This window comes from Drosophila subobscura, chromosome J, assembly GCF_008121235.1.
Source record: "Drosophila subobscura isolate 14011-0131.10 chromosome J, UCBerk_Dsub_1.0, whole genome shotgun sequence".
Taxonomy (NCBI): domain Eukaryota; kingdom Metazoa; phylum Arthropoda; class Insecta; order Diptera; family Drosophilidae; genus Drosophila; species Drosophila subobscura.
Window position 1 is genome coordinate 8680075 of NC_048532.1, and position 557660 is coordinate 9237734.

Consider the following 557660-nt stretch of genomic DNA (forward strand, 5'->3'; position numbering starts at 1 on the left):
GCGCTTTCGATCTCGAAGAAGAAAAAAAAGCGGGAAGCAAGGCAAAAAGCGCGCGGTTGTTGCCTCTTGCAATATTTATTGTGTTTTAAATGTATTAAATGTGTTTTCGGTATATAAAATGATCTGCCTGCCACCGCGTGTGATCAGTGAAGTGTAGTGCAATATGTGTTTTAAAGTGCGTATAATATTATTGGCTCTGTGCTGTTTTTTTTTTTGCGTATTCTGTGGCAGTGTAGTGTGCGTGTGTGAATTTAGGGCTCAAATTGCATTTCAATAGTGAAAAAGTGTCTTAAATTGGCGCAAGCAATTCAATTGTTGCTGAAGCAATAAAGTTTGTCGTCAGAAGGGAGTGCAGGCGCAGAGCAGCAGCAGCAGAGCTTACATGCACCGTAAGTCCATGTCTATGTGGGAGATGAGGTTATGTGTGCAGCGGGAGCAGCAATAGCTGTTTCGAAGGAGACTCTGCTGCCGCCGAGAAGGTCCATTATCTGGGCGATAACAAAATGTTTAGTTTTCGTTGAGCGGAAACTTTTTTCGGGTGTAAACTTTGGGCAGCAAGTGCATATAAATTGAATGTAACTTTGCACTCGTCTATGCAAACAGACACACACATGCATGAGCTCATATGCAGTGTGTGTGTGTTGAAGCAGAGCGGAGATATGGTGATTTCAAGATTTAAGCACTGGCCAAACCAGGCGGCAGTTACTGTGTAGAAATTAAATGTTTTGGTTATATGTTGTTGACCACAGTTTAGATTCCTGCCAATGCGCTCTCCACCAATTATATGCAATTATTTTGCATATTCCTAGCAGAAACTGCTTGCCTCGTTTAGAAAGTACTTAAAGAGAACACCCGAAATGTAATTTCAAGCAGTGTGTCTAGCCATCTCGCTTGCACTAGACAAACTTTGCATATACTTCACTTACTAACTGGAATGCTGCAAGAGAGTGCAGTGCCGGCAAAAGATACGAGTGGGAGTGCGAGTTGGAGTGGGAGAACAACAGATTGGGCATGTGACTCTGTGTGCCTGCTATCTCCTTCTTTTCCCCCCCTCCCTGTCGATACTTTTGATATGCAAAAGATATGAAAGGGACAGCTGTTTCCTGCTCCATTTGCTTGCCAAAAACTTTTCCTAAGAACCAAATGCATTTCCCGCCCCAACTTCATGCTAAAGTTGAAGGTGGCTTTGGGTGTTGGGCGTGCCACTCATTTAACATAAGAACTTTAAAGATGGAAAGAGGCAGCATGTACATATTTAAAGGCACTTTTCACACCAATTTTATGGTTATTAGCGTTTACTTTTTAACGATTTCTGCCAAAGGTGTCGCCAGGTGTAGTCTGGTGGAAAATTGGCGAATTTCTCTCTTGAAGAAAGTTTTACTGAAGTTGAAAATTGAATTTTATGCTCATTGATCTTGGGCATTCTTTTTTCTACTCCTTTTTTCAGATGTTATCCAGCACTGAATAATGGTGGCTCCTTCGAAGTTCCATGGAAGTTTTGATGCAAATTCAGAGATGAAATCTTCCTATGGACTCTGCCTGCGGGCCCTGACTTCTGGATTACCTCATTCAGTAGAGTTTGTTGTAATTGGGAAACTTCTTTAACTTCCTTTGCTATTTTGTGATCATTTATATCTAATTATTCTTTCTTTTGCAGGATCAATCGATTGAAGTCTGCTCCTTATGTTGAAGAAATGATGTGGAAATCTTAACCAAATATTTCGCGATTTAATCTGAATCGGTAAGTCATAAAATCATAAGCAAGAAAAGTCTTCAAAAATGGTATTTTTACTTAATATTAAAGCAAATAGGTAGCCTAAATCGATTCGCATATTTCTTAAACATGTTATTCCCCGCTTTAGCCTGGATTATCCTTTAAGTTTCCATTTTTCGCTATATTTTTTCGTTCTGTGCGTAACACCTTTCGCAGTTAAATGTAATTTATTTAGTCTACTTCACGCTCATAATGCCACACATCCCCAATCTGATGGCTGGAGGAGGGAGGGAGGCATGACACAGAGGATTCATGTCAGTCGCCAGGCCATCCCTCTCTCTGTCTGCCTCCCGGTCTCACCGTTGCTGCTGCTGCTGCTGCTTCTACTCCTTGCAAGTGGCAAGTCGCTTGGAAAAATTATGTTGCACGTGATATGCTTCAGCAAATTCGCTACATGTTCGTGGAAGGGGCGGTACGAGGGGAAGCAGTTACAGTTACAGCAGCAGTTGCTGCCCCACTTGCCGTCCCACCCCTCTCCTGCTGCTCTGATGCTCGGGCTAAAGATGAGTTCCACTTGGAAATATAAATTGAAATCATCAACTGGCTTTTGTGCGTTTTATCAACATTTTTACGTGCCACAGTTCCACGTTAGCGTTAACGCTGCACTGAATCTGCCACCCTGCTCCAGTGCCACACCTCCCGCCCTTGCTGCCGCCCCTATTGGACTGAATCAGATTTCTTTCTGACTGAGAATCCTTGCTGCTCGACTCGTGCCCGAGTGCCAACTGCAAATTAAGCAATTTTCCAAAGGACTTTTGGCTGCTTTTTGGTTTTTCGCATAGCTTAATGTCTGACTGAGTGCGCGGTTTATTAAGATAAACGATGATGAACGGCGGAGCCGAGCAGCAGCGGCAGTGGCAGTGGCTCCTTAACTCCATTCTCCAATGCTCGCCACCACACCATACCCACCTGCAGCAGCAGTGCCGTGTTAATTGACTGCTCTTCGTGGGGGCATAACACCACCCTCCATTTGCTGACAGCAGCCACAGCGGATAAAGAAGTGGCGGGAAAACTGTAGCAGGATTGGGTGGTGGCAGGAGCAGCAGCAGCATCGGGAGCAGCAGCAGCAGCTACAGCAGCTCATTCTATTAGCGCATTTGCATGCTTATCTCATTAACACGAAACACAAGAGTTCCAGCGCAGGGCAGGGTTTTGTTTCTCTTCTTTTTTTTTTTGCTGCTATCGGAACACCCTTTTTTGTGTCTCTCTGCGGGTATGATGGAGGTATTTATGACAACAAATATTCCAGCAAATATTTGGATAAAGGCTTTAAAGTGTAGGCTATTAATTTAAGGCTTTCTAAAACTGATTTAATTGATACTTTACAACTTTTTTGATATTTTATATTTGTAGGTGTCAAAATTCCTTGGGAAATATGTACATTAAATTCATAAAACATCTGTTTCGAAGCCAGAAAACCAGCTCTAAAGATTGCCTTAAGATAATGCCTCGACTGCAACCGCTCCACATAGACCTCTTGGACAGCCCTAAATTTCCTTAATTACAATTTTGAATGAAAGGGCATCTTCATGGCCAGCTTTACGCTTTAACCCTTAACCTCTTGCTTCCCATTTTTGCCTCGATTTTTTGTTTCTTGTTTTCCTTTGTACATAATTTGCATGTAAATGTCGCCTGTGTGTGTGTGTGTGTGTGTGTGTATGTGGGTGGTGTGTGGCATGTTCTGGTTGCTGCTAGGTTCTGGCTTCTGGACCTCCTCCATCTGCAGCCTCTCCCTCTGGCTTCTTGTCTCCGTTGTGCAACTTTTGTGCTTTTGTCGTGGTTTTCATTATCCCTTTCCCGCGTGTTGGCTTTTTGCTGCTGCTGCTGCTCATAAGCCACATGAAAACCCGTTGGAAAAACCCTCAATTCCCATAGAAACAGACCCTCCACAGACTGCAACTGACACATTTGCCAATATTGACTGTACACAGTGGACCGCTGGTTGGTACAGATGACTGTAACCCGTTCTGGAACCCTCTCTTTCTGCATCTCCACAGACCCCTGCTAGACCTTCTGTGTAGCCCCTTCCCTGGCGACTTGGCTGCTCATTTCCTGTTCTTTGGGCCTATGCAAACAAAGCCTTTGGTGGTCCAGTGGACCCGACTCTCTTGACTCTTCCGTTCGCTCTTTTTACCACTCATTAGTGACAATTTTCTTGTAGTTGACATTTGCCACGCCCTCTAGTACGTCCCTGCCCTCGGTTCTTCCCCCCGATTGCGGTTAGCAGGGAAAAGTTTTTGTGTGTAGAGTTGCTCTGCGGGAAAAGCGTTCGTCCTACAGTTAACCCCTTGCCGACTTTCCGTTTAGCCTTGTCGGAAGCGAAAAAAATAGTTCATTTTTTATGGCAGATGCAGGTGCAGAATGCAAGGAGGAATGGATGGATGAGAGGCTGTGCATGGGGAGGCATGTTAAATTTTTGATGGAAAACCAATTAATTGGAAAAATTAAAATCAAATATTTGCCAAAGCGCTTCAACAACACTTCAACGAGAAAAACCTCCACAGAGAGAGAGAGAGAAAAAAAAAATGGTGGGCTGGTGGGAGTGGGTTGTTGCTCTCTTTTACCAACGTCAGATCCTAAGCATCGTCCTTCATTTATCCTTTACCCCAATGTATGGCAGAGTGTGTGGATGCTGGGGGAGAACTCTCAATCAGCGCATGTTGGCGCCCACAAAACTCACGTGCAAACACTTTACGACAGAGACCAAGAGGAGGAGACAACATAGGAGGCAGGAGTAATGGCAGGAGCACTGGGAACAAGAGTAGAAGGAACAGCTGGAGATGCAGAAGCAGAAGCAGCTGGAACGTACATAGGTGTAGGAGGAACATCAGGAGAGCCGGCTGGTGGCAGAAGAAGCTTTTCCTGCTCTCATTTTGAAGTGCAATTTTGCACAGCCACAGATTTGTGCCACCCCCACTCTCCAGATGTTCTCCCAAGTATGCGGTAATTAATGCAATGGAGAAAGAAACGATATAAAGAGGGGGGAAACCACTGCAGACAGGAGCGTGTGAAAGAGGGAGAAAGTTACGCAAGGTGTGTGTGTGTGTGTGTGTGCCACAGAGTAGGATAAAAGGTGAGCTATTGACCAGATAAAGCCGGAGATAGAAAAGAGGAGCAACGCTCTCAAGTGCTCCTACACCTGCAAACCCGTTCCTACTTTGAAAGGTAAACCCAAAGGCTTGTCCGAATGGTGGAAGGAGATCAATTAGTGGGAAATGGATGAAATTATGTATAATCTAAAGACGGTAAATGTATTAATTAACAAGAAATTTATAGGGAAAGAGGGAATAATCAAAAGGGACAGGACAATTATGTAAGAAGAGAACAAATAAATCCTTTATTACTGGGAGATAAATATAGGAACGGGAATCACGAAGGGTAAACGAATAACAGATATTTCAAATGGCATTACATTTTGTTTGAATTTCGAACTGCACTACTGAAACGCACTGTAAAGCTGCAGTCTTTGGCCTGTTCTGTTCTCTCTTTTCACCTTTTGCCCTTGATGGCAGCGCAGTCATAACTCCACTTTACCTCTCGATTATTTTTATGGAACCTCAAGCGTCATTAACAAAGGTTCAAGGTTCAATGCGCCCCATAAACTGTGGCACACACACCACACCCATCCTTAACTTTAGTTAAAGATTTCCACAGGCCAAAAGGAAAAGCATTCTTTTGGGGAAAACTTAAAGATACTTTGGAATGATATAAACAAACACACAATTTGCGCCACTTAGCTGCAAATGGACGAGGAGGCTATTAATAATTTCCATTTTTTTTTCGTAAGGTCAACCGCAAAAAACAGAGCAGCCCAGCCCACATCCCCCCATTCCGCCCAGATAATAAGGAAATATGACTTAAGGCAGGGCCGCAGGATGGCAGGACACTGAGGAAACTTGAAGGAGAATGGTAAATGGGCGACCGCAAATGGGGTCCAAGCAGTGAGGCCACAAGTAAACATGGCCAAGACGATGGGGGCTTGTAAAACAAGCCAAGAACAACGGAGTGGTGGAGTAGGGAGGAGGGAGGGTCTCATAAACAATGTAATAATAAGGCCAACATTGTGCGAAGCGAGCGCCCTCTGGTTGTGGTGGTAGTGGTGATGGTGGCTGGCAAGTGGCTCCCCCTGTGGGGCATAAATCTTGTCTTAAAGCCGGGGGATTCCCCGTAATTGCAAGCCATTAGAAAAACGTTAATTGTCATTAAATGAGGATACGGAAAGGATAACCAAAGCCAAGAAGGGGCCATATAGCAAGAAGAGCAGGGATGGAATGAAGGTCTGTCTTTTTTCTGGGGAAAAACTTCCGTTTTGATTTGATTTCGCTTGAATTCAATTAAGTTTTTGTGTTAACAGTATTCCATTTTTTCCTCCGCCACATTTTTCTCTATTTTCCGCTCCATCTCTCTTTGTCTCTCTCTGTGCTCTGTTTGACAGGATAATGAGCTGGATGGGATGAACTGTCATTGGAAATTTTTAATTAAATTCCAATTTCCCATAACTCCTGCCAAACGCTTTTCCCTTTGTTTGCCTTTCTTCTGTAGGTTCGTGGGCAAAAGAGGGGAGGCATGCGGAAAAATATGAGTGCAAATAATTGCATAGCAAAAGAATATTGTAATGAGAAAAAGATTGCATGGAAAAGTTTTGTTGAGCACAAAAATGAAAAAGGGAATTATAAATTGGATAGAAATAATAAGCGTTTCGATGTCAGTTTTATGCAGGGAAAATGATTGTGCGGGGGTTGCATAATTGGCTAATTAGATTAAAGGAAAATTTCATAAATTTCCTGCAATTATTATTGCAAAAAAAAAAATAATGTAAAGTAGATCCAAGTAGAATGATTCACAACAAAAAGCCAAGCATAAACCCATCCCGATATTTTATATACACAAAATCTACATTTAATATTATGGGTTAATTTTCAACATTCTCCATATATGTATGCCAAGGTTTTTCAATTAGCTTTACTTTTCTTTTTGGTTTAAAATGTACGCCTAGTTTATTTTAAAACTATTTTTAACCCTCATGCGGAGCCACTCGAAATAAATCGATGAAGCCTACAAGCTTTCCCTTTTTATAGAGCGGGAGTTTATCATACAAATAACACTCGAAGGTCTCCCACTGGCCATTGGTCATAATTGTTAAGCGTCTGTAAAGTTTTCCCTTGGTGTGCAGGCCACTCCCCCCGGCACTTGCCAGAGGCCAAAAAGTCGACTACGTGTTGGTTTACCACTAAAACAAAGAGAAAAAAACCGCAAAAAACACGGGGGAAAATTCAACTAAAATATTGCCAACATTTCCGCGCTTTTCCCCAAAAACAAAAAAAAAACCTGAAAAATCATGGAAGGAAAAGTGTACACGGCTGCCGGGGGGAGGGGCAGTAGCTCCTGACCTCTGACCGGGTGGAGCAGCAGCTGATCCTCGACCAAAAAGCTTTTACAGGCCGACTCCTCCCTATTTGGGAGTCTTGGAGCGGAAATTATGTAAATTTAAGTGTTGCTGCCTTATCCCACTCCACTGTTTGTGGGGCAATGAAAACATGAAAGGAAAAACGTAAAAAGGAAAAGCGCAGAGATGCCAACAAATAACCAATAAAAAGCAACAAGCAACGGCCCGACGAACCAAAAAAGAAAACATCACAAAGTTTTGGGGGCACAAAATTTCCCACATTTGGGTGGAGTTTTCCCCCCAACCTCCCATTTCTCTTGTTTTTCCAGGCAACAAAGTTTTCCGTAATTGTTTTTGCATTTTGCGGCGCACACATCGTGAGTGTAGTCGGGGTGGTGGAGTTGCCGAGGGGGTGTGTGCCAGGAATAGGAGCCCAAATGTGTCCTTTGGTGTATTAAAAAGTTTTCCATGTTTTTTTTTTTCCGTCTTTTCCAGAGGGAAAGTCTGGCAACTGGCACTGGCCCAAAAGCATTTGTCCAGGCACGCTACGGTTCGCGTGGTCCATTGCCCATTAACATTTTATATGCAATTATGATTATTTTTCCCATTGTGCATTTGCGGTAATCTTTGGGGAGCAACTGTGGAAACTTCTGGGGCGGCCAGCAAAAATTTAATGGGCGTCCGCTCCGGAAAAACCAGAGACAGAATCGATAAATGTTTGAGGGAAATGCACTGCCGCTGAAGCAGCTGCCACATGTTGCTGAATTTTAATTGAAATGAGAAAAAGAGGAATTTAATTACATTGCCACCAGAATGATTAAAGTCAAATGATTGATTCGATTACAGGTAGATATCCGTTGATTATTTCCTCTGCATGGACATTTCAGTCTTCGATTGTTTCTTTAATTTGTGAGGGTTTTCATTTGGGGCGGATGTGGCAGGAGTTCTTTCTGGCTTCTTTGAGTCGATCCATGGAATTACCAATTGAAATTTGTACTTTTAGGGGGTTAAAGTATGGACTTTGAAAGTCTAAAATTAAAATTTAATGAACATTTTGCGCTTCTCCAGTTTTAGCAACAATTTATGGATTATCCAAGAACTAAAATTTATTAAAAAAGTAAAAGAAATCCAAGCAATATTTCTACAATGCAAATCCGTAGAAAATCTGATCTTCTTTCCTCACAAATTCTCCTTCAACCCCTTCCACTCTTGAACAGAGTATTAAATGGTTCTGTTTTGTCCCTCCTCTGGCTTTGTTTTCATGTCTAATATGATTTTTGATTCAAGCCATCATTCATTTCACTCGATTTTGCAGTCCGTAGGAGAGACCTTGTCATCACCTGAAGTCCATGGCCTGTGTTCCATGCCTGCGTCATGCTATATTGACCCAGAACAACGAACTTTTTGTGCCTTTGGCTGTCCCATCCTATTGCTGAACCTTCATGTGGCGCTGTCCCTGTACCTGACTGACTGCAAGCAGCAGCCATTCTGTGGTCATTAGCCCAAAACCAAACTTGACTTTTACTCCTGGCCGAGATTTTCTGCAGAATTTGCAAGAAAACAGTCGAAGAGGAATGGAGAAACGGGTCCCAAAAATGTATCCACAAAATGCGGATGGCGACACAAATCTTCTTTATTGCTTGCTACGTTTTGCAATGCACAGACTGTCCTGTGCCACATGCCTCCTGACTGGCTACTGCCTGCATGCCTCCTGCTGCTGCCTCTTAGTATGTGTCTGGCTGCTCTCAGTGTGGACGTTTGACAAGAGGACATTAGGCGGGCGGGGGAGGCTACCAGACAAACAACTAATGGCCTTTCTGGGATCCATTTTACCTGCTGGATCCCCTCTATCTATCCCTCTGTACTGGTCACAGGTGCTTGGGCTTACCTGCCTTTTCCGCCTGCTGTCCATCCGGGGTTAGGTTGTTTTAAATTAAAAATCTATACGGACGAGATTTACATGCAAGACTCCTGTGGGTTGCGTGTACAATTTTGGAGCTATTGGAATTAGCAGGGTGTGGGTATGCCAGTTAAGGAGCTATTACTGCATGTGGGAAGGATATGTTGGGTAGAACAAAGTTCATTCCATTTTGAACCTAAAAGAGATGGATTCTGTTGAATATTTATGCCAGACGCTGTACACGTGTACGCTGTATAATGTTCATAAAAAAGCTTATTTGTAGATATTTTATTATATTATTTAATCAACAAATATCTGCTAAACATTATTAAAATATAAAAGCGATAGAATTCTTTGTTCTTGGACTAAATCATTAATTTATATGCATTCGATTTATGTTTATAGTTCCAAGATCCGAGCATGTTCCAATTACTGCTTCTTGAATATTGCTCACACGCCGCATTGCTCCTGCATTAATGCCACACATGAGCGGTCATTCCGTGCCTCTAAATGGAGTTGATGAGAACAGGATGAGCAGAGGAACTTGTGCGGATGTGGCTGTGGCTGTGGCTGTGGCTGTGGAATGTTGCCTGATGACTTGATTATCACCACTCGCGTGCACTTGCCCCAGCTCTCCGCCGAGGCATGCATGTATGTTGCATCTGGCATTTGACAGCTGATGATGTTGCACATTTCCCCCCCACACACTCGCCTCCCGCACAAGGTCCAGTTTTTAGCTTCACTGCGTTGCATCATATCCTTCCAAAGGAAGCATCTTCTACGCTTCTGCCATGTCAGAGCTGCTGCCATGACCAGACTAATTATGCACAAAAGCTGTCAAAAGCAAAGGGGGCAGCAGAGGGGAAACTCATGAGAAAAATAGCCAAAACGCTCAAAGAAAAAGGGCATTAGAACGGATAGGGAAATGTGGATGATTCCCCGGGTTCGATTTGTACTCCTTTTTTGCCACTCTTTTTCGAGGAAGGTACTTACCTTATCAGCGGAAAAACAGCATGCCTGGAGGAGCCACTTGCCCTGCCATGAGCGGCACAAGCGCTATCAGGTAGCGGTAGCCGAAACTGTGCAGCCAAGTGGTAAAAAGTATTCCACATTAATTCAAGCAAAAATAAATTATAAAGGCCAAGGAGCGGCGGGGCCTTCACTTTTCGCTGCGTTGTGCATTTTATGACGTTTAATGTGTTTCTGCTGTCAGCAGCAGAAGTTGCCACTGCCACACTGCCACTTCCACATTCTCTGCCCAGCGTAGATGCAACTTTTTTCGCTGCCTCTCTCTGTGTGTGTGGGCCGCGACGGCGTTGAGTGCATTTTGTTGATTTATAATAAAATAATATAAAAATATTACACAATAATGAATGCACGACGCTGCGCCCTCTCTTTCTCCTTTACTTTCCGCGCCCTTTCTGGCTATCTCTTTCTTCGTCACACGTCCCTTTGCTGTCCCGTTTTTACTTGGGATGAAATATGAAACAAGGAAATGCGCGAGAGGTGGAAAAAAGTTTTCCCAACGCAGAAGAATATGAAATATGCGAGAAATAAAACTTTTAACTAAAATTATATATGTATGCCCGTTACACGTTATATATCCACTTACATATGTAAGAGAGTGTGTGAGAGAGAGAGAGAGAGAGAGAGAGAGAGAGAGAGAGAATGGTTGTGTTTGTATTTGTCATGTTGTTTACGCTCACTTCTTGGTCCATATTTCTTCTGTCTTCCTTTGCTTCTCGCGCGTGTGGAAGCTACTTGAGAGATGAGTTTTACGAAGACATTTTACTAGTGGGTGAGGGAATGCCCTAACCTGGAGGATAAGTCATTGAAGATCGTATAATATGATCAAGAATTTACTTAAAATATTTAAAAATTATATATTTAATTTAGTAGTTTTAGTTGGACCATAAAAATCCAATGAAGATCGTTTTATATGTTGGAAAGCTTATCAGGGATAATTTTAATATCAACAGAGCTTTGTTTCCCTGAACAGCAGACCTTCCGTTCATTCAGATATTGATATTTTGGCTTCCAGTCGCAGAAACTTTAAAATATTATCTAAAGAATAAAATTTAATTTAAGTCTCCAACAATTTCTCAATGCCCAAACGTGCCAGAAATCCCCACCAATCTTTGGGTAGAGTGTACAGCGTAAACTTTGGGGCCACAAGAACCTTTAACGCAAGTCCTTTCCCCCACACCTCCCCGCACTCAAAGTCAACACATTCTGGAGCTCACACATTTTGATGCGCTTCCAGATCGTGGCGTCCTTGCAACTTTATCGCACCAGAAATTGCATCATATTTCACGAGACCTCAGCGTGACAACAAAATATATGTAGAAAAGAAAAATCCCCCTCACTCCGCAGCAACAAACTTCAGGAGAGGTTACATTTACTTACCTGTGCAGCAAACCCCCCGTCGCTCTCAACCTAAAACGTCTGTCAACAAAAAAATTATGAGAGAGAAAAGGTTGTCCAAAGTTGTATGCCACTCCCCATGGCCCCATGATGCCAGAGAAGAAGTCAAGAGATGGAGCATGGAGATGTTTGTGCTTTAAGAATCGTTTTTATTAAGAGCAAGCAACTGCTGGTATCATTCTGATTATAATTTATAATGAAACGCGGAGTGTTCAGAGTGCAATCTTTGGCATAATTTTGAAAATCCTGAGATAAATCTTGAGCATGCACATAATTAATGAAAGACCAAATGTTGTCTTCAGCAGCGTGTGCAGGAAGAGCATCCTAGGGGGAGAAGAGTCCAGTTGTATGAGAAGTGGCAGCAGCAGGCAGTTGGAGGAGTAGCAGCAACAGCAGTAGAAGCAGCAGCACCAGCAGGAGCATGCAAAAAAGGCAGTAAACAAAAGTGTAATTAAAAACTACTTAGTGGACCCAACCCGGGCACCCTCTCTGTTGCTCTCGCTCGCTTTCGTTCTCTGTGTGAGAGAGAAAAGAGTCGTGCGACTCACCTGCGATAAATAGTTTTGCGCTGCTGTAATTTATAATCGTTAGCGTTATCCTTAAAGAAGTAGCGCCTGATGCCGCTGAGGTACGAGCGAAAATATTCGCTCCAATTAATCGTTGCAATGTTGAACTGCAGCACCGAGCGCTCTTCTCGTGGCAACAGCTCGTTCAATTCGTCAATATTCCGATGAGCGAATTTCCACTCCTTCAGACCGAACCAAGCCATCATATCGATGATGCGAGAGATTTTCCTATATGCCTTCACATAGCTACGACAAAGAAAAAGAGAGAGAGAAATGGCAGAGATTGCTGTCAAAACATTTGCTAATTGCCCCAAGAGTTCACGAAAGGGGCTCTGGTACTGATTCTATTTCTGACACTGGCTCTCTGCAGCTACATAAATATATGGAGAAAATGCTCAGGCTAATGCTCTCTAATTGCAATTTGTTAAATATTACGTATACGTTTTGTTGTCCGACGCTTGCAGGACATAAGGAGCTTGCACAAGTAGAGGATCTCAATAGGGGCAAAATGAAAAGCAGCGAAGGGCAGATGCGCTTTCTCATGATTACAGTGGAAAACATTTCGAATAATATGTGGTTTTTGCTTTGGGAAACCGTGAATATAAGCTCAATTTAATATACAAAATTGTAATAGTTAACAAAACTTACGAGCTATATGTAAAATACCATTGTTGTAATGTATTTTATAATTTTAAAGCACATATTAAGTCTTTATTAGTATTATTACCTGACTTTTAGAGCATCTTTCAATCTTTCAATAATAAAATATATTTTTCAATTATTCTAGATCTTCCGATTAAACGAGATTTCATGGCCGATAAAAGAAGAAATATAATTTAAACAGATCTTAAAATGTCGATCGTTGATGGTGCATAAAATTAATTTATAACATTCAAGGTACGTTTGTCTCGATAAAATATACTACCCTGACTGCTGCTTATCAAAATTTACACTAAATATTGCTCTCTACCACTTCCTTTTCATCTATTAAAACTGCCCAACTCTTACCATCACTCCTCTTATATGCTACACCTTTCATTGCCTTTACAAACCCCTTATCATAGTGACTATATCCCTCATTGGATACCCTGACCAGCCCAAACCATTCAATTGCCTTTCCATGTACGATTTAAAATCCATTCAATGTAGCAAAACCCCCAAAACCCACACAGAGCAAAGGAGTGAGAGACACCCGTGCAACAAGAGGGAGGGGAGGGACAAGGGCAATGACTGCCACCTTGGAGAACATATTCTCAATGTATATGTGGGGAGTACAGAAGAGCCAGAGGATGATATGGCTGTAGATGTGGCTGTGGAGAGGGGATAGGTATATAGGTATGTGGATGGAGAGCAGCTGGAATGGACGTTCGTGGGGCTGTGGGCTTTGGGTTTGCGGGGCGTGTACTTACATGCGCTTTTGTCCGGTGACCATGGCAATTAAATCTAAAATATAAGCTGGGATATTGTGCAAGAAAAATGCAATTGCACAATGCAGAGGCTTCGATGGTATTATAACGTACGAGAAGCACCTGTGACAATAATGCGGTCGATCGAAGGATACCCGTATGCAGCAGGGGCAGTATACAGAAAACACAAAGGATGTGGCATGTGGGTAGAGGATTCTCCCAACCGTTTGGCATTTCAGTTCGATTTGGTTTTAGTTTGGAAATTCAATCGCACCGCATCGCCGGATATTTTACATTGTTTAAATCGTATTTTTTTTGTGTGTTTTGTTTGAAAGTGTATTTCGTTGCAGAGAGTTTCGTTTCCGTTTCGGTTGTTTCAAGGTATTAGCAGGGAGCGACAGATAAATATTCCGATACGGCCAAAAATCCAACAATATTTAAGCATTGGATTAGACATGCCATACAAAATGCGGCCAACGTTTCGTGTTTCGTTTTGTTTTTTTGTCATTTTTGTGGGAAGAGAATTCAATAAAGGATATTTCATTTATAAATGTTGGAATGCTTTTTTAGCGTGGTGCAGAATTTGGTTTTCTTTTTTTGTATACTCACCACAGCGCCTTGTCGAAGGGCTCGTGAAAGCCTTTGCGCGACAGTCGCATGTACTCGCCCCAGGTAATGTTGTTCACATCGGATACGTAGTTGTAGACGGGTAGTTCAGACTTGGTATCCGTTTCGGTGGCACGTATCTTGAATCTGGCAAGGAAGCGATGAGAAGGCAGGAGATTATAGAAGAAGTAAATGGATTTTTTGTGGTAATAAAATATAAATCAAGCCAAGAACTAATTTCTAGTGCAACTTTTGACTACTTTAATCACTCAGCTGTTAAATTTATTCATTAACCACTTAACTTGTATGCTGTTAAGCATCTCTCTCCACTCCCAATACAAGTAAATCTTTCAGTTAAGCGCCTGGCACTCGCAATCTTCATCGCGATACCATTCACCCACCCACAGCCAAATACTTTCTCAATGTATCTGTTCTGCCCACAGCTTTATACTCGCCTTAATTTCCCTGCCTTTGGTATTTACGAAATTTTCCAACTTCTTTGCTTTTTTACATTTTGTACTTGCTTTTCGCAAACATCCGAATGCTATCAGCTTACGGGTGGGAACTCTTTTACAACTCTTTTTACACATCCTTTGGCACCGCTTCCGCCCTACGTGCAACACCGTGAGTGCTAGTATGTGTGTGTATGTGTGGCACTAACCTTCTGGCTATATCCCAAGCGGTTGCTATCATGGCATTCACCACATAATCGGCGGGCACCATGTTCGCCTTGCATTTGGCCGTACCGTAAATGCAACGGACGAGTCCCCGGGCAGACCAAGTGCATAAACCTGATGGCCCGTACAAATTATCAGTCCAGCCGGGAAATGGATCCTTGTACGTTGACATTACTGCAAATAAATAAGAATTAATGGCTGCTTTGTTCGAAGGGAAGAAGGAGCTGCTCTGTTTGTGTGTGGCAAACGGAATCGGAGTTGCAGTCCGGACTTTGGTTGTTGATTTTAGCCAACGTTAAAGCGATAATGGTTTCAAACCGGTATGGCTGGAGTCCTTTTACACCAATCCCCATTGCCATTCCCTTTATGGAATTTCCTTTTCCATTTGCCAATGTCCGACTTCCAATTGCAGGTTCATATATTGATTTTTCACAACTTTTAAGACTGTATCGAGTTATGATTCTGGACATTTTTAAGCTACAAATTAATCATTATATTTAGGGTAAAATCTTCCATTTCCATTTATGGTTAGAGCATTCCATCTTCTATCAGCTATTGCCACATTTTGACCATTTTTTCCACTGCCTTTTCTAGTTTCCACTGGGCACAGGAGGCAGCTTAGGATACTGACTGCTGCTGCAGCTCCTGCTCCTACCACTGATGCTGCTGTAGGATGCTTTGGCATTTTTGTGTGTTAAAATAAATGAAAATTTGTTTGTGCTTTGTTCCTCGAGAGCATTGGCAGACTCCTCTTCCTCGTTTCGTTCCGTTACGTTGCGTTTTAGGATAGAAAAACTTTTTCCACATGCATTTATCTGGTAAACCCAAAGTCCTCTCGCCCCCCACATCGAAACTCCCAAACGAAGACAATGCTGTTGGCCATTTTTCACAAAATTTTAAATATTCCTTTTTTTCCTGAAAGGAGAGAGAGCGGAGAGGAGAGAGACGGACCCTGGAGTATTTACTGGCAGGCAGCAGGCACTTTCACCTCCTCCTACTTCCATGTGTTTGTGTTTTGTTGGCACTCTTGCACATGCCCCTGGGGTATTTGTGCTAATTATCTGACAATTAGTTTGTTAAGTCAAGTCTGAAACCGCAATAAATATACCAGACAAGCAGGCAGCTCCCAGCCCCTTTAGGTCCCCTAGACACCACCCCCGCACTCACCTATGGGCGGTCGAAAGATACCTGCTGGCATGTGCAGTGCCCGATGATTCACCAGATTCTCTGCACATTTCTTGGTCATTGTATAGGTGTTGGGCATTTGGCCAATGAGGCAATGGCGCATCTTCTCCAGCGTTTCATCATCAAAAGTGCGATAGATCTGCAAACAACAACAAAAATTGTACAAAATGCAAGGAGAAGCGAATATATTTTCCAATTTAAATAACTGTCATATCAAAAAATTGTATGCTATGAATTCACAAGTGGTGGTGCCTATACCCTTTGCAGGGGATGGGTACTATGATTGTGGTTGAGGGGTTTGAACAAAGCAAAAATAATCCTCAACATTCATATTTATCCAATGCGGACAAAAGTCAGCAAAATATCAAGTTAACCTGATCTCCTTTTTCTTACACGAACACAAAAATTATCTTATTTCACGAGCGTTATCTTTAGAGCAAAAACTTATTCCAATGTCTATTTTTGTTCGAACAACAAAATGTTGTTGCTTATTTGTTTTTTATATGCGAATTTTCCATGCAAGCAGATTAGGTTGAGAAATAATATTTATCCACAAAAAATCGTTTTAATTTTTTGCCGAAATAAGTTAGAACTGTTTCTAGTCACTTGTAAACACGTTTGGAATTATAGAACCCATAAAATGTAGACGAATATGGTAGATTTCTGCCCGATTTTAGTCAATCTATTGCTTGAAGTCCAATTAATCTTGCACTTAAATTTGATACCCAAGTGATCCGAAAACTGCAACAAAGTGTATCTAAACTTCATCGTGGCTCTGTCTCATACATTTTTGTGGCGATATTTTTGTCCTACATATTTTTATGGGGAACATTACGTACCTGTATGATTTTTTCGTAGCCAATTTCGTTCTCGTACACTTGTTCGTTGATAAATTTGCGATTGCAGTTGCAGTACAGTGTCGAAATGTGCACAAACGACTGTGTGTGTGTGTGTGTGTGTCCCAGAGGCGTAGGAGTAGGTGGTGGTGGCATCAGAGATCGTCGTGACAACAAGGGGCAGAAATCGAACGAATACATGTCCGAATGTTGATTGAATTGTGTTGGAAATTGTTTGCCCGCGCATTCCCGCAAAATATGCAACAACGAAAAAAAGTTATAAAGAGAGAGAGAGAGAGAAAGTCAGTAAATATTAAAACACAGATACATACATATGTACATATGTGCATATGTACAACTATTTTTATATTCATCCGAGACATTGGAAATTGTACATTTTGGTTACGAATATTAATGTTTTCTTTTTTGGTTTATTTATGGAATGGATGCAAATATGTTAAAAGAAAATCAGTGGAAGGAAGCTTTTATTAGCTTTCCGTTCCTTTATAGTTCCTAAAATAAAAACGCAAGGAACGTGTAAACATAACAGAAGTAATAATAATATAAATAATAAAATCAATTATAAAATAATATCACATCAAAGACGATTCATGCGAGGAGCGTCTTCCAAAAACCAAAATTCCAGGCCCCGTGACATAGGGCACCTACGGTTGCCCATTTCCATATCTTAAGAGTGAGCAAGCCGATGAAATTTACCCCGACAGTTTCTCACAGATTAGCATGAGCACTCGCATAGAAGATAACTATTTAGACGAAATAAATTCAAATAGCACAGATGATGCATGCACGCCCGTGGGGAGTATTATTTACCTGCTGAACACAATTTCTGAGCCTGTGACTCAGGACAATTTCCCCGGGACAATAACTTCTTCTGTTCGCTGATAGTTTTCTTTCAGTTTTTATTTCCAAAATTTCAAAAGTGTGTGTATTGAATTTGATTTACAATGTGCTCCTGACGTTATTATATCCGGTAATCGGATATTAAATTTATACTACTGAGTACCGGGTAAAACATTTTTGACGCGTAAGAAGCGTCTCACTCAACTAAGCAATTTGTGTCAAATGCCTTTTCAGCACTTTTGAAATCCTATTAACATAGCTACATCTGCGAGAGTTGTTGACAGAAACAGTTCCCAAAAATTAAAACACAAGGAACGTGTGAGCATAACAGAGTTAATAATAATAATAATAATAATAAAAAAATAATAGTTCACTTAAATTTCAAAGCTGAAAAACTACGCAATTTGTGTCAAATGCCTTGTCAGCACGTTTGAAATCGTATCAACATACATAGCTAAATCTGTTAAAGTTGTCGACAGAAAGTAGTTGCCAAAAATAATAAGGCAAGGAACGTGTAAGCTAAACAGAAGTAAAAATAAAAATAAAATTAATCGAGCCGTAGCAGTTTTAAGTAAGCGAGGAAAAACCCGGAATGGGAAAATTATTATAAATAAATTAAACGAGTCTCATCTTAGAACAATTTAAAAAAGATGACGCTTAGCAAGTTTGAGAAAGAATGCCCCGAGGGTACCCCAGAGATTAGCGTGAGTCCCCGCATGGAGGAGGATCATTCAGACGAAATAGCAAGGCCGCCCATGGGGAAAACCATTTATCTGTGGAATACAAAAATTCCCCAGCCAGTGAAGTTGGGCAGCCATGTGAAACCAAGAAAGTATAGAATGTGCTTTCCCCGTGACAATAATTGGTCATATGCATTTTAAATTTCTTCTGTTTTTCTGATAATTTTCTTTCGTTTAATGTTAATGTTTAGTTCAATGTTTTAGTTCCAATATTGTTGATGTAATAAATTAAGTTATTTTGAGTTGGAAATATTCTTACCTTCAACTGCTTCATTTCCATGGCCAAATCGAGTATTTTCTTGGTGCCCAAGACATTTATATCAATGGCATCGCTTAGCTTCTCATTGAATTTCACCGATGCCACTACATTGAAGACAATCTACACGCCAAACACACATATAGGGAGAGATAGAGGGGAAGGAAGAGAGTTAGAGATAAACCAGAAGACCCAACGAATTGTAATGCATATTAAAAATTGAAAGAAAATTCGGTGTGGAAAGCAGAAGAACAAAAGAAAATGCTCATGCAAAATGCACAAGAGATGTGCATACAAAGCAGGCAGCAGCCGAGTGGGCCCTGGCGGCTGCGAGGGGAGTGTTGGGGTTTGCGTTTTGTGATAACCTCAAAGTCAGCAACACACAACATCCACCAGATGCAGATGCAGTTGCAGGGGAAGAGCTGGGACAGGCACAGAAGCTGGGATTGGGATTGTGGCAGCCAGCAGCAGGAACAGGAGAAAAAAGAAGAAGGAAAAATGGGAACTGCAGTGCGACGCGTGCATCGAACATCGACAACAAAGCAATTTTAGTTTTAAAACAGTGCAAGCGTCGGACTAAGCAGGACCAGTCAGACCATGCCAGGCCAGACCAGGCCTCGGTCCTGAGTGACTTGTATGCAAAATGTTTTCACAACAACAAAAAAGGAAGAAAAAAAAGAAGCGACGGACGACCAACGGATGCGGATGCGCCAGGCAGTCAGGACAGGACAGGACAATGGCTCGCGCGCATGCCAAGCACTTGAAGCATGCACAGGAATTTTCATTTATTTATATATTGTGTTTTATAACCGAACAGCAAGAGTAGGTCCTGTAGGAGCATCAGCAGAAACAGCAACAGCAACAGCAATGGGGGGCGGGAAGGTATGGGTACTGGACTGTAGCTTCACTCTGCTCTACACATTTTCACAGTTTTACGTGTGGCGGCGGGTTTTCAATTTTTGTTGAAAAGTACCAATATATACATATATATATGTATATATGTACATATACACGTTTGTATATACAAATATATCGTGTGCCTCTTGTGATCAACGAAGCAACAAAAACAAACAGCAAGTTGTAGGGATTGCAACGACAAAACGACTCAAAGATACCTTTAAAGAAAAGGGAACTGCGGGAAAATGTTTCTCTTTTTATCCTCTGATCAATGCACAGATCTTTTTCTGTCAAAGGAAATTAGTTTTTATTGAAATGGAGTTTTATTTTTATTAGAGATCTCTTAGTGCTGTGAGGCCTAAGAGTTTGTTTGAGTTTTAAGACTCACAAAGACACTGCAAATTCTCTCCTACATCAATCGCCCCTAAAACAGCAAAGACCCCACTTGGTACTGGGTATTTAAAACGAAAGAAACGAAAGGAATAAACTGACTGGCTGCCTGCCTGCTGTTGTCGTAAACATTGCGCCTGCCTTTGGCATGCAACGTTTTACGTATACGTAATGCACAAACCGGGGAGAGAACAGAGTGAGTGAGTGGCGGATGGGCAAAACAGGAATCGGGTGGAAACGAAAGCCCCTTCCCACCCATCCAGATGGGCAAACACAACAAAAGCCCATGAAAAAGTTGCTCCATACAAAAAGTCCATTGATTGAATTGCCAACAACCGTAGAAGCGGAGAGAGAGAGAGAGAGGGTGGGGATAGTAGATGTAAAGGGAGGGGATGAGATGAAGAGAATGTTACTCTTACCTGGACCTCAGACGAGAGCATTGCTCGGTCGGCGGCATCAATGTCCAGGTCGATGGCACTGTAATCAGCGCGTATCGGATGCACCTTCGCCAACAAATGCGGTGACTCCTCGCGCATTCTATTGAATATCTGCAGCAGCAGCAGCAGCAGCAGGTAGAGTGAGAAAAGAAGAGACAATGGGTGGGGTGTGCGGCACATCAACATCGTCGTTGCATTGTTCCTTGCTCCCTTCCCCACACACACACAGAATTGACGTGGCATGGCATCCGTCCCGCATCCGTGTGAGGATGACACTTACCGATTCATTGAAAAATCCCTGCAAACGCTCCTGTACGCTCATGTTGTCCTTGCTGCGTATCAGCATGTAAATTTTACGCAATCCAAACGAACGGAGCAATTTCTCTGTTAACACTTTGCCAACGAAACCCGTACCGCCCGTAATGAGTACGGTGGCGTCTCTATAGAAATCCGTAACGGGTGTGCGGCTGCCACCAGTCGTATAACTTTCTGTGGCATCATCTGCTGCTGCACTGTTTGTGCTGGTACTTGAGGCAGTGCCTGCTGCTGCCTCCTCGAAGAGTGGCTCTTCCTCTGACTGATGGTCCTGCTCTTCCTCTGGCTGCTCCTCCTCTGACTGATGTTCCTCGTGGACAGAAGTAACTTCATTGCTGCTCCGTCTCGAAGAGCTGGTAGAGCTGAAGGCCTTACGGGTAGCTGAAGGGGAAGAAAGAGGATTGCAGAGATATTCGAGTGGACTCCATGTCTACTCACTTTTATTAGGCTTCGTTTCGTGCATTTTTCTGTTGACTCTGAATGATCTGATCCGTTCACTTCAAGGGTAAGAAACACATTGAAAAATTTTCAAAAATAAAGCCCCCGCACGGGGATTTTCCTATATTTTTAATCAATAAACGGCACTCATATATCACGAAAGATTTTCCCACCGTACATGTCCAATTATATGACACAGAGAGAGAGAGACCTCATCCCCCACCACCACTTCCTCCCGGTCTAACCCAATTATTCTATATGCTATATATCCTCACTCCCAGTGGAAGGACATTCATTTCATTTTTATTTTGAATGTGTTTGTGGGGCTGACATTGTGGTTGCATTTGACCTGATGACCTGCGCCTGACCACCAGCCAGCGGCCAACGCTCAGCGGATATGTCTGGGGCCAAAACCTCACGCTATTGTTGCTTTCTCTTTCTAGCAGCCCATCTCTATGCTTTTCGTGTGCTGTCCCTTTCGTTCGGGGGGACATTTTAAACAATGTTAATTATTCAATTATCAACACAGCCAATGTGGCGTGGTCGAGAGGACACACTGTGCCTGACCATCGTGTCCTTCTAACCAGAGGCGTGACTGTATGTGTATGTGTATGGGTGTGTATACTGTATGTGCGATGGTGCATCTGTGGGCTGAGTGCGTGACTATATCCTGCCTCATCCCCTCGTGTGTGTCACAGTTGGTTCTTGTACATCGCGTGCCACTGCTGCTGCTGCCTCTCGTGGCACAGCATATGTTGTTTGATTGTCAGCGAAAAATGAGCCACAAGCAGCAGGCGGACACACACACAAACACACATAGACAATACCTCATTGCGTGACATAGTTGTGGTTGTTGCTGTTGTTTCCTTCCATTTATTTGTTGTTGGCAATATGCAGCAGCGTCTGGCCTTTGTTTGAATGGCCATAAATGTACGGGGTACGGAGTAGTCGCCTGGTCACCAAGGGGTTTATGGCATAGAAATTTAAAGTATTTAAAGGGTAAATCAATACCAAAACAATGGAAACTCTTTAGGTTGAATAGCGTCCTAAACGCGAGCCATTTTTGTATGATTTATTGCAAGGGTTTCAAGCTGAGATGTTTATCTTTTGATTATGGCATAAATGATTAAGGAATTATGTGGATATTACTAGGAGATATTTATCTTTACTTTACATTTCCTTTTATGGAGAGAAGCTTTCCTTTTAAAGTCTACGAATATTTCTAAAATTATATATCTACGAAATAACATTGATTTCTTTCGTTCCAAGGATAATTGTGTGATAAATTGAAATAATAATTCTTAATAATTATTTCCTTGAATTTTACATAAAAGGTAACAATAATTCTAATCTCTGGCCATGTTAGCTGTTTACTAGATCTGCAACTTGATGTATTCAATCTCTGGGCATGTTTAAAGCTTATCTACAGATTGTCTAAAGATTATCTACAAATATTTAACAGCCTTTGGACTTCACTTAAAAACTCCACCTTTCAACTAAGCTTCCTCCAAAAGAAAAGCTTCCCTTAAGACATATTTCACCTTCCGCCAAAGCCTTAAACCTCAGCAGGACCTAAACCCCAAGGTATTCTAAGTGTTTGACACCTTCTAAGGGTTAAACAAAGCTTAAATATCAAGCATCTTGAGCTTTAAAGTGGCCGCGCGGCATCCGGTTCGAGTCTCCACTAAGCTTGACATATTTTGAGGTGCCCCAAAAAAGCTTTGCATAAATATATTTCGAGTACGAAAGAGCTTTCGCCTTAAGTTACGATGTGGAAAAGTACAGTTTCTTAGAGGATCTTTATCAGAGAATTATAGAAACTAGCAAGCCATAAAATGTGCAGCTTTCGATGGCAGACAAAGTGGAGCGGAAGCAGCCGGCCATTTGTGTTTTTCATTTCAACCATTAATGGCCGCTGCAACAGCAGCAGCAACAGTAAAAATAATAATAATTATAATCGCGTAATAATTCTTAATTAACATTCCAACCCCTTATTTTTTTGCGCTCTTTTTGGTTTTGCTTAATGACTTGAAATGTTTATTCGTTTTTCAATTTGGTAATTTAATACGAGAGTAATTACATTAATTAGCCTTTCTTTTTTGCTGTTTGGTTTAATGACAAATATTGAACACAAATACAGGCATATACAGACATTGGAATACATACATACATATAATCGGATTTCAATAATTTAATTTAAAAGCTACTCTTAATTGTTTTAAGGTGATTATCAGAGCTCGCAACTAAAAAAGCACTCCCGAAAAACCTTATATTTCTTTTAGTTGTTAAAGTTTCATGTTTAGGCTTGTTTGCGAGCTCTGTTTTAGTTAGTTGGTACGTATTTCATTTTCAAATTTGATTTGGTGAAAGCTTTAATGTTTTAAACCATAGTTTTTTTTTTTAAGCAAAGTTTACACATGTATTTATGTTTGTTTTGTGCTTGAAGGAACGTAAATTGTATCTGTAGTTGACAAGTTTGTTTTTTCCATAATTATAATACTGTACAGGGGCCCGCCCACACTCTCTCCCAATCGATACAAGTCCGCTTCGAGCCATCCATTTATCCAGGGGAGGATTCGTAATCACAATTCATTAAGACAAAAATCACAGATACCAATATCTTTCCATCATCAATCTTAGGGAGTATAAAAGCCATCTTAGTGCTGATTCCATAGAGCCTTACTCTTGGGCAAGTGGACACGGGACACCTCGCTGAGAATGCAGGAGCCATCGCATTCCGTTTGACTGCCAATTACTTGCTCACAAATGCACCTGGTCCTGCAGTCCTCCCGGGAGTCCACTTTGCCGTTTAGCTACTCGCTGGGTGGCGTGTTCGATGGCAGCTCCATGAGCGCCATGTCATCCTCGCACTCGATAACATTCGGATGCAAAGGCTTGAAGTTGTTTCGTCGCCATGGCGGCATGGAGCTAATACTTGCCCCTGGAGCACCATGAACCGACGGACCGGCAAAGGTAACCACACTCTGATGATGATGCTGATGATGATGGTGTCCTCCAGCTGCTCCTCCATTGTTGTTCTGGCTGCAGAGCAGGCTCACGTTGTTGCCGCTGCCTTGAACTCCGTTTCGTGGTAAATGCAAACCGTTTTTGGTGCCATTATTGACGGAACCGCCACCACGACCGGGAACACCGCCAAACAGATTGCTTCGTATGCGCATAGAGGAGTTGGCATAGGTGGATCTGATGGAGCTGGCACGAGTGTGCATCGAGAAGGTCCTCTCGTGGGCGTCGAGACTCGTCTGGAACTTGCAGAAGCACGCAGCGAAACGTTTATTGAATTCCCGCTTGAACTTCTCCTGCAAATAGGAAATCAAAGTTTTTGTTTATTCGAAAACGGAAATCAGCCTCCCCATTCCCCCACCCCCTCAAGCTGGATCTGTCTCTTTGGCTAATGAGCCTCCAGCTCCTGCCGCAGCCCACAAAAGCACTCCACTCCATTTGTCCTTTGGCTGGCAGTAAGAATAGAATATTTGTTGACAAAAGTTTTCAGCATGGGGGAAAAGTTTACGAGCATTTCGTAGATCCTGCTCTCAATCTATCTTTCACAGACAATTTAAGTGTCAGAGCAAACTGCCGTGAGGTTCGTATTTTCCATTCGTATTTTCCCTTTTTACGGCTGCTGCTGGTTCCCCGCTAAGTCCTACGATTTTTGTGGATTTCTGTGGTCGGTCTGTCATTCCTTTTTGCGGCTTACACGGTCTGTAGGTGTTTGTTTATGGGCTACAGTGGAACGTGGCTTTAATTAACTTTGACAAAGTATTTTTATTTTCCACGCCAAAGCTATTTTTGTCATTCCATGAAAAGAAAATTGCCAAAAATGCTAATAAATCAGGCAACAAAAAAATAAATCGAATGTCAAAGGGAAATCGATTTTTAAGTGGGAAGGGAATTTAATTTGAAATGAACTTTCATTAGTTTGAATGCAGAATGTGATTGAGATAAGCTTTAATTAGGGAAATTGCGAAGAAGCTCATTTATTCGATTAAATTCGTTCTTTTAATTCCAATTTGGGGCTGAGAAAAATCGATTTTGCCTTGTTTTGCCCAAAGGTTGGTAATCATTGTAAAAGATTGCCTAACCCCCCACTTAACGCCTAAAACCTGTAACAATCTGAGAATCCACTTTTATTTTGCCATTTATGGTCTATTCCCTCTAGTGTTTGCCCAACATAAACACGGCCCCCGTGGCCAAATCACAGAGCAAACACACGCAAATGCAAATCAGGCAGATGTATCACAAATCACAAATCACAAATCAGGGACTCACATTGTAGATGCCGTAAATAAAGGGATTGTAGCAGCTATTGCTCATGGCCAGCCAATCGCAGCAGAACCAAACGATGCTAATGAAATGGTAGTCGTTGATTTCCGGTATCGTCACGTACAGAATATTATAGAGCTGCAATGGCAACCAGCACAGACCAAAGATAATCACGACAATAATCAGCATTTTGATGACCTGCAATACACAGAGAGAGTGGTGTGGGTGTCGCATATTGAAAAGGAAATTAGAGTCCCCTACCTTCTTCTTGTTTTTGAGTAGTGTTATGTCCCGTGAATCCTGTGCATTGCCCGGAGCCCTTGTGCCCCACAATCTGACTGCCATTTGAATGTACACGAAGCTGATGACACAAAATGGAACCAGATACTGCACAAATACCAGCGAATAACGAAAGGTTTGCAACTGGTCATCCGATAGATTTTTGTTCATGCAAAAATTGCGAGTCACATTGTAGGTCTCATTGTTTTCTAACCCAAAGATGTGACAAGAGTGGTTAAGTGGCGGCGTTTAACCTATGCAAATTGTGTGGGACTCACCACGAAACCTTTCGGTTAACTCCTCCACACGAAAGGCTATGGCAAAGGGCACGGCAAAGAGCACAGCCAGCATCCAAATTCCAGCAATTATGAACTTTGATATGAACTTCGTAGGACGTGCCCTGCAAGCATAAGATGGAGCCAATTTTAATGAGTCTTCTCCACCAAAAAATATTATAGACAGACTTACCTAAGTGGATTAATGATGGCACGATGTCGATCTATGGCAATTGCCGTCAATGTAAACACCGAAACATTGACACTCAGAGCCTGTACGAACGGACAGAAGCTGCACATGAACCAAGGCAGATTCCAGCTCTGCAAAAGAGCCGCCTGAAACTGTAATGAAAGTGGAGCAATGAGTGGGTTGATACCGGGTGATTAAATCAGTCAGAAAATGTTCGTCCAGTCAAACATCATTAATGGAGCAACGTGAACCGTCTCTCTCTCGCTCTCTCAACAATGGCCCCAAAATGTCTGCTGCTGTTTTCTGCCCTAATTTGTGTGTACCACACTCTGTGCGAGTGGGTGCCAGGATATTTCAGCCATGCGCCTGTGTCCTTGTTGTGTCCCAGCTGAAATTGCAATCATTTCGCTGAGCTTATTGATGGCTAACGTGCTGGCGGCTCTTCCGTTTGTTTGCCAAATGAATGGAAAGTAATTGCGAAAAATGTACGGAAATGTCAAGTGGGGCAACACAAAAAGTATTAGCGCTGTGAGGAATCGATTTTAAATTATTTGTTCACCGTTGAGGATTATTTTGTGTTAACTTAAACCTAAAATATACCCACAGTTAGGTTTAAGATCTACCTAAAGCTGCATTAAATGATATCAAGATTGCCCATTGACATCTGATTATTTGTGGCCCTTGTCAACCAGATTCGAATGTCTTTTTCGTTTCGTTTTCTTTATGGTTTTATTTATTTTCAATTGAAATTAAATTTCATATTTCGCCTTGACAACTTGCTTTGAAACGTAAGTAAACAGTAAATGCTTTTCATGAATTCGTATGTAAAATATTCAATTACTCTTTGCATTTATTTGCATGAAAATAATATTCTTTGAACATTGCATAAGCTGCCTGCATCTTTTCCGGCTCCTGGGTCGAGTTATTTAACATTTCACACAAACAAAGAAGAACCCACACACAATCCATAAATAAATACTCCGTGTGTACATAACCCCAGATAATTGGCATTGTCTAACCACACAGAGAAAAGAGTTTTCCAATATCAAATATGCCCAAGTTACATATTCAACAAATTTAATTTGCTTTCGCTACCCACTTGGCTTTTAGCACTTGCCATTCGTTGAATGCTAATCCCATTAACACATACACCGAAAAATCGCATTAAAGTTTCAAGTACTAGGTAATATTCCATTATCATGTGTAGTTGGGTCGTGGAATGGGAGCGGAAGAGGCTCTTTTCTAATTCCAAACATGAGCGGAAATTAAATTGATGCACGATTATGCCAGCCTCCCTGTGGTTGTGCCTTGCTAGTGTGTGTCCTACCTACATAGTCCATCCGTCTGTCTGTTCGTAAATAAATGAAAATCAGGCTTATGTCATTTGCATGTGTGATTTATGCCCAACAAGCGAGTGTCAGTCTGGTGGGGAATAAAAATCATTCAAGTTCGAAATGGATGCGTTTTGGCCCCCAAAATGAAATCTAGTTAATTGCCAGTAAAAACAATAAGCGAATGCACACGCCGCCGCAGGCCCATAACTCACCTGAAATGGTATGCAAAAGAGTCCAATTATCACATCGGCAAAGGCCAAATTTGCAATGTACATGTTCGTTACGGTACGCATTTGTCTCGTGGTTGCCACCACCCAGATGACCAGGGTATTCCCGATGACGGCCACAATGCTGATGCCGCCATAGAAGATGGACAGCAGTGCCACAATTTCTGCGGGTGCGGCATACAAACGTTCTGCAAATAAAAAGAACAAAAATGTGGAAAGAGAAGATGAAAAATAGTTGTAAGAAAATTGTCCCCTAATTTGTTGGTGTGTCCCCGGATTAATGAAAGTGTCATCTGTCAGTCATTCTGTCAGCGGAGAAGTGGTTAACACTCGAGGAAATTGAATTCCTAGTACACAATATTACTCGTATATCATACACAGAGTTTTTGTTTTGCTTTCCTTTAGTCACCTTTCACTCATCTGAAATTCATTCGATTAAATCGGAAAAGTTTCCTGCCTCAGTCCATGAATAATGCAAGATCAAAGAAATATGGCCAAAGGGCCGGGGCGGGAACTGTCCAAACAGCAGCTAAACTTGCCAATGTTTTTGATTGATGAGACACGTCATGTCACGGTGGGTGGCCTAAGGGTTTAATGGCTGGGGGGGTTTTAGTTACTTACCGAACTCTGCCTCCTCCTCGGCACCTGGCAGAAAGTCCAGGCGTGGCTCTTGCTCTATTAGTTCCATGGCCATGACACTTTGTGTAGGTTTTCTATTTTTGTTATTTCCTAAGAAAATAACTTTTCTCAGCTTCAACTTTGTTGCTGACGTTTAGCTCTGGGGATTATTTACGATGTGGAATGCATTTTATGGATGCCTCATCATCATCAATGCTGCAAGCTGCAAAAGTCGCAAGGAAAACTCCAGTCAAAGCCAATCAATTTTCAATGCAAATGAAATGAACAGCCATTAATTCAATGTTTCAAACTATTTTTTTGATGTGAAACTGCAAAAAATGGCAAACAAAAGCCACCTCAAGCCACCTCTGGCACATTCCGACACATTTTTCAAGCTCAGAGTGGACGTGTATGAGTAATGGTTCTGGTAGATTCACCTGTCAGCTTTTAGTATGTGAAAGGTTTGCATTCTATAATTGAGAAAATGCACAAAACCCCCCACCCAACACCAGCCACATTTGTGTGGGCTTCTTGTCCATACATTTCTCTGTGGAAAATAGTTTTCCACGCCAAAGCTGTTTCGTTTCATTCTTAGAGTGGCCCTAAAAATGAGGCTCTCCGCTAAAGTTCAATGAATCGACCGAAAATGAGAGTCTCATTTTGAGTTTTATTGGCCACTTATCGGTTGGTTAACATTGTGCCGGGGCGACTTGTTAATTTATTCACTAAAGAGTCAACATCATGGTTGATAGACTTGTTAATTAATTGGGCAACTAAATGGCTCTTTTATGTATATTCGATTCAAAATTTTGTAGGCGAAACATTGTTTGTTTGAGTGCGGGGAAACCTTAACAGATGGGGGATAAATTATAACAAATTAGGGAATAAATTACCCTGTTTTGAGTATTCTTTCTTTCCAACTAACTCCACAAATCAAAAACCTTTCCTTCCTTGAGTTTCCTTGCTCCACGCTCTCTTTATATATTTTTTAGGCACCACTCTATCGCCGAATGTACCACATTTAATAAGAGCCGTGCGTAAATTGTGCTCCTGTTTCCTCCTGTCGGTGCAATTCTAACATATGTGGTGATATTTTCATAGAAATTATGACCCCTTGTTTAGAAGTTAGAATGGCCTTTTGCCATGTTCTACCCTCTCGAAATGCGAATCCCGAAAAAGCCAGCCAAATCCTAAAATTAGAACCATTACCGTAGCTCAACCGTTGCTGGAGAAGATAATATGCCAGCTTAGGACCTAATCCGATACGCTGCAGAAGGAACCTCTCCTCTCCACTGTAAAAAACTACGAGTAGGACTGGGCTGTGTGTGTCGTGGCGTGGCTGTTTCCGTTGAGTGTTTCTGCCACCACAGCCACTAAGTAATTTTGTTTTTGGCGTTGCAGCAGCGTGAAGGTATACGGCTCCGACATGGCTAGACCACAGTGTGGCGTGGTATTTGCCCCTTACCACCGCTCACTATGAAAAAGTGGCATAACATTTTCCAGCGGCAGTAGGAAAAACAAAAGCGGCGGCAATCTGTTTTAGCGAGCGCCAGTCAGAAAATGCAATTAGTCTGGGGGCCAGATTTTCTAATTAACGTCAACGAAAATCCTCTTGTTCTTTTGTTTGATGATGCCTTGATGGTTTGATGTTTGGGTTTCCTTCAATTTTCAATGGTCAACTTGAGGTTCATTTAAAGGTGTGTCTTCAAGTATTTTTTGTTTCGCCCCAATTAAAATCACTTGAGTACAAAAGAAACCGAAACAAGATTCATGTCAACAATTAATTTGTGAAATTCACAGACTCTTGACTTCACTCGAAGCACGTGTATCGTCGCTTTGCACAGGTGAAGGTCCTTCTCCTCCTCCCTCCCTCCTACTTTGCATTGAATCACACGAAAAAATTGAAAAATGTGAATAGAATCTGATGGATGCTCAAGCTGCCGAATGATATTAAAAGTGTATCCTATTAGATCGTACATCAAAGTGAAAATTTCATATTAGATTGGGAAAACGTGTGTGTTGCCAGCCAAAGTCAGAGACCGGTGCCAAAGGGCCATCTGGGGGACAGTTGTGATATGGAAATGTCTCTCTCGGTTGTTCGTTTTCTTTTTAAATAACACACACGTCACATAAGCTGGAATCGAGAGAGACATTATGTGGCAAGGCTTAGACTGGCATCCTTCTGCTGCCCCTTGCATAAAAAGAACAATACAAAAGGCAGAAAATATAATGAAAAATAAAAGGACAAACTGTTGGCAGTTTTTGGGGGGTGAATTTGGGAAGCTTAAGAATTAAGCGTGTGTCTCTTAGGATTCTCTTTGTTTACAATGCCAATGGACTCTGGACTGTAAGCCTAAGCCTTCAACGACATGTCGGAGAACGACATAGGAGCAGTCGATTGTTATGCTTTCTGCTCTTTGATAGGTCTTTTGGGGCCACAGAGAATGGGTGCCGCAGGGAGTCTCTGTCTATATTTAAATAAATAATCACTTTGTTCTTGGGCTTCAATTGTAATTAGAAAATGTTTATGGGTAACGCTTTCCATTAAATGTGTGAAAGATGCGCGACACGACCGTAAATTAAAAGAGCTTACCAAAGATTCATTGAAGTGATTCAACCGAAAAGACTTTTAAATTGGTTTATTTCACGAATGAAAGCAATTTATTTTGGAACTTGATACAAAAATAAATGTAGATATTATTTATGCTTAGTTTTCGGGGAAATTATATTATATTTTGGTTATAAATTATAAATTTTCATCATAAACGATATGGGATTGAGGCATGAATTAGTCAAGATCAAATCTTGTGCATACCTTCGCACAAGTTCCAAAAAGTTTGGTCATTTATTTTTCATTAGTAGATTTTATTTTCAAATATTTCTCAGCACTTAAATGACTGTAGAACTCCTCCCAATGCTGCTGGTTCCACAAAAACTTTTCAAAATCCCCCTGTAGGTCACGGAAACACAGAATTCCACTCTTCATTTAAGTTTACTTTTTCTATTTTCTAGTTTCTCAACCTTTCTTAATTGTTTGCCTTTGACATTGAGTTTTCCTTTCCTTTCGATTGCCATTTATGTTGTCTTTTTCTTTTAACTTAATTTCGTTCCACTGGTTTTTGTGAACCCTTTTTTTGGGTCCAGCTTCTTGTTTGAGCCACTTAAAATTCCCGTGAGACAGTGTCCCGTCTGTCTATCTTTCAATTATTATAAAATTGCTGGCCACTTGAGGATTTTACACCGCAAAGAGCGGCAGAAGAAGAGGAAAATTAGTGACAGAGAAGGAGAGTCCTCAGCAGAGGAGAAACATTTTCTGGAGAAAAGTAAAATCAGCAAAGTAGCTGGGGAAATTCCATTAAAAATGTATCAGTGTAAAAGTGTAATGTCCAACAGGACAGGTAAATTATTTGAAAATGAAAAGCTGGCTAATTTATGCCAATTGCTGCGATAAGATGCTTACCACCAACCGCAGCATCAGATGTTGGAGGAAGGCGGGCGCCATCCAATCTACCTTGAAAAATGTTTGGACAGAATGCAGCACAGCTTTCTACCCACAACGTTTTTACCCACACTTTTTCCACTCTTTTCTCTTTGCTTTTTAAGGCTCCTTTCTGCGTTCTGCCCTTCTGCATTTTTCCCACAAAAATTATCCATCAAAGGGGACAAGTTAACAGTCTCCCATTATGACCGCACTTCTTTTTGACAGTTTCCCCTGTCTGTTGCCATAATATCCTGTCAATTTGTGGTAATACTTCGCACAAACCAATTGTTTTGTGGGTTGATTAAGACGTGGGTGTAGACAGGAAATTAGCAACCCATCAACAATTTTGTTAATTGCATTATTTCAAACCAGAGCAGAGCAGAGCTGAGGAAAGAACGATTTTCTGGAAAAGTATCCCTAGATTTTGCAGACACGTGTCGCCTTAACGTTAGCTTTAGGGTTTTCCACAGAAATTTTAAATTGGTTTCTGACGTCCCTTGACGTAAAACTGACATTTCCTGACTGGTAAGAATCTCTTACCATTTGCCACTGTATTTGTATGTTTTCAGCAGAAAAAAGAGTAGGCGGTTCCGGGCCTATCGCTGTCACTTTTTCTGTGAAATCTCTCGCTTTTAGATCTCCAACAGATCAAATTCTACAGCAAGTTAAGAGTTATTTGTCTTTCCTTGTCGTTTCTTAAGTTGTAGAACTCGGAGCTGCACTGTAATTCTTATTTGCTACGGATTTGTCTACTCTCTTTGCATGACATTATCGACTTTTATTTTAATTAACTTTCAGTAATAAGTTCTTAACTTTCATAAGTTGACTAGACGCAAATATTGAACTTTTTCTTCGCTTCTGGTTTGTCCGCTTACTCCCCATTTTCTGTATTTTTTCACAGCTTCTCAAGCTGCCCTTCCATGCCTACACTCTGCATTATTAGTTCCTAGTTCTTCAGCCATTAATGTTATGTTTTTATTAGCTATCAACACACCACGAGACCAGCTTTAGTCCCAATTGTAATCCCATAAACGAAAGAAAATGAAAAAGGCAAACACGGAAACAAAAGCAGAGCAGTAAGTGGATTTTTTGGCAAAAATGTTATTGTGTGTGTGCGTGTGGTATTAATGTAATTGTAATAAATGTGAATGTTACCCGCAGGTGCTGTATGTAACCACAGACGATATTCCCCAACGATGAGGAAGGAAACACAGGCACTTCCTAACAAGGATTTTGCTGGTTAAACGAAAACCCTTATTTCACACTCATTTGAGTTTTAGTTAATTGCTAGAACACCGTCCCCCGTGGGGCCAACACTGAACTATCTCGAATCTATTTGAACTTAACGCTTTTCTCGCACTTAAGACTTTCGCCTTGGTTCTCCAGGCTCTCGCCTTGCTCCTCCCGACTTTCGACTCAATTTCAGACTTTCACTTATGCCGCACTTTTAAGATTTCACTTTTTGGGCTTTCACTTTCCGTTGGACATGCAGCGTTGCTCCCTAATGTAGTCCTTGCTGTGCGAGTATCCTTTATCAACTGTTTTTGGCAGGAGTTGTCTCGACGCACAACTGTTGAACCCCCCAAAAAACACGAGCGACACACACGAGGTGCATGCGAGCGTCGATCCGAAGGAAATGTTAAGGAGAATCAAGGGAAAAACTCAAGTCGTGGCACTCGAGTGGGGCCGTCAAGTTCAAAACACAACAAGTTGCACTTCAAACTTGTTCAACGTCAAACAGGTTGCAAGCGCCGTTCCCCAACAAAAAGGCAGAAAAAGAATGTAAGGAGAATATGAAAATATGAAGAATTTTTGCCCTATAAATTTATGATGCTCATTTCCATTTTGCTGCAGCAAAGTTTATGCTGATGAAGCTAAGTGAAAAATTAGTCAGAGAGTGAGAAAGACAGAAAGAGGAAAGTAATAACCAATTAAAAGAGTGTTCTCTCCAAGCTTAAACCATGGTTTTTCCTTTGGGGAAACCCTTTACCAAGTGTAGGAGAAATTCCTAGTAGACGTGTGCTGTCTTTTATCTCTCAGTTTTCCCTCCACTGTCAGTTTATCTGTCGGCTTTCCATTTCATCAGCTTTAAACGCTTCCGACACCTGGAATCTGTAATTTTCCTGCCGTGCGTGTTCAGGCTTTCATTTGCACCTGCGGAAGTACTCTTTGAATGGGAATTAAATTACGTTTTCAGCAAAAATGTCACAACTGATACGTTTTCCGGGTTTCCACTTGATGTAAGCAAATGTTGTGTATGAAATGTGTGGCGGAAATTGAAAGCAGAAAATCTTAAAAGTGTACACTTTTTGATTGATGTCAGCTGTGACATTTCAGCAGTAGAATTCTCTAGAGATCATAAATCAGCATTGAGTGGAGACATCTTACAGCTCATTGACCCCGCCAAATCCGTTGAGGATGTCGTCCAAACTCCCATCTAAAATGTTCTATGATGTTCCAACTATTTTCACCAACATATTTGGCATACATTAAGTGGCATGTGGGTTATCCCTTTTAGGTTTTTATTTTATTTTCGATTTTACTAAGCAGATCACGTTTGCCAACCTCTAACCACATTTTCACACCCTGAAACTACGTTTTCCAGCCCCTCCAACCCCAATCTCACCCTCTGGGAATATTAAAAGGCGAAAAACCCTTGTAAAAAAAGGCTTTTTCCAACGAAATTTGTAAAAAGTTTAATCGAAGAACATATAAGAACATATGAAAGCCGAAAATACCTCGACGAAGGAACCATATTATGTGAGTTTATTACGAAGTATAAATGGTTTACCATCGCAGGCAGACCCTTTTAAATATCTCACCTAAAAACTGCCTTAAATAGAGTACACTTTCGATGATAACTAAACCTGTCAGCAACCTAAACTAGCATCATTTTGGGGCTATGCATGTATAGGTATCAAATAGTCTTTCGCCCCAGCTTTCGTCCTTCAATGATTGTGATACGAATTCCTAGCTGATGATTAGATTTGGACAGTCTCCAAGGTAGTGCTCTCTGCCTCTGGCATTGCGTATAATTTGGTTTGTTGCCCACGTGGACAGGTGCAAAGTGTGCTCCTGCCGTGGGGGGCTTTTCGGGTGTTTCTGTTGAGTGGGCTGATGATTAGATTGAAACATATTTTGTGCTTGTAAAAATTGATTTCATTTGAATGCCAGCATGAGGGCTGCTGCAGACATTCCTGACATGGCTCATACTCATAACAGAGGAGTACCCTTCCTCCCCGCTAAGAGATTGTGACGGTTGCTCCCACAGATTGTGCCGCCTTCACCCTGCAGATTGTAGCTCTTTTTTTGCCTACGCACCTACCCCCTTTTTGACTGGCATTTGATGTATTTGAAATGAAATAAATTCCAAGTGTGGCAAAATCATTTCAAAAATAATATAAAAATGCCAATCAGCCAGCCAGCCGCCGGCCACACATATGCTGCTGCTGCTTGAAAATGCAATTAAAGTTCCAGCAACCAAGCGAAGGAAATCATCTTAACTGTAAATTAATCTCTTGATACCAGAGAGAGCTGAGATTGGAGTGCCTTTGGGTTTGGGATTTGCATATAGACCGATCGATACATTATTTGCATCGCTAGGCACTTGCTGAAGCAATTGAAGTGCAGTTCAAGGCACTTGTATGCCTCAGAGGAGCAGACAGAGTAACAGTCGCAGGAGCAAGCAGCAGGGCAGGCAGAGCAGACAGACAGACACCCATTGCAATGCCAATGACAGACCTAAATCAAGTTAATCAGCTGATTTAAATGCAAAAAAAATCACACCCCAGTGACATGTGCACAAAGGACACAAAAGAAATATCAATTTGTCAGGTAGCAGCATAATCGGACAATCCAAGAGGTCTGTCTACCGAAAACAGATCAGTTTTGTGGCTGAAATAGTATCAAATATTCAATGGAAACTAATTGTTGGTCCGACGAATCCCATGAATATTTATAGAATGCCTCAACGAATGCCTCTCACTCACTGTCAAAGTCAACAACTAACTAACTGATGGATAAATATACCACAAATCGAGTCACTAATGGGCAGGGTCATCTGGGGCTCACCCCGCATAAATATTTAACATTGCAATTATGAGAATAAAACAATTAAAACTGACAATAATTGGAGATGAATGATTCAATTTGATTAATGGATTCATTTACCAGAATAAATGTGCACAGTCAGGTGTGTAATTCATTGTTAGGGAAAATGCTCGAAAATTTTGGAAACTCACTGATAACTTAACCAACAATTCAATAAATATTCAAACCCGATTATGCCGTCCATCACTTTCCAGAAAATGTGTCAACATTTGCCTTTTAATTAATTCCAAATGTTGGCTTTTCCTTTGCATAACAAACCCTCAGCTTCAGTGGAAAAGTCTTTTGTTTGTTTTCGTTGGAAAAATCAATCTTCAGCTTTTTTGGTTTCATTAGACGGACTTTAAGCAAAAGTTTGTCGCCCTCTCTTAAATTTATAAGCATTTCCATGCGCAACTAAAAATAGATGTGAAATGGCCATTCAGTTGTCAGAGGGAGTAACTTTCTATTTGTGGAGAAAAATGTCTAAAGATTTGCGAAATAACTGCTATATTTTTTTCCACCCTGCTCTTTTGACTTGGTTCTCCCCATTGAGCTTTGCTTGGCTTTTCGCTGACTTCTTCAATGGCTTCTACAATTTGCATTCCACTGCCTGGACTTTTCTTTACAAGCGTTGGAGGTGTGGCGCTTGCCAACCCTATCTCTGCGAGAAAAGCGTGAAAATACAACACGAAAAAATGACACAATTTTTCAATAAAAGCCAACACCAGGCGGTGGCAAAACAACGCGAAAAACATGTGCAAATATTTACGTGGCTGAGTGCGTGATGGCATCAGGCATCAGCAGTGTATGGTGTATGTGACATTGACAAAACATGCTAAACGGAAGGAAGGAAGCCTGTTGTAGAAAACTGTCAGGGGGGAAAATTAGAAGAACATTTTGGGGTGAAAGACATGCAGAAAGTTGTTAGAGAAAAAGCACTAAAAATGTCAAAATTTAGAGAATTGTTGTATTGCAAGGAAGCTCTCTTCTGCCTCACTTAATTTACGCTTATAAGGAGCATTCCGAAGCCTAACAGTTGCCTGCCATTCACTGGCGTATCGCTGCCATTTCCAGGCTTTTCGCTGCCAGCCGAGCTCCATTGTTTCTGTGCACTGATGAGCATTTTCGGTGCCTGCCCAGTTCCATTGTTGCAGTCCTCTCAAGAGAAAGCTTCTACCTGCTGTATATACATAACTTCCCATATCGCTTACACCGGTCGCCTATTTATTTACAGCACGTGTCGTGTCCACTTCCCTTCAGCTAGAATGCCTCCTAGGCAACAGGCGCCCAGTACATTCCAGTGATAGGTCGGTGATCTCATGCCCTATAAATGGACATGGCTCCCTTTTTCCATGTCCTCTATTTGCCACTCCTACCTTCCATTCCTAAACTCTCGTCACTCGCTTGATCAGGGAATTGACCACAATTTAACTCCTATAAGTCCCATAATGAGAGAGACACAGACTCCTCAGCATTCAGATTTATTCCTTAAATTTCGATGCGCTTTAAAATAATTACAACAATTTGAAAACCCTTGAAAAATGTTTCCAAACGGAAATTCTTGACGGCTCCTCAACAAAGCCAATGAACCTTTATAATTTTCACTCCTTGAAAGTTCTCTACACTTTCCAATAAATCGACACACATCTTTGAGTGGAAATTCTCTGGTAATTACCCAAATAACATCTTGAGCCAGCGTTCAGCGACCCGCGAAAAAACAATCTCAAGTCGAGCCATAAGACCGGTCCCTCTCACGCCGTCGATTTAGTTTGAAGTTGAAGCTAATTTTTGCAAAAGCATTCAAGGCAAATGCCATTTGCCATTACAAATTCCAGCTGTTCCTTGACCTTTTTCTAAGGGGAACGGAACAATGACAGCGAAGGAGCAGTTGCTGTTGTCCCTCTAACGGTGGAACAACAAAGCCCGAAAGCGAAAGTCGTTGCTCAAGATGAGCAACATTCCCATCCACAAAGGTACAATTAAGCGCATCAGAAGCCCCGTACAGAGAGCACCAGTGCAGGTGCAGGAGCAAATAAGAGAAACAAGGAACAAGGGCAAGGAGTTTTCCTTGCCGAACAATAACAATATCGAAATATTGGAACAAAGGCAAGAAAAAAAGAGGCAAAAACATGCACATCAAAGGCAAAAGACACAGGCATTGCTTCGAAAGAAATGTTGCATCCGTAAAGATTTTAACAGCCAGAATTTGTTAATTTCGGAATCCCATAAGTCGTCTTTTAACAATACCTGTGAAAAGTGAAATAAATTTAAGCCATGAGCTTTGGAATTTTTGGGCCAAAAGAGCAACATAAATTATGTAGCAAAAGAGGTTATAAAATCTCTTAATTAAATATCCTCTTCTTACCTTAAAGCCATGATGGATAATTGTAATTAATTCTGTTATGCGATATGGCAGGGAAATTTGTGGTGCTGACCGTTCAGGAAAATGCGTGCAAATGCGAGTGTATTTAATCAAAAAACACTTGAGTGAGAGAACATCATTATTGAGGTTAGCAATTAGCGGTTTTATTCCAATTTAATTACCAGACAAAAACGCCACAGCCAAGGGTTAGAGTAGGGACACCTTTATATTCGAGCCAAAGAGACCCAAGCCAACTCTGAGCTCGAAAAGCTAGAAAAAGGCACAAAACAAGATGGAAAACCATGACATGAAAAATCCATTTGAATGCGTGTACCCTTTGCGTGCTTTGGACTTTTATTTAAATATTTAAAAGGAGGAAACTTACAGTAAACGCAAGCTGTGACGAATCCTAGTAAGTGTTATTAATGCTAGAACTATATATAAACCTAATTATGGGGAAAAGCTTTCCCATTCTGTTTTTGCTGCTTCCCTAAAGACTTTGTGTGGAAAAATATAATATATTTTTGTATTATGCATGTCCTCCCTTGGGTTTGTGGTGGCAGGAGGCAGCGCCAGAAGGCAGTGGCATGAGGCAGCCGTCAAGGTGGTTATTCTGTTTATTATTTGCTGCTTTTGTCTTTGGGGAAATTTACCCATCTTGGGGGAGCCTTGTAGCACCTGTAATAACACCCAGAAAACAACTCTAATTGAAATTCTCTTGTTATTGGCCCGCAGTACCTGGGAACAATACCAAATAGCATGTTCCATAGAAGAAGTGGGTGCATGGCAAAGGGTGGAAGAATTTCAGGAAAAAAAGATTCAAACAGAAAAGCTACTCGCAACGGGGAATCGAATAAGCTACTGCCTGTGCCAGTCTTTTGTGTGCTTTTGAGTTGGCTCTGACTTGGAGCCTGTCTGTTGTTGATACTCTTTGCCGAGTTTTTGAGATACTTTGCGCTGGCTTTTGAGATGCTTGTAGCTGGCTTTTGGGATGCTTTAAGCCAAGCATTTACGAAAGGATTGTCAAGATAGGAAAATCCACGCTGCTTCTCCCTTCCAAAGAATTCCTGTCCCAATTAGCATTTCCTCCTTTTTGTTATTGTTTGAATTGAACGGTAATGTTTATACAACTTAATTTAATTCGCGTTTTTATTTACAGGTAAGTGGCAGAGGCAAAAGACCCACTGGAAACATTCGCTATGCAAATATTTGGCCATCGCAAGTAAACACAACACAAAATACTTAATATTCTAAAGGGTAACAATCTACCGACCGATACACTCTGTCCAACCCACGTGAAAACGGCCACATACACCATTCATTGTTAAACTTCACCAAACTTAACTTTAAATTGCACAATTTAAATCGATTTTCATGCGTTTATTTATGCGAATGGACAATGAATGATCGAGTGAGTGGCCCCCCACCATAATAATTACTGAAAGTATTTAATATGCTTATTGTGTTGCATTTTAAGGCTCTTAATTCATTCACATAAAGTAACTATAAATGTGCGGGGTATTTGCGGTTTGCGAGGGTTTACGAAGGATAAATTCATATATTAAAGAGCCAGGAAGTGCATTTTACATCCACAAAGAAGGGTAAAAATCACATTCTAGCAATTATTAATATAAATAGATAAATAATAAATATTATAATACAAAAGAAAACAGGAAACAAAGCTCTATAAAGTCCCCTTTTCTTTCATCTCTCATTAAATGAGCAAATATTTACGATTCATTTAAAAATATGTATAAAGTATCTCTTAGTCGTAACATTCTTATAGGCTTATTTTGTTTACCAGAGTGGACAAAAAATTAATTACTTTTTCGTTGGATTTAAATGTTATTGTAATTAATGAATGGATTTCTCATTTGGTAATTTCCTGCGCTCTCTGCCGCCCGGATTAGTCCTTCCACTCTTCAGGAAGGTCTCCTCGGCTGCCTGGCTGTCAAATTTAATTAGTTTTATTGTATGACTATCAATTTTCGAATAGTGACAATGAAGAGCCAACGAAAATTCACAGAATTTGTTTCTGTATATTTATATGTTTTTGTTCACACTTTCGAATGTTTTTTTAATTAAACTATTTTTCACTCGCGCTTCGCTCACTGTCAATGCTTCTATGTTACTTTATTTTATCATCAATTTAAGAGTAAATTGCAGTCAATGTCGACTGTCGAATGTTGAATGAGGAAATTCGTTGGAATAAACAAAAATGTTTCGATCGCGAGCCACGAGAACCGCACGATGAAAGCTCACGGAACCAACTGATGGCAGCTCCACTGCCTGTTAATTTGTGTTTTCTTTTCGTGCCGGCTTCCTCCCATTGATTCCCCAACCCCAAAGCACACGCACAAATACTGATACAGAAACACACAGCTACTCTGGCCCAGCACAGATACACAGATAGAAAGAGGGGCAGGCGCGTATCTTTTTTTATAAGAACTTCTGACGTATGCGCGGAGTGGGGGCTCCCACCATACACGAAATTTCAGGTGCAGCCCCACAAAAATCTTAATCAATAAAAAAAAAGAATAGCAAAAAACAGCAAACTTTCAGGCCAGGCCGGGAGTCTGGGGCGTGTCTGTTGTTAACTGTTTTTGATTTTTTTTTTATCATGTGTGGATATTTGCTTACTGATTACCTCAGGAACAACAAAAAAATAACATTGATTATGAGAAGATAAGTGAAAGTTTCATTTGTGGCAATTACCATTTAATATTGGATCAAATAACGAACGTGTGACTAGTGAAGTTTTAATGGATACTCCAGCTATCAGAAGTGTTATCTCTGCCAGACACTGTGTACCTCTCCCTCTCTCTGTCTCTTTGGTAATTGTTTGGCTAAATACTTGTAATTAAATGTTTTATTTATTTTAGCCAACGATCCAGCAGCATCAGCGTTGGCCGTGGCAGACAGTCCGTAGACATTCTACACTCTCAGAAAATAACGAGTAGAAATTCAAGTGCAAAAGTTTACACAAAAGTTTTACTTAAACAAGAAGTTGTTCAACCCAATTTAGGACAGCAAAGTAGATACACATAATTTTGTCTATTGGTCATAGATTTGGGACACAGACAACCATTGAAGGAGACTGGACATTTTGGACGTAAAAGCAGACACACAGGATATTAGATAGAATGGCATTTGAGGCAGTTATATGCAAGGTCCGGGCCTTAGCAACACAATGTGTCCATCATTGACACATAATTTGGTAACCCAAACGAACAATGAATGTCCAACGCATAGACATGGCCCAAAGGCAAATGAGTGAGGACCAAGAATAATACAGAAATTGAGGGACAACTCATAGCAGAAATGTGCCACACAAACACACCTGTGGCCATTGACCGGACCGACACAAAAGCCAGACAAATTAAACCAAAATTTAGACAAGTAAAAGCAAACACCTTTAAGAGTATTTCCAAGGGAAATGTTGACCCAATTTATGCTCCACAAATTCATCTAATTGAATCAAACTTTCAATGTAAATAAGCTTTACTTTTCCTGCCTTTTCTCAGTGCATAATAGAATTCAATGCCCAACGGAGTGCCACAGCAATTTAATCAACTTAATTGCCTTTCAACTAACCGAGAACTCTCGATACTCGGATATTCAGTCAAAAGTTTGCACAAACATTTGCCCATTCCAATCTTCAATCAATTAACGAATACAAAATAGTTTAAAAATGTGTAATACACCAGATACAGATACCAGATACATATATTGAAGAATACTTAAGATTGTTATTCAAATAGAGTCTGCCGCTGCCAATGTGTGGTGTGGTGTGTGTGGCACCATGGCGTCCATTAGCATTTCCATGTGAATCGAATTAAAGATTCAAACTAATTTAACTCTTAAATTTCGCATTGTGATTGAAGCTATAGAAAACGTTGAAACTGGTATTTGACTTTGGCGACAGAACTCTGTTAATTTTGCGCTTAATTAATTAAATTATTACTTTATTTAAGACGCTACTCAAGGAGTATATTAGGGTATATTAGATGTACAATATTCTTGAATATTGTAACGTTTATATCATGTGATTATGTTAAGTTTTGGCTAGTTTAACACCTAGCCATCGAACACCTGTTAATGCTAGAGCAAAGCGCTTTCGAGTGCTTACTTAAATGTATATTGAACTATATATTTATACATCGACTTAGCACCACAGGTATCTTAATGTCGAGCTACGTTTCGACTGGTTGTACTTTATTTTATAGCCTGGAACAGCACAGGCAAACTTTGGCGAAATGGTAGCCCCGAAAACATTTTCATTTGCTCAATCGTTGAGCATCACGAAGGTTCTCCGTTTATATTGCTCCCCATATGTATGCTCAATAAATTGATTGATTTATGTACCTGTCTGCTGTGTAGAGGGGTCTGTTCTTTGATTATTTGACTTGAGAAGTGAGCCTTTTGATGGCGTCCTCTTCCTGACTGAAAACTCAAATGAGCATTTCCCAAAATGAGGTTTATGCACCGCCACCCCTTCGTTTCACTTAACTTTTGTTTGGATTCTCTTTTTTCATTGGATATAATTAAATGCATTTATGCATAAATTCCGCATCGCTGCAGACAGCAAATGTTAACAAGCGATTGGCTTTGATTTACATCCTTTAAATCGATTCCATTGGGAAGGCAGACACTCCCTCATTGCAGACCGCTCCACTCCCGCCTGCTGAAAATCAAACAAAACAAAACAAAACAAAATGGGAATATGATAATGATTACTGAATCATTCATTGTCTGCCTTCCTTCCGATGGAAGCCGTGCCGATGCGACGATGGCACGTGCCAAAGTTATCATTAGTTGATTTTGCAGAGAAAATGCATCTTTCCCTTTTAATTATCCCACACTCCTTTATGGCATGGATCTTTGGACTCTGGTACAGTGCGACGCCCAAGCACGTGGCGCCCCTTTGGGGGTGTTAATTGGTTAAGCATGCCATATAAATGGAACTGGCTTCAAGAATCAAGTCGAATAACTCACACAAAATCTGAAACAAAAGTCAAAAGAGAAGCAGCTAATTGTTAATTAGCAGATACGATTCGTATCTGAGTCTGATATGTGGTGGGGGTAGGGTACAACTGACCGTAAATATACCCCCAACTGGTTTTAGAAGGTGTGTGCGCTGCTAATGGATTGTCAATTCTCTTTTAGACATGCTCTAGAAGGAGCTTGCATTGCTGTCAACGGCGTTGAGACAACATTTAATTCTTCTTATTTCACGGTTGTCCATCAATATTAAACATACGCTCTGGAGACCTACAAACTTGCTAGAAAATGCCGCAATTTTTAAATTGCTTTTTAACCCTTTGCGCATTGAACGCCGCTTAACCCTTTGAAGGTTGGGGATTATCATAAATTTAGGGCACACAACATTTTGGCCCTCTTTTTGTGAAAAAAAAAAACATAAGCCCCTCATTTGGCGGAATGTCAAGTCTTCTGGCAACTCAATTTATGCCTGTAGGTATAACGGATGATAAGGATAAGGATGGACGAAGGATTCCTTTAACTAGTTCTCATGAAAACGGAAAATTCGTATACATTTTATTGCGGACTTTCACTCATTGCTGAGGCAACTTTTATCCTTGAGAGACTTATTTCTTAAGAGTCCTGAGTGTTCTGTGCTTGGCGCCAGCTTCATGTACAATTTGAGCTGCAGTTTGAAGTTCGTTGGAACAATTACCACACTCTCGGATGGTGGTGGCAGTGGCAATGGGAGTGTGAGGGGTTGCAACAGCCAGCAGGAGCCGTAACAGTAGCAGCTGCTGCAAATTATGGAGTGCCATGAAAAAGTTTTCGGCATTTCTCTTTCATTTTGGCCATCTCGTCTCCCTTCTTATAACAGCAGATAAGAACGTGACAGGAAGCAGCTTTGGAGCTGAGGTTTCCATGAGCTTGGTGGAATGCCTTTGGCCCTTGCTCGAAACAGGATATAAAATGTTGGCTTAAGCACTTAAACTCATACTTTAAATTTGTTTTTAGCAGTTTTAATATGTGTTTCTAAAGGGCTTGAAATAGAAGGGATTCCACACAGTTTGGATACTCTCCAAGAGATTTTTGCCACCTTCTTTCTCTTGAGATCTACAGGAAAAGGTGCCGCAGGAGCAAAAGGGACTCCAGAAATAGAAAGAACAATAGACGCCTTTTGAGCTTACTTCCTTGCGTGGGCAGTATTTAAGGCCATACACGATTTTCGCTATTTTTGTAATATTTTGGCCCCCCCGCAGACCTAAATACAGAAATGTATGCCATACAAATATTGGCTCAGAGTCCAAGCCGAAGGCGGAGCGGCTTCCCATTTATCCATTTGTATGCAATAATTTTTTTTGCATTATTTGTTGTTGTTGTTTATGGCACCCACGGCTTCGTTTCGTTAATTAAAATGTTGTTAACATTAGATTTGGAACGCGTGATGCAGCGACAGTCGGCAGTCGGCGTCGTTCGGCATTTAATCCGTTGCCGCATGGCAAATAAATAATTCCATTCCACGCAGATACTCGTACATATGCTTTTATCGGCTTTCAGTGGTGTTTTATTTATTGTAGTTTCGCGCTTTAATTATTTCTTTATTTCTATTTGCCTTTAATGTAGAGCACAGCATCGTGTATCGTGTGTACGATACATATGCACATATATCGAGCAATAACAAACATTGAAAAATGAATTAAGATCCAAATAAAAAGAAAAAGAAGAACTCTTTTTTTTTTGTTCGCTCAATTCCATTTGATGCCATAATATTCAGTTCTTTAATGACCTACGGAATCGCTGCTTGCCGACTTGCTTGCTTGCTTGTTGTTCTTGTATATTTTTGTATTCTAAACAATTTTGCAGTTATAACATGTTAGGGCGAAATATTCCACACGAAATGTACACCCTGGAAAAGATGGTTTTTGATTTTTGTGGAGACGTTTGCGACAGCCAGAAAAGGAATTACTTTGCTTATTTATTCCCTCGAAGTTTGGCAGTAGTAGAGCGGATATATCACGATTTGTATAACCATTTAATATAGATGGAACAACAATTTCTTGCGGAGAGAAAATCTATTACAAAATTGTACAAATATCACATGAGTTTATATAAAATATATATCAGAAATATTCTGATAAGCATTCACTGTTGTTTGACTTGTTTTATGATACTTGACCCTAACTTGGTTAGATATCCACTGAAAACCTGGCTCAGCCTTTCCTTATTGCTCAAGCAATCTATATAAACGAAACTTACGGATTTCTTGGGTACAACCATCTTCGTTTCCAAGACATTTTGGTCTCTGGTAGTATTTCATGCACATTATCAAATTATGTAGCTGTGCCTCTGGTATCTCAGTACCTTTGTATCTTTGTTTGGGCTTCTGCTGTTCGTTTTTTATGGCTGCACGGAAGGAAGTTGCGCATTCGAATGGAACAAACACGAAAATAAAATACAACATGAATGGAATGGAAAATGAATGTAGAATTCTTTTCCAAGTGTTGTCATATGTTCCTCTGTTTTTTGCTTGAAGGGAAAAATACCCAACAAAAAAAGAGAACTAAATTTTAATTGCTGTGGAATTTTTTTTAGTGTCTAGATTTTGTTATTTGCAAAAAATATAACAGAAGTTGGTGAGTTTTTGTTCCTGCACATTTTGGTCAAAGTTTCTCCTTGTTTTCTGTCGATTTTTTCCTTTTGGCGAAACGTTTTTCTGTCCAGAATGTTTATCTCTGAGTTAAGTTTAAATGAATGTTAAATTTTCCACAACAATTTATTTGGGAAGAGGAACATGCCACAACCATTTAGTTTTGCCATTGTGGATTAGTTTCCATGAGCATTTAAAGCACATGTGTCGAAAAACTTTGGGAATTCACGGAAATATGCATCATTTACGCATATTTACAGTAAAGAGGGTTATATGTGAGCCCTTTTTTTCTGCCAAAATTCTTTGAAAATATTATTTTTAGCTTCCTGTGGACTTCCTTTTCCTTTTTCCCCCCGCTTTCGTGGCCTCCGGGCCTGGTTTGTGCTAAATTAATTTTTACATGAAACCCTACCCACCCAGTCACACCCACACACACACTTGGAAATTCCTTGCAAAAATATTGCTTTATTAAACAAGAGAAATCTATTAGCTTATCACAAATTGCAGCCCCACATGCTCGCTCGACCCGAATGCATTTTCCGCAGGGTGAAATATCCAGGAAAACTTCAGCTTGACTGCATTTACGAGAGGTGGCTGGATGTGGGGGGATGGGATAACATAAACATGACTTTACTTAAAATACAAACAAAAAAGGCACAAGAAGCAAAAGCTGATGTCTCCAGTAAAAACTTGACGAAGATTTGGGTTGAAAAATTTCAAAGGTTTCTGGTGTTTAAGTTGTTCATTCATTCTATCTTTCCGCACAAGACGTTGGCCCAATAAATTGTTTATAAAAGTTTAACGATCTTCTTTTTGTGTGGGCATTTGTGGGCGTGCTGAAGCGTGACAACTGAAGAGGTTTTGGCTTTTAGCCATAAGTCTGTCTGTAGCCTGCAAAATAATAATAGTAGAGGGGGTTTAAGGCATTAAAAAGAGTGGCACATATAAAAACCATAAGATACTTTAAGGCGGCAAACTGTATCTGAGAGATACAGCCAACAAATGAATGCATAAGTGAATGATTGAATGAATGACAAATGGACACATTTTGGATGTGCAATTGGGCATATCCGTTGGTAATTTGAATGTTTCACGACAAGCAACAAAATGAGTTATAAGCAAGTATTAAATTAGTAGCAAAATCTGTTTTATTGTTATAGAATGAAATGAGAGAGGAAAGAGAGGAAAAAAGATGATTAAAATGTATAACAAAAGGCAATAACAAAGCAACAAATGGGAGATCACAGAAAGATACTTAGTCATAGCCGCGATACGAGGTAGAGGAACCATAGTTGGAACCATAACCAGAGTTGGAACCATAACCAGAGTTGGAACCATAGCCAGAGTAGCCATAAGAACGATCTGCTGGCGACTGCTGGCGATGTTCTGGCAGACCCAAGCGATCTGTGTTCTCATAGTAGCCATAGCCACGATTCCTTTGGCCCTGATAGTCGCGCTGCCAATAGCCTGAATATTGCCTTAAACCGCCATTACCTCCATAGCCGCCATAGCCGGCATAGCCTCCCTGTGAGCCCAGGATATTTGTTGTGGGATAATAGCTGCCTGCCGTATTCGGATAGCCGCCAGTCGTTGGATAATAACTGCCTCCGGTGGTGGGATAATAGCTGCCTCCCGTGCTGGGATAATAACTGCCAGACGTTGGATAATAGCTGCCTGAATTGCCATAATACCCATTGCTGCCGGTATAGCCATAGCCAGGATATGTCGGTGGTCGCTGATAATTGTAGCCATAGTTGGGATATCCACTATTGCTGCCGCCACCAAAAAGGTTCAAAACTAAAGAAAAGAAAGGTGTGTTTAGGGAATAAATAAATGTTGGTATGTAGTCCTCTCGAGGCACGTTTTCGCTGATCTAACACTCACACTTTGCTGAGGTTTCTGCCGTGGCCAAATCAGCTCCTGTTGTCCTGGCTGTGGCCACCTGTGCGCTCCAGGCACCGCCCACCATCACTAGCTGCCGGAGAGCACAGCTCTTTTTGTTTATGGAAATTAACAAACAAATTGGACCACCAAACACTCACCATTAGCATAAATAGCTTGAACATATTTATTTCAGGGCTTTTCTCTGTGTGTGTGTGTGTGTGTAGTGAGGGAAAAAAGGAACTTCTTTGGATTCGGAGAGCTGGCCAAGTGGTAGCCAAGACAACGTCTATTCACAGCGACTGTTGTACGTTAAATAATTCTGCTTCTCAGACGGAGAGGCCAATTTATATTTTTCATTTTACGGCTGAGTTGCTACGTTCCTCAAACTTCAAGTCGCGCATACCCCCAACCCCGCCACCAGAGAGATACAAACGATACAGCCGACACAGAGACACAAACAAAGACTTCATATGCCCACCCCCTCCATTGCCAGCGCCACCGCCAGCGCGAACTCTCGCACTTGTCGCACTTTTTGTTTTGTTTTCGTTTGTTTTGTTGTTTGTCTCAAGTTCAGTATTATTACTCATACGTCATGTAAACATGGCCAAAACGTTTCGTAAAGATACATTAAGAGAGAACTTCTGTTGGGTGGCAGAGCAACTGCAACCCTAAATGATACTCAATTCTAGACACTTTTCTTGTGCGATTATCTGTGATTATTAAATAATATTCGCAACGCAAAGTGACAAAATAAATGCCTCATTTTGGAGTCAGTGCGTGTTTAATTTGTCGGAGAGCTATTTATCTTTCACAAAACTTTAGCAAACACAAATAGTAAAAAAAATAAACGGAAAACGCAACAACCTCCGCTTCGATAATCCCCACTTTGTTTATCCACAGTTCACAGATCGAATTTCTTTCAAGTGGGCCGACGCGCTTTGCTTGTTTAGTATATCTTTAATTCCAATTATCCACAGAAAGTTTGTTGCACAAATATTTACCAAACCCCTGACACTGTGTGTGTGTGTGTGTGTTGTGGCTTGGCCTCTTGCATAATTGTTAAACAGAATCAACTCTAGATTTCATAATCATTGTGTGCAAGTTTCATTCATAAAAATTCAAGCCCTAAGCTGTAGAAGAAACCACACCCGAAAGAGGCACAGAAACCATGTGTGAAATGTTATATGGACGGTTACCATGCGGGGCCATTACAAATATTCAGCTATTGACTTGTCACAAAGTCGTAAAATCCATCCAAAGACAAAAAAAAAGGGGAAAGAAAACTGGGTTACACATAAATTTCAAGGCAAGACCATACGCAAAAATATTACGCAAAGGCAAAACAATTGTTTAAAATTGTTTTTGTAGGAGAAAGGAGAACTTTAATTGAATATTTTGGCACCTTGCAGCTTTATAGCTGGTAAGTGAATCTGTAACTTGAAAGTAGAGTCCAGTGACAGCAACAAGTGCAAAAAGCACAACCCTTAACAGCATTTTTATTTGTTATTGCATTTCCTTAGTCTCGAATTTTGTTTTTACATTTCCTGTCCATGCTCTGTCCATGCATTTTGTTTTTCTTATTTCTCTGTCCCTGATCCTGAGTCGCGCCGATGGCCCAGGCTGCTGCCGTCTGCTTGTACCCATGCGGAGCACTCTGCATTGCCCACTGAGGGTACGAGAACTCAAAGACAAAAAACCAAAGCTTCCATTTGCAACGTGTTTGGGTTTTCCTCCCTCTTGCTACTGATTGTTTTCTCGGAATCAGTAACCAGAATTTTCCATTGAATATCATTTCAAATACTCGTTGGATATTTTGGCAGCGGGTGGGTAGTCGAAAGTTAACGCATAATAAATGTCGGGGAAAAGCAAATAACAAGGTTGCAGGCAAAACAGCTCGACCAAGAGATTACCCTGCAACAAATTCTTCTACATTTCACTGAGGATGCAGGCATTCTAGCATGCCTTAGACAACCCTCTGGGCAGGAAATCGATAAACATAATTCTCACTTATTTTTCCATATAGTAATAAATAATAATATAAAATAATATAATAAATAATATATTTCCAAATTGATTTCTTGGAATGTAATACGCAACGTTTTTTGGCCCCGGACCCTAGACTGGAATATTCTTTTTTGGGATTTTCATGTCCAAGTTCTAACTAAAAGTGGGTGCTCCTTTGCTGTGGTTGTTTGACAAAAAAAGTTAGAACTCAACAGCGTGCTCCATTCAGGCGAAAACTGTGGACCACTTTTCAGTCGGAAATGGCTCTCCCAGAAGTAGACTTTTGATTATGTATTCATAATTATTTTACATGAACTCTTTTTGAATTATTAGGAAGCCAGACTATACTTTTAGGGGTTTCACATTTTTAGTTTTTATTAATATAAAGTTTCATGAAATGCCCCATGGGTGGCGGTACTGCCAGAGAAATGTTGAACTTTAACAGCAGCCCACTTTATGAAACCACAGCTCGGGCAATAGTTTAAAGATCTTAAAATGGCATTACAATTGCAGAATCGGCAAAGAATTCTGTGTCAAATGGTATTCAAATTAAAAGACGTTTCCTTGAACATTTTGAATACAAATTTATTGGGAGGAACTGGATTAGATTTTGGGAAGGAGACGCTTAGATCATTAGTTTCTCTTCTATGCTGAATACCACTCGGTATTTGGCCGCTCTTAAAGGGGACTTGGTCACTGGCTTTCTTCAGTATTCCTGGCTTTAACAATTGACTGTTGTTTGGAATTTAATCGGAATTTATTCCATTCGGCAGCACTGATTCCTGACATATCGATAGCCACCTTCGTGCCAAATTGAAGCATGAAGAGACGTTCAGCCTTCCATTCCAGTGAGAACCTTTCTTCCTTCCCCACAGCTATCTCTCTACCATTTAGACACGTTCTATGTTTTTTTTCTTAATTTTTATTTAATTTCATTTAGTTGCTCTCTTGACATATAACAATTCAATATTTCCGTCTCAATCGTTGATTAGAGTAGACATTAAATAAACTAAAAACTAAAGTTGGTAAAGAAGTGAGGAAATAAAACGAAATGAAATCATAATAATAAACAAAATAATAAAAGAATACACAAAATGCATAATAAACAACATGTCACAAAACAATTTTCTTTCTCTTACAATTTTCTTTCACATTTTTCATCATCGCTCTCTTGAGTGGGGAATATTATTTTAGACTACAATTTTACTGGCAGTTTTCAACACAAGAAATAAAAGCGAACACATCAATTGGATTCTTCAACTTCAAAACACTTAGACGCTAAGACTGGAAATTGGATTAGTTTTTTTTTGGGAGGTTTGGGAGTAGGATTCTGGAACGGGATTTAAAGCGGGATCTGGGAGAGGGTTTTGTTTTCAATCGTCAGGGCGTCAGGGCCGTTGTCTTAGTTCGTAGTCTCAACCTTGATCTTGTCGTCGCTAGTCTCCTTGATCTTTTCAATTGGCAGTGGATCAGCCAGAACTTTAGATTCCTCAGAGGCGGCTGGCTTGAGCTCTTCGGTGGAGGCTGTTACCGGTTTAATCTCTACTTTAACCTCTTCAGAGGCGGCTGCTACTGGCAGAACCTCTACTTTAGCCTCCTCAGAGGCGGCTGCCACTGGCTTTACCTCTACTTTAGCTTCCTCAGAGGCAGCTGGAGCGGGTTTAACCTCTACTTTAACCTCCTCAGAGGCTGCGGGCACTGGCAGAACCTCTTTAACTGCATCAGAGGCAGCAGCTATGGGATTAGCCTCCACTTTAACCTCTTCAGAGGCAGCGGGAACGACTGGAATCTCTACTTTAACCTCTTCAGAGGCAGCCGCAACAGGTTTAATTTCAACTTTTGCCTCCTCAGAGGCAGCAGCAGCTTTGACCTCCGCCTCGGCCTTCACCTCTGTGGCCTCCTTTTCGCTTGTCTCGCGTTTCTTGTGCAATCTGCTGGGCAAATTCTGTGTGCATGAGCAAGGACACATGCACTGATCCTTGGGTGCGCCACCCGTGAACACCGAATGCAGGCTAAAGGCATTCGGTATGGCCGCTGGCTGCACGCCCAGTGGGAAGGGATCGATAATGCTGTTGTGGTCCTTGCCGCTTGTATAGATGGAATTCTCATCGCAATTTGAGTAGTACTCCTGTGGCAGGATCACCACCGGCATGAGAGCGATGACAGCACCCTTGGGTATCTTATCCGGCGGATAGAAGGCCGGCTGCCCGGGCGCTTGGGGTATCACGGGCAATTGTGTGAGTGACATGGCATTGATTATGCTGCCAAAGTTCGCTTGTCCATTGAAGCCGGAAAATTGTTTGTTAAAGTCAACAGAGGCAGGATTTTGGGGATAGTTGTTACTAGTGGTGGTGGAGGAGTGGGTGCTTTGAGTGGTTTTCGATGAGTGGTGCGTCCTTTCGTTGCAGACACAGGTGTCGCCGCTGTTCGGATACGCAGGCACATGCAATGGTGGAGAGGGACGTGGCGTTACTTTTGGTTCAACAACATATGACTGTTGCGGTCTTGTCGTCGTCGTCTGCTGCTGTACGGGTTGTCTGTACGGCGGTGGCTGTTCTGGCACCTGTGGCGTATGGTATTGTATGGGTGGACTGGAGACCTTTTCAAAGGGTCTGGGTGTGGATGGCTGATAGGCAGTCGGTCTGGGTGTGGATGGCTGATAGGCAGTCGGTCTGGGTGTCGATGGTTGATAGACAGTCGGTCTGGGTGTCGTTCGTGGAGTCGTTTCGTATCGTGTCACCACCGCTGGAGTGGGCGGTGGTGGTGGTGCGTGTGGTTCAACGTTGTGCGGTCTCTGTGGATATGTATGAATATCAAAATTACCGGCTGTTAATGGTGGCTTATTATCCTTCTCAATAATGATAGCCGGGACCTTTGGCTGTACAATCGTTGTCGTTTGGAATGGCGGAACGGGAACAGGAGCATTGGGAACGGGAACATGGTGTTGGGAAGGTGGTGCGGGTGCGGGTTGAGGTTTTTGTGGTTTTGGTTGTGGGATAGAAGGAGGAATATAGGTTAGTGGTGGCTTCACGGTGGTTTTGCTTGTGATTGTGGGAGGTTTCTTTTGCACATAATCATTATTGTGTTCGTAATTGGGTTTGAAATTGATCACGGGTTGCCTCGTGGGCGGTTCGATCTGAATGGTTTGTGAGTAGGATGGTGGGGGTGGGTTCGAGATTTTACCGGGCTGATCTGGCGGCAGGTATCCGGGCGTATCCTTGTCCGAATGCCTGGGATCGGTGGTTGGGCGCACGCCGTTGTTGTTTGGTGGTGGTGGACCCGGTGGTCCTGGGCGATCGGGTCCGGGTGGGCCTGGACGGCCAGGTCCGGGTGGGCCAGGACGAGAGGGTCCCGGTGGTCCAGGAGGTCCTGGGCGTTGTGGTCCTTAGGAAAAAGATTTGGGTGTACATTTTTGGGAATTTTCTAAAATCGAATTTGTTGTTTCTTACCTGGTGGGCCGGGAGGTCCTGGGCGTGTGGGGCCGGGTGGGCCGGGAGGTCCATAAGGTCCTGGCCTGGTTGGTCCTTGAGGTCCGGGTGGGCCGGGAGGTCCGAAAGGTCCTGCACAAAGAATTTATTTAGTTTTTTGGCTGAAATTTTGGAAGCAGTTTGGACATTTACCTTTAGGTCCGGGTCTAGTAGGTCCATTGGGTCCGGGAGGTCCTAGATTTTATAGAATTAAAACAGAAAATGTCAAATAGATGTCCTAAAGGATTGTGAAATCATTTTCTCAATCATACCGGGTGGTCCAGGTGGTCCGGGTGGGCCGTTTGGTCCGTTGGGTCCGGGTGGTCCATTGGGGCCTACAAAAAATGCATCAAAGATTAGAGAATCTTTCCTTAGAGGCCTCCGCTTCTCTGGTATCCCTACCTCCAGGTCCCTTGGGTCCTCCAGGGCCGTTGGGACCGCCTGGTCCTACACCGCCGCCATCGCCATTACCGCCGTTGCCGCCCTCACCGCCATAGCCGCCCTCGGGTCCCACAATGTGGACATATGGAGGTGCTGGCGGACCGGTTGGGCCTTCAACGTGAACATATTTACCCGAATCATCGTGATAATATTTGCCATCATTAATACCTAAAAGCAGAGCAAATGTAACATATAAATATCGGTGATCCTCGACAGGAACTGTGGAGCTACGAGGCTTACCTTTGTAACGTCCATCTTCACCTCTATATTTACCGGCGTCTGGAGAGGGAGAGAGCGTATGGGGATTGGGGAAGTCGTTCGATTAGTAAACAGTTCAAAAAGATTTTTCAATTCAAATTAACTACTAGAACAACTACTGACTACACTAATCACTAACTACAGTAATCAGTAACTAAATTACAATACAAAAAAGTGCTACAAAAATTACAAAAATAACATACAGAATACAAAAACAGAGGGGAGTCCGCGACAACCGACACCACAAAAAAATCATAACAAAAGCGGCAAACAAAAAATTACAAGGATAATGGTTGGTTAGTAACAATATCTATATAGCGTATGGGGGGATTAAACCAGAAATTGATTAATGGATATCGATAAACCATCGATTATAAGTGGGTTAAGGAATTAAAGGAGTTGTTTGGATTAGTTTTTGTTCCACTGCTCAAGCGAGTATTTTTCTTTTTTTTTTTAGGTGCAATTATTGTACAATATATGAAAGTGTGTGTGTGTGTGTGTAGGTGTGGGGTGTAACTGTGTGTGTGGTGTGCATGTGTGTGTGTGTGTGTATATCTGAAGAATCGGTGCAAGCATGATTGATATATTCAAAAATATATCTGTGTGTTCTTTTGAATGAGAAACAAAAAATTCATTTCATTTTCAACTTTTTTTTTTTTTTTGTCGGTGCATATAAAATATATAGAAAGGATATATATATAGGATATACATATATAGTTTGTGGAATTTGTGCGCTCATTTGGGGAAAGAAGTAAAGAGAGAGAGAGAGGTGCTCTAATAAAAAATCGTGCCCTATTATCGCCTAAACATAAAGTATAAAGTGTGTGTTTTTTGGTGCTTTCTGGATATAGAATATTTGCATAAAAAATCAAAGAAAATGTGTAAAAATATATATTGAATTGCTGATCTTTTGGCTGAAAGTAAACGAAAGTAAACTTAAAATAGTTTATAAGTTTAATTTAAAAATTATCAGCTAAAAAGAGACATAAACATAAGTTAAGAGAATCGCTTAAGGAACTACGAGAAACCCGCTGAAAGAAGCAAAATTTGAACGAACATTTCGGGGATCCTTTTTGCACTTAAAGTTAAATAATGAGTAGAAGACTAAATCCTTTCTATATCCTCCGCAGCTCGTTCAAATTTTGATCTCCAGTTGGTTGGGGGGTGTAGGCTAACCTGATACGTATCCAATGGCCCCAGGAAAACCGGTATCGGTGTGCGTGTAGGTGCTCGTGTAGGTACCCTCACTGCCAGGGCGATAACTACCGCCAGCACCGACTCCAGCACCACTGCCCGTGCTGTAGCGATCGCCAGCACCGACGCCGTTGCCATTGCCAGTGCTATAGCGATCGCCAGCGCCGAAACCGGAGCCGCTGCCGGGACCGGTAGCATCGCCATTGGCATTATATTGACCCGCTCCTAGTCCAGTGCGATCTCCATCCCTGTATACCGGTTTTCCTGAGGCTCCGCCTCCCGCGCCGACCGGGCCCAAGGGTCCTGGAGGTCCAGGGGGACCATTGGGTCCTTTGGGGCCATTCGGTCCCTTTGGACCACCAGGACCGTTGGGTCCAAAGCCACCGAATCCTCCATTGCCGCCGCCTGAGCCGCTGCCGCCATTGCCGCCGCTGCCTCCGTTGGGGCCAACCACATGGTTGTAGGGATTGCTATCCGGCTTGTATTGGCCATCATCTAAAAGAACACGAAAGACTAGAGTCCGTGGCCGGGTGGGGGATCGGAGAGATCTGTTTCTCACTGTTGCTGCCCGGAAGCAGGGTGTTCACAGAGTGGAAGGACGGCGCCTGATCCCCAGGATAGTCGCGATGCGTGTGTCCCTTGTCGGTGCCAAAGAGTCCTGTGCCTTGGGGCACCAGCGGACCCGTTGGCTTGTGGATGGGCAGACTCTTCTGGTCGGAACCCTTCAGTACGGGAATGTTCACGGAGAACGAGGGAATGGCATCCTTGCTATCCTCCTTTTTCTTATACTAGAAGATCGATAAATCAGTGAGGATTTGTTCTCCCTCTCCTCCTTCGCATCCTTACGTCATTCTCCACAAAGTATGGCACACCCGACAGCGCGCCGTTGGCAAACTTGCCACATCCAATGGGGAAATAGAGTTCGTGCCACTGCAGCAGAATGCCAGGCGCCGAGGGACCACCATCCGTCTCATTGTACAAATGCGGCGGGAAAGTCTCCACGGGCTTCTCTGGCTCCACTGTCCTATAGCCATGGGCATCGGCCACATAGTGTGTTGCTCGGAGCAGATGGTAGGGATCGATCAGACCGTAGCAGCCATAAGTGACGCCATCGGGTCCACGAGTCTCGTGATGGAAGTTCCCTGTCTTTCCCACATCATAGCCATAACGATAGGCATCTATTTGGTTTGTTTTTTCGATCGTTTACGAATTGGTTTTGTGGTTTTTGGTTTGTTGTTTGTTTTGTTGTTGAAAGAGTAATGTTTTAGAGGTATAACTTTGGGTTTTGTGGCGTGTGTGTGTGTGATTTTGGTGTGTGACAAAACCTGTAAAATGTTGTAGATATATCCCTAAGAATCCTATCGACTCATCTAACATCCTGACTGACTCTCTTCTGAATCTAAAAGAACTTTCGTACAATGCGCCGCAAAAGGTTTAGCCAAAGACATTTTAATAATAAGATGAAGCAACAAATGAAGAAATGTATATTGTGGAAAGAGATTTCCATTTAATTTTATGTCAGATAAAAAGTCCAATAGCCACGAGAGAGTTTCTTTAAATTGTTCTCTTTCGAAGGCTCTCAAAAGAGGATTAATTCCGGGCTCATTGCATCATTTTTTGGCTGCCTCGTTGCACATCTTATTATTAAATTGCCTTTTGGTGGAATAATCCTAATCATATGGGATTTTTTTGGATCAAGTATTATAATATATAGAAAATGTTGGTGTTTTTGTGTGCTGTTGTTGTTGTTGTTGAGTTTGTTGTTGATTGTTGAGTTTTGTTTGTTGTATAAACAAATTTTTAACTAGTTTTTTGGTTGGGTTTCTTTTGGTTTTTGTTGTGAGAGGAGGGTATGAGTATGCAAAGCTTTTTTTTCATATAAAATTTCATGTTTTCATACAAGAAAAGTATGTAAAAGAAAGAGGATAGTTGCATAGAGAAGAAAAAGAGACATAGAGTGAGAGAGAGAGAGAGAGAGAGATATAGATAGATGGTTGTTTGATTGATTGATTTGATTGAGCGATATATATATATATATTTACAATTTGAGTCTACGATTTCTACTGGGGTGAAATTTTTAGTAAAGCTGCTACAAAAGAACATACTACAAAGGACATTCTAATGAAGAACGAAGGGGGGTTGGTAGGGTTGGTAGGGTGGTTGGTAGGGGGTATACAAATACTTAAGACTAAGGTACTACTAGTACTAACAACTACATTAACAAATTGGTTTTTATCTATGAGAAAAACACTAACTAAACTGCATGGAATGGGTTGGGTGGATAGTGGGAGATACAAATACAAGGAGCTTCTACGAGAATACTTTACATAAATTAATGGATTTTTTTTTGGGATTGTATGTTTCTTTGGAATGGTTTTATAAGCAACTTATTACAACGTTATATAGACAGCGGCGCAATGGTTACAGGAAGGGGGGAAAGGGAAACGTGTTCGTCACTTACTTGTGTCAAAGTTAGAGGAATAATATTGTTGATTCGTTGTCTTTTGATCGTTTATATCGAGTATGAGACGACGATTCTCTGCATCGAATTTGGCAGAGTAAACGCATTGCACCAAGAAGATGCAAGCGACGACCTGGAAAAAGTCGCAAAAAAATATAAAATGAGTAATGGTAACAGCTGTTTGGAAAAGATTTGTCACATTCAAGGCACGCCCCCACACACTCACGCACAGACCACAAAATCGTTTAAAATGTAAGACTTAAACTACGGCTTTGACTCTGCGTTTTGTTGGATTTGCATACGGAGACACGATGACTCAAACAGGCAACAACAAAAAAAAAAAAAAAAAAAAACTTGGAAGTTTTGAGCTTGTTTTTAACGTCTCGTACCATCCCCGCAGCAGCCCCATTTTGGATCCGGTTCGATTCGTTCCCAAAGAAACCACAAAAAAAATGCCCCAAAATGTCAAAGGCATAAAATAATCAAAGCACAACATTCCTTCTTGTGGCTTCACTCGTCAAAAAACGGTTTGACAGCAGACGGTTTTCGGTTTAAAGACTAGAACTGGAACTTGATTTTATATGCTAATTTCCTTCGATTTGTCACAGTCGCTGCGAAAAATGTCAGACACTCTTGCTAAAAACCAAAAAAATGGCTTAAAGTTGAAGACAAACTTGTGGTTTGGCTGCCACTGACAGACGGTTTAATGGACAATTAGCCGAGTTCTTAATGCACTTGTCGACATTTTGGAGTGGCACTCACTAAATGTGATTATAATCAATGAATGCAGTGAATGTAACTACGTGTAGCTATGTATGCCACATGATCTAGGGCTCTTCTTACGTTTGGTTAAAGTTTTGGTTGTTCTTGGATTAGCATAAATTCTTCAGATCGTTAATTTAATTCGTTTCACAGTTCCGGCTTTGTGGCCATTTCCTTATCAGAAACGAGTTGTATTATTAGAATTCATAAAAGGCAGTCATATTTCTGAAATATGTCTCTAAACAGCAAAAGGAAGACATACGCGCGAACAAGACCTTCACATTATGCTAAATACAATAATAGTTCGTTTGGTTTATGATCTTTGATAGATGGAGAAGAGCCTCCTCTTCAATCAGCCTCTAATTATGTGCCTTCGGATCGATGAGGGTGTGTATTGGTATGGCTGAGGGTTTGTCTTAAGGTTAAAGAGATGTCTGGTTACTTTTTTTCCAATGCTGAGAGAGAGAAAACAAACCAAGCGCAGCCGATCTCTTATCTCAATTTGAAGTTTCGCTTGCGTTCTCCCTCTGCTTTGTGGTGCCCGAACATGAATGAACATGTCTAACAATAATAACAACAACAACAACAACAAGCAAGAGAATCGCCAATGCAAAGGTGTCTCGTTCCTGTAGTTGTGGTGGGTGTGAAAAGGCAAGAGAGAGAGTAAGAGACAAAGCTTAACTCTTTGCGGAGGCTTTGGCTACCTGCGGAGCGACCAAGTGCGCAACGGAAAACAGAATCAAAAGGGAGACAAAAAAAAGGGGGGCGCATTGCACACTGTCTGCTATAACGGAATCAAATTTGTCTTTTGCGTCCCACTTTGCATTGTGTTCGTAGAAGAATTGTTTTTTTTTTTAGCACAAACCTCAACGTAGAGCATCTAATATTCATTGTCTACAATTTTCATTGATTTTTGTGAGACTTTGAGAGTTTATCTTAAGGTTAAAGAGAGATGACTGGTAATTATACATATTGGATAACAATGGTTAACACCCGCTATAGATTTTGCGGATAAGGTCAATAATTTCTTGTTTTTTTTATATTGTGGGGGCAAATAAAATGAAAACCAAACCATGTGAAGGAAACCAAAGACAAAATACAAAAGACAAATGAATTTCTCATAAAAAACAAATTTATTTGACCATCGAAAACGGCATCGAAATATGAAATCTCATTAATGCAAATTGGTGGCATCGTATCTCGGATTGGTGCGTATGGCTAACTGTCTTTTGATTGGCATATCTTCAAGTTTAAATTGTTGCCAAATCGACTGCTCCCATATCTCCATGAAAAAAAGACTATAATTTATTATGCCATAATATCAAACAGCTGCTGACAACGGAGGTCGTTCTTCATGTCTCTCTCTCTCTCTTTATCACTCCAACACCCCCGATGGCAGGCCACTGAAGTGCTCACATTTTTCATAATAAATAAAGTTCAAGCCCCGCCAAAGAGTTCAATGAATCACCGAGTGAGTGAGTGTCTCAGGGAGGGAGTGTATTACAAAAGTTTTTCATAATTTTCATATGATTATTGATTTTTTGACGCAGTTTCGACAGTTGATTACATTCGCAGGCCCGCCCCGTGGAAGTTTGTCTGGAAAACTAACGTGTTCAAAGTTTGCTTTGGGGGCTTTAAACTCGGGCTAACTTGGGGTGCTAATATGATTGATATCATGTGTTGTGTCTTTTGGGAGAAGGTGGGCGACCCCATAAAAGGTACTACATATTCCACACAATTTTGATCAGAAATTGGTAGAATATGTTTCCCAAAAATGTCTAAAAATATGGGTAATAAGCTCTTTAGGGATTTAAGAGAAGGAATTTCTAAGAGGTTTTGCATGTTTTCTGTTAAAAGCAAAAAGAGTTCCAGGAAAACTTTTAAAGGATCCTAATGACAGATTTGTAAAGTTTTCTTTAGTTTTTGCTTTGTCAGCAAATAATCCTTTCAAAACCTTCCAACAACTAACTCAAACTTTACCTCTGACCTATGGCTATGATGTTTGCACCCCTGTTTGTGGGCTAGGCCACAGACTGATAAATTCATTTGTTATAAATAATTAGTCTACACTTCAATTGAGTGAATGGGGGCTGGCTGGCTGGCTGACTGCTGCTGCCAAGCCTCAAATCAATTTTCAATCAATTAAAAAGGCCAAAAAATGTGAGCTACAGAGACACAAAAGAAGAGGTTTTACTTTTGGTTGAGTTTCAGTTTCAGTTTGAGTTGCAAATGCAGTAAATCAAGTGGCACGTCAGGTCTGAGGCGTTGTTCGTATAGATCATTCCAAGACAAGTGGCTCCTCTGTGGCGGCATGACCCAAAAAACCACAAAACTCTACGCCTTGAGAATGAACGAGAACCCATGCTGCATGCTTCAAGCGTTCTTACAATGAGCCAATGAATCTTTTGCCAAGTTGTTGCCATTTTTGCATAACTTGAAAATATATTAATCGACTTATTTGCACGCACCAGAGATGTTGCTGTTGCTTTTGCTGTTAACATGATTTCAGCTACAACATTTTCTCGCTGATGATCATTCCGGGGGCTCCGAAAACAAACCGGTTAAGACATCTCCATCTCCAGACTCTTGACTGCTTTTTGCCCTTTGGCGGTTTTGGAGGCGAAACCTCAAGTATTCAATACGTTTCAAGGTCAATCTGGCATGAGCCCATATGCATTGAACAGCAAGAAATATGTTTAATAAACACTAAAAAAAGAAAAAAGAAAATGCAACCGATTATGCGGCGGGGAATCTCTGACCTTAATCGATGACACAAGTTTGTGGGATGCAGTTTCGTTCGTTCGGGGACTGCTGCGCCTGCCATGAAATTGTGAAATTTCTTTCGTGTTTGTGAAATCGAATATTTATATTTACATAAACCAGACATACAAAAATGTCAAACAAACACTTTTTAATGAGCGCTTTAGCCTCAGCCGGCAACAAATATAATCATTTGTGATGACAAAAGAATTATTAGAACTTGGCAAACTTTTTTGTAACGGCCACCCATAAAAATTTGCCCAAAAAATCAGATTCGATCGATAAAATTCGATTGAAAAACAGGTCGAACCTGAAATTAGGGGAAACCTTTCCAGTTCGAGTTCAGCGAGTGGTTTTAATTGGCAGCAGTGTCTAGAGGTATTCTAACAAAGCAGAACCAAAAGCTAATGCGAGTTCATTCCACATCAGATATCCCAAAAACAATGATGGGAATGGAATGTTCAATTTACCTGTCGCTGAGCTTCCTTCCCCATCCAAATCAGAACAGATTTATGGTAGCAATTAAGAAATAAACCGTTTCGGATACTCTGGCATTCAGTTATACATCATTTTCGGGAGTGACATCATATTAATTTTAAATAATAAAAAAGTTTTAACTTTTACTTTCAACTTTTGGCATTTTGTGGGCATTCGCATAACATTTTGCGTTCAAGCCAAAGACCGAGCGAAGACTTCCTCCTCTGCCCACAACAGTCTTTGTCTCTCCTAATCGCTGGCTGGCAATCACCACAGGCTCATTTGCATTTCTAGATTTTTCATTATAGATACACACACACTCTATCTTTATATCTATAGATTTTGATATTGAAATTAGCGAAGAGATCCATAAATTAGTGCCAGACAAACCACAATCTTTTGGGAGTCTTTAAATATCGAAAGTTAAGCGAAAAAAAGCGATGGAGATGGAGAGTTTGAACGGAAAGAATGCTCAGAATGGATGGGCAATAAAAGTGAATGGGACGTGGCCTGGAGTTCCATGAACTCTTATGTAAGAGGGGTTAAAGAACAGAATTTAAAACAGGAAAGAAGTTTTAGAGGTTAGTGATCCTTTAATTTTACATCTTTTATGCTGAAATATAAGATGCATAAAGACAGTTTTGAAAAAATCTTATATATTTTGCTTCCGCTAACTGTAAACTTAATCCATGCAATGGCCCACATGCTAAACACGCTTAACACTCTCTTTTACAGCCGAACAAATACCCCTAATTTATTTCAAACTGTTTATGAATGCCAGACACTTCACTCATGAGTACATTTTATGACTCGAACTCAACTTTTTTGCCTACTACTGACTGTGTTCTGTCCGATTAAATCTCTGCCTCTCAAATGGCAGATGAAAATTCCGCACACTCTTTAAAATTCCACAAACAAACTTCTGCTTTTGGAGTGGGAGTGCTGCAGAAATCCCAGAATTCTGGGCCAAAATGAGACGATGGCCTGCCGCCCTGTCAACGCTTGTTGCCGCAGGGAATAAACAATCTTTTACTCCTACCACATTTTTTTTTCGTACGTGTCTGACAGAAATAAGCCGCATGCTGTCGTGATAAATTCTCTGAGCCACAAGCTTAACCCCAAGCTGGCAAAGAAGGGGTCAAGGTACCCAGGAGTGAGAGAGAGGGAAGGCTTGCGCGGGCCTTTTGGCAGGTGACAGAATTCCAAAGCCAAAACAAATTTGTTTCTAGTGCGAAATGGAGATGATATCGCGGCATCATTATGACACTTTATATATACATTTTGGGGGTATCTGTATCTTTTGGGACAATTAGCATGTTTCGGTTGGATATTATCTAAGAATTTGCTGAGGTTTTAATCAAATTAACACTCTTTTTGTATAGTTTTTTGTTTGTTAATGAAGCACGTCCTTGACTTTAAATAAGATGATTGTACCACAACTTTCTCAAAAATCTTACTCAAACGGAACTAAGCAAATCATTTGACTTTAAATAAACCCCACAATCAGCAACAAAAAGTAACAAATGATGCAAAATCATTTGCATATCCCCACCGATAATATCAGTTAATACAAATTTATCTCTCACTTTTGAGCAGAAATTCGCTTTTGCTTGGTTTTGTTTTGCTTTTGTGTTGTGTCGCCGCATTTTTGGTAATTGACGCATCTTCTGTGTAAAAAATAACAGCTACGAATATCGATTGGATTTCAATGACAAAAACTGGGTAAAAACATGGGCAAGACGTTTTGCGTTGCGGCTAAAACAAATAGTAGTAGGTGCTACTTACTCATCGAAAATGCTTACGAAATTGCCGGTATTTGTAGTTTGTTTGTCTAGTAAAATGCCGGGCCTGGGGATTGCCATTGCTATTACGTACTATAACCATTCATTTCCCTTCAACTAAGTTGCATTCAAGCAAGTACTTGTGCAAATAAAACCGAAAATAGTAACAAAACTTGACCCGGACTTGTTGTCTGTCCATCTCATGGACGTTGTACTGCACAGAAATGACGTCGTTATTGGAATTGGAATCATTTGTTGATGAGTTATGAAGCTCAACAAATGCCAAAGAGTAGAGTATTAGTAGTAGTACTCTCTGGCTGTGCTTTTGCTGCATTCTGATGTACTCTCGAAGCCTTCAAAACTTTACTGCGGGTAGCTGTTGCTGTGCATTTTGTTATTTTGTTTGTTTGCAGTCAAATATTCGAGTCAGACGCATTTTTCCCTCTATTTATTTGGTTCTCTTGTTTGATTTTAATTTTAGCGCTCGCCAAGTGTTGAGGACAGACGGAATGGAGCTCAATAATTATGATTATAAGGTAAGATAATATTTTGAATGTATATATAAATCATATCTATAAAAGCTTTCACTAAAAACAAATTAAACGACAAAAATATGGAATCTATCTAACTATTAACTATAGCTTTTATGATGATTATTTAAAATAATTTTATATCATGATTTCCTAAGGAACTTTCTGATATTGTTTCCAAATCGTTTGTCTAAATCTTCAAAATTCCATACAAAACATAAAGTCCTTCCGTTCAATATCCAATTATCCTTCCTCCAATTTTTAAAAATAGTCTTAATACACATTCAATTAGTGTTATTACTATTATATTATTAGTTTTTAAAACTCACCATGCAACAAACTGCACGCGTCATTTTGCAACGAATTGTTTAAGGTTTTATTTTTGACACAACGCAACGCTCCAGTAATTCTTTATTTAGGTATATTAAAAAATTTATAAATGGAATAAACTTGAGTTATCCAATTTCCAATCTTGAAAAAGAGAAGAAATATTCATTATAGATTGAGCACAGATTTCACACTATACAGTTTTTCTTTCGGGTTTCTTTTGTTTATCCTTGCAATTAGTACAGTTCTTGGTTGGTTTTTTTTTTGCATGTGAGATGGATCACGGATCTTGTGAGAGATCTTATGAGATCTCTTGGGATCTTTTGAGTGTGTATTTACTTTGGGGAGCCTAAACTAGAGCTCATACCGTGGTGACCGATCTGGACGAACTGAAGATGAACGCATCGCGTCTTAGCCATATAAACCAAGAGGCAGGCGCAAAACAAAACAAAAAAAGAAACACAAATATAACAAAATAAAGACAGACTGAAATCGAATTTCAAGACGCGCTCAAAAAAATGTACTTGAGAGCAGCAGAGACAGCAGCAGCAGCAGTCACAGCAGCGCGACTCCAGAGTCAGAGCCAGAGCTTGCGTTTGCGGCTTAAAGTGCGTGCGTGTGTGAGTGGAACGGGTTTTAAACATATGATTTGTATATACCCTGTAATGGAGGGTATTCTGAATGCGATAATCCACATCCCAGTTGATGTAAGAGTATGCGAATAAAATTTGAATGTTTCTGAATATATTTAACATTTTTTTGAGAAATTAAAGACAAAATTCGATACAAAACGAATCCAAAAAGCAGTATCTTTCTCCCAATTTTAGATATGTAATTTTAAAAGACAACAACATGGTCATGCCATCATGATTTCCCCCCAAGATCCAGACTAGCGTCTCAAATAGGTTTCCAAAGATATGTTAATATATTTATTTGTCCCATCAATCAGTAAGGGTATCTAATATTCCGCACTCAAAGCTACCCTCGTGGCTTTTGTTAATTTATTTGTCCAAGCGCCGCGGAGAGATGAGTTTGAACCAACTCACAGCCGGAACACCAGATCGTATACTTGATAAATCTCGCACTTCGCCTAGAGAACTCTCTCAGATCGCTCACTTTCTGGGAGATATCCTCTCTTGGGGAGGATGTGCTTGCGTGTCCCAAGAATTTAAGTTCACTTTCAGGTTCTGAACCCCCTTCATTAATATTTAAAGATAACTTCGTTCTTTTTTTCTTTTCGAGTTTATTCTCTTCTTTTTTTGGTGCTTCATTGTTTTGTATTTTGTTTGTCCCGCAGAACGTTTTCAGTTCTTTTTTAATTGAAAATTCGAGTTTTTCGTGTTTTAGTTTGATTTAAGTTTATTCCTAATCGAAAAGTGATATTTCAGCTATGAATCGATGGATGGATAGACATTCATTTGTTGCTATTTTCTGATAGTTCTCTAACTATTTAGTTGGTTTATTGATTTAATTAAAGCTTTGGCTATCGCATACAAAAAACGAAGCTTAAACGACTGGCTGGCTGCACGAGAAATCTTTTGATTTCCGTATACTAATTTTTGGTTGGGTTCCTTTGATATGCAAGAGGCGGCCATCATTATAAGAATTAATCATTGATCAATGGCATATTCTATATATATTTTCTATATTTTGAAATGAACTCAGATACGACACACGGTAGCCAGAGTAGATTAATCTCTAGAATGTTGTCTAGTCTAGGAAATTGCCTAACTTATATTTTAATCCATTTGGCCATAATTGAGACACCTTTTCCGACACGTTTCCGTTTGATGATCCGCTTAGAAGCGGATTAAGAATGTTTTCTCGTTGAGTCTTGCCTGACATTTAACGCACTTTTGTGCGGATTAATTTACGGTTTTAGTTGCGGGAAACATTCGGCCTGCGACTGGCTGCTCTTGAGGACAGCAATTGACACAGAAATGAATCGACTACTTCGCTCTCTGGGGCGCATAAAACAGGATGAATTTAATGACAATGTTTAAGTCAAGGCTGCATTCGAATCGAATCGAGACATTTTATATATATTGTTAACGATTAAAGTGAAGAAAGAAATCGTTTCTTGCGGAGGGGCACAGCATGTAACGCAGCTGGGGATTGGTACGAGTATTTCGTACAAAAGATGTGCATGCACGTGGGTTTTTAAATGAAATAATGCGCCAAAGGCTATAGCTTTCGAGGCTGTTCATGGAGACATGTAGGGCATTTTTTTAAATAAATATTACAGTGTGAAATTGGACTATCATTCAAAGAGAATCATTCAAGGATATCGCCTGTAGCTTCTTTTTGCAATTTTAAATAATTGCAACGAATACGATCAGGCTCCCTAGGAAGTTGTCCATTTTTCTGCCTAATTTCTGAGTGAAAAATCTCGAATCCCTGGCTTGAAAGTTTGTTTTAAGAGATTTCTACACACCATCTTCCATTAAAATTAACGCCAAACCTTCTGGAAGTGTCTTAAAGTTCCCCACACAATACCCAACAACTTGCACAAATTCTCGAAATTCCTTTCTGCCATGCCAAGTATTTTAACCCTGGAAACTTGCTCTTTAATCCCACTACCTCAAAGCCTTCGACATGTGCAGAGCATTATTGAAATATTTTAAGTATTTTTTGCATTATTATTTGCAGGCCTCGAACTGTGCCCCAAAGTGGCTAAAAATTAAAAAAAAAAAAAACAGGAAAAACAAAAGTAAAGCATTTAAAATTGATTTTTTTTTTTTTTTCAACTTTGTCTTAACTTTAGTTCATATGTAAATGCACTTTTGACAGCTGCTTCATTGAGTGCTAAATTATTAAACATAATTTGGAGATAAAAATGCCACCAGCCAACGCGAAAAGCAAAAGTGAGTCAAGTGTTTTTTTTTGCCAACAGCAAAAAAGGGACAAAGAAATTGTATAGTATATATATTTAAACTGTATTTAAAACCAAAATTTAAGCACGAATGGAATTTAAATGTAGTATATTTGCTTTTGTTTTTTCTTTTTCTGTTGCGAATTTTGAGCCCCCACACAATTTTATGATCACATCTCACACACACACACAATACACGATCGGAGGCTGTTTGGCTGTGTTGGTCGGAAACGACCTTTGAGGAGAACAAAACCACACCGAAAACCCAATAGATATTTAGCTATTTTAGCCATCATCAGTCGCAAAACAAGTTAAATTTAGAGTTAATCAAAATTCAAAAAGTGGCAGAAATATCAGACGCCAAATCGAAATAGAAATATCCGATTTTAAGATACGTTTTTTGAACAAGCCACAAGCAACGAGTCTTCTCAAGTTCGATTTAAACTACGCAACTCCCAGCCTCCCCAAGATCAATATTTCATGTTGAAACAAAACAGAATTCGAGGCGACTAAAAGCCACACAGAGATTGGCCAATACTTTGTGACCAAATTTAGAAAGCCTACCACCATAAAACAGGCAGACAGAAAAGTGTGGCAGGCAGGGGCAGGGGCAGGGGCTGCGATTTGTTTCTGTGTAAATACCAAATGTCACTTTTGGCTTGTGAGTCAAGAAGCAATCAGTCGGTGATGCCTGGCTGCGGGAATGCAAAAAAGGCGTTTAATCTGAGTTCATAAATCGTTCAACCGAATCGAATGAGTCATGTGTGGCTGCGTGCAGGGCAAGTCCCTTGATCCCCGTTCAGAGCCGCGTGTTGCATGTGGCATTCGTTGACCTTCAATGCGGGAGATACTCGTACGCGCACAGCAATGTCCCTTTGCTGCAGCTGCTTCCGAGTCCGGGTTGCACGCATCATCGATGCGCTGATGCTGAATGCTTATGTAACCGAAGTTGAATGACTCCCTGCCCCGTTGCCCTTGTGGAGCCACACAGATGAAATCAACTATGCAGCTCTCTTTTTTACAGTGTTTGTTCTTTTTGTGGCATTTCCGGGCGTTGCTTTAGGTTTTTTTCGTGATTAAAAAGACGCCCAAGTAATGTCTGTAATCCTTTAATGTCATGCTGCAGCTGCCGAAAGGAGAAGTTTTGTGGAATGAATGTCGGCCTCCAAGTGAAAGGGAAACGAATGCCCGCATGCCTCACACAGCTACACACACAGATTCGTAGATAAATTAACATCCGCTGGAACATCTTTTGGGTAGCCAAAAATTAAACAAGCTGAGATACAAATTACGATAAAATTTACATCACATAATTCTTTGGGAATTTTTGCCATGCTTAAAACAATGTTAGATACAATTATATGTTCTTGTAGTTCTTTTAGAATTTGTGGCTCCATTCGAACCAATTTTTTATGATGTCATTTGGCTGTTTCATTAAAAATGCATTAGTCAAGTTGTATATTAATCAAAAGTACCGAAACCAAAAGGCCTATGACGTGTTCTGACGATCAAACAGTAGAGGAGTGAGGCTAAATGGGCAGCAAAGTATATCTTGCTAAAGAATTTGCTAATTTCCACAACATTTCTGAGTTTTTTTAAAGATTTATTACACATATTTGGGTATTCTTTTGGGTAGCAACGTGTACAAAATTTATCATTTAATATAAATGAAATCATTTAATTTACAGAAAAAAGGTCGACTTTTACATTTATGGGCCTAATTTTTAATACATTAAAGCCGCTCCTGTTTTCGGCTCCACTGGCCAGCACACAAATTCGTGAGAATTTCACTTGAGCCAAAAAGAATTTGCGGCCAATTAAAACACAAGATAATGCCAAAGACAAATGACAGTGGAGCCTCGTCTGCCAGTCTGTCTGTCCATCTGTCTGACGGGAGTGACAACCCGCGATTGTCGGGTGGCATAACAATCTCCTTGGGCATTGGCCATCTTATCAATGATATCAGACACCAAGAACTTGTTTTTGTTTCTGTCTTGGCCAAGGTAGAGGTTGCTTGGTAGTAGAAGTAGCAAGCAGCTGCTAACAGACATAAACAAATCATTTGCATACAAATTGTTGCCAAGTCTTTGGGTCGGTGGTTGGGGGAGAGAACATACATAAAAACTTCATGTATCTGAAATTATAGCTAACAATTTAGATGGACGAGGGCGGGGCTACGCAGGTGCTACAGGTGCAGGGGATGTAGAACGAAGGCTGAACATGCCTCGAACAAAACTGCAAACAAATTTACTCCAACTTGTTGCAATCAATCAAAAGAGTTTTTGGAACCAGAAATTTAGCCACTTCCTCTCTCAGAGGTGGTTCCAATATCGTTGTACTTCCGTTTGGGGCCCGAGTTCGATTCGATTTGGGTTTATGGGTGCGAGATACACTTTGACCAGAGCTTATGCTGGCCACAAATATTCGTTCAAGTATGTTAAATATTGTTTCAAAATCCAGCCGCAGCATTAATACTATAAATATTTATTAATATATAAGCGGAGGCATTTGTTTGATTTATGAAACCAAATTAAGCTCAAACAGAAACCCAAAGCGCAACCTTTAAGTGTATTTTGTGGGTTGTTAAAGAGAAGGCACAGGCACATACATATATGAATGGTTTGCTCGGGTTAAAAGTCATTGAAAAAAAGCTTTTTACGGGTTTATGTCTCTTGAGATTGCTGCTGCCTTGAGGCTCTACTTGTGCACTTGTGAGACGGCATTCCCACAAGCTCTCTCTCTCTTTTGTTAATTGAAACGGAAATTAATTGGAAGCAGATCTCTTCCTCTCAGCCACAATGAGGAGATAACAAGCGTTAGGGATTGTGGCTAAGGCAATTCCTTTTTACACGCTGCAGAGCCACAGGGACTGCAATTTGTTTTTGCTTTGAAGGTGTCTGATTTTTAGCCTAAAGACACCGTTAAGCAATATCATTAAAACCATACCAACCAACCACGAAGAGCTTTAACATCTTTTAAAAAAAAACCGCTTAAGCACCACACCTGCGCTATCAGATAATTATCAACGATGATTTATCGACATTGTTGGTCCACAGGAAATACCAAAAACCGCAAGAAACACCTCAAATGGAATTCAAGCTGAGACAAAATTAAAAACCAGTGGCATTGAAGTTTCGCACAAATAAAAACACACATTAATCGAAGTATCTAAAAATCTGAAAATAAATCTAAAGATTAGTTCAAAATTGAACAACATTTAAGTGCTGATTTCTGTGCCCCCGAGCACATATCGGGTGTCACTTTTTAAAGAAAAACACCAACAATTTTACGATCCATTTCGAAAATAAAAGCAGAGAAGAATTAGCATAGAAATAATTCAATTAGTCGCATTTTTGGACCGCCATTAGCACAAAAAGCTTACCTAATATCGGAACTTCGATAATAAAAAAAGAGAACTGTGCAAAAATCTGGAAAACCTAAACCATCAAAAAATCAAGAAGAACTACTCGATCTTTTTACGATTGGCACACAGCACACACAGCCCCAGCCAGACCGCATTCTCTTCTTTATTTTTTGCGCTTAAATAAAGTTCATTTGGTAGACCCAAAAAGTGTGCGCATAAATTAGAATTAAAATTCGAATTCGTTCCACACAGGTTCGATCGGTTCGATGGAGTGTTAATAGGACTTTTCTTTTAGAATTTTGTAGACAAGTTTCTTATCTGAAAGTGTTGTGAAATGTATTTTACATACAAGTTATGGTTATTGTTGCTGTCGCTTCAGCAGTAGCTCCACCCCGAAAACCATATCTAACGATGTGGATCAGCACTATTTTTATGTCCCCAAAATCTTGCGTGTCCGGATTGGCCACTCGTTCGGGTTTGAGTTTCGACTTTTGGCCATTTAAAATGATAATATGTATCTCGATAAAGAGAGACAAAATTATGGTCATTGTGGAGGGATACTGGTTATTGCGGTGTGATATAATATTCTAGAACAGCGCAGACTTTAAGACACTTCTCCCTCGACAGCCTCCGCTCCCTCTCTAGATGGCTGTTCTATTTTAGGAGGTAACTGTGTGAAGTTCAAGGAACTTGTTGACGCACATATCATACAATTTATTCCAAAAAGGTGAGACATTGAATGCCTAAAAATTCACGGGTGGTCTGACATAAGCGGATGATGGATTTCGTGGGCAGCCAATTGAAAGGAAAAACTCACTAGAATATAACTTTAGAAATTATTTTCACTTTCAAAAGAAAGCAAAAGCACAACAGAAACTCGTATTTGGCCAAAGAACTTTCTTTGGGGGGTGGAGTGGACAAAAAGCAAACAGGAATATTTGCAAAGAAATCTTTCCGCTTTTGGTTGTTCATTGAAATTCATTCAGCTTCCAGCCATAAAGAAATGTTTCAACTTTTTTTGGGATGCATATATTAATGGATCGAAACTTGCTTTTAGCAAACACTATAATCCTTGCCTAATCTTGTTTAGAATACATTCTGCAAAATACCCACAAAAACAAGAATTCAAATAAATATTCCATTAATTAATGTACGTCAGAGACAAGCCAGAGAGACATTCTCCTGATCTGATCTTAGGATCTATCTGTGGCGGGCCATAAAAGGAAACCTTTTAGGCGAATGATTTAAGCGGACAAGTTAATCTGGTAGCCTCCTTGTCCCTGAACCAATTTGTGTAAATTGACATTCAAATGTCGTTCTATTCCGCAAATAAAATGAGACCCAAAAATGTGTATAGTCTATAAACTTTTTAATGACCTTCGCGCGGCAGACTCAATCAATATTTATAGATTACCAGCAGAAGCAGCCACCAGCCACCAGCCACCAGCCACCAGGCAAGACAAGACAATAAGTGGATTTTTAGAGGAAAGTTTGCTTTGCGTGTGGCACAAACAATAATCAATCTAATGGACCAACGTGGTCCATCTGCTGTCCATTGCTTATTTATATTTATTATAAAAGAGTTTATTTTTAAGAGTTTTGCGTAATCGCAGGCGGCGTCGGCGCCTCATACTCTCAGTTTCGATTTCGAAGTTTTTCTCATCAAATACCAACGGAAAGTCTTAACTCTTAATTTCAATGTAGAGGCTGGTTACGCGTTCATTGACGTTCGATTTTGATTGAATATATTATGCAAAATGTTGGCAATTAATCTTTAGGGGCCACAGCCGCCTAAGAACAGGTCTACTGCCTTTTGTTAATGAAGCAGCCAGCCAGCCAGCCAGCCATCGGTTCTGACGCTTTTTGGAAATTAACTTTTTTAGATTCTCGTTCTTCATAGCATTCATGTTCTCAACTGTACACACACTATACCTATCGTAGCATTTTATGCAAATGGAAAATCTTGAAACATCTTTGAAACGAAATTAAGCAAAAATTTATTCTGTCTTTGGTTTCTTTTTTTTTTTTTTTTGCTGTATTTATTTATATATTAAATTTTAATTTATTTGCTTAAATTTATGTCTCTTTTAATATATTTTATAATACACACATATTTTGTGTTATAATCTTCCGTATTTCGGACAATTCGGAAGATTTTTCATGTTAATTCTCCATGAAAAAACGAATCTTAAATCAAATTTAATTACAAGACTGCTCCAAAATGCGGGGAGGGGATTAATCAACTGCAGGCTGTCCATCAACTCTGCGGTAAATTCAAGCACACAGCTCTCGACAATTTTCACACACTGTTTAAGTTTAGTTTAAGTCGCAAAGTTCTTAATCCGTTCCGTGTAATAACTGTACTAAGCGGATCTGTGTTTGTCATGCTAACGGCATGTGAGGTCATACAAACATACTGAGAGTGAGTGAGGGAGCGATCTACAGGGGGGGGCATTGTATTGCCATAATAAAAACCGTAAATAAATTTGCGTTTAGCACATATCTTTGTGCAGTCTTAGCAGGCCAGCCCCAAGGCTGCGCGCGATTGAGTCAGTCAGTCATGAGACAGGCATCCGGTTTGCTTTGAATTTGTTTTGTGCTAATCAGATCTGTAGCGAATCCCCATCCATCCATCCATCCATCAATCCCAACTATCTTCAGGCCGATTTCACGCCTCAACAAGTCCTCACAAAGTCCGACAAAATATATTTTTCTCTCTCTTTTCAGTCGCTTCCTTTCGCTAATGTCTTTGCCAAGTCAGGTCTTAAATATGTGGGGGGGTGTGTGTGGTCCATATTTCTCTCTGTCTTAATTATGCCTTTATAAGTCGGGTGAACATTAATATATTTCAATTTGTTATGGTTACCATTTAAAAGAGTTTTTAAGTAATCGAATGAATAAGCCCCCGCCGCACCAGATGTGTTGACAAAATGATCTAATACTCGTGGTTTTGTTAGGGGTTTTGTTTTTTTTTTTCGAAACTTTTGAAAGGCAAAAAGAGCCTTCAAAAGATCAAACATTGAATGAGTATTTACTCTGGCAGTTAAAATGCACAATTAATCAACTAGAGTGTGGAGGATGTCACAGACATGCCCATGAGACCTTTAAAAAATGGATTTTTAAGCGGCTGTAATCTAACTAATGTGCATAATAAAAGTGGGATTAAGTATATATGTACATATTATGGGTTTTAGATTACTATTTGATGTGGGTTTGGTTTGGGGTGCGTTTTGAATGGCAGTAGAAGATTCGAAACAAAATTATTGCACAGGAAAAAAAGGTTTCAAATGGATCAAGGACTTCTGTTGAAATATAACTACAAATTGATTTATCTTCTTCCAATTTGCGATTGCATTCCTGCTCTCATCTTGACATCTTTCATCTACAATTTCCCAATTTAATGACATGAAAACCTGACTTCCAAATCGTTTGACTTGACAGATAGACAGACAGATAATGGCTCAGCCTCCGCCTCCCAAACGTCATAATCTGATGCCATATCAATTGTTACTCCAGACAACCGATGCATTTCCATATGCCAAGCATTGCCTCAGAAGCTGCTGCGCTGCAGCGTACAAAAGCTTTTGGTTTTCCCAAAATGTGCAGCGCCATGGGAAAAGCGTGAAACTGCATTGTTTGTATTAAATCCCCTGCCTCTCGGGGTCCGCCTTGAACTCGCTTGCATTCAAATATTGTTATTATTTGGTGTGTATACAATAAAAACTTTATTCGCTTTGTACATCAAAAATGTTACACATATTATTGTATATGGGGGGTTTTTTTTTGTATAAAGATGGTTCGTTTTTACATTGCTAAATTCAAATGCAAAACAGTGCATTTTAGTTTGGAAAAAACACTAATTATAATATATGGTTGGAACTCTATTCAAAAATATTCGAGTATAAAAGGGAATTCTTTCTATTCATTTTGGATTCTTATAAGTTATTGGACGTTTTTGCTTAGGTTTTTTGTTGGTTTAGGTCTGTGTAAATGGTCACTTAACTAAGGCACTTTCTTAGCAGAAGTTTATGCAATCCAAATGGGGTTTTGTCTGTTGGTATGTAGTCGCAGGTCTGTGTGGTTCAGGTAGTCGAATCTAATAGTAATATGTATTTTAAGCACTATCTAAATTATACCAAAAAAGCTTCTCTAATTAAGGCACGAGTGTAACATTTCGTTGCTAGCATTAAGACACGAGCTCTGCGACTTTACACAAAAGTGTGTACTATGTATGAGAGTGTTGGGTGGGTGGGTGGTGGAAGGGCTGCGGGCGACTGTTGTGTGCTGACTGCTGTTAATTGAGCGAAAAAGTTGTGTTTGATATGCAAATTGTCATATACTCTACATAAAATAAAATGAGTCACTTTTTGAGCGTCTTTTTTGTTTGCATAAATACTGCAGAAGGAAGAAGATTTCATTTCGGATACATTCAGTCTTCGTTTAGAACTTTTGTTGTAGTTGTCGTATTGGATGGATGATTCATAAGTACCAAGAAACTGATGTGATGCTGGGTGTCATAAGGGTATTCTCCGACTGTCTGTCGTCGTTGTCGTTGTTGTTGTCTGGCAATTGCATAAACATTTCCAACTAAAAAAAAAACTAAATTTAATTATTATGGTGAGAATTCTTCGTAGAAGTTTTTGTTTTGTGTGTGTGTGTCGTGGGGACGGAATGTTGTTTCTGTTGCTGCTGCTGCCTCCGCTGCTACTTGTTGCTTGCTGCTAAAAAACAAAGAAGGTTAAGCCTGTGTGTCCATGGCTTAGATATGCCACACACTTACCCGTAACTATCCGCGAACCAACTCGAAGCGTGTCTGCGACTCTTTGAACTGCAGGCGCTTGCGTTGCTGCACATGCGCCTCGCTGAGGAATAATGTGGCCGCCACCAGGGTCAGCACGGAGCCCACGCAGGCGAGTATGAAGGACCAGCCGAACCAGTTGTTGGCATGCTCCGGCATCCAGCCATTCCGATTGCCAAAACCGGCAAACACTATGACCGCAATGGACTGCACAGACGCCAGCGCCGAGCAGCACATAGCCCACGGATCGGATGAGTGTAATGAAATGCTTCTGGTCGGGTCCGGCGCACAGGAAGAAGACCAGCACACCAATGGCACTCAGCAGCATGCCGATGAAGGCGAGCGTGTAGAAGAATTGTGTGGCAATCATGAAGGCTGGCAGCAGGAATCCGCGTATCTCATCGTAGCCCGTGGTAAATGGGTCATACACCCAGCGACAGCCCACAAAGAAGCGTCGCTGGCTGTCGTCGTTGACATCCGGCAGCGAGCGGAAGCAGTGCACCCACAGGCCCAGGCGATCCAGCTTGGCGCCCGTAATGCGGTAATCACTGACCAGCCAACTGGGCGTTGCAAAGGCAATGGCGATGAAGGCGAATGCAAAGATGAAGACGCCAACGCCACAGCTGCCGGAGAGGGTGCGTCGCTTCATGTTGACGGTGTGCTGTTGATGCTGATGTGGGTGGGTGGGCAGATGCTCCTGGGAATCCTCGCGTGCAAAATGAGACGACTTTTGCATGCTTTGTATGGGAATTTGGATATTAATTTCGCTGATTTCGATGGAATGTTTGTTTGTTGGGCTTTGGGTGTGGACTAGGGATGGGCTGTTGAATATAAATTGATATCGATAGCGTTAAAACAGGGTTGCATCGGGTATGCTATTAACATGCGCGCTTAACAGTACACTGTTAACATTGGGTGTTGAGCTGCTGGCCGCACGCTGGCGCCACATGTAGCTAAATCAAAATTGATTAACAAATTTAATTATTTCGACCATATTCACTTCAGAAAGATATGCAATTTTATCAAATATGTTTAGTAAAGATCTCCAGCTAAATGTGTGTGAAATTTCCATTCTCTACTACACATATTTTACCCATAACACCCGATTCAATGTGTTAACAAACTCAATTTTGGTAAAATAAAAACAGAATCTGATTTATATTCTTCGTTAAAGACTTAAATCTAAAAGGCCTGTCCAATTTAAATGCTAAATGTGCGTCTGGAAGACATAATCTCGCGATCCTAAACTCTCTAATTCAAGGCAGCCACCGACTTTTGGGCAGCATCATCCAAATCGCTGGCCGTTTGGATGGGCAGTCCCGAGTTCTTCAGAATCTCGCGTGCCTTGTCCACATTCGTTGCCCTCCAGCCTGACCACCAGTGGCACATTTAGCTTTAGCTTCTTGGAGGCTGCCACAATGCCATTGGCAATGGTGGCACAATTGACGATGCCTCCAAAGACATTCACGAGGATGCCCTTGACTTTCGGATCGGCTGTGAGAATCTCAAAGGCCTTGGCCACCTGCGATTCGTTGACGCCGCCGCCAACGTCCAAGAAGTTGGCCGGTGAGCCGCCATTCAGCTGAATGATGTCCATGGTGGCCATGGCCAGGCCAGCGCCATTCACCAGGCAGCCAATATTTCCATCCATGGCCACATAGTTGAGGTTGTACTTGGCTGCCTCCACCTCACGGGGATCGGCCTCCTCCTCGGTGATGTCCATGGCAAAGATGTCCTTCTGCCGGAACTGGGCGTTGTCGTCAAAGTTCAGCTTGGCATCCACCGAGATGACCTCGCCCTTGTCCGTCTCCGCCAAAGGATTGATCTCAATCTGCACGGCATCCACCGACTTGAACAGCGTGTAAAGCTTCTGAATCTCCTCAGCGCAACGCTTGACGGTGTCGCCCTTAAACTCCAAGAATTTGGCCACCTCAATGAGCGTGGACTCTGGTATGGGCTTGCCAATGTCCAGGGGCACGGTGAGCAGCTTCTCGGGTGTCTCCTCGGCCACAGCCTCGATGTCCACGCCGCCAGCCGGCGAGGCAATCAGCACGGGTCCATTGTGTTCGCGATCCAGCAAGATGCAGAGATAAGTCTCCCGTGTGATGTTCACACTGCGAGCGACCATCACTTTGTTGACCAGAATGCCCGATTTTGGTGTCTGTTTGGTTATCAGTCGATTGCCGATCATCTGTTTGCTCAGCGAGAGCACATCGCTCTTGCTGCCGAATAGAGAGAGTGGAAAAAGGTCAATTAATTGTGTTATCTGCGGCGCCGGGGCCCGCTTCAATATCTTACTTTGAGGTTATGTGCACGCCTCCCTTGAAGCCATTGTCGAATGTTCCCTTGCCACGGCCGCCGGCCAGTATCTGCGCCTTCACCACATACTCGGGACACTCTACGCGCGATAATTAACAACCAATTAATGCTGTGATTACATAAACCTCGACCGGTTCCTACCGAAAGTCTTCACAACATCCGCGTCGGCTTTGGAGTTATCCAAGACCTTGAATTGCTGGATGGCCACGCCGTATTTTTGCAGCAGATCCTTGCTCTGGAACTCCAAGAGATTCAGCTGACGCACCTGCTGCTGCAGCAACAATGGAGTCTGCATTGTGGGGTATAAACAAAGAAGACAAAGGTCAACTCTCATTTTCCTTAACAGATGTTTGGGCGCTGGGGAAACCTTATGAACGAGCTGGCGTGTGCAGGCGGCTGCTTTAATCAGGAACGACATATTGACTGCACTCTTGCTACGTTGGATAATTGATTTCAATTTATTTTTATGGCGCAGCGCACTTTATTGGCGAGTTAGTTTATGCTTCGATTGTTTAAATAAACGTCGCCGCCACCGCCGTTGTTGCTTATCACAAGAGTGCGTGGGGCTGCCAGATCGCTGCAACTCTGCTGTTACCATAACAGAGCACTGTTATCTGTGCAGCCCTGGTCGTGGCACAGCTGTTTTTGTGTACTTTTTTCACGTTATCTCTCTGGGCACAGAGAATGACGAATAAACCGCATTTATATGTTTAACGCGAGCGAAATGCCACCCAAAACCACAATACAGCCTGTGCTGGAGGCACTAACCGCCGCGAACACACTGCCACAGATACCCATCATCACATCGGTGACATGCTGCTTCGTTTTGGCCGTGCTCTATGTGGGCAGCCTCTACGTGTGGAGCACAAAACACAATCGGGACCATCCGGCGACGATTAAGCGACGCTTTGCCAGCGTCTCGGTGGTGATGCTATTTGCTCCGTTCTTCGTGTGGTACTTCTCATCGCCGGAGCTGCTCAGCGAGGAATCGTTTGCCAAGTTGCTTGGCTTTCGCTGGCAGGGATTGTGGCAGGCTGTGGTGATTCCCTATGCCCTGACCATGCTGCTGTTCATGGGACCCATCTTTGTCAACTGCCAAAACGAGTCGATTGGTTCCTACTTTGGTTTGTGCTGGGAAAAGAAACCTCCACGTGCTGGCTTCACTTCGGATCTCTCTCTTTTAGATTTGGACTACTGGCGCGGCTGCCTGCACAACATCATTTGGGTGCGCAACCATGTGATGGCACCGCTCAGCGAGGAGTTTGTGTTCCGTGCCTGCATGATGCCGCTGATACTGCAGAGCTTTACGCCCGTGACGGCTGTGTTTATTACGCCGCTTTTCTTTGGCGTCGCTCATCTGCATCACATTGCGGAGCGACTGAGTCTGGGCGTGGAGCTGAGCACCGCCCTGCTGATCGGTTTGTTCCAGTTCATCTACACCACACTCTTTGGCTTCTATTCGGCCTTTCTGTTTGCTCGCACCGGGCATATTGTGGCGCCGTTTTTGGTCCATGCGTTCTGCAATCACATGGGACTGCCGGACCTGCAGGATCTCTGGCAGCAGGAGCTGTGGCGGCGTGTGCTGGCCATTGTGCTGTATGTAGTGGGCCTGGCAGGCTGGATACTACTGCTGCCCCTGGCCACCAGTCCCTCCATCTACGGGAACACGCTCTACTGGAATGTGTAGGAGGATTATGAGTGGAGTTGTGAAGTTTATAGCTAAATTATTTTGTGTTTTCTGACTGTGGCCATAGTATGACACGCGCTCATATGTACTTATTTATGCATATCACACAAATTCCGACTACATATATAAATATATATGCATCGACAAGTCTTCCGTGCAATATAAATAAATAAAATGCATAAATAAATTAAATTTGAACGCCTTGGGTAGCCCTGGTTTAGCGCTATTACCCAACACTTGCAAATACAGTGTGCATACACTTACCAACACTGAAGCGGACAACACAATGCTCCGACAATTTGGCACAATTCTAATTCTAGTGTTCGTTCGGCAAACTCTTTTTATACCCGGTACTCGAAGAGTAAATAGGGTATATTGTATTTGTGCACATAATGGTTGTATGTAACGCACAGAAGGAAACGTTTCCGACCCCATAAAGTATATATATTCTTGATCAGCATCAATAGCCGAGTCTCTGTCTGTCTGTCTGTCTGTCCGTCTGTCCGTCTGTCCGTCTGTCCGTCTGTCCGTCTGTCCGTCTGTCCGTCTGTCCGTCCTGATGAGCGCCTAGTACTCAGAGACTATAAGAGCTAGAGCCATCAAATTTTGCATCCAGACTTCTGTATGCTCACACTGTTACAAGTGTATTTCAAAATGAGCCACGCCCCTTCCGCCTCCGCAAAGGGCGAAAACCTCCCAAATCTACAATTTTGAAGATAGCAGAAAACTAAAAACGCCATTCCGTAGGGAATGACCATATCTATCAGATCACCAAATTGGGATACGATTGGATCATTATTATAGCCACAATGAAGAAATTAATTTGCAGTAGCCAAACCCACCCCGTCCCGCAGCATTCACACTCTGCTTCGCGCTGTTTATGGCCTGGCCCTGACACGTCACTGCCTCTGCCTCTGCCGCTGCCTCTGCCGCTGCCTCTGCCGCTGACTCTGCCGCGACTCTGCAGTGTGTGTCTATAGGGGAGGGTGGCGAGCTAAAGGAGCGTGTTGGCGTGAGTAGTGTTGTTGATGTAGATGACAGATGAAGAAAAAATGTAAAATTTGACAAATAACCGCTAAGTTGCAGATGTAGTACTGAGTGCCGGGTATAAAAGTTGTGACGCGTAAGAAGCGTCTCACACGTCCCTTCTCGTTTGAGTTCAAAATGTTCAGTAACTTTTTATAATATTCAACACAAAACTGAAGTACCTGGTCAATGCGGACCCATCTCTGCGACCAACCAATTTCGCTGTAGCGAAATAGACAATTTGGCTAGCATTCGGACAAATATGCGATGATTATAAAGAAACGCACAGCAAAGGAGCAACGCAATTAGCCAAGAACGCAAGAGGAACACGAGGAGAGGCCCACGCACGCCTGGAGAGGATCAGCGCGAGAGTGAGAGAGCGAGCGACTGTGCGGCGTGTGCTGGCTGGCTGCTGACGTCTCTGGTTCGCATTTTGCCCAGGACAACCAGTCGAGATAGTAATTATAGAACAATTAACTAAGCCTCGCCCCCCTTTTCTTACATGCAAACGCACTGCAGCCACGTCAACGCTACTGGCCAGGAGCACTTCATTCACGCACCCAGACACGGAAAACACGTCACCTCGGACACAATGTATTGCCTGCAATGCCTGCTGCCGGTGCTGCTCATACCAAAGCCCACGAATCCAGCGCTGATGGAGACACATGTGATGTTCATAGTGCTGTATCTGGTGGGATTCTTTCTGGAGCGAAAACCCTGCACCATCTGCAGTTTGGTCTTTCTCACTACCGTCTCGCTGATTTGCTACAGCGGCATGGGCAACTGCATCTTCTGGGGCAACTGTGAGGGGAATCAGTGTGAGAATGGCTAGAGAAGAACGTCTGAGTCGTCGGAGCGGAGGAGGCGTAGTAGGAGGAGTGCTAATCATAATAATTATTTTAACATGAAATTACGTTCGCGTTGTTACAGCTTTACATCCTAACGAAAACGAAACGATAGAAGATGTAGGAGAGGAGAGAGAGAGAGAGAGAGTAGAGGATAATTTGCACAAAAATACAAAAACTGAAAAAATCGGTGATACATGAGTGAGTGAGTCCGACCAGGCGGAAGATAAGGAGTTATAGAAAAATGTTGTTCTGTGTGTTGTATTTCCAATCATTTCTTATCAACTGTTGCCCCCAACTCCCCTCCTTCTATCATTCTTTAAATGTTTGTAATTTTTTCGCAAAATTTGTATTTGTTTTTAAAGCCTTCGACGCGTAACGAATTCAATTTCTAAAGGTCTACAAAAAGAAAAACAAAAACGTATTTTACATCACGTAGTCCCCGCCCCGCTAGACCATCCCACCCCATTCCCACACTCGTCAATGCAACCTAAAATTAGTCATACATAATATACATATATATAAATATTAATTATACATACAAACAAAAAGGATAATTGTAAAGAAAAAAGGACTTGTCTGAGGAGAGCCAAAGGAAGCTGCTGCTGACATCGGTTGTTGTCTCCCTCCCATCCCCCCACTGTTGTCCCTGTCTTTTGTGCACATGCAAATTGTATATAACGGATATGCACTGATTTTTACTATATATGTACATTATATATATACATAACTGATAAATATACTTTATGTGTGTGTATATTCTTAACTGATTAACAAAACGAGAAAATGTTCGATTTTTGCGAATTTGTATGATTTTGAGACGCGATTGAAAACAGCAACAAAACGCATGTCTAGAGAAAAATATAGAAATAAAATATATAAATGATGCTATTAGTTTATAAAGTATATTTTTTTGTGGGGGGGGCATGGTGGGATGTAGAATCAGCTTTAAAACACGCACACGCCTTTGAGTCTGATGTTGGAATTTGATAAATTAAGAAAATTTTCAGTAAAATGTCTTTGTTTGATAAAAGAATTATTACCAATGGACCTCGGAAACCTTATGGTAGACTCACACAGTTTAATTCCTTTTTGTTATCCATCCTACAACAGATCTAATATTAGGGTAAAGATTTATTAGCGACAGAAGGATTTATTTATTTAATTCTGTGTATCCCTGTATCGGTACATAATTTTTGGTACATAATTCTATGTATCCCTGGATTGAAGTTCTAATTTTTCATCCATAATACATGTGTAGCCTTTTGAGTTGTTATACATTTAGTAAAACAACAACAAAATATCATTGAAACCGGTTTTAAATGTCTGTCACAATATTTACAATTCTTCTCAGAATTCTCTCAATTCAACAGAATTTTGTTTTGCGTCCAATAACGTTGACCACACATTTGTTTGTTTGCGGTAATCAATAGCAAAAATGAGTCGCCAGTCTCCAAATGTATGTATGTTCTGTATTGCCATGATGAAATATAATCTGTATTATGTATGTTTGGATTTGCGTCGAATCTGCAATGAGTTCTGCCAAAAAATGGTTGTGAATCACTCTAATGGAAATTTTTCCCCCAGATCAATTTGTCACAAACAGACGGGCATTTCCTTTGAACAACAACAAATCCCAACAGCTGTTGTAGCCTTAGACTTTCGTTTTGACTAGACCAAAACGGCAACCCTCGCACCGGAAAAAGAACACAAATATTCCCAATTTGATTTCCAATTATCCACAATTTTATTCGCTTCAAAATGTGTGTGTGTGTGTTGTGTGTATAGTATATAATGTATATTTTATGTATATAAAAATGTACAAATTTCTCACATTGTTTTTATTTTGCTGCTTAAGGATTGCTTTTTATCTTTTTTGGAATTTGATTACATCAAAGGGTTCGGATCAGATCTCGGATCAACAACAGATCTCAGCAAACGCGCGCTCTCTCGCTCTCTTAATTTACTAAACAACTACACAAGACAATTAATTAATTAAAAATACGATAATAATTTATGTACAAAAAATTTCCATCGGATTTATTTGTGTTCGCGTGTGTGTGTGTGTGTTTGTGAGAAAAACAAAACTGTAGACAATTCAAAACAACAAAAAAGGTACTGAAAGAAAAACTGTATTGGAAAAACTTTCACAATTTTCACATTCATTTCACATTTTTGTGGGGATTTCACAGGAGATTTTTGTTTTTGTTTTTGTTTGGATTGTGGAATGTTTGTTGTTGGTTCGTTAGACACGCAGATACATAAGGATATATCAGATATATCGGATATACATAAATCATATATAAAATATACAAATATACGAGGGGGAGACATACAGAAGAAGGCCACAAAATATGTTTTTGTTTTTGGAAAATTTGAGTGTTGAAAACTTTTTTTAAACATTTATTTTGGTGTTTTTTTAAGGGGGTTTTGGCTGCTACAAATTGAATTCGATCTTGGGGTTTGGGCGGGGGTTTAGCTGACTCCTTCTACTCCTCCTGGGTTTCTCGTCGAGATTCGATTCGCAGAGCAGCAATCACAGGCGTGGTCTTCTTGTTACTTAAACGGAACGAGGCTGGACGACTGCGGAAAAGATAAGGAGGGTTTAGTTGGGTATTCAATGGCTCTCCAGAATCTCATTATACTCACAATGTGGTCGCTGCGACTCTTCGGCGGCGGCTCCTGCCTCAATCGCCTGCATCATGGGCACGGGAATGCGCACGGGCTGGGCCAGGCTGCGGCCATAGACCATGCGGCCGAACTGCAGCTGTGGTGGCTGATCGGGCATGGGTGGCGTCATGGTATCACGTGGCTGCTCCGGCAGTGGCTGCAGAATCAAACGCTGCAGGCGCATCTGTGGCTGCTGCTGCTCCGGCTGCTGCTGCTGCTGCTGCTCGCTGGCCTCCTGCTGGTGCTGCTGGCTGCTGCTGTGGCTGCTGCTGCTGCTCGGGCTGCTGCTGCGTCTGGGACTGGGATTCGGTGGTAGCCTGCTCGGAAGAGCTGGACGAGACATCAGCGCGCTCATCCTCCTCGCTGGAGGCGTTGCCCTCATTGGAGTCGGTGTTCTCCTCGGCGGCCAAACGACGCAGCTCATCGGTGATGCGGTCCTCGGCCATGCGCTGAATGCTGCGCAGATCATCGGCGGTGATGCCCACACGCTGCAGGGCCATGCCCAGAGGCATGTGCTGGATCTGGATCTGTGGCATCTCGCGCTGCTGCTGCTGCATCTCGCTGCTGCTGCTGCATCTCGCGCTGCTGCTGCATCTCGCGTTGCTGCTGCATCTCGCGTTGCTGCTGCATCTCGCGTTGCTGCTGCATCTCGCGCTGCTGCTGCATCTCACGCTGCTGCTGGATCATCTGCTGCTCGCGGTGCTGGGCGGGGATCTGCATGGGCACATCATCGGCGACGTGGATCTCGCGGAAGGGCAGCTGCTGCATGTGGATGCGCAGGGTCTGGATCTTGGGCTGCTGCTGCTCCTCGGAGGACTCCATGCGCGGGGCCTGCATCACCTGTGGCGGCATGGGGGGACGCATGGGCAGGTGCTGGAACGGGGGCGGCAGCTGGCGGATGATGATGGGTCCCTGCTGCTGGGGCAGCTGCTGGTGCTGGTGCATCTGCATGGCTGGGGGCATCATGCGCTGTGGCATGTGGGTCAGCGGCATCTGGTCGGGCATGCGGCCGAATGGAATGGGCACACGCTGGAAGGGAATGAACATGGGACGCAGTGGCTCGGCATCCTCGTCAGAGTCCTCCTCCTCCTCGCGCTGACGCTTGGCCTCCTTCTCCTCTCGACTGGCCTCGTCGCCACCATCGCAGAAGATCGAAATGCGTTCGCCGGTGATGCGCGCCTTCTTGGGATCTGTGGTGAGGTTCACGCCGAATGGCAGGGCCACCGTCTTCGAGGGCGAGTCGACAATCTCCTCGGCATGCTTGCGCTCCACCACGCAGTTCATGCGGGATCTACTTAGGATACAGGACATTCATACAAAAGTTCAGGCTTCGACAAACAAAGACAAACTCACTTCTTGTTGTTCCGCAGAATGGCGGCCGCCAGGTCGCTCAAGTCCAGCTCGAGCGGCATTTTGCCGGGCAACTTCTGCATCTCGTCGGTCTCATCGCTCTCCGAGTAGGAATTATCCTTGTCCGAGGTGTTGTCCTTGTCCCCAGAGTCCTCCTTTGCGGACTTGCGCATATCCTGGTCGAGATCCTGCAGCTCAGACTCATCGGCAGAGTTGGGTCCGCCCAGCAGAGGCTCAGCACGGGGCAGTTCCTGAAAGGTTGGCAAAGAAGAGGGAGATTATTAGGGGGAAACGTATGGAAGAGTTTAGAATTGTTGGGAAGTGTTTTTAAATGAATGAAAATATTCTTTGTCGTTGATTTTAAACCTCTTCTGTCTTCTACTCTGGCGAATTCCAAGCATTCTTCCTATGCCAAATTAGATTTACGACGAAATGCAGAACAGGAGTTTGACCTCTCAATCCTCTCTGGTCAAGTCTCTCCATGCGCACTCTCTCAACAAGACGAGTACAGCAATAGCGTAGGCAAAGGACAAGAATAACGGACCCATTAGGCAAGGGAAACCACAGCCAGCAGATCAAAATCCACTGAGATTTGATAGCTACATGTGTACCCTCCCATCTACGGATTTTATCTCCAACAAAACCCTCATTATCTACACCTTTAATTGGTTAGTCAAGTAGGAAGTCTTAGATCATCTTATGTCATCCCCAAATTGTTATGAAAATTACTCAAAAAATGGTTGACTGTAACAGCAATTGTTCAATTTTTCAATTTTCTAGTAGTAGTTTTCTTGACGTGACTGTTTTCCACTGGGTTTCGGTGCTTCGTGCTCGAAACAATGTGAGATCCGATGAGCAGCGTTGTGGCAGAGTCATTTGCCTGGCGGAGATGTGACCCCAACCTACATACGGACTCTCGTCAGAGTCGACTGCGACTGAAACCAAGAGTAAAATGCCATCGAAATAAACTTGTTTGTTGGCTCTGTCGACTCTCGAGAAGTCTAAACAAAACAGCCAAACAGAAAATTACATAATCACAGCAGTTCCCCTCCCCGAACAAATGTCTATTGGGGCTCTAGCTGTGTGTATCTGGTGGGGATACGTGGCTAAGCATACTTCACGCCCAGCCACAAAACAAAACAGCAATGAAAATACAATTTATTTTATTTTGAAGCTCATTAATGCCAAGCCATGAAAAAGGGAGGCTGACAGAGGTACTCTATAGAGAGAGAGAGAGAGAGAAGTGTTATGGCATGGATAATGCCTTATGTATCCGGTTTGTGGATCACTTATTTTGCAGGTCATTGTGTACTTGACAAATACAAAAAAACAGAGGTTGACATTGAAACGCAGAACTGAAGAGATTTCCATCTGCATATTGGCTTATTTCTGTTGATTTTTTGAAACTGAACGCAGAACGGTGGAGATTTATATCGGTTTTCAGCTACATTGATGATTCTCTAACGATTTCCATGGATTAAGATTGATTTTTAGTGATTTTTTCCACTGATTATTTAATGATTCAAACAGCAAAATGTTTGCTTTGGGTTAGTGTAAAGTTCTTAAGATGAGAATTACTTTTAAATTGCTTTAAATTAAGATTCTGAATAGTTCCTTTGATGTTTCTGTAGAATTTACTTTGATTTAAGCTTTCTAATGATTTTCCCAGAAGCAGTTTAAAGTTTCTTTAATGAAACTCTGAAGCTTTTCTTTTTTGTTCACTTGAAAACCTTCTCCCCTGCTTAGAGTTGCATCTATTATGAGTCTCAAAGTGCTAGAATTTATTTTGCAATGTTTTTTTTCATAGTTAAACCAAAGTTTAAAGTCTCCAGACTGTAGTCAAACATTTCTAAGTACAGTTGAGCACAGTGATAACAATTTTAAAATTCACTGAAGCAAAAAACTTTAACCACAGACACACAAATTGTGTTCGTTCAGAGAAGAAATCTCTTTTCACAGCTTCCCAGAAAAACCGCAGCAGCAGCTTGTCCTGTCTGTGGGTCTGTCATTAAACCTGTCTCCAAAATGCAGATTAAACTCGAATCGATTCATCGCGAAATTGAGTCAAAAACCTGAGTCATTTGGCAGGCACGCAGGCAGCAGGTGACACACTAACTGCGAAATTTCACTTTAAAATATACGAGTATGTACCTGGAAAAAAAAAAGAAAAACTAGCAAAAAAAACCAAAACACAAAAACTGAAAACGAGAGGCAGAGCCAGAGCCAAAGAGCCCGAAAACCAGTCAACAAAATCCAGTCTGAACCTCTTCCGTTGCTGTTTTTTGCTCTACCGCTCTGGCTTTAGTTATTTTCAAGGCCAACAGCGGAGCTAGCTTGAGAGAGATAAGAGATCTATTATAATACAAAGAGAACATTTGTTTGCCCCTAATTTGTTTTTGTGTGTGTGGGGAAACGCTCGAGACGGGACGAGACGAGACGAGACATGTGGAGAATCGACTGTCGGATGGACGGACGGGGAGGAGCTGTCGAGTGGCGCATTAAGATGACAATTAAATGATTACAAATTGAATGCTTTGTGCAATTAAAATGACAGACACAACAGACAGTAGGCATTTATTGTGCAAAAAAAAACAAACAAGATTTATTTTTAGCCCACGGGACTGACTGACGCAAGCCTGCAATTTGAAATTCTAAAGGCATTTCAGTAATTTCTTTAGGGAAATCATCCATAAAGAAATAAAAATCAATTTGCATAGCTCGTATGATAAGTTGTTTCTCCCTCTCTCTCTCTGCCTCTTGTGCATATTTTTTTCACGCTTTTTTATATGTTTCTGTGTGTATCTTTTGTATCTACGCGTTGGCTGGCAATATTTGTATAGGTCTCTGCGAGTACTCTGCCGTATGTGTGTCTTACATAATCGTCAGGCCAAAAAGCATTTGCTTTGTCCCCAAAAAAAAAGGCAGAGAAGCAGAAAAGATACAGAAAGAAACGAAAGACTTAAGCGCGCAACTCGCCTTAAATGGCAAACAGTCAACAGGCTATGGCCAAAACCACAATGTAAAGGGGGCTTAGTGGGGCCTCTCTGTGAGTCTTCGTTCGGTCTCCAATTCCCAGTCCATTGGTCTTCTGTCGTTGACTGCCAACTGTTTGCTTAGTTGGTGCCAAGCGGCGCCAGACCAAAAAGCAAAAAGCAACAGAAAAAAAACTGACAGCCAAATTGCATTATGGCCAGGCCTGTTGCAAGAGCGATGGCCACGTGAGAAGATTGATCTTCATCTGGGACAGATATTTACACACTGAAAGAGCGTTTGTGTGTGCCTCAAATTTGAGCAACAGAAGATACATTATGAATAATATGAATAATGCAAGACTTGAAGCTTACTTTTCTTTATGTTTAAGGAGAGGGAGACGCAAATCATTGCTGAAACGAGTCGCGATTCGGGGCAGAATACAAAGAAAGAATAGAAACATTTGTTATAAAAATGCAATCACCTACAGGTTTTGACTTCAACGCTAACGCTAACTCTGACTCATGTTTGGGTTTCATTTGGGCATCTTTGAAGTTGGTAAATTGTGAAAATAATAATTCTAAAAGCATTTTAATTGATTATAGAGAGCCAAAAGAACTGTCTAGAAATAAAAATGTCCATTGAAAGACTGTAAAAAGCAAAATCTTAACAATTAAAAATAATTATTCGATTTCTTGAGCCTTCTCGTTTAGATTTTTACGGGTATAATTTTTATGCTTTAATTTGTACATTTTCTTTATATTTATGAAGCATTTTAAAGACCATTCCCTGACCATTCCGCGATGGTCAGTCGCTTGCCCATCTATTATTATTTTTACCAGTAGAGCTCCTAAAAAGCATTATTACCAATTATTAAAGTTAGCTAAAAAGCTGAAATCCCGAACAATTTGCAATCATCTGCCTCATTAAAGGAAATCGTAGCAGACTTTCACGATCTCCGCAGAGCCATCTCTAGTGGTGGCTGCTGCTGGCTGCTTCTGCTATTGCCACAGCTGATGATCTCTGGCATTTGCAGCAGCAGCTACCACAATATGCTGCGCCGCGCCCACACGCCCGCTGCCTGAGAGAGGAGGCGCGCTTGAGTGGATTACGGTTTTGTGTGTATGGTGGGGGCCGGGGGCTGGGGCTGCTTGCAACATGTTTTGTTGCCTGCTGGCTGCTTTCACTTTGTCTGGCATTTGATTCGCAATTGTCTGCCACTCGGTTGCTGCTACAGCTACTGTTGTTGCTTGCTTGGATGATGGTAGATGGTGGATGGTGGATGGTGGTGGCTGCCTCTCCTGGTTATTATGTCGCAAGCTCCCCACCATTTCGGTGTCCACTTAAGCGTCAAATTATGGGAATTTCGCTTGATTGAATTTATCGTTGCATTCGTTCAGTCATTCACTCATTCACTCACTCACTCATTCACTTACTCATTCGTTTACATAAGCCACAGACCCCGATCGAATTGGGTTGAATAACCTCATCCACATCTCTTTGGATATCGAAGCCAATTGCAGTCTCATAGACAGACAGGCAGACACCCAGTCATCCATGGTCTCTCTCTCTCTCTCTAATGCTGTTTAATTTTGTGAACTTTCCACTGGGTAGCAGCAGCCAGTACTCTAATTGAATATTGATGACAGTCGTCGTTGGTTGTTCCCCGGTGCAGTCTTGGCCATAATCAACTTTGTAATCATTTGGAAATGATTAGCAAAATTGTCATTAAATTTGAATTATGCGAATTATGTATGCGCCCTGCCCAGTCATCAGTCGCCAGACACCAGCCGTCAATATTTATGGTCATAAATCTAAACATTTTATGGTTACTTTTTGTTACGGCCATTCGGTTATATGCGAGTATCTGTGTGCATTGTGTATATGGGTGAAATTTCACAAGGAAGCACGCAATTGTCTTATGAAATTGCTTATTCAATCAATTTTGATTGAAGCAGTGGGCAGACATTGTAAAGGAAGTAGAGAAGAAAGGTAGTAGGAAGTCTTTTATTTTTATAGCCATAATGCTCGAACGCTTAAAGTGTAGAAAATACAATGAAATTGCATACAAATTTCCCTCAATTTTTGAGCATACATTTTGCTACTTTATGGTCTTTATTTTTAATGTTTTCTTCTGCGATTTTTGTTTTATCTAAAAGAAAACGCTTTAGTTTCCCCCAAAAAATTCACAATTTATGCTACAATTTCACCATATTCGAGGCCATTTAATTCCCAGTTCTAACCCCAAATATATTCTACATTTCTTCATATGTATTTTCAGTACCGGTACACTGCCTGTCACCAGTCTACCAACCACTTTGGAACTAATAGCGCGTGCAGTCCCACACACCACATGGCTGGCAGGGAAATTACACACGGAATACATGTATTTTTCTGCTGTTGCTGCTGTTTTTCGGCTATCCACGAGATTGTAGCTACATTTTCCGGTAATTATACTTAATATTCGAATAATTGTATTTGTTGGAGGAGGGGCAACAGCCAATCTGTGGCGTGTGTGTGTGGCAGAGCCAAACCATGCGAAGAGCTGCGCGTATCATTAACCAACCGATCTGTACATATATTATTTCTTTTTCAACTGCAAAACACGATACAGTGCTCGTACTTTGTTATATCTGATAGTCATTGAGGCATAAAGGAGGATTTATATCTGATGTTCATTGAGGGGTAACAGTGGACTTACCTTTCCCACCTGCTGCAGGGTCTCGAGCATCAGCTCCTTCTCCAGCACCGAGTCGAGGGCCTGGACCTGATCGCACGAGGCCTTGGCCTGCAGATACGATGAGGCCAGTATGAAGGAGCCCAGAATAAAGGCTGAGGCGATGACGGTGAAGGCGGTGATCTTGGCGATTTTCACCGAATTCGCCTGACGCTTGTAGGCCTGTAAAAAGAAAGCGACAAAGAGATTAGCCATGAAATATATAATATATTTATTTATTTTTAGTTTTTGTATGCAATTTGATTTGTTGTTTCTACGAGTACGTGCTGTTTTGTCTATGACCTCTCTGTGTGTATACTTTTTGTTTTGTTTTGGGGGTCAAGCGGGTAAAAGCGCCGCGACCTTACTCTACAAATTGTTGGTCTTTAGCCGTGCCGATCACGTTTCCCGCCTCGAACTTAATGGCAAACGTGAAGAAAACATTTAAGTCAGCAAAAGAAAACCAAGAACAAATGTTTTTCAAGTGGGTTTTCTTTGATTTTTCACTGTGTTTTCTTTTTTTAACTTGTTGCAAATGTTAATGGAAAGCTGGAAGTGTATCGGCATGTTGAATGCCAGTTAGATCATTGCAAATATTTGAGCAGATTTTGTATTTACTTTTCTGTGAGCAGATTTTGTATTTACTTTTCTGTGAGCAGATTTTTTATTTACTTTTCTTTGAGCAGATCTTTTATTTGTTTTCTTTTCTTTCGTGTGGCTGCGGCTGTGACTAATATTGAACTTTCCGCTGAAGGTGCAAAAATTGACAAGCTGATGCAAAAAGCCTGTAGCCTGAAATATCAACAAAAGTTCGAGTATTGTGTATATGCACAAAAGAAGGAAAAACATTGGAGGTTTGAGGTTGATTGCATAACAGGAAGAGGAGGCGACCGACGGCCGACGGCCGACGAGTCGTGGTTCGCCGCAGAAATTGAGGAAATGCCAAGCCCAAGAGAAAACTCTTGAAGATTTTTGTCTTCTACACTTCACATTGGCTGTATGTAGGTGCAGTCAGGTGAGGCTCCTCTTTTTGGGTTGTGTATATGTATCTATGTCTTCAGTTTTATATCTTTCGACTGTGAGCTATCTGTGTGTGCAGCGAAATGTGCAATGTGTGTGTGTGTGTGTGTGTGTGTGTTTTTTTAACACCTTTACGTGCGTGGCGTGGCGTGGCCCCAAAATGCAAGTTGCGAAAGTGAATTTTGTGAGTGAGTTACAGAGGGGCGAAGAGTGGAGCAGAGTGGAGTAGAGTAGAGTGGAGCAAAGTGAATAGAGTGAGTAGTGATCATCGTCATGCAGTGAAGTGGAAGTGAATGGATCCGATCCGAGCTCAACTCTACAAATTGTACTCAAATGCGAGGTTTTAATCGGTGGTTATTTTTTTTATTTTTTGTTTTTTGTGCAGACAAAAGACTTGAACGACAAACCTGATGATTAAAGTTAAAAAATCCCATCTGTGGTTGGTGTTTTGTTGTGTGGTTTTTGTGTGTATATTTCGGGATTACAGGGAAAATTTCATATATGTCAATCACGGTTTCAGATGCGGGGTACGGTTGTGGGTTTGGTATTGGAGGGGGTTTTGGTTTCAGTTTTTTTTTTTTTTGCATTCACAAAACGATTTTTGTGGTTAACACACACATACACACACAGAGAGATACATAAAAAAAAACAAGAAAAATACAAAGAGAGAAAAAAAAGGTTAATGAGATTGCACTGTAAGGCAGGAGGGTGCAGCGGATAGGGCAGGGGACAATCGCTTAGTAATAATTAACACATATGAGCGGGGAAAAACAAACAATGCAGAAAAGGGAAAGCTTTTGGCCAAGGGTCGGTCGGGTGTCTATCTCTCTTTGGCGTGGTCTCTCTTTGAAGGCTGAACAACACCCAAAGAGATTGACTGACAGACTGAGGCACTGATTGATGGCCAGACTGATGGTTGGTGGCAGGCTGTTGTAAGTTATTAGAAAGGTCAGAGAGACTGCACATGAAGGGAAACCCCTGGCTTGTGAAGAGCCAGAATTAAATAATGCGACAAAGCGGGGAAGAACCAAGGATTTGGTCGCTGTAAATCCCCTGCTAACTTGTGATACTTCTAAAGTGTTGATTATACACTTCATTTGAATAAGTTCTGTTATATTGACGAGTCACCCAGCGGCTGCTTGCTAGTCCTATAATCATCGCAACAAAAGGCACTAAATCCTACGCTTTTGGGCCATGCATTAATCATGCAATCGATGAATCTTTACCCCAACTCAAACAGCCCACCTAAATGCCATTTTAATGCCACTCATCGCTAAACCTTTCGTTTTTCAGCACCTGAACAAATTCGCTTTGGTTTTTTGTCTTGCCTGCGCCTGTCCTTCAGTTCACCTCCACACAAACAGACACAGACACAGAGAGTGCACTCCAATCAGGGCTTTGTCTGTCTGTCTGCCTGTTGGATAACTGTTGGCTTTCACTGTGCCACTGGTAAGGGGAAAAGGGGAGCAAACCCTCGCATGAAATCTGTTTATGGCTGATGCGGATGCTGACTGTTGAATGCCAAATGCAAACAAATGAAAAATGCAAAAATGCAATTTATGTAAATTTTCCATTTTTTTACCCACACAAAACACAGCCGCCGACAGCGACAGAGAGAGCGAGATCTAATAATCTAATATATATATATACATATATAGTATGGCTGAGGGAAAACGGGTTGAACAAGTCAAAGTACGTATTGCTAATGCTATATCTTGGCATTTGTTTAGCGCACGTCGTGACTGGAGTATTAGGAGGTCTCTCTTGCGGGTCTCTCTGTGTGTACGTTGTACTGCGATTGAGCTGGTTTTCTATTTGTCTAACCATAATGGAGTGGCTACACAGATCCATTCACACCTTGTCTCGAAGAACGTCAGCGATTGCTGGAGTATCTTGCAGATACATTGGATACTCATACTGTGGATACCATGGGCCTGTGTCTCTGTGTCTCCCATGGAAAATGTCAACCAGCAATTGTCAAAGCCACTCACGTTGCATGCATGCACAAACCAGACAATAATCATTTTTAAAATTGCACATTAAGAAGAGACAGCAGAGGCGGTAAGGGGAATGGGTGATGGTGAATTGCAGCAGCAAATTGCTTATGCATGCAGCAGTCTCTCCTCTGCCTCCAGCTCCTCCTCCTGCTGCATTGGCTCTCTGGCTTGGCTGATTGGGTGAAAATGCTGCTCACGTTTGCTGCTGCGTGCAGACTGCTGCAGTCCCTCGCATTGCGCATTGCGCATACGCGCTGTGGTACGCAGGCGGATGTGCAAAAGTTTGACCCTGGGACCCACTTGGCTGCCGACCAATCAACCATCGAACTCAAAATAAATCTCGGCCCAAAAGTAGCGCAAATAATTGCCAATAAAAATGCGTAAAATGGGACATTTTTTACGTAATTAGTTGCGCCACTTGTCAGAGAAGGGTGGGGCAGGGAAGGTGTAATTGTTGGACGTTGCGTTGGGTGTACTTACCGGTGGCGGCTCACTGGCGGTGCTGTAGACCTCGCTAGCCGCATAGTCGGGCTTCATTTGCACAGTAGCCATGGAGACAGTATCCTTCTCGGTCATCTATAGATTCACTATAAATATGAGGATCTGATTAGATTTCAATGGGTTTGAATATATCCTTTTATTTTGAGGAGGGGAAGGAGTATCCAAGGACTTTCCATTCCCTTTTTAGTTCACATTTTGAGTTCACAGTTTCTCTTTCCAACACTTTTCACTTTGTGCAATTTATCTTCGTTATTTTTGTTGTTCACTTACATAGACAATTTTTCCCAAAAATTCGAATAAAAGTAAAAGGAAGTTTTTGAAACTTTGCAGCGTTTTTCTTGTTGATTTTTGGTGTCGTTTTTTTGTTGTGTATATTTCTTGTTGAAGCGCAAAAGTTGTCTGACCAACTTTTCGATTTGTAGTTGGATTTATTTTGTGTTGGCTTTTTGGAGGGGATAAACGGAATACTACGTCTTTGCTGTACGACTGCCACTCGCCGTCTGAAGCCACAAACGCGTTTCGTTTCAGATTTTTCTACCAGATTTAAAACTTTTTTCGACGTCAACGGCTGTGGCAGTGGCAGCGGCTGTGACTGAGGCAGCGACTGCAAGCGGCACCCACCGTCACACACAAACACAAGCACAAGTACACAGGTAGAGCGGTGGCAGCAGCAGCAGCAGCAGCAGCAGCAGTGACGCTGACAGAGACAGCTGCAAGATCAGACACGAACCGACACGAAATAAAACGAAACGAAACGAAAAATAAAAGTAAAAAAACAAAAAAAGAGTACACAAAGACAACGCACACGAAAAAGCTAGCTTGCACACACACACACACACACACACACACTTGAAAGCGAGCTTTGCAGTCGAGCTTGAGCTTGAGCAAAGCGAAAACAAGCAAGAGAGCGACGAGTACTCTTTCCGATCCGTTTGATTGATTCTATGCAAACGTTATCAGACATGCTCATATTTCATAGGAACGTAAACAGAATACGGCTGCGTTTTATTTTATAGCTGACTGCAGCTTATCTTTCATTAAACATAAGTTTTCGGAATTCATACCATGAATGGGAAATGCTGTCTGGCACTGCATCTGTGTGCACATTTAAGATTTTCCAGCTTTTGAAACAAATTATTAACAAACAAAAATAGTTGTTCTTATGAAGAATCAATTGTTTCCAGTTCATACTCATATGAAAGGAATTTATATTTATAGGAATTTCAGCTTGTCAATTATTTCCCATTGCCAGAAATAACTGAAATGCACCAAAGCTAAGAAATCTAAAAAAAAGTACTCGACTGCTTTGCGGACAGTGCTCGCAAAGCCACTCCCGTGACGACAATAATGTTTTTTAGCAATAAATAAATTGAATATAATAATATAATGATGGGTATTCAATGATTTTAATGATCGTATCTAGCATAAAACTAACTACTTATAGAACTTTTTATATACCCATAACCCCCATACCCCCATACCCATAAGTACATTTGTAAACATCAGATGTTTTTCAACCTTTCTATAGCGAAAACAAATTCGTTCGGCATTCCCTCAATTAGTTGCAGCTAATCCAATTTAAAGGGCGACAAGCAGAACCAATTGGTCCATGGAAACGACATGCTTTAGCCGTATGGTTAGGGTATGGCATGGCATGGCAAAAAAGCTCGTCGACACACTAAAAATTAAAGGTACTTCGTACTCCGCCAACACATTCACGCATCCACCACACACAGACATAAATTAAGAAACTGAACAGATCTCGTATAACTTGCTCCCCGACTTCAAAGTTGCTGGAACCGCTGCTGCCGCTGCCGCTGCCGCTGCTTCAGCTGCTGTTGCAGCGACTCTTACTTGTTGCTTTTGCACTACAACTTCTTGTTTTTGTTGCTTACGAAAAGATGAAAAAAAAAACAACCATTAATTTTTGTTGTTGTTTTTTTTTGTATTTTTCCATTGTTGTAATAATTGTAGCTGGGGTCCAAAAGCAATGCACTTGTCCCCCTGCCCACATACACAGGCAATTATTGGAACATACACACTGGTAGTCGCATTATAAGAGATACTATTTTTATATAGTATACGTATTTAGTATATGGCATATAGACAGCATTCATCTTGATTGCCGGCCGCCTGCTGTGTGCTTAGATTATTCATAATTTCTGGCGGCGTGGCTGCCACTTAGGGGGCACACAAATCAAAACAAATCTAAGGTTACGAGTCGCGGTCTCCAAAATTTACTTGGAATCAAATGTTTATGATAATGCCAGTCTTCCTATGCCGACATTGCTTATACGCCCTGTGGCCAATTCGTTTTGTTTCTTTTTCCATGATTTTGTTTTGATTTGCGTCTTTCTTTCGCTGTGTGCTGTCTGTGTTTCTGTTTTTGCTGGTTTTATATCATGCTAGATGCTCGTTTATTATCTATTTTGTTGGTGACCCAAGCTCTAGGAGCTTATGTAAGCTGGAGATCGGACTCTTTTCTCTGTTAATTGCATAATTTTACTGGGTTTATGATTAAAATGTCACAAGCCAACGAACCGCCGAACCAACGGAGGAGTTGGTCAAACTCTCCAAGTGATTAGTCAATAGAGTGAACAACAAACATAAAAGAAGTGTGTGTTTCTTTGTCTGCGTTTATGCAACGCCCCTGCCGTGACACAGAGAGGGGAGGGAATGGGTTGGGATGCTCACTGTGTGGGTCGGTCTGCGGTCTGTCTGTGTCTTTGGGGATCATCCTCCCCAGCTAGCTAATCCCATGGCTTTAATTTACATTTTCATTTTACTTTTGCTTAGCTTTTTCCGTAATTATTAATTAGAGTTACATTTTGCGATTGTGTTTTGTCTCATTGCATCACCACAGACTTTACCCCATTGAAAAACAACGCAAATTGGGGCCTGGGGAACTGTTGAATCCCAATTTCATGGCTCCACAGCTGGGGCAATGTCGAGTGACATTTTGTTCTGTGTTAACAACTGGAATTCCCCTCCAAAGATCTCTATGCAAATCAGATTCGTCTCCGAACCCAAATGACCTGCCCTACCGCATGTATTTTTCTAGAAACAAAACAACATTCGAAATATTTCCAATTCCAATGACTTTGACGATAAGAGGTGGGGGCCAGATCTAATACGAATTTATTCCGGGACTTAGTGTGCCTTAGTGGGCCCACGCCTCTGTCCTTCTGCTTATCAAGAAGGTTTCTATTTCCATATAAAATCTTTATTAAATTACTGGAAATATTTTTGTAATCGTTTAAAGTCGTAAAAGTAATGTCACATTTGTGGAATCGTTTCAATTAGCAAATGTGCGGCAGATGCTAATTTTTGAGAGCTTTAGCTATAGACATTTTTATAGATTGTCTCCAGCCATTCGTACCATTCGGGGAAGGGCTCTCCTCAGGCTTTACCATTCGCGGGGGTTTTTCTGACTGTAAACATTTCGATCCAAGCTTAGAGCTGAAAGATGCGCTAGGCTTGACTCGCAAATTGGCACCCGGCTTTGGCTACAGATACAACGTCTACGACTCGAGCACCGGCTGGAACCGCTGTGGAGATACGGGGGATAGTGAGGGGGCCCCTGCTGAGGTACCAAGCGGCGACGTGGCACCGGTCTTAGGCTTGGGAATTGTGTAAAATGGAAACAGCAGCAGCAAAAACAAAAAACTCTACACGAGCAAAAACAAAAAGCAAATTCAATGCAGCCATCGAACGGATACACACACAGACAGACAGACAGGCAGACAGACAGACAGATACCTAGAGATACATGCGAGTATCTCGAAGATACAATGAGACGCCGCTGCCTAATAACTGAGGTTTGTGCATGTGCAAAATAAAATCGAAACAAATCACAAAAAATCTCATAAATAATAGCCACAAAAAAAAAGACACAAAAAGGAGACTTGAGTCGTAGTAGAAGCTTTTGATACTCTTCCAAATGGATTGTTACGAAATTATAGATAAACAGTGGGCAGGAGAGGGTTATAGAAAGAGAAAATAGGAATCAAAAAGGTAAACTTTGTAGAGAAAAACATCGGGAAAGCCGCAGACAGTCGTTCCGCAGTTTCATCCCTTCTGTTTTTGACCCATGAACATCTCCCATAAATCCTAATACCCGCTGCTAAAGGGTATATCCGACAACTACAAGACTACACAAGTTTTCGATCGTTAGCGCGCAGCTCTCGACGTCGTCTCGTCGCCATTTTGGCTTTTGGCTAAAATTAGCTAATAACAATAAAAAAAAAAATAGAAAAAAAATAGAAAAAGCAACAAACATAAACCCAAAAATAAAGGTAAACAAGCAAACCAAAATAAACCCAGCCAAATAAAGTTACGAATATACGAAGAAAACCAAAAAGAAGAGAAATAAACAATCATATGGGCAGGGCGGACTTGGATGGGTAGATCAGAGATTGGTTTGCAAGTGGAACTTTGGGAGTGAAATTTAGATGCAAAAATGATGGGAAAATGCGTAATAGCAATCACATATTAATTAATGCTATAAATTTATTAGTTTTGCTTGTATATTCAGGTGTTAAAATGCATAAAGATCTGCAGCATCCTCTACGAATTAAATTAATAATAATTTCTACATATGCATATTCCTTAATGATATGAAAGCGAGTTTCTAATAAGATTCCCCTATAAATTCACTTGAGATTTCACTTCATTAATTATAAATATTTTCCTTACTTCATTAGTGGGATGCAGACCAACTTCCTATTAGCCGCGGCAAATACCAGCACAATTTCAATCGCATTTGGCTTGGGAGCTGTTTTGGTCACGGGAGAGTGAGCGAAGCGGCGAGTAATTACAAATGAATTTTCAACTGTTCAAAGATGACTGCCACGGGGATTTTATATTTATTTTTTATACCCCCCCAACAGTACACGTAGTGTACAAAGGTAAGTACATATTTATTATCTTTATAAAACGGATTATAATTATTATATTTTTGCCAAAGGATCACCACATCTTAGAGCCCATTGGTTTAGGTATCCCTCAGTCGTATTATTATCTTTACTATTCCCACTTGTTTCTACATATTATTTTCCCCCCTCTCTCTCAATCACACAGAAACTGCGTTCTAAGAATTTATCATCGTTTTGTGCCCCCTTTTCGTGTGTCCGGGCTATTGGAACGAACGTGCGACCGTCGATTAACACCTTAATGTTAGAAAACCCCAACTTGAACCCTCCATCACCCCATCCTCCTCTGTCACTCTCTTTGCGGCATCCTTCTGCGGGGGGCATGTGATGAAAGCATGCTCATAAAAATTAAGCCAATTTGGATAGGAACAAAAGAAGTTTTTGTCTGTACAGCAGCAGCCCGTAAATTGCCGAGGAAGATCTACAGATCATTCCGTGTTGTTTTCGGATTTGTTTGCGGTTGCTCTTTCTCTTTCTCCTGCCCCTCCAGCTCTCTCTCTGTTTTTGTCTCTCTAAATATTGCCAATTAGCGACGCTTCTGTTTTGAACGATCTAACCAGAGCTGTGTGTGAGTGTTGGGTGTTGGGCTGTACCTGTATAAGATTCGTACTATGGAAATGTTCGTGCTGGAAATAGTTTGGGTTTGGGTTATACTCTGACTGCGGTTGCTTCAATTAGCAATATATAATTTAGTTGTAGCATTTATAGTGCATTAAAAGATAGGAAATTTTAGTAGCAGTATTTACAGAGTTACAGGCAGCTGTTCCACGCCATTCTGATAGCTTAAACAACAATTAAATCTAAACAAATGTTGATTTTCTAATTGCCTGATGTCTGTCCAAGAGTTTACCTTCTAAAATACATTTCAAAATGCTCTCTAGAACCTTCAATAAATATTTTAGAGCCAAGAGTATGGCAATCATTGCTCTCTCACTCTCTATTCCGCCACCTCCTCCCTCCCTCTCTCTTTTAGTTTACATTGTGTTTTCCATTGCAATTATCACATTTTATATTTTTCGAATGGCGGATTTGTTAGTTTTCTAGTTCAAGCTTGGATCGCAGCGAATGTCAATGACTCGTCGTCATTGCTGGTGGGGCATTTTGGAGTGGTACCTTGCCGCTGGCCAACAGAATAGCATTTACCACCTTAGCATCTACTACTCCACCATTTACCATTTTTACCGCTCTCATTTGTCACAGCCACAAACAGAGTGCCGTACCGACGCCCTCAATGTCCATTGAGCGTTGCGCTTTCAACGCTTCTCGGGCGGGTATTAATTGCCTAGACTACTCATGAAAATATATATGTACAAATCGTAGCTATATTGTGTGTGCGTGTACGGGCTTATAGGAAAATTAACCACATTTGTAGCCATACATTTTTGGCTAAATGTGGCATTAAAAAAATGTTAATGGGCAAGAGGAAGTTGGGTACATTCTACAAATGATAGAAATATGGCTAAAAATCTGCAGTACTTTAAAGGAATTTTTAGACTACTAAAATCAGTCATAAATTAATGGATAATTGTAACCTGTTCAGAGCAAAAATCAATCTTTTGTGTATTGAACATCTCTCAATATTGAATTTATTCTTTCACCTTGAACACCTTTGGCTTCCGTCTCAATTTCAGGACAAAGCAAGATCCCTCAACAGTCCGTCAAGGCTTTCGCACCCAGGTGCCAAATTTGTGAGGTCTCGTGGTCGCCTCCAAAGTAAAGTCAAAGCCCCAAGCCCACCCCGCCCCGCTTGAAGATCGGACACAATGGGGGTTGGCAGAGCAGCGAGGCGTTTGTTCGGGGACATCCCAACCCATTCCAGTTGATTTTTTTGGACATGTTCCCGAACAATGGTGGGCTGTGTGTTTTTTATTGCACATCCACTTAGCGGTGCTGAAGATTTTTCAAAATGCGATAACAAGTCGCATTTCGGGTGTCGTCTCTCTTTTTTCTCCCTTGCGACTCTTGACTTGTGACAAAGCTGAGAAGAAGAAAACGCAAAAATCGTTTGGGGAGCAACAGATTACAGCGATAGTAATGAGGGAAGAGACCAGCGAGCAGACAGAGTGAGGAAGGTTATTGTGGGGCGCCGCGAATTAATTTGCACCTTTCGCCTCTGCCGCCACTGTCGCTGTCGCTGTCTGTACTCTGCCGCTGCGCAGTCGCTGCAGCAGCTGTCGTGTGGCCAGCAGCCGTCGGAGAAAGTTGCATGCAAATCCACAATGAAAGAAAAGCTTTGCCGTGGGTGGGGGGGAGTTGGTGGTGGAGGCACGAAGATAGACACATGACGTGACGGGGCGGACAAAAAGTGCAGCATCCAAAGACAATTTGAGGCGCTCTCTTCTTTTACTTTTATTTATTTTTTGTTTTTAAGCCACAGGCAAACCTTTTCACCAGCCAACCGCCCAACCTCCCTCCGTCCCTGCCGCTCAGCCGCTGGGCAATGTCATAATCTTTTGTGCGGTGCTGCGGCTTTTCCAAGCGTTTCGCTTGAGTTACATATTTATGTGTGCTTTGGGTGCAGCAGGCCCAACGGTAATTGTAATTTGTAATTTGTCATTTATTTGCACTTCGCGTTTGAGTGCACCGACCCCCCGTTCGCTCGCTCGCTCGCACAGGCGGCAGCAGGAAGCGGAAATAAGTGGATTTTGCGTTTTGCCGACTGCATTTCGGTGTTTGATTGCGTTTCACACAGTTTATGAATAGCGAAAATTCGTGATGCATGTAAAAGTCATAAAAGTCGTTGGTAAAGTGTACAAAAGTTTGAAAACATAATTGAAATGTGTAATGATAATTGATTTATGGAGATGTGGCAACGCTTTATGGCTGCCATTCGTTAACATGGTGCTGTTACGCGCAGAAATACACTCTGTTAACATGGTGCAGTTAACTGTTAAACAAGTGACAGATAAAATTAGTCAGGAATGTGTAAAATATTAAAAGATATTTTTGCAAAACCATCTAAACAATTTGTGAAAGAACAGTTTTGGATCATTAAAAATTCACCCACGAACCAGTCGAACTACCACACAGATACTAGCAACGGAGCAGGTTATATTTTGAAACTGCAAAATATATATTTTGGTATTTTTCTTAAGTGTGTCTTGTGGTATTTTTCATCAATAATTCCGCGGTCACACTGATATTATATCAACATCGACCTGGCTTTGCTTTTTAATTGATTGATAATGGCATAAACATACATTTAATACATGAACCGGAACCTGCGGAGGTGGTTGGAGATCTGCAATAGATGACGTCGGTCCGTAATCCGCAGTCGCATTGATTGTACCTTAACCATATCGCCTTACAGCGTGGACCAACCCAGCGACAACAACGCGGCGCCGCCGCCATTGAAAGAAAAAGCGTGTGTGTTCTAAACAAAAACGTTTCGAGGCCACCGACAAATTGGTTGCAAGTATGTCACTAACGACGGCAACTGCAGCAGCAGCAGTGGCAAGAGGTGACTCAGGAGCAGCAGCAGCAGCACATGGATGTCTTCTTAGCAGGGAGCTGCAGCCGCCGTCGCAGCAGCATCACATAAGGGCAATCGATGAATTGCAAGATGGTGACACCAGCAGCCTGGAGCCGGGCGAGGTGGTAACCCCACCCCACCTCAACCACGACGACGCTGCTGTGAGTCCCGCGCCGAAGAAAGTGCCGACCAAGGACGCGAAGAGCAAAACATTGCGCAAGCTGGCACAAATCGATACGGACGGTGGCAAGGTGCGTGCTCTACTGGAGCAGCGGGATGCTGGCAGCCGGCGCAAGGAGGGGAAGAGCAGCACGCCGCGGGCACTGGAAAATGGAACGGCTCGTGCGCCCTCCGAAGACCCAGATGACAGCGAAGGTTTGTACTCGGACACGGACTCCTCGGGCGAGGAGCAGCGCAATGTGGAGGATGTGCAGCAGGCCAGGAAGGAGAAGCAGGCCGAGGCAGCGGCCGCAGCCATGCCCCAGGCTGCCCCGCCTGTCGGCCCACCCTTTCTCGGCCACAATCCGTTGCGGTTTCACATGCGACCGCCGTTCTGTGAGTTTCCACGCATGGGATTCCTGCCGCGTATGCCGCGAGGCGGACTACGCATGCGTCCTCCCTTCTTCAATCGGCCACCCAGCCGCATGGGAGCGCCCAATATGAGTGGCGCACCGCCGTCAGGTTCCTACGGCCCGGCATTGCCGCCCTCTGCGCAAGGAGCCTCCGGGAGCAGCACGGGACCCGACAAGCAACTGAAGTCCGACTTGGAGTATGTATTTGAATTATTTGTGGGGGGAAATTTAGGTTTATAATCTGTTTGGATTTATCGCAGCTGGACGACAACGGAGCCGCCCATTCAGTTCAACTTTAATCTGGTGCCCGATTGCTCCATTGCCCAGCACAAGGCCTGCCAGGAGAAGGCTGAATCCACTGCCAAGAAGCCACAGCACACACTCAAGTCCAAAGAACCTGCCAGCGATGCGCTGAGGAATCAATCGAAGGGCAAGCACAAGGAAAAGTCAGCCAATGAGAAGGATGGGGAACGAGCCAAGGAGAAGAATGGGGAAGCGACCAAGGAGCGGAATAGGAAAAGTTCAAAGGATAAGCAAAGGGAAAGGTCCAAGGAGAAGCATGGGGATAGATCCAAGGAAAAGTCGAGAGATAAATCGAAGGAGAAGTCGAGAGATAAATCCAAGGAGAAGTTGAGAGATAAATCCAAGGAGAAGTCGAGAGATAATGTTAAGGAAAAGTCTAGAGAAGTGTCCAAGGAGGGGCGCAGAGAACGATCCAAGGAAAGGCACAAAGAGAAAACCAAGGAAAGGACCAGAGAAAGATCCAAGGATAAGGTCAGAGAAAGATCCAAGGATAAGCTCAGAGAAAGATCGAAGGAAAAGCCCAGAGATATGCCCAAGGAGCTGCCCAGAGAATTGTCCAAGGACAGGCATCGAGAAATATCCAACGACAGGCATCGAGAGATGTCCAAGGACAGGCATCTAGAGATATCCAACGACAGGCATCGAGAGATGTCCAAGGACAGGCATCGGGAGATATCCAAGGACAGGCATCGAGAGATGTCCAAGGACAGGCATCGAGCAAAATCGAAGGAGACAAAACCGAGCGAAATGCCACGGGCAAGATCAAAAGATGACAAGAATGATGTGAGGCGACCGAAAGAGAGCTCCAGAGATGAGCACACAAGTCATGCAGAGAGAGCGAGAGATATCTCGAAGGACAATCATAGAGAAAGAGAATCCAAAGAGCAACGCTCAAGGGATGGCATGCGCGAACAATCAGCTGAAAGGCAACGAGAAGCATTCAAGGACAACAGGCCAAGGCCACGTTCAAGGGAAAAATCCACTGCAAAGTGTTCCAAAGAGAGCTCAAAGGATGACAAGTCCAGGGAGCGTGCGGGGGAGGAGCCAAGCGGATCCGAAAAGGAGAAGCCAGGCGGTTGCTCAAAGGAGAAGGAGAAGCCAAGTGGATCCTCAAAGGAGAAGGAGAAGCCAAGTGGATCCTCAAAGGAGAAGGACAAGCCTCCCAGGGACAAGAAGCATGAACGCACGAAAACGCGCAGCCGCAGCAGAAATCATTCGCCTGAGAGTGAGGATAGGACGCCACCGTTGACGCCGCCACGAGATTTCCTGCTGCCTCCAGCTGCTGCTGCCAGTGACGTGGATGCCAGTGACATGGATGAGAAGCCAAGAGGCTTGGATATATTCGCTGAATCCCCGCCAAGACTGCACACTGCCACACAGCTTGCAACCGTTCCACAGCGAAGCACGACCCCGCCTTTGATTGTAGCGCCAGTGGCAGCCAGCAACAAGGCAGCTCCGCTGCTGAAGGCCAGCGAGATACACAGTCGCATTGGGGCGCTGCTCGAGGATAATGATCTGCACTTGGAGGCGCTGCTGGCCACCAAGGAGCAGCTGCTGCGCCGCACCAACGAGCACAAGGAGCGGAAAGAGGCGCCCAAAATGGAGATTAAAGCAGAGATGCAGCAGCAGCAGCAGGCGGCTGCGATCAACAGCGACTGGGAGTCCGCAGATCTTAATCAGGTGGTGCCGCGTCGCATGAATCCCTTCCGGAAGCAGGAATCAGTATTAAATGAGCGAAGATCAACGTCTCGAGCGGCCAGTTCTCTCGGGAATGGAGGCAACGCCTGGCCGTACCGCAGTCAGTCGCGGGAAAGGCAGCGCAGCGACGAGTACAAAGAAGTGAGCATAAAGATTGAGAGAAACATCTCCCCCACACCGCTGCCAATGCCCATGATTGATGTGAGTCGCATCAAGCTGGAGCGTAATGTGACGCCGCCTCTGGACACGGAGCGGGAGGTGCTGGTGCGTAATGGTGCTGTAGCAGCCAATGCACCGCCACCGACGGCAGCAGTCGCAGGGGAGCAGCAGGAGAGTCCCGACACGGACGATTACATCGACAACTGGGAGAACGATGACTCCTTGAGCAGCATGCCCAAAACGGCAGCAGCTGCCAATGCGCCGCCATCGGCTGCTGTGCGCCCGCTGTCCTCCTCCATCGATGAGGCAACAGCCAGCGGCGATTCGAATGAGGATGACACGAATGATCTGTGGAATGCCAAGAGCACGCCGCCGCCAAAGGCCAAGCAGAGGCAGCCAGCCATTCCATTGGACGGTGGCGCCAGTCAGGAGCATCTGGTTAACATTTATGACAAGTTTATGAATAGTATTAATATGTCCAGCGAGGAGGGGCAGACGGCAGCCTCCAAAAACAGTTCCTTAAGCAATTCCACTGCCGAGACTGAGACATCCTCTGGGTCCGAATCCGAGTCGACCAGCAGCAGCAGCTCCGACGACGACGAAGAAGAGTCGAGTACAGCGGATGACGATGAAGGAGAAGGGGAGGAGGAAGAAGATGATGCTGTGCAGCAGGAGGCGGAGGAAGCACAACTTGCCGCAGAGGCAGCGCTTCTCGAGGAGGAGCCACCCGAAAAGGAGCAGCAGCAGCAGACACAACTGCAGCAAAAGAAGAACAACGTCAGCAAAGATCTGCGCAAACTCAAGAGCCTCGAGGACAATCTGGCGCGGATCCAAATGATGCGCGAGAACTACGATTCGGGTGATGAGATCTCCGAGGAGCTGCTCAAGATGGAGTCGCTGTTCCTCATGCAGCGGAATGCCATCATGGACAAGTATCGCAAGCAGGAACTGAAATCCCAGCAGGAGGTGCAGCAGAAGCAGGAGCCGCGTTCACCCACGCCCGTGAACAGCATCTTCGATGACAATCGGGAGGCCATCAAGCTGACACTCTCGCCCCTGAAGCTCACCCGCAAGCCGGCAATCTTTGACAACGATGAGACGGAGCATCCGCAGCAGCAGCAGCAGGCAGTCAAAGTGAAACTGGAGGAGGGACTGCGCCCACCAATCGGCACAAGTGTGCGGCGACCCAAGGAGATTGCCATTGTCAAGCCCACCATTGTGGAGACGCGCAACAGGCTGAGGATTCCACGCAGCGCGACGGGCAGAGAGCGAACTCGCTCGAGATCGCCGTCCAGAAACCGAGAGCGTTCCTTTCGGCGCGGCAGTGTGCGACCCAACAGAGTGAAGGACTCCTCCCGTTCGCCCAGTCCACGTCCACGCTGGCGTCCCCCATCGCCACGACGCGGCATTCGCTTGGCGAAAAAGCCGACCATCAAACGGAGTCACAGCAAGAGCGTGAGTCGCAGTCGAACGCGCAGCAGGAGCCCGAAGCGCAGCAGAAAGCGCTTCCAGAAGGTGGGTGCCAGCCGACGACGTGTCTCCGTGTCGCCGGGTCCCGTGAAGCCGCTCAGACCCCGCTCACCGAAAGTGCATCGGCGGCGCTCGTACAGCCGCGAGCGGGAGCGTTCGCCGCTGCCGTTTAGGCCACCATCGCCGCCCATGCGACGCAGTTGGTCCTCCTCCCATTCGCATTCCCGCTCACCCACCAGGCGAAGATCGCAGTCCAGGACGCGTTCCAACAGCAGATCACGCTCCCGCTCGCCCTTCGACGGACGGCGGGAGGAGCGCGAGTTTGCGGACTACTTTGGGGAGGATCAGAGCCTGGAGGCGGCCACGTACTACTACAACATGTCGCTGCTGCATGGCGAGGCAACGGGCGAGGACTATGAGACGTATGCGGCCTACATAGACTCCGCGTATCACATGGAGCAGGCGTACGCGCAGCTCAGCGAAGCCATGGACATGCCCGCAGCTGTCTATGGGGAATATGGTGCTCTCATGGAGACATCGCCGGTGCTGCGTGAACTGCCCAAAGCGCATACACCGGCTCCTGAGCTGCTGGACACGAAGCCGATCAAGCTGGAGCCTGAGGAAATCAAAGATGCAGCTGCTGTTGTGCCTGCGGCGATGTCTGTGGCTGTGCGTAAGGGAAACGTGCTGGAAATTGTGCCCACAAGCAACGAAAGCGAGGCAGAGGACAGGTAAGCGAGAGACTTAAAGATATCCTTTGAATTGCTTCTATAATCTGCATCCACAGGAAACCCAGGAAGCGCGTCAGCTTTGTGGACAGCGTCAAGCCGAATTATGAGAGCGATGGCGAGGATCGTGTGATTGTCAGCCGCGTCGTGGAGCGTGCCATGCAGCAGTATCAGCAGCGACGCGCTGAGGCAGCCGCCAGGCTGCAGCGTCTGCGGGATGAGCTGCTCGCCGCACCACCGCCACCGCCGCCCGTGACGCCAAAGCCGCCGGACCAGGAGAAGGCGGTGCTCGTGCAAAAGAAGTCCAAGATGCGCTACTTCCACCTGGATCCGCTCAAGCGTGAGATTGTGATGTCCCGCTCACGCGTGATGCGTGCGCCCGTGCCGCGCTTCGATCGCAAGCACTTTGAGATGCTCGTGAAGACGGGCCGCCTGCCGCCACTGCCGCATGGATTCCTGCGCCATCGCCCTCCGCTGCTGCCACCGAATGCAGATGCTGCCACCAAGGCGGCCATGCTTAAGGAGTACTTCAGCAAACACCCGCCGCCAACACCACGAATGCAGCTGCGTATGCCCATGCGTCTGCCCATGGGCATGCCCCTGCCTGTGCCCATGCGAATGCCCATGGGAATGCCGATGCGCATGCCGCTGATCATGCACGAGGGCGGCATGCCCATGCCCATGCACGAGGGCGCCATGCCCATGCCCATGCACAATGGAGTGCCCTACTTCCTGAGTGGACCGCCGCCATCCTCCCCGCCCGTGTCCATGCCCATACCCGTGCTGGGTGCGCATCTCTACCACACTTACCCACAGCCTGCGCCGATGATGCCAGCGCCAAGTCCCGGCCTGCTGCCCATTCCTGTGCTGTCAGTGCCTGATGTCATTGCCTCTGCCACACCGTCGCCTGTGCCGTTCTTTACGCCACCGCCACTGCCCACGTTTACGGTGCAGCCGGTGCCCACCATACGGGAGATTATGCCAGTGGACATACTGCAAAAGATAGGACCGCTGCCCAAGACACTCGATCTGGATGGTGGCTCCACGCCGCGAGCGGACGAGGTGAAGCTCGAGATCAAGGAGGAGCCACTGGGGGAGGAGCAGCTGCTGGTGGAGAGTCAATAGCTGACAGTCCAAGCTCCCTGATCGATCTTCAGTCTTCATTTAATTAGCAAATAATTTTAGTTAATTTTTCACGCCCCAAACCCAAAACCTGCTGCAGGTTTTCTTTTTCTCTCTTTTTTTTTCGCCCCCTTTATCGTGATTTGTTTTATCAAATTCTTTTTTTACGGACTAATCATGTGAACAAAACGCATTTATACATAGGAATTCTTAACAGATTTATTATTAGCGGCTAGGATTTAAGCGCCTGATTCGACATTTGACATTTGTCCAAGGATTTCTAAAAGAAAACACAAACAACAAATTGTAAATACATACACATAAATGGCATAAAACATTTAATTGATGGCAGGACATTGAGAATGAATGTGTGAGTGCCACAGTGCCAGAAGGCAGTTTCCAAGTGGGAATCTCTCTCGCATTCAATCCAAGAAATTTGTGGCAATATTTAATACTATTTTGATACAACATAAAATGTATCTCAACTGCAGCAACGTCTAAATTATTCTTTATTTATATTTATTGTAATTTTAAATATTAGTTTTAGGCTTAGGATTTAATGCCCGAGGGATTCCGCATGTACTCCGCACTGTGGCTCCTCTGTGTAGATTTGTAAGTCATCGATTAGCTCGTAAGTTTGCGTCCTTTAAGGATGTGCCGCTGCTCCCAAGTTTTTGCAAGTTATAGCCAAATATAAAAAACAACTTCATACTGCCTAGAGACACACCTGTCCATCCATCTATGTCCTGCGTGTCAGCAGCAAGGGAAAGCACTTGGCGGGCAGCGCCAGACTGGCAGGCGTGATGCTTATTGTGGATGGATCCTCGCTGGACACATTGTAGCTCTGCAGCAGGTTGGCCAGCAGCAGGAAGCCAAATCCTCGCACCAAATTCTGGCCAATGCATGTCCGCTTGCCAATGCTAAAGGGCAGAAAGTGTGGAATATTCTTCCTCAGTTGGAACTCCTTGCGATCACTCTCAATGCCCGAATCGGAACCCCTCGAGTCACGTCTGCCTTCGTTGGACTCCTCGAGGAACCTTTGCGGCTCAAACTGATGTGGATTTATCCAGTTCTCTGGACTCTTGTTGAGCACATAATTGTTGATGAAAACTATCGTGCCAGCGGTGACGCCATGGCCAGAGATCACCGTATCCTCGGTGGCCACATGCGGCACAATCGGCGAGGAGGAGTACCGCAGCACCTCAAAGATCGTGGCCATGGTGTAGGGCATGCGGTTCATGTCCAGCAGATTGATGCGACGCTGCCCCTTGTCGGTTATGGCATCCACTTCGGCCTGTATCCTGCTGCCCACCTGCGGATCCTTGGCTATGTAGGCCAGCGCCAGCATCACCAGATTCCCCACAGCCGAGTGGCCGCCAATGAAGTCCTCCAGCATAAAGATGATCGTGTTGCGTGAGACATCCTTGTCCTCGACCAAACTCTTCAGCAGCGCGTCCGTGAAGTCGCTGTCTGGTTCATCCACATCAATATCCAGTTCCCGATGGCTGATGATGCGATCCATAATGAATTTCCTAATGGTCGAAGACCAGTTGACAATCTTGTTCAAGTGCCGCTGATAGAAGGGCCGCAGCCAGGGCAGAAAGTCCAACGGATGTCCCTGATTGATCTCCCAGAAGATCTCATCAAAGTACAGCACAATCTTGTGGAACTCCTCGTCATCGTAGTCGAACCGCTGGGAGCACATGTACTGGCTGAACATATTGGCACAGGCACGCAGCAGGAAAGTCTTCACATCGAAGGGCTGTCCGGGCAGCATCTTGGCGTCTATTTCCCGGATAAAGTGTTCCATTTCCTCGCAGCCAATCTGCGACATTTGCATGTAAAAGGAGGAGGATTCCCGCGGTGAGCAGTGCCTTCTGGCCATGTTGCGACGCTTCTGCTGCAGCTGCGACCAATCGCACAGCGCCAGCGAGTTGCTCCTCTCGCCTCCAAATAGTTTGTGATAGCGCAAAAGTCCGGTCGTCCACTGCAAACCTTTCCATTTTGATTTAAAACCTCGCGAATGAGTTCCAAATTGTTGACCACCAGGCAGCGTGTGTGTCCGAAGGTCAGCGAGTAAATATCGCCATAAACCTTGGCCAACTCCGTGAAACCCGCAAAGGGATTGTCCCTGTACTTATCCAGCACATTGAGGTTGCCAATGATGGGCCAGGGCTTGGGTCCGGGCGCTTGTTTGATTATTTTTACACTTTCTGCAGAAGATTTCGCACTACTTATGGGTACACGCACGCGTCGCAGGGTTTTGTAGAGTATTCGTATGTAAGAAGTGATTATTGTGGCCAACAAAATGCCAAAAATTGTGTAGAGAATAAACATTTTTCGCGATGGTTCTTGTCCTGCCGCTTCGGGGTTTGAACAGCGACTGCTGTTGGTCTGGCGAATCGAAGCAACAGGTAGGATCCTGCCTTAGGAATTTTCTAGGCATACCTGGCAGCTAGCTACCTGCTTGGTTTACCTTTGGAAAGTCATTAGAACATGAATGATCTTGAACGAGCGACTGATAAGAGAGGGACAAAGCAGTAGGAAAGCGGATCCATGTAGCTGACAAGGGACACAAATTAGCTGCAAATATTCCACCAAGAAGCTTCTGGAATGCACAGAATTTCCACATTAAATGTTTGCCAATCGTTTTGAGTTTCCATTCCCCACATTTATGAATATTTTTAGCTACTTTTCCACTCATTATTTATTCATTTTCCTTACTCCTATGTGGAACGCGCCTTAAACTAAGTTACAACTTTATTTTGCTTTGCATATCAGACTCTTTTCTTTTATTTAAAAATCACTCATTGAGTTTATCCTTCGAAAAGGGACCCATATTGGCGGCAAATGCCATCATGGCGGGAATGCTGCTCTGCTCGTAGTTGCCCGTGAACAAATGCTCGTAGGGGCCTGAGGCAAACACGGCCACATCCTCGGCGCCGTGGGTCTCGCTGCTCAGTGGCACGGTGGCCTGGAAACGGAAATCTGCGGACGTTGTGTCCACATGGGAGAGATCCACGCGACCCGAGCTGCTGCTGTAGGTGTTTGCTGCATTGCCCGGGCCATTGGCATACGAGAGAATGGTGAAGGGCAGCTCATCCTCCGCTAGATTGGGTGCCAAAGAGAAGATGTTCTGGCGGCGGTACTAAAAGGAGAAGGAGTAAAAGACTTGTTAGAGAATTGAGTGCCAGTTTGGAGTGCCAGACTCAACTTACAGGATAACCATTGATGGACATGGTATGCGAGTGATCCGATGTGACCACAATCAGTGTATCCTCCTGATTGGTGAGATCCCTGGCCAGCTTTATGGCCGCAGCAAACTGCTCCGTATCCTCCAGCGCCTTGTGTGCCAGCGTGGCATGATGCGCCATGTCAATCCGGCCGCTCTCCACGAACAGAAAGTAGCCCTCATCATTGCGTCTCAACAGCTTGATGGCCGACTCTGTCATGTCGGAGAGCGAGGGCTCGGCGTACTCCAAGTGGGAGCGCTTCCGATCGCCGTGGTAGGGCAGATGTGAGGCATCGAAGAGACCCAGCAGATAGTCGGTCTTGTTGAGATCCGTTTCCTGGAGGCCCTTCAGCGACCACACATACTCCCCCTTGGCACCGCGATTGGACTTGTCCTCCTGCCAGTCCTTGATCAGATCCCGTCCATCGTTGCGCAGTCCCCCGTTGCCCTCCTCGTCGTGCATCGTCTGATCGCGGAAATAGGAACGGCCACCGCCCATGATCACGCGCAGATCCCGGCCCACGCTCCACTCCACCAGCTGGCGGGCAGTGTCCATGTTCAGCTCCGAGCTGCAGCCCGAATCGGTGATCAAACCATCGTGCTCCCAGTTACGCTCTGCGGTGTGGGCGTACACGCCCGCTGGGGAGGCATGCGTCACGCGGGCTGTGGTCACCAGACCCGCCCACTTGCCCGCCTCCTGCGCCCACTGGGCAATGCTCTGGGTGTGGGTGCTGGCATCGGCGCCACGCACACAATCCGCACGCTCCACCTGCGCATTGACGCCAATGGTGCCGTAGTTGGCCTTGACGCCCGACAGGTAGGCCGTGGCCGTGCTGGCCGAGTCCGGGGTGCGCTCGTTCACGGCATAAGTCTTGGAGAGGCCCAGGTAGGGGAACTTCTCAAAGTAAACCTGCTTGTTGCTATCCCCGAGGAAGGCACGTGTGGCCGCAATCGTGTGCACCGACATGCCGTCACCCAGGAACATGATCACATTCTTGGCACGGTTCTCGTTCAGCTTTTGATGGCTGGCCAGCTTATCGGCCAGAATTGTCTGGGCCTTATCGTGCCAGAAACGTGTTTCCAGCTCCTCGTCAAGTGCCACAAAGTCGCGTGATGGCAGCAGTCGTGGATGTTGTACTATTTTTATAATCAACAAAAAAACACACACAAAAATAAGTTTGAACTTTGAAAAAGGAAAATCTAATCGTTGGATAATCATCGGCAATAATTAAGGCTCATAAATATTCAATCGTTTGCTCATTTCATTATTATTTGCAATAAATTAACTAATCCGGGGAATCAAAAATCGCGAATATTTATGGCTACATTTGTGGTAATTATGAGAGACCATTTTCGATGCAGGTTACAAAATTTGAAACGTCATCCTGCCTGCCACTATTTTTCACTATTTTTTTATACCATTTACTGCCGGATTCTCGTTGAACATTCTTGCAGTTCCCAGAATCCGTAGTTATTCCCCAGTAATTTTACTTTATTTTCCTCCTGCCACTATATTTTGTACTACTTTTTATACCCTTTACTTCTGGATTCTCCTGGAAACTTCTAGCAGTTCCCACATTAATGTGAAGCTATTCTATTTGTTCCCCAGACCCCAGACTTTATTTTCCTACTGCTTTTTACTCCTGGAGGCTCCTGGAACATTCTAGCAGTTTATTCCCCAGAATCGTCTTCTTTTTGATGATTTTTGATACCTTTTACTAATGGATTCTCCTGGAACTTTCTCAAACTTTCATCAATTCAAAGTATTTATTCCCCAGAATATTTAATTTTCTCTTCATCCAGCCACTCGATTTTTTTTGCCATTTTGAATACCCTTTACCCCTGGATTCTCTTTGAACATTTCAAGCAGCTCTCATCAATCTGAAACTATTTTATTTATTGCCCAGAATCTTTGCTTATTTCTTTTTTCCCGCCACTCGATTTATTAGTATTTTTACTCCAGAATACACTTTGATTATATTTTTTATTATATTTATTGCCCTGAATATTCCACTTTCTTGTCACCCTGCCATTCATTTTCTTGCATATTTTAAATACTTTTTCCTTCAGGATTCACTTTGATTATATTTCTTATTCTATTTATTCCCCAAACTATACCACTTTCTCTTCTTCCTGGCATAATTTATGATTCCATTGATAACTAATCTGTAGTTCAGTTTCACTTATTTTCCTTGACACACATTTAACCTTCCCATTTTCTATTTATTTATAACCCCCATCGACGCTTCGTTTTACATTTGTAAAAAGTACTTGATGCTTTTACGATTATGTATTAATTAACTTGTTAAATCATTTATGATTGAAAGTTATTCGAAAATAGATTTTGCCCGATTAGATTCCGCACTTAATGGAGGAACAAGATTTCCCCCAGCGATCCACACACAATCGCGCGGAGGTAGGGCGGGGAATATTGTGTTTCAATTGGTTGTAGATAAGGTTTTGTTGGGTCTTGACGAATGGGGCTTTCGGTTAACCGAACGGGATCGATCGTTTCACTTACCGCCACCAATCTCCTGCTCCTCGGTTAGCCCCATGCGCACGTTGGGGGGCTGTGCCGCCGAGGAGACCAACGCCACGAGGGCCAGCAGAGCGCACAAAGTGTGGAGCACAAAAGTTTTCTGCATCTTCAGACGGTTGCCGTTCGACTGTCCAAATTAGACGAAACGAATCGGTTATATAGCCTCCGATTTTGCACACATTGTTCCTTGTGGCCTGGGCCGTTTGGCTGTTTGTTATATGATTGTGTTTTTGTGATTTGTGGAATCTAGAGTGGCCATCGATTAATGATTATCTCGAGTGGCTGGTGGAAACGTGAGTATCACGGTCTGGCCAAAGGAAGGGGGGCCATAAATCGACTGCCCTATCGACCACCCTCACACGAGCTGCACATGAGCCGGATCGGGGCTATATAGCGGCCAGTTTCTTGCTCAAAAAGTACAGTATTCACTTGGCTAACGCGGTGAAAGCAACGCGAAATGGCTCCAACTCTGACACTAAAGTTCTTTGTGGGCCTTGGCTTGGTCTGCCTGGCGTTGAGTGCTGCGGTGCCCCAAATGACACCCGTGGATGAGGAGGAATCCATGCATCCACATCTGCCACGTCATGGCATTCGTGCCAGAGCGATCAGCGGTGAGGCGACGCAGGCCTACTGGCACGAGGCCAGCAAGCAGCTGCTGCGTGAGAAGCTCAGCCACGTGCGGAACACGAATCGTGCCAAGAATATTATACTCTTCCTGGGCGATGGCATGGGACTGGCCACGTTGGCTGCTGCCCGCAGCTACATTGGCGGCGAGGAGCAGAAACTCTCGTTCGAGGAGTTCCCCTTCACGGGCCTCTCGAAGACCTACTCCGTGGACAAGATAACGCCGGACAGCGCCTGCACCTCAACCTCGTATCTGTGCGGCGTGAAGGCCAACTACGGCACCATCGGCGTGAATGCTCATGTGCTGCGTGGCGATTGCCAGGCCATGGCCAATGCCAGCAATCATGTCTTCTCCCTCGGCAAGTGGGCAATGGACAGCGGCAAGGCAGCCGGACTGGTGACCACCACACGCGTGACCCATGCCTCACCCTCGGGCGTTTATGCCCACACGGCGGATCGCGAGTGGGAGAACAACGCGCTGCTGGAGGAGGGCTGCGGCGAGCAGGCCGCGGGACTGCAGGACATTGCCATGCAGCTGATCTATGGCGAGGTGGGCAGCAAGCTCAAGGTGATGCTCGGCGGCGGCAAGCGGAACTTCTACGATCCCGAGTTCTATGACAAGGGACGCCGCACCGATGGACGCAATTTGGTGGAGGAATTCGAGGCGCTGCAGGAGGGCAACACCTTCGTGAAGACGCAGAAGAAGCTGCTCAAGGTGAACGCCACAGAGACGGGTCGTCTGTTGGGTCTCTTCAGCAGCGGCCACATGCACTATCATGTGGAGCAGCTGGCCGATCCGGAGAACAACGAACCCACCCTGGAGGAGATGACGGAGAAGGCCATCGAGGTGCTGTCCACCGAGGAGCAGGGCTACTTCCTGTTTGTCGAGGGCGGCAAGATCGACATCAGTCATCACGATACCATGGCACGCATTGCCCTAGACGAGACCGCCGAACTGTCGAAGGCTGTGCGACGGGCCCGTGAGTTGACCAACCCCGAGGACACGCTGATCGTGGTCACCTCGGACCACTCGCACACGTTCAGCGTTGCCGGCTACCAGCCTCGTGGCAGCGACATCTTTGGCGCGGCCAAGTCGAAGGGCCAGGACAAGAAACCCTATCTGCCCCTCAGCTATGCCAATGGCAAGAGCTTCGATCTGTACTACAACACGCTGACGCATGAGCGCGAGGATCCCGTCGCCCTGGCCACCGGGGATTTCGATCAGCTCTTCCCCGCCATGGTGCCCCTCGAGTCGGAGACGCACGGTGGCGAGGATGTGGGTGTGTTTGCCTCCGGTCCGTGGGCTCACCTCTTCACTGGTGTGTACGAGCAGAACGCCATTCCCCACATGATGGCCTTTGCCGCCTGTGTGGGCGATGGCCTGACCGCATGCCAGTATGCCAGCTACTGATTGACAGCCAGAAGGACTCTTAATTAGAGTTTCGTCCACTCGACGATTCTCACGTCCGCATTATCCAACATCAATGAATACTCAAAGAAAGATTGAGAGACGCGACGCCCCAATGGAAGGTGCTCAAGCGCCGAAAGTAGATTGGGGCTTACTTTGCACATTGTATGAGACGCGTAATTTCCAATCAATAAATAGCATACCTCAATATATATGTACATATATTGTACATATACTCGCGTATAATCCATTTAATCGGATATACTTATCTGCTCTTTTTTGTTAATGGTTGTCACATGACTTTGACAGAAGTTTTGAAGCAGTAATTTAATGACGTTGAGGGTTTTACCTTCACCTTTGGGATACCCAGCTAAAACACTTTACGTCTGGGTGTATCTAACGATCTTTGACATTTAAAGTGTGACGATTCGTATAAGTTCTGTTGATTAAGTGACTTGCATATAGAGTGAATATTATGTTCATTTTATAGACAGCAAAAGTGGCTTTGGTAAACTTTGATATGGTGATGAAATCAAACCATTAATGTGACGTAGAAAGTTGTACCTTTGGGCGGGCAGTTTGAAGAGAATACAAATTGAACACACTGGAGTTTAAAGCTCTGTTTGTTGTCCTAGAAATTATGTGGCAGAAAGAGGGATGGGAGAGAGAGCATGTTCTGAACATGTACAATGTGGATCTTGATCTCTTCAATATATGAATACACCCTGAAGTCGCAGAAGGGACAGAAGAGAGAGGAATAGCAGAATAAATGATGGAAGAAAGAGGGCGATCTGTACATTGAATTGACTGCCAGGGGATCTCTTAATTTTTGATAAAATTACGTTAAAATATTGATTGTCATAGTAGATAAAGATCTGTGGAGAGATCAACTGATTCTGATACAGTTGTCTGCCTGGGGGTACCTTAATTTCTGACTCGTATAAAAGTGATCTCTAAGTGAGTCCAATTGTAGTCGCCAGGTCTATTCATTGTCATAGTAGCTATGTAGAGAAAAGATAAATCTGTAAATCCGTAGAAAGATCTGCAGAATGTTCAACTGATTTTTACATAAAGTTTTCTGTCACTAGATCTATAAATTGGTGACTCGTCTAAAAGCCATAACATCACTTAATTACGTAGACAAAAACTCTGTTTTACCCCAAACTAATTTGCTATCACTACTCGTTCGCACGAAAAAGAAATGGTCTGATCTGACCAACTTATCTTTACTAAGAAATGTTACTCGAAATTTCCGGGAAATGCATCTGGTGACGACAAAACAGAGCAAAAAGCGGACTCTGATAGCCGCGCAGACTTCTGTGACGTCCAGCAGGTCTGCTGTCAAATGCCCGTCTAGCTGGACGTTTGATTGCCATCTAAATCCCCCAGCAAAAAAACCGAAACCGGGTGACAAGAGTCACCGAATCATGTGGCTAACATTAAAATATATTGTGCAAAAAATATATTCACTATCTGCCATCTGATTAAATTGGCAGATAATTGGCAGATATTTGAATGCCAATCGTTTCTGGGAAATTCAATTTCGTGACTTTGTTGTCGGTGGCAAGGTTCTATCTAATGCCTGGTTGAAAGAGAAAATCTGCTGTTGGATTGTATCAGTACCAAGAAATGTTGATTCTGATTTGATTTCCACGAAATGCAGCGAAAAACAGAGTCAAAAAAGAGGCACACACAAAGGAGATTTGTCCAGTTTTGAGGCTATCAAATGGAGTTCCAAGTAAACCAATTCTTTCATCTTCTCTTTTAGATATTATCAGTACTGTTTTTATTATTTATTTAACCTATTTGAAGAGGGGAGGGACTTGCTTTTGTATCAGAGAATAACCGCGTATCGATTGCCGCTCCTTGGCTGTATGAGCGTCGCATATTTCTCCTTCAGCTCGACCAGTGCCCGCTGGAAGCTCTCCATGCTGCTGCCCAGTTGGTTGGGATGTTGCTGCTGCTGCGGCGCCTCTGTGGGTCGCTCGCCCAGCAGCAGAATGCGCCGCCAGTCGCTGGCCTCGGAGTTGCCGCCGCGCAGGAAGTCCTTGCCGCGATTGCCCGTCACCGCGAACATTGTCTCGTCCAGGGTCTCGGGTGTAACGGTGGTCTGCTGCTGCTCTCCGGGTGTCTGCTGTGTGGGCGGTGGCGTTATGCCCGATAAGGAGGAGCCCGACGTGGGCTGAGGCGGCTGTGGCTGTTGCTGCCCCTGATTAGTGGCTGAAGCACCCAGAGAGTCGAAGATTTCATTGGGTATATCCTTGGGTGGCTCAATACGCAGCACCTGGCCATCGGGCGAGATGTGGTAGAACTGTGCACGGCCCGTCAGTCCCGTCGTCGCACCCGAGGGAATCACTATGATGTTGCCCACGGCAGAGGTCAAAGCAGAGGCGGCATTTCCGCCTCCTCCGCCCACCTGAGTGGACAGGAATGGTGACACAGGCACTCCCAGTTGTGGCGGGAATCCTCTGGGCGGCAGAGACGGACATGGGAAGCAGTAACCAGGTGGGCCAGGCGGTCCGGGCAGACCTCTTGGTCCAGGGATGATTGGCAGATTCGGTGTGAATGGTGGCGTCGGTGGATAGGGCCAATAACCGCCACCATGTCCGCCACCACCGCCTCCATAACCTGGCCCAGGCGGTCCCGGAGGTCCTGCGGGTCCTCGCTCACCAGCTGGACCAGGATCACAGGAGCACTTCACCAGCGAAGCTTGAACTCTCGAGCAAATGCCTGAAAATTATAGAAAATTCTCAGCAAAAGAAAATCAGGATTCGGTCTGTAAAACTCACCCAAAAGTAGGACAGCCAAGAGGCCAGAAGATCTCATGATGTCGCTGCGTTGAAGACTGAGTTCAGAATGCAACTGGAACCGAGCTTTTATACCCTGAAGACCGCCAAAGAGGCTGGAGTTGGACTGAAGCATTTAAATATGTAAATAAAATAGGGAAATACAATTTCCCGCAGCACCTTCATTGGACCCATAACTGTTCTCGCATCGAAAGGGAAATGGAGGGAAAATGCTATCAACATACATCGATTCTGACATTTATGATAATTTATGCAACAAGATAAACATGGAGCATCATTAGCTGGCAGACCAAACCGCATTTTGGACACACAAACTGGGTCAGCGGGGTTCCAGTGCTCAGATACAACCATCTAGAATTGCATCAAATGTCAATCAACTCGTAAAATTTGTTTAAATCAAAATCATTTATGTGGGCTGGCGGCTTGGGTGTCACATTAAACCGAAACTCTTCAGTCAATGGGATTTTCTTTTTTCGACTTCAACACGTTCAAGAAAACATTCCAACAAGCGCCGTTATAGTTTTTAACAGAAATTAGCATAAGTCACCCAAACAAATAACAAATGTTCATTCTGGCTCGTGGTTCTCCTCGCTGTCTGTTACAGTTCCGACATATCGGACTGGACAAAGGCCCCTGAGAATACACGCGTCATTAGTGGCACTCCACACATGAGTGTTGACTTCCAGGGAGCGCCATGCGACGGCCAGCCCGGCCCCTCGAGAGCGCTTTGATAAGAGCCGTTGGGGCACAGCTAAAGACATTGGGCAGGTGGGCCCTTAGAAACGATCAGCGTAGACAAAGGATAGGTCCCATCCAATCATTGCTAGAGTATAACCCACTCTGCAGAGATTAAACCACAGACTAAAAACTAAACCTAAAAGCTGTGCCCAAAACAACACAATAATTAACGCAAAAAAAGGCAAACCCAAACCTTTATCAACTACGCTGTCATGGAATAATCCCAAAAGTACTCGAACTTGAACCGCTATTGTTGCCTCCCCGCAAATTCCACAAAAAGACAAAAAATGCTCAACAAAAATAAGAAGAGATTGGCACTTGGAGCCCTCTAATAAATTGACAGATAAGCTTAATGGCTAATGGCAAAAGAATTGGCAAACATTTGAGGGTCAATGATTAGGAAACGATCTTGTTGGAGAATGCAGCGGCCGGCTTTTTGTTTGGCTTTTTCTTTCATTTTGAATTTATTTTATTATTTATTAGATTATCGACTAACGCTAATCAGCACATTTTTTCTTCTGCATCGTACATAAACTTAATTGGCGCAAACAAAGTTCGAGTCACACACTTTTTGTTTGCAATTGCATAGATTTGATAAGTTTTCTAGGCATAGAATTTACAAATAATAATATATACCTATTGCATGGGTATATCTACGGCATAGACATGGGGCATTGTATGTGAGCAAAGAGCGTAAGGTTTTTGGAATCGTAAGACATTAAGTTGGAGGGTTTTTCTGTGTTAAAACAATTCGTGGAGCAAGAAATACTTGGAGCTTAAAGTGCAGCGAGTTTAAGAAGATTTATAAAGTATTTTTGAGAACAAATTAGTTAATCAAGAAAAGACTTCGAAACGTTTATAAGTAATACAAATATTCGTAGAGCAACAAATAGTTTGAATTGTAAGAGAATTTAAGACAATTTCGAAAGTATTTTTGTAGCACAAATTAGTTGATCCAAAAAAGAAATTTAAACATGTATAAATTGATTAAATTATCGCATTGAACAAATCAAAAATAAGCAAGACAAAATGTATTCCATCTTTTTTATAGAATAATTATTAAATGCATCTAACTAAACGCTCAATTTAGAACCACAAGTTCTTTTTCTATAATTATTTAACTCACGATTACGAAACGCACTGTACTAGCTCTGTCCTCTTACTCCGTGCCATGCCTATGCATAGATAAATTGAATATTTAATCTTTGGTGCGAATACATGGGACTGGCATTCATTTTCACACCAACACGAGAAGTTATCTCTGAGAAACGAAACAGTAATAAACAGGGGGGAAAGAAAACACACAAACACACAGAGAAAATATTGTTAACTAAAGCTCTACTAGATAAATACAATAGTAGACGACGTGTTTCCGATCTGTGTGTGGGGGCGGTGTTCAACTGATCTTCCTTCTAGTCTATTTTCACATTGGAATAAATTTTGCGCACAAACAGATTTGTGCCCACATAGCCGACGGTGCCACAAATGATGCCCAAAGCGCCACTAAACAGCGCCATGTAGCCAAAGTAAAAGGCCGTTTGGAACAGGCCAAACATTCTGTAAATAAAAAAAAGGGTTTAGTTAGTATTTCCCATGCATAATGTAGCCAAAGCTTAGACTCACTTGGTTTTAAAGAAGAAATAGTAAAAGGAGTAGGCATAAACGTAAATGGAGGTGGAACCCGCTGCCATGAAACTCGTCCACTGCCATCGGTAGTCCTCCGCATTGAGCAGAAAGTATGTGCACACAATTGTCACACAGACAGTAACAATTGTCAGGATGGTGAACACCAGCAGCATAAACCCATAGACATAGTAGATTTTGTATGCCCAAAACGAGGTAAAGATGAAGTACCTGCAAAGCGGAAACAAATATAAAAGATTAGCGGATCTCCCCGCAATATTCTAAACGTTTTCCGCTTACATCTCAATAAATATGGAGCCAAAGGGCAGCACTCCACCGAGCAGCACAATGATCAGCGGCTCCATGTACCACTTCTTCTCGGGTATGGGTCGCGGCACAGCATTCACGCGACAGGGGAAATCCGGCTGGCCATCCAAATTGCGACCCACCACAGTGCCCACGAGGGTCAGTGGCAGAATAACAAACAGGCAAATGCACGTGACAGCCACCATGGTGCCAAAGGGTATGGCCCGCGAGGCGTGATAGCCAATGGCAATGAAATTGATGAGGAAGGCCGTGCCGCAAACAGCCACAGGCACTGTGAAGGCAGAGACCAGCATCTGTCTGATCCAAAGGCGTCCACCCAGGCGGGCATACAGTGAACCACCAAAGTAACCATTGATGGGCGAGGTGGCGGCATACACAAATATCGCGGTGGACAGCATGGAGCCGCGTTCCGTATACAGTTCGCCGACAATGGCAAACATAATGACACAAAATACAACAGAGATGAGCTGATAGCCAGCTCCAACCAAAGCGGAGAAGAGCAGCGTGTGGGGTGGGGAGCGGAAGACATCGCCATGGACCTGCTTCCAGCCATACTCATCGCCCAGATCGCGCTCCATATCGTCCACCTCCTCATCCTTGCTGTAGCGGGCATAATCCTTGCGCAGGGTGCGCATCAGAATCATGGACACGAGGCCCACCAGGAAGATGACCATCATGAAGCTGTTGAAGATGCTGAACCAATGGATCTGCAAGAAAAGGAAGCATAAAACACTCAGCAGCTGCATGGATGATGTCATGTTTATCGCTCACTCTGTGCTGGAAGAAGTTTGGATCGAGATACTTGTCGAAGCGATTCTTGAACTCCACCTTGGTGGGCTTCCAGTTCACCTCGTACGAGAAATTGATCTGTGACCCTGGCTTCAGTTCTTCTCGCCCGTCTGTGGTCAGTGTAATGTCCACAATCTGCTGGCCATTGTAGCCAATGTCGAAGCGTTTGTGCGTGAAGATGTAGTACTTGCCATCGCGCTCGTCACGCTCGCCCACCTTGCCCCAAATGGGCAGGCCATCGATATACATCTGGTACCAGTACTCATTCATCACCGCATAGGTGAAGGCCTTGACGCTCTCGTCTGCCAGCGTCACCATGCAAATGGTCGAACGCTGCACATCCGTCTTGAAGTCCATCTCGTAGCCACTGAACTCCAGCTCCACGCCTTGCAGCGCCTCGCTCAGCGTTTCGTGGTAGTGCGAGATGGACGACTTGCCACCGCTGCAGAAGGGCAGCGAAAAGTAGGCATATGTCTCCTGTCGATTGTGGTACGGCCCCACTGTGTTCATCCACAGGACCACCTCCTCTCTGTCATTGTACTGGAAGGGAAGTGGGAAACGGATTGTAGGATGCAGAATGCATTTTGGTCAGCGCTCGCTCAGGTGCACGCAAACTCACCTTGTGATTGTGCTCGTCCGCTTGTGACTGCGACACGTAGCAGCTGCCGACGACAAGCAGACATAAACAAATTGCACGGAACCGTAGCTGCTGCTGCTGTTGTGCCACCGTTCCCATGCTGGCGACTGGTGCTTTCGTTTGTTTGTCGACGTTGAAGCGTTCGTTCAGCAGGAGCTGTACCTGTGCCAGGTGTCGTTGAGTTCCCCCAACAGGATATGATGTCGAATATGTTTGTTTAAACAATAATTTTTGCCGACAGAAAAATATTTCTCGTACGGGCCAAGCTAGTTCTGGTTCTGGTTCAGGAACTAGAACACACGTCGTCACTTGGCTGTCATCGAACGTTGCCCAGCACTGTTTTTGTTGTTCAGTGTGACCAGCCAGGAGCAGGGCCCAGCTGGCGGCGGGCAGCAAATGAATTGAAAATTGCGAAACGAAACTAATTTAATTCTACATTTCGTTTATTGTAATTAATAATTAATTTCAAATTGTTTGAACTCATTGAGTGATTTGTTGTTAACTGTCCTGTGTAGTGTGACGCCAATCCCCTATCATCGATGGCGTATTTTCTTGTTTATGTGTCCGCTCTTCTTCGCCGTGGCACTCGAGCTGGATGTGAGTTTGCTTTTTGTCGTGGACGTGGGTGTACCCAATATATCTTTGTTAGTTCCTCCCGAACCGCTGCTACCCGTACCCGCTCCTCCTCCGCTGGCAGACAGGCTCGTTCCCTCGTTGCGATGCGAGGGCGAATCTGTATCGAATAAAAATTGAAAACGTTAATGGACGCACTTCTCCAGATGTCCTAGGGATACATACATTCATTTTTGTTTTGGGTATTAATTATAAACTAATTTTGTGTTTAACACTTTCTTAGTAAAATCTTATTTTTAAAGGAGTCACCACATCCAATTCATCTGGATCTGACGGCATCTCCACCTTACCCTTTTCATCTTTTGGTGTGCTCTTGATTGTCGTTGCCCCGTCATGGGCAGTGGTGGTATGCTGGTTCATTGAGATCTGATTGTCGCTGGAGTCCTCATTCGTTATGGAGTCCGATTCGCTGGCACGCTCCGCTGGCAGACGAAAAAGGGAACGCGTAGAATAGAATTTCCTAGAGGCGTTCGCCACTTACGATTACATATAGCCATTGAGGTAATGCTGGATTTGGAGAACAAACGCTCCGCTTCCTTGAATTTGCGATTGCGCTTGTCGGCCTTCGAGTTGGTGGCTTTGTTCGACGTGAGGTAGCGTTCCCAGCCGCGTATTATGTTGCCGCACAGCTGCGTGTCCTCCAGATAGGAGCCCTCAAAGGCATATATCTGTCGCTCGAGGTTAGCCAATTGCTCCTGTGTGGTCACAAGATTGCTATAATTGTTTGTTTTACCTCGTGTTTGTGTGTGTTTGCGTCTTACCGAAGTTTCTGCCTTCTTTTTTATGAGGTCCGCCAATTCTCCGCGCGAGTCCATTGTGCCGCCTTTTGCGTTGGAGTTCGTTTTTCCCGACTTTTTCGGCTTGTTCCCGTTCGTTTCGCTGGCATTTTTACTAGTCGGTGAACTCATTTTGTGCCTAATTATTAATTTTGTTTGTTTTTCTTTTCCTGAAATTTGGTAAATATGTTCACATCAGTGTGACCGCGGATTTATTGATCAAATATACCGCACTACTCTCAAAAATATACCGAAATTAAAAAAATATTCCGTTAATCCTTAACAATTGTCCGCGTTTTTGCTATTCAATTCAATATTTAATTACTAGCTAGCCAGGACTTTCAGCGCTAAAATTATAATTTTATGCGATTTATTAATAAATTCTTTTTTCGATTGTATGACGACCTGCCATCGATGGTTCTTTTGCCACAGAAATATCGAAATGCGTCATATCGATATGAAGAGCTACATACGTTTTGGCCATAGAGGGCGATGGTGTTTATGCTCGCGAACGCCATCTGCTGGAGTTGAAGTGCAAACTCAATAGAGCGGTTAACATTTGAATATGAAAATAATGAAAGGAATTATGCGTAAGCTTAAAAAAAGGTATTTAATGATCATAGCTATCAATTTGAATGGATCTAGTCTTTCTTTTGTTCTGACTTTCCAGCAGTTTTCGTATATTTGTCTACAATGTTCCACCGCCTGCACTTTACATTCTACAATTTCTTCTGCCGGCGCCTGTCTGCCATTGACCCCACTCAATGGCATATCTTTATGTGCGCATTCCCCCCAAAACAAAAGAATGGGCTCTCATCTTCAGCGTCCATCATCATCATCGTCTAACGATCTCCATGGTGTGGCGGCTTTTGTAGTTTATTGACCCAAGTTCCCTTCTTCTTTTGGTGCCCGAAAAGTTTGTTGAACTGCCGAAAAACAAAAAGTGAAGCGCTACCGTTCTAGCTGTGCCTTCGCTCTCTCCCGCTTCCCTCTCCCTCTCTTTCTCTTTCCATTTTTCGTTACCTTTCCCACTGCGTAGGCCTTTCGCTCTCTGTCTTCTTGTCTCTCCCTGTTTCTATTTTACTTGGCTTCGTTTTGGGCCGCCCGCCTCGGTTTTATGGCTCGCGCCGCCTGCCTTGCCTATTTCACTTTCGTCATACGCGGCGTATGCGTGATTTTATTTCGCATCGCTCGCGCGCGCTCGCTTTTCTTTGTTGACCAACGCGGAATGAAATCTGCTTGGAAAACGATATCAAACCGAAGACGAACTCGATTAGAAAATGAAATCATAATGCCACGCAAAAGAAAAACCACTGGAAAGACAGCAAAAGCGAAACGGCAACGACCGTTGCAAGTCTTTGACTAAAACAAAGTCTGCTGCCACGTTCCACTAACAGACTGAGAGACCGATCAACCAACTGATGGACTAACCGACTTATAGACTGACTGAGTGACTGAGTGACTGACAGACTGCCGCCTCCTTCTATGTGTGTCAAACATTGGCGCGCGCGTTCGCCAAAAGCAAAAAAAAAACTTTCATTTTATTTAAACAAACACACACAAGGCGCGGCGCAGCCTGGGCCGTGGTCTTGGACTTGGAAAAACTTATTTTCATTTCGGTTTTAAGCAAACATCTTGGCAGTACCCGCCCCTCCTCATCCCCCCCTCTGTTGCCAATCGACTGCAGTTTACAATAATTTTTATGATGAATTGCTTGGCCGCGTGTGAAATCTGCAGCAGTCGCACCACTGGCTGGGGGAAAAGTGGAAAACTGCCAGAAAAGTGGAACACAGCTAAAGAAGCAGCCACAACGTTGCAAGTGCAACGGCAGCAGCAGCAGCAACAGCAGCAACAGAAACTGCAGTGGTTGAGGCAGAGGCAGAGCCAACACTCTCGACTAATTAGCTGCGTTTTAGAAATTCAGGCGGCAATGAAAACAAAATCGAGTTCAATGCTTGCCACGATGACGCTGTTGTTGCTGCTGCTGTTGCAGTTGCCGCAGTTGCAAGTGTGTTTTCGACTTTTCCAAGAATTTCACATGTAGCAGCGCTTTCCCGAGTGAAAATGAGTCTGTCAGATTTTGGACAGAAATGGAAAACTGCTTAAAAATGTAAAGCAAAATGATTGCCTCAAATAAAAGCAATAAGAAAATGCAATAATTACACAAAGAGCAGGAAATCAAAGCAAGCAAAGGAAAATTAAGAATTTGGAAAATATCAAAAAGAAAGATGAAAATAATTAATTATTAAATTAAATCTAAGCTCCATAATGGGATGGATGAGCAGGACATCAAAGCTTTAGCCATTTTTTGAGCAAGGGCAGAGGTGGCGGCGGCGTCAGCGGCACCAACAGTGACATCATACACGTAGTAAGAGATAGCAACAGAAAATGCACTTGCCGTAAAGCATTCACACACTCGCACACAAGCTTAGGCAAAGCTCTCTTAAATAAGCGAGGCGCTCTCTTTTACGCGATACTCTTTTTCTCTTGCACGCTAAACCGAGCGCAGTTATGCGTTCTCCTACTCTCTTTCTTTATCTCTCTCTCTCTATGCTGTTTGGCCAAAGCTCTAGTTTTTGTTGTTGTGCAAAATGCCGGAAGAAACTTGATCTTGATTATTTTCTATGCACTCCCGCTCTGCTGTGTGCTGAGTGCTTTGTGTGAGAGAGCGAGCGCAAGCGAGTGCGCAAAAAGTTCAAGTTGAATGTCGCGGCCATCATGGGGGGCTGTCTCTCTCTCTCTCTCTCTCTCTCTCTATCGTAGCCCATGTGTGTGGGGCGTCACAATTTGCATTTGCTGTTGTTGCCTTTGCTGCTTTTTCTGTGTGGGCTTCTCGCATGCAGTTTTTATCGTTTCGGTTTTGTTCTAGGCAATTTTGAAAGCTTTTTGCCATCATCATTGTAGTTGTTCGTGTGCATCGCTCTCGCGTGCATTTTAATTTGTGTTGGAAAAGGGGTGTGCGGGTGCGGAGTGCGGGTGCCGTGTAGAGAGAACTATTTTGTGTGTGGGCTTCAGCAAAAATTGTAAATTGTAAGTATAATGAACACATACTAGGCTCATATTAGAATTACATTTCCCCAGACTCTCCATGGAGTTGAATGCCTTTTGTTCGGTAGTCCATTTTAATTGTTTTAACCCATTTGGAGGGCGTGATTGCCCGACAACTGCTGCTGCTGCTGGCAGGCTGAGGGTTAGGGTTAAGGTTTGCGTTTGCATTGAAAATTGAGGTTAATTATGAATAATTGTTGGCTAGTTTGTTGCTGTAGTTATTAAAACCTTTTAGATTCATTTTAATTGATTTGGTACAGGAAATAAATAGAATAGTTACGAAATTTGATGATTCCAAGGCTAATTCTGTTTATTTCCTTATATTACCTGATGCTATTCTGTTTGCTGAACATTTCCTTACAACCTTCTAATGGCCACTTGAGAATTTCCGTGTACCTTTAGCACCTTTTGCATATTACTACCTTGGTTAACTATTTATTTTCACTGACCAAACCCTTTTAACTGTTTGCCCAAAAAACAATAACTCTATTGACGCACATCAAACACAAATTCCACACGAAAACCAACAAAAAAGAAGAGAGGGGAGATAGGAAGACAGAAATGCAATCAAAGTTAGGTAAGAGAACTGACCTTTAACAATGCTGCACACAGATCGACGATGACGACGACGACGGCGACATCTCTCCAGCCTCTTTCACTGCCGCTCTTTCTCTCTGTCTCGCTCTTTCTACCCAAAAGCAACATTCACCCAAAAACGTCACTAACATTCCTTTTTCAAGAGACAAGACAACAAGAAACACACACAGAAAACTTTTTGCCTAAAGCAAACGAAAGCCCCACAGCTCTGTAAAAAGAGAAAAGAAAACCGAAAGACTGCAAAAGAATACAACAAAAAAACAACCAAGAGAAGGAGAGCCAGAGCCAGAGCCAGACAGTTGGGAGAGAGCGAGAAGTGGAGAGTGGAAGGAGGTGGTGGCTGAGTGCAAAGAGGAGGAGGATTGGTGGAGGAAGACCAAATGGAATGGAGTGCACGAGGCGAATGAACTTTTGTGGCGCTTCGTTCATGATGGCTGCGCGATGGCATGAAAGTTATGCAACTCCACATACACACATAAACCACACCGACAGACACACAGACAGAGAGAGCTTGCTTGAGATGGGCTTTCGGCTATCGCACGAAGCTCCACGAGCGACGAAGTCAGTTAACTGTTTTTCTGCCACTTCGTGCTGTGCTGTGGATGGAGGGGAAACACCAAGACGCAAACAGAGACGGAGACAGCTAGAGAGAGAGAGAGAGAGAGGAAAGCAAGCGGCGGCGGCGACGAGTCGTTGACTTTGCATAAGTGTGCCAATTTATAAAACAGTTCAAGATTACCGTGGCCTTCAACAACAGATGGAACGCACGGCAATAACAGCAGTAGCAACACAGTAACAACAGAGTCAAAAGGCAACTACCTATAAAATGGGGCTACGGAAATATTATATAAAATACAAAGCAACATAAAATATGCAAAAGAAATATACAGTGGGGAGCAATGATGAGTACATGTTCACAATAACTGACTTTCGTCGCCCATAACTTCTAAACGCATAATGCAAACTTAACCAATTTTTTTGTAGATATCAATCACTTTATCCTTAACAAATAGGCAACACCAGAAAAATACAAATGTGAAGCTTTTAAATAGCGAAAAATAAAAAACTAAAAAAAGTAGCATGTACTCATTTATGCACTTTTCGTTGTTTTCACTTATTTAATATTTCAAAATTTTCTAGTCAACAATATGCCTGCAGATTTGATGTTAAATATTTTTTTGGTTATATTCTAGTAATACTAACATCAAACTAAGACATTTCTCATAATAATCGAAGCAGATTTCATGAATTTATTAAATAGTGCATATGTTGTACCTGAGACAGAAGAAACAATATCTAGAAAATTTAAATATTATTGTGTAGCTAACTGAAAATGGCTATACGACAGCTAATACTGCTGAAAAATATGGCATTAGTAAATCGGTGGTGATCAGAGTGGAAAAGACGCGAAATTTTGTCCCGAAACAGCAAAGCCAAGGTCGCCCTAAGGCGCTAGCAGGCCCAAAAGCCGCAATTATAATGTCGCAATTTAGTAACAAGGACTTTCTGAGGCTCAACGAGGTTATTTTCGCATAAAACTACCAATGTTGTTCTAGATGGCTAAGTTTGGCCATCGTTCCACCGCCTAAAACATACTTACACCATTTTACATCTACCGGCACTTTTCGCGTGGTAGGTAAATAATGGTAAAGCAATCCCGAAGTTTTCAATTTAGCATAACAATCTGACCACGGATGATTGAAAACGTGTTATCAGGTCTGATGAGTCCAAATAATCATATGGGTGGCAGTAGTGTTAGCGTAAGTCCGAAAAAAGGCTTTAAGGACATCATATCAAGCAAACCATGATACATGCCGGTAGATGTAAAATGGTGTAAGTATGTTTTAGGCGGTGGAACGATGGCCAAACTTAGCCATCTAGAACAACATTGGTAGTTTTATGCGAAAATAACCTCGTTGAGCCTCAGAAAGTCCTTGTTACTAAATTGCGACATTATAATTGCGGCTTTTGGGCCTGCTAGCGCCTTAGGGCGACCTTGGCTTTGCTGTTTCGGGACAAAATTTCGCGTCTTTTCCACTCTGATCACCACCGATTTACTAATGCCATATTTTTCAGCAGTATTAGCTGTCGTATAGCCATTTTCAGTTAGCTACACAATAATATTTAAATTTTCTAGATATTGTTTCTTCTGTCTCAGGTACAACATATGCACTATTTAATAAATTCATGAAATCTGCTTCGATTATTATGAGAAATGTCTTAGTTTGATGTTAGTATTACTAGAATATAACCAAAAATATTTAACATCAAATCTGCAGGCATATTGTTGACTAGAAAATTTTGAAATATTAAATAAGTGAAAACAACGAAAAGTGCATAAATGAGTACATGCTACTTTTTTTAGTTTTTTATTTTTCGCTATTTAAAAGCTTCACATTTGTATTTTTCTGGTGTTGCCTATTTGTTAAGGATAAAGTGATTGATATCTACAAAAAAATTGGTTAAGTTTGCATTATGCGTTTAGAAGCTATGGGCGACGAAAGTCAGTTAATGTGAACATGTACTCATCATTGCTCCCCACTGTAACTTGTACTTGTCTTAAAAATAATGGCGCTTTATTTTATTATTATTTTATTTATATTATAATTAAAGCTAAGTTAAAGTTGGCTTACAATTTATTAACCTTTGTTGTTATAAAGGGTTCATTTAATTTATTTTCTGCATTTTGTCATAAATCATCAACCCATCACCTGATGAAAAGAGGCTTCTAAGTAGGTCAGACTTAACACAAGTCAAATTACAATAAATTTATGAATTACATTAATTCCCGCTATTTTATCGTAAAGCACTTGTTAAACTATAATTTTCAAAGATTCTTCACCTTAACATTAAATATTCTTTATCTATTTTTTATTAATCCCAGGAAGCAAGTTTCCTTAGAACCTCAATTTAGAATAATATTGCATTAAATTTTTAGTAGCTTAAATGTGTTTTAACCACATTTTGAAACTGTTCTTCAGCTACAAATATGAGCAATTCAAATGTCCCACTGATATTTGTCGGTATTCCCTCAATTACAATAATTCACGAATTTTATTGATTTACTTGAACAAACAGTAAGAAAATGCAATTACCTTTTTGGGTACGAGAAATGCCATCAGCTAGAACCCTAAATCATTTTCCCTTGGTGGCCTGGGTCTCCCTTTGGATTTTCTTTTTGCCCATTTTGGCCCTGACAGAACGTCACGAATTTGCCACGTTTTGTTGTTGCTGTTGTGGCTTGCAGCATTGCATTTGAGCATGCAGCAAACATTACTGTACATTCACCCACTTTTCAAAGTTCAAACATAGATACACACACACAGAGAGACAGACAGACAGACACAGAGAGAAAGAGAAGCGAAACAGAAAATTGCATTCTAACAGAGTTGCGCATGGGCAGCGCACTCTCCGGTCTCTTGGTCTCTCGGTCTTGGTATTGATGGTGGCCGTTGCCGTTGCAGTTGCAACTAGAAAAAGAAAGAAGCGAAAAAAAACTGCTTTCTCCTGCAGTCCAAAATCAAATTCGCTAAACTTTATGGCAAACTTCTAGCCAAGAGAGCCACGCAAACAAAAATTGCTGGAAGATTTGTGGAAATATTTGTGAGGGAATTGGAAAAATGTTTGATGTAAGGATTTATTCTTATTTATTTCTCGGTAGCTGTGCTCTTAATTGGCATATTCTTCTTCACAAAAATAATTAGTTTATCTTAGTTAGAAAATCATTTGATTTACCATTGAGTTCAAAGATCTTGGATTCCTACTTCTAAAATCTGTGATTGCAGCTTCGTATCTTTGCTCTATCTAAATAAGAGTCTTTGCTTCTATTTATTGGTATAATTCCTCCAAAATAAACTTCAATCTATGCGAGTATTAAAAGTTACCCAAAAAAAAAAAAGAACAGCCCCACAAGCCAAGTAAAATCTGAGCTTCGCTTGGCCTCTTCTCAAGGCAGCAGAATCCGTATTCAAGCCACGTTAAAAGCAAAAAGTGGAAAATTGCATAGCTCTGCAACGAGTACATGCATCTCTGCATCTGTGTGTGTGTGTGTGTGTGTGAGTGAGCAAATGTACGGTTATAATGCACTTCAGTGCAGCATTTCACTTAGCGGAGCGAACAGCAAACAGTTCTCTGGCTTTTCCAGTCATTCGTTCTGGCCTGTGCTCGTTGTTTTTGCTGCTGCTGCTGCTGCTGCTGCTGCTGCTGCATTTCCCGCTGCTGCACACACTCTCTGGTTGCAAAAAAATATATCTATAGAGAATAGAGAAAAGCACCGTTAGGCGAGTGTTTATTACGCTCCTGTTACAGCATACAAAGTGGCCAACAATTGACAGATGAGAACGACACAATGAGACAGAGAGAGGGAGACACGGCGAGAGAACGAGGGTCTCAAAGAGGGGATCTAGAAAAGGGAAAAAGAGATAGAGTAAAACTGTGCAATTTTCCATATTTGGCTCTGGGGCAAAGGAAATTCGTCGCAATGGGAAACTCGAAACAAAGTTTTCCAAAGCCCAAAATCGCCCATGGCCAAAACGTTCTATGAAAATTCAGAGTAGTCCAATACCCCACACGAAAAGAATCGATCCAATCGTTTCGGCTGCACTCTATAATTTGAATGTGGAAGATGGAAAAACTAGTGAAAGAGTGGGCAGGGGGCAGCAGAGGCAGAGAAGTGCTGGAAGAAGAAGTAGAAGGCTGAGGCATAATTTCAGTTATTTGCAAGCTGCAAGTTCCTCGATCTATCGGGTGCATGAGGCAAAGAACTTCCGGGACAGAGAACCGCAGCAGCACCAACAACAACAACAATGGGAAGCTAACGCTAACAGCAACAACAGTTGCCACAAACAACAACAGCAAAAACTGCATCCAAGTACAAAAATTAGGTCACTGGGAATTCTTTTTTGTGCAACATTTTTTTGCTGCTGCCACGCCGCCGCTTCTGCTGCTGCTGCTGCCATTTCTTTTGTGGTTAGAACTCTTTTTCTTTGTTGCTTTCTGCTGTTGTTGGGGAAGCGTTCCCAGCTGCATTTTCCATTGAGTATGATTGTGGCCAAGAAAGATACTTCTTGGCTAGCAATTTTCAATTAGTTGCAATTTTTGTACGTTTTTTTTGTGGTTAACAAAATGCATTTTTGACATCAATTGCGGTCGCTGGAAGGTTATCCAGCTCCGATGAAGATGGGAGATTGCTGGATAGATAAGCATGATATGTGGGTTGGGATGCTGAAAGATAACATAACTAAATCTGGGAGGGGTTTGCCAGACAGTTGAAATAGGCTCAAGGAATTTAGTCATTCGTGGAGTATTGAGATTCAAAGGGGACTTTCCTTTGGTTAAATTTTGCAGCTAAAATTGTCAAATTGCAAATATTTATAAGCCTTTTTATTAAACGTTGGTTAAAGATAGCGGGAGATAATTTACTTTTCCTGAAATCGTTTTCTTTGTGGAATAAATTTTCCAACTCACTATCAATGGCATTTTAAAGAAGAGAAAACCATTATACAACCTGAAAAAATACAGTCAATTCAAAGCTAGTAAAAGATAATCCCAAAATGATCAAATATCCCACTTTTTCGATTAAATATCTTTAAGGAAATGCTTCTTGCTATCCTGAATATAAGAACCCCTTCCCAGATCCTGCGTTTGAGTACCCAAAACATTTTCTAACCATTCTCCCTATGTTCCTTTCCATTCTAATTCCTCGCCACCATACACATTCTCCACACCTCTAACACTAGTCTACCTCTCTTTTTTTGCAGTTGACAAGACTTGACCAGAATGACCCAAACCCAAACAGACCGCAATAGGACCGTTTGGTGGCCGTTCGCGTACGTTCTTTTGTTCCCTCCCACACTCACTCGATGGGCCATCAGAAGTGAACGACGGGTAAGTCAGAAACAGCGTCTTTCGTCTCATAAATAGCCAATTAAATGGAATGTATTTCATAATTGCATTTCTGAAATTACCTCCGTCAAGATGGGGAGGTGAATGTTTTCCAAAAGCCAAAGAACTTTGGCTCTGGAAAAACTCTTTTTCTGGCGTTTTTTGTGTGTGTGTAGTGTGTGTTTTTTGCGCCTTTCCCTCGATAATTTTCTTGGAAAATGCTTCTTTGGGGGGACCGGTTTGCATCTTTGGACAGCAAAAGAATCGCGAAGCTACCGCCGAGTACTGTTATATTCTGCTGCAACTGCACCGCTCTTTCTCCCTCTCGTTCTGTCTTTCTCTTTCGCTGTCTTGTCTTTCCCTCTCCCTCTCTCTCTCGCTCTCTCGGTGTGTGCATCTGTATGCAAGTCTCCTTTCGCTGTGCTTTTTGCACACATTTTTCAAATGTAAGTTACTTGCGGTCATTGGCTTTAACTGCTTCTGGCTCTGCCTCAGCCTCAGCCTCGACTTCAGCTGCCGCTGCTGGTGCCTCTTCCCCTTGTTCCACCTCTTCGACTGCAACTGCATTTGTGCCCCGACTGCTGCAACTTTTTTTTGCCTCTTCTACTGCTTTTTCTTCTTCTACTTTTTTTTGCAGAACTCTTTCTCTTCGCTGCTGACTTTTGATACTTTTGCATTTCTAATACTTGCAACGAATGGAATTATTTTCTTACATTTTGTAACAATATTTCGTTTAAATATAAAGTTTTCGAGGTTGTAATATTTGAGGAAGTCAGTTGGGACTTATTCTTCATGTAAGTTTTGTTTTTATTTTCTAGTTTCTAAATGAGTTTTTTTGTATTATTTATACATAATTTTATTTTTGGTGAAATTGTTTTCTGTTTTCGATATAATTAATTTTACTCCTCAAGCTATTTGTTCTGCAAATTTTAATTTTTTTTCCTTAATATTCCTTCTAATTTGCTAAGCTTCTGCTGCAACTTTTATTTGTATTTGTTTCTTGAATTAATTGTTACACTCCCATGAAAATTAGATTAACATTTTGGTTTTTGTAATTTTGTATAATCAAAGCTCATTTAAAATGATTTAACCAGTGCCGGGCTTTTGATTGCACGCCCAAAAAAATAAACCCCGAAAGAAAAGACTTAGGCAACGAACTTGCGAGAAGAAGCAGGCAGCAGCAGTGCCAGCAAGAGCAGCAAAAGCAGAGAACAGCATAGGAATGAGTGGTAGAAGAAGAGGCAGGCACTGAAGACAAACGAAGGCGCGCACGAAGTCCAAGTCGCAGCCGAAGCCGTCGTTCAGTTCAACGAACCTGCGCTCGAATCTAGGCTAAACATTCTCAGCTCTGCTGCGGCTGCGGCTTCGGCTGCTCTCTGCTGCTGCTGCTGCCGCTGCTGCTGACGTGCAATGAAAACGAAAAGTACCGTAAGCTAACCGCTACGCATGAGCCAAGACGAAGACGAAGCGAGAGAGAAGGAGAATACAGAAACGGCGACGACGACGACGAGGAGACTCTTCCAGAACATTGAACGAGGCATTTGATTAGCAAAGGGGGGCATGATACCTGTGTGTGCATGCATGTGGGGGGCGGGAAAACCAAAGAGAGAAAGGGAACGGGTGGGAGGGGGTACTATGCAGAGGAGGGGTCTTGACCAGAACGTGACGTTCTATTTGTCTGCTAATCAAATGAAGCCAGAACGCCGCTCTGGCCGGAAGTGGCCTGCGCCTTTATTAGCTTTTAATGGGAAAGTTATTAAAGCAAAAATCGAAATAATATTAGAGAAAAAAGACAGAATACATAAATAAATCTATGTATAATACATACAGAACTCTGCAGAGAGTTCTGCCTTAAATACAGGTTGGGATTGGTATGGGGAGTGGGAGTGGAAGACGCGTTGGCTCATTGACTTTGGGCCAAGTCTGTCAATTGTTTGTCGTCGAAGTCTTTCGTTTGCTGTCAGCGTCATGTCGTCGTCGTCGTCGTCTCCAGAACTGCGAAAGCAAAACAAATTGGTGAAAGTTGTTGGCCATCGTCGCTCGCTTTGTTTTGCCTGATATTCGCGTTCTTATTCGCAACAGCAACAGCAACAATAACAGCAGCAGCAGTAGCAGCCGCAGCAGCAGCAACACTGAAAGCGGCTAAAAGAAGGTTCTCTCTGCTCCAAGCCCCAAACCATTCTTTCGTTTCGTTCGTGTTACAAAAACGGTCGTTGAACCTGCCCAAGATTTTAACTTCAACTCCGTCGTGGAGTCCGGAGTTGGATCCAGAGCTTTAGCTTCGTTTTTTTTGTTCATCTGTAATAATTTGGCGTGTAAACATGCGGCAGAGGGAGGCCTTATGAAGTCAATGACTTCTGTGCGGGGAACATCATCATCAACATCATCATCATGGTGTTGCTTCTGTCTGCCCATCATGAACATCATCATCATCTGGCTTTTGGCGATAACACAGCGGACTGGAGGACTGACTCATTTAAAGAGTTTCTTTTCATTGGAATCGACGGGGAATATTGCACATAAGGAACTGGGCTAACGGGCTTGACTCAGTCTCAGCCTCCAGCCACACTAACCGAAAGTGTAATCGCAAACAACAACGAATGCCCCTTCTTCCGTTCATTGGGCATGGAAATTTTGACCATGAATATGTGGCATCAACATGAACATGAACGGCAACAGCGACAGCAACAACCATGTTAACCAGATCTGTGACTCATTTGTTTTTGTTCTGTTTTGATTAGGGCCAAATGTGAGTGAACTGCAGGCGGAGACCAGACTGGAAGAAAAACATGATAGATTTCGTCAACATTCTGGGGAATTCGACTGTCCGTTTGGGGGAATTTCCCTGTCCCGCTGCTTAAGTGGGCCACTGATGCGGCTAGTGGAAGTTTTTTCAGGAAGGTGTTTTGTTTGTAGAAGGTGGAAAGAAGGGCATGAACATGAAGCTGCAGTACAGATATACTAGAAAGGATTTTTCTCTATTTTTCTAGGAATATTTGGAGACTGAAGATTGAGCTTTGAGCATAGACTGCTTCCTGTTCACCTGATTTTGAACTAAGACATCTTTGATCCCCCGCCAAGCTCTCCCTCAATTTCTTTGCCTGTGCCAGCACTCACTTTACAAGTACATTCCAAGTGCTTTTCCCTTGCATTTCCTAGATTATCTCACCATAATTTCTGCTCAGTTTTGTTCTACTTCAAAAACAGGCATTCAGAGAATGTGCAATTTAAGAATTTTTCCAGCTCTTATCCATGGAAAACATCGAGTTCAACCGCAACCCGAGAGGCACAGGGCAGGGAGAGGTTGCATTAGAATTCCCAGCGCGTTGCAGCCACCATTATATGCAATTGTAATAGCATTTTGATGATCTTCTGGCTCTGTCTCTGGCTATGGTTCTGTGGTCTTATCGCTTAACCGAAATCTGTAACGAAACCTGCCGCTGGCGTTGCTGCTTCTTTTGCTGCCATTTAATTATTTGTCATCTCTTTTGCTACTCCACTTCTGTCTCTGTCTCTGTCTCTGCATGTCTCTCTCTCTGTACAGAGAGACCAGGTTCAACGTACTCACTTGAACTGCACAGTAAAGCGAGACAGGTAGATGCAAAAAGAAAGAGACAGCGACACGAACATTTCCGCAAAAATCTAAGTAGAAGAATTCTTTCTTTCTGCGGCGCGCACGAGAAGCTGTTGGCCCGGCCAAGAGAGTGTGGCCAAACAGCGCCAGATACTTTCATTGCCAATCTCTGTGTGTGTCTCTCCTTCTCCAGCTTCATTCCTCTCCCCCCGCACCACTACTACAGCATTTGCAACCAGTTTTTCCAATGCAAAAAGAAAGGCTTTCTTTCTGCGCTTCTTTCTTGCGTTTCGTTTCGTTTCATTCTTCTGACTGCAGTCCACCGATTGCAGTTTTTTTTTTTTCCCCCCATCCTCTGCCTTAATGCAATTTGAAAGTATGACCGACTGAGTCTTTTACCTCCATCTCTCTCTCTCTCTCTCTCTCGCTTTAACTGTTTCCACCTCTCTCTTCTCCAAGTTGGGTAATTTTGGGTTCTAGCCAAAGAACCCGCCTAGGCTTTTGTGTTAAAGTTCATTTGGTTAGATTGCCATTTCGGGGCTCTTCTGGCCGTGCTTTGTCTTTGGTTCTTGTAGGTTCTTCTTTTGTCTGCTGGTCAATGAACTGCCCAAAAAGAACCACAGTACAGAACAGAACTTTATATACATAGAGGCTACCCCTACTCTCCGAAAGAAACCCAAAAGTTCAGACCCACCAAAAGTTTGTTACATTCTCTCGCTGCTTACATAAAAAGCAAATGGAAGCGACAGCGAAAGAAAAATACAAGAATAACAACAACATTTTGGACGCAGTTTTGGTGGGCTCTTCTTTATTTTTCGGCTTTTCGTCGTGTCGGTGGGGGAAAGGCATCTCTTTCGGGAATGGTAGGGAGAGTGAGTGTGAGCAGAGGTTCTTCGGGAGGTCTTTGAAAAGTCAGCGGCGTATTAATTTTTCTAATTTGTCTACTCGTGAGGCGAATGAACTTTTATGTCGGTGTCGGTCGGTGGAGTTTTTAGTTAGTTTTTTTCTTTATTATTTTTTTTTGGAAGTTTGCCTTTATGTCATGATGATGTTATTTCGTTTTCGTTTCTTGAGACCGTGGTTCAGCTCCAGAGCTTAGCTTTTTGAACCTACTATGAAGACATAATCGTTATAGTCGCAGCCAAAAGTTCAAAGAACTCTCTGCGCCAGCTCCGCACTCGGAGTGCTGCGTCTCTTTCTCTGTCTCTGTTCCATGAGAATTCGTGCATAAATTTGAATAACACGCGTTCTCCACACATAGATTTGAGAGGTCTCCCCGTATGGGGCGGGCGAATCCAGCGGAGATTTGCATGAAAATTTGATTTATTACTATTTCAAAAGCATAAAAAAGATTGAAAATTATCAAGGCTCCAAATCATTAATCAGATATCATTTGGTGGGGAACTTGCGCTGAATTTCATTTGCATTTACTTAACATTTATTTCCAGCATTTGCTGACGAACAAAAGTAATTTCAATTTCCTCTACTTTTGTAAGTCTTAAGTATTGATCGCATAAAATTGAGTTATCACCAGATCGAGTTTTATTGCATGGATTTTGTTAACCTATTTTGCATAGATTTATTTGCACTTCTGCTAGATTTATGTTTTATTCATGAAGTGGCTCCAGAAGTTGTGGAAGATTTTGTTAAAGAATAGTCAAAAAGTATTCCCAGATTTGGGTTAAGGATAGGTGCAGCAATTAAAAGAGTTTGGAGTGGGGAGTATACCAGTATTTGTTTCAGATTTGATGAGTTTGAGTGGCTGAAATGGCTGCAGATGATTGATTAGTTTAGTTATGTTAAAAGAGTTCTATCTGATGACAGATAAAAGAGAATGAGAAATAGTTAAACCTGTCAAAAGGTTGTCCGAAGTTCTAAAAATACATTTTTAGAATCTCAGCAGGTACATACAAAAAGTAGCAGCAGCAATAGCAAAGTTCTCATAAGTGTAAATATTTATTTAAACAACTAAAGCATCTTCGCGCCTTTATGATGTATTTTCTTTCCCTTCCAATGCCAGTCTTACTCTCCACCTCAAGGTTTTCCCATCAAACAGATGTCCTGTACATTTACATAGCCCCCCCAAAGAAAAGAACAAATTGTGCTGCCCCTGCTGCCATTCCATTACCATCACTTCCCGTGAGTACCCCAAAATAAAAATCTAAGCCAGGACCCGACCTAACGGTGCTGCAGCGTCAGCTGCTCTGTACAGGCCCCAACCCTTAAGCAGAGTTTTCATTCAACATGTTGTCATAATTGATATCCGTTCGGATCATTCCATGCCGTTGCTCAGCTTGATATCCTCTGGAGCTGTTGCTGCTGCCTCTCATCTGCTGCTGCTGCTGCCGTTTGCCTGCTGCTGCTTCATAGACAACTGCTAACCCACTCACAGACACGGTCTCTCACATACATTTGCATGAACAGTTATGCTTTGCATTTACAGTTATGCAATGCCTCCGACAATGCATCCTTTTTTGACATAATGCTGAGACACACACAACGACAGCGACAGAGACATACGAAACGAATCGAAACGAGTTTCCTGTTTGCCAAGAAATAAAATTTAAATAATGAAAGAGGTAAAACAACAACAGCAACATGAAATATACGAACAAGCAACAAAGGCTGGTTGAGGCAGTCGACTTTTGGAATACCCTATAATATGAATGGTTTTTTTTTGGGATACTCATTAGAAATAGGTTATTGTCGTTTTGTGGCTGCAGAATTTTAATTTACGGAATTTACGGTTATCTTTTGAAACAGAAAATATTTTCAATAGCAGCTATACTATTTATTTATGTATCCATCTATAATTTCATGACTATTCAATCTTTTTCTTGGAAGAGTTTATATTTCCACTGATTTATATCTATTTAATTTAATGCTTAAATTATATCCAAAGAAAATAAATGTAATTTTCGGCTTCTTCCCATACTTTTATTATATTTTATCATATTTATACATTCATCCACTTAATGTTATCGTGGATTCATTGCTTTCTTCTTTGCCAACAGCTGATCAAAATCATAACACCCACAATTCTGCAGGGTAGTACAATAACCGCTATGTGGCCTCTGCCTCTCGCCTTGCCTCTTCCTGTGACGGCTGCTGCTGCTGCTGCTGTTGCTCCTTTCCATTTCTCGCAATTCTCACTTGGCTGTCAAGCAAATGAAATGAAGCAATATTCAACGTTCCGACGTTCAGTTCCGCCTCTGACGCCTACAAACTACGCTTCGGTGGTGTTTCCCTCTCCTACTCCTGCCTCGTACTCCTACTCCTACACCCACTTCCAGTGCCGCTGCCGCTGCCGCTGATGCTGATGCTACTCTCCTCTGCAGACAGCAGGCAAACAAACAGTGGGAACAATAGAACAATAAACACGGGGAAGAATGGTTAGAAAACAACATTTTTACCGTAATCCTTTCGTTTTGATCCGCTTGAGAAACACTCACAGGAGTAGAATCAGTCGTAGACATATTTTCATTCGGCTGAAAATGAGATTGAGGCAAGGATTAAGGAATGTTGCGCGCTACCTACCTGCCTGCCTGTGTGCTGATGAAGGTCCTCTTCTCTTAGCTTCCATCTATGCAGCCAGGACATGAGATTGCTTTATTTGAATATCATCATCAAGGAGCAGGTACCGCTAGAACATTGCCTGGGCAAAGGGAAGGGTAGGGAAGGGTCTCCCGGCGTCAGGTGCGGCTGCTGCGAGGATGGGCAATGGGGGATGGGGGAATGCGTGAATCCTCAATCAATTTGATTGCGTGAAATGGAGAAAAATGATATTCCAACCCTCCGGAGAAAGGATCGAGAGATATTGGATTGTTTACACAATCCCCGAACAATCGATTGTAACGCATATGTTGCTGGCTCACAGGATGTGAAAGGATGTGGCCCTCAACTCTCTCTCTCTCTCTGTAATTTTCCCATAGCGGAAATGGCAGCAGTCGTCGTCCGGCTACCGTCTAAATAATTCTTTAATTATGGCCAAGGACACGGTCATAAAGCCATAAAATCAACCCGTCAAAGGGTTCGCTCGACGCACTCCTACTCCTTTTTCTGGCCCATTAGTTGTCGCCTTTCTCTTTTCAATGGAATCCTTTGCACCCCTTTGGCCGTTGTCCTTGCACGGTAGGCAAATCTTGCCCAGAGACAGATTCAGCGGAAAAATTGAGGCCAGGCGCGCCCACTTTTTTGGGCCAGGTTTGTTGCTTAAGTCTTTCGCTTGTGGAACATGAAAGACGAGCAACACACACAAAGGTAAACACACACACACACACACACACACAAGAAAGGCATGAAAAGAAAAACGAAACAAAATAAAATAAAAACGATTGCTCAACTGCCGAAAAAAAACGTTGGAGTTCAACGAACGCACAAAATATAATGAAAAAAACCAACAACAATGCGTGTGCTCTGTTACCAACAGTCACTCAGTCAGTGGTCAGAAGCGCTCCCCGCTCCATCTCTCGCCAGCAACGTGGCTCTCTGGGTTTGTTGACCTTCTCGTTTTTTTGATTCGTTCGTTAATACATTTTCGGGCCAGAAAGAACCCAAAATGAAATGGAAAAGAGCGCGCACGGACAGCGGTCGGTTGGTCGGTCGGTTGGCCGGTCCCCGAAACCGAGAAACACTCTCGCCGCCCCATGCACGCGCTTTTTTACGAGTATTTCCCCTCCCCAGATTCATTGTCCAGATTTTGTAGCCACTTCTCTCGGTCACTCTCTCTGTCTCAGTTTCTGTTTCTCTTTAGCTCGCATCTCTGCTCTGGCACTGTCTCTTCTTGACTTTTTCTGTTACTGTTGAAAAGTGAAGTGATTCACTTTGAATCCCCTTATAGGTCCCCCCAGTGCCAAGCATTTCTTACGCACACAGTAGCATTTAATGGCAGGAGGAACGATCCTGCTTTTGGGCGCATTTTTGGTCAGCTGCAAGTTTGGGAAGATCCAAAAAAAGAAGGGAATTGCGTGCAGCATAGTTGTGCACACAGAATGGTCAAGTGGTTTGAAAAGGATCAATGAAGGGAGGCTTGTAAAACGATATGAGAGAAGATGAAAGGGATTTGGGATGAAGGTAGCGAGAAGGTGGCAGCGATTATTTAGTGATTTGCATAACAAACTTGAACATGGGAGGAAAGGGAAGGAAGCAATGGGGGGACATTTAAGTTGTAGAATGAACAAACTGATGAAACTTTAGCGCTGGAAAAGATTTACATCAGAGGAAAAGAAGAAATTTAAGATCGATGGCATGAGTCTATGCTCGAAGCAAACACAGAAACAGGAAGAAAGAGAGAAACATCGAGATATAGCATAGGAAAATAATGTTTAAAATAACTAATAGATTGTAAATAAATTTAAGTGCAAAATGGCGCGAAAGAATTTGTGAAGCGGGACACGAGACCGGGCCCCAAACGAGGCGTACATCAATGGCGGGGCGAAAAAATCCGAGGCGAACAGAAACGGAAAACGAATGAACGATCGTCGAGACGATCGCCAGCTAACGTCAGCGTTCAGCGCGATGGAGAGGCAATGAGGCTACAAATTACTTATTTTCGCATTTGTTAAATTACACTCGACTGTCGAATGAGTTGAGCAAACAGAAATGGCGGACGACAAAGCCCACTGACCGCTGTCGCCCCCCCTGTTTCGGTAGCAGCCAGCCACCCACCTGCTGATTTTGATTGAGAAGGTGTGTCGATACATATGTATATGAATATGTATACATATATGTACATATGTGTGTATGTACTCACTTTGAGGGTGTTGTTTTCTTTTGTCTGGAGCTGCTCCCGGTGTTGCTTTCTTTTGTGCTTCATTCGGAATTTTACGCGTACACGGATTCCTATACGGAATCAAATGCGGATTATAATTGCGCATGCGGAACTCGGTGAAAAAGTCTCGGGAGTGGGATTGCTGCGGATTTGGGGATTGGCTCTTATTTCTTTTGACAACTTATTTGAGCCGAAACCACTTTGAATGAGTAATCATCGTCGAACGTCAGTCGTCAGTGGATGAATAAGGTTGTACATCACTTGTGCAAATACCCGATGAAACATTGAGGATAAATGCAGACACAAATTAGCAATTATAATCTTGTTTATCTTTTGGAGGATTATATTGGAATATTTCAAGTAAATTTGACACAAACAGACAGAGAAACCCTCAAAAGATGTTCCTGCCAAAAACGTTGCTACCTGAGGCCATGATGACCGCAACACCGCCTTTAAAAAAGGAACCAGAGAGCCAGAGATATACAAAGAGGGAGAAAGTCATAGCCAGTCAAAGTCCTTGAACTGTTCTTTATGCCAAAAATAAAACCCTGCCAAAATATGCGCGTGTCTTTCTCGCTTCTTTCGGTCTCTAAATGGACAATGGAACGGACTCTGGGTCATGGTTAGCGTCCTGGTTCGTACCTGGATCGCATGACAAGATGTTGCATAATTTTTCGTGGCAAACTGTGATCCGTGGAAAATGCGCCTTCCTTGTAAAGACCCAACCATCCATCATCTTTATGAGTCCTGGCACAAACAAGCGTAAAAAATTGTGTTTATTTTTTTGGGAATTCATTTTTTTGGTTTGACAGGACCATAAACAGATTTTCCACACTTGAGGAAATGAGCAGAGGAAATGCCATTAAGCTGAAGAGATTTGTTCTTTGATTCGGGTTTGTGTTCTCATTTTTAGATGCTAAAGTGGATCAGTAGTTCCGTTCTGTTGCATAAGTTTCTAAGTGGGTCAGTGCACATCCTTTTCCGCGTCCTGTGCGCTTTTCCAGGTCATCGTTTCCGTTCAAATGGCAATCGAAGTGATCTTCTATCAATGAAAAGAGCACCGCAAGACACTCACAGAAAAGGCTCCTTGATGAACCCACAACACTGACACTTCCCTTCCCCTTGCCCTTGCCCTTAGTTTTCCTTTCGGTATTTTCTCTATTATCCTAAATCTAAAATTACATAATTATTGGGTAGCGCATCTCAGCCATAAAGGAAACCCTTAAAAAACGAAGGAACGAACGCACACATAAAAAACTCGAGAATTTTCGCGCGGAATGGGAAAATGCATTGTTCCAACCCCCATCGAAATGGAAAACCTCGACAGATGCGAGGGGATTGATTCACTGATTATTATCATCATCAGAATCGGGGGATCCTTCTACCTTATATCTCTCATCCTTGTACGAGTAACTGTGAACGCTTTTGATTTCGTCAGGTGTGAGTCGCTAGAGACAGGCTCCTTGCTGCTGCTGCTAGGGGTAGGATATCCTTTTGTTGCGTGTTTACTGTTACTTCATGCGGCAGCCTGTGGCAATTACGACTTGGATGCGTGGATTCGTGGATCCGTGGATCGTGGGAGCGCTCTTCTTACAGGATATCACCAGATACCCCAAGAAGTGCTTACGATTCCGCTCTAACGGTTCATAATTATGCAAGTGGCGTGTCACTCTCACAGATACAGATACAGATACATGAACATACACACAGATACGAATCGTATTTCGCATATGCTCCCGATCATCAATCAGCATTAGGTCCACAAACGGAAAACAAGAGCGACAACAGCTTAAGAGTTCATTGTAACAATTTTTTGAAACTTTTTCGATGCCAGCGGCGGTATCGGTAGCAGCAGAACGGAATCGGTCAGTAAACAACTTTGAAGAGATACAAAGATACAAAACAGAAATACAAAGATACAAAGATATGTACTCGCACAATGGCCAGACAATGCAGAGCAAATTATACACTACCAACAATGGCCCATAACAATGAGAGATCTAAACAGATGAAGATCTTAAGTCAAGTGGGATATCTGCATAATTTCTAATTGTTTTGTGGGATACGAAACGATACGTTCGGCGACATTAGAAAGATTATATTAGCAGGGAAAAGAAAGGAACCAGGAGTGTTGTGTGAAGTAATAAAGGAACAGGAAAGTGATCTAAGAAATAAGAAAGGAAATGGGAAGTGATCCTTGCATGTCTTTGTCACTTTTCGATTGGATTAAAAGAGAAGAATGGTTTGAAAGTATTAGCATAAAGCAGGTAGAACACATGTGTATCGATATGATCGATCATATTTGAATTATGTCTCCGGTTCTTCCCTTTAATAATTCTGCTAACTTTTCCAAATCAAAGTTCCTCTCCCAGCGTTTACCGTTGGCATGCGGCATGGCAGAAGTAAACTCTCGTACAAGATTTAATTGGTATTAAGTAAAATGTAGAACATTTCAAGAATTGTTGTCTATTGTCTGCTTTTTGCTGCCTCTGCTTTGCGTTTAGCTTTGCTTTCTGCTGGAGTTCTGCCTTTCGGCTGCTGCTGCTTCGTGGAGTAATCATAATCATGCCTGTCCCCCGCTCCCAGAGCAGAGACAGCGCAGCAGCAAAGATCTGGCGTAGGCTGCAGGAAGAAGTGTAATGCCAGAGGGGGGTGGAGCAGAGTGTATGTGTGGGGGGATTGACACAAACACTTGAAGTCGGAGAAAGAGAGACAGAGAGAGAGAGAGAGAGAGAGATAGGTAGCTGGAGCTTGATTCACGATTCTTTCCACTTCCATCCCACTTCTTTCTTCAGCTTGTTCTGCGCTCTCTTCCCCTTTTCTTCCTCTGGCCACAGCTTGTTCTTCCCCTTTCTTCTGCCTTCTTCCTCTGTCGTTTTCCCCTCCCCTTCCATCTGGTTCGCGATTTGCGAATGTGCCCCACGTACACACGTATTTATGTTAACAGTTAGCTTTGCCTTTGTGTGCGCTGCTGCTGCCGCCGCTGTTGCTGCTTGCTGCTGCTGCCGCTGCTGTTTCTGTCGGTCGGTCATTGGCTTAGCACACATTTTTCATTTCGTTGCGGAAAAAGAGTGAATTCCTTCGCGGCAATCGCGGGCTCCAAGACCAAGACCTGGCCAAGAGCAGAGCTGCCAGAGTTGGCCGAGTCGCGGAGTCGCGGGAAGTGGCTTATTGATTCTCACAGTCTTCGATGTCAGTCTTCGGCGGGTGTTTTTTGCTGAAAATGCGAACCTTGAGATACTTTCTGGAAGGAAAGGCTTGAGAGAATCGTATGAGAATTTTTATTTTAATCTGGCGTTTTTCTCCTGTTTAAGGAAATGTTTCATATTCTGGGAGGAATTTATGGGTTGAGCATCGTTGATGGTCACTACGAATACGGGTTTCCTTTGAAGATAAATATAAATAAAAATCGATTTCCAAAGTTTCCTTAAAGTTATTTTGAAATATATTTGAAGATCAAGCGGGGCTCCTTCCTCTTTAGATTCCCATCATGGAACCCGCTTTTGCTTCCTGTCTGCTGTGATGGACGGACACTTGTTGGCATTCACCGACCAACCCGAGCATCAGTCCCAGTCCAAGTCCAATCAAAGTCCATTCCGGAGAGTGCAATGATTCTGGAGAGACAGCCAGCAATTTGACCTGTACAGGTGTCTATTGCTACGACAAACAGACGCACGGACACAGTCTGGCGGGTAAACAGAGAAAAGCATTCACTTTGTCGCCGTCTCCGTCGCCGTCTCCGTCTCCGTTTCTGATTCTTCAGTGGAAGTCTCCCGTGCCGTCTCCCGTTGGCCGGTTGCCATTCCAGCCTCTGACGAATGGCAAGTTCATTGCTCCTAACCTAATTTTTCAAACATAATCATGAAGTAAATCAGGTTTGGCACATAGATAACAACAGCAACAGGCAACAGTCAGCCAGAGAGACGGAGACTGTGGCGGAGACTGAAGCTGTGGCTGTGGCTGTGGCAGAAGCTGAGACAGAGTCTCAGCCAAGTGGCAGGCAGAGTCTATCAATGAGTATCTGTGTCTGTCTGCATCTATGTTTCTGTGTGTATGTGTGTGGAGCGGTGAGAGCTTTTACCGCAAAATTCGCGCGTGTGTTTAACACCTTTCGCGGCCGCCCCCTTACTCTCTGGAGCAGCCGCCTCTCGACGAACAGTTAAATAGTTGGAGTTCGGTTTGGTTCTGTTCTGCTCTGCTCTGGCGAGGGCTCAGAGTCAAGTTCTCACAGGGGCAGAGGCAATGGCAGAGGCGGAGGCCGAGATCGGTAGCAGAGTGGCAGCTGCAACACATAATCAACAGCAACTGCTGAACTACTTACCCACTGGGGAGGCCAAAAAGTGGCGGTAATTGATGGCCAGATCTGAGATTGTTGTGGCAGCGGCTGCTGCAGCTGACAACAAGTGGCAATGCCAGCTACAACCACGAGTACTGTGGCAAGCTGCTTAATTTGTTGAGTGACCAGCCTCGTACAAACAAACAATCAGATTCTTTAACAAGATTTGGGTTAAGATTGATTTCGGGGCTGTTTGACTCAAGTCTACATCAAGGATCAATCCTTGGTTAGACATTCGAAAGAACTTTGAGGGTTCAAAACCTTTGGATTGAAGATGGATTGAAGAGATTTGGTTTATGCATAGGAGAAATGATCAGCAGCTGAAGCAGCAATTAAAGATATTAATTGTTGAACTTTTAAGGCAGGGAGTTCTTTTCGCATCTGAAATTTGTTCTATTCATAGTCAAGACAGTCACCAGTTGGCAACTAAGTTTACAACAGTTAAAAATAATTACCAACAATTAGGTAGAGATAATTATCATTAAAAGCCCGCCAAATGCAAATCAAATTGAAGTTACGCCACCCTCAGAGCATTGTCCAATTATTCTTCAATACTTTGATCAGACAATTTCCACCCAAAATTTGATTGCGTGCAAATGAAGCATACATTTACTCGTAAATTAACTAGTCATTTTCTTGTGGTGTCATGCAAAATAATTTAAGAATTATGATTGCCTAATCCCCCCTGTAATCAATCACGCCGCCACACCACTCCACACACAAAAGACAAAAGACTCAGGCGACAAACTTGAGGCGAAACGCAAAGAGAAAAAGACAACGAAACTGAAAATCCATAAATAAAATCGCAAAAAATCACTCTTAAGGGGCAGAATTTCTTTTTGGCTTAAAAATGAAACAAAGAACAAGCTAAAATGTAATAAATAAAAAATACATTTAAAGAAGTATATTCAAAGAGGGGACTGGGATTGCCTTTTCATTTCAACCATCATTTATTTATTTATTTGGAAGTGTATGGGCCAGCAGCCTCTTTGACTCTTTTGCTGGTGCTGGTGCTGCTGGTGGTTGTGGCCTGGCCAATGAACTCCAGCAATGAAAACGAAATGTATAAAAAACGAAAACAACAAGAACTCAAAAGCAGCCACGAAGAAGAACCAACAAAAGCAGAACCACGGCGGCGGCAGAGCCCAAAAAAAGAGATACAACCGAAATGTTGGTTCTTTTTCCCTTTTTCTTTTGGTTTTTGGTGTTTTTTTTGGTAAGAAGTCAATGAACTTGTTCGGCCGGTGCGTGTGTGCGTGAGCTTGAAATAAACTTGGCTAACCGAAAAAAAAAACGAAATGAAATGTAAAGAAAAGAAATGATTGTAGCGCCCAAAAGAAGAAAAAAATGTGAGAGAGCCAGCAGAAAGAGCCATCAAAAGCGGCCAAAACGCGGGCTCTGTCACTGGCACCGGTACTGGCTGTGGCTCTGGCTCTGACTCTGCTTGGATGATGAGTTGGCCAAGACAACATTAAGCCGGGCCGGGGGACAGCTGTGTGTGGATGCCGGCTTTTTGGGCCCCTGCGTAGGCCCCCATATCGTATCCCGTGTGTGTCTGTGCCGGTGTTTGGGTGTTAAATAATACAGAGGCACCAAAAACAAATTTTGTGCGTTTTTGGCCAGGCCTAAAACGCACTTGCTGTTGACTGTCTCTTCTGCTTTCGGCCTAAACGACTCTATATTTATTTAAAAATTATGCTTACCCTTTTTTCATCCACATTTACTTTCCATTATGGTCGAACTTTTTGGGGGAAAGATATTGTGATATGGAACTTGTTATGGATGAGCATGGGGAATTTTTGAGACGCAAAAACACTTTTATTTATTCTGAAAGTTCTCTCCTTTCGTGATTAGAAACGATGATATAATAAATGGCATAACTATGCTCGTGTGTCAGTTCTATTTGGAGATCCCTCTGAAACTGTAGAAGTTCTTTCTTCTTCCAGACAGGCCATGAGCGATCATTACAAAAACTATTGTCATCCAACACTTTTTATTGATTCCTTCATCTTGAAAGTTCTTGCCCATCTTTGGATAGTTTCAAATGACTGATGATTGAATAAATTCTAACGAAAATTTCCATAAAACACTTTTATTTATACTTTCAAGTTCTTTCCTTTCTTGGACAGCAGCGCTGATGGTTTAATGATGATATATTAAATATTAAAATTATGCTCATGCCCGTGTGGTATTTAAGAATTTATTGACCCCATCGCTCGGAGTTTTTGCTTTCAGCCGCAAGAACCAACCACCAGAAAAAAAGATTGGGTTCTAATGACCGAAAACAAAAAGTTCTAATCCCAGTTGCTACAACGTTTCTTTCGTTTGAATTTTTTGGCATTGTAAGAGAACTCCGCCGTTGAATGCTTCAATTGTTATTTATAGCGAATGATGGCAGTGCCAAACGGAGTGTGGCCAAAGCTAATGAGCATCTGTGTGTCCGTCTTTAGGCCTTTTTTTAGGCCCCAAAACGGATGCGGATTCGCACAGAGCCCTCGCCACTCCAATCCACTCTATCTATAGCCTTTGTCTTTAAGCCTCTAGCTCTTTGGCCACCCTTTGTCTTTCCCTCTCAAGCGTAAAGTTCAAGGTTAAATTGGAGTCGTATCTTGTTATTGATTGCCTCCCCCCCTGCTGCCACCATGTGCTCATGTTAATTACATTTTAGTTATGTAAATGCTCGTTTTTCAATTAGTTTTCGTTAATGTCTTTTGTGCCGCGCGCATATTACCATGATTTGGCATTTACTATCCAATATCCAATAGATTGTATTCCTATTCCTATTTCTATTTGTATTTACATTTGTGTGTGTTTCTTTGCAGGTTTGTATGACCATTGGGGATTGGGAATTAGTGGATGGATTGTTGGGTAAGTGCTTTACACATTATTTATAGCGCAACTTTATTGATTCCGATTAGATCATGAATCGGATGTGAGTCACTGCATGACTAGCAAATGTTTCTCGCTTTTTTGGCGATTTGTTTGAAGTTAAGCTTTTACTTTTACGGCAGACACATGAACTTTGGAGTTGGGTAAATAATTGAGATAAGTTATTGAGTCATAGATTAATTTTAAAGGCTTAAGTTTGGATTATATAAAGTCAGCCATAGAATCGACTATAAGTTTGAGTGAATGAGGATTTAAACAAGAATATAAATAAGGACACAAACACATGAACCCTTCGTAGTAACATGGAACAAAAAGCTTGTAAATCTCGCATTGTTGTCCTGTCACTTCCCCTTTTTAAGCGGGAAAATTGTTCGGATGCAATCATATAGCCTAATGAAATTTGATATGCCAAAAAAAAATAAAAATAACAAACCAATTACATGCAACAGTCGCGCGTTGCCACTGACCACCGACCACCGACCACTCTGGCTTCTGGCCAAGAGAGTGAAAGAGTGAGAGAGAGAGAGCGGTCAGCAGGAGAGTGTGGAGTGCTTTTGTAAACGGGTTAAGAGAATCGAGAACAAGTGGCCGGCCGATCGGTGTGTGCGGGTCGGGTCGTTCGGTTGCGCTTGGCTTGCGCAGAATTCTAAACTTGTTAGAAGAGTCCGTCCGAGCCCCAGGCTCTGCTCTGGCGGTGCCTTGTTGAAATTTTACGCTCCCATGCTCAATTTACTGCTACCCCCCACCATTCCCGCGTGTGTTAGAGACGTTTAGAACTATTTTGTGCGAAAAAGAAAAAGAGCAGCCAGGCGGCAGAGCTGTAGTGGCTGTGACTGTGGCTGTGGCTGTGGCTGTAGTGGTGCTGCTTCTGCTGTTGGTTCCAATGCCAAAGAGATACCTGCGCGCGCGCGCTCACCTTGAATGAAAGTTCTGGCCTGTTGCGCGCTCACACACAAAGAAAGAGAGGAGATAGAGAGACAGACAGACACACACACACAAACAGAGAGGGAGAGAGAGAGAGAGAGAGCCAGGCCAAGAGAGATCTCTTCTCTCTGGCAATTGTATGGGTGATCAAGAACCTGAGACACCTGAGCGATTGCTGGTTACCTCTCTCTCTCTCTCTCGCTCGCTCGCTCACTCTCTACCACCTCCATGTGTGCGTGTTTTTGTTTGAGAAGAGAAAGAAGAAAGAGAGTGTGTGTGTGTGTATCGTGTAATGAAATGTCTGAAAAGTCTATCTGTCTGCTCGACCGCTGTCGCTGCTGCTGCTGCCGCAGTCGCTGCCACTGCCACTGCCACTCAGAAGCCTCTAACGACATCGACATTGAAGTCGCACCGCGACTCATCCGTAGTTTCAGTTTCCCGTAAGCAACAAAACGATCGAGACATGATTTCGTAAGACCCGCACGCGTTACGTTTCTCAAGACAGAAGATACAATTCCAAAAAAACGTTCTAAAACTGTCGGAAGATACAACAAAGTGAAACAAAGTGCAAACCCCAAATCCCATTTCTCCCAGGTGCAATCGGAGGGAAGAAAAAGAGTTAAGAACAAGTGAACATCCAAACCACAAGACTGCCCCATCTATCCATCTAAATCTTTAAGTTAGTTCAATTGCCACCCACAAAAAAAGTAAATAATAATAATATAAAGTGAGTTTGTGTAAATATATAGATGTTGTATCTATATCCAAACATGAGGATTACAAAGTGTTGATCTTAATTGAAACTTGAACCGCTTTTGGGATTGGATTTATTGCGTAATGGATTTACATTTAGCCGCCACAACAGCCGCAACAACAACAGCCACACCATCCACGAGCAGCTTCAGCTTCGACTTCATTACGGAACGGATATGCAATTAAACAATGAAAATGGTGAGTACTACTACATTGACTTTGACTTTTAATTGATTTATTGCCAATGCTTGTTTTTTTACACATTTTACCATATCCCATAAGTCTGTTATACCGTTGACAAGTTAACGATGGGTTCTGTACAGCACAGAGCGAGGTTTTTATGGGTTTATTTTATGGAACATAGATTGGCTGTGTGTTTAGTTCCCTGCACTTCTATCACGAAAACTTCAGAATTGTTTTGTAATTAGGTAAAGAGATGGTGTCCTAAAGAAAGCACTTTTATGGTCTAGTCAATGTTTGGGGCATATTATTAAAGTCTTAATGACAATCCAAAGAGGCTTCTCGAAAATTCTGGAAATGAAAGCTTTCTTATGGGAAAACTCTAAAGGTCTTAGACCGTTAGGAATTTTCTTGTTTATAAGTGATTTTTGGATGTGTTTTGCCGAATCTAAAACCTTTTATACCCTCTCGAAATGACATAACAACTTATTGCATCTCCAGAAAGTTGTCTATTTAATTTATGCATTTCCAAATTTACTTTTCCATAGAACTTAAAAACAAAATTGATGGGAATATCCTATTATAATCTATTCTTAAAGGTGATTGTTAGGTAATTTCTAATTTCCAGTTAGAACTTTTTTTTCACTCAAAAACTTCTCTTTTGATTTATGCTTAGATAATTTTTCTTTATTCATCATTTTTTTATTGACATCTTAATCACTTTATTTACTATTTTGTATTCCTGAATTTCAACTGCAACCCCCTTGCACCTCTACCCCCCCTTTAGAATGATCATAATTTATGACTTGGGTTTAAATTTAACCATGATGTTCGTCAAAGAAAGTCTTCGGTACCTGAGATTTATGTTAATCAAATAATTTCGATAGAAAAGTTATATAATAATCTGCCACACCACATTGGGGGGCGCAAAGCAAACACGTTTACAAACAAAAAGCCCCAAAAAAAAAAGGCAAAGGCGAAGAATAGTGATTAATTACAGGCAGGCTAGAAAAATGGCATAAGCAGCAGACAGCTCGTGGGTTCTTGTTCGCCGGCGAAGAGAATGCTCGAAATGGGCTGATGATGATGGGAACTGGCATTTCATTAGAAAACTTATACACATATAAGCCTTTCTATACGAGAATATAGTGAGTGGTATGTATATAAGGTTTTTTTAATAATCACATCAGCAAAAACAAAAATAATTAGACAAAACCTGTTTGGGCTTAAACAAACAACAACATCATCATCAGATGGGAGGGTAAAGAGGCAGAGGAGCAGCACGGCGAGACATATATGAGTAGTAGAAAGAGATATACATATGAGTAGGGAGAGCGAGAGAGAGAGAGAGGTTTATATAGGAGAGGCAGAGAGATAATTGGCGACGTAAGGCAGAAAAACCTTGACTTTGACTTTAAATGACTCTCGACTGCCGACGATCGGCACGCTAACACGCTCCAACAGAAGCAACAGCAACAACAGCAGCAGCAGCAGCAACAACAAAAAGCTATAAAATATTGTATAAACAAATAAATTGAAAATGAAATCGAAACGAAACGAAACGACACGAGATGAATGAACAGATCCCCCGCCCCAACCATTAACCCCCTTATTTCATTTAGAATTTGTAATTCAAAGATACTTTCAATATCAAGGTCATTAGCTGCTGCCGCTGTCGCTGCCTCTGTCGCTGCTGTAGTGTGCTGCAGCTGTTGAGGGGCCCACCACCACCTGCTCGGAGGGGCCGAGTAGACGTCAATCTGTTGAATCCGATTCCGAGTGGCATACCAAATGAGTTATATACATTTATTCGAATGTCCCACCAGTATGAGTAGCTCTTCAATAGCTCTCGCTCGGATCAAATGGTTTTTGCAATTTAAATGAGCTTTTGGGGCTTGCCTGTTGGGGCTGGGTATGCTCTAACATTGTACGAGCTATGACACGAGGGTGGGGTGGCTATTCTTCATCTTTCTTCCGCTGTAGTTCTTTTTGTTGTTGTTCTTTCTTTTATTTATTTGGCACGCATGCCGAGGGTTCATTGACTGCCACATCCACTCCGTACTCTTCCCACACACAACACACACACACAAAGACAAACACAAACAAAAGACTTAGGCAACAAACTTGCCTTCCTTTGGGTTTTCGTTTTCATTTCAGAGCAGGAGTTGCCAGGGAGAGAGAGACAGAGGCCAAGGACCTAGGCTAAGAATTAGAGAATCCCCCGCTGGAGGTGCAGCTCCAACAAAAAGTGAATCTGCCGCTTTGCCAGCGAAAGAGACATCCCAATGGCTGGCACAGCAAAAAGCGCCAAAGACCAACGACCAGGAGAGAGGGAAACCAGTTCAGTTTCCACATACTGTTCTGTTCTGGGGGCATCATCGTCATCCTTGGGCAAGGGGCTGGGTTTGGGGCAGGTTGAAGTTGCAACAACATTGGCCTCCCCTCTCTCTCTCCTCTCTCTCTCTCTCACTCTCTATGGGGGTACAGGCATCGCGAATCGGGAATCATTTGCCGTGAAAAGGGCGTTCAACTGGCAAATGCTCATGGATGGGCACATGGCGTGCCTCCAGCCCCATCTACAGCTCTAGCTCCAGCTCCAGAGGTTCTTGCTCTCAACGTGTTCTGCTTCCCCCCTCCCACTCCACTCCACTCCACTCCACTCCAAACTACTGCTGCAGTGTGTTCCTCTTGTGGTTCTGTTGCCACTGGTTGTTCTTCTTCCCCGATGAAAAGGGAATCAAATCACTCTTACTCTTGGCCAGCTCAGGGTTATTGACATTGGTCTTACCTTGGGCCCCATCCCCGGTTCCGACTCTTTGCCTTTTGCTTTCTGCCTGTTGCCTGCAATTAGAATTGTTGCTGCTGCCGCTGCCACTTGCTGCTGCTGCTGCTGCTGCCACGCACAGGCACAAGACCTGCCAAGTCATCCGAGCAGCCAGCAGCCTCCCAAGAAACCAGCTTAAGAGAGCGTGCAAGAGCAAGAGCGATACCAGACCGCAGCCTCAGAAGAGTTTGCGCTCCAACGCCAACGCACGCACAGGTGGCAGAGCAGCACAAAGAGAGCGCACGAAACCAGGAAGAAAGTGTGGCCAGTCCAAAAGAATGAAAGAAGTCGAAGCGGCAGCGGCAGCAGCAGCAACAGCAGCGACGGCACAGGCGCAGATGAAAAGAAAACAAGTTCAATGACCGACCTACTCAAGCGCGTTATAACCAAAGCACACACACACATACATACTCGTACACCTGAGAAGAGAGTGAGTGAGAGAGAGCGAGGTAGCGCAACATGCAAGACACGAACGAACACGAACACGAAGAGCACAAGCGCATGCGCCCGAGTTCGAGTTCGAGTGCGAGTGGTTCGTTCGAGTTGGAAGCCGAAGTCAAAGCCGTGTTTTGTCCCCTTGACGTTGAACTTTGTTGCTGCAGGCGACAGGTTCTGTGTCATCATTGTTGTTGTTGTTGTTGTTGCTGGTTTGACACTATCGTATTTAGCTGTAAATTCTCACATTTTTGTTGTTTTTCTGTGCATGGACTGTGACTTTGTGGGGGCCCGATAAAAGCGTCAGTCCGCCCGATCATTGATGCTCATTGAATTTGGTGTTGGGAGCGGGGAGTTACTTCCCCCTCTCTCTCTTTTTCTTTATCTCATTCTCTTTTGATTGTTGAAAATCAAATTATGCTCATTTACGCGCCTTGCATACGTAATAGTGCTCGCGCTCCACCCTGGCTCTATGGCAGAGGTTATGGGCCCGCCAGTCGTAATTTGGCTATGACAAAATGGCTTTTTATTAACTAACGGTACATTCTCGGGCTGTACTTCCATTACTTCTGCTATTACTTTTTGGTTTTACAGTTCTTTTTGTGTGTGCGCTTTGTCGTTGGCTATTAAAAACGTGCCTGGAAAACTAAATTAATTTGCTTCCCCTTTTGTCGGTTAGTTCTAAGAAATTATTTTTAACTATGAATAGAGAGGTTCTTAAGACTTGGCATACTCCTTATGTCCATGTCCCAGACATTTCCGGCTTTTGCTCTAGTTCATTGTCAATGGTCAATTTGTAAGCTAGAATTGCCAGATATCCCCCTTGGCTCAATGCGGGAGAGACGACAGGGAGCATGCGTTGTGGGAGAGAGTGCAAGTGCATGGGAGAGCTTTTTGTTAGTCTGCAATGCACTGAAAGAAAAATGTTCTCAAAATGTACCAAAAGAAACAAAAGGATCTTAAAGCCGGCACTGAATACTTATCGGATTAGGGTTTATTTCATAGTAAAAATAACGAAAATAAAGATAACTCCTTTTTACGACCTATCCCAATGTTTTATGCTGTTTTTAAGAGCTTCTCTTCTACCGCCCAGACATGCCTGAACATGCACAAAGCCACCCACCCCTGCCAGGCTGCACTTCCAACCGAACCGAAACGAGCCAAAGCTTCGAAACGAACACACGGAGCAGCAGCACGAAGCCGAGTGCCGCCCTTGCTGTGGCTGCTGCTGCTGCTGCTGTCACTCTACGGTTCTTGCTATTGTTTTCGAATGCGCGAGTTCAGGCCGTGCCAAGTGCAAGTGCCAATACCTCGACCCTTTTCCACACACCCCTCCGTCCCCTTTTTGCCCCATTGCTTACTGTCTCTGCAACTCTGCAGGCGTCGCAGTCACTGCTGACGCTGAATGCAGCAGCGACTGGCTGGTGCTGCTGCTGGTGCCTCGACCATTGCACGGAGCTCGTTTCAGTCCTGACTCGGGATGTTAACGCGTTGGGCAGGTCATGTCTGGCACAGCCGTGGCGCAGTTCCGTGGACCAAACGACTAAAACAACAACAAAAACAACAACATCCACTGTGCATATAGAAGTAGAAGTAGCAGGAAAAAAATTCAAACCACAATATGTGTTCAGCAACAAATAAGAAAAATAAGCAAAAATCAAGAAAAAATGTTATATGTTAGCAAGAGAGAGTGTGCTTAAGTGTAGTTAAGAGAATAAGCTCCTAGATAAGCGCCAGCACATGCAGCATATGTATCCATATCCGTATAGTTCAGGGCCGAAGTGCCGCAGTGCGATGCCACCAATGCAGTTTAGTGCAATGTGTTCATACGTCAATTGGCGTAGACCTCTATACTTTAACCGCATCTATTTTCGGGATAACTTTGCGATCGTCAGTTTCTTCAAGTCGCGCTTAAAATGCATCAGCCCCCCCATGGGCGCCGACACCTAAGACTGAGACACCACACTGAAGACTGAGCGAAGGAAAAGGCAACGGAAACGGAAACGGAAATATGAGTATTTTGTTTATTTTGCACCAGTGATTGTGCAATAAACTAGGAAAAGAAGAAGGTAAAGTGCATTAGAAATCCTTTTGCATAAAATCTACTTTTGCTTTTGACCAATGGCCCGAGCCGACCTGAACCGACCCAACCCGACACCAAGACCATGTCCTAGGCCACCACGAACCCAACGGACGAGTCCTGCTGCTGCTGAGGCAACATTGTGAAAGTTTGCAACGTCGCTGCTGACGCAGTTCAACAACCTTCTCTCCAAACACACACACACACACACACACACAAAGACATTGTTCAGTAATGCACTCCACCCTTGGAACAGTACCACTCCGTAGCCCCTGTTTGCTGCTGCTTCCCCTTTCCGAGAAAACGTTGTCCTGGGCCCCAGACACAAACACCAGCCCGTCGTCTCGCTCGCTCGCATGGCCTTGTCTGGCGCTTTTGGGCTTTTGCTGAATGCTGAATGGGTGGAAAAAATTAAAAGTGAAACTTGCGCTGCGCCTGGGCAGACGACAGCGATGACGTCGGCGCACAAGAGTCTCGACTGCAGTCGACCGCCAGGTCCTTGCCCTCGGTGGCAGCGCAGTTGTTGCGAGTTTTCCGACGTTGCTGCTGTTGCTGCTGCTGCTGCTGCTGCTGCTGCTGCGGCCACTGCCACTCTGTACACTGTCAAGACCAACCCAGAGCCCAGCCCGAAGTTGGGCAGGACCTTCGCTTTGCGTCTGTCTGCTGCCTGATGCCTGCCTGGCGCTGCTGCTGCTGCTGCCGCTGCAGCTGCATGTGGCAGCGGCAGAGCTTTTGCTGTCGTTGTCCTGTGTGTGTTTCGCTTTCCGTATTGGGTGTGTATACGCCCGGATTTCTCCTGCTGTTATTGTTGTTGTTGTTGTTGTAGGGAAAAGCCGACGACCGTACGTGCCCGGCAGAGTGGAGTTCATTGAACGCCAGTGCCAGCAGCAAAAGCAGCAGCAGCAGTCATCGCCAATGCGATTTATGTATGAAAAGCGAAAAGGATAATGAGCTGAAAGGAGCCGAAGCAGAGCAGCGGCACTGTCAGGGCCCTGCCCCAACAGCAGCAGCAGCAGCAGCGCCACAGCCAGTGCTCTCCCATCGATGGCGTCGTCTGGCGTCTGAAAAATGCCTGAAAAGGGTCGTTCGCCTTTTCTGTTGTCTGGCCCTTATTTTTTCTCTCTGTCTCTCTCTCTCTCTCGGAAAGTTCTTTTATTCTTTTTTTTATTTTTGTAACTTTGACTTTTTTTGTTGTCATGGTCTGGCAGGCAATCTGTATGCCCCTGCCCCTGCCACTCCCACTCCAACTGCTCCCGAGCAGACACGGTCTGGTCCTTTGTCGAATTTATGCGCATTTTCAATCGCTTTGTCGTAGGTCGTGTTTGTTGTTGCTTTCGCGTTGTCGTTTGCAGTTGTCAAGGTAATGCGTCGCCCACAGGATTATGCCTTTAAGCGGCTTGCAATAACCCCCCAAAGGAGTTGGGCAAACCGGATCTGATCTCTCTCTTTCATTTCTTTATGGGTTTTAATTGCTTTTCTGCTTTTTGGCTGAAGTTTCGCTGGTTTTCGGGTGCGGATATCCTAGCCGCAGGATAAATGTATTTTTGTTGCCATGACATCATCGCAGAGGAACATTTCACCATTTTTCATTTTTCATTTCTGGCTGCAGTTGCATTGCCTCATCGCACTCTGTCTCCCGCCCCTCGCTGTCTGCGTCGGCTGCGTCTGAGTCTGGGTAAAAAGCATTTGACCTTTGGGTTCGTTAACCCTGCGGTGCAGATGATGCAATCTAAGGCAGCATTTCTCAAAGGGTTGAACTCTCTGGCCTTTCTCTAAATAATGGAGGGACTGGAGCTTATTTTATGTATTAAATTCTAATTTTTAATGAATAAAAACTTTGCAGAAAATTATTAGAATATTCCTAGCAGCAGAATGTCTAATTAAATTTTTAAAAAACAATCCCAGAAGCACAAATTAGAGATTAATTATCAGCTAATAGAAACTATCCCCACCCTTTTCTCACACTGCACTTTCTACCATTCAGTCCCCATTCGCGATTATATTTATATCAATTTATAATGTTTTCCAATTAAACAGCAAAGCAAACAAACAAATTTTACAATCAACAGTAAAATCAAACTAAAAGCAATAGCAACAAAAGCAACAAGAACAGGCAAAAAACAAAGAATGCAAATGGAAAACTTTCACTGCGCAATAAGACAGCAGAACTGATAACGAAGCAAAGTGCAAAGTAAATGCGAAATAAAAGTGCATTGATAAGAATGCAGAGACGAATGGGGAAGAGGTTGATAGCAGCAGTGGAGCGGGAAGGTATTCCAAGGTCTAGAAACTAGGCACTTAATTTATGGTTTATGATTATTTAGACCTACGTCAAAGCCCATTGCTCAGTTCTGTGACTAAATCAAGGGCAAAAGCTTCAAAAAAATACAGATATAGAGAGACGACTATAATAAACGAGTATTGTTAGCGCAAAAAAAAAAAAAACAGAACAAATTCTCATTGATTTATTAGCACTTACAAAAGTGAAACACATAAAAGCAAAGATACTGCTGAAAGCCAGCTAGAAATTAAAGATCGCAATTTGTATGCCCTTGCAATCGGTCTTCAAGAAATAAAAATAATAGAATATAAAATAATAAATCTATAAAAAAGCACATTTACCCTCTGAAAGGGCATTTAAAGATAATTAATCAAACAAAAACAAAACATTCCAAAATAAACGACACAAAAAATTATGAACCTTTTACTTTTATTTTCAATTGCAACACAAATTAATGAACATTTATTTTAATTATGTTTATTTGCGGTTTTATTGTTGTTAAAAGTTTAATATACTTTCGCTTTTATTGTTGTTTTTTTTGCGTTGAGTTTTGTACCTTTTTAATGTGCTTATTGACTGGACTGTACCTTACAACTTACAGTGAGGCATCGATATCATTGACATGCAGAAAAAGAATTGAGGATAATTGAGGGAGTGATTGGTAGACTACACCATACCCTAGACACTAGACTCCTGAGCTGCTCCTGCCGACAGCCTATACTCCCACAAACTCTCTCCTGCTATCTCTCACCCCCTAGGTCTCTCCATCTCCCTCTCTCGCTATCACTCTCTCTCTACTCGTGTGCATGGGAGAGTGCACTCGGCATGCACATGCGCAATTTGAAGTAACAAAGATTTTCAAGGTTAAAGTGCAACGAAACCGCAACACAATACTTGTACAGCTTTTACAGCAGAAAAGGGTTGGTGGCTGGCACCACTGTGGGTGGTGTGGGTGGTGTTTGTTTGTAATGGTTACAGATACATTTGTCTCGCTTTTGATTTTGAGCATAAAAACATGTCTGCCCCCGTCTGCCTGCCTTCATGTGGCATACCTTTTGTCCATTGTCCTTGAAATGTGGATATTAATTTCAATGCACATTTGGTATGATTAGATAATCAGTTGGATACACCCACGGTGACAGTGCCTGTACCTTCCTCTTCCCATTCCCATTCCTCTCTCTGCTCTTCCCTACTTTGCGTTTGCTATGCGGATGAGTGCGGTGTAACACAGTGAGTGTTGTTTTTGTTGGGTTTTTGCATTCAATTCGCATGCACATTCTCGTCTTGTGACTCAAGGTTATGATGATGATGATGATGATGATGATGATCATCAAAATGATGACGATGATGCTCTGCTCTGACTGCCGCCACCTCCCTTCTTCGTTCTGTTCCCATTCCGTTCCCTTTGAGCAAAAAAAAGCTCGCACAAATTATTATTACAGCAGACAGTGAAATAGAGGGGGTGAAGGGAGAGGTAGAAGAACTGCAAGCCAGCGAGCGAGCGAGCAAGAGAGGGACAGACACACACAAACAAATAGCACACAATTTTATTTTATCAGCTGCCCCTCCCGTCATCCCCCAGCACTGCCCTCTCTCGCTCTCCCACTGCGTTGGCAATTTTCGTTTCGTTTTTCGCTTTTCGTTTCGTTTTGCATGCACATAAAACTAAATGCGAATTCTTCCCCTTACCCGCCGCCACCCCTCCGCTTTTGCACCTTCCTTCTCCTTGTGCACTGCTCCTCCGCCCTCGTATCTGACTTGTTCTACGTTTACACTTTACATTTCCGGGTTCTTTTCTCTCTATCTGTCTCTCTATTGCTCTCACTCTATAACCGAGAGTGATTGATTGAGTGAATGAATGTCTGTAAATTCATCTGCTCACAGAGATTCACGTGTTTTCCGAATGTAAGTGAAACGAATCACGGAATGAGAGTTATTTGTGAAACAACTTTGAAAGGCATAGCAAATTTTTCTAGAATTTCATATTCATGGGTACCTTAGAATCTTAGAGCCACGAGCAAATCACCCAAAAATATACCTAAACAAAGTCTCACAGGCAATCTTTAATAATAAAATGCAAGTAATTGGTTCCGCAATTGATAGTCAGCAAAGATTTGCTTCCTAGAAGCAACCATTTGCGATTATAATATAATCCAAGAACGTAGCAAACAGCATTTTAGTTTCCTCGTTTGATAAACAAAAAGGATTATCATAGATAGGAACGCTGTTTAAATAGGAAAATATTATTTATGAGCAGTGCAAAAAGCCATAAAAACTATTTACATACCAAAAAAAAAAACTACTTATTTAAATATGTAAATGTTTATGAGTGGAAACCTAATTAGTGCGCCACTTGCAAGTAAAATGGAACCCAGAAACTTTACTTATTTATAGAGCCGACTCCTTGGCAACACTATTTATGAGTAGAACCCCCCTCGGAGCAGCCCAAACCCCTGGTTCGTAGTAAATATTTACATTACACTTGAAGAAAAAACATCGTTAAATTTGTTTATTCATTGAAAGTACTTAGCAGCCGTACATTTATTTCCTAGTTGAACAGAGAGAGATGGCCATACGAGCGCACATTTAATTTATGACTGCAGTTATCAGTTACATATGTACATAGCACATATGTAAAATATATGTACATATGTATATGCGGTTAGTGCAGTGTTCACAGTTTGTCCTTGAATGCGATTCCAATCAGACCTCATTTGGGGTTCGGTTCGGTTCGGTTCTGTTCGCTTTTGCAACGCTTCCCGCATTGCAATTTGATAAAGATCGTGCCTTCTCGTTGCATTAGAACGGAGCATAGAAACGGCAGGGCGGAAGTTTTTTCCACTGTTAGAATTATTAGCAGTAGCAGTGGCATTGCCAGTGGCAAAGAGAGAGAGAGGGAAGACGGTCAATCAGGGCGTATGCGCAATGTGTAGAATCGCTTATCAAACATGCAGTCGGGCAGCGGAGCGGCGCTCGGGCGGTGCATGGGTCGTCGGCGTTCAAGTTGAATGTTGACAAATGCTCTTCTCCCTCCATCTCTCGCTTACATTTTTATGTTATTTATTTTTAATTCGACGCGACTAGTGCCCTCCCTCTCTTTCGCCTCGTTACACCCTGTCTCCCTCTATCTGCTCGCAAGCGTATCTCTGGCCGAGTGTGTCCTTCAAATGCAATTGTGCGATGATTAGAAACGCAAAGCGAACTGCAGTTTTTACTTTTTGTTTCTAATGCAGCGCCAGACTCGCATCAGTATCTGTGTTTCCGTGTATCTGTATCTTTGCATCTGTGTGTGTGTGTGTTCGTGCAGCTGTTTATTTTCATTTTCACAGCGATAGCGAAAAGCTTTTTGGCGCGCTATCTACCCACACACACACACACACACACAAAACCACCGAGCCCCTGCAATTGTTGATTCTGGTGAGCATTTTTGTTGATTTTTGTCGACTTCCTAGTGGGGCAAAACGCATCTGTAACTGCATCTGCGCCCCGCCCAGTGCAAAACCCTTTTGCCAGCAAGATCTCTGGTCTAAAATCGAAAGTATCTCGAGACCAGCGTTCGATGATTCTTCCTCATCTTGTCTGCATATTTCATTCGCTTTGACGGCGCCAAATGGCAACTGGCAACTGGAACACAACCCCAACCCACACACAAAAGGTGCCGCAGAGAAAAAAAAAACACTTTCCGAATATCGTTTTCGCACATTTCCGCACTCGCCAGTGCTATTCGCAAGTGCAAGTGCAAGTCTATCAGCAGAGCAACACAGATACAGCTGCACCACCACCACCACCACCACCACCACCCGTGAGATTCCTCCCGTAGTTCTGTAGCAAAATGTTCTGTTTTGCATCCGTGTCGCCCATCGCTGATGAGCAGCGTTGGCCAATCGCCTGGGGCTCGGCTATGTTGCACCGCATTCTACGTGCGTACAGTTCTACGAGCGGACGGGATAAAGATACTGGGCTCCTCGCTTACACACTTGATCTTAACCGGGGGAGTCGCACCATACATATATATGGGAACTATCTATATATATTTACTGGGAATATTTCTGGGTGAGTTTAACAACAATTAACAGCACTGCCCCCCCACGTATTCGAGTGACCATCAAGTGGGGCTTCCTGGTTATGTGATCACAACCCTACTTAATGGGAGGTAGAGCGATAACAGAGCTCCCTGATTAGATTCCCTGGAATTTCCTGGTAAACAAACATGGCTTTAGTGCACTCAAGGATGCAGAGGGGGAAAAAGCCCATACTAATGGTTTCTTTTTTCTATTTAGTTTGTTGATTCTGTGATTCATTCGAGGGAAATTTCAAGGTTTTATGAAATGTAATTTCCTGGTTTATAAAAACAGAAGGAGATCATTCTAGCCATACAGAATAGCTTCTCTCCCCTCCCTATTTATTTTACATTATATAATTTGTGAGGTTCTATTTCCTGGATATTTAATTCAGAGTTTAGCTGAAATCTAACCACCCATCGTATGCCGTAATCAGCTGCCGCTTCAGGTTAGCGCCATGCAACAGTCTGATTGTCGTGCAACATTTTGTTGGCCAGAAATAACTCTGAGGGAAGTGTCAGGGACAGGGGCAATAGCCTTGCACAATAAGTTCCTGATTGCGCAGCTGAAATGTGATAGAAAGAAATAAAAGAGACATAACATTTTTGAATTATCGAAGCGACAGCAACCACCCAACCAACCCAATCACCGAATGTCGCACCACCCGACGACGAGCAACCAGCAGCGGCAGCAGCAGCGGCACAGCCACAGGCACAGGGAGGAGAAAAGCAGAGCGAAAAAGCTTTTTTTTGCAAAAAACAACTTTCCGAGCGAGAGAATCTTTGAGATGCGTTCGCGTCGTCGTGTATTGCAGTTCGAGTGAGTGCAATATGCCGGCGTAGTAGCAGTCGCTGTCCGTGTGTGTGTGTGTGTGTGTGCTTGTACCTGTATGTGTGTGCAGTTTCTGCCTGCCTGCCCGCTAATGTGAGCTTTTTTGGGGTCTATGCCGGTTGTATGTGGGTCAGTAGTAGGAACAACTCTCGGTTGGCGGCGTCAACGTTTTCCCATAGTTCTCTTCTTAACAAAAATACAAATAAAAAACAAACACAAAAAATACAGGAAAAATAGAAGAAGAAGAAATCCAAACTAAATATTTGCCTGCAGTTTTTGTTCGTATTTTTGCGTTCATCTGGTTGTTGTTCGTTTGCCATTAATTTCCGTATTGCTGTTGCATTTTCCGTGAACGTTTTGCATTTATTTTGTTGGCAAAGAAAAACACACAATCAAAAAGGAATTGAATGTCGCGTTGCAAATGCGAGAAATGCTTGGAGCACGCAGGAGAATAGCCATAGATTATACGCCCTCAAAGGAGTGGGGAAAGGGCAGCAGCAGCAGCAGCAGCAGCAGCAGCAGCTGCGGCAGCGGTGGCGTCCACACGGCGTATGCGTAACGAGAGAGCGACAGACCGAAAAAAAACCGAAAGTGACGCGTAATTTACGGGTCCAACACACAAAAATCAAAATTAAAACTGGATCAATGTGAGAGAATGCAGCAATAAAAAGCAACAAAAAAACACCTTTCAATTAGCAGCCAAATAATAATGAAAACAACTCAAGAAATGGATAAAAAAAAATAATTAAGAGAAAAGTATACAAAAAACGAGAGTACAAAATAGCAGCAACAACAATGGCAGCCAAATGAGGAAAATCACTTTAAGTGAGTGTCGCTAGCAAAGAATTTTCCATCTAATTTTCACAGAATTTGCCAAAGAATTGGCTAAAACCAAAGAGAAGTGCAGCGCAGCGGCAGGTAGAGGGGGTGGTTAGGATTTGCCCCTGAACGTGAACGTGTAACCTCCATTAAGGCCGTAATCTTGAACTGTGCAAACAGCGCACCCCATTCCCCATTCCACAACCCCCTCTTTCACCCCATTTGCCCTACGATTCGCCACTCGCTGTACGGCTTTAGCTTTTGCATTTTGTACCGATAACACAGCCCGAATGCAACACTGTACAAATGAGTGAGAGAATTTTGAGTGTAAAAAGCTTTCACGGGGTGGGTTGGGTGTTTGCCGGTGCCTCTCAAAAGGTAGCACACACTATTAATAGCGGGAAATCAAAAATCATTCCACTTCGAGTCCAACTAAGTGATTTTTCCGTTTCTTTTCCTTTGCAGATCAAGTAAAACTATCAGGATAAGCAGCCACACTACACACACACACACAACCACTGGACCATCTATTAGATATCCTTACAAAAAGGAGAGCAACAAATTTTAGCTGTAGTCAAAATGCATGGACATCATCACAATCATCAGCAGCAGCAGCAGCAGCAACAACAGCAACAGCAGCAGCAGCAGGGACAACAGCAGCAGCAGCAACACCAACAGACAGGTGCTGGAGCTGCCAGCAATATGAAGGCAGCGTCACATCATCATCATTCTCATGTGCATACCCATCCACATCCGCATCACAAACTGTCGACGAGAAGAGCTGCGCGCAGTCGCAGTCGTAGTCGGAGTCCAACGCCCGATGGCAGCCAGGACTACGATGTGACGCGTATGCGGGAGGAGGACTTTGAGCGTCTGGCCGTCTACCTAGTGCCGGATGTGCAGGCGGAGCGTGGACTGCCCAATCGGGCGGACAAGACGCTGCCGCGGAGTCTGACACTCAAGTCATCGATGGTCTACTCAACGCCAAATGTTAAGGTACGGCAACGACGGAACTTACATTGGAGGAGCATCAAAACTAACCTTCCATTTGGCTTCTCTTTCGTTCATTGCAGACTGAAGGAGTTTGGAGCAGTGGGGTCATACCACGCGGCACACGCTTTGGCCCCTTCGAAGGCATTCCAACCTCAAACTATCCCAATGATAAAAATAAGGCGAGATATTTTTGGAGGGTAAGCATCACAGAAACACTTTTCTCTGGGTTACATATTGGAACTTTGGTTGTGGTTTTTGAGTTGCATTTTCTGCAATGGGTTCTCCCCCCTTATAACTATCAATACATATGCTTTAACCCACCAACCCACACACCCCTCTCAACCGCCAAAAAGAACCATTTCCCATACAATCCATCGAATCAAATATGCGACTAACCAAAACATTTCGTTTCTCTTTAATTTACTTTTATTTCATATGCAAAAACATTACCCAAAAAATCGACACAAAAAAAATCGAAATCAAAATTAATTTTTTTTTGGACAAAATTTGATTTGTGGTTCAGGTGCAGGGAACACGCCACATATCCTATGGGATTATTAAGGTACAACCAATCACGATTTATGCTTTTATTTGATTTCTTTCCTACCTCCTAACAACCAACATCCAACGAGCACTTTCTACTTCTAACTAACACGATCCAAGAGTCAACCAAGAACTATCCTCTGCCTGCACTCTCTTACTCTTTCTCGCTCTCTCTCTGTATTCCTCTTTGTGTGTCACTCTCTTTTGTAGTTTTTATACTCTGTGTGTGTTATCTTGCTCTTCTTTTGCTAACCGCTTGCCTCTCTTTCTCTGTGCTTCTGTAGATCTTCAAGGACGATGACTATTACTATCTGGATGGCTCGGATCGTTCGCAGTCCAATTGGATGCGCTATGTGGCCTCTGCGTATAGTTTGTCCGTGATGAATCTGGTCGCGTGCCAGCATCAGGAGAACATTTACTTCTACACCACCCGCGACATCCTGCCGAATGAGGAGCTGATGGTCTGGTACTGCAAGGACTTTGCCAGTCGCCTCGGCTACGATGTGGATCCGGAGCGGACCATTTTTGGTGCCTGCAAGCAGGCCAGCGGCGAGGAGGAACTCGAGGAGGATGCGGAGGAGGTGCTTGAGGACCAGAACGAGGACCACGATCACGATCGCGATCACGATGTGATACCGCCGCCGCACAAGAAACCGCACTACTCCATGCCCGCCCCCGAAATACCCGCCGAGGTGGCCGTCAGCCACATCACCTATGTGATGGGTCTCCATCTGCCGGCAGCGCCAGGAGCACCACCGGGAGCCGCCACCGCACAGGAAGCCCTGCCGCCTGCCCCACCGACAAGTGGCTCGGGTTCCAATTCTGGTTCCTGCTGTCGTCGCGCCAGTCCGCCCGCCCACGTGTCCACCACGTCATGTGGCGGCGCCCATCATCCGCACATCATTCAGCACGGGCGCCATGCCTCCGTCATCATTGGCCAGGATCGCTCACCGATGGCCAGCAGCAGCGACAAGGACACCGCGGGCTCGCCTCTGTCTGGGCTGGACCACCAGCTGGTGCCGCAGGATGGCAGCGTGCGATCGGTGCGCTCGGATGAGGGCTACCACAGCAACGAGTGCCACGAGGATGGCCTCACGCCACCCGAGGACTCCAGCGACAGCGAGAGCGAGCACAACTACGTGCTCGACTGCTCCAAGAAGGCAATTGCGCCCAAGGAGACGGTGATTGCCCAGGCCCAGAAGCCGCAGAGCAGCTCTCCGCCCACGGTGGGCGTCACTGCCAGCATCATACACAGTCCCCAGTCGATGACTGCGACGCCCATGTCCTGCGAGGCGGACAAGAACGAGTACAGGAAGTTCAAGGTGAAGATGCCGCTGAAGTACGAGTTCAAGAACAAAAGCTGCGTCAAGCAGGAGCCCATCCACAAGGATGTGGACGAGCAGATGTCGCATGCCCTGCCGCATGGCGTGGACGAGGAGGAGGAGCTGCACGCGCACCTCCACGCGAATGTGGCACACACGGAGGACGCGGCCTGCCCGCCCAGCACCACCACCCACCACCTGGGGGATGAGCATTTGATGCATTTGGAGAGGGAGCGCGAGCGGGACAGGGAAAGGGAGCGAGAGCGGGACAGAGAGCAATCCAATCAGCAACCCGCCTCCTCCACGGTGATCGTTCTCGAGCACAACTCCGACGGACAGACGCGCACGATTGTGCCCCTGAGCAAGCCCTACTACGAGGCAGATCCACCAGGCGAGCGTTATGTGCGCTTCGGGCAGCCCTCCTCCAGCATACTCGAGACGATACTGACGAGCCAGCACCGGCTGGAGGCGGCTGCTGCAGCGGCCAATGCCTGCCGGCAGGCAAACGCTGCCACACCGCCACCCACATCGCCCACAGAGATGGCCTACAGCTACAAGAAGTCGCAGCGATACGGCAACGCAGTGAGTCCGGACTCCAGCTCGAATCTGGGACAGCCGCAGGAGCAGCTGTCGGCCGCCGGCGTGGTCGTGGGTGTGGGTGTGGGGGAGCAGGAGCTCGTGCAGCGGGTGGCCCTCATCAAGGGCGAGTGCTCGCCGCCGCCGCCTTCGCATCATCACCACAATGTGATCTTCTCGCCCTCGCGTCACGTCTCGTACATGGGTCAGGGAGAGGGTGGCGGCGGTCACGGCGGCCACTCGCCGAGTCCCAGCTATCCGGGGTATCCCCATCATTATGGGAGTGCGGCCACCTCCACCTTCCACTCGCCGCCACACAGCTCCCATTCGCCCTTCGATCGGCAGTCGAACGCGTCGAGCGGCGGAGGATCTGCCTCGAATCTGCATCTGCTGCAGAGCAGCACACAGATGCTGAACCATCCGCTGATGCAGCCACTGACGCCGCTGCAGCGTCTCTCCCCGCTGCGCATCTCCCCGCCCAGCAGCCTCAGTCCCGATGGCAACTCCTGTCCGCGCAGCGGCTCCCCCCTGAGTCCCAATTCCCTGGCCTCGCGCGGCTACCGCTCGCTGCCGTACCCCCTGAAGAAGAAGGACGGCAAAATGCACTACGAGTGCAACGTGTGCTGCAAGACCTTCGGCCAGCTGAGCAACCTGAAGGTGCATCTGCGCACCCATTCGGGGGAGCGGCCGTTCAAGTGCAACGTCTGCACGAAGAGCTTCACGCAGCTGGCGCACCTGCAGAAGCATCATCTGGTGCACACGGGCGAGAAGCCGCACCAGTGTGACATCTGCAAGAAACGCTTCTCGAGCACCTCCAACCTGAAGACCCATCTGCGGCTGCACAGCGGCCAGAAGCCCTACGCCTGCGACCTCTGTCCGCAGAAGTTTACGCAGTTTGTGCATCTGAAGCTGCACAAGCGGCTGCACACCAACGATCGGCCGTACGTGTGCCAGGGCTGTGACAAGAAGTACATCAGTGCCTCGGGGCTGCGCACGCACTGGAAGACGACCAGCTGCAAGCCCAACAATCTGGAGGAGGAGCTGGCCATGGCAGCGGCCGCTACATCCGAGTGTTTGGGTAAGTTTTGCTGAAGAGAAAACTTAAGGGGAGCAATCTCTAATACTAGTTTATTCTGCAGACAAGGATCATCCCGAGCCGGATAGCCGCGAGGCCTATGAGCAGCTGCAGCAGCATTTGGTGCATCCCAGTCTGAGGCACTCCCCACCGCGTCTCATTCCGTTGGGCAATCACATGCAGGGAGCCGGACAGCATCAGCAGCAGCCACCACCGCCGCCGCACATGATGCTGGGTCCGGCACCAATGCTCTTGACCACGGCCAGCCAGCTGCCACCACCGCCGCCACATCATCTGCAGCAGCAGCAGCAACAGCAGCAGGGATCCCCCGGCCAACGTCCCACGCCTCCACACCTGCATCAGCATCCGCATCCGCACTCGCATCCACATCCGCATCAGCAGCAGCAGCAGCAGCAACACTCGCCGCAGGGCGGCAGCCTTAAAGGATTGAAGCCGCTGCCCGACAACGGCGGCGTCTACATGCATGCGCCCCATGTGCAGGCACAGGAGAACCGGCCCTCGGTCATAGAGTCCTCCAATCAGCCCATGATCATTGAGTGCACGTAGGGAGGGAGGGAAGTTCAACCCCAAAGGGGGTGGAGAGGAGAAGTGATGGAATCCAAGTGCAATAAAATCAAATAGAGTTTAAGAGCATCCCCCACAACTGACAGAACATAAGGCGACAGACCAGCACAATGTAAACGTAAACGTAATGGTATTATTATATAAGTTGTATATAGAACCCCCGCCCCTGCCCTCTGCCCACTGCCCCTTTCCCGACCCAAAAATTGAAAATTGAAAACTCATTTCGCGCTATGAACACCAGATCTCACCAATTGGCAAAGAAAAGTAAAACAAATCGTGTAGTTGTCCTTCCCCCTGAATTCTTCTCCCTCTCAGAGAGCTAAAGGCATATTATTTTTGATAAATATTTTATATACACCACAAGGAAAACAACAACAACACACACCACAATATATACATACATCAAATTGGATTGTTAATCGAGAGAATAAAAGAAGGATCGGTCCCAGAAAAAAGGAAGAGCTAAAATACTTTGAATGAGAAATGCATTTACAGAATTCTACTTTTTCCATTTGATTTTCCCATTGTTTAACTCTCTGTTTTCGATTGTTTGTTGAGGCGCGCACCTTAAGCGATAAATCAATATGCTAAATAGCTCATTAAACGTACATATACCAGTTAGATATAGAAGCATAGCCGTACATACATACATACATACATATACATAAAACATACACATAGATTCAAGTTGCCTTATTTGAATTTCGTTAGCACTGAAAAAGAGGAAAAACCATTCAGAACAGATATGAAAAAGCTTAAAAAATATATATATACGTATTTTATATATAAATATATCATTATTAAATATATATATATATTTATATGTATTTTATTAAATATACAAAACAGCAAAGCAGAAAGAAATGCAACAAAAATTGTACATAGAAGGAATGAACCTTCATTTCGGAGATCTGTTACATAAGTAAAAGCCTACAATTACTTAGACCGCTAGGGGATTTAACCATTTATCCATTATCATTATCATTATTATGATTATATAAAGAACAAAAACAAAACAACAAAAAAACAAAGAAAAAAATATGAAAACTTAGCTGAAAAATCGGTGCTTTTGACTGTTTCCATTTGTCCACACTTACATTTACATTTACTGTATTGTATTTGTATTTTGAAACACACACATGAATTATATATTGTAGACCACATTAAATATATATACATAAACCCATAAATATATATATATAAACCATACACTATATATACACACATTATTAGTATACAAGAAAAACATTTAGAGATATTTCCCGTCACCCTACTTTGCGCCTTAAACATTCTCCACTTTCTTCCAAAATCTCCCCTTCAAATGGAAAGTGAACAAAAACAAATTCCAAAAATTTGCTCGTATTAATTACACTCTCAATTAGTCTTCGTTTTTTGTCTGAATGAAATCTTTAGCTAATCTAAGCTTATAATATTAATGAGGCTGACTAGCATTAAGTATATTATTATACCTAGACTAACTATAACTTAACGTAGTGGCTAAGCAAACTGTACATAAACGAGCTGAACCCAAGCTTCGATCTGTAAGGAAAGACACCAATTCGTAGGCAATAAGTATTTCTAGTGTAAAGTGTACCACAAGGTACGTGGTACGTTTTGGGGGTACGTTTATGGGGGCTATGTATGGGGGAGATGTTTGCGGATTCATTCGCGAATTTGAGACTAAGACTATGCAAAAGTTTTTTGTATTTTTGTATTTGATACAGAAGGAAGAAGAACGTTTTGGCAGAGAGATAGAGAGAGTTAGAAGAGGAGAAGGATGTTCTAGCATTATAAGTATAGCGCATAAGTCTATCTATAGAATTTCTAAGCATATACATAAACGCATACATATATTTCTAAACTGAAAACTGAAAAGAACACGGAAAATATGAGAAGAGCCTACATACATGGAAAATATAAAAGAAGATAATCAAAATTATACAAACAAAAAAAAAACAAAAACTAAATTGATTTTTTATTTCTACTTTGGTTTTTCATTTCTTCTAACATTCTCGTTGTTGGTTGTGCAATCATTTAAACCATTTTGTGCAATATTCATCCACAAACTTCATCGTATTTTTTACAGAAAATAAACGACAATTTGTTTGTTCAATTGCTTTCTGTTTTATTTTACAGAAGAAAGTTCTTGAACGTAATAAGAGACGATACATAATACTTTCCTATTTGTGAGACTGAATCAATTACTATATATACAAGAAATACTCCTTAAACATATAAACAACCGACAGGACCCCCCAGGACATTTCGATAGATGTATACTTTAGCGAACCTTTTGTTTGATCAAGCATTGTAAAAATATAACGAACGATAAATATATATTTATATACGAGGCACACATATACATATACATAAACGTAGGCGTAGATACATACATATTCGTATTTATGTATTATATATATTATATAGAGAACCCATGGCCTATGGTTTAAGCGCCCAAAACTTTGTACAGTAATTGAAATCTGTTTCAGGATTCAAGAAAAACAAAAAACGTGACGACACAACGTAAATTTAAATGGAGAATAAATGACTGCTTCTTAGTGTTATAAGTGACTCTGATTTAGGTCGAATACACACTCACACTCATACACACACCCACACACACACACATACACATACACAAATGATTCAATGATTCAATTCTAGCAATCGAAATCCAAATATATATTCCATTATATATTCAATAAGTCTATCGTATACCTTTATTGCAAATCAATATTTCAATATTGTATCTATATAATTACAAATTATCTATTATTCAGCCCCTCTCTATCTATATAGATCGTGTAGATCCTTTGTTATATGTTCTCTATTATATATCCCTCTCTCTATCTTACCCCATTGGAAACATCCACACACAAAAATGTACAAAATTGGTTCTCAATTAAAAACAATTAAAAACTAAAAGATGGAATTTCCAACAAAAAAATAAGTAAAAAGCCCCTAGAAGAAATTGCAAATTAATTTTACATTCGAGATGAAGATTGATGAAGATTAGTTTCCTGTTACAAGCCCCTCGTCTGGGAAATGTTGATTTAAAAGAGCCTCACGATATACACATACATATGTACATCTTCTATACATGTATTTGTGTATCAATCACCTCTAATACCACAATAAAACGAAATAATTGACTATATGCATAATTATACGCCGATTATATGCTGCGCATCATCTAAAAAGCAAAACGCAAAATGCAAAAAGAGCGAATGAATTATCTAATTATTTGAATGCAACTTAAATTCCTATTAATTATATAAAATATCTCTATAAAATATCGCTAAAGAATCACAATTAATAAAAAAAATAAAACAAAGTACGAAAAGAATGAATAAATAATAATAAAACAAAAAACAAAATATTTCATACTAAAAAAAAAACAATCTTTTAGAATTTCTTCGACTAGCATAAGAGTTACATCTTTGGGGATAGCTTAAATCAGTGGCATACTTTTAGGAGTGTTTTTTCTTTAGACGAAATATTTACAACCGTTTTCTTTTCTGTGTTTTCATTGCAGTTGCGATCTGTGAACGATGAACGAAGCTAGAGGGAGAGATATGTAAAGGTAAGTTAAGGAAATTTAAATATCAATCGGTAAATAGAATTTTTGAGATATTTTTTTGGTGGCCGAGAGTATTTTATTAATTTAAATATGGTCTAACGATCTATATATTATTTAAGAACAAGACAGAGGAAACTCCTAGAGTTTGTCGCGTCATAAAATGGTCGTAGCATTCCCCTAATGTCTCCTTTGTTGCCCCTAAAACTTTGTCCTTCCGCCTGATTAAATATATTACAAAGAATTAAAGTTGGCATAATATTTAGCAACTGCAATGAGAACTCGCATTTACCCATAGATTTAATATCTTTCGCTCGCACTTTTCGAACAGAGCTTAGCCGGCCTAAAGGACCTCTGTTTGACGCTGTCACTGCAAATAGAAACATCAATCACATGTCAATCAATGCTGAAAGTAGGGCACTTGAATGGTTATGCCTACATGTCGAACCCCCTCCCTCCCTTTCCCCGTTGGAACATGCAAATTGTGTTGCGTTTTATGCATAAAAAAAAAGAAAAGTTTTTGCAACAAAAAAACTGTGCCCTGATTATCGCTGGGAAAAAGAAGGGAAAGGGCGGGGAGCTGAGGTGCCATGTTAGGTCAAACGCGTGCTGTGCAGATCTGCAACATGGATATGCAGCCACCCTCTTCGCTGTCGCTCCCCTCCACCCTCTCATTGTGCGCGCACTTTCATTTATGTGATTTTGCATAGAATTTGGTTACGAATTTTCCACATTTTCCATGCCCAAAAACCTTTTGATTACTGTTTGGCAACGTTTTCCATTTAAAGCGGATTATTTTCATGGCCATTGTGTGTTGCTCTTGCTCCCCGACTGCCTGCTGACTGGTGCCCGTTGCCCGATGCCCGCTGCCCGTCCGGAAATGCTTCTAGCCGATCCTCGGACCCTACTCGGACAATGCCCTTCTGTGTTTGGCTTGCGGCACTTCCCCAACTTCTGATGCATTCATTCTGCTGCCCTGGCCTTGTTAATCCTGTTCCAATTATGCGCATGTGAGTGGCTCTGCTGCCATCCCTAATGGGCACTTTCGCTCTCATTGCAAGCGCCTTTGTCCGTGCCGGCATTGAAGACCACTGGCCGGCCGGCCACTGGACCCAAAGATTGAACCACAGCCTGGCACGGGATGTGGAAGTGAATGTGGATGTGGCAGTGGCAAAATATTGATTACAGACTGTGCAACGGCTTGTGCCGCTTTTTGTTTGGGTTCTTTTTGTCATGTATTTATCGCTGATAAAAAATTGAACTGACCCTCAGTGACCCCTCGCTGGGCATTCGCATGGTTTCTGAGCTAGTTTGAATAGGTAGTGGGTCCATTTGTTTTATTGTTTGGAGACATGCCTAACATTTTCATATGGTAAAAGTGAAAGCTGGTTCTGGAGATCACCGTTGCTATTTGTTCTGAAATTATTGAGATGGATATTTATATATTGCAAGGCTCTCCCCATGGCTCTAGGCTAGATATAAATTTTCAACACTTTATTTCCAACATTTCCATGACAATAACCAAAGAAAATTGTCTCTGAGTTGCCACTTCCAGTGTCGATTAAAGGCATAAAATAGTTTTTAGCTGCAAAAAATGATTACTATTACAAATTTAAATCATTATAAATCATAACTAAATAATATTTCCACATCATAGTTTATGTTTCGGTTGAAAAATCACCTTTTGTAGAGCCACAATCATTTCCAAAATTTATGCATAAATTTGACTGAAATTTCAGCTAAGTTTTTGTGTTACTCATAAACCGTTGGATGGTTGGGGTGTTCCAGGCGGCACCTCCCTTAAGAGTGCGAGCATGTGCAAGATACAATGTGCACATGGTAGATGTGTGTTCTGATTCACAATACAGTTTCCGCCCTCTTGGGCCTCCGCTGTCATCAATGGCATTGGTCATCGATTCGATACGGCATGCCAGAGGCACGAGGCACGTGTCGCAATAAATTGCATGCATAACACACAGTTGACGGCAAGGGGCAGGGACAGGGACAGGCACAGGCATTCGGAATTCGCAAATATGTTGCACATTGCAAGGACCCTTTGGGGGTGAGCCTTCTGGTGGTGGAAATGCAACCGAATCCCTTACAGCTGGCTGGCTGCCTGACTGACTGACTGACACGCGCCGGGAACCAAACGAGGGTTGTGCAGTTTTTTAATGCAATTTTTCACCAATCAGAGGCTGTTTTTTATGAAAATCCTCGAGGGTATGGGGGCACATAGCGTGAGCCTATCAAAAGCGTGCTAAAAAAGATCCTGAAGTCAGCGCTTGATCCACGCACTTATACGCCAAGTGTTTTGAGTCATAGATACAAACCCACACATCTATGGGGGTTACGCACAGATACGTTCTCTCTCTCTTGGCACGCATTGTCTCTTATACTCTCAGTGCCGCTCTCGCTCGGTGTAGTAAGAGTATCTGTCAGATACATTTGCTTACGTTTGCTTACGTGCCCTGCCCGTATGCTCAACCCGACTCGACTCGACTCGATGTTTTTCCTCGCTCTCCGTCACACAATGACACTTACACACACACACATACACTCATAAAGATACAGCCTAAACATTTTTCGGGCCCTACGGCAGCATTAGCAGCGACAGCGACAGCGACAGCGACGTTAACGTCGACGCGACCTTCCTAGAAATAGTCGAAAGGCAACGCGGAGTCAGTGTGACGAAGTGCGTCGTGCGCAGCGGCAGCGTTTGTGTGTCCCCCCCTTGGAAAATATTTACACGCAGCATTAAACGAAGAAGAAAACTCGTGTAACTCGTGCATGTGAGTGTGCGTGCTCGGTAAAAGATACAGATACAAACACAGATACAGATACATCTACACAGCGACTGCTACAGCTACAGCTACCTCGTACAACTGTATCTGCAGTGGAAAAACATGCATTTCATGTGAACATTTCCAGAGTCTAATTAACAAAAGTAAAACCCATAAAAAGCGAACGAAAAACCCCAAGAAATAACTGAAGAAAAATGGAAAATATACAAGTGCCAGAGGAGCAGCAGCCCGATGCAGGAGGAGACATCAGCAGCAGCAGCTCCACAACATCATCCCAGCAGCCGCCAGGTCTGTGCCCCCGATTTTTCAGAATGTTTTTTTTTGTTTTGACGACATGCTGGCCATGCCACCTACCCAACCTACCACCCCCCCTAAAAACTAGTTTCATTGTTGTTGTGTGTGTGTGTGTGTGTGTCTGTTTTCGTTGTTTTTTTTAGATGTTTCCAAAATAAAACCAAAGCCAAAATTCAATACGAAATCTTATCAAACGCCACGCTGATTGGCTATGATCGCACGCTCTCACTCTCCTCTCCCACTCGCAGCGCACTCTCTCTGCTATGCTCTCCTCTCTTTTGCTTTTTTATGTACTGCGCAGTTTCTTTATTCGTCAATTCGTGTTTTTACGTTTTTGTTGTGTTTTTGCCATTCGCGGATTTTCGATTTTGTATTGGCAAATGCGGAAATTCGATGTGTGTACGGGTGGAAAGTGTCATTCAACCCCGCCCGTCCTCTGCAGATCGAACCGACAGATTGACCGACTTTTGCCACAGCAACACCCCTCTCGGGCACTAACCCTCCACCAGTTATCCTGCAGGCTCAGCTCCATATGCTTGACTGAACTGGAAGGATAAATGTGTAGATCTATTCTGAAGATAGAGATCTGCTTTGGCTGTCCATTAGATTTCTTTACATTTATTTCCAAAAACCAGTTTGCGTGGATCTTTTGCCTATAAGAAAAGGTCTAGGAAAGAGCAATCCATAAAACTGGCAGCAAACCAAAGGATAATCCCCATTATGGTGGTGGTTTTCCAATTATTTCTCAACGTTTTCTTATCAGAGGCCAAAGAATTTCCATTAACCAAAGAATTCCATTCAAATGTTGAGTGGAAAATCTCACAAGAAAAGCCAACAAAAACCCCAGAGAGAGAGGGAGAGAGAGAGGGCGAGAGAGAGTGCATTAGAATGCGTATCTGTATCTATAGAATGTGGCCCCCCGTCCCTATACCTATCCAGCAGATAAGCAACACACAACACACGAGAAATGGGAACAAGCGAAGTAAATACCATTTATGAATGAATGAATGAACTCAAATGAATGAGTCTCGCTGCGTGTGTGTGCGAGTGCGAGTGCGAGTGAGACGAGGGCATGTCTTAGATAATGAAATGAAACTGCCGCTGTCGCTGTCGCTGTCGCTTCCAAAAAATATTCCAAACGAAACCTGTTTTGTGTGTGTTAGATCTAAGCTGAACTTGCCTCGCGGCAAATGGGGCAAGGACACACACAAACACACGCAGGGACTGCCAAGTTCTTCAGCTGCCTTTGCTGCTCGGTGTGGCTCATTTGAATAACAAACAACTCTCCGCTGCAAAGGATTCCCAGACAGGATATCGAATGCGCGACTAAAGAACTCAAGTTACCTTTTTCTCCTATAATATATTTACGTTCCCTTCTCAATTTCTCTATATATTTTTAGCGAATCCTGGCGAGGAATGCGGCTGTGTGCGTTTGGGCAAATGCAAATGGTTCAATGTGGCCAAGGGCTGGGGCTTCCTCACGCCCAACGATGGTGGCCAGGAGGTCTTTGTGCATCAGGTGGGTGGAATCAATAACTGCAACCCACCCATAACCTTGACTAACTCTCTCTCTTGTTTGCAGAGTGTCATAAAGATGTCTGGATTTCGTTCGCTTGGTGAGCAGGAGGAGGTGGAGTTTGAGTGCCATCGCACAGCCCGCGGACTGGAGGCCACACGGGTATCGGGTCGTTCGGGTGATGAGTGCCATGGCAGCACCTATAGACCACGCATGTAAGCCATAAATGTTGCCATAATCCACACACCATAGTCACATCTCTCCATCGTTTCGCTCTAGCAATCGTCGGACCCGCCGCATGCGCTGCTATAATTGCGGCGAATTCGCCAATCATATTGCCTCCGAGTGTGCTCTGGGGCCGCAGCCGAAGCGCTGCCATCGGTGTCGCGGCGAAGACCATCTGCATGCCGATTGCCCCAATCGGAATGTGGTGAGTCCTGCCCCAAAAGTGACTGAAGCTCACGACCCAGCCACAACTCTCTTGTCGCAGACACAAACCAGCGGCAAAAGCCTGCAGGATGCGGTGGAGCCTGCTCCCGAAGGGTGAGAGCTAGAGCTAGGGGCTGGTAGAGGGTGTTACAGGAAGTTACAAACTTCTTATGAAGAGTACAAAAAAGTGAGCGAGGAACGGCAAGGAAAGGAAAAGAGAAAAACGCATTAAATCAAAGAAAGAAATCAACGTACAACAACATAAAAAACAAAATACAAAAAACACAAAGAATTATCTACACGTAAAGTGAAGTTTAATTTTTTGTCGTATGCGAATTTAGATATTATCTAGGAAACGGGGTTAGGAATCCTTCCCCCTAATCCTTAAACCCTAAACCTAATCCTAAACGTAACTGTATCTACCTCTAATTATCCTTTAAGCTGTTAGTTTTTAAGGTTTTCAATTAAACGAATTTTAGAGCTACAAAGAGAGGGTATTTCCTTGGTCTACTCTGCCATTTCCACTCTATTTTTTATGTTTATTTTGCAACCCCAAAAGCTTCGCGTATGCGGGGCTGGTTGTGATAACAAAGCTCTCTCTCTCTCTCTATCTCTTTCTCTCGCAGGATTCATTGTCACGTGGACGGGCGACAACATTGAAGCTTTTCCGGCAGCAACAAAATCTCCATGAAAACGCAGAATCATTGTAAGTCCTCAGCCCCATTCCCTCTCTCGTTCTCTATCTCTCTCACTGAAAGTGAAACATGGGCAGGAAGGGAGGGGAGAGCGGAGCAACAACAAAAAGATTAGGCGAGGACATGGACAGGGACACGCACGCGAGAGGTGAAAGTTTTGTTTTTTCTCTCTCCCTGAAGCTCTCGCTCTTTCTCTCGCCCTTTGGCTGTTTTTGTTGAGGTTTGAACGTTTGTTGTTGCTGCTGCCGCAAAAACATTTTGCAACATTGTTGGGCCGCGCGTCCTTCGCTGGCAGCAGCAGAGGCGGAAGCCAGGACCCATCCCCCCACGGAAAAAGGATGCAACTGCTTATGCGAGGGCTCTGGGATTTTTGTGGCCCAGTCTCAGTTGATCTCTGGCCGAGAATTGTTGTGTGCAACGCGGCGGATAAAATTATATATACAAAAAAATATATATTTAAATATATACAAAAAACAGGAGCAGAGAGCAAAGCTGCTGCTGCTGCAAAAAAAAAAAACAAAATACAACTAAAACAAACAATAACTTCGACAACTAAAAGAATTTCAACAAAAGTTAACAAAGCGTTTCAGCAACAAATTTTCAAACAAAACAAAAATAATTAAAATCACCCAAAATAATAGATGAAAAACAATTTGTAACATTTTTTTTGCATACAAAAAATAGCTAAAATGCTAGAAAAAATGGAAAACGAAGAGGAAATCATCATAAAAATGGAAAACTAAAAAAGGAAATCTCAACAACAAAAAACCCAAAGAGTTCAAGGTTAAAAATCAAACAAAAGAAAACGATTTGGATTATGATTTAGTAATTGTTTTACGAGCAAACAAGCCACTAAACTGCAATGAAAAGAACAATAACAATAGCTAAGAAAAGCAGGAAAAACACACACAATCGTACACACACACACACACACACACACACAGAGAGAGAGGAAGTGGCAAAGAGAGAGGAAATAAAAAGGGAAATAGCATCGCATCCAAACAATAACAAAAGCAACGTCAACCGTCATCGCATATTCATTTGGGGCATGCCACACAATCAAGCACAGGGACACACACACACACACACACAAAGACAAGCGCAGAGAATTTACAACAAGATTTACATTGGGGGAGCGCCTGTTATGTAATATCCTCCTTCTGACGCTGTCTCCTGTCATGTTACAAGTTCTCGCATTCTCTCTCCCTCACAATCTCTATCCTGTAGTGGGAGGTGTGGCATGCACCTTGGCTCCCGCTGCTAATTTGATTTAACACACACACAGACACACAGCCACACACATAAATCGGGACACGCTGCATGGGCACGGCATTGAGACATTAACATGAAGGACACTCCACTCCATCCCCACTCCATCCCCACTCCATCCCAGGTCCAACCATCGATAGATGTTGTAGTAGTAAGCCCCATGAATAGGGGCACGGCACACGGCCTGTGCTGTGTGGCATTGGTGGGGGAATGAAATGAAATGGAATGGAATGGAATGTTGTGTGGCATGCAAATCGGGGCCACACAAAAATTATTACGCATACTCCGCATATTCGATGAGCAATGATTTGCAGGCAAATCTATTTATGAGTAGGAAGAAGAGGTTCCCCTTTTTTTTAGGGATTGGGGATGGGCTGGGACTGGGGCTGGGGCTGGGGCTGGGCCTAATTAACGAATGTGTGTCATAATGCGACAAGCGTTAGTAGGTCAAGTAGATTCGATGCTGTGGAGGTTGAGGGCGAAACTCTTTCGCCTGAAAGAAAGCTCTTTGCCAAAAGGGCAACACGAGGCAAACGAGTACGACGAGGACACGGACGAGGTGCAATGCGATGAGCAGAGATGACTCGCACACGAGTGCGAATTGAGTAAATAAATAGATGGGCGTTTCAGTAGCTTTGGTGGCTCTTCCCTTGGCTTGGGTGTGGGCAAATCTTTTCTCATGCTCTCAATGTTTTTTTTTAATCAAATCTCAATGTTCCACGTCGTTAAACTATCTTTCTGTTTTATGCACAACTCACTTTCACTTAACACTCGTTTTGAATAATACTTTTACTCCTGCACAGGCATACGATTCACACTCCTGTCTCTGTCTCTCTGGCATGGAAATCAATTTTTAAAACTAAACAAAAACTACATCTCTAAACGGTTTAAAGTTCCAACAAACTAAAAACACAATGTACAAAGCCTAAACAAAGTCTAACAAAACTTTAACTTAAAAGCAAAACATAAATTTCAAGTGCTGAAAATCCAACACATAATTCGAGCAGGAAACACTCGCCAAAAGAGGTAAGAATTCCATTTAAAAATTATAAATGTTCATGTACTTGATTTATTCCTACAATCTCTGAGTGTGTCTTATAACTATAAATAATGTTTTAGCACCCTCTGAAGTAGTGGCAGCAACTTAAGCAACGATTACGATTACGATTTCGATTACAATTCTTTCTCTTAACTTAATTTTAGTTTTCGATATTTTTCCTAGTTAATTGCCACACAAATTTTGAGCTAGAGTTTAGAAGGGCATCTGCTCCACGTCTAGATTCCAGGCGGGCAGACCCCTACACACATAAATGCAGCAATTGTAGACAGTCGGCTCGACCTTGCCCTGCTGCACCAGGGACAGAATGGAGCTCAAGCTTCCCAGATGATAGTTGGGCTTCTCGGACATGCTGGGGGGCGGCACTTCCCCGTCGTTGGCAGCTGCAAAAACAAATCACAGATGAGAGAGCTGTCAATCAATATCCATCAGAGGAAGTCAAACCTTTGATAGTTCCCTTTTTGAGCCAGGACATTTTGTGGATTTGGGTCCAGGGCATCACTTGGTTATTTCCGGGCTTCAGCCAAAGGCTCAGCAATGTCACAGAGACGTTGTCCATGTTGCCATCAAGAGCGGGCATCAGGGTGCCCACAATGGTGGGACACAGTGCTCCATGGTAGTAGTCATGGGCGCCATAAAGAGCGCTGTACAGACCCGTGCCCAGCATCCTTGTGGAGTCGCAGCCAAAGAGAAAACCACACTGCGCACACGGGCACGACAAATGGCACGTCCATTGATGTACTGCAGGCCAGAGCCATGACCAGCATAGCTATGGGAAGAGGATTCGTTTAGGGAACAAAAATAGACACAAAACTCAGTCGAGCCTCACACAAAACAATCGGCCAGATAGGCCTGCCGTAGCATCACCTCCTCCGTGGGCACCGTCTCGAACAGATGCTGCCAGTGGGAGAGCCAGTACTCGAAGAAGCTTCGCAGTCTCCTCCCGGAGTTGGGCAAATCCGCGCCGGGATTAATGACGCACATGCCACGCTTGATGCTGCGCGTGAAGTAGCCATGCCGGATGCTCTCCTTGTGGTATTGATAGAGACGCCAGAGGCAGTGCAACGATTTGACGCGGGAAAACTCCTGGGCCGTTGCCAGCTGCTCCCAATGCAGATGATCCAGTCGCTGCGGGAGAACAGACAAGACAACCATAATTAATTGCAACACAGATTAGATGGACAACAGACAAACCTCATCGACCACCAGAATGGTGGGAAAACTCTTGGCCACCTGCACTTGGCGATCTTCCAGCGGCTGCCATTCGCTGGCGAATACCCTGAGCATATCGTAGACCATATGAATTTCATTCTCATTGCTGGTCATTTCGTAGGCAATGTGTTTCATGTCTGCAGAGGTTAGGCGGTTGGCATGCAGCGATGCCTGTGAGAGCAGAATGCGCTGATGGTTGCTCCACTGACGGTCCACACAGAACTCGTCCACGCGGCTGAATACGGCCTTCGTTTGGCTGGCAACGGCGCTGCAGTCGTAGCGTTGGCCCAGGAATACGAAGGCATAGGGCGCCATGATGTCCCTAAAGTCGGAGAGAAGTTTCTGTAAAGGAATAATAATGATTGCTGACTCCGTTCGCGGCCTGTCACTCACCTTTAGAAAGGCATCAAAGCTATTTAGCTCCTCCCAGTACTTCTGCTTGGCCTCCTTGCTCTTTATATTCAGCGGATCGACGGTGACCACTCGCCTGAAACGCTCCACCAAGGTGCTGTACTGCTTGAAGATCTCCGCCAGGCCGCTGTTGCTGAAGCGCAGGCAAATGGGTCCCAGTTCGGGGCTGCGGCAGTGCCGCAGCAGCGACAAGTAGATGGCACCATCGGCGGCAGAGATCTCGTTGAAAACGGAGTAAGTGGTGGCCGGATTGAAGCTCTTGCAGAGATGCAGGACACACCATTCGGTGGGCAGGCCATTGCAGATGTCGTTGATGCGTGCCAGGCCAGCCACTGGATCGTCCACATCCTCCAGGAAGTCCAGATGCTCGATGGCCTCTATGCAGGGCGGCCTTTCGGGTTTTTCCCTCTCCTTTTGCTGCAGATATTTGATGATGTTCTGCAGGAATCGGTTGCTGTTTAGCAATTGTTGGATTAGCCAATGATGCTCCTATGTAGTGTCACTTTGTGGGTGCCCACCTTTTGTAGTCTTTTTTCTCCTTGTCGCTGGCCACGCGCAGCAGGTCCTCGATGCTGGGCCGCTGATTCTCCAGGTCCTCCGCCTCTGTAATGTATCGCAGGTCGGTGGACTGGAACTGCGCCTTCACCTGGTAGTAGATGGAGTGCTCCACATTCCCATTGCGGTACTCCTCGTCCGCTCGCAGCAGATTGTATTCTGTGCGCGGGAAAATGTTCCAAAAGTAAAGCCATGAAAATTCCCCAAGAAAAGTGCTGCTGTTCGACTTGCTTACCTTTCGCCTCGGGCCCCACATCTGCGCTGGTGATGCCTCGCAGCATGTGCTCCTCCTCCTGCGTCTCAAGCATGGATTATAAATTTATTTAATTGTTTATTTCAATTTATTTATTTTATTTTTTGGTATTTAATCGCTGCAGCGAATAGAATCAGCATTCTTCTTCAGTTGGATGATGCGGCTGTCGATAGTTTCTTGCAAAGAGTGTTTGGTATTTCTGTCGATATTTGTTGATGAGTGTTGCTGTCGATGGTTGTTGATGAGGGCGGGCAATGTTCTTATAATTTAAAAAATTAGTTAAAAAGGGTAATGGATTGATGTGGCAACAGACAATCCAGTCTGCGTATTGCGTGGGAATGTGTTCATAAGATTAGCGCAGTTATATGCGTACTACGCCATTGATCAGGGACTCTACATTCTGTAAATAACCTGTTGTATTCTTGTAAAAGATTATTCAGGGCTGGGCTCCTGAGTGCTGATATCATGTCATATGTAATTTTATCCATGTATTCCCCCCGCAGAGAATTTTTGTATTTGAATTTTTCATATTAGGGTCAGGGAAATCCTCTCCTGTTTGCCACTCACCGTTGACGTGATCATTATGTGTCTGAATTCGCGATAGTTGCGATATTAGCGATAGTGCTGGAGTAGCGATAGCTGCGGTGCTGTAAAGTGGCTGCAGTCTGCAGCGATTTGCAACACTAAAAAATACCGATTCGTCTGGTACATTTTCATGGTATTTTTTAGTACGTCGTTTAAATACCCGCGCGTGGTCGCATTCTCCCGGTAAATTTAACAAAATGTTAATTATTTGTTAATTTCGCATCGAATTCGTTGAAAAATGTGTGACTGGTGTAGCCGCTGTTGTTTGCAGGTAATTGTTTATCAAATAACATGTCGGATGCGCATGTAACAAGCTTTTGGGGTTGGGGTGCTCCACTGGGCTTGTTGTTGGTGTTGTTTTTGGTGGTTGGGGCTCGTGAGTTCATTCATAAAAGCAAGGTGCTGAGATTGCAGGTGGCCAACGAACAGATGTTAGGGTTGCCAACACTCGATCGGGGGAGCAGCAGGCGAATTACAATTTTGAGCAGGAAAACTGCGCATCAACCACACCCTCCGGTTGCCCTATAAAGCCTTACGCAACAACAAAAAGGCCAACCACGCACACACACCCACACTCACACACAGCCAGAGATTGCCAATTATTGCAGAAAAAACAACAACAGCAGCAGCAGGGAGCATCTTTGGACATTTACCGTTTAACTTTTACATGTTCCGCTTTGCTATGACTCTTCTTCTTTTTCCGTGTTCCGTTATGCTTTGGCTGCTGTTCTTCTTGTTGCCTTGTTGTCCCGTTAGACTATGGGCATGTCTGTTCTTATTCGTTTTTTTGTTGTTCTTATAATGCATGTCGTGACGCGCCTTTTGGTCTGCTGATGCTGCTGCTGCTTCTGCTCCTGCTGCAGTCGCGTCGCTGCCAACTGCATTTTGTAATGACGTCTTTCGCGAGAGATAACGGCACGTTGGCGTTGGCTGCGTTTTCGGCGCGTGGGCTGCCGCTGCAAGTGGGTGCAGCCCATACGTACAGCCCTCTCCCTCTACACCAACTTCCCACAATGAACCCTGACCTCTCCCCGATGGAACCGTTAGCTAGAAAATTGTTTAAATATTTGATAATATTCTAATGCAAGCGGGATTAACCGTTATTGGTAGTTGGGTAGAAGGGGTATCAGGTGGAGGGATTCATGGAGGAGGCTGTGCAGCTGGTACGCTGTTTCTCAACTTGACGAAACTTTCGTTGAGTGATTGAAACAGCGCAGACGCATGGCCGATGCTCTCTCATTTCATCTCATCTACTCTCCTAGCTCTTACTCCCACTTTTGCTACTTTGTTCGGCCAGCGCTGGCAGTGACGCTGGCTGAGGCATCGGCAGCGGCCACAGCAGCGCCACTCAGCATCCTTTCTACTTATTAATTTTGATGTTGCTTTTCACTTTTACTTTGTGGCATGTTGAACGTGCTGTGACCTGCCATACAACCAGTGTTGGGCAAGGCCTGCATTGTGAAGGGGGGGTTGCTGTGGATGGGGATCACCACCCACGCAATCTGATGTTATTCTTGGTGTTGTAACTTTTTTGTGTCTAATAGGAAATTGGCATGCATCACGCACCTACCACTCCACTCGTTACTTCACCCTTCAACCACCCGCTCAATGCTTGCCCCATCCCCTGTTGCCACCATCCCTTCACTCTTTATATTTGCTGCATTATTGATGGGCCCAAAGTCTGGCACGTCCGCCTAGCAAATTATAACATTAATATTACATTAACACACACTCCCACACATACAAACACACACTGACATACGCACACACGCAGTGAGAGCGGCAAGTACACACAACCATACACGCTCAGATGCCACACATGCATTGGGGAGACATTAAAAGCGAGGCAAAATGGCTAAAACTTTCACAGCATCCAGCAGCGGCAGCAGCACAGCAGCGGCATGTAAAATAATGTAACAAAATGCGTTCTAACACGAAGCAAAGCAGAGGAGGGACAGCGACGCAGGCAGCGACAGAGACAGCAGCAGCAGCAGGAGCAGGAACAACGAAAGCAAAGCCACCCCGAAAAAATTTGTGGCACACATTCCAACAGTTGCAGCAAGGCAGCGCAGCTGGCGTCGCTGTTAACGTCGCAGCATCTTTGCTGCTCTGCCACTGCTCTGTTCTGCTCCTTTCTTTTCTTCTGCTCCTGGCAAAGTCAAAACGAATTTCGAAGTCGACGGTTGTGGCTGGCGCTGGTCGTTTTTTCTCCACTGCGCCTCTGCTTGAAAAATACTATTTAGGCTTTAAAAAACGAAACCCCCCCATAGAAAAACCGAGAATCCTAACGCAACGCACAAAACAAACTTAAATTCTAACCTAAAAGAAAATTTCAAATAATAACAACAGCGAAATTGTAAGGAAGTGAAATGAAAAAATGAAAATGCAAAAAAAGTGTAGCACACACATTTGGACTGTGAACTGTGCTGGAAAAAACGCCCACGAGGCATTTTCCGATTGAAATAAAAGTTAACCAAAAACGCACGAAAATAAACATTATTAAAGCCACAAAGACAGGGATGAGGTGGAGGGGGAGTGCAAGAAATGGCATTTAAGTAAATTAAGGTGTGGTGATTTATGCAACTTTTTTAGAGGCACACACACATAGGGACAGGAAAGACGGAACAGACAGACGGGAAAGACGTAAAGATGGTGGATTGGTTGGGGGTGAATGGAGGGGGAAACTGCACATACCTTTAAGCTAAGACCACACACATACACATATGCACACACACATAGCTATGAGAAGAAGAGAAGCGCAAAGAGGAAGAGGCATACAAAGTAAAGGATAAGCAAGAAAGAAATCGAAATTAAAATATTTGTTGTACAGCAACAACAACGGGAGCAGCACCAGCAGAAGCACCCGCAGCAGCAGAGAGGGGCTCGAGAGAGTGAGAGTGGAGGAGAGGGAGCAATTTTCGGCTGTCGCTGTAATTCGACGTTCATCTCTGCTCTACTTTGCTCTCCCATCTCTGCTCTGCCATCTCTGCTCCTCTCCCTCATGTTTTGCTCTGCTGCTGCTCCTGCTCTGCCTGGCCTGCCTCCTGTTTCGTTAAGTGAAAACATTCGAGCTTCGTCAAGTTTTGTAGGTATTTTGGCAGAGCACAAAAATACACAGCCATCATCTGAACCGAACCTGCTCCCTGTCGTTGTGGCCAAAACTAAAGAAAAAAGAATCGAAAAACGGTTGAATTCTTGCATAAAATAACAAAAATCAAACAACAATGGATTGTTACCTATCCGCGAAAAGTTAATTTGTATTAAAGATACATTTTGATTCGGAAACTACCGAAAAACGTAACTATTTTTTGTGTGGCCCGTGCTGTCCAAAAGGCGTTGCCGAATCGAAAACCTCGGATGGATAAATCAACACAAACCTAACTATAACCTACAGATCTCATGCAGGCACATCCCTTGAAAGAACACTTATGAAAAGTTCCAACAAATTCAAAGAAAATCTCATACGCACGAATTAAAAGCACAAAAATCGAGAAAATTTCACAATAAAATAAAGGAGAAAAAGGAACAGAACCATAAAAGCAAACAAAAAGCTAAAACTCTCTAGAGAAGGAGCAGCAGCAGCATCATCGGCGGCAAGAACATTCTGCTGCATAAATAATACACTCCACACACAGAGACGGGACGGGACGGGACGGGAGAACCGACACGCGTCATATAGGAGGAACATACCAGGCAAAGGAGCCCGAGAAGCGGACTCTGGAAGCAAACACACGCATGCAGGAGGCGCTGGGGGAGGTGCTGGATGTGGTGTTCCTGTTCTATTATTTAACTGCTTTCAACGTTAGTGCGTTCAACCTGACGAAAGTCGATTGAAAGCCGCCTTCAACGGCATCCAGCCACCCAGCATCCCTTGCCCTCTCTCCCGTTCAATCATCACAGAGAGGCAACGTGAGAGAGAGAACAAGAGAGAGAGTCGAGTCTGTGGGAGAGAGTGTGACGGCAGGAACGACGTCAACGTCAATCCGCTCAATATTTATACATTGAACCGAGTCTCTTGGCCAGAATCCAGTGTCAGAGCCAGAGCCTGGACCCCAAAACGCAGACTCTGCCAGGTTCCCTGCTGGGCCTCAAAATAAATAACATCTGACATCTGCCCGACTCTCCGAATCCTCCCCGTCTGTCTATGCATCGAGAAAGCACTTAACCATAAAGAAAACCCCCCAAACGAAACTTAACGAAAAGCGAAACAATTTCCATATAAAAAACATAAAAACAACCAAACGTGAACTAAAAAAAAAAGAAGAAAACTAAAACAAAGCAATGGGCGCCAAGGAAAGTGTCGAGGCAGCCGCCAAACTGAATGCCGATGGCTGGGGCCATGTGGAGGTGTGTATATGTTTCAAGACAACAAAATATCAATTACTTATCCATTGAAACCCCTAAAAAAATCAGAGACAGTCGTAGGTCAAAGCTGGTGTAAAAATCAACTTAAGGACGGCCAAATTTTAAACCAACTCGATATGATGTGTAAAAAAAGGTTTGGGGTTTTTGAATGAGTGCTGTAGAACCTTTTTTTTTGTAGAGAAACTCAACTAAAAAAGGGCCTTCTGTACTCCATCTTTCTTTTTTATTCCTACACATTATTATTCAAAGACTTTTTACCGTCCATAAATTCCGCTTTTAAAAATATCCATCACTTGCCAAAGATTGTCAACAGTTTGATGAACCAATTCGAAATGTCGCTCATCGCCCCGAAATGTGTGTCACCTTCAAACCCAATTGCATTTCCCCTTGTGAGAGTGCTGCGAGATCCCCTCTTGCTGTTTGTTTTGCCTTTTGATTGATTTTAAAAATACATTTTGACAACAACACGTGCAGCATGAGCCACGTAGAGAGGAAAAACACACGGAGAGATGTGGTACCATTTCCACCACTCTCACTCCCATTACCATTCCCATTCCCATGCCCATGCCCATGCCCATTGTTGTCGACGTTGTCTGGTGCTCCACTTGATGATCACTCTTTGGGCCCCCGAGCATACATATCTGCCAGCAGAGATCTGTGAGATTTGAGAGATCTCTTGAGCAAAATGCGGGCGGTGTGGGCGTTTGTGGCGCTCACGAGACGCCAAAAGAGAGAGAAAGACAGCCCGAGAGCCGCCGACTGGGGCTGCTGCGAGAGTCTGAATGGAAAACGCTTTGATTTTGATTTTTCTTTGGCGTCTTTTAGTTGAGTCTGTGGCGTGCATTTGTGATGTTGTTTTGGCATTTTCAAGATCTCTTTTAGCCGCAAACTGTGAACCGCAATCCGAGTAAGCCAATAGCCACATAGGAAGCGAAGCCGGCAATCGAATGGCCAAAATCGTTGCCATAAAACAGGTGTCTCTGTCTCCGCGTTTGTTTAAATAATGTAAACATAAATAGATACAGTTATACGACTATATAAATATATTTATAAGCATAGCTAAGGCCGTCTCCCATGTGTCAGACATATGGGTCAGACAGAGTGAATATTTTTGAAACATTTATCCCCCCATAAAAAGAGATTTCGCATCTGCAATGTGCATCTCAGAGAACGAAATCAAAAGCAAAAACTTCAAAGCACATTTGCCGCTTTACATCGTTCCGTTTGAGTTGTGGATTTTCTTTGGTTTTTGACACCTACACAACAGCTTTTCAGCGGCCGAATGGAGTGATGGGGGAGTGGACTGCACCGGCGTTCGCACCTCTCGGTCTCTGCGGTCTCTCGGTTATGTGTGGATGATAATAAACGTTGGCGTGTGGGCTGCTGTAAAGACCTGTTTTGGGAATAGTTCAACTGAAGAAACATAACAAATATTTCATAGATTTACTCATTTTTCATGTGTTTAATCTTTACAGCGAGGAAGTCGCTACCACGGCCATCGGCATAATCAGCGATCGCAGTCGCTAAATCGTGGGCAGGCGCTCTCGCAGGCGGACGTGAGCGGCATGTGGTGACATCGGGGTGCCTCTGGTAAAGGTAAGTCATCACAACTAATCTTTATTCTATTTCTAAACTAATTTAATCTTGTAATGTTTTCTGTAGGATCTGCGGGTAGCTGCGCCAACTGCGCCATGGGCAACAAATTGAGCTGCTCCTGTGCCCCGCTTATGCGCAAGGCCTATCGCTATGAGGATTCACCCTGGCAGAGTTCCCGACGACGCGACGGCCATCTACTGAGGTGCGTTCTAATAAAGGGTCAAGAGGGGGCGACTAGACTCTCCCTCTCTCTTTGCGTACTCCACATTCTCCTTTGAATCTGTTTAAGTTATCTGACTGCCAATTGTGCGCTTATCAAACAAGAACACCAACAAAACAAACTGAAAAATAACTAGAACCCCAATTAAATACGCTCTTTCGATTAACTTTTTTCCAATCCAACTAATTGTGTTTCTCTTCTGGTTTTTTTTTCTTTCTCAAAAAAAAAAACCAAAAACTATTACCAACTCAACTTACGAACTTATCCAATAATCCAACAAACAAAACACACACAAAATGCGGCCCAAAAACTAAACCCACTTTGAAAACTCAACAAAAAAATGTTCTCCTGCTTCAACTTTTCCTTCCCCACAACGATAACAACAACTGTAATAACAACAACAAACAACCAACCAACAACTATAACTACAACAACAAATGTGATTCTTTGTTTTGAGAAATATTTCCTCTTACAACAAATTCAAATTGGATTAATTCTACAAACAATCGAATCAATTTACAATCTTGATAATTGTATTTCTAACCAACAATAGTTCGTTCAGGTTGTGGGCTGAGGTCTTCCATGTATCCGCCAGCGGAGCCGGCACCGTCAAGTGGCAACAAGTGTCGGAAGATTTGGTTCCTGTGAACATCACGTGCATTCAGGACTCGCCCGAGTGCATCTTTCACATCACCGCGTACAACAGTCAGGTGGACAAGATACTCGATGTGAGACTTGTGCAGCCAGGTGAGTGCACATCCATCAGCAACATCATGTTAGAACACCCTCCCTGATTGAACAACATCTAATTTCCAATTGCTCTCTACAAACAGGTACACGCATTGGCCAGGCATCAGAGTGCTTCGTTTACTGGAAGGATCCCATGACAAATGATACTTGGGGCCTGAACTTTACATCGCCCATCGATGCCAAACAGTTCCGAGAGTGCTGTGTAAGTATTCTCTTACAGTCTGCCAACAAACAAACAGAAAAATTCAAGCAAAATCATTTTGCATAACAACGACAACAAAAGCGAAAAAAAGAGAAAAAACTTAAAAAAAAAAGAAAAAACAAGAAGAATTTAAATAAATCAAAACCTCAACTGATACCGATACCGATATATACCGAAAAACCTCAGCCACCACCCCACTAAATACAACACTAAAACAATGGTCTGGTGCAGGGCCCCCTGGCCCCAACCCCACTCTTCGTCTCTGGCTAATCATGCCCTCAGCCAGCTCAAGCACTCTACTACTCGTACTAACTAAACTACTACCAAAGCATCTAACCCTAACCACGAACCACCACTGTCATCGAATCCCCCAACTGAACCACTCACCCATCCAAAGAACCAGAGAACACCCAACGAACTTACGCAGACAATGAAAACACATAAAGTACTCGAACTTACCCACCCGTACAGCAGAGAGAATGGCGATGGCGCCCTGCCCAAGATTACGCTGAAGATGATTTGAAATGAGTATGATGATGTTGATGATAATGCTCTGGCTCTGATAATGATGGTGTTTGCTTCGCATCTACATACATCTGTCTGTCTATTGTCATGCTTACATACATAAGATACATGTGCATCCCATAATCAAACTCAAGGTTCCACAGTGTCACACGACATTGGATTAATCTAACGAATACATCATATTCAAGCGCTTCATTCGCTCAGCAGCAGTCACTGACCATCTCTCCCTCTGAGACAACACACGCACAAAAAGAAACCATAACTATTTCCTTGTACTCCGCTAATTAGAACAAATTTTAACGCGAGGAAAAATAATCGTCCACCTTTCTTTTTATTAAGTTTTTAGTTGATTATTTTTTGTGTTTCGGTTTTCCCCAGTTGAAAATTACTTTGTTTCTAGTTGAAATCGTTGAAGAATTTGGCCAAAAGTAAAGTAGAAATTGTAGAGATACACTCACACACATGCATACCAATCACACGCACAAAAACACACACAACACACAGTCTTAAAAATGTAATCACTTCGATTGTCAGAAATTGAGAGAAAAAACATAGAAAGTAATTCCAGTGTAAAACTGAAATTTTAATTCTGTCCGTTGCGTCTGTCCGTTAGTGTCCGTTAGATATACAATTTTTGAAATTAATTAGTGTTCCCTAAGAACAAACTAGAGAATGATCGGTAGGGCGCTCTCTTTAAGTACTTTCCAGACAAGAAGTCACACTGTACTGTTAAGCCACCCTAGAAGAGAGAGAAATTTTCGCAATTCTGTCTACAAAAAGTTGTATAATGTAAATAGTTTGTATGTTCTTGGCTCAAATATTTCATTTCTGACTTGAGGAATAGCCATTATCGTTATTCTCCTAATCATACACGAACCTTCAGGAATCATCTTTATACACACATGTATACACGACATACATACATATGCCTTCATATATGAATATAGATTCTATAATATAATAGTAGTCAAACATAAACTGTCTGGACTAGCGTCTAATAATAACTTCATTTTCTTTTCTTACTTTGCGCATCATATGTTGCAGGTATCTTACATTGTAAAAAAATACGTTAGTATCGCTTCATATTATTTCTTTTCCCCTGTGTCACACACACACCACCGCACACGCACACATACAAACCACCAAGTAATTCTTTTTCTGTCACCCAAAATGTGTCTTGATCGCAGCTAAAGATATGTGTACATAAATCGTAGTAGATTCAAATGGAAATCCCCTTTACCGGGCATGTGCCTACTATAAGATCAAACCACAGAGTCACACCGACACACACACACATCACACATACTGAGTGTTGTATTTGTTGTAAACTTTTATAGCTCTATGTGTCTACCCGCCCACCCACTATATCCACCCACCCCAGATTCCAATCTCGTTTTCACTCTCAGTGTTTTTTTTTGTTTGTGTGTTTTCTTTTTCACTGTTTCTGGGTGGGTTTCAAACCAAAAGTCGTAGGACTTTTCGGGACCATTTGTGTATATTTATGTACAATGTTCCTCATTCATGTGCAAAAAAAAGAAACGATGGAGAGAAGATGCAACAGCGGAAACGATCCGATCCTGAGAACATGAAACGCAGACAGACACCAAAACACACACACACCACACTCACACACAGCCATACACACACACACACACTAAAATTTGTTAAATATATTTATATTATATATTCTTTCATTTCTTTTTCTCTCTTCTAATCATTTTTCGAAATCATTCTCGAAACACGCCAAAAAAAATACAATATTTCCCCCAAAAAATATATAATGTCCACCCAAATACAAATAAAAATGTTTCATTTTTGATGCATTTCATTTTCGTACGAAACATTCAATTCGAAAACATTTTCAAAAATAACCAACAAAAAATATACCCAAAAATTAATACCGACGGATATCTCTGTCCCCAAATCAATATCAATAAAATGTTAACAAATATATTTAAAATAAAACACGCAACACCCTCCCACAACAAACAACAAAAACTCCAACCAAAACTCAACAACAACAACTACAACAATAACAACAACAATACCGCCTATAATAAACCCCCGAATGTACACCCTCCCACCGACTGTCTCTGAAAAATCTATATTCTATCTATATATATATATGATATCCGTTCTCTACCCGTGTCCCCAATCCCCTTCGAAATGTTTTTATTATCTCTAACAAATACTTTTATTTAACTATCTCTAAATATATATTTATGTGTGTATAAATATATTTTTCAACTCGATTCGTTTGCATTTCTTCACGTGTGCCCCATGAACCGAAATATCAAAATTATCTGAAACAAAAAACAATTAAAACGAAACAAAAAATGTAAATGAAAACAAACGAAAAACCCATAAATATTGATTGATGATCAATGATTGAAATGTAAATAATTTTGTGGAATTTGTACATGGAATGCAAATGCAAAAGAAAAACGCAAAACGCTTTAAAACAATCGCACGTATCCTCTACTACAATACCGTTACCTATCCGCTACAATCCGTTTCCGACGAGCCCTAATCCGAACCGAATCCCGATCCCGATCCCGCGTCGACCTCCCATGCCCAGCCAATCCGCATCCTCCGCTCCTCCCGATCCGAAGATCCCATGCAAGTGGGCGGTTTACTACGAATCGATGCAATTTTTCAAAATCAAAAACCATCTTACTCCAGTGAGGATTTGAATGAGTTTCAGAAATACTAGAAGCAGACAGAAGCATAGACACAGTAACAGTAACAGAATCAGAATCAGAGTTATATATATAGATATATATAGTATATTCTTGGAGCATCATTTATCGCCTTGAAGGCGCGCCGCTTCCATTGAGGTTTCTGAAACCCAACAAAGACAACAAAAACGAATCAAATACGAATGCGAATGCAAATATTCCAGCAACACCACGCACATGGCTTACAATAAATTTGTTAAAGTTGAAGTACAGATAATAAATGAAAACAAAAGCAAAGTTCAAGTTTGAAGAGTTCTGAAGAGTATCCAATAATCAAAAGCAAATGTTAACGTTAGGCTAAGTCGATGTTTAGATCAAAGTTATCAAATCAGTTACTAAGGCGGCGCTAAGCGCTGAACATCGTGAAAAGGAGAAGAATAACAACTTCTAGGAGAACATTTCAGAAGTATATATATTTATGTCATATACATATGCTCGTTTGTGTCCTACACTCTACTACTACTCGTACTACTGCTACTACTACTACTCCTACTAAAAATACTACTACTACTAAAACTGCTTTTACTATCTAGATATATATTGTATGCCTAAACTAAAACGTAGATCAAGGCTTCAAGCACCAAAAGCTCAAGCTTCGAATACCTTCTTTTTGCACCCCAAAATACAATTCTTCTTCAGCAAGTAGATCTCGTAAGATATTTTCTAAAAACACAAACACAGAAAAACACAACTCAAGAAAGTGAAAGTTTCGCCAGGCCACCGGCTTGTGCCCACAAAGATCTCCATCTGAGAACGAGAGAAAGTGATTGTAGAGAAAGACAGAAAAAGACAGAAAGAGAGAGAGAGAGAGAGAGAGAGAGAGAGGAGAAAACCGCACACACAGAACCTTGTAATCCCCAATCAACTAACCTAATGATAGTGCGACGTTTTACAGTCGCCTTCTTTCAAATTTTCACGAAAGGCCTCGTCGTCGTACTCGCTGAAATTGGATCCGCCGGGCAAGGGCAAGGTGAAGGCCAAGCGAAAGCCTCTCAGCACTCCGGCGTCGCCGTCGCGCGTCCGCCAGGAGCCCCAATGCACCTGCATGTCCGCCGAACAGTATGCGCGCCTGAGAACCGATCCACGTGTTAGAGGTGAGAGCAAACAACACACAACAAACAAATAAACAAAACCAAAAAACCAACCCCCCAAAAAATACTGGGATAGGTCCTCTAGAGAGCAAACACATCCATCATCAGTACCACGATGATGAGCGGCTCTCTCTGTCTGCCCCCCACGAAAGTTTACGTTTCATTTCCTCTGTTACTTTTGATTTTACTGCAAACAAAATCTGTCAAATCTGAAGTTAAGTCTGAAGATGAATGAACACTCAGAGCTTTAGCAAATAGGCGTCAAGTCCTGTACTCCACCACGCATCCCCACACCCATCAAAACTCATCCGCCATCCTCATTGCAGGTTCATCCACATTGCCGCGAAACGTTGGCTCGCACCGCATCACCGATGTCGATGGCCATCAGCAGCAGCAGCAGCAGGTGGGTGGCAGCGGCAAGGTGGCCAGTGCTGTAAGCAGCACCTCGCTGTACGACAATGTGGCCAGCGGTGGGCCAGGAGTAAGCCAAAGTGGTAAGCCAATCCCCTAGCCAAAAATGTATAAATTCTCTGTAATAATCACGATTTTCTCTCCCCTGACACAGACACTTTGCAACGACAGATGAAGGGACAGCAGGAGCGACTGGATGTGGCCAATGCTGGGGTCAACACCAATACCCCGGGCGTAGTTGTGACCGGTGTGGGCAATGCTGGTGGCAATTCGGATATGTGCACCCAAAATCATGTGGGCTCTCAGGTGGGCAGCGACGATACGGCCGCTTGCCAAATGGACATGGATATGTCCAAGAGTGAGGGCACCCAAGCGGGCGGCGGTCTTCATCAAAATGTGGGCACCTGCACCTCGTCCTCCAAGTCAACGGGCACACGCAGCAAGGACTTTGGCGATGATATGGTATGTTCAGCCGCTAAATCTGGCCATTACTCACCCACTCATTGGTCTTCTCTCTTCCCTGTTGCTGTACAGGCACGCGACGCACACTCGCACGACATGCACCAGCACAATGTAATAAACAACAATACACGCCGCAAGACCAAGAGCACTGAGGACATGAATGTGGATACCAGCACATTGAAGCGTATGCTGAAGCCGATGCCCAGCACCGAGTCGCCCGTCACCTCGCCCGAGATGGGCCGACGCCGCTACAACTACTACAATGCCAATGCGGCCCAGACACTGGGCCCCCAGCACATGCACCAACACGGCATGAGCATGGGCATGGGCATGGGCATGGGAATGGGTGGTGGCGGCGGGGGCGGTGGTCATCACGTCATGAACAACAACACAATGGGCCGGGCCAGCAGTCAGTCGTCGCGCTTCTCCGGCTCAAGGTGGGTGTTTGTGCTTCGAAAAGCTCTCTTCGACGGCTAAACACTGACACTCTTTTTACCCACAAATAGATCTTCGCATGAAATTGGACGCGGTTATCCGCCGCGTAATCTCTACTTGGAGCTGGAGCGAGAGCGGAGTTGCATTGAGGGCTCGCCGCCCTCGGATAACGTTATGTTTGATAACCAGTGCTATGCCACGACTCCCAGTTCCAGTAATGGCAATTCCGATCAGGATCAATCCTATGGCCAGCAGCAGTCCTCGGCACAGCAACAACAACAGCAGCAGCAGCAACAACAACAGCAGGCCCATCATCAGCAGCTGCAGCAGGCGATTGCCCATCAGCGAGCCGCGCGGCATCAACATCATCATCAGCAGGCGCCAAATGTGACCCCGACACCGGGCAGTCCCACCTCGCGGCTGCTCTTGGAGTATGAAATGCATCTAAGGAATACTCTAGCCAAGGGCATGGACGCCGAGTCCTATAGCCTGCACACATTCGAGGCTTTGCTTTCCCAGAGCATGGAGAATCTGGGTGAGTAGGGTTTCGTGGCGTTTCTCCCTTCGCTCTTCTTCGTTTTGGTTTCCATTTCCTCTGTTCTTGTTGTTGTTGTGTGTAGCTGAAAGTTCGATTCTGTTTTGTGTTTCGTTTTTCTAATTGAATTTCGTCTCTTAATTAGCTTTTGAATCGAAATGTTTCGTCTGCCTGTCCGTCAGTCAATCAATCCAAGCCTGTCTGTCGAGTTATTTGTCTGTCGTTACCCGTTTCGAAGAACCCATGTCAGTGGCCTAATCAAGTCAGGTGTTTTCGATAGAGCGGAAAGGGTTTGAGTGGATAATCTGATTAAAAATGGGAAAGAGAATGTGTGTTACAGAATGTTTAAGACCAGAGGGTTGATTGTGTGAGTGGACTATAGAAGTTAGATAGTTTTTCTTTTCCCTATATTGTACTCGAAATTGTTGTGCGAATTGTTTCTACATGCTTTTTTCCATTATCAATAGTCCATTTATTCATGTTAAATTAATCTTTTCGTACCTATAACTAAACCTAATGCTATCCCTTGCCATAACACCAACAAAATGCTCTCATCCATTGCCTCCTCTACTCACAAAACATCCACAACAATCAATAAAACCATCATCAGAATTCGCTGAAAGCCTACCCGGATCGAACCAACGCAGCCCATATCCACTACGTAGGCGTAAGTAGTTCCATTCCAACTCTTGCACGATGAGATCTCTTTTGCAGATACATAACTATATCTATAGCTTTTTATCATTCCTCAAGCTGTTTTGGAATGCCTTTCAATTAGGATCGTTGATCTTGATCTTTGAATCCTTATTAATTGTTTGCTTTACCTTTCGCTCTGCAGCCAATGCCAAATCTTCGACCTTGCCATTGCCGCCACATCGGCCATTGTCCTCGATACGCGACAAGGAGCGTGATCGCGATCGAGATGGCTACTACAGCGATCGAAATGAATTGATACGCGAGAGAGAGCGCGAACGCGATCGTGGCTATCTATCAGATCATAATGCCAGGTATGCTTTATTATTTATCAAATTTGTGAAATGCAACTCACTGAATCTTCACCTCTTTCTCTGTAGTTTCTCCAACTCGCGTTGCGCCTCTTGCATTGGCGAATCGGCTCGTGCCCAATGGTTCCGCCATTCGGATGGCTGGCGTTCGGGCAGCTCGACAATTGGGTCTGGTTCGGGCCATGGCATGATGTCCCAGCAGATGCCAGGCACTGGCGGACACAAGCGCTCGCCCTGGGACTCCTTGCCGTCGCTGCGTCAGGACAGCAGCCTGAACGATTCGGGCTACAAGAGTGCACGTGCCGATTCCCTAGAGCAACGGTGGGTGTTCGCTTAGCTCCCCTTTACGTTTAAACAATAGTTAACAATCTTGGGCATTAATTGTGCATTCTAGGGCCGAGTTTATACGTCAGGATAGTCTGCGATCGGAGTATTTGAGCGATCGCGAGTCACGCTATGGAATTGTACAACAGGCCTCGATTGAGAGCACCGATTCGAGGATGTGCTATTTAACATCATCAGAGGTGAGTGTTTAATACACGCAAATACAAAGATATCTTTAAGTGTAAGAGTCGGAAATGAAATGAAACCGTGGGAAGCTGCTGCTTGGCCCATTTAGTTCGAATTTCTTATTAAACTCCCACCAGAAATGTAATTTCCCTTGCTTTGAGAATGCAATTTCTTTTGCAAAATGCTGAACATTCGTCATAAGCCACCACTAAGGGGGGAGGCTACACCCTCCAATCTGTGCTATTTATAGAGAGAGAGTGAGAGAGCGAGGCGACAAGGGAATTGGGTCAACAGCATCAGAGCAATACCATGGCTAACAGCAAGAGTGGCAACAGCAGCAGCAAGAACTCCTCTACCTGCAACTGCTAACAGAAGAGCCCCTGTTAGATCTGAATGTAGGAATTATACAGATGTATAAATGTATGTGTGTGTGTATATTCTGTACCTATATGAGTGCGAGTGTATAAATATATATTCAAAGCCGAAAAAACGTAAGATGGGAAAGTCAACTGGCGCATTTGTCTGCAACATAAATGATATTTTTAGTTGCAGCCCCAAAGCTGACCCAGTTACACGTTGATTAAAAACAAACTGCACACACACACAGCACAGCCCACAACCCCACATCCCCACAACCCACAGCCGTAGCCCACTCCAGTATCCATCCAGTAGCCCCGGTATCTGTAGGCAGCAGAGGCAGCATTCCACGTACACTTCTAAGCAAACAACAGGATGATGGGGCGAAAAAGAAAAACTTTCTCTTTTTGTAAACCAAAGTCCCATGCTTAGCCTGAGATTCATTCGATGATGAAGAGTCCCTCAGAAACAAGATGATAAATGATAATAATGATGATGGCCGCTAAGCGTCGTTCCATGTAAGAGGTGGGGCGTGGCAAGTGGCTCATGGCACATGGCAAATGGAAGAGAGTATCATATGCATATGCATATTAATTGCATACTTGAGAAATCTTGTCTTGTTAATGCCAAATTTATATATCGCCTTGACACTAATGAGCCGCAGCCTCCACATTCTTCTTCGTATCTCTTGGAGTCCGAGTGCGACTCTCACAGGAGTGTAAGAGATGGAGAGAGTGAGAAAGGAAGCTGGAGTCGCTCGCTCGCTCAGTAGTTAATTGTAATGGACTTCGTTCCATTGTTACACTGACACACAAACCAGAGAGAACCCCACACAGAATCTCTCTCTGGCTCTTCTCTTTATTGCTTACAAATTCTCTCCCATCCCAGTCGGCTTTTCCAGCTCTCTTGCGGCGGCGCATGCGCTTTAGTCCTCACAGCCTCTCCACAGCAGCTTCGGCAATGCATTTCCAGTCTTCCAGCTGCGAAAGCTTCGGGATTCGGCTGCGGCTTGTGCTGCTGCTGGTGCTACCGCCGCTTGCTGCTGCTGCCACTGCTTCTGCCTGCTTCTGTTTCTATGCTTGTGGATTCAGCTTCGGCTTCGTCTGCGCTCCGCTCCGCTTGCCACCGCTGTGTGTGTCATTGCTGCGCTGCTGTCTCTGTGTTGCTAGTGTTGCGCCAACTTTTGCTCTGTCGTTTTATAATCAACTCGAAATTTCATGTGCCTCGTCGAGCGACGTATGTGTGAGTGTGTGTATGTGTTTGTGTGTTTGCGTAGCGTGTGCGTATGCCCCATCCACACACGTGTGGGTGTCTGTCTGTGTGAGTGTGTGTCCGTGCCAGATTTGCAACTTACGAAAATATTGCAATAAATAAAGTTTCACTCAGTGGGAAAACTTGCCACCTCCTGGAAAAAAATAAGAGGAGCTGCCGCAGCAAGAAGTTTCCGAACGAACCCGCAGCCGCATCCTGTCGACCACGGCCGCTCACACCCGCCCCGCCGCACAGGAGGCAACAATGAAAAATTGTGTATAAAAAATTGTTTTAAAATTCAGCCAGCCAGCCAGCCAGCCAACGAGGAGCAGCCAGGAGCCAGGAGCCACAGAGCGGCGGCAGGAGCTGCAGTGGCAGTAACTGCAATTTTCTCTCTCTGTTCCGTGTAAACTCTATGTATGTGTGCGTGCGTGTGTGCTGTGTGTGTGTATGTGTGACGCTCAAAAGTATGCAATGTGTGGAAAAATTCGCTTTATTGCAATTTTGTAGAACGTGAACATCAGAAGCCGCAACAGCAAGTATCCACAGCAGCAGCAGCAGCGCTGGGAGCCACAAACAACAACAATTTGTAGCAACAGCCATAATAATAATAACCATAAAACAACAACAACAACGAAAAAAACAAGGAGAGCCGGAGGCCCGTTAAGCAAGTAAATGTCCCAAAAACAAACAGGAAATCTCCCCCAAGTCTCGTGTGTTGTGTTGTGCCGCGTGTGTGTGTGTGTGTCAAGCTGCGATTAAACGCTTTGTTAATCCCCACATAAGACCCGCTTCAAGCAGTTTCCCCCACCTCCATTTCCCATTCCATGGCAGTGCAAAATGCCTACGCACACAGTGCGTATGCGTAGTGTTTTGTTGTTGAATGGCACTCAACATGGCGTATGCGTGATATGCGAACAAATCTTTCAATTATAGAAAAACTAGGGGAAAACCCAAAGACCAATGGGGAAAAAAGTAAACACAAAATAGTGGAAAATGCGATTAAGCGGAAACCACGTTTTCTTTTGCCTCTCCACGACTGTGTGTGTGTGTGTGTGCGAGGGAAAGTGTGTCTCAGAGAAAGTGTCTCTCGTGCTTGTGTGAGTGTGCGTAGATGTTGTGTTTTGATAAGCCGCACAGACAGACACGTTTTGTATTACAAATGTGTTTGGTGGTGCCGCCAGCAGCAGCAGCAGCAGCAGCAGCAGCAGCGATATTTGTGCGCTTCGCTTGTATGGCTGCCTGACCCCAAAGAGGAAACCCATTGATAAATAATGATGATGATAATGATGATAGATGAATTTTTAAAAGAAATATGTAGGAAAGCAGACAGAGATTCGGCATAGTTGGAACCCTTAAGTTCCCAATCAAAACCCCTTGCCATTAGCCTCCGTTTTGCGATCCCTAGCGAGTCTCCACTGTATTTTGCTGTGCCGCTGTGTGAGCAAACGAGTCGAGTGCTAAGAGTGCTGGACAGTGTTTAAATAATGTAAATCGCCCTGCTGCTGCTGCTGCTGATGCCTGCCTGCATTAACATGCCGCTGAAAGCTTCGTGAAAGCTTTTCTGTTAAGTAACACTTTGCCACAGGAGTTGTTGAAGAGCGTATGGCCAGGGGATTTAAAAGCTTTGCCCTGTTCACAGGATGTGGCAATGTGGAAATGAGGCAAGAGGCGGCTGTTAAGCTTCTTACGAGCCATCACCCCTCGCTCCTTCCACACCCCCCCCTGTAATGGGAGAGTCTTGTACGGGCTATGGGGGTACTGTGTGACTGTGGGTTTGTGTGTGTTTCCCCCTTTTAATTGTGTGCATTTTTGATACAAATTGGGCAGGCAGGTCGTCATCATCGACATGGACACCCCATGAACCCTCGTTATTTGCACAAAAATATGCAAAAATCTGTGGACACCAAAAATTGAATGGCGCAGAGAATATTCGTACATAGTTTCCCCTGGCCAAACAATTTCTGCTGATAATATAATTTGACTAAACTGTCATCCACTCATTGTGTGTGCGCATTCCACGATCCTAACTTTTTCTGACACTTTGGCAGGCAAAAGTTTTCTTCACTTTTTTTCTCGCTCCCATTTTTTATTTTTCCAGTTGAATGGAAAACTTTTTCACGCCGCTCCTGCGACGGTGGGGCGGGGGGGTTGCCCCTATTGATTACAACTTCTGCATTTCGAATTCAAACTCAATTGGCTTAATGAGCTTGCATAATTTAAGTACTTTAAATATTTACAATATTGACATTTAAGAGGATGGCTGTTTCAGGAGAATGTCAGCCGCTCGGGGGGCCCATTCGAATGATCAATCAAATTGATTAATTACCGACCCACAAGCTGCAGGGACGGGAAAAACATTGAACACATTTTAAATGCGTGGCAAGACATTAATTTATGCGACTTTGTGGTTTTTCCCAACTGACACCAAAAGGGATCCCCGAAAAAAACAGAGAAAAAATGGAAGATGGCAAAGGAAAAACAAAGTAAGAAAAGCTGACATTCATTAGAGGCTAAGAACAGGAAACGGGGGGAGATTAGGAAGGAAAAACTGTGTAAACACATAAGCCACTTTGGCCGCCACTTCCCCTCTTCCGCTCTTTTCTCCAGCGCCTCGTTTTTTCATCCTGTTTTGCTCATTAGCTTTATTTTCTTATCATAGATGGTTTCGTTCCGTTCCGTTTCGTTCTTTTCTTTCAAAAGCCAAAGGGGAATTCCCTTTTTAATTTTGTTTAATTTTCATTTTCGCACCTTTTTTTTGCTTCGCCTTTCCCACTGATATCATTAGGGCAAATTGATGAGCGCACAGCCCAACAGCTGAGACTGAGACAGAGGCTGAGACAGGGGCAAAAACAAAAGCGGCAAACTTTTTGTTCGTGTGACTTCTCCTCCGCCCTCAGGTGTGCGGCAAGTGGAACGCTAAATCATTTGGCACCGAGAGCATTTCAAGCAAATTGACGCACAGCAGGGGCTAAAAAAACGAAAGAGGCCACGATGGAAAAGGAAGAGCTGCCAGCGAACAACAAAAAAATGAAAAAGGTTCAACTCGAGTGATGCTCCAGACGTGGAAATTACAATTTGGCCAAAGAGAAGCAAGAGGTTGTGGATGAGGATAAGGTTCAGGCGGAGGCGGAGGAGGACGCTTGACATTCCATTGACATTTCAATAAGTGAAGAAACTAATTTTTGTATTACAAGCTTCTCTTCAGCAAAAAGTTTGCCATCTTCAAACTATGGAAAAGGGGGCGAAAAAGCGGAGGCTAAGAAAAACTGCAATATTAATTTGCAGCGAGTGCATTAAGATTGTGGGGGTGGGACACAGTAGGGGACGACTCGGACTCAGACTAGAAATCGTTCTTGGAGGTGTGGAGGGGTTGCTGAAGGTCTGCTGCTGTCAGCGAAAGTTGGACGTGGGACAGTTGGCCAAAGTATTTGACACAAAAATAACAGTTTTCTTATTTGCCGCTGACCAACGAACTGAGTTCTTTTCCACCGCCAACCAACCCGCTCCGAGCTGCTCTCTCCTTCAGTTGTAGTCTCAGTTTTTATTCTTTTCTTGCCACGTATTTCTAGTGCAAAGTTTTGGAACTAAGTTTCATCTTCTTCGGCTGCTGCTCGACTGCTGCTTCTGCGGATAGTTGGACAGCTCTTGATACTCCGGCCAAAGGCGAGGAGGAATTGTCATCAGAACTTTACCTCCCAACTTGGCAGCCAGTGGGAAACATATGAGATCGTATGGGACTTGAATTTATCATGATGGATGGTGGAGTTATAGATGGGAATTGGTTTCTTCTCGGTGGAGTAGATGCAGCTTCTCTTAGCGGTAAATGTGCAAAGACTTGGACAATTAATCAACCTTGTTACACTTATCAATCTGGGCAAGTTTTGACTAGAAATCGTCATCTATGTTGCCCATATTTATTGCTGTAGCTCAAGCTCCCACTCGTTGGTTGATTACGTAGTACTTGCACTCATTAACACTAACAACCCAAATGGAATGTCATTTAAAAAGGGTAAAGTTTATGCTCATTAAAACCATTTCTGGGTGCAAATTCATTCGATAAAGTTATTAGTGATAGGTGTTGCAGATAAAGGGTTTCCCTGACCACCATTGATTCCATAGAAAGGGAGACATGAATGCATGGTTTCAGGCTAAAATCCAGAGTACCTCCCACCACATTGGTACTCGTTCGGATCTGTCATGAAGTATAGAGGTATAAACTGCAGGCAATGCCTGGCTTCAGTGCCATTTCATTCCCTTTTTTTTGCCGCTGCTGCTTGTGGTGGCTGCTGCTGCTGCCATCTTCTCTGCCAAATGACATTATGAAATGCTAAAAGCCTTGAGCCAAAAGTTGTCCAAGTACCAAAAGCCGCACCCGCACAGCAGAAAAAAAAAATACCGAGTTCAAAGAGAGGGCGGGGAGAAACCTATCGTACAGATATGTACGTTAGAGAGGCAGATGAGAGAGGGAGAGCGAGTGGGGGCGAGCGGGACATGGTGATGCTGCCTTGAATTCATTTTCATTTCTCGATAATTCTTTTGGCTGCTGCTGTTGATGCCCCTGTTCTGCTGCATATGTGGCAGTCGTCGACACATGGCCAAGAGCTCAGGGAGTGTCCCCTTTATTTTTTTGGGTGTGTGTGTGTAATTTTTTGTTTTTTTGCGGTGGCCAAAAGCTGATTCCGAAAGCAGGCTTATGAAATTTAAGCGCATTTCCCCTGAGGGATGCCAGAGATGAATGGTTTAAAGTTTCCCCGCACAGAACTAGTGCCTGATTATACAGCCGAGTGTGGGTCTCATTAATTGTCCATGGATACACCTTGGATATTCAGAGAGAGAGAGAGAGAGAGAGGCAAAGAGAGAAAGCTACTTTGGAGCATAATTTAGAGCCTTTCAAGGACTTGGTGAACGATGCACTCGACGCCTGACTGCCGACTGGGCTCCTTTGAAAGGGATTTAAAAACACTTACACAACTTTTCACTCTCCTCCAGGACTTTTCTCCAGCACTCTTAAGCACCCAACAGAAGTTTCAAGCCTTGAAAATGATGGGAAAATAAATGTAAACTTTCCTCCACATGCTTCAGCTCAAAAAGGAGTTTTCCCTGTAGCTGTCTTTCTCTTTAATGTTTGTTTTTTCTTGCGATTTGCAAATTATACGAACAAAAACAACTCCAGCGGAAAGATGTGCTCGTACCATATATTTTTGGGGTCTGAATTCATTTCAATTGCAGAAACGAGTCCACGAACAAAACCACGTAAGATGATATCATACAGAAAAGTTAAAAAGAAACATCAATGAACAATTGGGTGGCAGGATGAGGGTTACCTGGGTGAAGCAGCCAGGATATATGGAACACTCCACACACTCGGAGCAGGAGCTGGAGGCAGGAGGCAGGAGCCGGAGTCTCACTCTCAAGTGCAAATCAAGTTAACCGAATAAAAAGCCGCTTCCTGGCAGCCATTTGCCCTGTGTTTCGACAGGTTCTCTTCCTTCCTTTTCCTTCCTTTTCCTTCCTGCCCCTTTCTTTCCCATTTTTTTTTTTTTGGTTCTTGGGGTTTTTCCTGGGTTTTCCACGCGCGCTCCTTGATTTCTTCCTTCCTGAAATGGCAAACGATGTCGTTTTCGTTTCGTTTCGTTGCCGTTTGCCTCCCATGTCAAAAGATTATGCTCGCGCACTCATAAAAAATAATAAAATGTGCAAAAAACGCACAACTACATGGGGGGTGGGGTGTTTGGTAGTGGGCTAGTGGGTGGAGCTCACATGAGTGCACACACCCCTAGAACCTGCCACAGAGTACGCAGAACCTGCCACGCATTTCTTTGTGTGTAACATGTAAATGTCGTTTTGGCATTCGCGCATTTTAAGGCTGCCAGAATCCTGTCCCCCGCGAACAGGTGTGACCCCAAAAGGGGTACAAACTGGTGAAGACGGGTTGAAGGGTGGTTCGACCTTCTTCACCTCTCGACAGCAGCAGCGGCATGCGGCAGCTTCGGCAGTTTCTCAGGCCTCATTTTGGCACCTCTCTTCGCGCTGGATTTTCCATTCCATTCCGTTCCGTTCGTTTTTCCCCCTTAATTGGCATGTGTTCAGCATTTTGTACATTTTCGCACAGTTGGCAGAAATGCCGCGCCCCTTGGTACGTGGAGCACCCCGCTTCCCCCTCTCGAATTACCCGTGCGGGGGTTATGGGGCTAAAGATATGAATATAATTAAATGTGACAACTACATTTTGTGCATTTTTTATAAGTAAAGCAATGTTCTCTCTGTCTCTGATTCCAAGCGGTTGGTTTTGAGGACAGGAAGGAAACGTCCTTTGAGGTGTTTATGAAAATGTCTGAAAAAGCAACGACTGGGACGGCGCAGAGACACAGTCAGTGATGGCATAAAGCCATCAACTAAATTGGCCCCCAAACCCAAGCCCAAGCCCCAGTAGCCAGTAGCCGCCCTGCCTCGAAAACTTGAATTCCATTTAGCTGCTTAGCTTTTGCTTTGTTGCTGGCCCAACAATTAAGGACAATGACAGCGGCAGATTAGGTCCTTAAGTTGAGAAATTAAGTTGAAATTGAAATGCCCCGAGATTGAGTTAGTCCCGAATAAAAGTTCTTAATGAGGGAGAGCGCACGACCAGACAGAGGCAGAAGAGGAGCAAAATAAGGAGAAAATAACTAAAGAAAACTCAAATAAAAACTATGGAAAATGTTCAGTGAATGTTTTCAATTTGCGTTGATTGGGTGGGTGGCAAAATGCAATAAGAAAACGAAAGCTGAACCAAAAAAAATACAGAAAAATAAATAAATTTAAGACAATTTTGATCGATTGACAACTTCGATTTAAAGGAATTGGCTTCCAGGTGTGTTAGGATTTTTCTCTTGTTAGGTTTTAGATAGAATAAAAGGATAATTTGTAACTTTAAGTGGGTATTTTTGAATATCTCTCAATTCTTATTCGAAACAAGGTTTAGGAAAGACTTTCTGCCACTTAGTTAAACATTGCAAAGCGAACTAACATTAGGAATCAAATAAAATGCATATTTCACACTGGGATTTAGCCTTCGTTTTGTGGCAATTAAGTGTTGTCACTATTGTGCCATAGATTTTCGTACAGAAAATTCGATTTGCATAACATTTGGTAGCAGAATATCAAATTGAAATTTATCTGAAATCTACCCACACATATTTGTGTGTGCGTGTGTGCATAAGTGTATCTTGAATTACCTATTTTGTGGCATTTTGCATTTTTGAATATATCCCTGCGTGAGTGGCGTATGTTGATTCCAATAAAATATTGATATTAATATTTATTAGCAAACACACTAAAATCTCAATCCATTTCCTCTTGTTTTTTCATTTCAGGTAAGCAATTTCAACAATTTTCCAATCTTTTCTGGGGTAATGTGCGGTAGTTGGTGGTAAGTAAAGAAACCGATAAATTTCCAATGGAAAATTGTATGCAGTTTATGAGTTGGAACATGAAAATGTTGCTAATTTATTGTTTTTCGGGGTGATGGGGGGAATATGTGCCGCAGCTAACTCTCGGGGCGACACCTCAATGGGGAGCCAATAAGCAAAGTTATATAAATGTGGCAGACACTGTGTCTGTGTGTATATCTCTCTCTGTGTGTGTGTGTGTGTGTGTGTGTATTGGAGACAGAGAAAAGCGGATATCCGCATGCAAGCCATAACTCAATAAACCATTGTCCACAGCCAAAGCGAAAAAGAGGAAGGACGCAACGAGAGGAAAAATGGTATAAAACAAAAGGAAAACTAAAACCAGAGTTAGGACTAGGTCTAAGGGAAGGGAAAAGGCAACGGAGAGAAGGAGCAGGAGCAGGAAAAGGACTAGGAGCATGGAGCACAGCCAGGACAGGAGAGCCAGTCAAAAGATACAATCGAAATGCAGTAGCTAGCATTCCATTCGAAGGATTCTCTCTCTCTGTCTCTCACTGCAAACAGGGAGAGAGAGATTAGATGTGTAAACAAAGCCAAGGAGAGAGTGAGAGAGATAGAACGAGTTTCCAAGAGGAGGATCTCCACAGAGAAGGAGCAGGCAATGGGGGAGGGGGAAAGAAATAAACATTAACTGTAATTTAGTGGGGCATTGTGCTTAAGCGTCCAGTCTCGGACTATGACTCGGATTCGGAATCGGACTAGAATTCCCCCTCTGAAATTATGGCCCCATTGTGCAGTCAGCGGCTGGCCAGCAGTCACGCCTCTCCAGTGCCCAGGATAGTTTCAAGTTGCACGAAGCTGCCGGTCAAAACGCGGCAGGGAGGCAGGCAGCCTTCTATAATCGTATGGTCGTGGAGAATGTAGAGCCTTCTGGCCAGAAGAGGCCCCCTGTCAGTGGAGCAATTGTTATTTGCCTGCAGAGCCAGAGGCAATGTGGCAGGCAGCGTGGCAGAGTAGTAGAGCCACGGCATCCCGCTCCAGTTACATAGACAAGTTCTCAGTTTTCGCATTGCCAACAATTAGGTGGCAGCAGCTGGAGCCGTAGCCGTAGCTGGCACTGGAGATGCCACAAGGCTACAGTCGCAGAAAATCCACAGCCAGAGCTGAGCACCCACCAATCAAGTTCGATTAGAATTAAAAGTCAGGCATTTCTCTCAGTGTCGGCTGGGGGACGACGGATAGGAGATCCCAGATAGCACTGGAGTGAAAGACCAATAGAAAGCGCCTGGGCATTGGGCAAATACGAGCACGAGGAGGAGCAGCAGCAGCAGCAGCAAACTCAACAATAATCGACAACAATAAAAAAGGAAAAAGAAAATTGTTGGCCAGACTAAATTGTTGGCTCAGTGGAAATGGAAATAAGAAGAAAAAAAGGGACCCCTAGGACTAGGAATAGGACTAGACGCTGTGCTTCATAGTTCATAGTCCAAGCAGCAGAAATTTATCGAAATGAAATTGCGACCTTTTTATGAATATTGCATACCCAAAAGACCCTACGCCTGCCCGCTCTCCAAATAAAGACAAAGAGCCAAAGCACCAAAGAGCCAAAGAGCATTAAAAAGGTTAATCGAAAGGGCAGGGCAGGCCATGCTGCCCACAAAAAAAAAAATGTGGCAAGTCATATTTTCTGATTCCGCCTTTTGCGCCATCATTCAGGCCAATTTCTAGGCAATTAGCTGGTCTAACCAGCAGACACAACAAGTGTGGGGTTGAAAGCTCCCCTAAAAAAAAGTCTCAAGCTAACTAAATGCAATGCCAATACATGAAACCCCATTTAGGCTACTTCTAGCTGAGATAACACAACAAGTGTTGGGGTGAAAACACCTCTAAACTGCCCAAACTGTACACGTTATTCGCTTCACGCCACAAATATAACGAGAGGGCGTGTACAGGAGGACATGCACAATCCACGTGCTAGTCGATCGAGGCGCGACTTGTAACCGCCCACGGCCATAACATGGCTTTATTTGGCTTATAAAATTGTTAGGGAACCAGAACCAGAATCAGAACCAGGGGCAGACCTAGGCACTCCAGACCCCACATTTCCATTACCAGGACCCAGTTTTATGAACTTTCCTCATAATTCAACACCTCCAGAACAGGAGAGGAGAGGGAGCGGGAGGGAGGCCACCCAAAAACAACAGTGAAAACAAAATTAATAAAAATAAAACAAACCTACAAAAAAAAGTACAACAAAAAATAGCCAGAAAGGGAAAACAAAAGTCTAACGAAAACGAAAAAGCAAAAAAAGGAGGAAAACCTTTTTCAAATTAAACTTTTGCACCCGCGTTGGCTCTTCCGTTCTCGCTCTCTCTCGCCCTCCTTCTCTCTATCCCTCTTCGTCCGACTTTCTCCAGCTTTCTGTTACTCCCGCTCTCTTCTGTGACCACTTGATGATGCGATGCCCAGTGATGCCGCTGCCCTGGGGCCAGCCGGAATCTCTTGTGTCGGCGGCACTGATACCGCCCCCGCCCGTAGACGGCTTTAGACGTAGGGAATTGCAGCTAAACAATTTTCATAGCCTATCAGCGGCGGCGGGGGTACTGCTGGGAGAAAGTTGCCAACTTTTTCCTCGAGTGCAGCAACAAATTAAATTTGCGCTGGTAATTGGATTTCAAAACACTTCTCCCAGACCAGACCCAAAGCGAGAGACAGCGAGAGAGACGCAACGCGACGCGACGCAGACTTTTGGCTGTATTTAATGCCGCCAACAGCCGCAAGAGAAGCTTTTCGCAGCTCCCTCAAACCCAAATCCTCCAACACAAAAGAGAAAGAGAGAGAAAGCTGGACAGGAGGCTGTCAGTTTTTTTTTGTGTTGCTTTCGGCATTCGGCCCTCACTCACATTTCAGGCGCAGGAGAGCTTTGGCCTAGAAACTGCCAGGCCCAGAAGCAGTCCGTCCAAAGGAACGGCGGCGGCGGCGGCGTATCCCGTAAACAAAAATGAACTGACATCAAACCAAATTGAAGCGGCAATGTCAACAGTTTTTTTTTTGGGATAATTATGAGAGGCGCAAGGAGACAGGGGACGCTGCTGCTAACCCTCTGTAATAAGGGAGGAAGGATATGCCATGCCACCCATAGGGCATCCATCCATCCATCCATCCATCTGGATCCGACAACCAAATTGATTTGTTTTTGTAGGTGACGGAAATTAAGCAACAAACGATGAGAGAGAGACAGAAAGCGAGAGAGAGTGAGAGTCTTAAGACCGGAAATTATAAAAATGCTCAAAATGCCGATTTCCTGCGGTAACTGAATTTCATCGAACAAATTGGAATAGGATAAATGGGATGGGCGGCACTGTGGCTGCTACAGGGAGAATGAAGAATCTGAATCTTTTATTATCTGCCATTTCATTCCATTCCATTTATATGACTAAACATTTTCATCACACCACAAATCCGGATACAATTTTCAATATTTCCAACCCAAAAACAAACAAAAAATCATAAAAGATTGTGTTTACCTCCACTTCAATTACATTTACAAGCGGACCGGGTGCCTGGCTGGGGGAAAAACCATTAAATAATCTCACCTAAAACTGCGGCGAAAGAAAAATCCCAGAGAGAGGAAGAAAATTCATTTTTCAAATCCCAATCACAGTTATTAAATCTTTGGGCTATACGGTTATGGTTATTGTTGTGATTTGATTTTATGGTAATAGATGGCACGAAACGAACACACAGACAGACAGACAGACAGAGAGGGAGAGGCAGATAGTATCTGGAGAGGGAGAGATAGTGGCTGAAGAGAGCGAGCGTGCGAGCAATTGAAAGATTGAGAGCTTTTTGTTGGCCAGAGAATCTAAGAGAAAGACCTTTCGACGTGCGCTCTGTTATTGTTGTTTCGATGCCTGCCCGACATTTGCGCGCGCTCCGAAACAGAATGTGCAAAATGCTGTAGGAGGGTGGGCTGTGGGCTAAGGAAGGGAGAAACGGTCTAAAATGGTTTACTGACGTCATAAAAGTGACTTTTCTTATCTGGTTGCGTATCTACAAGCGAAATGGATGCGAAACGAAGGATGTTGCTGCTGCTGCGGCAGCCGAATGTTTTGGGTCGTCTATTGTGCCCACTGTATCTGCGTGAGTGTGTGTGTGTTCGCGTGCGTCTAAATTTAAATGTCGCTAGCAGAAGGATGCTGCCCCTGTGATGGCTGTGAGGCCTGTGAAGCCAGGCCCAAACAGCAATCCTTCAGTGTCCCTGTCACTGACGTCGCATAAAGGGAAAATAATTATATTTAAAGGCAATTTGGGTGGCACGCCACATCCCACATCCCACATCCCACATCTCCTCTCTATGCATAAAGCAAACCCCCGCCCGACATTTGCCATCTTCTCGCATAGAGCCCCGTCGGATTCAGTTTCAGCATCAGCTGCAGTGTCCTTGACCGAGTTTATGTAGATTTGCAAGGCTTTACACTGCTTTCTGCTTTTTTTTTTTTCTGCTGCTCCGACTTTTCCGCTGGCTGCATCCGCCTGCCTCTCGCTCGCTCTCTCTCTCTCTCTGCCTATCTCCCTCTTTCTTGCTCTGTGTGATGCATGTGTATTTGTATAATATTTAGCTAGGCAGCGGCTTAGCTCACATCTCATTATTAACATATTTCCACAGCCATTTTCTTATTGCTATGCCCAGCCATGGGACTGGGTACTGGGACTAGGACTGGGACTGGGACTGAGACTGGGCCAACGCTGCGTATGCGTTATATTTTACGATTCGTTCGTGTGTCTATGGCTGTGTGACTGTGTTCTGTGTGCTGCTGTGTTTCTGCGGCTGTATGTGTATGTGTGTGTGTGTGAGTGGGCGTGGCACAGGCCATGTGACTTATTTGAGCGTGTTTAAGCATTTTGTGCTGTTGTGATTGCCTCTATGCGGGGATGGTTGGTGTCGATGGGGAGGGAGAGGGAAACGCTGCGGGTGTCTGGGGTGACATTTGAGTTTTTGAGGTGTTGACTTTATGGCGAGCCATTTGGGGGTACGATTTAACGCCTGTCTGTGGATTTATGACTCTGACACCAGAGCAACAGAGTAACAGAGTTGACTGGCTGGCTGGCTGGCTGGCCAATAAAAAAGGGAGGCACACACACACAAACTATAGCCTACTTATGGGGCAGGGTGGCAGGACAACAGATAAACCACATAATTAGGTTTACCTCATGATAATCAAATATTTAAGCTTTTTATCTGATTCAATCAACTGCTGCAGCAGCCAGACACAAACCCACACTCCCACCACAAAAGCTGTTACAAATTAATCCCAAAAACTCTACGAGTACTCTACTCTACAAAACCATGCCATTATCCTTCTTTCCCCAACAATAGAACCCAACAATGTCGCCAGCAGCCAGCCCCACTCCTACTTTGCTTGGGGCAGGCAGGCAGGCAGTCAGGGCCAGGCTGTGCCTCGAAAGTTGTAACAAAATAAATTATGCTTACGATTTGTAAAAGCTTTAATACGCCCCAGAGCCAAATCCTGAGTGCACACAGAAGTAGCAGCAGCAGCAGCAGCAAAAGCGAACAGCAACAACAAACAGCTGCTGCCAAAGCATCTGCTGTAAGTGTTCGTTCGGTTCTCTCTCTCTCTCTCCCAAAGACAACAATGAATAAATTTAATTTTAGCTGCGGCCGACCTACCGCACATAACTTCAGGTTTCTGTTGCTGTTGCTGTCTGTTGTCGTTGCTGTCGTTTGTCGTTTGTCGTTGTTTGCTGCTGCTGCTGCTTGCTTGCTTGCTTGCTTGCTGTTCATGTTGACTAAACACCTTTGAGATTGTGCCTCGCCCTCTGGCAGCTGTCACACGGGTTGTATACCTCCAGCATTCTCCATCCACTGCTCTTTCTCTCTCTCGCTCTTGCTACCCCTCTCTATCTTCGCTTCACTCGCTGCCTCCTGCTCTATATAGAGCTATACTCTCTCTTGATATATCTCTTGTCCCGCTCCAACCGCTGAGTGCATTATAACTGCATTTTGGTTTTGATGACGTCGTCATCGTTGTCGTCGTCTGATTTGTAAATTATGCTTGGGCATCCCACAAATTTCACAGCTCTCTCTTTTGCGCTCTCTGTCCTGAATCTCTCCCTGTACCTTTCGCTCTTAAAGCTGACCTAAAGAGCCTGAAAGCTTTGGTATTTAGCTTTTCACCGCACAGCCAGCCCATGTGACTCCCGCCAAAAAAAGAGAGACAGACAGAGCGAGAGGGAGTGAGAGCGTGTGGATGCTGCAAAAGCTTTTGCTGATTTTTGCTGATTACGTAAATAAAGGCGAAGCCAGGGCCAGAAGCATTACAATCTACGAATTGTAACGAAACTGTTATAAACAATTTCGTGCTGGAAGAGCCGAGGAGCACGCGAAGGCGAAGCCTGAATCCGAAGCTGAAGCTCAGCCGAAGGATAGCCCGAAGTGACCCGATTTCGTGTCTGTGCTGCTGAGCTGTACACACGAAATGGGGCGATGGGCAGAGAGAGCAGAGTCAGACTCTGCTGGAAGCACGACAAAAGCTAGAGAGAGGCAGAGCCGAAGCCTCTGAGCTTTGTCTCTCTCTCTGCCTGGCTGCTACTGCTCCATCTGCTGCCTCTGGCTGATGATGCTGCTGCTGCTACTGCTGCTACTCTGCTGCTTCGTGGTGAAAATCAGTCAGAACGGGAACGTCGTCGCGAGCTGTGCATGGTAGCGCCTTCAGCCCATAGAGTTTCCTGTAACGCGAGGAACGAGTCCAGCCAGAACAGTCGCAGTCCAGCAATAGTCAGACGCAGATAGTTTTCCACAAGTCCGCGAAAAGAAAAAATCTACGCAGCCAAAACCGTGCACCGTGTACCCCGTGTATTGTATTTCTGTGTGGTTCTGTGCCCGCGCCAAGTGAAAAGCAAACAACAAAACCGAAAGCCAATCAAAAATTTGTTAATATATTCCCACAAATCAAAATTCAAAACCAACAACACAGAAAAAGTAACCAACAAAAAAAGAGAGAAAAGCGAAAAAGTAAAGAAAAGTGCGTCAGCAGCAGCAAGCATCATCATCATCATCAGCATCAGTCAGCAGCATCATCATCGAAGGCAAAGGAATTGAAGCTGAAGCTGATGTTGAAGCTGTGTGTGGCTGATGCCTCAGCAGGAGGCGGGCGGCAAAAAGAAATCAAATTACAAAACAGCAACACACACAGAGACATACACAAACACATAGATAGGGGCACACACACACACACCCATCCACCCATATACACTTTTACAAGATTGTGGCACACACACACACAGTTGCAGAGAGGAGACGCTGTGGCACACGCAGAGGCTGAAATTGACGCAGGCCATATAATTTAGCACACAAGTTAAACGCAACAAAAAAAGTAAAAAAAATACAAAAAAAATAGGAAAAATAGGAACAAAGAAACGCGAGGAAAATTAGGAGCAAAAAAAGCAGAAATGAAATTGGAAACGGACACGGCGAACCGCCCAAAAATAGATGGAAATTCGCAGCTCTCCATTCTAGCCCAGTGAAGCCACACAAATCGGGCGATATTTCTTGTATCTTTTTTGGATGTGATTCGTTTGTCATTTGTGGCATTAAATGCAAAATTAACCACCAGTCAAAATCGAATTAAGAAACTTGCCACAGTGTGTGTTGCAGAAACAAAACAAAGAGGAGACGGACCACAATACAAAAAAAAAGTGTTGAAAAATGCCCGAGCAGCTGTGATGATGGGCGCTAAAGGAATGCGATTGTGTGTGTGTGTGTGTCTGAAGAGGGAGAAGGCGGAGGCGACCCTTTTGGTGGGTGTGCAGGACGAAGCAAATACCAACGCACTTAACACATATTTACCCACACAACAGCAATAACAACACACACACAAAAACACAGACAGCACCCAGTCGGGGCAACATTTAGAGGCAGGAGTGGTACAGGCAGGAGAGCGGCGCGGTGTAGGTGGAGGCGCGAATAAAAAACGAAAACATATACTAGGAGGAAAAAAAAGCCATTAAACAAAAACAACAGAAACACACACAGAGAGTGGGAGAGAGAGAAAGAGAGAGATAGATAGAGCGAGAAAAATAGATGGAAAAACTTGAAACGCGAGCGAGAGTCGTGTCGAGATTCCATGTTATATTGTTGACTTGTTTTACTCCGGTTTTGGCCCTGTTTTCTGTTGTTGCTATTGCCAGTGTGTGGCATGCTCATGCCCATGCTTATGCCCCCAACAGCAACATTGCCCGGATATTTTTAGCATTTTTAAATCGCAATCGAACAAAGCAACAGAGAGGGGAAAACACGCAAAAAGAATACAAAAAGTCGTTAGTTGTGTTTGAGTCTTTTTTTTCTGGCTAATAAAATATCAACAAGCAATGGTTGTTGTTGTTGTTGTTGCATGTGGCAGGCAGTCAGGCAGGCAGCACCTTCTGTTGCCACCAAGGATAACCAGCCGAGGCAGCAGCAGAAGCAACGTCATACATGTGCAAGGATATTATCAACGTCATGCCTGTCGAAGTTCACACAGATACAAAAACACACGCACACACACAAGCACAGCAAGAGAGGGAGAGCGAGACAGAGAAAGTGCTATAAAGAGAGAGTGAGCTGAGGACAGGAACTGCATTTGGTGTAACCATTAAACGTATTTATATTTATGGCCATAGGTGCCACTGCCCAGTGGCTCTGCCTCTCCCGCTTCGGTGTCACTGTGTGGGTGTGTATCTGTGTTAAATACATTCAACTTCAAGCTGATGCTGGGATAAATCTATTAAAAGTAATTTCGACTAAAAGTCAACAGAGGCTTCACAGAGATAGAGAGTGAGAGTAAGAGAGAGGCACCACTCCTGCGGCTGACCCTCGTATTAAGAGAAAATTTAATTTATTTGAGCCACATCCTCCATAAAATCTTTGACTTCTTAAAAAATACAAAACATTCTTTGAAAGCCATCAAGCACAAGCACATACACACACACACCCACAAGTTCAAACTTTTTAAGGAGGATCTTAAAGCCATAAAACTGTTGCCTACTTTTGAGGGCAAGCAAGATACAAAATCAGCAACAAAAACGTAGGGAATAGCGAGGCAGTGGAAACTTAAGCACAAGTTCCACAACAGATATAAATTTATGTGTATATGCCCAACCTGTTCCGCGAGACGGCTATCTCGCTGATCCCATCTTAAGGACTCTCTGCATAGAAATCCCCGTGCAACATTTTTGAGTTGGGAATCGCGTGGACTTTTGTCATTTTGCGAAACTTTTTGGGGCCTGTCCCCCGTCCAGCCCCCCGCAAGTAACAACAATCGAAACGATATAAAAATGTCATTTAGCACGAGATTTCGAGGGTGGGGAAAAAGTTGTCCCTTCTGGGAGAAGGAAATTAACTTTATTGGCCGAATCAAGCGAAAATCGCTAAACAAATGCGCCCAAGCACCTTTTCAAGTGGTGGATCAGGAGGCAGTCCCACCCCGTCCCCCCGTCCATCAGTTACCAACTAGTTGAGCCTTGCCACACGCTCAGACAGAGAGACAGAGAGAGTGTGTTGCAAGCACGCACACACATTTTGGCAGCTAAACACATGGCCAATGCGGCAAACTTGAAACTTATCGACGGCTCTAATCTAAACGGGACAAGCTGCCCCGAAAAGTTTGTGTTGCCTCCATCTCTCCATCTCTAAGACACACTAATTCGCAACTCTCTCGCTGCCACACACACGCACACACTCACGCACACATAGGCTTACCCCCTGGGTGTTGTGTGGCAAGTCCCAGGAAAGTAGGCTATAAAAACTATCAACACAACTCAAGTTTGTGGCAAGTTCTGTGCTGTGTGTTCTGTGAGCTGTGTATGGGATGTGCCATCATCTTAGGTGCATGCAGCAGCATGAGCATAAAAATAGGAAAATAAGAAAACTTTTTGTTGTTTTGTTGTTTTTTTTGTGTATTTTTAAGTTTTTCCACCCTTTTGGCCCCCATGCCCCATGGAAGAACTGGATCATATAATCCTTTCACTTAACAAGCAAACTTTTTGGCAGGAGCCGAACGAAACAGAAAAAAAAGAATAGCAGGAGGAAAACTTTCGTAAACTCCTTTGCATAAACACAAACATGACCGTAGCAGGGATAGCAGGGGTATCCGTAGAACAGAAGCCAAGTAGGGGTATGCGTAGTAGAAATAGTTGGGGTATGTGCCATGAAACACTAAAGGTATCCTCACAGTCAGAGTCAGAGACGAGCCAGAGCAGGAGCAAGCGTAGTCATAGTCCTAGCCGCTTCCGAGTCATATCTCCCCATGTAGATGTAGACATGAAATTTATGCATTTGCTGCCACCAGCCCCCAAAAAGTATTTATGTATGCGCTTATAAATATATGCACATCTCCTCCTCCTTCTGCCTGCCTCTCTGTGCCTGCGCCTGCCTGCGTCTGTGTCCGTGCAGATAGCCAACAAATTTATGCTAGCAATATAACAAACAAAATATTTGCGCACGAGCTGCAAAAACTTTTCGCAGAGCAACTTTAAAATAACACCAAAGACGGCACAAGAAGAAGCCGCCTTCCGTATCACAAAAAAACGAAGGAAAAAACTGACTTGTTTAACATGAAACAATGTTTTCGGATGGCCTTTATACATATATGCTAATTAAAGCGCCTACGCCTAGCAGACACGTACGGTACGTGTACGTAAGAGCCATAGCCATAGACAGATGGATAGATAAACAAATGGATAGAGGCATAGAGATGGAGAGATGAGATGTGCACAGCATAACATAGCAGATGACAGTCCGGGATTTGTCTGGTATTTGGCTTGTGTAAGCGAACTCTGAGAATTTCGAAGGGGTCTGGGGATTATTTCATGGCATTTATTTACATTTAAACCAAAGAGAACGACACTTAATTTTTTAATGAAGTATTTTTTTGTCCGAGAAAGATTTAATAGCTGGGAACTTTACTGTTTTTGTATCTCTCTAATTTAATTACTGTAATTTAATGTTTTTGTTTGTTTTTTAAGTTTATTTTCTGTGCAATTTATCTACCCATCCATCCTTTATGCGATTTAAAATCATGAAGAACCATCTCCACTAAAATTCCCACCATCAATCCACTCGTTTAGTGAATCCTGAAATTTAAATCCTGTGGAATACTCTCGTAGAGGGAATAATAAAAGTCAGGAAACCAAAAACAAGAAAAAAAGCGAACAAACTACAACTTGTTTGCCCCACAGAAACATAGGAGGAACATGGCAGGGCGGTGGCTGTTGGTGTGGCAGGGGCTGGGGGAAGGGCACTGCAAAACGCTTTGTGATTTATAGAGCAAAACAAATATAATTAAATAAATCCTCGAATAAAAACACACACACACACACTAAAACACACTCACTTACACACCCAAACACACAGACACAAACAGAGAAAGACAGACGGACTGATGGTAAAACGATTTCTTTTTTGCTGCCCGCAAAAAGGCAACAAGTAAAAATAATTAATTATAGATAAATGTGTGTGTGACGCGCATCGTACCCCGTGCCGTGTGCGTCCCCCGAGACAGACATCGAAATATAAAGAGAGAGAAAAGAGGGAGAGTCCGGCGGAGAGATAAATTACCAAAAAGCAGTGTGTAATAAATGACTGTGCCACAAAATGAGCTTTTAGTTTAATTAATCAAATGAATAATAATCGCCAAATGAATAGAGAAGTGCATAAATAATAGCGCGAGCGAGTTGAGTGCACCATCCATGGAGCGAGAGTGTCGACGTCCTCCTTTGCATGGCCACAACGGGAGTAGTAGCCCCGTAACGAGTAGTCAAAGTAACGAATAGAAGTGTAGAGAGTCGGGAACAACGAGTAGCAGCAACGAAAAAGGAGCAGCACCCAGGCGAGCCTTATTATCCGATCGTTTGTCCATACCGATTACCGTCGCCGTTGCCGTTGCTGTTGCTGCTCCTTCTGTGATTCATTCTGGCCGCCCAACAAAACAACAACGAGCGGGAACACAGCGGCGACAACAACAACGGAGCGGTCGGTTCGGCCCTCAGCGGGGGGCCTGGCGGAGGAGGCGGAATCGGAAGCGGGGGAGGAGGAGGACAAGGACAGGGACACGGAGGAGGAATCGTCAGGGTCGGAGTTAGCGGTGGAGTCGGAACAGGAAACGGAAACGGAGGAGGCGGAAGTGGAAGTGCAAGTGGCAGTGCTGGCGGCGCTGATAGCGACGGCGATCCCAAGAAGACCTTCTCGCTGCACTGCTGTTGCGTGATCGTCGACATCACACCCGTCACGCACCCAGGACGCCTGACATCCGCAACAACGGCCTCGGGAAGGGATGCGGGTGGAGCCGCCGCGGGACAGCAGCAAAGCACCGGCGGCGGCTTGGGGCTGGGTCTCGGCGAGAATGTCTCGCAGCTGGCCAGCCAGCTGTTCCGCTTCGGCAGCAAAAAGCGCGGCGTCTGCATCTGCAATGCCCAGTGCCGGCTGCAATCGCTCGGCGAGGGATCCTTGGGGCCGACCATCAAGACCCATCACGGATCCCTGGATCGACTGCTCCAGCAATCGGAAAAGACGACAGCGGGGGGAGCAGCAGCTCCCGTCACCGCTGAGCGTTCGATAAGTTGGGTCGTGGATGGCGGTGCGGCCGGGGCCGGGGCCCTGCTCAACGCCTCCTCCGACGAGAGCGATGAGAAGAAGAAGATGGAGGAGGCGGGGGCCCCACCACCGCCCAGGCCTCCGTCACGCTCCCAGAAGCCCACGGCCAAGGAGGAGTTCGATCGAGGAGTGGAGGTGGAGAAATTCTATCACCAGATCAACGGCGACATCTTCGAGATAACGCGACGAGTGCGTGCCCGCGACGAGGAGACCATGGAGCAGAAGTGCATCCGTCGCAAGGGTTCGGTGCGCCTAACCGAACCTCCCTCCGGTCACGGTCACGTGCGGATGGAGCAGCAGAAGCCGCAGCTGCCACCGCGTCGCCAGAAGAGTGCCGAAGAAGTGGCCACCATGCCGAAGAGCGCCCTGCGGCAGGCACCCGAGCAGCTCGAGTGGTTCGACCGCAAGGCCCAGCAGCGTCACTCTGCACGCTCCGCGGAAGGGGGACAGGTGCGGGAGGAGACCATGGAGTGGCTGAAGCTGCAGAAGACGGCATCGCCAGCGGCTGCAGCACCTGCACGCACTTCCTCGGGTCCCAGCGAGATCACCGTCCTGAAGGACGAGCTGCCCGACTGGCTGCTGGATCACCTGCCCAGGAAGCGAGAGCGACTGCCGTCGGACGCGACCAAGGGCGGGCAGAGCTCCTCCTCCGCCTATGCCAAGGCTCTGTCCGAGCTGCTGAAGAAGCCCCTGTCCCGCCAGAGCTCCGGACCGTGCGAGTTCTCGCTGCTGAAGACGGACATTGTGGAGTGGCTGACGAAGATGCAGGCCAGTGGCGCAGCCAAGCCACGGCGCTCCCATCATCGTCGCAACGGGAGTGGGGGAGACGCGCCCAGGTCCAATTCCCAGGAGGAGGCCATGGCACCCGCCAGCTCACATCGCAAGCGGCACTCCCTGGGCCACAGTGGAGCGGTCAGCGAGGAGGAGGCGGCACACCAAAAGCACTCGCAGCCGCCCGATTGGATAGCTTATCCCCTGCACAAGCTGCAGTCCCTCGGCAAGCAGCCGCCACCGCCGCTTCCGGCCCCAAATGTGCCCAGCGGCTATGCCGTGCCCAGTGCCCTGGCCCTCGCCCACACGCCCCTCTGCCAGCGAAGAGAGGAACGGTCCAGGGAGCGCCGGCTGCGACACTCCGCCAGCGAAGTGGTGGGCGGTGGAGGAGGAGGAAGCGGCGGCCCTGGTCCATCGACCGCCCATCTGGAACGGCTGTACGCGAAGCCCCACAAGGAACGGTATCAGTATGTGCCCAAGGTCAAGGATCCCGCCGTCTCTGGTTCCGCATCGAAGAGGGAGCGATCGCGTCGCCATCAGACCCAGAGGTCGGCCACCGTGTCGGACATGTCCGCCCAGCGATCGGGCGGCCACAAGCGCAAGTCCTCCAGTGCCGAGCGGGCGCCACGCTCCCCCTCGCCCGGCCCCTGCACAGATCCCGACTGTCCGCTGCTGCCCATCTGCACGGATCCACACTGCCGCTACCTGGAGTGCCAGACCCAGTCCCAGTCCCAGGCTCAGGCGCCGCCCAGCCGCTGCCTCACTTCGTCCGTCAGTTCGGTGAACCTTGCCCGCCACCAGCAGCTGGCCCAAGTCCAGCTGCATACGGTGCCCGCCCATCTGATAGGAGCAGGAGGAATGGGCTCCGATGTACCCACAACGCCATCGACGACGGCCACACCGCCGCCGCCGCCACCGCCACAGGTAGCAGCAGCAGCAGGAGGGGTCGAGCGGCGGCTGGTCATCTGCCACGAGTGCCGCTCCTGCTGCGCCCCGCTCCTCAGCTGCCAGAATCGCAAATGCCTCAATGCCGCCAAGTGCAACTCACTGCCTCGCTGTGCCGCCGACTTCAATCGTCTGCGGACACAGCTCGCCCAGCCCCCGACCACACTGGACGACATCGAACCGGCGCCTCCGATCATGATGATGGACCACATCGAGGATCTGGAGATGCGGCCACTGCCATCGCCGCCCTCGCATCATCACTACCGCAGCAACTCGCAGCCGAACACGCTCCAGCGCGGGGACTCTGCCAGTTCGGGGGCAGGCGGAGGAGGAATACACGGGGCATCATCATCCATGGGCATGAGTCTGGGCTGGCTGGAGCCGACGACGAGTCTGGTGCAGCCGCTGCCCACGTCCTATGTGCACCATCACCATGGAGCGACGATCAATGGGAAGCTGATGAAGTCCGCCTCGGCGGCGTCGCTCAACTCACGTCGAAGGCGCCACAAGACGGTGCACTTTGGGGAGAATCTGCTGCGGGAGGTGTGCCAGAATCGGAAGCTCATCAAAACAGAGCAAGTGCCATCCGGTTCGGCACCGATGAAGGCCAACATCCAGATGCTGTATAACTTTGTGGAGGGTGTACTCAGTGCCTGGGTGGACGATGACGAGGATCAGGTGCGCTCTGGTGCAGAATCAGAGCCAGAGCATGGCGGTGTGGTGGCCCTGCAGCCCATACATCGATGCAATCGCCTGCGCTATCAGTGCATACGGCGGGTGGTCGAGGAGGCAGCCGATCTGCAGGGTACCCTGAAGCTGGGGAACTCACGGTACAGGCATCGCCATTGGCGCAGCACGGCCAAGCAGTGCAACGAAATGTTCCTTCGCAAGGTAAAACCCGTAAAAAAAGAACTTTAAGACTTAGTTCTTTCAGATTTTGTGAATCAAATGAAATTATGTAACAGGCAATGCTTGGTACTTACTCCTTACTCCTTTGTCCTTAATTATTTGGTTGCTTAACAAAACGTTGATCAAAGCCAAAGCCCCATCCTTTTCACGCTCGAGCTGCTACTTCTACGGCGGCTCCTTCCACAAAAGGAGCAATAAATTAAAGCATTAGCCCAGCCCACACCCAACCTCCCAACTCTCCAAAAGAAAAGCTCTTAACGCACACACACACACACCCATACAGAGAGAGAGAGAGAGAAATGGCCATGCCCATCCTTTTGAAGTGCTGTATTTAGTTTTTGGGTAATGAATGGCATTGATTGCAATACGCATGAATCACAGACACAGCGCTTCAAAGTGATAAAAGGCCATTTGTATGAAGAAGAAAAGAGGAGGGGAAAACCCAATAGAAAGAGTAGAGCTAGGATAGATGTACGGATGGATGGATGGATAGATAGTTCAATAGAGATAGCTGGTATCCAGCCACCTCTCTCTGTGATGCATAAACTGTGAGTAAAACTACTTCACAGCTTAATTGAAACGCACAGAGTAACATATCGGTAGAGAGAGAATTGTATCTATTTATCTGCTTACATGTATCTTTCATTTGGTTAGACTTGACAAACAAAAGATACACGTTGGTCAAGAGATACAGATACTTGCACTAGACACAGGCGGCAGCAGATATTCAAATGAGTGGCACAGCCTCAATGGAATATCAAGGATTAGGGGAATGGCCAACTGCATATTAATTAATGCCCAAGGATCGATAGAAGAGCGAAAGGAGAAACGGAGAGTATGTCCCTGAATAAAATTCATTGGATTAAAGATACAAAAGTATCTGCTGGTATGGAATGTGTGTGTGGGTGTGTGAAAAGCTCATTTAATGACTCATTCATTCTTTTGGTCAAATTAAAGCTTATTATGTCGCCACACGAACTGAATATAAAACAGATTTTTACCCGTTGGGATGGGGCTTCCTTTTATGCCCTGGGAGGTACCAATCTTCCCTTATCTGCCCCAACTCTACTTTTTTTTTGCTCGTCAATTTTGATTGATTCAATGCTAAACAGTTTTCACCTTCAGACAATTAGTTTTTGCCGATTTAATCAAATTCGGAAATGACATTCCCTCGGCGGATGCTTCTGTGCAGAATAAATCCAAATTGATTTTCTCAGTGCAATGCGAGCAGCTGAAGCAGCTAAAAAGAAACTTAAGCACTCGTATCTATCTTTGAGAACCTTTACGCAATTTATACTTAACGAAGGAGTAGTCCCAATTCGACTGCATTCCAGATTTGTCTTTGAATCAATTTTATTTTACTGGGGGGGAAAAACAGCTTCCTTTTGCCTCAGCCAGCTCTCGCTTTTGCTTGAGCTGCCTTAATGCCTCACTTAATCGCAATGCCGGCGACGTGCCACAGATACCACATGAGGCAGTTGGAGGAGCCATGCTTAACCTTGCCGGATATCCCACAGAGAGAGGGGAGAGCGGGAGGACGCGCTGCATAAACACTCTATCAAATATTGTAATTTTTGACGACAGGCGACATATGAGAAAGATTTTTCGCTTCAACCAAAAAAAAGGAAAAACATCAAGGGAGATGGAAGGGAGGAGGGAGGGGTGTAAATGGTGTACGGGAGGGTGTGACAATGGCTGTGCCAACGACATCTCAGATGCTCTCTCTCTCACATTTGACATTCAAAAGTCATTGATAATTATGGGTGAAACGTGAACGACAGCCGCATCGAGGGATCACAATCAATTCTTGATTAGAAATCGTAACGAAAGGCAGGCAGGCAGGCCCCAACAGAAAAGCACCTGGGAATCCCACCATCCCACCGACATACCTCCTGCGTTTTCGAGTGAGGCAGAAGCAGCAGCAGCAGCAACACATCCATCCCATCCGCTGCCTAAGTGGGCGTGTCTGCTGTGTGTTGCCTCCTCGTTGAGGGTTCGTCTGTGCGTAAATTGAATTTTGATTTTGCACTGATGCTGAGATATGGCGTATTAGGCCCCAAAGTAATCAGATGGAGCACCGAAAAGCAGGAGGCAGGAGGCTTGGGCTTGGGCTTGGGCACCCCCAAAAACGAATGACTGACTGGCTGGCATTTAATCTTTTGTGTGATTGTTGTTTGGACCGCTTTCCCGTTCGTGTTTTGGGTTGCCCATTTAGGCTTAGACCCATGTGAGTGCTCACACAGCCATTCGTGCGAGTGCTGCCCCCCAGTAATGGCAGGGAAGGGTGCGGGAAGAGCAGGGAGACCCATGGAGCGTTGTTGGCCCCTAAATCTCATTGTCAGTTTTGGGGGGGCCTGATGAAATTCAAGAAACACTACTCCGGGTACGTCGGGGTTGGCCAATTAAAAATTCATGAATCATTTGACAAACTCTTTGGACGCCCGCACAGGACACAATCACTTTTCGGTACGGGGTACTTTTAGGCGCACGATGACCAAGGATTCAGGCAGGTGCACAGACATCATTTCGTATGCAGAGTAATCTGTTGTAAAAGGGTACATAATTCCCGTAGTTTAGACCCTTAGGCCCCCTCATCTCCTCTACTTGACACTATTTCCACTTGGCGCCCCTTGCTTCTTGTTGCTTATTTCCTTCCTTAAGGCAGGACTCTGCCCCTGCATACATTTTCAGGATAAATGGTATTAAAGTCACAAAATTTGATTTACTAAAGAGTGGATGCTGTCTCTCCCGTTTGAGGTCGAGTACTGGTCGAGTGCGAGTTCCTTTTTACTGGGTCAAGCACTAGTCTTTAAATCAAATGAAAATCTCTCCAATCGTTACTCCAATGCAACCTTCCCACTCCCGCCCCACACCCACAGACACAGACACATTCGATTCGTTCGTTCGTTTCGATTCGATTCCCTTTCCCACATGCCACATGCCACAGGAAAATTCAACAATTTCCACCCCTCCCCTCCCCCGTCTTCATCCTGAAACAGTTGAACAGTTCCGCTCGACAGCTTCCGCTTGGCTGATGATGATTTTCATGGAAAACTTCATTGAGCAAGCGGAAACTATTTCATTTTGGTGGAGTGCCAGTACCAGTGCCAGTGCCAGTGCCATAGCCCTGCTGTGGCAGGTTGTTGCTCCTCCAACCCATCCTTGAGCCAGAGATAGAGAGAGAGCAGAGAGCTTCCCTCTGTTTTTGAAGTTTTCAATATGAAAGTTTCCTTTTAAATTGGTCGCAGGGGGGCGGCGGCGTAGAGTTGAAAATCCTCCAACCTTTTAAAGTGACACGCACAGATATCGATTGGTTAGCACCCCCCAAGTCCCTCCCTCCCTCAGCCATGTAACCACTTTGATCTGTCCCGTGGCACCTCCCACACTAAGCCATTCCCCATGTTGCCAGGTTTTCTTTTCGGTTATTTGCATGCCTTTGCACTCCTTCGATTAATATAAAATTTGATTAAACTTGGCCAACGTCTCCGTCGTACTCATCCGCATCCTCATCCTCATCGTTGTCGTTGTCGTTGTCGTCTGATTGTGGGTTAAGTACACATGACCCCATGGCTGGCAAAAGACGCAAGGAGCAAGCGCTGCTGGCTGCTCAACGGGTGGGACTGGGTCCGGAGTGTATGCAAACACAGAACGCACAAGCCACTTGGCTGCCCTGCCGCTGTGTGCTGTGTGCTGTGTTCTGCCCCTCCTGCTGTGTGTCCTGGGGAGCAGAGGCAGTCAAATAAATAACTTGTAAAACATGCATATGAGCAAAAATGTTTGAAAATTGCCAAAAACGTAAGCGGAGATGGTTTCCACGGGCGGGGGAGGCATGAAGTATCGTAGTAACCAGGCCAGCCAGAAGTAGGACCAAGCAGGACTAAGAGGAGAGAATGTGGACCAGTTGGCAGCACCAGGAAAGGGGAGACGAAACGAATAAACACATTGTAAATTGATTTCCTTGGGAACTCAAATAAAAAGTGGCATGAAAAGCAAGTGAGCGACAGTTGGCTCTTCGCCTGCTCCTCCTCCTCCCTGGTGGGTGAATGGTGGTGTGTGGCCTGCCCCGGCCACCATTTCACATTTCTCCTTTCGATTGAAACGAATGAATGGGCAAACCAATTTTTATTGCCACGCGGGACACGTAGCCGGGAGTCTTGGCCTGGAATTCCCACATGGACCGAGGGCGAAGGCGAGGACGAGGCTTGGGTGAGAGGTCTCCATCCTGTTGCAAAGGCAGGAAAATTGCTGCTGTGAGAAGAGCGGAAGGAAGTTGGGCAGAAGGGGAAGAAGGCCTGGCAGAGGCTAAAGGCAAACAACAGTCACTCAGTCAGTCAGTCAGTTGGTCCTTCTGTCATTTAGTCAGTGAGTCATTCAGTCATTCAGTCAGTTAGTGAGCCGAGGAGTCTGAACCCGGCTTTTGATGAAATAACATTGCCAAGTAACAGTTTGCCATTCGCCATTTATTTCCCTCTCATTCGCTCTCTCTTCTCTTTCTTTTTCTCTGCCTGTCTGTCTGCCATTTTGTCAACTGTACGTCCTGCCCTATCTCCATCTTTGGCTATGAGAGTCCTGGCTGGCGCCCTGTCCCTGGGTTTTTTTTCCCTTCTTCTTCCTTCTGCCACTAAAAATGCAGGCGAGAAGAGAAGACAAATTGCTTTATCGACGACATACGTAACAAATGTTGCTGTCGGCACTGACAACAGCAACAGCAGCAGACAACAGGCAACAACAACAACAACCAGTGCCACATACAGAGGCAACAAACCAGAACAACGAGAGAGAGACGTGGATCCCTGGGCAGCCGCCATTATTGGTTTCAAATGGCTTCGTTGCAGGACTTACAGTTGAATCCTTCGCTGTTCTTCGGGGGCTCTGTGTCTGGCGTTGGCTGACTGCCTGCCTGCCTGCCTGCCGCCTGCTAATTATGACTTAATTATTTCAATTATTTTTTCTTGGATTTATTGAATTTTATCGAACCGAAACAAAACGAACCGAACCGAATGGAAACCACCCCGTACGTGGAGGTGGAGCTGTCTGACGTGACTCCTCGTGTTCCTCCTTTTGACTTTGCCCTAATTAGAATCGAATTGTGTTACCATCCTTCATCGTTCTGCGTTTATTGTCGTCACTGATGTGTTATTTCTTTTGATGTTTTTCCTCTACAGATTTCGGACGATGATCGAATGAGCCTAACTACTGCCGTTTCGGATGAAGATGATGGGGAAAGTGTCATGGCGTCTCCATATAAAGCAAAGGCCACTGGCACCGCTGCATCCTCCTTCAATTGTACAGGAGCTGTACGAAAAGCTGGGTGAGTGTTATTTAGCTAAGAAACAAGTCTTTTAAATAGAAGAAATTGAAAACAGGCAGATATGGAAATAGATTCTCAGTCAGAGCCAGGAGAATATTTAACTTTAATTTTCTTTATGGTCTTTTGAATATTTATTTGGGAATATTTGAAGCCTTTCATAGGGTATCTTTATGTTCAGCCAAGTGTGGCTCTACAGTTAAATTGCTCCAGCCACAGAATATGCATAAACTGAAACTCTTCATTAAAGAGGTGCAGTGCATCGCTGAACAATCTTTCAAGATATCAGAAATCTTTCAACTAGAGCCCTCCGAAAACCTCCTCCTCCATGTCAGTGTAGTCCTCCCTTCAGTTCTTATTCCTCCAGTTGATGTAATCTGTGGCAGCCACAAAAAGGAGGAGCAGGAGCTGGGGCTGGAGCAGCAGCAGGATAGCACGTCCAACAAGTCATCATAAATAACCCCCAGGATGGAGTCCTCCCTGGGTCTCTCTCTCTGTGTGTGTGTGTGTGTGTGTGTCTCCCCTGGGGGTCACCAAGGAATATAATTTCGCAGTGATTAAGGTAGCCAGAGAGGGGCACAAAGATGAGTCTGAGGATTAACATTATTATGATAAAGTGTGCGAAGAGTTATGAGGGAGATTCCCTGCTGGAAGCTGTTGAAGTTTTGCCCCGCTTGCCCCTCTCCTCTCTAGGATTACAATTCCCCAAACGTAGGAGCGGAGGATAACACTGAAGCTGAAGCTGAAGCTGTTACCCAACATAACCAATCTCTAACTCTGTCTCTCTCTCTCTCTCTCTTTGTATGTAGCTTCCTATCGGTGAAGAAATGGTTACTACGCAAGAAGCATCAGATCGAATTGGCACGAAAGCGGGGCTGGAAGGGGTATTGGGTGTGCCTGAAGGGCACCACCCTGCTCTTCTATCCATGCGACTCCCGTGAGGGGCGGAGCGTGGAGGCGGCGCCCAAGCATTTAATTATTGTGGATGGTGCAATTATGCAACCGATACCCGAGCATCCCAAGCGTGACTACATCTTCTGTCTGAGCACGGCATTCGGAGATGCCTATCTCTTCCAGGCGCCCTGTCAGGTGAGTCCTTCGAGTGGGGTGGATGAATGGGTGTTGGGGGGATGACGATGGGGATGAGAATGAGAATGCCACCGCCTGAGGCGCTCATTTTGAGCAGTCAATATCCATGGCGTACACAAGTCCTTCAAGGAAAACTATGAGGCAAGGCCAGGCAACGGCAACGGCAAGGCAACTGGCAACTGAAATTTGTTTGCGCAAGGATGTGCAAGGATGGAAGGCCCGAGCCTGAGTTCAGCGCTCGCGGCCTTTCCACACAGGCCTCAGACGCAGTCTCCTCATAATCGCCAGGCTAAAATGTATGCCACATAAAGCAGCAGCAGAAGATGCATACAGATGCCCTGCCCTGCCCCCCAGATACATGGATATACATGGCTCACAGATACAGCTGCAGATACAGGACGAGGACATGGGCATGGACGACGACGACGACGACGACGACGAGGACGAACGACGCTGACGCAGGCGTTAACTGACGCAAGCCGCAAAAGGCTCACAAAATGGTCAGTGGAGGGTGAGGGCGAGGGCGAGGTGGGGATGGGGATGGGGTGTGAGATGTGATTGAGGTGTGGATGAGGCAACTCTCGGCGTTGACTGACTGCCAACTGGCAGATTGCCTTGAACAGGAGCTGCAACTGCGGCTGTTGCAGCTGCAGCCGCATCCTTGTGCCCTAAACTGTTACATGTCTCAAAGGCATACGCTCCATCCCACCCGTTCGCTCACGCTCTCCCTCTCCCTCGCTCTCTCTCTGTCTCTGTCTCTGTGGCAGTTTGTCAGATTGCCAACTCTGCTCCGTTCTTTCCACCTCCCGCTCTCTCTGGGCCAACGTGATTTGTCATTAAATTTGCATAACTGATAGTCAGCCAACGACAGCAATGACGGAGGTGACACGATGGGTTGCCACGGGTGCCACGGGTGCCGCGGCAGAAGTTCGACGTTTGGCGCTGGGGAGCAGCAGGCAAATTGCTTGCGGTGCATTTGGTCCTGCAATTTGTTACCATGTTTCCTCTTTAACCAATCCCCGTTTCCCTTTCTTTTCTCTCTTCCCTCCACTTTCCTGCAGGTGGAGCTCGAGAACTGGGTGAATAGCATTCATAGCGCCTGTGCCGCCGCCTTTGCACGTCATCGCGGCAAAACGGGAACCCTACATCTCCTCCAGGAGGAGATCTTTCGTCTGGAGAAGGCCATTGAATCGGTAAGTAAATACCCAGACACACATTCTATACACTACATGCATGCATGGTATATTTATGTGCCACCCGTAAGTGGATTCCCAAAACCCGAAATACATTCCACACAACACACACACACACTGCCTGCGACTCCACGCTGAGCTCAAGCTGTTGTGGCTGGATGTTGGATGCTGGATGATGCAGCGTGCGAAAGTATGCGTTGTGGTCGCTGCCGCAGGAGCTGCACCTGCTGGAGAATGTGTGGCACAAATGGTGCCAGGATGAGGCATGCCACGAGTACAAGTTTGGATTGCGGTTGCATTTTGTTGTAGTTGAAAAGATATGCTCGTGGATTGAATTGGATTCGTGATGGGTGATGGGTTGGCTTGTGGCTTTGGCTTTGTTGATGCTTGAGAGTTAAGTCAATTTTGCCAAGTGGCTGAAATGGCGAATGAATAGAACATGGCCATGTCAAGAGCGATATGCAGGCGGCAGGCTAGCAGCAGAAGCTGCGTTTCACTAATGTAAAGCAGCCAAACAAGTCTCTACATATTTACATACATTTTCATAGACGATTGTGGCATTGAGGATAATCGTCTTGTTAATGCCATCAGTCGTTAGTCGTCAGTCAGTGGATGAAAAGAGACGACGAGTTGTGAATGGAGTCACTTATTGAATTGGGTATTACATCAAATCTGTTGCATTTGCTGCTTTGAAACGTACTGTCATTTATTTGCATTTCAGTGGAATTTTCCAAGTGAACACCATAAGAGTACGTGTACGAGTGTGTGGTTGGTTATTTATTGATTGACAAAGGCACAACGCGACAGACAGAGCGAGAGCCAAAGAATGCCTTTTGTTAACTAACGGACTCCTGCTCCTTACATCAAAGAAACGCACTGTCTTGTGTAGTGGAAAAAGTGAGGAATTTTTCATTTGAATTGCATATTGAAAATGCATTCAAAAGGAACAGATATTTATTGATTTAGAGCTGCAAAAATTCAACTTGATAACGGTTAGAAAGTGAACAGGGGCTGTTGCTACGAAACGCACTGCACTTTAGTTGAATAATCAAATTAAAATCTTGTACATTTTGGATGGTTTTCAATTGAATTAAGGCTGGTTTGAGCCGAGGTTAGTCAATTTAGTGCAGTCTGTTAGAGTAAATAGGATTGAAAAGTCATTCAACTTTTGAGCAGCGATCAGTAATACCGTTTTGAATACTATTATTATTATTATAGTAACTATTTTCATTCGAAGTAAGTTCAAATTCCACCAATTATTCCCTTTAAAAAAGTCCTAATGAGTTCCCTGCATACCTCTCTTGCCCACTCATTGGTTAAAGCTTTTCGAGTGGAACACAACAAATTGCTGCAGATGGTTAGATATCTCCGTTAGAGACAACAACAATTTCTCAATATCGCGGAAGTCAACACACAGAAAGAGACTGGGGAATGAGATATTGATAGAGAGAGAGAGTAAGATGGAATGGAACAATCGCATTTTCCACATTTTCCGTCAACATTCCCAACCAATTTCTCAGTCTGAAGGCGATTCCTCCCGAGATTTATGCCATTGTTAGGCAAGGAGTGCGGTGGGGAATGGCAGGGCAGGGCACGGGGAGTGGGGTGTGTGCTACCACTTGCAACTATTTATGTATTTGCTTTCAAATCAATTCCCCATCAATTTCGCGGCAAACAGCGTAAAATTTCCTGCACTGCAATTTATTTTCTCTTCCCCGACGACGACGGGGAAACTTTTCTTTGCCGATTGGGCAGGATGGTAGAATGGGAGGTGGGAGCCCTACAGAAGACGGCGAAGTGAGGGAAACGCAAAACAACGATGAAAGAGGGTGGAGCGGAGGGGCTCACAGAAAAAAAGAAGAATACGAGATTGCAAAAGCAAACAGAATTGAACTCGAACTGAAACTACAAGAAATTGCACTTGCCCCACGATAAATGCTCTCTGGCTGAAGCCTCTGGTGGGTTCTGTGCAGGGTGGGAGGGAGGTAGAGGAAAGTGGTTGGTGGATGGAGAATGGAGAATGGCGGATGGATATCGTCCAGAAACCCTCTGTGGGCGCAAGAGGGAATGGCGAAAAAGAAACCCAACAACGAAAGCACTGCCAACTCTTGTTTTGAAGAAAGTAAACTTTATTTGTATATTTATTTTTCATCATGTCATTTTCAGTTGTTGTTTCGCTGTGGCTCAGGCTCAGGCTCAGGCTCACTCTTCATTCTGCTCCGCGTTCGTCTTATTCCACTTTTGTTGGCTCTCTCTTCCACCACTTCATTCTCCCGCTGCTGCTGCTGCTGCTGCTGCTGCTGCTGTTGCTGTTGTTGCTAGTTAGTTAGCAGGGACTCCAAAAGACAATTATGTTCTCCGTCCCTGTCCTTCACTGAAACTTGATTCATTCGTCTCTGTCGCTGCCATCGCTCTACTCTCCTCTCCCGCTGCTACTGCTACGGCTACGGCTGCTGCTGTCAGCATCGCTGTCTTCATTACTATCGCGGCTGCTGTTTCAGATGAGGCTGATATCTATGCAGGATGTATGCTTAATAAGGTGGGGCATTCTGAAAGTGGATTACATACGAGTGTAGGAAGCATTTCCCCTACCTTGCGATTAATGCACCTTCAGTTTGCTTATCTACTTCGCTTTGGAGTTGCTTCTTTGGCATCCAAGAAGGTGTCTGGGAAAAGAGTGAAGACTTTCCAGACAGCGCTCAAAATATGCGGAAAATATCTGGTGCCCCGGAGGTGTCTTAGCTCAAGGTGAGGCAAGAGGCAAGATGATTTGTCTATTTTGTTTATGTTGCAAACTGGAGAGTGTCGGAATGCCTAACCTTATCTTAATAAATCTTGCTCCTATTTCTGTTTATAGTTTTTTCTGTTGCCCAGCACTTTTTCTGCTTTTTTATCATCTTCATCTTCCCTTTCTGTCTTTCTCTCTCTGCCCACTGACTTCTTGCAGCCCTTTTTTAATTTAGTTTTTCTTTTCTCATTTTCTCTCAAAGTTGAAGTTTGAGCGAGTCCTCTCCACCTCTCCGTCATTCGTCTTCCACTATCTGTCCCTTTGGATAAACCATAATTACTTCCTTGAACTGCTGCATTTTCTATTTTTTGTTTTTTGCCTTTGCGCCGTCTGCTCCCACAGAAATGTCGATAAAAAAAGAAGAAACCAAGATCGAGAGAAGGAAAGTAAGCCAAAACCAGAGCGGAAAAAACCATTGAGCGGAAGTCCGAGATTGCCATAGGAGGGTGCCCCTGTCCCGCCCCGCCCTCTCTCTATCGCCTCCTTCTGAAGGAGTGGAAGGCCGGCCTCAGTTTGCCGAAAAAACTTGTTGGATGAATATTAATTAAATGAGAGGCTTAAGGAGTGGTCCCATAAAATGCAGTTTTGCGTTTTGCTTTCTGCATTTGTTGTTAATTAATTTTCTAGAAAAATACGCAAGAAAAAAAACAACTACCAGATGGAAGGGAAGGGACGACTGGTGGAGGGAGGATGAAGTGCTCTGAATGAAATTAAATGAAAAGAAGATAAAAAGATGAGCAGACTGAGAAGCGGCAGAGAAAAGGTGTCACAGCAACGAGCTTCTGTGTTGTTTGGTTGCGCCTTTTATGCAGACGCCATGTGTGGGTGGATGTGTGCCCTCTCCCACGCCCACTCCCACACCTCCCCTTTCTGTGTGTGTGTGTGTGAAAAGAGCAACAGTGCTGTCTCTCCTCTGTCCCGGGTTCTTTTTTCGTTCCGCCTTCTCTTCCTTTTCTTTCTCCACTCCTCTTGTTGTCTTGCCTTCTCCTTTTGTGTACGATATGCTCCGCCCACATGCTTGACTGCCGCCTTCCTAGGTCCCCCCACCCCTGTTACTGTAGTTGTTGGTGTTTTTTTTTTATAGCTGTCACCTTTCGGAAATAATCATATATGTGTCACGAGGGGCAGGGGCAGGGAGTGTGGCTGGGTGCTAGGGTGAAGGTTTTGGCAGCACTTCGCTTCGTTTGCTTTAGCTTTTCTCTAGCTTGTCGCCCTTCCACTCTCTCTCTACTCATCTCTGGCTTCTTTTTCTAGCTATCTATTTTTCTTTTCGCATAAAGCACTAACACACACACACACACATGCATTAATATATGTGTATGCATCTGTATCTGTAAACACACACACGACACAGACACATTTACACAATGCAGAGCCGTAAAAACGAGGAGGAACGTTGTGAGACGCGTCTTAAGCCGCGTCACAACTCTTATACCCGGTACTCAGTACTACATCTGCAACTTAGCGGTTATTTGTCAAATTTTACATTTTCTCTTCATCTGTCATCTACATCAACAACACTACTCACGCCAACACGCTCCTTTAGCTCGCCACCCTCCCCTAGAGACACACACTGCAGAGTCAGGGCAGAGGCAGCGGCAGAGTCGTGGCAGAAGATGAGTCAGAGACGTGTCAGGGGAAGAGGCCTCTGCCACTGCGCGAAGCAGAGTGTGAATGAGAGAATGTGTAAAAGCAACAAAAGCTGCTGGACAGGGTGGGTTTAGCCACTGCAACTTAATTTCTTCATTGTGGCCATAATAATGATCCAATCGGATCCCAATTTGGTGATCAGATAGATATGGTCATTCCCTACGGAATGGCGTTTTTAGTTTTCTTTTATCTTTAAAATTGTAGATTTGGGAGGTTTTCGCCCTTTGCGGGGGCGGAAGAGGGCGTGGCTCATTTTTTACACTTGTAACAGTGTGAGCATACAGAAGTCTGGATGCAAAATTTGGTGGCTCTAGCTTTTATGGTCTCTGAGATCCAGGCGCTCAACAAGACGGACGGACAGACGGACAGACGGACAGACAGACATGGCTCAATCGACTCGGCTATTGATGCTGATCAAGAATATATATACTTTATGGGGTCGGAGACGTTTCCTTCTGTGCGTTACATACAACCGTTATGTGCACAAATACAATATACCCTATTTACTCTTCGAGTACCGGGTATAAAAAGATATAGTAGTAGCTGGCCGAGCGCGTTTGGTTTTTCGTACGCTCTGGTTTTTACGCTCTAATTACGACTCCTACGACAGGCACGTCCCTCCACTGACACCCTCGCTTTCCGTCACCCCCCCTCGGCCACCTGGTGTGCAATTGCCATGGCGGCGCTGTCTAAACAAGGCTCACTTGCTGCCTGCCCACCGTCCCCCAGCCGTGCCGCCTTCTGCTGCTTTCAATTTGCAATGGCGGCTGTCATTTCAGCTCAATAGCAGCACTCCCCGCATCCACCTCCCCCGCTCTGTCTTTCTCTCACTCTACTAGCGCCCCCGTCACGCCTACCGCCTACCGCCTACCAATTCCAACTAACTCTGCTGTAGACCCTGCTATCTCCAATCCCCTGTTGCGCTCTCCCTTTGAACTCGTGTTTTTTTCTACCCTCTCATGGAGGGTATTATGCGTTCGATGAGGTGTTTGCCATGCAGAAGAGTAAGCATAGAAAGAATTAAATTAAAGTTTACAATCGATAAGACCCAAAGAGAGCTAAATATCTGATTGAAACCATAGAACTGTAGCCAGGATACAATTTGAATAAGATAAATATATCTCCCAAGTGGAAGAGTATCTCAACCTTCGTTATCCGTGCAAATCAGCATTTTCTACTTGTTTTAAATTGCTGTTTGCTTTAACATTCGACGTTATTATTATAACGTTTTTTTTTCCTTTGCCAAGTGTTTTCTCTTTATTTTTAAACAACTCTATGCCGTTTTTCCAATAGTTTTTTGCTCGACCGCCACGTGGTTTCTTTTTTTTGGTGTGCGGCAAGAACGATTTTTGTTGTGGCAGAGCCATCGATTTTACATAATTGCACTAATTAAATGATGCATCGTTCGTGAATTGAAAGCTTAATGCAATTTTGTGGGGAATGTGTGGGATGTGGCGGCAAGGGGAAGTACAAATATTTTAATTGCGCTTTATGAAAGCATTCGACTAAATGAAAATTGTTTTTCTTGACTGCTGAGCTGGAAAGCAGCAGTTGGCAGTGATTTAAGATTAAAATTCCCTTTAAACTTTTCCGTTTGCCTACTCTCGAGGCCAAAACGCACTCACGCAGAGCACACACATATGCAACGCACACACACATACACATACACATACACAGCACTCTCTTACGTACATCTTTCAGCATCCTTACGGCACCCTTACAGCGAAAGCCCTAAAGTGTGCAATTAATTTTATAATAATTAAACTGAAATTCAACCACAACTACCAGGGTCGGGTCTTTCCCCTCTCAATCTCAATTCTCAATCCTCACCCCTTTCAATCCCACTCAATTTCCAACGAAGACCGAGTGTACATTCTCTCATGTTTCTCTCTCGCTCTTTTTGCTTTTACATAACAACCCATAAACCATAAACCGAAAATGTGTGTTAACCCCGGAATTATAATGAAATGCATATTTAGTTAATTTAAACTTGAGCCAAAAACTCTACTTAATTAGACCCCAACTTAAAGCCGCACAAAATGTAGCCAGCAAGAAAGTTCGTTCCGTCTGTGGGGGTGGAGGAAAAAGCCATTGTTTTCCTCCCCTTCTACGCCCTTCCATTTCTAGTATTGTGTTAAATTTTCTTTCGTTTCAAATATTTTTTAATGAAACCATAAAGTTTATAATTACCATAAAATTTACTTGTTCTCGAACACCCACTGCCTGTCTTTTTGTGCCAGGAGTTTTCCTTGGGAAATGGCAACAAAAAAATGGACTAAACTTTGACCTGACACACACACACACGGAGTATAGGTAGATGGTAAGGGGTGGGCGTGGCATTTCATAAACTAATGCCAAAATGGTAAAAATTTATGGCAAGAAATATGAGAAATGAGTTTGAACTCCAAAGTCCGGCAGACAAAGGGAGGGGATCAGGGGATATGTGTAACACCCCCACATATGCATGTGTGTGTGTGTGTGTGTGTGTTTGTGATGACCCATGGCCCAGCACCTACGTAACTCCCCGCTCGCCGCTATTGTAGAGCGGGTAGAGCTTTGTTTTTGGCCAAACGTGCGAATATTTTTGCCACTTTTGGTCCGAAAGTTGCACAGGAAATGGGTCTGGCATATGGTTGCAGGCACTGTCCTGACTCTGGTCAGGACATGGAACCAGGAACCGGGGACCCAGCCTTAATGCCCTGTATGCCCTGTATGCCCCCACTTCACCACTTCCCCTTTATCCATGCCTCTTGCAGCATGCGTTTGCTTTGGTTTTTGATTTGTTTTTGTTGGGTTAGGAGGAGGCAGAGGCAGAGGCAGTGGAGGTCTTCTGTTGCTGCCTCATGCCTCATGCCTGCTGCATGCAGATGCAAAAATATGCTTTATGTAGGCGCTGACAAAAGGGAGGCGTGGTCGGTCCGTGTGTGGTCATGGGCGGAAAATTCAATTCAATTGTCAACAGCCGACCGGTCGGTCCGCCCGTCCGCCCGTCCGTTCCGTTCTGCCTGCCTGCCTATGGTTCATCCCCTACGCTCTGGTTGTGGCCACAGACATAGGCGCCAGTTTAGGGGTCTGGGGTTTTTGGGGTTTCTTTTTTCCTTTCCTGCCCCTCGTTCGGTGCCACTCTGCGGCACACTCGCACGTTATATAATGTGGCATCATTTTGTGGTCAGCATTTATGCAGGCCCATCTACATGCGAAAATGCTCCCTACAATTTAGTGGGAGGCCTTTTGTAGACATGGCCTAAAGCTCAGCCCAAACCCCTGCCCGTCTGCCCTTCTGCTGTTGCTGATGCTCATCTGTGGTTAAGAGGGGTGACGGGAGGTTCTGACCCGCTCACTCTCTCTCTCTTCCTCTCTCTCTCTCTGTGACTTTTGAACTGCAATGGAGAGCAGCCATTTAATGCACAAGCCATGTCAAAAGTCATTTCAGCCAAGGCGACTCCATTGAATAACTCAATACCCTTTGGGGGCTGGCCACCCGTTCACCCCCTGCCCCCTGCCCGGCCCCTCGTGGCTTACTCCTTGTGTTAATTGATTGTTATTGTGTCTCTGGGGCAGTGATGCCATACGAAGGAGTGCAGAGAGAGGATGCTGTGTCGATGGCAAGGACACTGAAGCCATTAGCAGCGGCAAACAAAATAAACTGATATCAGGAGTCCTTTCCTGCCTGCCAGCGCATGATTATTATTTCAGCCATTGTTTCCACGTTGTGTGCGATGTGTTGTGTTCCATGTTGTATTTGTTGGCGGTGGCCTGCCACATTTGAGGCATCTTTGGCCTGTCATGCACGAAGCGAATGACAACGACAACTAAAACAATGGTAAAATGTATTTTTTAATTGTACTCCAGAGAGTAAACACACACACAAATACACACATAGAAACTCGAGAAAGCAAAGAGCCATGAACTCGCCAAACTCTTAACTATGAACCGAACCGAATATAATGAAAATCTACTGTAGTACAGTGTACACTGCACAGCACAGAACAGCACAGCGGAAACGGAAATGGCAGACCAACAACAGCATCGGCAACAGCCATAGCAACAAATGGCAATGGCAGCTGGAGCTCTGAAGCCGAAGCTCTAGTTCGAGCTTCTGTTTCTGTTTTTGCCTCTGCAGAAAGAGAGAAATTGTCGCATGGGGAGTCGTCCTCGTCGTCGTCGTCGCAGGCAGAGGCAGAGGCAGAGGCATCCTCAAGTGGCGCTTAATGAAAGCGCAACAGACAACGGCAGGACCGCAGGAACACGACCACACGACAAAAGGGGGGAGACGGACAGGACACACTCACAGAAGTAGAAACGGGCAGAAACAGAATCAGTGGGGGGAAAGGAAGAGGACAGGACAACTAAATAGGCGAACCGCAAAAACCCATCGTCAAGAAGAGGCTTCTGCCTCTTGGGAGTGGGAGGAGGAGCGTGGGTGCAGATAGCAGGGGGAGTCCAACTATGGGGAGCAATAATAAAATTCACGGGAATTGAGATGACAGCAGAGGAGCGGAGTGGAGTGGAATGGAGTGCAGTGGAGACCTCAAGCCGGAGACGGAACCAGAACCAAAGCCAAAGCCAGAACCACTCTTTGAACTGTGGCTGGGAATTGGAACTGGGTGACTGAGGGACTGGGGAAATGTGTAATGGAAATGATTCTACCGACTGCGACTGGTGCTGTCACTTACCGTGTGACATGTGTCAAAACAAGCAGCAAGCAGCAACCGCAGCAGAGCAGCAGCAGCAGCAGCTAGAGACCGTGACCAGGCCAAAGACAGAAGTGCAGCGAACCAAAATACTGAGGGAATGGTGGTTTTTGCAACCCTAAACAATCGTTGCCCCCCCGCGAAGAAGGACCTCAAACTTCTGCTCATAGAAGGTGAAGTTAAAGGAGACGGAAACGAAACTTTGACGGAAACCAATTTAAGAGAGAAAGACCAAAGCAGCAGCACAAAATCCACTCCGAAATATAGAAGAAACTCCAACTCGAGAGGGTATTGAAAACGTTTAAGCCTGGCCTGCATGTGCAGCAAACATTTCGCTTCCAGAAAGGAAAGACTTTGCCACAGGTTATGGATCACTGCACAGGAGTTATTGTGCGTGATTTACATTCCCAATTGCATGGCAATTACAAGTCCATTAACATTGCCATTAACCCTTGAAGTGGAGCTACCCCAAAATGTGATGCCAGAGAACGCCCGGCACGAGGGACACAGAATGACCGGGGCGATTAATGGTCAAGCAGGGCAGAGAGGGCGAGAGCTATTTATGGGACACAGAGACACCAGAAAGACCAGAAACAGAGAGACAGAGAGAGACGGCCTCCCCCCATATTACTTTGACAAGGACAAACTGTTGCCTGCCAGCCGGCTGCCTGCTGCCTTGCAGCTTTTCAGACACTGCCACACTGTTTAGTGTTGTAAATAATCACAAAACTGTGCTGGAAGGAGATCTCTCTCTCTCTCTCTCTCTCTCGCCACTCGCATTACGTCCTGTAGTCGTATTACCCTTCTTCATTACAAGCACCCTACTCATCACTGCCTCTGCTTTTGCCGCTGCCTTCCTTTCCTTCCTTCCGGTTTGTGTTTGTCAAATAAGCAGCTTTCCTCAAGTGCCAAATGCCATTGACAGCAGCAGGCCAAGAACGAACTCCTCAACGGTATAGAGTCGTTCTCCTGCTCCGCTTCACTCACCTCCTTTCCTTCGTCTCCACTTCAGGGTAGTGTATAATGGGATTTTGGTTTATTAATTACCCAACTCTGAGCGGCTCCAACCAGTAGATAGATGTTGGGTGCTCCTAAACTAGCACTGATGGCCATTGAATTAAGACGGGAGGCAGACGTATCGATTGTGGACTTATAGTACTTTACTCTACTGTACACTGTGCACTGTGTAACCTCTCACGTACGTGTGGTGCTCTCTGGTATCGTTTGGCATTGTAATTTCAAGTAAATACGTGCAAATAAAATGCACAAAACTTTTGATTTATTTCCACGTAAAACAAACATTGAAAAGGCTCAACGCACACACAGAAACAGACACGCACACACACAGGAGCTCAAATAGAAAGAGATGGCCAGAGATAGATTGGCAAAAAAGAGAGAGGCGGAGGGTACCTCTCTCTCTACAGACAGACAGTAAGTTGCAGCACAGGGATCCCAGGTCCCTGTTTATGTGTACACATTCATTAAAATGTCGAACATCGAAAGTGCCTATTCAGGTTGTTGCCACGCCCACGGCACACGGCACAGGGCACACGGCAGAGGCACACAGTGCAATGGTAACTGCAACTGCAACATTCAACTGCATCTGCAAATAATTGTCAGCTTACTGGCTCACATTCAATGTGCCATTGTTGATGCTGCCACCCAGAGAGAGGGAGGGAGAGCGAGAGAGAAGAAAAAAGAGGTGCAGAATGGCAGAGAGAGAGACGGCCTGAAACCCAAAATGAAACAATCACGTGCCCCATGAAATCTATGCACGTGAAAGTGGGATTCAAACAGTGCGACGGGGTTTTGTAATGGTGGAAATCCACCTATAGAGCATCTCCCCCTCTCCAGCATGGGCAAGAGGTGTCAGAGAGAGAGAGAGAGAGAGACCTAGAGAGTGCTGCTGCTGCTGCTGCTGTTGCTGCGGAAGTCAAACGGTATTTGTAATGAAAACAGGGCCATGTATATGCATCTCCCTCTGCGTGGATCTATGGCTCCTAACCCTTCTTCGTTTTTATAGTTTTTTTTTTGTTGGTGCATTGCCAACGCACTTCAGTCCTCGTGCTCATAGAGAAAGGGGTGCAGGCGGTGCGGTGGCAGGAGCAGGGCATCCAAGAGATATTTGAATTGCGCCAACAGCAGCAGCTACAGCAAAAGAGGAAAATGGGGAAAATTTTAGCTGCACATGACGCGTGATTTATGTATTTTCGTCAAATGGCAGCCACCGCAGCAGCAGTAGGCAGGAGGCAGGAGGCAGCAGTGGATGCAACGCAGCAGTGGAACAAAGCTGCCATGAAATGCTAATGATGCCCCATGCCTCAAATGCCTTTCATAACCCAGCACGAGTGCCGCACTGCAACACCACACACAGGCACACAGAGCCACAGACAAACACACACACACACACACACACGCGCGTTATAAATACATATGCATATCTGCTTGGTCTAACACTTTTTTTGGTTCCCCTTTCCTTTTCGTTCCTTTTTGCAGGATCACAAGCTGAAGCACATGGCCGAGTTGCAGCAATCAGTTGTCACCGATCAGGAGACACGTCATCAGATCCAGGGCCAGATACTGCAGTGGGAGGAGAATCTCGAGCGACTGCACTGCGAACAGTTCCGATTGCGCTGCTACATGGCCTCGCTGCAGAGCGGAGAGCTGCCCAATCCAAAGGTGAGTTATGGCACATGACAGCAGGCAACCAGGCCAATGGGCCACCAAGCAATTAATGGTTTTGGCCTCCGTTTATGGCCACAGCTTAGCCAAAAAAAAACGAGGGGCAGAGAACCGGCAGGAAGGGAGATGCCGCGTTGGGCTGCGGTTGAATAATTCCTCCAAAAATACCTTTGAAGCTGCAACGCCCCTTAATCAATGCCTAATGCCGGTGAACAAAACACCAGGCCTAAGCTGTGGCCCCCGCCCCGCCCCCGAAATTGGCTGCGAACCATCGCGCAAACATCAAAACCAGGATTCACAGCCACATTGAGGGGCTTAAGACCCGCACAATACAGCAAACTGCCGAAAATCCCCAGAACAATAATACCGCCCGACTCCGCGAACCCGTTTACAATTTTCTTCTAAACCCTTTACGTGCTCGAGTTGTCTATAATTACCTCTACCTATTCGCACAATGCCTGCGCTCTCTACTGTCTGTCTGTCTGTCCTTTCCCCCTGTCAAACCAAAGGCAAATCAAACCCCGAACATGCACAATTAATCTCCCTAACAAAGTTTAAGCATCTTAAATAAGCTTAGAGGGAAGTTTACCCCAAAACTAAGGGTAAAGCGTAAGGGTAGAGAGAGACAGATGATTGAAGAGGAACTGACTGACTGACTGAAAAGCGTTGAAAAGAGCAGCCATATAGCCAGTAGGAATAGGGGTACTGCTACCCTCCATGTGGAATAGAAGTGCAGTGAAAAATCAACATTATTTATTATTAATAACCACAAAATGCAAACAACTTCAGAGCAGCGAGCACCAGCACCTGTGAAGAGCGCAACACAACTTCACTTTAGCTTCCGCTCAAAGGATTATTTGCACAGTAGTAGGGTCCACGCTCCCTTTTTTCAAATGCTTTTCTGGGCAGGGATAATGGGCCAGGAAATACGATTAGTTGTGTGGTCTCTCGTAAAGAGCTCAACCTTTTAACTTTAATTTGAAGCACTTGTTTCTCACTCTCTATTTTCACGCTAATTATTTTAAAATTAAATATTCTTGTATTTATTTCGTACCCCAGTCGCTGCTCACTCACGTGTCCAGGCCAACAAAGAATACGCTGAACAAACTGGGTGTGTTTACGGTCTCCTCGTTCCACGCCTTCATCTGTGCCCGTTCCCCGTCGCTGCTCAATAATCTGCTGGCTGGACGAGGTGCCACCAAGCGGCGGCCACCAATGCTGTCGCGATCGAATAGCGGCTCCAGTCGTCGCTCCATGCAGGTGAGTCCTTGTTAACGTTTCCCTGTACATAATCGTATGTATGTAATGTGTCTGTCCACTTGTATCTGCTCATCTGTGTGTGTTTATGGGGGCATTAATGTGGGCCTCAATATACATGTTGCGTGGTCGGTCTGCCATCAAGCGGTGACGGCACTGGGGGCGTATGCGTAATAAAATTATTTCAATTTTAAACGCATTTATGGCGCTACCGACGACTGTGTTGTATCTGTATCTGTGTGGGTTTGTGTGTTTACAGCTCCCTCACGCCAGCTCGCCAGCTCGTGCATTTGCCTTTGTGTATCTGTGTGTTTGAGTAATTGAATTTTTATTTAAGGCAACGGAAATGGCATTAAAAGCTAAATTGAGCGCTAATGCTTCGAATGGCGGATGGTGAATGGCCACCAAAAATGCATGGGTGTGTGTGTGTGTGTGTTTGTTTATCATCTGCCACAGAGAATGGACCTGGACGGAGAGAGCTCCATCGTCCATTAGAACTTGTTGTTTTTGTATATTTTTTGGCTTTTATAATTTGCATTTAATGGCCATCAAAAATTACAGAAGAAAGAAAACGAAATGAAATTTATGGAAGAAGAGAAAAAACTTGGCCAAAGAAAAATATTTGCATATTTTTAAGTAAATATTTCCATCTAGCACTCCACAGCCAGCCACCCTAATGACCTCATCATCAAATTTAAATCAAGAAAAAAAAATCTACTTCAAATGCTGCGATTAAATTTCCCAACAAATAACTCAAAGCAAAGCAGAGCAGATTTTTCATCCTTGGGGGACTTACTTGATAGACTTCAATTAGTAGAACTAATTTGGGCACATATCGTACATTTATGTATATTGTGTGTTCATAATGAAATTCATTTCATAAATTCAATTTATTTCGATTATTGACAAAATAATCTTGTGCACAGCTCGGATTTCATGGGAGAAGGCTCCATGGCTCCGACTGACTGACTGACTGCCACCCACACACACTTCATTCCCAATTAAATTTTCCGACGCTGCACAATTGCCTTTCCTCCCCGGCCAAAAAAAAGGATGAAAAATACTACTTGCATGGCATCCCATACATGCCACATACATATAACCATACAGATATATTCATGTAAAAACAAATAAAATGAAATAACATAAATGAGAGGAGCGACAGAGCGGGCCACACACGCACACGATACGATGCTGGCTGTTGCCATTCGCTTACCATTCGTTTCTGGCTGCAAATTTCGTTGTAAATGCGCTGAAAATTCAATGAATTTGAAAAATGTGCATTTGATTTGGTTCATTCTACCCCCTCCACACTCTACGCTACTCTGCTCTCCCTCTATCTATCTGGTTCTGCCCGTGACTGCATTTCATTTTTGCCATTTTACGGAACATGTCAACTGCAATGCAGCACAAAGTGCAGTGCAGTCTGCAGCCCAATTCAAAAATTGAAAATAAAATTAAAGCATCCCCAAAGCAAATTATCATCGGCAGTTATACTGCGGACTGGTACGAGTGTGTCCAGAACCCAATAAACATTTCAAAAAATGTATAAAAAAAACTATTATAAAACACTGCAACTAAAATTGAATCAAGTGACCAGCCATGGAATTCATGGCGGCAAGTGCACTCCATCGTCCCGCATTCCCAGCAGTAAATCAAAACTTAATCAGACACCAAAAAAAGGGTCGAGTGTCCGAGGGGGAATCTAAAATAGAAAGGGTGACAATAGGAAAATATTAATACATCCTCCATTAGAATACAAACATTAATTTGATGACAGTATAGATCAGAAATAGATCATCATGCGCTCCTTTTTGGCATATATTTCGTTAGAATTATTCCATTTCTTACAAGAAACTCCATCATTCATGTTCCCATGCCCAAAACCAATAACATTTTTAGCTTCTCCTTGATCCATTGGCTTAAGGTTCGGAGGATTTTGCATATCAAAAAAAGTCGTTCATTCTCATGCAACAGCATCTGCAGAAGCTGTCAGCATTCCACATACGGAGATGCCTTTTACTTTACATTCAATGAATATAAAGTTGATGTATTTTTGGTGCTGGCATAATGATCCCCGTAATCGATATGCAAAATTGTTATGCAATGGCTTGTCCTTTTTCACGGTGTGGCTGCCAGTGCCTCACGATAGTCCTTATTTGTCTCGGAGCTATGGATGTGTATGTGGCAACTGCCAAACTAATTCGATTGTCTCCTGCGCGTGTGTGTGTGTGTGCGAGTGTATTACCTGGTCCAAAAACCAGCTGCAACTCCAGACCGGTGCGGAGCGGAATGGAGGAGCAGAGCCAGCATTGCCAATGGCGGCAGCCAATACAAATGCAATTTCCAGCAGCCGACAACTGGCAGCTGGGCCACCTGATTCGTTTACAGATGCAGTCGAAGCCTCAGTGCCAGAATGGGGACAGGAGATGGAGATGGAGATGGGAGCAGGAGCTGCCAGCCCCATCATAGAGTTAACATTGGACGAGGATGAGGATGACGAGGACGATGACTATGACGTTGTGGAAACTGTTAAGCATTTTAACTGAGTTTTCTTCGAAATTGTATGAGTGCAGGGCAGGGCAGGGCCAGACCGTGGTCCGCGGCTCCAGCTACAGCTACTGCTACAGCTTCTGCTTCCACTGATGTAATGCTGCTGCTGGCGACATTTTTCATTACGTTTGAGGGGTGGCATGCAACATCGTCAGCGAACGACGAACGTCAGCGTCAACTGCGGGTGAAAATGTGTGCTTGCTATTTTTCAATTTTCACTTCCGTGTGGATATATATATTTGTATCTGTGTGTGTGGTGTGTGTGTATATATAAAATGTCTGTGCCTGACTGCTTAATGACATTGTACGTGTGTCCTCCACGGCTACGTCTACGTCTACGTCTACATTCTGCATCTGTATCTGTAGCCGTACTTCTGTATTTGTATTCGTATCTGCGGCTGTGTCCGTGTCCGTGTGTGTGTTCACTCCTGTTTATCCAATCGAATTTTTTGCCTTTTTCCAGATGAATTCACGTGACGAACCGGAAAAAACTTTCAAAGTTGCAATGCCCGACAATGCTTACTCGACAGTTTATCTACGTGATGCGATGTCTGTTGAGGAATTCCTCGCCAGCGCGTGCGCCCGTCGCAACCTCAATCCCATGGAGCACTTTGTGCGCGTCAAGAAGCGACGTGACATGGAGGATCACAATTACTTTGTGCCGCATCGCAACGATCTGATTGAAAATTATGTAAGTACACATATAATCAAAGCCCGAATGCCACAAATCCCAGAAATGCCACTAATGCCAGACATGTAGAAGGTAGTTGAAGGTGGAATTCTCCTTCGGCTTCCGCTCCTTCTCCACATTCTCCCCCCCTGCATAACGAACACATTGCCAGCATTCCGTGTGCATCCATTGGGGGGTCCTTTTGCTGTCTGTGGGGTGCCAGCTGCGGCACAAACTTCAAGTTCAATTCAACTTATTGAATTACGATGGAAAATTGCATCGTGTAGGGGAAAGGGAATGTAATGGCAATGTGTGCAGCATTTAATCCAAGATTGATGTTCAATTTAAAGCAACTAGACTCAAGCTAAGTGCCAAAGAGACGCCATAAATCCACAAAATATGAAGATTATAGCGAGTGGAGAGATTATTTATGTCTTTCTAGTGCACTCTACCAAAGAATTGCGAAAAATTATGCCTTATTTTTCCTCAAAGTGTGCAGCAAAATTCTAAAAAATCATTTCTCATAATAAACAGCTTGAAAATCTTCACATCGCAACTCGAAGCCAATTAGCTTGCTGTCAAATTGTAATAAGAAAGCAATGCTTGAAGATCTGTTCAAGGGGCATCTATAATCATTAAACACCCATTAAGTACTTCAGCTAAAAAATAAGTGTGACTGCACTTTGTCTTTGCAATAAAATACCAAATATTTTCAGTGCGTACCCCCCCCAGCCGGTACTCTACGATGCTGAAAGCATAATGCCATAAATTATAAACTTTCCCGTTGGCATTTTCCCCTCCACTTGGCACCCGATTAGTCGTCCGCTAGGTGAGACTTTAGCCAGCTGCCAAGTCAGCCGTTGGCTGTGGAAACTTTCCACTCACTCTCTCTCCCTGTTTCTCTCCATTGAACTTGCATCTCCATCTGAACTTCGACCTCAACAACAAGCCAGTAAATACCATTGGTACATGGCAACTGGCGATGGGCGATTGGCGATGGGCGATTGGCAATTGGCAAATGGCGAAAATGTGCAACTGGCAAAAATGAAAAAGTTTGTTTCTCCCTCGTTGCGTTGGTGGCAGTTCAATAAATTTTTGACAACAACTTGAACCGAACTCGCAGCAACTCCACTCCATCAATGGAGTGTCCTCGCTCTCCTCCTTCCCATCCTTCATGCAGCATCCAACATCCTGCATCCTGATTGCTTGCATAACTCGGCTAATTTGGTACTCAACTTTGGTCTCTCGTTCTCATTTTCCATCTGCCATCTCTTTTGCAGCTACATAATCATGAGTTCGTCGAGGTCTGCATGAAAATTTTATACCAGGTGGAGCTGCAGCGCACTACCCTCGAGCAGATGTGGGGCTTCTCCGTGGAGGCGGAATTGATTGAGAATGCGGAGCGGCAGGACGAGCTCTGCTGCTATGTGAGTCGCGTGGAGGACAAGAGTGTGGCCATGCACAATGGTGAGTACGAAATAGTTTCAAAATTATGCCCTAAAACGACGAAAATATTGGACAAACCGGAACAGACGATTTAAAACGAGATAAAACAAGTCATAACGATATGAATCAAATAGAAATGAGACAAAGTAAAGGCACAACGAGACGAAACGAAACGAAACGAAACAAGATGGGAATTTAGTTTATGGATGCGATCTGTCCGCATTCAGTTGATGAAATCGTGCATTTAATTTATGCCATTGAGGTGACGCAACGAGCGAAGGAAATGAAATTCATTCTTTGTCTTGCTCTATGACAACTCTCCACTCTATCCCGCTCCCTAACTTCTTTTCTCTCTGGAGACTCCACTCACCTGGTCGCCCAAAGCGAAACAATGTGGCCCAATGTTGCCAAGAAAATTATAAAGTGCCCTGCTACTCCCACTGCTGTCCTGTCCGCCTGCTCGTCTGCCTGCTCTTTTCTGTAGTTGTATGCTTCTTTTATATTTAAATGCTTTTCACTTTTATGTCAAAAAAGGAAGAAAAAACGAGAGAAAGAAAGAAAGCCAGAGAAGAGGAGGAGCCAGAGCGAGCAGGAAGAGGCGAAACTTGAGCAAACTCACTTTGGTCTACAACAGTGCCCGAGTCGAGTCGAGTCGAGTCGAGTCAAGTGGAGTTTGAGCCAGGCTGTAGGAGGATACCTGCTTACCTGGATACCTGGGAGATGGTGATAAAGGGGGAGTAGTAGGTCGGATTGTATAGAGCCTGGCTGGCAGCTCCTCGGGGCGTGCAATGCGAAAAGTCAACTGTCAGCGCTTGTTTGCCAGGCGGCAAAAGTGGGAGGGTGAGCAGGGAAAAGAAAGGACACGCTGACGATGATGGTGATGAGCAGCGCACTCGAAATGTTTGCCAGGTGTGGGCAGGGATACTAGTACTTTGGCTGCAGCCAGCACCAAAGCCGAAAGCCATTGCGGCGACGGTGGGTCCTTAAAGGGTTTTGCACAGAGACAGAGCGAGAGAGAGAGCGGAGCAGCGAGCGACATCTTAGCCGGCTCCTGTTCCTGCTTCAGGTGCAGCTGCAGCTGCAGCTTCAGGTTCCTTCTCCTGCTGTTGTTTTTCTATCACTTAAAATCAACTTAAGTTGGCATTTGCATTCGCCGGCACGGGGCGAAGGACGGACGACGAGGACATGGAGTCAAGTGGATGTAGTCGAAATGCCACTAGAACAGCGCCTTAAATTATGGAACTGACATCCTTGCTGCCTCTGTGGGACAGGTAGGAAAACTGCAATGCTGCACTTGGCAAAGTGATGAAGCGAAAGAACATTTCTCGCTCCTCCTTGCAGCATCAGCGGCAATGCCAGTGGCAGCAACAGCAACAGCAGCAGCAGAAAACTCATTAAGCACGTTGAGTGCAAGTGCGAGAGTGGCGCTCATTTGGTTGGTTTTGAAGGCGACAACGAATCAAAAATCCATGAAACAATGCACGCGAAATTCGCTGCAAGAAACAGGGGGAAAAAACACAACAACCGCCGGAGTGGCAAAAAAAAAATCAAATATTTATGAAAGGTAAATACCGTCAGTCGGTGCAGACTTGTGCTAATGAGTTTTCCGATAGAGCAAATGTTGCATTAGCTGTGGGTGTGAAAAGGGAGCGACGGGGGCAGTACCTAAAACAATTGCATAATTAAATGGCGTGGAATTCCACCTCCACCCTAGAATAATTCCTCCCCAAGTGGAAACTTTGCATTCGGAATACCTTTAGAAGGTTCCAACTCCGATTTCAAAGCATCAAATATAGAGCTTTGTGTCACTTGCATGATTAGTTACCAATAAGACATGTAGAACATGCTTTAAGTGAAGCTTTAAGCCAGCTCCAACTCTCTCTATCTGCCTCTGGGTGTTTCCCTCTCTCTTTCCCTATCCGCACTCATTGTAGTGGCGTGTGTATGCATAAATTAAGGACTCAGGACTCGCATTTACATTTGCAAAACGCAATAGGAAACTTTCTCTATCCTCTCCCTCTCTTCCGCACTCCGGAGATAGAGATGATTGAGGAGAAGGGAGAGAGCGAAGAAAGGGGGAGCCGAGAGCGGTGGCTGAGTACAATTGAATTTAATGGCTATTAGCATGTCGAAAGACGCAGCTCTTAAGCAGCAACCGCAGAACAAAGCCCGAAGCTTGGGCCAACCAGACAACATTTACGAGGAGTAAATTGCACAAAAGTTGCTGGCCCCGAAGCTAGAGCAAAACAAAAACAAATCCTGACCGCAGCATTCAAATGCAAATGTGGTACAGAAGCGGAAAATTCTGGCCACTTTTCCCCAGCTAATTGTGGAATGGTAACGAACTGAAGACAGACACAGAAAGGCGTTGGCTTTGATGAGAAGGCGAATTCCGCACTCCAAACAGAAGCAGCAGCCTTAAAGCCCTGTAAGATTTGGCTTCCAACTGCAACTGGCTTTGAGTCTTGGGGTTCTTAGGGTTCTTGGGGCAGTATGTGCACAAAAGTTGAGCCGCTCGAGTGGCGCAACTTTGGCGTTGCAACAAGCGTGGCAAAGCATTTGGCAAACACGGAATAACAATTTGCTCAAGCTTCTTTGGAGTCTTGTAGCCAGCGAACCGCAAAAAGGGAGCGAACGTGTTGACAACCCATGCATATGCCACACCATGCCACAAGGGAGACCGAAGGGAACAGGGAAGGGAACGCAGCGCAAAGGATAAGCCACCGCAATATAAATAAAATTTGTCTATTGCCAGAGCCAGAAATAATCCCCCAGCCATACCCAATGCCAATCCCCGAGATACAAGTAAAAGTACAAGGGAAAAATATAAAAATATACATATATGGATAAAGGTATATATATATGCATTTTATATGGTAAATCGCATGTGTCATGCGATGGCAGCATTAAGATGTAAAATTCCGTTTAAATTGTAACAAATGCAGAAGCACAGAGACGTCGCAAAGGAGAAGACATATGTATGTAGATGGTAGATGGTAGATGGCAGTAGATGTCGTAGGTGAGCCAGCCAGAGGTAACGCATAAAATACTGCCACGGGGCATGCCACACCACGCCACACACACACACACACACACACACACACATACGATTTATCTGTCTATCGAACTTTGCCTTAAGAAAATGTTGTCGCTGGTACTGGGTGCTGCACCAACAATGATAAGCGACACAAGCAATGTAGCAACTGCAACTTGAATGCATGTCGTCAACAGGAAGAAGACGGCACTCTGCTGCTGCTGATGGGGCAGGTGGGGCAGGCGTAGGAGGAAAGTGAGACAGGTCGAAGCCAGGCGGAGAATAACCAACATCCATGGGTAAAATAAATGTTGTAGAAAACTCACACATGTGAGACACGAGTCCTGCAGACAAAGTAGAAAATGCTAACGAACGCAGAGCACAAGAAAGAAAGAGAGAGAGTCAAGAGTGTGTGTGTGTGTGGGTGAGAAAGAGAGAGATGACGAAGGGATAACGTGGCGTATGAACAATGCAAAAAACCACAATGCTCTTGTTGTTATTGTTTTATAGAAAGAAGTAGCAGCAGCAGCAGCAGCAGCTGAAGACATTCCGCTTATCGTTTGTTATATAAAAGATGTCAGTGGTCCGCATACAGCAGCAGCAGCTGTAGCTGTAGTTTCAGCTGCAGCAGCCACACAATTGTCAGACATTGATTCCCGTTGCCTCCCGAAGCCCCACCTTGATTGCAGTAGCATTAGGAGCTGTCCCCCTTGCTATCATACAGCTCCCCCGCAGGTTTTCCATTGTCTAAGCGTATCCTCAACCACACAGAACATAGAACAGAACACAGAGACAAAAACGAACAATACCTGGAACAGAATCGCTGCCTGCTCGCAAGCAACATCTACTCGTACACGTATTGTAGCTGTAGCTACATACATATATGTACATATCTATGTGCAGCATCCACTAATGCTGTCTATCCAATTGCAGGCATTATCAAAGGAGACGAAATAATGGTCATCAATGGGGCAATTGTATCCGATCTAGATATGATGTACTTGGAGAGCGTCCTGCAGGAGGAACAATCGCTCAGCATGATGATGCGGTAAGTTATGTCAGAGTCCTTGTTTATGCTCTGTTTAACATCTGTTTCGTTGGCTGCTTCGTTCGACCTGAATGGAGACACGAGGATATCCATGAAATACAATATATTGTAGGCTGCTATCTAGGGGCTATCTACTGGAGGGAGGCATCCGACTTCCATTGTTTCAATTTCAGTTATATGGATTAATTAACTATTTTAGTCGTTTGTCCTCTGGCCTCCTGCTCTGGCTGTCAATTAGCGCTCGGCATTCGCCTGATGATCAGACAGCGACTGGCCTGTCTGATGGGTGTGGGCCGTGACAGAGTGTAATGCTATATCCCGGCCATTGTTCCCCATTGTGTTTTTGTATGCACTCTGCTGTGGCCTTTTTGATGGCCAATCAAGCCTGGGCTGTTCTCTGGGGAGAACGGGAACTGGAACGAACGCCTCTGCTGATTTCATTTCAATTATATTTATGCAAAATATAAAAAGAGTACGACCCATGCGGATTAACCCTGTACTAATAACCATTTCAAAATTAAAAAGTATCCCATAGACTCGGTACTGATGCTGATGTTAATTAAAACATATCCTTTACATGCAATCAGGCTGCCATCTATGTGTGTCCGTATGCATGTATCTTTTCCACTGGTCACAGAGGACCACTCAAACCGCTCTGCCACAGACCACATCAAGTTTTTCGGGAGAGGAAAAGCCAGCCCTGGGGGCAAAAGCCACCCAAAATGTCAACAATCGACAAGCTTTGCCAATTTTTGATGATGTTACAGCCAAAGAAGTTCCCATTTCGACCCTCCTCTACCCCGTCTCGACACAACACAAAAAATTGAAACTAAACCAAAAGCAAAAATTGTTTCGTCACAATTGAACAAAAAAAAATCCAAAGTTCAGAAAAAAAACGGAGAGAAAATTGTTGAGGAAGAGCAAAAGAGTAAAGAGTAGAAAAAAAAGGAGGAGCAACGATGTTTAAACCCAAAAAATGTTCCATGTACATTCTCGAACCATTTTTGGTTTTATAGTTTTTCAGCAAAGTCAACAACAAGTTCAAGCCGCAGCTGGAAAGCTGTGGAAACGAGGCAAATGGGGTTGAGGAAAACCCAAACACGTTGCCAGGCCACGTTCGTTCTCTCTGGTTCGTGAGGCACTTTGTTCCGTTTCGTTGACCAGCACGGGTCTCCTCGTTCATCGTTCATCGTTCCTCGTTCCCACAACGTCCTGCCTCGCCTCCATATACTACAGCTCTCTTGCCAGTCATCACCTTTTGGCCCCAGCCGAACGGCATTTTGATAGCCTAATTAGCTTCTCTTTATGGAAAACGAAAACAGAAAGCTTTTGTGCTAAGCGTTTGTGGAACCAAACGCTGCTCCCCCCAGCTCCTCCGGCTCCCAGTCTCCAGCTTCAGCTTCAGCTCCACCTTCTCTCCCATTTTCCATTCAAATTATGCACGTTGCGAGCATTTTCCGCATCTTTTGCTAATTTCGCGCACTGACACAGAAAAAGGTCACGTCGGCGACCAATCCCCAAGCCCCAAGCTCACCAATCCCCTAAACCAAAAACCGTCGCTACGGAGTCCGAATTCAGGTGTTTCTATACGTTTCGGTTGTTTGATTTCGAGGGTTAACAAACGGAAATTATGCAAATACACAAAATCAAAATAAAAGTCCCTTCCTTACTGTTCTTTCTTCTTTTTTCCCCTGCCTCCCCCTTTAGGTCTTCCCGCACAGAGCCACCAGATCTAGTGGGGATCATGCGTGTGACGGATGATATGATTGATTCGCTGGTGTGTCCACCGCCGCCGACAGATCCGCCCGTGATGAGCGAGGAGATGATAACTGGACTGATTGTTCCGGCGCCCGGTTGGAGTAAGTACAGAAACATACAGAAAAGAGAGCATTAAGCCCACATACCCATATGGGGTTACAGTGTGGGGATATTTTGGCCATTTTAAAACATTTAAACGGAAACCAAAACGTTGGGAAAAAAGCGAAGTATAAACAACAGCAACCGCAACGCAACATTCATCAGCTCGGTTGGCTACAACAAAAGCAGACTAATCACGGCTATGGTTACGGTTCCGTGTCCGTGTCTGGGGTCGCGGTGTGCCATGAGCCTTGACGTAAGGTGCATGCTTCACCTCTCTCTCTCTCCCTCTCTCATTTTGCCTCTTTCACTGCTTATATGTGTGTGTGTGTGTGTGTGTGAGTTTGTGCAACGGAAACGAAAAAGCGCATTTCCGGGCGCGCATGCGAATTTGTAAAGTTCATTAAAGTAATTTATATTTTTTTGCGTTTAATGCTGCCTCTAGACAACAGGCAAACGGGAGAGAGAGAGACTGAGAGAGAGCGATGGAGAGGGAATGAGTGCTGGAGTGTGAAAGAGAGGGCTGGGCGCATAAGAGTGAGAGAGATGTAGAGGCAGTAGTACCAACAACAATTACATCAATAAGTAAACCGGTTGAGAGACAGAGACAGAGAAAGTGAACGGGTTGCCGAGGAGGGGTTGCAGGGTTTGTTGTAGGAAGTGGGTGGCATGTCGTTTCGCAACAACAAAACTACATAATTACAGGATTACAAACTGCAGCCACACACACACAAACACACACACAACGATACACACACCCACTGCACTCAAAAAGCCGAAGTGGCTAAGAACACAAAACAATTAAAAACCCAACAGACGCAGCAGCGGTAGCGGTAGCGAAACTACAACAAAATTCCACAAGAATAATAGAATAGAAGTGACTGATACCCTAGCTGATTTAGGGGATACCCTTTGAACTATATAAATAACGATTTTTATCAGATTTATAATGAGACAACAGAGTTTATGTGTTTTTGAGTTAATCCTTTCACTGCCTTAAAGTTCAGGTACAAAATGAAAGGGTGTGCCAAACAACTACAAAAAAAACAGAAATAACGAGAAAAACCACAACAACGAGTACGAGACCAACAACAACGACCACAACAGCAACGAGTACGAGACCAAAAACAACAGCAACAACAGCAGGAAGAACACTCGTGTGTGTTGCACACAGAATGAAACTTTTGTTGTTGCGGCAAACAATTAAAAAGCACAGAACGAAACACTAAAAAAAAAGAATTAAAATAAAACAAAATAATGCAACAACACAACAAAAATCGTAGCAGAAATTAAATGACTCTCTGTACGTACAAATATGCACAGATATATGTATGTACATATGTATGTACATATAGATATCCGCAGAATCACATATAATATATACGAGTATGTGTGCGTATTAATATTTATTCCTTCGTTTTTTTTTTTGACACACATATGGGAAGAGCTGGTAACGAGATGAGGAGTGGGAGGAGCAATAACAGAGAACAGACACAGCTTAAAGGGGAACATAAAAAGGAACAATCAAAGTGTGTGGGGCAGTGGGGTTTTTGGGCAGTGAACTGATTACAGAGAGCCTTTTTCCTCTCCCAGTACTTAAATTTTCCACCGAAATTGTTGATTGATTCCACCACTGGCACTCGTGCAATCAGAATCATGGCCCCAAAAAGGAGCGCTGCAAGGCTATTAAATAATCCGCAATTATAGGCAGAGAGCTTTGCTTCTTCAATGAAATTCAATACGATTTTCTGTTTTAATTTACCAACCAAATAATTGTAGATTCATTTATTTCTATCAAAGGCAGATTTTCCCTCCACCCAATTATACAATTTTCAAGCTTACTTTTGAAACTAAAACTATATCATGCACCAAATGAATGCAGTGAAAATAAGTGAATGTAATTCAATAACCAAAACAAAAGGAATTATAAACATAAATGTCTAAATTCTTATGAGATTTTTCAGCCTGCAGCAATGAATGTAATTTAAATATCAACATAGCTAAATCTGCCTCTTGTACTCTGTTCCACCTCTCTGTTTCAATCAAAAGTAAGAAACTCCTTTAGCCATTAACAATATTAAATACGCAAAAACATGAACATTTTTGGCTAAGCAAACCAGCAACTGCCCTTAAAAATAGAGTCAAATATCACACAAAAGTTGGTAACCATTCAAGGGATCATTAACCCCAAAAGAAACTATGCAGCAGAGGACTTCTTGCCAAGTTGTTCATGTAGTATCCTTCACTTCATGGGTCGGGGGTTAAAGAGTTCCCAAACTTGAGGTCTTCTCAAGCGTATCTCCTGCCATAAACAAGCTGCGGTCCTAGTCGTAGTCCTCGTACTTTATTTAAAGCCACTAAAACTGAAAAAGTTATTTGCCATCGACAAATTCAGCTTGGCACGTCTAGAAGTTATTAGCTGTAGCTCAAGGAACAGTAAACGGAACAGGAACAGGGAGCAGGGAGCAGGACGAGGATTACGACCAAGACAACGACCAGGGCCCGGACTACGTGCAATTTGGCAAAAGGAGACCAGACCGCAAACTGAAATTTATAAGACGGCAATTTCCAATACTCGTATCCTGGACGAACACGTGTGTGGTGTGGTGTCAAATTGTGTAAGGAAAGTGTTCATAAAATTTGTTTCTACCGAAAATTTGCATGCACGGAAGGCAAAGACAAGACAAGACACCAAGACCAGGACCAGGACCAGGACGTGGACGTGGACGTGGACGGAGACACCCAGGCGGTTGTTCAAGGACATGGCTTTTAAATGCTTCCTGGGTGCTGGGAAAAACTACTTCCAACTACATGGAGACAAACACAAATATACTCACTAGTAGCTATATATAGGAAATATATATGTATGTAGATATAGGACCTGGCCACATACGAGTACCATTGTGTATGGGCCATAAATTTTTTTCGGTTAAAAGCGTCTCTTGGTTCCCCTTAGTTCCCCCGCTCGTGCTCTCTCTCTTTCTCTATGTGAGTGTGGACGTTGTGGCAAACACATTGCAGCAATAATCATTACGGCTTGTTGTTGTTGTTGTTGTTGTTTCTGCTGCTGTTGCTGTGGTTGTTGCTTCTGGCTGTTTTTTGTCGTTATTACTTTTGGCTTTGAGCCGGTCCCATGGTAAGGGAATGGCAGTGGGTAGAGAGACGGAAGCAGGACGCGTGCCATTTTTGCCAGTATTAAAATTCCTTCGTGCGCTTTTTACTGCACAAACATGGAATTTAAAATTAACAAGCAAGAACTAACCGAACGGAAATCAAGTAAAAAAACACAGGCCACCTACTAAAAATGCATATTTATATTCATATTAATTGTATTAACCCGAGCGTGTTCCACACATTTACTCAATGCGAGGCAAACACGATCAAAATAAAAGAACATCTCCCTAACCAAGGCAAAATAAACATACCCTCTACTGGGTATACATATAAAAATGTTTACATATCTATTTATGTTTGTTTGTACATTTTAATCGATACCAAAGCCAAGACCAGTGGCTGGCAGTGGCCGGAGAGTGGGGACATACAACTAATTATGGGCTGCGGAAACTAATAATAACAAAATGAAAATGATAAAAATAGTAATAGCAAAAATAATAATAGCAATGATAATGATAAAGATAATAATACTTAATACTTAATCGCCGCATTTTGTTATCTTTGGCTTTTGTTTCGCAGATGGCAATGGCAAGGATCTGTATTCGCCGGAGGCGGAGAGCTCGCCGGCGCCCTCCTTCGTGGACCCACAAATGGTGGCCGCCCAAATGGCGTCGGGTGGCGGTGTTGTCGTTGGCGGACTGGGCGTGGCCAAGCCCACGTCGCGTACGAGCAGCTTTGAGATTGAGAATCTGCTGAAGACCGCAGAGCAAGTAAGTAGGGGGAGTCGGAAAAGGGGGAAAGCAAAAGGAGCCCAAAAGAAAAGAAATATGGATAAAGGAAAAACGCAAACACAATTCTCTCGATGCCATGACCCCAGCACCCACCCTACTTAGTAACCCTGCCCTGCACCACTTTTGGCACCACCCCCCTGTACACCCCGGTACCCCTCATAGTCCCCCCACCTCCCCGAGTCGTAGTTGCAGCAGTATCCCACAGGAACTTGCCACTTGGAAGGCAAATCAAATTGCTTTGAACTCGCAAAGCGGAAACGGAAACTATTAAAACGAGCGCCAAACATGACGAAGGCGAAGGGATACACGGAGGCTTACCAAAGGGTTTGGGTTTGGGTTTAAGCTTGAGGATGGGAAAGTGGTGAATGGAAGATGCTCTGCTCCTCCTTCTGTGTACGCCTCCACTCCCCAATGAGCACTTGTGATTGAAATGTGCACAAATTGAAATTTGCACAAAAAGATAGAGAGCGAGATGTACTCTGCGTGCTGCGTACACGAAGAGTGAAGACAGTGAGAAGAACGGACGGCGGGGGGCTGCCAGAGATACCAAAGATACCAGAGTTGGCCCCAAGGCGAGCCACAGAGAGAAAAGAACGAGGCGTGTGTTGTGTTTGTGTGTCGTCTCGACACATCTCAAGATGTCATGGCAAATTTGGCCTATTGGGTCGGTCGCCCACCGCCGTCGCAGCAGCAGCAGCAGCAGCAGTCAAGAGGCTCAAGCCCTGGACGAAAAATAAACGTCACAAATAGAAATGTGCCTGGCATAAAAATATCAAGGATATCCACTATATAGTATATATACAACTGAACAGCACAACAACGAATGTGTCTGCGCTTTGCCCAGTGGGTCGGAGGCTAGACAAGAGGAGTGGGGATGGGTACAGGGATGGGGGACTTAGGGGACAGTGACGGCAGATAGAACAACAAGCAAAGATGCCACAGAATGCACTTTGTTTTCTGGATATGCTTTCCCCAAGTGTGCTCGAAACTGGCAGAAACCCACTTCATTTAATGATACTTGAACACTGTGACACACAAACACACTGAGCGGAGAGGGAACGACGAGAGGGAGGGGGCAGTGGGTGGCGTGTTATATAAGGAATCCTTTTAATTCAAGTTGACATTTCACACAGAGAAGAGCAAAAAGGGGAAAAGAGTGAGAGGGGAGGGGAGAAGCGCAGGCAGAGGCCTAGACTGAAATTCAAGACATTTTCAAATTTTTCATCTTTGGGCCAGCAGCAGCAGCAGCAGCAGCTGCAACTGCCACAGATGTTGGCACGGCCACACCAGTGGTGTGTGTCCTACCACCTGAGTCCATAAGCTTCCACCTGGAGGCCAGGCCGTAGAACAGCCTTCCACTCCCCCGTCTACCCCCTTGACGGTGTCGTCGTCGTCGTCTGTGTTGGCTTTTGGGTCGGCGTCGCTTATGCAAATCAGCATCGCAGCGCAAAAATGCAGAACAATAAAACAGTTAAAAGTAGACAAGAACAAGCTGCAGCAGAGAGAGAGAGAGAGGGAGAGCAGGATAAGGTGGTGGAGAGGAGGCAAACACAGTGACAGAGAGAAGTAATAATACACAAAGTGCAACTGCATAAAAGTGAAATGTCTCCACAATGCGAGGCCAAACAATGACAACTGCAATTCCCAAGCAAAAGAAAAAGAGAAAGATACGAATGGCAGAAGGAAGGAAGAAAGAGAGAGAGAGAGAGAGAGAGAGAGAGACGGAGACAGAGAGATTACCGTACTATCCTAGTGATGGCAGCGTGACAAACGGATTTCGCACGCTGTCACGGCTGCTGCCTGGCAAGATAAACTGCATTGGGGGATAAGGCCATAAATAGTTGAATGGATGCCATTTGCCCCGAGTAATCCAAGTAATTTTCAACAATTCTTAGACACTTTATATCTCCTCCCCTCTTCTCTACTCTCTCTGTCACACTCACTGTCAGTGTCCTGTGTGTCTCCAATTGTTGACTCAAGTTCAAGACCTTTTTTCGGTTAGAATTCTGTTTGTTTAGGCATTTACAATGCAAATTCATTTTGCTGCCACTCTGCTGCGTGCCACTGCCACTGTTGCTCAGTCAATTTATCAGGAATGCTCCATTTAACACTTTTTCTGTGTGTGTGTGTGCCACAAGTAGGGGCACAAGAAGAAGAGCTAAGCAAATATGAGAAAAAGTCAAGAGATACAGATAGAACGAAAGACGAAAAGATCGAGAGGAATGACTTAAGTAGAAGACTGGCCTGGCTGCTCTGAAGGAAGAAGGATGCTGTTGCCAGCTCTACCACAGCTCCTACATCTTCTACATCTCCTGGATCAACATCTTTATTCACAAGCAGGAAGGGGTGATGGCAGTCGGAGGAGCCTCCCATGAGAGATGTTCGCTGTGCATGTGCCACACCCACTGTATGTCAACCGTCAAGCGTCAACTGTCAGTGCCAAATGTGCTTGTAACCGCAACAGCAGAGAGCAGAGCAGGCGGAGCAAGCAAATGGTGGAACACACCAAGGGGAGAGTGAGTGAGAGAGTGGCCACAAAACACTTTAGCCGCAACACACACCAAAGGCTGCACGAACAGAAAGCGCTTGGTGGTGGGGGTGGGGATGGATAGGGCGCACCGCTGCAGCACAGAAGAGAACAGAACAGAGGAGAACACAGACAACTTGGACAAGGACGTGACAGTCATTTAGAACCGCAGATGTCTCAGAGTTAGAGTCTCCTTGAAAGTGGCACCCTCTACACAGAATGAGCCACTACCGCCCCGCCCTGCCCTGCCCTGCCCTGCCCTGATAGCTGCTCCTCCTGCTGGTATTACTCGTACTAGTATAAACTATCGCCTGTCTATCTGTATCTTCTGTCATTTTGCTAACTTCATTTTCTGTTTATTGCCATTTATTTGGTGTCTCCTTTTTCATGCGCTCGCATCTCTTTTTTGTTTCTTTTATTCCGTGTCCTTTTCCGTGTGTGTTTCTTTGTGTCTGTGTGGGTTTGCTCCTTTTCGTTTCACGACAACAAACAACCAACAACAACAACAAAAACTCTCTCCTCATCATGCAACAATCAAACACTACAACAAACACCACACAACACAACAACAACAACTCTAACAACAACAACAACATGAACCTGACAACATGAACCCCATGTTAAGGTTACCGGATTTTGTCGTTCACCCCAGGAAACACGCAAATCGAGCCCCACAGGCTCTGTCACCTCATCGGTGTCGACAACGGCATTGACCCCATCACGGCAGCTAACCGATGCGGAGAAGCTACGCAAAGTCGTCATGGAACTGGTGGACACGGAGCGCACCTATGTGAAGGTAAGTCAGCCTACCCACCCATTAACACTCGCCAACAGTCCACCCCCTGGAATCAACCAAATCCTGGCCATCGACCACACAGTCGGTGGTAGTCGCAGTCACAGTCACAGTCGTCGGGTATTCATTAGTTGAGTCTGAAGTCTGAAGGCCAAAAGGCGGATGGGATAGAAGGGGAACAAAAGTCCGCTTGCAATTAAAAATGCAAATTTTAATCCTTTAACTGTGTCCCGGACTTTGTTTCCCCTGATTCGAAGGCTCCACGCCACGCCACGCCCACCAACTGTTTGCTTTAAGCCACCGTCGAAGCCAGGGTCCTGGGCCCAGGAAGCATACAAATAATTATTATAATTTAGAAATTATGTAAAGCGCCGCTGCGGCAACGGCAACGGCGATGGCGATGGCTTCGGGTCTTATCTGCGGAGCATAGACTGCTCCATAGCCAACCTCGTGGCCCACTGGCTGTGGCTGCCTCCTCCTCCTCCGCACTCGCTGCCTGCCCGGAAGTATTGTTCCAAATGAAAGCGCGCGCCTGTGGCGATGCTACAGTATGAGTATTTCTGCCCAGCCCAGCCCAGTCTCTTTTTCTGTTTTTTGTTTCATGTTTTTGCCAGTTTGCAAAAACTAAAAAGTTTTATCCGCCAAACCGAGCAGAACCGCTGGCCAACTCCGATGGGAATTGTTGTGGCCTGCAGGAGTCGGACGCAGACACAGACTCAGACTCAGACTCCAACTCCAAAAGGATCCACTCCGCAGACAGTGGTCGCTGATTTTTTAATTTAATTTATGCATTTTTGTTTGTCCCTCCAAAAGTATTTGCCCCGTCCCGTAATTTGTAATTTATTGAACGCGAAGAGTAATCCACAATCACAATCTTGAATACAGCACTTGAACAATCTGCTGGAGCACTATCTGGAGCCGATGAAGCGGGAGACATTCCTCTCGAATGCCGAGATCAATGCGCTGTTTGGCAACATACACGAGATCGTCACATTCCAGCGACAGTTTCTACAGAATCTCGAGGAGTCGCTGGATCTAGAGCCGGAGTTTAATAAGTTCGAGCACTGCGGACAGTTCAGGGTGAGTGCTCACAATAATATCCTATTTGGTATACTATATCTATGAGTATTTCCCTCTGCAGAATGTGCTCTTTGCGATTGGTTCGGCCTTTCTGTACTATGTGAATCACTTTAAGCTGTATTCATCGTTCTGTGCAAGTCACAGCAAGGCGCAGAAGGTCCTGCATCCGAGTGAGTATTTCCCCAGACAAATCAAATGCGCATTCCATTTACATATATCAGGGAATATCTCAAAAGGAATGCCCAGATGGGGGTGCAAATTAACATTCTCCACTGTCTTATGCTGTCGAAACGCACTGTAGCTGTAACTCCCACCTATTGCAATCAGCGTCAAGAGTCAAAGTCTATTTGAGTTGAAGTTGAGGCAAGAAACTTTTGCAAGTTAAACAACAGAGCCCCAGAACCCAACCGAACCCGGCTGTGCGGCAACAATTGGCAAACTATTCGCTTCAATTGTGTGGCATGCCACGGCCACGACGAGGCGTTCACTTTAAAATGATTTGCAAGTTAAATGAATAATTACAACCGCAAATGGCAACCAACAAAACTGTAACGGGAAAGAGAGGAACAGGGCATAAGGCGGGGGCCGCCATTGTGGCAGATTGAGGGGTGGCAGCATATTCATATTCATGCCAAGGCAGGAGACAGTGGCAGTGGCAGCGGCAACTGTCAAGTATCTTTTGTTAATTAAACTTGTAGAATTATGACACGCTTACAAATGGAGACCCAAAACTATGCCACAGGAGCAGGCAGAGGCAGGGGCAGAGACTTCCAGTGTGTGCGTGTTGTGTGTGGCAGGAGAAAGAAACAGAGGGTGACGGGAATATAGAGAAAGGGAGAGAAAGAAAGTGGCCTAATGCTGCAGTGAGGCGGATAAAAGGCACTGCTGGCGCTGAGAGAAAGAGCGGCTGGGATGGGGGACTGGCTGCAACATGTCATAATTAAATTAGACTTAGTCCAAGCTTAAAAACACCCAAGCAAACAGAGGAGGAACCACCCCCACACACACTTTTACCTGTGGCAACCACATCCTTCTGGCAGCTCCTTCTCCCCTCCACACTCCACACTCCACACACACACACTCGAAACTATCCTGGCAACATTGATTGAGGCAAATGGGATCCATGGTATCCGTGTGCGTGGATTGGCATTGGCTGCCTGGGAAGAGCTAATCAAAAGCGTTGGAGGTAAAAATGTATGCACAATATTTGCAATCAATGAGCTAAGCTCCAGAGCTTCAGTGCGTTGTCAAGGTAACCCAAAAGGGGGGGAAGGCAGCGCCATCATCCACTTAACAGCGTGGGAGCAGGAGGGGGGCAGCAGTAGTGGCAGGGAGAACGTGGCACAACGTTCACTGCGCCTGGCTGTTGCATGAAATTTTATGCAAAAAGTTGAAAGGATAATTAATTATAGCAAGAAGTGCACTTAAGTGCCTTCGTTACGTGCAGCAGGAGAAGGGGCAGCAGGAACAGGAGCGGGAGACTTGTCAGACTGGCAGAAGGACAAGCAGCCAGCGACAGGCGCTATTAGACGTAAATCTGCTCCCGCTCCTGTTCCCGCTCCTGCTACAGACAGGCTTTGACTTTGCCTTTGCCTTTATCAAAAGCTGCTCGGCTGACAATAAGAACAAGTTAATGACATTTTCTTGTCGACGTTGTGACGTTGCCAATGCCATGCCATCCCATGCCGTGCCATTCCGTGCCGTGCCTTGCCGTTATCCCTGTAACTGCATATCCTTGTGCCCGCCTCGGTACGCCCTCTCTCTCATCGTCCTTAATGGGCCAACGTCGCAATTAATTACACCGACTCGAACGAACGTCCATTGAAATCGAATCATTTGGCAAATGTCTCAATTTACATTTCCATTTTGCCCCTCTACACTGACATTTTCCATCTGCCATCTACATCTGCAACTGCCACTGCCACACCCAGATGAAGGCAATCATGCCCTGCAGGAGTTCCTGGCGGCACGCAATCCCAAGCAGCAGCACAGCAGCACCCTGGAGTCGTATCTGATCAAGCCCATTCAGCGCATTCTCAAGTATCCGCTGCTGCTCCAGCAGATGCGCAATCTAACCGATACCCGGGCTGACGAGCACGTACATCTGTGTGGTAGGTCCTTTTACATACTTCCATGTACAACAGAAAAAGTCTTTACATCTTAATCTCTCTTTGCTCCATTTTGTAGAGGCCCTTAAGGGCATGGAGAAGGTTGCCGAGCACATCAATGAGATGCAGCGCATCCACGAGGAATACGGCGCCATATTTGATCACTTGTTCAGGCAGCATCAAAAGTCCTGCAAGCAGCCCATTGATTTGAGTCCAGGTGAGATCTACAAACAACAGAACATCAACTGAACATTGCCTGATGCATATTTTATTTGTTTGTTCTTACAGGCGACCTGCTGTATTATGGCGGTGTCGAGTGGCTCAATATCTCCGATTTTCTGGGCAAGATTAAGAAGGGACTTGAGTTGCATGCCATGTGCTTTGTGTTCAAGTCGGCGGTTGTGTTCCTCTGTAAGGAGCGCTTGCGACAAAAGAAGAAATTGATGGTAAGAAAAGAAGGAGGGAAAACCCCTTAAGAAGAATCCTAAACTACATCTCTCTTTCCCTTAGGGCGTCTCGAGCAAGAATGCCACCAATGAGGTGGAGATTATACGCTACCAAGTGCTCATACCCGTCACCGAGGTACAGGTGCGTGCCAGCTCGGCCAAGGACATGGACTCGCACTTCCTGTGGGAGCTCATCCATCTGCGTTCGCAGCTGCAGCGACGCTCCGAGAAGGTCTACGTGCTGTCCAACAGCACCGCGGACTTCCGGAACGCGTTCCTCAAGACCATACGCCAGATCATACGCGAGAGCGTGCGGAACATGTCAATTCCCATGAAGAACTTTGGCGGCAGCTCTGGCTCCGTTTCAGGCCACTCCTCGCAGGGGATGAGCGGGCACGGACACGGCTATGCCGGCAACTCCCAGACCCTGGAACGACCCAAGCAGCAGGTAAACCCCAGAGGGTTGCAGTCTTCTGGATGGATCTTCTAATATCCGACTATTTCCCGCAGATAACCATCGTTCATGGCTCTCACACGCTGGGAAAACCAAAGAAGAAATCTGGCTCGCAGCGGCACTCGGCGGGCAACATCGACTATGACAATCTGTCGGGCAGCCAGGAGGCAGACGATCTGCCGCCGAGCGTACACTTTGGCCCTGGCCACAGCCACGGCCAGCCGATGCAGCCGAGTGGCTTCCGCAGCCGCAGCAAGACGGTGGGCGATGTGACAGGTAAGTGACTGACTTCCTCCCAGCCGCTTTCTAACTCGCTCGCTAACAAATGCCACAACGCTCCATCCATCGCTTCATCACACACACATTCATGCCATAAAGAAATCGCTTACTCCTCCATAGAACCCCAGCAACAGCAGCAGCAGCAACAGCAACAACAGCAGCAGCAGCAGCAGCAGACTCATCAGCATCCACATCCCCACCCACATCCACATCCAAGGGAGCCACCACCGCCGCCAATCAGGCAGCCGCACTTGCATCACCACAGCAGCGACATTGAGCGAATTGATCCGGGTACAAAGTCAGAGGGGGAGGAGGACTCACAGCAGGGCACAATCAGGCCCAAGGCCACGCTGGGCCGCACGCCCAATCACCTGACGCTGAGGTAAGTGCGAGGCTCCGGTAAATCCCGTAGATCCAAGAGCCAAACGCTCCTCGACTATTGCTCGACCCTTACGCCTTACGCTCTCTGCATTTCTCCATTTCTCGCCCCGAATCCGCATCCGCATCTGAATCCTGTAGCACCACATCGACACTCTCGGTGGGCAGCACTGGGAGCCAGGCGCGCCTGATACAATCATCGCATCCGCCGGCCAGCTACCAGCCGGTGCTGATGAAGGACCTAGGTAAGCCCAGCGACGAGTCGGAGACGGACTCGAGATCCGAGTCCGAGGCGCATGCCGCCCAGGTGGCGGCCTCCTTTAATATAAGTCTAGGCAGTAGTGGTAGCTTATTCGCCAGTTCCGACCCCAATCAGCCACAGACCCAGACCCAGACCCAGAATCAGATACAGATACAGAACCAGACCCTGCACTTGTCCCCGCGTCAGTCGCCCCGTCAATCGCCCCGACAGTCGCCCAAGCAGGAGATCGAGGTGATCGAGATATTTGAGAGCGAGGCGGAGCGTTTGGCCGCCTCGCAGCAGGTGGCGGTAGTCCATCAGCACCATGCAGTGGGCCAGGCCAGGGAGTCCTTGCATAAGCAACGACGTGACCGAGACCGTGACCGAGAACCGACCGAGACAGACGCCACAGCTCGCTTCATGGACAAGCACCTGAGTGACCTGGAGCAGGAGAATCTGGCGGATGGCACCTGTGACATTATGGCCTACATGGCCGGTCTGCGCGAGAAGGCCTTCGATCCGCAGGATCTGGGCGAAGAGGCGGCCGATCAGCAGCAGAACGACTCCAGTCTGTCGCCAGAGCCACAGACCATCGTGGAGAACACCCAGCAGACGGTGATCGTGGATATTGAGTCGCCGTCGCGGCCTGCCACAGAGTCGGACAGCACCGGCACCACAACAGGACCATCGGAGCGTTCCGGTGATGAGACCGAGGAAGAGGCCACCACCAGTTCCGGTCTGGCCTCCCACATCGTGGTGATTGACAAGAAGGTGGACAAGATATTCAAGGCCAAGTCCCCGGAGCGACCCGTCTCCTCGAAGCCGAAGAGCGGCAAGCGGCAGAGCATCTACATATCGCCGGACCGATGCAAGTCCCAGGGCAGCTCCCCGGTGCGCATCATCAAGATCAAGTCTCCGCGCACGAGTCTCAGCGATCAGGGCAAGCGGCTGAGTGTCTGCTCGTCGCGAGACAACTCTCAAGATCGCATTTCGGGCGGCCGACGCACTCCCAGTCCCCGCCGATCCTCGGAGGGTGGTGGCATTCTGAAGCACACCAGTCCGGCTCCGGGCATACTGAAGCCCCCCTCCAGTCCGGCCAAGTCGAAGAGTCCCGATCGCAGCTGCCTGAAGAAGGGCGGACCATCGCATGTGTGCAGCGTGGAAACGCTCTCGCCGCACATCTCGCCACGCAGCAGCCTGGATCATCTCTCCCCGGACAGGGGCAGCACCTGTCTCCGGCACTCGCCTCGCAGCAGCTTCGACAGCCACGGCGGATCCGATCACAATCTGGATGTGCCCTACGGCGTTCGCAAGCGCAGCATGTCCGCCCACGGCAGCTTCGAGACGGGCACCAAACCGCGCCCCCAGGAGACATATCAGTACTATCCGGTCTACGACAACCAGACCTGCAGCGATCACTATGTGGCCGCAGCGCCCAGTGGTCGGTATGCCAGTGGTGGCAATGGAACTAGTGGAACCAGTGGCGGACGCAGTCGCCTGAGCAAATCTCTGGAGCGCTCCACATCGCGGGACAGCACCACGACAAGCAGCTCTTATGGCCAGCGGGCGTATGGAGTCTCTCCGGATCGAAATTACGTGGTCTACAGCTCGGGACCGCTGCGATCCCAGTCGGCGGAGAACACGTTCTCACAGCCCATCTACGATCCAGTGCCCAGGCAGCCAATGCCGGTGCACCAGCCGCCGAACCAACACCAGCACCAGCACCAGCCGCAGCAGTATGTCAGCTATGTGCCCGAGATTGGTGGCTATGGACCACCCTCTGGATATACAGGAGGCTGCACCCACGATCCGCAGCAGCAGGCGGGTGGCTACCAGCTGAGCTCCTCGGCGCCCGAGTACACCACATGCATTGACTGTCTGTACCAGAAGAGACCCTCCTAGCATAAGTCCCGCGTGCGGCAAAGTCGCACGCGGAAGAAAACGCCCCGAGGCATGGTGGTGGTCAGTGCGCAGCCCACGGCCACGGGAGGGATAGGATTCGTGCCAGAGATGGGTGGCGGCGATTCCGGAGGATGTGTCGACTGTCACGACTACTTCGAGATACACGTCTAAGCGCAGAACTGGCACTGGGCTGTCACGGAGAGAGGACTGAGGAGGGAACGTATCTACGTAGACTAGAAGAGTTATTTGAATCCACTCAGAATGCAACCAAAGATAACAGCAACAACAACCCGAATGCCTCAACAAACTAATTTTAACCGAACTCAGCTCAGATATACGTAAACGCAATGCAAAAAGCAACACCTAACATAACCTAAACATAACAAACAAATAACCAAAATACTCGTACTCGAACTTCAAACACAAGGGATTGAAATCAAAGACCTAACAGTATACAGTATACAGTATACAGTATACAGTATATACAATCTACAAATACCCCGGGAAGAGAGCATAACCATAAACCACAATCGTATAGAAAACTCAAAACAGTTTCACTCGTTACTCGCTACTCGTACTCGTTGTGTAAGTGTTTAGCATGTAAGTCACCCTAGATCCGCGCGTAGTTTTTGGCTCTTTAGAGTACCGTAGTTCATACCGAAAACCAAAACTAATCAGAAACCCAAGGAGAATGGAGGCTGGAGGATGATGCAGGTGAGGTGGTTGCATAATGTGTGTGCCACCACCATTTCTAGTTAATTGTTTAAGCTGCAGTAGCCGAGCATTTCACCATGATTTACACAGAAAATGTGCGGATGTTCCGTCATGTGGCACACGAAGAAGGGGTGCCATGAAGAACATATTACGTACATATACGCCGCGTTGCACACACAATACTCAAGTGCCGTAATTACGTAGGAAAACAACAACTGAACAAAGCTAAACAAAACAAAAAACGCAAAAGAGCAGAGAAAATAAAACTAAAACTAAAGTTGAAATTCATACTCGCACTCAAGTAAACTACCAAGAGACATGCATCCCCAACTTACTGGCAAACTGAAACTCAACTCAAGTTGATACATACATAGATGGGGGGGACAAAATTACAAGAAGCACAAGAGAAAGAAAACTATATGCACTAGCACACACACATACCAAACAGGGGTAAAAAAAACAGAAGAAAGTTGAAGGGAAGTCGCCAACCAACCAACTATTAGTAGAGCCGCGAGAGAGAGAGCTGAAAGAACATGGGAAAACTATGTCACTGGCAACGTTTCCGCAGATGATGTCTGCAGCAGTCAGGAGTGGTGTCTGCGAATGAAATCAACAAATTTTAATTACCCATCAAGCGAAATGAAGGAAAACTGCAACTGAGCTGGCCCAATGCGGGATTTTGGCCAACATTCTATAGGGTTAACAGAATAAATACCTAACAAAACGTATACCTAAAGTGGGGAATATTTACACGGAAAACAAAAGATAAAATTAGTTAGACAAATTTTCGAGTGTGTGTGAGAATAATGTTGTGACAAATAATTTGCATATATGCATATGGTTTTTTGTATGATTTTATAGGTTTTTTATAGAGTATATAAAACAAATATACATGCATATACAAATCGAAATCAAATCACAATTTCCTACTCGTACAACCTCGTATTCGCGCGCGCGTACTCGTATGTTTTCGGCATTTCCATTTTAACATTTCACTAAATCAGAAAATACAATAAGCAGAATACCAGGCAATCGGTGGTGTGTATTCAAAGAATGATAATCGTAAGTCGTACCTCAATGTTCAGTATTATATGTATTTGTATATCTACATATATGTATGTATACAAAAGGTAGCCACAGAAAATATCCATTCATCCTATATACCATATACTATAGGTATTTGTATATCCGAAACTCTCCTTTCCGCCCATCTCCTGGGGCCAGGGCAAAGGAATATCCTTTCTTTATTGGCCCGCCCCAAAACTCCCAAACAAACACTCGACTAGCAAAATGATTAAGATCAAATTTCAGGTTGTTGTAACACAAGAATTCAAAGGGAAATCAAATAACTAAACTAATCAAAGTCATAGTCAAAATAGTTTTAAGCTTCAAGAAACGTTTACAGTTTACAGTTTACACTGGGCTTCACAGCAGCAAAATCAAAAGGGAAAACCGTTTTCAAAAATCAAAAATTATACATAAATAATATGGCAATATATACTATATATACAGAAATACATACATACATACATACTATATACACAGCAGCATATACGGCATATAAAATGGAAATGCTCCGAAAAACGAGTATAAAAATATACACAAATAAATGCAACTAAATAGAAATAAGTGCAGACCGCAGAATGGAAGAACATTTAAGTGTAAAACCGAAACACAGTAAAAGCTAAAACAAATATCAAATGTAATCGGTAAACGGTAATCCATGTGTGCACACAAACACACACACAGAGGCAGACAGTCGAACGGACAGTGAAATGTTCGTGTTCAAACATCCACTAAATCCACTAAACAAATAATCAAAAAATAAACAACAAATGAGCGAGCGAGCGAGCGAGCTGCAACTTGAAAATCAAATGAATAAAAACGAACACTAAACCTAAAACCAATAACCAATACAAATATAACTAACAATAATGGGAAAACTCGCAGCTAAACTAAACTCGAACTAACGCAATTGAAATGCAATTAAACGAAATGACATATGGGAAATACACAACATACATAAATACATATAACATAAATACTTATATATGAATACAAATACGAATCTTATACGCACAAACCCGTACCAGCACTCCCTGACGGACAGAGAGACAGAAATCTAATCGAGTTCATGCAGCGATTACCTGGCCTATCCCCCCTCATAAATATTTACACTCAATACTCGACACTGGTTACCCCCTGAGAAACTGAGAAACTGAGATTCTGGCCCCCTCCCTCAATTAGTTATGCATTTAAATTTATTTTGTAGTTGCTTAGCAGGTAAGTGCAACAATGTTCATTTGTAATTAGGCGACAGAAAGCAGAAAGCAGTAAAGCGGTCGAATTGAATTAGTCATTAAACAATTAATCGGGTGATATTCCATTTTGTTTACACACACACGGAAACACACACAAATTATCTCAAAGATAACTAAAATCCCAGATAACTAATGAACACACAAGCTTGAACAAAGTTGAATTGAGTTAGATACATATATACATACAACATACAATATATATAAGTCGAAGTCAAAGTCGGAACGAAGACGAGGCGAAGGCATGTTAAGTTAGTACTAGGTTTTCTTTTCCCGCCTATTCCGATGTGGATGCATCTCTTATCCACACAATTTTACATCCATATAGCGTATCTGTGTATCTGTTGTGTCTGTTACAAAACACTTGATATTATTAGTTGGCATCGCTTGATTAATTAATTAATTAACAAACTAACAAACCAGAAACCGAACTGATACAGAAACCAACAAAAGGACTTTGCAAGTTTTCTTTTTCCTTGAACGTTTTGCATTTTCTCAAATGAAAAATCACCAAACTAACAAAATCAAATAACAAAAGAAACATCGAAGTATCGAGAGTGTGCCACAGATCTGAAACAAAATCTTGTACTGCCGAAAGAGCGCTAATATCTAATGCAAAAGTACATTATAATCGAATTATATATTTATACAACTATATATATATGTCTTATGGTTACACACACGTGCCCCCACAACTCGACCTGCCACCACTACTCCCACCACTACCACTACCACTGCCACCACTCCTTCAATTAAATCGCTATTTTTCACAATTTATTCGGCATTTTTCCACACTCTCGTCCCCTCCACCAACAAAGTTTTTGTTCAGAAATTTCATTTTCTGTTTGCTGTGCTAACAGAACTTTTTGTGTGCCACTAAATAAAAATAAAATTAAATATACATAAATTGAATTTTATGAAACTCCCATCTATTCGCATTGCACAACTTTTTTCATTATTTTGAATCACGCTCTCTTTGACTTTTGCATATGAAAAACTCATCTCGAAATTAGGGAAATGCTTGGCCACTCATTCAGACACAATTTTCCATTATTACTTTCCCCTTGAAATGTATGTATATGTATCTGTATATATGTATATCTCTCCATATAATTTTGTATTATGAATTGGAGTCCCCAATCCCTCCCGCGCAAGCAAGACACACAAAAACTTCAGAGGCAGCAAAGAAAATGTTGGCATAAAATGCAAAACTGTTGATCAGAAATTCGAGAATTTGCCAAGTCTATAACTATAGTAAAAACAAAAAAAGATGAATCGAAATAAATATACCAGACCAAGCGATGTCAACATTTTAGCCAACACAACTGTACTCAATCTAAGCCTTACCCACAAATATTAGCTGTTGAACTTAGTATTGATCCCTCCACAGCCCAGAGACCCACCCCAGTCCAAACCCCACCCCAACTATATTGAGTAGCGAAACCCCGTTTTTAAGTAGTGCTCATTACATTAAACAATAATTAGTTTTGCTTTATATTTTTTCTAACCAAAAGTGCGCCCAAAATCGAGTATTTTGGTCGCACTGCTTGCATGCTTTTTTGAAATAGACAATTAACCCCCGACTGAAAATTGGCTGAACATTTATTGATTAAAATCTGTACGACACAATTGTATATAACCAAATGGAGACGCCCCTGCTCCCACTCGCTCTCTCTCTGTCTGTCTTTCTCTCACTCTCTCTGTTTCTAACTCTTTCTCTCTATATTTTCCATATAAAAAGAAACTTAAAACTAAAACTTTAACCGAAACTACAAATTAAGTTCTGCAAAAACCAAAACGAAAATATTTCATAATTTTTCATATATGTATGGTTTCCATTGTATCTTTTACTTTCTTTCATTTAATTGTAGGGTCCCCGGTGTGGAAACCACGAGACATGATAAATTTAGGCACAGATCCACAGTCAACAACCCGCAAAGACGATGTGAAAAACTAAGTCAGAAAAAGCAAAACAAAACCTTTAGTATCAAGCTAAGCAAACATAAGAGCTCTTAAGCCTTCACAGCTTCACAACTTCAATTCCTTTGTTCGATTTCTCAATTTTACGAGTAACTAATCAAGTGTGAGGCAACAGCCAGCAACAGCAACAGCAGAGACAGAGGCAGCAGTTCAAAGTTCAAAGCAGAACAGAGAACAGAACAGAACAGAACAGAGCAGAGCAGACCCCAAGCCCAAAGAATTTCTCAAGCACAACTGTACCTCCGCCAAATGAAGATGCATTGCGACCATAAATTGAATGGAAGTGGAAGTTCGCTCTTGGGAAATGCTTGGGTTTCGGTGTCTGTGTCTCTGTGTGTCCTCTATTTTTAAAAGGATAAAACATCGAAGAAGTTTTGTGTCATTTTTACGTTTTTACCAAAGTGAAGAGAACAAAATAAATCACTCATACATAAAGATACTTGGAGATCTTTTTTAGAAGTAAAACCAAAATGAAGAAGACTTTGATTTATATTGATTGTATTTAAAGTGCAAAACATATAATAAAAGCATAATTAAAGCAAAGGATTTTGAGCAGATTTAATAAGAATTAAGAATAAAAATGATTAAGAAATATGAGAACAAATTCAAATGCATTTGTCGCTGAAAAAGACTTGAACGTAAATTTCGATTTAAATACATTTATTGTGGAAGATGAAGATGAAGCAGCAGATAAGAGAAGAAAACGTAAGCCAATTGCAAACATTGTACTTAGGATTAGAGAGTTTAAATTATAAAACTAAAACACAAAACTCACGAAAACGAAAAACATATAAAGCAAGAGAATTGCAGCAAGCAAAACAATGTCATTTGCAAACTTAAACAAAAGAAATAAGGAAATTTTAGCCAATTAAGCCACACACACACACTCACACACTGAAGCAAAAGAAAAATGAACACACTCGTAATCGTAAATGGAAAATGAAAAATGAAAATAACAGCAGCAATGCTAATGTTTAGTCTTTAGGGAAGTACACTGAAAAAACACACAAAAGATACCAAACAAAAACCACATACTACACGTAAACGAAACAAAACCAAACAAAATAGCAAAAATTTAGTCAAAATGTTTAATGGTAAACTAACAAAAGAAAACTAATAACAAAACGAAGTGACACAACACATCTCCCAACACCAACAACACCCAAATTGGGCTCAGGGCCCCTCCTCAAACCCAATCCCAAACGACACAACAGTACTCGTACAAGAATACCAAACGTTAATTGCAGCAAAAATAATTCAAAGCAGACGCGAACATTAAAGAAAGTAAACTATAAACTATACAAAAGTATGAAGAAACCACAAGAAGAATATATAAGCATAAAGCAAGAAAGCGAACACAAACCAAAAGAAGACGACAGACACTCTCTAGCAGAATTACAATAATAATTAAGAACTTCACTTCGAACACTTTGAGAAAAATGGATAACGATGACAACCGAATTATAGATAAGCAAAGAAGTAAATCCCGAATCCAAACAAAACTCCATAGACAAATGCACAATTTCCGAGATCTAAATTGAACATTTGTTTGATTTCTCTATATCTCAATATGGTTTTCAATTTTTTAGAATGAACTTTAGAGGAATAACTAACAAAACTTGCAATACAAGTAATACAAAACTCAATGAAAATTCTACCAAAAAATGGGAAATAATAATTAATTGGTTGTGAATGCAGCTTGGATGTTAATTCGATTCAGGAATATAATGAAATCCCCCAATTGCTGAACATTTATTTATTTCTCCAGCCGTACACGTACACTGTTCGTACAAGTGGCGATTGTCAATGGTTTTGTTTTTCAGTGTACTTGCAGGCATTGCTCACACTCATTCACAGGTTATTTCATTCATGTTTTGAAAACCCCAAGTCCCATTAATCCATGTAGCAACAAATCGAAACATAATCAAAACATTTTTTAGGTTTCCAATCAAATTGAATTACGAGTAAATATACAAATGTAATCTTTAATTAAATGATGAATGGAGAATAATAATAATAATGATAATTGAAACTACAGACCATAGAAAGCTATAAGATGTCGAGTAAATAGAAATTCTAAAATGTATACAACAGTCTAATTGATAAATGTGCATCGATGATCGATCTACCGATCGATGAGTAACAGGACAAACAAAGAGAAGATTACCAAATACAAAAATCACAACATTTTAACATAATTTTTACAGTTTGTATAAGTTTGACAGAGGTTAAATTATAAACAATACAATTAATGATAATGAACAAAACTCAACAGGAGGCATGGCAGTCAGTTGGAAGACTTTAGCAAAATGAAATAGTTAAATTATGAAACTCATTTGATGGCGAATGATGAACGATGAGCGAAGAGCTGAGCGATGGCAACATTCGAAATGGCGTGAAACTTTTTGTACGCATTTGACTATTTTTAAAGCATTTTTATTAAATATATATACATAGTCTCTATTATACGAATGTTTGACAGCCAAACAAAGTACTCATTTAATTAAGTTCACGTGCATGCCGTTGCGCTGAATCTCTTTTAACATATTGTTATCGGGCATTTGTCTTGTTTGAGCATAATTGTTAGTTATCTCTTATCACACTTTACTTTTGGCAAGTCCAAGTGCAAGGGCAGCGGGATACACGAGGGTAACAATTGCATATTTATTGCGATTTATAAGTCATAGAAAACACGCCACGAAACGAAATCCAAATTCGATATAAAGAAAAAAGAAAAAGAACTCAATAGCATTGGAAACAATTGTTGTTAACAAAATGAACAATGAACAGCAGACAAATTGAATTTTTATTATAACAACAAAATAACATAATTAGCAACTGCAACAAGAGCAAGAACAAAAAAATGTGCAATGGATGTTAATACTTTTTGAGAACAAGAAAAACAAAGAAAAGAAAAAAATATGCAACAGTAAAAGAAAAACAAAATGAAAATACACAATGATTATACAATTGCAAATGCAACTTAACACTCGAAATAAGGATAGTGAAAATGTGTGACAAATGATTAAATTACGAATCCTTTTGAAGTGAAAAACAAAAGAAAATAAAATGTGAAATTTAAAAACAATACCATGGTTTGTGTTTATTTGAATTTCATCGAATCCGCCGTTTCATGGAGGCAGCTCTTCTTAAGATAACAATACCATACTCGATATGCCTGTTTGCTATCGATTGTTCCCTTGGATCGTTTTGCAGCACTATTTACCAAAACAACAAAATTCAGCGGTATAGGCAATCAAAATAACAAAAGGCAGTTCTTAGAACTAAGCAGTCTTCTAGAAAGTGGATTCTCCTATCTTATAAAATTATATGTTCAGCGTTGAATGTCCTAGATTGCTGGTAATAATCAACAGAACATCAAAGTCGGAATATGATTTTCTTTGGTATATTTTAAAAAAACGGGAAGTATATTTCGGTATACTTCTGAGGGTCAGACGGTATTTCTTATCGATAAAACCGCGGTCACACTGCGCCATAAATCACAAACTTTTAGCTTTATTGTAAAAACCGAACCAAAAATCATAATTAGCCATAAAAAACCTAATGAAAACGATAAACAGCCATGGCGGATAGAGCAGAATGTCAATTGCAGTACGAGTTCAATGCGGAAGGAAGCAGACATCATGCTAAATATTATCTCTCGCATGTGGTTTGTCCCTCATTTGGATAATCATTCGGCAAATGTAATCAATTTGTTGTGTTTCTAGAACTTTAGTCTTGTGCAGAAAGCCGATGCACGACACATCCAGCGCCCACGTTGTTACTGGCGAGATCTACTCCATAGTAGGAAAGTTGTACGGCGCGTGGATCGGTGAGCGTCGCACCAAGTCGGAAAATACTGAAGAGCTGAAGCGTGCCTTGGAGGATTTGCCTAGGGATGTCTTCTGCGATGTTGACTCGCGGTCAAAATAGGTGGTCAGGCTGCTGGCGATTTCTGCTCCCAGGTGGTAAAGTTGAAAGGCACGCAAATGCATGACCAGTCGGAAACTATGGAACGCGAAAGTAGATGATCGATTGTCGCTGCTGTTCCCCCCGGCAAGAGTTCTCAAATTTTGGCAATGATGCCAAGATCGCACTGACAGTCACAACAAACAATGACGGTCATTATGGTCCCAATGTGCGGTTTGAAGAGTCAGAGGAGAGTGACAATATAAACAGATATATGTATTTGGCGAGGCAAAGGACGATTATATACCAGATAAGGATATACAGACAAGCATTGATTTGTGAGTATTTCAGCGGTACGCATCTTTAAATGTATTTAATGATCAATCTTGTGTGTTTTATTCCTCCACAGTTGGCCAATGAAGAGGCTGCCAGCAATGTGTAGAAATATCGTGTTCTACATCCCCTGAACATCGGCGCCTATTGGCTGGAAAGTTATCTGAGCAAAATTTTTAAAGAACACCATGGAGTCGCAAAATAAGTCTGCCGATGTACTCAAGATCCCAAAAAATGCCAGCATTGCCAGCTCGCAGACAGCGACCCAGGACATACATAGGCAAGGATTCGTATCAGCGACATGTGCCGCAATTTGGTGTGACGGTAAGGTGTGTATTGGCTCTCCCAGCAGATCTTTTTTAACTGTTCTCGTTTTGTGTTTTGCAGAAAATTGGAACCGTTTTTGTTTTCATAGAGCTGAAGGATGAGGATCGCACGCTTCTATTGCCGCTTTCCTATACACAGATGGCCGATAGGGCCCATTGAACTCAGCTATGTGGGGATCCAGCTGAAGCGTGAATGTCTCCAGTTAATCCAACTTTTGTACTGCGGAAGATCGAGGAAGGCTGGCGTGTCGCTGTTCCCGGCAAACATGGCTATACATTGTCCAGCATAAGCGACTCCTACGTGGCCTGCGATCAGGAGTGCAAGGACTGCAAGGATCAGGAGTCGAAGTGGCCGATTTGCAAGCTGACAGTCAGACTGAGTCGGATTAGGACGCAGGCTAAGATTAGTATACATAGCAAATACTTCCTAAAAGGACAATTTTTGTAAAAATGTGAAATTAACCTAGCTTTTGTACCAATTAAAAGCGTAGCATACTTTCGAGGCTACCCGATAATACCATCAACATTTTAAAGTATCTTTTGGGGGCTGCTTTGATTCCCGATAGTGTTGCATACTTTCAGGTCGAACGGATCCCTATTTCAAAATGGCGTGAAACAGCCATATCCTGCAGTCCTTAAGGTCCTTGATGGATTCAAACGATGCAGGACACTGTCCCGATCACGAGGAGGTGTGGCATGTCCTGATCCGACAGGACACAGCCGAGTTATAGCGTTGTAAAGATTATATCTGAAAGCAACGGTAAAAGGGCATTATCCTTAATGTCCTTGCATCCTGAAGGATTTCCAGCGATCCGGGACATTGTCCCGATTACGAGGAGGTGTGGCATGTCCTGATCCGACAGGACACAGCCTAGTTATAGCGTTGTAAAGATTATATCTGAAAGCAACGGTAAAAGGGCATTATCCTTAATGTCCTTGCATCCTGAAGGATTTCCAGCGATCCGGGACTTTGTCCCGATCACGAGGAGGTGTGGCATGTCCTGATCCGACAGGACACAGCCTAGTTATAGCGTTGTAAAGATTATATCTGAAAGCAACGGTAAAAGGGCATTATCCTTAATGTCCTTGCATCCTGAAGGATTTCCAGCGATCCGGGACATTGTCCCGATTACGAGGAGGTGTGGCATGTCCTGATCCGACAGGACACAGCCGAGTTATAGCATTGTAAAGATTATATCTGAAAGCAACTGTAAAAGGGCATTATCCTTAATGTCCTTGCATCCTGAAGGATTTCCAGCGATCCGGGACATTGTCCCGATTACGAGGAGGTGTGGCATGTCCTGATCCGACAGGACACAGCCTAGTTATAGCGTTGTAAAGATTATATCTGAAAGCAACGGTAAAAGGGCATTATCCTTAATGTCCTTGCATCCTGAAGGATTTCCAGCGATCCGGGACATTGTCCCGATCACGAGGAGGTGTGGCATGTCCTGATCCGACAGGACACAGCCGAGTTATAGGGTTGTAAAGATTATATCTGAAAGCAACGGTAAAAGGGCATTATCCTTAATGTCCTTGCATCCTGAAGGATTTCCAGCGATCCGGGACATTGTCCCGATCACGAGGAGGTGTGGCATGTCCTGATCCGACAGGACACAGCCGAGTTATAGCGTTGTAAAGATTATATCTGAAAGCAACGGTAAAAGGGCATTATCCTTAATGTCCTTGCATCCTGAAGGATTTCCAGCGATCCGGGACATTGTCCCGATCACGAGGAGGTGTGGCATGTCCTGATCCGACAGGACACAGCCGAGTTATAGCATTGTAAAGATTATATCTGAAAGCAACGGTAAAAGGGCATTATCCTTAATGTCCTTGCATCCTGAAGGATTTCCAGCGATCCGGGACATTGTCCCGATTACGAGGAGGTGTGGCATGTCCTGATCCGACAGGACACAGCCGAGTTATAGCGTTGTAAAGATTATATCTGAAAGCAACGGTAAAAGGGCATTATCCTTAATGTCCTTGCATCCTGAAGGATTTCCAGCGATCCGGGACATTGTCCCGATCACGAGGAGGTGTGGCATGTCCTGATCCGACAGGACACAGCCGAGTTATAGCGTTGTAAAGATTATATCTGAAAGCAACGGTAAAAGGGCATTATCCTTAATGTCCTTGCATCCTGAAGGATTTCCAGCGATCCGGGACATTGTCCCAATTACGAGGAGGTGTGGCATGTCCTGATCGGCCTTCAAATAAAGGATAAAACAACAAAAAAGGCTCTCCTGTTGTTGTTGTCGATTTATGTTGTTGTTGTTGTACAACAAAAGTTCTTTTTGTTATTGTTGTACAACAAGAAAGTGTTTGTTGTACAACAACCACCATTCGTTTGCACAGTGGCGCCCCTGCGATCACTGCGGCCTCTTTTGGAACTAAAAAGCGTTGTTGCACAGTGGCGCCCCCGCGATCATGACGGCCAAGTCTGAAACTAAAATAACGTAGTTCGATAATTGACCGCTCAAAGTTGGGGCGCCACTGAGTACAATAAATTCTTCTGAAAATGCATCGCTCAAATGTAAATTTTCAGACCGAGTACCAGGCCAACAGAAATCAGCAGACAGTCGCTGGTTTTTCTTTTTTCTATGTGTCAAGAGCTGGATGCTATGAAACGGCAGTTATTTTTTAAATTTCCTGAGTTGGTGAAATTCAAAAAAGAAAAACCAGCGACTGTCTGCTGATTTCTGTTGGCCTGGTACTCGGTCTGAAAATTTACATTTGAGCGATGCATTTTCAGAAGATTTTACCAGTAACCGATATAATCAACTCAGTTTTCAGAAGAATTTATTGTACTCAGTGGCGCCCCAACTTTGAGCGGTCAATTATCGAACTACGTTATTTTAGTTTCAGACTTGGCCGTCATGATCGCGGGGGCGCCACTGTGCAACAACGCTTTTTAGTTCCAAAAGAGGCCGCAGTGATCGCAGGGGCGCCACTGTGCAAACGAATGGTGGTTGTTGTACAACAAACACTTTCTTGTTGTACAACAATAACAAAAAGAACTTTTGTTGTACAACAACAACAACATAAATCGACAACAACAACAGGAGAGCTTTTTTTGTTGTTTTATCCTTTATTTGAAGGCCGATCAGGACATGCCACACCTCCTCGTAATTGGGACAATGTCCCGGATCGCTGGAAATCCTTCAGGATGCAAGGACATTAAGGATAATGCCCTTTTACCGTTGCTTTCAGATATAATCTTTACAACCCTATAACTCGGCTGTGTCCTGTCGGATCAGGACATGCCACACCTCCTCGTGATCGGGACAATGTCCCGGATCGCTGGAAATCCTTCAGGATGCAAGGACATTAAGGATAATGCCCTTTTACCGTTGCTTTCAGATATAATCTTTACAACGCTATAACTAGGCTGTGTCCTGTCGGATCAGGACATGCCACACCTCCTCGTAATCGGGACAAAGTCCCGGATCGCTGGAAATCCTTCAGGATGCAAGGACATTAAGGATAATGCCCTTTACCGTTGCTTTCAGATATAATCTTTACAACGCTATAACTAGGCTGTGTCCTGTCGGATCAGGACATGCCACACCTCCTCGTAATCGGGACAATGTCCCGGATCGCTGGAAATCCTTCAGGATGCAAGGACATTAAGGATAATGCCCTTTTACCGTTGCTTTCAGATATAATCTTTACAACGCTATAACTCGGCTGTGTCCTGTCGGATCAGGGCATGCCACACCTCCTCGTGATCGGGACAGTGTCCTGCATCGTTTGAATCCATCAAGGACCTTAAGGACTGCAGGATATGGCTGTTTCACGCCATTTTGAAATAGGGATCCGTTCGACCTGAAAGTATGCAACACTATCGGGAATCAAAGCAGCCCCCAAAAGATACTTTAAAATGTTGATGGTATTATCGGGTAGCCTCGAAAGTATGCTACGCTTTTAATTGGTACAAAAGCTAGGTTAATTTCACATTTTTTCAAAAATTGTCCTTTTAGGAAGTATTTGCTATGTATACTAATCTTAGCCTGCGTCCTAATCCGACTCAGTCTGACTGTCAGCTTGCAAATCGGCCACTTCGACTCCTGATCCTTGCAGTCCTTGCACTCCTGATCGCAGGCCACGTAGGAGTCGCTTATGCTGGACAATGTATAGCCATGTTTGCCGGGAACAGCGACACGCCAGCCTTCCTCGATCTTCCGCAGTACAAAAAGTTGGATTAACTGGAGACATTCACGCTTCAGCTGGATCCCCACATAGCTGAGTTCAATGGGCCCTATCGGCCATCTGTGTATAGGAAAGCGGCAATAGAAGCGTGCGATCCTCATCCTTCAGCTCTATGAACACAAAAACGGTTCCAATTTTCTGAAAAACACAAAACGAGAACAGTTAAAACAAAAAGATCTGCTGGGAGAGCCAATACACACCTTACCGTCACACCAAATTGCGGCACATGTCGCTGATACGAATCCTTGCCTATGTATGTCCTGGGTCGCTGTCTGCGAGCTGGCAATGCTGGCATTTTTTGGGATCTTGAGTACATCGGCAGACTTATTTTGCGACTCCATGGTGTTCTTTAAAAATTTTGCTCAGATAACTTTCCAGCCAATAGGCGCCGATGTTCAGGGGATGTAGAACACGATATTTCTACACATTGCTGGCAGCCTCTTCATTGGCCAACTGTGGAGGAATAAAACACACAAGATTGATCATTAAATACATTTAAAGATGCGTACCGCTGAAATACTCACAAATCAATGCTTGTCTGTATATCCTTATCTGGTATATAATCGTCCTTTGCCTCGCCAAATACATATATCTGTTTATATTGTCACTCTCCTCTGACTCTTCAAGCCGCACATTGGGACCATAATGACCGTCATTGTTTGTTGTGACTGTCAGTGCGATCTTGGCATCATTGCCAAAATTTGAGAACTCTTGCCGGGGGGAACAGCAGCGACAATCGATCATCTACTTTCGCGTTCCATAGTTTCCGACTGGTCATGCATTTGCGTGCCTTTCAACTTTACCGCATGGGAGTAGAAATCGCCTGAAATCGGGAGCAGCCTGACCACCTATTTTGACCGCGAGTCAACATCGCAGAAGACATCCCTAGACAAATCCTCCAAGGCACGCTTCAGCTCTTCAGTATTTTCCGACTTGGTGCGACGCTCACCGATCCACGCGCCGTACAACTTTCCTACTATGGAGTAGATCTCGCCAGTAACAACGTGGGCGCTGGATGTGTCGTGCATCGGCTTTCTGCACAAGACTAAAGTTCTAGAAACACAACAAATTGATTACATTTGCCGAATGATTATCCAAATGAGGGACAAACCACATGCGAGAGATAATATTTAGCATGATGTCTGCTTCCTTCCGCATTGAACTCGTACTGCAATTGACATTCTGCTCTATCCGCCATGGCTGTTTATCGTTTTCATTAGGTTTTTTATGGCTAATTATGATTTTTGGTTCGGTTTTTACAATAAAGCTAAAAGTTTGTGATTTATGGCGCAGTGTGACCGCGGTTTTATCGATAAGAAATACCGTCTGACCCTCAGAAGTATACCGAAATATACTTCCCGTTTTTAAAATATACCAACTACCGACTTTGATGTTCTGTTGATTATTACCAGCAATCTAGGACATTCAACGCTGAACAAATAATTTTATAAGATAGGAGAATCCACTTTCTAGAAGACTGCTTAGTTCTAAGGACTTCCTTTTGTTATTTTGATTGTTTTGCATATAAATGTGTGAACTATACCGCTGAATTTTGTTGATTTGGTAAATAGTGCTGCAAAACGATCCAAGGGAACAATCGATGGGAAACAGGCATATCGAGTAAGTTATATCTGACAAAAGCTCTCCACTATGGTGTCGATCAAATGCAAAGCGCCAGGTGGTCATTTGGATGCCGATGTAACAACTTTCGGCGCTCTCCGGCTGGAGGCGCCTACGAAAACTGTTCAGAGGGTGCAAAAATGAGTTTGGCGCGTTTATTTAAAATTACATTACTCACTGCAAGGACATAACGGTTGTACGATTTTGTAATTAATATATTTAAATATCAGTTAATGTTATTTAGTAGAAGCATCAAGTACAATAATCATATAAATAGTTTCCTTCTGCGCTCTCGTCTTTGATTTTCGTTTAGCAAGTTTTCTATTACATAGACTACTCGTTAGGCTAGGCTAGGGGGCTACAGATACTCGTGGATATAAATCCACTAGATACACCCGAACATACATATACAATACCATATACAAATGCCGATTCACATACATGATACTCGTACAAACTAGAAGCGTACTAAGGAGCGCGAATGGAGTGGATAAATGTTCTTAAGATGGATATGGATATAATGCTAATTGAGTTACACGTAGAGCTTGACTTGATTTGGGGGGAGCTGACAGGTGGGTTGGGTGTGGACTACTGGCTATGGGTTGGTCTACAGGCCTACAGGTAACCATGGCCGGCCACCTCGGCCGGTATGAAGCCCTCGCGCCCATCGCGCGTCTTCACATAGAACCACTGGCGCTGATCCTTTGACTCGCGACACTCGCACAGGGTCACAATATCCCCCTTGTGCACCGCAATGCTCTCCGTGACGTAGTCCGAGTTGATGGCGACTAGAGTTTGACGTAGCCCGTTGTGCTGCTGCTTTCGTAGCACGCTCAGTGCTGTGGCCACCGCTGGCTGCGGATGTGGCTGCTGGGGAAGGGTCTTTGGATGCAGATGCTGTCCGTTTTGGCCATTGGTGATGTACGAGACGTTCGAGATGCGTCGCGTTACCAGTGACTGAGACTGAGACACATGCAGATGCGGCTGCTTCTTGGTGCTCTTCTGCTGCTGCTGCAGTGTGACGTACTCATCGTTGGAGGCTCCGCTCCGCACGGACGCGGATCCGGAGGCCAGACCCACCTGCTTAGTGGAGCGCAGCTGTGCGTAGGCCTTCTCCACGAGCTTTGGCTGTGATGCGGCTCGCAGATACAGCTTATCCACATGCTGCTCCCCGTACAGGGAGCTGGTAGTGCTGCCGCCTTTGGTCACCTGATGTTGGCTAATGCTGTTGTTGTTGTTGTTGTTATTGATGCTCAGGGGCAGCACCTCCTCGACGGGCTTGGAGCTGCGTGGAGTGCGGGCGCCATCGGAGCGGGTGCCTCCGCGCATCCGAATCTCCTTCTCAGAGTCGGTCATGTTGCCGCAGGGACGGGGAAAGACGTCTGCATTGGATTCCCAGCATGGAGTGTGTCGGGAGCCGCTTCGAGCCGCCTGCGGCAGGATTCCCAGAGGCAAGCAGCAGGCATAGCCCACGTAGCCTTCCTCCGCGTGCGGCGTCTGCACGTACAGCCAGTTCTGGTTCTTGAAGACGGCATTCACGACCATGCCCAGCGGCAGAGGAATCTCCAGCTGGTAGCCACCCGGTCGCGTCTGGTAAAGGGTGCTGGCCGTGGCCAGGACCACGGGTATGTTGCCCGGCGCGGCCAGCGAGCAGCGCGACAGGAACTCGTCTACGTTGTGGATCTCATAGCCAAAGCGCTGGACCCGATTCCGGTCCCTCCGCTTGCGATGGCGATGCCTTCGCTGCTGCTGAGGGGCCGCTCCTCCAGCTACTCCGCAACCCACTTCTGAAGCCGCCACCAGGCTGGGCTCCGAGTAGGTGCACTTCAGTGAGTCGGCTGCCGTGACTGTCGAAGCTCTCGCCTGGCCATTGCATGAATCTGCAGCGGTCGTGGAGGCGGCGCCTACCCCCATGGAGCGCGCCTGCTGCAGCCGGCTGGCCAGCTTCTTGCGGATCTCGTTCCGCTTTCGGGCCAGCATCAGGGCCTCGCTATGTGCATCGCTCTTGGGTGCCCGCTGGGGCGTGCACACGAAGAGCAGCTCTTTGGTGGAGGCGGCGGCCACCGGAGCTCCGGCCTGCGCATGGCTCTGGCTCCGCGGCACCGCCCTTTCCTTGTAGTCCAGCAGATTCTGATTGCTGAAGAACTTCTGCTGCCCGAGATGGCCGTTGCCCGGTGCCTGGTGCCCCGTGGGCGTGGTGGCGTACCCATTGAGTGGCTCCGTGCCGCCCGGCAGCTGCTTGACCCTGTACCGCTTCTTGGTGACATCCAGCTGCGTGGGCACTGGCTCCGTTCTCGTTTGTCCACCATTTCCAATGCTGATCGATGTCTGCAGCAGTTCGTTCTCTTTGTGGTCGCCACCCAGATCCGAGGACGTGACCTCCTTGGAGTCCTGGTTCTGGGTCTGCTCCGGCGCCGCCGGCTGCGGCTGCTGCTGCTCCCGGAGGACCCAGGTGAGTGAGATTCGAGGCCGTCGCAGGCTTAGGTTCTGACCCATCGCGTCGTCGTCGAGCCCTAGCCCTACAGCATGCTGCAGTTGGGGTGTGCTCTTGGCTCTCGGCACTACGGCAGCAGCGGCGACTAGTGGCAGAAGCTCGTCGATCTCCACATAGTCCGAGCTGTACTCGACTCCCTCCTCCTCCTCTTCCTCCTCCTCTCCTCCCTCTCTATGCCCGGTGGCTAGTGCTGGCGTTGGCGGTGGCGGCGTGGCCGTAAAGTTTCCCACAGAACTGTCGCTGCTTCCGGGCTGCTGAAGAATCTGGGCGCAGGCGTGCAACAGGTCCGGACAATAGGCATCTGCAGGGTTTATAAAAAGAATATTGTAAGAAATAGTTTGTCGGAAACTCTACGGGCTCTTGTCTTACCCCTCAGTCCGCGGCTGCGGCTGCGTCTGCGTCGACGCTGGCGTCTTACCGCGCTGCCGCCGCTGCCCAACTCGCAGGCGCTGCTGGATCCGCTGCTGCTGGAGCTGTCTGTACTAGAAGCAAAACGTAGTTCCTGCTGCTGCAATTCCCGCAGTCGTCGGCGGCGTCTTGCCTGCTGCTGCTGCTGTCGCGCTGCTGCTTCGCTGGCGGTTGGTCGCGCGGGCGTCGCTGCATTCTCCGCCAGCTGCGGCGGACCTGTCCTAGCAGCTGTTCCTGTTGCTGTTCCTGCTACTGTGCCCTGCCTCTCTGTGTAGCTGGGCGGCGGTGTCAGCGGCAGGGGGCAGTAGAATGGCGGTGGTGTGGAGTGCACTCGGCGGCTGGACTCTTCCAACACGTAGTCGTTCTCCTGCGCCTGAAGCTCTACAGTGACGGCATCCTCATAGCCCAGCGGGTGTCCGTGTCCGTGTCCATCCCCAGGCGGGGAATCTGTGGCGGTTGGAACGCCGCCATTCGGGCGGTAGGTCGGCGGTGGTGTGGCAACTGTGGGGCGAAAAATCAGTGGAATTTAATTCAGTGGCATTTATTGTCAACCCCAGAAGAACTTTGCGAACTGTTTTACCCATGGTTTGGCCCTCAAAGGGTTGATTCTACTCTCGCCAGAGATTGGGAGTGATCCAAGCCCACCACTTGCTGCTCACTGACTCTCCTCGCGCTTCTCCCAAGACTTCACATGACAATAAAAATTCCAATTATATTAAAGATTCTTTCGATTTAAGCAACAACAAAAAAACAATGATGTGCTCTGTCCGTATGGGCTGCTCTTTCCACTGTTCATTCCAGTCATAAAGACCATTGAGAGGCGATAACGACGACACCTGAAGCACCTAGGAGGACAACACCCACCCCACACGGGGGACCAGAGCAAAAGCAAAGGTAGAGGAACTGTGGAGGAGCATGGGGGAATATTTAAAATATTTGCCAATATAAATGTCAGAAGCCGGCGCAAGAGTGGAATGGAAGCCGCTTGCTGACTCGGCCAATAGTTTGTGGCCGCCTGGCTATCAAGGCCAAGATCAGCGAGAGACTCTCCAAATGGCCAAGACGAAGCTGTGGACGTGGGGGGTAGGGGAGTGGTGGAGGTTGCGGGAGAAGGCCAAGTGGAAGGTGCAGGAGGAAGCGTGGCCAATAAAATTCCAAACTGATATGCTCAATGGCAACAACGTGCCACAAGTGAGTAGTAAAATGTGGAAACGTGACGGTATTTCAAAAACACCAAATATTGGATTGGAGCAGCATCAGCATCAGCATCTCCCTCCCCTTACCCCCTTTCGCGTCCTTCCATTCCCTCTCTCTCTTATTCGCTCACGGTATGACTCTGCTTTGATTTTGGCCCATTCGCACAACGTTCAATGAAAAGAGAAACCAGCAGTCGGAGGCCAGGATAAGAGACTGGCGTACACCCTAACCATATATGGAATGCTCTTCAATTTGATTCACACACAAATATGGCCAGAGAAATTGCAAATGGAATTCAATGACCAACAAATTGTCACAAATTAAAACATGAACAAAGTGGAGGGCCAATTAATAATTGTGATTGTAATAAATATAAGAGGAATGCCACAAACACAGATTTACCAAATCAATTTCATTCAATCGGGCGATCTGGCACCATCCGGATATCTTTCCACGTTGAAGTTATCCAAAAGAATTATCCAATTCCATAAATACAAATTATCCAAATGCTCTCCCTCTGGAACCTAGAGAAACTGCCTCAAAGTATTGCTACTCCTTGCAAAGGATAGAGTACACACTCATATCCATAACTAAGGCCTGATGGAGCGCAGAAAGGACAAGGCCCAGAGCCCTGGAAACCAGGCAAAATCTGCGGGCCCAGCAGCAGCAGCAGCAGCATCAGCGATGCAGCGTGGCAGCGTCTTTAACGACCTCCACAACGGAACAGTGCAACGGGTGGGGCTGAGAGACTGAGGGGTCTGTCAGTCAGTTGACCAGCTCTTGGTTGCTCTCTCCCTCTCTCCTACCGCCACCACGGGCCTAATCAAAAAGGTTCAAGCGCAGAGATCGTGCGAGGATTACATGGGGGTGTGACGACAGGCCGGCTCAAAGTCATTCACTCCGTCGACTCCTACTCCAGCCACAGCCACAGCTTTGGCTGCAGCTCTCAACTCGATCGTGATGCTGTGGCCTTTAATGGCCTCTACGTGAGACATGATCTCTGGCAGGCAGGGGGATGGGCCATGCGGGAACCTATGGCTACATCGAGGGCGTGGCACAGTGGTGGGGCAGGGCGGCAGCAGGCAAAGAAAACGAAAGTGTTGCAGTGGCAGCGCTCCATCTGTGCTGTGCTGTGCTCTGTGGCTCTGTGGCTCTGTGGCTTGCCCTCTAATTAAACGCAGACGCAGGCTGCCAAATTAGCTAATGACAACATTGCGCCGGAACCAGCAACTCCAGCAACTCCAACGACAACTGCAACAAATGATTGCAGCCCATTGCACAAATCACAAATCCAAAGCTGCAACGCCTGCCCAAAAATGGATAAAACTCTGACAAATTTGTTTTGCAACTTGTTGGTTCGCCCGTTGCAAATATGGACGCTCGTCGTTCGGTCCGTCCGTCCATCTGTCTGTTGGTCAGTGGCTGCAACATGAACATGGCTGGCCACTGGGGCATTGTGGACGACCCATGTAGGGGACCGGGGACCGGGCACCAGTCAAAGCGACAGCTGTCACTCGCTGACTCGACGCTGGACGCTTGCTCTGGCTGCTGGCCCCTGGACACCAGTTCAGGCCTGGGCCCCCAATGCGACTTTGGTGATAATAATTCAATCGAGAAATGTCGAAGCGTGCAAATCACTGTGTTTGATTTGTGTGTGCCCCGCTGGCTTAAAAGGCGTTCGGAATTGATTGGAGTTGCATGTGATTAAGTGCCACATGAAGCGGGGAACACTCATCCCAGCCCAGAACGACATGCAAAGAAGGCAACCAACTGAGCGGGAAGAACAGATCATGCGTCAGTGATGGGATGTGCAGGAATCGCTTGGCATTTGGGATCTATGTTTGCATAGAAAAAGAGAGTAAACAATTTTTACAGAATGTATCCTGAATTTTGAGTAGAAAATGCTTATTTGCGAAGTTCCATTCGGCAGTTTCCTTAATCTAAACAGGGAACCGGGCAAACAACTCTCATTGCGGGAAGCTTCGATCTTCAGGATGATCCCATTGACTTCCATCACTCTCTGCTCCACGCTCTGTATGTTCTTTGCTGTGGCTGTGGCAACATGCTAGATGCTGCATGCCGCACAATCGATAACTGTTTTTGGACGGCGTTTCGCGCACGTCCCTCGCATATATATCTTAAATGGCAGCAGCAGATAAGACGCACTAATAAGATAAAAACATTTTAATTGCCACTAAACATGGCAGCGCCACAGACATACAGCTCTCCCTCTCCCTCTCCTCTCTCTTTTTTCACTTGATCTCTGTCTATCTCTCTGCCTTTGCTTTAGGCCAAACAACTGTAAAACGTCTGTAGCCATGGCTATGGCAACCATATGCCAGCTATGCCGCGCTGCTGCTGCTTGCCAGCCTGCTGCCTGCTAATGGGTTAACAAAACGCCACAAACTGCCAGGCAGGCAGGCAGGCAGGCAAATAAATAAAACTCTGATTTCGTTGAGATTTAATTAAAAGTGAACTTCGATTCGAATGGGACCTTCTTGCTGAGGTGCCAAAACAAATTAAAATGCTTCTGGAGGATCATCAAAACTTTAATGACCCATCAACCGGGGGAAACCATGCCCATCAATTCGACTAAACCAACGATCCTATCCGACGACGATGACTCTGCACCGCCAAGAACCATAAAATCCAGCATAAACTTCGATGATTGTCAGGGCTGCCCACAGTGTCCAAGGCGACTGCCCATCCTTGTTGACAAGTCGAACTTTGGAGTGGGAACTTCTCCAGGTGCCAACACATGGCTTGCCACTACATCCGCTGGCACTGGCACTGGCACCCATCAAATGGTTAAATTTATGACACAAATAATTTACACAAATTTCAGTTTCTTAGCTTTTCAATTAGCCAGGGTACGGTCAGGTGGAGTGGTGGGCCTCCTGCTGCATATTCCACTGGAATGGAGTCTCCATGGAGTCTCGACTGTGCTCTGTGGAGTGTCGAGTGATGTGGGGTCTATTAAGCCTATTTTTATGACTTTTTAATGCCCTGTTCGGCTTTGGGTGGTCAAGACATTTCAAAGATTTCAATAGGTGCGATTCCGGAACGCGATCAAAAATGAATTAACTTTTATGCTCATGAGCGGCCTCAAGGAGCAGCCCTTTCTGGTATCTGCCTGTGTGTCTTTCTCCGTGTTTTGTGTGTCTGTGTGGCTGGGGGTTGCGGTTACTGGCCATGGCAATAAAATTAAACGTTTGTTAGCTTTTCGGTTTTGGTGTTCGGCTTTTGGTGCGTGTGTCTTAAGCGGTTTTAAATATTTATGAGCCCATTTGTAGCATCGTTTGCTCACACAGCAACACACAGCCACACAAAAATATCATTTTATGGCCTTAATAAATTTAAATGTTGTGGTTGGACGACTCACGTGGCAAGTTGTGGCCAAGGTGTGGCATTGACAAGGTGCAAGGAATCGAAAGTTGTGGAATAGACAGGTCACAGGATATTAATTTTGTGTGATTTATTTTGCACAGCATTTATGAAGTTTTGTGCCAATTCATAACGGATTTATTTCCAATCTTCAATGCTACAAAAGTTCCACGCAAAACAAATTTCTCTTACATTTCATGGGGAAAACCGAGAGCCAGAGACAGCTTTCTGTGCAGGATTCTTATCTCTCTGAATGGAGAGCGAGCCCAAGAATTGTTGGGCAAGTGCGTATTTATGGCTCATTGACCAACTTGGAGCGCTCCCAGCCACTCCAACATACTTCCAAGTGGCAGGACTTTTGCTTTTCCTGCTCGCAGCTCAGACCAAGGCGAAATCGAGTTAACAAAAGATAAATTCCGCCTCGTCCTGTACTGGCGTCAAGATAAGCGTCCTAGGACATGGGCTACCCCCCGAAAAAAGAGCTCCACAAAAAGCCAAGACCTGCTGGCACACGAAAGGATGGGGGAGACATCAAAGCAAAAAAGCAATAAGTCCTGGGGGCGGAATGTAAATTGAAATACGCGAATGCCAGAGAAAGAAAAGGGGGAAGAGAGTAACTCAACCAAAGAACCAAAACTTTAACCCCGAACACCGAACCTAAAGCCGTTGCCAAATCCGGACCTACACCAACATGGCTCCGGGAAAAAAGGGAAATACGCGCAACGCACTTTGATTTGCTGGCCAAGATGTTGATGAACCGCCGCGCTCTGAATGAAGGGCTTCAAGGACTACGGCAGATGGAGCGCAAGTGCACTTTGGCCTCTCCAGCAAATATGTCTTCGAGTGTCATCCAGCGGGAGCTCAAAAGCAAATCGCACGAATCCCAAAACGAGGGGAGGGCAGACCACGGAACAGAAGTCGTTGCAGGAACAGGAATCGTGGCAAGAGTCGGGATTTGGCTTGGGTTTGAGTTTTTGGTTTTGGTTTTGGTTTCGGCATCAGGGCCCTTTGTCTCCCTTTGATATGCTTTATTAAAATTTCTTTCTTGCCGCCAAAAACGAGGGGAGGCAGCTCCTATCGGTGGGTGGGTGTGTCCCTTTGGGGACATTGTTATAAATTCCTTTGCTGAAAAATGTGAAAAATGCGCCATGTAAATTATTTCTGCGTCATTTTTTCCGCTCCTCGACCAGGCCATGCCAAGCTTTTATTGTGCATGATAAATTTTTATTGTAATTGGCTGTTGATTTATGGGCCATGGCCGCGACATGGCCGACATACCTCGACATAGCCTCCAAAAAGAATCTCGGGCTCTCGGCTCTCTGATAACAAGTGCCAGATAAACAATTCTCTTTCAATTTGCCATTAATTAAAGAGGAAGGAGGATACTCTTACATATTTCAAGGCTGGTGCGCCTACCACTGCTGCCCCTACAGAGACTCCTCCGATTCAAATGGTGGCTTGCTGGGGCATAAAAACTAATCGCAGCCTTACAGAAATCATCTATGAAATTGCGCTCACTGATGCGTAACCGGCCACCCAAGCAGGAAGTGCAAGGCCTCCGTCCAAAATGTAGGCCCAAGCGGAGGAGGAGGAGGAGGCCTCGTTTCATGGCTAACATGCTGAACGCCTCCAAAACGCTCATTGTTTTTGTCAGATGCTCCACAGTCAAACACCATAAAAGTTTATGAACAGAAGAGAACAGAGAAGAACCGAAGAGCTGAAGAGCTGAAGAACAGAATCCACCGCCAGCCAGAAGTGGCAGATTTTTTAATGCTTTGTGAAAGATTTCATGGTAATTTCATCGCCGGGTTATAACAATTTACAAATTATGTAATCGAAATTTATTGCCTTGCATAGCTGCTGCTGCTGCCTGAAAGAGCTTCTCCTTAGGGCTCCATTCCATTGGGAGCACACACACACACACAAACACACAGAGGCCTCATCGTTAGTTTAAACGGGTGGGTGGGGTTGTGTGGGGGGCCTACTCTTTGGGTTTTATTTCGATATGCACAGGTGGCTTTGATGGGCGCAACATTTGACTTTAGGCCAGAGTCAGATTCAGAGATTAGGCGAGAAGGAGGCTAAGACTAACGAAATTTGAATTGCGGAAAAATGTTCTTTTTTAGGCAGAGATTTCTTCAGAGTATTCAGACACAAAGGGATTGATCCATCGATCTATTCTTGATCTATTAATGTTACTTGTTGGAACGACACCGGAGTTACTGCTTCCATCACCCAGTACGCAGACACCTGAACTCCCCCACCTGTGTGTCATTTATCCCCCTCTGATAAATGGCAATCTGTTCGCATTAAACCTAATTCCTTCAACCCAATCCCAATCCGAATTTGTTCTCCGTCAAGCGCATAGAGCCGTGACCCATTAGTTACGGCACTTTCCAAACAAACTCCAATAATGCAGCCATTAAATGCCAACTATTCTGCCATCAAGTGCTTTAGTTTGACATAAATCTCCAGCGGATGGCAAAAGTTTAGCTTTCGCCACACAAATCTGTGCCTCGCGCACTCCCAAGTGTCCCCCAGACCCAGGGCACCCGACCAATGTTTCCCCACCACACACTCGGCGAGCCCTAGGATCAGCGCTGCCTCTGGGAGCTTATGTTGCAGCTTTAATTAACGCCGGGGTTTTTTTTGGATTGCTGAGCATCGTCCTGCTCCTGCCACATGCACAGAGTTTGGCCAACAGGTGCACAAAGTTTTGACCAGCCAGAACCCTTGTCCCTGGCTCTCTTCTACCCATCCCTTCCCATGCCATTTTCTAGCTATTTCCACAGTCCCATCCCAGCGTATTTTTATTTAATTTAGAGTCGCGCCACGCCAGGCAGGACTTTCATGTTGTAATTTCCTCAAATTTACGAGTTTGCTTAGCCCCGGATACGGGTTCGGGATAGTGCACAGAGCAGTGGGTTGGGAGTCGGGCATCCGGTTGGGGACGGTGTTTTGGCAATAGCTGCGCAGAGGAGGCAGGATTTACGACTTGGCTTGCGTTGGGATGGGTTACTCCAAAGCGTAGTTTCACTGCCGGGCATTGGGCTTTCCGGAGCACGGTTATGTCCCGGTCCGTCCCTGGTCCTGTCCGCTGCGGCTTGTTAGCGCCTCGACTCTGTTTTGGGCCGCCTCATTTTATTAGCAGCATCCTCTCGCCTGAATCCGGTAAAACCTACACCAACCATTCCTCCATGAATCCTACTCAACCAGATTGCTGTAAATGAGGCAACTTTTTGTGCCCTTGACTGTATCTCCCCTTGAATATAACACAGAGAGAGAGAGAGATAGAGAGTGGGTGGGCGTTTATGTGTGTGTGTGTGCTCTTTCAGTAATTTCGCATGCAGTTTATGGCTAGGCATAACAACTAAAACAACAACAAGTCAGGGGCCCATGCAGCTGTTAGAGTTCCCACACCCCGGCCGACTCGGCTCTCTTCGCACACGTTGATGACGATGCCGCTTATAAAAGTTGATCAAAATTATTACTACACCCGGAGAAAACCTTGCACAGAAGAGGAAGGAGACGTAGCAGCAGCAGCAGGAGATGCGTGGGAGGAGAAAGAGTAAAGGGCACAACGTTCTTACGGTTGTACAGGTCTGGGCCGCCCCGCCCGCACACTTCTATTCTCTTGGAGCGAGGCCATGTTCTGCCACAATTAGAGTGTGTGGCCCCATTGCCATAAAGTTATGGGATTCATGGCGCACGTTTTCCACAACGCATTTCGGAGTTTACTTATTACTGCAGTTTATCTGTCCAGCCGGAGTGGTGGAAAAGGATAAACTTTCGAAGGCCACATTTCATTAGCTCCGGCATGTGGCTGCTCGGGATCTCTTCTGCAGATTCATACAGTACGTTGCCTAAGTTTGCTCGTATGTACGCAGCTTTTACGACTGCACATGGTGTGTGCGATACTAAATTCATATAATGGGGTTATGGCATGTGAATTGCATCTTGAGTTATGGTTCGTTATCCTGGGAACTATTTGATTGGCCAGGACATTAAGTTGTACCAAAATATGAACAAATATTATACATGAGTCACTAAACTTTTGCCTTTCACTGTGATGCCTACCATTTACAGTTTGTTTTGCATCTCATTCTCTCGGCAGTATAACAGAATATAACAGATTCTCTTCTAAAGGATGGCGTGACAAGAGAGAGAGAGATCACACTGCCGTCCACAATTACGTTAACAGATCACTTAACAGTCATGTTCATTCATTTAGCACCTCAAACAAAGTAGGTGAGCGCTTGTCCAACATAATAATGCAAATGTAATCGATCGCAGAGTCATGAAATGCATATGTTAATACGCAATACACTCTTTAGTACATATAAATTGCCCCCGCAGTGCAAACATGCTCTCACATGCTTTGGAGTTAATTAACGTAATCATGGTTAAGTGGAAAACAAAGGCGAGCTCGAATCTATGTCTTTTCCGCATTTCGCGGCATTGCATAAAATGTTGATCAAAGTGAATTGGAGGGTGGATCGGATCGGATTGAATTGAATTGGATTGGATTGAATTCGAGTGGATTCCAATGTTTGGTATGTGAGGTTCCAGCGTGGAGCATTACCATTTTATTGGCTTCACAGCGCCAGTCACCAATTGTGGCTTCCGTTTAGGGTGTACGACACTGATGCAGAGAAGAAGCTGTGGCGAAAACTGTTTTGCCGGCTTTTTCGGAGCGCACGAATGAACAGCAGCAACAGCAGCAGCAGCTGCAACAGCAGCATTAGCCGCACCCGCTCCGCCGCCTCAGGTAAGCCAATAATTAAACACACGTAACTTTGGACGAGACTGTGCTGCTGTAATGTGGTGCACATGCAAATGTTGGGGCCCATGGAAGCTGCATGTAAATGCAATCGACACTGCTGCTGCTGCTGCTGGCCGACGGTGATGATAATGATGGATGGATTGAAGACCGCAATGTACGCCACATGCCGCGGCCATGGTGCACTGAACCTGATTACATGAGCGCTTCGTATAAAAGCCCCATGGATCTCCGACGGGCCACACAGTGTAAAAAGCAAACGCGCGCCAATCGGTGGTCAGAGAGTGGGATAAGCTTGCAGGATTAATTAAAGGACTAACCAAGGGACCCACTAAACAAATACAGAATGACCAAAGTGAGTCAACTTTAAAGCGCACTTCATTATTTACACAGTGGGATTACTTTAACCATGCTGATGGTTGACGTTGACCCTTCCCTGTACTCATAACGGCAGGTGTAGCTGCTCTCTCTCTGTGTGCATTTCTCTCTTAACGCTCCTCTCTCTTTGTTTGCATTTCTCTCTTTGTGAACAGCTAACACCGCAGCGACCTCCGTTGGCAGGGAACATCTTGGCTTTGATGCTGCTGCTGGCGTCCACAGGGCTGGAGGCACGCCGCATCGCTCACCGCCGACTCATCATCCATGTGCCCGTCAAGGTGAAGACCCACCATCACACCCATACGGTGTACAAGGCGCTTCGCGGCTCCCACGGTGGCGGTGGCGGCGGTGGAGATATCAAGCAAACCGTCTACAAAGTGCTCGGCTACTCCGGACACTCAAAGGGAGGACTCGTCGGCGGTGGTGGCAGTGGCGGCGGCTATGGCAGCTATGACATGGGTGGCGGCGGCATGGGGGGCATGGGTCATGGCGAAATCACGTACGAGGATATGCACGGATGCGAGAGTGGCAAGGTGATGCCGGCGCATCGGGACATGATTTTCAACCATTTCTCGCGCCACGACGAACCGGAGGACGCCTTGGATGCCTTGGCGACGGACTTTGACGAGGTGCAGGACGAGTTTATAGATGTTAGGGATGGCTGGTTGTGAATAAAGTTACGTGTGGGAAAACATGGACGATTAATTATAAAATTCCAGGCGATAATCCATCCCTCCTCCCTCCTGCAGCAGCAGCAGCTTCAGCTTCAGCATTTGCATGCGACTCCAAAGTAATTACAAAATTGTCGACAAAGCAAGTCCCCAAGTTACCCAAATTCCAATCCCGAAAACATGCCGCCTCAGCTTTGAAGTTCGGAATCTGTGTCTTTGTCTCCCAAGTGCCCGCCGAATCCTACTTTGAATCCGCATTTGTATTGTTTAATTAGAGAAGAAGGAAAAGCGAGTGGCGGAGAGTGGGGACGGGGGACTGCAGTCCGTCGGGCACTAGAGGCCAACGTCAAGTATTTGCATAGCTCTCGACTCGAGAGCATTCGGCCATGGCTCATGGCTCGCGGCCCCTGGCGCATATTTTAGTAGACAATTAAGAGAATCGATTCCCCAATGAACGAGCGAACGAACAAATGAATGAATGAATGCAATATGCATACATAAGAAAGCGAATGGTAAAGAATGGTTTTGCTACACTGAGACAGGTGTCCCTCCTTATCGATGTAACATTCAGATGAAATTCAATAAAAACGAAATCTACAAAGTGGCTTTAGGCTGTACCGTCTGTTGGAATAGTTAAGGAATTTCTTTAGCCTGTGGCTCCTCTGCCAGAACTCCATCTCATTTATCTAAGTATCTCTAACTCTTAGTGCTGGGATCGCAGATAAAGATAACACCTTGGCAGTAGGATGTCCACTACTGATAGATCGTTTCAAGCGTGTATTAGGAGAAGTATTAGGAGCCATTGATCAATCAATTTTAATCGCTGCCTGGTATGCCGTTTGAACTGGAGCATCACTGCCATCTGTTAGCCACCGTTTGACATAAGGCAGATTGATCACTCCTCCCGGCAGACGCTCCCCCCGCCCAAGAGTTGCAGGCCAACTGCCAGGCCTCGACCACAGGTGCCGCTCGCTGAGCGCAAAATAATTTGCGTGTAATTGAAGGCGACAGCGCGTCACGGGTCGGGATGATAAATGCGTCTGCCCGGGCTCATGGCTCTGGGCCTCTGGGCCACAATTGAGTACCGAATCCGAATACGAATCCGAACCCGATCCAGCGGCCGCGCGACGGGTGGGCCGCATGGCTCTTTTGACTGGCGCCAACTGGTCAGTGGATATGGATGTGGGCTATTTAAAGGCATTTAGCTGGTAATGACATTTAAGTCCAGCGATATAAATCGCACCACCAGCACCACAGAGACCCACAGCAGCAGCGGCAGCAACATTGTTGCAAGTTGCACTCCATTATACATTCAGCCACACAGCAGAGGGGAGGATGGAGAGTGGAGAGAGGAGATTGCGCTGAGAACAGTATGGCCCTCAGAGATCAAATGAAGTTGTTGGGCTTTAAGCCGCACCTAATCCACCCGGCACGTGGTAAAGTTTCACCATTGGAAGCTATTCCGAACACTGGATACCCTCTCATATTTATTTTGTGTGCATTTATAATCGATTGTATTCCATCTGCTAGAAATGGCTAAACGGAGAAGGGTTTCCCCCTAAACAAGGCTTTATATAGGGTATCAAATTCAACGGAATTGAGCTGCTTACGTCCACCAATGTCCAATGATGATGGGTTGAGCTCCATGGAGCTTTGTCCATCAGCTTCGTCTGTGGAACCATCTCCTGGCATTCTGCTCCAGCTCCTACTCTCCCACTCTCCTACTCTGGCATTATTGGATACGTTAAGCCTTTGCACATATTTGCATCCTGGCTGGCTGTGGCCCGCATGCCTGGCGGCAACAAAGCGTAAAACGATTTGGCCAAAACCAAATAGGCAGTCGCAACAGATCCAGAGATGCAGATGTGGGAGAGTGGAGAGTGGAGGATGGAGGTAACGTACCGGTGGTCAAGTTACCTTTACAATATTTGGCTGCACTAGAAAATGCTCCACCAAATGCTAAATACATTTGTGGGTCGCTTGTTCCTCGTTCTCGTGTTCTCTGGAGTACGAGTATTTGATTTGCTTTTCGCTTTAGCTTTTGGCCTCCTGTCTGCCTGCTTTCTGGCCTGCGGTCTAAATAAATGTATTGATTTTGGCAAATGGCTTTTTGCATGTCCGAAACTCCTCTAAACTCCAAGCCACTCCTCCTCCATCCACAAACCTCGTCAGAATTGGCACATTTGAATGATCCACTCAAAATTTTGATACTCTTCCTAAAGCAGAGTTTTTGGGATATTTAATTAAATTAAAGTTCAACTTTAGAGTCCATCAATGGATTGAATTATGAGACAATAAATGTATTATTCGCTCTCTCTCATTTGTTGGATGTACCACAAAACATTTAAATGCAAAATCATCCATCAATCAACGCATCAACTTTTCCCCTGATGCCATTTCTGTTTCTGTTGTGTGTTCATTTCGTAATTGAGCCAATCTCCACACTTCCACTCACATTTTCCCCAATTCCACTCTCCCTTTTACTCACCAGCGGCTGCTGGCTTGTTTACCCTTTGTCTGGCCTTTGATTTTTCATTTTCATTCCATTTTTTTCACAGCCACAATTTTGTCCATTTTGCTGTTTGCCTAATTGGTTTCATTAGGGAAATATTCGGTTTTCGTTTTTCAGTTTACGGCTTTCGGTTTTCCCGGTGTCTCTTTACCTTTTTCCCCACCAACCTACAGAAATGCTCACTTACCTTCCTTCCGTTTGGTCGAACGTAGAATACCAAAAAATCGACGCTCCTGAGTCGAGTCTGAAAGTGAGCAAGAAGAAAAAAAAAGGTTAGAAGTTGGCGGGGTAAAAAAGTTAGTCAAAAGTTCTTGGGGGTAAAATGAAAACTTTAAGGTGAGTTTGCTGGGCAGAAGAACCTGCTGCCGAGTTACACGTGTCGCGCGAAGAAGCAACAACCAAGGCAGGCGGCTGGCATAATTTTCAACAAAGTGACAACTAAATAAATAGAAGAGAGTGCCAAATGGCAAAGTTTCCCTCAGCAGCCAGAAGGAGGATGCGGGCTGGTCTCCGTCTACGGCACTAATTTTAACACCATTAATTTGGGAGGCGAGACCATGGGGCAGAGAACCCCACAAAACCTTCGGCAAAGGCTGGAGCCCTGCCACCGCCTTCACAGAGGAGATAAAATAGAGAATTTTAAATGAAATGGACACAAGTTTTATTGAATTGAGTGGCAACCAAGGAGCGCCATGGAGCAGCAGGAAGGAGCTAGGAGCCGGAAACGGAAACGCATTACTCCTCCGCTTTTGAACTGAAGAGAGAAAAGGGCGAGAGAGAGTGGCATGATGTTCCTGTTTTCTGTTCGTGTGGCCAGCACTTTGCCCCACACGTTTACACGCAAGCTTACGGGTGGGGGGGTCAGAAAGTGTGGTTCGAAGTGGCGCCCCAATCAAAAAGAACAGCCAACAAAGTGGCAGGCAGCACCAGAAGCAGCAGCAGAATAAGTTGTGGCAAAGTTTTTGATTTCATGATATATTTATGGGCATCCGCTGCTGCTGCTGCTGCTGCTGCTGCTGCTACTGCTACTTTTGGGGCGCTGTCCAATTCCTTTGAGTAATAAACTTGGGGGCCTCGGAACAAGTCCATGCCCTGGCCTTCCCTTCCGGCTTACAACTTGAACGTGATTTATTAATTTATTTGCCTTTTCTTGCCTCAGCTTCCCTTTTGCACAGTTTAAAGTCGATTTATACAAGGAGAGAGGATTATTAAGTATACGCCGCGTGGGAGCCGCATCAAAATGATGATGATAAGTGGAGGCTGTGGTCCAGTGGCACGTGTAACCCGCTAACACAGATACTAACCCTAGGAGAATTTATTTTAAAATTTTAGCTACTTCCCCCAAAGGCTGAACAGGACAATGACCACTGTGAAGCACCTGGGAATAAGTATGCAAATCCTGTCTAAGAGGAAAAAACTGCCCATGGAATCAATTAAATATTAAATAAACCATAAATCTCTCCCTCTCTATGATTTTCCCCAAGAATATTGAAGTGAAAGGCAAACACAATCGCAAAATGCTCGGCGAAAACTTTATGAGCCAGCGTAATCCTGGCAATTATGTGCTGGCTGCTGCTGCTGCTGGGCTGCTCTCTCCCGAAGAGCAAACATTATCTCCATATTGCATGGAAGTATAAAGTAAAGCAATAAGTGGAGCAGGAGGAGCAGAAACACATGCCACATGCAGCATACATACATGGTCCGAACGTGCTGCTGCATGAGCATTAAATTCAGAGTGATGTGAAATGATTTGAACAGGTGCAACAGCAGCAGCAGCAGTGGGAGGAAGTAGCAGTCCCAGCAATACGAGTAGAAGTGGGATGGGCAGGGGCAGTGACAGTGACAGCAGCAATACAAGGATAAAGAGAACGAGTGGAAACTTGGCAAAAAGACTAATTATGTATTCATTAAAATGGCAAACGGCAAAAGGATATATGTACATACATATGTCTGTATGAACATACGAGCATCCGCATTCAGAGCATCCTTCTGCTTTGGCAATGAAATGAAATGAAAATACTGAAATCCAAAGGGATAGGAATAGGGCAGGGAAAACGTCTGCTCCAGGAGTCACGAATGAATGCAGTTGTGTATTATATGTATATATATTTTGCATAATGGCTCCATCTTTCCATCTGTGGATGGGTTTTCTCACATTTTGATTATGATTATAACCTAATATGTGAGACACCTACCCATCCACAAAGGGGGGGCGGAAAGATGATTCCTAAATGCACACATTTATCATATTTGCACGAGTTTCTGTTCTGCTTGGGGTGCAACCTCATTAATGTGTCTCTGAATTAAATATGTTTCGTTTAGAGCGGGAGGGAAAACTAGTTTAAAGATTTTCTCTCAGTTTAGATTCTGTTAAGATACTCTGCGGGGAAACTTCTAGTAATATTTGCTGATTGTGGTAGAGTTTGAAGTGGAGTTTATTTTATTGCAAGCAGATAGTGATGGATTCTATGGAAGAAACCCATTTGGTTATCGTAAGGATACCAAGCAGAGGCTTCTGTTTTTAGTACAAATATTAAATCTAGTTGTTAGAGGGGTTTCGTGGTCATTGATTGGTGCATTCTGTTGATCGTTAAAAGTTCTTTAAGTTAGCCGGAGAATCCCCCAAAGATTCCCTTGAAGAAGCGATAAATGGGTTTGGGTATCTCCACGGCAAACAGGACAGAGCTCTCCTCTCCCTCCTCCACAGGCACAACAGCAGACTGCGAGCGACGTTCGTCCTTGAGGGGCAACTTCAGTTGCTGCTGCTGTTTTGTTGTTGGTTTAGTTGAGCGAGAATCAACTGCTGAATGGCTGCATTCTGGCTTTGCTTCTGTCCATTGCCTATGCCAATGCCATTGCCTGCCGGGAACTGCAGCGGTTGCCCCACATAGAACTTTGATGTCTTCAGTAGATCCTCGATCTTAATGGTTCCCACAGTCGGTTCCTGCTTGGGTGCAGTCTCCTGGCTGGACTCTGGTGCAGGCACCAGCAGCGGCAAGGCAGCCAGATTCACGGGCAGCAGGACATTCGTGTTCTGTACCTTTTCGCCGCGACCTTCCTCGGAGGCTTGGTTCAGCAGTGGATTGGAGATCAAGTAGAAACGATTGCCGGTCTTCTGTTGCTGATTCTGCTGCTGGTTGGAGGATGACTCATCGGCAAAGCCGCGGAACTTCTCAAAGTACTGGTAGCTTTTCGTGGGCTCGGTGGGATTTACAGGCTGTGGGTTTCCACTGCCGGACTGTCCCTTGTAGAAGGGATTGGGTAGCAGCACCAAGCTGAGTCCCACAACCTTGGGAAAATCGGTAAAGGGATTGGGCAGTGGAGGGAATGGAAATGCGCCTCCTCCCGATGGTTTTCCCTCCTCATAGACGTAGGTCACGTTGCCCGACGGAGAAGTGCGGTTCACATAGGTCGTCTCCTGCTTCTCGAAGGGATTGGGCAGGAAGGGGAATGGCTTCTTCTGGTTCTGGTTCTGATAGTAGTGCGTGTGATTGTGTATGTGCTGCGTCACATTGGCGCCCGTGGTGTTCCATGTGGGTACGAACTCCACCCTGGGGCCAGTATGGAATTTGTTGAAGAGATGAGAGTACTGTGCATCGCTGCCATTCAGCTGTTGCGCTCCCGGATACTTGAAGATCTTGTCCAGATTGGGCAACCCCTGGAGTTGGCCCACATTGTCGTACTGCAGCAGGGTTTGTCCGGGCTGCTCGAAGACCAGTTCGATCTCACGGCCTTTGATCTGTCCCTTTGGCTGCTCTGCCTGTTCCTTGGGCTGCTCTGGCTGTTCCTTGGGCTGCTCTGGCTGTTCCTTTGGTTGCTCTAGCTGTTCCTTGGGCTGCTGTGCCTGTTCCTTCGGCTGCTCTGGCTGTGGCTTCTGTTGCACTTCCTTCGGGAGTATGGGACCTGTAACCTGTTCCTTCTGCTGCTGTTCCCGCTGGTTGACTTCAGACTTAACTTCTGGCGTTTCCTGGTTTGCCTGAATCACTTGCTTCTCCTCCGGAATTACTTGGTTCTCCTGAATCCCCAGGATTTCCTTTAGTTTCTCCACTTCCACTGCTTCCACAGGTTTGATTGCTTCCGGGGAAGCACCAATCTGCAGGGCGGGTGGAACCTTCACCTGTTCCGTCGCCACTCCACTCTCAATGATCCCGGCCTGAGCCGCTGCCATCAGAAGACCAAGTAGAACCAGTAGACGCAAAGAATGCTTGAGGAGCAGTTAAGGAGAGAGTCCATGATTAGACTCAGAGAAACCTTCGCTGTTTCTGGTGGATTACTTACCATGTTGAGGATTTCAGTTGAACTGTGTCTTACCCTCAGGTTTCCCCGACTATTTATACAGATCTGGTAGGAACCTTTTCCTCTGCTTATCTATTACAGGAAGTCTACCGAAGTCCCCAATCTTTAGGGCCACTTTGCTTTCCATATTCCTATGTTTCTTTTTTTGGTGTTCACTTAGCAGAAGGCGCCAGTGGCAGTGGAATATCGATGGTTGAAATGAAATTGCACTTAAAAGTATATTGTGCGAGTGTCTATCCATGCTCTGCCCTCGCTCGTCGTTATCAATTGTTGTTCCTGCCACCGATTTGGTTTGTTTTTCTCTCGTTTTACGTGCAACATGAAAATGCCATTGTTTCCGAGGCGCACACAAACGGAAATCTATGACTCGCTTTACAATGTTTTCACTCCCTCCTTCAACAAAAAAAAATACAACAACAGCAAGAACGGAAGTAACTATCAAGGATGGGTGTGACGAAGGTTTAGATACTCTAAAGGAACAAAATACATTCGGAACTAGGGAAATTTCCATCCGAAAACTGCAGATTCTTGGTAGACTATAAACAATTTAAATAAGTTCTTCAGCTCTTTCCTATATTATTCTTTCCCAGTGGTTGCCCCTATAAGTAGTTTTCAATGACGATTAGGTAGTAGTTTCGTATGCAGTTTCTTCTCTCGCAAACGTCTCCTCAAAACTCATAATACCCTGCAGCTTTTAGGGCATTCCAACTACACGGGCAAGTGCAAAAGACTGTCGTCTGTGAGGAATGTGAGCAGCAGGAGCTTAAGGCAAACGCACCCATAGCATGGCATAGAGACTAAGCCAAAGGATGGAAGAACTGGATGGGAGGGAAAGGAACGGCAAGTGCACATCAGCTGCATTATTCATGCCGGAGCGAGAGCTTTATCTTGGGAACTTTGTCTTTGTGCCCCATTTTCCTCCCTGTTGTCGATGGCTCTGTTCCTGGTTCTGTCCCTGTTCCTGTCGCTGGTGACAGGTCGCCAGGTGAGTGAGCGATGAGCTCTGAGAACCTGGTCATTGACATGACACAGAAGAGGTATTTCTCTTCATGCAGAGAGATGTAGATGGATGGATGCTGATGCCTCCTGCTGGGCTACGTAATTGAATTCGTATTTTTGGAGGACTACCATTTGACGCAGGAAGGAAGGAAGGAAGGGAGAATGATTTTGTCATTGACAGAACTCCGAATGTTTCAATCGATTATGGAAGCAGAGCAAAGGCAGACGAAATCTCTCAAAGTCAATAATTGGTTGGATTAAAAGTCTGCTATAATTGGAGCGATCGAGAGCTGAAATCTTATCGTGTATTAGCCATGAGTGACAGCCATCAATTGTGGAAGTGGAGGGCTCCTCTCTTTGTTCGGCTCAACAATTAACTTTCAGGTTCACATGGTTTTTTCTTCCGAACATGTTTCCGCATGTAAAATCAGTTTCGTTTGCGAATTTTCAGCCATGCATAATTCACACCCAAAAATACAATCAAGGGGCAATTATTTTGTTGTTTTTCCAACCGCAATGGAAAATTTGTTTTGTGTTTTCTTTTTGGTTTGCTTTGTGCTGCTGCAAAATAAAACTACAATTAAAGCACTCCCCAGTTGAAAGATTCAAAGAGTGGAAATTACCAAGAGGCCAAAAGCCCAGAACCCATTCAGAGAGCAGGGATTTCACAATTTCCGAGGCCTGTCAGCAGCCCACTGCCAAAGCTGAAGATGCAGCTGAGAGTCTGCGACTGAGACTGGAAACTGAAGTTTGGGGCAAGAAACTGCTTGGCGCTGCGGCAGATGAGCTGTTGAAATTGCAAGTGCGGCACTTGCTCAATTTTTCATGAGCCTCCCACAAGTCAAGACAGCAGCAAAAGTAAAGAAGTAAAGTGGGAAGAATCGACTTTGTAATACACTCTAGAAAAGTATTGGGCCTTGTGATATTTTTGTTATATTAATATATCAAATCAAATATCACTTTAACTCAAACTCAATGACATAGGGAACATGCTATCCCTTAAAAATAAGTTCTCAATAACTAACAGACGTTGAAACTATGGCACAAGAATGCGCCTGAGCTGCAACCCACACACAAACTCCACGCCAAACGTTGCAAAAAGAGCAGTCTGATGATAGAGGTGGAGAGTACGGAGAGGCAGGAAGATCTGTGAAAAGGTGAAATTAGCGGGGCCAACATCTACCGGCTTCTCGGGCAGCCGCATCGTGGCCAGACAATGAGGCGAGCAGCGGCCCTTGACTTGGCCGAGTCTCAGAGAAAAACAGATAGGCAAGAGGCAGGAGTAACAGGAGCAGAGGCCAAAGCAAAAGCGAAGAATAAAATAACAAAATAAATAACAGGCAATGGCAACGAATCAGCGACAAAAACAGAAACACCAAGAGAAAGAGAGGGAGAGAGCGTGAAGACAACGGTGACGGAGGGAGGGAATGTGAGCGGAGACAGCCAGAATAATGCCCAAGGCCAAAGCAGCGCGAGGAGCACAACATCATTATCATCATTCTCACGTGCAAGGTGTATTTAAATAAAGTGAGGAATTCACTGAAGAAACTTTACCCTTTAGTTTTAGCAACGAGAACGAAAGGCAACAACCACACCTTACTTTCTACGACCTTGCGCATTGGTCAGTGAGCGCATGAGAGCAGCATAATCGTTGTGATGGTCAGGGAGAGCAGCAGCAGCAGCATCATCATCATCATCATCATCAGCATTCCCAAAGTCAGCGAACAGATAAGCGCGGGCCATTGGTGTTGGTGTAGCACAGCAGCAAACGAAATAGAGAGGGTGCGAGGGAGCGCAGTGCAGTTCTTCACTCGCCACCTCCCCCCGCTCAAGATTTGTTCTCCTTTTTTTTGTGCCGAACTCTTTCGTTTTGGGTGTGTGCAGTGCAGCGGCGATAAGATCAGCGTGTAAGAGGGAAGAGACCAGCCAGCCGCCTGGCCGTGGCCCTGGCTATGGGTCCTGTGAGTGGGTCTGCGGAGAGACGACAGACCCTGGAGCTGGCATTGGTCCCCGAACGGACAGACTGTGGCATCTGCAGCAGGTGTTTCGCTTTCAGGCTGCTGATGCGGCTGCCACACAATATGGGTAACAAGTTGCACCGTACTCCAGCCTGCACACACCATTCTGCACCAACTTTATCGCCACATAATTCACACGGAAGAGGGAATGGCAGTGGGAGTGGGAGTAGAACTGGAGGGATGGATTGATTGACTCTCGCCATGGGGAGGGACTGAGGGTAGTGGGAGTACGAAAATGGAAAAATCAAACATCAGAGCAGTGGAGAGGTGGTGCAAGAGCTGGCCAAATAGCCTGGGGACTCTTCAGGGTGCCTGCAAGCTTGCCCCACATTCAGCCAGGAGTACGCTCCACTAGGTAAATATGGCAGACGACACAAAGGGCACACAACATCCCGCATTCAACGCCAGCAACACATCCGTATGCCCCATCAAGATCTGGCCATCATCAGCCAGTCCCGTCCCACATTCTGGTACATAATCCTCCTCCTGCAGTTGCCCCTTCCTGTCATCGTCCTGTTCTCCTCTTGAACATCGCTTAGAATTCAAAACATTTCAGACAAATTGGCGTCGCTTTTGAGCTCTCCACGTGTGACAAAATGCAATGCAAACAGCGGAAGAAGGGGAAAGGGAACGGCACAGTCCCCAGTGGGAGAGCCCCCCCTTCTCTCCTTCTGCACCGCCATCTGGACAATGCCCGGGAACCAGGCCCGAGGAATGGAGTCGAGAGTGCGGCGGCCTTGTTTAATTTATGCCAAAACATTTCTGAAGCGACGTTGACGACATCATTTGGCCTGGCAGAAACGATGGAGAATGGAGACGGACAGACACATTGGACAGTTGGCCACCAGCCCAGCACCCCATTCCTCTACTGCTGGTGGTGTTGCATGGACTGCCCTGGGATTGAGGCGTCACTTGATATGCAATAAATAAGCTGCTTCTGCTGCTGGGAAAAGTGTTAACGAGCCTGCAACGGGAGAGGGCAAATGCAGAGGGAGAAGTCCCTCTGTTGAGGGCCCCTAGAGAGAGCTACTTTTGTGTGCCGGACGCAGGCACTTGGAGAAACGCAAAAAACATGCAATAGGAAGAAAGAACTTGTATCATTTGAGACAGAGAGATCTTAAGAGATAGCAGTTTATGATATAGTTTCCCATGAGCGTAAAGATCTACTGTCATTCCGGATAGAGAGGATTTCCTGTGGGTTTATCTTAGTTCTGCTCAATCTGTTTTATCCAGAACCTTTCCTTTCTCTCAGTGCAAGCTGCAACGCCTTGGCGCCACAAAATGAACGCCATTCATGGGGCAACGTGCACGAGACAAGAATGTGACCCATTTTTAGCACCCGTACAGTGGCTCTTTCCCCCCCATAGAGTCTTCCCCTGCTCTAAGCAGAGTGTCTGCTGCTGTTGTTTGTTTAAATGTTTGCCCATATATGGTACAGTCAGCTATATAAATATGTGAACAGCTTTTAGCACCTTGCCCCCGCCACACTTGAGTGGCACACTCATAACCACACACAGTCACACACACTCCAGAGCTGAGCTGACGTGGAGAGAGACATTTGAACGTGTCTCAGTGGCTCTCCACTAATCCCTCGGAGCACGTGCGTCCAAGCACCAGACAATGAGAGCTTTCCAGCAGCCGGAACATTTTCCATGGGTCTCTTTTCTAGGGGGAATATGGAAATCCAGTTGTTAAATTTACTTTCCAATAAGTAGTCCCGATATTTTCATTATTTTCAATTATTCTTTTTCCTCATTCTCACTGATTCGCCGCTAAAGGCGGGCCATTTTCAATTAAGCAAAATTAAAAATTTATTACGAGCCACAGCAGAAAGAAAACAAAGGCGGCTGGCAGCAGGAGAACAAGGAAGAGCGCGTAGAGTAAATTGCAGAAGGTACTTCGGTTTAAAAGAGATGTTTATGTTTTCATTAAAAAAAAAAAAAAAAAGGAGAAACCGAATCATGGGTTGGAATGGGTGGCTGTGCGTCGGTGGATGATTGGACTGTGCTTTGGGGTCGGTTCGGTTCGGTTCGACTTGGTCCTGTCCGCGCGCTGTCCGTTTGCCCGTTTTTATTTGTGTTGAAGTTTTAATCATTGAAGTGACATTGACAGCACAGCAGCATCAGCCCCTGATGTCAGTGGTGGGCCATGCCTCATTCACAAAGGGCGACTCTTTTTTCCAAACTGTGGAAGTGGAATTTTCGCTGTCAGAGAGCCAACAAAATATTTATGAGTTTTAAGTGATTATTGAATTTGATATGCGGTCGGACCGCAGCGCCATGCAGAAGTTTCTTCTTTTTTCGGCTTTTTTGGCTCTCATCGTAAGGATATTAAAAAAGTTTTTAATAACGAGTTAGAAAAGTTGAAAAGGCGCTCAGATTCACGGAAGAACGAACGTTCAGTTTTATTGCCCCATGTGTTTAAGGGTTTCAATGATTAACGAGGGAAGGTTTTTTGTTTTTGAATAAAACTGTTTGTCAAGGGGTGGATCGAATGGAAATTAATGTTTATTCAAGAGCATCAGCCTTTTAAACAAATATAAAGGGCTGTGGGTATGGTTGACGATGGTTGAAACGCGGCTAAATAATCATTTAATTGCATGATACAAACATATATTGTAAAATATATTCTCTATGATATAGCAGTTATACCTTTTGCTGTGAATGGTGAACAAACCCTTTATTTGTCTACGTTTTTAATTATATTGAAACAAGCTTTGACCGGCCAATTTGATTATGTGAAAGATCCGCTGAAGTGTATCTCTTATAGTTTTCTTTTTCGGGGTTGACAATTGATCATCTCCCTCTGAGTGTGTATTCAGAAGAAAAAGAGCTTGAATTGATCTAACTGTACCAAATAAAATTCCAACTTAGATCGAACCACTAAGATCGAGTGGATCGGGTGGAAACATGGATACAACTCACACGTATTGAAAGTGTAACATTAAATGTCTGTTTAATAGACCAACTTTTTACCAACCATCTCTCCCACTCTCTCTCTCTTTTTCTATCTCTCCCTGTTAGTCACTCTTCTCGCTTTCTTTTTCTGCCTCTTTCCACATCTTTAGCACTCGACAAATAAACCGTTGTTACAGTGTTGCAAACGTTATATTTCAATTAGCATAGCATTTCCATGGCGTAACCAGCATTTATGCGGCGATAAGTTTTCTTCAATTAAAACTTTGCCACAAAAGACACACACAACACCCACACACTCACTCACACACATGCACACATATAGAATATTTGGAGGCAAACTTTTGCATAAATTTTAATGAATCTGATTCGAGTGGAGCAGCGCCGTCAACTTTTGTTACTTCATAAATCTGATGGCGCATCGCTTGGAGTACTTTTTGTGTAAGTAAATATAATTTTGAGGCGCCACTAATAACACACTTCCGTTGTTGCCCCCTCCGCCGCGTCTCTCGTTTTGGAGGGGCTTTCCCTCAATAACAATGGCGACGGCAACGACTTCCGCTCTGAGGCACACAAAACACAAAAACACACACACACATGAATATGTAAGGAAAAGCCGCTTGGGGGATTACCCCGGAATACGTACCAGGGGTACGGGTTCTAGGTTTTTATTTTTGTTGATTTTTGCTTCCCACAAGTTTTATTTTATTTTTGTTCGTAGTTTTATTCCATATTTGTTTCCAACTTCTTCCTCGGAAAGTATATGGTTTTTATTTTTTATTTCAAAAACAATTCTCCAAAAAAGGTTCAACGCACGCTGTGTGGATGCAACGGATCGAGGAGCGGAATGCTTCTGCTTCTGCTGCTATTGGGGAGACCCGGATGCCGGCTATAGTCGAACCGCAAGCAACAGACGGCGAACACAGACTGAAAGCTGGAGCTGAAGCCTCGTGTTCGGCGCGCAAAAAACACTGATTTTTTGCAAACTGTTGAAAAATCGCACGGAAAATGTGTAGTGGAAACGCACACACGAGCGCGCCATACACGAAGACCACACGAAGCCACGAGGCAGTCAGCAGCTAGCAGAAACAAAAACAGCAACTAGCAGCAGCAGCAGCAAATGTGGAGCCAAAGCTAAACCCGAAGCCGCCAGTGCCGCCAGAGCCAGAGCCGAAGCTGAAGCTCCAAAACGATGCTCGTGGTATACACATGTTGCGGGCAGCATCATCCCAGCGGCAAATGTTGCTTGCATGCCACAAACGTGCGCATGAGAAAATGTTGCTAAACGTTAAGTAGTGTTGTTGTTTGTGCTGTGGATACCCTGTACTTGGGATCAGCAAGTTGATGGGAGGCCTGGAAAGTTTGAGAGTCTACAAAAAATCAGATACAATTTTTCATTTTGTAAAGAGAACAGCAACGAATTAAAGTTCTCTTAAGCTACCGCTTAAAGGGTATCCTTTTGTTCGAATTTCAATTATAGAATTCCTACATGTTGTTGTTGGTGTTGCCTGTTTGTTCGTTTAGGCGGGAAAAATATGTGTGTTGTGGTGGCCAGAACACAGAAGCCAGAAGAAGCGGCTTTTGTAAGCTGCAGCAACCCAGCCATGTAGCAGTGATTATTTTGTCAATTGCAGTGACACAAAGGCATGGCATCTATCTCTAATACCGGGGTCCCAGTCCCAGTCCCAGTACCGCCCCTCCTTCTACTCCTTCTTTGGCGATTATTTCGTTGTTGTCTTTTGTTCATACAAAGGATGAGAAGATTGAGAGGGGCTAAAGGGGAGAGGAGATCCTAAGTAGTTGTGGATTGTTTAGAGAGTGCTTTGAGAGGCATTCAATTGATTCCCATGAATGCCGCATCGAGTGGCAGCCACATCAAAGCGTGTTTCCACTCTTTGTAATGGATATCCCCACATTCACATACAAATAAACATCTACATCTGTACAAATCTCTATCTACATATATCGATGGTTCTGTATAATTTACTTAGCTGATTAGTGGAATAAGCCGATTATGCAAATGTTTTTGCTACGTTCAAAATCAGGGAAAATAAAACGAGAGAAATGTGTGGGAAATTCCAAAATGAAATCATTTTCATTTGCACAAATAAAATGCAGACAGGCAGAAACCAAAAGCAAATAAATATTTAATAAAAGTACACGCATATTTTGTGTACATATATTTTAAATCAATTAAAATATTTCGAACAAGACTCCACTTCCACTGCTTCCACTCTGCTCCTTAAAACGGCAGGCAAACGTCAGGCTTTTGTCCTACGCCACCCCCAACAGGAGTCCATGGAATTCATTTTGCGGTAACTCCGTGTTTAACCAGCTAAAAACTATTTTATTGTTACCACACTCGATGGCTGTTTTTCCCACACGTCGTACAGGCGTACAATAATTTCCATGTTCTTATTGTTAAATAATAAATGCGCCGGATAATTGCTGCAATTGAGTGCTAAAATAAATAAAACCAACTAAAACTCGTAGCAAGGTATATCAGGAAAGGACATGAAGAGTCTTGGCATGGTTTTGAAAACCAGTCTTTTAAATATGTAAATCTTTCAATCAATAAATAAGAATCCCAAACTGCCACAAGAAAATAATGTTCTATGATGTAAAGGTAAACAAAAATTAGTTGGGGTTAATTAAAGAAGATTTTAATGCCAGATATATTCCAAATGTTGAGTACCTAAATATTAATTTGCTGTTAAGTTCTTAAGCGTCACAGACCCAAAAACCTTATCTAATGGAACACTTTAATCAACTTTTAGCACCATTAAAGACCTCCGTTAAGTCCGCTTTGAGAGAGAAAATCAACAATTTACAAATTGAAGCGCAGGCCGCAAAACGGATCCAGCACAGCCCGCACCCACAGGCCCACAATTGGTTTCCATTTCCTCATCAAATTAAATGAAACGAAATCAAATGAAATGCAATAAAATGGAATACAATCGAGTCGCTCCGGAAGAGTCGCGACTGTGGCAAGCAGTTCTGCTCGGGCGAAAGCGAACAAAATTAACGGAAATCATTTCAACAGCTCCTGGCGCCAGCCCCAAAAACCCCACATTCAAAGGACTCCTCGTTCTGGCTTCCAGAGGATGCCATAGAAATGCTGGTAATTAAGCGCTCTTGAGCGGCTCACCGGCAAAAACAAAAAACAAAACCAAAAACAAAAAAGAAATGTTTTAAACACGTTGGGGAAAAACATGAAAAATGAAACGAAACACAAATTAAAATGGAATTTAAACGGGAATAAAGAAGCGACGAGGGCGTGGCAGGAGCAGAAGCAGGAGACGAAGCTGCTAGCAGCCAGGACCCGAAAGCAAACAAGTTCCATTCCAAGGAGCAAGGAGCAACAACTTAAAGCATTTCCGTCCAAGAACAGAACCCATGGTATGCGCCAAAAGTATGGTATGCAAACGTCAAGGAAAAGCCTCTCCAGTAGAGTAGCTGAAAGTCGACAAGGTCCCAAGACCACGCCCACAATACTGGAGCACTCTGGAGCAGCAGCAGCAGTAGAAGCAGCAGCAGCAGCAGCAGCAACAACAGCAAGTCCCAACAAATTTCTTTATAATATACAAAGGAAATGCCAAGCGGAGGCGACTCAAACGAGCAGACAAACACAAACACAAAATCCCCCAACCATTTCTGGAGAAGAGGGGTCCCATTTAGAGGGAATTTGCCGAGGAATACTCGTACGAGGAGTGCGTGGGAGGAGTGTGCGTGTATGTAGGTCCAAATGTGACACAAGCATGTGTATATAGTCAGCTGGTGCCGTGGCAACAACAAAGGAGGCAAGCCAGCAACAGCAAAAGGATTACCAAAGGGGCAGGCGAACGAACGGGGGGCAAGCGACTTACGTGCCTTAATAATACGCATACGACACGTTGTACGGGCTCTGAATCTGCCACTGACTCTGACTCTGGCCATACATCAAAAACCGGAGGAAACGTAGCCTGGAGTCATGTCAACAGGGAAGATGAGTGGAGGCAGGAATAGGAGTAGGACCAGAACCCAAGAAGCGACCTTGATTACGTTTTCAGCCTGACTGACTTCCTTCCAAGGCAAGAGCCAAGAAGAGGAGGTTTTGCTGGCTGCTGTGTGGCTGGAGACCACGTCCGTCCTTGGCAAACGCATAAAATGTATTTAACACACAATTTATGTCTGCGCGAGAGGCGCAGAGGCGCTCAAATTTAGAGCCCACAGGCAACCGGCGGAGCTTCAGGTTTATTTTATGCGAGTAACGCAACAGCAGCAGCAGCATCCAGTGCAGGCACAGGCACAGGCACAGGCGTTCTGTTCTTAGTCCTTCCTGCTTTCCTCCTTTTGTGTGCCGGAGCCATTTGTTCTACACATAAATTGGCCCGCGGGGCCATCAAGCAAAAATCATATGTTTTATACATGGCAAAAAGTTTGCCCACAGTCTGCCAGAGCAAAAAAAAAGTTTAATAGACTTGACTTTAATATTTCAGATTTTTCACCCTCTCTTACCCCTCTCTGCACTCACTGCGCTACGGATTGAACAAAAAGTTTTTATTTTGATTTTATGACTTTGGTTGTTGCGCAATGAGGACATGGCTTGAACCCTGAACCCTGAAAGGGGAAAAGTTTTATGTAGTAAACCATGGCTGCCACAACTGGGACTATTATGATGGAAAAATGATTGACTATGCAAATTTTTTGCCCAAAAAATGGAAGTACATTATTAGAATACAAATAATTCTAGAAGCTCCCAGGACGGCAGCTCTGGAAAACTATAAATGATGATCAAAAGAAATAAATGAAAGAAAGAGCCATCTATAGCTGATCCTCAGTGCCAGAAAATTCCTCAAAAATTTACCATTTCCACTCTAGTTACTCTTCAGAAATTTCAACTTCATAGAACTGAAATTTAATTGTTCCTTCCAAGTGAAGGCACACTCATACATTTAATAAAATATATACATTTTAAAAGACAGTCCCCAGCTCAGCCTCCGGAAGATGACAAGAAAACCTCTCAGACAATTGCCCAGCCGAAAGCTGCTCCTCCACATGTGACGTTTTACCCCCAAAATGGCATGACCAAATAAAAGGGAAAACTTTTAATTTTCCGCAAAATGTTTTGCGGAACCTTTTCTTAACAAGAACTTTTCATTTTTAATTAAATGGCAGACACATACGAGACCCTTCCCCTGCTCCCCGCAGTTTTCATTGCATTTCAGAGAGAGTTGTAGACGAAAAGAGAGTTCAAGAGTGAGCGTGGGAGAGTGAGCGGGTGTCCAGGAAACATGTCTGCGGCAAAAGAGCAGCGGGCAGCAAAAGACAGAGAAAGAGGCCCAGTCGTTCCAGTTCCACTTCCACTTCCATTTCCAGTCCCGCCCTCCCACAATAAAGCTCAATTAGTTAACGGCGAGCGCGCGCTGCTCAATCAAAGAGCGCACAGGGTTTCCGCTTAGCCCCTCAGCCCGCTGCCCCTGAGCCAGCCCACAAATCGTGCATTATTATTTGTTTGTTCGGGGGCTGCTTATCAGCTGGAGCCCTGAAGACTCAGATCTGAATTCCCAGTCCCTCACACTGGCACAGTGGACAACAGCAGCAACAATTGTGTCTATAAAAATGTTTCTCTGAATAAATCTTTCTCCTTCAATTGTTATCCCAAGTTCTGGCAATTTGCTACAAATTTTTACTGCCAAACTATTGCATTCGGCCCACTGTGCATAGTCGGACTCAGGCGTAGGGGCAATTGCAGTCACGCATCTCACGATTGCGCTATTATATTCTCACCTTATGATGACTGACTGCAAGGCAGCCCCAGCCCCAGCCCCAGCCCCAGACTCGACCCGAAACTGGGATTGGGTTTGAGTTTGGGTTTGGGTTGGATGGATGGATAGATGGAGGGTAACCCACGGGGAGTGGCACGGGGTAGTGCTGCTCGCGAGGCAATTGAAAAGCCGCAAACAATAATTGCAGTTACCTAAGCCAAAGCCCCCCGCCAAAACCGCAGCAATTTTTGTTGCTGTTTTGCCCCCTGGAACGGGAAAGGGAATGCGGAGTGCGGAATGCGGAATGCTCATCCTGTTCTTAGTGGCACAGAGAGAGGGGAGAGAGCGATGAACGCGAATTAGGCAAATTGTCTGCAATTTCTGTGGGCTCCCTTTCGCGTTTCAGGTTTTGTGTTTTTCGGCTCCCTCGAGAGATTACTGGCCATCGATTGTCTTTGTTTAAATGTTCGTGTTCGCGGGGAAACTGTGTTAAGATTTCTCTGTTGTTCTGGTTTTCATAATTCCTATTCCCTATCCACTTTCCCATCAGCCCCGTAGCGGGTTCACGAGTTCAGCGGGCCGCACTTGTGTGTCATCCTGCCTGGCTGCCTGCTTGCCTCACTCTTTCCTCCTCTCTGATCCGTTTCTATGCAGTTGCCCTGCAGCCATTTTTTTTTAGTTGTCGAGGACGACACCCACACCAGCCAGCCGCCGACCCTCCATCGACTGAAGCACCTTCATTAACATACCAACTGCAATGCGGGAGTTTGGGCAGAGGGAGGGACAGGGAGAGGTAGTAACATCCATGCTGGGGAGGATTGCCCGCTGCCTGTGGGTAAGGAATTTCCAGCTTCGTGGCTTGGAATTTGCTGTAATCCGATACAATTTAGCGGCTTAAAGCTTCTGCCTGCTTGACGCTCAAGTTTCTCGTCATCTTCTGCTTCTTCCTGTTGTTGTTTCTGTTATTGCTACCTCCCGCGTCAGCGCTAGAGAGAGAAAGAGAGAGATACCTATCCCCAGCAAGGCACGCGTTTCGCATTTTCTACTCTTTGGATTCCTCCTTTGCCTTTGTTTTGAGTTCCCCTGTCATACGGGCATCTCCCTTACTCCTTTACGTTACGGTTACTGTGAGTGTGTGTGTGTGTGGCTCCAGGGCTCTGCCGTGCTCTTTCAATGGTGGGGATTAGAAGCCACTCCAATGGTTTCTCTATAGCTCTATCCTTCTCCCCCATGCCGCTCTCACAGTTCACAGTTAACGCGAATATTTATCAGCAAAAACATCATACATTGAAAATAACTGCTTAATATGAATTTCTTTCAGTGTAAGCTGCACATTTACGTCCCATGAAGTATTCTACAACATTCGCTTTTCGTTCTTGCTTCCTTTCTCTCACTCTGCCACTCTCTTCCACCGAACCACTCAGAAATGCAACAAAACAAAAAACAAAACTTATCAAAAATGCAAGAAACTAACGTTAGCTTTGGGATGATCGACGATTTTGTTACCCTTTATGTCGAATGCAGCAAAAGGAACGGCTGTGTGGCTTTCATAGCTCTAGGCACTGGGGAGTTCACAAATTAATCTTTCTGTGGGGTGTTCGCAAACCAAAATACCCTCCGCTGAGAGGGTATTCCAAAAACGAAGATAGTGGAAAAGGAAGTAAGAGAGAAATAGAGCCATAGAGAATGCAGCGACGGTGGGGGGTAAGGTGCATACGAAATGCATGTAGGAAAAAATCTAAACAATTTCGCCAACAACTTTGCTGACGGCTCGAAAAAGGATTACATAACAGTGGAACGTGGAGCAGAATGAGGGGTAGAGAGGGGAGTAGCCCGGAATCGGGAAGACACCAGCTGCTGTTGCTGCCATATGGTAATTGTTTTTTTACATCACGTAGTAGCTGGAAGCCGAAATCCGCAACATTCGCTATGCAATTCCTGTTCCGAGCAATGTTTGTGCTGCATGCTGCATGCAGTGAAAGGGCAGACGCCCAGCACCGCAAACACACCCCACCCACAGGCGGCTGTAATTGCGTTCATACATAATTATGACGGTGAGCGGGTAAGGGAGAGGGAGAGGGAGAGGCACTCAAGGTAGACGAGTACATTGCGAGAGCCGAGAGTTATGCTACATTTAAACCAAAGTGACTTCGGTGCGGGAGAGATGTGGGCCGGGAAACAGTAGCAACTGGAATTAAAGCTGCCTACATTCGTGCGAAGCGGAATGAAAGATAAATGGCAACAGGGAGAAAGAGGCAGAGAGTGGGAGAGAGTGACAAAAGGTCGAGCGAAAGCAGCCGTCAGCGAAGTACCGTTTATTTTTCACTTTTCCCACTCGACGCGACCCTCTAAATGGCAACATTTTTACCACACCCTCTTGAACACACACACACGCAGTACACACTCACTCAGCTGCAGTGGGTTAAATAATACCGTATTATTTAATTCAATGTTGAAGTCGCGGCCTATGACTGTCTCTTTCTCACAGCAGCAGCAGCAGCAGCAGCAGCTGTAGAAATAAATATATGGTACCTTGCTTTTGAATCTGAAATTGACGTGGTTGCTGTTGTGGCTCCTGCAAATATTCATAAAATCAACTCATGCAGGCAATGCAAAAGAACAAGAGACGAGGGGCGGTAGCGGGAGAGAGAGCGAGTGGCAGTGGGAGTGTGGGTGGCAGAGAAAGGGGAATGGCCCAGCGTTGCACAGTGAAACGAAACTCAAATATTTGTTTGATTCGGTTTAGTTACAGAGCATGCAAGCACACAAATACGAGTATGCATGTAAATATGTATGTAAATAAAGTAAGGAATATCTATGGCAGACCGCCAAATGTAACGCTGAGATGCCGACTTCCGAACGCAGAGCTATCTTTCACTGTACAGTGTACACACATGTATGTACATATGTAGTATGTAAATATGGAGTGCCCAAAGTCTGTTTGCTTTGAAGCCCAGCATACATAGAAATATTGAATATTTATCTAATGTGCTTCAAACGGAGTCCCCAAACAGAAGCACAATCCAACCCGAGAGCAAGCAATGACATCGAATTCTAGAGCATGCCCAACAAAATGCCGGTCCCACATGTTTTGGGTAACATTACAATTTACGGTCGAAAGGACTACTTAATCATTACTGTAAGCAAACCTCAAAACAGAACACAAGTTAAATTTTCTAATTTAAAGAGTGTCAACCCGGAACTGCTTTTGGCATGACATTAAATCCCAGCTCGGCGCAAACACCTGCAACAAGGCATAGCCTCCTGTTCGTGCCTCTGCTGCTGCTGCTGCTGCTGCTGCTGCTGCTGCTCTTCCTGTCGCAGTAAAAAGTCAATTTACGGCCCATCCCCCAGAGGTTAGGCCCCGGCCAAACGACACTTAAATGAAGTACACACACGCATAGCAAGTTCCATCCTCATACAACACGTAAGTGTTTGGTGTGCATGGGCGGTAGGCACAAAATCAATATCACATCAATTTCCAGCATTTTTAAGGCTTCAACGCTCCACTCCACTACACTCCGGGGTGAACCTGTCATTTTTTCAATTAAATTATAAAAATTACCAGCAAAATCCCAGACAAAGCCAAGGGGAACTCCTCTCTTCCGCTCTCCCTGCATATTCGAAGGCGATGACGATGACTTTAGCACGTGCTGTCAACGAGGGGACGAACGGAAGGAAGGGCCGAACAAAACCAGACTGGAAAGGGGACGCACAGTCTCTCTTTTCTCTCCTGTGCCTTGTTACCTCCACCTTGGCTGCAATTAATTCTGGTAACATAATCTTCACTTACAACTTTATATGACACTAAATCAGTGCGAAGTGTGTGAGTGCTGGAGGGGGAGTGCCGCCGAGTGCCGAGTGCTTGTGCCCCAATTTGTCTGCATATTAGAGCAACATTGAGTGGGGCTCCCGTGTGTGTGTGTGCCTGTGTGTTTGTGGGGGCGTTGCCAAGCGGACGAATGGTTTTACAAGCCCCCCAATTATGTATCTGCGCGAGTGTCAGTGTGTGTGTGTTCCCCGAACGCACCGAAATTCAACGCTTTCTGAGCCCAAAATTTAATTAGTTCCATTTAAAGCGCAGCCCTAAAATAATCCCAGGAAAAGAGGGGAGGAATTCTTTCCGCATATTTGCACGCCAGCCGATAATTATCGCTTGAAATTCGGTCAGAGGTTGACCTCCTCCAAAACGCGAACGAGATCTCCTTTGGGTTTCATCTGCATGCCAGACCCTAAAACACCTGATATGCAGCCGTGCACCTACACGTACGACAAAGGCCACAAAAGAGAAACACAGAAAACACAGTGTGAGAATGGGATAGAGAAGAGAGGAGAGTCCGAGTGTGAGCTGGGGGAACTCTTGCGGAAAGATCTTTTGCACGCACATTGACCATTTCATTTTCACTCGAAGTCAGAGCCAAAGCCAGAGTCAGAGAGTCAGGGCCGAAACGAACGTGCCCAGCAGCAGCAGCAGCCCAGCGGGAGGGGAACAGCAGCGGTAGATAACCAGATGCGGGGATTGTTCCATGTGATTTACAGACGATTACGTGATTTCTTCAATGTGTAATGGATTCTTTGTTGGAGTCACTGAATCTTTATTACCTTAAAATTTCTTTGTTAAACGAATAAAAGAAAACGTTTACTTTTGTTGTGAGATCTTTTGGGTCTTTGGGATTTACACTTCTATTTTCATCAACTGGCTGGGTGTCCCCTAGGTAACCTGCAGTTAAGAGTCTATTAATTTCATATTCTTTGGATGAACAAATCAGAGAAGGTTAATCAGGAGGAGTTTGTTTATCTTAGTAATTCTTTCGTGTTCTACCTTTCTTTGTTTTATTTTTTCCATCTCAAGTTTTTGTTTGATTAAATTCAAGTTCTATCTTCACAGTTCTCTGGCAATTAGCAACAGCTATTATCAATTAGAAATGCAAGTCCCAATATCCCAATCGAATGCAAGTGAAATCCCAAGAATTAAAACGCCCGCTGCGAGAGGGAGTGTGGAGAGTGTGTGTGGTGGATGCCACGCATCCATACCGTACGCTTAACTTTTCGACATGTTTCACATGTGATGAAGATTAAGTAGAAAATAATTACAAGCTGGGGAGCCGTAGCAGGAGACGAACATGTATTTGTGTGTAGCGGTGTGTGCGATCGCGATCACTTTGTGATAAGCGCGGTGCGGCGGATCCGACGAATCGAGCGGATCGGCGAGCGTGTAATTACATAAACGGCGATGTCAGTGCGGTGACAGGACGGCGTCATCGGAACTGCCCAGCGACGACCGACAGTCGCTCACCCAAGTTCAAGTCTGAATCCGACTCGCACTTGGAGTTGGGGCTGCAGTCGAAGAGTCAGTCGATCATCAATCGTGCGAACTTTCCAAGGTCCGCCCACTTGCAGGACGCAGGGGGGGAAACACGTTATGCTGTGGATATCATTGCAGTCCACGTATAAAAGGCATAAAGCACCACCACCAGGTCGCCGCTTTACCTGTTCTCATGGCTGGCACATAAATTGCAAAAGAAACCAAAAAAAAAGGCCCAAATCAGCGTGTAAGATGCTGCCCTGTACGAAGCATGGAAGATCCACCACTGGCACACGGAGCCCCATAAATTTTAAAGCAATTTTCTCTTAGCCCCCAAATAATTTATGGGAAAATATTAACGCTGCCCCAAATACCCGGCGACCCAGAGATGGATCATAGGGCCCCAAGTTCTCCCCAAGATCTTGACCCAAAACTATCACAAATAGAGTAATTAAATAAAAGCTCCATCAGTTATCCAATAATCTACAAACGCCATCTCCAGCCATCTCCATAGGAACATCAGAGCTCTTGGAGAACTCTTTGCATTGGAATTTCGGTTTTAAGTTGAATTATTGCAAAGGGGTTTCCCCCTTCTATCAGGTCACGATTATCTGCATACGCAGCCGGCAATAATAATTTCAAAATTGGTGCACTTAAGCGAGAGGATTCGATCCATCTGCCTGGATACGGTAGAGGAGAGTGGGTTGGGGGGATAATCATAATTTGAAAGTTATTTTGTTCCTGTGTTGCGGTAAAATTATTGAGCAATATGCTGATCTGTAAAATCATAAATAAAAATATTTGTACTTCAGTTCGGGGGATCCACCTTCATCTTGCAGCATCAGCTTCAGCTTCAGCTCCAGCTCCAGCCTCGTCCTGCCTTCTTGTGCTCTCTCCCTCTCAGATAACTTTTATGTTATTAGGTGAGAGAGTTGGCTTTCGGGGCCAAAATCTTTGCTCGGGCCCTCGGTCCGGTCCCTCTGTCTGCCACGACCCTGGACCCTGGACATGCTGCGGTTATATTCCGCTTGGGGCTTAACGATTGATAAAGTCTTTTTATTTACAAGCTGATAATGATGGTGTAGGTGCAGGCTTTTGGCATTGCGACGGTTTTTCATGTAATTTATGAGCAATTTGCAGACGATTTTCGAGACGACCCCGAATCCCCCTCAGACAATGTGCGGGAATGTACAGAGGGAGAGAGCGCAGAAATCACAGCAAGTGGTGGAGTGTTTATGTGTTTGTGTGTGGTGGGTGAGGGAATGGGTTAAGTGAAAGATCTACAAATGGAATTTATGGGAATTAAGACAACAACAACATTTGCCATAAACAGAGCTAAATAGTATAACGCAACTCTAAAAACTCTAAAAACTGTTTACAATTTTCTGCTGAATAATCGAAAACTATTTTGTAACATTGATAACCATCTGGAAAAGGGTCAGAAGATGGTGTCTCTCTCGCTCTCCCACTCCCATAAACCCATTAAAGTGTCACAACAAAACGCTGAACTCATTTTTATACCCGGTACTCGAAGAGTAAATAGGGTATATTGTATTTGTGCACATAACGGTTGTATGTAACGCACAGAAGGAAACGTTTCCGACCCCATAAAGTATATATATTCTTGATCAGCATCAATAGCCGAGTCTCTGTCTGTCTGTCTGTCTGTCCGTCTGTCCGTCTGTCCGTCTGTCCGTCTGTCCGTCTGTCCGTCTGTCCGTCTGTCCGTCCTGATGAGCGCCTAGTACTCAGAGACTATAAGAGCTAGAGCCACCAAATTTTGCATCCAGACTTCTGTATGCTCACACTGTTACAAGTGTATTTCAAAATGAGCCACGCCCCTTCCGCCTCCGCAAAAGGGCGAAAACCTCCCAAATCTACAATTTTGAAGATAGCAGAAAACTAAAAACGCCATTCCGTAGGGAATTACCATATCTATCAGATCACCAAATTGGGATACGATTGGATCATTATTATAGCCACAATGAAGAAATTAATTTTCAGTGGCCAAACCCACCCCGTCCCGCAGCATTCACACTCTGCTTCGCGCTGTTTATGGCCTGGCCCCTGACACGTCACTGCCTCTGCCGCTGCCTCTGCCGCTGCCGCTGCCTCTGCCGCTGACTCTGCCGCGACTCTGCAGTGTGTGTCTATAGGGGAGGGTGGCGAGCTAAAGGAGCGTGTTGGCGTGAGTAGTGTTGTTGATGTAGATGACAGATGAAGAAAAAATGTAAAATTTGACAAATAACCGCTAAGTTGCAGATGTAGTACTGAGTGCCGGGTATAAAAGTTGTGACGCGTAAGAAGCGTCTCACACGTCCCTTCTCGTTTGATATCGCACTGTGCAGCAAACGAAAAGCCATAAAACAAGCTAGTTTATAGGGAATGGGGGATAGGGGAGGATAGTGGAGGATAGCGGATAGTGGAAAAACAGAAGACCCTGGCCACGAACTAATAACACGAATGCCTAAATGGACTCAATAGCCAAAAGTGTCAACGCCGGAACGCAACAGGAGTGAAAAGAGGGGGAGGAGAGACGACCTATGTCTAAGCCGATTATGGGCCACGACTTTTGGAAACGGAACGCACATAAAAATGTCTCTGTGGCTGGCAGGCAGGCAGACGACTCGGAGAGATCTCCCAGAATCGTGTTAAGCGTGCTCTTGGACCCGAGGAGTTGGGGGTTCTTCTACTTGTTTACTTGTTGGTGGTGTCGATGTCTAACCACTGCTGTGACTGTGGCTGCGGCTGCGGCTGTTGGTGCTGGCTGTGTCCCTCGGCTGATGATTGTCATTAACATCAAATTACCACAAGTCAAAGTCATGTTCACCAAAATAAAAACCCAAGAACGCGGGCTTGCCAGACGCACGGAGACAGGGGAGAGTCGGCGGCAGAGTCTCAACCATCATCGGCTCAGACACATAGTCGGCGGCACTTAGGTGCAAAGTTATGGAGCAGAAATGAAATGGGAGAAGCGCAGGCGCAACCACATCTGAAAAAGTAAAGGGAATCTGCTGATGGAATGGCGCTGGCACTTGGCCGCTACACCTCGTTGGCCATTGGGACAAATCTGTTGTGACACCTGAGCACTGAAATCAGTATGCAATCTTTAGGAGAATATTCCTTTATTGATAGCGTTTTGGAGCTTTCCATAGCAACTCTTTTCCTATCTTGCCCCACGAATAGTAAGATATTATCTTCTGGCCGTCTCTGCGATATGCATAATTATGTTAAGCACATTAAATCCATTCATAAATCTTTTTGGCAAGCATCATTCACTAAAGAGATCGAGCAGAGATGTGCGTCAGGTCTGTGAGAATTCGTATAATGAGCAGATAGAAGATATTATTCATTCCAGTGAATGGAATAGATAGGGTTGGGTCTTGCTCTCGCTCTCATTTATATTTGTCTGGCTTGGAGGAGACTTGAGGCTTCAGGCCTAGGGTTTGTGTTATTTTGTAGGTGATAAAATGTGTCTTGGTTATTTATTATGCGGCGACATGGGCTGCGATCAAGGGGCATGGATATTGGGCACTGGGTCTGCCTGGGGAGGTCGAGACGGGAATCACAAAATCTCAAAATCAAATCAATAAAAACCAGTCAAAAACAACAACAAACCAGCAACCGAAACAGAAATAATTTTTAAGATGCAAATTATGCAAATGAGATGAGATTTCGTGTGGCCCAAGCCGAGAAATATTCGAAACCAAAACCAATATCCACCTGACCAACCAAAAATCAATTTTTCTTTCTTTCCAAATTATTTTGGATGGGCGCCATGTGGGCGGGAGGCGTTCCCTTACACATTCATATATTTTTATAAAAACTTACTGCGCCGAGAGTCGTCTGTGAGTGTTGCAGCATTGGGGGTACGACGAAGGCGTTTCCAAAACAACATTTCGCTGATTGAATTTGTTGTCCGATTGATAAGATCGTTGATTAGTTTCGTTAGGTGAACACGTTTAGGGTTATGCGGGTGTTTTTTTGTTTATTGCGAAATGCTGTTAACATTTGACAGAGCTCGAATTAATTATGGAAAGCAAATCGAATCGCGCGGATCGGCACTGATTAACATAAACTTCGAATCACTCAATGTTACACCGGCACGGCACTAGACACATTCTTGAGTCATTCACTGAGCACACGCCACCTTCGAATAATCACACCCTGGGAATGGGACAGAATGGAGCGGGCGACAAGTCGTCCAAGCACAAGCACGCGCCGGGTTCAAATGCAACTGTAACTGCAGTCTGCAGTCGACGAGGGCAGAGCCGAGACCGAGAGCGAGACCAAGACCAAGACCGAGCTTCAGCGACCGAAAGTGGTGCGCGACACAAATTATGACTGCGCTCACTCACACACACAAACACAGCAACACATGAGCAGTGGCAGCGACAGAGCGGCCGGCGTTTCAAGAAAGTTATGCTCAATGTGGAGCGATTAGCTCAGGTGTTTCTCCTTTTTTCCCTACGTCTTCTGCTTCTTCTTCTTTAGCAGCAGCGTTTTCGATTTGTTTTTGTCAAAGTCAAAGTGTCATGTGTCATCTGGTGGGACAGTGGACTCAATTGTGGGACCCGTCCCCGCCGCCGCAAGTTTCCGCAAGAGCTTCCGTTAAGCGGTTTTCACGCCCAAAGACCTGAAGCCAGAGCCACAGCCAAAACACTTCTGCCCCGCACGACGGTTAATTAACGAATAAAAAGTCGGTTTTTGTTACGAAAAAAAAGTATAAATATGAGCTTGGCGTTTAAGCCAGTCTGGGCCCTGCTACTATCGTGCTCCGCTGCGGAGCTCCGTGGTACAATAAAAAATGAAAAAGAAAATATGTTACACCAAACAGTTGCGCCGACTGCGGACTGCCAGCGTCGCCGTTGGCGTTTACGTTCCCGTCCGCGTCACTGCCGACGTCGCCCAGCGCACATTGGGGCCAGTAGAGGCATTAAACAGGTGTAAAAACTTATGTGAATGAATGAACTATAAAGAAGAATGCAACTTAAGGGCACGGCCCAACCTGATAGGCCCGATCGAGATGAACCATAGACTGAACATAAATGTTTATGGGTTTGGAGGGCGTGCGGGGGACAATTAGATGTTCGTAAAAATATACTTTATGAACGTGTTTAGGAGGATGATCCCAAGATGTGTTGGAATGGTTTGTCAATTATTTCCAGCAATTAATAGATAATATAACTTACCCCCTTCAAGTTACCAACTGCAGTTTTTCTTCTACTTCCATTGCTGTCGGTGGTCTGCGGGTCAAGGAATGAAAATTTTATAAATTTTCAGTCATTTATAACACCTCATTACCAATTAAAACTTACCTCAAATATTATTAAATCTTAATACAAATATTTCCACATTTATTCAGTGTGTGCACGCTGGCAACAGTGAAGTCTCCGTTGCTGCCGACGCTGACGTCACCGCCAGCGTTGCGTTGCGTTGGTGGCGGTTCAGTGAATTTTGCCGACTGCATTGTTACTGCTGCCTCGGCTGTCGTCTTGGGCTGTGGGCCAAAAAAATGTGTAACAACAACAGGTGAGCGCTGGCTCGTGCAAAAGTTCATAATGCACGCAAAGCTGGCAGTCGGATAGTCGGGAAGCGTTTCTGGCTTTTGTTGCTCTTGTTTGCCTGCACTTTTATTGCTTAACGCTTTGATGCGTTGACTGAGCTGTTCCTGCCGCCTGCTGCTAAGCTGACCAGACCAACATGCACTGGAGAGTGGAGCCCGAAGCCCCCATGCTGGAGTAAACTTCTTCCTCATCATGCGGACGGTTGGCTCTCTATTTGACATATTGCACTTGGCTCACCGCTGCCGGTTCGCTGCTTCTGCCGCAGTCTGTTCATTAAGCGAATCAGCGTAGCGAAGCATAAAGGCAAATTAACATAAAACAACTTCTTTTTCGACTTCTACTTACAGATATGAGTGTGCACATGTGTGTGAGTGTGTGTGTGGACACACATCAAAGTACTTCTTCCTCTGTTCCATCTTTTGGCCATTGTCAGCCGCTGTGGCGGAATTAAAGACCCTTTTTCTAATGCCTTGGTCCGGGCAAATTGCTTTGGAACGCGTCTAATTGGAATACAAATTTCATTTGAATTGTTTTTTTCTTTGCTTTTTGGCCTCTGCTTTTTCGAGTGGAGTGTAGAGTGTTTTTCTTGCGACAGGTCAAAGCACTAGCAATTTTTCGTTCGGCTTCGCGCGGAAATTTGTGTAGTGGTCCATTCACGGTAGACGGTAGATGGTGTTGTTGTGACTGCAGCCATGTGAAACGTGGAAAGGAAAGAAATTAGGAACGAAGATAGGAAGCGGTCATTTTGATTGGATGTGTCAACATACGTGTTATTTGGGGTCTGTCTGGATATTTCATATGATCTTTTCTTGGAGAGTATTTTTGTTGAGCAGTTGAAATTAAAAAACTGTTGATGCTGTTCTTGCTGTTGTCCATTCACAATAGATCAAATGCAGTCGTGGGGATCGCGTTAAGGATTATGAAAGAGGAAGAGAGAAATGTGCAAAACGGTCACTCTATGGCGGTTGGCTTACAAAATTAAGTTTAAGGATCTTCCCTCCCAAATATGCATATTTAAACATACAAATTTATTAAAGTAAGTGTATCCATACATTGTAATCATTCCACTGCCACTTTCCAACCTCTTATTATGCATCGTGGTTGCGTGCTTTTGAAAATGCTATAAATATTTATGGATGCACCACCGATAGATGCTGTAATGTGTAAGATGGCTAATGAAATTCCATCTTGCAACAGGCACAATGCAATCGGCGCGTGGTAGTTGTGGCAACGATGCGTTGCCATGTCATCATCCACACAAACAACTTGAGGAAGCGCCAACGCTGGTCTGAGCTCTCCCATTAACAAAAAATGTCCCGCACACTGAAGAAGGATTATCGCACTGCGGATTTCGAGCAGCTGAGCCGGGAAATCCGTAATCACCCGCTGATGAGGACTTCCGTGGCGGAGCAGCAGCAGATGCAGAAACTGCGTACGCCCGAGTATCGCACCAAATGCGTGATGCGGGCTTCGCTGGACGACATTGCTCTGGGGGTAAGTGGAAAAATCGCTGAAGGATAGCCTCACCCTCAGCTCCATTTCAGATCAATCTCTACAAGCTGCATCTGGGCGAGGAGAAGCCACAGCCGAAATCTATCCCAGAGACTTATACTCCTGGCTCTGCTGCTGCACCTTCGGAAAGGTCCCGCAAGTCGGCCAAACCAGCTGCCACGCCCTTCATTAAGGTGCTGCTGCGCAAGACGCCCACCGTGGTGTTGTTCGAGCGTCACAGCATGACGGCCCTGGCGGACACCGAGGAGGGTCGACTGGTGCTGGAGGATAATCTGCGGTACGAGGAGCTGCTGGCGGGCACGGACAAGTCCCGACGCACCGTCGACTCGGACACTCAAACCATTACGGCGCTGAAGAAGTCGCGCCTGGTGAACACGGAGCGCCTGACCACCGAGCAGATAGGCTCGTATGTGTCCAACTTTGAGATGTTCGACACGTACAAGGACCTGGAGGCGTCCACGACGAGTGTGCAGGTGCAGGGCGCCCAGAACATGGAGGTCACAACATACCGCGTGGGCGGTGTGGACCAGTTTGTGGCCATCAACAGTCTGCCCAACTTCAAGCTGGCCCTCATGCTGACCATGCGCATCCTGGCGAGCAATGTGTACGAGCCGCAGCAGCGGCGATACCGGAACATGTCGCTGCCCGATCCGCTGGCCGAGGATGTCAAGTTCAAGTACCGTTTGGGTCTTCTGTGGCGCCTGAGTTCACCCTCTGCGCTACCCAAGGCCCATCAAGCGGTGAGCGACGTGAGCTTTTGTCCCAGCAACGGCGACATTATGGCCGTGGCTTATGGCGTCTATAGCCATGCCAAGATGTCCCGCTTGCCGCGCTGCGGCTACGTCTACGTGTGGAACATCAAGAATCCCGTGAATCCCGAACGCTGCTTCAACTACGAGGTGCCAGTGGTCACTGTGGAGTTCTCGCCATCAGCTCCACAGCTGCTGGCCATCGGCCTACATGATGGCAGCGTCGAGGTACGCAATATCTCGCAGCCGGAGCAGCCGCCGCTGGCCATTTCCCATCGCAGCACTTCGCCGCACTTTGAGCCTGTGACGGCCATCAGGTGGATTCGGAAAGCACCCGATCAGGTGGGTGGCCCGGCCATGATTACACCCTTCCTGGCCATATCCCGGGCGGGCGCCGTCACCAAGTATCGCCTGATCAGCAGTCCCCATCTGCTGGGCTTCGAACAGCAGCGTCTGCAGCGAGCCGAGGGTGAGCTGGAGGGCATTAAGATCGATCGTCCGGTGCCAGCGGCCTCGCTGCTGGCCAATCGACATCCGCAGTGCCTCGAACTGGTGCTGGATCCGGTGCAGGCGGACATCTACTATGTCCTCACAGACGAGGGAACGCTCTACAAATACTCCACCAACTATCCGCTGCAGCATCTGGAGCAGCGGCAGGTGCACGATGGCCCGGCCATGGGCATGGAGTTCTCGCCGTGGTCCCCTAAGATGTACCTCACCTGCGGCAGCGACTGGTGAGGCGTGAATCTCTGAAGTGATCTTCCGACTTTGCTTATTTTGGTTTCTGCCTCAGGTGCATACGCATTTGGCTGGCTGGCATCCTCTCGCCGATCATCACGTTGCGCCACCATCTGTCGCCCGTGCACTGCGCACGCTGGAGTCGCACCCACTCCACCATATTGGTCTCGCTCAGCCGCAGCACCGTGGACATTTGGGATCTGCGCAACAGCACGCTGAAGCCCGTGTCCTCGACCACAATAGATGCCAACATCTTCTACACAACTTTTCGGTGCGTGCTTTAAAAGTTCGTTGAATTTGTTCATTGATCGATGGATGATCTTTTAGTTTTGCCCACTGTGGTCGCTCTTTGGCGGTGGGCAATGAGGCTGGTAATCTGCTGATGCTTTCGTTTGAGGACATGCCTTTTCCACCGCACTTTCAGTACAAGCAGCTGAAGCGAGCCATTTTCAAGGCGCTGGCCATGGAACCCGATCTACGGCAGCAGGTGAAGAGTGTCGGCCACTTTGGCTATCCCGCTGGCAGCAAACAGCCAAAGGCGTATAATTATGAGTGAATAAAGAAGCTCCCATTTGTAGCATTTGCCTTGGGTTGCCATGAAGTAAGCCTCGTTTTGGTTGCTCTTATCAGGCACCTACCTGCATTTACAATGCAAATCACAGCTCGGGGTGTAAGATAGCCACGAGTACCTTGAGCATATCATAGGCACCAAGTTCAAGCGGCGTAGTTTGTGGTTTTGTGGCGCAGTCGATGACGATAACTGTGGGCTGTCGTCGCGCTGTTTAGTTGAAATAGAAACGTTAACAATGCCTCAACTGCTACGGCAACTGCCCGTTTCTCCCACGGCTACAATGCACGATCCACGGACGACAATCCGAAACCTGCCACCGGCCTACAGTCCCGCACAGACGCCGCTTAGCAGAGAGAAGGATTTTGCCCCACAGGTGCGCTATCATCTGGAGCTGCCACACAAGCCAAAGTTTCGGCCCTGCAAGGTCATCTTTGTGGGCGACTGCTCCGTGGGCAAGACGGCCATAGCCAATCGGTGAGTGCAGAAACAAAGTCCATGCCATGGAAGGTGTTCAATCTTTTGGTTTTTAGCTTCTGCTATGACAAGTTCCAGTCCAACTACAAGGCAACAATTGGTGTGGACTTTGAGCTGGAGAACTTCAATATCCTTGGTCACAATTACTGCCTGGAGATGTATGTGGGGCACCTCTCCCCTGTCGCTCCTTTATTTAAATTTCTGCTTCGTTTCCAGGTGGGATACGGCCGGACAGGAGCGCTTCAAGTGCATCGCTGGCGCTTATTATCGCAATGCAAGTGGTATGTACAGAAACCCATAATTTACTGCCTTTAAGATCGAACTTCCTTTAGTTATTGTGGTGACCTATGACATGTCGAGACGCGATACCCTGGAATCGGCCAAGAAATGGCTGGCCAGCGCACTCAACTACAATACAAGCCACAGACCATTGGTCTTTCTAGTGGGCACAAAGGCAGATCTCTTGGTGAGCAGAACTAAATTCTAGTACAAATAAATAATAATAATATTTACCTCAAAGACAAAGGAGGAATTCATCCGAATGGAGCGCTTGGCGGGCATGGCCGCCGCCGAACTTCAGGCCGAATATTGGTCCGTTTCCGCGCGTTCCGGGTTCAAGGTGACGGAACTGTTCCAACGGCTTGCTGCATTGGCCTTTGAGGAGGTGGTGAATCAGCAGATGGGATCCCTCAAACACACAGCACGGGGGCAAGCGACGCTGCCATCTGTGAAATCGCAAACATTTGGTAACAATTTTCATTTAAACACAACAAAGCATTGACCTTACTATATTATTCTTGCAGATTTACGTAGCTATTTCAGCAGTCGCTTCTCAAGACAAAAAAGTGGATGTGCTTGCTAGCCCTTAGCTTATTTAATTAAAACTTATTAGATTACAAATTATAACTGACCGCTGATTTATCGATATAATAAACCGCACGCCCCTAAAAAGTATACCAAAATATACCATCTCATTTAAATAATATACCCTTGTCCAGAGCTTCGCTTCAAAATCTCAAGATGGAGCCACGTTTCGAATCACACTCTAACATGAAAATCTGGATATATGCAATCTTTAATGCCGGAATATTTCAAAGTTTCTCGCCAGCCCTTGTTTTCATGTAAAATTATATTTAAATAGAGTACGAACATTTAATAATGTTTGTCTCTACTGAATTAATTTTAACAGCGCGATCGTTTTTGTTCTGTTGCGCGCACAAACGTTAAGTGCTGTTAAGCGCACAATTTAGCGTGCTGTTAAACGCAACATTAAGTGCTGTTGCGCGCAGCTAGAGTGCTGTTAAGCCCACATTTTGAGCGATCTGGCCGCGCTACTGTCAAAACACGCTTCCGCTTTTTGACAATCGCCCCTCGGTTTTCCTTTTCATTTCTTTTTCTCGTAGAAATGCCACCCAAAAAGCCAACCGAGAAATCCGGTAAGGTTTTTTCATATAAAAATCAACTAAAAATGTGTGGATTATTCACCAAAAGCAGCGCAAAAGCAAGGAATATAATCAGAAATACGAAAATGTGCATAAAATTACGAATTTATGGCAAAAATGAGTTGAAATGTATCGCCATGTTTTCGCCACGTGCGGTGTGGCTGCGTCCAACCACGGCAAACAATGGACAAAGTGTATGCGAGCTTGCCCAGTGATTGTAGTGCTTGCTAAATTTGTTCAACATTAATTCATAGTGTAATTGCTAGCAGAAATTTGGAATAGACCACGACAACGCTTGCTTCGGTGCTGATAGATGATAGATCAGGCTTAACCTAACTTTGTGTGTGTATCACATTTGGAGATGTTTACTAATCAATACAATTTGGTGTTCTGCTTGCAGCCAAGCCTGGCGATAAGAAGCCAGAGCAGAAGAAGGCTGCGGCGCCAGCTGCTGCCAAGAAGGAGGCACCAGCGGCTGCCAAGCCCGCTGCTGCTGCTCCCAAGAAGGCGGCTGCTCCTGCCAAGAAGCCAGCTACCGCTGCTGTCAAGAAGCCCACAGCCGTGAAGAAGCTGGCAACCAAGGCCAAGCCAAAGGCCAAGGATGCTAAGAAGAAGCTCGCTGCCGGCAAGAAGCCACAGTCGGTGCTGGCCAAGCTCTCGGCCAAGGCTCGCGCTGCTGCCAAGGCAAAGAAGGCAGGCAAGGTTGGTGCTAAGCCCGCCAAGGGCACTGCTAAGGCCAAGGCTGTTGCTCTGCTGAACGCCAAGAAGGTCCAGAAGAAGGTGAGTTCGTTAGAAACATTTACTTTTGGTCAACTTTTGGCTAAACCCCCTGCTCTTTTCTGAATTTTGTAGATCATCAAGGGCGCTTTCGGTACCCGTACCCGCAAGGTCCGCACCAACGTGCACTTCCGTCGTCCCACGACCCTGAAGCTGCCCCGCAACCCCAAGTACCCCAGGAAGTCGGTGCCCACCAGGAACCGCATGGATGCTTACAACATCATCAAGTACCCCTTGACCACGGAAGCAGCCATGAAGAAGATCGAGGACAACAACACCCTGGTCTTCCTTACACACCTGCGCGCCAACAAGAACCACGTGCGTGCCGCAGTGCGCAAGCTCTACGACATCAAGGTGGCCAAGGTGAATGTTCTGATCAGGCCCGATGGTCAGAAGAAGGCTTATGTGCGCCTGGCGCGCGACTACGATGCTCTGGATATTGCCAACAAGATCGGCATCATATAAACAAGCAAAGTGTGGGGAACGTGCATCGCGTTCTACATTTCTACATAGAATTGTGTTCTATAAACAAAATAATAACTAAGCTGACAGAGCGAGGATGAACGTTTCTAAGTTGTCGTCTGGGTATAATAAAAACCACTCAAAAAGATACCATTCACTTGCTTCATTCTGGGTCTCTGTGGGTTTTCTTATGTTTTTCAGAGATTAATTTCAGACATCAGCCTGGAGCCCCCCATCAACAAAGGTGAGTTGTTACCCGAACCTAATTATTGTACCCATTATTAACAATATATTTCTTTGCAGATGCATTGGGAATAACCTATTCTGATAAACCACCACCATAAAAGGTAATTATTTAAGAGTTTCAGCAACAGAGAATATATCCCCTTTCTGATGATTTATCGTAGGAATCTCACTGAGCTTCAGTCATTCGTTGCTTTGAAATCAATTTAACTTTCTGATTATTACCAATAGTAATAACAAATTGATTTTGTAATTGTGCACCCATCTAATTAAAGAATTTTCTATTTCTTTTAGTTCTTCCAAAGTTGTTCCTTGGCATCCAGACGTTTCGTTTCTAAAAGGTGTGTACTATGCCCATTTAACATCCATAGAAAATGTTATGCTATGATGATTTTACGAGTAGGAATCTCACTGAGCTTCAGTCATTCGTTGCCATGAAATAAACTTAATCTCTACTGATTCTATTATTTGCAATGCAAAATTGTTTTATGTAATTCCCCATCTAATCAAAATATTCTTTCTAGATTACAGATTCCCCAAAATGTGACTGCTTGGATGGAATATCTCCCAAAAGGTGTGTAAAGTTTAAAATATCCCATTCATTCGAATCTTTGTGATGATTTTACGAGTAGGAATCTCATTGAGCTTCAGTCATTCGTAGCTTTGAAATTAATTTCTCTTACTGATAAAATGTTGTAACCTATTTTAAAGAGCTTACGAGAATTATGATGACTAATCAAGGTTGTTTCTTTTTTTCAGGTGACTGAACACGCAATTCTTCTATTTCGTTATAAATATAGTTTGTAAATTATTTGGACAATAAAAGTTTTAATTGAAACCATTTTACCTTTAATATCTGCGGAATTGTTTCCTGAACTTGTCGTAATGATAGTCATCGGTCGCACGCTTTACACCATTGGGACCTGTTTGATTCGAGGCTGTTTTTTTGCCCTCCCTCTCCTCACGTTTGCGTCTACGCTGTTCGCTGTTCTCCTCGATGTTGACTGCATTCAATAGCCAGAGATTTATATGTGAAGTTCAATCGAAAAAGATTTGTACTTACAGCGATTGTGCTGCATAAAGTTGACAGCCATATTCGTGGGCACAAACTGCGAAGGTCCGTCCTTCTTGTTCTTGGCATCCTGCAATAGCTTCTGTTTGGCATCCTCCGTGGCCTCAATATTGCAGATCTTGGCCTGAATGCCCAGGTCTACCTCGGGAATGCCGTTTAGCATTTGATTGGACAACATCTCTTCGGATCTGTGCGTGGACGATTGCCGCAAGTGGTCAGGCAGGGCATACAGTGCCGCGTCTTCGGGTGTTAGGTATTTATTCACATCGTCGTCGTTGTCTGCTGCATCTGTGCCGCCGCCCTTGCGTTTCTGCAGCTCTAGCTCGATGTATTTCATCATTTCTTCGTCTTCATCACGCTTGTTCGTCTCAGCGGAGAACTGTGTGCCAATGCCCACATCGTAGGGATCTTCGGCTTCCTTCATTTTGCCAGATTTCAGTGTCGCCATGTTGACCAGGCCACCAGTTTTCACATTGAAGGGGTCCTTTATGGCCAACTCCTCCTCAGGAGCGATCTTTTTGCCGAGCGCCAGACCCACAAGGCTGACACCATTTGGACGCTGGCGCAGACGTTGGCGCTCCTTAATCTCATCCAGGGTTATTCTGGGGAGGAATTAACATTGTAGCCGAATTGATTTTTGATGCTTCTACTTACTGTTCCTCTTTTTCCTCGTCATCGGAGCTCTTGCGTTGTCGCAGATTCTTGCGCGAGGACTTCTTGAAGACTACCTTTGTTGTCGAGGCCTCATTCTTTGTTTTATCTTCTGCATCGCTCATATTTTTGTTTATTTTAGTTTATGTTTGTGAAAATGCGATTTGTTTGTTTGCTTTTATTGTCGCATGCTCGATACCCGCTATCGATATGTCCGGTTGATATATTTTTTATCGATAATGACAGCACTGCATTTCTGGGAATGTGTTTTTTTTTCGTCGGTATATTTTGAATATTATATGGTATATTTATGATGGTCAGACGGTATCTTTAATCGGCCACACTGTATATCGAAGAAAAAAAGCGCCGGAATTTCGCAAAACTATTTTTTTATGTGCCGCAAATTGTAGAAAAACTTAATTAAAACTGAGCCTTTACTCGCATGCGTTGCAGTGGACAACAAAGAGGTGTGTAGAAGCACCAAGTTTGTGCATTGACAATTCTGCCCACATTGCAACTAAAATCGATTTTGTCTGTATGCAAACTGCAGTATTGGTGGAGCACTAGGTACCCCCCCGAGGACATTGATGCATTGATAAACAGCTACAGTGAGGCATCATGTACAACGGCATTGGCCTGACAACCGCCCGTGGCTCCGGCACCAACGGCCACGTGCAGCGCAATTGTGCATTCGTGCGGCCGGGCAAAAAGGACAAGGACTATCGCTGCGAAGATGACATCAAAAAGTTGGACGCCCAGCTGAATCGTCCGCCCAACAAGGAGATTCTTGACCATGACCGCAAGCGCAAGATTGAAGTCAAGTGCTTGGAATTCGAGGAAATACTCGAAAAGCAAGGGTAAGATTAAGTTGATCTGATCCATATGCCATGTAAGGCAAGGGGTATGTAAATGAAATCCCTAGTTATATAAGGCCGGTGGCCCCAACGCATATGCAGCGCTGCAAGTCCGACCAACCTTGCATCGCTGGTGATGCTACTACTTCTGTTTATGTGTCCGCTGCTTGGTCTGTTTATTTTCCTGCTCTGTTTACGGATTGCGCCTGGTAGCAGCGTCGACGTCTCGTTTTTCTCGCCACGAGTGCGCATACGCACTCTCGCAACCACCAACCCCTACCATGCGTCACATATGAGCACTGCGACGCTCTTCCGGTGTCCGACCCGACACCCTACCTAAGGCCTGGGCCTGGGCCAGTCCTGCCCTGGTGGTGAAAAAAAGTGCATTTCAGTTGTAGAGATTATTTCGATAGAAGACATCCGCGTGTCGCGTGCCGCACGGACAAACGTTTCAAACAATCTAAGAATTCCCATGAAAGTTTAATTTTAAATGTAGTTCAGACCTTAATAATAATGAAATGAAATAATACCCAAAAGCCTTATTAAGTTAAGAATTCATCAAAGAATTCAATCAGTCTGCGTGTAAATCAGTCTCCAAGGTATTTTCTTTTAAGAATTTGTACTGGCAAAAAGTTTCTGAATAATAACGTATTGCTTTATGATCCAAACAGACGCACACCGGAGGACATCAAGTCGCAAGTGGACTCGTTTCGTCAGAAGTTGGTGGGACAAGGGAAGACAGATGCACCAAAGGATGAGTTTGGACGCGTAGCGTGAGTAGTATATCCATCCAGGCTTATGTAATTTAAACAAAAACTGGGCCTAGTTGACAAATCAATAAACGGTTAAATAAAACGCTTGCCACAATCTCGGCCAACGACAGCTGTAGCCCCCCCAGGCAGGCAACGTGCGCCTCGCCATTGCGCCGCTGGGTGGTGCGCACAGCATGTGACCGCCCACCACGTCAGCCCTCCTGCTAGTGGTCCATGCTGGCCAATCGGCGTCGCGGTTGGTATAGAGAAAAGGCTGCTGTAAAGATTTTGGGGATGCTCGCTCCCATTTTCAGTTACTTGAAGTCTTCCAAAGCCAAAGCAACATGGCTGCACCGCTCAGGAATAATTAAATAACATTTAAAATAGATAAATATTATTGAATTTATAAATATTAAAAGGAAATATAAGCAGCCAAGAAGTGTCCTTGGGCATGAACACAAGCACAAGTGAACATATGCAATGGCAGTGCTGCAGAGAGGCCGCCACAGGATGTCCGAAAAGATCCCGACACTTTCACGCCAGGCTCGGAAAAAATCAATAAAAATGAGCCACCCACAAGCCGCCGCCAGACCAGAGATGCAGCCATAAGCCGACGCATAATGAGAGCAAAGCAAAACACAAAATATAAAATAGAGACACCGAAGTAGGGAACCCTCTCCTCTGCTCTGAGGCAACCCTTCAAGTGTGCAACGAAAAAAGGAGAACAGAATGCAGCAACTAAAAGACAGCCAAATGGTGGTGGCAGTGGTGGTGTCGTTTTCGTCTTCCACCCCTAAAGCAGCATTGCGACCCACTGTTCAGTGGATTAAAGGCTCAAGTCGTCGGATGTCGTGTGTGTATTATTCTAGTGGTTGTTGCAAGTGTTAGGTGGACCCCATTACAATATGGTGTTGAGGCAGCGGCAGAGAGACAGCAGAGAGCAGAGGCAAAGGCCACACTGATGCCAAACTAAACGAATGCAACAAATCACTAAATAAGTCTTCCAAACGTAGCCAGTAATTAATTAGTCGTCTAAGTCGTGAAGTGGAGTCAAGAAGTGCGCCAAGCAAACGGAGTGAACAACCAGCAATGCATTCAACTAGCATGCAGATAATTATATTAAATTAAATCTAATCAAATGTCTCCTAAACATAATACAACGTCTTCCATAACGTTTAGGATAACACACACAAATTAATATAAATTGCATTCAGATAATAATGCATGGCACAATGTAGCCCAAATCAAAGAAAAGCTAATCCATCGTCTTCCAATAACCGATGAAAATATATATCTATTTTTGTACCTATACAAGAAGTTTAAAGAGTCAATCCACTGTCTTCCAAGCATCAATGGATAAATCATAAAATAACAAAGAAAAACATCTATATAAATATTAAATAAATAAACTAAACGCGTATAGAAACGAATTAACATTCGGGTTAAATCCACTGTCTTCCATAATAAAACGTGGAATTTAATACTACTAAAAAAATACATATTTTTACAAATTTATAAATACTAAAATACATATAAAATAATAATATTTAAGCCATAAATAACCCCAAAAATGCTCTCTTCGGAAATCTATACCAATACGACAACCTCCACGGCTATGGCAGCGGTGGGGATAACGTCTGCTGCTGCCTCAGTGGCAACCACAACAACAACAACAGCCACCACGTTGCAAGTGGTGAAAGCGAAAAAACGCCGCAAGCGTCGCAAACGCGCAGGTCACGCAATTGGTGCCGCCAAGACAGTTGCCGCAGCCGCCACAGCCAGCCATCCCAGCAGTCCTCATACCCACACCCAAGCAGGAAGCGTTTCCCTACCGACAGTTAACGGTGGCAGGAAGTGCAAGGCCCAATACTTCCAGCACGACAATCGGGAGTACTTGGCCAAGTATGAGAGCTTTCACCTCACGTCCCACCACATGGCATCGGGAGCAGCTGCGCTGAACTATGCGGCGGTGGCAAAGAAGTTCAAGCCCTTGCGGCCGGCGTTGGCAAGCGGCGCCAAGAAAACCAGGCGACCAGGAATGCCCAGAAAGGTGAACCCTGAGTGCGCCTGCGCCTGCCAATCCGCAGTGACGGAGCCGGCCGCGGAGCCCAGCCAGCGAACAGCTGCTTCCACGCACCAGGTTCTGCCACTGTCCACGTCACAGTGGGGAAACGGAAACGGAAACGCCAACGCAAACGCAGCAAAAATCAATCTCGATGGCCAGATACTGCTCGAGCTGCTGAAGCACTCCTCGAACACGTTGCTGGAGACACTGCTCGGTGCTGGCAGTGCTGTGGCATCGAGGTAGCCCCCACTTTTGCACATCCATCATGATTTGAGCCTTAAAAATGAGTTCCTAACTTTTACTTAACGCATTTCCTTGTTGTTTTCGATTGCAGTGCTCGCGACACCCATCAGATAGCCGAGGCACAGCAGCAAAAGAACGCCAGGCTGCGCGAGGCCTTCAACATATCCAGATACTTTGTGGAGGGCAGCAGCTTCGACAACGATCGCAAGGCAAAGGAGGATCTGGCCAAAAGCGTGGCTCTGCAAAAGGAACTGGACGCCCAGCGCGAAAGCCTGGCAGCGGCGGCGGCGGCTGCGGCAGCTGCTGCAGGCAAGGACAAGGAGACAGGCAAGCGATATGCTCTGGTCCGTACACCATCCCGAGAGCGTGACCGGGATGGCGAGGGCCGTGAAGCTGCCGCTAGTGGCGATGAGCGCGAGCATGTCTCAAAGTCGGACAAGAAGAAGCGCAAGAAGCGCGCCAGAGAGAGGTAAGTAATGGAAATCAGATCAAACAAAAGATGATACTTAAACTTTAACTCTTATGTTCATTAGCTCTGCCAGTCCTGAGCGCAAAAAGGACAAGAAGAAGAAGTCAAAGAAGCACAAGAAAGAGAGGTAAGCAATAGACTGAAGTTCAGTTCCTGCAGATACTGCGGCCTTCAAACAGTTGTAGCTCTCTGTGTTAGTTTTGTCGTTTCTTTCGTTGCTCCTTGGTTGGACTCTACAGTCATCAACTTTTTCGGTTTATCCTTTAACCCCTTATCGTACATAGTCCATAGTAAACTGTAAACAATTTGTGCCTAGAGCGTGACAAAAAAACAAAACAAAAAACCTAAAACCAAAGAATCTTTTGTAACTATCAAACTATCAAATTGCTTAATACATTTTGTGTTTTTCGTCTCTACTCCTTCTTTTACATTGCATTTGAAACCACAAAAGGGACTCATATGAGAAAGAAAGTAAAAAGAAGCGAAAAGTTATGTACAAATGAAATAAACACTTAGTTATAAACGAGATCCAACACTTACTTACACACAAAACACAACACACACACACCTACACCATAAGAACCAATTAAATTGAACAATCCAATCAATGAAGTGAAATGAAATGAAGTAAAATTAATATGAAAATGTGTTTCAAATGCGACTCTCTGCAATATATACTTACTTCGATATCCTAACATTTTGCCAAGACAATCTTTTATTTGAATCTGTGTGCAGCGGGGAGTGAGTAGATTTATCAGGGATCTGATTTACTATTGATGTATGTATGATGGGTCGACAAATAGCTAACTCTAATACACAAACCAAACCATCCAATCCATACTAATCTCCAATCCCACACAATCTTTGCATCATTCACATTTTCCCCAAAAAAAAAAAAAAATATAAAAAAACTCTGCCCGGCGGTAAGTAATAATTCGATTCTACAATTCTTAACAAAACTTTAGTTGCCAAAAAGAACAACCTCTGCATTGCGAGCAAAAAACAAAAAAAAATAAGAAAAACTAGAATACAATAATATACATTACAAATATGATACGATACGATACCATAAAAGATTAAGAGGTCTATCATCTCTCTCTCTCTGTTAAGGAATGCAAAGAAATATTTTTGTGTGTCGCAACAATTAAAAGCCAATTACTTTCTCATCTTTCTTTCTATTATTATGATTACCTTCTTTAATGTTAAGAGCAAATGCAATTTGAGCAGTTTTCGATGAAGGTAAAGCACTAAACCACAAGTAAAACCTATTTCTTAACATTTGCTGCTAAAAACCAGTATCTTGGAGCTGTGCTGTGTGCACCGGTTCCCCCATACCGCCTCGTCCAATTGAATGTGTGTTGTAGCCAGCACAAAAACGTCACTATCAAAGAAAAAAACACACACAATCCCACCAACAATCTAGGAGTTCTACTAATCCCCTGTCCCCACAACGATTCTACTTGCAGTAAGTCCAAAAAGAAGAAGTCCCGCAAGCGCAAGCACAGCGCCAGTGACAGCGACAAGGATAGCGACAAGGACAGCGACGAGGAGGCGGCGGCCAGCAGTGATGAGGAGCGTGATCGCGATCGTGAGCTAAAGAGCGCACGCAAGAAAGCCAAGAAGGACAAGGTATGCATGAGCTGTGTCTGAGGAGACCCAATAATGTCAGAAAGTACTAGCGATGAGAGCGACGAGAACTGTGTCGCTGGGTGTGCATGTGTCGCTGTGATTCATAGAATATACGATATATCCCATACATTAATACAATATACTCTACCTGTCTATCTCATGAACACTTCTAATGAACTCTTACCTCTAACGCTGTTTCTCCAACTATTTCTCCATACAAACAAAATCAAATCAAATCCATTAATGATGTAACATATATTTACACCGACTAATCAAGCAATCATTACTTCTGACCAAACAACAAAAAATATATAATTATCTATTCCAAATGGAAGTACAGGCCTGGCCTCTCCTCTCTCTATAAAATATATTTATTGAAATATTTATTACCTATGATATGATGATAACTCTCGTTTGACTTTTCGTTTCGTTGTTTCAATTGTTCACCAAAATATTAAACATGCGCCATTTCTTCTCTTGCTTATTTACTTCTTTTTCCACCAAAATGAAAACATTCAATAATAACGATTGACAAACAAAATAACCACTCAGTGCTTACTGAACTATATAAATCCTGCATATAAAACGTTAACGTTGTGTATCCTATAAATACAATTAGTAATCAAACAAACAAAAATACAAATCAAATCAAATATCACCCAAAATATTGTCGAAAGGTAAAAAGGCTTCAAACGCATTCACAATCTAGTATAATTTTTTTTTTATTTATTAATGGATTACATTTATTACATTTTCCTTTCTATTTTTGCCTAAAAGAAAATTATTTAAGAGAGGCTATCCACAAAATTCTAAAAGTGTGCCCAACGCTGTTCTAACCCTAATTCAATCTGTTCTAAATTTCATGATAAATGGATGGCCTCTTTTCCCGTATTATGTTTTAACATTAACTCTTAACGATTTTAATTTCACATGTAGCTTGTGTTTTCTTTTTGTACTCCCCAAATTTTAAATCCAATTAGTTTAAGTACAATTTTGAAGAAAAAACGAAAAAGAAATTTATATTTTGTTTATGAAAACCCTTGGCGCTTCATTGTTATAGGATAGCTTTCAATGGCTCTCTTGTAGTTTTGTAAGTACTTTCATTTGACTGTTTTTCCTTAAGATACTAATACTCCAACAATCATATGATACCTAGTGTGAAGTGATAACGATAAACGATAAATGAACCAAGAATACGTTAAAAAAAGAGCGAAAATGTTTTTGCACCAAAACCGAAACGTCATATGTCTATCATGCGCCATAATGAATGATCGTTCTATATGTTAAATATACACATATATTGCTAAAAGTTAGACTCTTGGCAAGATCTCATACCAAGCGAACGATTATTAACAATTTGCACTTTTCTATTATGCAGAAAAAACGCGAGAAGAAGCTTAAAAAGAAGTCACGCGCCCGTGCCAGCTCCTCGGACTCGGAACGCTCCAAGTAAGTTTGAGAAATGTTTCAACATTTTACTTTAAACTAATTCAAACATTTAATTCTGCCAGCTCTCCGTCGCGTAGTGAGCGCAAAGGCAAGAAGTCGGGCAAAACCCGCGGGCCAACAGCTACCAAAGCTGATGACAATGGCACATCGCGGGATAATCCCTTCCGAAGTCGGTCCCGCGAGCGTCGCAGGGAATTAAAGCGGCCCAACGAATCATCAGGCGACGGGCGGAAAGAAAAACGAGAGAGCAGCGATAGCCGCAGCCGACGTCCCAAGTCCAATGATCGGGCGCAAGTCACGCGGACTCCGCCTCGCAAAGAGCCGGAAAGGAAACGCGAACGCTCTAGGGAGAAACTTCGATCAAAAGAAAGACAACGATCAAAGGAGAGAGTTCAATCGAAAGAGAGGCCGAAATCAAAGGAGAGACAGAGGTCGAAGGAACGACAGCGATCAAAGCAGAGGCAGAAGTCGAAGGAAAGACAACGATCCAGGGATAGGCTCCGCTCCAAGGAAAGACAGCGTTCAAAGGAAAGGCTACGCTCTAAAGAGAGGCAGAAAGATAGGCAAGGATCTAAGGAGAGACAGAGATCTAAGGATAGGCAGAGGTCCAAGGAAAGACAGCGATCAAAGGCAAGAGTTCAGTCGAAAGAGAGACTGCGATCGAAGGAGAGAGCGCGATCTAAGGATAAACCACTGGCTGTTGAATCCAAGCGAGACCGGTCAAAGGACCGCCAACGATCAAAGGAGAGGAAGCGATCGGTCGAAAAGGCATCCTCCAAGGAGCGAGATATGTCCAAAGGCCGGCAAAGATCCAAGGAGAGACAGCGCTCGAAAGAGAGACGACGTTCCAAGGACCGTGGTCAGAAATTTAATGAGAAAAGGCGCTCCAAGGATCGACAGCGATCAAAGGATCGTCAACGATCCAAGGAGCGACAGGGACTGGTACCACGCCTAGCCGTGTCCAAGGAGCGCACCCACAGGCGGGAGGATAGCGATAGGCGCCAGCGTTCGACTTCGGCCAAACATCCATCCGAAATCCGCAAGCCGACTCGCAGTTCTAGATCACTTTCCCGTTCCCGCAAGCAGCAGTTGCCGCCCGCAGCTGTATCTAACAGCCGACGCAGTCATTCCCCAGAGATGCCACCCAAGAAGACTGCGGCACCGGCATTCAATCCCTTCAAGGCTGCAGAAGACACTGTAAACGATATACTGGGCACCAAGTCGGTGATTGTGGAACTGGAGAAGACCAAGCGCAAGCGGGCAGTCTCCAGCTCTAGCTCGGCATCGGGGAGCTCCAGTAGCAGCTCGTCGGCATCTCGGACACCTTCGCCGAAGCCCAAGCCTGGCAAACTGCGACGACGCAGCAAAACACCCGATCCGATCAAGAAGGAGAGGAGTCCCAAGCGAGAACGTCGTACACCGCGCCAGAGCAGCGTGAAGCGCGAACGATCCAGCACTCCGCAGAAACCCAAGACAAAGAGTAAGGCAACCACACCCAGCCCGAAGCCGACAAAGCGACGCTCACGCAGCTCAACCTCTTCGGAGTTGCGCTACTCGCCAGCAGAACGTCATCCAGAGCGCTACCAGGACATTATCCAAGACAAGAAGCGGCCATCGAAGGCACGCGACTCTACCACATCGAAGCCAGCGCCAGTGGTGCGCCTGAGGGCCCAGAGCGATGATGGCAGCGATGCCGATGCTAGTGGCTCGAATGTGGATGCGGCAGTACTTGACGAGTTTCAACAGAGCAAGCAGGAGCGCGAGGAATTGCAGGAGCTGCGAATGCTGGAGCAGCTAAAGTCGGGGATAGCCGCCAAGGCAAAGCAGAAGATCAAGACCATGGAGAAAAACGGAGAGGCGAGCAAGGACTCTGCCAAGGAGGGCAGTGAAGTAAGTGGCAACGAACTGGTGACGGCTACTAAACGTAATTCGCTAAGTGAATTCCTTGTTGCTAACAATGTAACCGCTTTGATTAACCCATTGACAACGACTATGACTACGACAACGCCACCGCCACCCATGGCTGTGATCCTACCGCAGGCACAGCCACATCCGCAGCTACAGGAGCAGAAGCCGCAGCAGCATCAGTCTGTGGAGGAGCTAAATCATAAAAGAGACGGCACCACGACGCCGCCCATTTGCAAAGCGCCCCAAGTGGCTGCCAATGGCGATGCCAAGGGTCCGCCAACAACGAACTTGATAGTCAAGATCCATCAAAGGCCTCCACAGCAGCCGCAGCATCAGCTGCAGCACCACCAGCAGTCGCATCAACATCAGCATCCACACCAGCAGCAGCATTCGCATCCGCACCAGACAAAGCGAATCTTTCACAATCGAACGCTGAACAATAACCCTAACAGTAGACATAATACTAACAACAACAACAACAGCAGCAACAATAGCAACAACATTCATGCATGTGGTGGTGGTGTCCCTCATTCCAATAGCAATCCCGGCATGCTGCCGTTTCTGGCCGGCACGCCGGGCACCTACAACCGCACAACGAACCGACTCAATCACGGTCCGCTGCTGACGGCCACCCACTACAATATATGCAAGAACCATCAGAACAGCATGCAACAGCAGGCTCTGCTCGGTCGCCGCGACCATCAGCAGCAGCATCTGGCGCATGGTCTTGTCTATAACCCTAGTCTCTTCGGTCTTGGGCAGCAGCAGGCATTGCTGGCCGCTGGCGGTCAGCATCATGGACGCCATGCCGTTGGGGGTCTGTTGGGCCTGAGCGGTGGCGGCGGACCAGCTGCGGGCCTGGCCCTGCTTAGTCATCCCCAGCATGCGCGGACCGGTAGCATTAGTTTCAACGCGGCTGCAGCGGCTGCGGCCGTGGCAGCCAATAGTATAAGCTATCATCATCATCACCAGCAACAGAAACCGAAAATTGTAATTAAACCATTCAAACTTCTGGATCCACAGCCCTTAGTTGCGGCACTCGCCGACAGCAGCCTGGTGGACGCCATTGTCTCGAAGGTATCCACGGCAACGGTGGCCGCAGCGGAGAGTGCAGCGCGTCGCAGTCGAAGCCGCTCACGCCGCAGCAGCCACAGTCGCAGCAAGCGACGCACGAGTGGCAGCCATCATCATCATCACTCCAGCAGTCGCTCAAGATCGTGAGTGTCCCCCGTCTCTGTTGTTTTTTTTGGCACACAATAAAATAACACAATTATTTCTTTCCTTACAGACGCTCTAGCTCCAGCAGCAGTGCCAGTGGCTCGCGCAGTTCTAGGTCCCGCTCTGGCTCGCAATCATCTCGTTCCAGCTGCTCTTCGCAGAGCAGCTCGGGCAGCTCCTCCAGCAGCGGTTCAGGCACATCACAATCCGGATCACGTTCCCCCTCCATACCACGGCGTCGGGGCTCACCCAGCTTTCTAGACAGACGTCGCATTACGAGGTAGTTAAGCGGAAGATACAGAACTTTTTAGAATATAAATTCCTTTTGATTTTCTAATTTTTTGTATATTAATATATTTTTTTAATTGATTTATTTACCTAATTTCCCGTAGCCGTCGGCCGCCGCCCAGCACCAGACGCTAGTTGGTTTCCATTGAACCTTTTGTGTTGCATTGAATTTCCCGAACTTGTTTATACACGGCACCTGATTTTATTTAATTGATCTTGATTATCCTTTTTTTTCAGCTGACTCAGGAACTACTTATAATTTGATTTTCAAATTGATTTCTTCTTCCTTTCAATGCAATATATATTTTTGTGTGCTTGTAAAATTGATTTTATCTGATTATTTCTCGTATTTAGCGCAAGCATTAATTTTGTGGACCACGCCAATAAAATATTTCATCACTTAAAGCTTATTGTTTTTTAGGATTTCATTTCTATAATTTATTTTTTAGCGAATTTGTATTGTGTTGATTACACTTTTCAGTTGGTGAGTTGTCAGCAGAGTAGTTCCCTGGTTTCTATTGAAGAAATATCTTATTTAATATATCTCTATTTATATTCACAGTGCTCGCAAGCGGCCCATTCCCTACCATCACAAGGGAGCCGGAGGCACGGAGGGTGCGGGTGCTCCCGAGGCGGAGGATGCGTCCAGCTGCTGTTCGAGCTGCTTCAGTCGGGCCAGCACACCGGCCACACCCATCTGTACTCCTCTGCGTAACAGTCGGAGCCCCTCGATGGCCGCCTTTTGAGTGTTAACCGATTCGCTGCGCAAAATGTGCGGCGAGTCGTGAGCGATGGAAGGAACCTCCTAGTCAGACTTTTAGTCGCCATATGCACCATACTCCTGAAACCCACTAGAATAAGATAGTTGTTATGCCGAAGGACATTTGTTTTACACGCATTCCCCCGACACTTAGTTAGATATTTAATTTCGCAGTCATGTGCCCGGAATTTACTAGTGAAATTATATTGTAGCCTCGATATTATGCCAATAATACTCGTTTGTAAGCCTCTACTCGAATTATTTGCTAATTTTAAGCTGAGTTTTAAAATAAATATATTATTTGTTGCCATCTCGAAGCGAATATGTTTATTTTGTGCACGTAAAAGATAAAAAACGGAAAGGAGTTTGCTGTAGCTTCTGCTTATCTGAAGACCACACACGAATCACACCAACGTATCGGACTCGCAATAGTTTTTGCCATCTACGTTTGAACTCAGCAAAGATAATGCCTTGGAATTAGTCCAATCGTAATCTAGTTGGTAATCTGAATATTAAACTAAAGCAACATAATATACTTGGAAAGTCTTGGTGTTAGCAGTGGAATGTTTATTTGGACTTCTCGGCAGCCTGCTTATCCGCGAAGCGTCGTCGCTTCTTGGCAATGTAAATAACCCAAATGAAGGATATTATGGCCGTGCTAATGGAACGGAACATGGGCGGCACATAGGCAAAGTTCAGATACACAAACAAGGACAAGTACTGCCAGTTGGCCTTCAGCAGGGGCAAATATAGTTTCTCGACATTCTTAACAGCCGTGCCGTGGGAGTTGCCCTGGAAAAGATCAGGTGTAATTAACGAAGGGACCTTTAAAAATGAAGACTACTCACCTCGAACACAGACAGGAAGTAGAGCGAAAGCGCCTGGTAGATTGGGGCGTAGACTAGTCGTTCAGACAAGAACAAAAAGAATTTCCTGAATCGCAAATCATGACTGAACAGACGCTCCACGGTCTGATAGAAGTAGTGGGGAACACTTCCACCGAAGAGCAGTCCAAACAGGCCATAGGCAAAGACGCTGTGCTGGTTCAATTTCTTTGCCCCGGCCAGACGCTGCGATGTCACATTGGCAGAGGTGGCCAAAATGCACCTGAAACATGTCGACCCCGTTAGATGTAAAGTGGTTTATGTGGGCCGGAGAGGGCGATAAGCGTTGTACTCACGCCGTTATGGACTTCGTGCGAACCGGATGATTGAAAAGTTGCTCCAGATAAGTGCCAAAAAGCGAATAAAGTGGCTTCGAGAGGGCCATCTTAGCGTTCTGCTGCTGCTATGCCTGGAATCTGGAATAAAGATTGAAGTTGTACTATACAATGCAGATTTCCGCGGGTTAAAGTGCAAAGTGCAACTCGAAGAACTGATAACACACACAAAAAACCGGTTTAATTCCCAGTGCCCCAATTTTACCAAAAAGACCAAACTGGTGGAGCGTAACTAATCGACTGGGAACTGGGAATCCACAATAAGCACCTGTGGATTTTTTACTTGCATTAATTAATTATTTCAATACCTTTTAAACTATCGCTGAGTGGACCTGTATATCGATAAATCATGTTCTATGCACTATCGATACTTTTTCAGAGCCGTCTAATTGGTTTTTTTTGCAAATACAAACTAAAAAAACTAACTAACTACAGACGTAGTTAGCTACTTTGTTTAATCGACTGTTTAACTTGCGATGGAGTTCCCACCGTGTCCTCCTTCGCTGAAGTCCATCCAGCACTTCCTGAAGCTGGCCCAGGAGCACGACAGTCGCGATATTGTGATCGCCTACTGGGCAAGACTTTAGTAAGTGCCTTTATGTTTTTTTTTCCAACTCAAGGAATATTAATTGTTTACTCTACTATCCAGTGCTCTGCAAGTAGGCCTAAAGGCCTCCACCCAAACCGGGGAGGAGACAAAGCTTCTGTTGGGTAAGCGAAAACAAATACGCAAATTGCAATTATGACTCATCAGTGTTTGATTGTTTGTTTGTTTTGGGTTTCCCTACCGCACGCAGCTATTATGGATTGGTTGGAGCTCATGAAGAAGCAGAATGCCGACAACGAGGCCTTGATCCACGAAGTGCCTGCCCAGGCACACATCGAAAACTATGCTCTGAAATTGTTTCTCTACGCCGACAAGCAGGACCGCGAGGAGAACTTTGGCAAGTGAGTCTCAAGTCCTGCATATCCAGTCTTTGTTTTAGACAATAATGCTCTTTGTTTATAGAAACGTAGTCAAGGCTTTTTACTCCAGCGGCGTGCTCTATGACATACTGCAAACCTTTGGCGAGCTGAGCGAGGAGGCGATGCAAAACCGCAAGTACGCCAAATGGAAGGCCGCGTACATACACAACTGCCTGAAGAATGGCGAGACTCCCATACCCGGTCCCCTGCCCGATGACGACGACGATGCTGAGTTTGGTGAGGACAATCTATCCCCTGGAGGTAGTGGCGGTAATGGCGGTGCCAGCATCACGCCACCCGATAATGAAGCCGCAGCCTTCCAGCCCGAACCGGTGCAGCCACCCACTCCGTCCTCACCGACAACAAACATAACGCCTCCCACTGCCGAGGAGGTGCTTAATAATCCGAACAAATTGCCCAGTCCCCCGGTTGATGAGGAGAAGCCTGGCGGCTTTGAGCCATACGTGCCCACGGCACAACCAAATCCGGCCATCGCAGCCACCATTTACCAGCCCATTGTGCCGGCTGTTGGCGTGCACATCACTCCAGATCAGATGATCACAGCGCAGAAGTATTGCAAGTACGCGGGCAGTGCCCTCAACTACGATGACGTGAATACGGCCATTGAGAATCTGCAGAAGGCATTGAAGCTGCTTAGCACTGGCGCCGAGTAAGAGGCCCACACATAAATATATGTAATGCACTGATGTTATAGCTTAGAGCACGCCCTCTTGACCAGTATAATAACCGTAACTATAACTAATCTCCACTGGAATTGCGAGTAGCTAATTACAAAATACATTTAAAACGACTGAGGTTGGTAAAAATTTAAATTTTAATTATGAGTTGTTCAAATTGATTAAAATTGTTTCTAAAAGGATGTGGCGCCGCCAATGACTGCGTCGTAATTTCAATTATATTTCGACTAAATTGAGACGAAGTTTGGAGTTTGTGTGTGGATTTTGTTTTGATTTGATTTATGCTTGAATGTGCAACTAGTCGCCTCGCCTCGTGTTGTCTCGTCTGGTCTTTGTCATTGTCTTTATAGTGTAGCTCTACTATTACTCATATAATGTATGTAGTTATTAGTTAATATCGTTTTCAATTCTATATTATATTTATATAATATTTCTGCATATGATAATTATTTGGCACCAAAGTGTAACATGAACACGAATTTCGATTTCCCTAGAATGATTTGAATGAATTTTCTAACTCGAAGATTGTGCGCCCAATCGGTTTAGAATCCAACTTAATGTGCTAAAACAAAGCTGTTTACAGGTGTGTGAGTGTTTATGATGTGGTTATGAATATGGGATTGGTTCAATGAATCAGTGAATGATACTATGTTGGCTATAATCGCTGGCAGCCTCTAATCTTGCTTGACGCCGTTCGCTGGTGCTGGTGTGGCCGCCGTCATTTCACCCTGCAAGCGGGCTGTCTGATACCAGACCACCAGACGACCGCCCAGCATGAAGGTGAACACCAGCGCCGGTCCAGAGCGCTCGAACGGATCACTGACCATCCAGTGCTGATAGATTCCCAGCAGCATCAGCACCAGCAGCGTCACATTGGCCACGTTCTTGACTTTATCTGCGGGAAGAATACAAATATTAATGAGGTGTTCTCTAGTGTTCTTTAGATCCACTTACGATAGGGAATCAGCGCCATGGCCAACCCGCAAACGATCTCCAGAATGCCAATTGTGCGTCGATACCATTTCGAGGGGATTTTCACTCCAAAAAGGGCAGTAAGTGGAAACACTTTCGCATACTTGACGTACTCTGTGCGCTGTAATTGGTAGGGCAGGGAAATCGAATATGAGCAAGGGTACATATGTACATACATAATTAATTATTCCTAGAACTGCACTCCTTATCCCACCCAGTGGCATATATATATTTCAAGCAGCCCAGCGGAAGGCAGTGCAGCATGTTTATTTTTAAATGAAAACAAACTTTTCTTTTTGTCACATTTTTATAGGAACATGTGTGCTGTTGCATGATTGTGTTTTAGTTGGCATGGGTATCGGCTGTGGTTGCTCCCTCCCCCCGAAAGCCAAGTGTTTGTGGTAATACGAAGGTAATTACACGTTTGCGAATGGCCACAGAGAGATTCTTGAGGCGAAAATATTTCTAAATTAGCATAGGGTATGACAAACAAAAATGATAAAACGAAAGTAAAATGGTGCGAGACCAATGCAATGCTAATGCAAAAATATTTCTATAAAAACAAATATGTACAGAAGCATATATAAATCCTATCCGTATACTTAAAATTGATTTGCGGTAGTTCTGGGAATTGTTTGCATTGCAGCGAATTTAGTAAATGAAAATTAAAGCTTTGGGGCGTATTTTTTTTTGAGAATGTAAACAAAATAAATTAACAGCAACTTCTCTACCATAAATCTCTCAAAAGAGCTTTGTTATTATTGAAAATATTCACACATATTTGGCATTTCCTCAAACCTCTAAATTCCAAAATTTCAAAATAATATTTGACCTCCATGAGTGAAATCTGCCAAATATGTCTCTCATTAGGCGTTGCGCTTAGATCTTCACTCAACCACAAAGCCATTTGGATAATAAAAACATATATTTTCAGATTTCTTGAAATATCTTTTGATGAACATTGTTTTTATGAATATAATTTTGAATGCCAACGTTTGGCATTGATTTGGGTCGAGTTCAATGCCCATTAGACAGTCATACTCGCATTTATGCATAGAATCCTATTCTGAGTTTATTCTCAGTGCATTTTAGTTTATATAAGAGCTGCTTAAGAGTCCTTTCCAGTGAATGTTGAATGAAAAATCGATGAACCCCTGTCGACAGTCGGAATCGATTTTTTCCACTTACCAAATCCTTGTAGAGATCCTTGCTGATGGCTGGCGTCAGCTTCAAAGTTCCGACAAATATGAAAAACAATCCGAGCAGTACGGAGAGGCTCTTCAGCACAATCGTATTGGATGTGGGCATCTTGTGGGGTCTGGTTTTGGTCTTTATCGGTAAACACTTCTTGATGGATGGTGACTTTTCCTATCTTTAATATATTTATACGGGTATGTATCCCGAATATATATTATTCACTATTTGGGTGGCAGCAAGTGTGGGGTGCGCACCTCTCAGAGTGGTGGTGCTGTTGTGGGGCGGGGGGCGTAGTTCACTGGGATCCCATATACTCGTACAAACAGAGCACCCTACAAATAATACACCGGTCGCTAAATTTAGCCCACGTCGCAGCTTATTCGTGCCGAACGGAAAAGTACAACGGCAGCAACAACAATTTCAGGCAGAAATTGAATGGTTTTGCAAACCGCTTTCTGGTGGCATGTATAATTTTATGAATTCTTTTTCTGCGGCATTCCCTAGCGAATTTCCCGGCTGCGTGTTCCTCGTCCCAAAAAACGGCACGGCGCGCTCGCGTTCGAAAAGAGACTGAGGCGCGCGTACCAGTTGCAAAGTTTATTTCGGCAGCATCCGAAGCAAAATGTCAGAAAATCAATATAGTACATAGATATGCTCACATGCTCGGCGCTCGCAAAGTAGTAGGGCTCTTTGCTCTCAGCAGCAGCAGGGAGAGCGGCAGCTGGACTGACTGTATGTTTGGGTGGTTTGGGTGGTGGCAGTGCCACTGGTGGTGGTTGTTGGAAAACTGTCGTAATTAAGGCCGTAGACCCCGGCCGGCTAACCCGAGACACAGCAACATAAACAGCAACCCTTAAGGAGGGAGCCACAACAGCAAAACAATTATTAAATGACATGAGAATTATGTGTATTCAGATGGTACTCAGTTTTCTACCTAATCTACTGGCAATGAAGGTGATTTTAAAAATCGGCTATCCAACGATTTCGCTCTACATAGTATCCCAATCTCTACCAGCCCATCGGTCCACCCGGCATGGCTCCGGGTCCGCCACGACGAATGTGGTCCTCGGGGGGTGTGTTCGGTACGGGATAAATGCGCTTCGCCGCGGACATGCGTTGGTTATAGCTCTCGATCTGTTCCCGCAGCTGGGCATCTTCCTGCTGGGCGCGTCCCTCGTCAAACTCCAATGTGGCGACGCCGTCCAGTCGATCCAGATCCACCCAGCCGCGGAAGCGCACACAAACTCCGTTCATAATGAAATGGGAGCGAAGATGCACCTTGCCACGCTCCCGCTCAAAGTCGCACTCCTGGTCCTGGGCATAGGGATTGTGACTCGCATTGAAGTAGAGCTGCACATTGGTGCCCGATGTCACAAAGGAGAGCTCCGCATAGCCCTTCCGGCAGTCGTTGACAAATCGCAAGCGCCGCTCGTCAATGGCACGCTCCCTGTATCCAGTATAACGAACCTCAGTCTCCCGACCAAGACGCCGGAACAGCTCGTCGCTGTCGTACTTTGCTTTCTGATCCGGCACAACACGTGGCATCTTGAAGATGAAGCGGGGCTTCGGCTGTTCGTACATTGCCATTGCTTCATAAGGCGGCAGCATGCCTGACATGGCAGCTGCTTCGCCTAGATTTTGATGGTGATGCATTCTCTGGTTACTGCACTCTGCAAGTAGAGAATATTGACTGAACTCTGTTGAAATATTTCTTATTATATATACCCCACAAGGATCAATTTGCTAGGTACTAGGTGGAATTCGGCTTTACCTAGACGTCTACCTGACCCAATTGAGCAGCTGAGGCAAGCACACACCAGGTATACAACCAGGTATACGTTTTAAGTCGTAGCTAATTGCGGCACTAGTAAATAAATTTGATTTGAAATAAAACAAATGTCTCAACGGCTGACTGCAACAGTGTTGGGTAGCAGCCGGCAGAAATAAAATGAAGTGGCAACATTTTTCATCAGGCGACAACTCTAAACATATAAATTAGCTGCATTTGTGTATTTTCAATTGTTATTAAACTTAAATAAGCATGTCGTTGGTTGCCTATGCCGCCAGCAGCGATGAAGAGTCCGAGAATGAAGAGGATAACGCTGGACCACAAGTGGAACTGTTGAAACCGCAGTCAAAACCGAATACAGCAGGAACAAGCGCCCTGCCCGTGGAAGAAAAGTCATTCAATGGCCACATTAGTGACGAGGACGACGACTATGTGCCACAAGAAGCGTCCTTGCAGCAGCAAGCACCGCCCAGTGGTCGACTGTCACTGGCACTACCCAAGCCTAAAGTGGCTTTTGAAGAGATTCAAGAGAAAGTTGATGTGGACGAGCAGGTGACAATCCCGTTTGCCAAGCTGCCCATGCCACGCGCAGCAGCGTTGGGGAAAACCTTTATAGAGGAGAAGGACGACGAATTTCTACACAAAAAGGCCGTGCCAATGGACAGCGATGCATTGGAGAAGCCTCCCCCTCCACCAGTCAAAGAGCGCGTTAAGATTAGCATCCCATCGCTGAGGGACTTTTCGGATGTGGACAAGGAAAAGGCAGAGAAATCGAAGAACAAAGACGCCAAGCAAAACATGCCCAAAGGATGTGGACTCTTAAGTCTACTGCCCCAAGCAAAGTCTGAGCGTAATTTTGCTAAATCCTCAACAACAGAGACTGCCATGCCGTCCACAAGCACCGCAACTGCTCCAAAGTCAACCAACACAATGCCACAGTCTCGTGCCGCTGCGCCAGCCTTTGTGCCGGATACAGTGAAGCATCGACGCGCTGCGCACAACACAGAAGGAGTAGATGGCGTAAAATCATCTACTAAGAAGCCTGTCCAAGGGACTGGTGCCGCCGAAAAGCAGCCAAAGAAGCCTTTGGCAGCTCTGGTGAATGCAAGCGACAGTGAGGAAGATGATGACGACGAAGAAGGGGACTTTTTCTCGCTAAACACAGAACAGAAACTTCCCGAGGTGAGCAGCAACGAGATCAGCGCGTTGGTAGCCAAACGCGCTGCCAAAATGGTGGAGGCAAGCGGCAAATATCTGGACGAGATGGCCGCTCGTGATGCGGCCGAGGCAGCTGAAGCAGAGGCGACCCGACTCCAAGACGAACAGATGCACAACGCACAAAAGCGCTACCATGAACAACAGCTTGATCCGGCTGCCATGGATGCGTTGGTGGGCAAAAATGCCAAGCGCCGTCGAAAGGAGACCAAGGACATACAAGTGATTGATATATCTGGGTCGCAGGTGCTGCCCGATCGCGAGGAATGGATGCGCACCTGCTTGGCCTCTTCCACAACTTTTCAGCCTACGGGCGTGCTAACGGACGAGGAGCCTGTGGCCGGCACCAGACGCAAGCACCAAATCACCTACCTGGCGCACAAGGCCAAGGCCAACGAGGCCGAGCTCCAGGCCATGTGGTCGGCCAACCGGCAAACTCGAAGGGCCACACAAAGCAAATATGGTTTCTGAATTTCCATTTTATTTACGAGCTAACTATAAATATACGTTTTAATGGTACACTAATCCGGGGTTTAATTCAACCAGCCCTCCCGTTTACCGAGCCTGCTGCCCACATAGAAAATTGCGGTGCTCAGGAGCAGTATCAAAGGGGCGATGGTCACGTAGATGGGTATCTGCTGTGGATATTCCAATGTCAGGCATATCATTACCTGTGAGGTGATGGTCAGCAGCACACCGCCAATGTTCCACTTGTACAGGAGCAGCAGGTCTGTTAGGCGGTTCAGATTCCTCCACTTGCGTATGAATTTTATGATCACGTAGATTATGAGAATGCAGTCGAAGAACCACAGCGGCGTGAAGGTAACAAACCAATTCCAGGTGGTGCGCGGAGTAAGGCGCAGGCAGAGGAGGATGAGGAAGACGAGTACTATGAACCACGTAAAGAGTGCCCGGTGTGCCAGTGTCATTTCCTCTATTTACCACATCTCATGGGTCGAAATTATCATAAATAGAGCTGTTGAATATATATTGATATATCAATTTACACAAATATATTGAGTTAATGTTGCTTACATGGTTTGCGACCAGAAAGGGTGGTGTACAGCGGAATTTTCCTCGATTTTGAAACTCCGTTTAACTTGGACACTCGGCACTGAATTGCCTTCAATGCACGAATCAATTTTCTACCGGACTGACCAGTTTTTAAGTACTCATTTTCATTTAATTACTTAAATTATCTGTTTAAACAAAGAGGTAAACATTTTCACCAGTGTGACCGCGGAATTATCGATAAAATATACCGTCAGACCCTCAAAAGCCATCTCATTTGAAAAATATACCGTAATTTACCATAGTCTTAGATCATATTCCTCGATGTTGATGTTCTATTTGATATTACTTGCTTGCAAAGACTTTTAACACTGAAACAATAATTTAATCCGATTGAAGAATCAATTCGGCTTAATTTAAGTACTCCTTTTGATTGAATTGTATACCTTATGACCTTATATTTTACAAATTCGTATTTGAATCTTTCTTTTGATGGTCAGGGAATTTCTCTCCTGTGACTAAATCGGCGCCAGAAATCAAAACTAATCGAAACGTTTAAAAAACAATCAACTTTATTTAGTAGAAATATCTTGGTAAAAATCATTTAATCTGTTTGCTTCCCGCCAACCAGCTTCAACGGCCCCATGTACTGTGGAGTAGTGAGTCTTGCTCGAGGCCTCGCCCGCAAATAGCAAGACTGGGTAACCATTGTCACTCATCACTGGAGTCTCCAGATCCCAAGGACCAGTGCTCAGCTCATCGGCTTTTGTCGTACGAAAACTGTAACTGCCACGGAAGTTGGGATTGGAATACCATTGGGTGCGCACAAAGCGTTGAGGCTGAGGCACATCGAAGTTGAGAAATTTTCGGAAAAGCCAGTTCAGACCCTCCAGTACTTTTTCGTCTGTGAGCGTCTCCATGTGGCGGGCGTGCCCACCCGCAATCCAAGCCTGCAGCAGGCGAGGCTGATAGGAGACCCGATGGCAGCCGCTAATGCTCTCCAGCCAAAAGAACTCCGAGCTGCGTAGCACCTGCAGATCCTGCTCCATCCACAGACAGTAGAATCCCGCACAGTCACAAGGGAGAGGCTGTGCTGCAAACTCCAAATAGAACTTGTCTACTGTGCCCAGTTTCAGGCTTTTAATCGCATTTACCTTGGCTGCCGGCAGTGCAGGCACAAACAACGTCTCATGCTGCTCCTGAAGTACTCCCAGGGAGACGGTGCAAATGACATGATCTGCGTTGAGAGTCTCTCCGTCCGAGCAACGAACTTCCAAATTGCAAGGACAATTACTGTTGATCTCGGTAACTCTCTTCTGGTAGTGCACACGTCCCTTGAGCACTCCAAGGTCATCGGGCTGATCGCTGGCGCTCATCAAAAGTCGAAGAAATCTCTCAAAGCCCAAATCCCGCCAATTGAGTAGCTGATCGCCATCAGATTCAGCGAATTCCAAATGTCCACGTCCCGAAACTTCAAGCAAGTTGTCGGAGCCCTCCAAAGAGCTTTCGGATCTCTTGCAGCTTTCCAGCATCTCTTCGGCCAGGGTGCGGTCCACGGATGGCAGCTGGATGTCAATCTGCTGCCAATACTTCTGCGTCACATATTCTCCCACTGACCCCGCGTATGGGCTGGGCCCGTCTGGAACCGAACTCGCTGCTATTCCCCTTAAGGTGATAGCCAGCTCCTGAGGTACTTCCTCCTTGTTGGATCGCACGCACCGCACTGTACCGAACAAGTCTCCCGTCCGCTCGAGGAGATGGAGATCCTTGACCAGCTCGTACACGGCATTCCCCTTTTCTCCGTGGCACCACTGCGCTCCCAGGTCAACTACATTGTCCGCAAATGGAATGGTGTGTATGCGTCCACCCAGGCGGTTCTCAGCCTCCAGGATCTGCACGTTCTTAAAACCCTTCTCCAGGAGACGAGTGGCAGCAGCTATCCCAGAGGCTCCTGCCCCAAGAACTACAATTCGGACGATTTCTCGGCTCTTGCTCATGGCTTGAAAAGGATTAAACAAGCTGCCCCGATGATCGACGAGATACTGATTTAAATTTCGAGTTGTGGCTGACTTTTGTGGGCCTACTTTGTCGGTGATTTGCTGTCAGCATAGACCACAGAGGCCGCACTTCGATTGCTCCCATTGCGGTTGCACTCATTCCGGTTTTGCAGCGCATAACAAGGCGTGTCATTGATTTATTTTACCCAATTAATTTGTCTCTGTAAAGGAAAATCAGCATAGAGTGGCGATGGTGTGGGAGTTTGCGCGGGAAATACGCACTTCCCGCCAAAAATTGTACACTGAGAGTCACCCTAACCTATAATCCATGTTCAGTAAGTTCTTAGATTAATTAATTAAGTTGAAATTATTGAATCATGTTAAATGCACTAAAAACAACAACAAAATTCGTATCAATACAAATTTATCAAAATGTAAACAACGATGCGGCGCTGCCAGCCTTGTTCAAGCACAGCGTTGCCACGTAAGTCTCGGCAATTATCGAGATAGTGCGATATACAGCTACGCAGGCACAAAAGCAACAACAACGTAGAAACAGGCAAAGAAAATGCATTAAAAGTCGTATAACTTATTAACTCACAACGCCTTTAGTCAATCCTTAACATAATCATGGCATCCGCTACGGTAAGAAATGTATGTATGCCGCACTAACCCCCTAACACGCAGCTTTTGGTCTGCCAACGACAACGTCAGACAACCTGAGATTCTGCCTATAACTCCTACCAGCCAAAGCCCCTTAAAGTGCAGAATTAATTTATCAACGTGTTACGCAGGTGCCGCTTCTCGATGATGACACGATACCCTTTGGCGAGGAGGATGAAATGCGCGATCCCAGTCGGGCGGGAGAAAAATACACGTAAGCATACAAGCTGCCGCCACAATACACACATTTCCTAAACTCTCTGGTCCCCTAGGCACCCATACGTCACCTTCTTTCACCTGTTCTTCCGTGGTGCAGCCATCGTGATCTACATGTTCTGTGGATGGTTCAGTGATTCCTTCATAACCAGCTTCGTGTTTGTGGTGCTCTTCCTCTCGGCAGACTTCTGGACGGTAAAGAATATCTCCGGAAGACTTCTCGTTGGGCTGCGCTGGTGGAATTACGTTGATGACGATGGCGTATCCCACTGGGTGTTCGAGTCGAAAAATGTGAGTCACGCAGCAGCGAAATTGGGACCACTTGCTAATGAAACGTAGTCTGAATCTTACCAGAGCCGTATCAACAAGCACGAGCAGCGTATTTTCTGGCTAGGACTGATACTCTGCCCAGTGTTCTGGGGACTGTTCTTCCTGATGGCCCTGTTTGGACTGAAGTTTAAATGGCTGTTGCTGGTCATGATTGCCATTGCCCTGAATGCTGCAAATCTGTATGGGTACATCAAGTGCAACTACGGTGCTGGAAAGGATCTGAACAGCGCCGCCACAGACTTTGTCAAGACACAGCTCTTCAAGAATGCCATGGACATAATGACCAAGCCCAGTACCGCCCAGCCACCGACAAATGTGCGTCCAACGGGCATAGTTTAAGCATGGAATGCACCGTTGAAGTCAACTTGCCAACTTTGCTGCAGCGCATTCCAAAGAGTAATTTGATGCTAAAGCCCTGCAAGATGAACTATCCTGGCGTGGCATCTCTGTGTGTGTGTACATTTGTATAACTTAATTTAGCCATACAGCACTTTACTATTACAACTTTTATTACTTTTAATTTGAGTAAACTAAATGCATGTGTGTGACTGGATATTTGATCGTATTAAATTCTCTAAATAATCTTACAACAGTCACTGCGGATAATTTATTTACATTAAAAGAAATCAAGTGCACCTGCATAAAGGAGTACGTTGATTTGGCTTCAACATTGTTGTATGAAGAATTGATGAATCAATCGGATAAAATAATATCTCCAAGTCTGGGAGCATTAGCATGTTAGAAATTTTAGGGCGAATATCAAAATCAAAGAAAATGATTTCTGATCAGCTTGTGTGAATTTATTGCAAAATAACAATCACACTCAAATCAAAGTGAATAATAAAATGCTTAAATTTATAAAGCCAAGTAACCACAATGGTAGGCAAAATTGCCAGGGTGTTCCTGTTAATTTTCATATGTCTCTAATTATATGTATTTATCTTTAATTTAAAATAGACATTGAATCCTTCCAACATTCTGATAATTATTTGGCTATTCTGCTAAGTATGTTATTTCTATGTAGAAAATGTGTAGTAGTAATGTCATAAAGTCATAAGTTATACCAGCCAATAAAAAGGAGTATTTATAATCAGAAAAATTGATTCTTTAATCGGATTAAATTTTTGTTTCAAATAGAACATTAAAATCGAGGAATATGATTTAAGATTACGGTATATTAACGGTATATTTTTAAAATAAGAGGGTATATTTTAGAAAATTTTTTAGGGTTTTGCGGTATACTTCCGCGGTCACACTGGCCGCCATTGTCAAGTCAGAAAATTTGTGAAAAATTGTTGAAAATTCAAGAAAACCTATAATTTCAGTTGGAAAAAAACTTGTAAGCTAGTGAATAGACAATTGTGCTGTGAAATTTAATCAAAGAATAGGTAAGAGCACGCAAAATCAGCGGAATATTGTAGGCAAAAAAAAGTGCACCGGCATATCGATTTTTCACACGCGCGAGACGCTGGTTAACACACACATACGCATGTGCGCATACATACACACGCTCGTAACCGGAAAAAGTGACTATTATTTCCTTCTTGGTTTATATTTGCAGAGAAAAATGCGTGGACGAGGCGGTTTCATTCCACGTGGAGGTGGTACCACTCGCGGTGGCTATTACAACAATCGTAACTCGAGCAATTACGTGAACACACGTACACAGGGAAACTATCGCCCCAACGGGGGACGCTACGAGAACAACTACCACAACAACAACAACCGCTATAGCGGTGGTGGAGGAGGAGGAAATGGGGGAGGCGGCAACAATAGCCACTATGATAACCGTAGCCGCGACAAGTTCACCCATCATAATTCGAGCAGCAGTGGACGCTACGAGTCCAGTTCCAGCCATAAGCGCAGCTATGTAGGTTACGAAACAGAAGTGCTCTTGTGAAAATTCTATTAATTCTCCGCATTCTATTTTTACCACTTCTTTAGGATTCATCACGCGATCGCAACGATGATCGCAACAAGCGTCCGCGCGTAGACGTAAGTTACAAATTTGCACTTCCAAAATGCTAAACGCACGTAATTTCTGAGGTTATCATTATGCATTAAGTTTTACGACGTCATGTTCTGTGTAATGTTAATGACTCTTCCAATATTTATAGCACTGTTTGTGGAGTTTAAACGCGGGATTCTATTGAGCGAGCGTTAAAGCAAAGCATATCCCAAACAGCGAAAGCACAAACAGCACGGAACTCAAAGTAGCCAGAAAAAGCACTTTGGGAGCGCTAGAGCGAGTGCTATGTTTACTATATATACTCCTCAATATATATAATCTGTGTTGTCCATAGAGTCAGCAGCGTCGAGGCAACATGGCAAATGGCATATATATTTGGCCAGCGACCGATCGATTTGGGAGTGCAGCCACAAAGGGCTGCAAGATAAAAATATTGCCTACTACTACTACCACCCACTCACTAAACTGTTGATCTGAATGCAAAAACTTCTGTATAGAAATGTGATTGAAGCGATTTTGATCTGTAACCTTTTATCTTGAGCCTTGTAACCGTACCAATGCAGTCAGCAGTGCAGTCAATTCTCTCCCCATACTAAATAATAATCAATCCGACAACAGATAATCTATCTATATACGCATATGCGTCTGTGTGTATCGATCCAAATCTAAATAATAGCTAAGAGTGTAAGGTTTCTTCATAATGCTACCACACACCTACACGCTGCAGGAAATATATAACAGCATAACCGTTGCGATAACTACCCACAAATCAGATAAGATCAGAGAGTAATACAGTTTCTATAACAATAGCAATTCTTTATCATCCAACAAGTATATAAATATATTTATATAAATATCTACCTATATTCGATATCACATCAAAAAAAAAAACAAAAACAAAACCAAAACAAACAAAAAATGCTCCTACACTCCTTCCTACTCGTCAATCGTCAATAGGATTATCGTCGCACGTCCTCGTCAAACGATCGCAGCGATCGTCCATCGTCATCTTCGCAGAATGTCGGCTCTTCATCATCGAACTACCATCAGCGCAGCAGCACCGGTGGAGGCGCTAGCTCGAGCTCGTATCGCCCGCGCGATGACTCGAACAACGGTAGCCGGAATCAGCGCGAGCCGTCAATGGGACCGCCAAAGCGTATGATGCGTAGTGTGGCCGGCACCAGTTTTATATCGCGCCCACGCGGCTCAATGTCCATGCGTGGAGGCGGCATGACACGTGGAAATATGAGAGTCGGAGGCATGCGCGTTGTGCGTACCCGCAACGTCAACGAGTCCAATGATCTGCGCACTATGCGCCGCCAGTTGCTCTATGCACAGCAGAAAGATCGGGCTCGCCTGCTTAAGATTCAACAGCTGAAAAGGTAAATAGACAAAAGACAAATAGAACAAAAAAACAACCCGAGTTATATACGATAAAGTTTATCCGATAAAACGGAGCTTCTTCAATTTATCAATTGTGTGTGTACCAATTTGCATCATTGACCATTGACCAAGATAATAATATGAATGCCAAAGGCCAAAGAACTATTTGAAAATAATAATAATGTGAGATTGAAACGAAAGAGAGACCACTCCACTCCACTTCACCCACTCTATGCCATTGGCTGGATTGAGATTGAGATCGAGATCAATTGAGATGAGAGAGGGCCAACCGCATTCTTCGTAGACAATTATTGTTTGTGTGTGACTAGTAGAAATTGAAATTGAAAAGTACTATCAAAATAATGACCAACCAATCAATCAATCAACCAACCAACACCAGACACTATGACAAGAAAAGTAATTTGTTAGCTTATTCCCAGCTTATTCTGTACTAAACACAAAAATTTGCATTTGCATTTGCGCCTCCCTCCCACCTGCACATGACTTCAAATTCGAATTCATTTCACCTAAATCAATGTAGCTCGTTGCGTCGCCAACGCCTGGGAGGGAATAGCAGCGATAATTCCAGCGACAATGAGGACAAGGAGGACGATGATGCTGAGAATAGCAAGAAGAAGAAAGGCAAAGGCAATGACGATGACGAAGACGTCGACGAAGACGATGATGATGATGAGAAGGATGCCGTCGATGGTGAGAAGAAGGGCGAAAAGACTAAAAAGTCACCTGGTAAAAAGCGCAACAGCAAGTCGGCAACAGAGGACAAGAGTGACGTCGAAGGCGGCGACGACGATGAGCATGAACGTGACGATGATGAAGATCAGGCAAAGTCCTTGAATGAGTCTGATAGCAAGAATGCCAAAGCCTCTGATGACGAGGACAAGGCAAAGGCTGAAGATGAGAGTGCCGAAGGCGACAAGTCGGAAGACAAGGCCAAATCCAGCACAGCCGAGAAGACAGGTAAGAAAAAGGACAAAGATGGTGGTGACACCACCAAGGACGTCAAGGACACCAAGTCAAAGAAGACGCCCAACAAGAAGGACCGCTCACGCAAGGAAAAAGATGATAGCGACGATGAGCATAGCAAGGAGCATCGCAACTCGCGGCATCGCGACGATGACCACATCAACCGCAAGCGCAGCTTCATTAAGCTCACTTGCGTCCACTGCAACTGCAAGTGTGTGACCTTCAAGGTGGGTGTCTCCAGCTCCAAACGATCTCCAAACCAATGGATCAGTTGCCAGGCAGAGATTTTGACGTGTTTCCTAATTATCTAATCACAGGAATACAACTACCATTTGAACTCGCGCACACACAAGAACGCCATGCGTCAGGTGGCCCTCAACCAGCGCGCCGATCTACAGCGCATGCGCGCCCGTCAGCGTACCACTCAGCGTGAGATTGAGGAAAATAGCAAAGAGGAGCATGAGTCTCGCTATTGCCGCCTCTGTCGCCTGGCCTACCGCCAGCAAAAGAATCTGCATCAGGCCTCCGAGCACCACAAGACCATCAAGAAGTTCCTCATGCCCTACTGCGGATCCTGCCACTTGGCATTCAAGAATGCCATGCTCTATGAGAATCATCGTTGCTCCCTGGAGCACATACGCGTATGTGCATAATCGAATTAATCACATTCCAAGCATAAATACTGATCAATCTTTGTCGTTCGTTTTGCAGAACAAGGCCAGGAACGATGAGTCCGGCTCGGACGATAGTGTCGATGAGCGTGAGATTGATTTGAATAAATTCCTTACCGTTGACTCTGTCGGCGAGACCGATGTCGATGTGATGGATGCCGATGTGGATGCTATGGTAACGGAGGCTGAAACCGCTCAGAAGAGCACTGACGAGGAGACGCGCAAGCGAGGCCTGATTGGTTCGGAATCCATAAAGGCCATTGAGGCATTTTATTGCGGCCTCTGCAATCATTACTCCAACAAGACGGACGATGTTTCCTTGGAGGATTACATCAAGAAACATTGTCTGCAGCATTCCCACGTTAAGGCGTTCTTGCGCCAAAAGGAGGAGACCGAAAAGAAGAACCGCAAAGAAGATGAGCACGAGGAGGAAAAAAAGGCTGGTGATGACGAGGCAGATGCCGATGAAGAAATGGATCCAGACGCCAAAATCGATGAGGAGGATGACGAAGACTTTGGAGATGCTGAAGTTGGCGACGAGCCCCAAGATGAAAATCTATGGGAAGAGGTCGACAAAGACTTGGGTGACCTGCTCGCCGAAGTGGATCCAATGAGCCATGAGGAGGAAGAAGACGAGGATGAATCGGTACTCAACATTGACATTGAAAGGTAAGTTTTCCCGTTGTCCGATTCAACTGAAACCTTATTTTACCGTGGTCTAATTACAGCGAGAAAAACAAGCTTAAAGATGCCAAAGAGGAAGCAAATGGCAATGACGATGATGAGGAGGCTGCCTCTCCAAAAGAAAATGCGCCAGCAGTTGCCAAGCCTGCAGAGAAAAAGTCGATCGTTGCCGCTGCCGGGGCCGGCGCAGCAGCAGCAGCCTCTACAACATCCACACCAGCCAAGACAACTGCTGTCAAGCAGCCGGTCAAGAAAGCAACGCCCAAGACGGCTGCGGGTAAAGTCAGCAAACCAGGCCCGGCTTCGACCAAGCGCAATGTCTTGGTCAATGTGAAACGCACCTCGGCGGCGGCCATCAAAGCTGCCACCAAGACTGGCAATGCGGCAGCCGATTCCAAGTAACAACACAACAGCAAATATTAAAGCAACAACAACAACCAAAACCCAGTGATTTGGTTGCTACAAAAAAAATATTTAAAAAATATAACTAAACTTTAGCTCACGAAAATTACATAGAGCCCAGCCGCCAGAGCAGCTCTTGCCGTCATGTAACCGAGACTGAGGCCTGTGTAATAAATGTCTAGACCTAAATCAACGAACCTGTGGTACATATCTGGAGTGTATATTTATATTACGATTGGATTGGATTGGATGCATGCATGTGAAGTACCTTTCGGGGTACCTTTCGCTGTGCTGCCACTCGACCGTTTCGCGTTGGGCCTTTCTAAACTGGCAGCGGCGCGGACAAGTGCCAGCGCCAGCCTGCCTGCCACCTGGCCCAAACAATGGCAGGCGAAATGCCTTTCGGTCGCCAATTTGCTGCCCCTTTCAAGGTGGTTACATGTAATTGTCAGCCTCAGCTGAGAGCTATCCCCCACAAACGAGAAATGGCTCAAGCTAAATGTGATTAAGCGCTGGCTGCAGACCTTGCCTCTGGAGCCCTTTGTCGTCCAAGGGAGTGTAATTGAGACTTATCTCTGTTCATTATAGCTTGACTTTTTCGTGTTTATTTACCCGAATCATTCTGAAGCTGTAAGCTGTAGCCTGACATTGGAATAATCCTTCCGCTTATCTCTTTGTGGCGTGATGCAGCCCGCGCGCTTCCTTATTTCAATGGAAATGTATTTATTAACCTATTGGGCGGTTTAAGTCTTGCTCTGTCTGCTCCCACTGCCGTTTGCCTGTTTTCGTTACCATTTCCGCTTGCCGCGCTAACCGCCAACCGGCAAACCGCTTGCTAGTTGCTACTTGCCACTCGGCGGTGGCAAAAGACAATGCCAATGCAGTGGCAAACGAAAGGAAAATACATTTCATTTCATTTCATAATTTTTCTACATATTTTTGCCAAATTAACTTTCACTGCATGTCTCCGTAGGATTGTGTGGATGGGGTTTTTGAAACCGCGAGACGAGATCTGATCCCCTGCTGTACGCGAGTATCTTCGGTTATTATGCAATCTGTCATTTTGTATGCGTGTTCGTGTGAGAGGTCTTCGGTCTTCGTTCGGTCTTCCCAATGATCCCAGCTGCTTCCTTTCTACCACACTCTTAAGTGGGGCTCAGAGTCAGACAATGTCAAGTTTTGATTTGATTACGATTACGATTACGTTAGTGGTACAGCGGTGAGCAGGTTTTTGCCAGATCCCTGACTGGCCCCCTCCAGCTGGAGCTAATCCCTGGCAATCGCTCATTCAGTTTGCTTAAATTGCATTCATGTTTTGAGGCTAGATTTATGCGCACATTGTTCTCTCTGTGGTCTGTGTTTTGCCACAAATCCGGTTTTGGCTTCATGCCCCGAAGCTCCGATATATCCATTGTTGCCTCTGCCCCTTTGCCTTTGCCTAGGTATTAGTATTAACATTTAATTTGTGATTCCAAGTCCATGCTGAGACCGACGACCCACCGACAGCTTTTTAGTTACGTTTTTATTTTTTGAGCTTTTCGGCGCTTCTATTAAGAAATTTTCAACGGCTTTGGTTGATTTTGTTTTGGTTTTCTGTTGTTGTTGTGGCGGCTGGCATCTTCCTGTTGCTTGGCCACTTTTTTTTTGCGCTCTGCTTTGGTTTAAATGCCAAGGTGGTGTGCTTGCCGCTGGGACACGGAATCCAGTTATCAGCGGACACACAATTTGGTTAATGCCACCAGCAGTTGGACGCATTCGCTATACTTATGTGTGCAGACTCTAAGAATCAGAAGCAGCTCATAAATTGTGTTAAACTGTAATCGTTTGACGGTTCTATTGAAATGTCAGTGGATGGCTGCCGGTGGATGCTATGTTGCCCAGGGCCATCCATTGCAGAACCGAGCGATGTGCGGGTGCGTGGCTAATTGCTGGTCTTTGGCCAAAAGTCTTTGTTGTGCACATTTTCACATCGTTAACAATATGTTTATTTGTCTTTAGCTTTGCCCAGGGATTATTTCTGTTTGTCTCTGTCCGTTTTCTCTTGTAAAGAGCCTTGGCACAGGCCCGTGTGCTGGAATTTGCATACATTTACAAAAGCACAGAGATTAACAAAAATATGTTTGGTAATGATTTGATTGTGGGCTTTAGCAAACTGCGATTTGTCATTGCCATTGTGCGAAATCATAAATAGATAAACATAACTGTTCAATGTATGTAACTGTTATATATAACTGCAGTGATTCAATGGGCAGCGTGACATACCATCGAGCTACTTGTCGCCTGTGGAATTTAGCTTTGGAATGGAAATGGCTGCTAATAAGCAACCGTAATGTGTGAAAATTTCACACAGTCAGTTCTTGGCCGCAACCGCAAGCCATTTACAAGACAAGTTAATTGTGCTTGGTGCTGGTGCTGCTGCTGCTTATGGCTTATGGGCACCAGTAGCCATGGCCAAGCCTAGCTAATTGGGACAATAGGCAAATGCACTTTATGGATGATGGACCCAGTTCCGCCTTGCTTCGATGGTGTTGTGCAACAGCACGATAACAATTTTTGGCACGCAATTCAAATGAGCAACAAGGAGATTGCTGGGACCAGATACCAGACACCGCCGCTGCATGTGGAACTACCGCCAGGTTATAATCTAATTAAGGCAAAACCCGTGTGCCACAGCCAGCGCCAGAGCCAGAGCCGATGAAGCAGATCTTCTGTTTCGGTATATATGTACTTATTCTTCTCACGCCCAAAATGTAAATGAAGTTATCCGGGTGTGTCAGTGGAGTCAGGCGGCAGGGGGCAGGGGGGGTTGGGCCAAGAGCCACTTGGCTAATGCCAAGCCAAGTCAGACACCAACAGAGGCGGCAACGATGAAAACTACGGAGCTTTACATGCCTCGCTGGCTCCAACGATTTGGTGCTAGTGTGAAAATCTTGTTTCTGCTTCTTTTTCTTATATTTTTTATGAATATTTTTCAACACTCATTCATAAAGTCTGTCATTGTCCGTGTGTGTGCTCATTGTTCCCGACTAGAGATTTGGGGGGTGCTCAGGGGCCTGATGATTGCAACGCTTTCCCGATTTCATTCATTAAAGTCTGCGATTTATGGTGCAATCGTCATGGGGGGTGCGAGGGGAAAACAATGAGCGAGTCATTTGATCGAAGAAAACTTTTCTTCACCCGCTGAGCTCTGACATTTGACGACCCGACGCCTCCCATTGCCTAATCGCGATAATCGATATAGGAGTCAATAAATAAGCCACAAGGTCGCCAAGTCCCTCACTCATAGAAATGATCATAACCATAGACATGATCGGGCATGCTCGCATCAATTGTCTGGCCGCCTGCCTCATTATCGTATCTGGCTTGGCGTGAATGGAAAGCATTAAGTTATTGCCCAGCCAAACACCAGACAACAGACATTATGGCCGATATATGGATTTAGAGCCTACAGTCTACAGTCCATTTATTTGGTCCAAATTAACACACAGGCGCTCGCTGGGCTGGTGAAAATCCACATGAAGTGCTTAAACTGGTCATTAAATGCTGCCCAGGCATTTGGCTGCGATTATACGAAACACTTGCGGGGCTGCTCTACCAATATTAAAAACCAGGAAAAGGCCCAAAATCATATAACAATGCAAGTCAAAAGTCAGGCAAAGCCAAAGATTCCCCTCCCTCCCCCCCCCGCCAGCCAGACATCATGTAATCTTAGCCATCGACCGACCGACCGACCATCTACAATCTCTCATGGAAATCCTCTACAGTTGAGTGGTCCTGGACGCTATACTTTGGCCACGCTCATTAGCAAATTATTTTGGTGTTTGCATGGGGGGGCCACGCTTCAATGGAACCGAAAGACCCAACCCGGACACGGACAGACAGACGGACAGGGATTGTCGCTCGCTCAGATCACGAAATATTTATGGCATATGTATGCTTGAGTAGTTCCCAAAACGTTTTTCCATTTACCATTTGGAGCAGTTTAATTGTATTTAAATGAGTTAGAATGCACTTTTCATTTTCATTTCGCCATCTACTCTACAAGTTTTTTTTATGATTCATAAATTGTTCATTGTGACGTTCATAGTCGGGCAGGCAGGCCTGGAAACGTAATTGATAGATACAAATCTCTGTTTACTGTCTAGACGTACAGCTACGATAGGATATCTGAGTAGAAGGCATTTATTTGCACGCGACAAGCAGATGTTTATGGGACAAGTAAAGAATTGGGAGTCATAACCATGGCTTAATGGTAGCGAATGTGTCTTGTCAGCTGAGGACTTTTTGGGCAACTTTTATTCATGGACTATTGCCTGTCAGAGCCCATAAATTAGTCCTTGAGAGATCGTATCCCGAAATTACCACATAAGGAAGGCATAAAACTAAGACTCGAAATTAAAAGAGAGCATAATATTTCCTCCTTTATGGCTAAGTGAAAAACAACCCACAATCCTTTGCAGTGTGCTTTGGGCAGCAATTCCAATTAGCTTTTGGCAGAGTATTGATTATCGCATTGCAGTTACGACCAACTGCTGAGGATATATCCGAACTATGTAGTTGGCATGTCGGGGATTGAGGCATTTGGTGGTTGAGTTATGGCTGTACTGAGCGCCTAGCTACTGGATACTCGTACGACTGGTGTAGTTCAACGGAATGGCATTTTAATTGTCAGCTGGAGCTGGTAGGATTACACATTATTTATACAGAGTACTGGCATTAACTTTTACCCTGTCATATGGCAATTTTAACTACTGCTTGGCGATACATTTTCTTGTTGCTGTGGCGTGTGTGTTGTGGTTGTTGCTGTATCTTCACAGGTCACCCCACCAGACGATTCGATTGTGCAATTTCATTGTCCAACAACTTTTCATTAACAGCAACGGCGGCAGTGGCAGTGGCAGAGGCAACATGTGGCAGTGGCACACAGGCAGAAAAAAAACGTCAAAACGTATCCACACAGTTGCCAATTAAGATCTCAGCAAATGTTTTCGGTCAACGGAGAGTCCGAATGGAAGCATATCAGAAGCATAAACTAAATGTTAAGGTTGACTCTGTCCGATCTCTGTCCGAATTGATACACATAAAATTTGGAGCAGGGAAAAAACTTGCAGCCGCCGCATCGGCAGCGAATGTGGATGGAGAATTGCTGAATGCAAATGCCAAAATGTGAACTGAACTGCCAGTTGAGAGCTTGAGAGCATCACCATCATCAGCATCCACGTCATGATCAGCATTGATTTAAGTGGAGTCAACTGGAAATTGTTGCATTTCTGGTTGCAGCTTCAACAAAAAGCAGCAGCCGCAGCGGCAGCGGCAGCAGCAAAAAGCACTTGAAATTAAAAGCAGCTGAAAGAAAAAAACATAAACTAATACAATAATAAATAGTAGTAAAAGAAAAGAAGATGTTGCCACTGCTGATGGAATCGTCTGCTGTGTCTGCTGCTGCCGCTGCTGCTGCTGCTGCTGCATTTGTCGACTTGCAGGCCATGCAACAATTTCACAAGCGGCACGCAGACAACTAAATGACAATGTGAACAAAATAACAACAGCAGCATCATCGGTGGCAGCGGCAGTCAGGAGAATTTATAATAAGTAACTCTCTTGCTGCCGTTGTTGCTGTTTCTGTGGCTGTTGTTGCACCAACTCTGATCAGTGTTGCGCAAAAAAAAGAGACAAAGCTGCAGCCGCAAATCCTCCACTTAATTATAAACTTATTTATTTGGTTAGTTTGCCGCCAAACTGTCCTAATCAATTTGCTAAGGATGAGGAAATGCCAGCCAGAGAGCTTGCAACAGCAACGCCAATTTCCACGGGATTTCCTCAGCGGCAAATTTCACAGCTACCGTGTTAACTTTGACACCACCAACGCAGATCCGTAAGCGAGACTAAAACCGAATCCAAGCCCCAAAGGAGACCAGTCCATGGATGTGGCATTAGCATTAGGTAAGCTGCTCAATTAACTCGCACGGCAATTGCCCAAATTGGCCACCGACTTGACTCCGTCCGTCAGATCGGAGATCGAAATTGATGCTGCCAGCCAGCACTCTGCCAGGGGTTAAGTGTAGCTGCCCACGCATGCGCTGAAATGTTAATTCTTTATACTCAATCCTCGACACTGCCAGCACAGTGGTGTGAATCCGAGCAAGCAAAAGGGAATTGCTGAACGAACTTATGGCAGTGGCAGCCTTCCTCAGGTTCTTCCTTCAACTGCAAGCGAAACTGGATCGAAAATTATAAACATTTCTTAGGAATACATTTCGTTTCCTGCTTCCATGCCATCCCTTGTCCACATATCCCTGCCACACTGTGCCTGGCTGGCAATTGCAAATGTCAAACGAAAGACTTAGGCAGCGAACTGGCTTGCAGGGGCTGCAGCTAAGACTGAGGCTTGGGCTTGGGCTTAAGCATATTAAATATGCAATGCTAATGCAAATGGATACTCGCATCCGAATCGAAAAACGCTTGTTAAAAGTAATGCGCCCAATTTGCAATGGCAATACGTATAGAAGCCACAGCAACAGCCTCAGAAAACAGATAAAGGAAAGACCAAAGCCAAAGCCAAAACAAAAACAAAAGTGCCCTTTAGCCTCGACCAGCCCAAATAGCCATGGCCGGCAGCCGTTGTTTTCGACGTACTCTTCTGGGCGTACGAGGAGTGTGTGCAGAGCAGAGAGAGAGAGAGAGGGGAGGAGAGAGGGTGGGCGGGCAATTTAGTGTCACGTTAGCATTTTGGGGGCGCTTCCAGGCGGCAGGCAACAGCCCGAGCCTTGCCATTAGGCGGGCGCTTAACTAGCGGTTAGCCACCGACAGAGCCGTCAACGTTCAATTGGCCCCCTGAAAACGGAATCGCAGACGAAGTCGGAGTAGGAGTTAGACTCGGCTTCGGATTCCGATTCAAAGTGGAGGAGCAGCAGACGATGTTGTGGCTGTGCCGCAGACAAACCTTTCTCTTTGTGTTGGTGCTGGTTGGTTGGATGGTTGGCTGGCTGGCTGGCTGGCTGGCTGATCTGGCCTGGCCTGGCACGGCACGACGAGCCGCAAAGGTCGGCCGCAGTGCTCGGTTCGGCTCTCGGCCCAGACGAGTCTCGGCCACGGGGTTTTATAAATACAAGTGTTGGCCGCACAACGGCAAAGATTCGTTGCTTGAACGTGCAGCGCGCGCGATCCATTAAATTCCCAACCGACTCGTCTCGACTCGCTTCGACTCTCCTTGCAGGAAAGACACGGTAAAGCATCCATCCATCCATCCATCATTGTCTTTGGAGCGTTACTAAATTTCGCGCCAAAGCAAAAATCTGTTACAAGACGCATCCAAGGATTACGGGATACGAGTGCCAATTGGGAATTAGAGATTGAAGCTACTCGCAATTCAGATGCAAATTTAAATTCAGTTTCGCTTACGGTTTCGCAATGTTGTGTTGGATTTGTGTCGAATCTTCAATTATATAACTGAAAATAATAATCGCCGTCTCTGTGTCGTGTTTTTCTTTCGTTTGTTGCAGCCGGCAAATGCTCAATGCAGATGCAGCAGTTGCAGCCATCGCAATACCCCCACTGCCTGACTGTCTGACTGCCTGACAAGGAAACAGCCGAAAAGCAACAACTGAAAAATAACCCAAGTGACTGTGAAAGTAACCAACGGGCAGATCCAGATACAGATATTCAATTACTTCTCTCTTTGGCATTGCCTAGGGTCTGTTATTTTTTATTGTTGTTGTCGTTGTCGTTGTTCGTTGTTGGCGGTGTGGGCAGTTGTGTCGTAGTGCTGCAACACCATGAGGATTCAAATATGGATCCTAACACTTTTGCTGGGTGAGTTGAACGATTCAATTGTTTGGGAAAGAAATGGGTGATGAAAATATGCGACATTTATGTTGAATGTCATTACAGGGTTTTGGAAATAGATTTTAGAATAATTTTATAATTAATTTTAGTGCATAGAGTTCATAGCGATAGTTTAAAGTTTTTTTTTAAAGCGGAAGACTAGCAAAACTCTTTATTTTAACTGCACAAAAATGTTAAAATAAATTGAAATTATTATGACAATTCCATTACTATGATTTAAAAGCCTTAGAAAATTTCACAAAAATAAAAACAACTTCCCAAATGCCAAAAAATAATATTCCAAAAATTAAAATATAGAATTAAATGCTAAAAATAAATCTTTTCATGCGGAAACACATAAATATGCATCAATGTTTGTATTAAATTATCGTGGATTTCTTGATTAATGATTTCCATAGGCACAGCCATAAAACATACTCACATTAAACACCGAGTGAATGTCAAAGAGCAGCCACAACATAAAATATTCCCATGATTTTCACACTTGTTCCATTTTACATTTCTGTGTCTACTCCTAGGCCTCCTCTGCGCCCAAGCACTGGAAACGAAAGCTAAGAGCGACAGCAGCAGCATTGACGATAGCAAGAGCGCCGCCTCCACGCCACTGGAGTCGGAGGCGTCTAAGGACAAGCGCCAGGTGAGCAGCAAGAAGACGCCCCTTTATCCCAATCACCGCAGTTCGGATGCAGCGGTGGCCGATGATCCCGAGGACGGGCAGGAGACCATTTATGGCACGAAGCCGAATCAGTTCATCATACGACCCATTGCCCCGCATCAGCATCAGCAGCACGAGGGGCACGAGGGGCCGCAGCTGCGGAACTTTGCGGCGACCAACTCCAGGCCGCATGCCGCCCAACTGCTGGAGCAGAGTCAAGAGGTGAGTGGGGAAGGCCATTGATTGATGGCGTTTTGGCTATGAGGGACTGTTTCGCTGTTCATTTGTTTGTTTGCTTTGTGCAAATCGAGGGGCGTTTCATCATGTCGCTGCTTGGCCCCCGCGGCCATCAGACATCGGAGATCGGACGACCTGGCATCGTGACTGGGAATCGGTTGCAGTTACACGATTCTTTGCAAAATGCCGGATGTAAAACATCTGAAGCCACATCAGGCCACAGTTTGTCCCAGTACCCCAGTCACAAAAAACGCCAGAGACAAGACCCAAGCCCCAGATAAATTGTCAAATTCTCCCTTTCGCCGAGGCCGAGAAACCTTGACCAATATCTCCCCGTGGCCCAAAGGTTTTTATACTTATTCGGAACAAATTGCAATAGAGACAGAGCCCAGACAAAGACAATTACAATTAGGCAAAGACAATGAATGTTTCTATTACAAAATGTATAGAAATTAAATGTGAGCTGTACTGCCAAATATAATAATAATAATAATAATATGATTATTATAAATGAAATCGGCAGAACTAAGTCACGACATGACATGGCGACAGCCGTCGTCGCAGTAACAAATTATAATTGCAACATTATGTTATCTTTTTGGTCTTACGCGTTAAATAACGAATTCCACTCCATTCCCTTTCCATTTCCCACCCGCAATCATTTCCACGTTTCCGTCTACTTCTTTTGCTGCTGCTTCTGCCATGGCTTCTTCTTCTTCTTCTGCTCCATCATTCGCGACAGCGAGACAGACAATGGCAGCGCGGCTCTGCGCTGCAGCTTTGAGTGGTCGTGGGAAGAAAGTTGACATAATGTTATAATCACCCCCACTTTTGGTCTAGTCTGCCTCTTTTTCTGTGGCTTGATGTGGTGGTGGCGCCTTGAATTGCTGGCGGCACTGCTTTTATTTGCCATAATAATGTGAATTACACGCTAGCAAACACTATGCAGCAGGTTCACAATAGATTCGAACTGTTCCAATCTACACTCCTTGCTGGCAGTCAAAGTGTACTACTGTTATACTAGAATTCACTATTCTAATACATACTGGTATACAAAAGGAACTTTTGCGTTTTTGCACACTATTCTTTTAAGCCTTTTAGGTGGCTTATAAATCTGGATCAAACTGCATTATATGTACGTACACATATGAAAACCTTTTGTTGCACAGTGTAATTGTTGTCGTCCTATGTTGGTCACAGATTGCAACACACCGCCATAGTGCTGCGGTTGTTGTTCGTCCGTGTTGGCGTTGCCAAAGTCTTGCCGCAAGTGTTATATAAACATATTTTTTAGATGCCACGCCATTCTCACAACGTCTGTGACTGTGAAGCACCTGCCATGTGGTGGCTGCCACCGCAGTTTCTGTTTTTGTTTTTGTTGTTGCTGGCTCCACATTAAACAGCCGCTGACATTGGCCGCCGCTGGCTGAATGTTTACGGTTCACACACCCACAGCAGCCCACCGTAGAAATCCATAATTACCCGTCTCTCGATCTCTCTCTCTCTCTTCTTGCCACTGAAGGTGCAGCATTTTGTCTACCTGCAAGATATTATGCGCCATCACCAGCCCAAGGCCCTGGGGGCTGCAGGTCAAGGCAAGGGTGCGGCCAGCAACCCGAAGAAGTCGTCCACACCCGTCGCTGAGGAGGAACAGGAGCAGGAGGCGGAGCAGCGCTATGCCGTGTCCATTCAGCCACAGCCGCAGCTGCAGCAACGCCCTCGCCCGTATCCCGGAGTGGGTCCCTACCAGCTGCCACTGCCACTGCCAGCTCCACAGCATCAGCAGGGGCATCAACAACAGCAACAGCAGCAGCAGCACCAATCCCAGCAGCCCTATCAGGTCATACCCGAGGAACAGTTTCTGAAACTGTTGGAGGAAGAGCTGCAGGCGAGGGCCTACCACGAGCAACTGCGTCAACAACAGCAACAGCAGCAGCAGCAACAACAACAGCAGCAGCAACAGCATCCACAGCAGCACAAGCAACTGTCCATCCACAGCACAGCGGCCACCCACAAGGTGCTGCAGCAAGCGGATCCGTCTCTGGGCTTGGGTGGCTATCGCGAACGTTTGGTGGCCGAGCAGGAGCTTGTGTCGCCTGCCTACTCGCAATCCCACTCCCGCGGAGGTCCCAAGTATCTGCCATTGTCACAGGCCCAGCAATACGAGGAGGAGGAGTTGGCCCAGCAACAGCAACAACAACAGCAGCAACAGCAACAGCAGCAGGCTCAGCGAAATCATCTGCACAAGGCTATACACCACCATGGGCAGCCGCATCAGCAGCAGTTAATCTCTGGGGTTCCCCCACAAATTGCCTACTACCAGCCGCAGATCAGCTACAAGACCCTGCCCAACCATCCGCTGGCCAAGTCTTCGCTGGAAAGTGAGATTGAGAAACTTCTGGCCGCCAACAAGCCAGGACCGGCCGTTGCCTACGTTGACAGCAGCAATGAGCCGAGCTACAGCCACCAGCAGCCATCGGCACGCCACCCGCTGCCACTGCAGCATCCGCCACCACCCACCTCGCACCCGGCACTGCGCCAACCCAAGGCCTACCTGGCCAGCACTCCCAACTCCCTGCTGGATGCCAACAACCAGCCCTTCATCCCGTCCCTCTTCAAGTTCAGCAACTACCAGCAGCCCACGCCCATCTATCCCACTCAGGCTGCACCCATTCGCGAGGCCAAGAGGCTAGGACCCGTTGTGTACCCCACGCAGACGGCCAACCAGCCACAGCCCTCGCAGTACTACTACCAGGAGGCGGCACCCACAGCCGGTCCCAAGCCATCCCCACACCCCAAGCCCTACCTCCGGGCCAAGCACTATAAACTGGCTGAACCCTCGAAGGGTCTGCTCTATGCAGACTACGATCGCAGCCAGGGACCAGCACCACCGCAGTCGGCTTCGTCCAGCTTCTATCCCAGTCCGCCGGATCCGATAAAGCACAACCAGAGAGCTCTGGGAGTCACACCCACATCCCTGCCACTGCCAGACTATCCCTCGCCGTCGCCCTCGCAGTCCAGCATCTATGTTTCGCAGGGCACTGGAATCGCCACTCCTTCCCGCCCTACACCCACGGGCACGTCGGTGCAGAAGCTGCGAACGCTGGACGAAGTGAAACAATTGAATCTGCCGCCCCCTAATGGAAAGCCCCTCACACAGGCCGAGTTCCAGGCGCTGGTCGATGCTGGGTACCCGGTGAAGGCGGTGCCAGTGCCAGTGCCCGTCCCATATGAGCAGTACGTCAAGGATCATCCCGAGTATCGCAATCATCCGCCAGTAGACTATGCCCACCTCATGCGACTGGCCACGCGACAGTTGGCCGGCCAACAGCAGCATCAGCATCACCATCATCGCTCGTTGGCCGCCCCCTCGGAGCCGTCGGTGAAGATTATCTCCTCTCCCACCGCCAGCGAACTGCAGCAGCAGCAGCAGCATCAGACGGCAACGGGCATTGGCGGCGGCAGTGTCACCTACTTGCAGCCCATCGAGGGACAACAAGCTCATCTGCATGCCCACGCTCACGCACTGCAGAAGCGGCGTCCGAGAGATGAGCAGGATACGGCCGTGGCGGGCAGTGAGACGAAGGCGACGGCACCAGAGGCGGAGGCGCAGAAGGCTCAATGAGCCAGGGGATGAGAGTCCTGCTTTAGTTAAAATGTCCTTGTCTAGTTTGTAAGTATTGTAAAAATGTTTCAGCACTTGCGCAATGTTAAATTATAAAAATAAAACAAATAAAATACGAAAACCAAACGAAAGGCGGAGCGCGTAGACAATTACTTTACATAACATATTAATCTGATATCTGATATAATGACTTTAAACTAGAGCAAGAATGGTTCTTTAAGTGTTCTCATAGTTCCTATTGTTGGGGTTTCTGGTTCCCTCACTTAGTTTGGGCCGAATCCCGAATTGCTGTTGCTGTTGCTGCTGTCCGCCGAACTGAGCGTGTCCGGCGTGGCCGTTTCCTTTGCCTGCAGGCGGGAGATTTGTGGATCACGCTTATCCTTGTCCTTGTCTTTGTCCTTGCGGTCACGCTCCTTTTCCTTGCTGTGCTTGTGCTTGTGCTTATGCTTGTGCTTCTTTTTGTCCTTCTTCTTTTTCTTCTTGACAAGGCCATCGCTCGGCTTGAACTTGCCCTCGTCGTAGCTGCTCTCGTAACGCGTCGACTCGGCCATGTCGAGCACCGTCATCGAGTTACCGTCATCGTCCTCCGCATAGACCTCCGTCTTGATGCGCTTGCTTATGTGCCCGTCGCCGGAGCCCTCATCCGCTGGCTGTACTTTCACTTTGGTCTCACTGTCGTAGGCCTGCGTATGGGATGGATCGTCCACCACTGTAACCACCTCACTGTGCTCCACCTCCAGCTTGATGATTTCATCGCCCACAGCAAAGGCTTCTGTGGCCGTTCGTTTGATGGTGACCATGGCAGGCTTATGCCGCTCATTGGGTTCGGTTTTTACGTTATCCACCAAGGATTGCGATTGCTTGGTGTCGCTGAGCTTCTTGAAGCTCGGTCCGCTGCTAGCACCTTCCTTGAGCAGGTCCTTGTAGAAGCTCTGGTTCTCGCTGGCCTGTAGGCAGTTCGGACGCCTGCTGCCGTATAGCGCATAGTAGAGATCGACAGTGTCACAGCGCAGCTTGGTGTTGCCATGTTCCTTGGTGTTTATCCGCTCCCAAAGTCGTTCGACCAGACTGGGATTGTCCAAGGCGCTCTTCTTGATCTCACGCGTGAAGGGTGGATTATCGATGAGCAGCTGGGCCAAAGCATGACGGGCAGCCGGATCTGGATCCGTCTCTAGCAGATTGATCAAATGATCCAAATCCTCGCTGCGTCCATCCACTTTCACAAAGTCCACCAGGCACTCCATGGCAGCGATGCGCAGATCCAAAAAGACACCATATGCCGCATATCTGTGGTAGAAGTTCGGCAGCGACGGCAGATGACCAAACTTTTGTAGCTTTCGAATGACCTTCAAGCAGGAGACGGACACGACATACTTGTACGACGGCAGACTCTTCTCCATATTCAGCAGGCGTGTCATCTCATCCAGCACCAGTCTAAAAAGAGAAGATTTGAAATGAAAGAAATCTCTCGATAGCAGCAGGCGCAGCTTCTTACTTGGCATCTGTGGACAGGCTGTCGGGTGTGATCTGTGTGCCGTGCATTGACACGGAGACCACGGGCGTCAGTGTCTCGCCCAATGCCTCCACTAGAGCCGCTCTGTAGTAGGCATCCGTGTAATGATTGCGCGAATTCTCGTTGTACTTGAAGAGATCGAACAGGAAGCGCATCACTTCTGGCGGGCAAATGCCATGCGAGGTGCGCAGACCTGCCAGAGAACAGGAATCAATTAAGCATCAAAAAAGAACTCTGTACGCAATGAACACCCACCTGCCATGGCCACTGGAATTGCCTTTTGCAGAAAATACAATTGAAAATTGGAGAAATTGTTCAACTTGATTATGTGCGGGGCACTAAAGGAGCCAAAGAATTTCCTGAAAATGTTCAGCATGGCGGGTGGGCCGCTCCACGAGGCCACCATCTGATTGGCCACTTTGGTGAGGCTGTGCGCCGCCTGTACTCGCACCTTGTAGAAGCAGCGTTCGCTCTCAATGGTGTCGGTGAGGGCAAGTCGCGTGGCGTTTGTCGGGTACTGCTGCAGCGCTTGTATGGCCTGGAACTGGGCCGTGACATCGCGCTCATGCCGCAGCTGGTATTGCCACTGAAAGTCGGGCTGTTCGATGATCAGATCCCGCAGCAGAATCATCTCCGGATCAAGGCGTATCCACAGCACAGGCGAGTCGCTAGAGACACAAAGCATTGGGCATAAATATTGTGTGGAAATGTGTCTCGAGACTTACTCCATGGCAGAGAGATCCATGTCCACCTCTTCGCCAGTAGATAGAGGGATTTTCTTTTTCTTATTTCGCCTGCTCTTTGAGTGGCAGGTAATGTCCGCCTTGACCAGAGTGTTCTCGATCTGCAGCGTGTGCTTGAAGGTGCCATCCAGCTCCTGCAATTGCACCAACAACGGACCATTGTACTTCCTCACGCCACGATGATTGACAAAGTCCTGACGAATCTCCAGCTCGATGGTGTTTCGCTTGCGATTAAACACCGAGGACAGGGAGAACTTGGCATGCCCGCCAGTGCGCACGGTTTGATCCATAAAGACGGACATGTCCTTGCCAGTCACCGTGAAGATCGCTTTGATGAAGATATTGGTGGAGATGAGCAGCTGGGACCAGAGGCCCGCACCGATTTTGGTTGAGGCTGCATTCGTGGCTAGGGCCAGCTGCTTGTTGAACACTTGTATTAGCAGCTGCTGGCCAATGCGATGCTCCAGCATCCGAATGACCAGATGAGCCTTGCGCCGCATGGCCTCCACATACTTGGGCGACACCGTGTGCAGACTCTTGATGGGAAAGTAGTGGACAATCTCCTGCTGCTTGCTGGCAGCTGCCGAGGGATTTGTGCTCGACACGGGCAATGGAGCGGGCGGCTGGCTGCAGTCGAGAATGATGCCGCCGTACTTCTCCTCGTACTTGACCACACGGGCCAGCTCTGTTTGCACCCACTCGCGGTACTCGTTGTTGCCAAAACATTTGCGCGAGTACAGGCCACAGAGATACTCGGCTATACCCTTCGCCAGCCAGGTGTCCGACCAATGGTGCGAGGTGATGAAGCAGCCGAAGAACTGCTCGGCCACGGCGCGGGACATGAATGTGCGGGTGATGTACGTCTGGTCAATGATGGCTATGGAGTGCAGGAGATTGACCGAGACTATGCTGAGCGTCGCATAGGCACTGATGTCCGTGTCCAGCTCGTCTACAAACACCTGTTTGTAGCAGGAGAAGGGATAGCGCGTGGAGAGGGTCTCCTCGAAGAACTCGAATGCCTCGTGCAAGTAGCGCACCGTGTTCTTCAGCAGGGCAGCATTCCGGGCAGGCAGAAGTGCGTCACCTCGTGCATGTGTGGATCGACATAGATCTCGAAGGGGCCCACAGCCAAGGCAATGTTGGGCGCACACACGGGCGTTGTCACCGAATAATGAAATGTTTTCCTACGCAAATCTGGCGTCATTTGGACCTCAATCAGCTCTCCGCACGACACAGCCGTCAGATTCTTATCCACCGTAAACTCCAGCTTCCAAGTGCACGGATCTGCGAAGCTGTCCACGCAGGGAAACCACAACCGAGTGGAGTTCTCATAGCAATTGGTGAACATGTGTGAACAGTTGAGCAGCTTTTCATCGTCCTTGTCTGCTTGGGGAATGACAAAGTGCACGCCGCTCTTCGGGTCCTCCAACGAGAACTCAATGCTTATGCGCAGCCCGCGTCCCTCTTGTATCAGGGAGAAGCCGTCCGGCGGCACTTCAATCATCAGCTCGCCATTGTTTACATCCGGATCGGTAAGCTGGGCTGCGTGTAAATGTTGTACGCGGTAGTCCTCAAGCGATCGTGTCTTTTGATCGTCCTTGCAAATTGTTATGAAGGGGTCAAAGTATACGAACGTCGCGGGACACACATCGTTGAGGACGACACTGTAAATTCTCATTTGCTTCGCATTTAGTCGAATGAGACGCAGGCTATCGCAGTTCGGCACTATGGTTAGCTCCACCATGCCCTAAAGGTATATTTCTCTATTAAATATTGTTTTTAAATGCAAGTGTAATTCTTACCATTAGGTTGCGCCTCTCAAAACTGATGCCCGTGAAGCTCACAAGCTGATGCGCCGTGCTGCGGTAGAGAGAAAAAACATTAATTACTGATTATGGGGAAAGCTGGAAGGGTACTTATAATTTGAATGGCCGCAGCGGTGCCTCAGGCACCTCAGGCTGCAAATCCATCGCAGAATCGCCGTTTGTTGCAGCCAAATACAAAAATATTTCGTTTGTTGTTAACAACACGGCATTCTCTGCATGAGTGTGACCGCGCAACTATCGATCAAATATACCGATAGACCCTCGGATATAAACAGAAAAATGCGCTTGCATTTTGAAAATATACTGTAAATATACCGTACATCTCAAATTGTTTTTCTCGATTTTGATGTTCTATTTGATATTACTAGCTAGTAAAGGAGTCTCTGCGCTAAAACTATAATTTTATCCGATCTATCAATCAATTCTCCACAAGATTGGCTGGTCTTATTTTTGTTGTTTGGTTGCCACTTCTTGTGTTTTCAACTACTGGCAACTCTACTATGCTGGTGCAGCCCTGTAGGTGCAGTTAACCCTTACATTGTGTCAAGTATTTAATATAACCGGCTTACCAAGCGTCAACTTGTTTGATTAAATTTATTAAACAAAAAAAACTCCTTTTTGGAGGCACCCAAAGCTATTTTGTATTGGTTTTACTATGCTAGTATAAATTTGCTTTACACAAATGGGCATGTGGCACAAAATTAGCAATTGCGCGTGGAAAAAAAATCCGATCACACTAGGGTTAAAGATTATGAATCATTTACCGAGAAAGTTAAATTTGGATATACCCCTTTAAAGCGTACATTTCCCAACGGAGTCAGCAGTTTTAGTTAGACGACGAGTTGTTAAACATCTGGGAGCACTTATTTAAAGGCTGCTAAGAGTGCTACGCATTAAGAAAAGCCAAAGTTGAATCCAGTGAAAATGTACGGCATTGATAATTATCCCAAGAATTATCATGCCAGCGGCATTGGCCTTGTCAATTTGGCGGCCTTGGGCTACAGCAAGAATGAAGTCAGCGGAGGAGGAGGCGCGGATACAACAAAGAGGGCAGGGCTCTACCCTTCGCTGCCATACCCATCATCGGAGAGCGTGGGTGGCATGCCATATGTGGTAAAGCAGCAGGCAAGTCACTCACAGAACGCCTCCTACCCGGGCATGGGCGTGGGAATGAGCATGCCGATGCCTGGATACCCAAGTGCCGCCCCATACTCAGGCGGCGGCGGTTTGTATCCCAGTTTGCCGTCTGCCTCGTCATCGTTGCCGTATCCATCTGCACCAATGGCACCCATGACACCATCATTTTACCCAAGCATGCCACAGCCTGGACTTCCGTATCCATCCGCTCCACTGGCCCCGATGCCTGCTGCATTTCCCAGTATGCCAATGCCGTACGCTCCCTTGCCAACGAGCCCAGCTCCTCAACAGGCAATGGGTTTTCCGTCCCTGCCCTATCCGACGGCGCCGCCACCAGCCAGTGCGCCCACACAAGAGGAGGAGCCGTCTGTGGGAATTGCCGAGCTGAGCTTCACCAGCGTCAAGGTGCCCGAGAATCAGAACATGTTCTGGATGGGTCGCAAGGCCACCAGCAACCGCCAGACAAGCATACGTGGCGATGACTTTGCCTCGCTCCGCGACTCTTGCGTGGGCAATGCCACGCTGTTTGAGGATCCCGACTTTCCGGCCAACAATGCCTCCTTGATGTTCTCCAAGCGTCCAGACCGGTACATTGAATGGCGTCGCCCTTCCGAGATTGTGGACGATCCCCAGTTCTTCGTGGAGGGCTACTCACGCTTCGATGTGCAGCAGGGCGAGCTTGGGGACTGCTGGCTCTTGGCCGCTGCGGCGAATCTCACTCAGGACTCCACGTTGTTCTTCCGAGTCATCCCACCGGACCAGGACTTCCAGGAGAACTATGCCGGCATATTCCACTTCAAGTTCTGGCAGTACGGCAAATGGGTGGAGGTGGTCATCGATGATCGCCTGCCCACCTACAACGGCGAGCTGATCTACATGCACTCCACGGAGAGGAACGAGTTCTGGAGTGCCCTGCTGGAGAAGGCCTACGCCAAGCTGCATGGCTCCTACGAGGCCCTCAAGGGTAACATTTAATCAATGAACTTTCTGTTTGAAGGATTTATTTCTATCCAAACGATTTGTTTCTAGGCGGCACCACTTGCGAGGCAATGGAGGACTTCACTGGCGGTGTAACCGAGTGGTATGACATCAAGGAGGCTCCACCAAATCTATTCAGCATCATGATGAAGGCTGCCGAACGCGGATCAATGATGGGCTGCTCCCTGGAACCGGATCCGCATGTCCTGGAGGCCGAGACACGCGAGGGTCTGATTCGTGGACACGCGTATTCCATCACCAAGGTCTGTCTCATGGATATATCGACGCCGAATCGCCAGGGCAAGCTGCCAATGATCCGCATGAGAAATCCCTGGGGCAACGACGCCGAGTGGAGCGGCCCGTGGAGTGACAGTTCTCCCGAGTGGCGTTTCATTCCCGAGCATACAAAGGAGGAGATTGGTCTGAACTTCGATCGCGATGGAGAGTTCTGGATGTCCTTCCAGGACTTCCTGAATCATTTCGATCGTGTGGAGATTTGCAACTTGAACCCAGATTCGCTGACGGAGGATCAGCAGAACAGCTCGCGCCGCAAGTGGGAGATGTCGATGTTCGAGGGTGAATGGACTTCGGGCGTAACGGCCGGCGGCTGCCGCAACTTCTTGGAGACCTTCTGGCACAATCCGCAGTACGTCATCTCTCTGGAGGATCCTGACGACGAGGATGACGACGGCAAGTGCACAGTCATTGTGGCTCTGATGCAGAAGAATCGTCGCAGCAAGCGCAACGTGGGCATCGACTGCCTCACCATTGGCTTTGCCATCTACCATCTGACGGACCGTGATCTACAGGTGAAGCCGCAGAGCCTCAACTTCTTCAAGTATCGCGCCTCCGTGGCACGTTCGCCGCATTTCATCAACACGCGAGAGGTGTGCGCACGCTTCAAGCTGCCGCCCGGACATTATCTGATCGTGCCCTCGACCTTTGACCCCAACGAGGAGGGAGAGTTTATCATTCGCGTCTTCTCCGAGACAATGAACAACATGGAGGAGAACGACGATGAGGTCGGCTTTGGTGAGACAGACGATCGCATTGCTCCCGCCTTGCCGCCGCCCACCCCCAAGGAAGAGGATGATCCGCAGCGCATTGCCCTGCGACGCCTCTTTGATAGCGTGGCCGGCAGCGACGAGGAGGTGGACTGGCAGGAGCTGAAGCGCATTCTGGACCACTCGATGCGCGACGTTATGGTGGGCACTGATGGCTTCTCCAAGGATGCCGTGCGTTCAATGGTAGCCATGCTGGACAAGGATCGCTCCGGCCGCCTGGGCTTCGATGAGTTCGAGGCTCTGCTGACGGACATTGCCAAGTGGCGTGCCGTCTTCAAGCTGTACGACACTCGCCGCACCGGCAGCATCGATGGGTTCCATTTGCGCGGAGCCCTCAATTCGGCTGGCTATCATCTGAACAATCGGCTACTCAATGCCTTGGCGCATCGCTACGGCTCCAGGGAGGGACAGATACCGTTCGATGACTTCTTGATGTGTGCCATCAAAGTGAGGACCTTCATCGAGACGTTCCGCGAACGGGACACGGACAATTCGGATACGGCCTTCTTCAATCTGGACGATTGGCTCGAGCGCACCATATACTCATAGACGAAAGGTGGGGCAGGGCCACAATCGTTGCAATTACAATCGCTTTCAATTGATACTAATCTAATACTAAGTGCCACATTTACTTAATCCACATTCTACACATGATGCAAATCTGGAGAACGGAGAACATAGAGAGCCATGACGCCACTTGTACAGCCTGCAGATTGAGATACAGTCATCCGCTATGCCAACAAATGAATCTTATCAAAACGACCAAAACCGGAAATAATGTGCGGTAATTGAAGTGACCTTGGAACAGCTCGATATACACGATAAACGCCACAAAAACCAAACCGCCAAATGGTGCTTTGTATACACCACATGCAGTCGTTTATACACTCAAAAGCTATATATATATTAGATGCGCCATAGAGTGATTTTATGGCGGCTGCTGGAGGTATGACTAAGAGAGCAAATATCAAAAGTTCTTCTACGCATTTTATGCACCTCATTAAGAGCCGGAAATTAGCCAGTACAAACTGAAACTGAAACTGAAATGTGCATTACTAATACATTACATATACCATTACGAGATGCTCGTACAGCCATCATACATATATCAACTATAATTAAGTCAATATTTACTGCATATATGTACAGTAGTATCCATATGCATATACATATATTTTTTGAATATCATTGTAATCTCTGAACCGACAAGCGCCTTATTTGTTCAGGTGATAAACTGAAACCGAACAGAGCTCCCTTGTTGTTACTACTTGCACTGGAAGTTATTACTCATCGAATCATTGTTATCTTTAAGAGAATCAGTATCCCCAGTATCGTTAAATTTATTCAATTACATAAATTCACCAGACCAGTTTTATTAATGATCCCAATTATTAATCTCGTAATGTCAAAACTATTTGTAATTCTTTTTTCTATGTGTAATATTTCTAAACTAACTTGGAAAGAGGCTAACTATGCTCTTTGCGAACAAACTAACGAAAATATTTCCTATAAATATTGTTTATAATCTTATTGTTACTGGCTGTAAATGATATTGTTGTATGCTGATGTTTTTTATATAAAATAAACTGCAGATTTGCTAGTACAACTACTTGACCATGACGATGTCGGTGGCACCGCTGGGTGGACCCGCTTCGATCATTATCTGCTTAAATTCGTCCAAGATTAGGTTGTTATCGACCACCAATTGGGTGATCAGCTCAAGAAAGTCTTCGTATCCCAAGCGCCACTTTCTAAGGAGAAACAAATGCCTTAAATTTAGTGGCAGTACTGAGTGGGGTATACGTACTTATAGCGCATGTAAAGGAGTCCAGTTTGGGTACGTGTTATGGGGTTAGGCATTAGCTTGGCCTGCTCCAGCCAGGCATCAATTTGCGAGAGAAGAATGCAGTCAAACTGCTCGTTCTCCAGCTCCGTAGGGTTAGCCTGCGGGGAGCGCAAGAACAATTCAAGCATAAAAGACACAAGAAACTGGGGGAGTACCTTGTAGTTGCAGTACACCATGAAAAGCGAGTCCAGGGTATGCTTCTTGGGTTTATCATCGTCATCGGCCATGGTTAAATTTGGGAGAACAAACGAATAAAAAGTACGAGTGTACGAGTATATTTATGACAGATTTTGTTTTCCTTCAAGCAGATAACGAAATTTCCATGTGGGTGTACTAGATTCTCATTTTATTTGTTTTGTTGATAAACAACGCTCCAGCGAGTGTGTGTGTACTTGTGTTGCTATGGGAAAGTGTGTTTAATTTTGGCTTATTCAGAAACTGCTGCACAATCCACTGGACATAGCGCTTAAGTTTGGTCGCCTCCTGCGGGCCACTGACATTGGCCACCCCATAGGGTGGCTCAATGATCACCTGCTCCATCACCAATATGGAGATTTTCTTCTCATTTTCAAGCCAAGACACCTGAGAGTCACCCAAATAAAAGGCAACTTGGCGATACAGCTCCTGACCCATTGGCGAGACTTTCGGTTTGAAGTTTAGAAGGTGCTTGGCCCTCTGCTCGATGGTGTCATGCAGACGCTTCTCCAGCTGCTAGAGGATATGGAGGATACTTGTGTTAGGAGGGTCAGAGAGATAACGTTGCTCCACATACCTTCGGTAAGTCGGGGGGCGTAGGAGTTTGAATACTTTCCGACAGCTCGACCTCCTTGACAATCTCCACATCCAAGCAAAAGTTTAGGTTCACGATGTTCATGTCGCAGAGCCCCCGTTTGTTGGGTACTTTTATCAATAGCATTTTGGTGCCAGCATCAAAGGCCACCACCTCAAAGGAACGATTGTTAAGTTAATCAATTAAAACAATTAGCTAGCGACTTACCTCGCCCAATATTTCCTCGTCGAAGCAAATCTTGCAGCGGACAGTGGAGCCCACAGTGAAGCATGAAAGCAGGGGAAGCTTTTCCTCTGCATTTGAGCCTTGAATTGCATTCAACGTTGCCCGGCGTTTAAACATTATTTTCGATTTACTTCAGTCGTTGTCACAGCTTGAGATTCAAAGTGAAAAGTCGCTCTCTTTTTTTAAAAGTAAATCCCTATGGTTGCTAAGATCTGTCCTTCCGCATACGAATTCGAGTTTGGCTTCTTTTTATGTGTTTTATTTCATTTTATTTACAGTGTATGTACGCTAATTAATAATGTACTAAATATAAATGTTGTATATATATATATAATATATTTTTGTATTTTATATATATATATTTATTTGTTTTTGTTTTTCAAAAGTAAACCGTTCCTTTTTATCATATAATCGCATATATTTTTTCGCAGTTTAGCATTTTGCTGTCTAAATTGTTGTTGCTGCACGTTGCGTTGCTTGTTCTTTGTGTTTTTTGTATTTCCAAGAAGATTTATGTTTCGTTTAATATAATTATAGTTATGTATGTATATAAATGTGGGCGTGTGTGGGTGTAGGTGTGGGTGTGTGTACCTTCATTAGCAGTATCTTTAATGCCTAAAAACAAACAAAAAGAACTCTTTGCTTCCGAGAAAAAGTGCATTTGAATAAATTCTTAGCAGAAGAGGCGGCAACAAAATAGATCAAAGCGCTTCGTGTGTTTTATGAGTTCTAGAGAATAAATACCGAAACAGGGGGACAGGCACAAAACAAGAAAAACAAATTTACAATCAATTAACACAACTGTACACCAAAGAAAACGAATGAGAAGTGGCACAAAAAGCGAAGTAGCACTTTAAAAACTGAGTACCGAGAACTTTAAAAAATTTGAGATTTAAGATTTTAAAAGATTTTTTGTGTGTGTTTTCCCAATGATCTACTAACTAATGACTGCCTATAGTTCTCTTTGTGGGTCTCCCCTTTTAGCACTTGACTTTTACTTTGGAAATATTTCGCTTTTACTATATATTCATTAGTGTTTAGTTAGTTACGCGTCTTAAGGTCCTAAGTATGCTTTTGGAAATCACTTTATATGGGGGGCTGGCTACTGTCTTCCTCTCAGATAATTTAGCTAGCTGTTCATAATATTTGTTCAACATTTTGACTCCTTTTGGGGCTGGGAAGTGGACTGCTCCTGCTGGTGAAATGTTCATTGTTTCGTCTGCTATGGGCTGCTTGTTTGTTTGTTTAGATTGCGGGTTACATTTAATATCAAAAGGAATGATATATATGCATAATATATATATGTATATACATATATAAAAATAAAACAATGCACTTTTGTTCTTGCACCGCAAACGCGACTCTTACATGGGCCCATCAATGGCGCTCACTTTAAGGCGGAAATAGTACGCGGATCGGGCCAACATGCTCGCCGCGATTACAAACAATGCCACATAGAGAATATACATGCCGCCGTGAGCCTGTCAACAAACAGAGGTTTATGTTTGAGTAAAGAGTCGAATGACCAAAATTCTAGGCACTGTTTTGCTTACCGATGCATACGAGATTGTGCCGATGGTCACGGCAATGCCTGCCACAAGGAACAGCAACGCCACAATGGCAAACATAAGGCCGCGGCTGTTGGCGAAGCGCGAACCCACCGAGGAGACCTTTCTGCAATGTGGACAGCGGGCCAGGGCATTGTGATAGGTGTTGAACTGCAGGTAAGCAAAATTATATAAATTACTCTCTGATGTGGGAGATATTATTACTGCTGTCAGCTTACCAAAAATGTGTCCGAACAGTGGCCACAGATGACACGACACATGCCCGGCATGGTTGGCACGGGTGGGGTGACGGGACTTGGGGCCAAATTAATGATTCGCTTGCAATTGGGTCGTGGACAAGCGATGCGCTGCGACGAGCTCTTGCAGATTAACAGGCAATTGCACGGGCAACGTACGTACTTCTTGCCCGGCGGAGCGTTCCTAATGGGCTGTGTTCGATAGGGTAAGCGATAATCTTGGGCAATTCATTAGTTAATTATTGGTCACTTACAGTTGCCTCATTGCAATGGGTGCACTTGACCACATGCTGCTCCCTCTTCGTGGTGATGTCAATCATGTGCTGACACACCCGACAGGTGACCATTGGCACACCTCCAGTGTTGCTGCTCTGCTGATAGGGCGGTGGCAGCTCATCGGGTCCAATACAAGGTACTGCCGTCGGTGCCCCATTGCCTGCGATTCAACAGAAACCAAAGAGATCAGAAAATTAACATTTATATATACTCGTACAGTGCCTAGACCTTTTGTGTAAAATAAATACATCTCGCCAGCAGAGGCTTACAGGCTAAACTGCTGCATTTTCCACTTACATTGCAGTCAGCCTCAGTCCTCGCCTCTCAGCAAGAGAGAGAGAGAGAGAACTGGTCTTCTGATAGTGTGTAGGTTGAAGAAGATGAGATGCGATAGAGACAAATGGGTCAATGTTTTGGAGCTATGAATGCAAAGCTCCTGTTCGCAATAACTAGCCCATCCTAGACTGCATTTATTGGCTCTTGGATGAGCCATTGGGTGGCACAAACATGTTCGAACTTTGTGCAAAACGAGAAACTAAATAACTCAGTGTTCAATTATGAATACTCTTTTACACCGGCCTGACCTATGGCTAGCAGTCGGAATTGAACTCGTTTAAAGAGTATACTGCAGAGAGTCGAGTCTTGAATGATATGAGAGAATGATCAGGTTCCTTCATACTGCACACAATGGAACTGCTGCAGGGCTCTGTGTCTCTTCTTTCTTGCTTTGCCCAGCGATAAAGGCAGCGAGCAAGCTACGATGAGTCATACATTTGGCTTCTGCCTGGAGTGCGCCCCCCGACGTTGCTGCCCGCAAATCGAGGCTGATTAAACAGCTGTAGAGAAACGTTCTGCTGCGTTCTGCAGATACGGGGAGCATAAACAATAACAAAAGTAGTGGTTGCGATTTGGCGTCGTGTTACTAACAAATGAAGTGCCCTGCGCTACCACGGTACCAACGCCCACGCCCACGTCTCCGTTTATAGACACGGTGTGCCTAGGGCCATGACTCAGTTGGGGGAAGTGTGAAAATCTATGAAATGCAAGACTGGCTGGCTTCGGCGACAACTTCAAATCACAGTTGCGGATAACTAGAGCGCACACTTGTTGGGTTTCAAATGCAAAGCGGAGCACACAGAGACACCGGCACGTACACCTACAGCGACGCCACCCGCACACCAATAGACCCGCATAGGGCATCAATACAATTACATGCGGGATGCCGGGAGGGGATTTTACACCAAGTTGAATGTACTTCCCGGCTCTAGCCAGGGTCAATAATCAGTTGTACGCACCATCCTCGTTTGGGGCTGCGGCTGTGCTGCTGCCAGGATTCTCGGCACCCTCGTCGACGGCAGCGGACGACGTGTACATGATCGAATCATCATTGTTGATCAAGCTCTGCCTTTCGGGGTCGGCCATGCTGGATTATCGAGATGCCTGAAGGTGCACTTTTTTTTCGTGTGACAAAAACAACTCCCGTTACTGCTGGACACAAATTGACGTTCTCGTCGTTGTTGTATTTGTTGTTGCTGCCTCTTTTCTGCAACGCAACGCCACAACTGGAAAAAGACAAGAGAACACGGCTTATTAAGGTATCACATATCACACATATTCTCTGAAGGCGGCCAGTAAATCTATCCCAGCCCCAAAGTGCAGCGAACAATTTGTCTTTGTTTGATTGCAGTCACTTGTTTTTCGTTTTTCCTCGGTTTTACACTCGTTTTCTGTTGAATATCCTCCCTCTTCGGCATGCGCCGCAATAATCAATTGTCTGATGCCTTTATTGCACTGCCAACATTGGTCGGCTGCAACGGTTACATTTGCTGTAGCCGAAAGTCCATTAATTTGTCCAATTGTTTAATTATTTTTGGCCATATTCCTGCTATATTTTACCTTATTTTGTTGAAAATGCACTGCTGTCGACTCGATCTGGCCACACTTCTTTTTTTTTTATGTGGCCACGCTCGCGCTGCAGGGGTGCAACACTACTTTATTTTCTGCAGCCCTAGTGAACACACAATGTTCGGCAAAATTCTGCATTAATAACAATCAATTTACATAATTGCCTAACAAAAAAGAGATACTACCAGCTAATAATCCATAATACCCAGATTGCATAACTGTATGGAAGGTAAATGCACCAACAAATAAACTAGTTCAGCGGTTCATGAACTCAGAGAGGAACCAAAACAATTCTGGCTGCGGCGCGTTGATAACTCAAATGGCCGAAAATAATAATAAATCAGAATGTATCCAGCCCAAAGACACAAAAACTCCTAATGAAACAGTGAACAGCAGCAGCGACGAAACCAGCAGCAGTTCCGGTGACATCGAAAATAGTAGGTACGGGAAACTACGTCGTAGATCAGTGCGCAGCTTTTCCTACCACTTCCAATCTCTTCCCATGCGTGTTGTGGGAGATCAGTCTGCGCCCATAGCTGGACATCCAAGCTCTGCCCGGGATGTAACATTAAGTTCCGCTCACATCATTGAAGACAGCTCGGAATCGGATTTCCACATATCCAATGACACGAGCAACGACGAGCCGCCGATTAAACCCATCGCATTTGTTGGTCGGTCCCTGCGGAAAACTGATGTGAACTTTATCAAAAGGAGGAATAAACGTAAAAAACGTACAAAGAAGAAAATATTCAAAGAATAAGCAGAACCACATTTGAAACTCAACTGTGCGCGCAGGGCTGGCCAACCTGGTGCGTCTTACGTTTTACAACACTGCTTCAAAACCAGGGTTGGTTGGTGCATTTTGGAGTAGTGGTCAATTTTTACGAGCATAACTATTTACACGATTTTATGTAAATAAAACAAATTAAACGTAGGAAAACTAAGTGCAAAGTGTAAGTAAAGCCTCATCGCTGGCGTAGAATATAAGATATCGTGAAATGCTTTCCGAACAACGGCTTAGATGGCCTCTCAAAATCTGTGATGATTTCATTTTCACACAGCGCGTTGTTGTATTGGAAACTTCGTCGTAGCTTGCTTGCTGATGCTGTTGCTATTGTTGTTGCTGTTGTACCCACGGCTGCTGCTGCTGCTACTGCTAGGCGCCGACGTCAACAGACCCAGCAGCGACGCACAAACTGTTTGTTTAGTGGAGGGCTAAGCAAAGCAGCTCGGTTCGTGCGTTTATCTGCCAGCCATTTAGGGCACCAGCCAACAACTAAAACAGCACCAACACAGCGGTAGCGAAAACGCCAAGAACACCTGTTCCTAATTGATTTTTCACATTTTCCCCCATTGCCTACAGATCATTTCAAACGACTTCAAATTCAACAACTGTGTTCTGGCATTTTTAATCAGAGAAATTAAAAAGGAATCAGCTGCAAGACATGTTCACCTCTTAGACCAACCACAGCCCTAGTATTGATTAGAAATTCTAAGTAAAAAGTATTCGAACGAACGAATTTGCAAGCCGAATTTGTCCACCGACAAGTACACACCACAGAATCCGCAGATAAATCAGCAGTTATGGACGCCCCACCAATGTTCAACAGCGTCGAGGATGAGTGCAGATATTGGAAAGAGCGCTCCAAGCAATACCACAAAGAGTATGTACACAAAAATATGATCCCCGTCACAATTATCAATTCCATGTCCGCCGATTGCAGATGGACTGACGTGAAACAGGAGTACGATGAGTTTGTCGAACAGTCACGCGAAATGGAAATAGAAATGGACGCCACTCTGGAGCAAAAACAGAGTATAATCAAAGATCTCAGAGCCAGACTTAATATGTTTGAAAAAGAAAACGATTCCCTGAAGGTAAGTATAGCACAAAGCATACTGAAGACTAGCCAGTAGACTCTGTCAGCTTTAATAATACTATTATTTTCATGCAGCTCAAGCTGGACTCACACTGCATTGATATGTCCAATATGGAAAAGCAGTTGGATACTGTGAAAAAGGAGCGCGACTCCATGAAGGTATACCTGCGGCAACTGGAGCAGAAGAACGACGATCTGGAGCGTGCCCACCGCATACTCAACGAGAGCATAGAGAACTTTGAGAAGATGCTGGATCAAGCATACGAGAAGAATGCTCTCCTCGAGTTGGAGGTGGACGAAAAGGGCCTGCTGCAGGAGAAGCTGCAACGGCTAATGGATGAGACGAGAGGTGAGTCAGTCAGCCACACCACAGGCTCTGGACTACATTATCCATCTGTTACAGATCTCAAACAAGAGCTCAATGTGAAGACACGCTACACGCCAACGAATGGCACCAGCAACCCCACAGCCGTAGGCACCATCGCTGCCAACAGCTCCATGAACTCATCCGCCTCTTTACCTAATGGCATTTTGGCCAACGGCGATGTGACGCCGCCACACATCGACAACACCATTGCTACAAAAGTCACCAGCGTCAGCGTCAGCGCTCTCAACGGCAGTTTAGCTAATAAAAACGAATATAATCAGCAACATTCGCTTAAAAGTAAGATCCTCCATTCGCTAAGGCAAACCAAACGCGTCTTTAAGCTATCCAAATCGAGTCGCCAATTTAAGCTTATCAAATAGTTTCGCTTTCCATATTTGCATTTAATTGTGATTATCGTTTTACGTTCCATTTAATTGTAATTCTTGTAATTTATTTGTAATTTTTAACCAGTCGTACACAAAAACACATTTTGTTTATTTCGTTAGCACGCTTAAGTTCCTTATTTTATTTGTAATTGTATAGTAAATAATTAAAATTAAGAGTCGAATCGAATGTAACGAAATTTTGCGACATTTTTAGTAGGCAAACTGTGCGTTTTGTGTGCGTCTGTAGCTGCTAGTTGACCAACTAACTAACCGCTGTGTATAATCTTACCCTATACAAACTCTTAACTAACCTGCTGTGTATGTGTGCTTCCTCTTGCAGATCCCGAGAACCTTATCAATGGCAATTCCATGAATGCCAGCTCCCGCACAACGGCGCTCAACATTGTGGCCGACATGTTAAGAAAACTAAACGTAAGTCCCTCCATAAAAACCAACAACCAATACTTCTAACTGCTATCAACCACTGTCACACATCACACATTATTATAGCATGCCCTTTAGAGTCTTCTCCACGTTCTGTTCTTTTATTTCCTTTGCATCCTCGCATCTGCACTCTCTTTCCCCGCCCAGTTTAAATGTTTTTCCATATGTTTTTAGTGGGATAAGGCCTTGTTATGTCCTGAGTGCGAAAAGTTTCGCTGCATTTGCGAGCGCCCGTCCACGCTCCAGTCGCCGCAGCCGCCGCCATCGGCCAGCGACTCGAGCCTGTTTCGTCGCGCCTTTGGCGGCAGCAGCGGCTCCGTTGTGACAAGCGCCCAGACCACGCCCGTCAGCGATGGTGGCTGTTCGAGCAGCAGCTCTAGCAGCCTGAACCTAGGCACAAACATTTTCAAGCGCTTTGCCGAACGCATACGCAACACCCAGGACGCAGAGCTACCGCTCTGACATTTCACATCGAATTTAAGGCTATTTTTAAGTGCTCACCGCTTGCATTTATTAATTGCTTTGGTTAATAAATACAAACCTATTTTTGTACCTTACGGACACGCTTTTGTTTTGTTGTTACTTTGTTGATTGTCCCACATTTGGCTAACACTCTGCCCATTCTGTTGTCTTGCAGGCGATGGAGACGAAGCTGAAGACATATCGCGAGCATGCGCCACCCATGCAGCCGCGCCAAAGATCCTCACAGCAGCCGAATCATCCGGGAATGGCTGGTCTGGCCTGCCTCTCGCTGGATGCGGAATAATCCCAGCCACCAATCACCATCACAATCACCATCCACCTCCAGTCCAGAGTTTAGTGGGGGATATATTGTTCAGTTGGCTTTACGTTTGCGTTACGTTAATGTTATCGTTGGCAATTATTTTCTACCCGCTGCCGCCGCTTCGTTTACTATTATTTATTTCACATAACTTGACATGTAAAAATTCGAAATTACACAACAGTTGATTGTTGTCTTTTCAAGCCCAACAAAACCTATAGAATGCCTTAGTACGAATTAAGAGTAAACAGTATACTTAAGCTAGGCTCGGTTCGGTTCGGTTCCATCTTTGAGTTGGTGTTCCGCGCGAAGGCATACAATGTGTTTAGAGAGTAAGATGATGAAAGATGAATGGTATCCCCACAGGCCCACGAAGACGAAGAAGCTCTGTCCAAGTATTATGCTTCAAGTGGACAACGATAACACAAAAACATAAAAAAATAAAACCCCGAAACAACAAATACTCGTAGCGTTTAGGAAAAAAGACAAACTACAAAAACCCCTTCTGACTAGACACGGCTACCCGTTGCTTGTCGCAACCCGGCCGGCTGCTTCTGGCGCCTGGCTGTGTCGCCGAAACTTTAATAATCTTATACTATAGTTATATCTATCCCAGAGCTATTTTCTGTTTATATTTACGAGCGAATATAAATGTGTAAAAAAGGCAACACTCTGTTAAAATCAAATGTATAAAGATAACAATACAACACCACAAATCCAACGAACATGCTAATGTACACAAATAAAGAGGATTCTAATTAGTTTTAATAGAAGCTCCATGGCCAGACCAGATGCATTTCTCTCCTCCTACGCTTTTCAATGTCAATGTCAACGTCAAAAGTTTTAATTGGCTTGTTCCACCATGCTCATGTGTAATAACTAATTAATTTACAAAATATTTGGGTTCATATCGCAAGGCGGACGGTACGTCAATACCTATGCCAAGGCCAAGCGAATGCGCCCGCCTCCCCCCACAAACGAAAGCTGCTCCACGAGACAGACATCCAGAGAGAGAGAGAGAGCTTTTGAAGGGGAAATCACCCACCCACTGGTGTTTTAGTACACATTTTGGTGCGGGTTGGCGGAGATTTACCCCAGGAAATTATGCTGTGGGCGGAGTGTGGGCCATCGCATCCGTTGCCGACCTTGCTGGCGGGAAGGTCCGTCCGTGGTAAGCTAATGAAAGTGCTCTGGTTTTTATAAGTAAGCACGGGTTAGCGTCGAGTGCTGGCATTAAGTGAGTAGAGCAATCCGGGAGACGGAGGTGCGGCTGATATGTGGGCCGGCGGCAGTACTGGCAGGAGGACAACAAATGCAAAAAAAAAATTGAAAATATGACACAAGCTTTTATCATACGCACGCAGAGCACTTACCAGCCACGGACAAGTGTTGTTGGAGCAACAGGAGCTCCTGTTGGGGCTGCTGGCGGAGTGCATTGTTTGCCCTGGACCAGGATAGGGCATTGTCGTGGGAGTCTGGCATAAGCGGATTGGGAATGGCACAATGCAATTGCCGTTTGAAATAAAAGTGAACAGGCACAAAGACAGGACTGCGCTGCGCTGCGCTGCACAGCGTGTGGGAGGGAGCGTTGAAGGTTGCCCTTGTCCTGTCCCTGTTGCTGCGCATTTTTTCAAGAGCAAAGTTTGAAATTTTTCCTTTTTTTTGTCAGCTGTCGCCTTGATGAACTCCCACGGGTAGAGACGAGGCGAAACCCTGTCAGCTAATTAGCTGGCCACGCGCACAAAACCTGCCTCTTCCACAAAAGCCAGCAATCAGAGCCGAGCCACGATGCCGCCATCGCAATAAGCGGGTCAAACACCATCGAGAAACCGCCACTCAGCCGGCAAACAAACGCCATTGTTTTGCCATAAAGCGGGCGAATGAGCAAACAAGCAGCTCGTAAAAAACTGTAGCAAAACAGTGGCTTAAAGTGGAAGCTCTTGAAAGCCCACAAAACAGGGTGTACTTTTGCAATCATCCTCCTTCTTCGATTTTCCTTTCGAGCCTGTTTCGCGGGTATGTTGCAGTGTTATAAAATTAGCGTGGGAGTGTATCGATATGCTGATATCGATGTTGTATCGATGCAGAATATATAGTTTTTTGAGTCAAAACTGTTGGTTCCATGCTGAAATTGCGCCAAACTACGTTTTGTCTGCTCTGTTGATAAAATATATTAATTAATTATTCATCTAGACCTGATTGATGTACATTTCAATGCGGTATTTGTTACGATATACTGTATTGGATATCACGATCGTCGATCCCCATCGCTAGTTTCATACCATCCCTAGTTTACGATACAATAACATTACAATGGCGAAAATTAGCGATCCACCGCGATCCGCGTGTGTAGTTTTTAGTAATATTTAATTACAAGCGGCAAAATCAACATATATATCAACATTATAAGAGTGAAACGTGTAACGAAAAGAAAGTGTTTGTGTTCTTACTAAACGGAATGAAGCGGAAAAGATGAAAACGCAAAGAAAAAATTGCAAAAACATGGGCGCTCGAGATGTCTTGCAGTTTTTGCGCGGGTAAGTGAAGCTCTGAAAATTATTAGCGGGAGTATTTCAATTAGTTAGTGCAGTTATTTAAGCTTAGGAGATACAATTTATTGTGTGTTAAGCAAAGCATAATTTCTGTTTAGAATTGTCTTGGGAATATGCGTATCTACTCAGTGGAGTACATGTACCGTTATTTTGTGATGAAATTCAATTGCGCTCTCTTTTGCACCCTGTATCCACTTCGTAAAAACACAACATTTTCGGCATTTATGCTCTTTAAATATTTAAAATACGCGGCGCGACGTCGTAATGGTAGCATGGCCCCACAAACGGAAATAATGATGAGGTGTGCGTCGTCTGCCCGTGTGTTCGGCTTGGGTGTGTGTGTGCATGCCTTTGTTTCTGTTGCTTTGGTTGAAGAGGGCGCCCGAGGGCCATGACTATCCTGGCCGTTATGTCCCTCCTGCCCTGCTGCCGTGTGGCCGTGTTGTCCTGTCCTCTGCCTAAACATCAAACAAAATCGATATGTGGGTGGTGTGTGCGAGTATATGATTTTTGGCATAAACAAGCAACAAGCGAGGCCCCACAAGACACACACACTCGCAGTAGTCGTACGTAAACCAAGCCAGGGGGCCCGTTTACAGGTTTGGTCCTTGCTTTGTTTGAACGCCGCAGGACGCTCATTTTTAGTAATGAGTTTGTCTATCTGCAGAGGATGAGCAAATAGGGACATGGCCCCTGCCGGGGCTTCCACTAGCTTCTGGCTGGCTGCAACAGCAAGCGGATGGCGATGGTTAGCCGAAATCCGGAATATCCTTATAGATTCGAGCAGTTGATGGTCTATCATTGGCTACGAGGATGAGTCAAGGCTTTAAAGAAAACCACCGAAATGTTTTTTAACTGAAAATGGGTTTCTTAAAAGGTCAAGTTAAGCTTTCTTGTCCACTTCTGAGCATTCTTCAAATATTATAATGTAAGGGTATAGGAAAAGGAAACAATTTTCTGCAAGACAGCAATAAATACATATGTATGTATGTATGTATGCATGTAACTTTCTATGTATATAGGAAGGAAGCACACACATACTTCAGGCCAAATGTCCTGAGGGTCGTGTCGATGCTTGTTAGGAGCTGTCTTCCCTTCGCTGTCGTTGCTGTTGCCCCTGCCGTTGCTGTCTTCCTGTTGCCATCTTCCGGTTGCCATTATATTGAACATTTGCTATAAATAATTTGGTCTCGATTTGAAGTGTGAGCGGTAATGAAATTCACTTGATTATCCCCTGATTGGTGCCTCCCACAATGAGGAGAAACTGCACTGGAATTGGACTGGTTGCTGCACTGAAGCCGAATCATCAATCAGCTGCGCTTTTAATTAGCACTGACTATGGTCCCCCACGCTTTCTCTTCTCCTTGTAGCCGCAGTTCAAGTGCACATCATTAGGACACACATTTAGAGATTTAATTAAATCGAATCAAATGGGATTCGATTGGCCTTTGGTCATTCGATTCGTTTGATGGGCAGCCCCTTTGATTTCAGGGTTTCCCATTGCCTCCTGTCATGTGGGCATCAGGTTCCAACAGCGCTTATGTACCAGGCATACTTTCGAATAGGTGCAGACAATAAATATGCAAAGCTACCTTCTAGATCGACGACTAAATGGTGCATGTGAGTGGCCTGCACTTAGATTAATTGAAGCACCTTTGAGTTCCACTTTCACCTTACTACACACCTTCAACCTCTTCAAATGCTCGTGGATATATTTTTGTTGTGCTGAATGAATTGCTGTCAGTGGCCTTATAAAATTGCCAGCGAAATGGGCCAGAACCCATGTGTAAACTGTTTTTTATGACACCGTCGAGATGCGTACCCTTGTACATACATGGAACGGCATGGCATGGCAGGGCATGGCACCTTTGTGCCGTTCTCCACCTCTGCTTTGAGTATGCCAAATGGCCAAATGGCCAAATGGCTATTGTCTGCGGTGGCTCCCCTTCTGATTTATGCTCCCACCAAAAAAAAGAAAGGGAACAAGCCCGAATATGACATAGTACTATGGCTGTGTGCTCGACATCTCTGAGGTCCATTTTTGCAACTCGACCTGGTTTCGGGTTCCTTTTCGTTCCCTTAATGCCCAGCATATGGTGGGGGATCATATAAATCATGCAAATGTCTCATAAAGGCCATGACAATTGATGGAGAATATCTTGAATCGATATTCTGACATTTTTTACTGAATACACGGAGGTTAAAAGTGTGCAACTTCGAAGAACAGTAACTCACAATGGATATATTACACTGTTTAAAGTCGTAAAACCCCGCTAGCTGTTTCCAGATCCTGTCAGTGTATAAAGCAAGGACTCTTCTCATGCAGAACTGAAGCATAATTCACTTTATATGATACTCTCCAGCATAAACCATACATTTTTGGGGGCTGCTGAGAGTCAATTTTTGAATAATGAAAAACTTTTTACGGTTATATGTAGCTGGGTGCCGCCTGCCTGCCTGCTTGTCTGGCAGCCTTGGGTCCATGGCTGTGGGCTGGATGGGTGCATGGATGATGATGATGGAAGTGCGGCCCGTGTCCCTGATCCAATGTAAGCGTAGACCAATTAAGCGTAAACAAATTTGTTACTGTGGAAATATAAGAACCACTAGTTGCTGTGCCCACTCCCGCAGCAGTCCAGTGTCCCATTGGATATCCCAGTGCGTCCGCAACCCTCCACCAACTTTGGCATTGACAAAACTGCGGTGGCGATGTCAGGGCTGTTGCTTTCAGCTCAGCTCCACCTCCTACGCTCCAACGCAGCGTTCAGCCCACTCTCGTCACCCACTTTGCCGCGCATTGCATGCAAATATTTTTTGGGCTATTGATACGCATATACATATGTACATATGTGCATACATATGTAAATATGTACTTTCATACGTATCTACTCGTGTGTCGCAGGATGTCAAGGGATGCGTACAAGGATGCTTACCCTGATGGCCCAACAAACTGTTGCTCTGCAGGCGCCCAGGGTAGGCGTTGGGTGGGTGTTTCGGCATTTTAGCACACGCCAGGGACATTTTCCCCAGGCACACAGACAGACAGACAGACAGGCAGACATGAAGGCATGAATCGGGGGAATTTCCCCTGCGCGCAACAGTCTATTTTGCCATCCACTCCTCCCGCCGCACTGAGCGCTCTGTGGCAAAACTTCGTGCTGCCGCCGAACTCCGTTTTTGAGTAGTCTACCGTTTCAGCTCCAGCTTCAGCTCCAGCTCCTGCTTCACTGAGACTGCTCCTCCAGTCTTCTTGGGGACTTGGCAGCGTGTGCACGTGTCTATCGCAACAAATTTCGTGTCGCTTGGTCCAAAGAGTCTCAGAGATTCGAATAATCCCGTAGAGTGTGCACCCAATACCCAATTTCATATTTGGCGAAGTTTCTCTCGTGTTTTTGTGTCTGGTTCAGTGTTCCAATTTCAAGCCACGCTAAAAGCTGTAAGTATGACAATTTATGGGCCCTGCCGCTTTATGATTTTTCTCCTTCTTCATTTATTCTGCGTTGCTGGCGGGGGGTCGCAACCAACGCTTTGTGTACGCCACGACGTGTGAATCCTAGTGTTAAGAGGATTACAATGTTTCCAGTAATTATTATCGGTGTGGGTAAACGAGAACGCGTGTGTTTGCAACTGCGCTACGGGGAATTAACTTTGTTTCGATCTAATCACGTTTGACACCCACTAAACATAAGTTGGAGTAGCTGTAGGATAGGTTAAATTCTTTTTTTGCCATTTAGTTTTTAGTGTAATTCCCACTCTGATATGTGTATGTATTGTATACATTTATGCGAGGACACACACAAGCACTCACACAGAGGTGGCCCATAATGCCATGTGTCCTCGAGATACACTTAATCCGACATTTACAATTTTTGCTTAAAGATTTATTTATGGATTCAATATGTGTACATCGCTTACATTTCCGTTGCCCTGCAGAAGGAGTGCGTAGAGGTTGCCTGTGTGTCTGTACCTTTTTAGAATACTTCTTCAATGCCTTGAATCCACCATAGTGAATCCCCTGGCGCAGGCAACATTTGCATGTGCACACGAGAAGAAGCTGCTCTGAATACACTTATTTTCAATTTTACATTTTTTTTTATAACTCATTTTGCGATGCACACAACACATTACGGAGCTGAGCCCAGGAAAAGGCAGCAGGAGCAGCAGCATCCAGCTCCCAGCACAATGCCAGTTTTCGTAGGAACCTTGGGAGTAGATAGAACTAAATAGGATGTGCCTGACAGCACGGGGCCAGACACAGCACAGACAGGGAGGCACAATCAACAAGCTGTAAAAGAAAGTGTGTGTGAGCGAATGCAAAATGCACAATTTTTCAACAGCTCGGAAGCTATCAGGCAGCAGCAAGTGTCTGTGCCGGAGGTGTGCTGGAAAACAATGATTCTCGCATTAATTGAAAATGGCCATGAAGGAGCCCAGCCAGAACCAGAACCAGAACCACCCAGCATGCCAAAGATAGATTCCTTTTTTCTTTGCTCTGTCTTGCTTTGCAGCCCCTGCATTTGCACAAGTCAAAGCTTAACAGGCGGGGGGAGTGCTGCTGCACCGTTCACTCGCATTTGAATGGCAAGCAGGTAAACAATAGGGGTAGCCCCACAAAGCGAGAAGTCCTTTTGGCTTTTGACTTAATTAATTGACTTCAACGAAGGTGGCTCTGCTTTGTTCAAGAACTTGTTGGTACCCTGGGCTGGAAAATTGTGATTTCGCTTGACCTTGACCTTGATAAAAGTCTATCGATAAGCCAGACAGTGTTGTCTTTTTTCCACTTCTGTTTTTTGATTGCTAAAAGAATCCATAAATGTTGCATTTCGATATGCGGCTCTTTAAGAAAGATTTTTAATATTTAATGTAAAGATTTATGTTCCCAAGTAGCTCGGAACAACAACAACCCAGCGTGGAATTTACTGCAACCCGAATGGATATTTCTATGAAATGCGTTAAACAAATTAATTCCAAGTATCAATGGTACATATCATTGTAGTTTCGTGAAGTATTTAAGCTGTTCTAAACACACAATTCTGGGAATCAAATCGAACAGAAATGTATGTTCAATTTAGTGAATTCTAAGGAGCCAATTCCCAATTACATCCAACTGAAATGGCTTATGGTGAAACGAATTTAAATATGCAAACCATCAAAGAAAACATGTAAATATGGGAATATTATTGTCCACATGCTCGTATATCAAAAGCGACAGTAAACATTTAACATTTTGGCAATGCGCCACGAAAATGTTTCAAAATCTGCCAGCTTACACTTATTTATGGCCTGAAACTGTCAATTGGCTTAGGAGCCAGAAAGATAGATGAGCTGTCCTGTGCGCTGTGCGCTGTCCCCTGTCCCTTGTCCCATTCAAACAGAAATCCTCTTAGGAGACAGCTGCAGGACTTCCATTACAGAGAACCAAACATTGAGGTAAATTTCTGTTTACCCAGTTATGCCATGTCCTTGGGTATGGGTGCTCTGCTCTGAGAGCATATTGGAACCATTTATCATGCCATTAAAAATGGCAAATAAATAGAATTTACTTGTGTTATTTTTTGCTTGCCTCCTGTATATTTCGAGTATGCAAAAGGATGTTTATTTGTGTAAACAGTGGAACGACAATAACAATAAATTGTATGTGCACAATGTGCTACACAATTGTACAGTTGACACTTGCCTCGGGGTCATGCCGCAAATGAATTGTTGCGTCAACAAGTTCTAAGCTTCGAATTCTCCCCGGGGTAAAATTTATTGTTTTCCTCACAGCTCGATTTGTTGGCAACTCCGAGAGTTGTTCTTTTTTTATCCCCCCCCCCATTGATTTCATTAGTCCACTCTCTATTTATAGAAAAATTCAACACATCAGAGACTATATTTAGTCGTACATATCAGGGTGCCTTTTTTTGGTCACGGCAAACAGGCTGACAGCGAATACTTAGCGCTCTCTCTCTCTCTCTCTCTCTCGTTGCTCCTGTTGCTCCTGTTGCACGCCTCCACATCCGCCTGCTTTTGTTTTTGGATAGCAGAGCAGTGAAGAGCACTGCAAACATGGGCCAACAAGTGTGTGTGGCTGTGTGTGTGTGTGTGTGTGCGGGGAAAATAACTAAAAATGTGGCAACAAAATCGATATGGAAACTCTACATCATGTATAAAGTTGTTGCTACATAAATATCAAATATGCAAATATTTACCCGGCTGCCACCTGAAATGCTTCACTCCTCCCCCTGCTCCACCCTCTTGTGTTGGATATTTTGACGTGTTGTTGGCGAATGCGGGAGCAGCGCCTGAGCGGCAGCTCGATTTGCCTGGCAATATGCAAAATCTCCAAAGGAGCAGCACCGTTGCCAGCCAGTTATCCCCGGCAGCAACCGTCAGCCTGGGGAATAGCTGTCACCTTGGAGCTCCGGCACCCACCCACCAGCCTGTCCTTACAGCTCCTGTAAGCGTTTTTCCCCTCCTCCCATCCACACATGTTGTATATGGTAGCGTTAATAACGCCAGCCAGGCAGTCAGCAAGTGAAGAAGGAACGAAAAGATCAAAAGCTTTAACACGCCACCGTAAGCATGTGCAAATATGTATTTCAGTTGATTTTATTCTTTATTTGTATTTTTTCATCTTATTTTGTGCGTTCCGTGCAAATTTCTTCCCCTTCGCCGGGCCACAAATAATACACACAAAAAAAAAGAGAACAACAAAAAATGGAGATGAGCCTAAAAAGTCCCTTAATGCCAGAAACACAGCCAGACACGAGGTGGGTTGGGCTTCTTTTTGTTTTCGGTCAGAGTGGGGAGGTCTGGATGTGGGAGCGGGTATTGGGAGTCGGTCTGGTCCCAGTGTTCAGAAAGGGACAGGCGGCCAAGCGTGCTGTCATTTTTTCCTGTCCTGTTGCGCTCCGTTCTCGGGGCGCTCCTTGGACGGGACCTCCGCTTTTGGGTCGTTTTTCGTTTAACGTTCGGTCTATACCTGCAGCTGTTTATCATAATTTTGTTGATTTGCTGTCTGCTAAAAGTAACAATAATAATCACAACAACAACAACAGCAGCAACAAAATCAAAAAGCGAACAACAACAAAAAGCGATGGCGGCAAAATCAAAATAAAATAAAAAGAGACGAAAAAGAAAAGAACTGGACGCCCCGGAAAGTATGCTACGAAAAAGTTTCCTCCACCAAAGGCACACCCGAAAACGAAAGAACAACAAGAAAAGTAGGGAGGAGGGAGCAACAAAAAAGGGAGAAAACTTTTACAAGTAAATTTGAATGATGAAAACTTGTATTAGCGACAACAAAAAGTATGGGCAAAAGTAAACTCAGTTTATGCCCTTAAAAAGGTGAGAAATTAAAAGAATCAATTTGAAGAGTTTTCCAGTTGGATAAACTGCGATATAAAACAATGCTCCATTGAAATTTCGATTTTGGATGATGAAAATGTTCAAAATAATTATCATAATTTGCATAAACTAAATTTTAAATTTTAATTAAATTGTTTTTGCATTCGTTTCAAATAATGATAATTGAAGTAACAAATTCTGTAGGCGTAGAACTCACAGTGCACATGGCAGGACTATAAATGTCATTGCTGACGCACCTTAGCGCGTCAATCCTTTGCACATAGAAGCTCCCGCCACTCGCAAATAATCTATTTTGATGTTCGCTAAAAATAAACTTCCACCGGTAACATGAACAGAAATCGAAGTGAATTTGATGCTGAAATTACCGGCAAAGCTAATCTTATTTAACTTTGCTGAGCGAGTGTATATACTCGAAGATATGTAGGTATGGAGGTACATATCTACACACGTATTTATGTTTATACATTTCTCTATAGAGTAACCTAAACTTGGTTTTATTTTGTCGGCTGGCTGGGCCGGCCGTATGCGTCATGTCAAATGGGTCGCAACGCTTTTCATAACTTTTCGGCAATGGCCTCTTGGTCCTTGGCGGCATTTTATAATGAATTGTTGTCACAATATAATGTGCCCATTGTTGTTGTTTGTTTGTGTGTGTGTGGGGCAATTTAATAAAATATTCAATTGCCTTTTGGCCGAGTTGCGTACCCCAAGGGAAGGCAAATGACCGGACCAGACCGGTTCCGTCTCCCTCTCCATCTCTGGGTTCCCATCAACGGCCTTTGGGCTGCCAATTAAAAACATGGCGTCATGGCAACATCAACTGCTAAGGGCACCAGGGTAGCAGGAGCGCAGGAGAGCACGAGCACGCAAATGTTTATTAGCCGCAAAACGTTGCTCATTAAAAAAGTTCGTCACGGCTTCAAGGCCTCGACGAAACCTGGCTAACTGTACTGGCCGAGGGATCGCTCTGCCTGATTAAAAACTTTTTCTAATTCCCAACCACACTGCCGGCATCCAGCGCTGCTCCATCATGCCATAACACTTTCACAATTACGCCTGCCTCCCCCCACGACTGTCGTTTCAGTGGGACTACCAAGTTGGCTTTAAAGTTTTGCTTAGTTGACGGTTTAAACTCGTTCGCTGACAGGCGAGAGCCTAATTGTGTCTGCCCCATCGCCATCATCATCATAATCATCGTTATCATTACCATTAACATCATTATGCTTGTCTTTCAGTATTTTTTTGTCGCTGTTTTTGTTGTTCTTTGGAGGAGTGAGACCAGATGTTCCAGCGCCTGGCCGCCGGCATTCACTTTGATCTTTCGGCCCTGATTATATGGCAACGATTTGTGTCCTTTTTTATTTGTTTTCCCTGTGCTCAGTGCTGTGTATGTGTGTGAGTCTCCTTCTGGCACGGATTGGATCCTTTTGCACAGGCCAATGCCTTTTATGACTTCATTCCTCATCCCGCTTGGAGTGGAAGGGATATAATATCCATCGCACCACATTCTCCAGTGCCAGCAGAGTGGATGGAGTACTCTCGTACGCACACACAATCATATCATAACCAATGACCATGTTAATACAGGAACGTGATGGTCGCCGCTCATCACTTGACACTGCCGCACACTAATCATTGATTGAGGAGGAAGCAGTCAGAGGGGGTCAGAGGTGGCCGGATGTGGGTGCTGTTGGTGTGAAACTATAAGCTAGCTCTATGTGGTATATCCGACACTTCTTTTGTGTGTGTTGTGTGTGTGTGTGTGTGTGTGTGTGTCAGTGAGGTGTGGAATTAATTATACGAATGAGGAATACCTAATCTATTTTATTCAAATAATTTGCTAGTGATTATAATCTATCATTAATTGATCCCATGCACCCCATGAACTGCTCCATGCCATCCACTCTAATGCCAAAATCATATTCCAAATGAAATCAAAGATCCCTTGAGATATTATAAATATTCGTAGCAAAAGTAAACATGTTTCTGTCTCTGTGTTATTTTGGGATTTTATGAGTAAAGAAAACAATTCAGACTCAGGGACAGGCCACGCACCCAGTGGGAATATCAACCTTAACGAGAGTAACCTACATAAATGTAAGAATTTGTGAGAGTATTCCGAGTCAGTCGACACATCATACACAATCACACAGGCTGACGGCAGACAACGCACGCAATCACACAGACAAGACAAGGCAGCAACGATGTGGCAGGCATCCCAGTGCCCTGTTGCACTGTACCATTAAACTAATGTGTGTGTATGGCGCACATGAGCGATGTATGTACATACGAGCACGAATACGTATGCGAGTAAGAGTATGCACGTCCCAGACATTCTAGAAGTATGCATTGCATGAAGGGCTGTGGCTGTGGCTGTTGCAGAAGCGGTGAGGCAGACGGGCAGAGGCAGACTCAACACGACCCACAGATGATGAAGGGAAACGGTTCGCTGGCTGCAAAGTTAAGCATGCTGTCACACGTTTCATTTATTATAAAATATGCAAACGTGGTGCCTTATAAATGATCAACATCTTCAATTTAATAATGTCATCGTCATCGTCAGCATCAGCAGCAACAGAAGCATCAGGCATCAGGGCCATTGCCATGGCCCATCAATTGCAATTACCACGACCATGGAGCTGTTGAACGAAATCTCTGCCCATCAGCGTATTAAAGCTTCCCTTTTCCATAATTAAGGCAACGGAATTGCTGTAAATACCCTTAATTGCCACCGCTGGCATGCATGGATTGGCCAGTTGGCCACGAAACAATAATTCTTCCTTGCAACCTTTGGGCCAATTGTTTGCCGGTTTGCGTGCGTTGATATTTATTACTTTTTTTACACTTTATTTAAATATTTCTGAACCACCACATTGCCACAAGAAGAGGTCTGGCGATTTTTAATTGGATGAAAGAGGCTTATAAATTTAATTGCAATTGCACTTTTGAACAAAACACTCTACCAGCTGTAATTGTCATAACATAAGGGGCATAACTATTTGTAGCTACCACTAATTTGCACAAGAACCAATGAGATAGATAAGCAATTAGCTGGTAGTTGGTTCTGCTTTAAGAATACTTCAAATAAACTCTGCAAAGAGACAATATGACTACAAGCTGTGAAAGTAGTTGCATTCATGAATAAAAATATTCATCCTAGGGATTACATTACAATTTTTGCATGCACTGTTGAGTGCTCAAAAGGCGCAGCTACAAGGATCATCCATCTTAGTTGTTTGCGTAGTCCATTGTCAAGTTTGTTCAATTGTTTATAAACTTGTGTACTTTTGCCTTTAATTTATGATTTTTGCATGTTTTTTTTCTTCATAAATCGAATTAACCCTTGGAGGTTCAATTACATCGTACAGCATCTGTTGATGAGAGCTGTTTCTTTTTTTGGGCTGTACAAATAAGTTTGCAATACATTTCCGACCAGAGGGAATATTTTATAAATTGTTTTCTGTCAGAAAAGGTGACTTGGTAATTAAACCCTGTTCCGCCCTTCGTCGCTCTGGCTTTCTCTCTGTTGACTTTGAAATTATTTTCACAAATTTTATCAAAAAACATTTGAAAGTTTTTGTTTGGCTGCACTCGGCAAAGGGATAACAGTCAGGGGAGCCACAGAGGAGACAGGGAAAACAGACGGACAGCTTTGTTCAGCTCAGCGTTGACAAATCATTTTAGTTGCACTGTCGACAGTTGGAGTGTGACGGAGATATAAACTGACAGGCAGACAGACAGTGCAGACAGTGCAGACAGTGGAGGATGGGCTGGGGTCCCAACTGCAACTGTTGGTGTGGCATGACGCCCCTCGCCATCACCGTAGATGTGCCAACCCACACGTCTTGCCGTCGCTGTGTGTGTTGGCCTGAATTGTGTGCAAATTAGATACATCACATTCATGTCCTGACAGTCCGCTAACGGATTATTTATAGTCCGCTCCACGCATCGTATGCCATAACCAATTGGGTTATGAATTTTTTAAAATGAAACACAAGCCCCTGCACTGCAAAAAAAAAAAAAAAGAATTCCCGCTGATCTGTTCAGGTTTCGCACTCCCACAATATATACGCACATGATTTTGCTCAGTGTTTGGCGCGCAGAAGTGCCATTCACCGACAACTATGCAAATTATTTGAGCTTCACGCCCAGCTACCGTCCTGTCCTGTGCTGTATCTGCATACAATACATGGAGAGTGTAGTATATATCCATGGGGACATGTGTATAGTTAGTTCTGGTGTACGAGCTGCAATGGAAAAGTTGTTGCTTATTGAAAAAGTTTTGATCATTTGTCGTAATATTATGCAGGTCGCTGGCTGAACCTGAACTGAACCCTTTGCCCGGACACCCCAAATGGGGTTCAACGCAGTGTGAACCCTGGCTTTGTCCTCTTTGGCCCCGGCTTCAGACTCCCACTCAACGTCCACGTAACGAGAGGACCAAACACCTTTATTTTGCATTTATTGTGTGCCGCCCAGGCTCTGAGACAGGGACAGGGACAGGGACAGGGGGCACAACAAAGCAAACTTTGGTCCCAGGTCCTGCCAGAGGGGAGAGACTTTGGGGAGGGCTCCAAAGGAGACCCTTGACGCGTTGATTGATTGTGTCAGAGGGAGGGACGACTAAAAAACGTGCGGGAAAAAGTGAAAGAAAGTACACCAGAGGGTAACTAAAGTATACAGCAATTGCACAGTGGTTTGGAGCAGCGAACAAAATTTAAATATGTATTATAAAAGCTACGAAGGCAATTTCTAGGTCTTGCTAATATTTTCTGCACTTATTTTTAACATTTATTGATGAGAGATTATCCAAAAATGCAAGCTTAACCCTTACAATAGGGTTCCTCTGTTAAGCGTATGGCAATCCAATAACTGACAATCCGCTAAAGCCTCTTAACCCCCTACCTTTTTGGGTGGATTTTATGGCCAAATCCCCGTATTGCGTCGGTCTTCAGACAGTGTAATTTCGATTTTTCTTTATTGTCTTTTATCTTTCTGTGTGTGTGGGAGTGCAGGTGCGAGTGCGGGCACGGGCACCGGGGGTATTACGAGTGTATACAAATCGAGAGGGCAATGGCAATGTAAATTGTTGACGCGCATTGAAAGCCTTTGGCTGCTCGAGTGGCTGTTGCCTGTTTGCATAAGCCAGGCCGACAGACCAGTTAGTTAGGTAGGCAGGTAGGTAGGTCGTCAGGTGGCCAAATCAAATGAAGCGAATGCCAAGGCCAATTCTGATGCCGATGCCGAAGTTGGTGCTTTAAAAACTGTAGCCACCCTGTGTTGACACAGGTGTGTGCCTCGATAAACAGATGGGTTAGGGAGGAGACCATCGCCCGCGGCAACGTGTCGTGACTGTTAAAGTTGCGGCCGCATATTAAATTACGGCCCACAAAAATTGGTCGATTAGTTGGGGGGCGTGTCAAGTCAAGTCGGGGCTCTGGCTCGGTCTCGGGTTGTCGCTGTCTGTGTCCCATAGAGTTTATGCCCGGTCAACCGCAACAAGTGAACGCCCCCAGCAAATTGTTGCGCATACGCAGCGGTGCCACCAGCAGCGGTCTGTGGCAGCAGCAACGAGCAACGGTGTCAACGACGGGCGGCCGCATGGCTTTCAGTGTAAAAGTTTTTCATTTTTTTGTGTGGGTCATAAACGTAAAATATCTTTATTGTGAATGACGGTTTGAGGTTAAAAATAAATCAGGGCCCAAACCACGTGGCGTATGCGTAATGCCTAAACTTATCTGTGTGTGTGCGTGTGGATGGAAAGTGTGTGAACGTGTGCTGTGGCGGCTTTTATGGCACTGTCTGTGGCCCCTTGTCTTTGCTTGAATTTTCCCGAGTTTTCTTTGTGTCTTTGCTTTTGTAGTCATTTGTGAAAATATTGCCTAACAAAGCGTTAATAAATGAGGCATTAAATTAATTGCCAGGCCACGGCTGCAATTTAATTATGTAACCTTAGCACCTTGGGCACCGTGCAAGAACTTTAATGGAATTTAAAGAGGCTCAGCACAGAGCCGGCAGGCTCTTCAATCTTCCTTTGAATTACACTGGAAAAATACGCATCCCAACTCATTACAGAACTGAATTTAAACAAGTTTGCCGCGTACGTAGATGCAGCCCATTGAAAATAATTTTATTAGCGGCAACCTCAAGTCATATTCAACAGGGAAACGTGGCTAAATTCTGCAAATTAACGTTTAGCCTGATTTCCTGACAAGGATGAGTCGACTAATGAAATCAGCTTTTCGGGCTTAATTTTTCGCAGAGTGTAGAGCACAGAGCGGCGGGGGGGAAGGGGTGGCAGAGCTCTGCCATATATCGTCGTATGAGGCGCTCTGAAATAAATTGAATTGCATGCAGACACGAGAGACGAGAGGCAAGCAAGCGGAGAATGAGGAGGAGCCATGCCTCACTTGACAGCTGGTCACAAAAGACGAGCAGTGGCAGGGGGGAAAAGGGTGCAGGCGCTGAAGGAGAATAAGTGCAGACGTCAACACTCCAAGCGGGCGCTATGGAAATGGCTGTGACTGTAGAGCCAGTGTTCCCAGTGGGCTACCCATAATAAGCAGCCAGCAATGGCAACCAAAAAACCAATGTTTATTCTGATTCACAAACAGAGTCAGACCCGCACAGAGCCAGTCAGCAGCACAGACATCAGGCATCAGGCATCAGACAATTCAACCTTTCACTTGGCTACGAGGAAAATGTTTCCGTACGGACAGAAAATCTCTGGCCATGCCGTGTGCGCTGTGGAATCGACCCAGGCTTAGTGCCTAAGCCAGCTGCGACAGGACATTTAATCTCGTTGTTGTATTAGAACTGGTGGGAGGTGACCACGCAACGACACGCAACAACGACAGGAGCCCAGGAACCCTGAAAGCCTTGAAACCGAAGACCCCACAGCAAACCAAGACCCACAGCTGAGACGACAGCAACAGCTTAAAGTGCTTCAAGTGGCAGTCAGCCATGGCGGAGCTGGAGGTGGAGCGGAGCCCATGCTGGCTTCTTTCCAAAGGGTAATGCCTCTACTTAGCCTGTTGCCATTGTTGCTATTGCGTTGAGTTTTATTGTAATTCTAGGAATTGTTATTTCTACTTTAACAAGCCGAAACCGAATCTCAGCCCGCCATTTACAATCCATTGACATTGGCGTGTGGACCCCCAGAGATGAAGCTTCCAACCCCTTTCATCTGCCACATCGAAGTACTCCTCCTCCTCCGTCTTGATACAGAGAGGAGTGTCTGAGTGTCGTCTCTTTCTGTGGCTTGACGCAAATTGCCCTCGCAACGGCACGAGAGAACGAGAGTCGGAATGCCAATGTAAATTCGGGCCCACTCTCAGCTTTCAAATGCGAGAATACCCAAACAGTTACCAAAGACAACTCGAATTTGAATCTCGGCTCCCACAAGTTGCCAAAAGATAACTTCAATTGACCTCAAAGTGTAAATGTGTCTTTGAAAACACACACACACACACACACTTTGCTCAGTTTTCTCTTCTCCGGAAAGTCTGTTCTGTGCTGTTCGGTTCGGTTCTGTTCAGCTCTGTGCTGTAATTGCAGGCAAGTGCATAGCTGCTGGCTGCTGCCTGGTGCTGTGTTCTGTGTTTCTCTGTAAGTTTTCATTAACCAAAGTGCTGCTCTGTGCTTTGCTTTGCTGTGCCACTGCTCTGCCACTGCTCTAGTGTCCCAAGAAATATGAGGAAATGGCCTGGCCATTGGTCACTTCGCAGCCAGGCCCCGAGGAGCTTTCGATCCGTACTCAAGTTTCAGCAAATTGATTGCCGAGTATTCTCTCTCTCTCCTTGAACTCCTTCAGCCATGCAAATAGTCGAAATTGGTGGGATACACACACACGGAGAGGTAGAGGGAGGGGATAGAGAGGGTCTATCTAGACATACAATGTATGGTGGCATGGCAAAGAATAAACGAAACTAATTTCCGGCCAGCCGACAATCGACACAAATAAGAGCGCATTAAACCGGAAATCGAGTTAAAACGTAAGATAAAAGGCGCGCCCACTAACCTGCTCCCCCCCTTAAGGACGACGGCATGTCGATGCGCATTGCGTGACTCTAATTAGTGGCACAGAGAGAAGTGAGGCGTAACAGAACAGCGAGAGAGAGAGAGAGAGAGAGTTGGGTGGGCTACACCATACGAATATGTAGGGAAAGAGATGAAGATGGAGGTTGAAGAGGGACAGGGAACTGATGCTGACTGGCAGAGCTCCTTTTTGATGGGTCGCATATTGCGCAGCGAAGTTTTTACAACCGCCGCCTGCTCATCTGTGGCGCAGGAGATGGCTGGCTGGCTGGCTGGCTGGCTGGCTGTCGCTGCAGCAAGTTTGTAAATAATGCAGTTGCATGGCCATGCCTGCTACGTGCTACACCTACGCTACACACAGACCTATGTATATGTATAAGGAAATACATGCACCAGCGCCCAGGCCCACACTCCCCGCAAAGGGGCGAAACTAACGATGTGGCCGAAACCACCCAAAATGTTGCACGAGTGCAGCTCAAACTGCGATTACGTTGCTTCCTGTGCGTCTGGCGTCTTGTTGCACACTCCATCTCGTTCCCCTCTCTCTCCCCCTCTGTATGTGTCTTGCTCTGCCACAGATGGTATCCTTGCAATATGCATACTGTTGCTATTGCTTTTGTGCATGCAGCACCTGGGTTTTGGAGAGTGCATTTGGTTTCCTTGCAAGTAGGTGACAGTGACAGCGGCTGTGGCGGTGATGGGTGTGTGTGTGTGCACAACTTCTCTTCTGACACTCCTGTGAAACCTATGTTAAAACTTGCAAATATTCATCTCTTGTGCAATCTTTTGATCAATTTTGAAGTGTGTTGAGTTTTCAACTTCTCTTTCTATAGTCTAACAATCCCTTATCAACCCACGGTATCGCTTGGTCGATTCAAGCAGCCGTCAGTTGGATTTTACTGCTCAAAATTACTCACATGTTGCCCCCCCTGCTGCCACTGCATTTGCATGCACTTCTCCGCATACACAGACACGCATACGAATCGGAGTACTCATTTTTATGCATTTTTCAACGGATAAACATCCGTTTGAGCATTCATGAGGCAAGCAAACAGAAGCCAGCACCAGTCTGGAAATGGATAAGCAACAGGCAGTGAAAAATGCATTTCAATTTGTGCTCTGCTTTAATACAAAGGCTAATTAATAGTCGGTCCACGTCTATACATAGATAGTCTGTGTATACCTATGGCTGCTCATGTGTGAGACACACGCCCCACTGCCACGCCTACATGCACTCATCCAAATGAACGACGAGAGAGGTATGGTACGGTACCCTTTGAGCTCTGGTTCTGGTTCTGGTTGCTAGGCGTCACCTCAGCCACCGCCTCTGCCATTGAAGTTTTTATTAAAGTGTTTCCTGCATGAAAACGACATCAGTGTGGTAGAGTCCCACAGCTTCTAGTGTGTGTGTGTGTGGGGCTTATAAAAACACACATGACACACACACACACAGAGCACACAGATATGACAGTCGTCGTCGTCTCTCACCCACAAACATTTCACTCGCTTAATTTCCGGTCTGTTGTTCCGACCAGTGGACTAATTAAAAGTTCAGACTTTATACATACTTACACTCGGAAGATATGAGAGGTCCCCAGACCAATTTCGAGGCCGCAAGAGCAGCAAATCTTTGACCTTGATGAGGGAGTCGGAGCAGGGTCACTGCCGAGATTCGTATCCCTCTCCCTTTGTGCGCTTAACTTGCAATTAAAGTGAAATTTTTGTACCTTTCTAGCGCATGTGAGGGGAGGAAATGAATTCATGGAATAACTCTCAGGGGACAGAGAAAATTGTTTGCCTTTGTAAACTACAATTTTCAATTACAGTTAGTTCATTTTTAGCTTTCAAAGAATTTTTCTACATTTTTTCCTAAAAAAATTGCACCTGGTTCAAGGGTAAAAGGTTACCCAAAATCAATGTCAACATTTGAACTAGAATTCTGATGCCGCCGCCCCGCCAACCCAATCCTTTTGGCCAAAATGCCTCTGGGGGGTATATTTCCATGTAGAGGGGCAGAGAGGGAAAACAAGCGAAACCAAAAACTTAATAGAATATGCTGGCGTTTGCTTTTGCTTTCCTTTTTTTGGTTGGCTTCAAAAATGTGTGCAGTTGCAGCGGCAGCAGCAGCAGAACCGCAAAAGCTCGTCATGGTAACCGAAAACTTGTATGCCACAGACACAGACACACACACACACACACACACACACACACACTTACAAGAGGGAATACACATATGAATATGTATGGCATGCATGTATAGCTGGGAAAATGTTAAATTATGAAACGGAAGAGGTATGTGTGGAGTATGCTGCCATAAGGTTAGCTTAAGCGGATTAACGAAAATTGAATTTTCAATTTGCAATTGATTGCACTCTTGGCCACAAGGAAGGTGCACGGAACGGACACTCCAAGGACACTGGCCAAATGGAAAATGGACACAAGAAAAGGGACAACGGTCGACGGACCTCCATCCTTTCCTTTCAAGTCTGTCAACCAAAACAAAAGTTGTTAATTTAATCGGGTTAAGTGGGTTTATTGATTGTCTTTGATTACGGTTACGAGTATGGTAGCTGGACCCTCTAAACAGAATTGTGGCTTAAACATTTTGTACATGGTGTAAATCCATTTAAGATTATGAGAAAGTTAATTGAGTTGAGGCTTGCTGTGTGCGAACACTCCTTTGAAAATATACGTATGCTCGCTTCATTTATTTACAAATTTCAGCAGTGAAATTTACTCTGAATTGTAGGAGCTACTTTTATTTTTAGCTAAACCCAATTCTAGGAAACATTTGAAGCATCAAAAGTTAGTTATATATCCCACTTAACTGCCAATTAATAATTAATTAGTTTTCAATTGATTTAAAATGAATATTAAATATCTCATTTAAATGGCAATGCAAATAGAATTCAATTTAATTAAAAGGAACTATAAATAGATTCATTTTTTGTTAATATATTCATATTTTATTTACTTTGCGAATATGTAACCTCAGTTGTATTTCTGAATATATCATGTCATGAATAATTCAATGAGCACATCACACTGTTTGCATATTTATTAATATTTATGCAGATATTTTAAATATAGCCAGATGGGGCATCCTCTTTGTATTAGTTAAACCTGAACCGCAAAACTTTGCTTTAGCAATATTGTATTTCTCAGAAATGATTTATTCTCTAGGAATTTTTGCAATCCCAATCCCAATAAAATACAACTTTTGCAACCGCAACTTCACCTTCAGCAAGGACCTCTTTATCCAGTTCCATTCCACCCCCACTTCCCAAAGGAATGTCTAGATTCTGGTTGACACTTCTCATTGGTCTTCTGTTTAGTTTGGTTTTTAGTTTTAAAATAAAGGAAACTTTTGTGTCGCAAATACTTGGCAAAAACTTTGCTGTTGGCCAAGAAGCCGACAGAAGCTGACAAGTTGGCCAGAAGGAGAAGGTCTCAGCCGGTGCATGGCATAGAAATTTGTTCACTTTACTTTATACCACATACAGATACCTCGTCCGATTGTCTTATTATTCGTTATAAATCGAATGATGGCTGCTAAACTGACTTTGAATGTCATCAAAATCAGAATATATGCAAACGAGCATAAAAAAGCTTTTTAAAAAGTCGCCAACTCACACAAAAAAAAAAAAAAAATAAAAAAGATAACCACACGCACACACACTCACGCACATATCGGATTTTGGGATACATTTCCCCCATCCACGTCTTTCCTGTGTGTCGTCCCATTTTCCACCGAATATTTCCCTCATGCGTTTCATATAAATAAATATTTTCCACATTTTTGTTCTCCTTCTTTTTCGTTCGAAATCAAATTAAAGGTATCTCCACTGTATGGGTGTGTATCTGTGTGTGTTTCTGTAGGGCTCTGCGTGTGGGTTTATTATGAAAATGCCATGAATTGCTCGCGCATAAAAGTCATCATTAATTTCTCTGTGACGCTTTTCTGACAACCATTTTTGGAATTTATTCACTCATTCATGAAGAGGCATCGGAAGCAGCAGCATGAATAGCAGCAGCCGGAGCAGGAGCAGCAGCCACAGACAGACGTCCTTCAAAGACGTAGGCAGGGACCGTCGCGCTACGCCTACTTGTCGGAGGGCTAGACTTTTTTGTACGACAGCTTGAAATAAATTTACAAATTTAGGAGTGATACCAAATCCAATGTAGAAACAATTTGAGATGTCTAGAAAATCGTAGGAGAAATCATAAAAGTTAATTGATTCCAGACGTTTCTTCTTTCATTTACAACCCACTGGTACTTGTTGGACCATAGATATTATTGGCTGGATTTATTTAAGAGCATTTGGAGTATTTGTGCTAAGGGATCTTTGGTTTCATTGAAGTTTAGCTGAAGGTGAAAGCGTTCTTATAAGAGTTTACATTTATTTTCTTGGGCATTTTTGAAATAAACCTTTTGAAAACATAAAATACTAATAAAGCCAAGGAACAAATGATTGTGAAGGACTTTTTCTTTCACTTCTCTCCATTACGCATGCAAACAATCCATGAGTAACTATTAGTCGAAACCCGCCAGGGGGCAGGACTAATTCGTGGCCACTTATTCGTTCCTTTGGTTTTTACGAGTTCATCAAAGTTGTGGTTGGTTTTTAAAGACTTTGGGCCATGTGACAGGGATAAACAAGGTCATAAAATAAAAATGCGTCGCCTCATAAAATGTAGCCAAAGATTGCCGCAAAATGTGGCACAGATTCGGCGGCGTGTGAGAGAGAGCAGCTGCTGCAGCCGTAACCAAGGAGCAGCAGGAGGCACGTGGAGTTCAGAACAATGCCCGGCAGTGTCTGCAATTTATTATGCATACGCCCTGTAGTGCATATTTGTAGCGTGATAAAATCAGTTAATAGGCGCATGAATAAAACATTGCCAAACGCCCAACGCCCAATGCACAACGCATGCTCCCGTCGAGGCAGGTGCGAAGCCCCACAACCGGAAACTCTTAGCCGTATCGCTTCCGCCGTGCGCAACGAGATGGTGATTGCTGAAGCCGTTGTTTGGTAGCTAATAAAAATTGCTAAACGCACTGCCAACAGCCTCCGCACCGCAACGCACCGACCGACAGAAAGTGTATTCTTTTCACAATCAGTTTGACGGCACAAACTAATTTACTTGTCACTTTTAATTATTGTCTGCTATTAAGCGAAGCGTAAACCCCCCGTCACAAGTCCATGTAAATCTACTAGAATACACCGACAGGAGTCTGGGAGGACAGAAAGGTGGGGAACTGAGGTGGAAGAGCCATACAAGACATCTGTGGGTGGCCTGCGGCTGTGGGCGGTGGGTGGATGCTGCTGCTGCTGTTGTGAGGTCCTTCGCCCTTTGGATAGTGGCATATTATTAGACCATATAAATTCATGTCTGTCTACTTTCGGTTTAATTAACTTTCATGTTTGTATTACCCTATCTGTGTGTGTGTGTGGGTGTTGTGTGTTGTATAGGCCAGTGTAAAATGGCTTTGTTACTGCAGCTTGTTGCTCTGTTGTAATTGTTATTATGCCACACTAATGACCAGAAACAGGGAGCGAGAGCGAGAGGTCCATCGTCATGGCCATAGTCATAGCTGGCTTCTGTGGTCAGTGGCTGTCGTTGGGCATGTCCGGCATGTCGCCATAGAACTGCCCCAAAACCTAATTGTCCTGTACCCACAACGGGCGACCAAGCACACTCGGTCAATTAATTTTGTGTACGAGCACAGAAATTAACTTAAACTCTCAAATTGTTTAGCTAACAAACCAAAGCGCCTATGGCCAAAGTACGTTGTACATGTATGAACGCATAATTAAGTTTAATTCATATTTGTATAGGGGCACAAATCAATCAATGTAAACGAATGTTTTGGCCTGTATTCTGGTGGTTCAATGGGAAACTTCTGTAACTAAAATGTACTTGGGAAACTACACCAAAGGGAAGATACACTTGTTCTACATAAATTGATTATAAGTTCTTAAATTCAAAAGTAAACTTCAGCAACATTCGAAACCCAAAATGACAGCTAACAAAACCACAGACACATTTCTTAAAAATTCAAATTCCAACCTTTACGGGCACCCCGAAATGTATTCCAAAATTTCAGACTTGAGTTGTTTTTATACGCAGAAGCGGAAACGGAAATGATTTGTTGTTCTTTGCGGCTTTTGTGGTTGTGCCGTACAAATGTAATGACTGCTCGACAGGGCTTTCAGTTTTGATTTCCGCACTTTACTTACATTGTATTTTATGTACATATTATTTTTGTTTTTGTTTGTGTGGAGCAGCCATAAAATATTCACATCAATTCAGCAGCAGAAGCCGCAGAATTAAAACCCCAACGAACAATCAAGCGGCACGGCACTTGAATTTTTCCAGCAAAACATATCCATACACCTCGTACACCACTCGTCTATTTTTATTGAAACGAGAACTTTGGTTTGGTTGTTGTTGTATTATTTCACCTGTGAAACCCGTAGGTCGGATGCCGGATAGCTGGCAAATAAATACATAGCTGGTGCATTGATGCAGGCCATTAGCCATCGCGAATGGAATTGGAATCGCTGCCATATGACCGTTTATCCGGATGTAAAGCTATTTCAGCTCACAGATTTTCTGGCCCCCGACCAACTCTCTCTGAATAAACACAAATGCTGCTGGCTGGCCGGTGCGTGTGTGTAACGGAAAGCAAACAGCATAGAAAAAACATAGAAAGCAAACACATATCGTATGGGAAAATGTGTTGCCAGGCCACCACCACAATCATCTATCCATCCATCTGTATGCCACAGAGGGAAAACAACTCCGAGCATATGTATGTGTATGTGTTTCTGTGTGTGGGGGTGGTGGGGTGCATGCAACTCAAGTGCCGCAGCTCACATTTTATCCTGCATACTTGCTGGGGCGTTATTTATAAAGAAGCGGCGGAATCAACTGAGGCAGGGCGACAGGGCAAGTGCTTTCGCTTCGTTTTGCTTGTGCCTTCCCTTTGGTGTTGCTTTCGCTGTTGCTTCTCCTGTGGCTGGTGCTGGTGCTGGCGCTGCTGCTGCTGCTGGTGCCACTTTTGCCGGATGACCTTACGATTTAGCCTTGCCATTAATTTTAGTGCATCTGTGAGTACTTTGCTAATTGAACAAATATTTATTAAGAGCTTGCTCAATTATTAGTTTTCATTAGGGCCCAGCCCAGTGTGGGCAAGGCCATAAAAGTTCTCATTTATCTTTAGAAATGAAATGCTTACCTTAACAATTTAACACAAAAACCCCACACTCAAATCGAAGTATCCTTAAGAACAAAGTGTAGCTCTGCTTTATCGATTCGGCCGTTATGATCGTTCATTTATCGCCCATTGCTGTGTCATCGCCATCAGAAAAGCAGACAGTAATCAGTGTTGACTAACGTCGTGTGTCCCACGCATCGTCGGCAGCGACGGCGGAGAAACAATAAACGGAAAAGATAAAGTAAACTTTGGAGACAGGACACAGGGGAGGTTCATGTGTGGAATAAAAATTGCCATCTAATTAAATACACCTGATATATGTGCGTCACGTTCGCGACGCTCGTCTGGCTCTCGGGTCAGAGGTCACCTGCTGATGCTGCTCTTCTTAATGTGCAAATAAAATTGCGTTAATGTTCTTGCTCTGCATACTAATTGCAGCAGAAGAGATACATAGGTAGGTAGAGACAGGTCCAGCCGCTACAGAATGCTACCTTTCATCGGCACCGACTGCTTGCCATAATTGCCCCGTTTTGGAACGCACTTTTCAAATGTTAACCACCCACAACAACCCACCCACCAGCATACCAACCCCTATTAGGGCTTAGGTTGAAGGCGCAACAAGCGTGAAAGTCAAATCAGCTGCCAAACGGCCTCGGTGTTCTCGTATTCGTACTCGTACTCGTCCTGGTCTAAAACCCACCACCCATGCCCTGCCTGCCCCCACGGAAAGCCCATTTACATGCCCTTCCAAGTGTAGAACTCCACGAGTGTGACATTGACTGAGAGACCCACTTCTGAGAACCGGCTGGCGGGCTGGCTGGCTGCCTGCCTGTCTGTCCTTGCTCCGACTACCGCGCGGCCCCTTGCCACAACAAACTGTTGCTTCTCAGCTGTTCTTGGACAGGAGGCGCCCCTCTTCATGGCGCCTGCGCACTAGCCATCGCCTCCTCTTTTTAGTACATGTACGAGATTGGGATTAAAACTGGGGACTGCTACTGGGGCTTCTGCTGTGTCGGTATCGGGTTTCGGGACTTCCCCTCTTTGCGCAACAGTTTGGGGCAATTTTTATGTTTGATTGGGACTTTTGCTAGCTGTTGCTTCGCGGCGGCACGCGTCGCATCGCATCGCCTCGCGCCGGAGTCAGGCACGGCACACTCAGTCTGTTTGGGGACTTCACGGCGTGCGAACGTGCGAGGATTGAGTGAGCGCGAGGATTCAACTTCATTCAGCTTCAGTGGGAAATCGACAAATCGGTGAAAAGGCATATCGCAACGGTCAGCAAGTACACATACCCAGGAGAGAGAAGTTTCAGGTATAATACACACACTTGCTGTACAGTGTACACCTGTATATGCCGAGAGTCGGGGAATCGAGAATAGAGTGAAAGAGTAAAGGAGATTGTGCTGCAAATAAACGCGTTTTAATTATTGTGAAAGTGTCGTCGTCGTTGCCGTCGCAGTGCCGCTGCCTTTTCTTTGTGACGAACCCCCCAAAAAAAAGGGGCGACCCCCTGCTATTCAGAGTCGCCGAAGCGTGAACCGTTAAATGTGCCGTTAATTTATAAGTACTCGAAAAAAATGTGAATGGATTTCGCAGCTTTTCATTCCAATTTAAAATTTTTTTAATAATATTAATTTTTGCTCCTTTAAAATCGAGCAACATAAATTGCTGGCAACTTTAATTTGTGAAATTCCTGAAACTTTTCGAAACTTTTGACCGTGTTTTATGTCATTCATAAAAGAGAGAATGTATTTTTTATATGCCACAGCTCGGTGTCGGTGTCGGTCTCGGTCTCGGTTTGGATTGTGATCCTTGCGGTTCTTGTTTTGGTCTGTGGCATTTCCCTGGCCATTTCAGGTGAGTGAACAAATCTCGAGTGCCACTGAAAACTGAGAATAGCATTCAAAACGTTTCAACTTTCTAAAAGCTTTCCGTCCTGGCTTTTGTCTCTTGATTTCGACTGTCAAAATGCATTAAACACTCACATATACACTCTGCCATAAAGGCAACTAATTAAAAAGTACATCACTTGGCAGGAATTTTGCTGGATATTGTGGGTTTTTTGTGACTGGGATTCGGAATGGAAACACCCTCATAAAGATGCTGCCTTTGTTAATTAATTAGTGATTATGAGGGGAAATGTCGAGGACAGATGTTGATGGACAGTATTTTCTTTTAATTTGCGAAGGGCAAATTCCATGACCTTGTGGCGGGATTTAAACTTAAAGACATTTAAGATTTGTGGTTTAAGACAATTTCTCTGCAAATAAGTGTAAAGTTGGGCAGAATAAATATTTCATTAGTTGTTTTTCCTTAAAGTACAATTTTCTTGGGATTTATTTCACACAGAGAAAGGCTCTCTCGAGTGTAGCACAAAATGTGAATAACAACAAAGGAAAATTCTTAAAAGTCTCAAGTGTTCCGGCTTGTTAAGCTTTAGCTTTAAATAATCCATCTGTCTGACACCATTTAATTTGCCAGCTTTAAGGGCGAAGCTTAAAGAGATTAAAATATGAAGAATAGTGCTTTAATGTGTTGAATTTTGTTTACTTTTAATTTCAGATATATACATTCTGTATGAATTTAATATAAAAACTTGGACGAGTAGTGGTCGGATTACCATTTGTTTCAATTCAATTAATTATGAGTTTACATTTCTGCCATTTTTCATACAAATCTATTATCTTTTGGTCGTGAATAAATTGCAGTCAATAATTTCAATTAGTTGGAATTTTTGTGTATGTGTGTAAATACGTACATATTGATGAAATAAGAATATATCTTTATTTTTGAGAAGGGAAAATAACAGTTGTATTATAGATACACAATAGAAGCGATACCCATTGATTTCATATTCTTTTTTGTAAGAAAGAAAATAACAAAAGAATTGTGAATCGCAGAAGGAAATTGAATCGAATTGAATGAAACTTTTACAAAGACTTATATTTGATACTTTGGCTTTTTGACATGAATGCTTTATCAATGCAAAAATATGTTTCTTAAATTCTTGTCGTTAAAGCAGAAAAACAACCCACAAACTAATGCAAAAGTTGTGAATGGCAGAATAAACATTTTCGCGTTTAATTACTCGCTAAAAAATGGGTCCTTTGATGGCCGTGATTGAAGCATCCTCCAAAAAAGAAACAACATACTTTGCACAATTTAGGTCAACGCACAAGAGGGTGCTGCTATTATTATTATGCAACTCAATAAGCGTACCAAAGGAAAAACAATATAATGGAAAGTGTTCCACTTCCACCCACGAATGGCCTCTCAATGCAATAATTTTTGCATCAGCCACTCGCTGGGGGTTTTTGCTGTTGCCATCTCTGGCATAAAATTTCTCCTCAAACTTATGCAAATTTCTGGCTTATAATTTCGCCTGAAACGCAAATCAAAAGTTATGAGTAGAAGCGAACGCGAAGTGCGATGGAGGCCGGCCGGGAGTAGGAGCAGGAGCAGGAGCAACAGGATTGAAACTTGAGCATGTTGCCAATTTTGAGTGATTTTAAATAACTGCTGCAGCAACAGGATACTTAAATTATGTTTTATTTTTAGACACAAGTGTAGAACAGAAAGAGAACGGGCAGAAAAACCAGCATAATGATATAATTTGTAATGTCTTTTGCTCTGGAAACAGCGGCGGCATGGAAGTCCTCAAAGTTCTCTGCAATTTAAAATAATTTCTACTTTTTGCCCCCTAAATGCCATTAAGCATTAAGTCATTCAAGGCATTGTACTGGGGCCTGCAGCAGTAGAGAAAAACTTTTAGCATTCAGTGTGTGTGTGTGTGGGTCTTTGGGTGTTGTTTGCGCGGGCTGGGTGGGGGACTGCAGGCTTTTGTTTGCAGTTTTTTTTCCTCTTCCTCCTGCTGTTGTGCTGTTCTCTTCCTTGTCTGTGTCTGGTATTTGTATATTTATGGGGAGTGACTGTGTGTGTGTGTGTTTTTAGTACTGCATTTATGCACGTAATTGAGTCCTGCCTGTGTTGACGAAAACAACACATACAGACACATTTTTTAGCGGATTCCCTACACTTTTTTCACATCTGGTTTATGGTTATTATAATGTTGTTGTTGTTGCTGTCACCTAGTTGTCAAATGAAAAATGAATTAATGAAAAACATCAAATATTTCTGTATGAAAAATATTTCGAATTCCTATCCTGATGACAGGTTTTAGTCACGGGCGTGTAGAGAGGTTTTTGAAGAGACCGTGACAGAGTCTTTAAATTTTCAGTTAAATTTTGCAGTATGCTAACTAAGTGATAAATTTAAGTGCTCGTTAGGGGGCCAGTCAGCCCGTTTGCTTAACTGTCAGTTAATGTTTAACTGGTTATGACGACAAGGACCCTGCTGCCTGCTTTTACAGCAAGTAAAAGCCTTTTTTACATTTTTAACCATATTAAAATCATACGAGTACGAGTCTCCAGCAAACACAAACAACATGCATGGCCTTTGAGCGGGGACGTAAAGGAGCTACCGAAACTGCTTCTACTCGTGAATAACACAATTTTATCCTGACAATTCCGCTCGATTAGTTTGCCGACATACACACTCTGGAAGCTCTCGCAAAATATATTTACCAAACATTTTTCGTTGCACCAATTTGCCATTCATTGTCGCCTGGCAGGAGGTTGCATTTCTGAAATTCATAATTTTCCATGGAAATTTGTGGAAAATATTTGCCATTGATTCTCCGCATCACCCGACACTGTGCTCTGTGCCCACAATATTAATTAGGCTGCCATCTCTATTGGGGGCCGGGTAGGGATCGAAAATTGAATATCAAAAATTGTTCCAGCAGTTGGCCATGCCAACACATGCCCCACAAAAATACATTTTTCGACTGCCATGAAATGTTTTGCGGCTTTTTGCACATTTTTTTGCTGGTCCAATTTTGTTTTGCGAAAATTATGAACTGTGTTTGGGGTTTGCCACTAGTCGGAAAATTGCATTGCAATTGGCAGGAAAACAATGTCTCTGTAGGCTCGCGCCGACCATAAATGTGGTATTGGGGCTAGGGTTTGTGAATTTTGTGTGGCTTGGTTGAGTTTGGGGGAATTCATGCCAGTTATATGGCCGTGGCAAACAGTTGATAGGACCCTGAAATTCTTGTTGTTAGCAGAAATTACAAAAATCATGCAAAAATAACTAGCTATTAAAACCATTTCTCTTCGACTAAAATTTAATAACAATTCGAATCGTTGAATCGATAACCAGATCTTGCCTTACAAATATTAGCAATTGAAATCAAATCCCTCTTAAGTCAAAGCGTTAATTAAATCGACATAAAAGCCATACAATGGCATTATCCAAAGACTAGATTAAATTCCGCATTGAATGTTGGCTACAATAATATTAATTTGGATTCCAAATGAATGCGATTTCTGGCATATGCTGGGTCATGGCATATTAAAATTCATGTTGCGTGTGCACTAATAAGCAATCAAATTCAATTTCCATCCAGAATGGCATCTGCAGAGTGGCGCGCCCGTTGTCTTAACGTCGTGTAAACAGGCGCTTCGCCCACGCTTCGACAGATCGTTCTAAAGAGCTTTGGCTTTGACTGCTCTTGCTGCTGCTGCTGCTTAAGCTGTTAAATACCGGAATGGAGCCGCATTATTGAAAACTGATTACTCAGGACCCGAGCAGGCTGGCCCCCCCCCCAAACAAACAAACATATTAACGCAGTGAGGCCTGACTTTGACGCATATTGGCCGTGGCAATTAAGCCGCCTAGCCAAACATGGCAACATATTGTGCTCACGCACGCGGAAGAATAACAAAAGCAGCCAAAGCAGCAGAGGAATCGACACTCAGTAGCAGCTCTTCCCCCCAAAACAAAACTAATTGCCCATTCTTCCTAATGCGAGACGAGACCATCTTCGATGTGAAAATTTGTTTGCCAGTGGGCAGACCACAGCTTCCTTCCCACTATAAAGGGTTAGAAGTGGGTATCTAATATTCTTAGGGGTTTATTTTCTCTTATTATTTGGGCAATCCTCAACGCATAGATACAAAGCTTCTAATTAGTGTTTCGAGTGCCCTGTGGCTGTTCTGAAATGAGCTTCATAACTGGTTTTCGGCAAGTTGCTCTGAGGCAACAATTTACAATTCTTGGCGGCCTCTTGTATACAATAATTATGCCACAATTGTGTTGCTGCTTTTGCTGGTTCTGCTGCTGCTGGTGCTGCTGCTGTGGAAGTTGCAGTTAGCCACAATTCAATTACAACCGCTCGTCTGCAACACTTAAGCAAATGCTTAAGCAGCTTTTGTTTCGATCCCCTCACTCGACACTTAGCCCCGCATACGCACACACACACACAGTTCCATTCAATTTTCAAGTGGATACTATGGAGGATAACTAAACAAATTACGCAAAAGATTTAATTAAGCAGCCCGTAATGCCTCAGTGACAGGAGCAGCAGCATCAGCAGTAGCCTACAGTAGGGGGTGGGGGACGTAGAAGACGCAGCAGCAGCAGAAGCAACAGCTCTGCTCCCTGGGCACGTTTCACGTGCCGTATACGTAATATGCAAATGTGCGCACTTGGCCCGAGGGTACCCACCCAGGCAGGGAGGAGAGTGGCATGAGATGGCGGCCATCAAGACCAATGACAGGGCAGGAGTATTGAACTCTGCCCCTTTAAGAGGGTTACATGGACAGAGAGAGGGAGGCAGGGAGAGAGCGAGCAATCTTCTCAGTTGTATAAGATTATTAGGACATTTCGAGGCAGAGTGAAACCACCTGCCAGAGGCGTAATTAGCTGGTAAGCAGCAGCTGCAATTGCAACAGAGGGCACTCTCGAAAGTATGCCATGGAAATGCAGCTGCTCGAAGGCATCCGGGGAATGGAAATGTATCCAAGCTGACGGCAATTCCAGGAATTTGCTTTTGGTTGAGTGCGGGAGGAGCAGAAGCAGCGGCAGCACCCTTGAAAGTATGCGATGGAAATGTGTCCAGTTATCGCAACGCTTTACAGCAGAGATGCCTGGCTCATATTCGTATCCTTGTGTGTTTTCGTGTCACGCAACCAACACACATCTGTAACAGTGGCTTTTGTCTCCCTTCCTCTGTCCCTCTCTCTTGGACGCGGCGGACAATAAACGAGGCAAATGCAAACAAAAGATGGCGCACAGTCACATTGGCCCTAACTGCCACACACACACGCTAGTCCTGCTGTCATGTGTGTGTGTATGTGTTTATGGCTAAAGGGACCATCATATCGTATTTTTTTTTTTCTAATTGAGACATCTGTGTGCCTCTGTGTGTACGTGTGTTTGTTTTGGCCACTGTGTCTGCTCGTTCCTGTCCTGTTTGCCTGTCTTTCTGTCTTTCCATCTGTGTGTTAAAGTGTGTGTGTGTGTGTGTTTGTGTATTTGTCTTCAATCAGCGCTTTGCTTGGCCAACATGCTGCTGCTTTTGCTGTTGCCTCCTTTGTTCTGCCTTTTGTGCCGCATCTTCGTCTGACTTCGGGCTAAAAATATTTAACGCTCAGCAGAACCTTAAATGCGTACACACACACATACATATACAATTTGTCAAAAATATAACATTCAACAAAAAACGACAGCAACAACAACAACACACACACAAATCTCTCTGCTTCTTGGTGGCCAAAAATAATTCTCGCGCGCTGTGCCATTTCCTTTCGTTCTTCTTTTTGTAGAGATACACAGGAGGGTACCACGACTTTGAATAGATGTTTGTTCTGTAGCATGAAGAATCTTTGTTGGATCGTAGGAAAAGTTTTTTGTGAAGATAATTCCAGCAACTTTTAAAACAACATTTGAATAAAATCACAATCATTTAGATAATTCTCAAGTTATCAGATAATTCTCTTGCTCCGAAAGTGTATCCAAAGCTTCTGCACCGAAGTATTTATACTTTCTCTGGTGTTTGTGTTTACGAAACGCTTTTATCATTTAATTTTGGATACTTTAGTCCGTGCCTGCGTCCTCATCCACAGTCGCGTCTATGTCCGTACTCGTGCTCATGTCGCAATCAATAAAATCGGACCGTGCCGCATGTCCACGTATCCCAGCTACGAGCTGCTCGCATTAACAGCTTTCCACTCAAAGCCCCAACCCCCACTCTCCCACCGTCCGCTGCCAGCGCTGAGGTGCGCGAGGATAGCCTTTATAAAATTTAAATTGAAATTAACAGCGATTTTGCCCGCTAACTTTTTCAATGAGATTTATTAGGAACTTGATAGCAGGTCAATGGATAAGCCACTACCATTAAAAACTCGAATTTCCCGCTAATTAAAGTTGGGACTCGCACAATCTGAAAATGGAATAATGATGGATCAATACGGGTATAGCATCTTCCCATTTAATGTCGGTCTCATCGCATTTTATAAGCCTGCATTTTTAATGGGAATTCTCTTAAGTTGGAATAAATTAAATGAATTTTATTCAGACAGAAAGAATATATGGATCTGGAATTGTTTCTGCTGCTGCTGCTGCGATTTAATTATATTTATTCAGTTCTGGTTTAATGCCTGGAAATTATACATAAATACAGATACATGCATTTATTAAACTTTTGCTCAATCTATTTTATTTTTGTTTATTTAGTATTTATTTAATGTATGGAAAATATTGCATTGATTCTCGTTCTCAAACAAAACAAAGCAAACCAAATCTGTACAAACTTTTATATTTGCGGACACTTTCATTCACCGATTGATTTCTTTATCCTTACAAGTTTTTATTGAAAAAATAATTCCATAGGGAAGAAGTAAGAGATTCTTGGCATAAATTTCTTTTAACATTTTTTGGAGAAAGACAACCAAGCCAAGTAAATGATTCAATTCAGAATAAAAATTCCATGGACTTATTGCGAGTAGATTACAAACGGAATACCATAAAACCGAATCGCATTCGTTCGCCTTGCTTAACCGTCTTAAATATTTAAGCTTGTTTGTCCTCGATTGCAAAATGCTGACCTAGAAAGTTGCCACCGCCAATCGGTATACCGTCGTGCCTTCGTCCTGTGCTGCTGTCCTGCTGCCCTGCTGTCCTGCTGCCATTCTGGCTGTCTGTTAGCCATCATCGGTCCGTGTCCGGTGTCGCCATTCGTTTGTCCGTCTGTCCGTTCTGCCGTCTGCTGCCGCCACCTCTCGACAGTTGGAAGTTTGTTCCGTTTGAGTACAGACACCATTAAGCATACAATGCGGCCAAGTTTCTCGGCTCTCATATTTTATTTATTTACCATCAACACAATTTATTTAACGTAAAAATTTCACGCTACTTTGCCCAGATCCCAGATCCATGGGCCTTAGTCGTGGTCGCACTTTTCTGGGAAATGGCAGGGAAAAAGCCAAAAGGTAAATGTTTTCACTAAATAGTTTTACGTTTGCTGGAAAATTTATGTACCCTCGTTTGTGCCCCCGTGCCCCTCCTCCCTCAGAGCCCTGGGACTTCCTTCGACTCTGACTGCGAGTTGTCTCGAGTCGATTTGCTGGCTTTGCGACCGTTGGGTGCCTCTTGCCAAAATGTTTACCGCCCTTGAATAATTCAGTGCACAGAGAATGTACAGACATAAATGTACAGAGCTGGGGCTCCGATGTTCCTCCTCCTCCGTTGGGGAGTGGGATGGGGTGTGCAGCAACGTGTAAGCGACGTGCCTCGTGGCATGAACAGGGACTTTGACACATGTTTTGCAAGTCAAATTGCATCATGTTTCCATTTGGCCAATTGCAAAAATACATCTAAAAGTATTTATGCAATTTAATTGAAGCTTTTTCCGCCAAGCTTTTTGTTTATTTGTCATTTGCCTTTTGGCCCTCTGCCTCGTCGCAATTTTCAGCAATTAATAAAGAGCTTATGTGTTGAGCGTATTATCATAAATTTATGAAAAGTTTCCGTCACCTCTCTTTACAAAACAAACATTCCCACAGACATCTGCATTGAATGGACCGAAGCTGGTGGCAAAACTCATTTAACTTTTTAATTGTGCAGTTTTGTGTAAAGCGACCGAAAGAATGCCATGAAAATGAAAGCAAAAACTCAATTTCTATTTCTAGGACATGCAACGAATCCGAAATGCTCTTTATATATGTACATTATATATTTGTATGCTAACGATTCGAATTGCTAAAACAATGCTTTGAGTGCAGTGAATCATGGAATCGAATCGCTATTCAGATATCAATTTATTGTGAAAACTATTCGATTGTGGCGCCGCAATCTGTGTGTGTTCGTTTGATTGCAGAATTTGTGCAGTTCATTTGATAAAAGAGGTTTAGCAAAAACTTCACATATTGTCTCTCTTGTGGAGCGCTTAATTGGTGTATGCTTCAAATTGTTGGAATGTGCTTAATGAAAACCCGAACGAAACGAGCAAAGATATTTTCCGATATTATTTGGGGCGTGTTATTGATTTACATATTCGTCGAAGCTCATTTTGTTTGCCAATTAAATATGCCTTTAATTCGGGTTGTTTTCCGTTGAAATATAAATTACATTAAAATTATGGCATTATCAATACAGAGTGAAACTTGCAGCAAGCGCATAATTTCCACTTTTATTATGAATATTAAATATTTAGACATTAATTTGGTCAAACAAATGAATTAACCTTTTCAAACGCTGGCCATAAATTCACGCACATTGAAACTCAAAATCAAATAAACATTTTCAATTATCAGCCACAAATATGTAATTAATTATTAGTTTATCATTATCATGTTTATTTGCAAATTATTAACAAATATTTCTATGTAATTAGCGGAACATGTTCTGATTCTAGGGAAAAGCATAAATTATACAACTCATTTCAGCAGCAGCAGGGGAAAAAGTGGAAGAAAAATTAAATTATTCACTGCACATATTTAATTGTAATTAATTTAAGCTTAGCTGGCACACATTTTCGACTATCTGTAGATTCAAACAAGTTAATCAAACTATTTTGTGCACAGTTACAAGAGAACAAAATCATTCATGGGATTACATATTAAATAAATCTCTGGCAGCCATTGTATTTGTTTTTTATACGTTATTTTTTGCCTATATTGAACATACGCTGTGAAAATACATTTGGTTTTCCTCGCCGATTCGCACTAAATTTATGGGACTCTTGGGCTTTCAGGTTTCAGGAACCCTCGCTTTGCCTGGCTCTTAATGAACGTATGAATGAAACACACACAAGTCGGTCCGAGTTGGGTCCCATAAGCGCATTAAGTACCGGTGCCATGAGGTTTTTCCTGGCTTCGTGGCTCCTGGTTTCATTGTCGAGCCAACCGGGCGTATGAGCAATGTGAAGTGGCCGCAATTAAAGTGAAATTTAAATTTATTTCCTGACTCATGGCTGACTCTCCCTCTCATTGCAGCCTTGCGAACTTGAAAGGAAAACAGCGTACAACGACGACGAAGGAGGCAAAGCAGCGCTCGCTCCAAGGAGACGACCAAGGAGACTGAGAGGTAGATCCAGCGAAGGAAGCCGAAACGCGACTCCTGATTGGCGGCTGGGCAGACATCCAAGACAACGGCAACAACGGCGGCCAGAATTTTCTCTCGTTTGGATAGTGTCGAGGAGGTGCAACGCGGTCGCAGTGGCAGCGCCATCGGAATAGCACCGGCTGGCGGTGCAGCGGCAGGAGTGGGACCAGGACCAGGAGCGAGCGTAGGAGTGGGTGTGGGTGCCGGAGTCGGAGTCGGAGTGGGTGGTGGTCCAGGTTCAGGTGCAGTGGCAGCGGCAGCGGTGGCAGCGGGTTCACCAGCCAGAGCTGGCCAGCAGCAGCAGCAGTTTGGAGGCGGAGGTGTGGCTGCTGTCGGTGCGGGTGTGGGAGTGGGAGTGGGTCCAGGAACGATTGCGTCACGTCAGCGGAGCGCCAGCACGGTGCTCGACATAAGCAAGGTCTCCTCCATCGGAGGCCTGCCCTCACCGCAGGTGGGTCTGCTCAAGCGAGGCTCTCTCTATCCTGGCGGCGGCGGTGGTGGTGGGATTGGTGTCGTGAATGGACTCGGACTCGGCGATTCGACGGTGATTTCAACGAAATGCGACACATTTAATGGAGTGGGACTGGGCGTCGGCGCTGGAGTTGGTATCGGTAGTGTGGGCGGTGTGGGTGTCGGCGGTCCATCGGTCGCTGCCTCAGGCGTGGGAATAGGAGCAGGAGCCGGACAACGCGGACGTCTATCATCTCTATCATCATCATCATCACCCGCGAGTGTACCTGGTGCAACACTCGGGGATCCATCAGTGGCAGGAGGTGGGGCCGGATCAGCCCCAACCATCGGCAGTCCGCCCGTTCAGCCGGGCCCCAAGCGGCAGGGCAGCTTCTCGAATGTATTCTCGAAGCTAATCGATGGTATGCCCGCCGGCACAATGTTTGCCAAATTCAAGAGCACCAATGTGGCAGCAGCCACCACGTCGCAGAGCGTCGCCGAGGGCAATCCCATTACGCAGTACTTTGAGATTGGCAAACCGGTGGCCTGTGCCGGACCAGAGCTCGCCTGGCGCATACACGATGCGTACCGCAAAAGTGACAACAAGGTGAGTTTTCTTCTCCCCCAATCCCAAAAGCACACGAAAACTCCTTGCCACAAATGGAAAATTTCCCTTCGTTTTGCCAGGAATGTTCGGTGTTTATTTTCGAGAAAAAGGTCGCGGAGAAGCTGCACAAGCCGCGTCGCAAGGAGACCATAACGGAGCTGCTCAAGAGCTCGGTGAAGACACTGGAACGTTTTCGTCATCCCAGAGTGAGTCATCCCACTTGCCTGCCCCATCGATAATTACTTTTTCAAACGTCACCTTTCTGTTGGTGTCTTTGCTGCAGATACTTCAGATCTATCACACAGTCGAGGAGAGTGCGGACACGCTGGCCTTTGCCTCGGAGCCCATCTTTGCCAGCCTCTCCAATGTGCTGGCCTTTCATGTGAGTTTTCGGTTTCAGTTTGGGGTTTCTGACACCGACACGGACATTCAATTTGTGTGTGTGTTTGTCGCTTGGATCGAGGCCTAAAGGTAGTTCTCTGTGCTCCTCCCAACAGCCACTCCCAGTTTATCTTGTGTTTCACTGTTTAGATTGTTCTGTGTTGATTGTTGTTTCTGCTGTGGCCATGGCTGTGGCTGTGGCTCTGGCTCCGGCTCTTTCAGTGTTTTGTTAAAGTTTCTCTGCAGCCAACTCAAGTGCATAGTTTGACTTTCAGCCCAGTGCCTTGTTCTCGCAGAGCAGGAGGCGGAACCATTGGGTATGCATGACAGGAACACAAACGCCAGCCAGCCAGCCAGTACACTCACACAACTAAATCGAATTACTATGGGTGCGTTTGCCTGTGACTGAGTATCTGTGTGAAAGTTTACGCTGCCAAGATTGAGTCAATAGAAGAGAGAGAGAGCTTCGCTCGGACAGTACGTTTCGTTCTCACACATAAAGTGTATCTAAATAATGGTTTATTGATTCGATTGAGTATAGTTTTGGCCAGGAATTTCATCAGTAAATGCATGAAGTTAGTGCATAATCAACAAATATTTACCATCAGGCATGGTCATGGCTATTGTACCGCACTGTACCTGCTCGAAGGTGTATTGAGAAACAAGCAAGCCAAACAATAACCCGAGGAGCAGCACAGTGCCCTTCGAATAGTTTTGTAGTCTCAGGGAAAGTCGATTCGAGTTAAATTACATTGAAAATTGCCAAAGGTAAAACACAGAGCACCAACAAATTGCCTCTCACAGAACCAATAGTAAAATTGGAAAAGCAAAGCAAAGGTCGGGAAAACAAAAGAGAGAGAGAGTGAGAGATTTGTATGGCTTATCATCAAATGCAATGGGAATTTTTAAGTTATGATTCGAAGGTTGCCTTTTGGCCTGATCCAACACGAAAAAAAAAAGGGGCAACGTTAGGTCGGAGCTCAGACCGGGATTAGGCACTAACTCTTTATTGCCTGTCTGCATGTCTGCATGTCTGTTCGTGCAGGAGTCGAAGACCTATGACAATGCGAATGTGCCAGCTGCTGGTGCTGCTGCTGGAGCGGCTGCCGGAGCGAGTCCGGCCCAGACACAGGGCACGGCGGGCGTCCAACCGCAGCGGCCCGCTCATGCAAAGGAATACAGCTTCTTGGACATGGAACTCAAATACGGCTTTCTACAGGTGAGTGGGGCATGTGGCAGTTTGGCAGAGTTGTATATTGTATGCTGTATGTGTCGCCTGTATGTGTACAGCTGACGGAGGCCCTGGCATATCTTCACTATTCCGGTCACGTAATTCATCGAAATGTGTGTCCATCCTCTGTACTAATAACCAAACGCGGTATATGGAAGCTGGCCGGCATGGAATATGTGGGTGAGTACTACTCGACGAGGTAGTGGACAAATTGAAATGAATTGTACTGTGTGGAGAGAGGGGAAAACGGCAATTTGTATTCATATTCGCATTGCAGAAAGAATGAATGAGACTGATTTGAATAGCTCAATTCCGTGTCCGCCGTGGAGCAACAGGGTGTCAAAGATGGCCCAGCCGAATCTGGACTTTATGGGTAACATTCATTTGTTGTTTCGTTGATTTCGGATGATCTTGATTATATTGTGATTTGATTTTAGCACCCGAAACACAGTCAACGTCCAAGTGCAGTCTGCTCAGCGATATGTTCTCATTGGGCATGGTGATCTGTGCGGTCTTCAACAATGGCAGGCCCCTGATACAGGCCGGAAACTCCACCTCCAACTATGCCAAGCAAATGGAAACGGTGCGTAAATAGCAGTGGGGATGAAGGCAGATTGAAGGACAAGTGCCAATTGGTTGGATGAAAAGTTTCCAGAATTGCTACGCTTGACTGCGTCTCTGGGCTCGCTCTCCCCCCCCTCTTGAGTTTGGCTTGTTTGCCCGCTGTAATTAGATTCGCAGCTTTGTCAAATGCAAATGTAATCAAAAAGTCCACTTGAAACTCTAATTATTTTGCCACTTGTGCGGACAGGTGACAGAGCGGAGTGGAGCGGAGCAACAGAAGAAGCTGTAGCTGTAGCTGTAGCCGACCGCCCATTCGCCCCCCTCAGGCGATTGTCATTAAAACTTTTCGTCCTGTCTGGGGACATTGGACTTGCTTGTCCTCAAGTGGTTTCTAATGTTGTGGCCAAGTTTATTTCGGTTATGCTTACACTTTCCCCCTTTTCTCTCTCTCTCTCTCTCTCTCTCTCTCAGTTGGATGACATGGTCCACAAGTTGATGCCTCGTCTGCCCATTGCCCTGCAGGAGGCCACTTCGCGCATGGCCAGTCGGGATGCAACGGCACGGCCCACCGCTCAGCTTCTGCAGCTGATCAAGTACTTCATGTGAGTGTGGATAAATTAATTAACTTTCAGCTAAAACGTAACAGTCGCCAGAGTAATAGCAATTTGTGCAGCTTTTCAACGCAAAGTTTTTTGTTTGAGTTTCTCAAATGTAATTGACACCTGCTGAAAGCACACACACACACACCTAAAGGGGAGAGTGGTGGTTGTAGTGGTGCTGGTACACGCAATCTCTAAGCCAATTTGTAGCTAAAATTCAATTGAAGGTTTCACTTCTTTATTTTTTTGCACCTTTTGAACCAACACACGCACACTTTAATTACGTCTGTTTGCCAAATGAAAACGGTAATCAGACCTGAAAGACATACACAATGCAAAGTGAATGGTAGAGATCCTACACGGCGGGTAAGAGATGAATGGCAGCCCCTGCAAAGGGAACAGGAATGAAGGCTGAAGCTGGAGTGGAAGCTTTTCAGCTGATTGTGCTGTAGTAGTTGAGTTCGAGTGGCAGTTGGAGGCATCTCCGAGGACCTGCCTTGCTGCCTGACTCTGGGATTTATGACGACAGCAGCTGTTCCAGCAGCCAGCCTCCTGTAGAGATCTGCGGTAGGTGGGTGCCCGGGCGTGCAGGCGTGCCGCGTTTAGACAAACAAAGCTAAAGATGATGCTGGTTGCCGAAGCTGAAGTGGCAATGCCAGCACAGATGACGATTCCATGAGGCCAACTCAGCCAATGGATACCGTATGCTGGAGAGAACTACAGAATCCGCGAACGAGGAGGGCCCTCTCAGGGTAGAAAGCTTCGCATCTGAACCATGTTTTGTGTCTATGATTTTGAGAATTATTGAGTCAACCTTCAGCTTGGTATACCCTTCGATATGCCCATCTTTGTGCGGCTCTGACAGAATCAACTACAGAGACAGCAACAGCAACAGCAACAGCGTGCTACTCCCATTCACTTTCCCTCCGGCTTCATCGTCATCACCATCTACCCGCCTCCATGGCAGCCTCCATTTCTACGCTCTTTCGCCTTTCTCCCTCCTCCCCTGTTGGCCAGGCAAGCAGTCAGTCTGTCAGTCAGGTTGGTGGCAGCACTTTGAAGTTAATTTAAATGTTGTCAACATTTTCCGCGTTTTTAGCAGCGTATGCAAATAGCTCGAGTGTCTTGGCAATCAGTGGCAAGCTAACTTTCCTCGCTTATGCCGCCACAGCCCCCGACTCTTAGGTATAGCATGGAGGCATGGATATACAAACTTGAAATATGATTTTGCCTGGTTGGTTGCGCTGATTAAGTCGACAAAGAAGGGTGGGCAAAACAGCTGGACAGCATCTGTTGCCCGCGTGCAACACGGCGCATACGTAATTCGATTAAGTTTCATTGTTTAACAAAGCGCACTGTGGGGATTTTGACATTGCAACTTTCTGCTTAGCGGTGAATAATAGAAATGAATGTCTCATTTTCTGAGCAACTTCCCCCGTCAAGGACTGCTCTTGGCCTGCTCCGCCGCAGATAACAGACTTAGCCACGACCGAAAAGGGGGTGCGGCGGAATGCCCGGAATGTGGTCGAAAGTAAACACTTTTTGGCAATTAAATTTCAGCAATTTGCATTTACATAACAATGAAATATACGAGTATTTAAAATTCCGAGCATACAGAAAGTTGTGGCCACGCCCGCGGGGTGTGTTGCTTAATATTTTAATTGGCGTCCCCTCGTCCATAAATATTTTGTTTAGTTAATTTTGGGTTTGGGTTTTTTTTGTTTTCTCTCTTGTTTTGAATTGAATTTTCGAGCTTAATATTTAATTGCCTGCCATTTAATCACTAATCCAAGTCCAGCAATTCGTCGCGAAAAACTGAAATTAAGCACTTAAAGCGATTACAAATTATTCGTTGGAAATACGAGTGGGTTTTAATATTCAACAAAGTCTCTGCTGTCACTCGTACAATATTTACTCAAACTGACGAGGCAGCTGGCGAAATTAAATTTAATTTGATGCGATGCTGTGGCTTAATGTTCTTTTGGATCTTCCACAGTGATCCGGCTATAAATGCTCTCAAATTCCTGGACGTGGTCAACATGAAGGACACGCAGCAGAAGTCCCAGTTCTACAAGACCACCTTGATAGAGGCCATGCCGGTGATACCACGTGTAAGTCTACTGTCTCCTGTATCCTGACTCTCGCCGGAAACGGATGCAGCCATTTTTGGGTTTACTTTATTTTACTTCTTTTTGGTTTTTTTGGGTTTTGGGGAAGGAGAGTGAACAGACGGCACAGCGCATTAATCATTTACCGGCGCCAAGTTGTGCGCTTTACGGCGAAACAATTTGTGAATTACGAGCCGTTTTATGACAGTTGCAAAAATGTTGCTGCAAACGAGTGTCCTTTTGTTTTCTGGCTCCCAGCATAGGGCAGGGGACATCGCAGGGTGCCGCCACCGCCGAGCCGTCAGCGACAGGCACGAAACAGAAACTCGGACAACAATGGACCTGGAGCGGAAGGTGGAAAGGCTTTGGCCATTGTCCGACACCGTTAATGACAGCTTACCATCGGCAATTGAAATGCCATAGACTAGTTAATGACTGTGTCTGTTCACCCACTTTTATGCAACCTTCTTTCTCTCTCTCTCTCTGTCTCTCCCTTTCGTTCCTTCTCTTTCTGCAGAAACTTTGGTGGCAGACCATTTGGCCAATGCTCAAGTCGGAGATCAACAATAACGAGGTCCTGGCCGCGGTCCTGCAGCCCGTCATGCTCTTTGTCCAGGAAGCCACTCACTTCGAGTACGATGCTTTAATGTCCGCCACAATGAAGTAAGTAATACTTTTGTATAGCCAGCGACTCATGAATAGCTTTGAAACTGCTGAAAAGGAAAGCAAATTGAGCTGCAGGCGGACACCAAAAGGGGAACAAGAACTTGAGCTGAAGGTCACAGAATAGAATGGGAATATGAAAATGATATCAGATCGATGACTAAATGATGGTAACAGAGAAGATTCAACTATCAAAATAACTTAGATATAATTGTTCAACTAGCTGTTGGATTATGTTTTTGATAAGGGATTAAATGGACTGCATTAATTCAATCTTCAACCACATTAACCTCGCCTTTGTCAGAAATCACTAGCCAAAAGCACTCTAAAATATAATCCAACGACAGAAATTAAGAATCATTCATTTAAACACGATTACCCGACCCGACCCTTATCTATATCTATATTCATATTCTGATTCCCCTATTCATATTTAAATAACTGAACAAAGTCCGGCGGTAAGTAGTTCCTGAATCCTCTCATTGTTTGGGGCAGCTTCCGGGGTGTTCTCCCTCTCTCCTTTTCCCACTTTCCATTTGTGTATTCCAGGATCCTGTGGATCTCCACCAACTGTTTGCTTAAACAATTGAAAAACTTTTCGGACACTTTTTCTGTTATTTAATTTTCAAGACATTTTATTGCGCTTAGCACTGGGTCTGGGTCTGGGACTGGCACTGGGCCACTGGGGCGGGCAACACGACAGTTCATATTGTAATTTATAGAGCTCAAGTGGAAGCTGCAAACTTTCCCAGCTCAACTACTATGGGATGCCGTGGTGGCATCTCTCACCTTTTGTGGCAGCCGTGCATAAATTAGTGAAACACACAAAGCCCGGAGATCCCGTGGAGCTCCGACTCCGGTGAGCTCCGGTGAGCTCTGGTTCGCGCTCGCACTATGCTCGCACTTTGCTGGAAAGTTGCTGGCGTTGGGCGGCGACAAAAGTTTTTCGGCCACTTGTAAGGCGCTTATTGACACCCTGCCGAAAAAGTTTTCCACACGACACACCCACAAAGGACACGGACACGGACACGGACACGGATGCGAACACGAACAAGGACACGGACTAATGCGTTTATTTTTAGTAATTCCTTTCCATCTGCAATCCGGCCATAAGTCACGGGCAAAACTTTTATCTAATCAAATCTGTGGCATATCGCTTCTAATCTCTGTCCCTCTGCCATTCAGAATCGTCTACAATACACCGAAATCCATTCAGGCAAGCGTTACGATACTCGAGAATTTGCATTTGATTATTGAGAAGACAAAGCCGGAGGATGTCACCACAGATATAATGCCGATGCTATTCTGTTCCTTTGACGGATCCACGATACAAGTGCAGGTGAGTGCTCTTCTCGGCTTTCTTGGCTATGCAAATGAGTTCCTGAGACTGGCAATGGGTTGACAGGGCTGATTGTGTAATTACGAGCAGCAGTTTCTTAATTAACTGCTACTCACAGGCCATAGAAAATGCCAAGCTCATGAATTTCCATTTGGTTTGCTTTTGTGTGGCTGCTTTAGAGTGCCGCCGTTGTGGCTGTGGCCAATGTGTTTGACAGCATCGATGAGCTATCCATACGCCGCATGGTCCTGCCCAAGGTCAAATTGGTATTCGAGAAGAACATCACCGATCCGAAGATAGTGCAGAATGTGCTCATGTGCATTGAGCGTGTAATGGACCGCATGGAGCGGGCACAGGTGAGTAATCCACTGTGCTAAAAACTAATAAATCTTCTGTGTAACTTGTGTGCAGGTCATGGAGGAGGTGCTGCCGCTGCTGGCCAATATTCGCATACCCGATCCCGATATTATCATGCGTACTGTGCGTAAGTTGAACCAGACAATGCCGCCTCGTTTCATTTCACAGACAAACACACAAAAGTTCGCATTGTTGTTAGCCATTTGCCGATAACCAAAAACTAATTAACTTGCATAAAACTCAATTTGCGAGCCAGATACAGCATACAGACACATGACTATTCGATTGTATGTGTGTGAACGAACAGTGCGTTTCAGCATTGTGTGGCTATCCGCATGCAATAATCCGCAAATCCTGAAACGCACTGTGGAGAGCCAAAGAGCTTATCACCAGAGTCCGTCTCGTCTCACTGTTGCTCTTCGATTTCAGGCATCTATCATAAGCTGTTTGTGGACAAATCCTACGGCCTGAGCGTGGAGACCATGGCCACCAATGTGCTGCCGTTGCTCATACCGCACACCGTCAATCCGGCACTCAATTTCGAACACTATTGCTATCTGCTTGAAGTAAGTCCCAGTTCTCCCCTGAAGCCACTCAGGATACAACTCTATCTCTCTCTCTTTGGCCAGGTGCTGCAACAGATGCTGGAGGCCATCGATCGACAGCAGCGGAACAAATTGAAGTTGGACAACCTGTCGATGGCCTCGCCGGAGCGACACCGGACACTGCGCCATCAATTCTCGACGGACAACATGAATGCGCCGCCCTTCAACATACCAAACCTGCGCATAGATCAGCGCAAGACCTCCAGCGCCGAGGACATGGCCCGCAAGAACTCTGGCGGTAAGTAGTGGGAGAGTAGCCCTAGCCCTATTATGTATATTCATAATTGTGAGGCCTCCGGTCATTTATAATTGCAAATTTTAGGCGTGATTTCAATTTGATATCCATCGAACGTGACGGAAGCTCTAATCAGCAATCGTTCGCACTCTCCCTCTTGTTCCATTGTGTGGCCATTGTGCGAGGCTTTTAATTGTGTTATTAGGAAAATTATTAATTTTATAATAACCGAAAATGAAAACTAAAAGCGTTGCCCGCAGGCAGTCATTATCCGGCATAGCCGCAGCACAGCCGCAGCCTAACGCACCTTTGTTCTTAACGATGATTTATTATGATGGCCCTAATTGCGTGTAGACATGACACGACTTGGCCCTGACCACCATACACCATGCAGTCTCTGTACTCTATACCCAGCTTGCTGCAGTCTCTGTACTCTGTACTCTACACGCATCTTCCTGCAGTTTCTTGGCAACTAACAATTTGCCACAATTGTAAGCTGAGCGAGCCAGCCTCATGTCAGGCAGCTGCATTTTGAAAAGGGTTGAGAGTCTGCTGCTCTGTGGGACGCATAAACAAACATGGCTGGGGCCCAGTTGCGGTTCTCAAAAGATAGCACAGAAGGGCAACATTTGCAAATGGTTTGCTTTGTTTTTAGAATAGCTGATAAACGAGGGTACTCGGTAGATACTCGTACAGAACTAAGGGTAGACAAGAGTGTGATGAATCCACCCTCAACAGAGAGAGAAAGGGAACTCCTAGAAGCTACCATTACAGCCTGAAAAAGTAGATACATTTTTGATAAATATTAAGAGCTGCTCAGAGCTCAAAGAAAATGCCATGCAAATATTTTAGAATTGGTTCAAAGCTCAACTCATGCTCATCTCCAAGCAACCCCAAATAAACTAAAAGTGAATGGATAAACTTGACATTCAAGTTAATAACTTTCGCCATGTATTGCCACAAAATGTGCCTCGACTGGTGGCCCAACCAAAGCCAGAAGAGGACTGTGACAGGGGGACAGGGGGTGGGGAGGCCAGGTGTCAGAGCCTGGTTAGGGAGCCAAGCCAACAAGAGTCATGTGCAGCGGCCGCAACCGCAAAATGTGCGAATGTCCTTGACAGTGACAGAGCCAGCAAAAGGGAAGGATTGCTGTGTGGGATGGTGGGTGGAGCTGGTGGAGGTCTGAAATGGGGCGCCGTTTGGGGTTTCGGTGGTTTTTGGTAGTGAGTGCGTGTGGCTGCGGGCTACGGGATACGTGCTACGTGCCTCTGTTTTGTAGGCCTCGAGACCGCGAGCATTATTAGACTTAATTAGCTGGGAACAAAGCACCGAGTGCTGCTGCTGGCCCTGTCAGCGTGCACGTAATTGTATCTGATCTCTCTCTCTCCTCACTCCCTCTCCTACATTGTATCTGCTGTATATATGTATATTTGTTTCTGTTTTCTGCCACAGGGTCTGGCATGCTGGGTGGCTGGTGGTTCGGCTGCTCGCCATCGTCGCCGGATAGCAATTTCCTGCGCGTTGGGAACGTGTTCCCCAATCGACGGCTCTCGGACAACACGCTGATGACACCCAAGATCCGCATTGCGCCCTCGTGCGCCTCATCACCGGGCGGCACGCCGGGCAGCGGCCTGCCGACGCGCCGCCACTCGAGCATTGGGCCACAGGAGCGACGGGGCTCCGCCATCAATTTGTCACCGCCAACTGTAAGTTGTTTGTGTCTGCCACGCCACTGGGCGAGCCTTCAGATCCAGTTCCAGTTTTTGTTTTCGTTTTCGAATTTGGTTTTTCATTTGTTGCTTTTCGTTTTTTTTCTTTTCTTTTCCATTCTTTTTGTCGTTCTTTTTGCGGCCGCCGTTGTTTGTTGTGGTTTTCACTTTCGTTGTTTCATTTCGGGGGCTCTTTCCTTTCAAATGGCTTACGGCGGCCGCAAAAGGTCACACAAAAAAAGTCACTCATCGTTTTATTGGAATTTCATTTGAGTCCGCTCCTCGTTTCGTTTTTGGCTTTTCCAGCAGCCCATGTGTCATCATATAACCAGTTAACCATATCCAACAATAGCGATAGCCTTATAGCCTTATAGCCTTATAGCCATATAGCCATATAGCTATAGCGCCTAGCGTAGCGTTTTAGCGTGTTTAATTTTCAGTCTACAGTTTACAGTTACCGTTTAACAGTTAACAGTTGCCACCACAAGCTGCTTGAAGCGAACATTTGCCACAAAACCAAGACAAGAAACATTCCGTTCTCGTTTCAGTTTGACTTTTCCGTTTCATTTTATTTCTCCCTCCCATTTGATTTTTTGTTGTAAATGTAGCTCATATAAATGATTAGCTCATTAACCCCTAAAACTTCCCGTCTCCAAAAACCCACAACGCTATGAAGGGAACATGCAACAAAAGCTCTAACACACGCTCTCTTATCTCTTATCTCCACTCTCCCCACACACAAAACCCACACACCATCACACATGTGACACACAAAATGAACAAAATAACGTTGTCCTCTTCATCGGGGTCATTCGATCTCTCCACTCTCTAAAACATTTAGTACGGTGGTGCCCGCGGTAGCTCTGGATCGAGCCTATCGGTGCCCTCGACTTCGGTATATGTTGTAAGTCTAAAAAACAAAGAAAATCTGTCTGTCCTCTACCATGTCGAACACCCAAGTGCTTCGACCGCGTCGAAGATGCTATACCCTTGCTGGGATTTTAATTTGTTGAGAAGAATATCAAGAATATTCCATTGCAATGTCTTCTGAACGGGCATCTGCTCCATCCTTCATCAAATAGTAATTTTAGTAAATCAAAAGCCATAGCCCCTGCAAGAGTATAAGCAAATATTCAGACATGGTTTGACCTATTTGTATTCGGGTCGTATGATGTTATTGTGCGAGTTGTGGGCATCATGAAGCTAGCATCGAATTGGACTTTGGCTTGTCTCGTTGTTGTCTGTCTCGTTGTTACTGTTTTTATCGTTGTCGTCTCCAAAACGCACACCACAAAACTCAACTCTGTCTCGCTGTTTTCTCTCTACAAACACACGCACACAGACAGACACACTCAAAGCAAAGCAACAAAAACAGACACGCTCGTTCAAGCTTGCCACGGTTCTCGTTCTCGTTCTTGTTTCTGTCCATGTCCATTCATACATCCATGACCAAAAGCTGAATGCCAAAGGTAGTTGCGTGCACTCTGGATGATGTTCATCCGTTTCCGTTTCAAAACGTTTCCAAGCAATTTTCAACCCGTTTGCTCGCCTGCTCTCACCTACTCGTCTCGCTCTCTCTCTCTCGCACGCGTCACTCGCTGCGTCTCTTTTGATGTGTGTTTTTGAGACTGAAAACTGAGTTTTGAATTTGAATTTGAATTTGACTTGCCGTCTGAAACTCTCTCGTTGCTGTTCTCGTTCTCGTATCCGTATCCGTACTCGTTCTTGTGCTGTTAAATGAATGGATTTTGTTTCCATATTTCCTGTGGTTTATATTTTTACTTAATTTTCTATCCGTTTTGATTTTGGTTTGCCCTTTCATGCATTTTGCTCCGCTGTTGCTACCCACATACATATGTGTTACTGTTTCTGTTCCTGTTAATGTCTCCTTCCTGTCTATAACTTGTTCTTTGTTGTTTTTGTTGATTTCTCGTTGTGTTTTTTGTGTTGTTCCTGCACAGCGAAGTGCTGTGTCTGCATCTCACTCTGTACATCTTTGTCTATCTCTCTGGGTCTTGCCCGCCTCCGGCCAGGCCAAATGGAAGCTTATGCTAATAACCCGTATTGTGTACATATTACAGTCGATTCTATACGATTTTGTTGTTCCTTTTTGTTTTTGGTGTTCATGTTACATTCTTTTCCTACTTACGTATTTCATTTTGTGTTCCAAGTGTTTAAACTTTAAAGAGAGGCCCAAACGAATATTAATGATGTTCAAAGATGTAAATGTTATGATGTGCAGAGTCTTATCAAATTGGAGAACGGAAAACTCATCAACAGCGCCGTCATTTTTGGGGCTTCGAAAGAAATATTGCGTTGAAAATTGTGTATGCTTTGTACCTTGAAAGAAGCATTTATTTCATAGCTATAAGAGTTCAATTGAATATTGAATCTTATAAAGTGTTTTATTGATGATTGATGAAACGGAATGCCAATTTACTGCTGGTCTCTAACATCGAAGGGCCATTAAACGAAGACGATGCCCATGAAGACTTAATGAAGGATTTTCCATCAGTGGCTAATACAACAACAAAAAACACAGCAGTGGATGGTTATACTATATACTATGCAATCCAATACCTTTCTATGCTGTTCTAAATACTCTAAATACCTCTACCTACTTATTCATTAAATGTCCAGATCGTGCTCAATGTTGATTTGATTTCCTTTCCATTTCACTCTGTTCATGTTGCGTTCATTTCCAGGAAAACAAAATTCAAACACACACATACACACACATGGACACTATACGTATTATGTGTGAATATGTGTACATATTTCTGTAATTTTATGTCTTAAAAAAAACCAGAAAAGAAATTAAAAGCCAAATTTTTGTGTGCATTTTCGTTGCTGTTCCTGAATTTTTGAACAGTAGCGCAGTGGAATCATGTTTAACCTCCGGGCTGTTCCTTTAACCAGCCAAAAAACACACACACTCTCTGGCACTTACACAGATACAGACACACAGATACAATACATATGTACATATGCGTTAAAGGCTGTGTTTTTTTCATGAATGTACTTTCCGTTCTTCATTTCATGTGCGAACACGAACAAAAAACAAAAACCAAATAAAATAATCAAATAAAATCGATTATACGTATCCAATAAAATAAAACAAAATTCGCAGCTTGCACGGAGCATGATCGTGAGTACACGTTTCATAATTTCGGATTTTCAATTTAATTTTCTTTGAATTTTCCACCACGCTCTCTTGCTCACCACCTACTCTCACATTCACTCTCTTATTCTGTCTTTCGACTATTTAAGGTCTAGACACGCACAGACACACACACACACACACATAAACATACACTCAAACACAAGTATGCTGATATTAAATTTTATGTTAATGTAATTTGATTTCATTTGATTCCGGCCCCTTATCCAAACCCCAACCCCACAAACCACCATCTCATCTCTTCCTCCTTTCGTCGGCGAGACCAAATCTGATTTGAGTACTTGAATAATTTGGAATAAGCATACACATAAATAAATGTATGTATGTATGTACGTACATGTATTCATTCGCATATGTACATACTATATCCATTTAAATACATAACTCTGTGGGTATTCACGTACCGCTTCTATTCTTCGTTCATATTCGTTTGTATCAATGTTTCTTTGCCATGTCTGTCTGTCGATTAATTGAGTTTCAAGTTTGACTTTTGACAAGAAATGTTTGCTTTTCGTTTCGTTTTGTTGTTTGTTTGTTGCTTTGTTTGTTCGATTGTTTGATTGTTTGTTTGTTGCACAATCAGCTAAATGTATACTTCTACTTCTCAACTGTGAGAGCCACTCATGAGTTATGTCTTGGGTTCGTCACACTCTGACACACTGACACCAACACCACGAATACTTTGTACATAGCACAAACAATTATTAAAATAATAATCTAATTATTCTATAAGTATGACCGAAATCGCATCCACCAATCTAATTCAAATCCAATCCAGATAAACAAACTTGACATATGGCAAGCCCTGACTAATCTTCCAAAGAAATCTCCTTTATTGTACTCCCAAAAACAGGGTGGCTCCATGCCGAACACCTCGAGCAGTGTTCCGTTCTTGTTGTCGTCGAGCATGCAGTCGATAAGGTCGCGCCGCCAGTCGACGGTGCTGTCATCGGGTCCACTCGGCTCTGGATCGGGCATACTGCAGCAGCTGGGATCCGGCATGGTAAGACAATTAACTTCCGTATCCGGCACGGTTAGTCCGGTGCCGCTGTTGCGGGTGAATGGCGCACGCAACAGCATCAGCCACAGCCACACCAACGTCCGAAAGTGTCCGTCACTCAATATCACATTCAGTCAATAATATAATCTGAACGAAATCGGCGGGGCCCAGGCCCCAGCCGATTCGCTCAGATTCGGGTACGTCAATCCAAGCACCACCAACAGCAGCAGCTACCATTACGGCTACAATTACACTCAGAATCTCAACAATGTGCGCTACAAAGCCCAGCTGCAGAGTATGAATTTTAATCTTAAACCGCCGCCAAAGTTGTAGATCTCTAAACTCGAAACTCGAAAGTGAAACTGAAAGGAAAACTGAATGAATATGGAAAGAATGTTATAGATCAAAAAGCAAAGCTAAATCGAATGAATCAAATGTTGTATATGCAAGTGGGGGCAGAGGGTAAAATGAAGCAAACAATCAATTTACATTACCTTTAATATTAATGAATGTACCTACCATACATACCAAAACTACTATGAGACCTACTCTGGCCTAGACATACTCGTACTATACGTAATGATTACATACAGTTGATGCTAAAAGTAAACAAAACAAAAAACCAGAATACAAACAAAATACCAAATATCAATTATATTTAATTATATTTACATACATACATACATATATATATATATATATACATAGAACGAGTACAACTGTTGTTTTTTGAAGAATTTATTCAAGTCCTATTTGTATGTACCATAAATGTTAATGTTGGAAACATATCCAGAGTCGTAACAAAGTTATATTATCTATACGTAACGTACCACATAGCCCAATTGGATAATTAATATTATCATTATCATTATCATTATTGTTATTTCTATTGATTGTTGATTATGATTATTGCGTAATACTCTATGATCGTACCTACCTATCGTACCTGTCCTCTCGCTCTCTCTCTCTTTTAACAAAGACAACAAGAACACTAAAAACCATCTTCCAAAACAAATTAGATCTACATTTATGATCTATTTGAGTTCCTAAAAAAAAAGAAAACATTAATTTGAGAGAGCTCCAAGTCCACACCAACACACAAGCCAATATCCAGTATTTATTCATGTACAGTCGTGCGTAGTGTATGTTAGTTCGTATGTGCGGAACGTGATGTTAATTTTATTTGAATAGTACATTATAATATGTTCTGGCAAAAGTATTTAAAAAAATAAAACCCATTGTCAGTCGCTTGTCGATGATTATGTAGGTCATAAGCCCACCCAATTAACTATGAATTTATCGGATTAATGTTGGATTAGTATACACAACCCACTCCCCGCTCACCCACGCACTTGCTCACGCATTCTCATAGGTCTAAAGTTATACCATATGATAGTCGTACAACTTTAAGGACCAACCAATAAGTTATAAGAACTGATTTCCATTAAGATACATTGATATTTGGGTTGGTAATTCAATATTTTATTTTGAAATTTAAATATTTGCTTCGTTTTGAATTTTGCATGTGTTGTTTGCTTGCCTCTTATTTGATCACACCACAAATGACTGGACAAATAGATTCCATTTGAAAAGTTCTCAAAAACCCCAACCATATGCAAAGACTCAAAATAGCACTGAAACCATATTCAAAACTTGACTTAAATCAACAGCCACAAAGCTACAGATGTACCTTAAATAATAGTTCAACTAAATATGGCTGAATCTTTAAGAGAAACCTTGAACTTTTGCTATGGGTATTACCTTTATACAAATGGTAAAGTGGTGAAACTATCCCAAAATTAAAGCTGAAGTAAAACATAATCAACAGAGTACAAATAATACAAAAAACAGTCCAAAATGCATGCAAATCTGATACATAATTGGAATATCTGTGCTTTAAATTTGTGGTTGTTCTTGCTTCTACCGTTGTGATGATCGTCACTCGGTGTTATGGCTATTATTGCATAATTGTGGTGTTCTGTTCCTATGTATGCGTATTGTATGTGTAATTGACTTGACTTGCCATTTTACTTTCTGCCCATCTGAACTGCACAATGAATATTTTGGAAATACAACAACAAAACGAGATAAAACTAACGAAAGTATCGCAGCTAAAACCAAGAACCAAGCTATAAGCAGCAGCTGAAGATAGAGAGAGAAGAGATATTGTGCGATAAATACACAAAATAAATGTGTACCAATGTGTATACTTGATTGATTGACTGACACTGAAGGCTTTAGAGGGCTGCTAACAACTATTAAAGCTACAAACCTTAATGAATCTGATCTATAAATCTATACTAAAATCTATCAACCGATTTACCAGATGTTGATATGCATTTGTATTTGTATTTCTACTACTACTAACTACTACTACTTACTACTATTACTATTAAGTCATTGCGAATTTATTGTAACTGTTAAATGTATTGTATATTTAATTCTAATGCTTCGCCTTTGTTGCACAATCAGTGTTGTTTCTCCCCTGTATACGTACCCCCCACCAACCCGCTGTATGTATCTAGCATTTCAGATTTGAATTTTATTTTGTTTTACTTTTACTTTGCTTTCGCTGTTTCTCATTCCTACTGTAAGTTGAACTTATGATTATAATTACTTCGAAATGTGCCTTAAGAGTTCAAAAGTTCTCGCATTCTGAGTGCGACAAATCTGAGAAGATAAACCACCAACCAAAAAAGAGTAACTGCTAAACGATCGCATACATATTTGTGGTTGAATGTAAGTTGCCTGGAGGAACGGTGTCCCCCAGTAGCTCCCCTACCTCCACAGCTCGCTGCAGTCCACACCCAAGCCCACACTCATCCACAACTGTACCTTAGTAGTAGTTTTGTAGACACACACACCAGACCATGCCACGCCACGCCACACCAGACCCATCCCATCCATCCAGTGAGATATCCACACACGTACAAATAAGAGTGTTAACTGCCCCGTACCATAGATGGATGTCCGTGGTTTGCATTGTACTCGTATGAAAAAGTTCCAGCTATCCAGCATAGGATCCCCGAGCCGATCGATAGTGCATGACCCAACCTTAAATCCTCCAAAAACTGATGTCGATATCTGTCTAAATATTTTTTCCAAATATATAACTGTAATAATAATAATAATAAAAACTATTATATGTGTAATAATACTCCCCATCCACCCCCAGTTGATCTCTCCCTGCCTCCAATTATTTTGGTGTATTTTCCTGTAATTTGTAATACCCGTAATATCGTAACATCCATATCCGTATCCATAACTGATCGGTGTGTGTGTGTGTGAGATTAGCAGCAAATAGAAACCCATCGTAATCGTCATCGTAATCGTATTTGCTCCCCGTTTTCGTATCCGTATCCGTAGATAAGTAATAAATCCCAACTAACAACAAATACCAAAAATAGCACCGTAATATGTATTTTTGAAAATCGTGTAAAACAATCAGATTGATGGCCTAATTATCTTGCAACAACTCTATTACAGTATCAACTATTCTCCGGACGTAACTAAAGAAACGAAAAACGAAAACAGAAACAGATAAATAAACCATTCAAAAGAAACTAATTACTAATTACTTTTCAATGCAATTTCGGTCCAGTAATCAACTTATATTAGCTCGAAACATATATGCAATACATTGTAAACGTACACCAAGAGCCAGGCAAGCTCAAAATATATGTATTTCACTCGAAACTCTAAATGTTATTACTAGCCAAAATGCCAATTTGATGTGACCAAAGAGAGTGCAACAATGCTCTCGTTAACTTATAATCGCAAATACTCGTACCAAGAATACATATATCTCCAAAGAATACCAATGGAAAACTAATTTATCCTAATGATGAAAAGTGTCAAACACACAACACAACCACAAATCACGTCACACACTCATGAGTACATTAATTCCATAGAGATTCCCACACACACAATGCAAAATGCAATCAATTCCTAGAAACTCGAACAATACATGGATATACATAGGCATATATATTTATCATACTTATATATTATATATGTATATGTTTATGACATGCCAAAATACTTAGCTTAGCCTTAGCCACTTCCCTTAATGTGTCATACAACATACCTCAAACATATGAATATTTTTCGAATTATTTAGTGAAAATGAATAACCAAGCCTAATAAGTAAACATTTAGCATAAACATCTCAGCGTCAGCCTCAGCCTCAGCATTAGCATCAGACACATGGAACTTCGGACCACCGATGAGATGCGCTGCTTTCCAAACAAAATCTCACAAAATGCAATATTATTCATAAGAATTGCCAAGAATTTTCTTCACATTTCTTTAGTTCATATAAATTTAGACTTGCTCTTTTGGAGGGCCGACATCAGGTCATATCGCGTATACATACAAAACCTCACAGATAATAATAACTACATAAAATATTCCTCTCGTATTCGTATAGAAAATATAACAAATAAATCGTGTACCTAAGAGTTGGTACCTAAAAACAATCGGCACAAGCTAAATCAAAAATTATCCCAGAGCTTTACAGCAGAAGCAATCAAAATGAATATACTCGTACATAAATAATCATGTTAAAAGGGAAAGGGAGAAAAGGAAGAGTTTATTTATAACCCAGAGTCATGACCCACTCAATACGCTTTCAAGTAAGGAAAATCTCTGTACATCAAATCATGAAATCCATTAAATACAATACAAAATACTTTACACCCAAAACTACTACTAAGGTGAATACTACACATTATCCAAAATATAAATGAAAGGAATACAAATCAAAAACGAAAGGTCCACTCCGACACAGCCATGAAACCTGTTTTGTGTGAATCCCAAAATCTATAGTCAATTTGTATCGTTGGGCCAGGACATTGATGAATCAGCAACTATATAGCGCATATATTTATGGTAAATGGTAAATGGTAAACTCTTGAATCTTTATAGTACTCATACATAAAAATGAATACACGCATTATAATTATCATTGTTGTGGTAGCTTTAGCGGAACCGAGATGGGGAAAACCAAAAATGAATTTATATATGTATACAAAACCAGCAGAAGAAGCTAACAATGACGAACTCTAAACAGAACACGCTAGAACTTACTTTATATCGTATATACTCTATGCCATGCTCTGAACGACACGAACGGTAACGGGACAATCAAAATTCTACCGACACGACATCTGCATATGCGCTCTTTATTTATCAAATAAAATCATTCTGTTGTGTTGTTGTTTGTCGTTATGTTTGCCCGATCCGCCACCTTTTATTGGGGGATGCACCTTTAGTTGGAATTCTCTGTTGCTTTTTGTTGAGTCTGAGTTTTGGTTCGTTGATTTACACATTCGATCCACGGATCTTAGACAAGGCATATCGATATGGTTTATGGTTGACTCTAGGACTTAATCATACATGTATACATAAATTAGATTAACTTAATTTTAATTAATTTAAACTAAACAAAACCAAAAAAAAGGGGAAAACCAAAAGCTCAAACTGGACTGAACTGAAAACATTTAAGAGTTTATGTATTATTATGTGTACATTATTGAATATTGAATTGCATTTGATTGTGTGAGCATACATACATACCACACATACATACGTACAGACATAAGTTTAATGAGAAAGAAAAACACTAATTGTGGTAACAAATTAAAGGGTATTAATTATATTTGTATTTGTATTTGTCGTGTATTATGTATGTAACTCTGATTGTATGTATGAGAACCTCATCCTCTTCGGTTATTTGGAAAACCAAACTCTGTCTCTTGTGATCTATTGTGATGCTATGAGAGTCAAGCAGCACTCCAATGTTTTTATGCCTCTTAAAGTTTAAAACAAAGCAAAAAAAGCAAAACCAAAACTAAAACTCTATTCTAACTCTAGACTACTTACAAATTGGCAACAAAATGAATTATTGAAATTGAAAACAATCATGCACAATAAATGTGTGGCAAGACGGCAGAGGCCATGCCGAGACCCCAGCTCTTTTTCATATACTCGTACTTACACCTACTTGAAGTAATTGTGTACTAAAGGAATTCTAGATTTTAAATGTGCTTCAACTGTTTATAGTAAAGTACTTAATTATGGGTGTAATTAACTAATATGTATCTATGCGTACTCGTACAATGGTTAGGTATACGCATACACATGTATAATCATGTGGGTTAGTTGGATTTAATGTTGGAATGGGGCAAGGAGTATGTGTACGTGTATAAAAAAAACAAAAACAATTGAATTTAAATGTTTAATAAATGTGTGGAAATCAACAATTAGCATCTATGTTTTCCATTCGTCCTGGAAGAGCGGGTCCAGGCTGCACTTGTGTGGCTGTGCCTGATAGTCGTACTCCGTGCAATTGTACTGGCGCTGCCCCATGTCTCGGGCCGCCTCGTCCGATTCATCTGTGTTGGCCTCGGCTATCAGGAGCTGCGAGTCAGGGGGAGGAGTGTTAATTTTTGTCTTTTCTGACTGTAAAAGGCTCACCTCTATTTCTCGGGACAGGAAGGCTTTGGTTGCTTCACTCATTTGCTCCTGGGGCTGTCCCATCAGTGCGTTGCCCAAGAATTTATAGGCCGCTCTGTAAAGGGATTTGTTGGTCACAAATGTGGCATTTAAGGTGCAAGTACATACTTCAAGTCGATGCCATTCATCTTCGCCGGCAATGGCTGCCGCTCGTTGAGCAGTATGGAGTTGACAACGGCGGCTGCCTCGTACTCACAGCGTTCGGACAACTGCGTGGACTTCATCAGCTCCAGCCACTGGTTGATGTTGTTGAGACTCAACGAATCGCATTCGCGCTCCACCTTCGCCTCTGCTTCTTCACAACTTTTAACCATGTACTCTGAAATGGCTTTGGGTTTAGTTTTCACTTATTTTTGCGCTCTATGTTTGTCTTACCAATTATCGCCTCGGCGTCTTTTTCACCTTCCGTGGCCCGCTTCAGGTTCTCCCGCGAGAATCCAGTCTTTTCCAAATACTTCAGAACGCGCTGCTTTGTGGCCTTGGTCAATCTGGTCTTTCTTTTCTTCGCAGATATCTCCACTTCAGGATTTTGATTATTTTCTTCCATTATATTATTGCTGCGACGCGAAATTCCGAAATCAAAATACTATCAGCTGTTGCTGCAGCAGCAGGGTTGCCTGGTCGCTGCGAAGATAAGCCCGCAGCAACTCTGGTCGGTCATATGCATGATGAAATTATATTGGGTGGTCCCGTCGGCAAAACGCCACCACTAACAACGCATTCAATAAGTGCGAGTGATAGGGTTCTGCTTGGTACGTGTGAGGCAAACGACAATAGAGTGAGCTGATTAACCCTTTGATGGCATGGGGTTTAACGTTGACCATTGCAAGAAAGAGAGTGGAAGTTATCTTTTTTTTTTTTAACGCTAGGGGTGCGAAATCGAAGCGATTAGGCAGCCGACGGAGCCACCTATAATAACCATATAATAACATCATGGACTGTGCACTCAGTCAGTGTTGCCACTACTTTAAAAAGTGAAGCGAAAGTGGACGGACGCGCGCGCTCAGTCACTGCCAAGTGCATTTATTCCTTTTGTTTCAAAAGAAATGTTATTTAAATTTAGATTTTATTTTGTTTAATATAATTGGTGCAATTTAGTGCAATATATGCTAGGTAATTTGCTTGTGAAAAAATAAGGAACACGCCACGCCACAAGAGAGTTGCTGTGAAGTTTGCTGCTGCGAACACGAACGCGAAGACAAAGAAAACGAGAAGAACTTCGTCCAGTCACGGAAAGACGGAAAGACCTCCTCATTCCGAAGGTGACTCATTGCCAATATCACTGCCAATTGGAGATTGAAACTGTCAGAACAATTCGATCAATTCGACTCGCCGTCCTTCACATCGCCTTCACACCATATAAGCGCTTCCAAGATGCAGCCTTCGAGGCGGGAAATCGGAATGCTCCAAAAGCATCGCGAACACATAATCAAGCACCTCGACGAGCTGGTGAAATGCACCAACTACAGGCGCACCAGGGAGGAGTGCGTGCGCATAAACCTGTTGTCGACCCGCATGCTGCGAAATGTCGAAGACCTGAGCGGCGCAGGTTTTAACATGAGCAAAGAGGACAGCCTGCTGGAGCAGCACAGGCGGCTGCTAATCAAGATCACCAAGCGCGGTCCAGCGGCCTACAACCAGCTCATTACTGCGCTGCGGAATGTGGGGAGTCTGCAGGCAGTGAAGCTGCTGGAAGATGTCTCCGAACAGAACTCTGGCTCCCCCTTCATATCCATCAACGAGCGGAAGACTACACGCAAGTCGGCGGACCTAGTGGATACACCATCGCCGACGGCAACTGCGGCGGCGAGTGAAGGTGCATGTGTCAGCAAGGTGTGTTCCTCCACTCCGTGCACGTTTTTTCCCCTTTTATATTTATATTCATCTGTTTCTCAGAGGGAATACAATGTAGCGGGTGGGCCGCTTGTACCCTACATGGAGCCTGTGGGTGGAAAAAAGCGTGATGTCAAGAAGTCGGACAGAATCCACAGCGACGAAGTGGTCGGCACGTACAACATGCAGTCGCAGCATCATCGGGGCGTGCTCTTCCAGATCAATATCATAGACTTTTCGGACACAGAGCGCAAGAGGAACGGCGCCGAAGTGGACAGCGATTCGCTGATCCATCTGTTCAGGGAAATGGGCTTCACGATATTCGCCTACAACAACATGAACCAGGAAGAGTTCTTCGAAACTCTCGGCAAGGTTACCTCCTCGAAGTATGCACAGCAGACCGAGTGCTTTGTCATGGTGCTGATGACGCACGGCGAGCGTGTCGGGGAAATGGATAAAGTGGAGTTTAGCGATGGGTCGGTGGTGGATGTGCAAAAGATCAAGAGCTACTTCCAGGCCAGTGTGAGCCCGTATTTGGTGCACAAGCCAAAGGTGCTGATATTTCCGTTTTGTCGCGGCAGAGAACCTGACCTAGGGCAGCCCATGAATCACTTTGACTCCATAGGCACGGCGGCTGCTCGGCTGGAGGAGACTGTTGTCGAGACCGAGGGCAGACCCTCCACCTACACGAATGTCCCATCCCTCTCGGACATGCTGGTCTGCTATGCCAGCACCCCAGGCTATGTGACCCATCGCGATGCCGAGTCGGGCAGCTGGTACATACAGAAATTCTGCGACATGATGGCCGACCATGCACACAACACGCCCGTGGAGGATATTCTAAAGAAGACCAACGAGCGTGTGGGCACCATGAGAACCAGCAAGGGCTCCATGCAGACGGGCTCCTTCGATAATCTCGGCTTCAACAAGAAACTTTACTTCAATCCAGGCTTCTACACGGAATAGCCACTGACAATTGCATATAATGAAAGCATTCCCTGACTGAATATTTGCATTTTTACGTATTTCTATGTAAGTTTTCGTCGCATTTATGTATTTTAGATTATGTGTCTTGTGCTCTCTATCGTGTGCTATAAGTATGTACTCCTCCCCTTTTATGTATTATGTCCCCCCTGTCCCACTATGTCAAAATACTCAGCCTTTTGCTTCGAATGTACCTCCCACGTAGGGGTATGTATGGGAATTTCTCGTGATAGCTATGATTTATCATAAAGTATGACAATTTTAGATACATTTTTACACCCCACTCAATTGATTATACATTCAGCATAATAAATTTGATCGATTACCATAATTTCAAGCTCGTTAACTCGGGTGGGGCAACTAAATATATTTACAAAATGCCTAAAAACTATAAATTAATTTAAAATCTATAATCTACAGTTGTTGCGTGGCCTATGCCAAGTCTTCGTTATCCTCTTCCTCGAGGTGGGACAGCTGCAGCTTGCCAGCAGCACGACTTTGATTGTCCTTGGGCTTCGTTTTCTTTTGCTTTTGCGGCTTTTGGCCAATAATGTACTCGGGCATCACCAGCTTGGAGCCCCTTAGCTGTGGTTTGTCCAGCTCCACATCGTCCACTTCCTCTGCCTGCAGCTTCTTGAGATTGCGATTCAGTTTGCTCTTCTTTTTGAATTCAATCTTGCCACCAGCTTCCATTGCTGCGTCGTCTTCTGCTCCTGTCTCTCGTTGCGCATCCATTTGGCGCAGAAAAGACAGCGCGGCGCTGGAGTTGCTTTGATCGGATATGTCGACATATTCCAGCGAATACTTTTTCCACTTGTGGGGATTCATCTGAAAAGGCACACCCAAGGCATTGTTGAAATCTCTTAAGGAAACTCCCACCGCTGCTCACCTGATAGTCGGGCGTCTTGCGGGGCTTCAGGCAGCGTCCAATCGGCATTTCCGGCTTCTTGAATATACTCTCCTTGCCCCTCATGCGCTTCAGCTGGCCCGCCTCGGGCTCAGTGCCACAATCAATGCTGCGGCCATGGCGATAGTGCATGACCTGTCCAGATCCGGCGTCGCCTCCTGCTCGCTCGAGGGCGTTCACCGTGTACGATTTGGCCTTGCTCTGATCCAGGGCCGTCCCCTTGAGCTCTTTGCTGGCGTCGTCGAGGCACGCGAAGAGTGCATTGCGCTTCGCCGAAAACTCTTGCATTTTGCTCCACTAACGTAAATACAATTTATTGTTTTGCGTTAAACAAATTAAAATGGCAGAGTGTTGCCACACCAATTTTCAGCAAACAGCTGTTCAACCCCACACACTCATGTTTTCACGCTTTGCAGCACTAGTTTTTTTGTGCCGGTGTAGTTCAGCGTTGCAAAAGTGTGCTCGGCGAATATAAATAAATTAATCAGTCAGGTGGATATAAATTACAACTAAAACACGGGGGACTCGTTGTCTGCAGCCTGCTTGTCGCTAAGAGTGTGGAGTGTCCCGTCGGGAATCTCAGTCAGAACCAATTGGCCTTGCCGAAATTCTGACCATCCCCATGTGGTTTCTATTGGTACCGAGAGGTGGCGGCATGTGAGGGTATTGAAAAAACAGTTAAGCTAAAAGTAAGATTATTGCAATCAAATCCAGCCAACAGAACAGCGCACATTAACATTGGTTAACAGGAAATGTGTTAAATTTTTGTAAAAATTGTATATAATTTCCATTGCCACCAGTCCATGCAGCCCTGGTCCTAAGTGTTGCAAAACGCAACTTGCGTGCCAGCTGATTTCTATTGTGATAAACATAATTTTTAGTAGCCCCGAAACGCAAATAGTGAAATTGCAGTTTAGCCTGTAGTTTTTTCCTTTTGTTTTAATGCGCACCTGCAGGCAAGAATGTCGCTGCAAACGGCCCTAGGCTGCATTCTCACCGTGTTAGCTTCTGTTAGTATTGTGGCTTCCATTATTTTGTTGGGTAAGCAGCACCAGCGGCAGGTAGCAGGCCGCAGATGATGATTACGCACTTTGTGGAAACGTGGGGATCGTGAATATGCTCTACACTCTAACTAATACAATTTTCTACTCTCGTTAAAGGCTGGTTATTGATCTGGAAGGCATTTCTATCGAAATTTCGTCTTGTGCGTGAACTGCTGGGTCAGGAAGAGCCAGAGGAGCAGCAGCAAGTGGTGTGGGAGCAGCAACATCAGCAAGGAAGAGCACGCAAGGCACGCCGTGATTGAATCACCCATATCCAGTTACAGTTCCTATCCCTGTTACACCTGTTACACATCCAAAACAACTTCAAGATGAACATTCGCTGTGCTAAGCCCGAGGATCTGATGACCATGCAGCACTGCAATCTGCTCTGCCTGCCCGAGAACTATCAGATGAAGTATTACTTCTACCACGGCCTCACCTGGCCCCAGCTGAGCTACGTGGCCGAGGACGACAAGGGCGGCATTGTGGGCTATGTCCTGGCCAAAATGGAGGAGCCCGAGCCAAGCGACGAGACCCGTCACGGCCACATCACCTCGCTGGCCGTCAAGCGCTCGTACCGCCGCCTGGGCCTCGCCCAGAAGCTCATGAATCAGGCCTCGCAGGCCATGGTCGAGTGCTTCAACGCCCAGTACGTGTCGCTGCATGTGCGCAAGAGCAACCGTGCCGCCCTCAACCTCTACACCAACTCGCTGAAGTTCAAGATCATCGAGGTGGAGCCCAAGTACTATGCGGACGGGGAGGATGCCTATGCCATGCGTCGCGATCTCAGCGAATTCGCCGAGGACGATGACGACAAGCCCAAGACCAAGTCTAAGGATGCTGCCAACGAGGAGACGGCCGGCGGTGATTAAGATCCAGCGCTAAGCCAGCGGCAACGATGGTCATCCGGCCGCTGGCTGCCGGGCTGCCAGCTGCTGCTGCATGCGTTTCGAAGTTTTTTTGCATTTTTGTGCATTAGGTTTTTGTAATTAATGTAACAAACCCCCCCCACACACGTACACACATATGAAACGTAACTAAAATTTAACAAAGATAATGACAAGAAATCGGATTTCATTCTATTTGTTTTTTTTGCCATCAAAAGATAGGAATTTGGGCTGAAAAGGGATTGCGTTTTGGCCCTAAAAGGCGTTCAGGCAGAAGTAAATTTTCCAAGTGTTGAATTTCGCGCCAACTTTTTTGCTCAGAAACTGTTCCTAATTTCCAGTGCCATAAAAGCGACGAGCTTTTTAAAGTTCCCTACTTTTGGTATGGGAAAAGTTAAAATGTCCCTTTCAAGGATGTTAAAACATCCTGCCATTTCAATCGTTTCTTAACTTAGTCATAATTCTGTTAGCAATGCAATAAGAGCAAGTCATGAATATCAGCTAATCTTATGCAGAATTGATTCATCAGTCGGATAAAATTATAGTTCTAGCGCATAGATTTGATGAAAGCCAGCAATATTAAATGGAATATCAAAATCGAGAGAAGTTACTTCGGACTCGGTAAATTGGAAAGTGTGAACGGATATTATTTTCGGTATATTTCTGGGGTATTATTTTGTATATTTTAAACGCAAAAAAGAGTCCGGAAGACTTGGTATGTCTACGGTATATTTTGAAAGCGAGAAGGTATACTGTGGTATATATGTGAGGGTCATATTGTTTCGATAAATCCGAGTGGCGCGCGCGAACACGTTTTAACATCCTCTGTAAGCTCAACTGAAGCTCCACTGTGCACTGCGAAGCTTAACTGTTCTCTGCGAAGCTCCAGCTGCCCAGCTGCTCCATTCACGCATTCAGTAGTTCACGTGGCGCGATTGACGAAACAGTAACGTCCGCGGGTGTGTTTTTGTCGAAACTTGCAGGCTAACGGAGCAAACAACGTAAGACGCGATGCTGTGAAATGTGTGCTAAACAATAAAACTAGCCAATTTATGGAAATACAATTTATAACCCAAGCAAAGCGTGTAAAGTGGCGTGCGAGTGTGTGAGCGCCGAAGACGCTCAATCCGCGCTCTGTGTGTGTGTGAGAGTGACAGCCTGATATAAATAAACCGCAATTTGCACACAATTTACTGTTTATTGCTTTGATTTTGTGATTCGCGTCGTAAACTCCGTCGTTTCCCCCCCCGCCACCGATCGTCGGCAGGCGGCAGGGTAATCAATAAACAAAGTCAAAAACCAGTCACCGTCATAACTGTAGGCCCACATGTGGTGTTTTTTGGATAAACGTGCAAATAAAGTGTAAATGCAAAAAGCCGGCCAGTGGTACACACACACACATGCACACGCATACAAAAAGTAAAAGCCTTCTGCCCGAGTAGCCTCTTCTCGCAAGCAGCTGTTATTGTTGCCTATGATGGTCGGAACGGGGTCAAAAGTTCGTGTCTTGGCCTGTTATATCCCCCGCTAATTCAACCACACTCACTCGCATTCAGACACACACAGCAGAACAGAGGGAAGCAGAGAAACAGAGAACGGAGAGGAGAAGTGTTCCTCAAGTGCAGGCAAAGACAGAGCGTCGCCCCGTCTGGCAGACAAAGCATTAGACAAGTGCCGGTCCAGGCCCAGGCCCAGGCCCCCACACACCCCAAAAGCCGAGACAAACTAGGCCAATACGCGAGAAAGCAGCCTAAAACAGGGGAGGAGCTGAAGTGCAAGACCCAAGAGCAGGCAAAGACAAGAGCCAGAGCCTAAGACTTGCAGAACATAACGGTACAGAACAGAACAGAACGGAGAGGAGAAGCATTGCAAGACTCAACCGGCGAAAGAGCAGAGGAGGAGGAGTGGTAGGAGGAGTACCAGTGTGCCCACCCAAAAACACTGCAACACACACATACAACTACAAAATATAATAAAGACAAAAGTGAAAAGTTCTATCTCTCTCTCGCTCTCTCCGGCCATTTGTCAATGACTGTAACTGTGTGTGGAGTGACTTCTCGCGTGACTGCCATCCGACATCCAATGCCCGTATCCGTGTCTCGTGTCCCGTGTCCCGTGTCTGCGGGGGGAAAGCACCACGCGGAAGTGGAATAACTGCTGAAACAGACTCCCAGGACAAGGACTACTCCAAAGCAGGACCACTCGCGCGGTAAGTCAACATTAGAAGAATGATATACACATTGTTGTACGATGATTGTATGCCCCCCTTTTGGCAGCAGTGTATTATGATATTGTAAAGCTGTTGTGGCCACGTACAGAGTTCACGACCCCTGTCATAGAAGTATCCACTGTTCAAAGATTTTGTAGGGTATCTCATGCTTCTTCGCCTCCCAAACTGTAAAAGCGAAATAATCAAATGTCTTTTCACAAATATTTCTTACAAAACTTTGTCTGTTTCAATATGGTAATACACTCACGGGGGTGTCAGCGTGTCAGCCCCTCACCCATCGTTCCCTACTCTGTTGTCAGGGGAATTCATTCATATTTATTTGCAAAGACCCCCTGCGAGGAAGCCCCCCCTCATCTGTGTTGGCCAACTTCAAAAGGCATCTTCACTATGTAGATGGTGTAATGACATTTTGTCAGCAGGATTATGCCAAATGTTGGCCTCCTCTCTCATCAGCAGCACCATCATCATCATCTGGGCCATTCATAACCATCGTCCGCATTATCATCATCATCGTCGCAAGGATCATGATTGTCTTTGTCACTGTCAACGCGTCTTGCAACTGTCAGAGGCAGAAGCACAAGTTGAAGGCGGAGTAGAAGGAGGAGTAACAGCAGCAGCACCAGCAGCAGCAGCTATGTCCACCCACCGAATTCCTTCTTCTCCTGGTACTCGCATCATTTTTAAGCAAACATTTGCTGCTGTTGCTTCGCTCTTTCTTGCCTCTGCTGTTGTTTTTACGAGTGCGAGTATATCCTGGCATTCGTGGAAGGGAAGGGTATGTTGGTTCAACAATTATGTACCGAAGTGCCTGCACTCATTTTGATTAGAGAATTATTACAGCCAGAATCAAGACATTTACCTTAATCCTTCATAATTTTCTGCTTCCCTCTTCCCTTTACTCATAATTAACTTTTCGATTATAAGAACTATCAAGGAAACCCAATTAAGCGGGGTATCTTCAAGTCGGTGCATTCTGTTTTGCCGTTTCTTCGCTTTTTCCTTTATTTTGTTGGCTCTTGTCAAGTGTTTACTACTTTTTCTCCGCTTTTGTTGCTTCTGTTGATGCTACGTGTTGGCTCAGAAGATGTCAACAACTTTTTTTTCCGGGGAATCCGAGTAGAATTGCAGAGGAACGGGCGCCGGGGCCGGGTGCCTGTCGCACTTTTGCGCTTGTTTGTTGTTTTCACTCTGATGAAATGTGCAATTTGATTAATTCTCAGTTTCATTTTTATATAATTTTTCTGTGTACCATATTTTTGGTGTCATTGCAAAAACGACAGGGGCAGGCCAGGACAGGACAGGCACCCCCCAGCAGCTGTCAAAAGTGCTCCTTAGCAATGGGCCACGTGGCATTTCCGCTGGCATTTCCGTTTCCGCATCCGCATCCGCTGGCAAAAAGTGATTGATGGCCTGGGAATCGCACTACTAATTAAAGTTATTTAGCGATTCGTCCATCGGCCATTGCAATTTTTCATTCTCACTCGCTTTCTGTCCCTCTGGTCGCCATGGCGATGGTCCTGCCATTAGTTCTGGCCGTGGCTGTGGTTCTCTGGCACTCTGGATCCAAGTGTTTATGGCTTCAATTCCATTAAACAACTGGGTCAGTGTTGTGGTCGCATTGGCTTCCCCATTCGCAGCCGGATTCGTATCCGCATCCGCATCCTAGAGCTTCAGGAATGGAAGTTTTCAGCAGCGTAATTAATTTTCTGCATAGGCCATCGGAGCAGGAGAGCAGCAGGACAGCAGGACAGCAGGACAGAGAATAGAGGATGGATATGTATCATAAGCAAAGGCCAGAGTGAAAGCGAAACATCTCCGTTTTCCAATTGCATTTATAATTCATTTTCTTGAAATTAAATATCTCTTAAATGAGACGGGAAGAAATAGCTCTCAAGAAAGGAAGACAGCAAAGGGCAGAGCATGATGCCAGCAGGAAAGACAGAATGCAAAAGCCCTCTCATGAATGAAGCGGAAAAACACATTCCGTTTCCTTCATTGTGAATATTGTATTTATAAAATCGCATCTCTCAATGGGAGGAAGGATTGAATGGGATTTCTTTCCTTTGATTAAGTCTCTCTCTCTCTCTCTCTGACAGATTGATTGCAAACTGACAAACAGTAACTTTTGTTCCGTGCGAAGGCTACAGAAATATGCATATGCTCGAGGAAAAAAGCATGCAGAGATTGCATCCCATAAACCACTGCAACAGACACGATTCGCACGTGTCCGCAACTATTTCAACAAACTCAAAAGTTATGCATACTGTTCGCACACACAGTTCGCCCACGAAGTTATTTACATTCACCATAAACATTTTCCCGCACGCACACAAAAGTTATTAACGAGTGGGAGTTTATAAACTGGGTAGCTGAAAGTGGGAGGCTGGAATGTGTGTGTGTGTGGTGGAATGTTCAATCGAAAATGGGTTCTTAATTAAAGGTTAATATTGTTGGATCTTCTTAAAGGGAACGCTCTCTTTAAACGAACTCAAATTCTGGCTCTTTCTTTGTTGCCAGAAACACATTTTCCTTAGCATATGCCTCATTAATTTCCATCCAATCACAGTCCCAGTTCAATTTGTAAGCTCTCCTATCTGTGTATCAGGCACAGCGAACCCCCCACAAAACTATCCCCAAATGAAATTTATTTATTTGCCGCTTCCGACATGCTCTCGTGCGTACCGCCGGCTCCTCCTTCTGCTTCCTGTGGCTATTGCCCCATTAAATATGATTTTTTATGGCCCTGCCCAAACGAAAAAATGCTTGCCAAAAGAGCCCCAAAATAAGGCGTCACATAATTTCGCCCGCAATGAATTGGAAGTTTAAGTTTTAGCATTTATCTTTCATCGATTTAAATGTCAGCCGGGAATATTGTATATCCTGCGGGACAGAGTCAAGTGCGAAAAACTTTCTTCGGAGCGGCAGGGGGCAGTGGGCAAAACTTTTCTCGGCCAAAAGTTGATCAATGAAATTAAAAAGATTTATGATTCTCCGACCCCGAGAGTAAGTTTCCCACTGAATGAATCCCCTATACGGTGTCCCGAAATCTAAATCTTTGCTAAACAATCAGCGACGGGCAACTGATGCCTCGGCCCCTCTCCTGCTCGGAGAATGAAAGTTTTCGTTGGCGAAAGTGTCATCTCCGCTGGGGGTAGCCGGGTATTATTATTTTGAATTGCACCTCATTTTGGGTTAATGGACGGAGTCCGAAACCCAGGAATCAGGTTTTTGAGCAATAAAAAAAAGGAAACTGAAAGCGAAATAAAACTTATAATAGTCATCATCACACAAAGGCCATTACATTACGTTCCATTACGATCGTTGGGACACCCAGAAAGCAATAGAATTAGAAAATAGAAAATGGAAAACAGAAAAGAAGGAATTATGTTAATTTCAAGTGAAATCTCAATAGCTGAGGGTCGCTGCCACACTCTCAAGTGTCGTCGAAGCTGTGACAAAGGTCGAGTAGAGTGGAGGGTTCCACAAAAGGGTAATGTAACCCCTGCAGGACATAACCTCAGTCCCACTTCCGGCGCCTAGTGCTACTCCAGTGCCTTGCCCTCTCCTCGTGACTTACCGCCTAAAGAAACTCAATTTTTGGCCAACAAAAGCCCACGCTCTGGCCTCCATTGTGCCTCCGAACTGTGGGTCAAAATTAAGGCTCCGTCACGCTAATTTTTGATGCTGTGTCAATGCTGCGATGCAGCAGCCACGCCCACGCCCTCCCATATTTATGGGCCAGTTTACTGATTCTGTTTGCATTGGCTCTGCGCTTAGAAAATCTCTTTCTTTTATAGGAGTAGCCGTCGGCTGCCTCTCTGATCCTTTAAATTAAATTTAAGCAGAAGAAGGCGGTTGCTCTGAGGAGACAAGGACGGGGTCCCAGATGTTTCTTTAATACACTCTTACACCAAAATTCACACCCAACCATCCACATAGACAGCAAAAAGTGACACAAAAAAGATGTAACGAGTGGATGGAGTGCAGGATACAGGGAATGGGACGGAAATGAGGGGAATGGGGGTGACTGAGGTGAAAAAATAAACACGCAACTCTCACAAAACAAGCAGAGAGCTTTGGTTATCGCCACCGTTACAGGTATCTATACTACACTGAAAGAAATCTTCAAGCAAAACAAAGTCAAAATTCTTTCCCAGGGAAATGACAAATATTTCCAAGTATTTTTTCCTACTTTTTAAAGTGTAAAAAATCTGTGAAGCAAATCTTTCCATCCGACATCCCATTAGACTCTCTTCTTTTCCTGGAAGCGAATGCCATGTTTGAATCAATAATTTGTTTTTCAGGATTATCCTTATCTTTGTCTGGAAATCTGCTGAAACACACTTTTCCTACCCAGTTCTTCTCGCCGTGCACTGCCTCTAGGCGGCTCTCTGTCACCTATGCGATGTAGGAGAGGGGCGAAGGTAAAGGGTCGCTGTCTCTGTCCATTACATGACCCGCACATCGCATCCTATGAAGCGGCGGGTGTCGTTTGCCTTTTGGCAGCAGCAGGTCCAAAACCCTCTTCTTGTCCAGCGACAGAGTGCGGTAGAGGGCGACAGGGGGGAGTGTAAACAACATAAATGGAAATGGCGTAGAGGAGGAAGCAGCAGCAGTGGCAGCCAGAAAAAAAAGTGCCACATTGAAACCTTTTTTCCTTTTGGTGCTTCTTTTATTCTGTTTTCCACAGCCTCCTGTTTTCCAGTCTGCCGTCTCGTGGTTCCATCCTGTTTCTATTCCTTAGTAAGCGGCTAGGTTCGGGAACGCTGCTGCTGTGCCTCTCCGACCTCCTGCCGCCTGCTGTCAAAGGCAGTTCGCGGCAACGTTTGGCAGTCAAATCAAATGCTCAATTGGCGAGAATATTGCGCATATGTACCGACCCCCCCACCAACTGTGCCCCTGTGGTGTGGAAAGGGAAAAAAGAATCTCCGCTTCAGCCTGTCGAAACCTTAAATAAGTTGCCAACTTTTACGGTGAAAAGTAATTGCTGCAAAAGCGCGAGCGGCATCAAAACGTGGCACGACATTCTGTATGCCTGCCATTCGGATTTCTGTTTGTCTAGGGGGGGAAATGGTGTATGTGGACACACGATTTATTGACACTTTGCCAGTGGCAAACTATAGTGGAAATCGTTTTTCCACTGATGGCAGTTAATTAATATTTAGCTTTCTCTCGCTCTCTCTCTCTTTCTCTGTGCCTCTGTGCTGAACATTTGTTTGCTCGACAAACTCTATGTCGCGACTAGATCTATAAATAAAATTGTATCAACTATCTATCTCTGCGTACGGCAGCACGTGTCTGTAGGCCTATGGAAATGCGCCTGTCAATGGTGTTTATCGGCCTATTGACTGCAATTTGATTATGGCCAAACATTTGGCCAACATGCATTAGTGGCCTGGCCTGGTAGGAGGCTCCTCATCATGCCCGAAAATGCATTGGATTTTAGCTGTGGGTGTGGGGTCTGTGGCCTGGTTTCTGGTTTTTTTGGTGTCCTTTCTGCAACCCAAATATTTTCATTAATTAAAAGAAAGCTTGCCCGCTGGACACGCGCCTGGACTGGCCACCACATGAGCAAAAGTCAAATGTCAACGCGACCGCAAATTAATTTATAAATATACATTTTTTTCTGTGTGCGTGCAAGGGCATTGATACCCTGTAAGCCGCAGACGAGGGGTTGTGTTCGCGGATTGAAAGATCTACTAATTATAGGATGATCTTCGGGAGGAGCACTTCATTGCTGTCTGGCTCTAATGATTATAGATTTCTGATGGTTATTGCTGGTACAAATTCTTTGGATATTCTATAAATTTATGCCCCACTGTATTCATAAACTGTGTGCTGTCTAGCAGAAAGCAAATTTGTGCAGACTTTGAAAACTCTGATGCTCTTTGCCACCAGCTGGAAATTTCTTAAGCTGTTTATGAAATAAATCCAACGCCACGTTCGAGTATTAAGTTGTAATTTATCAACATTTTCTAAGAGTTTTCCTCAATTAAAGCTGCTGATGATGATGTCTTAATTACACTTGAATGCTAATCCAAAGGCAATTAGGGAAATTTCAGTCTTCAATTAATATGGAAACAGTATCAAAAATATATAAATATAATGTATAAATGTGTGATGATAAATGCTGCTTTTAGTTGATGATTTATTTGGGCTCATTTCTAGGGATTGGTGGGCTGGCGTATGTCTGTGTTTGTGGGAGGTATCAAACATTCGAGCTGCCCCATAAAAGGCAGAAAATAATTTCAACTTGTTTTATTTCGCTTCCTTTTTCGCCTTTTGTGTCTGCTTTATGCTAATGCGATGCTGTAGGATGGCGGCGGACGCTGCCATAAAATGTGCTAATACATAGGAAGCAGGAGAAAGGGGGCAGTGGCAGGGCAAGGGCAGAACTGTGGCTGTGGCTGTAGCTGGGGCTGTGGCAAGGGGCAGGACGCTTTGGGGCCGCCGGAGCAGCGGGCAACAAGCGAGTGTTTGTAACTTTGCATTTAAAAAAGCATTATGTTAAAATCAGCCTACGGCCACAGGCAGCATCCAAAACCAGAGAAAGAGCAGGACCAGGACCAGGAGAGTGTCAGAGGGAGAGAGGCGCAGTGTGAAAGAGATGGCGAAAAGTGTGCGGGGCACAGAGAGAATAAGATAGAGAGAGAGATGATGTGCAATTAGATTTCCGCTAAAGCGGATTTCGCGATATCGCGTGACTTGGAGCCACCCAACAATTCACAGCCAGAGATACAGACACAGAAGAGCAGCAGCACATAGAAGCAGAGGAGGGGAAATAGTAGCAGGAGCAGCAGCAGTCGGAAGCGTTGCTTTCGGATTATATTTAAAAATCAGAGCGCAAAATTGTACAAAATGACAACAGCAGCTGGGTGGCAGAACAGAATATGAAACGGGAAAGGGAGCAGGCCCAGAGTCAGTACCAGAACCAGAACCAGGACCAGGACCAGGACCAAGAGATGGTTGAATAGCGGCAGGCAAGCGTAAAATGAAAACAAGTTGCTGGGTGCGCATGTAGGACGAGCGATGGAAACCAGAATGGCAACAACAATTACAGCAACGACGACAATAGGAAATGACGACATGAATAACAAGAGCAGCATCAGCAGCAGCTTGGGGGCGTGTCACACAGGAGTTGGGGCGGTGCCGCACAACTAGACACAGCAGGAGGCACAGCCCAGAGGCATCAGGCAGCAGCAGCGGTACCCATCGAATGATAACAGGCGCAAATATCAGGGATATTAAAAAAAGTCAAGCTGGGTGCAAATGCCCCACCAGTGAGAGGGAGGCAGCAAACACCAGGGCCATCTTTGTCTTAGCCAAGTGGGTAAGCGCGTGCCCTCCTTATTATGCCTTGTTGATGCGCGATAACATCGAGTGATGGGTGGTGGGTGGTGGGGGACAACGACGAGTGGCACTATAGGCTGTGTAACAGGAACCCCCGCCGAACTGTAAGCAACACTTTGCGTGACAATGGAAAACAAAAGCGAAAGATATAGGAGCCACCAAGGATATAGCAGGCTCGCACAATGGGCGCAAATTAATGCGGATACGAAAAGCGAGATGCGAGATCCGAGAGATGAGGCCTAGACGGCGGGTGTGGGCAAGTGCCTGCTCTTCAGAAGATGTACTGTAAGCCTAACATGGACATAATGACGCTCGAGGCGGCGCCTCCTCTAGAGATTTTTAATGGGGCATAGACGACCCATTGGGTCAAGCAGCAATTTGAGTGGCCCGTTGGCATAAAGTTTGCCTAATCTGTGTTTGAGATGGATCAAAGATGGATCACGGGTGGCATACAAGATTCCAGAAGTATGCGGAAGCAACTGAACCCCGTCGAGTCTGCTAATCGCATTCAAAATTGATTCAACTTCTGTTATTTTACACAAATTGATTTCTCAAACGAGAAAGTGCTGTCCGTTGATGAAGTACTTAGAATACTTTACTGGCAAACTAGCAAGCGGCAGAGAATTTCGCATGTGGAACACCGCTTAAATCCTCTCAATTAAGCCACATGGCAGCCACACACACGGCAGACACGGTGCATTGTATGGTGTAAAGGTGACAATGGCCATGGCGGCGTGAAAATTCACTTAGATGGGGGAGACCATCGACCATCCACACCGATAAATGGTATAAAATGGTAAAATGTTAAAATGGTAACTGGGAAAATGGCAGCATGGTCTGGTAAATGGTTGAATGGGCAAAACCATCTGCGGATGGCAGTTGCCAATTTTGTGGCTGATGGTCTCCGTTCAAGCGGGTCAAATGTCAAATGCGATGCATTGCTGGGCGTTCGTTCTAATTTATGCAACAGCCAGGTCACTCCTTCCACACAAGAGGAGTGTGTGTCGCTGTATCTATGTATGTGTGTGTTTGGATGTGTTTTGACTGTGTAAATAACACATTTCATGGCGGTCGGCATCCGCTGGCATTTTTGAAGTCATATTTTTGGCTATGCCATTGCCGAAAAGTTTATAACTGAATTTTATTAGCACAAATTTCATTTGCATTTTATTTGCGCTTTTCGCCCCATAGATGCTTTGTTATTTTATATTTTTTGTGGAACACAACTATTATACATTGCCATACAATAAAACAATAATAAACAAAGTCCAAAACTAAGGACAAACAACAGTATTTGGCACCACATACATATACATACATACATACATATATATATGGGGCACAACACATAATGCAATTTTATTTACTGGGTCTTTCGCTTGTTGTTTGTATTTTTTCTATAACTTTTTTAATGCAGTTTTGTTGGGCTGTGATTAAATCATACTATAACCAGAGAGATCCGAAGTGTCCGAGTGTCCAAGGAGAAGGAAAGGGGGAAACATTGTCACTCTGAATGCTCGCCGGCGTTCACAAACTTTGACAGACCAAACGTCAAAGTTACGCGTGGATAAAAGGGACACTCAAAAGAGCAAGAGAGTGGGTGTGGTGGGGAGTGGCTTTCAGCCTCGGGTTCGCAGCAAATTGGCCAAGAGAGAGAGAGAGAGAGAGACAGAGTGAGGCCTCTGTAGAATGAGGAGCGTGAAAATACAAATTCGTTTCTGGTTGCTCTTTTATAATGCCATCAAGCGAAGCAAATGTTTTGACCAAAAATTAAACAGTTTCCGTTTTGTTAATGCAAAAGAAACAGCAACTGAAAGTGGACAATCCACCATCTCTCGGGGTGTTTGGTTGTGGGTTTTGTACCCCTGGGCGACATACAATTGAACTCATAATTGGGGAAAGTTTAGATATTGTGCGGCAAAAGTTATTTAATCGAAGGCACAAAAAGTTGGTCAATGAAAATGGGACCACCAAATGGAATAAAATTTTACTAAAGAAGTTTCGAGGACAAATTCCAAAGCACTGCCTAAAGAGAGATCTTAAGGATGTTTGCTGAATATTATTTCGAGAATTATAACTAAATAAAACCAACAGCTGTTAGAATTATAATTACAACTCTAGGAAGGAAGCCAATACCGAGAGGTACATGGAAAATAAATGCAACCTGAATCGGAATTACAGCCATTAAACCTCTCAAGGTTACAGTCCTTGGCAGACCCATCAATTATAAAGATTTTTATGACTAAATCTGGCTGATCCGCCGCCGCCCCACTTGACTCTAGTTCCCCTGACATTTGACCCACGATATGGTAGCATGCTTAAGCAGAATATTTACGATTGCCCTGCGACCTGCACCCTGCAGGGCGGCCCCACTTCGGTCTAAAGTCTCTCGTGTATATGCTCGTAGAATTTTATGCCCGGGTCATTAATTCGGGCGCTTAAATTAGCAGCTGGTGTGAATTATATGTCGGAAAGTTTGCTCGATAAAATGCCAGGCAGCGGCAGAGGCAGCAGGCGGTCCCCCTCCGGTTCCCCTGACAATCTACATAGTATATTTTCCCCAGGCTAAGAGGTGAGAGGTAAGCAGACCCTCTCTCGTGTATGCATATAAATGGGGAACACTGTTTGCTTACCTTTTTTTATTGACGTAATTTTATGCGATTTGCGCTAAAACTAGCATGGAAATCGGGCGGGCAGCAAAGGGCAGGGCAGGGGGTCTCTGTGGGGCTCTTATCAAAATTCTGTTGAAAATGCGAATTGACTTTTAACAACTTTTCGCTGGGTGCCGGTACATATTTCCATTTAATTTGTATACAATTTCAGCTCTGTTCGGTTCTATTTGGTTTCCTTTTATGTCCTACAATCCTCAAGATTGTGGCTGTATTTTTATGAATTCTTTTTCCGCACTTCTCTGTCGCTCCGGCTGCTGGCTGCCTGCTGCTGCTTTTGCACGTTGCGCTGTCGCTTAGCCGGGGATAAAGTCATTAAAACTTTTTGACTATTTTAAGCACAGCAGTTGAACGTTGAATGAAAATAAACAAAAACTGCTGTCATTTTATGTTGTTTGAGTTTGTGCCGAGAGGATCATCCACGGCACTCGAGTTCAAGCTTCACTTGATAAGCCACTGCCACAGGAACAGGAAGGGGCTTGGGCTGGGCTGGACTGGGCTGGGCTTGACTGTAATTGCGCGGACAGTCGTAGAACAGTCGCGCGGTTGTTGGAATTTCCATGAACGTTCCATGGCCAAAAGCAGGTTTTTGTGGGAGCCGGAGCTAATATAAAGCAAAACTTTCAGATTTGAGTTCCGCTCTTAATTTGGGTCAATGGTTGGGGAGGGTTCTCTGGGTTGCTCTGGGGCAAGGACGCTTTTGACACATAATGAGTTATTTTTTGCCTGATAAATCTCTATGCATTTTACAAGCAGAGGAGAAAGGGAAACTTTTGTGGTGTCGGGCAAAGAGGTAAATGAATTAGGTAATCAAAAGACGTAGAATCCCCAAGTCCCGGGAAGATCAAAGGCTTGGGGCGAGCATTAAAATTATGGCCGCAAGACGTGGTCAGAACGGGTAAAACTGGTGGAAAGAGGCGGCATTAAAACCCGACTAATTACGCGCTAATTAATAATTCAAATTATGCTCTGTCCCCAAAGTCCCAGGGAATAACAACAAACAGTTGAATGGACGAAATAAGACGAATGGCACGGCCAGTTGTGTATTCGACCATTTGATACCCAAGCAAAAAAGACTCCAAAGCTGTGGATGATGCATCTTGATTACAAATGATGCGACCGTGTGATACCCAAAAAACATAAAAAGGGTTAAATCGGATGAACAGCAGACACTGACGTTTACTTAAATACTTTTTCTGTGTACCCGCTGTTCATCTTGATTAGGAAAGGACTGGAGGCCCCTTAAAAAGGTTCACATATTTTTCCATTTTCTCTCGAAACGAAAATGAATTAGTGAAGAAGTTTGATTTTCCCCACACAACCCCGGGGTAGGTTCAGATTCACTGCCAAAAATTTCCACAATTTATCATCGGCGTAAACTTTGGCTCCTAATGAATGAATGCAAAATGTTAATGCTGATGGCAAAGTGAAACTTTTGCGCGCTTTTCCGTTATTAATTGAAGTTTACACGAAACAGCAACAGCCAACAGATACAGATACAGTTGCAAGATGATACACAGATACATTTTGGGAAGGAGTTGGCTGAAAGGCTGAATGGAGCGTCTCAGGCGTTCATCAATCAGTTTCAGTGTTCATTAGCCCGATGGATTTAATATGCGCGCTGAGTGCACGTTTTATGATTTATACTCGTGCTCGTACTCGGCGAAATAAACAGAAGAGAAAGAACAGACCGCGCTCGCATGTAGCCATGCACCACGTACCCCATACGTTCTCGTACTTTTTTCCACGGACATCACTGCGTATGAGTAATATTAATTATTTAAGCGCTCGTTATGCTGCTTCACACAAACACACACATGGAGAGACTGCCTTGGCCAGTCAGTGGGTCAGTCAGCGCGTCTACCGTCGTCTGCCTGTCTGTTTGTGGCACCCCAGTGCATTTGTCTGCCATTCTGCCGGACACAGGGCTGAGCCCCCAGGCCCCTATGCCCCCACCATTCCGGATTGGGCCATTTGTTTGGCACTGCCACTGCTACTGCTGCCGCTGTTGCTGCTGCTGCTGGGCATTTGGCCTGCTTTCTGGCCAAAAGGCTTCCTCTTCATAAAAAGCCATACATGTTCCCATCACAGCAACAAAAAATTGTTTACATTTTTACTCAACTTCGGTTTCAATGCGCATATAAATGTTCCACATACAAGAGAACTCGAATACACGTATAAATGTATGTAAAATGTATGTACTATGTATGTACATATGTATATGCCACACGTATAGTTATCATATTTTTTTACTTTCCCACAAATGTTACACCCGAATGGGGCACATGCAGCATGAGGAGGAGGCTGTGGATTAAAGATTGGCATTGCCAAAGGCGTTGCATGCCACGAACGACAGACATAGAGAGATAGAGAGAGCGAAAGAGCCGTCTGTCTCTGTTGGCCACCAGTTCATTCCGCATCTCTCGTCCATGGTAGCACACGAAACAAATTAAAGTCGACTTGCCATTGCTTACCTCTGTCCCTATCTCTCTCCTTCTCTTCTTCTCACTTTCTCGGTCTCTTTCTCTCTGCTGTTCTACTGCTTCCGTTATTGTTCTGCTGCAACAAATGCTCACTGGGGAGCCATTGGGGAGAATAAAGAGCACTAAGCAGCCGTTGGCCATGAATTATGCTCTAATTGTGTGCGTTTTTTAGGGGCAAATAAGCAGAAATAAAGCTCGGGATGATAATGAAAACTCCGATTGTGTTGAATCCTTGAAATAACCTTTAACGTTAGCAATCACTATTTGGGAATATTTGCTTGCATTTTTGATGGTTTATGCTTACAAGATATCAGATGGTTTTAAATCTTAAAGAGGGAAACTACAAATAAAGATATTTTCTCACTTTGGGGAATTGCAGAGAATAAATCAAATAATGTGTGGGAATTTTTAGAATCTAAAAGATTATGGAAATGATTTTTTCTTTATTTCTTTTCTTTATAGGTTATTGAATTTCAAATAGGAAAAAGAAATTTTCCACATTAATTAGTTCCCATTATGTTCGACACAAGTTTGTATATTTATTTATATTCTTGAAAAGTATTTTATTTGTCGCTAAAGCAATGCCCTTTGGCAGGACGTGGCCTGGTCACAAAGGACATGCTATGCCCATTTGGCAGCTATGAGCTATTGACAAATGGTACGTTTGTACAGGCTGTCTCAGAATTTGTGCTTAGTTGTTCAGCAGAATTGGAATCGCAATTGGAATTCCTTTGTGTTTTTTTTTTTTTATTTTCTTTTTTTCTGGCCTGGCTTAGCGGTAAAGGTGGGCGTGGCACGTGGCACAATTGATGTCAACTGGAAGTCATTCGCCTAATGAATGTGTGCGCCCAGGTACACGGAAAGTGAGCAAATCTCTGGAGGGAGCCCTTGGGGACGCACAACAACCAAAAAAAAAAATGAGAGGAGAACCGAAAGAGCAATGACAGCAACAGGCACAAAATCTGAATAAATAATGTGAAAAATCAGTAAAATTGAAAAGGCTGCCAGAAAAGGGTGGGCAGGGGGGAGTAGGAGAAAACTGAATGAAAATGAGGGAAATATTGAAATGTTAATGAAGTTTACTTTCCGCTGATTTGGGTTCGAACCATTCTGGAGATTACTTTGGTTTTGCTTCTGGCTTCTACCCGGCACTTTCCATTGGCTCCTGCTCCTGAAGATGACTCTGCTGCCACCTCCGAAAGATTTCCCCGGCACCAGTAACAAATATTCATCGAAAGATTCCGCTTCCTTGCTGCTGTTGATTCTTTTTATCGCAATCAACAGATGATTGGATAGGTCCTGTATCTGCCAGCCGCAAATATTGATTCATGTGCCGCAAGTGTGCAAAATATATTGTGAACAATTTTAATTACAATCTTTGGCCGCGAATCGCCTCTTAAAGCTTGAGCTCCTATTTGCTTTGGTCTTTGATGATTTGCGGATGGAATGGGAGGATTTGAGATGTAATGTGTGCTTTGTGTGTGGCCAGGACACGTGTTGCTTTGATATTTCAGATGTGGTGGAAAGAAGTTTCCTGCCAGAGCGAAAGTCAAACAAAAAGAAAGTTTTTGCATGTGTATTAAATGAATATTGATGTGAGTGCACGAGTGTGTATCTCTTGTGAATGTAATTCTCTCGCTCAGCGTGTGTGTGTGTGTGTGGGAGTGAGCAATTATAGTAATTGCTTTGAGGCTGATAGCTGCTGCTTCTCCGCTGTTTCTCTGTTTCGTCCTCCTGTGTTCCATTTTGTGTCTTCTGTCTTGGCCAGGAAAATGAATGGCCTCGTCCAGGGGCAACTGTCGTCGGGTTCATTAGCATAAATATCAGCTTACTTTCGGCTCATAATGTGCATATTTTAAAATATATGAATATATCGCCATAGCCAGCAACGAGCTGTGAGCTTTCTTGTTTGTTTTTTTCTTTCTTTTTTTTCGTGGGTGCTGTCCCTGGCTTCTGCCGCTTGTCCTGCCCGGAGTCGACCTGGTGCCTGCCTTGTCCCTGCCTTGGCTTGTTGATTCGAAATGAAATATATTATTATGGCAAACACGCAGGACATTGAACAGGATCCCTGGGGGCCTCTCACTCGCGCGCACTTCTCGCATCTCGCGTCTCGCGCCTTGCAGCTTTATTAATTTATATTGTTGACTTTTATCAGCGGCGTCATGTCAATTTTTGTTGCTGCTGCTGCCTCTGCTGATGCTGGGTGGCACTCCGATGCCACCCACCTGGCTGTGTGGTGTGCCCAGGCGCCTTATCAGCAACACGTGTAATGAATGCCTAAACTGTCATTATCACCTTCTCTGTGTCTCTTTGTGTGTGTGTGTGTGTGTGTCCCCCTCCCTCTTCGCCCGAGTGTATGTTTTTTGGGTTGTCATGTCAGCAAATATTGTACCAAAGTTATCCCCCTGGCTTTTGGCGCTCTGTTCTTGGAAAGATTTACGAGCAGAAGCAGCAGAAGGAGGAGCAGACGCCGTGGGCATAGCCATCAGATCTCCATCCCACTCGGAATGGCCATAATGTGACACATATCCACATTTATGTTGTTCTCTGAGTTGTTTCATACCCTATAGCAGAGGGTATTATGATAACCAAGGTTATCTATAGCTTCAAAGCTGTAAAGACAGTTGAACTCCCACATTCACATTCGGTCCACTCTCGCGCGCTTGAAAATTTGGAAAGTTGCTATTTATATTTATGCTCTGGCACACAGAAAAGAATAATAATGATAGCCTCACGCACACAAACACACAGTGCAAGACAGGACAGGACAGGACAGAACAGGACTCTGGTGTGTTTTTACTCTGTTTCGTGGCTCTCCTGTCCCTGTCGTCGCCTACGAGGAGTGCGCGCAATAAGTCATAAAAAAAGAAAACTTTTAAAGGGCTCTTAACTTTCACTTTCATCTTGAGGCCTCAACGGAGAGACGCGAGTCTTCCATTGACTCAGTGAATGAATGAACGACTGGCTGACTGAATGAATAACTGACTGAGTGAATGAATGACTGAAAGACGGACTATCCCTATTGTGTGCCTCACTGTTACAGTACAGCTCTTGCCACTCACTGGTCTGCCGCTTAACTTTTATGATACCTTGCCTCAAAAGCGAGAGGGCCAGAGATGCGGTTACCAAGGCTCTTGCCCCCTTTGTCTCTCTCGCGATGAGAGATGGAAGATGGTACAGGATCCCCGTCGACAGGCGGTCGCATAAATATGAAGGCGACTGTAAGTGATGGACTTTATTTTTAATATTGGCCGCCGAGGAAGCGCGAAAGCGCGGAATGAGAATGGGAATGAGAATGCCATTGGCATGAGCCTCTCTTCAGTCATGGAATATTACGAATTTTCTTATTTTTAAATGAAATGAGATGGCCAGAGAGCCGGAGATTCCGGCAGTGGAGCCTCCCTTCAATACTGGCAGCAGCCCTCGGCGCTAATGAAAATATGTTCGAAATGTAAATTGAGACATTCGGCAAGGCTTTGGGGAAGCCCCGGCATGGATTTTACGATGGTCAGGCTGAACGATTTCCGGCGCCTAATGAATTTGTCCGGCCGCTCTCTGTCCCACTCTCTTTTTTTCTCTGTTGACCCACATCCAAGTCCCACGTCCACGTCGCGATGGTCATCTTATCAGGGGCTTCGCTTCGAGTAATAGTATATCTTTATGTCATGGGATATCGTAGGAGCTGAATGAAGTGGAGTGGACATTCTTACCCTTTTCAATTTGCCAGATATTTCTTTCGGAAATGGGTCCCAGTGTGATAATCACTAAGAATGCGGAAATGGAAAGTATTAAAGAGCCTGGGACAGACAGGCAGACAGACAGGCAGGTCCCTTGTTAACTTTTATGTCGCCTTTTGTACCGCTGTCCGGATTAGCGGAATACCCTGCAAAAGAGTGTTTAATTCTATTCATGGAATGATGGAATATTCAACTGGGAAACTACACAAAACCTTTTAGCTTCTGGCATATTTCTTTCTTCCACTTATCTCCCATTGAAACCCCCATCTACAAGGTATCATTGCGACCACAACTCGGCACTGAGAAACTCGCACTTATTATGAACTATGCTTTGTGGCAATGGCAGTGGCATTCGTGGGAGCAACAGTCGCTCCCCGAACATTTGGTTGGGGCGGGGGGCATGGGCAAGGGCGGGCATTCTTGGTAGCTCTTTATCGGGTACGCCAGAGTTGCGCAAATCGCCATAAATCTTTGGGCTGATTTATGTCGCCGCCCGGCATTGGCCTCCAAAAATTTATCGCATCGCGATGACAGCTGCGCCCCAAGTTAGCCCACGGCCACAGGCATCTCCTGTTGTGGGGGTCTGGTCCCTTGCTTCTGGTCTACGTCCTGGTGCCAGTTCCCTGTCTGCTGTCTGTTGAGAGTCCTGGTCCTCTGGCCGTTGTCCCCTGTCCGTTGTCGGGGACGTTTGTCAGCGGGCTACAGTCTCTGGTGTGGATGCCTCGCGGCTGACATCCTTTCCCGATGTGGCCCATGCGGCCGCCTGGCCGTGAGTGGCCGTCTTCAAGGCAAACAGCCAGACGTCAGGCGTGTGGCCAATATATACACATAAAAATGGGAAGGAGCGTGGCACGGTGCGTTGTGTGCATGGGCTTAATTATCATGGTCGAAACCGTGCCCTCTCGATGCCATTGCTGTGTGACTTCTGTCGGAAATTAATTTCCTCGCGATGAGAGCAGGAGAGAGAACGACAGCGATATGTGTGTGTCGACCATTGTTGGCCCAGTATGAGTGTCTGTGTAAGTGGCCCTCTCACTCTCTCCCGCTGGCATATATTTGCGTTTAATTTGATATGAATAACGGAAATTTGCGGCTTTCCGACATTTTAAATTGCCATTAAAGCCATTGAAAAGTGCCCTGGCCCAGCCCCACACGCGTTCAGGCCATTACACAGCCCAAGAGAAGGAAGGGAAAGGAAAGGAAATGAAAGGAGAGCGAGTGAAGAGAGGGATGCGGAGTCTTGTGCGGTTGCATCTGCGGTCCGCGAACAGATACAAATGTTGCGAATCCATAAATAAACCATTTGCAAATTGCTGGAATTCATTCTCGCTGATTGATTTCAACTTTCACTTTTCGCTTGACCCACAAGAGTAGGCGGGCGTGTGAGTGGCGTGTGGCTGGCAAATTGAATTACCAGAATCTCTGCAAATGCAAAATGGAGAAGAGGTCCTCACGGCGAAAGATTAATTAGCCAGATTCCACCTACGGCTCGTTGGAAATCATAAAGTTTTGCTTCCCCGGAGAGTTTCATAGCTGTCTTGTTTAGTGTGTGTGTGTGTGTTTGTGTGTGTGTGTGTGCGTTGGTATGGGAATGCTAATTAAAACGTAACCTAATCAGGCTTTTGATTTTGAATAATTAATTGAAGCAGAAGAATAACAGAGGGAAATCGAGAGAGAATCAATCGATGCTGAACGCTTCAAGATAATATTACCCTGACCAGAATTATTTAATTTTAATCGGAAGTTAATATATTTAAATGCAATCAATGTGAAGTCATACCCCAGGGTGGCTGAGCTAATGAATGCCAATAAGTTAGATGGCTGCCTGCACTAAGAATTTAACTGAAATTATCAGCACAGGGACTAGACTTAGACATCATTATTGGACATTATTCAGATGCCACTAGGCATGATTAGAGATGTCAAAAATTCGAATCAATGCGGGGTATTTTCTGTCACCAAATCAACATTGATTTCAGGCTTTAATTTTAGAACTTTCAAAGCAATATGTGTTGCACTTTCAAATTGAATTTGATTCCTAGATCCACAATATTTCACTTGGAAAATGTGTTGCAAATGTTCCATCCATATTAGCAATTTCCTAGAATAAATCAGAGGCTAAGCGAGAGCCAAATCCACAGTGAATAATGCTCTCTCAGAGCACAGAGTCCGCTTCGCTTTTCAGAGTTTAGCAGCTCTCAGGGGGCAAATGGAGCAAAGCGTCTAATATATGTTGCAATGCAAATGAAAGCAGCCGCATCCACATTCGACATTCGACATCGTAAACAGGACAAAGTAGAGCTCATTCAATATGTGCTGAGGATTTTATTATGGCCAGTGACTGCTCCGAAGTCTCGACGACAGCTGTGCGGTGCTCTTATTGGCAATTATTGTCCATAAATTGCATATTTATGAGTGCGTGTGTGTGTGTGTGTGTATGCTGATGTGTATTCATGTGTGAGTTAGTTTACCTTTTTGCGAATGCCACAAATGTGCTCGTATTTTGTGTCTAATGTGGTCCATTAAGAGAAACAAACCGGAGAGCTCAGAACGCAGAACGAACCACTTATTCTTCTCGTACACACTGATTGCCTGCCCCGCCGAGTCTGGGCAAATATTTGGCCAACGGTTAGCCACTCATCCAGGGCTCGGTTCTCGGCACTCGGTGCTCGTTGGAACTTGGCTTTGTGGCTTGTGGCCTAGTCAGACTCGGAGGCGTTGGCTTAATTGCATTTCATAGCAGCTTTGTGTCGGCTTTAAGTCAACCAGGCCCCCAATGTTGATTTGTTTTGCCAGTCGGCAGCTCCACCCTCTACCCTCAGCCCGAACATTTCCCCTAGCAGTTCCCTAGCAGCCGTTCGCCCCCGCTTTAACATCAGTTTTACCCATTTCCAATTCCCCTCCACAGTCAAAGGGCAACTAAATCAATATGGCCAGAACGAGTGGATGTGGATGCCAACAAATCTACTTGGGGGAAAATTCTGCAAGAGAGAACCAGAGAGAGGTGTCGTGGGTGTGGGAAAATCTATGCATGAATGTGATTTTCAACACATTTTTCACATTAACTGCCATCCGAAAGGAAAGGAGCGGAACGGAGCCGAGCTGAACGGGATGTACCGACAACGTCGTCAGTAATTTTGTATGCACAGTCTGCTGGCAGGACAACAAATCACTATCACTGAATCCTCAACACCAGCAGCACCACCAGTGGGGTGTTGGAGCAAAAAAAAGGAGTGGACTACCCTACACTGGTGGATCCTTAACACCCCAGTGTAGTGTTGCGTGTGGCTTAGAGTGGGTTCACGCTGCAGCATAAATAAACTGAGACCCCGCTCTCTGACCCGTTTGCAGTGTCAGTTGCAGTTCGATCGCAGTCTTAAGCGAGAGATATTGTTTTACCAAGGGATAGGCCACTGGGCGTGTCTTAAGATAATATGATAGGGCACTGGTCACGCCCAACCGCCTATGCAATTATAGAATAAAACAAACGAGAACTTGTTAGGCAGAGGAATCAACTACGAACTTTGAATACACTTTTCTTGGCTTTTGCAAAAAAACTCCAGAAAATATTTGAGCATCTTCAGACCTTATAAATTCCAACCAATAAACATTAAAATTGTAGCACCTTAAATAGAGTTAACACTGGCTCTTTTTTCTACCCATTTTCATGTTGCAGCAAAAGTAATTTTTCTCCTGCCAATGCATTTTTTCTGCAAGGGAAGGGAAATGGGAAAAGCAAAGTAAATAGGAAAAAAATTGACACGCATTTTTCACCTTTTCCATCAGATTGGCATGGAAAAATAGAAAGTAAAAAGCAGACAGAGAGAAAGCGAAACGATTGAGCGATTGAGAGACTGGAGGGACTGTGCTTCCTGTTGTTCTGCTTGATTTCCTCCTTTTAGATGGAGCTCCGAGTTCGACTTTCGATTCTCACTTTGGTGTTTTGCATCGCAATCCGTTCGCTTCACTTTGTTGGGTGGAGGGGAGGAAAGTAGGATTTGAAGGAGCAGCAGGAGTTCCGCTAAGGAAAACTCTGCAGCATGCAGCATGTCGATGCCTTCTCGCTCGCGTTGCAGTCCCCCGTTTCTTGGTTGAAACTTTTATGCACTGTTTTTCCCTATTCCTTATCATTTTTGATTTATGTAACTGTTTTTATTATTTTCATATTGTTCGAGATGCTTTTGCAGCTACTGTGAGCCACGCTCACGCCCAAGCCCACGACCAAGCCCACGCCCATGCCCGTCTCTGATTGCTGAAATCACAAGAGTTTTTGCTTTTTGCAACATCTCCCATTCTCCTTCAGATCATTCTTTTTTCCCTCGTGTTTTTTACTTGTGTGTGCGTGTGGCTTGTGCCAAAAAATTCGTATTCCATTCCGGGTTCTGGGTTCTTGGTTCTTGGTTCTGGCCATGGCTGAAAAGTTTATGGCAGCAAGAAGATGAGAAACTGCCACAGAGAGAGAGAAAGAGTTGGGTTGGTTTAGTGCATGGCGTGCAAAGATTTCTTACGAGTTTTTGAAATTTGATTTTTGCTGTTTGTTGTGGAATTTGAAATGATTATGGGTAGCCCCGCCCACTCTATTTACCACCATCACTCCCAGCCACACACATTGGAAAGTTGCATTATGCGCTTTGTTGGTCAACAAGAATACTATTCAAGGGGGGGCGGGGCGGTGGCTGGGGGTTGCTAACTTTTACTCTACGCATGAATTATGCATGGCTGCGGCTGACACCGGACTCGGACTTGAAGTTCCGGATGGGGAGACCAAATCACTCCCAGAGCGAGAGAGCGAGAACTTCAAGTGTTTGTCGTATGCATTCTGTGAAATGCCAGTCATTTGGAAAATGTATGGCTAATGTCCCTCTTCTTCCGTAGCATCCGCAATTAGGCAAATCAGCCGTAAACACACATCGGACATGGAGAAATTGCATTGAAACTTTGATAAATAACCATGCAATCAGAACTGGACAGGACAGCAAAGGACAGAGCAGGACAGTAGTGTGTTCTGACAAACAATTTCGATGGAAATTCAATCAGGAAACGGTTTCTAGAACATTTGACGCATCCACTTGCTGCCTTTCCCTTTGAAAATTCAAATTTCACTCTCTCGCTCTCTCTCTCTCTCTCTCTCTCTCTCTCTCTTTTCTTTCTGTTGCATAAATGGAAACCTCAAAATGTACTTAACCCAGGCGTAAAAGTTTTTGGCTAAAAGGTTGAAATATTCGCAAGTGAAGAGAGAGGCGTTCGGAATGAATGACTGACTGCGGCATGAGCTGGGATGGAGGCAGAGGCATTCCAAGTGCTGGCAATTGTTGACATTCCTTAAAGTCAGCCACAAGCTTCGACAGCACACATCCAGCAACAGCCCAGCAACAGCCGCCTGCGTCTTTCACGGGCCCACACAATGAAATATTAATAAATTCCATTACCAAAGAAAACACACTCGAGTGCGCAGCAAAACATCAATGGCATTGGAATAGGAATCGGAATCGAGTTTGGGAGCACAGGAGGTGCACAGGCACAAGGAGTATCGTAGTGGAACTTCCAGGACAATCAGTGAAGGAGACGCCGATTCCGATTCTCTGTGATTCTCCATCTCCGTCTCTCGCTTCTCCGCTATTCTGTTGAAGCATTTCACTTTTGCCACGCAGACAATTTTCAATTGAAGTGGCATAGAGAGATGCGAACGGGGGGGACAGGGAAACGGGATACGGATAGGAATGGTGCTGGTGTTGGTGTTGGTGTTGGTGTTGGTGGTGGGGGGATGGGACTTTCCAATTCAATCTAGAAAATACATATAAAATGTATCGCATATATAGACATTTAGATGGCATTCAATGCACACTTACAATATTTTCTGTGTCGCATTTTGTTGTTGTCAAAGACTTTATTGACTATAAATAGAACGCGATAGATGTTGATGCTGATGATGATGATGATGAGGATAGATGATGCCTTAAAGCCTCCTTCCAATGCCGCTAAAAATGGTGTAAACTTTAATGCCCATTTTGGCCAAATTGCCACTTATCGGCGTAGGACAACTGCAGATTGGTATTAACAATAATATTTGATTTGGCAAATTAAATTCCCGTTCACCCACACACACAGCCAGCCACTGTGTACGCAGTTTTAGGCAAATTCGCATGTTAACAAGGCCAACACGAAAGGCAGAAGGTTCGCTCTGCTGCTGCCCCTCTGGTGTCTCTTCTCCTTTTTTGTGTAGGTCCTCTCCAGTGTTCTGGCCTGCTGGGCTCTCCTCTGCAATTAAATGCAAATGGCGTGTGAAAGCCAATTTTGAAAAGTACACAGACAAAATGTAAGTGCAAGGCACTCGCTTTCGCACAGCTAATTTGGCCCAGAGTGTAGGAGGCGAGGATGCCCTTCGACAATGCCGTTCACGTTGTGCTTGGCTGGCTTTCATTACTGGGCCAAAAGTCAGTGGGAGGCAAAGGTTCGGTTGATTACTTCCCATCTCCGAATAGACTGTCGACTGTCGACTGTTGGCTGTCGTCTGCCAGCAGCAGCCCTTGGCAATGGAATAGATACTCTTTAAGCTACATTTAATTGGAAACGAATACATAAGTATATTGAACATCAGTTTTGGGGTAAGGCATACAAGCTACAAAGCTTAGGGAAGAACCCAAATGGAAAACAGTTGCAGAATTATTTTCGTTTATTTTTAAAGGATGAATTTTGCTTTCAACTCTTTCTGCCATGGATAAATTAACATTTCATAGCGCGTTCTCATTCACTGCGCATACACATATTCAAATTAGGATCCACTTTTCACTATCACTTTCATTCGTGGCACAATTTGCATGGGCATAGCCTATCCTTTGTATATTTGGTTGACTTTAATTGCTCAAAAGCCAAGGGCAGTGGCAGTGGGCATGACAAAGGCCGTGCTGCTGTGCTGTGCCGTCTATTTGGAGTGGACTGGTTGGTCGCAATGGTAACCTTTTATTATAATTTCGGGCAGGACATGGATGTTGGATGTGCTCGAGCGGAAACCACTAAAAGTGGAAGGAGTAAAGGAAGAGTGCGGTCTCAATGGGTGGCTTGCTGGTGCGTGATTTCATTCATTTGACGATGACCCTAAACTAAAAGCCACAAAATACACAAAAACAAAACCAAACACACACACAAGAGTCAGCAGTTACGATCCATCTGCACGCCATCTCGAAGAGGGGTGGAAGGGGGAGGCACGTGGGAGTCATGTCAAAATCCGAAAGCCACAAAACAATTAAACAAAATTGCAAATTAGACCAAAAACTCACTTCCATTCGCCAAAAAGTTGACAGCCAGCAGGCCCACCCCCCGCACCTGCCCCGAAACAACAAGCAGAAGTACGATAAGGACTCGACCAGCCACGCCCCATTTGCCTGCTGTTGCTGTGGCTGTGGCTGCAGCAGTGAAATGTCAAACGGAAGGAAGTGTAGGAAATTGCCTATTTGCAATTGTAATTTATTCATTTTGCTTAATATGCCGTGAAGCGCAAGGCTTTTTTCGGCCCAGGCCCACGCCCAGGAATCCCCAGGACTCAGGATACGCCTCCAAACAATTGCACAAAACAATAATATTTCTCATATTTTGTTTGTTGCCTTTTGTTTCTTTGGCGGCGTGTTGGGGCCGGTCAATTGTTGCAATGGTTTGACTAATGACTGGCTGTCAAGGTCGTCGTGGGTGCTGCTCTCTGCTGTTGGGCTTTCAATTAGGAGTAGCGCTACATTTGCATAATTATCATTATCATAAAGTTTGACGAGGGATAACGAGCGTCAGTCGAGTGGGAAATTGTCCCAGCCAGGATTTTATCTGATGGATGTGGACTGTTTTGTGCTTTATGGGAATGCAAATAAAGCCTGGAATTGTCTTAAGATGGATTTTACGAGTAGCTACTGATTGGAGAAGTGATTTGTTTTCTGACTCAAATGATTGTAGATAGAACTGAAAGAAGCTAAAGATACTGGCAAATTTCCTTTGCTCTGTCCCTTGCCTTTGGCTAATTTCCTTCAACTAAAGTCTAATCAAGCAGCTGCTACCGCTACTTCCTCATTAATTCTCTTGTCTCTTTTACTATCGTCTTTTAACCCTAATCCTTCCAGCAGTTAGTCACAATTTGTCCAAGATCTTTGATTATTGAGATACAAAGCAGGAGGATACTTTCCTTGCCTTTGCTGACACTCATTCCCCTTTCAGCAGGATACTTTGCCTAATGGACTCTGCAGACTTCCCGTCAGGCGGAGCTTCATAGAGCAGCTATTTAGGCAGACCCCTGCGCTCACCTTGTGCTCGTCCCGCACCCAGAAATGGCCCATAGATTGCAGTTTTATGTCACAACATTCAAACAAATCGTTGGCCATTTAAAACGGTTTAAAAGCCATTGCTGCAGCCCGTAACAGCCACACGGTGGCATGAATCTCCTCCTCCCACCCAATGCTGCCACAAAAGACAACAGCCAGGCTCGGGGCTGTTGGCTGTTGCCTGTCGGCTGTGGGGCAGAGGAAACTCTGTTCCGTTCCTGGGGAATGACAATAAATGAGCGCCCATTTGCGTACGAGCATCGTCCCCATCCCAATGCCACTGAAGAGAGCGGCGTGGGAGAGTGGAAAAGCAGATGGAGTCTGATGTGGGGCGGTAGCTGGGGAAATTGTTTTGGCTGTCGAATTACGTAAACATTGTCATAAATGAAAAATTTAGCAGTCGACGAGGCGCAGTCGAGTCAAGCATTTCATTTGCTCTGGCAAATTTGTCAATCTCTGGCACCGTTTTTGCTCCGGCTCATGTCTCGTCTTTGGCTTTGGATCCACGGATCCTCAGACGCCGCCGGGCCTCATGTGAGCAGATTCCGTTGCCACTGTGTGGCTGCCACACAGTGGGTTTCCCCCAGCTAACTTTTGTTTAGTTTCCATCGCAGCAGACCAGCAAAAATTGTTTACTCTTCATGCAAGATAAGGTTGTATCAATTGTAGAAGATGTTTTGCCATGCAGATAATAATCATTTTCGGTGTAAAACATGCCACAGATTCTACGTTTTTCTCTCTAAAAGAAAATCTTTTGTTTCCGTAAACAAAAGATAACACGTGAAGGGTATCCAATGCTCAGCCTCACGCACGGTCTTCCTCTTCATTCCTTTTGCTGTTTTTAGGCCCTCTCGCTGTGCCGTCGCGTCGGTCCCGTGATGGAAGATGTCTGCGTCTGGCCTGCCTCGTCCTTTGCAGCAGGCGCGACATATTAATTATTCATTTCGATTTTGGTTTGCTACCAGCGGGATACAAAGAGAACTCTGAAAAAAAAACACCACAAAAACTGGATGAGAACTGTGTGGCAAGGACTCGGGAGCTGCTTGTGATTTATAAACACGCGCGTCGCTTTGGGTGATTTACTGCAAATTGCTTTATAATGTTATATACATTTGGCTCCCGATTTTGTTGTGGTTTCTTGTTTGTGTTGCCTGCCTGCCAGTAATTACAAGCGAAGGAAAGACTCAACTCGCAGGAAAAATGAATCATAATTTAGGGGCATTCCTAATCCAATGGATTAACTCGAAGGCCTAGGCCTAGGCCTAGGCATTCCATTCCATTACGTTGTTAACAGTTCAGAAATCAAAATGCTTACTTCCTCTCTTACATTTCCACCTTGGAAATTACCTCTATGCCACTGACCCTTCATTGAAGCTTATCATTAGACGAATCGCTTTGAATAATTAATGAGAACGATATTCTTGTGAAATCAATCATGTCTGAATTTGGTGTTTTGTGCTATTTATGCATGGAAAATATATGTTATATAAATTATTTAACGGATATCTTATCAAATGTTGCACAAATATTCATGGAAGATCGCCTCTGGCAATCACCTAAAATGTATTGTAACGCACAGCTTACACATTAATTTGTGCACCATTGAGAAATATCTTCAATTCAGATGTTCTCTACCATAAAGGCTTAAGTTTGCTAGGGGCTTACATGTTACTGCAGTTCGAACTTACTTGAATTCTCTGTTTGCTGAACAAATTCTTGTTTTAAACGATGTATTCTTTGATGCAATGCCTCTTTAGAATACACTCTTTAAAAGCGCCTTTTGTTTTATTCATGAAACACTCAAATTTAGCAGTAGTTATCGTTAAAGATTTGCTTCAACGACCCTCTGCCTATTACGAACACGGGGGATATTCCAGATACATACATTTTCATTTGCATTTGCATTGGCAAAGGATACTCCGAGTTATACACAAATATTTTTAATGATTATGATGAAGACGAGGAGGCCAAGGGTTGCAACTGGGGGAAGGAGGCTAAGGACTGCCACTGAGAGAAGGAAGCTAAGAGCTGGGGGGCTGTCTGGTTAGCAGCAATGGCGGAAGGAACCAGCAGCACTTTCACTGCAGCACGAGAGACACGTAAACCTAAAAGCAAATCTTTGTTTGATACCATTTACATTTACATGCGCATCTGTGAGTGTATATGTACATACATATTTCTGTATCTGTTTGTGTGCTGAATGTGTGCTGTATTTATGTAAATTCTGGCAGCTTTCTCTCTGTCTCTCTCTGGCTTTTTTCGGCAATGTTTGGCCCAGGCTTTCGTTTTCGTTTACTTTTTTATTGTATAAATTCTTCTCGTAGCTGAAAATTAGAAATGTTCCACACTGCGTTCAACTCCACTGACAGTGCGTGGCAAATTGCTTTCCAAAGTCTGAAGTCTGCCACAGAAACGCCGGGATAGTCAGTGTGCGGGCTTACCCTCTCTTGTTGTTGTTGTTGTAACCAATAGCTAACAATAATAGCAAAAAATTGCTGTCTGGCTGGCTGACTGCTTCTGCTGCCTGTTCGCTTCCGTTTCCGTTACAGTACATAACCCTCCCCCGCCGCTCCACCCACCAGGCAGATTCTTCTTTACAGTTGTACTCTTTAATTTGCATGAGCGGGAGAAATATGCATGCATTAGAATTATGAATCCCTCCTTCATTGGAATAATGGCAACGAGTGCCGGAACAATTTTTTCGAAATTTCCTTTCGGCTGCACGTGTGCACACATGGCGTATGCGCAATATGTGCCGCCCTGCTGCCATTATTATGACATTAAATGCCCAGGGAATCGATCATCATAGCGCGTTTCCACATTCAATATGAGCTTTTATGTGGCAGGCAGGCAGGCAAAGGCGCACTAAGCCTCGTGGCAGACAGGCAATTAACTTAATTACTGTTTAAAGTTATCAGCCCACCCGTCGCCAGTCGCTCAGGCGGCAGTCGCTTGTGAAATTTATGCAGAAAGCTAAAAAATAATTATATTTGGTAAATTAAATTCACAGAGTTTCGGCCAGAGATTGTGCACATGGCGGAGTTGAATGAAAAAATGAAAAACCAAAAATTGACCCTCGAGCAAAACGATGAACAGTGGAGAGGGACGTTTTCGGGGGGTAAAAGGTGGACTATGGAGTGCACATAAACGGAGAGAGTAGTGAGTCGAGAACTATTATAATACTGGAATTTATGCTCATCAAAAATAGTACTGTTGAAAGATTTAAATTTAGATTTGGTCTTTAGATTTTAGGAAACCTAAAACAGTTATATTTATGCCTTGAGCACTACGATAACCCATATATCCAGTATTCGAGGCTTTTCTGTTATTTGTTTTTGTTTTTTTCGTATTGGTTTTTCCTTAAAAAAATACATCCTCCCATTCCAGCACCTTGTTGTTCCACAATTCAATTTCTGTTGGTTTTGTAAATCAAATTTGTTTACTCGCAGAAATATGGAGCCACAAAATCAATGTCGATATTTCTGCATTTGATTGTTGCTTCAGTGTCAGAGATGCTTCAGAGATTTCTTTGTCCTTTGGTCGTGCCATCAGGTTCCACTGTAGATGCTGCCAATCATTATGCTGGCTGCATGGCTCGGCTCCATTATCGTTTTGCTCATTTCCGTTGTCGTTTTTGGATTTTGTTGCACAAAACGGTTGCTGCAGGAGACAGCCAATGAGTGCATTTGACTTTTAGGAAGCAGTTCTCTTGTCTTGCGGCAGCCCAGCAGTTCCCCCTAGCCCCCTAGCCACCATGCTGCCATGCCCCCATCCCTCATTTAGCCAGATTTGTCAGTTGCCATAACTTTCGCGTCAGTCCACTAACAGAATTCATTTTCTCCCTCTTTTCTGCTCTTTACAGGCCACAATTCGTGTAGAAGCGGAGGACTACGACGAGCCTGGCCATAAAACAGAGGCGGCAAATAGAAAAAGCCAAACGGCAAACGCCAAGCAGTAAGCAGCCATCCAGGCAGCCAGCGCCATCCAGGCTTTGTCTGTCCTGTCTGGGGCCCTGGCAATTGGCCAAGTTAATAGAGAAAGCCAGAGACAGAGCCGGGATGCCCGATAATGACGTTGTTGCAGCTGCAGCCGCTGCTTCTGCCAGCAACCCGATGATGATTCTGCTAACTTGGTTATTGCTGTCGGCATAGACACAAAAACACAGACCCAGAAGCAGAAACAGAAGCAGAAGCAGACGCAGGCACACAGCGAGAGACAACAAGAACAAAAAGATAAAGCTGCCACACCCACTCGACAGCAGGCCATCGTCCAGGCTCACTGCACTTCCGCATCTTGTTCCTGTCGCCGCCATCATCCAGGCATCGTGGCCATCGCCATGCCACTCCACAAGGCGCACAGCATCTGCGTGGCCAGGGTGCTGCTCCTCGTCGTGATTGTGATGAGCGGTAAGTACCCCCTAGGGGCAAAACTACGATTGGGTGGGCTTCGGCTTCCCCAAGTTAAGTTCCGCTTTATATTGTTGCCACAGTTAATTGTTGGGCATTTGTTTGTGCCTGCCTTTCCATGCCACATAATTGTCCGTTCCCGTTGCCGTTCCCACGCCCACGCCCATTCCCTTTTTTTGCATTTTCTGTGTGGACTGCATTTTCTTTCAATTAACAAAACTCTTCTCCGCTAAACAATTTATGGCCCGAAACAATATTGTGGACGTACATGCCTGTGGCCGAAAAGCCTTGGCCGAAATGAAAACTTAATTCTCCTCGAGACGCATCCATCAGAACACACACAAAAGTGTGTACTAAATAAATGAACAAATATGTGCGGGTGTGTGTGTGAGGAAAAACTCAATAAACTGTTGAAAGCTGAAGAGTTTTGGCAGGAAACTTAAATCGGCTTTCCTTTCAAATACTTTTACGCTGCCTGAGCAGCCACTGCATTGGGGAATAGTTTTTCTTCTACTTGTTGTATTTTTTGTTGTTTTCTTTTCCTGCGGAAAAACATGTTTTATCTAAAAGCTATTTCGTATGAAGCTGTTTCTCGAGGAGAAGCCACTTTTGGCGAAAAGAAAAACACTCAACAAGTTGTCCGCCCAGTCGCACACATCCATATGGTTTATCATCCCTTAGGAGGCAGCTCGAAAAGCTTTCAAAATGCTGGCAGCTGCATCAACTGCAGGCCTGGCCTCGTACCTAATTGGCCTTTGAGCGCAAATTTGCTTTGACTTGCGGTCAATGACAATATACTCTATTTTATTTAAACATTTGTGCAGCAGGCGTGCGGATCAATCATGTAGAAAATAGAACAAATTAGGAATACGACACGTGCGTCAGCAGATTAAAACAATTTAATTCAGAGGAATGAAGGCCATTGCCAAACCCAAATTCTAATTTAATAATCAATTGTCACATGCACCGAGAGAGAGAGAGAGAGATAGGAAGAGAGAGAGAGAGCCCTTAATGTATTTGATTTATTTTTAAAGCTTTGAGAATTTATTGCAGCAATGCCAACAAATAACTGTTGGGAAAAGGGCTGAGCTGGGGTGGGGAAGCCATAGCACAATTCAAAAAGTGCTCGAATTAATTGCATTTTCGGTGCAGCAAATACATACCGAATCGAATGAAACATGAGCAAAAAAACACACAAATAACAATAAAAAACACAGGCTACAAAAAAAGGGAGCTACAAAAAATAGGAGGGGCAGTGTGGGACTGCCAGGAAGAGGATCGACAGCGAGGACATATTTCAAAATTCAATTAAAATAAAACAAAAAGGCGGCAACTTGTGACAGCAACAACGACGACAGCAACGATAGCGACACTATGCAATTTCCGCTTAGGGCGTGCCACTGCCACTGCCAGCCAGGTGGGCGTAAAAATAATTAAACCTCGCCCAAATAAACATTGACGACAATGCCAAAGCGATGGCGCCCCAGCGGCTCTCCGAACTATACTCTTCAAACCTGCCACAGCAGCTGCCGCCGCAGCACACAGAACACAGAGCCCAACGCAAACTAGAGAGGAAAACTATTGTTTCGCTGGACAGAGATTGTGGATACTCTTTCACATTGATTATTCTGTGAGGTAGATATGGGATAAAGAATTCCGTTAACAATTTATTGAGGGATTAGAAAGGTTCGTTGATCCTTTTTAATTGTTAAATTATCAGGGTTGAAAATATTACTACCCTTTTGCAGAGAAGTGTATAAAAACAAATCATATAAGCCGAAATTTTTTTAGTGATTTTTCGGCTTGACATTTGGCGCGTGCTGACTTCTGCATGACTTCGACATACACAACAATTTCAATTGAATTACGCCAATATGTCGATGGAAAATTAGTTGACTTAACGACGGTAAAAACCTTAACTTCTTGGCCTTATCAAAAGCCAAAAACAATAGGTAAGCACATGGAAGATTCTGGAAAAAAACGAGTCTCGTTGCCTTTTCGTATAACGTAGATAGATGGATTGATAGGGATAATCCCTTAATCCCTCCCGATACATTGTCTCGATGGCTTTTATATTTTTAGCAAGAGTTTAGCCACAAATAAACCTCCCGACAATAGGCTGCGACAAGAGGAGTTAGCATCGCTTTCGCTTAGAATCGAACTAATCGCTTCACGCTCGATCAATCCAGCCGTCAATCAATCAATCAGTTTTGCCTGTGCCCCGCCAATTCTTTCTAAGTGCATTTGCGTGTTCTGTGGCATCGAATTGGGCACCTGCTAGTGGGGCATGGCCACGGCTCTCTATTTTCCATATTCGTATTTGTAGAAATCTGCCGGAAACAGTTCAGCATCGCCGAAATGTGTGTGTGTGTGTATGGAGCCTCTCCTTTTTTTCTTTTTTGGGAACTAATCAATTATTTCCCTTTGCGCGCATTCAATGTTTTGCCAATTTAAATATTGATTATGATTGATTTAGTGGAAAAGGCCGCCGTATTTATTTAGCTTTGACCCACGTCTCGCTGGGGTTCATTTTGTCCATTGGGGCCCAGCACTTCAAATCAGTCGCAATTCCGTTTCCAATTTCCAATTTCGAAGCGTTGCAAATTATACCAAAAAGTAGAATTTACGATGGCAGTCGTCGGTGGTGGTGGTGGCGGTGGTGCAAGTGCCACACTTCATAAAAGTAATTGCCTCACATGTTTTAATATGAATATTTTCGACACTGGTCCGGTGCATAGGAATTGCATGTGCTCTCGTGAATAATATTTGAGGAAAACTTTCGGTCTGTGTTTGCTTTTGCCTTTGCCGTTGGAGCAAACGAAAAAAAATAAATCAAATAAATAAATGCATTGGCCCGAAAGAACGCAGGCAGAATGCCAGTGGAAGGGGAAGGAGCGGAAACGAGGAATGATGGCGTTTGGCCACTGGTCAAATATTTGCAACAAACTTTGCGTTCTGGCCAAGTCATTGAACGGCTGGCAGGGCCAACAACTCAAACAGAACATGGAAACACACACAAAAGCTGAAGCAGAAGCAGGAGCACGTGGAGGAGAAGCATCAGCATCAGCAGGACGAGGAGGAGGAGGAGTACGTTGAAGGAGGATCTACCAGAGTAGCGTTTCTCTCTCGCAGAAACTTGGCAACGTGCACCTGGCCATAAAAAAAACAAGGCGAAGCGTAGAAGGAGGGGGACCCACGTAGGTAATTGAGTATGAATGGGGAATGTGTCGAAAGCGTTTTGTGATATTTGCCAAACAAAATGGCCCACGGCTCCTCCAGACAAGGCACAAGCAAAATAGCTGGAAAATGAATTCGATACATTATCATGACGTCAAGTCGTGCGTGGTCCTCGTCCTCGTTCTGTATCCTGTGCCCAGGCCCATCTCTCGGAACTTCAAGCGACTGGCGAAAAGTATAAATTACATCCAATGCCGGGGCCTGCTATCGACGGGCATCAGGGCCATTTCTTATGCGAAACACCTGCAGCTCACAAGGAGAGCCCGGGACCAGCAGTCCAGGGTCTACGACCAGTCGTCAGGATACACACACACACACACACACATAGGCTCACTCACTCTGCCAGAGGACTGTAAGACCGGCTGGCATGGCATGGCAGGGCAGGGCATGGCATAGCAAATGTGGCGCATAAATGAATTACCAATGAACCGCATGGTTCACGTTTTCAATTTGAAAGGCTGGGCGCTAATTTTTGGGGAGGAGTTTGGCTCCGCCCTTCTAGAACAAAGGCTGAATAACCATTTGACAGATGTGCTGCACAGAAGTTCGGGGGCCCAGAAGTACAGTAGAACCCAAGAAAAGTGTTTTGTTCTAGTTTGAAACATTCAATATTTAGTCGAAAATCATCATTCAACTGATACTTAAACTAATAGAATAGATATATGTCCCACCTAGGGAGGTTCTACTGTACAAAGTAGAAGAGGAAATGGGAGCTAGAGACAGAGAACGTGAGAACAAATCGACAGCCTACATAAAAGCGCAATTTGCGCAATTCCAACGTCAAATTCCATTTGATTACAACACGTTGACGAGGACACACGCATGGGGCATCGCATCTTTCCTACACAACCATTGAGATCCATCCATGACAAGGAGAAGACGACACTCTGTGCGACACTCCACTCCACTCTGTAGTCTGCAGTCCGCACTCCGCACTCCAAGTAAAAGCAATTTCACTAAATCTGCAATTGTTATGTCGCCTGCTAAACAACTCACTTGCCTGCCAAAAAGACCCACTCCCCGACACTTGCCTCGTGTGTGTTGTCCTTGTGTTTCTGTTCCATTTCATGGGGCAAACATTCTCGCACGTCAAATATTTATACATATAGTACCTACATATATTGCAGTGCCATTTTGCTATTGCTCTTTCGTTTCTACGATTTGGGTATTGATTAAGCGGCCATTGGGGGGAAGTGGGAGTAGCATTCCTGTCCCGCCTCAATTACTGCATCAGTTTATGGTCCACACATGTGGGAGAGAGAATCCTGTCTGGCCCCTGCCCTGGTTTTAACAGCCTTTTTATGTATCCCGTATATATATAGATTGTTAACGGGGGAAGGAGCTGAAGTGAGGCACGAAGGAGCGTATAAATCATGCAAACGACTTGATGGCGTCTATTAGTCCCCTGTTTATAGGTCTAGTTAAACTTTACGGTGAGCAGCAATTAAACATAACGTGCGTTGGGGCTACTGCTGAATGCCCCAAGAAAAGGACAACAAAAAGGTTGGCCCACATAAAAAAACAAAAGGACCCTCCAGGAAACAATGTGAAAGGGCCAGAAATAACATAAAAAACTAATCAATTTAATCAATAGAAGGAGAACCGATAGATAGATGGTTTTTTCCCCAGTGTAAATTTGATGAGCAGTGATTACGGCCCACGCACACACACACGTAGGTGGGGTTGAGGGGAAATTGTGTATATTTTGGGGCTGCCTGCCGCTACGTGAGGGAAAACACACATCCAAAAACAACAACGAAACTTTTGAAAGGGGGGTGTGTGGAAACTGAATCTTCGACATCCTTTGCTGCTGTCTGGATTCCCACGAGTGCACTTTACACGCTGCCTCATGAGGCGCACTTGTGCGGCAGGGCAGGCAGCGTCCAACACAACAATTGAGAATTTATTCATTGAACTTTCAATGGTTTGAGTCCTCGGAGTTCTCCTCTCATTTAGGCCTGTTAAACGAGAAGAATTTCCGTGGCAATACAAACAATTTCCGCAACTAAAACAGTCGATGATGTGGCTGACTGACTCACGGGTCTTGCCATTTATGGTTGGTTCTCCCTGTGCCGGTGCGTGTGCCCCAGAGTTTGCGTCTCTGTAGATTTATTGATGAATTTCATTTTATTTAATTTCATTCGAGCGTTGGCCAGCACGCTTCAAATTGCTTTATTTCAAGCGAGCAGCCAAACCAGTGCCTGTACCAACTTTGTGGCTGTTTGCTTTTCATTCGCTCCTGTTTTTCCGCCCCTGTTTTCCCAGACATTTATATTGCTTCGTGTCGGCCTTTCCGCACACACACACGCGGCAGAGAAGAACGTTGCTGGCATCTAAAGTGGCTGCGATTAGTTTGCTAATGTTGTAATTTCATCATTGGCGGGGCACTGGGACCTGACTCTCTGGATACAGGCTGCGGCTGTGGCTGTGGCTATGGCTATGGCTATGGGGCAGCCACTCAACGCAACGGCAACGCAACGGCAGCGTACGCTTGGCGCTTAGCTAAACATCATCCAGGTACTTGACAGCCGAGGCAGACCACACATTTTGCTGACTATTGTGCCCACCCACAGGCAACGAAACAAGCAACCAACCAGCCACCCAATCTTCTGCCTTTTGGCCAACATTTTTGCTGAGTTGTGTTGGCCGCTGCTTGCCTGCTCGTTCGCTCTCAAGTTTTGTCGATTCATTGAAGTGAGTGGCTTTTTATTTGTGCGGCAGAGTGAGAGAGTGTGAGAGAGAGAGAGAAATGGCAAACACATTTTCTGCCATCGCTTTTCCAATCCAATATTCAATCCTATGCTACGCTCGCTCGCTCTTTTCCCTTTCGTACTATTGAAAAGGAAATGAACTCATAAAAAGTAATTTGGCCATAATGCTTTTGGCCGAGTTAGTTACTTAATTTGCAGTTGCAAATAAAGTTTCGCTTTATTAATTTTGATGTCGAGTGCTGGGCTGTTATTATTGTTCGTTCCGCTTGCCACTTGATAAACTTGCAGCTCAGCATCCAAAAGTTATGGCCAGCTAAAAGTTGCACGGGCACAAAAAAACCCCACCAAAAATTGTTAACAACAAAATGTTGTAAATTTCATTTGAAATTGAATTGAATTGAATTAATGCTTGTGTGGATTTATTTTTCGGTGCCTGGAGGATGTAATTTATACAGAACGTGGCACACAGCACCCCACATCGTGCCTGCACTCCCCCTTCATACATCTCGATATGCCGCCTGCCTGCAGCATTTCCAATTGAATTTCTTAAGTTGATATTTTTTTATATACATATATTGGGAAAATTCAATTAGATGGCAAATATTTGCACAGGTGTCTGTCTCCGTGTCTGTCTCTCTCCCTCTCTGCCTATCCCAGCCATAATTCGTAATTTTTTATTTAACCAAGCCAGAAAACTCAATGGCTCAAAGGTTCTTCTCTGCCGTCAATCGTTGCCGGGTAAGGAAGTTCCCGGTAAACTTTATTGTTTTTCTTGTGTCTGACTTTTGCCACTGGAAATTGCAAATATAATGAAATTTGTTCCGTTCTGCCGGCTGTAATTGTAATTGGTCTGCAGCAACAGAAATGGTGGAAGCAGTGGAAGTGGCAGCATCTGCAGTGCCAGTATTTTCCTTGAGGCGCACCTTTAAACGAAGTGGAAATCATAAATAGAAGGGGGAAGGAAACGCGCAGAGTGCAAATAAATAAATAAACAAATAAAAATACGGAAATGGAATTTCCTCGAAAAATGAGAACTGGACTCTGGACTCTAGACTCTTCTTTGAGTTTCAATCATTGTTGTTCTTGCCCCTGCAGTGCTGCTTGAGTGCTGCTTCGTTGAAACTAAATTTATGGCACAGTCCTTTCACATTGATATCCCGAAAAAGTCCTTGTGCTTTGAGATATTTTTGAGTGGCGTGGCGCTCTGACTACATCGTGTCGATGGGCGGAGAAAAGTGTCCAAGGCAAAGTTCGCTGCCAACAGAGCCAACAGCGTGAACTGACAGCGGGGAATGAAGTTGTCGGGTTGTGAGTGCCCTTTGTGCCACAAGTTCTTTGCATCTAATGCTTGGCACTCTCCTCTACCCTCTCCTGCCCTGCCCACTCAAACTACTTGCAACTCACACACAAACAATGCATTTCCGCTAATGGCAGGCAGCAGGACTCCCATTTTGGCCCTGCTTAACTTGTTTTTCTGCCCTTTTCGGGAGAGGTGTTTTCGTGGAAATGCTGTAAAGCGGCAATTTCCTGTTTAATTACTGAAAATTGAGAGATTCAATGTATTTGATTGGGGCTTAAATATCAAAGAATAGTAATTTTTCTATTAACTTTAAAGTTTCTGCGGATAATTGAAAGAGCTCCTTAGCTATCCTTTCCTTCCTCTATTCAGAAATATTCTTTTAGTTTACAGTAAAGTTTTCCAAGTTTTTTCTATAATTGAATAACGCTTTGATTCAAGTATCGCTTTCAACGATTTAATTATTTTAAAACTTCTCTTGACTTTATTTATTCTGATATTCCGCTATATTTGCAATCTGATTCCCTTTCCGTTTCTGTTTGTGCCATCCCCAGCTTCATTTCCATTTGCCATTCGCCTGTTGCCGTTTGCTTTGAACGTTGTTGTCACACGCTCTGCTTTATTGCATTAGTTTTCCCTTTGAGACATTATTTTTTCTTACCTTAATGATTTTCCGCTGCATTCGTCAGCGAGGAGGAGAATGGGAAGTCATCCAGGGTGGATGATGTTTCCTCTTTGCCCTTCTATTTCCATCATTCCCATTGAATTTCTGTGGAAATATTTATGTTAACTTAAAAATAGTCGTCCTCTCCCGCTCTCTTTATCTCTGGATGATTGTTGCAGTTTGTGGATTTTATTATTGTTGTTGCGAGTTCTATTTCTATTGCCATTGCCATTGCTGCTGCTGTTTGTCATTTGAATCTTTGAAATAAGTTGAGAGATTCACAGAAAGTCAGCAGCCATTTCCCGACTGCTGCTGCTGATGTTTCTGTTGTTCTGGCGAAAGCAGAAATAAATTCAATTCTTATTTTTGGTTTTTCCATTTAGCCGACCATCCTCCATCTACCCCAAACCATTCTATGCGCTGTCCCTCCATCTGTCTGACTGTTTTTCATGCGGATTCAATGAACCATAAATTTGAAAGTGCCGCACAGCTAGACGGGACGGCGACACCGTCAGACGTCTGACAGCGAAAAGGGCACGGATAAACACCCGAAAATAAACCGAAAACTGTTCTGAAAAAAAAACAAAACTCAACAAAAAGTTTAAAGTTTTCCACCGAAAGTATATTTTACATTTGCGATGATCGTTTACCTGCTGACGGCAGCAATCGTCTGTGGATTAGCTGCAGGGGCTGTGCAGGTGGTGCAGGCAACAGGGGAACTTGCAACAATTTGAACGTGATTATTCCACAGTGCTGCCATAAAAATAAGTTTCAATGGACGGGCCTTGGGATGGGGAAACCATTTTACTCAATGATGTCTCCATGTCGCTCGTTCTCTTTGAGTCTCTGTGTGTGTGTGTGTGTGTGTGTGTGTGTGTGTGTGTGTGTGTGTCTGTGCCTTCGAGTCCCTTTTCTCTGAATGTCTATCACTGTTATCTGGCAAACAATTTTATGCTTCCGCCTGAGCGACAAACAATGGAGCGTAAATATCCCAAAAGCGGTACCGAGGCGGCCCAAAACGAATGAAAGAAAATACAATTCTATGAAAATGCCTCATATAAATGTGCAAATGAAGGAGTGAATGAATGAATGAGTGAGTAGATGGTAGAGGCAGAGGCTCTGATGCATGCATGTCCGGTGCAAACAAGGCGCAAGCATTGTCTTCACATGCATAATAGAAGAGAACACACACGAAGACGAGTGTAAATGCAGGCAGAAAGCGGGGATTAGACTCAGCTAATACCGTGTAGACAATCGACCGACCTTTGGCAAACAAAGCGACACCCAATTGAACACGAAAATCTCTGTGTGTTTGCTTCCAACAGCTTTGTCTCGCTTATCCGCCTGATATCCCTACTCAAAGCCAGAGCTAAAGACTGGATAGGGATTGAAAGGGCACCCCAAGGACCCTGGAACGCTCTCTCTCTCTCTAGCAGGCCAAAGTGGAGCAACAACCAAGAAACGAAACCAACCGCTGTCAGTGTAGTTGATAAGATTTGGATTTGTCTGCAGCATTTATTGTCCGCCCGCTCTTTCACTGTTGTTGAGCAATTTTTCTTTTGGATTTCCACTTTGTTTGGTTGGCCAGTGAAATGCTTTTTGCACAATTGTCATCATCATGACCCTCATACAGACACGCACACTTCTGCACATTGAGTATCTGTGTGTGTGTGTGTGTGTGTGTGTGGGCGAAGATAAAGCAATGTCAACAGCCGTGGCCCACTATTCAGTGCTCTGTGCTGTTCGGTTCTTTGTAGGTGTTAGTCAAAGCTGTTTTGCATACTTTGCGGCCCTCTGACATTGGCAAATATTTGTCCCTTTTTTCGGTTCGAAGAAGGCAGGACGCAGGACGTAGGACCTGCAAGAAAATAAGCGATAAATAAATACAATTTGCCTGGTCTCTTTATTTGCATTTAAGATCGCCCAGATAGAACACGCAAATGATGGTCTAGGCCTGGGCCTGAGCCGAAACCAAAAGCGATTCGAGGCAATTTCGAAGGGCAAACTACTGAAAAATTATGTGCGGCGAGACGATTTTTTATGGCTAAGGCCGAATTTTTTAAATTCGCATAAATTCAACGATCCCCAGCCCGGCTCGCAAATGGCAGTAGAATGGCCTCGCAGGGTTCGACAGCGAGAGGGTGGTAGGAAGGGAGGGAGGAGAGCTGGAGGAGACTTAGACAAGTCCTAGGGCTTAAGCGTTCCCTCTAATTTGCTTTGACATCCGACATGTGTTGAAGGCTTTGTCTTTGTGCGTTCGCGATTCCCGGGAAAACCAAATCCAACAGTGCGCAAACCTGAAGAGCAACGATGATGGGGCTGGAGGCTGCTGGCAGAGCACCCTGGTACCCTGGCTCTGGCTCGAGATGGTAACACGAGTTGCTGCAATGGCACTGGCTATGACGATGACGAGTGCCGTGGCAGTTGGGCTTAGACAAGCTTTTAATTAATTTCAGTTCGCGATGACTGCATTTGCTTTGTGTTCCAGCCAACCAGCCAACCAGCCAGTCAGTCAGCAGCAGCAGGGCATGGCATGTGATGGTATGTGCGAATCTCCCTCTCTCTGTAACCTTTGCCACCATCAGCCACAGGCTGCCATCAAAGTTATGCGGAACAAACTTGAGCAATTGTTGCACGGCGCATTGTATTGTTTGCTTTCCACTAATTCAATTTGAATGCTGCAGCCAAAACCCCAAAAATACTAGCTGGATAAACATTTAGCTCTGACATTCAAACATATTGATGCAATTGGAGCCAATTTGCAAAGTTTATTGAAAAATGCAATATAAAAATGTGGCAACAGCGAGCTGTGACATCAAATGACTGAGAAATATTTTCCACGGGCAAACAGAAATTCATTGAATAGTGTCCAGAGAATTTCAAAGCTATCTGTTGAATGGAGGCATTTTCTTTTCTGTTTGTTGTGCACTGGGAAATGCCATCGAATTGTGAAGATAGCTAAAAATGTTATTAAACTTTAATGAAATCATCGTACACACTTTATATTCCACATTGGGCTTAATTTCTCTACTCTCTCTATCCCTTCTAAATATCTACACAATTCCTTAATACAAACTCAAACTAAATGAACAATTTTCCACAACGCCCCCTGCACTCTGCTCGTTGAGCGTTGGGCGAAGTTTCAGTTGACTTGTCGAGCGCTGGTTTGAGGATGAGCCCAGGAAGTTTAGTCATCATTCCATGCCATAACTGAGGGAAAACTGAGGGCAACTTTTGTTGCTTATTTCCATATTTAAAACTTACCAAAGGAGTACGGTTTCCCCTTGTTTGTAACCGCTTCGGTCTTGCCTTCATAATAATCTTGTGATTTTCCACCAGGGCGGAGGAGCGGGGGCTTCCACATCTTCTTTATTTTGGGATGATGTGCAATGCAAATCGTATGCAATGTGCAAATTTTCTGAGTTGCAACAACTTGAGCTTTACCCACTCTCTCTCGCTCTCCCGCTCTCGCTCACTCTGTACTCCCCCAGGAAGTGTTTGACTTGCGAGCGTTGGCATATTGTCTTACCTCTGCCCATATTTTATTTTATTGCATTATACTCGTATTTTGTTTGCCTTCCGCCCGAGCAAGCTGCCTCGGAACAGCTGCTGCTGCTGCCGCTGCTGCGGCTGCTCCTCGTTACGTTTCGGTTAAGTTTTTGCTTACTTAAGTCTTCTGTTGCCTGTTGCCTGTTGATGTCAGTTTCCGGTTGGGTTGGGACTGTGTTTGTCTCCCCATCCGCCATCAATCGCTCTCCCGGCTATTGCTTTTATGGCTGCCGTGGCGTATGCGCAATATGGTGCCCCGCTCACAACATTGCCAATTCATTTTCGCATCGTCTTTTGGGCCACACAACAATGGGCGATCGCCATGGACGGTCTCTGGCATATTCTTGGCATATTCTCATGCATATAGAACGCCAGCATGCAGCATTAAATATGTGCCACTAGAAATTGTTCAAAGGTAACAATGGGCGGTGGTTTCAGGGCAACGGAGGGAACTAGTTGGGCAAGCTGCAGGGTTTTCCGCAAACAGGGTGAGGGAGTGGACGGAGGGCGCATCGCGGACGCGTTGACAACGCCAATACAGGTGCACACAATGCAATCGAGTGACATGCAAATGCTTTCAACAACAATTGCAATTCATGCAGAGCACACACACAGACATACCTATCATACACACACACAGATGCATATCTCTGCAGTATCTGTGTGAGGTGGAGAATGACAAGCAGTCGTTGTCGTCGTCTCACGTTTCGTTTCATTTTTGAATGTCGATTTTTCGAGCATTCTCCTCTGCATTCTCCCATTTTTTTGTTTTGTTTTTTGCTCTGTGTGCTGGGTGTGGCTTGCCTTTTTTTGAAATGCAGGGTAGCAAGAGCATGATGAGACTGTGGCAGAGATTTACTCTTTGATTTGCTCTTGAGGCAGCCTTTAGTATTCTCTCCTCAGCCATCGATTTATGATACTTGCCTTATCCTTACCATGGTATGGACCATTCGACTCCCTGCCATTGTTTTCGAGCATTTAAAATGCTCTGCCACATGGCACTGGTGCACACACTGGCCAAAGATGCCGATGACTCTAAATGCCACGACGACAGGAGGGAAACTTTTGTGGCTGAAAAACTGTTTTTGTTTTGCAAACCGGCGAACAAGGAGAACCAATGACGACCACAGCCAGGTTGCTCCATGCTGCATGCTGCTGATGCTGGCGTTTTGTTTTTACCACCTGCTGTGTCATTCCCGCCTCTCCCCACTCTTGGCACTCTCTTTTCACACACTTATGCTTTCGCACTCGAATATGCGATGCACCACAAAATTGCAATTTCCACTAAGATTGATGAAAAACGTTTCCAGAGCCACGCCTCCGCTGCCGCCGCTTCAGCCACAGCCACAGCCAGGTATGATGTGGGGGCTTCACCTGTTCAACTGTTCCCACTGTTCACCTGTGCGACGACTGTTCGCTGGCTGCCAAATCATGTCATCAATTGAATTTCAAACGATTATTCTTGCACGTTCCAAAATCGCAGCAAAAATATTTGCCACGCCAGCCGTGCGCGCTGTCAGCGTTCTGTGCGAGTATTCGTATTCGTTTTGCTGGAATCTCTGTGAATCTCCTGTATCTGTAGCTATGTGTGTGCAGGAAGAATATACACACACATACCTGGATCTGTGTGCTTGCGTGTGGTTTGCATATCATCCACGAGCTTCGCATTTGCCATCGTCACAATACGTTTCGATTACGCATTCAAATCAAATTGTTGTCCTCGAGGTCGCAGCGAAAAGCAATGAAAATGTGAGTGAAACGCCTACAGGATCTGCCACCTCTCTGGATAGATTGATGGTTTGCAGCGATTCCCATTCCCATTCCCTTCATCCTTCATATTTTTACCTATACTTTTTGCATGTAATCCTGGAAAGTGCATTCAGGGAAAATTCACATTCTGCAGGTAGCTCAAAAATCATCAGCAGGAAAGCAGCAGCAGCAGGAGAAGCAGGAGAAGCCGTAGGAAAAGTGTGGCTTGACTGCGGAGTACATATTTCTGGGAAAACTTAATTTAATGCAATTGCAAATGCATATTTTCGGTTGAGGCAAGGCGTTGTGGCAGGCAGGAAGTCAGCATGACAGCAACTAAATATTGTATACAAACTGTTCTGCAATTTGCTGATATTAATCTTTCAAATAAATTTCTCGAAGCACTCAAACGTAAAATGCCTGCACCCTGGACCTGGAGCTGGATCTGCTCCAACCTGTTCCTCCTGCCGGTCCTCCGCGGCTGCTGCTACTGCTGCTCAAATATTTAATGAATATTAGTTTTCTTCTAGAGCAGCGCTGCCTAGGTCTATATATTTACGAGTGAAACATGCCTGGGGGTCTTTTTTTAGGTCTGTTCCCTTCCGTTTCATTCTGGACTGCTCTTTCGCTTAGGTTTTCGCCATTTGCGGCTGTGTATTTGCCAAACTGTAGCTGGAGTTGGAGGTGTAGTGGAGGTGCGAGGTTAACGAGCTGCCTCGAGCCCCAAAACAGCGTGAAATGAGCAAATTTATATGCCTAATTTTTGTACTCAGTAGACGTACAGTGACAGGGGTATATTCAACAGCCAGAAGGTAGCCAAAACCAGGCTAAAGTCAGGCCAAAGTATCTCATAGTCGCAATATGATATCAGGTCTTTCTTAATTCTTGTCATTTAACTTGTCGCTTAGATAAAACGTCTGAAAATTGAGATGTTTATGAGTCCCAAAGTCAGTTGAAGAAAGCAAATTCCATAGCCCAAAACCGTAACCGACACCAACCGAAGGGAGATCTGAAAAGCAACAGCAGCAGCAGCATGCGGTGGTCTTCTGCTTCATTGTGGTCACAATTCCAATGCAGTCCAGTCTCTGCAGGATAATTGGAATGCGAATCTTATAAACGCCACAGAATAGCAGAAGCAGCAGAAGCAACGGCAGCCTTACAGCTGTAAATAATTAGTATATTCAATTACAAGTTCATAACTCACCGAACAATCCTGCCACGCTGCACAGAGCCCAGTTAGCCATGTTTGCTGGCATCCTTGCAATTAGTTGCGCGCCCCGAAATGCATCTTGATTAAGCGCCGATTACACGTGTTCCACAATGTGGGGTCTTGTTATGGCAGCTGACAGCTGTTCCACGTTGTTAAGACAGCCACGGCCACCGACTCCAGGGACTTGCAGTCAGCTCTGGGCGTATGTGGTTGATTGGCTTAAGCCGCAAATGGAAACTACACACACAGAGTACACGTCTCTATCTATTGACTGACTAGCTGCTAATGAATTAACAATGAGAATTAGACAATTGCAGTTCGTGTGTGTGTATCTGTGTGTTCAACTTTAAATTCAATTGAAGCCATTTAGGCGGATGGCACGTAAGAGTCTTTTCCGTATATTGTTCGCATGGAGAATGCATGGGAATAAAATCTACATTTTCACAGATGTCAAATCACAAAAATAGATTGAATCCTTTTTGCCTTTTGACTAGAAATACAATTTATTTTCGCCACAAACACAATTCCAAATTGAATTCCAATTGCTGCTGCACACAATGAGTGGGAGTGCGAGTGCGAGTATAAGCCTCAGAGTTCGAGGCTTCAGAGTTCAAAGTTTCACTAAATGCTGTTGGTATTTCGGAAAATATTGAAATGTATTTGCTGGCTGGAGCACAATGCATAGTTATGTTCGATTTGAGGCAAATCCTCGGCACACAATTGAACACGCAATTCAACCGAAATTAAGCGTTTATCCTGTGATAATGGATGGAGCTGCTCACAAATTAAAATCATATTTTCACCCCAAAAACTAAAGAATTGTACCTACAAATTTAAGGCACAAAATTTAATTAAAGCTAAGGAGAAAATTTAATTTCCAAACGCACCACAGGGCAAATATTTTCCTGTTTGAGCGCCTAGTTTTTGCAATTTGCCTCAAAAGAAAGCGAAAATTGTTGTCAGAACCTGAAATATAAGTCAAATATTTATTTGATACTTGTACTCGAAGGACCCACTCTGGCACGACTCTGGGTCCCTGAGCTGCTCAAGTTCCTTTGTTGTCGCTATTTGTTAACTCGCAGCTAGAGCTAGAGACAAGGAGGGACATTCGAGAGATGGAATTTTCATAAAATATGCAGCTAATTACGTGTAAGTTACTTATGCCCCATCCAACTACTTAGGAGCTGCCACTCGAGGAGGAGCTTACGCTTAGCCATGTCGCCCGCGCGCAGGAGAACAACTCGAGACAAGACATTGCCAGTGGCTGTGCCAGTGCCCTATAACACAATTTAATTACTGAAAAAATCACAGCTGCCATGAAAAGGGGAAGGGAGGGTGAAAAATACTCCATGTCAAATGGAGCGGAGCGGCAATAGTGCGTAAATCTCGGTGCCTTAAGTGGCAAGCAGCAGCAGGAGCTTCTAACCCCAATTGACAATGACATTTTGCCGTCATTATTGCGCCCCACCCTGAACAGGAACAGGGGCAATGGCAGTAACAGGAGCTGATGCCGAGAGCTGTATCTGTAGATGGTGCAAAAAAAGCATTTTCCCGCTTTTCCGAGCGACATTGTGTTTTTGCTGGATGTTGACTCGTTGTGTGCGCAATTACAGAAATTAGCTTTCGTTTTTAATTTATTAGCGCCATTGTGCGTACGCGTAATGGCGACAGGGAGACAGAGAGACAGGCGACAACCTAGCGAAGGTCTCGGTCCCCGTCTCCGTCTCCGTTTCCCCAATATCTGCTGGGGAGTCAGTCTCTCCTCTAGGAGAGATCTCTCCCATTTGCCGCTACAGGCCCCATCCTAACGTATGGCAAGACAAATGCTTTTGGCTGCTGCCGGGGCAAATTAATGTGCATATAACTTACGCCTTTAGTCGAATGCAAGGGGAGAAGGAGGAGGTGTAACAGAGTCCTGGAGAGTGGAGTGAAGTGGGTTGGCTGGGCATGGGAATTGGGTGGGGGCAGGAGCAGGAGCAGGCCATTAAGATTGCAGCATTTGTTTGCCTTTCCCTGAGATGGTATGGGCTGGGAGCGGGCCCAGTTTCATGCATTTTAAAGCAGAAAAGTTTTCCAGATCGGTCCCCTTTCCACCCAGCCAGCCATCCAAGGCCTGGCCAATGAAGTGTGTGCAGGTTTTAAAATTTTCATGATGATTTAACAGGCTACACTACGGACGTCATCTGTGTTCACATGCATGCCCAAACCCACACCCCTGCTCCATATATATTTTGTGGCAAATGCATGCGAAATGTGTGTGGGGGGAAGGCTGGAAAATTCTCCACTCCCTTGTGTGCGCAGTGGCATTGGACAAGTTTTCGGGTTGGTGCGCTCCACTGCGCCACCCCACATGGCCAAGATTTATTTACTCAACAGGCAAATTGCGCATAATTGAAAGAAAATATGCGAGCCACGCCCAAAGGCGTACAAGTGCTTTCCACATCAACGGATATTGGCTGGCTTAATTATGCATATTCCAAGACCAATTGTTAAAGTAATGTGATGTAAAATTGGCTTTCTATTGTTTCTCCTCTTTAAATTTGAACAATTTCCCAATAAAATATGCATTAACAATTCTTTGTTTTGACTTTGTTTGAAAGTAATTTCTTGGAATATATTGAACAAAGGAAAAGTCAGAAATTTCCAAAGAAATCATCTTAAATCCAATCTCGTAGTAATGAAATGTATTCCAGGCTTGGCTTCCGCCAAGTTTTAGTGTCATTAATTATTTCGCAAGTGGAAAATAGACTGCTTGGCGTTGCGCATACGCAGCGTGGTCCAGGTCCACATCCCATGCCTTGTTAGCGGTCACGGCGGTCTCCCATCGGTCGCTGTTGCTGCTGTGGCAACCGTTAATAAAAAGCCCTCGTGCAACTTTGCTGCCTGACTGTCTGGTTGTCTGTGGATCAGGTCGTTGTCCGGTGTCGGTAGCTGTAGCTTGTACCTGTACCTCTACCTGTACGAACACTCGTATCAGAGGCATAGGAACAACAAGTTTGTGTAGCACTATGTTGGCCACAAGCTGCGCATTAGTGTGATTGCACAACATTTGCCGTGGCAGAGGAGGGAAAAAGTAGGGGAACGAACAAGAGCAAACCCGAAAGCGAAGCCAAAACCAAAATCCTTATGTATATGCCCCTCGGATGCTGCTGTGGCTACGTGCTGGCTTCTGGATTCCGGCTGTCTCTGTCTGCCACACACACACCTACTCCTTTGGCTTCGGGATCCGCACAAAAGTTTGCACAGCACCACAAATTCTCGCAAATTTGCAGCTGCCGGCTCATAGTTGGTGATAATTTAAGTCGGAAATGTTCAAGGAGCAGCTCCCACACACACACCACTGCACTCCCTGGCACGAGACCCGCACGTAAACCAAATCCAAATCCAAACTGAACGCTAAAAGCGAAAGAAAAGTACACCTCTCCTCTCCCTCCTTAAGCCGGCGTTCCTGGGTGCACAAATACAAGCGTAAATTGCAATTACAACAAGTGCAACTGCAATTGCAACACGCACACACACACACACACACAGGGAGTACACGAACTGTATACCGACACGAAACACGAATACTTTTGCGTTTACGTATAGGAATCCGAACTGTAATCAAAGCAAAGGAAAAGCATGGCACAAATTGTGAGAATGCAATTATGGCCAAGGATTGGGCCCAAGAACCAGAGATGGATGGATGTGTTGCTGCCTGCTGCTGGTGGCATAAAAGTAAATAAAAATACGCAATTTCTACGGCATGACATGGCACACACAATCGCACACTAGGTGGCATAAGTTTACGCACTGACACAAACGGGGGGACGGGACAAGTTTGCCTGCCGCCTGACTGTCAAACAAAACCGAAAATGAAATCATTGTCAATTCATAAAACTGTGCAAGAATGTTGCAAATTGCATTTACATATGCTGCAGCAACACGCACACAAATGCAGCAGGCACAGACACACGCACTCACATTTTGGGGCCATTACAGCGTCCATTATGCTTCATTGCAAGAGGCACACGCTTGACACACATACTGGGATACACACATATGTAGTGGGGGCACTAAAGGAGGGGTGGGCAAAGGGGAACTGAATGTGGGGTGGACAGTTGGGCAGCAAGTGGCAGGACATGGACACAGACCTTCGGGCTAAGCCCCCGGCAGCCATGTCGTTTATTTAAGATGACAGCAGCAGAGGCAGCAGCCGAACAGAACAGAACCCAAAACGGAAAAGCATCGGTCCAGAGGCTGCTGCTGCCCAGTAGCGGTCAAGTGTACAAAACATATTGCAGTCACTGTGCGAGTCACAGTACGTTTATGGATTGGATATATGTATGTGAATGTACATCCGAGTGTGTATACCTACAGGCAGTGGATCAGGGAAATATGTATGTACATTTTATGGAGTCCATTGATTACATCTTGGGGAAATAAATTGCTCTTTCGGCTTATACTCTTCTGAGTTATGAATATTATTCCGCTTAAAATGTGACCATATTTTCGGCTAGTTCGTGAGTCCGCGGAGCGCATAAACCCTGATTGGTAGCTTGGGGTTGGTCCGCTGGTCGCTGACCTTGTTTGTGGGCGCCTTCGTGCCTCCAACGTAATTGACATTTATTAATTGGAAAACAATAATTCGCCTGCCAAAGTGCCAAGGGTTCCACTTGCCCTGCCGCCACTGCCACTAGTCCTGATCCTGCTGCCCCTGCCCTTCCCTTCCCTGTGTTGGATGCATGCCAAGTGGCATTTCTGGTTGTGGTTGCAAGATGATTTATATCGGAGCAGGGCAGGGCTGTTCGGTAATCAGTTATGCAGCGAGCGATTAAAAGCCGTCATCAGCAGGAAGCGCGGAAACATTCAGCCAGCTGTGGCTCCCACTGCCCCCGAGCACAGCCACTGCTACAGCCGCTTCGGCTCTTCCCATTAAAAGCTGTCAAATTTTAATGTTTTACATGGCAGGAGGCTCAAAGTGGCACCGGCTCCTCGTCCTCCATCAGAAACATCATCATCAACATTTGCCTGGGCCTGGGCCTGGGCATGGCCGTGGCACCTGTCGGAACTGACAGCCAGACAGAGGTGGTGGCAGAGGAGCAGTAGCACTGGCTGTGGCAGCCATCTCTCGTATCTCTGCCCAGGCAGCAAACATTAAAAGCACATAGTTTTAATGAAGCAGGCAGGATGTAGATGATGTAGAGGTGCGGCGGCCGTGTAGGGAGTTGTAGTGTCTGCGTGTCCTTGTACTTGCCGCATGCTTAACGGCCGTCGGGGCATACGAGGCGAATGCATGTGGAACGTGGTCCCGACACGCGATAAATTCATTAAAGAACTGCGAGCGAGCGAGCCAGCGAATGAACCCCTGAAATCTGGCCGCTTCCTATTCTCGCGGGCCATGTAAAATAATATAGTGATACGACAGACACAGACAGACACAGAGAGAGAGAGAGAGAGAGAGGTAGAGGTAGAGGTAGAGACCCTTTTGGGCAGTGAGGCGCACACACGTTTATAGATTAACACATTTTTACTGCTGAATGTACTAATAAGGCAAACATTTCCACTTTGAGTTGCCCCCAGGAGATAGCCCCAGCAGCAGCAGCAGCAGCAGGCAGCGGCAGCAATGGCAGGCAGCCAGCTGTGCATGCCAGGACCTGCTATCTCGGGTACATGAGCACGTGTGTGTACTTTTAAAATTTATAACACACACAACATAGAAAAGGGAAGCTCTGCACGAAGTCAGGTGAAGAAAATGTGAGCCAAGAGGCAGGAAAAACAAAAGGATTGCGGGGCAGAAATGTATTTCATATACTCCTTTTCCTTCTCGTACTTTCGTGCTCGCTCTATCTGTAGAGTGTCCCGCGGGGCTGGGCCCAGCCATCCCGGCAGCCAGTTAAATGGCATGGCCCCAGGGAAGAGGAGCTGCTGTACGCCATGTTGTGATTTTCGGAGGGGGAGGTGCTCAATGGGGAGTCCTACCTGCTCCTGGAAACCCTATTCCAGCGCGTGCCTGGCACTGCGGCACCAACAGCTGCGCCACGTCATCGATGGCCACCGTCAGACGGCAGCCGCCACGTATCAGATCCGACAACTAGCAACTGGCGGAGCAAATAAGAATCGACACCCACTCCAATGCCACGCGATTCGACTTGACTTGTAATTACCACTGCATTGTGGACTTTTATTCTCTTTGTTTGCCATTCACTTTAACATTTTTCCCACACCAATCGCAGTGCCCCTCCGTGAGAGTCCACTGCACCCGACTTCGATTGAATTACAGTTAAAATATTATCAGACAGGAGCAGAAGTCCTTCCCTGCCGCTGACTTATCGCACAGGGAGCAAAAAAAAGTGGCTTAGCTGTACGTGGATAGCAGCAGGGATTGTCCAATCAGATGGGAGTCAAGGGAACGTGTGCCTTCTGTGTCATGTGGATACATGGAATTAGCCAGGTAGAAAATTAGCCACAGACTTTCGTTGAAGCTAGAGCGGGTCCTTTTTGCGGGCTCTTCTGTTTTTCTTGGGTAATTGTTAGCACAAAGAGTATACCTTCAATTTAATTACAAGTATTAACTGCATTTCGCAATTGAATTAATCAACCAATGAAGCACCGACCCCCTGTTCGCAGCTGTTCGTTTCCTGTCCCAATAATAGCTTTCAGTTTTTTTCGCACATTCAAAACCCATTAAAGAATCGTCCACAAATTATTCGTAACTATTCAATTTGCTGGCAACGAGTGCTGCGAGTATGTGCAAATCATTCGCGCTCAAAAGCATCCCATATAGCGGTTTAAAGCTGCCATTTCAATGCATTTGATGCGCACAATAAACCATCCAGAAACAGCAGGGAAATGTATAAAAAATGTGGCAGGAACTATAAATTGGAAATTGCAAACAATAAAACATGACGAGCGGCAGTCAGGAGTGAGTGAAAGTGTTGCACACAGGAAGGGGGATAAAAAGTGAAAAGGGAGAAGTGGCTCATCAATGCAATCATGCACGCATAAAAATCGCAATTTAATTCAATCAATTTGGCTTATTTCTGAGGTAAGACCCATTCAACGGAATACAAAGTGCCCGTGGGTCCAGAGCCCTTCCTACCTCTAACTTAAGCTGCAACCCAAAACCCAAAAGAACTGGAGAGTGTGTGAGTGTTTTGAGTGGAAAAGGAGCTGCAGGAAGAAGCTGTTCTCTCGTGTCTCCCAGTCGAAATTGTCTGATGAATTTTCTTCAATTCAAAACGTGACTGACGCAATGATTGTGCACGTTCGCTCCATGGCCCCTCTTCCTTGCTCCCTGCCATGCATTCGTCTATAACTAAGTGCCACTATGTAAGTGAATAACTGTCACTGCACAGATCCCACCCACACCCACACCCACTCCATGTGGCATGCAACACGATGGAGACGGAGGATGGAGGGACAGAGACATGGCTAAGCATCGCATAGTTGGCACTTTTAAGTCATTTGCTACGTTTTAACTCGATTCGAAATGCGGCCATCAACCAGAGGAGCACTCAATCAAACTTGAAGCAGAAGCCAGAGCTCCTCTGTCCTGTCTCCATCCTTTGGCAGGCAACACGCGCTCGGCAAACATGTCTGTCCGCAAGCCCTAAGCCCTGCTCCTTCCGTTCCGTTCCGTTCCGTTCCGTGCCACACTTACATGCATATGGAATGGCTAAAAAAAAGAGCCCGTCCGTCTGGTCTGGGGGCAGTTCTTAAAGCCCCAATCCACCCGCTCAGTGCAGCGCACGTTTTGTGGCTCTGCCATCGAATTCGTGATGGCCAAAAGTGAAGCTTTTGCTGAGCCATTACTCGGGCCCAAACACCAGAAAAAAGCGACAGTTTTTTTCATAGCTTTTTGGTTGGATGCCCAGTCCCCCTCTTCTCTACCCGCCCCTTTTTTGGCTGATCTTGGGGGTGTGTTGCACATTGATGCCGGTGCTCATGTTGTTGGTCTGGCCATTTGGCCAGATTGTAAATTATTTAAAAATGATTTATTATAAGTGTGTTTACACTTTTGCCCTGCGGTTGTGCAACAAAACTGCACTCGTGCAGCAGCGGCAGCAGCAGCAGCTGTGCTGCTGTACAGTGGAATAAAATGTGATTAAAACTGACCACCACGAACGGAGATTAAAGCAATTTCCACTATCGGATATAGCTTTACCATTTCCTCTTCATTAAAAATGAAATCCAGTCATGTAAATGATGGAAATTCTGAGAAAATCTTGGAGACTCCCACTGTTCCCAGCTGAATAATTCAATGGGTGAAAACGATAAAAGAAACAACAATCCCGGTACAGAGAAAATCTATTGTGTTTTCATTTGAATTTAATATTTTATTGCTGCAACAGCAGGCACCAAACAAAGGCAACAAAAGCAATTGCTGTGCAGTTTGCCTTTTGTGGTTTTGCAGAGTGTTGTGACATGCCACTTGCATGGCTTCAATTAAAATTTCTACATTGTGGTTGTTTGGGGAAAGCCTCCGCCTGCTGCTCCTGTTGCTTCCGAAACTGATTCCAAAATACACAGCAAAATCAACCCACATTCATCAAGATGCTGCCCAGCAGCTGATTGATTAAGTTGAATGTATAATGCGTGGGTCTTTCACCGCACAACACCTGGCCAATCCAATCGATGAGATGCCCCGCCGTCCTGCTCTGCCTCCACAATGATAATAAATTGTGCCTTAAATTGCCGTCTGGTCGACTGCCCCACTTGCCCGAATCCTGGTGCCACTTCAATTTATGTAAGAACCATAAATTTAAATTGAATGAACGAACCCAAAAATTAACACACGCAATTAAAATTCTACAGCGTCGTCCTGGGGGGAGGAACTCCATGGCCCAGTGACATTTTGACTGTCAGTCAGGCTTAGGCACAGCTTGGTCTAGCATCCACAGTCGTAGGCCCAAGGCCATGGCTGCTGACCCTTTTCCAAGTCATTGAATAGATTTCATTCACACAAAAACCCAAAAACCCAGAAAGACATTGTATTGGAGATGGAGAGAAAAAGGGACCGCTGCAGTCGTTTGGGGCATGTGCTGTAGGCCCCCCATTAGGGCTGAAAAGGCATTACACATTCTGATTGGAAAATCTATGATGATCATTAATAAAATCAAGACGAAATTGTGGAAAACAGCCTGTAATAATAGATGAAAACGTGGCCGGCTCTAATCAAGCACTCACCAGGCAAATTGTTGGCCAAGAACCCCGAGACCAGAGACTAGAGGGGAGACTGCCAGGAAGACTGCCAAACTACCATTCAAATTCCCATGTAAGTGCTACTCACCGAGTGTGTTCTGGCTGAGATTGTGTGTGTGTGTGTGTGTGTGTGTGTGTGTGTGTGTGTGTGTGTGTGTGTGTGTGTGTGTGTGTAAGTAGGGACAGGGACATACATTTATGCGCCCAACTTTAGTCTCGGCAAATATTGTTTTAATATCTACTCAGGGGGCTCCCGCTCCGCTCCTTCACTCCCGCCAGAGCATGGCATGACCAGGATGTGGATATTACTCGTGCATTCCCTGGATCAGGTCTTTCTGTTGATGCTCGTTGTTGCTCTGGCCAAACTTTGAGCTGCAAACAATGCTTCATTATAAGCTGCAACCCATGCCAGAGGTGATAAGCCATGCCAGAACCAGGAACAGAACCAGGACCAGCCCCAGAGCCACATCCCATACCCAGACCCAGACCCATGAACAGACCCAAACTCAACCCAAAACTCAACGAAGCAGCCAAAACTCCTTGTATAAACTTCACTTTATGCTTTCACTGTTGGCTTTCAATGCCTCAAACACACAAGCACACACAAGCTCAGAGACACAAGCACAGAGAGTGAAGGCGACAGCGAGAGGGATAAGAGAGGGAAGGAGACACAGAGGAGATGGATAGAGTGAGAGCAAGAGAGAGACATGCATAGCTCTTTTAACTTACTCACATGCCATTTGCTTGTACTTTGTATGAAATTTTACGAATATTTCATAACAAGAATTATGCTTTGGTGTGTGTGCTGGTGAATGTACCCTAAAATATGGTATGATGGTTTTTAGCAGGTGTTTGAACGGAAGCAAAGGTAGAACTTCTAACTCCATAGATGTTTTATTCGTAGCAACAAGTCAGACCGCAGTTTGGGACTGCTATCTGCGTGTATGAGGATTCCATCTCTATTTCATTTAGCTGCCAGTGAGGCTTATAAGAACTCGCCCAGCAAACTTCCAGTTGCTGCAATTAAAAGATGATTGGATGATCCATCCTCTAGGGTATCTAGAACTTCGTCGCTCGCTTCCTGTCCTCTGGCTGCCGCTGCCGCTGCCTGCCTGTTCCTGTTGTCGTGTCGTATCGCATGTTTTGTCAGACGAAGTGGCTATGCAAAGACAAACAAGTCACAACGAGAACGACAACAACAGCAGCAGCAGCAAGAACAGCCAACCACAAGAACAACGACAGCAAAAGCGTTGCACAAAAATGTTGTCTATCAAGGTTGAAGATAACAGGCTACAGAGGAAAAACACGAGTCTAAGCTCTTAAATTGCCCTCGACAGCCGGGGGAAATGTTTCTTGATTATAAGTACAAGTGTGTGTGTGTGTGTGTGTGTGTGATCCATAGGCATATCCGACAAAAAACAAATTAAGCGTAAACCCTTTAAATTTCTAATATGAAAACTATTTTCTTCCAAGATGAGCAAAGTTTTCCATACTTTCACAGCACACTTTTTCCCTTGGAACTTTCGCATTTTGCTTTACAAGGGAATGGGAATTGAGGAATTCAGTGAAATTAATTTTGAGAGAAAATAGTTTTTAAATATCAATGGATTTCGTGTGCATTCTGCTCTGTCAGGAATTAATACTCTGTTTGCCTGCTGAGTCGTCCGAAAATGGTTCTTAAGTGGAGCGTTGTGCATTAAAAACATAATGGGGTTTATTTTTGTTGCGCAGTGTAATTAGCATAATGATAAACAGGAAAAATTGGACCACTCGTAAATCACTTATTGCTTATTAATTGGATCGAAGCGCACTCTGCGCCAAATACTCCATTTATCCATATGTATCCTCGATGAGAGTCGCGATTCGAGGCTCTTTACTATGCTTCAATTTCAGTTGTTTCTGGTAGTACGAATGTTTTCTTCCTTTTACTTCCTCGTGTGTAATCATGCGAGCAATTAAGCTCCACTCGATTGACGCTAATTAATGAACAGCATTAAAAATTATTATGTGTGAGGCAAAGAAAAAGGGTGGCGGTGGTGGAGGGGGGTGTGCGAATATGACGGCGTTTTCAAGGAGCTGCTGCGATTGCCACGCCCCACCTCAGGCAGACACACAGACACCTCCGCCTCCACCTCCCCTCCACACTCAATTTCAATTTTCGTGCCCTGTAATTTGCGTGGATAATTTATATGCATGGCATGCGTATAGAAGAAGCCTCTGCTTGTATCCTTCTGGCTCCTGCTACTCCTGTTCGGGGTGCGAGATGAAATAAATTTTGCAGCATCATTTAAGCTTAATTAAGACGCCCCGGCCGCAGGCGATGACGGCCAGGACCCTGCTGCATAGCGGAGCAGTGGCAGAGGTAAAGAGGCAGCCACAAACCAGGCAGCACAGCCCAGACCCCCAATTGCACCCATGCCCTCGACATAAATAAAAGAGTGACTGAGTGGTTGAGTGGTTGAGCGGTGTTCGAGTGGCAGCCAGCCATGGCACATGCATATTCAAGGAGGAGAGCATCATCATCTCAAAGCTCATTTGATTTCAAGCCAACTCACGATTCCACGCATTAAATCGCTTAGACAATGTCAAAAGGCATCATTATTCACGGAACCACTGGCAGCCAGGCAGACAGGCCACGTCCAAACCCAAACCCATAGCAAAACCCAAAAAAACCCAGCAACCAATTGGCCCTCGTCATCTCAAATGAGTGGCGGTATAAAATAGTAAACGAAGAACCTAGAAAGGCGTGGAAATGCGAAGACGGAGCATGGAAGGAGAGTGCGAGAAAGATACAGAGAACGGGAGAAGGAGGGTAACTCAATTCCATGCCAATGTTGATTTTTATACCCTGTAATGGAAGAGTATTTGTCTCGGCCAACCTTCATTACTGGGTTCCAACTCTTAGAAGTAAGAAAATACTTAAAGGTTCCAAAGGAATTTTTTTTGTATTTATAAAAACCAAATACAAAAGAGTTCCACCTTTCCATAATTTTTATCCTAAAGACCATCAAAAAAGGCTTAAAACCTCTCACTTATCATCAGTTGAGAACTGCAAAAACGAAGTAGTGGGCATCTAATAGTCGATCAGCTCCACCAAATCGTCCTCTTTTGTTAATTATCGAGCATGGCAGAAGGCAACGAAATGTAACGATATTTACTATGAAATTCAATGCCATTAAACACAATTAAGTGCGTCGGGCGCCCCCGCTGTAACCCTATTTTCCCCTCCCTCCAAAACCACTTTTCCGCACTGAAACCCCCCGCTGAACGGAAACCAAAATAAGCAGGCAATTATGGGTGGCAGCAGGAGGCTGGGAGGATAGCAAAATTCATTGAGCTGCCGGTTCAAAGTGTTGCACATTACGCATCATTTCGAGCAGTGTCGAGCCGTGGCATGGGCCATGTGGCACGAGGCCTGGGGCAACGGCACCGCACCCTTTTATAGGCAGAGAGAGAAAAAAAAGAACCAAAATGGGAGAAGGATGGAAAAAAATGAATGCCAAAACAAAAGCGTGAAAATTGCAAAAGTTTTCTTAATTGCTCCACGCGGCTCGTCAACGTTGTCGAAAATTAAGGGCAAATATGCAAAGTCATTGTGTGGCAGAATGTGGAAAGGGGGGCGGAGCAGCAGCAGGAGGAGATGGAAATGGAGTTGATGTGGTGGGTCTGCCGTTTGGGCCTAGCCAACGAAATGATTAAGCCAGACCCACATGGAGGCACACGGGCGTCAGAGGAAGAGACACCTACACACACACACAGCAACAGACACTCGGCAGCGTTCCCATGAGCCCCACAAATGAGGCTCATTCAGTGTGTGCGGCAATCGAATTGGTTTTTCTTCATAGGCAGTCCTTAAAGGCACAATTTTCCATAGAAAATGGAAGGCAGAGGATGCCTTGAAGGGACTTTAAAGGGGGAAGCGTACCTTAGATGTGGTTTTTAAATGGAAAACAATTTGGTTGCTGTGGAAATATTTAAAAGGAAATTTCTTTGAGTAAAGTAAAGTAAAACAGAAAATGAGGATAAAGAAAAAGGAAATGATTTAAATGGAATTAACTTAGAACGTGTTGCATTCTTGTCAATAATAATTCCCCTTCATTTGCATATTCCACATCAAATGCCGCAAATTGCATCCCTTATGGAAATGCAGCGGTTTGGATGGGAACAATAGAGACAGTAACTCGATCAGGGTTCAGTTAACATGCCACTAAAGCGTCACAGTGCACCACACATACCCATACCCATAGAAAATGATGCAGTCAGACAGTGGCACTCTCTGGTGGGGCAGCAGATGCCAATTGCAGTGGAGCAGTTTAATTTAAATGCCACATACGCTCAAAATACCCCAGCACCCGAGGCGACATTAAGCATATTGAGCTTAAGAGACTGAGGCTGCTCCTTCCCCTGCCTTACCCTTGGCACCGCCTTCTCTCATGCATGCAAATGCGTGGCGTCACAGAGAAGGGGGCACGGCACGGACCTTTTGTTAAATGAAGCTGAAGTTGTGGGCGTGTCTTGCCCTGCCCTGCCCCCTAGTGTGGATGTAATGGGGGTGTGCATGTGGAAAAACCGTTTTCAAATGAATGCAAGTTTTAATCCTTGAAATATGATTTGAGTGCAAATATTTTGCATAACCATGAGCTCGACAGTGAAAAGGGTTGGGGTCTCTGGCAAGAAACGGAGACTTGCGGCTGCCGTGTGCGTCTGTGAGCTGTGACACAATTCCGCCTGCCATGCGTACTGTCAGTGTGTGTGTGTGTGGTGTGTATGCACTTGTACTTGCCAACCGCAAACACTTCACTCGCTCGAAGGTTGCACGGCAGACCCACAGCCAAGGCAAGGGGCAGCGACAGAGGCAGAGGCAGTTGCAGAGTCAGACCCCAGCTGCAGCCTCCACGCACAGTGCTGCGAGAGCTGACAAACCCAGCGCTGGGAGACTCATAAATATTCCCATGTATATCATAATAGAATCAGAGAATCTGGGGAAATAAAAGCGAGCAAAAATCTGAAATATAATCTGGATAAGTCTCAGTTTGTAAGCTAAGAACTAAAATGTCACAAATGCTCTGCCATCTCTGAGTGCTGCAACATTTTTTGGGACAGAGCAGAGACACGTTACACTGTGGCAGGGCTTTAAAAACGCATTTGCTTGGACCTTGGCTGGTCATCATTCCATTGCAATTGAGAGTAAAGGCTGTACAGAACCTAATACCATTGCCAGGGGCCACTTGCGCCTTTCACCTTACGACCGCAGGACACAGGACGCTCGACGCTTTTAATGAGCAAAGTTTTGTGCGTGGCTGCCTAGATATGTAGATGGATGGTTGGTTGGTTGGTTGGTTGGTTGGTTGGATGGACCATCGACCCCATGCTATGACGACTGCCCTGCCGCCATGAGTGTTACTCATTCGGAATGAATGCAAATGTCATTTTGTGTGAATGTGTGGGCAACCATTTTTCAGGCTCTTGCAGTGCACAAATTTCTTTCCGACAACTGCACTTTTGGGTTCTCTTTTAAAATATTTTTTTGTGGTGCACCGCACAAAGATAAAAGCTCTTTCCCCACCCCTAACCCTATCCTCAAGCCTATCCCTAACCCTCTCCCCAGACCCCATGCATATTCATAGGATTTAGAAGCATTTGTGTCTATTTGCAGCTGTTGACTTTTTCACACACAGTGAAATTCATTTCATTTTTCTCTGCCACTCTCTGTCTCTCCCTCGTTGCAGATATGACAAATGGCGGCGTGCAGGGTCCCATCGAGGGCTACAATACGCTGGAAGAGATGATGATGACAACGACAGACAGAGCACAGGCAGCCATGCTCCTGCCCACAGCGCCCACTGTCGCCTACACGCATCCCAAATGGATGGAGCCATATTTCGATCCCTCGACACCGCGCAATGTCACCGCCCTTATGGGCAAGAACGCCTATCTCAGCTGCCGTGTGCGCAATTTGGCCAACAAAACGGTGAGTTTTTTGGCTTAAAGATTCCCCGAGTGGGTGCCTTTGGGGAGGGGTTACGTGGGGTTTATCAGGGGTTAACAGCGTACTCGTGTCGAAAAGTTTGCTGTCGTGCGTGACGACAACGAGGACTATACGTAGTAGTCGCTTTTTGCCATTAAAGTTTTGCCGCTGTGCCCCAACTTTCGTTTATTTTCCATGCGCGGAATAATTTTTTTGGTTCCAGGGCACCTCCTCCGTCCGTTGATTTCTTGGCTGATTTCCTAACCTGGTCGCAGACGCGTAGACCAAAAATGTAATTCCCTTAGCATGACAGCGAAATTTTTAATTAGTTCTACAAGCTCCTCAGTTCCCCGTCCCTCCCCCAGTTTGTGTCTGTTTTCCTTTTGCGGCGAGGGCAAGCCGAGAGGCGACTTTCGACTTGGCATTAAGTTGTTTTTTGTCTTTGGCAGGAAATTTAGTAATTTCGTTTCTTCTTTTTTCTGTTTTTTGTTGTTAATTTTTGCCTGTTGTTGTTTTGCTATTGTTTCCTTTGTTTATCTGTTTTAATTGTGCCTTTGCCTCTGCCTCTGCCCTGTGCCACAGTCTCTGTGGAAGGCTCCTCTCTATCTCTGTGGCACAAAGACAAAAGGGCAGCCGGAGGCAACCTGCTGCTCCTTCAGCTTAATCTTCAGTTCCCGCTGTCAAAAACAGAACAGAGACAGAAAGACACAGCCGAAGGAATCACAAATATTTGCATATGTATGTTCCGGGTGGAAACGAGGAAACATTTTCAATTTTCTGTTTATATATTTTGTAGCATTTAACTTTGGGGGAATGTGGGGGATGGTGTCGGTCCCAGCCGATCCCAGTGGGAGGGCAATTTGTGTCATTTGTTGGATCCCTGAATGCCACACGTTCTGCTAAATGTGTTTAATGAAATGTATAATTGCGATAAGAGTGTCTGTGCGCGGAGGGGGCTTAATTTTTTTAATATGCCCAGCAGATAGGTTTATGAATAATTAGACAGCCCGAAACGATTAATGAGGCGCCCCAAGCCGAGCCAGGCGCAGGACCAGAACCTCATTCAATCCCATTTGCATATAGATGCTCGCTAGTTTTAGCTTAAAACAAACATGTAATAGCGGGGAGGATGCGTCGGCGTTGGCGCTGGCGTTGCTCAAATGCCAAAAACCAACAAACTTTCAACACGCTCGCGAGCACTTGACACAAATGCACCAACAGTGGTGGCAGCAGCAGGCAGCAGCTCTCGCAGGACAGGAATTGGATCCAGCCGGAGATGGGGCTGCAAATGCTATGGAGGGGATGTGAATGGAAGCCGCTGCAGGATGCCGTTTGCAGGCGCAACTTTTAATTTCTTGCCAAACAAAAGAGGGACGAGTGGCAGCAGTACTTGCAGCCCCTGCCAGTGGCACACCCACACACACACACACATATACAGTGGCTAACACATACATCAACTGTTCAACCTCAAGTGGGCGGGCCTTTTTGAGCCCTCGGCCCGCTCAGCTCTCAGCTCCCGTCCCTTCTCTGCTGCCGCCGCCCTGCAGCACTTTCAATTGCATTTGAGCGCGAAATTATTTAAACAATTTCATGAAATTGCACTCGCCGCACGCGTCAACAGCACTTGGCTCACAGTCCGAGTTGCACGGTCCCAAAAGTTGTGCGCCACCTCCTGCTACCCCCTCTGTGCTCCCCCATCACTGGGCATGGACTTGCAACTTGAAACGGAATGTCGAGCTGTTGTTGCTGCCGCTGTTGCTGTGCTTCTACAGCTGAAATGGCTGTTGTGGATGTCGTAGTTGGTGTTCATATGGCCAGGCATGGCTCCAGAGGAGTGTTGCTGCTAATATGCAATGGGAGGCAGTGCCAGTGCTGGGAGCTGGGAGCTGGGGCTGGGCCAGTGCACTGATGCACTGATGGGTGTGCCCAGGGGTGGCTCCATTACATCGCCACATGCAGCACAGCGTGCACTTGTTAATTACGCTTTAATTTGTTGCGTAAAATGTTTGTTTAATGGCAGGGTTGTCGTTGTCGTTCCCGTTGTCGACCGACTGACTGTGTGTTGTCAAAAGTGCGAGCGACATGTTTTTGCTCACTTTTATGCACTCCCGCCCACTCGCTGCAGTCAGTGCTCTTCAGCATATATCTGGTACTCATTGCACCCCATATGCACTTCACAAAACTTGCCCCAAGACCCCTCGCACCCCTCCCTTTCTTTTGCCAGCCCCAGCGTCATTGTTTGGAGGCGGCCCTTGAAAGTGTGCAACAGAATTTGGTATAATTAAACGCACGCACGCATCATTTTGGTGCTTTTCTCTAGATCCTCCCTGTGTGGCGTGTGTGCGCCTGTCAAGTGCGATAATTTTGAATTTACATTTGACTTAATAAGTTTACATAGGCCAACGTTTGGTGGGCGTGGCTCTGCCTGGCAGCCAGCCAGCCAGCTTACAAAGTTATCTCTCTCTGTGCACCGCAAACTACTTAAAAAGTTTGCGATAATTAAGCAAAGCCAAAACATCTCGAGCACGATCCACAGAAGGAGTAGCAGCAGCCACAGCAGCAAGAGATTTCCTCAGCCAGTATATCCCGGGATTTGGCAAGTCAAAGCAAACGACTCCCAAACAGAATCAAAGTCAGGCAGAACGTGTCACGTTGCGCATACGTCACGTAGTCGCACCCAGCCCAGATGCAAAGCGTTTTTTATTGTTCACCCCTTTTTTTCCTGTGCCGTACATCGCGATTTAATCTCCGTAAACTTTGACATTTTATTCGATTTTGATGACACTGCGTCTGCAATTTGTTTTTTTTTTCAATTGTTGCATTTTTTATGACGCGTTTTATTGGGATTGTCGCTGGAAAAATGGGTACATCAGCTATGCCCAATGGAACAGGCATTGTACTCTGCACTCAATGTATGGCAGGACATGCCATAGTGTATCCCGCATTCGTGTCTCATTTAATAGTTGGATTATAGCCACACCTGTGCGATACAACTGTTTGATGATTCTTTGCGTTCTCCCCATTGCAGGTATCGTGGATACGGCACCGCGACATACACATACTGACTGTCGGCTCGTACACCTACACCTCCGATCAGCGGTTTCAGGCCACCCACCACCAGGACACCGACGACTGGACGCTGCAGATAAAGTGGGCCCAGAAGCGGGATGCGGGCATGTACGAGTGCCAGATATCAACGCAGCCGGTTCGCAGTTACTTCGTCCGCCTGAATGTTGTCGGTAAGTAGAGTTACGCGACGCGACGCGGCACGGCATGTCTTCGGGTACATGTCTTCTCCAATGGTGTCGGCTTCGGTTTCGACTTTAGCCTCATCCTCAGCCTCAGAGCTTCATAAAAAATCAACCATTTGTCGTCGCAAATAACAAAGGACACTCGTTGAATCAGTAAAAAAAAACACAGAAAAAGATGGCCATAAGGACAGGGAGTGAAAAACGAAGTTGTTGAACAAATAAATTACACACAGAAAACGAGTGAGCAGCACGCACGGAACTCAGAGCATGGAGCAGGGGGCTACGGGGGGCAAGGCGATGTCGATGGAGCGGCGAGGGCTTGGTTTTTATACGACAATAATTCCATTTTATCTCGTAGTTTATTATTCCACAGTGCCAACCCAGTCGACCTCCTACAGCTCATGCTCCTACGTCTGCGCCAGCTCCTGTTTGTTCCCCGGTGCTGCTCCTTATTTTAACAGCGTTTTTCATGCACTTCTTTTCGTTTCTTCTCTGTCTTTTTTTCGTTTTTTTTTCATTTTCCCACCTCTTGCTCTCTATCTTTTTCGGTGTCTCCATTGCGCGTCGACAGTGCCAACGGCGACCATCCTGGGAGGACCTGACCTTCACGTTGATAAAGGCAGCACCATAAATCTCACTTGCACTGTAAAGTTCAGCCCCGAACCACCGGCCTACATCTTCTGGTATCATCACGAGGAGGTAATTAAAGTTTATTGTTACATTCCCATTCCATTCCATTCCCCCACCTTTTAGTACTCCATGAATACTGAGAGAATCTGACCAGTCCGCTCCACACCAAGAGTGGATAATAATCATTTTCGGACACGACAACAATTAGCTAAATCTCTTTAATTTAATGTACTCTTTCCTTTTGCAAATGTCAAACATCTCTCTGGATTTTCCTTATATAGATGGCCTGAACTGCAGACAAACTGCCTAATTTATTCATTGAATAATTCGACATTTATCCCGTCCTCTTGTATCTTGGAAAAGTCTATCCATAACCATCAGTAAATCTTTTCCTTGAATTATTCTTTGATGATGCAGTCGCTGCTGCAATCACCGATGGAAATTTGCAATCCAATGAGCAAACCATAATCGAAAACTTCAATCTCCTTCACCGCCTGGTGACAGCCGAATTTCAGCAACCTCCTCAGCCCGCTCCCTCTGCGTCTTTTGCCGCCACTTGTGTGCGGACCCACATCAGAGCCTGTCCTCTCTCTGTGTGTGGCTTACGGTAAGAGCCGTCAGCATTATTTAAACGTCAGCTGTTGTTATTTTAATGAGTGAATCAACGCGTATCGCCCGCGTATCCGGAGTCCTGCCTGCGCTCTCGTCCTTCACACATGCAAATGCAAATGTAAATGCGATGGGGATAAGGAACTGGGTCAATGGCGTTTTGGCGGACAGGTTATGTTTAAATTACCGCCATGGGTGACAACAACAAAAAAAGAGGTTGAGCAGAGGTGGAGAGAGAAAAGCTGTGAGAACTTAAGCGGAGGATTTTTGGATCAGGCCATCAGGTGGCCACATTATCGCTCTTTGCGCTTAGGATTTTCATTGTCATTGTCCTTGCCGATTGCCATACGGCGCCTGGCTCTCATCTGCATTTGCATCTGCCAATTAGCTCTGTTGTTCCAAGCCCAGTTAAGTTAAGCAGGAGAGAGGAGGAGCATCCAGGAGGAGCATCCACTGCTGGCTAATTGCAGCGCTCCAGTCCGCCTCCGCGTCCGCGTGCGGATTTGCGTCCGTAACAGTTGCACGACACGCTAATTGCAATGCAAAAGCCAAACAAAATATCAACAAAAAACAGAGGAGCTGAAAAAAAGGAAAGATGGAATACCCGTATAAAGTTTGGTGGCAACATGCTAAATGCGGAGCACACAAATCCTGCTGCTCTGCCTCCTGCTCCTGCTACTGCTCCTGCTCTCGCGGATCCTCGAGGACTGCTCACTTCTTCTTTGCCTTCTTGCCACTTGGCGCATTTTAATGTATTCCTGGAATTTTCTAATTAAAATCCTTGCAGCTCTGCCGCAATTGTGTGCACTTGGCCACCTGTCCATGTCCCTTTTTTCTCTGTCCCTTCCGCTGTGTGTGTGTGTGTGGCCGCAGGAACCTTAACGCGTCCTTGCTGCAGGCTTTGCAAACTCCTGCTCTACCCTGCTGTTCCGTGCAGTGTCGTACCGTGCTCTGCTCTGCTTTGCACACGGATTATTTACGATCCATGCAAATTTGCTGTTAATTAGTTTAATGGATGGATAAACTCAGTTGATGCACTGCACTCCACTCCACTCCACACCACTCCATGCTGCATGGTCGGTGCTCCCTGCTCCGTCACCTTTCTGGGACCCACAACCTTCTCTTCTCTTCTCTTCTCTTCTGGCTGGCCGCAGAGTTTTCCCTGCCGCTGAAACACTGTTGGCAACACTTTTTGCTCGCACTTCCGCTCGCTAATTGTAATTAACGTGTTACATATTTTCGCCATCGCCATCGCCACTGCCTAGGTTCTGCTTCCTGCTTCCTGCATCCCACGTCCTGTTTCCTGCCACGAAGGCATCGCTTTGACAGGTAATTCCAATCGTGGCACACGTGGCATGGCACAGCATAGAGTGGAGGATGTGTGCTGGTGCCCGACTTGGACAATCTCTAATCTCTTGAAATTTTTTGGCATCGTTTCCCCAGCAGCTGGCATCCACTCGAGCCTGAGCACAGGATTGGTGAGCTCCTCAGCCCAGCTGAGCCTCAGTTTCAGTTTCAATATTCTCTCTTTCGAGTGGAACTTCAATCTCTTCTCTGTTTTCACACCAACGCCTCTCGTCTCTTGCCTCTCGCATTTCAATGTCTGTCCGACGCCTTCAAGTGACTTTTATGTATTTTTCGGTGAGGCCTTTTACGGCAGTTGTTGTTGTTTGCTTTTACGCTTTTATGCACGAAATATGCGGGCGATTATTGCGTTGAAAGTGCCACATAAATCGGATATATGCGCATTTTCAATGAGCTACAAACATTTTTACACAAATATTTTATTCACTTTTTGGCCATTGTTGTGGCTGTTACAGTTCTGGCAATTCCAATCCCAATCCCCAATCCCCAATCTCCAATCCCAGTAACTTCGACAGCCAACCAGCTGCAGATGTCATGAAAATTGCAAACGGCACGGCATGAATTTTAAAAGCCACGGCCCTCTGTGCACTCTGTCTGTGGCAAAATGTTTTTTCAATTTATCAAATGACAAACTGCAGATTCGCATTCATTCCGATTCGCTGATTGTCTGCTGCCCCCATGCCCCGCTGCCAAACCCTGCCCATCCACGGCCCCTCTCAGTCATTAACTAATTTGTGCCGAATGGTGAAATATTATAATACAAATATGAAATTTATGCAGGAAACAGCAGCAATGGTAATGGCAGTGGGGGAAATGTATCGTGGATATCGTGGATATCGTGTGCCTGCTGATAAGCAAAACTTTTCACTTGCCCAAAAGTTTCTGCGACAAAGTTTTTGTGTCATTTTCATTGTTTTTCCCGACTGATACCCATTGCGCGGTAGCTCAACGGGGTACATTGGCCTATGAGATGAATAAGGCAGAGCCTACAGTAAAGTCTGAGTTGCCACAAACCTATTAGGCATTAATCTATAAATAAATGTAAATGGTTCCTATATAAATATTCTACCGCTGCTGCGGTATCAATTATTGCGGCTTATCCCACTTTATTCTCCATGTACATAGATGGTTGTTGATGTCTTTATCTATTTAGCCATCGTCATCATTATCAGTGACGCAAATTTTTCTTTCATGCCTCAGGCGGGTATCGCAAATGTTGTCGATTAGTTGAGATTAGAAGGCAAATTATGCGCGCCCCTCCAATGCAGACAATCTGCCCAAGGGCCCATGGCCATGGGCAGGAGCAGGAGCAGAAGCTAAGCTCGGGGCCAAGGGTTGTCGGCATCTCATTTCCGTTGTAGTTTCGTTCTTCCTCTTGTTCTTGTTGATTTTCTTCGGTACTGGCAATGTCTTTGCCCTGTCAGCGGCATTATGTGTTAATATCAATTCTTTGCCTGCTCTCTGCTATGCTGAACTTTGGCCTCTGTCTTTGGCTCGACAGAGCTCTGCCTTTGGCTCTTGCTCTTCTGTATTGGCAAATTATTCCGGCATTTGTTTTTGTCGGAACTTAATATGCATTCAGCTGCTGTTAGTAGCAGGTCTCGTCATCGACAGGCCGTCCTACCATTCTGCCCAAATCGATAATCGAAGGAGGGAAAGTAATAATCATAATGGGGCCCAGGAGCAGGCCCAAGCCCCTCGCTTGATTTGCATGCATTTTCCTTTCGTCGGGATCTTTGATGTAGTAGCATATCCCTGAGATAACCTTTAATCAGGAGAGTCAGTCATCAAACTCCAATTAAAATCACAATTTCCAACAGCCTCATTTGTGGCATCACTCAATGGCAGCTGTTGCCGTGTGTTCCGAACATACTATTAGGAAAATTCTTACACCATCAATTATTTTGCAATTTAAATTAATATTTTACACATTGATGCGAGGTACGGGGAGCACCAATCAAAAAGATATTAAATGACATGATTTCTTTAATAATTTATTGAGAACTAATTGGAAAAACGACACCTGGAAACAGTCTGGAAATAATTTATCTGAATACTTGATCTGTCTTTAAAGTGTGTCAAAAACTGCACTGGTATCAGGGGGGGAATTTGTGAATTGAAAAGCAATGTGCCTGGGGGCTTCCATCATTTATCGAACAACAAGAAATGTTCTCATTGTTTTGTCATTATGTGTACGGAGCCCCCAACATCGAAAATACACAGACCTGTACCTGTGACAATCCCCCTGTTACACCCCCTCTGTTACACCCAATTGTAGTCATGGAACTAACACCCTTCTCTCTCTCTTGCACACTTGCAGGTCATTAATTATGATTCATCAAGAGGCGGCGTGTCGGTAATTACCGAAAAGGGCGATGTGACAACCTCATTTCTGCTCATACAGAATGCAGATCTGGCCGATTCGGGCAAATACTCCTGTGCCCCCTCGAATGCAGACGTGGCCAGTGTGCGTGTCCATGTCCTAAATGGTAAGTACAAGCCCCAACCCCTCCATTTTAACCTAACGCAAATAGATGGCCAAAAAGTGTTGTCAGTGAATGTAGCAACGAGTGTATGTCTCCATGCCCAACCTTTGAAATGGAACGAGTGTTTTGCAGCAGCGTTAACATTTCCGACCGTCCCTTTCCCCCCATAAATGAACGGACCAATGGGTCCGGCAGGGGGCTCTATGCAATTTGGTTTGGGTTTCGGGGTAAATTGTCAAATGTCCTGGCAGCCCCTTTTAGCATCTCCATCTGCATCTGCATACATGCATCCGTGACAGGATGCTGCCCAGCGGGATAAAGTTTATGAAGTCAAATGCTAGTGGACCGAGGCACACTCGATGCAATGTAGATCCACCACCACCAGTGACCACCGCCTTGACCCACTGAAAGCGAAACACGAGACCGACACGAACCGATGCGAAACCGAACCGAAAGCCACTTCCGATTGCAATTTGTGGCTCATTTCCGCCTGCAGGCTGCAGGCTGGCCGTGACTCTTTTACCATTAATAAAATGTGCAGGAACTGTCGCTCGACTGGCCCATTTAGACTCGCTTGATTTCCACCAGGACAGGACAGAGCTCTGTTAGAGGAGCAATTCCTAAAATGAACTCCAGTTCCATTTACGGTTGAAGTTTTGGATGTGACCCGCGGGGCCTTTGGCTCATTTGTATCGTGTTGGGGCGGGGAGGGGCCACAAATGAAACACATAATCGCATCAATTATGAGCAAATTAATTAGCACACTGCGGTTAATTGCAGTCAAGTGAGTGGCACCAGGCCTGGGCAACGCTCCTCCGCTCCAGATCCTACTCCCTGTAACCTCCCTCTGTCCCTTTACGCACTGGGCGCAAACAAAGACGGATGTCGGCGACATTTACAAATTGCAGGCGGGACTTGTGGGCACAGCCAGAGGCCGTGGCAGTGGAAGCGGCAGAGGAATTGTTGCAATTTGCCAGCATAATCGCTGTCGATCGGCGTGGATTTGACACAGTTAAAATAAATTACGTAATTGTAAGGGACAGAAGGACAACGACAACAATGGGGGAAAAAGCCAAGAGCAGCCGCAGCAGCTATACAATTCTAACTGTGATGGCACTCGTGGGGCAGGGGGCAGGCACGGCCTGCAGCAGAGCCAGCAGGATGCGGAAATGAAGGGGGCACGTTTTTCAATCATGCTAACAGCACCACGGTGACCCTTGCTCTTTGTTCCATGTTCCCTGTTCCCTGTTCCCTGTAGCCAGTGTCCTATTCCATGTTGCCTGCTGTCTGCCCCTCTCCACCATTCTGCAGCCACAAATGGACCGCAAATGGTAACGTGCGGAAATCCATGCTGCTGCCATTGTAAACGTTTGCCTGCCATTATGCATGAATGCATAGAAATAGAGAGCAGCAAAGCGGAGGGAGAGAACATAGTAGCGAATAGGAGAGAGAGATAAGGAGCGTGACGGGAAGGGTAGGGTAGGTGCAGCATGCAGGTGCTTCAGAGAGAAACTGAGCAGAGGGGAGGCCATAGCAGGAGGTTAACAAACAAAATAATGAAGCAACAGTGAACCAAAGGCCGTGACGCCCTGCAAAAACACACAAAATGGTCACGGGATATACGAGTTTTCACTCTGCCACATCCACTAAACAGTCGCCGGGGAGAGGGGAGCTGAGAGGGAGATAAGCCGCGAGAGGAATGTTGGGCTTAGTTTCGATATAAAATGCGTATCGAAACTTTAAACTTTTTTGGGAATTTCCCCAGGAATATATTAAGGCTCGGGATTTGCATTTAAAGTGCGAGTTTCAGATAAGAACTTTGATAGATGTTGGGATTGTTGTTCAATAAATTGATACATTGATCAGGAGGAGATCGTAAATTATAGTAAATTAGTCCCCAAACGATGTGCAACAATAAATGCGATTGTGTTTCCTCCATTCTGCTTGATGGAATATACAATTTTGTTTATTTTCATTGCTTTTCGAAATATTTATCTGTCCAACAATAATTTGCACAACACGCATTTGGCACTCAAAAGTTTTGCTTTTTGTTGTTTTAAGCTTAATGGCAAATCCATTAGGGTTATTGAAAAAGCTGCTTCTGCTTCCCAAAGCGGATTAACAAATCCAAAATGTGTGTCCAATCTCTCACTCTGCCTCTCTCTCGGTGTGAGTTTTTTCGATATTTTCTGCGGTAAGGTGTCCTTCGTGTGTTTGTTTCTGTGGTGTCGTGTCCGAGTAACACTGCGGCTTTCTGACAGTTACATTTTGGCTAACAGTCAGCTAATCCATACATATTGGATGCAATTTCCAACTAAAATTCGACCTTCACTTGGCTCTTGGCAACAATGTGCCCCGCTGTCCGTGTTGTGAGACGGAGGCCACTTGAATTGAAGCGTTAATGGCACAAACAAGGGCATCAACAAGCCCCATCCTCCATGTTGTGACAGGCACAGGCAAACACAGCTCGAAATTTTGAGAGCGATTGGGCATGGAGGGGCTGCGGGCTAGGGGCCAACTTGTTGGGCCGTCAATTGTCCATTGCTGACCATTGCTGCTCCGTGTGCCAATTTATGCATGGTATTCCATTGCTCGTGCTGCTGTCCAGCAGCATTGCTGTGGGTCCCTGCTGCCTGTTCTGCATCCCATCTCTTCGTTGGCTGTCGGAGTGCCTAATGGCACGAGTATCTCGGTGCAGTGGTTAGCAGCTCCAAATCAGGTAAACGAAGCAAACGGCAACAGTACTGAGATCTATGTACATATGTATCTCTCTTCCCCTCTCCGTTTCTCAATTCCATTATTTTGAGATTTCTGTTGGGCATCAGGGACTGTTGCTGTAACGAACAGCTGTCAAAAGCAAATTCCGAACGGACACTCGTCCTTATTAGAATCTCCGAACCCACCCTCCCAAACACACGAGCCACATTAAATGGGATATGGAAACCACAATCGGCAACCACTGTGCGCTGTGCGCTGTGCATGCGGGGTGGCATGGCTCTGGATGTGCCCGTCAATCAGGGGTAACAATTGGGTAAATCAGAGCCCGTGCTCGTGCCTGGGCCTGCGCCTGGCTGGAATGCCTAAGCAGGTTGTTTGCCCTATTTGCTGGCTATGATTTGGATGCATTTGCAGGGCTGTCTCCATAATGAATCTTTGCAAAATCTGGTGCGTGTTTCCATCCACAGCAAGCACCATTCAATTATTGTTGGATGCCATTGATGGTGGAGGGTGGGGTGCTGGGCAGGTGACTCGTGCCCGGGCATATTGATATTTCAGCGCATCCTTCGCAGTTTACACTTGAGAAATCAAACAGAATCCTGCCACGACAAATGCATCCAATGCCAGCTGATCCGCACCGGAGGGGCGTTGGGATGGAAAAGTTCAAGTTTCGATTTATTTTTGTCACCTGAAGCTTGCCCCGGCCATTTGTGTGGCTCTTTTGTTGTCCTGTCCTGCCACTCGTGTGTCCTGTGGCGTTGCTAATCAAACGGCAAACGAGACGTACGGTGGCCAAGTCACGCAAGGTGTGAGAAGTTAAAGCCTTGACCTGCTTTACTGCTTCCCATGGAATGGCAATGGCTGTGGCTATCTATGGCTTCCTAATCCTCTGGCTCGCTGCACGTATCGAAGTAGAAGTCGAAGTCGCTGCGACACACACACCGAAAATCCTTTAGTCAAGTTTCGTATGTAGGGAGAGGCTTCCCTGCTTCACTCGGCAACGGTGTGTGCTGCGGATTAGCTTTGTATTTTGTCACAGGAAATTACATTTCGCCTTAAGGATGCCCCACCGATGGAGGAGCGCAAAAATTTCGTCTCATTGTTTGCGCGTTTGCGAGGGGGCGGGGGGGAAAGAGTGAGTGCCGGACCTGATCCTAGGTCCAGCTTCTGTTCCGGGTCCAATTCGCTGGACCTACAGCCCCAGGTATGCGCCTTTAATCGTGTGTACGTGTACAACTGCCGTCGTTGGCGTGTGCCGAGCACACGGAGCAGCCAGTAAACTGTCCACCTGCCAGGCAGCCAGTCGGACCCAGCTCCATTAGTTTGTGCATTAGAGCTACAAGTACACACAAAGCCAACACTTCCTGTTTCGTCCTCCGCTTGTGCAGCTCTCTGCCCCTCCCCCTGTGTGGGTTCCGATGTCGTGTGGTGGCATTCCGGCAACGCAACAGAATTTAATACAAGCAACTCGTACAGCAAATTGCTCAGGCACAGGAACTGGGCCAAATGTGTGTATTTAAATGGCAATGATGCCTGTCTGTTGATAGGCGCCAGCAGAATCCACCAAGAGAAATGTAGAGGCGAGCTAGGGCTGGGTGCTATTTTCTTAATTTCTCTATCAAGCGACGCTTTGCTACAGTGCTGGCAGATCCAAAAACTATTGGGTGGAACAACTTTGGCCATAACTTATGATAACATTTCCGTGTGTGCGCACATCTTCCCCTGCAATGGGACACACTTACTGCCTTCAGTTCATGCATAGTCAATCCTCAGAGATTGCCGACGACCAACATAATTTGTGCCATGTTCAACAAGGAAGCAAAGCCGGGCACGGGCTGCGAATGGAAGATGCTAGCAAGCCACAGACAGCAGCCAGTGCTCGTACGATGCCAGACTTAGCCGCAAGCAAAGCCAAAGCCGACCAGAAGGCGGTGGGAGAGTAGTCCAAGGTGGGGAGAACATTGAGCTAGCGCATAAGTGTAGTCCGGGAATAACTCCTTCGCAACGGCCTGCGCCAGAGGAGGGAGCAAACAAATCCGCAGCTAATAATATACGGCTTTTGTTTATTAGATTCATGCATTTTCTAGCCCAACTTTTGACGCAGATGTATGTGTGTGTTGTGTGTGGTGGAGTATCCCTGTGTGTGCGTGTGTGTTTTTGTGAGGCTCATTATGTTTGCTTTTATGGGAGCGCTGCGTGCCTGAGTCCCCAAAAAGCAAATTCCCAAATCTCCCGGCAGCCACTCGAAGTGATTTTAATAAAATTACCAAAGCGTGTAGGTAAAAACAACTCGGGGATTTGGCGAGAGAGAGAGCGAGGGAGATATGTGTAGAGGAGAGATGAGATGATTCTACGTAAATCCTGGGCAGAAATCGCTGCCGTTGGCACAAAATATTTCGTTCGTGTGGCCTTCGACCTATGACGAAATCGGGTACAAATTGCATGATTTGCGTAATGGAATAAATAAAATAAATTGCTTAATTTACTGATAAATTACATGAGCAGCAGCATACGAAACTTTGTCCTGACATATGTGTGGGTACATATAAATAAGAGGGGAATATGGGTGCCATAGTTACACTCCCACCAGCCCACACTTTCGCTGGGTCTCTAGGCCCAAAATGCCTTTGTTTTTCCGTTGTTTGCTTTTGCATTTTTACTTTGGCACATTTTACCAGATTAATTTCGTTGCCAGGCAAATATCCAACGGAGAGTGGAGGCCGAAAACGTGGAAGGCAGTGGGCGGTGTGGGTACGGGGGGGTCAGTGGTCAGTTGCAGCCGCAACAACCGCAGGCCACACGCACACTCTCCAGAGGAGCCGTGGCGAAGAAGGGACGGAGAGACTAGCAACATGGCTACAGGCGTGTAAACTATGGCTACTTAACTCCCACAAACACACACACACACACAGAGAGATACATGTACATACACCCACACAAAAGGCGACACACCTGGCCGCGTCTGGGTCCTGATCCTGCTGCTGGCCACAAGCCTGAGCCTCCTCCATTTGCTGCTCCCTCGAATATTTACGAAAGATTTATGCCAAAAGCTAATTTCATGGAAAAACGTATTGTTCTCTCTCCTTCCCCCTGCCCTTTGTGTATCCCTATGTCCGACCCATAGGCACATGTGTGTAGGATGCCTGTTCTAGTGGGAGTGTGGAACACTTTGAGGTCAGCCTAAGCCGCTGCACTATTAAGCTTCTCTCTAGAAAGTGTTCTGTTCAGGTTGCTGCCTCTGCTGCCCCTGTGGCTCGTTATTGCTGCCCGACTTGACCCGAATCTAATTATTTATGTTAATCGCTCTCCGAAGACTCTTTGCCAAATACATCATCAAAACTAGCATAAGACTTTTGTCCATGATTAGGGCCATAAATGAAGTAGAAATTTACGACCACTGAAATCACTGAGGGATAAAGACTGCTCCACAAATTGTTATTCAGTCATTTGCTGCACTTGAATGGATTCAATTAACAGCAGAGGGCAACACCATAAACCCTGAAATGGATAATCAAACTTTAAGTTATGGAGTGGCCCAAGCAGCAGCTACCACCACATAGTAGTCGAGTATCTAATCGAAAGTCAGTTCAGTCCATCCCTGCTGTGGCATGCCCACACAGGTCACTGGGCAAATGTATAATCATGGAAAAAGCAACAGCAACAGCAACAGCAACATAGTCAACGTCTGGTCTCTGCCAATCTGCCAGGGCTAATCTCAAAGGATGCGAATGCCGTGTGTCGTGGCTCGTCCAGGGTAAAGTCATCCCAGCGTACTCTTATTGGCTTTCTATCAATGCATCTGCCGGTGCTGGTGCTGCTGCTGCTGCTTCTCGGTGTGCTGTGCTGTGGTGTGGTGCACTTCGCCCTTGCAACCCATTTGAATTTTCAATTGAAATCAAATTTTAATGCGACCCAACTGGCCATGGATCCCAGTCCCAGTCCCAATCCAATGCCATGCCCTGCCATGCCATACCGATCGAGGACACTCGCCAAACTGGCTGCAAAAATTAGAGCTGAACTCATTTATGGCCAAAACGGATATCAAAATTTAATTAAATTTTCATTTTCAATTTCGGTTCTGTTCCGAATCCGAATCCCAGTCTAAGTACTCTTCGCTCTGCCACACTCATGTGTGTCCCAGCTCTGTGTGACATTGTGGGGGTGTGTATAAGTAGCAGACAGCACTCTCCATTTGTTGTTGTTGTTGCTGACCGTACACTAAAATTCCAATCGAGGACATCGAGGACAAACTCAATTATGACAACTGAGACCCCAGCTGCAGACGGGGCGGGTGGTGTTCAACCCCTAGAACCAACAAAAACAAAGAAGGAAATCGGTGAAAAAAGTCGATTATCGTGGGTGCGGGGGGAGTGGCTGGGGGTTATCCGTTCTGTTGGAGCATTTTTCATCGTGCATTTTGTCATTTCCAAATTTGTCACATGACATGAGGCAGCAACAAGACCGACAAGAGGCCACAACAACGACAAGATTGTCTGTCAACTTGACTCTGTGGCACTGAAGGGAGTCGAGAGATGGTAGATGGTAGACGGTAGCTTTGTGGCACACACACACACTCGCATAATATTGGCTTTGGCATTAATGTCGAATCCTCAACACATTCCCATTCCCATGTCAGCCAATACCCATGACATTCCCATTCCCATTGCCATTCTAATTCCCTTTGCTATGGCCATTGAATCGCTCGTGTACGGATACGGATACGGGTCTCGGTCCCTGTCGTGGTCCCGGGGTCGTTTTGGGGATTTAAACGAATGTGATTTGAAAATCAAGTTTTTGCGCAAATTGTGAAAACGAATAAAAGGCATCAATCATTCAGTCGAGCATCAAGTGAGCTGAAGTGTATAGTAAATGTCATTGCCATGGACTCGACTGCCGACTGTCGACGGACGACTGACTGGCTAATGCGGGGCCTCAGTGCCGCAGGTTGGTTCCCCTGGAAGCCTAGAATCCTGTGCCTGGATTGTGCCTGTCCTGGCTCCTGTCCAGTGGACTTCCTCCACTTCCGCTTGCCGGAGCATTTCCGTTGGCCAATAAGCGCTCTGCTCAATAAGCCATTCCCCGTACCGAATGGTGCTTCTGTGTGTGTGCCTGCATTTATGCGTCGATCCCTTTTACGAACTTGCCTTTCTGTGGCAAAAGAACCCACCAGCTGTGTGAGCGTAAGAGCATTAACCGTGTTAAGCCATCACATCATATTTAGTTCATGTCTAATGAGACTTTCGTGGCACTAATAGGAATGAAGGTATTTCATAAACAGAAAATTCATGAACATTCTCCATGGCATAAACTTCAATTTCATTCCCTTTTTACGTGTCTTCTTCTGTGCTGTGTTTAGTTGTTCATGTTGCTTGTGTGGCATTGCCTCAATTTGCTACCAAGTCCATACGGTAGTCCATGATGATGATGTTTTGCCGGTGTGGGCTTTACCATTGGCCCATTGCCCAACTGTCTCCTAAGTCTCCACTGCTGGCTGGGTGGTTGGGGGTGCCAGACAGCTACTCCCCTGCTGTGTGCGGGAGTGTGGCTTTTGGCCCAGGTGACATTCATTCATTTGTTGGATGCTTTGATTATTTCAAACGAAGCGAAAGTCCATTCGGATTATGTCGCTCTGGCTGGTGGCACCCCTGCTAAATGGTAATTTGTCTGCCAGACATGCCCATGATTGCGTTGTACATGCTGCCGCTTGGGTTGGGTTTGGCGGTGCCAAAAATTGCATTTGGTTTATTAATTAAACACCAAATATGCTGGCAATTCAATTATGACATACCCGATCAACCCGCTCTCCCACGTGCACATTTATTCCAAACAAAATGCTGCTCTGCCACATGCAGATAGATGCTTATTTCATATTTTATGTCATGCCCCAGGGAACACGGATAAATATTGAAGTTTGAAAGCTGACAAGAAAACAATGAAACTCAATTTTTAATTGATATTAATTAATTTTTAGGCCTTTGTGCAAGTATCGATCGTTCTTTCAAAATTAGTATTTCCAGTTGGATATTTTAGCTTTAGCAATAAATGCTGTCAAATGCTGTGTCCACATAGATTCCTAGAGTGAAGAGGATGCTCATTTTATAAGTCATTCTCTTGACTTTTTATGTGGAAAGCGCATTGCTTTATCCCACCAATTTTCACGTATTTATTTAAGCACATAATTGTGACTTTGTTTGTCCATAATCAAAAGGGGACTCGCCGTCCATTGTTTGCCATTTTATTTGCTGGAAAAAAATACCCGAATTGAAATATGAACTCTCGCAGTTGTTACCGGATTTATTCAGCCCCAAACACTGCCCCAGTGCCCGTATTCACCTGTCTATTACCGGAACTGACACTCCACCCCCCACTATACCATGCCATCCGCATGCTTTATTTTGGGATGCCAGCAGTGGGGCTGTATTTATTTCTTTTTGAGTGCGGTGCACAACAGCATTGCTGTTTTTTCAGCTGCAGAGTCGAGGGGAAAATGGGCAAATGGGAAAGCGAGCCTCAGTGCAGCATATTCAAAATTGAAACATGCAGAGTTGCGCGTCTCTCCATCTTTTTTTCGGCTGTGAATTTTCATCCCTCATGGAACATGGAACGGAATATGACGTGTGGCAGGTTGAAAGCGGTTGCCCAGGAAGCAGGGGTGCACCATTGTTCTGCAGCAACAAATGCTTATGTTTTTTGGCTTATCATGCCCGCCCGGCGGCCAACTGCAATCTTTTCCAGATTGAAAGCCATAATCCGGCAGCTCTACGACTGCTCTCTGATGCGCCCTCAAAAGACTCATCCACACACACACCAGCCAGCCAGAGTATCGTCAAGGTGATAGGTAACTTTTGGCGGTCAGTTTTGCCTAATTGAAGGGCAGCCCCGAGCTCCCAGCGCCCAGCTCCGAACAAAAAGCGCTGCAAAAAGACTGAGGAGAAATCTGTGCCGCAGTCTTGCACCGCAAGCGTCCCGGGTTTCTGATTCAGAAATTTACTCAAACTCAAAAGCATTTGCTTTTAATTAAAAATTTCCACTTGGCGAACTTTGGGGACCCGCTGGAAATTACTTATTCCCCCAACAACGAGTAGTACAGATACCCAAGCAGAGGCTCCTCCTGTTCTCCTGTCCCACTGCGGAACATCATAGCACGCAGAAAAAAAATAGCAGTATTATATACATAATCAATTTTGCTATGCAGTTTTAATTACAATTTGTGGGCGTGGTCAGTGCACACACACACACAGCCAGAGGGGGGTGCAAATGAAAGGCGATAGAGTGTGCAAATGGCTGCATAATGGAAACGCCGCCAAGTCCCAGAACGCGGTAACGCCCCAATGCCAGTGCCACTACCACTGTCCCTTGCCCTCTGTTCGCCGTGTGCACTGATGTCATTCGGGGGCAAGTGACAGACAGTGTCTGCGAAAAGTTAATACACATGACGTGCAACAAATTATATTTATCGCGCATCGGCAAGCATCAAATTATGAGGGTACACCGCCCGACAGCCGCAACAGCAGCAGCAGCGGCAGCGGCAGCAGCAGGGCTCTCCTTGTCGTGGCTGTCGCTGCTGCAAATTGATGCTTAAGGACAATTTTCACTTCATTACGCGCTGGCTGTTGCCGCCGCTATCCTTCCTACCTTTTCTATAATGCAAACCCAATGGGTATCAAGGGTGTAATTGGCCAGCGTGCAAGGCATGCCACGGGCAGGTGGTAGTCGGTTCTACAACAGAAAAAGGGAAGACCCATATGTACATAGATACCTATCTTAAGGAGCTGTTTATAATCCTTACTTAAGCTCCATACTCTAAGGTATCCCTTATTCGTTGCTTTGATGGAAATCCTAATTATTTGGATTCTCTTCTCGCACGTAATGGAAATTTCTTCTCGCACTCTCTGGCTTGGCCAGGATCGCCTGCCCGCTACAAAAGCAACAAATTACACTCGAGTGTTGCTGATGCTTTTGCAGACTCGGAAAGCCTTGTAGCATGCATTACAGTAATAGCATCAGGAATAGCACAGCGTCTATCTAGAAATGATGCAGTGGCAACCGCATCAGTTATTGCCAGCGTGAAATTACACATTGTGCCCCGAGGTGGCGATGGGGTTTGCACAATAATCTAATAAGGAAATATGTCAGAGCGTACATCATGTAAAGGTACATACATACATACATGCCCCCGCTGCCATCCCACTTCCATAATTAATTCTGATTGATTTAAGAAATTATTTGCCGGGCGAGCAAACAGATGGAAGGTGGGAAGGCCAGACAGGGAGCCGCTAAGCTGAAAAGGCAAGATGAAAAATCATTTGGGGAAACTGTCCCGAAAAAAAGCCAACACCCATGCGAGTATGCGAGCATTTTGGGGGGTAGAGTGATCCGCGGCACACCTGCACACGGCACACACAAATGGGACATCATAAAGAAACTCAATTTGTTGCCGCTCGAGCGATTTGTGTGCCACGCAAATGAACAAATGGAGAAGGGACAGCGCGGGGGACACAGCTAGGACAAAGGTGTGAATGTGTCTGTGTGTCTGTGGGTTCGTGTGTGTGCGGATGCGGATGCAGCAGAAAAAGGAAACAAACGGAAAGCAACGTCGGCCATTTTAATTTATGTCGGTTGGCAGCGCTCCGGCTAAGCTGCTTAACCGCCCTGCCGCCACCAGCAACGACAGAATGCTCCCAAGGAGCAGTGCGAGCAGCAAAAACGGCCGCGAAAAGGACCCGGGACTTGCCGCTGGAAAATAACCTTAAAATATAGCTGCTGGCTAAAACAATGGCTAAGAGCAGGACCTCACATGTGCGGGTGTGTATGCGGGGCAAATAATTCGCTAGCAAATTGAAAATAAACGCTTGCCACCAACTAAAAACCCTCTGCACACTTTTTCCTCGTTTGTTCAAATTTTCATTTCATTTGGTTTTGCTTTTTGTTCGTGTGCCTGCGTGGGCGGTGCTTACTTTTCAACTAAATGGAATGCACATGCATACATCCCAATGTACATATCTACATACAAAAAGCCGAGTACTTTGTGGAGCTTTCTTTCACCTAAATTTGGCTAAATTGTGAAAAAGATTTAGGGACAATCTCAAAAAGCTCTGCCCTCCGTAGTCAAAGATATTTTATTGTTAAATTTAGAAGGCTATTCCGTGACTTTTCGAAAGGCTTGAACACACTTCATAAGCTCGATCTCAAACGCGATCGATTCGTTAGTGCCGTTTATAACTTTCGGGCGATGGCGAAAGCCAGCAGAGCGTTCTACACAAATTAACATGAAGGCAGGGAAGTCGTCCAGCTTGATCTTCCGCAACATTTTGGCTGCCCTGCGTTGCACTTTGAACAAGCGATCGTACATCTCTTTTGCATGGCCTCGCTGTGTTACGTCCCAGCCATAGAGCAGAAAGTACTTGCTGAATATCTTCAAGATGCAGTCGTCTCTCATCACTTGGCTGCAGAAGATATTGGACCGAATACTCTTCCCATTGTACAAGAACAGGGCCAGCACCTTTCTCTGCAAAAAAAACCAAGGCTTCATATGCAATGTATCTTCGAATGATAACGAGTACAAACCTGTGCTAATGGCTGCATTTTGATCTCATTCAGTGCATTCTTCAGTTTACCCATATAGAAGTTGGGATAGGGTTGCCCAAACTTAAGATTGTAGTTCGTTTTAAACTGCTTGATGGCAGCCATCTCATTTTGTGCATGGCCTTCAATTAGACAGCGACGCCTATAAGCAGAGCTCAAGAGCGTGTCACTCAAAGAGACATTCGAATCGTTGATCAACGTCTCAGATTGTTGATTTGTACGCCGAACCTCGGTCACGGTGGTTTTCTTCTTGAAAAAGTTGAACAATCAATGCATAATTATGGGCCCAGAAACCTTTCCTACCTTGGTTATATTCTCTTCAGTGGAAGTGTTCATCTTCTGAAGCTCTTCGCTCAGGCTCTGTTCAGGTGTGGGTGGTACCTCAGCGGATGTCTTGCAGTTGTTAGCCTGGTCTATCTCCATGGGTGTTTCCTTCATAAAACAGTTTAAAATCCATGAAAGGGTACAAAATTCATTCTGAAATGTAATCTTTCTTACGTTGTTGTTATTTTCAGCCGTGTTTAATTCTCCAGAAGATATCAAGCTCTGATTAGGTGTCTCCATGTTTATTTTACTCCACTACAAAATTCTGTTCTTCAACTGTGAAAGAAAACACAAGGCTACTGATTTAGGATATTTGAAAGAAGGAAACAAATATGAAATGTAAAGTCGAATCAACTGTCAATATTTTACAGAGAAAATGCCCAACAGAATGTGACACGAAAAGTTAGCTACGATTTGTGTGCAAGCAAAAAGGTGAAACTGAAACCGATTTGTACGTCCGGACAGGTCCAAGGGGGCTTCTTGGCCGTATTCCAATTGTCCTCCGCTTAGCCGCTTATCGCTGCCAAGTTTGTCCCTATTTTTCCGAGACGTTTCGTTTCTTCCTTTTCGCTGCTGGCCAACTTTTTCTCTGGGATTCTGTCAGTTGATATCGAAATGTCAGCGCAGGTCTGAGCGCAGTGAGGACTGTGAGACGGAGAGCCTGTTGGCTGTTGGTCTGCCTGTCGGCCATCCCCGCGGGATGGGCTTAGCCCATTCAAAGTTACAATTCCAATTTGTTTTGGCCCTTCAATTCCAGAAAGCAAAGATACTACTTACTCTTCTTGAGCAGAAACAATCCAGCTGGGATGATAATGAAGCGAACAAACGGATGGCAGCAGCAAGCCAGAGCTCGAGTATTGCGAGTATTTGTTCAAGGAATTTCCAATTTAAAGTTGAAAATATATTGCACTCGAGGCTGAGTAAAAACGCCAACTAAATGGGAGAACAAATGGCTAAGCAGGATCTTTGCTTGTGGGTCAGGACTCAAGACCACGCCCACCATGCTGGGGGGATTCTCTCATTACCCACTCTCGCTCACACACAAACACATGAGCTGCCGGCAGCACTTAATTACGGAACGGTTTTTTGGGCATGAGCAGCAGCTGCGCTGCCTCTTCCGGCTGACTGCAGGGGGGGTTGTGCGACTGCAGGGGACAGGGGACTGAAGAGTGTGGGCAGCTGAGGCGTTTTGGGGGGGTGTGTGGATACCGCCTTGCCTTGCTTTTCTTGCTGCACCACCACGAGAGCCGACAGCAGCTGCGCCTTTTGCCTGCCATTTTGCTGTCAATTGCAACATGCATTGTGTGTGTGTGTGTGTGTGTGTGTGCCTGTGTATGTGGGTGTGTGCCAATGATGACGACACCATTGCCGTACCCCTCTCTCCCTCGTGGCCTAATAGGTTTGCCTTTCTTTTACTTACCCTCGTAGCGAGTCCAATGCAGAAAATGCCCAGAATGTAGAAATTCTTGAAAAGTGTAACAATTTTTTGTGTCAGCAACGAGCGAGCGAATTTTAATGACAGTATCAAAGTGAGTATCGATATTATCTGTGACACAATAGGCAAACAATCGCAGTAAATATCGTAACAGAAGAGCATCTCTAAGTGAGGGTATTGTTGGCTTCGTTATGGATCAAATCTTTCCCTTCTGTTGTCGTGTGTTTTTTTTTTTGCGCCCAGACATGCATACAAAAAGGCCGCTCCTTCCCCCGCACAGCATCTGGGCAACGATTTTGTTGCTTCTTTTTTGTTAGGTTTTTGCGTTTTAAAATTATTACATCTTATTTACAATGTGCGAGTTGTCGTTGTCGTCGTCCTCGTTGCCATTGCCGTTTGCCGTTGCCGCCTTGAAGGCGTGCCAACGACAACATGTTGGCGTTGTTGCTGTCGCTGCCGCCTGCCGCCTGCTGCGGCTGCTGCTGCTGCTGTTGCATGTTCTTGTTCTTGTTCTTGTGACAAAGAAATGTTGCAAATTAAGCGCTCGGCTGCGTGCGCTGTACAAAGTTTCAAGAGCGCTTCAGAGAACAACAACAAATGGAGCTGCAACCAAAAAATTAAATAAAAATGTGCACGTTTCTTTGTGTATGGCGATATGTATGAGTATTGCATATTGCATTATACATATGCAGACTTATTGTTCGTAATTGTATTCCAACATTTTGTACGTAATATTTCATTATGCCGCTGCACTCCCTGCACAACATTTGCTGCTGCCACAACTGTAAATATGTCATCATTTTGCCGGGCACTTTAACCACAGAACTTTCCACCCTCAAGTGCGGGACTCGTTTTCAACTCGTTTGCTGGAAATTGGATTAAATTTGTACTTCTTCTTGGCTCTTTTACGCGTATCCTTCAACGTCATCGTCATCATTATCATCTGCAACATTCTGCATGCTGAATAATCTCTGCGGGTACACTCCTCATTCTGTGTGTCTCTGGCGCTGCTTGACCGCCATAAGTAGCCAGCATTTCGACTGCCATAATTGCAACAGCCACAAGCACAATGTTCCCAGTCAGAATCAAAGAGGGTGAAGCAGAGAGTGACACAAAAGAAATGTAATCTTGTGATTAATTAAAGGTTTCCTGGAGTCATTTAATCAATTCGAGAATATTTTTGCCATCTGCGGTAGTGAGAATCATAACTGAATTCTTGGAAAAAGAATGCCAGATACCCACGTAGCTCATTGGTAGTTCTTGGAAACTAAGCTGTGCCGCCTTTGCCGCATTTTGCAGCACAAGTCTCCTCCTTCCAGCAAAACACAATTCAATTATACCAACGTATGAGCAAGCCCTTGAAAGAGGTTTGAGCAGACAACATTCCATTCCCTGATGCCATAATCGTGGGGCGCCGACCACCACTTTGGCCGTGTCCTGGCCAACGATAACGAGTTGAAGTTGGTCCTAATACATGTCCAGTTGGCATGCAAGTGGCAGCAGTGCTGCCTGTACTAGCACTACTGTGCTGGTAATAATATTTGAGGTGCACCGCTGCGAAGTTCGTGTGGTGTGTGCCACAGCCAGCGTCTCCGTTTCACCGCCGGTTTCACGCTGTTTGCTAGACCAACGCCACACCCCGCCTGCTCGTCCACTCCATCCCCAGGGGCGGCCTGTCCAAAGATGACCCAGAATGCAACTTGTGCAACTTGTGGGTTAGTTGCCTGGTTTTTTCTTACACATGTGTGCAAAGGTAAAGTACAGGCGAACTGTACGTACGTGTGTCATGTGACTCGAGGCGAGGCAGCAATGTTTTACTTACCACAAAATGCTGTAACTAAACGCACTCGCACATACACAGCCACAGACACAGACACATGCAGATGGCGGTTGAGGTGGTGCTGGGGCGGTGGATTGGCTGGAGATAGATACAGGATACAACAGGACTACTTATGGAGGGCACTTGAGGCAGCACGCACACAGGTAAACGCTGTATGCAGCATGCGGCATGCTCAACATGGCCACGATACGAGAATATCTCCCAGTTGGCAAGTTTTGTTCGCAATTTTCGAAGTATAGAGAGCTGGGGAGAGGGAGAGGGAGCGGGTGCAGCGGAAAAGGACAGAGGACCCGCCCGCCCACAACATATTGTTACGGCAAACGGTAAAGTTCTTGGCCCCAAAATTGTCACCGTTTCAGGTTTCAATGGTGCGCACATCGACAGCATAAACTTTACCCAAAATTTAAGTGGGCAGCCCAGGAGGGGCTTGTGGCTCGTGCCATAAGGACTTGAATTTTAAATTCCTGTAGAATGTCCGATAATGAAAGGTCGTCCGGATTGGATTACCTGCCCAGAACGGCAGTTTGCCTTGAATATAAATGAATGCAAATTGGTTTCGATAGAGGAACGGGTAGATATTATTTAAAAACTGTCAGGGAAATCAGTTAACAAATCAAATTGGGTAATCTGTCGATGGGTGGGGGAGGAAGCTCGCTTCAACTTAATGCTAAGTGCACTTTTGGCTAATTTGGCAATCATTTAGGCACTCAGCCAGCCAATCAGTTAGTCAGTCATTGAGTCAGTCACTCACTCAGACAGCCAGCCAATCAGCAGGAGCAGCAGGAGGAGGATGATCAGCAGGAGGAGTCGTAGTCGGCCTACGTTTGTGGCCCAGAAACAGCATCGTAATTGGATTGCCGGCTGCTTGTTACACTCGTAATGGCCACGAGGATGAAACTCAATTGCAAAGCGCGTTCAGATTTGAGCGCTTGCTGTCGTTGTTTAATCAAGCGTCGCAAAATCAATAGGCCCATACAAACACTCTGCCTTCAGTCCGTATACGCAATTTGTGACGTGCAAACGGGAGATGGGTGGCGGGAGAACCATGTCTGGACGTACTTTGATAAAAACCGAACAGATAAATCAGCAATTGGTCGAGTTTGTGGCACTAAGAGTGTGTAGCACTTAGCAGCTTGTGTCATCTTAGGGCTGCTGCACACAGGAAAAACGGAAACCAATTGAAAACTAAACCGAAACTCATTTATTTCTCGGCCAGAGTTGGCAAACAGCTGGCAGCAATCTCAATTTAAATAATAAAATATTTGAATGGCTGGCTGGATCGATAAATATGAATTATGTCCCATGTGGAAATGGAATGGGAGGCAGCAGACCTTCTCACACACATTTAATTAGAGCAAACAGCACACGCTGAGGTTGACAGACGCCTTGCACTGAGGCTGAAGCCTGTTCAGGGCTGAATTGAGATGCCACTCCTCGAGAGTGCAACATGAGACAGCAGAGAGCTGTTGAGCTGCAGAGCTGCAGCACTGGATATGTTCTTTATTTCGCTTTGCTTGCATAATTTTTAGCACATCCATCCATTCGATAACGAAATAAATTGCTTTCAACGAACGTTCAGCAGAGCTTTGATTAATAGCCGAAGAGGAGAGCACACATACAGGAAGTGGAACAGGAAGTGGAAGTAAGGCGAAGGGATGCCAGGGCGGCCAATGATTGGACTGCCATTGCAAATCCTTCTTTACTTGAATGCCCTTGCTCTCTGTGTCCTTGGGTTCATGCTCTGTGCTCCGTGTTACCCCCCTCTCTCCCTGCTGCTGATGAGCGCACATTTACTTAAACGTTCTTGCTTCGGTTGCTCCTTCTCGGGTGTTCCTTCCTGTGTGTTTGCGCTGTACGAATTTAATTGAGTGCTAAATGGCACGTAAACTGATAGGTCAACACACACACTGGCAGCACACACCCCGACATGCCCGCACAGTCAGGGCTTAGAGGCGTTGGGGCGCTGCATAGACAAACTTTCATTTGCTGGCCACATGTGTGTGCGTCCCAATCCAAATCCAAGTCGTTCTGCCAAAGGCAAGGCGTCGTCAAGGACACACCACACACAAACACCCACACCACACCACACCACTCCCCCCTGTTCGAAAGGGAAACGTGGCCTAATGTGCATCAACATTTCAACAAATCAGCAAACAGTTGCCAAATTGCGTGGGCCACAACATAGTAGGGAGGATGGATTGAGGTTGAGACATTCAATTAATTTCATTATAGACGAAACTTTTGCAGCGAAGGATGTGTGCAGTGAGTGTCCTGCTGTGCTAGTTTTGCTTGCGAAATTCATTTTTACACTTTCTGATTTTAGCCAACTCCCCTCCCCGACCCCTTTGAGAGCGTCGCATTAGCAGGACAATTTGTTGGGTAATCTCCTTGGGGGGCCACCAAGTTCAGGCCACATTTCCATTTCGGCTTTTGGCCTGGCAAAACTTTTTTGGCCCCGATAATCCAATGTTCGCAAGGGATAAACGAGAATTGTATCTGTGTGTGGACCGAGATAAACGTCAACACGTGCAAATAAAGCATTAAAAGAGCCACAGACGAGTATTAAAGCCAAGACAGAGGGAAAAAGAGAGTGGGGAGAGAGAGAGAGAGAGAGGGGGGCGAAAGATGTGTTGTGAATGGGGCGAATGCCTTGACCGCAATGACTCAAATGACGGACGGCAAAGGGCATCCCGGCGAGAGTCAGAGCCGCAGCCATTCCACGCCCCATGCTCTGACTTGGCTCTGACTTACGCAAACAAACACACACATGTGTGTGTATGTGTGTGCACACCCACGTAGAAGGACGCACGTCTCAAGTTTATCAAAGGAAAAGGAATGGAAAGGAACGCCAAAAGACGAGCAGGAAAACACCAAACACAAAAAGCTACAAAGGGACGCTGCTCCTAGGGGGAATGGAGCACAGGTCGGGCCACACTTAATTCATTCGTGATTTATATGAGTCGCTTTCGGGGACTTAAAATGTGGTTACAGCTTTCTGGCTTTGGCTTAGATTTTTGGCCTGGGCTTTGGCTCCGACTTTGGCTTTGGGTTTTGGTGGGTTTGGCTTTGGCTTTGGATTTTGGCTGCAACTAACAAAACTATGTGTGCGGTCTGCTCTGGGCGAAAGATTTGCCTGCGCTCAATTAAAAATTCCCCTTGAGCTGCTCAAAATTCAATTGAAATTCTAAAACCCAACCCCCCAAGCCACCCCAGGCCACCCATCCTCGCTGCTCCTGAGAATTCACTTGCAGCCGAACAAAGTCGAAAAAGCCAGCAAAACCGCTGATAAAATACATGCATACATAGAGACTTGGCTAAGCCTGTGAAAACAAGTTTTTTGGCTAGCTGGAAGGATAGAGGGATAACCGGATGGCTGGCAGCCTCCGTACGGCATTTTGTCACTTTGACAAAATTGTTTGGTAGTTTGGTTGGTAGCTGCCACGGCCTCGAAGCTCCCAGCCTCGCAACTCTCAGCCTCGGTCTCAGCCTCAGCCTCAGATCCAGCCCCAAACCCAATCGCAGTGCCGAGCCCAAGCACCAACTTGTCGTTCAAGTGACATTCAATTATTATTTCAGCCAGGCTAGCTGCACAAACTTTGCCAACGAAACGAAACCAAACGAAACGAAACGAAACGAGACTCTGCGACAAACGACAATATTGTTAGAATGTATTACAGTCAGACAAATGCCGGACGACAGTCAGGTCTGACAGTCAGAGCAGACAGACAGACGGGATAGCAGATAGTCGGAGAGGAGAGGGGAGCAGCGTAGCGATCTCCTGACAGTTTGAGGGGCACATAATACGTATTTGCGCATTAAATTCAAAACTTTTCAAATAGTTTTGTGCCAAATAAAATCAAAACGAAATGTACAAGAAAAATAAAAGGGAATTGGTTCGGATATATGTATGTATATATGTATATATGTACATCTCTTTGTATATAATAAGATGAAAATGAAAACTTTTAAATTGCATTTTGAATGCGAAATGCTGCGACACAGTGCCACGGCGACTCATTCCCTATTTTAGGGCTTAGACAGACGTTCTAACTGATTAAACCAGAGTTTCAAGCGAGAGTTTCTTCTGAAAGTTTTGCCCAAAAGAGAAAAAGATATTTTATACCTGCAGAAATGCTGCTGAATTGCCTTATAGCTCCTTTCTTTTGGACAAGGACTGTCAATGATAAGTGTTTGTTGCTCACTTTTCCCAACTCTTGTTGAAGCAACTTAGTTGCTTGTCTTTGAGCTGCTGATAGAGGGAATCTCTGTAGGGCTTTTTAATTGACTTTCTGGCATTCACAGCTTTGGGAATGTCACTGTATAAATATGACAGAATGCTAGGCTGACTGGCTGTTGGCAGACTCTCGGGATTGTCAGATAATCACGTCTCATACGTACTTAAATAAATCTCTGAAGGGTTCGCTACTAAAGCCGTAATCCAAATGTTTGGCGTTGTGTAAAAAATCACTTAAATGCTGAAAAGTTTCTGCTCGATTTTCACAACAATTTGGCACGCCCCACACGCTGGCAGGAGCGGCGTAGGTGAATCCTGAATCCTGAATGCCAAATGAAAATGTAAATGTAAATGCGAGTTGCAGTTTGCATCTGAAGTTGGAGCTTGAGTTCTTTCAGCCGGATAACTTGTAATTTGGACAGGGCAAAGAGGGCAGGAACAGCAGTAGCAGCAGTAGCCGCAGCAGGAATCCCACAACCAAAAAGCAGGCAGCTTAAAATTAATGACAGCAACGTAAATGTCAGCGAGGAATGAAAAACAAGAGCGCGGAAGGCGAGGCACAACTTTTAGCCAGCCGCAACGTGTGGCCAAAAACAATACTAAAGCCGAATGAAGGATGGCATGGATGTGGTGCCTGAGCGAAGCGGAGTTGCCTGCGATGCATGGCTTCCGGTTTTTGTTCACGCGCTGGTATTTGCTGCCCCGCCCTGTTGCTGGTGCTGGTGCTGGTCCTGCTGGCTGTTTCCCTGCCCTGTAACTGCCACCGTTGCGTGCGCGAGTGTCACATATGCACATTTTATTTATAAACTTGCAGCAAAGTGGAGAATAAAAAGCAGTCAACTTCTCGGAATGCCATGCCACCTCAACAGGCAGGCAGCCCAGCCAGCCATCTCAGCCCTCGGGCCATGCCATGCCACGCCACCCACTTCGGACGTTGCATGCGCCCGCGATAAAGCCCGTAAAATGCTTATCACGGCCCAGCCGGATGTGCACAGTGTCAAGCAGCAGCGGCAAAGCGTTTTTATATCCGCTGCGATGTGTATGCGATAGTTTAATGCATAATTGAAAAGCACGAAGAGTGGAACAATAGACCAAACGGGGGTCTGGCCAGTTGTTTGCCAGCCAGCTGCACTGAGCAGCAGCAAGGCCATTTAACCCATTTCCGAACAGTTGGGAGGGTGGAGCTCATCGCCAGTGAAAATATTCGTTGAAAAATACTGCACCATAAATTGGCTGCCATGGCATAAACATTTCTGAATAGATTAGTCGAACTCATGCTTGACCAGGACGAAGCCACTCCAAGTTGATGCCAAGGGAAAAGCAAAGCAGAAGCGAACAAGGACAGTTTATGGGGAATACAAAAGGAATGCACACTACTGCTTTAAAGTTTCCTTAAAGATTTATACAACTCCTAAGTAAGTGAAGGATTTATGAGAAATTGATGTATATTTTGAGCAGAAATCACTTAAGACTTTTTGGCTACTTTTGATTACCGAAATATGGTTTCGCTTACTTGAACAAGCCACCGAATATTTTCTCTGTTTTGCTTGTGCAAATAAGAAGATATTTAAATAAATAGCTAGGGACACTTGAGAGCCTCTTAGTGTTAAGTGGCATTGGGCACAGTGGCACAGGAGAAGTCGCAGCAGCAGAGCGAGAGTAAATCACAAATTAAAAGCAATCAACATTTTTGTGCTATTTCGCACTTGTTTGCACTTGATAATGGGAATTATTTAACATTTATCGGCTCAATTGAGCACGAAACAATTGCTGTTAATGAACTGTATGATTGATTTGGGTTCTCCTGAAAGAAGTCCCTTGAAAGTGCGCTGTCAGAGGGCGGAGGCAGCATGAAGGAAGTTGGAAGGAAGGAAGCGAAGCCTGTAAGCTTGGATGAAAGAAAGCGAGGCAATTGTGGCCTAATTGAATGGCGCTTAGCCGCAGTCAAATCGCTGCTTTATGTCGCTCTTCAATTGCACTTTGCGGGTGCAAGTGGCAGGGAGCAAGTGGCTGGCTGCCACACAGCGCAGCGCTCCTTCGGCACAAACAAAACGCGTTCAACAAAATGTAAAAATACTGCCAAAGTATGCAAAGCTGCTCGTAAAAACACTCAAAAACTACGTGCATGCAGCTTAGAGGCAAAGGCAGAGGCAGAGGCAGAGGCTGGCTGCTGCAGTAAGGAGTCGTCCTTCGTCCCGCGTCCTTGAGCTTCTATTTGTCCCACGCTCTCCCGCTCTCTGTCTCTCTATGTCTGTAGATGTGTGTGTCTGCAGCTTGGTAGTTGCTTAGCTGCTTCCGGCCGCCTCTTGCCAAGCCCCATGACCGGTTTCCTTCCTGAAAATCCATCAACGCTAATTTTGCATATTTCAGTTTCCATTTTTTTTGTGATTCCATCCACCTCCTCTCTGCGTCTTACACGATTTACTTCCTTCTCGCTCATGCTATCCGCCTGCCACTGCTTTTGCTGCTGCTGCTGCTTCTGCTCATCCGCCCATCGCCTGTGCACTTTATTCGCCTTTGTTTGGCTAAGCCGGCTTCTGACTTGTGTTTTCACAGCCTTAGCCCCCAAAGATATTTAAGCTATGAAGTGGCTGGGGGGAGCGACAGCAGAGTCACAGCGAGAGCGAGAGCACAGGGTCATATGCGAGAGAGAGAGTCTGTCTTCGCTGTGCCTGTGCCCCATGATGATGAATTATGTGGGCCACGTACGTTATTAATAATTCCTGTGCTGTCAACAAATACAGTGTCTTGTGGCACACACACACAGCCCATTGCTGGTGTTGCTGCTGCTGCTTCCCACGCTGCTCCCCCACAATGCGTATGCGTGATATGTTGGTGCCCCTCGGAAGTATATAGATAAATGGAGAGATAGCGAAATGCGGTACCCAAATTTATTGGCCATCTTGTTGTGCAACATCCCAAACCGCAGAAACCGAATTTGAATGGGTAGGGAGCAGACCATCTGTTAACATCTTTCATACATGCATCAGAGATGTACTACATCAGTGGGAATCAACACATCCACTGAATCTAAGCTGTTTGTTTGCACATTGTACGCTGACGAGTGGAGTACCAAAGTTAATTGCTTGAAAAATGCTGCTCAATCAATTACGAGGACACGAGGATCCGCCGAGGGCGGAGGGCGAATGGCAGGAAGAGCTGTAAACTGTGCACTGTGCATACACATGTAATTGATACATGTCCTTGTGCTGAGGTCCGTCAAGGTGTTGTGGGAGGGGCTGGCTTAAACCTGCCCACTGGAGAGTAGATACTTTTCGGGGTATATTGTATTGGCTCGAATAGTGCCCAAGGGACTAAATGGTTCAAGGGTTATGCCAACCATTGTCTGTCTGCTCTCATTGTGATGCATACAGTTAAAGCTCGAAGGAACCTTATTACAGGGTACGGGGACTCCCGACTATACATATATATTTTTTCCCCGTTTTGTTTGATCTGCCCGACCTCGCGTGCACCATTCATCGTTCAAATGGAGTGCCAATGGATCGACCACTCAACGAGTGTGTCCTGTCCTCTCCCGTCCTGTCCATCTGAGAGTGTGTAACATTGCCACTTCATTTAGCCAATTAAGCGATATTCTCCCAAAGAAATCTGGGCTGGGAAATGGGCAAATGGCAGCACAGACTATCCATCCTGTCGAGCAATGAACTTATTAATGACCCCAGACCTGCTACAGAGAAATTAGCTAATTATTTGGTGGCCGGCAGTTTGATGTTTAAATATTTCATACGCCTCGACTGACACCGACCGGGACTTTGTGTGTGCTGGGCAGAGAGTGGGTGGAGGGTGGCTGGCCCCCGACTCTACTCGAGCATCGACCAAACACTGCAGCATTAATTAAATATTTATGCACAAACATGTTCCCTGTTCAGGGGCCAAACAGAGCGCAACAAATAAAGACGGTCGAGAGAAAGCTGAAGCCGGTCAATGTCTGTGTCTGTTACGGCACGCTGACTCGACTCCAGCAACCTCATCGTACTCCGGAGTCCTAGATACTCCTTGAACTGCTGCTCCTGCCCGTACTCGTACATAATTTGCTTTTATTTACCCCCATCTCTGTGTGTGTGTGTGTGTGTGTGTGTGTGTGTCTTATTGTTCAAAGTACAAATTTAACATGTAAGCTGAAGACAATGCAATAAAGTTGAAATTAGTTCGGGCCATAATTTCAGGTGAACATCCGGAGGCAATGCAAACTGGCTCATCCGGTTGTCAGTACAATTGGCTGACAATTGTCCTGCTGCTGGCCCTCGTCCTGTGCTACAGTCAACAATGCACAGCCGCATTGCCACCTCAGTTGCCAGGGGCAGCAGCTGCAACAGCGGCAGCGGCAGCGGCCAGTGAAAGTGCAACTGCCACGGCCACATCGAGAAAGCGTTGCCCTGCGGTCGCCAGCTGCCGCCAAGCCGCAAGCCACGGCAACACTCAGACCCTGGCTCAATCCCAGGCCAAACGCCACTGTCACAGATGATCGAATGGAGGCAACAAAGGCGAACAGCAACAGCAACAGCAACCACAACTACATAGCGTAATGTAAGGAGACACATGAAATGTGTAAAGCGTGCAAGTGAGTATAAGCGAGTGTCCGAGTGAATGGGCAATTGAGTGTTTGCTATTCAGTCATAAGTGTGTCAGTTTTAAACTATGTAGAAAGTACTCAAAGTGGAAGCACTCAGCATTTGCTACACAATGTGGCACAATGGCGTAGTAATTGCAACCATAAAAACTCTACACTAAAATCTGCATTCCCCAAGACATATGCAGTCCAAAGATAGCTCCAAAATTCGTTGACTTCCAGCATATGTTTCAACCGTCATTGAAATCTGTTAATTAAAATATAATTAGCCAACCGAATGGGATTAATTCTGGATTCCCTTTCCTCTTGCCACCGCCATTGTAAAGCATTGTAAGCGTCTATATAAATATGTGTATGTGTGTAAGCCAATAGATTACCGTTTAATGTGTATGTTTAAACAACAACAAAAAAGGAAAACAGAAATCAAAACAAACCACAGTGGTGGGTGGGAGTGGAGTGTAAATAGCAAACTTAAACGTAATTGCAGCATTGCATAAATGCAGAGAGGCAAACAGAATGTATCACAAAAGTACGATAGGAGTGAGTAATCTCTTTGGCCAGCGGCGGGGACTCTTTTTAATATATTAATGAATAATCAAATAATGTGCAGAAGCTCCATATTCCATAATTAGATAAAAACGTAGCCTTGCCTGCCTGCCAGCAGACAGCAGCAGCAGCAGCATCGAGCCATAAAACATTCAATTTGATGCCATATCAATATCATGCAAATATTTGCACTGCGCAATTTTCCGCCAACACAAATGTAAATTCGATTTTCCCCTCCCTCAAACAAAACCAAAAAAGGCAGAAAATGAAAGCAAATCCATTTATTTATTTCTTATTGCCACGGCATTTAGTGTCACTATTCAATAATTCCACGAGATTCTACAGTGAGGTGAAAACTACTTTGATTTCAGTGCCAAAAATGCAGAGAGAGATTTGATGGAAAGAATTGGTCAATGTTTTCTTCGATAATATTGGCAGCTGAAAAGTTTATTTAATTTCCGTTTCCAACTTTAATTACAACATTTTTGATGTCTCTATTAGACGGCCAATTCTTTGAGTAATCATTTTTCATAATTATTTAAAAAATGCAGTTAATTACATTGAATGACACAAGTGCCGGTACAGCATATAAGTATGCCATTACGCGTAACAAAATTCCCCTGGTCCCCTTATCAAATTGCTTAAATTGATTGTATTAAGCAACGATACTCCAACTATGTGAAATGTGGTTGAAAAAAGAATATACAATTTCGATTGGTGGTGCAAAAAATGTTGCAATAAAAATCCGATTGACACACACACACCATATAAAAGTTTCATAATTGTTTTAATTAAAAAACAACAATTTCGCTGCCCTTAACAGGGGATAAATCAAACACAATTTGTTAGCCAAATCAAGCAAGAACCAAACTCAAAACTGGCCACCATAAAAACCCATTGAGATCGTTTGGCCAATTAAAATGTACGCCACTGATGTGTGTTTGCTTCCCATCTACTTTTTGTACTGAAACATAATTCCAAATTATGCATTTCCATTGTGTTTTCTGCGGCCGCGGAAGGACAGAACAAATTATATTAATTTCATTTAAGCTGTAAAAATAATGTTAGTCGTAAGCCGATTTTATATGTGTGTGCGTGTGTGTGTTATCGGGCAAATTGTATCATAAATGTTAATGTACATTCCCCCCATATATGCCAGTAAAGCAGTTGCACAGGATACATATTCATATTAATGGGAGAAGTGATCCATAGCGCAGATCTTCCAGTCCGTCTGTCTGTATCAATAACCGAACTTATCAATTCCCTCGAAATACATTTGTAAATACCAATCCATTCGTATCGCAGTTTTCCTGTCAACCTGCCGGTTTTCGGGGACTGTTTTATCCATCTGAAACTGCAGCTAACCAATCAAAAGGATACGCATACACAGATAGCCAGCAGCTACACATAGAGATTTGAGTTAAGTGTGAATAAATACATATGCCAGCCAGCCAGCCAATTTGTAATTCTGAAGTGGTAATGCCATAAGCCCGCAGGCATTTGCCGTAAACATTTCGAGCGCAGTACATAAATCTATATAATCGTAGGACATCAACTAAGTAATTCCTGTATATTAAAGTTAATTAGTGAGAGCCGATAACTATGCATTAGCCCCCCAGGCACACCATACTGCATAGTTGAATAGTTTTAATAAAACAATCGAACTGTATAAAACGAAGATAAAAACCCACTACTTTTAACTGTTGAATTAACTACGAGTTGTACTAAGCGGCAGACTAGTCGAATGGATGTTTTTGCAAGTGCAGAAAGTCAGGCACGTACGAGTTTGACATCATATAAAAACATAGCAAAGCATTGCAATAATAAACAAATAGCAATAATAACTAAAGAACACAATTGTTGTTTGTCGCCAGAGAGAGCAAGAAAACAACAACCAACAGCAAACAGAACAACAGCGAAATGAGATACGATTAAAAT

At 44.8% G+C, this 557660-nt stretch overlaps 55 protein-coding genes, 4 long non-coding RNA genes and 3 other non-coding genes across 123 annotated transcripts in view; 30 read left to right on the forward strand and 32 right to left on the reverse strand.

Annotated features, from left to right (window-relative positions):
• Positions 1-11637: 11637 nt before the first annotated feature.
• On the reverse strand, positions 11638-21154 carry LOC117893672 (fatty acyl-CoA reductase wat). Its single transcript, XM_034800361.1, has 11 exons — positions 21095-21154; positions 20622-21037; positions 20324-20452; positions 18621-18740; positions 16764-16862; positions 15907-16063; positions 14724-14913; positions 14066-14209; positions 13460-13579; positions 12033-12296; positions 11638-11808 (listed from the first exon to the last, which is right to left on the reverse strand). Exons 1-11 carry the CDS (start codon positions 21117-21119, stop codon positions 11697-11699), a joined length of 1776 nt encoding a protein of 591 aa, XP_034656252.1. The 5' UTR covers positions 21120-21154; the 3' UTR covers positions 11638-11696.
• A 2072-nt stretch (positions 21155-23226) lies between these two features.
• Positions 23227-40178, reverse strand: LOC117893517 (RYamide receptor). Its single transcript, XM_034800156.1, is given in 8 exon segments — positions 23227-24411; positions 25382-25573; positions 25637-25863; positions 25933-26054; positions 26123-26271; positions 27666-27868; positions 28302-28521; positions 40056-40178. Coding segments are annotated over 7 exon segments (1626 nt in total). The 5' UTR covers positions 28375-28521; positions 40056-40178; the 3' UTR covers positions 23227-23751.
• Positions 40179-46721: 6543 nt separating this feature from the next.
• On the reverse strand, positions 46722-48043 carry LOC117893589 (prisilkin-39). 2 transcript variants are annotated; one of them, XM_034800263.1, is made up of 4 exons: positions 47900-48043; positions 47742-47832; positions 47352-47654; positions 46722-46748 (listed from the first exon to the last, which is right to left on the reverse strand). In XM_034800263.1, exons 1-4 carry the CDS (start codon positions 47921-47923, stop codon positions 46726-46728), a joined length of 441 nt encoding a protein of 146 aa, XP_034656154.1. In that variant the 5' UTR covers positions 47924-48043; the 3' UTR covers positions 46722-46725. The 2 variants fall into 2 exon arrangements, with proteins under 2 accessions (XP_034656154.1, XP_034656153.1); XM_034800262.1 differs by lacking the exon at positions 46722-46748 and having other exon boundaries at positions 47014-47654.
• A 3072-nt stretch (positions 48044-51115) lies between these two features.
• Positions 51116-64588, reverse strand: LOC117894247 (basic proline-rich protein). Of its 11 annotated transcripts, XM_034801197.1 has the most exons (14): positions 64543-64588; positions 64206-64347; positions 57567-57699; positions 55952-56283; positions 55665-55893; positions 55088-55600; positions 53894-53932; positions 53615-53821; positions 53485-53547; positions 53366-53407; positions 53195-53305; positions 52929-53129; positions 52569-52623; positions 52105-52168 (listed from the first exon to the last, which is right to left on the reverse strand). In XM_034801197.1, the coding sequence occupies exons 2-13, from the start codon at positions 64227-64229 to the stop codon at positions 52598-52600; spliced, it is 1920 nt and encodes a 639-aa protein (XP_034657088.1). In that variant the 5' UTR covers positions 64230-64347; positions 64543-64588; the 3' UTR covers positions 52105-52168; positions 52569-52597. The 11 variants fall into 11 exon arrangements, with proteins under 11 accessions (XP_034657080.1, XP_034657079.1, XP_034657082.1 ...); XM_034801189.1 differs by having other exon boundaries at positions 51116-52427; positions 52458-53129; positions 64543-64575; XM_034801194.1 differs by having other exon boundaries at positions 51904-52168; positions 52569-53129.
• A 9831-nt stretch (positions 64589-74419) lies between these two features.
• On the reverse strand, positions 74420-76068 carry LOC117894563. The gene is given in 3 exon segments (XM_034801686.1): positions 74420-75160; positions 75220-75444; positions 75446-76068. Coding segments are annotated over 2 exon segments (747 nt in total). The 5' UTR covers positions 75974-76068; the 3' UTR covers positions 74420-75160; positions 75220-75225.
• Positions 76069-76514: 446 nt separating this feature from the next.
• On the reverse strand, positions 76515-78121 carry LOC117895781 (succinate--CoA ligase [GDP-forming] subunit beta, mitochondrial). The gene is made up of 4 exons (XM_034803679.1): positions 77924-78121; positions 77698-77845; positions 77536-77635; positions 76515-77459 (listed from the first exon to the last, which is right to left on the reverse strand). The coding sequence occupies exons 1-4, from the start codon at positions 77972-77974 to the stop codon at positions 76523-76525; spliced, it is 1236 nt and encodes a 411-aa protein (XP_034659570.1). The 5' UTR covers positions 77975-78121; the 3' UTR covers positions 76515-76522.
• A 59-nt stretch (positions 78122-78180) lies between these two features.
• On the forward strand, positions 78181-79361 carry LOC117895782 (CAAX prenyl protease 2). The gene is made up of 2 exons (XM_034803680.1): positions 78181-78680; positions 78741-79361. The coding sequence occupies exons 1-2, from the start codon at positions 78263-78265 to the stop codon at positions 79241-79243; spliced, it is 921 nt and encodes a 306-aa protein (XP_034659571.1). The 5' UTR covers positions 78181-78262; the 3' UTR covers positions 79244-79361.
• Positions 79362-80396: 1035 nt separating this feature from the next.
• LOC117895783 (bladder cancer-associated protein) lies at positions 80397-81231 on the forward strand. 3 transcript variants are annotated; one of them, XM_034803682.1, is made up of 2 exons: positions 80397-80727; positions 80789-81231. In XM_034803682.1, the coding sequence occupies exon 2, from the start codon at positions 80862-80864 to the stop codon at positions 81099-81101; it is 240 nt and encodes a 79-aa protein (XP_034659573.1). In that variant the 5' UTR covers positions 80397-80727; positions 80789-80861; the 3' UTR covers positions 81102-81231. The 3 variants fall into 3 exon arrangements, with proteins under 3 accessions (XP_034659573.1, XP_034659572.1, XP_034659574.1); XM_034803681.1 differs by having other exon boundaries at positions 80397-80693; XM_034803683.1 differs by having other exon boundaries at positions 80506-80648.
• Positions 81232-83318: 2087 nt separating this feature from the next.
• Positions 83319-94852, reverse strand: LOC117895780 (putative uncharacterized protein DDB_G0271606). The gene is given in 9 exon segments (XM_034803678.1): positions 83319-83697; positions 83764-84035; positions 84037-84338; positions 84340-85075; positions 85138-85385; positions 90806-91003; positions 92248-92274; positions 94318-94424; positions 94609-94852. Coding segments are annotated over 8 exon segments (1902 nt in total). The 5' UTR covers positions 94414-94424; positions 94609-94852; the 3' UTR covers positions 83319-83674.
• Positions 94853-102405: 7553 nt separating this feature from the next.
• Positions 102406-109283, forward strand: LOC117895459 (serine/arginine repetitive matrix protein 2). Of its 3 annotated transcripts, none has more exons than XM_034803132.1 (5): positions 102406-103510; positions 103574-104230; positions 104303-104741; positions 104772-107674; positions 107731-109283. In XM_034803132.1, the coding sequence occupies exons 1-5, from the start codon at positions 102687-102689 to the stop codon at positions 108794-108796; spliced, it is 5889 nt and encodes a 1962-aa protein (XP_034659023.1). In that variant the 5' UTR covers positions 102406-102686; the 3' UTR covers positions 108797-109283. The 3 variants fall into 3 exon arrangements, with proteins under 3 accessions (XP_034659023.1, XP_034659021.1, XP_034659022.1); XM_034803130.1 differs by having other exon boundaries at positions 102410-102528; positions 102580-103510; positions 104303-107674; XM_034803131.1 differs by having other exon boundaries at positions 102410-102524; positions 102580-103510; positions 104303-107674.
• A 152-nt stretch (positions 109284-109435) lies between these two features.
• LOC117893388 (cytochrome P450 307a1) lies at positions 109436-111130 on the reverse strand. Its single transcript, XM_034799983.1, is given in 2 exon segments — positions 109436-110764; positions 110767-111130. Coding segments are annotated over 2 exon segments (1596 nt in total). The 3' UTR covers positions 109436-109532.
• A 430-nt stretch (positions 111131-111560) lies between these two features.
• On the reverse strand, positions 111561-114711 carry LOC117895461 (membrane-bound alkaline phosphatase). Of its 2 annotated transcripts, none has more exons than XM_034803136.1 (3): positions 114553-114711; positions 112012-113162; positions 111561-111941 (listed from the first exon to the last, which is right to left on the reverse strand). In XM_034803136.1, the coding sequence occupies exons 1-3, from the start codon at positions 114668-114670 to the stop codon at positions 111597-111599; spliced, it is 1614 nt and encodes a 537-aa protein (XP_034659027.1). In that variant the 5' UTR covers positions 114671-114711; the 3' UTR covers positions 111561-111596. The 2 variants fall into 2 exon arrangements, with proteins under 2 accessions (XP_034659027.1, XP_034659026.1); XM_034803135.1 differs by having other exon boundaries at positions 114547-114711.
• A 272-nt stretch (positions 114712-114983) lies between these two features.
• On the forward strand, positions 114984-116820 carry LOC117895462 (membrane-bound alkaline phosphatase). The gene has a single exon (XM_034803137.1). It carries the CDS (start codon positions 115022-115024, stop codon positions 116597-116599), a length of 1578 nt encoding a protein of 525 aa, XP_034659028.1. The 5' UTR covers positions 114984-115021; the 3' UTR covers positions 116600-116820.
• A 1554-nt stretch (positions 116821-118374) lies between these two features.
• LOC117895463 (collagen alpha-1(XVIII) chain) lies at positions 118375-119460 on the reverse strand. Its single transcript, XM_034803138.1, has 2 exons — positions 119386-119460; positions 118375-119326 (listed from the first exon to the last, which is right to left on the reverse strand). The coding sequence occupies exons 1-2, from the start codon at positions 119420-119422 to the stop codon at positions 118431-118433; spliced, it is 933 nt and encodes a 310-aa protein (XP_034659029.1). The 5' UTR covers positions 119423-119460; the 3' UTR covers positions 118375-118430.
• Positions 119461-121181: 1721 nt separating this feature from the next.
• On the reverse strand, positions 121182-123780 carry LOC117895460 (transmembrane 9 superfamily member 3). The gene is made up of 5 exons (XM_034803133.1): positions 123500-123780; positions 122863-123420; positions 122065-122798; positions 121765-121995; positions 121182-121698 (listed from the first exon to the last, which is right to left on the reverse strand). Exons 1-5 carry the CDS (start codon positions 123614-123616, stop codon positions 121554-121556), a joined length of 1785 nt encoding a protein of 594 aa, XP_034659024.1. The 5' UTR covers positions 123617-123780; the 3' UTR covers positions 121182-121553.
• Positions 123781-123941: 161 nt separating this feature from the next.
• Positions 123942-125131, reverse strand: LOC117895464 (chromatin modification-related protein MEAF6). 2 transcript variants are annotated; one of them, XM_034803139.1, is made up of 4 exons: positions 124912-125130; positions 124632-124845; positions 124441-124572; positions 123942-124250 (listed from the first exon to the last, which is right to left on the reverse strand). In XM_034803139.1, the coding sequence occupies exons 1-4, from the start codon at positions 125056-125058 to the stop codon at positions 124051-124053; spliced, it is 693 nt and encodes a 230-aa protein (XP_034659030.1). In that variant the 5' UTR covers positions 125059-125130; the 3' UTR covers positions 123942-124050. The 2 variants fall into 2 exon arrangements, 1 of the variants encoding a protein (XP_034659030.1); XR_004648928.1 differs by having other exon boundaries at positions 124112-124250; positions 124316-124572; positions 124912-125131.
• Positions 125132-152701: 27570 nt separating this feature from the next.
• Positions 152702-171662, forward strand: LOC117893085. Of its 4 annotated transcripts, XM_034799508.1 has the most exons (7): positions 166081-166217; positions 166677-166829; positions 166863-167207; positions 167285-167401; positions 167728-167766; positions 168032-170723; positions 170785-171662. In XM_034799508.1, exons 2-7 carry the CDS (start codon positions 166791-166793, stop codon positions 171285-171287), a joined length of 3735 nt encoding a protein of 1244 aa, XP_034655399.1. In that variant the 5' UTR covers positions 166081-166217; positions 166677-166790; the 3' UTR covers positions 171288-171662. The 4 variants fall into 4 exon arrangements, with proteins under 4 accessions (XP_034655398.1, XP_034655399.1, XP_034655397.1 ...); XM_034799507.1 differs by lacking the exon at positions 166081-166217 and adding an exon at positions 152702-152898 and having other exon boundaries at positions 166677-167207; XM_034799506.1 differs by having other exon boundaries at positions 166677-167207.
• A 5893-nt stretch (positions 171663-177555) lies between these two features.
• LOC117893087 (protein lin-28 homolog) lies at positions 177556-180410 on the forward strand. 2 transcript variants are annotated; one of them, XM_034799511.1, is made up of 5 exons: positions 177556-177971; positions 179378-179496; positions 179560-179708; positions 179773-179923; positions 179984-180410. In XM_034799511.1, the coding sequence occupies exons 1-5, from the start codon at positions 177878-177880 to the stop codon at positions 180038-180040; spliced, it is 570 nt and encodes a 189-aa protein (XP_034655402.1). In that variant the 5' UTR covers positions 177556-177877; the 3' UTR covers positions 180041-180410. The 2 variants fall into 2 exon arrangements, with proteins under 2 accessions (XP_034655402.1, XP_034655401.1); XM_034799510.1 differs by having other exon boundaries at positions 179773-180410.
• Positions 180411-182889: 2479 nt separating this feature from the next.
• LOC117895018 lies at positions 182890-278561 on the forward strand. 17 transcript variants are annotated; one of them, XM_034802383.1, is made up of 35 exons: positions 182890-182912; positions 191800-191920; positions 191987-192122; positions 192694-192887; positions 192974-193092; positions 197278-197449; positions 197773-197940; positions 198012-198319; positions 198392-198756; positions 198826-199289; positions 199900-199956; positions 200128-200296; positions 200363-200614; positions 200688-200817; positions 230245-230390; positions 231197-231476; positions 232538-232669; positions 244298-244480; positions 245543-245743; positions 248757-248984; positions 250244-250430; positions 254377-254491; positions 256199-256350; positions 260042-260232; positions 263406-263576; positions 264459-264653; positions 264715-264823; positions 266585-266764; positions 266841-266978; positions 267050-267207; positions 267272-267655; positions 267718-267937; positions 268040-268322; positions 268460-268563; positions 275365-278561. In XM_034802383.1, exons 3-35 carry the CDS (start codon positions 192016-192018, stop codon positions 275448-275450), a joined length of 6348 nt encoding a protein of 2115 aa, XP_034658274.1. In that variant the 5' UTR covers positions 182890-182912; positions 191800-191920; positions 191987-192015; the 3' UTR covers positions 275451-278561. The 17 variants fall into 17 exon arrangements, with proteins under 17 accessions (XP_034658274.1, XP_034658275.1, XP_034658277.1 ...); XM_034802384.1 differs by lacking the exons at positions 182890-182912; positions 191800-191920 and having other exon boundaries at positions 191991-192122; positions 192703-192887; XM_034802386.1 differs by lacking the exons at positions 182890-182912; positions 191800-191920; positions 199900-199956 and having other exon boundaries at positions 191991-192122; positions 197251-197449.
• LOC117895020 (separin) lies at positions 182933-185522 on the reverse strand. Its single transcript, XM_034802388.1, is given in 8 exon segments — positions 182933-183326; positions 183388-183639; positions 183642-183712; positions 183773-184071; positions 184138-184497; positions 184549-185020; positions 185085-185280; positions 185357-185522. Coding segments are annotated over 8 exon segments (1911 nt in total). The 5' UTR covers positions 185430-185522; the 3' UTR covers positions 182933-183138.
• Positions 189584-192122, forward strand: LOC117895021. The gene is made up of 3 exons (XM_034802389.1): positions 189584-190306; positions 191800-191920; positions 191987-192122. Exons 1-2 carry the CDS (start codon positions 190241-190243, stop codon positions 191896-191898), a joined length of 165 nt encoding a protein of 54 aa, XP_034658280.1. The 5' UTR covers positions 189584-190240; the 3' UTR covers positions 191899-191920; positions 191987-192122.
• A 395-nt stretch (positions 278562-278956) lies between the features above and the next one.
• On the forward strand, positions 278957-280274 carry LOC117893880. The gene is made up of 4 exons (XR_004648827.1): positions 278957-279143; positions 279202-279720; positions 279792-280039; positions 280103-280274. It is a non-coding gene; the product is annotated as an uncharacterized LOC117893880 (long non-coding RNA).
• Positions 280275-284464: 4190 nt separating this feature from the next.
• On the reverse strand, positions 284465-285551 carry LOC117893949. Its single transcript, XR_004648830.1, has 3 exons — positions 285365-285551; positions 284778-285306; positions 284465-284706 (listed from the first exon to the last, which is right to left on the reverse strand). It is a non-coding gene; the product is annotated as an uncharacterized LOC117893949 (long non-coding RNA).
• Positions 285552-286067: 516 nt separating this feature from the next.
• On the reverse strand, positions 286068-327332 carry LOC117893893. Its single transcript, XM_034800670.1, has 4 exons — positions 326809-327332; positions 301885-301941; positions 288737-289276; positions 286068-288668 (listed from the first exon to the last, which is right to left on the reverse strand). Exons 1-4 carry the CDS (start codon positions 326873-326875, stop codon positions 286489-286491), a joined length of 2844 nt encoding a protein of 947 aa, XP_034656561.1. The 5' UTR covers positions 326876-327332; the 3' UTR covers positions 286068-286488.
• Positions 298393-299324, forward strand: LOC117893895 (keratin, type I cytoskeletal 10). The gene is made up of 2 exons (XM_034800672.1): positions 298393-298491; positions 298670-299324. The coding sequence occupies exons 1-2, from the start codon at positions 298483-298485 to the stop codon at positions 299183-299185; spliced, it is 525 nt and encodes a 174-aa protein (XP_034656563.1). The 5' UTR covers positions 298393-298482; the 3' UTR covers positions 299186-299324.
• Positions 304109-306102, reverse strand: LOC117893894 (RNA polymerase II degradation factor 1). The gene is given in 4 exon segments (XM_034800671.1): positions 304109-304450; positions 304453-305482; positions 305567-305901; positions 305976-306102. Coding segments are annotated over 4 exon segments (1515 nt in total). The 5' UTR covers positions 305979-306102; the 3' UTR covers positions 304109-304303.
• Positions 327333-328337: 1005 nt separating the features above from the next.
• LOC117893846 lies at positions 328338-329391 on the reverse strand. The gene is made up of 3 exons (XR_004648821.1): positions 329312-329391; positions 328890-329228; positions 328338-328810 (listed from the first exon to the last, which is right to left on the reverse strand). It is a non-coding gene; the product is annotated as an uncharacterized LOC117893846 (long non-coding RNA).
• A 165-nt stretch (positions 329392-329556) lies between these two features.
• Positions 329557-332128, forward strand: LOC117894891 (WD repeat-containing protein 78). The gene is made up of 4 exons (XM_034802174.1): positions 329557-330038; positions 330089-331539; positions 331599-331814; positions 331871-332128. The coding sequence occupies exons 1-4, from the start codon at positions 329856-329858 to the stop codon at positions 332097-332099; spliced, it is 2079 nt and encodes a 692-aa protein (XP_034658065.1). The 5' UTR covers positions 329557-329855; the 3' UTR covers positions 332100-332128.
• A 187-nt stretch (positions 332129-332315) lies between these two features.
• LOC117894892 (ras-related protein Rab-34) lies at positions 332316-333548 on the forward strand. Its single transcript, XM_034802175.1, has 6 exons — positions 332316-332588; positions 332645-332746; positions 332805-332869; positions 332921-333054; positions 333109-333334; positions 333392-333548. The coding sequence occupies exons 1-6, from the start codon at positions 332350-332352 to the stop codon at positions 333448-333450; spliced, it is 825 nt and encodes a 274-aa protein (XP_034658066.1). The 5' UTR covers positions 332316-332349; the 3' UTR covers positions 333451-333548.
• LOC117894893 lies at positions 332691-333462 on the reverse strand. Its single transcript, XR_004648892.1, has 3 exons — positions 333376-333462; positions 333102-333313; positions 332691-333027 (listed from the first exon to the last, which is right to left on the reverse strand). It is a non-coding gene; the product is annotated as an uncharacterized LOC117894893 (long non-coding RNA).
• A 347-nt stretch (positions 333549-333895) lies between the features above and the next one.
• LOC117893932 (60S ribosomal protein L23a) lies at positions 333896-335417 on the forward strand. The gene is made up of 3 exons (XM_034800715.1): positions 333896-334024; positions 334431-334810; positions 334883-335417. Exons 1-3 carry the CDS (start codon positions 333994-333996, stop codon positions 335270-335272), a joined length of 801 nt encoding a protein of 266 aa, XP_034656606.1. The 5' UTR covers positions 333896-333993; the 3' UTR covers positions 335273-335417.
• A 230-nt stretch (positions 335418-335647) lies between these two features.
• LOC117895902 lies at positions 335648-335744 on the forward strand. The gene has a single exon (XR_004648977.1). It is a non-coding gene; the product is annotated as a small nucleolar RNA Me28S-Am2634 (small nucleolar RNA).
• Positions 335745-335885: 141 nt separating this feature from the next.
• Positions 335886-335981, forward strand: LOC117895900. The gene has a single exon (XR_004648975.1). It is a non-coding gene; the product is annotated as a small nucleolar RNA Me28S-Am2634 (small nucleolar RNA).
• Positions 335982-336113: 132 nt separating this feature from the next.
• Positions 336114-336208, forward strand: LOC117895901. Its single transcript, XR_004648976.1, has one exon. It is a non-coding gene; the product is annotated as a small nucleolar RNA Me28S-Am2634 (small nucleolar RNA).
• A 49-nt stretch (positions 336209-336257) lies between these two features.
• LOC117893931 (telomere length and silencing protein 1 homolog) lies at positions 336258-337426 on the reverse strand. The gene is made up of 3 exons (XM_034800714.1): positions 337239-337426; positions 336576-337186; positions 336258-336516 (listed from the first exon to the last, which is right to left on the reverse strand). The coding sequence occupies exons 1-3, from the start codon at positions 337358-337360 to the stop codon at positions 336362-336364; spliced, it is 888 nt and encodes a 295-aa protein (XP_034656605.1). The 5' UTR covers positions 337361-337426; the 3' UTR covers positions 336258-336361.
• Positions 337427-337547: 121 nt separating this feature from the next.
• LOC117895276 (serine/arginine repetitive matrix protein 2) lies at positions 337548-348902 on the forward strand. Of its 9 annotated transcripts, none has more exons than XM_034802806.1 (11): positions 337548-337702; positions 337786-338092; positions 338761-338862; positions 341241-341618; positions 341683-341745; positions 343085-343247; positions 344626-344696; positions 344759-346586; positions 347628-347821; positions 347893-348102; positions 348673-348902. In XM_034802806.1, exons 2-11 carry the CDS (start codon positions 337854-337856, stop codon positions 348854-348856), a joined length of 3432 nt encoding a protein of 1143 aa, XP_034658697.1. In that variant the 5' UTR covers positions 337548-337702; positions 337786-337853; the 3' UTR covers positions 348857-348902. The 9 variants fall into 9 exon arrangements, with proteins under 9 accessions (XP_034658697.1, XP_034658700.1, XP_034658698.1 ...); XM_034802809.1 differs by adding an exon at positions 340434-341145 and having other exon boundaries at positions 338761-338861; positions 344759-347821; XM_034802807.1 differs by lacking the exon at positions 348673-348902 and adding an exon at positions 348215-348444.
• Positions 348903-349414: 512 nt separating this feature from the next.
• Positions 349415-350374, reverse strand: LOC117895281 (peroxisomal membrane protein PMP22). 2 transcript variants are annotated; one of them, XM_034802816.1, is made up of 4 exons: positions 350358-350374; positions 350051-350163; positions 349719-349977; positions 349415-349662 (listed from the first exon to the last, which is right to left on the reverse strand). In XM_034802816.1, the coding sequence occupies exons 2-4, from the start codon at positions 350137-350139 to the stop codon at positions 349438-349440; spliced, it is 573 nt and encodes a 190-aa protein (XP_034658707.1). In that variant the 5' UTR covers positions 350140-350163; positions 350358-350374; the 3' UTR covers positions 349415-349437. The 2 variants fall into 2 exon arrangements, with proteins under 2 accessions (XP_034658707.1, XP_034658706.1); XM_034802815.1 differs by lacking the exon at positions 350358-350374 and adding an exon at positions 350295-350314.
• A 107-nt stretch (positions 350375-350481) lies between these two features.
• LOC117895278 (vacuolar protein sorting-associated protein VTA1 homolog) lies at positions 350482-353311 on the forward strand. 2 transcript variants are annotated; one of them, XM_034802813.1, is made up of 5 exons: positions 350482-350675; positions 350739-350800; positions 350887-351037; positions 351099-351750; positions 353301-353311. In XM_034802813.1, exons 1-4 carry the CDS (start codon positions 350566-350568, stop codon positions 351727-351729), a joined length of 954 nt encoding a protein of 317 aa, XP_034658704.1. In that variant the 5' UTR covers positions 350482-350565; the 3' UTR covers positions 351730-351750; positions 353301-353311. The 2 variants fall into 2 exon arrangements, with proteins under 2 accessions (XP_034658704.1, XP_034658703.1); XM_034802812.1 differs by lacking the exon at positions 353301-353311 and having other exon boundaries at positions 351099-351882.
• Positions 351883-354493, reverse strand: LOC117895282 (transmembrane protein 35A). The gene is made up of 3 exons (XM_034802817.1): positions 353914-354493; positions 352708-352846; positions 351883-352648 (listed from the first exon to the last, which is right to left on the reverse strand). Exons 1-3 carry the CDS (start codon positions 354031-354033, stop codon positions 352428-352430), a joined length of 480 nt encoding a protein of 159 aa, XP_034658708.1. The 5' UTR covers positions 354034-354493; the 3' UTR covers positions 351883-352427.
• A 319-nt stretch (positions 354494-354812) lies between these two features.
• LOC117895279 (protein brother) lies at positions 354813-357727 on the reverse strand. Its single transcript, XM_034802814.1, has 2 exons — positions 357598-357727; positions 354813-355592 (listed from the first exon to the last, which is right to left on the reverse strand). Exon 2 carries the CDS (start codon positions 355573-355575, stop codon positions 354931-354933), a length of 645 nt encoding a protein of 214 aa, XP_034658705.1. The 5' UTR covers positions 355576-355592; positions 357598-357727; the 3' UTR covers positions 354813-354930.
• On the forward strand, positions 355909-357451 carry LOC117895277 (proline-rich protein PRCC). The gene has a single exon (XM_034802811.1). It carries the CDS (start codon positions 355964-355966, stop codon positions 357395-357397), a length of 1434 nt encoding a protein of 477 aa, XP_034658702.1. The 5' UTR covers positions 355909-355963; the 3' UTR covers positions 357398-357451.
• LOC117895283 (transmembrane protein 60) lies at positions 357386-358164 on the reverse strand. Its single transcript, XM_034802819.1, has 2 exons — positions 357962-358164; positions 357386-357902 (listed from the first exon to the last, which is right to left on the reverse strand). The coding sequence occupies exon 2, from the start codon at positions 357853-357855 to the stop codon at positions 357460-357462; it is 396 nt and encodes a 131-aa protein (XP_034658710.1). The 5' UTR covers positions 357856-357902; positions 357962-358164; the 3' UTR covers positions 357386-357459.
• A 335-nt stretch (positions 358165-358499) lies between these two features.
• On the reverse strand, positions 358500-360111 carry LOC117894294 (spermine oxidase-like). The gene has a single exon (XM_034801254.1). It carries the CDS (start codon positions 359932-359934, stop codon positions 358510-358512), a length of 1425 nt encoding a protein of 474 aa, XP_034657145.1. The 5' UTR covers positions 359935-360111; the 3' UTR covers positions 358500-358509.
• Positions 360112-360421: 310 nt separating this feature from the next.
• On the forward strand, positions 360422-361696 carry LOC117894295 (uncharacterized Golgi apparatus membrane protein-like protein CG5021). 4 transcript variants are annotated; one of them, XM_034801257.1, is made up of 4 exons: positions 360422-360579; positions 360729-360811; positions 360870-361104; positions 361153-361696. In XM_034801257.1, the coding sequence occupies exons 1-4, from the start codon at positions 360565-360567 to the stop codon at positions 361480-361482; spliced, it is 663 nt and encodes a 220-aa protein (XP_034657148.1). In that variant the 5' UTR covers positions 360422-360564; the 3' UTR covers positions 361483-361696. The 4 variants fall into 4 exon arrangements, with proteins under 4 accessions (XP_034657148.1, XP_034657150.1, XP_034657147.1 ...); XM_034801259.1 differs by having other exon boundaries at positions 361168-361696; XM_034801256.1 differs by having other exon boundaries at positions 360430-360588.
• Positions 361697-362414: 718 nt separating this feature from the next.
• On the forward strand, positions 362415-367429 carry LOC117893544 (glutamic acid-rich protein). The gene is made up of 8 exons (XM_034800194.1): positions 362415-362531; positions 362707-363013; positions 363088-363138; positions 364070-364494; positions 365037-365706; positions 365797-366120; positions 366191-366819; positions 366879-367429. The coding sequence occupies exons 2-8, from the start codon at positions 362711-362713 to the stop codon at positions 367234-367236; spliced, it is 2760 nt and encodes a 919-aa protein (XP_034656085.1). The 5' UTR covers positions 362415-362531; positions 362707-362710; the 3' UTR covers positions 367237-367429.
• Positions 367430-373966: 6537 nt separating this feature from the next.
• On the forward strand, positions 373967-379720 carry LOC117895053 (histone-lysine N-methyltransferase 2D). The gene is made up of 4 exons (XM_034802430.1): positions 373967-374462; positions 374739-375048; positions 375600-375958; positions 377496-379720. The coding sequence occupies exons 2-4, from the start codon at positions 375012-375014 to the stop codon at positions 379596-379598; spliced, it is 2499 nt and encodes an 832-aa protein (XP_034658321.1). The 5' UTR covers positions 373967-374462; positions 374739-375011; the 3' UTR covers positions 379599-379720.
• A 27-nt stretch (positions 379721-379747) lies between these two features.
• On the reverse strand, positions 379748-383903 carry LOC117895050 (transcription initiation factor TFIID subunit 2). The gene is given in 7 exon segments (XM_034802428.1): positions 379748-381032; positions 381094-381304; positions 381367-381779; positions 381837-382905; positions 382908-383601; positions 383657-383711; positions 383775-383903. Coding segments are annotated over 7 exon segments (3663 nt in total). The 5' UTR covers positions 383825-383903; the 3' UTR covers positions 379748-379861.
• Positions 383904-384372: 469 nt separating this feature from the next.
• Positions 384373-388463, forward strand: LOC117895052 (calpain-B). The gene is made up of 2 exons (XM_034802429.1): positions 384373-385781; positions 385847-388463. The coding sequence occupies exons 1-2, from the start codon at positions 384605-384607 to the stop codon at positions 387406-387408; spliced, it is 2739 nt and encodes a 912-aa protein (XP_034658320.1). The 5' UTR covers positions 384373-384604; the 3' UTR covers positions 387409-388463.
• LOC117895058 lies at positions 388362-389043 on the reverse strand. Its single transcript, XM_034802438.1, has 3 exons — positions 388861-389043; positions 388667-388803; positions 388362-388610 (listed from the first exon to the last, which is right to left on the reverse strand). The coding sequence occupies exons 1-3, from the start codon at positions 388930-388932 to the stop codon at positions 388466-388468; spliced, it is 354 nt and encodes a 117-aa protein (XP_034658329.1). The 5' UTR covers positions 388933-389043; the 3' UTR covers positions 388362-388465.
• On the reverse strand, positions 388944-390073 carry LOC117895056 (protein Hezron). Its single transcript, XM_034802436.1, has 3 exons — positions 389703-390073; positions 389478-389648; positions 388944-389413 (listed from the first exon to the last, which is right to left on the reverse strand). Exons 1-3 carry the CDS (start codon positions 389835-389837, stop codon positions 389039-389041), a joined length of 681 nt encoding a protein of 226 aa, XP_034658327.1. The 5' UTR covers positions 389838-390073; the 3' UTR covers positions 388944-389038.
• Positions 390074-390818: 745 nt separating this feature from the next.
• On the reverse strand, positions 390819-393822 carry LOC117895055 (type I phosphatidylinositol 4,5-bisphosphate 4-phosphatase-A). Of its 2 annotated transcripts, none has more exons than XM_034802434.1 (6): positions 393697-393822; positions 393096-393362; positions 391779-391960; positions 391507-391716; positions 391274-391438; positions 390819-391201 (listed from the first exon to the last, which is right to left on the reverse strand). In XM_034802434.1, the coding sequence occupies exons 2-6, from the start codon at positions 393220-393222 to the stop codon at positions 391085-391087; spliced, it is 801 nt and encodes a 266-aa protein (XP_034658325.1). In that variant the 5' UTR covers positions 393223-393362; positions 393697-393822; the 3' UTR covers positions 390819-391084. The 2 variants fall into 2 exon arrangements, with proteins under 2 accessions (XP_034658325.1, XP_034658326.1); XM_034802435.1 differs by lacking the exon at positions 393697-393822 and adding an exon at positions 393519-393645.
• LOC117895057 lies at positions 393822-395242 on the forward strand. The gene is made up of 2 exons (XM_034802437.1): positions 393822-394658; positions 395069-395242. Exon 1 carries the CDS (start codon positions 393971-393973, stop codon positions 394463-394465), a length of 495 nt encoding a protein of 164 aa, XP_034658328.1. The 5' UTR covers positions 393822-393970; the 3' UTR covers positions 394466-394658; positions 395069-395242.
• LOC117895054 (nuclear distribution protein nudE homolog) lies at positions 395234-398013 on the forward strand. Of its 2 annotated transcripts, none has more exons than XM_034802432.1 (6): positions 395234-395369; positions 395430-395583; positions 395661-395934; positions 395989-396249; positions 396679-396770; positions 397420-398013. In XM_034802432.1, exons 1-6 carry the CDS (start codon positions 395290-395292, stop codon positions 397546-397548), a joined length of 990 nt encoding a protein of 329 aa, XP_034658323.1. In that variant the 5' UTR covers positions 395234-395289; the 3' UTR covers positions 397549-398013. The 2 variants fall into 2 exon arrangements, with proteins under 2 accessions (XP_034658323.1, XP_034658322.1); XM_034802431.1 differs by lacking the exon at positions 397420-398013 and adding an exon at positions 396957-397293.
• A 742-nt stretch (positions 398014-398755) lies between these two features.
• Positions 398756-399189, reverse strand: LOC117893389. Its single transcript, XM_034799984.1, has 2 exons — positions 398937-399189; positions 398756-398857 (listed from the first exon to the last, which is right to left on the reverse strand). The coding sequence occupies exons 1-2, from the start codon at positions 399187-399189 to the stop codon at positions 398778-398780; spliced, it is 333 nt and encodes a 110-aa protein (XP_034655875.1). The 3' UTR covers positions 398756-398777.
• Positions 399190-423895: 24706 nt separating this feature from the next.
• Positions 423896-454212, forward strand: LOC117894019 (SCY1-like protein 2). 5 transcript variants are annotated; one of them, XM_034800857.1, is made up of 19 exons: positions 423896-424033; positions 434055-435220; positions 435301-435426; positions 435504-435602; positions 436647-436820; positions 436892-437012; positions 437110-437205; positions 437270-437415; positions 437868-437998; positions 439992-440106; positions 440621-440766; positions 441952-442105; positions 442285-442461; positions 442517-442589; positions 442892-443028; positions 443092-443305; positions 444755-445008; positions 445853-445915; positions 449016-449814. In XM_034800857.1, the coding sequence occupies exons 2-19, from the start codon at positions 435038-435040 to the stop codon at positions 449331-449333; spliced, it is 2727 nt and encodes a 908-aa protein (XP_034656748.1). In that variant the 5' UTR covers positions 423896-424033; positions 434055-435037; the 3' UTR covers positions 449334-449814. The 5 variants fall into 5 exon arrangements, with proteins under 5 accessions (XP_034656748.1, XP_034656746.1, XP_034656747.1 ...); XM_034800855.1 differs by lacking the exon at positions 423896-424033 and adding an exon at positions 452679-454212 and having other exon boundaries at positions 434190-435220; positions 449016-449195; XM_034800856.1 differs by lacking the exons at positions 423896-424033; positions 445853-445915 and adding an exon at positions 452679-454212 and having other exon boundaries at positions 434190-435220; positions 449046-449195.
• A 1017-nt stretch (positions 454213-455229) lies between these two features.
• LOC117894021 lies at positions 455230-456296 on the reverse strand. Its single transcript, XM_034800858.1, has 4 exons — positions 456087-456296; positions 455820-456030; positions 455673-455766; positions 455230-455615 (listed from the first exon to the last, which is right to left on the reverse strand). The coding sequence occupies exons 1-4, from the start codon at positions 456256-456258 to the stop codon at positions 455466-455468; spliced, it is 627 nt and encodes a 208-aa protein (XP_034656749.1). The 5' UTR covers positions 456259-456296; the 3' UTR covers positions 455230-455465.
• Positions 456297-456676: 380 nt separating this feature from the next.
• On the forward strand, positions 456677-458859 carry LOC117893790 (caspase Dronc). Its single transcript, XM_034800533.1, has 2 exons — positions 456677-457544; positions 457608-458859. The coding sequence occupies exons 1-2, from the start codon at positions 457086-457088 to the stop codon at positions 458508-458510; spliced, it is 1362 nt and encodes a 453-aa protein (XP_034656424.1). The 5' UTR covers positions 456677-457085; the 3' UTR covers positions 458511-458859.
• Positions 458706-459792, reverse strand: LOC117893791. The gene is made up of 2 exons (XM_034800534.1): positions 459418-459792; positions 458706-459356 (listed from the first exon to the last, which is right to left on the reverse strand). Exons 1-2 carry the CDS (start codon positions 459721-459723, stop codon positions 458961-458963), a joined length of 702 nt encoding a protein of 233 aa, XP_034656425.1. The 5' UTR covers positions 459724-459792; the 3' UTR covers positions 458706-458960.
• A 501-nt stretch (positions 459793-460293) lies between these two features.
• On the forward strand, positions 460294-460770 carry LOC117893793 (small integral membrane protein 13). Its single transcript, XM_034800537.1, has 2 exons — positions 460294-460476; positions 460596-460770. The coding sequence occupies exons 1-2, from the start codon at positions 460398-460400 to the stop codon at positions 460739-460741; spliced, it is 225 nt and encodes a 74-aa protein (XP_034656428.1). The 5' UTR covers positions 460294-460397; the 3' UTR covers positions 460742-460770.
• Positions 460771-460782: 12 nt separating this feature from the next.
• Positions 460783-461541, forward strand: LOC117893792 (N-alpha-acetyltransferase 10). Its single transcript, XM_034800535.1, has one exon. It carries the CDS (start codon positions 460808-460810, stop codon positions 461348-461350), a length of 543 nt encoding a protein of 180 aa, XP_034656426.1. The 5' UTR covers positions 460783-460807; the 3' UTR covers positions 461351-461541.
• Positions 461542-462150: 609 nt separating this feature from the next.
• LOC117895876 (junctional adhesion molecule A) overlaps positions 462151-557660 on the forward strand; it is a 97477-nt gene continuing 1967 nt past the window's right edge. Inside the window, exons 1-7 of one of the 3 annotated variants that reach the window (XR_004648964.1) lie at positions 462151-463574; positions 491997-492540; positions 521870-522111; positions 525137-525347; positions 525931-526058; positions 530284-530452; positions 554755-555167. Coding sequence is in view for 2 of the 3 variants with exons in the window: in XM_034803874.1 (XP_034659765.1) it covers positions 492471-492540; positions 521870-522111; positions 525137-525347; positions 525931-526058; positions 530284-530452; positions 554755-555071 (1137 nt within the window). In the remaining variant the exon portion in view is untranslated. Of the gene's footprint in view, positions 463575-491996; positions 492541-521869; positions 522112-525136; positions 525348-525930; positions 526059-530283; positions 530453-554754; positions 557603-557660 lie in introns of those variants that run through there. The other 2 variants (XM_034803874.1, XM_034803875.1) reach the window with 2 other exon arrangements.
• LOC117895878 (FAS-associated factor 1-like) lies at positions 542286-544564 on the reverse strand. 4 transcript variants are annotated; one of them, XM_034803878.1, is made up of 5 exons: positions 544497-544564; positions 543251-543375; positions 543056-543184; positions 542744-543001; positions 542286-542684 (listed from the first exon to the last, which is right to left on the reverse strand). In XM_034803878.1, the coding sequence occupies exons 2-5, from the start codon at positions 543314-543316 to the stop codon at positions 542307-542309; spliced, it is 831 nt and encodes a 276-aa protein (XP_034659769.1). In that variant the 5' UTR covers positions 543317-543375; positions 544497-544564; the 3' UTR covers positions 542286-542306. The 4 variants fall into 4 exon arrangements, with proteins under 4 accessions (XP_034659769.1, XP_034659767.1, XP_034659771.1 ...); XM_034803876.1 differs by having other exon boundaries at positions 542286-542675; positions 542735-543001; positions 544497-544561; XM_034803880.1 differs by having other exon boundaries at positions 542286-542675; positions 542735-542998; positions 544497-544556.

Bases quoted from the DNA above. Each gene is read 5' to 3' on its own strand.
- LOC117893672 (XM_034800361.1), bottom strand. From the start codon at position 21,119: ATGCACGAAACGAAGCCTAATAAAA. The intron at 21,038-21,094 runs GTGAGTAGACAT...CTTCCCCTTCAG, and splicing joins CGAAACGAAGCCTAATAAAA to CTACCCGTAAGGCCTTCAGC. The intron at 14,914-15,906 runs GTGAGTGCGGGG...ATTTATTTGCAG, and splicing joins TATCTTTCGACCGCCCATAG to TAATGTCAACGTACAAGGAT.
- LOC117893589 (XM_034800262.1), bottom strand. From the start codon at position 47,923: ATGTTCAAGCTATTTATGCTAATG. The intron at 47,833-47,899 runs GTGAGTGTTTGG...GCTCTCCGGCAG, and splicing joins TCAAGCTATTTATGCTAATG to CTAGTGATGGTGGGCGGTGC. The intron at 47,655-47,741 runs GTGAGTGTTAGA...TCTTTTCTTTAG, and splicing joins GGCAGAAACCTCAGCAAAGT to TTTTGAACCTTTTTGGTGGC.
- LOC117894247 (XM_034801188.1), bottom strand. From the start codon at position 64,229: ATGACGCGTGCAGTTTGTTGCATG. The intron at 55,601-55,664 runs GTGAGAAACAGA...GTGTTCTTTTAG, and splicing joins CCTGCTTCCGGGCAGCAACA to ATGATGGCCAATACAAGCCG. The intron at 53,822-53,893 runs GTAAGCCTCGTA...CTCTGCTTTTAG, and splicing joins TGAAGATGGACGTTACAAAG to GTATTAATGATGGCAAATAT.
- LOC117895781 (XM_034803679.1), bottom strand. From the start codon at position 77,974: ATGTCGTTCCTGATTAAAGCAGCCGCCTGCACACGCCAGCTCGTTCAT. The intron at 77,846-77,923 runs GTTTCCCCAGCG...CCCACAATGCAG, and splicing joins CACGCCAGCTCGTTCATAAG to ACTCCATTGTTGCTGCAGCA. The intron at 77,460-77,535 runs GTAAGATATTGA...TCTATTCGGCAG, and splicing joins GGCGTGCACATAACCTCAAA to CAAGAGCGATGTGCTCTCGC.
- LOC117895782 (XM_034803680.1), top strand. From the start codon at position 78,263: ATGTTTAACGCGAGCGAAATGCCACCCAAAACCACAATACAGCCTGTG. The intron at 78,681-78,740 runs GTTTGTGCTGGG...TCTCTCTTTTAG, and splicing joins GTCGATTGGTTCCTACTTTG to ATTTGGACTACTGGCGCGGC.
- LOC117895783 (XM_034803682.1), top strand. From the start codon at position 80,862: ATGTATTGCCTGCAATGCCTGCTGCCGGTGCTGCTCATACCAAAGCCC.
- LOC117895459 (XM_034803130.1), top strand. From the start codon at position 102,687: ATGTCACTAACGACGGCAACTGCAGCAGCAGCAGTGGCAAGAGGTGAC. The intron at 103,511-103,573 runs GTATGTATTTGA...GATTTATCGCAG, and splicing joins CAACTGAAGTCCGACTTGGA to CTGGACGACAACGGAGCCGC. The intron at 107,675-107,730 runs GTAAGCGAGAGA...CTGCATCCACAG, and splicing joins GAAAGCGAGGCAGAGGACAG to GAAACCCAGGAAGCGCGTCA.
- LOC117895461 (XM_034803135.1), bottom strand. From the start codon at position 114,670: ATGCAGAAAACTTTTGTGCTCCACACTTTGTGCGCTCTGCTGGCCCTC. The intron at 113,163-114,546 runs GTAAGTGAAACG...TTATAAAAATAG, and splicing joins GGAGCAGGAGATTGGTGGCG to TACAACATCCACGACTGCTG. The intron at 111,942-112,011 runs GTAAGTTGAGTC...TTCTCCTTTTAG, and splicing joins TGTCCATCAATGGTTATCCT to TACCGCCGCCAGAACATCTT.
- LOC117895462 (XM_034803137.1), top strand. From the start codon at position 115,022: ATGGCTCCAACTCTGACACTAAAGTTCTTTGTGGGCCTTGGCTTGGTC.
- LOC117895463 (XM_034803138.1), bottom strand. From the start codon at position 119,422: ATGAGATCTTCTGGCCTCTTGGCTGTCCTACTTTTGG. The intron at 119,327-119,385 runs GTGAGTTTTACA...TATAATTTTCAG, and splicing joins CTTGGCTGTCCTACTTTTGG to GCATTTGCTCGAGAGTTCAA.
- LOC117895460 (XM_034803133.1), bottom strand. From the start codon at position 123,616: ATGGGAACGGTGGCACAACAGCAGCAGCAGCTACGGTTCCGTGCAATT. The intron at 123,421-123,499 runs GTGAGTTTGCGT...CTTCCCTTCCAG, and splicing joins CGGACGAGCACAATCACAAG to TACAATGACAGAGAGGAGGT. The intron at 122,799-122,862 runs GTGAGCGATAAA...CTTTTCTTGCAG, and splicing joins CAAACTTCTTCCAGCACAGA to ATCCATTGGTTCAGCATCTT.
- LOC117895464 (XM_034803139.1), bottom strand. From the start codon at position 125,058: ATGAGTTCACCGACTAGTAAAAATGCCAGCGAAACGAACGGGAACAAG. The intron at 124,846-124,911 runs GTAAGACGCAAA...GTGACCACACAG, and splicing joins AAAAGAAGGCAGAAACTTCG to GAGCAATTGGCTAACCTCGA. The intron at 124,251-124,440 runs GTAAGGTGGAGA...TATTCGATACAG, and splicing joins CACACCAAAAGATGAAAAGG to ATTCGCCCTCGCATCGCAAC.
- LOC117893085 (XM_034799507.1), top strand. From the start codon at position 166,791: ATGCATGGACATCATCACAATCATCAGCAGCAGCAGCAGCAGCAACAA. The intron at 167,767-168,031 runs GTACAACCAATC...GTGCTTCTGTAG, and splicing joins TATCCTATGGGATTATTAAG to ATCTTCAAGGACGATGACTA. The intron at 170,724-170,784 runs GTAAGTTTTGCT...TTTATTCTGCAG, and splicing joins CGCTACATCCGAGTGTTTGG to ACAAGGATCATCCCGAGCCG.
- LOC117893087 (XM_034799510.1), top strand. From the start codon at position 177,878: ATGGAAAATATACAAGTGCCAGAGGAGCAGCAGCCCGATGCAGGAGGA. The intron at 177,972-179,377 runs GTCTGTGCCCCC...ATATATTTTTAG, and splicing joins ATCATCCCAGCAGCCGCCAG to CGAATCCTGGCGAGGAATGC. The intron at 179,497-179,559 runs GTGGGTGGAATC...TCTTGTTTGCAG, and splicing joins AGGAGGTCTTTGTGCATCAG to AGTGTCATAAAGATGTCTGG.
- LOC117895021 (XM_034802389.1), top strand. From the start codon at position 190,241: ATGGGCGCCAAGGAAAGTGTCGAGGCAGCCGCCAAACTGAATGCCGAT. The intron at 190,307-191,799 runs GTGTGTATATGT...TAATCTTTACAG, and splicing joins ATGGCTGGGGCCATGTGGAG to CGAGGAAGTCGCTACCACGG.
- LOC117895018 (XM_034802370.1), top strand. From the start codon at position 222,500: ATGGAGGAGGCGGGGGCCCCACCACCGCCCAGGCCTCCGTCACGCTCC. The intron at 266,765-266,840 runs GTAGGTCCTTTT...TCCATTTTGTAG, and splicing joins CGAGCACGTACATCTGTGTG to AGGCCCTTAAGGGCATGGAG. The intron at 266,979-267,049 runs GTGAGATCTACA...TTGTTCTTACAG, and splicing joins GCCCATTGATTTGAGTCCAG to GCGACCTGCTGTATTATGGC.
- LOC117893893 (XM_034800670.1), bottom strand. From the start codon at position 326,875: ATGTTGTTTTGGAAACGCCTTCGTCGTACCCCCAATGCTGCAACACTC. The intron at 289,277-301,884 runs GTAAGTGAGCAT...TTCGCCCCACAG, and splicing joins TTCGACCAAACGGAAGGAAG to TTGCCACACCACCGCCGACC. The intron at 288,669-288,736 runs GTAAGACAAGAG...TAAACCCTGCAG, and splicing joins CCGCAGCCGCGGACTGAGGG to ATGCCTATTGTCCGGACCTG.
- LOC117894891 (XM_034802174.1), top strand. From the start codon at position 329,856: ATGTCCCGCACACTGAAGAAGGATTATCGCACTGCGGATTTCGAGCAG. The intron at 330,039-330,088 runs GTAAGTGGAAAA...GCTCCATTTCAG, and splicing joins TGGACGACATTGCTCTGGGG to ATCAATCTCTACAAGCTGCA. The intron at 331,815-331,870 runs GTGCGTGCTTTA...ATGATCTTTTAG, and splicing joins ATCTTCTACACAACTTTTCG to TTTTGCCCACTGTGGTCGCT.
- LOC117894892 (XM_034802175.1), top strand. From the start codon at position 332,350: ATGCCTCAACTGCTACGGCAACTGCCCGTTTCTCCCACGGCTACAATG. The intron at 332,589-332,644 runs GTGAGTGCAGAA...TTTGGTTTTTAG, and splicing joins AAGACGGCCATAGCCAATCG to CTTCTGCTATGACAAGTTCC. The intron at 332,747-332,804 runs GTATGTGGGGCA...CTTCGTTTCCAG, and splicing joins CACAATTACTGCCTGGAGAT to GTGGGATACGGCCGGACAGG.
- LOC117893932 (XM_034800715.1), top strand. From the start codon at position 333,994: ATGCCACCCAAAAAGCCAACCGAGAAATCCG. The intron at 334,025-334,430 runs GTAAGGTTTTTT...TTCTGCTTGCAG, and splicing joins AAAGCCAACCGAGAAATCCG to CCAAGCCTGGCGATAAGAAG. The intron at 334,811-334,882 runs GTGAGTTCGTTA...TGAATTTTGTAG, and splicing joins CCAAGAAGGTCCAGAAGAAG to ATCATCAAGGGCGCTTTCGG.
- LOC117893931 (XM_034800714.1), bottom strand. From the start codon at position 337,360: ATGAGCGATGCAGAAGATAAAACAAAGAATGAGGCCTCGACAACAAAG. The intron at 337,187-337,238 runs GTAAGTAGAAGC...ATTCCTCCCCAG, and splicing joins GACGAGGAAAAAGAGGAACA to AATAACCCTGGATGAGATTA. The intron at 336,517-336,575 runs GTAAGTACAAAT...TATTGAATGCAG, and splicing joins CTTTATGCAGCACAATCGCT to TCAACATCGAGGAGAACAGC.
- LOC117895276 (XM_034802809.1), top strand. From the start codon at position 337,854: ATGTACAACGGCATTGGCCTGACAACCGCCCGTGGCTCCGGCACCAAC. The intron at 338,093-338,760 runs GTAAGATTAAGT...TGATCCAAACAG, and splicing joins GAAATACTCGAAAAGCAAGG to ACGCACACCGGAGGACATCA. The intron at 338,862-340,433 runs CGTGAGTAGTAT...CGGAAATCTATA, and splicing joins GGATGAGTTTGGACGCGTAG to CCAATACGACAACCTCCACG.
- LOC117895281 (XM_034802816.1), bottom strand. From the start codon at position 350,139: ATGGCCCTCTCGAAGCCACTTTATTCGCTTTTTGGCACTTATCTGGAG. The intron at 349,978-350,050 runs GTGAGTACAACG...GACATGTTTCAG, and splicing joins CGCACGAAGTCCATAACGGC to GTGCATTTTGGCCACCTCTG. The intron at 349,663-349,718 runs GTGAGTAGTCTT...GATCTTTTCCAG, and splicing joins ACTTCCTGTCTGTGTTCGAG to GGCAACTCCCACGGCACGGC.
- LOC117895278 (XM_034802813.1), top strand. From the start codon at position 350,566: ATGGAGTTCCCACCGTGTCCTCCTTCGCTGAAGTCCATCCAGCACTTC. The intron at 350,801-350,886 runs GTAAGCGAAAAC...TACCGCACGCAG, and splicing joins GGAGACAAAGCTTCTGTTGG to CTATTATGGATTGGTTGGAG. The intron at 351,038-351,098 runs GTGAGTCTCAAG...CTTTGTTTATAG, and splicing joins CGCGAGGAGAACTTTGGCAA to AAACGTAGTCAAGGCTTTTT.
- LOC117895282 (XM_034802817.1), bottom strand. From the start codon at position 354,033: ATGCCCACATCCAATACGATTGTGCTGAAGAGCCTCTCCGTACTGCTC. The intron at 352,847-353,913 runs GTAAGTGGAAAA...TACCAATTACAG, and splicing joins AGGATCTCTACAAGGATTTG to CGCACAGAGTACGTCAAGTA. The intron at 352,649-352,707 runs GTAAGTGGATCT...TTCTTCCCGCAG, and splicing joins CATGGCGCTGATTCCCTATC to ATAAAGTCAAGAACGTGGCC.
- LOC117895279 (XM_034802814.1), bottom strand. From the start codon at position 355,575: ATGCATCACCATCAAAATCTAGGCGAAGCAGCTGCCATGTCAGGCATG.
- LOC117895277 (XM_034802811.1), top strand. From the start codon at position 355,964: ATGTCGTTGGTTGCCTATGCCGCCAGCAGCGATGAAGAGTCCGAGAAT.
- LOC117895283 (XM_034802819.1), bottom strand. From the start codon at position 357,855: ATGACACTGGCACACCGGGCACTCTTTACGTGGTTCATAGTACTCGTC.
- LOC117894294 (XM_034801254.1), bottom strand. From the start codon at position 359,934: ATGAGCAAGAGCCGAGAAATCGTCCGAATTGTAGTTCTTGGGGCAGGA.
- LOC117894295 (XM_034801256.1), top strand. From the start codon at position 360,565: ATGGCATCCGCTACGGTAAGAAAT. The intron at 360,589-360,728 runs GTATGTATGCCG...CGTGTTACGCAG, and splicing joins CATCCGCTACGGTAAGAAAT to GTGCCGCTTCTCGATGATGA. The intron at 360,812-360,869 runs GTAAGCATACAA...CTGGTCCCCTAG, and splicing joins CGGGCGGGAGAAAAATACAC to GCACCCATACGTCACCTTCT.
- LOC117893544 (XM_034800194.1), top strand. From the start codon at position 362,711: ATGCGTGGACGAGGCGGTTTCATTCCACGTGGAGGTGGTACCACTCGC. The intron at 363,014-363,087 runs GTAGGTTACGAA...CCACTTCTTTAG, and splicing joins CCAGCCATAAGCGCAGCTAT to GATTCATCACGCGATCGCAA. The intron at 365,707-365,796 runs GTGGGTGTCTCC...ATCTAATCACAG, and splicing joins GCAAGTGTGTGACCTTCAAG to GAATACAACTACCATTTGAA.
- LOC117895053 (XM_034802430.1), top strand. From the start codon at position 375,012: ATGAGGATTCAAATATGGATCCTAACACTTTTGCTGG. The intron at 375,049-375,599 runs GTGAGTTGAACG...GTCTACTCCTAG, and splicing joins GATCCTAACACTTTTGCTGG to GCCTCCTCTGCGCCCAAGCA. The intron at 375,959-377,495 runs GTGAGTGGGGAA...TTGCCACTGAAG, and splicing joins TGCTGGAGCAGAGTCAAGAG to GTGCAGCATTTTGTCTACCT.
- LOC117895052 (XM_034802429.1), top strand. From the start codon at position 384,605: ATGTACGGCATTGATAATTATCCCAAGAATTATCATGCCAGCGGCATT. The intron at 385,782-385,846 runs GTAACATTTAAT...ATTTGTTTCTAG, and splicing joins CTCCTACGAGGCCCTCAAGG to GCGGCACCACTTGCGAGGCA.
- LOC117895058 (XM_034802438.1), bottom strand. From the start codon at position 388,932: ATGGCCGATGACGATGATAAACCCAAGAAGCATACCCTGGACTCGCTT. The intron at 388,804-388,860 runs GTACTCCCCCAG...CGCTCCCCGCAG, and splicing joins TGGTGTACTGCAACTACAAG to GCTAACCCTACGGAGCTGGA. The intron at 388,611-388,666 runs GTACGTATACCC...GTTTCTCCTTAG, and splicing joins CTCCTTTACATGCGCTATAA to AAAGTGGCGCTTGGGATACG.
- LOC117895056 (XM_034802436.1), bottom strand. From the start codon at position 389,837: ATGTTTAAACGCCGGGCAACGTTGAATGCAATTCAAGGCTCAAATGCA. The intron at 389,649-389,702 runs GTAAGTCGCTAG...CGTTCCTTTGAG, and splicing joins ACGAGGAAATATTGGGCGAG to GTGGTGGCCTTTGATGCTGG. The intron at 389,414-389,477 runs GTATGTGGAGCA...ATCCTCTAGCAG, and splicing joins CGCCCCCCGACTTACCGAAG to CTGGAGAAGCGTCTGCATGA.
- LOC117895055 (XM_034802434.1), bottom strand. From the start codon at position 393,222: ATGGCCGACCCCGAAAGGCAGAGCTTGATCAACAATGATGATTCGATC. The intron at 391,717-391,778 runs GTAAGTGACCAA...TATCGAACACAG, and splicing joins CCCATTGCAATGAGGCAACT to CCCATTAGGAACGCTCCGCC. The intron at 391,439-391,506 runs GTAAGCTGACAG...GCTTACCTGCAG, and splicing joins ACTGTTCGGACACATTTTTG to TTCAACACCTATCACAATGC.
- LOC117895057 (XM_034802437.1), top strand. From the start codon at position 393,971: ATGAACTCAGAGAGGAACCAAAACAATTCTGGCTGCGGCGCGTTGATA.
- LOC117895054 (XM_034802431.1), top strand. From the start codon at position 395,290: ATGGACGCCCCACCAATGTTCAACAGCGTCGAGGATGAGTGCAGATAT. The intron at 395,584-395,660 runs GTAAGTATAGCA...ATTTTCATGCAG, and splicing joins AAGAAAACGATTCCCTGAAG to CTCAAGCTGGACTCACACTG. The intron at 395,935-395,988 runs GTGAGTCAGTCA...CATCTGTTACAG, and splicing joins GCTAATGGATGAGACGAGAG to ATCTCAAACAAGAGCTCAAT.
- LOC117893389 (XM_034799984.1), bottom strand. From the start codon at position 399,189: ATGCGCAGCAACAGGGACAGGACAAGGGCAACCTTCAACGCTCCCTCC. The intron at 398,858-398,936 runs GTAAGTGCTCTG...TCCTCCTGCCAG, and splicing joins ACAACACTTGTCCGTGGCTG to TACTGCCGCCGGCCCACATA.
- LOC117894019 (XM_034800857.1), top strand. From the start codon at position 435,038: ATGCCCGCCGGCACAATGTTTGCCAAATTCAAGAGCACCAATGTGGCA. The intron at 435,221-435,300 runs GTGAGTTTTCTT...TCGTTTTGCCAG, and splicing joins ACCGCAAAAGTGACAACAAG to GAATGTTCGGTGTTTATTTT. The intron at 436,821-436,891 runs GTGAGTGGGGCA...GTATGTGTACAG, and splicing joins TCAAATACGGCTTTCTACAG to CTGACGGAGGCCCTGGCATA.
- LOC117894021 (XM_034800858.1), bottom strand. From the start codon at position 456,258: ATGGAAGAAAATAATCAAAATCCTGAAGTGGAGATATCTGCGAAGAAA. The intron at 456,031-456,086 runs GTAAGACAAACA...AAGCCATTTCAG, and splicing joins AGACGCCGAGGCGATAATTG to AGTACATGGTTAAAAGTTGT. The intron at 455,616-455,672 runs GTGAGCCTTTTA...CCTGACTCGCAG, and splicing joins TCCTGTCCCGAGAAATAGAG to CTCCTGATAGCCGAGGCCAA.
- LOC117893790 (XM_034800533.1), top strand. From the start codon at position 457,086: ATGCAGCCTTCGAGGCGGGAAATCGGAATGCTCCAAAAGCATCGCGAA. The intron at 457,545-457,607 runs GTGTGTTCCTCC...TCTGTTTCTCAG, and splicing joins AAGGTGCATGTGTCAGCAAG to AGGGAATACAATGTAGCGGG.
- LOC117893791 (XM_034800534.1), bottom strand. From the start codon at position 459,723: ATGCAAGAGTTTTCGGCGAAGCGCAATGCACTCTTCGCGTGCCTCGAC. The intron at 459,357-459,417 runs GTGAGCAGCGGT...GTGCCTTTTCAG, and splicing joins GCAAGACGCCCGACTATCAG to ATGAATCCCCACAAGTGGAA.
- LOC117893793 (XM_034800537.1), top strand. From the start codon at position 460,398: ATGTCGCTGCAAACGGCCCTAGGCTGCATTCTCACCGTGTTAGCTTCT. The intron at 460,477-460,595 runs GTAAGCAGCACC...CTCTCGTTAAAG, and splicing joins GGCTTCCATTATTTTGTTGG to GCTGGTTATTGATCTGGAAG.
- LOC117893792 (XM_034800535.1), top strand. From the start codon at position 460,808: ATGAACATTCGCTGTGCTAAGCCCGAGGATCTGATGACCATGCAGCAC.
- LOC117895878 (XM_034803878.1), bottom strand. From the start codon at position 543,316: ATGGAGACACCTAATCAGAGCTTGATATCTTCTGGAGAATTAAACACG. The intron at 543,185-543,250 runs GTAAGAAAGATT...TGTTTTATGAAG, and splicing joins CGGCTGAAAATAACAACAAC to GAAACACCCATGGAGATAGA. The intron at 542,685-542,743 runs TTAGCACAGGTT...AAGCCTTGGTTT, and splicing joins ATGAGATCAAAATGCAGCCA to TTTTTGCAGAGAAAGGTGCT.